This window comes from Bactrocera dorsalis, chromosome 6, assembly GCF_023373825.1.
Source record: "Bactrocera dorsalis isolate Fly_Bdor chromosome 6, ASM2337382v1, whole genome shotgun sequence".
NCBI lineage: Eukaryota > Metazoa > Arthropoda > Insecta > Diptera > Tephritidae > Bactrocera > Bactrocera dorsalis.
In genome coordinates this window covers 35,151,034-35,727,749 of record NC_064308.1, presented here as the reverse complement: position 1 = coordinate 35,727,749, position 576,716 = coordinate 35,151,034, and the positions used below count along the sequence as shown (strand labels likewise).

At 37.4% G+C, this 576,716-nt stretch overlaps 13 protein-coding genes, 1 long non-coding RNA gene and 5 pseudogenes across 35 annotated transcripts; 9 read left to right on the top strand and 10 right to left on the bottom strand.

Annotated features, from left to right (window-relative positions):
* Positions 1–27,092: 27,092 nt before the first annotated feature.
* LOC125779290 (uncharacterized) lies at positions 27,093–123,578 on the bottom strand. Its single transcript, XM_049460525.1, has 2 exons — positions 120,694–123,578; positions 27,093–27,223 (listed from the first exon to the last, which is right to left on the bottom strand). The coding sequence occupies exon 1, from the start codon at positions 123,335–123,337 to the stop codon at positions 121,718–121,720; it is 1,620 nt and encodes a 539-aa protein (XP_049316482.1). The 5' UTR covers positions 123,338–123,578; the 3' UTR covers positions 27,093–27,223; positions 120,694–121,717.
* LOC125779452 (uncharacterized) lies at positions 42,952–44,650 on the top strand. Its single transcript, XM_049460810.1, has 4 exons — positions 42,952–43,650; positions 43,715–43,813; positions 43,870–44,038; positions 44,098–44,650. Exons 1-4 carry the CDS (start codon positions 43,627–43,629, stop codon positions 44,529–44,531), a joined length of 726 nt encoding a protein of 241 aa, XP_049316767.1. The 5' UTR covers positions 42,952–43,626; the 3' UTR covers positions 44,532–44,650.
* LOC125779343 (uncharacterized) lies at positions 44,746–46,744 on the bottom strand. Its single transcript, XM_049460638.1, has 2 exons — positions 46,337–46,744; positions 44,746–46,272 (listed from the first exon to the last, which is right to left on the bottom strand). Exons 1-2 carry the CDS (start codon positions 46,416–46,418, stop codon positions 45,182–45,184), a joined length of 1,173 nt encoding a protein of 390 aa, XP_049316595.1. The 5' UTR covers positions 46,419–46,744; the 3' UTR covers positions 44,746–45,181.
* On the bottom strand, positions 46,777–51,984 carry LOC125779297 (ATP-dependent DNA helicase pif1-like). Of its 3 annotated transcripts, none has more exons than XM_049460563.1 (3): positions 51,274–51,984; positions 48,328–51,168; positions 46,777–48,246 (listed from the first exon to the last, which is right to left on the bottom strand). In XM_049460563.1, exons 2-3 carry the CDS (start codon positions 49,441–49,443, stop codon positions 47,842–47,844), a joined length of 1,521 nt encoding a protein of 506 aa, XP_049316520.1. In that variant the 5' UTR covers positions 49,444–51,168; positions 51,274–51,984; the 3' UTR covers positions 46,777–47,841. The 3 variants fall into 3 exon arrangements, with proteins under 3 accessions (XP_049316520.1, XP_049316521.1, XP_049316519.1); XM_049460564.1 differs by having other exon boundaries at positions 48,328–51,768; positions 51,849–51,984; XM_049460562.1 differs by having other exon boundaries at positions 48,328–51,984.
* LOC125779758 (craniofacial development protein 2-like) lies at positions 53,851–54,666 on the bottom strand. The gene has a single exon (XM_049461028.1). The coding sequence runs from the start codon at positions 54,664–54,666 to the stop codon at positions 53,851–53,853; it is 816 nt and encodes a 271-aa protein (XP_049316985.1).
* On the top strand, positions 107,763–110,782 carry LOC125779756 (uncharacterized). The gene is made up of 2 exons (XM_049461027.1): positions 107,763–109,028; positions 110,735–110,782. The coding sequence occupies exons 1-2, from the start codon at positions 107,763–107,765 to the stop codon at positions 110,780–110,782; spliced, it is 1,314 nt and encodes a 437-aa protein (XP_049316984.1).
* Positions 123,579–124,313: 735 nt separating the features above from the next.
* Positions 124,314–129,445, bottom strand: LOC125779627 (uncharacterized). The gene is made up of 3 exons (XR_007423414.1): positions 125,036–129,445; positions 124,514–124,696; positions 124,314–124,455 (listed from the first exon to the last, which is right to left on the bottom strand). It is a non-coding gene; the product is annotated as an uncharacterized LOC125779627 (long non-coding RNA).
* Positions 129,446–138,019: 8,574 nt separating this feature from the next.
* LOC125779876 (small nucleolar RNA U3) lies at positions 138,020–138,221 on the bottom strand (annotated as a pseudogene).
* A 15,888-nt stretch (positions 138,222–154,109) lies between these two features.
* Positions 154,110–154,625, bottom strand: LOC125779755 (uncharacterized). The gene has a single exon (XM_049461026.1). It carries the CDS (start codon positions 154,623–154,625, stop codon positions 154,110–154,112), a length of 516 nt encoding a protein of 171 aa, XP_049316983.1.
* A 7,644-nt stretch (positions 154,626–162,269) lies between these two features.
* Positions 162,270–228,616, bottom strand: LOC105224802 (epidermal growth factor receptor kinase substrate 8-like protein 2). Of its 6 annotated transcripts, XM_049460368.1 has the most exons (8): positions 228,317–228,457; positions 194,725–195,049; positions 194,399–194,657; positions 165,545–165,930; positions 165,333–165,476; positions 163,726–165,267; positions 162,632–162,835; positions 162,270–162,541 (listed from the first exon to the last, which is right to left on the bottom strand). In XM_049460368.1, the coding sequence occupies exons 4-8, from the start codon at positions 165,899–165,901 to the stop codon at positions 162,452–162,454; spliced, it is 2,337 nt and encodes a 778-aa protein (XP_049316325.1). In that variant the 5' UTR covers positions 165,902–165,930; positions 194,399–194,657; positions 194,725–195,049; positions 228,317–228,457; the 3' UTR covers positions 162,270–162,451. The 6 variants fall into 6 exon arrangements, with proteins under 6 accessions (XP_049316325.1, XP_049316324.1, XP_049316323.1 ...); XM_049460367.1 differs by lacking the exon at positions 194,399–194,657; XM_049460366.1 differs by lacking the exons at positions 194,399–194,657; positions 194,725–195,049 and having other exon boundaries at positions 165,545–165,913; positions 228,317–228,616.
* On the top strand, positions 228,548–398,655 carry LOC105228402 (putative uncharacterized protein DDB_G0282133). Of its 14 annotated transcripts, XM_049460078.1 has the most exons (16): positions 228,676–228,830; positions 229,638–229,804; positions 231,470–231,517; positions 244,479–244,664; positions 252,329–253,159; positions 256,673–257,767; positions 257,898–258,753; positions 319,524–319,701; positions 319,790–320,036; positions 321,406–321,450; positions 321,534–321,610; positions 322,531–322,632; positions 385,938–386,905; positions 393,909–393,978; positions 397,675–397,841; positions 397,956–398,655. In XM_049460078.1, exons 5-16 carry the CDS (start codon positions 252,349–252,351, stop codon positions 398,473–398,475), a joined length of 5,136 nt encoding a protein of 1,711 aa, XP_049316035.1. In that variant the 5' UTR covers positions 228,676–228,830; positions 229,638–229,804; positions 231,470–231,517; positions 244,479–244,664; positions 252,329–252,348; the 3' UTR covers positions 398,476–398,655. The 14 variants fall into 14 exon arrangements, 13 of the variants coding, with proteins under 13 accessions (XP_049316036.1, XP_049316034.1, XP_049316035.1 ...); XM_049460075.1 differs by lacking the exon at positions 231,470–231,517; XM_049460076.1 differs by lacking the exon at positions 244,479–244,664.
* On the top strand, positions 231,524–561,009 carry LOC125779311 (uncharacterized). Its single transcript, XM_049460586.1, has 2 exons — positions 231,524–233,575; positions 560,879–561,009. Exon 1 carries the CDS (start codon positions 231,979–231,981, stop codon positions 233,350–233,352), a length of 1,374 nt encoding a protein of 457 aa, XP_049316543.1. The 5' UTR covers positions 231,524–231,978; the 3' UTR covers positions 233,353–233,575; positions 560,879–561,009.
* On the bottom strand, positions 309,103–312,415 carry LOC125779405 (uncharacterized). Of its 2 annotated transcripts, XR_007423275.1 has the most exons (3): positions 310,768–312,415; positions 309,511–310,697; positions 309,103–309,433 (listed from the first exon to the last, which is right to left on the bottom strand). XR_007423275.1 is itself a non-coding variant. In XM_049460756.1 (2 exons), the coding sequence occupies exons 1-2, from the start codon at positions 310,953–310,955 to the stop codon at positions 309,956–309,958; spliced, it is 930 nt and encodes a 309-aa protein (XP_049316713.1). In that variant the 5' UTR covers positions 310,956–312,415; the 3' UTR covers positions 309,103–309,955. The 2 variants fall into 2 exon arrangements, 1 of the variants encoding a protein (XP_049316713.1); XM_049460756.1 differs by having other exon boundaries at positions 309,103–310,697.
* Positions 423,516–432,357, bottom strand: LOC105221762 (isoleucine--tRNA ligase, cytoplasmic-like; annotated as a pseudogene).
* LOC125779451 (uncharacterized) lies at positions 430,747–436,397 on the top strand (annotated as a pseudogene).
* On the top strand, positions 501,102–501,174 carry LOC125779880 (small nucleolar RNA U3; annotated as a pseudogene).
* LOC125779754 (uncharacterized) lies at positions 546,166–546,858 on the top strand. Its single transcript, XM_049461025.1, has one exon. The coding sequence runs from the start codon at positions 546,166–546,168 to the stop codon at positions 546,856–546,858; it is 693 nt and encodes a 230-aa protein (XP_049316982.1).
* LOC125779753 (uncharacterized) lies at positions 548,301–549,134 on the top strand. The gene is made up of 2 exons (XM_049461024.1): positions 548,301–548,487; positions 548,674–549,134. The coding sequence occupies exons 1-2, from the start codon at positions 548,301–548,303 to the stop codon at positions 549,132–549,134; spliced, it is 648 nt and encodes a 215-aa protein (XP_049316981.1).
* On the top strand, positions 558,737–558,819 carry LOC125779872 (small nucleolar RNA U3; annotated as a pseudogene).
* Positions 561,010–576,716: the final 15,707 nt, after the last annotated feature.

Here is a 576,716-nt window from a genome sequence, read left to right as displayed (position 1 = left end):
ATGAAAATGATACGAAGCTATCTTAAAGACAGGAAACTATTGTACGATACGAGTGACGGCCCACAAACTAACGAAATAACCTCTGGAGCAGCGCAGGGATCAATACTTGGACCAGATCTATGGAATGCCAGCTACGACGGAATTTTAAACGTTGAAATGCCTGACGATTGCTACCTCCTTGGCTACGCAGACGATATCGCCGCCGTCATAACCGCACGTAATACCGACATGGCCAGGCGTCGACTTACACAAGTTATGATACGAACACAGGCATGGTTGGACTCACACGGCCTCAGCCTAGCTGCTGAACAAACAGAACTGATCCTGCTCACTAGGAAACATATCCCGCTGGAGGTAAACATGCAAGTTCATTCAGAAACTATTAAAACGACGAAAACCCTAAAATACCTAGGAATAAGAATGGACAACAAATTGACGTACTGGGCTCAAATCCAACACGCTGCAAAAAAGTCAGCCAATATAACAATGGGCTATCAAAACTCATGGCAAACACCGGAGGCCCACTTGCAAGCAGAAGGAAATTACTTATGGACACAACACAGTCAGTGCTACTGTACGGTAGCGAAATATGGGCCGATACATTAAATGTAGAACACAGACGAAAAGTGCTTGCTAAAGTGCAGAGAACAGCAGCCCTGAGAGTTGCCTCGGCGTACCGCACTGTATCCGAACCCGCAGTGCTAGTGATAAGCGGCGTCATCCCCATAGACCTTCTCGCAAGGGAGAGAAGACAACTCTGGCTATGGAGGAAAGACGGAATAGAAATACACATGGCCACAAAACAGGCGAGGAAGCAAACTCTTGAACTGTGGCAAGATCGGTGGACAGGGGAGAGAAAAGGAAGATGGACCGCCAAACTGATCAAAGAAATAGAGAAGTGGCACAGTAGAAAACACGGCGAGGTAAATTACTATATAACGCAGATGCTGTCCGGTCACGGGTATTTCCGAAAATACCTATACAACATGGGAAAAGCAGAAAGCCCAGCATGTATTTATGGAGACGAACCACTAGACGACGCAAACCATACCATTTTCAAGTGCCACCGTGGAAAGAAGCACGAAAGACTGTGCAAAACAAACTAGAGGATCTAAGTGCGGAAAATCTCTTTGACAAAATGATATCTAGCAGCGAAAACTGGAAAATAATTGCCTCGTACGTGGAACATGTTCTACGCACTAAAAAAAGAGATATGGACGCGGACTCCCAATAGAAGACGAGCCAAATAGCTTGATGCTGGAAACAAAATCGTAGGCATCCCTGGACGCAGAGAGAGTAGAAATTGACCTGTAATGAGTTCATCTTGGAAACCTCGCCCTGAAGTAATGCGAAAGCGGTCCCGGGGTAGGGGAAAAAATTCCATGATAGAAGGGGGGAGTGTTTTAGTGGGTTCACCACTCACGTAGGATGACGATCCCTATATGGTGCGAAGGCATTTTAAACCCTCCTTACGGCCTATAAAAAAAAAAAAATTGTCATAAATTATCTCCAGCGTTGAAAGTCATATTATCTTTGTCGTCTACGTTTACCTCCGATTAACCATAATCACTTTTCAAATTTACATTTCACATTTCAAATTGTTGAAAACCATTTTTACCTGTCATAAATTCGTAGTAGTTCATAATAAAAATACGCAACGATTACTATCCTCCCGCCCAACCGACGCGAGGGGCGCAATCCGCGAACGAGCGGAATTAGCCAAGTCATAAAAGGCAAGAGAGTTTTAAGCGTTGCGATCTTAAGCTGCTCAGCTACAGAAACAAAAATTTCAACAACCAAAATTAAGACTTAAATTAAAGTTTCTAATTTTTAAATGTTACTTGTTAAGAGAAGATAAAATAATTTTCTTAATGGTAAATAGTGAGTCTGTTAGATCAAATGTGCTGGAACGAGAATTGAAATCATGACATATACGGCGGAATGGTTTGTTTAACTCAAGATTTGTTCAAGAAAATTTTAAAAGTCTAAACTTTCTGGTAGAGCGAGCGGGAACGTTACAATTAATATCAGATAAGAGAGATGGCCTACAGACTGACTCATTCATGGGTTTTACAAAAAATATTATACCAAGCATCTCACTACGACTAGCGAGTGTCGGGAGATTTATAAGTTTTAAACTGTTAGTGTAGGATCTGATTGGAAATGGTTAGCAGGAAACCCCGAACCCATTGACTGGAACCGCATACTTTCCACAACACACATGAACTGACCGAAAACAGTAACGTACAATCAATACCTTATCAAGACAAATAACAAAATATTAGAGAATTATAATTCGATTGTAGATGAAATAAGTAAGATTAATAAGGATCTTCAGAACCCTTTACAATAATATTATCATACGTTCAACTATTAAACACCTTAAACGAGTTTGCTTAGGACTCACCAACCTTTTCATATTCGAAACCGACAAATATGGTACATTTGGAAAATGTGTTGAAGTAAAAGATACTATTATATGCAAGAGAAACACTTTAAAAATTAGACAAAACCCATTGCATTGCACAAGTCCTTACTGTAGAAAAGGGCTTTGCGACTACCAATATGTAAGCCAAGCTATAGTGGGGAATGGATCCATGTGTCAAAGTTTACGCAAGTGAGGAAAGTTCTCTGATCGCCATTCACTTGGAAGTGGCCAGAAACGATTCTTTTACCTATGGCTCAAGCAGCTATACTCTGAGTAGCCTAAGAACATCCGTTTGAAGGCGAGCTAAAGTGAGAAGGCGAAACAACCTCTACAACGGGCTGTTCGCTGGGTTTGGGACCAGCCACGTAAAAAACACCTCCAATGAAAAATAACAACCACCTCTTGATGACGACCATGACAAAGGAAATAAGGACTACGAATTGAGAGCATGTACCTGGAATGTCCGGTACCTTACTTGGGAAGGTGCCGCTGCCCAGCTGGTTGATGTTCTCGTAAAAATAAAAGCGGACATCACCGCCGTCCAGGAAATGCGGTGGACGGGACAAGGACTGAGGTGAGTAGGTCCTTGTGGCATTTACTAGAGTGGCCTTATAAAAGAGCGAAGATTCCATGTGGGATTCGTGATGGAAAAGAGACTCTGTCGTCGAGTACTGTCATCCGGTGGGTGAACGTCTAGTCACAATCTGATCAAAGCGAAGTTTTTCAACATATCGCTGAATTGCGCCCACACCCTGACGGAAGAGAAGGACAATGTAACCAATGCAGTATTCTATGAGCGCTTGGAGTGCACCCACGAGTTAATATCGTTTACACGATATGAGTTCAAGAATTTAAACAATTTTATTTATACGCCGAAATGCGTGCCTTTATTGATATTCTTAAGAACTAAATTCTAATATAAGATCTTACAGCTATTTATACTAATGAAATGCGGCTGCTGTTATCTGCATGCGACTTCTTTGTCGTAATTCGATATCTGCTATCTTGCTATTACTTGAGATGCGGAGTTGGTTATCGCAGTGGATTATTCCATTGCCAGATGTTTGTTGTTTACATGTTGAGAATGCCTTTCTAGATAATGCATGTTCATTTCTATTGTTCGACTGATAGTGCATGTCAAAGCGAGTTCTATCGGTTTACATACATAGTTCGCCTTTGTTCGGAATGTATATTAGGAGATAAGATGTATGTGAGTGTGTGTGACCCGGAGCGAGGCTATGTCGTTAACTCCCCTCCTTCTTAAAACGGAGCGTCCTCGCTATGCTGCTACAGATTGTTGTTGTTGAAGACGATTCAATTCGACTTCGTATATTTCGTCAATTTGCCTTTGTCTGTGAAGCATTCTTCTATTTACGCGATATCGGCAGAGGTGTACCATACCGTAAGTGGTGACTACTAAAGTAAGGAATCCTATTATGATGAAGAACGTAAAATGTACTGGATTTTCTACAATAGGTATCAAAAATGTTGAGAGTGTTTGGATATTGCTGAATTTGTATATTGAGTTTGAAGAAAGGATACGGAGTACTTCAAGTTTTTCGTTGTGTTGATTGTGTATTATTTCTCTGAGTTGTCTTTGATGATTGTAATATGTCATGTTATCGATGTTCGTGGATTCATTGAAGTGTATCAATTTAGGGCCTGATATATGCATGTTGTTCCAAGTATGCTGGTAATCTGTCAAAATGTATCCATTCTCTAGGATGCGAAGTGGAGCATTATTTTCGTGGGTTGTTTCGCATTGTGCTGTTTTGTCTTCTAATATTTTTATAGTACAATTGTCAGCGGGTTCTGATTTACAAATAAAGTTACCCATATAATTTCTACATTTAGATATTCTTTGATAATCGTTACACTTTGCGATCTTAGGGTCTAAATTAATTTTACCATGCTTATATGCTAAAGGATATACATTAAATAAGCTACATTTAGTTTCAAGGATAGGATATTTGTATATTGTTATAATTGTTTGTTGTAGGTAACATATATGAATGTCGGCATATTCTAATATATTAATTATTGGAAGATCTAACTTTTCATGGTTTATTAAATCGTACACGTCTTTCAAATTTAATGTGCCAGAATAGAAATTATTAGTTTTTGCAAAATTTATAGTGTTAGTTATTGATTTGAGTTCATTATAAACTTCTGATATAACAATGTTTTCGGTTATTGCTTTGGGATCAAGGCTTTCGAGTATTCTTTCGAACTGTGAATTAATTAATTTTTGCTTATTATTATTCTCTATTAGCAAATTAAGTGAAGTTTTTATTTCCACAAGGTCATCGTGGTCTGGTGTGCCCGTGATGAATTTTAACATGGAACCAAGAAAGTTAAGTGATCTTTTGGATCTATAAATATTGGGAATGAGTTGAGTTTTCAGAGTTTCGATTTTGTTTACTAAAATTTGAGTTTGGGGTTGGTCTTCTAGATTGAATGATGATTTCATTATACTTTCGTATGGCGCCAATATTTTTGAGAGATTGGATATGTGATACAAGAAAGCTGTATCCTGATAAATGTAAACAGGATCAGTTTCTACTAGTACATATTTCCTATGGCTTAAATCTATAATATTGTCGCAAAGTGCGATAGAGAAAAGTAAGGTAAATACTATTCCGTACATGCTTTTGCTCTGATATTGTCTTTATGGATAATTACTTTTTTATTGGTCGTTATTGTTTCTCCGTTGTCTTTTTTTACTATGTGTTTCACGTATTTTTTTCCGTTTTTGTTTCGTCTATGCGTTTTTGAATATATTACCTCTCCTTCTTTGTATTTGAGCTGTTTCCGATTACGGTTATGGTATCGCAAAACTCTCTGTTGGTTTTGTTGAAGACGCTCTTTGATGCCAGGATATTCCCTTTGATTGAAAAACACGTCCTCGGGTTTGTGGTTGGTTACCGAATGGATTGTTTTGTTGTACTGTCGGACTGCTTCAAATATCTGATCGTCAGGAGCCGAACTGTGTTGATGCGCTAATACTTTTGCGAGTTCGATAATTGTGCTATGCGTTCTTTCAACTTGACCGTTTGTTGTCGAATGATAGGCTGGAGTTTTGGTATGCGTTATTTGTAATCGCTTGTATATTTGTTGTGCACATATGCCAGTAAATGTTGACTCGTTATCAGTCATTACAAACTTTGCGTTTGGGTATATTTGTGACAGTATCTCGTCAACATATTTGTATGTGTCTTTCTTTGATGGTATTTGTCTCAAATGGCAGAATTTGGAATATTTGTCGGTTGAACTAATGTACATATTGTTGCTCATAAAAAATAAGTCTAAGTGTATGTATTCGCCTACTTTGTTCGGTATCGGTGCTGATCCTATTGGTTGTTTATTTGGTCGGCGTTCATACTTGTTTGTGAGGCAGATTTCGCAGTTTTGTACTTCTTTTTTACAAGCGTCACGTATGTTTGGCCAGTAGTATCTGAGCGAGATTTCCTGTGCGTTGTTTTTGTAGTTTCTGTGAGCACGTCTGTGTGTGTCTTGTATGATCTGTTCTTGTTGTTCGGTTTCGGTAATATCGTCCACCAATTTTTGCGCTAGTACAATCGATACAGTTGGAAATGTGTTGATAATGTCATTTTCGACGTAAAATAACATTTGCTCGTCTATTTGTATAGCATTAGTTATCTTTGGTCTAATTACATTTTTTAGTCTATCTAGTAATACAGTTTTCGTATTAAAAAAGATCGTGTGTCGGCTGTTAGAAAATATGTTTTGTGAGAATATTTCGATGGGGTTCTGATCTGACCGTTTTACAATAATTTGGTTTCTAAAGGAGTTTACTGGTTTTTTTACTCGTTTGAGTCTTTGTGTTGGTGAGCTTTGTGCTGAATGTTGGGAGTCATCAGAATTTAAAGTGTTGTTTATTTGCTGACGAGAAAGGGCATCAGCGACCACGTTCTGATGTCCGGGTTTGTAAACGATTTTTGCACCATATTCTTCAATGAAATTTTTCCATCTTTTTAATTTTGTATTGGGGTTTTTTCTGATATGGAGAATATTAGAGATTGATGGTCGGTGTATATTGTTAAATCTGCTATACCATACAAGTAGTTGCGTAGTTTCTGTAGTGACCATACAATTGCGAGTAACTCTTTCTCATTTGTGGAGTAATTCTGTTCTGTTTCACTGAGCGTTCGTGAAATAAATGATATGGGTTTTTGGTTTTGGGATAATACGGCTCCTATAGCGTAATTGCTAGCATCTGTGGTTAATTCGAAAGGTTTGTTAAAATTTGGTTGGAAGAGTTCGACCTGGGCTTGTAGTTCTTCTTTTATTATGTTCAGTGCTTTTAGTGCAGGTTCGTCTAAAGTGATTTTTATTTTTGCACTTTGATTCTTTGATATGCCACCGTTCTCTCCTCTGAGGAACGTAGTTAGTGGTTTGACGATGGCTGCAAAATTCTTTATAAATTTTCTATAGTAACTTGCGAGACCTAGGAAGGATCTGAGTTCCTTCAGTGTTGTAGGAATAGGGAAATTTTTAATAGTCTGTATTTTTGTTGGGTCAACTGTAATCTTGTTGTATTTAATTATATGCCCTAAGTATTCAACAGAGTCTTTGAAAAAGTGAGATTTTTCGTTAGAGATTTTCATATTGGCCTGGTGAAGGGCATTTATGATTATGCGGATGTGTTCGATATGTTCTTCAGGAGAGGAAGAATAAATGAGAACATCGTCTATATAGACGTACGCGAACTTCCCGATATATGGTCTAAGGATATCATCCACGCATCTTTGAAAAATAGATGGGGCGTTTTTCAGGCCGAATGGCATACGAAGAAATTCGTATTTAGCTCCATTTACACTAAAAGCCGTTTTTTCCCTGTCTGATTTATTAATAAGGATCTGATGGAAACCAGACTCTAAGTCTAGAGTTGAAAATACTTTTGCGTTTCCTAAATTTTGTATGGTCATAGCCACATCAGGTATGGGGTATCTATCTGTAACAGTTTGATTGTTAAGTTTCTGAAAGTCTACGACCATTCTGCGCTTAGGTTTCCCTTGTTCATCGGTACCTTTTTTTGCGACTGTCCAAATGGGAGAGTTATACGGACTTTTGCTGGGTTGAATTATTTCATTTTCTAAAAGTTTGTTAATTTCTTTGTTAATGAAATCGCTATCCGACATAGGGTACGGATATTGCTTGGTCCAAATAGGATCTTCGGATTTCGTTCTAATGGTAGCTTGTACCGTGGTAGTATATGGTAGCACTTCATTTGTGTCTTCATTTCTTTGCATAATTTCTTCGATTTCTGCTCTATATTTTTCACTATTAACCGTATAATTTATTTTTTGCACAGATTCACTTTCTTTCTTGGCCCTATATTTATAACTGAGCGTGTACTGTAAGACCCTGTTCACCCAGAAGCATATCGAATTCTTTTAATGCATCAGTTTCAAAAAATGTGAGATTATGTTCTAACAATGTAATTATTTTTTTGATTTGGTTATTGAGTAACCATGAAGAGTTTTCACTTTTACAGGTTTAATTTGAATAGACTTACCTAAGTTACATTTTGTACTTATATAGTTGTTTGTTGCTCCAGTATCAATCAGGATGTTAATAAGTTTGCCTGTATCCCTGCAGTGGCGTTGCAGACACGGCAAATCGTTCATGCGCCTAAAAAAGCGCTGCCTGTTTCGTAATCATCGTTCTCGTATTCTGGTGTAAGCGATTGTAGTTCTTCGTCGCGTGTCTGGTTTACACGTTGACATTTCTGTTGTACGTGGGAATTATGAGATGAAGGATTTCGTTCTCTTTTTTGAGGGTTACCGCGAAATTGATTATTTGGAGGTAGCCCTTGTAATTGACGGTTATAGCTGTTTTGTTGTGGTTTGGAATGATCCCTATTGGGATTTGCGGATCTCGTGTATTGTTGTGATGAATCTACGTCCATTGGTTGATGCTGTTGCCGGGGTGCTGTCTGATTGTATTGCACCTGTACGTTAGGTTTGTACCTTTGTGGCTCCTCGTAATGTCTTCTGCTTGAGTTTTGGTACTGTGATGTATTATATTGTCTCTGCTGATTGTATTGCGGAACGTCGAATTGTGAGTTTATATTATCGTGGTATATCGTACTCGCGATAGCGTAAGCGGTTTCTAAGTCCTTCGGATTGTGACTGTAGAGGGTGCCGCTGGTATATTTGCTGTTCAGACCGAGAATGAATGTCCTCACAGCTTCCTGGTTTGCATATTCAATCATAGCTGATGGATTTCCTGGTCCATGATTATCCATCTCAACTTTAGTGCGTGCAAGATTAAGTGACTTGCTGACTTCGGAATGGAACTCTGCCAGAGTCCTTTTTCCTTGCTTTATTCTTTTCATTCCTTCGAGCAAAACATACAGAGGTCTCTGGTCCGCATAAGTATAATCGAGACGGTTTATTATGGAATAAAAGTTGAATTTGGTGTTGTGGTTTATTAAAATATCGGCCGCCTCTCCTTGAATTTTGGAATGTACAATCGAGAGTGCCGTGTAGTACATGGGTGTAGTAGCGTAATTCTTGATGTTTTCCATGTGCGTCCAGGCGCGTTTTCTCCATGACCTATAATGGTTCATATCGCCTGTGAAGACTGGTAAGGTTTTGAATATTTCTCAGTTTATTTGTGATTCATCTGTGATGTTTGGTGTACAGTCCTGGTATTGGTTTGTGACTGTGACGTTAGGTGTTGCGTGGGTTTCCAACGAATTCAATCTTTGTTGAGTTTCAGTGAACGTTGTGGTCAGAGCAGCGATTTGTGCTCTCAAGCTTGCGATTTCTTGTGTTGTCATCTTGACGTCGGTGTTCAATAGGGGACGACGCAAATTGAACGGCTTTTGTCTCCTTTTTTGAGATTCTAGCGTGTTGGGATATCCGTTGATATAACGTTGCTTGACTGTTTTATCTATATATCAAGACTTATCCGTTATTCTTTTCCAGATTTTGCAGGAATATTAATTTTATCTTTGTTCAATTTTAAGCACCTTTTTCAAAGATCTAGTGCTGGAAGTCCTACTTCCCGTGGAATTTTTTCTATCGTTTTATTCAATGGATAGAGATGGCTTACAGACTGGTTGAGCCCCCAGTTAATATCGTTTACACGATATGAGTTCAAGAATTTAAACAATTTTATTTATACGCCGAAATGCGTGCCTTTATTGATATTCTTAAGAACTAAATTTTAATATAAGATCTTACAGCTATTTATACTAATGAAATGCGGCTGCTGTTATCTGCATGCGACTTCTTTGTCGTAATTCGATATCTGCTATCTTGCTATTACTTGCGATGCGGAGTTGGTTATCGCAGTGGATTATTCCATTGCCAGATGTTTGTTGTTTACATGTTGAGAATGCCTTTCTAGATAATGCATGTTCATTTCTATTGTTCGACTGATAGTGCATGTCAAAGCGAGTTCTATCGGTTTACATACATAGTTCCCCTTTGTTCCGAATGTATATTAGGAGATAAGATGTATGTGAGTGTGTGTGACCCGGAGCGAGGCTATGTCGTTAACTCACGAGAACTGGCCTCCGCAAGGAGATCAAAATTGTACTGGCCAACTTTAATGGATGAACGTCTAGTCTTAATCCGCATCACAGCAAAGCTTTTCAACATATCGTTGAATTCTGCCCACACCCTGACTGAAGAGAAAAAGGATTCCTGTTACGCGCGCCGAATCCCCATTTCCAGAAACGTATGACCATTATAAAGACAACTACAATGAATATTACTCTTTTAAAAATCCCAAACTAACGAGTACGATCATCAGTACAACTACGGAAACAACGATTCTGAGACATTCATTTTTAATAAAAATACCCAACGATTTCTCTACTCATCGCAATTCGCAAACGGGCGGAATTAGCCGAGTCATAAAAGGCAAGAGAGTTTTAAGCGCTGCGATCTTAAGCTGCTCAGCTACAGAAACAAAAATTTCAACAGCCAAAATTAAGAATTACATTAAAGTAAGTTTATTATTTTTAAATGTTACTTGTTAAGAATAGATAAAATAATTTTTTAATGGTAAATAGTGAGTCTGTAAAATCAAATGTGCTGAAATGAGAATTGAAATCGTGACATAGACGGCGGAATGGTTCGTTTAACTCAAAACTTGTTCTAGAAAATTTTAAAAGTAAAGTCTAAACTGCCTAGTAGAGCGAGTGGGAACGTTAAAATTAATATCAGATAAGATAAATGGACTACCGACAAACCTGACTGACCCAGAAGAAATATCATACCAAGCATTTCCCTACAACTAGCGAGTGTAACGAGATTTATAATTTTTAAATGGTAAGTATAAGGGGGAAGATTTAACCTGGAATCTCAATACAAATGATTTAAAGCACAAAGTAAAAATTGTTTTTGAACGGGCTCTAACTTCTCCGAATGGACTTGATAACTAAGTTTTCAACCCATAGAAGCATACTCTAATATAGGCCTCACCAATGATGTAAAAAGAATGATTGGAGTAAGCGGATCTCTAAATTCTTTAGACCAACGTTTAACAAGACTAAGAGTGCCTTTAGCTTTAAAAACCGTGGAAAATGCGTGAAGATTAAAATTGAAATTAGGGTCCATAGTTACTCCCAGCTCAAAAAAACTGTATACTTGCTCCAAGCTAAAATTTTTTATTACGTATGAAGTAGGGTCTATAGATCTACGTGAAGAGCACATCGTTTTACATTTTTTAAGGTTCAATGGCATATCATTCCTAACACACCAAGAAGCTAGGTTGTTTAAGTCTGTTTGCAACTGACATCTTTCACTATTTAAAGTATAGTATGTTTTAAAAAGTTTCACATCGTCAACATATAGTAAAACTCTTGAATACTTAATAAAAGATAATATGTTATTATTAAAGAACGGGAACAGAATTGGACCGAGATAGCTAAACATTAATGATGTCAATGTTACTTATTTACTTATTACTAAAACAAGAAGTAACCCATTTTAGAAATATTGGTTGAAAACCAAAAAAATCAAGTTTATTCAAAAGAATTAAATGGTTTACTTTATCAAAAGCTTTATTAAAATCTGTGTATATAACATCAGTATTCTTATTCTCCCTAAAGCCCGTTGATACATGTGATACAAATTCAAGTAAATTAGTTATTGTAGATTTCCCTTTACGAAAGCCGTTTAGTAGAGAGACCCGGAAGGTTATGTCGTCTGTTATACATTATTGCTTCAAAAAGTTTAGGTATTGCAGACAACTGTGCTATTACCCTATAGTTTTCAATGGATGACCTAAATCCACTCTTATGTAAAGGAATAATAAATGACTTTTTCAATATGGATGGGAATAAACCTTGCATAAGAGATGAATTAAATAGTTTTGTTAGGGGTTGGTATATATAGGGTGATTTTTTAAGAGCTTGATAACTTTTTTTTTAAAAAAAAACGCATAAAATTTGCAAAATCTCATCGGTTCTTTATTTGAAACGTTAGATTGGTTCATGACATTTACTTTTTGAAGATAATTTCATTTAAATGTTGACCGCGGCTGCGTCTTAGGTGGTTCATTCGGAAAGTCCAATTTTGGGCAACTTTTTCGAGCATTTCGGCCGGAATAGCCCGAATTTCTTCGGAAATGTTGTCTTCCAAAGCTGGAATAGTTGCTGGCTTATTTCTGTAGACTTTAGACTTGACGTAGCCCCACAAAAAATAGTCTAAAGGCGTTAAATCGCATGATCTTGGTGGCCAACTTACGGGTCCATTTCTTGAGATGAATTGTTGTCCGAAGTTTTCCCTCAAAATGGCCATAGAATCGCGAGCTGTGTGGCATGTAGCGCCATCTTGTTGAAACCACATGTCAACCAAGTTCAGTTCTTCCATTTTTGGCAACAAAAAGTTTGTTAGCATCGAACGATAGCGATCGCCATTCACCGTAACGTTGCGTCCAACAGCATCTTTGAAAAAATACGGTCCAATGATTCCACCAGCGTACAAACCACACCAAACAGTGCATTTTTCGGGATGCATGGGCAGTTCTTGAACGGCTTCTGGTTGCTCTTCACCCCAAATGCGGCAATTTTGCTTATTTACGTAGCCATTCAACCAGAAATGAGCCTCATCGCTGAACAAAATTTGTCGATAAACACATTTCGAACCGAACACTGATTTTGGTAATAAAATTCAATGATTTGCAAGCGTTGCTCGTTAGTAAGTCTATTCATGATGAAATGTCAAAGCATACTGAGCATCTTTCTCTTTGACACCATGTCTGAAATCCCACGTGATCTGTCAAATACTAATGCATGAAAATCCTAACCTCAAAAAAATCAGCCGTTATATTTGACATGAGGGAATCATATCTGGGACATAATTATATGATTGTTCTAACATAGTTAACTGATATAAGACGTCTGCTTCGGAAATGGTAGGTGCATTAATGACAGAAATCGGACATACCTTGTGCTGATGCGGAACATTTTTTGGAGATTTTGGAGAGTAATTGGACAATTTTAGCAATGGTGTGATTTATATGTCATAGCGGACGGAAAGTTAAAAATCCTGCGTTTGGAGTTGACGAAACCATAGAACAATTTTGGATTAGGTATAATATTATTTTTTACTTTATTTATATAATTACTAGCTGACCCCGCAGCCGTTGTCCTGCGTGAAATTATGTGTTTTGAAATGAAAAGAAAGTTGAATTTATCATTTCACTTTTTTCAATGTAACGCTTGATAAACCACATTTTTTGATTTCTGTTCCGGTGTACAGAAAAGATGGTTTTACAACTCGTGAGCACGTCTCATATGTGTGGCCGTGTGAAAAACATAGCATTTCCAAATTTATGCCACATACTATGCGATTATCCTTGTGTCCTGTTGATTGTCATCTCAAATGCACATTTGAATGTACATTTGAACTGAAATGGCAAATCGTTCGAACTTAAAGGAATTCGTAGAATCAAACATTCTGCCACCCTTGTTTTCGATAGGTGCGTCATAATCAGTCGGGTTACGGGGTTCGGCGCATGAAGATTGCGAAACATAATAACGACAGATCCTACTTTGAGAAGCAAATGATGCGGTGGCATACCAAGCCTCTCCAAAAAATTTAGAAATTCCACTGGATAATTCACGGCGTCGTTTTCATTGTCAACACGATCGATCGATTTGTATGAATGCACGTCTCCCGGAATTCGACTTTGCATCTTCCAGTTTCAAGTCAATAACATCGGTATTTTTGACAGAAAATAATTTGGCCAATGTCCGAACATTCGTGATGAGTTAATTTTTCGTGAATTGATATCAAACCATCGGAAGTATAAATCGCAATTGACCCAATTCCAATTGTTAGTGAATACGATGTAAAATGTCTTCTACAATGTCATTTTTGTTCGTATCCAATAATTGACGTGGGTTTGAAGGCTGATATGTCGAAATGATTTTCTCGAAAAGTGTGCGAACTTCAGTGGCATGCGAAGTAGCTATCGAGTCGTCTATTGTTTGATTCCATTGATTATCATGTTCCAGCAATTGTAATAGCAGGCTGCTTCTCCAAAACTTGCACACACCGCATTATTCGCAGAATGCAATGACTCAAGTGAAGTTGAACCGCGTACTTTAATCAATAGAAACCGGAGGTAGAAGCAATCGTCGTTTTTAGGGTGAATTCTGTAAATTCGTCTTAATGAATTAGTAATCCATCTACTAGTTGCCCTTGCTTTTTGCGTAAATATTTCTTCGACGATGCATTCCTTGCATAATATCAAGGTATTTTCGAATAGAGCAATGTTCTCACAAACGCATCACTGACGAAAGTTGAGAAAAAATACACTCTTTGGCCATTTTCCAAATTAACTGCGATACGCACAACAGTCGGAAAATGTTCAGGAATTGCAAAAGTAAATATCCTATAAAGCGTTTTATTGCAGTTCACGTATCGACCATATCGTTCAAGACCAATAACCGCCATGCACGTACTTACAAACGTATTTATCGATTTCACCAAACTGCTATACTCAACATTGATATGAGTTTTGAATGTTAATTAGACCATTATGGTGAATATAGTACGATCCATGTGTTGTCAATTTCGATATTCACTCTTCTAAATTGAATGCTGAAAGTTCTGCCATTGTCGTCTGGTGAGCAACGCCGATAGAGTGAATATCCATCATTTCCAGTTTGTGTTTCCGAAAGAAAAGCACTTGGATACTGTTTCGTGCATTTATTGTCAGCCATACAAAGCGAGGTGGGATTATTGTGTCCGCAAGGTCCATGAACCATATTGGTTTTCATCACTTCGTATAATACTGGACCTTTCTCCGCATCAGGAATGATTTCATCAATTTGATCTGGTGGAAGCACTATCCACTATCCAAAGAAGAATGTGTGCGTGCGGCAAACCTCTCTTTTGCCACTCAACAGAGTAAATCTAGCATCTAACAGGACGATATATACGTTGCTTCAAGATAAAGTCCATCAAACATCGTAGCTGTCGATTGAAAAGTCGTGCTGTGACATCGTGACGATCGCTTGCTGATTAACTGCCATCCATAATACCGTCGACCGATATTAGGGCGACCTCTTCGTGGCATCGTAATAAATTCCAATCTGTAATTGATCACTTTGTGTGAAACACACATAATATTTTAACTGATTAATTTTCAAAAATTTTTGAAGCAAACGACAAATTTGAACCATTGAAATAATTGAAAAACAAAACAAAAAAATTGGAATAAAATTTGTATGGAAAAAATTAACTTTTTGGAATTGTCCGATTTTGCGACTTTTCCTCATGAAAAGCATACAGGTTTTTTATTTCTAAATCTTACCCGATCCACACAGAACATTCTCTGAAAATTTCATCAAGATTGGTTCTGTCGTTTCCTTCTTCTTCTTCTTTACTGGCGTAGACACCGCTTACGCGATTATAGCCGAGTCAACAACAGCACGCCAGTCGTTTCTTCTCTTCGCTACGTGGCGCCAATTTGATATTCCAAGCGAGGCCAGGTCCTTCTCCACTTGGTCCTTCCAACGGAGTGGAGGTCTTCCTCTTCCTCTGCTTCCCGCGGCGGGTACTGCGTCGAATACTTTCAGAGCTGGAGTGTTTTCATCCATCCGGACAACATGACTTAGCCAGCGTAGCCGCTGTCTTTTAATTCGCTGAACTATGTCAATGTCATCGTATATCTCGTACAGCTCATCGTTCCATCGAATGCGATATTCGCCGTGGCCAACCCGCAAAGGACCATAAATCTTTAGCAGAACTCTCTCGAAACTCGCAACGTCGACTCATCGGTTGTTGTCATCGTCCAAGCCTCTGCACCATATAGCAGGACGGGAATTATGAGCGACTTATAGAGTTTGGTTTTTGTTCGTCGAGAGAGGACTTTACTTTTACATTGTTGGTGGTGTTTACGCTGGCTCCAAGATAGACGAAATTATGTACAACTTCAAAGTTATGACTGTCAACAGTGACGTGAGAGCCAAGGCGCGAGTGCGACGACTGTTTGTTTGATGACAGGAGATATTTCGTCTTGCCCTCGTTCACTGCCAGACCCATTTGCGTTGCTTCCTTGTTCAGTCTGGAGAAAGCAGAACTAACGGCGCGGGTGTTGAGACCGATGATATCAATATCATCGGCATACGCCAGCAGCTGTACACTCTTATAAAAGATTGTACCTGCTCGATTCAGTTCTGCAGCTCTAATAATTTTCTCCAGCAGCAGATTGAAAAAGTCGCACGATAGGGAATCGCCTTGTCTGAAACCTCGTTTGGTATCGAACGGCTCGGAGAGGTCCTTCCCGATCCTGACGGAGCTTTTCGTGTTGCTCAACGTCAATTTACACAGCCGTATTAGTTTTGCGGGGATACCAAATTCAGACATCGCGGCATAAAGGCAGCTCCTTTTCGTGCTGTCGAAAGCAGCTTTGAAATCGACTAATAGGTGGTGAGTGTCGAATCTACTTTCACGGGTCTTTTACAAGATTTGGCGCATGGTGAATATCGGTCGGTTGTTGATTTATCAGGTCTGAAACCACACTGATAAGGTCCAATCAGTTTGTTGACGGTGGGCTTTAATCTTTCACACAATACGCTCGATAGAACCTTATATGCAATGTTGAGGAGGCTAATCCCACGGTAGTTGGCGCAGATTGTGGGGTCTCCTTTTTTATGGATTGGGCATAGCACACTTAAATTCCAATCGTTGGGCATCCTTTCATCCGACCATATTTTGCAAAGAAGCTGATGCATGCTCCTTATCAGTTCTTCGCCGCCGTGTTTGAATAGCTCGGCCGGCAATCCGTCGGCCCCTGCCGCTTTGTTGTTCTTCAGGCGGGCAACTGCTATTCGAACTTCTTCATGGCCGGGTAATGGAACGTCTGCTCCATCGTCATCAATTGGGGAATCGGGTTCGTCTTCTCCTGGTGTTATGTGTTCACTGCCATTCAGCAGGCTGGAGAAGTGTTCCCTCCATAATCTAAGTATGCTCTGGGCATCGGTGGCTGGATCACCTTTGGGGGTTCTACAGGAGTATGCTCCGGTCTTGAAACCTTCTGTAAGCCGCCGCATTTTTTCGTAGAATTTTCGAGCATTACCCCTGTAGGCCAGCTTATCAAGCTGTTCGTACTCACGCAACTTTCGTAAATAATTCCGAACGGTTTAAATTTTTATTTAAAAATTTTTTATTGTAGAACTTTTCATTTTGGTTGGTTCTTAAGAACTAGCTACATTCTTTAAAAACTACTTATATTTATATGGTTCTTAAATTTTCAAATGCAGACTCAGCAGAACGTCAGTTGAACTTATTCATTTGTTTGTGAAATCAATTAAGTCAACGAAATTGAGCGTTGCACCAAAATTATTAATATAAACAAAAACGGAAGTATCGAATTACTATTGCAATGAATTTTGGTTGTTGTATACAAAGCAAAATTAATTAGGTTACAATGTTGCTGTGCAAGCAAACAATTGAACATGTAAGTTCGGAAATCAATAAATTTGATCGGTCTGCAGTTTCATTGTGTAAACAACTGAAACTGTTTGTTTGTCATGTGCCCCATTTTATTGGAAGCGAGTTGAACGACTCATTGGAATGGGAAGTGGACGTAACTCCTCCCCCATTTGACTGAAAACTCACCTGAGTTTTTATAATAAATTCTGTTTTGTTATTTTTACCTTTTTTGTAATAATAAAGAAATGTGAGTATTGTTATAAAAGTTATGATACTGCAAGCTAAAGCAAGTCCGCTAGAAGTGTAACTAATTTTTTTATGAAATCTAAGTTCTTCAATTTTTTCTATATTTTTAATTTGGTTTGCAATGAGTTCATCAAACGTTAACTGAGTTTTTGTATTATTAATGAAGAAAGTGCCAGGCATTGTGAAACTTTCACGGAATTCGTTATTATAGTTGTAAAAGATTATTCCATTTATTTCTATTTTACAATTATTGAATGTGATTAAAGCATTACCTTTTAATGTTAATTGTCTTTCATTACATGTATTATTAACTACTGAGTTGACATGGTTTTTCAAAATTAGCAAGCCTGGTCGTATTTCCTTAGTTTCTAACTTATAATTTTTGATTCTTAAACAAGTTTTTGTGTATATACATAATTGTGATAGTTTTAAATTTTTTAATAAAGATTCATTGTTATTGGCTAAATGAGCACCTGACCCCCCTCTTAATATAATATAACTACACCCCACACATACACACCATAATCAACACATCTTCACCCCACACTGCACATCCTATACTCAACACATTGGCATCATGCGGATCATTTCCGGTCATCCCACACTACGTACCACACTCAACACATCATCTTTTACACCACACCTTTCGCACCACACATGAGGACACCACACACAATCAACAAAAGGAACTGGCGGACGGCGCCAGGCTCTCTTTCTCATACGATCCGCGCGCATATACGGTTCTCCAGCAAGCAACCAGGTTTTTTTCTTCACGCTTTTTCGTTTCAACCTACAAAGTCGTCGCCAAATCAAAGGTGAGTTGCCTCGAATTTGATAACTTTTCTATGGTCCTTCGAGCCGTACCGGACGGCACTTGTGAAAAATCATCAAGTCTTTAAAAAAAAAAAAAAAAAAAAACAAACGGTGACGGTAACGCGATAACCAACACATAAAAACAAAAAACCGGTGACGGTGACGGTAACGCGATAACCTAATTGTAAACAAAAAACCAAAAAAGTGACGTGACGCAGTTAAAAAAAAAAAAAAAAAGTGGCGTGACACAGTTAACAAACAAAATAAGTATTGAGAGTGGTCAAAGACAACGGTGGTGAGGAGTCACAGTTAACAAAAAAAAAAAAAAAGTGGCGTGACACAGTTAACAAACAAAAAAAGTATTAAAAGTGGTCAAAGACAACGGTGGTGAGGAGTCACAGTTAACAAAAAAAAAAAAATTCTACAAGTGGTCAAAAGACAACGGTGGTGAGGAGTCACAGTTAACAAAAAAAAAAAAAGAACATATGTACATACATAATTACATTACGTGCATAAGTGCTGTAACAAGCCTAACGAAGTGTGGCGGCAAAAGTGCAGTGAACAAATAGCATATAACTACATACAATACACATATGTATGTAAAGTGTTAGTGGGTTCAAATGTCTATTATTACACGAGGCGACAAAAGTTGCTAATTCTCCGCCGATTCTCTTTTGCTGGCGCCCATTACCTTCACACGAGCAACTTGTGTTGCGCAACTCTGTTCGAGTTTTTTTCTCATTCTCTTTCACTTTACTTTAACCCATTGTCGTTTCTTTTTCCTTATGTGTATTTGGGCCACTCTATCACATATATTAATCAGTTCTGACAATTAAGAAATACATTTTATTTATAATTCAAAATTAAAACAAAGATTATATGACAGACTTTCACATACATATGTCAAAAAAAAAGTTGCTGCGTGTAATAAGCGAGAATCTAACCCACAAGCGAAAAAAGAAAAAGGAAAAAAAAAAGAAAAAGAGTGTGGTGACCAAAAGTGCAGTGTAGAGAGGAAAAGCAGAGTAAAAAGAACCATACACCTGCGATATACATACATATGGGCATATAAAGTGATAGTGCAGTGACATAACCCACGAACAAGAAAAATTCATACCAAAATACGAGCACAGCTACAGCGCCAGCAACACAAGGCCAGGAGAAACACGAAAGAGAAGGATAGGCACAAGCACAGACAGGCGACAGCACAGGCACACGCACAAGGCCCACACATACATACACACACACGTAAACTCTTACCATACCTCTTACTATCCCCAAAAGCCCCTGGAGGAAAGCAAAGTGAGTGTATCTTTACTTTCAATTTTTGTATTATACACATGTACCTATGTATGTATGATTTAATTTCATAAAATTATATTTACGGCTTGACCAAAATTCCAGTCAAAAAAGCAGTGAGAACCGTTACCAAGCTGTTTTCGGTATCCGGTTTATTTTCCGGTAGAAACCGAGAAACCGCAAACAAAGCAGTTTGGTACTGCGCATAGCGGATTATTGATTGCCGGTAAATACTTATTCAAGTATAAGCAGGATTGCCTAAAATAACCTACGGCAATCATAAGAAAAAAAACGATTTGCGCAAATAAAATTCTGTTTCATACATACATACATATACATATATCACTTATACCACTATAACATATGAAGAGCATAACTTGCTCTTTCTCTCAAATCAATATATTTCAAAGGCATATTTATACATACATATACCACTTATACCACTATAACATACGAAGAGCATAACTTGCTCTTTCTCTCAAACCAATATATTTCAAATACATATTTATACATTCATACATATATCTACAATTAAAAATTATTAAATTCTCCTTTTGCGGCTTCTTACCACTGCGAACATATGTATATACATATACATTAAGGTGGGCCAAAAAAAGTTTTTATTTTTATTTTTCTTAGTTACCATGAAAATCTCATCCGACGTGACTAAAAACAAATTCTGGTAAGTTCTGAGCTCTTAATATTAATATTAAGAGGTGCCTCATCGGCATTTTTGATTTCCCATATAAATAACACAGGTAATTTTGTTTATTTTGTTTGGATTTTTAATGTACACAAACAAATAATTGGTTAGCGAAAATCAACACTTATTCTTATAGGAAATTTACCGATCTACAAAAAAGGTCTATAACATTTTTTGGCTGAGTCAACTCATTCAAAGTTATTCGTAGTTAAAGTCCAACAAAAAATTATAAAAAATGATTTCCACAATTTTTCATCTTATATTACAAATTGATGGCTAATAAACATAACAAATCATATTTTTCGTAAAACTTATCGAGTGTTTAGCGATGTAACCATAGAATTTTTACAAAATATTGTTACAAAAGTGGTATTAAGTTGTATTTGTATTGCTATATGCATCCCTTATTATGAACAATAGTTGTATGTATATGGAATAGCATTACGTGTGTTTGTCTTGTTGTAGACATCTGGCGCTGCGGCTGTCTGCTTGTCGACTTAAACAATAGCTACATCTGGCGCTGTCTGCTTGTCTAAACAATAGCTGCATTTGGCGCCGTATAGCATTATGTTCTTATAATTGCCAGACGCAATATTCTAGAAGGACACGTCGGCATCATAAACCGTGGCAGCGCCAACGTAATCAATCAGTGCTAAGAATAAACTGCTATAGTGTAGACGAGTTGTAAAATAAAGAGTTGTTGAATTGAATTAAACAGTTTTTTGGTTTTATTCGTCAATCCAGAGATACGAACCTAGCAAAGTAAACTAGCAAGCAGTAAAATCGTAACAATTGGTGTCAGAAGTGGGATTGTCAAATAATCCAAATTCAAGATGGTTAAATTCGGAGAATTGAGAATTCAGCAATTAAAAAAGGAACTGGAGGAGCGTAATTTGCCGATAAGCGGGCAAAAGGCGGATCTGCAGGCACGATTACGTGAAGCAATGGAAGCGGATGGAATTAATGTGGACGAGTTCGAATTTGATGGGCCAGAAACTTCTGCAAAGGTAGAAGAAAAAGTAGAAGAACAACGAACATCATCAAGTGTAGACATGAACTTGCTGTTAGTGGCTATTAAGCAAATAGAAAATCGTCTGGCACAGCAAATAGCTGAGAATACAGAAAATGCAGTGCAAACAGAAAATCGTCTGGCATAGCAAATAGCTGAAAATATATCACAGTAAAAGTCTTGCCTTGCACAACAAATGACTGAAAATAATACGCAGTTAGAAAAGCGTTTGGTACAACAGATTACAGAAAATAATACACAAGTGCAACAGAAATTTTCAAAATTGGAAGACGAATTAAGCACTTTAAAAAATGACGAATAAAATTTGAAATCAGAAGTTCTTCAATTGAGTAATCGTATGCGAGAACTGCAACTGCATGGCCCTGCACCATCAACAAATAACCCAAGATTGAAGGCACCCACATTCGATGGAAGTATTCCATTTCAAATTTTCAAACTTCAGTTTGAAAAGACAGCAATGGCCAATAACTGGAATGCAGCGGATAAAGTAGCGTCCTTGTTTGTATCATTGAAAGGACCTGCGGCAGAAATCCTTCAGACTATTCCAGATTGTGAACGGGACAACTATGAGGCATTGATGAGTGCGATAGAAAGACGATATGGTAGTGAGCACCGGAAACAAATATACCAGATCGAACTGCAAAATAGGGGTCAAAAGATGAACGAGTCATTGCTAGAGGTCGCAACTGAAATAGAACGACTGGCTCATTTGGCAAATGCAGATGCACCTGTGGATTACATTGAGAGGGTAAAAATTCAATGTTTCATAAATGGAATTCGTGATGTGGACACCAAACGCGCTACATATGCATTGCCAAAAAGAACGTTTGCTGAAACGGTTTCGCACGCCCTCACACAGGAAACAGCTTCTCTACTAAGTAAACCAGCACACAAAGTACAAAGAGTCGAAATGAAACAACCGGCGCTGATGGAAGAAATATTAAAGACTCTGTAGACAATTGCTGCACCGCGATTAAATACAAAAGGCAGATGTTTAAACTGTGAAAAAGCGGGTCACTTTGCCCGAAATTGCAATATAAAAGTAAACCCATCAAAACGGAAACAACCAACAGATAACGAGGACAGAGTATCCACATCTCACAAGTCGTTAAACTAAAACGGAACAGTTCAAAGGGGCGTGAACTGGTTCCCACAACTATTTGCCCCGCCATCTCGATATCACAAATAGGTCGCCATGACAACAATCTTACTATCAACGGTATCGTAAATGGGCGACTGTCAACGCTTACTTTGGATACTGGTGCCACACATTCAATTATCCGACCGGGCGTGGTAAGAGGAACAGTTGAACCATTAGTCGGTTGCAAGCTTCGAACGGCCACCGGAGAGGAAGCAGCTGTTGCGGGAATAGTGTTTTGCGAAGTGATGTTTGGTACCCTGGTAGTTAATCAAACCTTCATCGTAGCAGAAATCGCGGATGAAATTATAATGGGAGTAGATTTCATGATTGATCACGGGGTTACTTTGGATTTAAACAAGCAAATGCTGTCTTGCCAGAACATGGAGATGCCTATAAACACCGGATATGTGACCAACGTTGAAAGTAAGAGGGTGATTGTTGATGATAATCAGAGTATTCCACCAAAATCTGAGGCGATTGTATGGGCTAAGGTGAATGGAGGAGGTGGGACTGAAGAATTGTGGATTGTGGAACCAACAAAAATAGATACAACCATATTGGTAGGAAGAACGCTTGTGAAAACTAGAGAAGACGCCACCATTCCGGTCAGAGTAGTGAATGAATTCAACACGCCTATAAGTCTGAAGAAAGGAGCAGTAATTGGACAAAGCCAGAATATAAGTGCAATAGCACGATGCGAACAGTCACAACAGAAGCCTACTATTGAGCCACAGCAGATAAGTCCTACACTCCTAAACAATTTGCTGAACGAACTGCATGTAAATGAAAAATTAAAAGCAGAAAAATTATTAGAAAAATACGCATCCATATTTGCAAACGAAGGAAACAACACAGGGAGAACCGGCATTGTCAAACATCGCATAAATACCGGAGACGCTAAACCAATCCGACAAGCTTCGCGTAGGGTTCCACTAGCGAAACGTGAGGATGCTAACAAAATTATTGAAGACATGCACAAAAACGATGTAATCGAACCTTCAATAAGTCCATGGAGCTCATCCATCGTCTTAGTTAAAAAGAAAGATGGTAGCACCCGTTTCTGCGTAGATTATAGGAAGTTGAATGATGTCACAAAGAAAGACAGTTATCATCTACCGAGAATCGACGATACATTAGACACCTTGTCTGGAGCGAAATGGTTTTCTACATTAGATCTACAAAGTGGATATTGGCAAGTCGAGGTTGATGAATGTGACCGTGAAAAGTCCGCTTTCAGTATGGGCGACGGGTTATGGGAATTCTCTGTGATGCTATTTGGGTTATGTAATGCGCCTGCAACGTTCGAGCGACTGATGGAACATGTGTTAAAAGGACTCAACTGGAAGACATGTTTGGTGTATCTTGATGACATTATCATCATGGGAAAAAGTTTTGATGATCATCTGAAAAATCTGAAGGAAGTCTTTCAGCGAATAGCATCAGCCGAATTACGCTTGAATCCCAAAAAGTGTTCATTATGGAAGAAGCAGGTCACATATCTCGGACATAAAGTGTCAACTGAGGGGATTCACACCGAGGAGAGAAAAATAAAAGCAGTTAAAGATTGGCCTCGACCCACCAACATACATGAACTCCGCAGCTTTCTCGGCTTATGTACGTATTACCGCCGTTTTGTACCTGGATTTGCGAACGTGGAGAAGTTTACATGATTTAACAAAGAAGAATCGCCCGTTTGTATGGCAGTTGGAACAAGAAAAAGCGTTTGAGCAGCTTAAAGAACTACTTTGTACGGCGCCGATGTCAGCTTATCCAATACCTGGAAAGAAATTCATCCTGGATACAGATGCGAGCGCTTATGGAATTGGAGGTGTCCTGTCTCAGCTCATCGACGGGCAAGAAAGAGTAATTGGGTATTACAGCAGAGTGCTCGGGAAACCAGAGAAAAACTACTGTGTGACGCGAAAAGAACTACTAGCCGTGGTGGAATGTGTAAAACATTTCCACAAGTATTTGTATGGGCAACGATTCTTGCTGACGACTGATCATGCAGCATTAAAATGGTTATTACAGTTTAAGAATCCGGAAGGCCAAATTGCACGATGGATTGAAATATTACAGAATTACGACTTCGAAACAGTACACCGAAAGGGGATTCACCACAAAAATGCGGATGCATTATCATGTCGCCCTTGTCCACTGGAATGTAAACATTGCTCCAAATCAGAAGGAAAAGAAGGTATAATCGTCGTGCGATTACTGAATATAGAACCTGAAGATGATTGGACTCCTCACCGCATGAGAATCAATCAGCTGGAGGACCCTGATCTTGCAAAGCTGATAATAGCCAAAGAAAATGGGGTACGACCACCAAAGGAACAAATAAGTAGCGAGAGTCCAACGGCAAAAGCACATTGGGCCCAATGGAACAGCATAAACCTCGTTAATGGATACCTTCATCGTACCTGGGAAAGCGAAGATGGCAAACAGTCTCGTCTGCTGATCATAGTACCGAAGTCCATGATCCCGAAAGTATTGAAAGAATATCACAATGGACCTAGTGGAGGGCACCTTGGAATTACAAAAACTATAGAGAAGATTAAACAACGGTACTACTGGATTGGTTGTCGAGATTCCTTAGCAGAATGGATAAGTAATTGTGCAAAGTGCATGGCAGCTAAAAATCCCAAAGTCAAAAGTCGCGGTAGGCTGCAACAGTACAACGTGGGATCACCATTTGAACGAGTCGCAACGGATGTTGCAGGTCCGTTCCCAACCAGTACGGCCGGAAACAAATATCTACTGGTTGTCATGGACTATTTCAGTAAATGGCCAGAAATGTATCCCTTACCAAACTAAGAAGCGAAGACAGTAGCCGAAGCGTTTGTAGAAAATTGGATAACGAGGTTCGGAGTGCCCGTCGAATTACACTCAGATCAAGGCAGAAATTTCGAATCTTCCATTTTCCAAGAAGTCTGTACATTATTGGGCATCCACAAGACACGGACAACAGCGTTACATCCACAATCAGATGGGATGGTAGAGAGATTCAATCGAACGCTCGAAGAACATCTGCGGAAAATCGTTGATAAAGATCAACGGAATTGGGACAAGTGCATCCAGATGTTCCTGCTGGCGTATTGTTCACCGAAGCACGAGACAACTGGTTACACGCCAGCGAAGATTATTTTCGTATCTGATCTGCGACTCCCTGCTGATATTAAGTTTGGAACGAATCCTGCAGCTGTAAGAAATGATAGAGATTATTGCTCTGCCTTAAAGGCAAAAATGAATGAATTATGTCTAATGGTAAGGCAGCACACGCATCTGATGAGCAATAAGATGAAGGACCGGTTTGATCAAGCGGCAAATTCAAAAGGTTTTGAAGAAGGTGATCTGGTCCTGTTGTACAATCCGCTTCGAAAGAAAGGCTTGTCCCCGAAATTGCAGACAGCCTGGGAAGGGCCCCATATGGTGATGAAACGACTTAATGACGTGGTATACCGCATACAAAGAAATGGAAAAGCACGATGTAAAATGAAAGTAGTACATTTGGAGAGGCTCGCCCCATTTATTTCAAAAGGATTTGGACGATTAGGCTTAAGTGGAGGGCAGTGTTACAAAAGTAGTATTAAGTTGTATTTGTATTGTTATATGCATCCCTTATTATGAACAATAGCTGTATGTATATGGAATAGCATTACGTGTGTTTGTCTTGTTGTAGACATCTGGCGCCGCGGCTGTCTGCTTGTCGACTTAAACAATAGCTGCATCTGGCACCGCGGCTGTCTGCTTGTCTACTTAAACAATTGCTGCGTCTGGTGCCGCGGTTGTCTGCTTGTCTAAACAATAGCTGCGTCTGGCGCCGTATAGCATTATGTTCTGGTAATTGCCAGACGCAATATTCTAGAAGGACACGTCGGCATCAGCGAGGAGTGCGTGGCTATATAAACCGTGGCAGCGCCAACGTAATCAATCAGTGCTAGGAGTAAACTGGTATAGTGTAGACGAGTTGTAAAATAAAGAGTTGTTGAATTGAATTAAACAGTTTTTTGGTTTTATTCGTCAATCCAGAGATACGTAGCAAAGTAAAATAGCAAGCAGTAAAATCGTAACAATATCGATAATCGTTTAACAAAATCAATTTTTTAAGTACTTAATTTAAAAAAAAACTTTGAACTCTACTCTGTGTGAGCGATGATTTAGAAACATTAATCGTAATTATCATCTTGGTATCCACCTATATAGAAGGCTCATGAGGAGAAAACACATCTCTAGTAAAATAACATGTATGAAGATTCTTCTTCTTAATTGGCGTAGACACCGCTTACGCGATTATAGCCGAGTCAACAACAGCGCGCCAGTCGTTTCTTCTCTTCGCTACGTGGCGCCAATTGGATATTCCAAGCGAAGCCAGGTCCTTCTCCACTTGGTCCTTCCAACGGAGTGGAGGTCTTCCTCTTCCTCTGCTTCCCGCGGCGGGTACAGCGTCGAATACTTTCAGAGCTGGAGTGTTTTCGTCCATTCGGACAACATGACATAGCCAGCGTAGCCGCTGTCTTTTAATTCGCTGAACTATGTCAATGTCGTCGTATATCTCGTACAGCTCATCGTTCCATCGAATGCGATATTCGCCGTGGCCAACGCGCAAAGGACCATAAATCTTTCGCAGAACCTTTCTCTCGAAAACTCGTAACGCCGACTCATCAGATGTTGTCATCGTCCAAACCTCTGCACCATACAGCAGGACGGGTATTATGAGTGACTTATAGAGTTTGGTTTTTGTTCGTCGAGAGAGGACTTTGCTTCTCAATTGCCTACGCAGTCCGAAGTAGCACCTGTTGGCAAGAGTTATCCTGTGTTGGATTTCTAAGCTGACATTGTTGGTGGTGTTTACGCTGGTTCCAAGATAGACGAAATTATCTACAACTTCAAAGTTATGACTGTCAACAGTGACGTGGGGGCCAAGTCGCGAGTGCGACGACTGTTTGTTTGATGACAGGAGATATTTCGTCTTGCCCTCATTCACTGCCAGACCCATTTGTTTTGCTTCCTTATTCAGTCTGGAGAAAGCAGAACTAACGGCGCGGGTGTTGAGACCGATGATATCAATATCATCGGCATACGCCAGCAGCTGTACACTCTTATAAAAGATTGTACCTGCTCGATTAAGTTCTGCAGCTCGAACTATTTTCTCCAGCAGCAGATTGAAGAAATCGCACGATAGGGAGTCGCCTTGTCTGAAACCTCGTTTGGTATCGAACGGCTCGGAGAGGTCCTTCCCGATCCTGACGGAGCTTTTAGTCCCACTCAACGTCAGTTTACATAGCCGTATTAGTTTTGCGGGGATACCAAATTCAGACATTGCGGCATAAAGGCAGCTCCTTTTCGTACTGTCGAAAGCAGCTTTGAAATCGACGAAGAGGTGATGTGTCTCGATTCTCCTTTCACGGGTCTTTTCCAAGCTTTGGGGCATGGTGAATATCTGGTCAGTTGTTGATTTACCAGGTCTAAAGCCACACTGATAAGGTCCAATCAGTTTGTTGACGGTGGGCTTTAATCTTTCACACAATACGCTCGATAGAACCTTATACGCGATATTAAGGAGGCTAATCCCACGGTAGTTGGCGCAGATTGTGGGGTCTCCTTTTTTATGGTTTGGGCATAGCGCACTTAAATTCCAATCGTTGGGCATGCTTTCGTCTGTCCATATTTTACAAAGAAGCTGATGCATGCTCCTTATCAGTTCTTCGCCGCCGTGTTTGAATGACTCGGCTGGCAATCCATCCGCCCCCACCGCTTTGTTGTTCTTCAGGCGGGTAATTTCTATTCGAACTTCTTCTTGGTCGGGCAATGGAGCGTCTTCTCCATCGTCATCGATTGGGGAATCGGGTTCGTCTTCTCCTGGCGTTGTGTGTTCACTGCCATTCAGCAGGCTGGAGAAGTGTTTCTCCATAATTTAAGTATGCTCTGGGCATCGGTGACTAGATCACCTTGGGGGGTTCTACAAGAGTATGCTCCGGTCTTGAAACCTTCTGTAAGCCGCCGCATCTTTTCGTAGAATTTTCGAGCATTACCCCTGTCGGCCAGCTTATCAAACTCTTCGTACTCACGCATTTCGGCCTCTTTCTTTTTCTGTCTATAAATGCGTCTCGCTTCCCTCTTCAACTCTCGGTATGTATCCCATCCCGCACGTGTTGTGGTCGATCGTAACGTTGCGAGGTAGGCAGCCTGTTTTCTCTCCTCTGCGACACGGCACTCCTCGTCGTACCAGCTGTTCTTTTGCACTTTCCGAAAACCAATGGTTTCGGTTGCAGCTGTACGTAAGGAGTTTGAAATGCCGTCCCACAGTTCCCTTATACCCTTATAGACCGACTTCCGGTCTTTGACCAAGTTTCCTCTGGGTAGCCTAAGAATATCCGTTTGAAGGCGAGCTAAAGTGTGAAGGCGAAATATCCCCTACATAGGGTTGTGCGCTGGGTTTGGGACCCGCCACGTAAAAAAACAACCCCAGCGAATAGTATGAAGATTAGAGCTGCAAATTTAAATTGGCTTTTAAATAAAAACTCAAAACTTAGCCTAGACAACAAAGTGCTTTTATATAATGCGGTCATAGAGCCGATTTGGATGTATGGCATTCAACTGTGGGGTACGACCTGTACAACTAATATTGATATATTACAAAGGTTTCAATGGAAAATGCTTAGAACAATCACGTGTTCACCATGGTACATGCGTAACAAAAATATCCATAAAGACCTTGGTATCCCTATGGTAAAGAAAGAAGTAGAAGACAGCAGAATTAAATATATATCTAAGCTCTGAGATCACCCAAACTCTTTGGCTAATGCTTTGGTACATTCCGGTGATCAAACACGACTTAAAAGAAGAGATATTCCTGCGTATTAAATGAAAATTAACAATTAAGTTCAGCATGACAAGATTGCACGAATTTCTATTATGTTTATTAGCCATCAATTTGTAATATAAGATGAAAAATTGTGGAAATCATTTTTTATAATTTTTTGTTGGACTTTTACTACGAATAACTTTGAATGAGTTGACTCAGCCAAAAAATGTTATAGACCTTTTTTGTAGATCGGTAAATTTCCTATAAGAATAAGTGTTGATTTTCGCTTACCAATTATTTGTTTGTGTACATTAAAAATCCAAACAAAATAAACAAAATTTCCTATGTTATTTATATGGGAAATCAAAAATGCCGATGAGGCACCTCTTAATATTAATATTAAGAGCTCAGGTCTTACCAGAATTTGTTTTTAGTCATGTCGGATGAGATTTTCATGGTAACTTAGAAAAATAAAAATAAAAACTTTTTTTGGCCCACCTTAATATACATGTATAAGTATATGCGGGCAATATAAAAATATATATATAGAAAAACGAGTGAACTTGAGAAAATTACCTGCGGTCGGTTAATTCTCTTTTCGGTGTTTTTCGTACAAACATATATACATATATATATACACGCGTATATGCTCCGCGATACCACTTGGATTTTGGCTAACAAAACCAAGCAGGATTGCGTATAACATATATTCAAAGTCCACATTGGCATATTCTCGCAATACCCCTTGATTTTTGATCAACAAAAACAAGCAGGATTGTGTAAAAAACAAAGCGTAATACATATGTAAATACATGCATATGTACAAAGTGCAGTGATCTCTAATACGAGCGCTCATTAGCACATAATAAAATATCCACCTATAGGTATACCCTATAGGACATTTGGGCATAAAGAATATAAAAAAAGGAATATACTCAGAAAAATAAAATACTTAAAATAATTTCCGGTCATAAAAAAAAAGAAAATAATAATTAAATCCAATTTAAGTGATTAATTATTTATTCCATTTGAAAACTCTTATTAACTTAAAAGAGTTCGCGATCGCGCATATTATTAAATACGTTAAGCGTTATCTTATATTTTGATTTCGTTCAAAACTCTTATTTACCTAAAAGAGTTCTCGTCTAATCAAATACATATATAAACGAAAATAATTTTTGAAATCTCGGTTTATCCAAAAGCCATTGGTTTTATTGATTTTTTTGAAACTCTTGCAGACAAAAGAGTCCTCTATTGAACAATATATACGAAACTTTTCGAAACATCTATAAGTCTAGTTTTCACTAAGACGTTTTGATATTCTATACATCTTTTAAATGAGCTCAGACTCAAAGGAATCTAAAACAACTCAGTTGCTAAAAGTTCCAAAAATGATTTCAGGCGAAAAAAGTCCGTGTACACCGGCAGAAGCTACACGCTCAAAGCAAGGTGCTACAAAACTAAAGAGGGGTAAAGACATTACTCATACAAAATTCATTGCTGAGAGTGACAGTTTGATCACCGATTCAAGACAATTCTGAATCGGTCTTAGAAATTAAAAAAGACAATTTAGACAATTTTTGGTCACGTCTCCAAGCGGCATATGACGCAATCGTAGAATCTGACGACTCAGATCTACCCGAAAATTTGAAATCATCAGCTTACACCAAGTATGAACACTGCCTAGACCAGTTCGAAGACACAAAAGCAATGATTTCTGATCAACTCAAGCTATTAAGAGCAATTGCACCTACTCCACAACCGAGAGTAGAGCTGCCACAAAGACAAGCCCAAGAGGCAAGTTTAGGCATTCACCTCAAAGTGCCAATATGCGATACAGATATATTTCATGGTGGTTATGAACAGTGGCCGTCCTTCCGGGACATGTTTACAGCTGTGTACATAAACCATCCTAAATTATCACAAGCGCAGAAATTGTATCACCTCAGATACAAAACCAAAGGTCAGGCAGGCATAATAGTAAAACAGTTCGCTCTCAATGACGAAAATTTCAATTTTGCTTGGGAAGCTCTAAAAGCACGTTATGAAAACGAAAGAAACAGGTGACGATATTAATGAATTTACCAAAAATTCAGAAAGAAACAAGTGAAGAGTTTATAAAGCTTCAATCCACTGTTTCAAATTGTTTGTCGGTTTTATCGACACAGAATATTCCCACAGATAATTGGGACCCCATTCTGGTAAATATATGCACAGCTGCATTACCAGAAAAATCGTTACTTTTGTGGGAGCAATCGCTCTCATCGCGAAGAAAGTGCCCAACGTGGCAGCAAATGAAAGAATTTCTTACTACTCAATACGAAATTGCAGAAAGGGTAGATAAAAAACTAGTCAGAACGAAACGCGTTCAAAACGACCTCAATAGAAGCTTCAACAGACCCCAAGCAAGTAGCCACAATAACTTAAATAGAAGCTTTTTTAAAAATCAATCGTTCTCTTCCGAACAATATAAGCAAACGTCATGCGAACTTTGTAGAGGAGGTCACAAACTAAAATTATGCGAAAAATTCAAAAAAATGAATGTTAGCGATCGAAACAATTTCGTAAGAACGAAAAAATTATGTACCTACTGTTTGTCACAAGCGCATACGCTTAAAGATTGCGAAAGCAAATTTAACTGCGTTTACTGCCATAAAAGACATCATTCTATGTTACATATAACCAATTTTTCCAGCTCACCCCCGAACAACGCAAACGTAAAACGAGCAACAGGATTAGTTGCCACAACAAATTCTGAAAACTGCCAAGAAGCACCATGCTGCTCAAAGGCGTTGAAAACCCAAACGCTACATAGCGAAAGTCACAGTAGGGTACTATTACCCACAGCAGTTGTCTCCATCGAACACCGAGGAGAACTGTTTAAACTCAGAGCCTTAATAGACCAAGGATCACAACGATCTTTTATAGCGTCTAGGGCACAAAACCGGCTACAGTTACCAACAAAACTGGCCAACTTTGAAATCACGGGAATGGGTGGAAGAGTTGTTCAAAACTCAAGTAAAATCTGCCCCATTACCCTTTTTTCCCCCAAAGCGGATAAGCGCATACAAGCAGAAGCTATTGTCTTACCGCAATTAACCAATATGTTACCCAGCTATCACATAAATAGCAAACATAGGCAAAAGGTTTCACACCTGAAGCTAGCAGACCCAAACTGCAACACCCCCGCTCAAATAGATCTCCTATTAGGAAGCGATCTCATACCACAAATTATTCTCGAAGGTATTGAGAAAATTACCAAAACACTTCTGGCGCAAAATACCATTTTCGGATGGGTCCTAAGCGGACTAGTTGCGGAACCAGTTACAACATTGGCAACTCAAGTTGAGGAAGTCTCAAATGAGTACCTCAACTCACAATTGAGAAAATTTTGGGAACTAGAGGAACTCCCCCCCATATCATTCACAACCCCTGAAGATCAGTATTGTGAGTATTTTTACAAAGCCACAACTACTAGATCAGAAAATGGTCGGTACGTCGTACGACTACCACTTAAACAACAATTTCCTAACACACTCGCCTTAGGTCACTCTCGCACCTCTGCAATTCAGCAGTTTCTAAGTATGGAAAGAAACCTACTTAAAAAAGGCGAACTCAAATCTGAATACGATGGTGTGTTAGAAGAATACCTCCAGTTAGATCACATGGAGGAAGTAAACCCAGGGGAGAAAATCGTCAACAGCAAATACTACTCCTTTTACCTGCCACATCACGCAGTAGTAAAGCCAGACAAAAAAAACAACAAAAGTAAGAGTTGTTTGTAATGCCTCGAAAACCACTAGTTCAGGGAATTCACTAAATGATATCCTATTTACGGGACCCACACTCCAACCAGATTTAATGCTTCTGATATTAAATTGGCGTATATTCAAATACGTATTCAATGGGGACGTTGAGAAAATGTATCGGCAAATAGGCGTACATAAAGACGACCAGGATTTTCAACGTATCATGTTCCGAAGATCCCCCACCAGTCCTTTACGCGACTTCAAATTAAAAACAGTTACATTTGGCGTTAACTGTGCACCATATTTAGCCATTCGTACTCTCCACGAATTGGCAGACAACACAAAGTCAGAATTTCCCCTGGCAACTGAAGTGTTGAAAACTCAAACGTATGTAGACGATATTTTGTCTGGAAGTCATACTCTTCCAAAAGCATACGAAGCCTTATCACAGGTAATTAAAGCCCTCAAATCCGCAGGGTTTCCATTGAAAAAGATTACGGCAAATCACCCGAATATACTCAAAAATATTCCAAACGAAAATTTGTTGGACACTAATTTCCTTATATTCGAAAAGGAAAGTACAACAAAAACACCAGGCATCCAATGGAATGCGATTTCGGACCAGTTCTCATACACGACAGAGTCCATATCCGCATTATCAGCCATCACAAAAAGACAGATTCTATCCTCGGTGGCAAAACTTTTCGACCCCGCAGGATGGCTTTCGCCAATTATGATCCAAGCGAAAATCTTAATACAAGAATTATGGCTAAATGGAACCGACTGGGACGAACAAGTGAAACCTCTTCGCTTAGAAAAATGGTCCCAGTTCGCAAACAATCTGAAGGACATTTCTCAGATTCAAATTCCACGATGGGTAAACTACTCCCCCGATCACAAAGTTGAATTACATGGCTTTTGTGACGCCTCAGAAAAGGCATACTGCGCTACTATCTATGTGCGCACGCAAAGTGGCACCACGACCACAAGCCACTTATTAGTAGCAAAAGCAAAGGTGGCACCTTTAAAAACTGTAAGTCTCCCACGACTTGAGTTATGTGGCGCACTACTACTTTCAAAATTAGTAGCCATGGTGCAAATGCATTTAAATATGACAAAATGCAAACTATATATGTGGTCCGATTCCGAAATTGTACTAGCCTGGTTGGAAAAACCACCACATGCATGGAAGACGTATATTTCTAACCGAACGTCTCAAATTCGTGACCTAGTGGGATCAGCCACTTGGCGTCACGTAGCCAGTGCTGATAATCCTGCCGATCTAGGCACAAGAGGGTGCAAGCCACTGCACCTTGCCACTACCACCCTCTGGTGGAATGGCCCCCGATGGTTGATAGAATCTCCTGATTCTTGGCCACAATCCCCCATGCGCAACATTATCGCCCCAGAAGGTCGAAAAATCGCCACCTTTCACACATTTGTGGATGATGCCGACATCCTTGAACGATTTTCCTCGTTTCCAAAAGCGCTCAGAGAAGTGCATCTTCACGTGCAAGATTTGCACTATGCACAAGCAGAAGATGCGAACGCAGATTATGGCAGCACTTCCACCGGAACGCTGCAATTTCGCTCTGCCTTTCACCACAACAGGTGTTGATTTTGCTGGGCCTTTCCAGGTAAAGGCTTCTATGTTAAGGTCTCCCACTCTCATGAAAGGCTATGTGGCTGTCTTTGTATGTTTCACGACAAAGGCAGTACATCTTGAGCTATGTAGTAATCTGACGACGGAGGCTTTTCTCGCGGCATTTGCTCGCTTCGTCGCTCGACGTGGCTACCCATCAAAAATCATGAGCGATAATGGCAAAACCTTTATCGGAGCTCAACGAGCCACAGAAAAGCAATTTGTGGATTTTTTAAAACAAGTGTCACCCGACATCGTACAAAAGTACGCCCCTCAAGGTATCAATTGGCAATTTATACCCCCAAGCGCTCCTCATATGGGCGGTTTATGGGAATCAGCTGTAAAAAGCTTCAAAACCCATTTCAAACGGGTAGCTGGAAATTATAAATTCAATAACGAAGAGTTCACGACGTTATTAAATCGAATTGAAGCCGTTCTCAATTCACGGCCACTCACAGTACTATCGCAAGACCCCTCAGATTTCACCGCCTTAACTCCAGGGCATTTTCTAAAAGGAGCACCCATCATGGCCATTCCTGAGCCAGGCGTGGAGTCGCTATCTCTATTATATCGATGGGAACGAATTAAAATTCTCCATCATGATTTCAGCCGCCGATGGAAGGACGAATACGTAAAGGATCTCCACAAAAGATATCGTTGGAAGACTCCTGAATAAGCGCCTAAACTTGGAGACTGCGTCCTCATTCATGATGATTGTCTACCCCCTACCGAGTGGCGGTTAGGCCGCATAGAAAAGCTACATTATGGCTCCGACGGTCACATACGCGTCGTGGATCTCCGTACACAAAACGGAACCCTAACCAGACCGCTCGTGAAGCTGTCCTTTTTACCAACCACCGACGACCGCGAATCCGAAAATCGAAATAACCAAACCGATACTGTCGCGATGTAATAAAATCACTAAATTTTATGCTAAAACGAGAAATACGCCCGTAATAAACCGCTGAAAAATAATAAACCGTCAAAACCAACAAAGAAACCTCACAAAAAATGGTCGATTAATACGACGATCCGTTCATGCTACATATCGTGGCACTATTGCCCATATCAACTTATGTGACAGATATGTATAACTAACCATCTCCTTCACCATAGATCACCATGGATGTAGACACATCAGTCGCAGCCCCGTCAACCGCTCGGGCTATCAATACGCCACGCACCGGGCCTACACCAGCGCCCCGAACTGTGGCTGCAACAACGCCGGCAACTACACCGGTAACAACGCCGGCACCTGTACCGGCAACCACGCCCGCAGCGGTGCTTACACCCGCATCTCGTGGTGGCACCCGACCACCATCGACTACATCGAGGACTTCGGAGACCCATCGGATAAGATGTCCCATCTGTCGACGCCCTCATCGTCTCCACCATTGTGGAATATTTAGGGGTATGCGGCCTTTGCAACGGCAGCAAGTGGCTCAGGCCCACGGGCATTGCCTCAACTGCCTGTCGCACACTCATGCGACTACAGAGTGTGTGTCACGTGGGCTGCGCCAAATGTGCCACCGGCCGCATCACACGCTGCTACACCGCAGCTCGTCACGCGAAGTGAGCCGGCCACCCAACCATCGCGGCCGCATACCCCGAGTCCAACCCGCAGCTCGTGCCGCACCCCAGCGGAGCGCAACATCATTGCGGCGTCGACAGCCTGGGCCACCATCGCGTCGATCTATGGGTCTGAGCAGCGTTGTGGCAACGCTGCAACAGCTGCAGCGCCTTTTAGGCTAAACAGTGGTTTAGGGGGGCCGGGATGGCTAAATGAGCACCTGACCCCCCTTTTAATATAATATAACTACACCCCACACATACACACCATAATCAACACATCTTCACCCCACACTGCACATCCTATACTCAACACATTGGCATCATGCGGATCATTTCCGGTCATCCCACACTAGGTACCACACTCAACACATCATCTTTTACACCACACCTTTCGCACCACACATGAGGACACCACACACAATCAACAAAAGGAACGGGCGGACGGCGCCAGGCTCTCTTTCTCATACGATCCGCGCGCATATACGGTTCTCCAGCAAGCAACCAGGTTTTTTTCTTCACGCTTTTTCGTTTCAACCTACAAAGTCGTCGCCAAATTAAAAGTGAGTTGCCGCGAATTTGATAACTTTTCTAGTTATAATCATACATAGTTCCATTAATTTTTATAACTTCTTGGGTTTCAAATAAAAGTTCTTCATGTTGGTAATTTGGTATTGGTATAAATAACGATCTTTTTACTTTAATGATTTCATTTGGTATTTGTATAATAAAAATTATTTCATTATTTTTATATTGAGCTGTGCTAACTTTAATATTTTGTATTTTATATGAATCTATATTATAACGAACTATTTCTTCTCCAGTTACTATATTGTTATTTGGTACATTAATTTTTGCAGACATAAGATTGTTTTGTATATGTTCAACATTGTCTAATAAAATTTTAATTTTTAACAAGGTATCAAGATACATTATTTTTCTTTCTAGTTGTTGATCACTTGCAGCGATTTCATTAAATTTTCTTACAAATTTTTTTCTGTCCTCATTTATAGCTTCTTTAAGTTTTGCAATTGTTATATTAAATACGTTACTTATTTCTATATTTTAGTTTGAATTTTCTATTAGTGCATGATTATTCTCGTCTATTGTTTGAAGGTGTTGTTCTATTTCTTTTCTGTCGCTATCGTCCTTTGTACCATAAAGCCATTTCATACCTGATCCTACGATATTAATTAATACTCTTCGTTGTCTATGTGGATTAATAAATATTAATTTCGATTTAACCTTATTTAATTCTTGTACCAAAAAATGTTTTTCCTCATTATCTGTAATTTGTTCAATATTATGTTCGAGAGTTTCAGTAACTTTAATAATTTCTAACGGGTTGATAATATGTAGTATTGTGCTGTAATTGACTGTTATCTTTGCGTCTTCAAGAGAAATTTCAGTAAAACCGTTTGTACCATTAACGTTTTCCATCATTAGGGTTGCGTTGCTCAGTAACAGAAATGTCATTAGTGTTGTAATCGTCAGGATTGATTTTACCTGAAAATTTGGTAGTTCTTTTAATATTAGTTGTGTGAATGTTGTCGATTGCCAGTTTTTTGTATCTGGGTTCCTGTTTATGTCTAACAGCTTTATAATTTTTTACATATCCCTCCCTGTCGGTGTGTTGATAATTTTCTCTTCTAGTGTTAAGCTTTTCGATTTGTTTTTCTTTTACTGTTTTAAGTCGTTCAAATATTTCATTTTTATCATAATTACCGTTTGCAATATCTATTGGCTTTTTCCCTGTGGTTGAATGTATGGATTTGTTATACCATTCGGTGCATTTATATACTTTTTCCTGAACTGACAATTCCGGCGTTTCTATTTCTATTTCCTTTCGCCTAAAGTATTGTGAAATCTTTCGATGTCAGCATTGCCAGTGTGAGAATTAGGTTTTGTAAAATGAATTTCTATTTCTTCTCTTCTAAGGAAATCCTTTACATTAGTTGAGTTAAATTCATTATCGGCAATTATGCGTTTTGGCTTTGGTTTTAATGAAAAATATAAACGAATTTTTTCTATTATAGTTATGCTGGTTCTGTCTTCTAAATAAATTGCAGTAGCTAATTTAGAAAATTTATCCATGAATGTTAAGAAACTGTGCTTTTTTATGACATAAGTGTCCATATGGATTATTTCATTTGTATCTGAAGCGGTTTCTGTTAAAAAATATTTTGGTTTAATTGGTCGTCTATCGTATTTGGCTCTACAACAAACATCGCAATTATTAATGTATTTTTGGATAAGTTGTTTTAGATTTTTATAATAAATTAAATTTTTTAGTCCTTGATAATTTTCATTAATCCCGCCATGCCCTGTCTCTTCTTTGTGATACTTTTTAATATATCTAAATGTTTCTTCTTCATTTCTCATGTCTTTCGCATGATATGTGCATCTGTAAAATTGTATGGTATTACTGAACATTTCTATTAGTTTTAATTGAACAATATTACAATCGCTGTCCGAGATATCTGAGTATATGCCTACTTTTCCCGTTTTAATAAATCTTCTAAAAATATCGCTCATAAATCCCCTTTTTATGTCGTCTAAACTTATATATATATATTTCGTTTATTTCCAATTATTTCAATTTCTCTGGTTTTACTTTCTGTTAAGATAATTTGTGTATGAAAACGGTTTACAACTGTGTATAATATAACAAAGTGGTCATTATTTTCTTCTTGTTGAGAATGTATAGTTGCACATATACTCATATTGTCTAATTCGTTTTCTCTTGTACCAATGATTTCTGGATTTTTAGATTCTATTGTTAAAATTTCTCCGGTATCGGCGTTTAATCGACTAAGAAAATCAGCTAACGTATTTTCTTTTCCTTTAATATAGCCAATGTTAATATCATATTCACCTAGTTTAAGCAGCCAGCGTTGCAACCTGGGGTTTATATCTTTCCCTTTATATTTTGTTTGCAACCTTTTAAGTGGCTGATGGTCAGTCATAAGGTCAAAATCTCTGCCATATACATATGGTCTGAAATAATTAATGCCCCATACGATAGCCAATAGCTCTTCTGTGGTGGAATATTTTTTTTCATGTTCATTTAGTGTTCTACTAGCATAGCATTTTGGATGATTTTCTTGCGTTAAAAACTGCGCCAATTGCAACTTCACTTGCATCTGTACACAATTTAAATTTTTTCTTAAAATCGGGGTAACGAAGAATTGGTGTGTCAATTAGAAGTCGTTTTAACTTATAGAAAGCATCTATATATTGTGGGTCGTTTTTTCTTAACTTAACATCCTTTTTTAACTACTTTGTCATTCCATGTGCAATTTTCGCATAGTCTTTTATGAATTTTCTGTAGTATCCGGTGACACCAAGAAAGGACTTAATTTGTTTAGAGGTTTCGGGTAACTTTATATTTTGGATTACTGCTATTTTGTTTGGGTTGGGCTTAATCGCATCAGTGGTAAGAATATGTCCTACATATTCTGTGGATTTAGCAAAGAAATTACATTTGTCGATTTGAATTTTTAAATTATGTTTTCGTAGCGCATTGAAAATTTTCTGGATACTTTGTTCATGTTCTTGTATTGTACTACTAAATATTAGGATGTCGTCTAAATAAACAACACACGTTTTATTTATGTAGTCTCTTAATACAGAATTCATGAGCCTCAGAAATGTGGAAGGGGCGTTTTTGAGTCCAAAAGGCATTCGGACAAATTCATAGTGTCCTAGGGGTGTGGAAAGAGAATTTGATGAAAACCCTTTGCAAGATCAATTGTTGTAAAGTATTGTGCACGGCCCAATTTTTCCAACATATTTTCTATATTTGGTATTGGGAATTTTTCACTGACACTTATTTCATTTAGGGCTCTGCAATCAATTACAATCCTCCATTTTTTCTTTCCAGAATTGGCCATTTTTTTCGGAACAATCCATAAAGGAGAATTGTATGGAGATGAACTTTCTGTAATGATACCCTGGCTCAGCATATCCTTCATTTGCCTATTAATTTCCTCTTCATGTATTTAGGGATATCTATATATTTTAGAATATATTGCTCTGTCTGTTGTGGTTACTATCTCATGTTGTATTTCATGAGTATGGGTTAGTGAATGCCCCTCTTCAAAAAATAAATCTGAGTTTTGGTTTATCAGTTTTTTCAACAAGGATTTTTCCTCTGTATTCATATCTTCCCTCATTAATTTTTCTAACACTTCTTCATTGGGTGGTGAAATATTGAACGTTTGTATTTCGTTATATTGAAATGGACAACTTTCAATGAATTTAGTTTGAATGTTATTTATTTCGACGTGCTCTTCATGTAGATTAATAATTGCTGAGAGTGGCTTTAAAATATTTTGACCTATTATAGCGTCAAACTTTTTATTCCTAAAAGTAGTCAATTTCCAACACATAAAATTTTTTTCATTAAATTCGATTGGCAGAGGAGTTATGATTTCCTCATTAATACTAAAAATTCCGTTAATAGTGTTAAAAGTTAATGGTTGTAATAAGTCGTTTGCGTTGATATTGTGATAAAAGATTTTTATTGAGTAAAGAAGTGGTGGATCCCGTGTCAAGTAAACACCTAATTTTTATGTTATTTATTGTTATTGTGATTATCGGTAAACTATATTTTCGGCCTGATATTGAAAATTTACCTCTTCACCATCATTAGTTTCAATGTAGTCTACTTCCATTTGTGTTACTTTATTATTTTGGCTTTGCCTAGTTCGTTGCGAATTTTGAAATTGTTGACGAAATAACCCTGAATTATTATTTGGACTATTATTATTTTGACGTAACTATCCAGAGTTATTATATAGATTATTACTATATTGACGTAACTGTCCAGAGTTATTATATGGGTTATTACTGTTTTGACGTAACTGTCCGAAATTATGGTTGTTATTATCCGTGAATGTTTGTAAGTTATTGTTTTGGGGAACTCTATGTTGTGGTAAGTATTGTGACTGTTGTCTATTGTTTGGTATAAATCTGTTCTGTATATTCGGTCTACCGTCGTATCTTTTTACCATACCTGTTTCTTCTAACAAATAATATGCACTTCTAAGACACGTTATGTTTCTACTATATATAATACTTGCTAGATTTGGCTCAATACCATTTAAAAATGTTTTTAGAATTAGCGACTCATTTATTGAAGGCTTAAATTCTGGAGGTTTATTATTATCTTGTTCGTATTTAGTATTTAATTTGTCTAAAATATTTCTAAGATTATAAAAATAATTGCTTACATTATAATTCCTCAGGTTGACCGCTTGGTGATATAGGTTGTGATAGGTTTCTTTGATGCCGAAGTTTTTTATTAGTTCCTCCTTGATCTCTGGCCATGTGGCTTCCTGTCCTAATATCCTTATTGCTGCTAGGGCTGGTTCCTGGATTTTATTTTTTACATACCTCTCAAATATAAATCGTTGCATTGCTATGTTGTTGTTGAAAAGGGGGAGAATTAGTTCTACCTCCCTTATAAAGGATGATAAGTCGTAGTCCTTGCCCGTATACTCTTTTATTCTCGACGCTTCTTTTATTAACTCCGAACCCGTTAAGTGAGTGGATTGGTTTGATTCAGTTGCCATGGTCCTTCTTTTTTTTTCACTTGGTTCACTTAAAACTGGTTAATCACCGACGTAACTTTTATTATTAATCTTTAGATTAATACTGTTCGAATTATTATTATTACTAATCTTTAGATTAATACTGCTCAAATTATTATTGTTATTATTAATCTTTAGATTAATATTGTTCGAATTATTATTTTTATTATTAATCTTTAGATTAATACCGTGGTAATCTTATGAATACTTGCGAGGATTTCCGACTGCGCCACTTTCGTAAATAATTCCGAACGGTTTAAATTTTTATTTAAAAATTCTTTATTGTAGAACTTTTCATTTTGGTTGGTTCTTAAGAACTAGCTACATTCTTTAAAAACTACTTATATTTATATGGTTCTTAAATTTTCAAATGCAGACTCAGCAGAACGTCAGTTGAACTCATTCATTTGTTTGTGAAATCAATTAAGTCAACGAAATCAATCGTTGCACCAAAATTATTAATATAAATAAAAACGGAAGTATCGAATTACTATTGCAATGAATTTTGGTTGTTGTATACAAAGCAAAATTAATTAGGTTACAATGTTGCTGTGCAAGCAAACAATTGAACATGTAAGTTCGGAAATCAATAAATTTGATCGGTCTGCAGTTTCATTGTGTAAACAACTGAAACTGTTTGTTTGTCATTTGCCCCATTTTATTGGAAGCGAGTTGAACGACTCATTGGAATGGGAAGTGGACGTAACTCGCATTTCGGCCTCTTTCTTCTTCTGTCTGCAAATGCGTCTCGCTTCCCTCTTCAACTCTCGGTATCTATCCCATCCCGCACGTGTTGTGTTCGATCTTAACGTTGCGAGGTAGGCAGCCTGTTTTCTCTTCGCTGCGACACGGCACTCCTCGTCGTACCAGCTGTTCTTTTGCACTTTCCGAAAACCAATGGCTTCGGTTGCAGCTGTACGTAAGGAGTTTGAAATGCCGTCCCATAGTTCCCTTATACCGAGTTGTTGACGAGTGCTCTCAGAGAGCAGGAGTGCAAGCCGAGTGGAAAATCTTTCGGCTGTCTGTTGTGATTGCAGCTTCTCGACGTCGAACCTTCCTTGTGTTTGTTGGCGTGCGTTTTTTGCTGCACAGTGGCGAGTGCGAATTTTGGCTGCAACAATATAGTGGTCCGAGTCGATGTTAGGACCTCGGAGCGCACGCACATCTAAAACACTGGAGATGTGTCTTCCGTCTATCACAACATGATCGATCTGGTTGGTGGTTTTTCGATCCGGAGACAGCCAGGTAGCTTGATGTATCTTCTTATGCTGGAATCTAGTACTACAGATAACCATATTTCGGGCCCCGGCGAAGTCGATCAGCCTCAACCCATTTGGGGATGTTTCCTCGTGGAGGCAGAATTTACCGACCGTAGTGCCAAAGATACCTTCTTTGCCCACATGAATGAGTAATGTCACATTATATTTAGGTAGTTCACAAGGTGTCGTATATTGTCATATATGTCGTAAGTCATAGTTTTGTACAACTGTTGTAGAGCCGTTGTTGCTGTTTTAAATGCAAAAATATAAATTTGACGATACAACTCTGCGTACTGTGTTTATTCAGTGCACCTTTGAATCAGCTGTGTTTGTTTATCTTTCTTCTTCTTATTGTTTGCATTTAGTTGAAATAAATTGGCCGCAAATACGGTAAACCAATAAGTAAGTGAATAAAATGAGCACAAACGGTGAAGCTGAGGTAAATATAATAGAAAATACTGAATTATTTTTTAATTTAAACGTTTGTGAATACTTTCTTTTAGTTTTTACCAAAACGCAAACGCTACAACCCCCAAAAGCGTTGGAAAGTTGCCGAGGAAAAAGCGTTGATTGAATTTCTTCTAGAGAATCGCGATTTTGAGGTTTGATGTTATTTTTTAGGGTAAATGGAAACTATTAATTACTTAGTTATTTACAGAAACCATCGGCACGGCTATTTTATAATCGCTTCGCGAATGAAAAACAAATCCTGGTCGAGTGGAAATTAGCGCGCTCAAAAGTAAGAAATATGCGATCTGCATATAATAAAGCGAAGGAATGGGAAGGAAGTACTGGCGCTGGTTGCATGGATGGCGATACTATAAAAAGTGAGTTTATGTCTTCAATTGAATATCATTGTTAATACATAAGAATCAACTTTATATAGGCGTTTTGCTCAAAAAATTTCGCTATTTTTACGAATTTGACGATATTTTCGGTGCCCGACTAAACGCTTGTGCTGTAGTTGAAGAAATAATGGAAAGTGCCGATACTACCATTGAAAGTCCTGTGCAAATTGAAACTCCTATTGTAAATGAAACCGTTACCACTCCAAGGCAAAGAGGAATATACTCCAGAACAGCGGCTTCCGATATTATGCAAATCCATGGCGAAATAATGACATTGCGAAAGCAAAAGTTAGAGGCAGAATTGACTGCAAGGGAAAGAGAGTTCGAGCAAAAAGAAAAAGAGTTGCAGTTAAAAGCTAAAGAAGTGGAGCTCAAAGAAATTGAAATATTAGCGCTAAAAGACATCAAACAACTAGAGCTACAGATGAAAGAGCGAATCGCCATGGAGGAGCTAAAGCTGAAGTACAAATAAATTTTTAAAACTTATTTAGTATACGAAAAGACCAATTTTTCTAATTTTTACTTTTGTTTTCAATGAGATGGACTCACACATCGTTTTATACGATGGTTTAATTTTTGTTAATGGTATAATTTTATAAGTACATTTGTATGTACGTACAATAAACGCCAAATATACACGTATACATGAAAATGTAAAATTGAATAAATGTAGATATGTTAGTGCAATATGTTTAAAAGCAAATCATTTATTTGTTTTGAGAGAGTATGTATGCATTTTTTTTAATGATTCTATTATTCTAATATATATTTGAGGAAATATACTTTTGTGTATATATATGTACATATATGTATTATCTATAATTTGGAATGTTTCCTTTGGAGCACAAGTAAATTTTCTTGGATTATTTTTAATTAAACTGTTGTACCTTAAGCATAAGTTTTTCTTCTAAAGTATATTTAAAAGAAAAATGTATGTTTTTCAATTATAAATAATCCATATAATGACCAAAATCTTAAAGAAATAATTTTTCCACCAAGATTGTCGAAATCTCACATAGCACAGTGTCGAGTACTTTACTTTTACATAAACAAAAAAGCTCCGAGTGCCTAAACATATAAAATTGGAATTTTGAAACAATACATATTAGCTAGATATACAAACTAAGCTGTTTTATTTTGTATAAAATTTAAAAGAAAATCTCTGGTGTTACATTCTAATGGTAAATCGAACTGAGGACCTGGAACTTCATTTCCGTCTTCATTTTCAATGTGAATATTAATAAGAATGTTGTGAAGAATGCAGCACACAGTAATCCAGTCGTTGCATTGATTCTTATTTGATCTCGAATGCATTCTGAATTTAAGTTCCTTAAGGCTACCGAATTTTTCTTTCAAAAGACCAAAGCAGTTCTCGACTCGTACACGGTATTTTGAGAAATATTTGTTGAAACTGTGCTTTTCTTCTTCTGTGTACTCGCTGCTATTTTGCCTGAATGGCGTAATTAAAAAGGGCTTCAGTGGATAGGCACTATCCCCAGCTATCCACTGCGAGGTTGACAAGAAACGCTCCGGATGTTTAAAGAGTAAACAGTTCGAAAATATTTTTGCGTCATGTACACTACCCGGATAACCAACTATTAACTGCCTTATTCTCAATTTATAATCACATATAGCTTGAAGCTTGACCGCATATTGCCGTTTGCGAGAATAGTACATCGTATGCTCATTAACAGGAGCTTCAGATAGTTTAACCTCAGAACCGTCTACATATCCAACACATCCCGGCATTTCTGTACTGGTTGAGGACACAATTTGCTGCCTTTCTCTTTCATGGGGCCAAAATAGGAATTTAGACTTCAAATTTAAAATGGCTTTAAATATCCTCCTGGTTAGATTGTAAATAGTGCCCCCATCACCAACACCAAAAAGGGAAGCTACTTTACGCACAGATTGTCCTTCACCGGATGATCCTAAACGGTAAAGGACAATTTTAAGCTGCAATTCTATTGGGAGCTGCACTTCACTTGAACTTGTGTTAAAAACTTCGTCATGCTTTATTAAGTTTAAAATATAACAAAACTCCTCGGGACGGACCCTAACCATTTGATTGAACCTGTTATCATCGAATTTTCTGAGCACCGTTTGCTCCCATTCGCATGATTTTGGAATGCCAAGGTGAACACCTCTGCGATTATTTAGCACACAAAGCATGTATGAATTAAAATTTTCAATCGCTTCATCTTCCTCGTCGCCTGGAAAATAGTAAAGGTGTGTAATGAAAATGTAAATAAATGCCGTAAAAAATGTAACCCATACTCGAATTCATATCCAGTAAATCAATCATATGATTTAGGCACACAACTGCTACAATTTTGTCTTTTTCACTTGCGCGCGGCATTTTAGTTATTTAAATTTTAGCAAACAGCTGATTAGATATGACTATATGTTATTTACAACTCACAGGGATGCTCACAAGTCTTATACTTTTTTAAGATTTTCATATACGATTTACGATTGTATGACACCTTGTGAACTACCTAATTGTTACTTGAGCAAAAGTCAATTTATTTAGCAAACAAAAAAACCTGAAATTTCATGGTCTATAATTATATTCTGCGATAATAATTACTCAATATTTGAAAATAATGTGATTTTCCATTCATAAAAGTGTAATAAAACAGTAAGTTAATAGCCAAACAAAAAAGTCAATAACAAATACAATATAATTCAATATAATAAAAAAAAATTTTTTATTTCCAAAGCATACCACACAAAAAATGACGATGAAAAGATTCGATATGAGAAGAACATTCCATTCTGATTATCTTCAGGAAAAAACAGTTGTTGTTCAGTCGATTGATAGCCCAACGTGCTTCACCGTAAAATTCAGACCGGAAGAAAGGGAATACCAGGATGTAGAGCAAACTCTGAATTGCCGATTAGCAAATATCAAGCCAAGTAATGGGAAATACTGGACGCGAGAAGCTATCAAATATTTTGAAGAAATTGCTTTGAACGAATCTTTCACTATGAAAATAATGAAACAAATAGACGAAATCTTTTTCATAAATTTAGACGATTACGAATTAAGGATGAGGATTGACCAAGATATTGTTGATAAAGGATATGCAGTTCATGAGAATGCATTCGTACGGTATTATCCATTCACTCCATAAAATTGTTATAACGCTAACATTGAGAAGCGTACATAAATACGAATAATAAGAAAATTGTCATAACGATTCAATAAAAAATTCAACAAAGTAATACTCTTCAAACATTGAAAGTATTTATTCTTCAGTTTCCTCTTATTTTTACATAAGCGTATAAGTTAACACCAAACATATTTACATTTCTCAATAATTATTACGAAACGTATAAGCATATTTTTGCTACACTTTCGCTGACTATCATTTCCTGTTTACGTCCCAAATTTTGTTTAATCCATTTCCGATCGTTGCACGCGCGACCCAAAAGTGCTGACATAGCGCCTGCATTGAATGTACGGTCACGTTGCAATGCATGTGATGATCGCTGCTCACACACTTTACTAATTTTTAACATAAGTTTTGAATTCAGTAGTTAAGTGGTAGTCAATAAGCATAGTTAAGAAAAGAAGTTGGACTAAGAAGACATAGTCTTCCCAACAAATAATAATACTTAAGAAAAGAGGTTGGATTAAGAAGACATAGTCTTCGCAACAAATAATAATAAATAAACGGAAAAAATTATATTATAAAATAAAATTCTTTTTAAAATAAAAATATAAAAAGTATTTTATTAACTTATATAATAAATTGTAAATCTCAAAAATTCGAGTTCTAATCTAAAACATTTTGATAAACAACGTTCTTAGTTTTACTGTCCGGTGCATGAATGAATAAACGATGTGCAGTAGCGACTCTCGAACATGCCACATATAATTGCCCACGTGAAAAACACGATTCTTCCAAATTTACTCCGCATATTTGAAATGTTTGTCCTTGTGCTTTGTTTATAGTCATGGCAAATGATAAACGCACCGGAAATTGCAGACGTTTGAAATTGAATGGCATGTCTGTTGGAATCATTGGAATACGTGGTATAAGCACATTTTCGCCTTTCGCTTTGCCATTGAGTATAGATGCTTCAATCAAATTTGGCATTAGCTTCTTTGTTACCAGTCGTGTACCATTACACATTTTTGGAGGATTGATATTCCGTAGTAATATGGTTGGTAAACCAACCTTAAAAATGGAATGAATAATATATTTCATTGAACCTCCTTACAGATTTATATTCTGTAATGATTAAAGTAATGAACAAACCTTTAAATTCAAAAGATGTGGCGGTGTACCAGGTGGTTCCAATGAATTCAGAAATTCAATTGGATAATTCACAGCATCATCTTCATCCATAACGCTGTCAATGGACTTATAAGTTATGACTTCACCTGGCAATTTTTCTTGAATTTGGAAGTTCATTGCATTGACGTGTATATTCTTCGGTGCCAATATTGAACGTTCTGCTAACCAATCATGGCTTCTGTGATTCTGAATGATATTTGGGAAAACGCATTCGACCAATTCTTCTTTTGTTTGCAAAATTGTACAAAAATTTTCGGGCAAGGTGATCATTCCATTTGTATTGTCGATTTGCATTTTTCCATTTCCGATATCCAACAATTGTTCCGAAAACTGATGTGCAGATGAATCGTCTTGTAATAGGACACGCATATTGACATTCAACGTCAATTTTTTTACAAATCTCCAGAGAGCAGAAGATTTCATACATGCATTTATTTCATCTGCAGGAGTTGATCGAGGATGAATTGGCAATGTTTGTCGAAAATCACCTGATAACAATATCAAGGCACCACCAAACAGCTGTTGATTTCCGTGTAAATCTTTCATAGTTCGATCCAATGCATCGAGCGATTTTTTGTTGGCCATTGTACACTCATTCCACAGAATAATCGCTGCTTGCTTCAAGACTTTTCCCATTGCAGAATTTCTTGAAATATTGCATGTCGGCGTTTCACTCACTTGCATGTTCAATGGCAATTTTAATGCAGAGTGTGCTGTTCGTCCTCCGTCCAATAAAGTGCCAGCAATTCCAGAAGAAGCAAGAGCCAAAGCAATTTTTTTCTGTGATCGAATAGCTGCCAGAATCAATGTAATAATGAATGTTTTTCCGGTTCCACCAGGTGCGTCCAAGAAATATATTCCGCCTGTGTTGTCAGAAACAGCTTGCAAAATTGTTTGATATACATAGTTTTGTTGATCATTTAATTTGTCAATATTTGATTGCACAAATTCAATCAATTCGTCACAATGGAATTGTTGTTCACGTTGCAATTCTTGATCCATCAAATCATGCATCGGACGATCAGGTGAAATCATAGATAACTGTGATAATGCTTTATGCGCAATTTTGAGACACATACATATCTTCAATGATTATTAATGCTTCATTGTACATTTCCAAGGTAATCATGAAATCTGGATTATTTGACGTACGACGCATCCGAATCAAAATATCTTCCGTCATGTAATCTTGATATTTGTTCCAAAATTCCAGTGGATTCGATGGCATGCATGTTGATATTATAATCGAGAAAAGCATTCTTATTTGTTGTGGTAAAGCTGAAACACATGCATCTTGAAGCGTCGATTCCCAATGTGAATCGTTTTCCAACAAATGCAGTAGGTGACATGCCTCGCGATACGTCTCACAAAAATGACCATCAACTATTTTTAAATATTCAAACGATCTCGGTCCTTGAACGTTCACCAATAGCAATCGCAAATAAAAACATTCCGCGTTGTTGGGATGAATCGTAAACATTCTGCCCAAAGCGTCTGTTGTGACCATCAACTGCTGTACCCTATTTACGTCGTTGGAATTCTTTTGAAGATGTATTCCATGTGTAATACTGAGGTACATCGGTATATAGCAAACTTCTGGCAAACGTATCGGTTTCACAAAGTAGAAAAAAAACAGTTAAAGTAGTCGTTGGTGGTTGTGCTGCTCTCTGCTGTATATTTTCAGTAGTAAAATAAACACGTTGACCATTTTCAAGATGCACCGCTAGATGAACAACAACAGGATGTCTTTCGTGCAATGGAAACGAAAATATTCGCCAAATTTGTCAGCATCAGGTACTTCAAAGACAGCCATATCACTTCCTTTATTCACATACTTTCAAATGTATTTGATTGACTTGACGGAATTACAATACTCAACGTTAATGTGAGACTGAAATATTTTTGACTGAAGTGTTGAATATGGCACAACCCAGCGATTATCGACGATGGTTTCTTGATGACGAATGTTGACCATTATATTCAGTAGACCGTCGTCGATACAACGGGTATCCATCCTTGCCTGTTATTGTGTCGGAAGTCAATGCTCTGGGATCACGCTTTGAGCATTTGCCATCAATAATGCATGGTGAATTCATATTTAGTACGCCACATGGGCCATGAATCATATGTTTTGTGACGACTTCAAATAATTCTTGATCAATTGTTTGATCTGGTATCTCGGCTGATATGATATTATCAATTTCATCTGATGCGATTTTACGAACCAACCATATCAATATATGTGCGTGCGGCAATCCTCTCTTTTGTCATTCGATTGAATACATATAACACCGCACTTCTCCAAATACGCGCAATTTCACAATTACATCCATCAACGCTTTTAATTTTTGACGAAAAACACGTGCATTTATATCGTGACGATTTGTTGTTGATTGACCGCCAAACAAATTATTTTGAATATCTCCACTTCGGATTACATGTGAATGTAATAAATAAATCTGGTCGTCCGTATTTTCTCACGTATGACATCGAATCTTGAGAATATTCGTGCATATGGCGAGGACTTCCAATATAAGATGCTGGTAATATCGTCAGACGTCCAATATCATTCAACTTCCCATAATTTGTTATTGCATCACGCAAATGTATGTATTCTTCTGATCGCAATTTACTTTGATTGATTGTAATTGAGACGTTCAGTCTCAATTTTCGCATACATGTCCACAATGTATAGATGAAACAGTTTTCCACATCTCAAAATGTAATTTGAACTTCCTTCGCGAATCATTAATCTGTATGAATAATAATTCATGGCGCTGACCTTCTTTTGAGCATCAAGACCTGTAAGAAATACGTTTCAAAACGTATTTAGAAGTTTTCAATTCAAAATGGAAATCTTTTATTTAAACGAAATATTTATGAGCACGATATATACATATTATGTACCTGTGCTTGGTTTAATCATTGGGATATTTATATGGTATCCATCATGGCCATTCTAGTGCAATATAGGATACTGTAATGCATCGTAACAACGATGAAGCTCCGAAACACGTTGTAATTGTTCATTTCTACGGTGAAGAATAATATCTCAAGATTGAAACTGATCGCCAACAATCACAATGGCCACTTTATCAATGGTTGGTGCATTGAATCTTCTTGAATGCTCTCCAGTTGGAGTTTTATCGGCTCTTATAACGATTCTGTGATTATCAGATGGCAACCGATCCATAGCTGGTTTGAATAATTGGACTAATTCATTGTGCTGATGAAAAAATTTTGTAGTTCGCAAAGAATTTCTCTTTTTGTGTGAGAACCAATTGTGCACCGTTGATTTAATTCATGATTTTTATCTCCGATGAAATATATTTGTAAAAATTGATGGTTAGCGTCAGGGAGCGGTAACAATGAACCCGCTAGGTGATAAATTTGACCTTGGATCTGTAATATGTATGCGATGTTATAGGAATAAATTTTTCCCTATTCATTGAAAAAAACCATCAAATATTCCATGCAATCACCTTAAGTGTCGGCATAAATTGATCTCTTATAATTTTTGTAGCGCCGAAAAAAGTCATTTGAAAAGACGAATTGTACTCTTGTATATGATTTAAAAAATTTTTCGATTCTGGTGATGTCTCAAAAATTAATGATTGTAATGGTTCAGGAGGCGGTTCAAATTCCGGCAATTTTACTTTCCCGATAGCGCAACACATTCCAGCCGTTTCACCCGAGAATTTAGCCGCTTCACAATGTGGACATTCCAATATATCCATGTACATTTTATTTATTTATTTATTAATTGTAGAATAATAATACAATTATTATTATACATAAAACATAAGGAGCACTAGCTACAGAGGCTTTCAGCTCACGGCTTAATTATAATATAGACTTAAATAATAAAGATGGAACCTTCCATTTAAGAATTATTTACAAGCAATATGTTTTTATGAACTAAAAATATATGCTAAAAATAAATTAAAAAGGAAGTGGGTCTCCCGCGTCTTCGGCTCCCTTGCGGATTCCAATCTAGCGCTGTTCTGCTTATGTCGTCGTGAGGCTTTCGCAGAGTGTGGCCGATCCATTTCCATTTACGACGTCGAATTTCGATGTGAATCGGTAGCTGTTTGGTTACGGTCCAGAGGCTAGCATTGCTGATAACCTTAGGCCAGAATATCCGCAAAATTTTTCGAAGACATCGATTAAGAAAGGATTGCAGCGATTGCAAAACATACCGAAGGCAGCGCGACCTTTCGATATACGGTTTCGTATATCGGCTGTTGACCCACCGTTTTTAGATATGATGCTACCTAAATAGCAAAACTCGTCGACTTCTTCGAGGCATGTTCCCGCGATCTGTAGATTTGGAGTTTCGGTTGTATTGATGCGCATGAATTTTGTCTTCGCTATATTAATTTTAAGTCCAGTTTGTGCAGCGATATCACTAACAGCTTCAAGTTTCACGGAAATGTGCGAATATTTATGAGACAACAGACAGATATCATCCGCATAGTCCAAATCTTCAAGGCTACCGCTTAAACCCCAAGATATTCCTCTATTATTCGCACACGCTTGACGCATCACCAAATCCAATACCAAATTGAATAAAAGGGGATATAGCACGCACCCCTGCCTGACACCAGTCCTGACTTGGATGCCGCTACTTAAAATATTTCCACACCTTACTCGACAACTAGCTCCTGAGTACAGCTGTTTTATTAGGTTAATTAATTTTTCCGGAACTCCTTTGCATACTAGGGCTCTCCAAATCGCATCATGTTTGAGAGTGTCGAACGCTTTCTCGAAATCGATAAAGCAGAGGTAGAGAGGAGTTCGCCACTCTGGCGACTGCTCTACAATCACTCGTAAGGTGTTGATGTGATCGACACATGAGCAATGGGGTCTGAAACCAGCTTGTTCTTTACGTAGCCCATGCATCAGCGAATCAGATAGCCTTTTGTGAATTATGTGCGCTATTATTTTATTCACCATACTCAGTAATGTTATTCCTCTCCAATTTTTACATTCCGATAAATTTCCCTTCTTCGGAAGAAGAGTAATAACACCTTCCTTCAACTCGTCTGGTATCTTTTCTGAGGTCCAGATATCTTTAAGTAGAGGAAACAGTATCCGCGCAGTCGTCTGAGGATCAGCTTTTAGGAGTTCTGGGTTGATGTTATCCGGCCCAGGAGTTTTGTTGTTCTTTAATGCTCTGATAGCAGTCATTATCTCCGTCTCATTTGGGTACGAGGTGTGAATGTCACGTCTTTGTAAATGACGTTGGCAACCGCATGACTGAATAGCCTCCGACGAAGTTGGTGAAAGCAATTTTTCATAATAACGCTCCCAGATGGTAGTCTGCTCATCTTTGGCCGTTGTCAATTTTCCATTTTCATCTTTTAGCGGTTTGGAGGTTTTGAGTGTTACGTTGGTCAGTTGCCGTATCGTTTGGTACAGGTCACGAGTGCGGTACGTTTCCGCGGCCTCCTGCGCTTTTCTAGCCAAATTGTCACTCCAGATTCATTTATCCGTTCTCGCGCTTTTCTTTATCAGCTTGTCGGTTTTGGTGTAAGTGTTTTGTAATGCCGACTTGGCGGATCTCGTCTTTGCGGAATTAAGCTGATTTTTTATTTCTCTACGTTCGTTTATTAACCACCATGTGGAGTCTGAGATCCAGGATTTTCGTTTGTATTCTTTGAATCCAATACTGTATTCCGCTGCTTTTAGGAAAGTTTGTTTTATACTTTTCCAGTCGCTAGTTAGAGTATGTTCTGTTTCAACAGATGCATTTAACGATTCGATAAACCTTGCGCAGGTAGATTCATCTTTCAGTTTTTCTACGTCGAATTTTTTCTGCATCTTCTTTTTCGAGTTGCTAACTGCCGCAACTTTGAGTCTGACTGACGCAATTAGGAGATGATGATCACTTGCAATATCAGCTCCACGTTTATTCCGCGTGTCCATAAGGGAACCGCGCCATTTACGACTTATTGCTATGTGATTAATCTGATTTTCAGTCATTCTATCTGGGGATGTCCACGTTATTTTGTGGACGCGTTTATGATTAAATAGTGTTCCTCCTATAACAAGATTAAAATTAGCGCAAAGTTCGGTGAACATCTCGCCATTCTCAGTCATCGTGCCTAACCCGTGACGGCCCATCGTCGCCTCTAACCCCTTATTGTGATGACCAACTTGGGCATTCATATCACCCATTAAGATGACTATGTCACCCTTATTGATTTCTCTCAATACTTTTGTGAGACAACTGTAAAAGGCTTCCTTAACTTCCACTTCTGCTACATTCGTTGGAGCATAGCTTTGTACTACAGTCATGTTTCTAGCTCTTGTGCGCAGCCTCACTGAGATGATTCTATCCGAGTGAGCTTTCCTTTCTATAAGCGCCGCAGCAAATATTTTAGTGATGTTTACAATAGACGTTATTTTTAATAAATCAAGAGCTTTAGTATTCTGAAATATACTGGTCCTTGCTGAATTGAAGAAGGGGCATTCGTCCAGTAGATGTGTTATGGTTAAGGACGACGAAATGCAATATGGGCAAGATGAAATACGGTTACGATTTAATAAATGGGAATGCGTTAAGGATGTATGACCAAGACGAAGGCGAATGAAGGCTTTTATATCTTGGCAACGGCCTGATGGCGGTTAAGCAGGTTTTTTCCCCTCTTGGTTGCAGATGGCGTAGTGGTGTTCCATATTCTTCAAGCATTAGCTTTTATGGCTTTTTGTTTTGAAGCGATTAAATGGTCTACATCTTTTTTTTCGATGTAGTTGAAAACAATCAATGGCTGTTTTGCCGCCAATTTGGCGCGTTGATCGGCCCATTCATTTCCGCTAATACCGGCGTGTCCAGGGATGCAAATAATTTTTATGTTTGTTTTCCCAATTAGTATGTTTCTAATTTGCGCTATGAGGTAGGATTTGTTAGATGTATTTAGGAGAGCCGAGATTGTAGACTTGCTATCAGTACATATTACAGTTTTTAAGTTAGAGTTTTGTACTAGGGATAGCGCATTATAGATGGCTGCTGCTTCTGCGGTATATACTGAGCTGTAATTAGGTAGGTGTCCAGCTTTTAACGTTTTTCCGACGTTATCAACAATAGCAAAAGACGTGTAGAAGTCGGCTTTCGAAGCGTCAGTAAAAATTAGTTTCCAATCTACGTAGTGTTGCACAATGAGATCTTTGAACAAACATTGATATACCCTGGAATTGGTGTTCTTTTTATGATGTTTTTGAAGATGTAGCTCGAACGAAGATTCTTTGAGAAGCCATGGTGGGGCAAAAGAAATAGACTTTTCCTCCGGCGTAGTTGTAATACCTAGATCCTTAGCCAATTTAATGCATTTAGAAATAGTGGAAGAAGTATTGGAGTTTGTATCGTCGGTCCATTTGGCTTTTACTATACCATATAAGAGCTTGTTATTACACAATAGTAGTTTTGGAATAAGCTTTTGCGATGTATGTAAAACTCTTTCCTCGATGGATGGGAGTCCGGCTTCCGTTAATGTGAACTTTATTGGTGATGTTGGGAATGCCCGAATACTTCTTCTAACAGCTGCATGATATGGTGCGAAAATTTGCTTTATGTTGCTTTCGGCACAATTGCCGTAGATAGGGAGACCATAATCAATCTTAGATAGAATTAAAGCTCTTGCAATATTGATGAGAGAAGAAATGTGAATTAAACAATATTTTTAAGATAGATACTTAATTATATTAAGCCTAGAAGTTAATTGCTTACGTAGATTTGTACAATGTTCCTTAAAAGTAAGTCTCTTATCGAAAATTAAACCTAGGAATTTAAGACTAGTCGTATTTACAATATTTACATTATTATAGCTTAGATTGAAGTTATTATGTTTGTGTTTTCTACAGATATGGAATAATTTACATTTGTTTATAGAAATACTTGCACCTGAACAATTGGACCAATTTGAAATATCATTAAGGATTTTTAAGAAGGTATTTTTTACAGTATTTAGATTATTTTGCTTAGAGAAGATCAGCACATTATCAGCATAAATAATATGCGAAATGAGTTTATATATAGAGATTATCGTACTGATTTCGTTAAATGCGATTAAGAATAGTATGACAGACAATGGTGATCCTTGTGGTATACCGTTGTACATATTGTACGTGTTCGAAAAAGTGTTATTGATTTTAGTCATGAATTTTCGATTGGTTAAGAAAGATTTAATAAAGTTAAATATTTTTTCACCAATTTGCCACTTCTCAAGCTGTCATAGAATAACATGCGAACCAACTCTGTCGAAAGCTTTTTCGAAATCCAAACTCAGAGTGGATATGTGGTTTCTTTTCGATAAAGCAGTTTTGGCGAAATCATCAAAATAGAGTAAAGCATCCATAGTGCATTGCCCTACCTTAAATGCCACTTGGTTTCGACTGAGAAGGTTTTTATTTAATGCGAACCACGAGATACGTTTTGATATGATTTTTTCTAATAGTTTGCCCATGCAACAGAGGAGTGATATTGGCCTATAACCGAGAACATCTGTAGATACTACATTGGATTTAGGGATTGCTACTATCACCGCATATTTCCAGCTTTGAGGGTAGACACCTTGACATAAAATATTGTTGTACAAATTAATAATTCTATTTTTGAGACTTAAAGGACAGTTTTTTAGCATGGGATATGAGATCCTGTCTGCACCGGGAGTCTTGCCTGACATTGAAGATAAAGTGAAATCGAATTCTGCGATGGTTATGTCTGATTCGGTAATAGATGGGGGTGAGTAATCTTTTCTGTACCTTCTTCTGAGAAGTTCATTTTTATTTGATACAAACGAAGGATGGAAGTTTGAATCGCTAGAATAATCGGACCAAACAGAGGCGAAATGATTAGCTATGTCTTTTGAGTCGAAAATTGGGCCATTTGGAGTGTTTATACATTTAAGATTCACTTGCGTATAGGAGCCTGAGAGCATTTTTATGTCGGCCCATAATTTCTTGGGATTTGTTAACGGAGTGATAGCTTCAGTAAGTTTTTGTAAGCAAGCTCTCTTAGCTTCTTTAATATTTTTCCGAAACACTGCATTGGCTTTTTTGTATTTTATTAGATTATCAATAGAGCGAGTTCTTTTGTAAATTAATCATAGTGATTGTTCTTCTTCTCTAAGTTTAGCTAATTCCCTAGACCAGTAAGGCACATGATTTTTGAAGATTTTTTTACCCGTTTGGGGGATAGAGAAGTGAGCAGAAGTTTTGATTATTTTGGTAATCGTAGCTGTTTCTTTATTTATATTATCAGCTATGGGATTTAAAGCAGACAGGTTTTCGCAGAGTTGTTGAAATTTGGACCAATTTGCCTTGTCTAACAGGAATTTTGGCTTCGCCGACCCTTTTCTGGATAAAGGGGTTGATAAGTGGGTTATAATGGGGAAGTGATCGCTGTTATACAAATCAGTTAGTGTTTGGCTGTTAAGTTTGGGTGCGATAGCAGAAGAACAGATGACGAGGTCTACATTAGTGAACGAATTATGTGTAGAAAAATGCGTCGGAGAACCGTCGTTTAAAATTGTCAAGTTTTCCGCTAATATCAGGTCTTCTATGATTTTACCTCTTTGGTTAGTACATGTGGAACCCCAAAGAGGACTCCAGGCATTGAAATCGCCAAGTATAAGTACGGGTGTTTGGATAGGACCGATTATATCGCGTAGTTCTTTTATACTAAAGTTTTGATGTGGCGGAATGTAAATTGTTAGGATGGTTAATTTAAATCCAATAAATATTTCTACCGCTATTGTAGAAATATTAAAACATGTAGGGATAAGTTTGTGTGGGAAATCTTTTTTTATTAAAGTAGCAACACCTTGTTTGTTAGTGTGATTTTGTGCTAAGTTGGAGAAATAGGCAGCGTATTGTTTGGGTACAGTAGCTGCGAAATTAAATGAAAGGTGTGTTTCTTGTAGTGATATAACACTTGGTGATTGTTCTTTTATGAGTAATTCTAGGTCAGTGCAATTGTTGTAAAATCCGTTCATATTCCATTGGAGAAATTTGAACATTTATTAATAATATGAGTGATTGAGAAAAAGGAGAGGAGGGATAATAAGAGTTATTGATCTTCATGGTCAGATGTGGTAATTAAATGATGTGAGATATATTCTGAATAGGTAGGTAGAGCGGGATCGGTATTGTCTGTAGAGAGAGAGAGAGTTTGGATGTTAGGAGAATGTGTTGTGGATATTTTAGGAATGAGTGGTGCGTTTATTTTGGTTGTGTTTGTTTTTGTTTGGGTAGGTATAAGGTTAGGAAGGTTTTTTGTTGTTTCTTTTGTAGTTATATTTGTTGAGTTTAGATAGTTATCAATTACGAAATTGTTTTTGTTTTCTTTCATGGTTAACTTATGTTGTGGAAGAGCATAAGCTGTTGGGGATTTTAGTACAGTGTCTGTGGAAAGAGGTAGGGAAGGAGATGATGAGCGGTGGGAAGTCAAGTTAGTTATTTGTTTGTTTGTATTTTCTTTTGTAACAGAAGCGAAAGAAGTGTTTGAGGGGGTCGGGGGTAATTGTTGTTTGTAGAGCTTTAGTGCTTCTCGCATTGAGCATTTGTTTTCTGTTTTTATTTTAAGAATATTTTTGGATTGTAGGTATTTAGGACAAGAGCGGGAAGAGGAAGGATGATCGCCTGAACAATTTGCACAAAAGGTGCGGTTGCATGGCGAGGGGAGATGAGGAGGAAAATTGCACCTATCGCAGGCAGGACTGTTGTTGCAACGTTTCGTTGTGTGGCCTAGAAGCTGACAACTTCTACACCTCATGGGGTTATGGAAATATGTTCTAATACGCATTGTGCGCCATGAGACTTCGATTTTTTCTGGAAGTTTGTAGAGGTCAAATGAAAGAAGTACTACTCCACTAGGTCTTTGTTTGCCTTCTATAATTTTAGTGAATTTGTAGACGGAAGTAACTCTCTGATCTTTTAAATTGTCAACAATTTCTTCTTCAGCTATTTCGTTAAGAAATGGGGCATAAATTGTACCTTTGGAGCAATTCAAATTGTCATGTAATTTTACTTTAATGTCGCAAATTCCGTTTAATTTCTTTATAGTTAGAAATTTTTCGGCGATCTTCCGATTTTTAACAAGTAAGAGTAGATTTCCTTCACGTAATTCGGTGATAGATAAAATCTCCTTACTTATTGATTCTAAGCTTTTGTGAACAGCGAAACAAGAGTATTTGGAAAGTGTTTTGTTCGAATCAGCTGCCGATATTAGAACAAATTTTGGGCAATCCTTTTTAATTTGGGGTAGTTCTGGAAAATTTTCAAGCGGTTTATATGTAAGTTTTTTCTTTTTGGGGTTGGGGCTAGAGGCAAGCAAAGCGAACCTATTTTCCCCGAGGTTAGGCGGCCCTGGGGCCATAATAAAGTAAATATTCACAAATATGCACTGTTTTTTACGCTAGTAACCGCACGGACCACTATCTTGTTGCAGCTAAGATTCGCACCCGCCTCTGTGCAGCAAAAAACGCACGCCAACAAACACAAGGAAGGTTCGACGTCGAGAAGCTGCAATCACAACAGACAGCCGAGCGATTTTCTACTCGGCTTGCACTCCTGCTCTCTGAGAGCACTCGTCAACAACTCGGTATAAGGGAACTGTGGGACGGCATTTCAAACTCCTTACGTACAGCTGCAACCGAAACCATTGGTTTTCGGAAGGTGCAAAAGAACAGCTGGTACGACGAGGAGTGCCGTGTCGCAGCGAAGAGAAAACAGGCTGCCTACCTCGCAACGTTACGATCGACCACAACACGTGCGGGATGGGCCGAGAGTTGAAGAGGGAAGCGAGACGCATTTGTAGACAGAAAAAGAAAGAGGCCGAAATGCGTGAGTACGATAAGCTGGCCGACAGGGGTAATGCTCGAAAATTCTACCAAAAGATGCGGCGGCTTACAGAAGGTTTCAAGACCGGAGCATACTCATGTAGAACCCCCCAAGGTGATCTAGTCACCGATGCCCAGAGCATACTTAAATTATGGAGGGAACACTTCCTCAGCCTGCTGAATGGCAGTGAACACACAACGCCAGGAGAAGACGAACCCGACTCCCCAATCGATGACGATGGAAGAGACGTTCCATTGCCCGACCAAGAAGAAGTTCGAATAGCAATTACCCGCCTGAAGAACAACAAAGCGGCGGGGGCGGATGGATTGCCAGCCGAGCTATTCAAACACGGCGGCGAAGAACTGATAAGGAGCATGCATCAGCTTCTTTGTAAAATATGGTCGGACGAAAGCATGCCCAACGATTGGAATTTAAGTGTGCTATGCCCAATCCATAAAAAAGGAGACCCCACAATCTGCGCCAACTACCGTGGGATTAGCCTCCTTAATATCGCGTATAAGGTTCTATCGAGCGTATTGTGTGAAAGATTAAAGCCCACCGTCAACAAACTGATTGGACCTTATCAGTGTGGCTTCAGACCTGGTAAATCAACAACCGACCAGATATTCACCATGCGCCAAATCTTGGAAAAGACCCGTGAAAGGAGAATCGACACACATCACCTCTTCGTCGATTTTAAAGCTGCTTTCGACAGTACGAAAAGGAGCTGCCTTTATGCCGCAATGTCTGAATTTGGTATCCCCGCAAAACTAATACGGCTGTGTAAACTGACATTGAGCGGGACCAAAAGCTCCGTCAGGATCGGGAAGGACCTCTCCGAGCCGTTCGATACCAAACGAGGTTTCAGACAAGGCGACTCCCTATCGTGCGATTTCTTCAATCTGCTGCTGGAGAAAATAGTTCGAGCTGCAGAACTTAATCGAGCAGGTACAATCTTTTATAAGAGTGTACAGCTGCTGGCGTATGCCGATGATATTGATATCATCGGTCTCAACACCCGCGCCGTTAGTTCTGCTTTCTCCAGACTGAACAAGGAAGCAACGCAAATGGCTCTGGCAGTGAACGAGGATAACTCTTGCCAACAGGTGCTACTTCGGACTGAGTAGGCAATTGAGAAGCAAAGTCCTCTCTCGACAGACAAAAACCAAACTCTATAAGTCACTCATAATTCCCGCCCTGCTATATGGTGCAGAGGCCTGGACGATGTCAACAGCGGATGAGTCGACGTTGCGAGTTTTCGAGAGAAAAATTCTGCGAAAGATTTATGGTCCTTTGCGCGTTGGCCACGGCGAATATCGCATTCGATGGAACGATGGGCTGTACAAGATATACGGCGACATTGACATAGTTCAGCGAATTAAAAGACAGCGGCTACGCTGGCTAGGTCATGTTGTCCGAATGGACGAAAACACTCCAGCTCTGAAAGTATTCGACGCTGTACCCGCCGGGGGAAGCAGAGGAAGAGGAAGACCTCCACTCCGTTGGAAGGACCAAGTGGAGAAGGACCTGGCTTCGCTTGGAATATCCAATTGGCGCCACGTAGCGAAGAGAAGAAACGACTGGCGCGCTGTTGTTGACTCGGCTATAATCGCGTAAGCGGTGTCTACGCCAGTAAAGAAGAAGAACCGCACGAAAAAATAAACGAAAACATGTGCACTTATATGCAAAGAGGAATATGCGAATAAAGCACAAAAGAAAAACCGCGATTAAGAAAACACGTCCGCTCAATGAGAGAGATAGTCGAAGACTGCCATGTACATTATAGTCGATTGAAGGTTCGTAATCAAATGCAGCACGGAATACGACGTCGTATTCGCGTAGGTCTTGCTGGATTTCTTGCATGATGAGCTTCTTCAAATCTATTTCGTGGACGTCGCACTGCACTTTGTGATACTCTTTGTGACAACACGCCTCGAGCATTTCGAGTACGTCGACCTATGTTTGATTTTGGACGTGCCGGCATTTTCTTTAAAATAATTTCTTATATGATCGTTTGAAACACACATAAAGTTTTCACTGAATAATTTTCAATTATTATTCTTTTAAATAGCCGGAATAAAAAAGCAAGCGACCGAAATTAAACGATTCAAATAATTTACAAATCAAAATATTGAAAAACAAAACAAAAAAGAATTGTATGAAAAGTCACTTTTTGGAAATGTCCAATTTTTCGACTTTTCCTTATGAGAAGTAACGGGTGATTTTTTTGAACATGGAAGATTTTACGCAAAGATCTTGGTGTAAAACCAATACAGCTCGTGCAAGAACTGAAGCCGAACGATCTGCCACAACGTCGAATTTTCAGTGAATGGGCCCTAGAAAAGTTGGCAGAAAATCCGCTTTTTTATCGACAAATTTTGTTCAGCGATGAGGCTCATTTCTGGTTGAATGGCTACGTAAATAAGCAAAATTGCCGCATTTGGGGTGAAGAGCAACCAGAAGCCGTTCAAGAACTGCCCATGCATCCCGAAAAATGCACTGTTTGGTGTGGTTTGTACGCTGGTGGAATCATTGGACCGTATTTTTTCAAAGATGCTGTTGGACGCAACGTTACGGTGAATGGCGATCGCTATCGTTCGATGCTAACAAACTTTTTGTTGCAAATTATGGTAGTTTTGAACTTGGTTGACATGTGGTTTCAACAAGATGGCGCTACATGCCACACAGCTCGCGATTCTATGGCCATTTTGAGGGAAAACTTCGGACAACAATTCATCTCAAGAAATGGACCCGTAAGTTGGCCACCAAGATCATGCGATTTAACGCCTTTAGACTATTTTTGTGGGGCTACGTCAAGTCTAAAGTCTACAGAAATAAGCCAGCAACTATTCCAGCTTTGGAAGAAAACATTTCCGAAGAAATTCGGGCTATTCCGGCCGAAATGCTCGAAAAAGTTGCCCAAAATTGGACTTTCCGAATGGACCACCTAAGACGCAGCCGCGGTCAACATTTAAATGAAATTATCTTCAAAAAGTAAATGTCATGAACCAATCTAACGTTTCAAATAAAGAACCGATGAGATTTTGCAAATTTTATGCGTTTTTTTTTTTTTAAAAAGTTATCAAGCTCTTAAAAAATCACCCTTTATATGGTTTTTTTATATCTAACCTTTTCCAGATCCACAGCGAACAACTTCTGATTTCATGAAGATTGGTTCCGCAGTTCTCGAGCGTTAGCGTTACTAACAAACAAACAATCATTTTTACTTCTTCTTCTTCTTTACTGGCGTAGACACCGCTTACGCGATTATAGCCGAGTCAACAACAGCGCGCCAGTCGTTTCTTCTCTTCGCTACGTGGCGCCAATTGGATATTCCAAGCGAAGCCAGGTCCTTCTCCACTTGGTCCTTCCAACGGAGTGGAGGTCTTCCTCTTCCTCTGCTTCCCCCGGCGGGTACAGCGTCGAATACTTTCAGAGCTGGAGTGTTTTCGTCCATTCGGACAACATGACCTAGCCAGCGTAGCCGCTGTCTTTTAATTCGCTGAACTATGTCAATGTCGCCGTATATCTCGTACAGCTCATCGTTCCATCGAATGCGATATTCGCCGTGGCCAACGCGCAAAGGACCATAAATCTTTCGCAGAACTTTTCTCTCGAAAACTCGCAACGTCGACTCATCTGTTGTTGACATCGTCCAGGCCTCTGCACCATATAGCAGGACGGGAATTATGAGTGACTTATAGAGTTTGGTTTTTGTCTGTCGAGAGAGGACTTTGCTTCTCAATTGCCTACTCAGTCCGAAGTAGCACCTGTTGGCAAGAGTTATCCTGCGTTGGATTTCAAAGCTGACATTGTTGGTGGTGTTTACGCTGGTTCCAAGATAGACGAAGTTATCTACAACTTCAAAGTTATGACTGTCAACAGTGACGTGAGTGCCAAGTCGCGAGTGCGACGACTGTTTGTTTGATGACAGGAGATATTTCGTCTTGCCCTCGTTCACTGCCAGACCCATTTGCGTTGCTTCCTTGTTCAGTCTGGAGAAAGCAGAACTAACGGCGCGGGTGTTGAGACCGATGATATCAATATCATCGGCATACGCCAGCAGCTGTACACTCTTATAAAAGATTGTACCTGCTCGATTAAGTTCTGCAGCTCGAACTATTTTCTCCAGCAGCAGATTGAAGAAATCACACGATAGGGAGTCGCCTTGTCTGAAACCTCGTTTGGTATCGAACGGCTCGGAGAGGTCCTTCCCGATCCTGACGGAGCTTTTGGTCCCGCTCAATGTCAGTTTACACAGCCGTATTAGTTTTGCGGGGATACCAAATTCAGACATTGCGGCATAAAGGCAGCTCCTTTTCGTACTGTCGAAAGCAGCTTTAAAATCGACGAAGAGGTGATGTGTGTCGATTCTCCTTTCACGGGTCTTTTCCAAGATTTGGCGCATGGTGAATATCTGGTCGGTTGTTGATTTACCAGGTCTGAAGCCACACTGATAAGGTCCAATCAGTTTGTTGACGGTGGGCTTTAATCTTTCACACAATACGCTCGATAGAACCTTATACGCGATATTAAGGAGGCTAATCCCACGGTAGTTGGCGCAGATTGTGGGGTCTCCTTTTTTATGGATTGGGCATAGCACACTTAAATTCCAATCGTTGGGCATGCTTTCGTCCGACCATATTTTACAAAGAAGCTGATGCATGCTCCTTATCAGTTCTTCGCCGCCGTGTTTGAATAGCTCGGCTGGCAATCCATCCGCCCCCGCCGCTTTGTTGTTCTTCAGGCGGGTAATTGCTATTCGAACTTCTTCTTGGTCGGGCAATGGAACGTCTTTTCCATCGTCATCGATTGGGGAATCGGGTTCGTCTTCTCCTGGCGTTGTGTGTTCACTGCCATTCAGCAGGCTGGAGAAGTGTTCCCTCCATAATTTAAGTATGCCCTGGGCATCGGTGACTAGATCACCTTGGTGGGTTCTACATGAGTACTTTTACTTACATATGTATATATGTACATACATACATACAAAATAAAACGTTTGTATGGGAAAAAGAAAGGGGCTGTTTTTAGGGGTTTTCCGGCAACTTTCGTAATTTTTTCTTACATAAGAACCTTCTCCTAATAATAACAAATGCAACAAAAAAAAAATCAGCCAAATCGGTTCAGCCATTTACGCGACTAATGTTTCAGTACTCAATTGTACTGAGTAATATTAAACGTAATAAATCGAATTTTCTTTTGTTGTTAATACTTTTATTAATTATGTTCTTAAAACTGATTTACAATTTTTGTACTCAAATTATGTTCTTAAAACTGATTTACAATTTTTGTACTCTACTGTACTGAATAAAAATGAAATAGAATAAATCGAACTTTCCTTCTTGTTATAACTTTTCACTAGATGTCTTCTCGAGGCTGGTTTACGAAAAAGTGAGTGTCATCCCAAAAGTGGGCAAGTTCAAAAAGCGCTGTGTGGATTGTAGGATATGTTTAATATGTATAGGAATGAATAGGAAAGTGTGGATATGGAAATTGGGATATGTTTAATATGTATGTTTATTATTCTATTAATAGTGTGTTTACAATATGTTTATTTGGGTACGGGATGTAACTTATGGAAATTGGGATATGTTTAATATGTAGGTTTATTATTCTATTACTATAGTGTGTTTACAATACATTTATTTGGGTACGGAATGTAACTCCTCCCCTCTTAGATTCGAGATTCTCCTGGATCTCGTAATAGCTTATCGTCTAAATTGTCTCAGTATGTGCTTATAGTAAGTAATTGAATAACATAAAATATTCTTATATATATGATATATCATTAGGGTGCGGAACATTACTCCTCCCCTCTTAGCTTCGTATGTAATTTAATATTACTACAAAATATTCGCATGTATGTATATATATTCCAAATTTAATTTTTTTTTTTTTTGTTTTTTTTTGTCGGTTAATTGTAATTAACAGTGGTTACAATAAGCGTAATGCTTATAATACAAGTAAAGAAAATGAATGTAATTTAAGATATATGTATATATATTAAGGTGGGCCAAAAAAAGTTTTTATTTTTATTTTTCTAAGTTACCATGAAAATCTCATCCGACATGACTAAAAACAAATTCAGGTAAGACCTGAGCTCTTAATATTAATATTAAGAGGTGCCTCATCGGCATTTTTGATTTCCCATATAAATAACATAGGAAATTTTGTTTATTTTGTTTGGATTTTTAATGTACACAAACAAATAATTGGTAAGCGAAAATCAACACTTATTCTTATAGGAAATTTACCGATCTACAAAAAAGGTCTACAACATTTTTTGGCTGAGTCAACTCATTCAAAGTTATTCGTAGTTAAAGTCCAACAAAAAATTATAAAAAATGAATTCCACAATTTTTCATCTTATATTACAAATTGATGGCTAATAAACATAATAGAAATTCATGCAATCTTGTCATGCTGAACTTAATTGTTAATTTTCATTTAATACGCAGGAATATCTCTTCTTTTAAGTCGTGTTTGATCACCGGAATGTACCAAAGCATTAGCCAAAGAGTTTGGGTGATCTCAGAGCTTAGATATATATTTAATTCTGCTGTCTTCTACTTCTTTCTTTACCATAGGGATACCAAGGTCTTTATGGATATTTTTGTTACGCATGTACCATGGTGAACACGTGATTGTTCTAAGCATTTTGAAAAGTTTCAAGTGTTTTTGAAACACGATAAATAGTTAGGGATGCGCAATTTTAAATCACCCCAATTACCTGTCGCGAAAAATACTTATAAATTGTCCGGTAACGGAAAAGCTTGCGTTCGGTTCAACGGTTCGAAAAACAATAGCTTCTTTATTTCACTTAATCTAATTGCTAAGCCTAACTTAAAACTAACGGCTTAAAGTAGTGGTAATCTAAATATGTATTAAAGAACGGGTAAAAATGATTATCTTCAACTTATGTTCAATATTGTAATAGATTACGTTGAGGTAAGTAAGGTGAGTATTACAAATGGATTATTAAGGTAAGTATACAATAGATTTTCTTAATTTAATTTTTAACAATTCAATATTTTTATAATTTTTATAATTCAATATTTTATAATTCATTTATTAATTTTATTTTAGGTATAAATTTGTAGATATGTCGCTTGACGCAACACCGGCCACCTTGACAGGATCAATTTCCTTCAACCTCCATTGGAAGCAAGGCCAGCTTGTGAATGGGACGCTTAATTGTGCCCGCCTTAGTCGCCACGTCTGCGACTCGCACCTTGCCGTCTTGCCCTTCGACGGTGGCGACGACGCGGCCGAGTACCCACTGCTGTGGCGGCACGCTTGAGACAGCAAACAAGTTGCCATCTCTCGCAACAACGAACTGGGTCCACTGGCACTTGCTCTGGAGGTAATGCTCGTAGGGAGCACCCTATCAGCAGATGCGCTGGGGTTAATGCCTCGCCGTCGTTGGGGTCCTGGCTCAACGGTGTTAGGGGCCGAGAATTGAGGATGGCCTCCACTTCTGCCAGTAGGGTTGACAGTTCCTCTGCGGTCAGTAGCGCGTTGCCGATTACGCGAACGACGTGATGCTTGGCGGACTTCTCCGCGGCTTCCCATAACCCGCCAAAGTGCGGCGCCCGCGGTGGTATAAAGGTGAAGCTGCACCCTTCGTCTGCTGCGAATCTCTGCAGTTCTGGGCCCATTGCTAGAAACGCCTCTTTCAGCTCGCGCAGCTTGCGGTCGGCGCCGACGAAGTTGGTGGCATTGTCGCTGAATATCTTCGTCGGCATCCCTCGGCGTCCAATGAACCTTTTTAGGGCGAAAATAAAGGAATTAGAAGTTAGGTCCGAAACTAATTCTAAATGTACTGCTTTTGAAGTGAAGCAAACGAGGAATTTGGTGGTCGCCTGATCCATCGTAATATATATGCGACCACACGAAGCAATTTTTTATGAGAAGAGAATTTTTCAATGAGGTCCAATATTGAATTTTTCTCAGCAGTCGAAATTAATGTAAATGTGGTTTTCTTCTTCTCTAATGCTTCGTCTTCTGGTGAGAGCTGGAAGTGGTTATTAATTGGCCATAATGCAGGGTCTTCTAGGAGGAATTGTGGACCGCCAAACCATATTGAATTATTCAATTCATCCACGTTACAACCCCGAGACACTTGATCCGCAGGATTTTGTTTCGTTGGCACATGTCGCCAATGTACTTTTTCAGTCAACTCTTGGATTTCGGACACTATGTTTGCGACGAAGGTTTGTAGTGAAGATGGATGTGTTTTAATCCAATGTAAAACGATTTCAGAGTCTGTCCAAAATGTAATATTTTCGAAATGTCGACTCAACATAGGCGCTACTCTTGACCATAATTTCGAAAGAAGATGTGCTGCCGAGAGCTCAAGACGCGGAAGAGATTTGGTCTTCAGCGGAGCCACTCTAGACTTTGCAGTAAGCAGCATGCATTTAATACCACTAGCAGATTGGCTTCGTATGTATGTATATTATTGAGGCGTCGGAGAAGCCATGTATTTGGCAGATGGCACCCGACTCAACGTTTACGTAACGAGGAATACTTATCGATGAGAGCTGCATTAGGTTGGCTTTAAAGTTCTGCCAGCTAGTGTCAAGGCGCAATGGAATCGACTCATCCCAATCTAGTTTTTGGATCCAAAGCTCTTGCAATAAGATTTTTGCTTTAGTAACTAGTGGGGCTAGTAATCCAAGAGGATCGAAAAGGCGAGCAGAAACTGACAATATGTTTCGTTTGGTGGCTCGCAGATCATTAAAATTGTCATCTAAAACAAATCGAAACAAATCCTCTTTCGGCAACCAATGGATTCCTAACGTTTTAGTGGAACTTTTGTCATTGAAGCTTAATGACTTTTCAGTGCAATCACTGTCGAAAAATTTAGGGTGGTTCGAAAACCACTTCGTTAAGGAGAATCCTGCCGAGTTTAATATTTTAATTACCTCACTTCTCAAAAGATCTAGAGACTCAAAATTTTCGGACCCTGTTAATAAATCATCAACATAAAAGTCTCTTTTGATGGCCAATGAACCGAGTGGGTATTTCATTGTATTGGCATCACTGAGCATTTGCAAACACCGTGTTGCGAGAAATGGAGCAGGCGCAGTGCCGTATGTTACGGTGTTAAGACGAAAAATTTGAATTTGCTCAGAAGGATGCTCTCTCCACACAATAAGTTGACAATTTCTGTCTTCTTCATGCATCATTATTTGACGGTACATTTTAGTAATGTCCGCTGTTAGTGCGTACTTATGTAAGCGAAAACGAAGAAGAGTTGAGTATAACTCTTCTTGGATGGTTGGACCTACCATCAAAAGTTCATTCAACGCTATTTGAGTTGAAGATCGACTCGAAGCATCAAATACAACACGTAGTTTGGTTGTTGTGCTCTCGGGCCTTAAAACGCATTGATGCGGAATGAAGTAGTGTGGCTCACTCGGGATCTTATTGTTCGTTGGGCTCATGTGACCCAATGCTCTATATTCATTCATAAAGTCCAGATACATTTTACGAAGTTCTGGATCTTTTAATGTCCTTCTCTCCAGGGCCTGAAACCGCCGAACTGCGGTTTCATATGAGTGACCGAGTAGCTTACGGTCAGCTTTAAAGGGCATTCTGACTTGAAGCCGTCCTGAAGGCAATACTTGAGTAGTATTAACGAAAAAATTTTCACACTCTTGTTGCTCTGCTGTGAATTTGATGCCATTTGATTCTGAAGGTAATTCTTCTAGAGCCCAAAATTTTTGGACTACTGAATCGATTGACATTAAGTCTTCTTCAGCTTGGCATAATGTGCTATGTAATCTGGGAGGAGAACTTATATTACTGGCGTATTTGCCAGATACAATCCATCCTAAAAGGGTTTTCTGAAGAGTTGGTTGGTTAGGACCATTTTTAATTTGACCAACAGCTAAAAGATCGAAAAATGTTTCAGCACCCAATAGGATATCCACTTTTTTAGATTTGTGGAATTCTGGGTCCGCCAATTCAATATTGTGCGGAATTTTCCAGCCATTAACATTGATGTTATTGTCTGGATGATTTACCGAAATGCATCGCATTACCCAGAATTCCGCCGAAAATTCAAAATTGTTTAACCGCGACTTGACAAACGCGTTTAGTTTCGACCCCACTTTTGTATTGGATTTGCCAATTCCAATTACGCTTAATGTTTTGTGCTGACGTCGAATCCGCAACTTTTGTGCCAAGTCCTCCGTCATAAAGTTGACCTGGGAGCCTGAGTCCAGCAAGGCTCTCGCAGGCAGGTAATCTCCGCAGCTGGTCCTCACTAGAATTACTGCTGTTGCCAACATGACCCGATCCGGCATACTGGCTGTATGCATGGCATGTGTGGTTGATGGTTGCGGATGAGGTACAGCGGGGAAGGACACTGGATACTGGTGCAACAGCGAGTGATGGGATCGATTGCATATGCGGCAACGCCCTGCTCTGCATTTGGAAACCGTGTGACCCTTACGCAAACAATTTATGCATAAGGGCACCGATTTCACGAACTCGAACCTCTGCTGCACCGGAAGCGCCTTGAAGGTGGGGCAGGCAGTCAAATGGTGATCCCTCGATTTGCACTGTTGGCAAAGAGGCTGCCTCGTATTTGCAGCAACCAGCGCCGATTTGGTCCTGTCCATCTGTTGTTGTTTCCCATGATGCGCACTGCTTGTAGGTATGGGCTTCGTCCTAGAGTGTGATGCTCCTTCCGCTGACAGCTGCTGGTATCTTCGATTTAAGGTGGCCTCACAGTCCTTCCACAGTGGCAGTTTGTCATAGTCCAGCGCTTCTTCCCATTTGGATCGGGTGGCAGGGTCAACCTTTGTCATTACAATATGTATGATTATTGCGTTCGTTATTTGTTTGTCATCGCCCAGCGATAGCAATGAATCATATACCGCGGACACTTCGTCAATCATTGAACGCAGGGAAGGCGCAGAAGGCTTTGGGATTGTTGGCAGCTCAAAAAGTTTAGATATTGTATTGAAAAATATCAAACATTTATTATCATAAACTTTTTTGAGACTTGCCAACGCTTTCGGATAATTTTCATCCGACATCTGAAACGCTTTAACTGTTCCCAAAGCCTCTCCAGATAGACAATTAACCAAATGGTTAAATTTTTCAATATCTGGGATATTTGGATCGTTATGAACCAAGCTCTCGAACAAACTCATAAAATTTTTGAACTCTGAATATTCTCCCTTGAATTTCGGCAAATTCATTTTAGGGAGCCTTGAGCTGTGAGAAGCTACAAAAGATGTTTCGGCAAATGAAGTTTTATTTTTCGCTAAAATTGACTTAATTATGGACTTCGTTTCAACGATTATGTCCTCTAACTCCCCTCGGGCCATGTCGTCCTCATCAATTTCTTCAACAGCTGGTACGACGAGGAGTGCCGTGTCGCAGAGGAGAGAAAACAGGCTGCCTACCTCGCAACGTTACGATCGACCACAACACGTGCGGGATGGGATACATACCGAGAGTTGAAGAGGGAAGCGAGACGCATTTATAGACAGAAAAAGAAAGAGGCCGAAATGCGTGTGTACGAAGAGTTTGATAAGCTGGCCGACAGGGGTAATGCTCGAAAAAATTCTACGAAAAGATGCGGCGGCTTACAGAAGGTTTCAAGACCGGAGCATACTCTTGTAGAACCCCCCAAGGTGATCTAGTCACCGATGCCCAGAGCATACTTAAATTATGGAGAAACACTTCTCCAGCCTGCTGAATGGCAGTGAACACACAACGCCAGGAGAAGACGAACCCGATTCCCCAATCGATGACGATGGAGAAGACGCTCCATTGCCCGACCAAGAAGAAGTTCGAATAGAAATTACCCGCCTGAAGAACAACAAAGCGGTGGGGGCGGATGGATTGCCAGCCGAGCCATTCAAACACGGCGGCGAAGAACTGATAAGGAGCATGCATCAGCTTCTTTGTAAAATATGGACAGACGAAAGCATGCCCAACGATTGGAATTTAAGTGCGCTATGCCCAAACCATAAAAAAGGAGACCCCACAATCTGCGCCAACTACCGTGGGATTAGCCTCCTTAATATCGCGTATAAGGTTCTATCGAGCGTATTGTGTGAAAGATTAAAGCCCACCGTCAACAAACTGATTGGACCTTATCAGTGTGGCTTTAGACCTGGTAAATCAACAACTGACCAGATATTCACCATGCCCCAAAGCTTGGAAAAGACCCGTAAAAGGAGAATCGAGACAGATAACCTCTTCGTCGATTTCAAAGCTGCTTTCGACAGTACGAGAGGAGCTGCCTTTATGCCTCAATGTCTGAATTTGGTATTCCCGCAAAACTAATACGGCTATGTAAACTGACGTTGAGTGGGACTAAAAGCTCCGTCAGGATCGGGAAGGACCTCTCCGAGCCGTTCGATATCAAACGAGGTTTCAGACAAGGCGACTCCCTATCGTGCGATTTCTTCAATCTGCTGCTGGAGAAAATAGTTCGAGCTGCAGAACTTAATCGAGCAGGTTCAATCTTTTATAAGAGTGTACAGCTGCTGGCGTATGCCGATGATATTGATATCATCGGTCTCAACACCCGCGCCGTTAGTTTTGCTTTCTCCAGACTGAATAAGGAAGCAAAACAAATGGGTCTGGCAGTGAATGAGGGCAAGACGAAATATCTCCTGTCATCAAACAAACAGTCGTCGCACTCGCGACTTGGCCCCCACGTCACTGTTGACAGTCATAACTTTGAAGTTGTAGATAATTTCGTCTATCTTGGAACCAGCGTAAACACCACCAACAATGTCAGCTTAGAAATCCAACACAGGACAACTCTTGCCAACAGGTGCTACTTCGGACTGCGTAGGCAATTGAGAAGCAAAGTCCTCTCTCGACGAACAAAAACCAAACTCTATAAGTCACTCATAATACCCGTCCTGCTGTATGGTGCAGAGGTTTGGACGATGACAACATCTGATGAGTCGGCGTTACGAGTTTTCGAGAGAAAGGTTCTGCGAAAGATTTATGGTCCTTTGCGCGTTGGCCACGGCGAATATCGCATTCGATGGAACGATGAGCTGTACGAGATATACGACGACATTGACATAGTTCAGCGAATTAAAAGACAGCGGCTACGCTGGCTATGTCATGTTGTCCGAATGGACGAAAACACTCCAGCTCTGAAAGTATTCGACGCTGTACCCGCCGCGGGAAGCAGAGGAAGAGGAAGACCTCCACTCCGTTGGAAGGACCAAGTGGAGAAGGACCTGGCTTCGCTTGGAATATCCAATTGGCGCCACGTAGCGAAGAGAAGAAACGACTGGCGCGCTGTTGTTGACTCGGCTATAATCGCGTAAGCGGTGTCTACGCCAATTAAGAAGAAGAATCTTCATACATGTTATTTTACTAGAGATGTGTTTTCTCCACATGAGCCTTCTATATAGGTGAATACCAAGATGATAATTACGATTAATGTTTCTAAATCATCGCTCACACAGAGTAGAGTTCAAAGTTTTTGTTTAAATTAAGTACTTAAAAAATTGATTTTGTTAAACGATTATCGATATTGTTACGATTTTACTGCTTGCTAGTTTACTTTGCTACGTATCTCTGGATTGACGAATAAAACCAAAAAACTGTTTAATTCAATTCAACAACTCTTTATTTTACACCTCGTCTACACTATACCAGTTTACTCCTAGCACTGATTGATTACGTTGGCGCTGCCACGGTTTATATAGCCATGCACTCCTCGCTGATGCCGACGTGTCCTTCTAGAATATTGCGTCTGGCAATTACCAGAACATAATGCTATACGGCGCCAGACGCAGCTATTGTTTAGACAAGCAGACAACCGCGGCACCAGACGCAGCAATTGTTTAAGTAGACAAGCAGACAGCCGCGGTGCCAGATGCAGCTATTGTTTAAGTCGACAAGCAGACAGCCGCGGTGCCAGATGTCTACAACAAGACAAACACACGTAATGCTATTCCATATACATACAGCTATTGTTCATAATAAGGGATGCATATAACAATACAAATACAACTTAATACTACTTTTGTAACACTGCCCTCCACTTAAGCCTAATCGTCCCGATTAGGCACAAATCCTTTTGAACCAAATGGGGCGAGCCTCTCCAAATGTACTACTTTCATTTTACATCGTGCTTTTCCATTTCTTTGTATGCGGTATACCACGTCATTAAGTCGTTTCATCACCATATGGGGCCCTTCCCAGGCTGTCTGCAATTTCGGGGACAAGCCTTTCTTTCGAAGCGGATTGTACAACAGGACCAGATCACCTTCTTCAAAACCTTTTGAATTTGCCGCTTGATCAAACCGGTCCTTCATCTTATTGCTCATCAGATGCGTGTGCTGCCTTACCATTAGATATAATTCATTCATTTTTGCCTTTAAGGCAGAGCAATAATCTCTATCATTTCTTACAGCTGCAGGATTCGTTCCAAACTTAATATCAGCAGGGAGTCGCAGATCAGATACGAAAATAATCTTCGCTGGCGTGTAACCAGTTGTCTCGTGCTTCGGTGAACAATACGCCAGCAGGAACATCTGGATGCACTTGTCCCAATTCCGTTGATCTTTATCAACGATTTTCCGCAGATGTTCTTCGAGCGTTCGATTGAATCTCTCTACCATCCCATCTGATTGTGGATGTAACGCTGTTGTCCGTGTCTTGTGGATGCCCAATAATGTACAGACTTCTTGGAAAATGGAAGATTCGAAATTTCTGCCTTGATCTGAGTGTAATTCGACGGGCACTCCGAACCTCGTTATCCAATTTTCTACAAACGCTTCGGCTACTGTCTTCGCTTCTTAGTTTGGTAAGGGATACATTTCTGGCCATTTACTGAAATAGTCCATGACAACCAGTAGATATTTGTTTCCGGCCGTACTGGTTGGGAACGGACCTGCAACATCCGTTGCGACTCGTTCAAATGGTGATCCCACGTTGTACTGTTGCAGCCTACCGCGACTTTTGACTTTGGGATTTTTAGCTGTCATGCACTTTGCACAATTACTTATCCATTCTGCTAAGGAATCTCGACAACCAATCCAGTAGTACCGTTGTTTAATCTTCTCTATAGTTTTTGTAATTCCAAGGTGCCCTCCACTAGGTCCATTGTGATATTCTTTCAATACTTTCGGGATCATGGACTTCGGTACTATGATCAGCAGACGAGACTGTTTGCCATCTTCGCTTTCCCAGGTACGATGAAGGTATCCATTAACGAGGTTTATGCTGTTCCATTGGGCCCAATATGCTTTTGCCGTTGGACTCTCGCTACTTATTTGTTCCTTTGGTAGTCGTATCCCATTTTCTTTGGCTATTATCAGCTTTGCAAGATCAGGGTCCTCCAGCTGATTGATTCTCATGCGGTGAGGAGTCCAATCATCTTCAGGTTCTATATTCAGTAATCGCACGACGATTATACCTTCTTTTCCTTCTGATTTGGAGCAATGTTTACATTCCAGTGGACAAGGGCGACATGATAATGCATCCGCATTTTTGTGGTGAATCCCCTTTCGGTGTACTGTTTCGAAGTCGTAATTCTGTAATATTTCAATCCATCGTGCAATTTGGCCTTCCGGATTCTTAAACTGTAATAACCATTTTAATGCTGCATGATCAGTCGTCAGCAAGAATCGTTGCCCATACAAATACTTGTGGAAATGTTTTACACATTCCACCACGGCTAGTAGTTCTTTTCGCGTCACACAGTAGTTTTTCTCTGGTTTCCCGAGCACTCTGCTGTAATACCCAATTACTCTTTCTTGCCCGTCGATGAGCTGAGACAGGACACCTCCAATTCCATAAGCGCTCGCATCTGTATCCAGGATGAATTTCTTTCCAGGTATTGGATAAGCTAACATCGGCGCCGTACAAAGTAGTTCTTTAAGCTGCTCAAACGCTTTTTCTTGTTCCAACTGCCATACAAACGGGCGATTCTTCTTTGTTAAATCATGTAAACTTCTCCACGTTCGCAAATCCAGGTACAAAACGGCGGTAATACGTACATAAGCCGAGAAAGCTGCGGAGTTCATGTATGTTGGTGGGTCGAGGCCAATCTTTAACTGCTTTTATTTTTCTCTCCTCGGTGTGAATCCCCTCAGTTGACACTTTATGTCCGAGATATGTGACCTGTTTCTTCCATAATGAACACTTTTTGGGATTCAAGCGTAATTCGGCTGATGCTATTCGCTGAAAGACTTCCTTCAGATTTTTCAGATGATCATCAAAACTTTTTCCCATGATGATAATGTCATCAAGATACACCAAACATGTCTTCCAGTTGAGTCCTTTTAACACATGTTCCATCAGTCGCTCGAACGTTGCAGGCGCATTACATAACCCAAATAGCATCACAGAGAATTCCCATAACCCGTCGCCCATACTGAAAGCGGACTTTTCACGGTCACATTCATCAACCTCGACTTGCCAATATCCACTTTGTAGATCTAATGTAGAAAACCATTTCGCTCCAGACAAGGTGTCTGATGTATCGTCGATTCTCGGTAGATGATAACTGTCTTTCTTTGTGACATCATTCAACTTCCTATAATCTACGCAGAAACGGGTGCTACCATCTTTCTTTTTAACTAAGACGATGGATGAGCTCCATGGACTTATTGAAGGTTCGATTACACCGTTTTTGTGCATGTCTTCAATAATTTTGTTAGCATCCTCACGTTTCGCTAGTGGAACCCTACGCGAAGCTTGTCGGATTGGTTTAGCGTCTCCGGTATTTATGCGATGTTTGACAATGCCGGTTCTCCCTGTGTTGTTTCCTTCGTTTGCAAATATGGATGCGTATTTTTCTAATAGTTTTTCTGCTTTTAATTTTTCATTTACATGCAGTTCGTTCAGCAAATTGTTTAGGAGTGTAGGACTTATCTGCTGTGGCTCAATAGTAGGCTTCTGTTGTGACTGTTCGCATCGTGCTATTGCACTTATATTCTGGCTTTGTCCAATTACTGCTCCTTTCTTCAGGCTTATAGGCGTGTTGAATTCATTCACTACTCCGACCGGAATGGTGGCGTCTTCTCTAGTTTTCACAAGCGTTCTTCCTACCAATATGGGTGTATCTATTTTTGTTGGTTCCACAATCCACAATTCTTCAGTCCCACCTCCTCCATTCACCTTAGCCCATACAATCGCCTCAGATTTTGGTGGAATACTCTGATTATCATCAACAATCACCCTCTTACTTTCAACGTTGGTCACATATCCGGTGTTTATAGGCATCTCCATGTTCTGGCAAGACAGCATTTGCTTGTTTAAATCCAAAGTAACCCCGTGATCAATCATGAAATCTACTCCCATTATAATTTCATCCGCGATTTCTGCTACGATGAAGGTTTGATTAACTACCAGGGTACCAAACATCACTTCGCAAAACACTATTCCCGCAACAGCTGCTTCCTCTCCGGTGGCCGTTCGAAGCTTGCAACCGACTAATGGTTCAACTGTTCCTCTTACCACGCCCGGTCGGATAATTGAATGTGTGGCACCAGTATCCAAAGTAAGCGTTGACAGTCGCCCATTTACGATACCGTTGATAGTAAGATTGTTGTCATGGCGACCTATTTGTGATATCGAGATGGCGGGGCAAATAGTTGTGGGAACCAGTTCACGCCCCTTTGAACTGTTCCGTTTTAGTTTAACGACTTGTGAGATGTGGATACTCTGTCCTCGTTATCTGTTGGTTGTTTCCGTTTTGATGGGTTTACTTTTATATTGCAATTTCGGGCAAAGTGACCCGCTTTTTCACAGTTTAAACATCTGCCTTTTGTATTTAATCGCGGTGCAGCAATTGTCTTCAGAGTCTTTAATATTTCTTCCATCAGCGCCGGTTGTTTCATTTCGACTCTTTGTACTTTGTGTGCTGGTTTACTTAGTAGAGAAGCTGTTTCCTTTGTGAGGGCGTGCGAAACCGTTTCAGCAAACGTTCTTTTTGGCAATGCATATGTAGCGCGTTTGGTGTCCACATCACGAATTCCATTTATGAAACATTGAATTTTTACCCTCTCAATGTAATCCACAGGTGCATCTGCATTTGCCAAATGAGCCAGTCGTTCTATTTCAGTTGCGAACTCTTGCAATGACTCGTTCATCTTCTGACCCCTATTTTGCAGTTCGATCTGGTATATTTGTTTCCGATGCTCACTACCATATCGTCTTTCTATCGCACTCATCAATGCCTCATAGTTGTCCCGTTCACAATCTGGAATAGTCTGAAGGATTTCTGCCGCAGGTCCTTTCAATGATACAAACAAGGACGCTACTTTATCCGCTGCATTCCAGTTATTGGCCATTGCTGTCTTTTCAAACTGAAGTTTGAAAATTTGAAATGGAATACTTCCATCGAATGTGGGTGCCTTCAATCTTGGGTTATTTGTTGATGGTGCAGGGCCATGCAGTTGCAGTTCTCGCATACGATTACTCAATTGAAGAACTTCTGATTTCAAATTTTATTCGTCATTTTTTAAAGTGCTTAATTCGTCTTCCAATTTTGAAAATTTCTGTTGCACTTGTGTATTATTTTCTGTAATCTGTTGTACCAAACGCTTTTCTAACTGCGTATTATTTTCAGTCATTTGTTGTGCAAGGCAAGACTTTTACTGTGATATATTTTCAGCTATTTGCTATGCCAGACGATTTTCTGTTTGCACTGCATTTTCTGTATTTTCAGCTATTTGCTGTGCCAGACGATTTTCTATTTGCTTAATAGCCACTAACAGCAAGTTCATGTCTACACTTGATGATGTTCGTTGTTCTTCTACTTTTTCTTCTACCTTTGCAGAAGTTTCTGGCCCATCAAATTCGAACTCGTCCACATTAATTCCATCCGCTTCCATTGCTTCACGTAATCGTGCCTGCAGATCCGCCTTTTGCCCGCTTATCGGCAAATTACGCTCCTCCAGTTCCGTTTTTAATTGCTGAATTCTCTATTCTCCGAATTTAACCATCTTGAATTTGGATTACTTGACAATCCCACTTCTGACACCAATTGTTACGATTTTACTGCTTGCTAGTTTACTTTGCTAGGTTCGTATCTCTGAATTGACGAATAAAACCAAAAAACTGTTTAATTCAATTCAACAACTCTTTATTTTACAACTCGTCTACACTATAGCAGTTTATTCTTAGCACTGATTGATTACGTTGGCGCTGCCACGGTTTTTGATGCCGACGTGTCCTTCTAGAATATTGCGTCTGGCAATTATAAGAACATAATGCTATACGGCGCCAAATGCAGCTATTGTTTAGATAAGCAGACAGCCGCAGCGACAGATGTCTACAACAAGACAAACACACGTAATGCTATTCCATATACATACAACTATTGTTCATAATAAGGGATGCATATAGCAATACAAATACAACTTAATACCACTTTTGTAACAATATTTTGTAAAAATTCTATGGTTACATCGCTAAACACTCGATAAGTTTTACGAAAAATATGATTTGTTATGTTTATTAGCCATCAATTTGTAATATAAGATGAAAAATTGTGGAAATCATTTTTTATAATTTTTTGTTGGACTTTAACTACGAATAACTTTGAATGAGTTGACTCAGCCAAAAAATGTTATAGACCTTTTTTGTAGATCGGTAAATTTCCTATAAGAATAAGTGTTGATTTTCGCTAACCAATTATTTGTTTGTGTACATTAAAAATCCAAACAAAATAAACAAAATTACCTGTGTTATTTATATGGGAAATCAAAAATGCCGATGAGGCACCTCTTAATATTAATATTAAGAGCTCAGAACTTACCAGAATTTGTTTGTTCACGTCGGATGAGATTTTCATGGTAACTAAGAAAAATAAAAATAAAAACTTTTTTTGGCCCACCTTAATATATATACATATGTATGTGTATGTATAAATATATATATATATATATAAATTTTTTTTTGTTTTTTTTTGTACATTTGCAATAGTTGTCCTAAACTACTAACGCTTATACGCTTATGTTATAATATAAATGACATTGTACTATAGATAAAGATTCAAGTTCAAGATAAAGTTCAGTCCTGTCGGTGTTAGTTATTGTCAGTAAAATAGTTTGTAGAAGAGTCTGCAAATTTAAGTGGTCTTTTAATGTTCGACTCGTGAATGTTATCTAATTTGAGTTTTCTAAACTTAGGTTGTTCTTTGTGCCGTACATTAGCATAATTTTTTACAAAACCTATTTTCCTGTTTTCAATATAGTCTTCTCTTTTTGTATTAAGTTTATTGTTCCTTGCTTCCTTCTGTAATTTAATTCGCTGTTTTATTAAGTCTTTATTCGCATTATTATAATGGACATTATGGGGCGTATCTTTGATAGTGGAGTGAAAAGTGTGGTTATATAATTTAATTACCTTCGACATTTGTTCCTTGATAGGGAGTTTCTATTCTAAATTTTGTGTTCTGATTTTTTCTGTAATTGTATTATTGAGGCGTTCTACATCTGAGTTACCTGTGTGATTGTTAGGCTTAGTGAAATGTGTTTGAATTTCTTGTTCTTTGCAGAATTGCTTAACATTTGTATTATTAAATTCATTATCAAAAACAAATTTATTTATTTTTCCAGAAAGAGATAAATATAAACGCAATTTTTCTACCAAGGTTACAGTGTTTCTGTCTTCTAAGTAGAAGCTGACTGCATGTTTAGAAAATTTATCTAAAAACATTATAAGAGCTTATTTAGAATTAATATATGTATCTACATGAACGATTTCGTGTATGGTTGATGGTGTTTCTGTTGTACGAAATTTTTTCCTGATTGGATTACGGTCATATTTTGCCGCGCTACATCTTTCACAATTATTAAATACTTTATGTATTATATAAAGTAAATCTGGAAAATATATTACGTGTTTCAGACTTTGATAGCTTGCTATAATGCCAGCATGGCCAGATTCTTTGGTATGGTAGAGTGCAATTTGTTTAATTGCATGTTCCTCATTTTCCATGTCTTTTGCAAAATAAGAGCATTTTACAAATTCAGTACTGCAATTATTTCCATATACTTCAATTAACTTAAGTTGGACCCTATTATAAAAAAAATCGCTTAATTCTGAATAAATGGCAGTTTTCCTCTTTGTAGTATGTCTTCGGACTATATCGGCAATATTAAGAGGTATGTCATTTTTTTTAATATAAATACATTTGTTGCCTAAGATATGCTCAAATTCCTTTGTTTTTTGTTCAACTAGAATTATTTGTGATTTAAATCTGTTAACAATAGTTTTGAAAATTGGAATATGATCATTAGCGTTTTCTTCTAGAGAGTGAACAGTGGCCATTATGGAAAATAAATCATTTTGTTCGTTTATAGCATTTATTTCATTTTTGCAAGCATCTATTCTGCTGAAAAAATCTGCGATTTTGTTATCTCTTCCATTGATATAATCTATTTTGGCGTCATATTCACCTAATTGTATTAACCAACGTTGCAACCGAGGATTAATATCTTTACCATTGTATTTAGCTTGGAGCCACTTAAGTGGTTGATGATCACTTTGAAGATCGAATTCCCTACCAAACAAATACGGTCTAAAATATTGTGTCGCCCAAACGATAGCTAAAAATTCCTTTTCAATAGCTGAATAGTTTTTTTCATGGTCATTGAGCGTTCTAGAAGCATAACAAATAGGGTGTCCATCTTGGGATAGTACAGCTACTAATGCAAAATTACTTGCGTCCGTTGTCAGCTTGAATCGCTTGTTAAAATTTGGATAATGTAGAACTGGGTACTTTGTTATTAATTCTTTTAATTTTTCGAAAGATGTGATATAGTTTGGGTCATTTAGATTGATTTTGTTATCTTTTTTTTAGATAATAAACCATCGGATAAGCAACTTTGGCGTAATCTCGAATAAATTTCCGATAGTAGCCTGTTGCTCCTAAAAATGATTTAATTTGTTTTTCAGTGGTTGGCAATTTAAGTTTTTGTATTACTTCTACTTTTTTATCGTTAGGAGTTATTCCTTGAGAAGTAAGAGTATGACCCAAAAATTGTGTTTGTTTACATTTATTAACTTGGATCTTCAAGCCTGCCTTTAATAAAGTATTAAATATGATTCTTATACTGTTTAAGTGCTCTTCTAAAGATGTGCTAAAGATAAGTATATCGTCCAGAGATACCACACATATTTTATTAATATGTTCTTTCAAAACTGAGTTCATCAGCCTTTGGAAAGTGGCTGGAGCGTTTTTAAGCCCAAACGGCATTCTAACAAATTCAAAATGACCATGAGGGGTACTGAATGCTGTTTTCTTTCGATCCTCTGTTTTGATCTTAATTTGGTGAAACCCTTTAGCGAGATCTATCGTAGTAAAATATTGTGCCCTTCCCAGTTTATCAAGCATAGAATCAATGTTAGGTATGGGAAACTTATCACTTATAGTGTTTGCATTGAGTTTTCGATAATCAATTACAATTCTCCATTTTTTTGGGGAAGAATTGTCGACTTTTTTGGGTACGATCCATAGAGGACTATTATAGGGAGATGAAGATTCTGTAATTATTCCCTGCGCAAGCATATCTTTTATTTGACGTGATATTTCTTCCTCATGAATTATGGGGTATCTATAAATTTTTGAGTAAATTGGATTGTTTGTTGTTGTAACTATTTGGTGTTGAACATTGTGAGCATATGTAAGACTATCACCTTCTTTGTAGAATAATGATTCATGTTTTGTTATTAATTTTTTTATTGCTGCCCTTTCTTCATTATTTAGATGTGAGAAGTCTAAATTTTCAATAGCTGTCCTATTTATATGTGACAAATGACAAACATATATTTACATCAAAAGGGTATTTTTCAAAAAACAATTTTCTTTTGCCTATTTCTATATAATCGTCATCATTGTTAATGGTTGCTTTGAAGGCTTTCAAAATGTTTCTGCCAATGATCGCGTTGTAATTTTTGTTTTTCAAGTTGACCACTTTCCAAGATATAGTGCCGAATGATGGAAACTCTTTCGGAAAAGGTGTAATTATTTTATCTGTAATTTTATCTCTTCCATTTATTGTAGAAAAGTAAATTGGGGATTTGAGACTTTCTAATTCAAAGTTGTTAAGAGTATTCGGGCCTATTACACTAATGGTGGCTCCCGAGTCTATAAGACACCTAATTTTTTGGTTATCTATGGTTAATGTAATTATTGGTAATCTTGATTCCGAGGCTCTTCGTGAAAATTTATGCTTTCATTTGTTCCGTCATTTTTATATTGATCTTCAATATTTTGAATCTCCATTCGTTCAGTCGGGTCAATAGACATATAGGACATTTTTGTTTGAGTTGAATTTTGCGAATTATACTGTTTTGCGTTGGTCGACTTATTATCATTAGATTTGTGATAATTATTATCCGTTCTGTAACTATTTCTGTTAAATTTGTAATTGTTGCTACTCGAGCAGTCGTTACTTCTGGTTACTATTGTTGTTGTAGTTGTTATTTTGAGTCTTATTATTCGAACTGTATTGGGGTTTACTTGTGGTCTTACGGTGGCCAAAAGCAATTGTATTATTTTCATCTAAAAGCTGTATTTCGTATATTTTTCTTTTATTTGGTCAAGTGTAGTCGTTTCAGTCATTAGAGCTCTAGTTGATGGATGTATTTTGTCTAAGAGAAGGTCAATTAAGTCTCGTTCTATATTATGTGGTTCATACATATCTTTTTTTTCATCGTCAAAAAATTGTAATTCTAACAGATCGTATTTTGCTGTAATGAATATACTTAAAAGTTCTCGTAAATTACTCACTTTGATATATCTACACTTATTGTATATTTCGCCATACGTTGTCCTTGGATGAAGATGTTCTTTCAATTTCTTTTTTATCTCTTCCCAAGTAGCGCTTTCCCTTATTTCACGGAGACATTTAGCTGCATCGCCGCATATTTTTTCCTGGATTATTATTTGTAGTCCAAACTCCTGTACAGCTGGATCATCAGAACATAAGCCTAATGTTCTTTCCACGGACTTTGTAAACTGCATTAGATGGCTTGTTCCTTCCAACGGTTTTAAGTGGCGGAACTGTTGTAATTTGTCTCTATTATTTAGAGATACATATTGTTGTTGTACTAAATCCTGCATTGCTGCTGTTGTAGCACCTTGGTTTTGTATATGGTGTGCTTGAGTCTTGACTGTATTATCAAGCTCTTGAAGTTTTAACCGTTGTTGCTCAATAATGGCTTCTTGTTGACCGATCATCAGTTGAAGCTCTTCAATTTGTTCATTGTCCATATTTCTGTTTACATCAAATTTGTGCGTCATTTATTGATATATGGTGTGTATGTATTTTTTTTGAATTGGTTTAGAACTTATAGTTTTTTTTTTTTAAATATAGTACAAACACTTGAACTTTTTGGATTTCAAGCACAAAACATGTGTTTTTAAATTTCTAATATGGTTGTTTTTGGTTTGAATTTTTTCAAATTATATATAAATTACACTGTGTTGGTAGTTTTACTTTATAATAATTTATTTTTGTTAAATTTTTTTTATTTTTAACTAGTCACGGACTTTTTCGGTTCATTTGCCGACTGCGCCACTAATGTTTCAGTACTAAATTGTACTGAGTAATATTAAACGTAATAAATCGAATTTTCTTTTGTTGTTAAAACTTTTATTAATTATGTTCTTAAAACTGATTTACAATTTTTGTACTCAAATTATGTTCTTAAAACTGATTTACAATTTTTGTACTCAACTGTACTGAATAAAAATGAAATAGAATAAATCGAACTTTCCTTCTTGTTATAATTTTTCACTAGATGTCTTCTCGAGGCTGGTTTACGAAAAAGTGAGTATCATCCCAAAAGTGGGCAAGTTCAGAAAGCGCTGTGTGGATTGTAGGATATGTTTAATATGTATAGGAATGAATAGGAAAGTGTGGATATGGAAATTGGGATATGTTTAATATGTATGTTTATTATTCTATTAATAGTGTGTTTACAATATGTTTATTTGGGTACGGGATGTAACTTATGGAAATTGGGATATGTTTAATATGTAGGTTTATTATTCTATTACTATAGTGTGTTTACAATACATTTATTTGGGTACGGAATGTACCTCGCGTGATGCCATGACAACGAAAACGGCTTCATTTTTATATATAAGACTAGCTGACCCCGCAAACGTTGTCCTGCGTGAGATTATGTGTTTTGAAATGAAAAGAAAGTTGAATTTATCATTTCATTTTTTTCAATGTAACGCTTGATAAACCACATTTTTTGATTTCTGTTCCGGTGTACAGAAAAAATGGTTTTACAACTCGTGAGCACGCCTCATATGTGTGGCCGTGTGAAAAACATAGCATTTTCAAATATAAGCCACATACTATGCGATTATCCTTGTGTCCTGTTGATTGTCATCTCAAATGCACATTTGAATGTACATTTGAACTGAAACGGCAAATCGTTCGAACTTAAAGGAATTCGTAGAATCAAACATTCTGCCACCCTTGTATTCGATAGGTGCGTCACAATCAGTCGGTTTACGGGGTTCGGCGCATGAAGATTGCGAAACATAATGACGACAGATCCAACTTTGAGACGCAAATGATGCGGTGGCAAACCAAGCCTCTCCAAAAAATTTAGAAATTCCACTCCATAATTCACGGCGTCGTTTTCATTGTCAAGACGATTGATCGATTTGTATGAATGCACGTCTCCCGAAATTCGACTTTGAATCTTCCAGAATACAGACAGAAAAATAATTTGGCCAATGTCCGAACATTCGTGATGAGTTAATTTTTCGTGAATTGATATCAAACCATCGGAAGTATAAATCGGAATTGACCCAATTCCAATTTTTAGCGAATACGATGTAAAATGTCTTCGGCAATGTCATTTTTGTTAGTATCCAATAATTGATGTGGATTTGAAGGCTGATACGTCGAAATGATTTTTGCGAGAAGTGTGCGAACTTCAGTGGCATGCGAAGTAACTATCGAATCGTCTATTGTTTGATTCCACTGATTATCATGTTCCAGCAATTGTAATTGCTGGCTGCTTCTCCAAAACTTGCACACACCGCACCATTCGCAGAACGCAATGACTCAAGTTAAGTTGAACCGCGTACATTAATCAATAGGAACCGAAGGTAGAAGCAATCGTCGTTTTTAGGGTGAATTCTGTAAATTCGTCCTAAGGAATTAGTTGAGAACACACCTGGATGTCAGTCTATTGGATGGCCTTGCTTTTTGCGTAACTATTTCTTCGACGATGCGTTCCTTGCATAATATCTAAGTATTTCCGAATGCTGGTGGTGTTTCGACCGGCTGTACTGTATTCTCTGGGTTGAAATAGACTCTTTTGCCATTCTGCAAATTAACTGCGATACGCACAACAGTCGGAAAATGTTCAGGAATTGCAAAAGTAAATATCCTATAAAGCGTTTTATTGCAGTTCACGTATCGACCGTATCGTTCAAGACCAATAACCGCCATATTGGTGCCTTTGGTGACGTATTTACAAACGTATTTTATCGATTACACCAAACTGCAATATTCAAAATTGACATGACTTTTGAACGTGAATTAGACAACAGTGGCGAATATGGTATGATCCATGTGTTGTTAACTTCGATATTCACGCCTCTAAATTGAATGCTAAATGTTCTGCCATTGTCATCTGGTGAGCGACGCCGATAGAGTGGATATCCATCATTTCTAGTTTGTGTTTCCGAAAGAAAAGTACGTGGATACTGTATCGTGCATTTATTGACAGACATACAAACCGAGGTGGGATTGTGGTGTCCGCAAGGTCCATGAACCATATTGGTTTTCATCACTTCCTATAACACTGGATCTTTCTTTGTATCAGGAAATTCCGCATGACTGAATGATTTCATCAATTTGATCTGGTGGAACCACCATCCAAGGAAAAATGTGTGCGTGCGGCAAACCTCTCTTTTGCCACTCAACAGAGTACATCTAGCATCTAACAGCCCCATATATAATATATATACGTTACTTGAAGATAAAGTCCATCGAAGCTGTTGCTTGAAAAGTCGTGCTGTGACATCGTGACGATCGCATGCTGATTGACCGCGATCCATAATACCGCACGTATGTCATCGCATCCTGGGAGTTCTCGTTCATGTGCTTTGGCGTTGATGGCAAAAATAACACCGACGGATATTAGCGCGACCTTTTCTTGGCATCGTAACAAATTTCAATCTGTAATTGATCACTTTGTGTGCAACACACATAACGTTTTCACTGAATAATTTTCCAAAATGTTTGAAGCAAACGACAAATTAGAGATTCAAATAACTAAAAAACAAAACAAAAAAAATTAAAAAAAAATTGTATGGAAAAAATTAACTTTTTGGAATAGTCCAATTTTTCGACTTTTCCTCACGAAAAGCATACAGGTTTTTTATTTCTAAATCTTCCCCGATCCACACGGAACATTTTCTGAAAATTTCATCAAGATTGGTTCAGTCGTTCCCTTAGCGTTACTAATAAACCAACATTCATTCGTTTGTATTGAAAAAAGAAAAGGGCTGGTTTTAGGGGTTTTCCGGCCATTATTCGAATTTTTCTTGCCGCAAAAACCATCCTTGAGCCTCAACAAACATTTAGAAAAAAAAAAATTATCAAATTTGGTTCAGTCGTATGAAAGTTATGAGCGTACATACATTTTGGCGATTCAATTTTATTTATGTACATATATAGATATAGACTAACTGACCCCGCAGCTGTTGTCCGGCGTGAAAACATGTGTTCTGAAATGAAAAGAAAGCTAAATTTATCATTTCATTTTTTTTTCAATGCAACACAGCTTGATCAACAACATTTTTTGGTTTCTGTTCCGGTGTACAGAAAAGATGGTTATCCAACTCGTGAGCACGCCACGTATATCTGTGACCGTGTGAAAAACATAGCATTTCCAAATTTATGCCACACACTATGCGAATATGCTTGTGTCCTGTCATCTCAAATGCAATTTTCACTGGAAACGGAATACGTTTGAACTGAAATGGCAAATCGATAGAACTCAAAGGAATTCATAGAGTCAAACATTCTGCCCCTTGTATTCGATAGGTGCCTCACAATCAGTCAGGTTCCATTTCACAGTTTCGGCGCATGCAGATTGCGAAACATAATAACGACAGATCCAACTTTGAGACGCAAATGGTGCGGTGGCATACTAAGCCTCCCCAAAGAATTTAAAAATTCCACTGGATAATTCACGACATCGTCTTGATTGTCAAGACGAACCATCGATTTGTATGAGCGCTAGTCTCCCTGAATTTGACTTTGAATCTACCAGTTTAAGTCAACAATATCGGTATCTTTGGCAGCTAACATTTCGCGTGCGCTTAAGGAATGGTAGTTGCGATAATTTGGCAAATGCCCCAACATTTGTGATGAGTTCATCTTTCGTGAATTTCTAAAGGGAAGATGGAATTGATACCGAACCACCGGAAGTATTAACCGAAATTTTACCATTTCCAATTTTTAGCGAAGACGATGTAAAATCTCTTGGATGTTTATATCGAAAAGTATGCGAACTTCATTTTCGTTCCATGCACACATCGAAACATTCACAGTAAGCAATGACTCAAATAAAGTTGAACCGCGTACATTAATCAATAGCAACCGAAGGTAGAAACAATCGTCAGTTTTCGGTTGAATTGTGTAAATTCGTCCTAAGGCATTAGTTGATAAGACACCAGGATGTCAATCTACTGGTTGGCCTTGCTTTCTGCGTAACTATTCGACGATGCATTCCATGTATAATATCAAGGTATTTCGGAATAAAGCAATGTTCTTACAAACGGATCACTGACGAAAGTTGAGAAAAAACTCGTAAATGTTAATTTTGTTGCTGGCGGTGTTTCCACTAGCTGTACTGTATTCCCTGGGTTGAAATACCATTTGGACATTCTCCAAATGTATAAATGCCTGTGCTGATACCTAATAATTTGTGTTTAAGGGTGAGCAAAGCGTGATTTCACAAATACTCGTTGGTGTTGCTGAAACTGCGTTGTTTAATCTGATCACTTGGGCTTATACAGAGTGGATGGGTATATCCAAACTTCTCTGAAGTTTTCGAGATATAAATGCGGCTCCGATCCTGAATCAATACGAGCTCTCGCGGAATATCGCTGGCCATTATGTTCTACTTGAACCATTGCAGTACCGAGTAATATCTGCTTCCTACTTGGGTTGTTGGCTGTCGACGCGGATAGACGTGCGTGCGCATCGTTGCGATTTTCTCAAAGTGTTCCTTCGGTGATTTTTTCGATTTCTTTTGTGCGGGTATTTGTTTACCAGATTTAGTGGGCACTGTTATTGCCTGGCGCGTGTGCGTAGCGGTTTTCGGTAGAATTGTTTGTGCGATTGCCGGGTGCGTGGGATATTGACCGCGAGTGTTTTCGTGCGGTTACACATTTTTATGCAATTTTTGTGCATTTTTGTGTACGGTCAGCAAATAATATAGCGGTAAGTTATATTGTTATTATTATTTGTATGACTGGACTGCCCGCCAGTAGTTCTGTGCTGAGCATCTGACGCTTAGTTGGCTCAGTGTCAGAAGGATCTGGACAGGTTTGCCCAAAGGGTGCTGGCGTCTGTCCGGTGTTGGAGATAGCGACTCCTGTGAGGACCAACGGTCATACCAGTGAACCGTTTAGCCCACGGTGCGATTCGGCTCAGTGCCACATCGGTCGACTCTCGGACTGTTTCGGGGACATTGTCCGGCCGGCGGCCAATTGAGTGGCCTTAATCCGACCAAGGGTTGTGGTTGTGGGCTGCGCCACTGCGGGCACGCTATAATCGACCGTTTGGGTGGTCGCTGCTATTGAGCGGGCCTTTGCGTGGGTCACAATTTTCAGCGCGTTCAGACGCACGCACCTGGAGAGCGGCTGTTCCAGTATCTGTTTTGTCCGTGAGCCTTCTACGCTAGTGGTACGCCAGCTGATCAGTTCGCCTGAAAGGTAGTCGGGAAGTGAGATGCCTCCTGGACGGAAGAGGAGGACGAAGGTTCTTGCTGGAGGCGGAGAATCCGCCGCTTCGACAGTCGTGGATGATTCCACGTCGGGCGGCGGGGGTGAAACGACGGGAGTAAGGTCTCCACCGAGGAGCAAAGCGCGTTTGGGGTCGCCGCGCAAAGAAGATGGAAGCGAGGGAGGGAGCGGGAGTTGTGGTGGGAGTGCCAACGTGGCCACCACTGGGAAAACGGTTGCCCAGCCGTCAAAGACGGTTGGCAAAGAAACGGGTGACGGGCGTGCCAAAGAGGCCGCAAAAAAGCGGGAGTGTTCGCGGGGGGCAGTTGTTGTTGGGGGTGGGGCAGTCAGCCATGTTGCGGCTGCCAAAAGAGTCACTGGGGAGCTCAACGAGCTGGTCTTTGAGGCCAAGAGTTTCGATAGGGGGACTGCGAAAGGGCTGGTGGAGCTTGCCTCAAAATATGAGGCGCTCTTGATGACGGTTATAACCGAGAATGCCCATCTTCGCGGTCAGGTAGAAGCCCTTAGGGGAGGTTGCGGGGGACGCTCCTCGACGACGAGCAGGTCAATGCCGCCTCAGTCGGCACCGATGCCTGCGCCCCCAGCACCTGTGCTGGAAGCTAATGCACCGGTGGCGCCGAAGCCTGTGGAGAGTTGGTCGGTCGTTGTCAGGACTAGAGAGGGAGAGAGTGGCGAATAACAAAAAATTCGGGGAGGTGGGGTTGGACGTCTCTGTCAACCGGAAGTTGAGCCGTCGGGTGGTGGTCCAGGGGGTCCATCTTCAGCCCGGCATCCCAGAGGACTGACGTGAGGATGGTCAGTCGTCCCTGGAAGGTCGCCGCTGACGGTAACACCAATGTCGTCCTTGAGGGTACGGACAAATTGATGTCCGCCCTCTTGGAGGCAGGTCGGTGCTACATAAAGTGGTTTTCCGTCAGAGTGCGACCGGATAGCCCCGTCGCTGGATGCTTCCTTTGTATGGGATTTGACCATAGGGTGGCTGAGTGCAGGACTAGAGCAGATGTCTGTCGGAGGTGCGGTCAGGAAGGCCACAAAGCTGCCGGTTGCGTCAATGCACCCTATTGTCGCAACTGTGAGTTTAAGGGTAGGCCAGCTGGGCATCTGATGATGTCCCTATTTACTGTGGAATTGTTGAGCGCGCCCTCGCCAGACATTGATGGGTGGGATCATCCAGCTTAACTGTCAGGGCTTCTATGCCGTGATGTGTGAGTTGGGAGGTTGTATGGTAGAGGGTGGGTACGGTATTGCTCTACTTCAGGAGTCCTACGCCACCAATGGTGTGGTTCGGGGTCTTCCTGGGGGTTTTAGGGTCTTCACTGACCTTAGAGCTAACGCCGCAATAGTTGTGAATAATCCACGCTACGATTGCGTAGTTGTGGATTCTTCACAACTAGGTATATTCGTAGCGATAGAAGAGAAGTTCGGTAGGATGATTGTCGCTAGTTTATACTGTAAATATAGCGAGCCCCTAGAGCCCTACCTGGGCTACATGGATAAGCTACTACTACTTGCGAGTAGTAGCCCATTTATCCTAGGGTTGGATGCGAATGCCTCGTCCTCGATGAGCTTTAGTAAGGTATCCCGGCATTCGTCTGGATACCAAAGACACAGTCGAGGCAAGGCATTAAGCGAATGGGTGGTGGCTAATAGCCTCCACGTTTTGAATGAGCCGAGCGAATGGTATACGTTCGATGGGCCTGGGGGCGTGAGCGACATCGACGTGACGCTTATGAACGAGGCAGCAAGTAGGGCTTTTAGTGTTAGTTGGGAGGTTAGGGGAGGGTGGGGATTGAGTGACCATAATTTGCTTCAAATTGTGGTTACTTATTAAGGAGGTGTGAAAGTCGTAAGATTAGTAAAATTAAATGGTGGACGCGTGAGCTAACATTGAAGAGGAGGACTGTCAGGCGTTTGAGGCGAAAGTTTCAACGCGCTCGACGGTCCAATTCTGATGGGCTGTCCCAGCTTAGGTACGAATTTAGTTGTGCGGATAGGGAGTATAAAGAGATGTTAGTAAAAGTTAAAGAAGAGGAGTGGAGGAGCTTTGTTAGAGAGGATAGGACCCCTGGGGTCAGGTCTATAGGATCTGCAGGGGTCGTAGGAGAGTGTGCGGGAGTCCTGTTAGGTGAGTTCTTTCCTAGGTCGGAGGTGCAGGTACCTCAAGCACAGGAGGTGCCTGTCCCACCATTAGATGATGGGGAGTTGGGGTACGCCTTTGGCCTGGTTAGGTCTAAACGGTCCCCAGGTTTTGATGGTTTGAACGGAGAGATGTGTAAAAGCTTATGGAAGTTCATTCCGGAATACCTTCAGGCCATTTATAGTAAGTGCGTCTGGGAGGGATACTTTCCACGCGAGTGGAAAAGTGCTAGGGTTGTTCCTCCCCTGAAGTCCCCTGATAAGGTCAGGAGCGATCCTCGATCTTATCGGGGCATCAGTCTCCTTCCAGTACTTGGAAAAGTGCTGGAAAGGGTCATGGTGGAACGGCTTCAGGAGCTAACACGGGGTATGTGGTCGGATAGGCAGTTTGGATTCAGGAAAGGACGCAGTATAGAGGATGCGTGGTTTTTTGTGCAGAATGTCGTTAGGGAGAATGTCAACAAGTATGTCCTTGGCATATTTGTTGACTTCATGTGGGCATTTGACTACCTAAGCTGGGATCGAGTGTTGCAACGGCTGGAGGAGCTTGGCTGTCCGGAAATTACTCTTTGGCGGAGTTATTTTTCGGACAGAAAGGCTTCTCTTGTCGGCATGAATGAGAGTGTGGAGATTGGAGTTGTTCGAGGCTGCCCGCAGGGTTCCATCTGTAGTCAATATATTTGGAACCTTATGATGAACACTCTGCTTGGGCAGCTCGAGCCACTCTGTAAATGTTGCGCGTATGCGGACGACCTTCTTCTTATGGTTGAAGGTCGCCCGAGAACGGGCGGCAGGAGATCTCTTAGAGATCGTTTATTCTTAGGGTTTAGGTGTGGGGGTTGACATATCGATGGACAAAACGGTGGCAATGCTGCTGAAAGGTAGATTGTCGCCGTTTCGTCCACCCATTGTCCGTTTGAACGGGGTCAGCATCAGATATGTGACGCAAGTCAAGTATCTGGGGTTGATCATAAGTGAAAGGATGTGTTTTACTCCACACTTTGCGAATGTGAAGGAGCGACTGCAGGCAACCGTAGGCAAAATACGACGTATTTTGAGGAGCGATTGGGGTCTCGGACGTCGTGCTCTCCGAACCATATATCGTGGCTTGTTTGTGGCCTGTGCCACATATGGAACCCCTGTATGGTGGGAGGCAGCCACAACTGTCTTGGGGTCTCAAAAACTCCTCTCAATACAGCGTTGTATGATGCTTGCTTGCTTGCCTGTATGTCGCACCGTCTCAACGGATATGTATATTTATTCATACGACTACTAAAGTATATATGTAGCTGCCATAAAGGCTGAACTCAAACTCAAATCCTATTATGGCTTCTTTGCAGAAAGAAGAAGAAAGAGGCCGAAATGCGTGAGTATGAAGAGCTTGATCACCTGACCGACAGGGGTAATGCTCGAAAATTCTACGAAAAAATGCGGCGGCTTACAGAAGGTTTCTAGACCGGAGCATACTCTTGTAGAACCCCCAAAGGTGATCTAGACACCGATGCCCAGAGCATACTTAAATTATGGAGGGAACACTTCTTCAGCCTGATGAATGGCTGTGAACCCACAACAACAGGAGAAGGCGAACCCAATTCCCCAATCGATGGCGATGGAGCAGACGTTCCACTGCTCCACCATGAAGAAGTTCGAATAGCAAGTACCCGCCTGAAGAACAAAAAAGCAGCGGAGGACGATGGATTGCCGGCCAAACTATTCAAACACGGCGGCGAAAAGCTGATAAGGAGCATTCATCAACTTATTTGTAAAGTATGGTCGGACGAAAGCATGCTCAACGATTGGAATTTAAGTGTGCTATGCCCAATCCACAAAAAAGGAGACCCCACAATCTGCGCCAATTACCGTGGGATAAGCCTCCTTAACATTGCGTATAATGTTCTATCAAGCGTATTGTGTGAAAGATTAAAGCCCACCGTCAACAAACTGATTGGACCTTGTCGGTGCCGCTTTAGACCTGGCAAATCAACAACCGACTAGATATTCACCACGCACCAAGTCTTGGAAAAGACACGTGAAAGGAGAATCGACACACACCACCTCTTTGTCGATTTCAAAGCTGCTTTCGACAGCACGTAAAGGAGTTGACTTTATGCCGCGAAGTATTTGGTATCCCCGCAAAACTAATACGGCTGTGTAAGCTGACGTTGAGCAGCACCAAAAGCTCTGTCAGGATCGGAAGGATCTCTCCGAGCCGTTCGATACTAAACGAGGTTTCAGACAAGGCGACTCCCTTCTTCAATCTGCTGCTGGAGAAAATAGTTTGAGTTGCGGAACTTAATCCAGCAGGTACAATCTTTTATAAGAGTGTACAGCTGCTGGCGTATGTCGATGATATTTATATCATCGGCATCAACATCCGTGCCGTTAGTTCTGCTTTTTCCGGACTGAAGAAGGAAGCAAAGCAAATGGGTCTGACAGTGAACGAGGGCAAGACGAAATATCTCCAATCATCAAACAAACAGACGTCGCAGAAGCGACTTGGCTCTCACGGCACTGTTGACAGTCATAACTTTGAAGTCGTAGATAATTTCGTCTGCCTTGGAACCAGCGTAAACACCACCAACAATGGCAGCCTGAAAATCCAACGCAGAATAACTCTTGCTAATAGCTGCTACTTCGGACTGAGTAGGCAATTGAGAAGCAAAGTCCTCTCTCGACGAACAAAGGAGCAAACTCTATAAGTCACTCATAATTCCCGTCCTGCTATATGGTGCAGAGGCCTGGACGATGACAACAACTGACGAGTCGACTTTGCGAGTTTTCGAGAGAAAGGTTATGCGAAACTTGGTCCTGGCATTCTATGGAACGATGAGCTGTACGAGATATACGACGACATTGACACAGTTAAGCGAATTTAAAGACAGCGGCTACGCTGGCTAGGTCATGTTGTCTGAATGGACGTTAACACTCCAGCTCTGAAAGTATTCGACGCAGTACCCGCCGGGCCACGTAGCGAAAGGAAGAAACGACTGGCGCGCTGTTGTTAACTCGGCTATAATCGCGTAAGCGGTGTCTACGCCAATTAAGAAGAAGAATGTTAACAAGGCTGTAAGCAAAGCAAGAACGACCAAAATATCTACCAAAATTATTCGAACAAGCTCTCTTACCATCCTCTAAACCTTGTCTGACGATTTTCAAGCACCATATTCTTCACTTTTCTAATATTGAAGAGGCCAAAGGCCGTCCAGGAAGATGCGTGTCTTCGACCGTCTCTGAAGGCTTTGTAACTCGTAGGCTTGTGTTTTTGATAAAACTGAATCACCGAAAGTCTCATCCAACATTCGCGAAATTTGGTAAGAAAAATTAAAAAATTTAGAAAATTCTTTGTTCGATATTTTTATCCGACTTAAGTTGTTAAGGACAATCCTGTCAACTTAGCAATATACATTTTTTTGATATATCATTTACACGGAGAATTCTCGGACAATTTCCGTGTATATTTTTGTCACAGGGTATAAAAATTAATATAAATTTATTTCGCACAATAACGACCCTTTGCCGGAAACAGTCAGTTCGGACGACTATAAAATTATTATTCAGTTATTTTATTTTCCGGTTTCCTGACCTTAGTTAAAAAGCTAAAAGCACATAATTTTACTGAATTGTCATGCAGTACATACATACGTAAAAATGACCTTGAAAATAAAGAAAATCGCATCTCTCATACAATCTCTATTGGTTTTTTTTCTAAAAACTAGTAATATCCCAGCGGGATATGGTAGACATTGGTAAGCGAGCAAGGTAAACGATGCAGCATGATTGTATCGCTTACCCTGACCGATGAAAATTAACACGGCGATGTCCTACGAAAAGTAACAGATCACCCCTTTCGCTTACCATAGGGACGAAGAATTCATCGATGCCAAAGTAAACGAAGAATTCTTCGATGCCATAGTTAACGAAGATTTCTTTGATGCCACAGTTAACGAAGAATTCTTTGATGCCAAGGTCAATGGGAAAAATTGCATATTTGTATGAAAATAAGTATTATGTGTACAACAACTCACCTTATAGGCCACTCACACTTTTTGTTAAAAAGAAAAATGCACTAGATTCAATACAATCGTTGTAAAGGTTTTATTTTATGCGAAATGCACTTAAAAATTGTTATAACAAAATTTGTTTAACTGAACTGAATTATTACAAATTGAAATAGCTTAGAAACGTTAAATACATATTATATACATATGTATGTATATATAAAATATTCAAAGGTTGAAAACAGCAGGTTTTAAAAAACGTTAAATATACATATATACAGACGGGTAACTAGCGGAAAGATCCGGGATGCTGCCAAAGCGGAGATGTTGGTCGCTACTCATTTAGCCATTATGGTTTTCTTTTATTTTTGTGGCTGAGTCTCTTTTCGTTTTTTTTTTCAAGCAACGAGACTTGAAGAAACGGCCTTTGGCGAGCTTGATACTTTGGTGAATACACTCCGATTCGGTGAAGCCTTCAACTTTCACACATTCTACAAAAAGAGTATGTTTATAAATTTGAAGCTATGTCCTTCAATGTTAAAAACAGGAAAAACTTACCAAATAGTAACCAACTTTTTGCTTAATGATTTGACTAAATAATGAAAAAATTTACTTATAAATTTTATTCCATCAATTTGTATTTGTCGTTTTTCACGTACTTACTTGACTTGTAAATATGAACACAGTAGAATTTAGCCGCATAGCTTACTTTTATACATTACCTGGTATCGAAGAATTCTACATAGAATTTTCTTCGAAGTATTCTTCAAAGAAAAATGTAAGCGGGGAACCATTATTCCGCATAGCTTACTTTTATGCAGTACCTGGTATCGAAGAATTGTACATAGAATTTTCTTCGAAGCATTCTTCAAAGAAAAATGTAAGCAGCGAACCATTATCCCGCTGGGATCAAATGAGGCGAACATTTTCGCTCATCGTACTGAATTTAAGGGAAATCGGTTTGGTCTCTTAAGAGATAATGAATATTTTCCAAATCAACAAATATAAATGGCAAGAACTTTCAAAAGTTTTCAAACTTCAAAAAAAACCTCCGGACCTGATTTTTTTATTTATCGTTTGGAACCAAAACCATTCACATAAGTGGAAATTATGCTGTCAACATATTGTATAAATGTATTTATTTGAAAATTACGCAATAATTTTAACCCAACGTGATCCCATTCATTTAACTAAAAACTTTCAGCTAAAGCTAAGAAATTAAATTTATTTCAGAAATTACGTTTAAGTATACAATTTATATGCTGCTCTATGCTTCTACTTCTCATCTTAAAAGAAATACGTCGCTATATAGATGGCGGTATAGTGAAATTTGTTTTTGTAAAAAAAAATTGAAAGCTTATAGAATGACAAAAATTACATTCAGAATGGAGATGCAGGGCCAAAGACTAGGCATTTCATTAGGGTTTCTTACTAAATAAATAAATATTCTACTACTAAAACGGCCAAAAGCCTTAAAAAGGGCTAAGAGTGTGTGTTATGCTATACAATTTATTACTTTAAGTACGTTTTTGTGAAATTTTCAAATATATTTCGATTATTAAAATTCATAAAAATTAAATTTACCTAGTTTTGATTAAAATTTTATTTATTGTATCAAATTGGTAAATTTTCCTATTTTATTAAAAATATTTTAACGGACATTGTTTAAATGAGTTAAGCATCCACCCCTTCTACCCGGTAAAACTGGCGCATTCTAATAAAACAGCGCAATTCACCATAGGATGCCACTACAAAACGACATTCAGCCAGTGGTCACCACACAAATAACGGGTGATTTTTTTGAGGTTAGGATTTTCATGCATTAGTATTTGACAGATCACGTGGGATTTCAGACATGGTGTCAAAGAGAAAGATGCTCAGTATGCTTTGACATTTCATCATGAATAGACTTACTAACGAGCAACGCTTGCAAATCATTGAATTTTATTACCAAAATCAGTGTTCGGTTCGAAATGTGTTTCGCGCGCGTGTTTTGTTCAGCGATGAGGCTCATTTCTGGTTGAATGGCTACGTAAATAAGCAAAATTGCCGCATTTGGGGTGAAGAGCAACCAGAAGCCGTTCAAGAACTGCCCATGCATCCCGAAAAATGCACTGTTTGGTGTGGTTTGTACGCTGGTGGAATCATTGGACCGTATTTTTTCAAAGATGCTGTTGGACGCAACGTTACGGTGAATGGCGATCGCTATCGTTCGATGCTAACAAACTTTTTGTTGCCAAAAATGGAAGAACTGAACTTGGTTGACATGTGGTTTCAACAAGATGGCGCTACATGCCACACAGCTCGCGATTCTATGGCCATTTTGAGGGAAAACTTCGGACAACAATTCATCTCAAGAAATGGACCCGTAAGTTGGCCACCAAGATCATGCGATTTAACGCCTTTAGACTATTTTTTGTGGGGCTACGTCAAGTCTAAAGTCTACAGAAATAAGCCAGCAACTATTCCAGCTTTGGAAGACAACATATCCGAAGAAATTCGGGCTATTCCGGCCGAAATGCTCGAAAAAGTTGCCCAAAATTGGACTTTCCGAATGGACCACCTAAGACGCAGCCGCGGTCAACATTTAAATGAAATTATCTTCAAAAAGTAAATGTCATGAACCAATCTAACGTTTCAAATAAAGAACCGATGAGATTTTGCAAATTTTATGCGTTTTTTTTTTTTTTTAAAGTTATCAAGCTCTTAAAAAATCACCCTTTACATCGCATGCCGCTAAACCAACAAAAGGGGATTTGAACAATTCGATCAACACTTCGTTAGATACAATTCGCACGTCAACCCGCGGGCTGCAATTAATTCTCGCTTATAGATCATATATACTAAATCGGATCAATCCTGTTTTCGTCATTCAACGACTAATTCGACCGGGATCCTGCACATATCGTCCAATTTTCATCTGGATACGCTTTTTATACGATCGTATCTTGGCATGCAGTGAATGCCTTTATATACTTATAAATTTTTATTGTCAAATGTGAAGTGTCAAAATACATCTTTTTGATTAAAGTAAATTGTTTTGAAAAATATAAAAGTATTTTTCTTTCCCCCGTGTAACTAGACATTTTTAGTTTAGTTAATGTTTGTGGCGTGAATGGGTCAAGCTGTTGGGTCTAGCCAATCCAACAACTAAACATTTATTTACGTGCCAAAGGCATTTTCAAAATACACGAAACTACTTAGAAAACAAAAAAAAATACCTTTTTGATGGGCGTCCAGTTGAATGGTCGGATATCGTTCATATATATGAAAACATTACCCTTAACGACATTAGTTGCACCCATACATTAACCTCCTAAACTTTTCCAAAAAAATAGCGTGCAATTAGCTTCTCAAGTGCTTAGTCATTCTGTTGCAAGTGCTATATTCGCCTTTTATATACGTAGCTCCGGAAAACATAATACTTCTAAGTTTCCATCTTTTCTTAACACAGAGTTCGTCCTTTTTTTGACAAATTGTTCAATATTTTTAATAGTAATGCCTTTGGAGCAGTAGGAAATTTTAAAGAACCCTTTTCGGCTACTGGGGATCAATTAAAATTTCTTGAAGAAGCCGTGGAGTTTCTTAACCCCATTAAAGTGTACGATTCATTCGGTCGTGAAATAACAAACACTTTTAGTTTTATAAAAGGTTGGCTTTTAAACATAAGTATACTTAATGACAAGAAAACTGACTTAGGATAGACTGGAGGGGGAGAATTTGATGTGAGAATAACTTCGCAGCGTTTCTCATATCTTTTTAGACAAGCTTGAGGCATAGGATATATTCGTTGCGTTGGTAAAGAGAATTGCGAACTCTTGCCAGATGAGCAGTTTGCCACTCGGCAACTTTCCAAGCATTGCCAAGACTTACTCTTTCTAGATTTCAAAATGTTCAAATAGAAGCAAATGTGGGCATGGATGAAAACAGTTTTCTACATAAAAATTCTTTCGTATATTACACAAGGAGCGTTCCAAAGTAAACAGGACTTAAAAAAAACAGAACAAATGGTTTTTTCCGTAAAATCAATTTATTTTATTCAAAGTACTCTTCTTCTGCTTCAATACATCTTTTTGCACGGTCCAAAAGCTTGTCGAACGAGTGTTTCACATCGTTGGCCGGTATGGCCGCCAATATGCCGGTGCAAGCCTTTAAAATGGCCTCTACGTCTGTATTACGCTTTCCTTTCATGGGCAAATACATTTTTCCAAAACGATCGAATCGATCGAATGTTGGATTCTGAGCAATTTTTGGTCGTCAGTCAATTTGTGCGGAACAAACCGTGCACACACCTTTCGTAAGCCCAAATGTTCGGTGAAAATGCTATAAACCGATGTTTTGGAGATGTTCAATTCCATATCCACGAATTTCAATGATGATTTCACCTGATTTTTGATGAATTCACGCACAGTTTCGATGGAATTTCCGGTGATCACGGATTTTGATTGGCCCAGATGTTGATCGTCATTTATGTTCACAAGACCACTTTGAAAACGTTGAAACCACTCGTGCACTCTTCTACTGGATAGGCAATCATTGCCATAAACTTGTTTCATCAATTGAAACGTTTCGGTAAAAGTTGTATCAATTTTAAAACAAAAATTTATGTTGACTCTCTCGAAGCTCATTTTCGTACCGATAACACAAACATACTGACACTTAAAACTCAATAGCTTCACTTCCAATCAATGAAATATCGTGAAATTCTCACTGGACAATCGATAAAGATAGCAGATTCTAACGCACCAGTTGACATATACTTACATATGTAGATGGCGCCACCAGGGGTGCTAATAAAAAAGTGAAATGATTTCAAAAACATAAAGTTTGTGTGTGTTACTCACACAGTAATCACATCCGTCTGTCTGCTTATATGAGTCGGAAATAATATCTATGTACTTATATCTGTCTTAAATATTTTATAATTATTCAAAAGTTGGTCTGTCGTAGGCCGCAATTTCCACAGTCACCCTTATCTGTTATTTTGAAATTAAAATTTTTGAGATTAGGTTTGCGCGAGTTAATTTATTTACTCGTTATGAATAAAATAAATATATAATTTTAAGTCAGCCAATGAGATTGGTTCTGACTGATCCTTTATTTGTATAATATTTCAACGTATACACATGTACTACAATATTGAATATATTACACTTATCTGTACAAGTGTTACAAGTGGTAACTTGTTACTCGGCAGTCGATAATGGTAAAGTGACCTCGAGGCTATTGTTCCAGTTGCTTATATAGGCTATGCTTATCGCTGCTCATACTATTGAGATGCTAGTTGTTTACTAGTAAATAACTATTTGGGTTGTTATTGTTTGTTGTACTGATAGTGCGCTTCTATTGTTCTAAGATAAAGTTGTTTTGATGATTTTTCTTTAATGTTTACTGAAAGATAAGGTTGTGGTTAAAGGTTAAAGTATTAACTCTCCCCTCTCTTGTGAAAAATAGATCTCCTGATCTATACTTGAGTCCTGAGTAGATGAGTCATTCCTACACGTTCTATGGTAGGGTTGTAGTTTCTTAGATATACAGTTGTTTGATAAATTATATATAGTTTGAATATTACAAATATACTTAATCCTAGGACTACAAGTACTCCTATAGTTATGAACATATTCTTGATTGGGTGTTCTTCAAATGGTATTAAAAATTTGTTTAATTTTTTAATGTTGTCAAATTGATATTCGTTTTCTGATTTCAATATTTCAAGAATGTGAATTCTTTCGTTTCCATTAGCTATAATATAATCTTTAATTTCTTGTTCCTGGTTGTGGAATACTTCTGAGTCAATAATAATTGTTTCATTAAATTGTATTAAATTCAATCCTGATTTTCCGTTTAAAATATGTTTTCCTTGTAATACGACATTACCATGTCCTAAATCTATAATAGGTGCGTTATTTTCTTGGATAACATTACAATGGGCTTCGTAACCTTTGATCATTGGTATTGTACAATTGTCATTAGGTTCTTGTTTACAAATATATTTACTTAAATTACTTTTACATTTAGATGCTAATATTATTTTATCTCCACATTTACTTACGATTTTATTCATATCCAAAATGCCTTGACGATAGGATAATGAAGTAACTTTGTATGTTGTGCATTTCTTTTCAATGACTGGATATTTATAAATTACAATGAAAGTGTCGTCTAATCTACCTACATGCGTGTCTGCATATTCGAGTATGTCAATAACCGGTATACTAGTTTGTCCCTTTCCTAATATCCTTTCAATCTCGTCCGTATTTATTGCTGCTGAATAAAAATTTCCGTTCTTCGCGAAATTAATTGTCATAGTTAAGTCAAATAACTCCTTGTATAATTCCTGCAATACAACTTTTTGTTTAATTGTCTTAATATTAAATGTTTTCATCATTATTTCAAAGTTGGAATTAATTTGTCTTTGTTTGTTATTATTTTCAATTATGTCTTTAGTATTGTTTTAATTTCAATCAGGTCGACGTGGTCTGGGACTCCTGTGATAAATTTCAAAATCGATCCTAAGAAATCAAGAGATCTTGAGCGTCTGGCTCGTCCATTATTCAGTAGTTGTTTTCTGAGGATTTCTATTCTGTTGAACAATGCTGTTTCTGTTGCGTCTTCACTAGGCATCTCTCCTTTATGTTTGGCGATTTTGTAGTATGGTTTAAGTATTTTGATTAAGTTCGTCATATGGAATAGGTACTCATGTTCTTGATACAAAAATGATGGGTCAGTCTCGGTTAACACGTACTTGCGATCTTGTAAGTCGGTTATTTCCTGAGCTAAGGATGTTGCTAGGATTAATGTTAGCGTTATCATCATCATTGTTTCTGAGGTTGTCCTTGTGTACGATCTTCCCCTCCGTTGTTAAAATTGTGTCCTCACGATTCTCTTGTACGGTTTTCTTCAAATAGCGTGGATTTGTTTTATTTCGTCGGTTTTGTTTCACATAAACTGTTTGTCCTGTTTTATATTCCTTTTGTGTTCGTTTTTTATTGTGGTATGATAGCATATACTCCTGCTTATTTTCGATCAGTTCTTTTATTCCTTCAGTCTTGCTCCTTTCAAAAAATAATTCGATAGGTTTCCTTTTTGTGACGGAATGTATTGTCCTATTGTATTCCTTGATTGCGTTGAATAGTTCTTCAGTCGCAGTTGATTTATTTTGTTTAATGCGAATTCTAGTAATTTCCAGAATAGTAGAATGCAGCCGTTCAACTTGAGCGTTCGATGTTGAATGGTTTGCTGCGGTCATTGAATGTTCAATATATAGCCGTTGGAATAGAGCTTTTGCTGCTATGCTATTAACTATAGTCTCGTTATCAGTCATTAGTTTATTACAAAATGGGAATATTTGTATGAGTACTTCCTCTAATATTTTGTAGAATTCTCTTTTGTCGTTTAATTTTCTCATATATGCGTATTTTGAGAATCTATCTATACATGAGAGATACATTGTTTTATCGATTTCAAATATGTCCATTTGTATTTGTGTGCCTATATCTTCAGGTATGGGTGTTTTTGCATAAACTTGTTTTGTCGGGTGGCGTTCGTATTTGTTCTCTTTACAAACGCTACAATTTCTAGTTAGTCGGATTACATCATTTTTTATATTTGGCCAATAGCAAGTTTCTAGTATCTCTAATGTATTATTTTTTGCGTTTCTATGTGCTCTTTCATGCGTATGTTTAATTATATTTTCTCTATCCTCTTCACTCGTAATGTCCATTAATAGATTTTGACAAAAAACCTTTTTCTCTATATTAAATGAAGAGTTTATAATATCATGAATTTCATACCAGGTTTCTAGTGTAGTGTGAAATGCGGTCGTGATATTGGGTTTGATAATTTTCGTTAGTGTATCTATCAAGTCTTGTGATGTGACGTAATTAACATAAAATCTCTCGTGGTTTGCAAAAATTGTTGCTCTTTCTAATGCATTTTGTTCACATTTTTTTATCACAATTTGTGTTTTAAATTGGTTCAGTGGAGCGCTGACATCTTCAATTCTGATTGACGAGGATGATTCCTGCGAGTGTATTGAGTCGTTCGTTGTTACGTTTACTTGACGGCTGAGTGCGTCGGCTACTACATTTAAATCTCCTTTAATATATTTAATTTTTGCTCCGTATTCTTCTATAAAATTTTTCCATCGTTTTAATTTTGAATTTGGGTTGTCCTCTGATATTGAAAAAATTAGGGATTGATGATCGGTGTAAATAGTAGTATTACTAGTGGGACCATACAGATAATTCCTAAGTTTCTTCAGTGCCCAAACGATTGCTAACATTTCTTTTTCGTTTGTTGAGTAATTCTGTTCAGTTCGCGTTAATGTACGTGAAATGAATGCTATAGGTTTCTTGCCTTGTGACAATACAGCTCCAATCGCATGATTGCTTGCGTGTGTAGTCAAATCAAATCCTTTTCCAAAATCTGGTTGGAATAATTCTATTTGTTCTTTTAGTTTATTTTTTAGTGTTTCAACTGCTTTAAGTGCTTCGTCATCTAATTTTACATGTACTGAGCTACTTTTATTCTTTGAAATATTACCATTCTCTCCTAGTAGGTAGAGTGTTAATGGTTTCGTTATGGATGCAAATCCTTTTATAAATTTTCTATAATATGAGGTCATTCCCAAGAAAGATCTTAAGTCTTTCAAATTTGTAGGGGTTTTGTACCTATCTATAGCTTCTATTTTTCCTGGATCTACTGTAATTCTACCGTTTTTAATTATATGTCCTAAAAATTCTGTCTGTCTTTGAAAAAATTTTGACTTTTCATCCAAGATTTTCATATTGGCTGCGTGTAAAGTGTGTATTATATTGGTGATATGTTTCATATGTTGTTCAGGGTTAGCTGAATATATTAGGACATCATCTATATACACGTATGCGCATACTCCTATGAATGGTCTGAGGATGTCGTCAACGCATCTTTGAAAGATCGACGGTGCGTTTTTCAGTCCAAATGGTAGTCGTAGAAATTCATATTTGGCATTATTTATTGAAAATGCTGTTTTTTCCCTGTCTTCTTTTTTTATTTTAATTTGATGAAATCCTGATTCTAAATCTAGCGTCGTGAAGTATTGTGCTTCTCCTAGGATTTGGAGCATCATGGTGATGTCCGGAATGGGATATCTATCAGCGATTGTTTGCGCATTTAACTTCTGGAAGTCAATAACCATGCGTCCTTTTGGGTTGCCTTGCTCGTCATTCCCTTTTTTAGAAACTGTCCATATGGGTGAATTGTACGGGCTTTTGCTTGGCTGTATTATTTCATTATCTAATAATTTTTTTATTTCAGTTTCTACAAATGCTCTATCCGCTTGGGGGTATAGATACTGTCTGACCCAAATAGGATTATTGGTTGCTGTTCTGTAGGGTAATGTTTTACTCTGGTCATTTCTTTTCATTAATTCAGTTATTTCTTTTTTATACATTTCTTCTCCTATCATATAATTTATTCTTGTTAATTTATTCTTTTTCACAATTAATACATTTCTTTCGGTATCTATCTGTTCAAAATTGAACATGTTCGTTGCTGCCAAAGCACGGACAACAACATTATATTTAAAAACGTTTACATATATATTTCACAATTATTAAATCTTACTATTGATACAGTCCACTAATATTAGATATTTATGTTCAAATATATTGAACATACACACATATACATAAACATACTTAAAATGCATTGTCATGCAAAACAATAGCATTCAATAGACAATAACACAAACATTACTAAGATAAGATGTTTACATATGTGTGATAACCCATGGGTTCTTAGAATACATTTTAGCAACTGCTTGTAAATGTACTCACATTAAAACAAACCCAAGGTCACACAACATGTGCCCTTGAAAGCAATACCATACCATGTAGCATAAACATACATATGAACATACACACATACACATATATTTAGTTATTTAGGATATTTTGAAAAATAGTATATAAGGTTTCCAAATTACTAAATAAAACTAGAATGAATAAATTCTCACTTGACTAAAGACGTTGTTTAATTCCCCCCACCAGTGGTAAGGATTATTTAAAATCTTTGTTGAGTTAGTTTGATCTTACAAATCAAACAGTTTGATATATAATTCAAACATTTGGTCCTTCGAGCCGGATAAGTAGCTCGAGCCAAAATTGTAAGACCTGTATGGATAAAATACAGGCAACATGTGTAAAAGTCCTATTATATACATACGTATATATAGGCAATATAAAAGCCCTGTTATTTACACAGGCAAATTAATACAGAAATTGTAAGACGGGTTCATATTCCCGCATATTTATATGATCACATAAACCGTAAACTAAACGCTGTGTAAAACTGTTTATTTAAAAAAAATTATATATTCAGCGGCTGTGAATCGAAGCACAGCAAGGTCAACCAGGCGACCAAAACAATAACCTCCAACTATTTTTTTAAAGAATAAGTACAGTTCATTAAAAAAAAAAATAGTTGAAATGTCGAACACTGCGGACATGGTACAAAGGAAAGGCGATCTACGCGTAGAAAAGATCACTTTTGAGAAGAAGTAAGACCTGTATGGATAAAATACAGGCAACATGTGTAAAAGTCCTATTATATACGTATATATAGGCAATATAAAAGCCCTGTTATTTACACAGGCAAATTAATACAGAAATTGTAAGACGGGTTCATATTCCCGCATATTTATATGATCACATAAGCCGAAACTAAACGCTGTGTAAAACTGTTTATTTAAAAAAAATTATATATTCAGCGGCTGTGAATCGAAGCACAGCAAGGTCAACCAGGCGACCAAAACAATAACCTCCAACTATTTTTTTAAAGAATAAGTACAGTTCATTAAAAAAAAAATAGTTGAAATGTCGAACACTGCGGACATGGTACAAAGGAAAGGCGATCTACGCGTAGAAAAGATCACTTTTGAGAAGAAGCTGCGCGTAGAAGAATCTAGATTTGAAAAAATAAATCTAGATTATACAAGGGCAATAAACCCAAAAGATAAAATGATAGCATTCATAGAGCAGGCAATTGAAAAAAGAGCAGAAAAAATTCGATTTTTCATTGCAGATGTAAAGTTAAATATAAATTCTAGAGACGAAACTGACATCGAAATTTTCGAAAACCGTCTCAAGAATTTATGGAGCTTCATGGAGAAAGATATCGACAAATTGACGATGAAGTACAACAAGCCACGTAATGTTTTAGGATTAGAAGAACTTTTTTTTGAAGTCACCAATACTTTACGTGTATTAAAAAAACAAAAGGAAATCAACTTAAAAAAAACGGAAAAATTGGAATTACCAAAAATAGAATTGCAAAAATTCTCAGGCGAATTCCGAGAATGGCAATCATTCAAAGAGATTTTCGAGGAGTATGTCCATAATAATAAGGACATTAGTAACTCCAAAAAGATGAGCTATTTAAAATCTTGTCTTCAAGGAGATGCTAGACTAATGGTTAGTCACCTGATAACGGGATCAGGTGCAAATTACAACACTGCTTGGGAATTACTGGCACGCAGATATGATAACGTGCGCAAACAATTTTACGAGCAGCTCAAAATGGAACTCAAAACCTCAGAAATGGAGAAGGCACAAACAAGTCTCTCCGATTACCAAGCTTTTGCTAAAGAAAAATTCGCAGCACTCGAGTCACAACTGGAAGCACAAGCTGTGGAACATAAGCGTACACTCGATTCGTATCGCTTAGAAATTGATAACAAACTCTCACAAAAGCAACAACAACTCTATGAAGCCACAGAACGCGAACATAACTTGAATGAACGAGTGCAAGCGCTGACAAAGGAACTCAATGAGCTTAGAGCTTCCAATGAGATCAGGGAACGCGAGTTACGTGACAAGTTAAATCTGTCACAGGATGAGATTTCGGTTTTACGATACTCACAGCACAGCTTTAACGAGAGCCTGGATCGCAGCAGTGGCATTAGTTCGCCACGCAATTCCTGTATGTCGGAACTGGCGCGTCTGCAAAGTGAAGCGGATAGTTTGCATTGTGTGTTGGAGTTAAAACAGAAGGAGATTTCCAAGTTGACTAAACATAATGAGGAGCTAATGCGTGATGCTGAGGAACGTGGCGTTTTGCAGAGCAAAATATCTTTGCTTGAATCAAACAATGAGATGTTGAAGTCAGAGCTGAATATCAAGTCGGAGAAGGAGAAGAACTTTCTTCGTAAAATCAATGACAAAACAAAAGAGCAAAAGGAATCTTGGAGAGCTACCACGGGAAAAAAAGACGTTAACAGGTATTTTATTGCCCGGGAGAGTCCTCACTTCGGAGGAAGTAGAGAGGCTGGTTATATTATTACAGATACAACAATGGATCTAGGCCCGATCATTGAAGATGGAGGTATGACAGCGGAAGAAGCAGCACTGAATCTAAGGGCCAAGAAGAAACGGATGGGATGTCTACCAATCATACACATACAACAATTACCGAAAGGCGAAGAAGAGAAGGAGGAAGAGGAGAATACTAAGGTACGAAAAAAGAAGCGTCACATCAAAGGTACACCGTCGTCCGATGTGAAAGATGAAAAGTCAGCAGGATACCGTTGTAACGAATTAGCAGAAATAGTGATGAACAAACTAATTCAACATAGAAAGGCTCGTAGTCATCGTGAACGTCACTTAGTTGGCGAACATGACACGATCACAAACTGTAAGTTACTTTTGCCGCCCGGGAGAATGTTCAAAATTGAACATGTTCGTTGCTGCCAAAGCACGGACAACAACATTATATTTAAAAACGTTTACATATATATTTCACAATTATTAAATCTTACTATTGATACAGTCCACTCAAATATATTGAACATACACACATATACATAAACATACTTAAAATGCATGGTCATGCAAAACAATAGCATTCAATAGACAATAACACAAACATTACTAAGATAAGATGTTTACATATGTATGATAACCCATGGGTTCTTAGTAGTGATGAGCGATATTTCACCGGTGATTTTTTCACAGTGATTGAAAAATCGCAAATCGCAACTGCGATCACATTTTATAAATAGCAGTTCGCTTCTGTGAACTGCGATTGCGATCTCAGTTCGAAACTGTGATCGCAGTTCGAACCTGTGAACAGCGATCGCAGTTCGAAACTGTGATCGCAGTTCGAACCTGTGAATTGCGATCGCAGTTCGAAACTGTGATCGCAGTTCGAACCTGTGAACAGCGATCGCAGTTCGAAACTGTGATCGCAGTTCGAACCTGTGAATTGCGATCACAGTTCGAACCTGTGATTTACGATAGCAGTTCGAACCTGTGAATTACGATCACAATAGCAAATAGCAGAAAAGTAACAACTTTCTTGAGGGTATTGTATATAAAAAAAGGGGGTCACTCATCCGAGGCTTGTTGTTCCTTTTCATTGGGGGTGTTTTTTTACGTGGCGGGTCCCAAACCCAGCGAACAACCCTATGCAGGGGATGTTTCGCCTTCTCACGTTAGCTCGCCTTCAAACGGATGTTCTTAGGCTACCCAGAGGATACTTGGTCAAAGACCGGAAGTCGTGAGCTGCTTGAGTCATATGCAAAAGAATCGTTTCTGGCCACTCCCAAGTAAATGGCGATCAGAGAACTTTCCTCACTTCTACACATGACTCCATCCTCCATCGTATATGCTATTTTTCGTCATAGCGGTTTGAAGTTTTGAGTGTAACGCTCTTATAATTTTTAATAATGGCAGGAAATGTATCAAGGAAAAGAAGTGAAGTATAGCAGATATTTGAAGTGGTAGATGAAATGTTAGCAAAATGGAATTATGGAATATTTTAATTTGTTTTAATTAAAGTTTTAATTTTACTTATTTAAAAATTACGGGGTTTTAATATTTTCCCAAAGATTAGGAAACTCCCGTTAATTATTAGATCTAGAAAATATTAAAAGCGGGTATTCTAAACAAACAAATTATCACCACACTAATGGTAATTCCTTCTAAGAAATGTGTGAAACCATCATACCAACATACAAATGAACTATGCTATACGGTCTAAGTGTCAGGTAGCCGAACCGCTTCAACATTTGCGAAAATGTAGTGAAAAGAAAGACGGAAAAACTTGACTCGAGTTACAAGAGCCAAAAGAGAAATTTGCCGCCAATAACGACAAAATATTTTCGTCGTTCCCACGACAGTCGGGTCTACGTAAGTGGAACAGATCAGGACTTTTATTCGGCCAAACAGTGTCAAATTGGCAGAATCTGCCGCTACAACAACAACAACGATGTTTTAACGTCGACTTAGTTGCGATCGCAATAGCAATATAAAATCACAGTGATTTAAAAATAGCAATCACTGAAATCACAGATATCGAAAAATCACCATATCGCTCATCTCTAGTTCTTAGAATACATTTTAGCAACTGCTTGTAAATGTACTCACATTAAAACAAACCCAAGGTCACACAACATGTGCCCTTGAAAGCAATACCATACCATGTAGCATAAACATACATATGAACATACACACATACACATATATTTAGTTATTTAGGATATTTTGAAAAATAGTATATAAGGTTTCCAAATTACTAAATAAAACTAGAATGAATAAATTCTCACTTGACTAAAGACGTTGTTTAATTCCCCCCACCAGTGGTAAGGATTATCTAAAATCTTTGTTGAGTTAGTTTGATCTTACAAATCAAACAGTTTGATATATAATTCAAACATATCATTGCTTTCATTTGCTTTAAACCTTTAATTCCTATCAAGAAATCGAAATCTTGTAAGGTATCGAGTTCTAAAAATTCCATACTGAATATTCACTTTCTTTTTATATTTAATTAATGATTTACCGTGTAAAGTAGCGGCTTGTTTTTTACTTTCTACTTCTATCCTTTTTGCGTGAGGGAATTTTGCATTAACATAATTTTCTTCTGCACCACTATCAATTAAAATATACACTGAGTTACCTTCTTCTGTGGTCCTTACAAGCGTTGGTAACCCATGCCTTAGAATAAAAAATATTCTTCCTGTTCGTATTCTGTATTTGATTGTTGATCGTGTGTAATTTGGTTGATCCGTTGATTCTTCGGTTGTATATTAGCATGACTTGTATTATCTCGTTCTCGTTTGTATCCCAATGCACCTGCTACTTTCTTAAATGGATTTTGATAATTCTGTCGAGGCTGCGGATTTCGTGGTGGTTGTTGCTGATTCTTGTTGTAACCTTGTCTTGTTGGTCTACGGAATATGGTAGATGAATCGATATCCATTGGTTCAAATGGGGGTTGTTGTTGATAAGAATAATTATTCTGATGATGATTGCTGAAATTATGATTCTGATGATGGTTGTATCGTGGAATGTACTCGAGGTTCTGATGGCGTGAATCATGTAGCATTGTACGGGCGATAGGCATCTGCTAATGTTGTGCAGGCTCGTGCATAGATGGCATTCTTGATAGCTACACTTCTCAGTCCAGTGACGAATGTTCTGATTGCTTTAGCTTGGATTTCTTGTGTCAATACTTGGATTATTCGTTCTTCCTTGTGTGTGATCTCAATCTTGGATAGCACTACATTCAATGCTTGGTTCAGATTGTCATAATATACATGCAGTGGTAGTTCTTTTTGTTGCATTTTCATCAGATCTTCCTCCAGAACGTATATTGGTCGTTTGTCGGCATAGGAATCGTCTAGCCTATCGATGATGTCTTGGAAGTTTCTCTTTACGTTGTGGTTGATCAGGATCTGTGATGCTTTGCCAGTAATTTTTCCTCTGATCATTATTAATGCTTGGGCATATATATTATGTCCTTCGAATTGTCGTATGTCTTCCATTAATGTGGTTGCTACTTTCCTCCAATTCCTGTATTCGTTGTAATCACCATTAAATTGTGTTAGTGTTTTAAACATATTCAGATCCACTTCTTCTGGTCTGGTGTAAGAACATATTTGTTCTGTTCGTTGTGGAATGGTTGCACTTCTTCCTAATTGTAGTTCGGATAACTGTCGTTGCAGATCGGCGACTACGTGGGTTAATGCAATTAAATTCTTTCTATGAATTGTTGTTTGCTAAGGATGGTATATTGATCCTTTACTTTCAATTTGTTGTCGTATTAGGATTTTTATGTGAATCCCTTTTGATTGACGTTGTGTGGGATGATGCACTGGTAAACTTCTTGGATGGTTTAAATGAATCCGTTTTTTGTTTCCAGGGACTAGGTTCTTCCCTTTCAGGCAGACTGACTAAGGATATTATTGATGATCCTTTTTTGTTGCTGCCCCACGTTGGGCGCCAGTTAATTTATTTACTCGTTATGAATAAAATAAATATATAATTTTAAGTCAGCCAATGAGATTGGTTCTGACTGATCCTTTATTTATATAATATTTCAACGTATACACATGTACTACAATATTGAATATATTACACTTATCTGTACAAGTGTTACAAGTGGTAACTTGTTACTCGGCAGTCGATAATGGTAAAGTGACCTCGAGGCTATTGTTCCAGTTGCTTATATAAGTTATGCTTATCGCTGCTCATACTATTGAGATGCTAGTTGTTTACTAGTAAATAACTATTTGGGTTGTTATTGTTTGTTGTACTGATAGTGCGCTTCTATTGTTCTAAGATAAAGTTGTTTTGATGATTTTTCTTTAATGTTTACTGAAAGATAAGGTTGTGGTTAAAGGTTAAAGTATTAACTAACGCGAGTTACTTGCCATAGTCTGGGCCCTAAAAAGCCTTAGAATCTATCTCTATGGCGTTAAAAATTTAAACATTTTTACAGACCATCAGCCACTTACGTTTGCGGTTTCAGACCGAAACCCAAATGCCAAAATTAAACGCTGGAAAGCGTCTATCGACGACCATAACGCTAAAATTTTTTCTAGAGGAGGTTGCCTAATCAGATTTGGCTACAGTCCACAGCGAAATGTCACTATCCTATACGATAGAAGGAACTGAGAAACCATTAAATTGCTTCCGAAACCAAATCGTTTTAGAAGAAGCAGACATGACTTTAATATACTTTGGCAATAAAACTCGTCATATAATTCAATTTACAAATAGAAAGCACCTTATTGAGGAGATAAAAATAGCTGTAAACCCAAATGTGGTAAATGCCATACATTGCGATCTACCAACATTGGCCAGCATACAAGATGAATTAGTAAGGAGTTTTCAGTCAACAAAGTTTTGGCACTGCAAAAACATGGTGTCTGATATTGTCAACAAAAACGAGCAGAGGGAGATTGTTGTTGCTGAGAACAATCGAGCTCACAGAGCAGCCCAGGAGAATATTAAACAAATCCTCTGCGATTACTATTTCCCAAAGATGACAAATTTGGCGAATGAAGTTGTCGCGATTTGTATGATCTGTGGTAAGGCCAAATACGACAGACACCCATGTAAGCAGGAACATGGTGTAACTCCAATCCCTTCCTATACCGGGGAAATGTTGCACATTGATATCTTTTCGACAGATAAAAAGTACTTTCTTACCTGTCTGGACAAATTCTCAAAATTTGCGGTGGTGCAGCCTATACCTTCTCGAACAATTGTGGATGTAAAGGTCCCAATCATTCAGTTAATGAATATATTTCCAAACACAAAAACAATTTATTGTGATAATGAAGCTTCTCTAAATTCTGAAACGATAACCACATTGTTGGGGAATAGTTTTGGTGTGGACATCGTAAACGCACCACCCCTTCATAGCACCTCGAACGGGCAGGTTGAACGCCTCCATAGTACACTTTTGGAGATAGCCAGATGTTTGAAACTGGACAGAAAAATTAACGAGACGACAGACCTCATATTAATGGCAACAACTAAATACAATCGAACGATTCACTCGGTGACCAATATGAAACCAATCGAAATACTTCACGCCAACCCACCCGAACTGAGGAATGAGATAACCATGAAAATAATGAAGACTCAACAAGTACAAATGGATAGGAATAACCCCTCCAGACGGAATAGAGTATTCGACGTGGGGAAAAGAGTATTGGTAAAGACTAACAGACGACTCGGAAATAAATTAACCCCTTTATATGTTGAGGAGGAAGTTGAAGCAGACTTGGGAACCACGGTTCTCATAAAAGGGAGGGTGGTCCACAAGGACAACCTAAAGTAAGGGAAAATTCTTAGCACATTTTAGAATTCTTTAAATAGCATAGGGTAAATTATTTAAGCTTCTTTCACACTATCTTTCAGGATACTGATTGCGATACTTCTTATTCAAACGACGACGGCAAAATTGACCGACTATTCGACTTCCGACTACATACCGATTCAGGATGGTGACGCGACGATTTGGGAGGAATTTGGCTATCTAAGGCATACAACTAATCTTACAGTATACAAGGGAATAGTTGGGGAAACCAAAGGCTTAACAACGCAATTCCCTCTATCCCATATGAGAATGTTACTCGACGCAGACATTGCACATATAAAGGTGCTTCTGACAACACTGGACATCCATCACAGGCAGGCTAGGAGCATTAACGTTTTGGGTACTGCCCTAAAGGTTATCGCAAGTACGCCTGACTTTGACGATTTCGAAAACTCAAAGTTCCGACAACAGGAACTCGTAGACTCAGAGCGACATCAGGTAGAAATAAACACAAGGATACAAGAAAAGATAAATGAACTGACGGAAACGGTTAACCACATCATTAAAAACTCAAAAGCTGGACAGATCGACACTGGTCACTTGTATGAAATGTTGCTTGCAAGAAATAGGATCATTATAAATGAAATTGAAACTTTAATTTCAACTACTACCCTTGCAAAGATAGGGATAATAAATCCCATGTTGTTAAACTCAAATGATATAAAAAACATTATTGAAATGCACTCTACAAACACAACTATCACTGATTTAATGGAGGTATCATATATTAAGGTTCTATTAGACGGTAATCTTCTACATTTGATTATCAAATATCCCAAGCCAGTACTAGTCTGTAAGAGAATTATTATTTTTCCTGTCCAACACAACGGAACAATCCTGCACCTTGGGAATGACAACAATGTTGCCGATTGTCATAATCAAATTTTGGCGATTGGAAATTGCAGCGCAACGCTCACATCAACGTTTTGCAAAAAATTACAACATCCAACGTGCGCGCAGCAACTTCATTCTGGTAATGTTGCCCACTGCAGCACTCGCCCTAGCCACCTTGAACCAATTATGGTGGTCGATGATGGCATAATCATCATTAACGATAATACCGCTTTAGTCAAGACTACCGCAGACACCGAGAAGACCATAAAGGGAACTTATTTACTTTCCTTCGAAAATGAGATTCAAATTAATGGATCCTACTTCAAAAACGTAAACGGCATGTTTAAAAAATTACCAGGATCAGCAACGACGGCGCTCCTCAATATCACCAGTCATCAAGAGATTTTGAGTCTTCCATACCTTCACAAGATAAATATGGAAAACCTGCGTGTTATCGGGAAAATCGAAGGGAGGACTATGATGGGACCAACGATATCAGGTCTCACTAGCATTGTCATACTAATTACCTGTTACGGTCTAATTAAACTATACCGAGAGCGAAAAAGAAGACTCAAATCCCAGAATCTTCAGAACGTCATAAACAATCTTAAGAAGTCCGTGGATGGCCTTCATTTAAAAGGGGAGGAGTTAACATAAGCTGCCCTTTATCAACAATAAAGTCCGCGCGTGGCCTGAGTCAGCGAATCCACATTCTCACGCTGGCAGCTAGCAGTCAACATAGTCAACAACAAAGTCCGCGCGTGGCCTGAGTCAGCGAATTCACATTCCCCGCTGACAGGTAAGGCACAGCGGTAGCGGCAAACTGCCAACGCAAGCGTCGGCGTCGTATCCGCTGCAATAACTCCACAACAACTGAGACAAGATGCAGGTTTAAGACATTTAGAATGTAAGTTTAGTTTTAAACAGAGAACTCATCAGACAGGATGGTCTGATCAATAAAGCAATAATAACAAAAAACAAGACGGTTATTTGTAATTTATATGCGTAAACAGTATGTTTTTAAGGTTTTAGATTGTTTGCCTAACTCTAAAACCGTAGCAGCCGAGCGGCCCTATAAAGGCTTTTTCATTAAAACAAAATTGCACGGCTCTCGGCATTTACATGCTTTCGAACCGAATTTGCTATGGTACCAGCAAACGAAAATTTGATCCTTTGTTGTTGAAAAGCGTATGCACCTGCCTAATCAATTCTGCTATTTCAAGTTTCATGCTCGAAACTTCATTAAGTGCCAGACCCTCTTGCGCATGGTTGTGTCGCATCCCAATAGTTTCGATCTTTAATTTTTCCACGATAGCGACGTTTGTAGCAATAATTGCTGCTTGTACATACGGAGTACGTTAAATAACTCGCTGGGCGTCGGTCGCCTAGAACCATGTCTTTAAGAACACGTTGCAGCCGCCGCTGTTGACTGCCCGAAAATTGCTCAATGATCTTGTCCTGAATGTATTTGTATTTAAAATTTGTCGGCGCAGCGTCTATAATGCAGCGAAGCGCTTTTTAGGCGGTACACATGCAAGAACGATGTCGAATTTCCTATTATCGTTGGAAATTGAAGAAGCGCTAAACCAAAAGTCCAGAGAATAAAAATAAGCTTCGATGTTGTCTTCGGTCATTGTTGGTAGTGGTAGACGTGGAGTTGAATTTGGAAAATCCCCAATGTTATTGAATGAAATTAATTTGTTCAATTTACCAACGAGGTCACCAGATGTGGGAACAAGTGAAGATGATGCGTTATGCTTGACTTCCAATAGCAGAAGAGATTTATTTTTTATTCGTTATAACTTAAGAACTAGAAAGGATATAATAAGAAAAGGAATAAAGGATTAAAAACATTTGATAGCGTTGCCTTTAGGAGTTAGGTAGAGTTGTATTTTAGGAGTGCTGCGCCAAACATTAAATTAACGCCGTAATGATAATTCGAGGTTGCCACATATATATATACCAGCTGACACCGCCGGCGTATTCTTGCGTGAAATTATGTGTTTTGAAATGAAAAAAAGTTGAGTGCACTATATTTTGTATTTAAATCATTTATTTGCGATTTTTATATATTTCTTTCAATGTAGCGCAACTTGATAAATAGCATTTTTTTGGCTTGGATTTATGAACACGCCACGTAGTGCAGGCCCTGCGAAAAACATGGAATTTTCAGATTTATGCCACACACTTCTGGCAACTATCCTTGTGTCCTGTTAATTGTCATTTGAAATGCAGTTTTGCCTCGAAACTGATTAAGTTTGAACTGAAATGGCAAATCGTTGGAAGAATTCGTAGCACCAAGCATTCGGCGCCTTTGTATTCGATAGCTGCATCACAGTCAGTCGGATTCTATTACATAGTTTCGGCTCATGAAAATTGCGAAACATATTAATGACAGATCCAACTTTGAGGCGGCATACCAAGCCTCTCCAAAGAAATTAGAAATTCTACTGGATAATTCACGGCTTCGTCTTCATTGTCAAGACGATCAGAATTTGCCCATTTACAATTCTTAGCGAATACGATGTAAAATATCTTCGGCAATGTAATTTTTGTTCGTATCCCATAATTAACGTAGATTTGGAGGCTGAAATGTTGAGATGATCATGCGTGTGCGAACTTAAGATGCATTGGAAGTAGCTATCGCATCGTTCATTGTTTGATTCAGTGATTATCAAGTTCCAGCAATTGTAATTGCTGACATGCTTAGTTGAGAACACACCTGACTGTCCATCTACTTGTTGGCCTTGTTTTCTGTGTAAACATTTATTCGACGATGCATCTCATGTATAATATCAAGGCATTTTCGAATAGAGCAATTTTCTCGCAAACGGATCACTGACGCAAGCTGAGAAAAAAAATCGTCAATATCGATTTTGTTGTTGGTGATTTTTCTGTTGGCTGTACTGTATTCTCTGGGTTGAAATACACACTTTGGCCTTCTCCAAATGAACTTCGACATGCACAACAGTCGGAAAAGGTTCATGTATTGCAAAAGTAAATATCCTACTAAGGGCTTCATTGCAGTTCATGTATCGACCCACTTGATAATTTCTGATCTCATCTCAACATTGATTGCCACTCAACAGAGTACATCTAGTACCTAACAGCACCGCATGCACATTGTTTCAAGATAAAGTCCATCAAACATCGTAGCTGTTCTTTGAAAAGTCGTGATGATCCCTTGCTGATTGACAGCGATCCATAATTTCACACGTACGAGTACTTATGTCATCGCACCCTGGGAGTACTCGTTGGGCTGCCATACGTTGATGGCAAACTGAACGCCGTAGCGCGATCTCTTCGTGGCTTCGTAGCAAATTTCAATCTGTAATTGATCACTTTGTGTGAAACACACATAAAGTTTCACTGTGTAGTTTTCAATAGTTTACCTCTTGAATAGCCGAAATTAAAAAGCAAGCGACCGAAATTGAACGATTAAAATAATTTACAATTAAAATATTGAAAAACAAAACAAAAAAAAAAATTGTGCGGAAAAAGTTAATTTTTGAAATTGTCCAATTTTCCGACTTTTAGCAGTATGGAAAATAGATAGTAGCCGATTCTCCGACCTACTGAATACGCATATAAAATTTAGTAAAAAATCGGCAAAGCCGTTTCGGAGGAGTGCGGTAACTATCATTGTGACATGGAAATTTTATATCTATACTAGCTGACCCCGCAGCCGTTGTCCTGCGTGAAATTATGTAGTTTGAAATGAAAAGAAAGTTAAATTTATCATTTCATTTTTTTTTTTCAATGTAACGCAGTTTTATAAACAACATTTTTCGGTTTCTGTTCTGGTGTACAGAAAAGATGGTTTTCCAACTCGTGAGCACGCTACGGCCATGTAAAAAACATAGCATTTCCAAAATTATGCCTCACACTATGCGACTATCTTTCGGTCCTGTTGACTGTCATCTCAAATTCAATTTTCACTGGAAACGGAATACGTTTGAACTGAAATGGCAAATCGTTAGAACTCAAAGGAATGCGTAGGAGCCTACGGCCATGTAAAAAACATAGCATTTCCAAAATTATGCCTCACACTATGCGACTATCTTTCGGTCCTGTTGACTGTCATCTCAAATTCAATTTTCACTGGAAACGGAATACGTTTGAACTGAAATGGCAAATCGTTAGAACTCAAAGGAATGCGTAGGATCAAGCGTTCTGTCCTTTTTGTATGGACATGTGAATGGTATATGGGAATATGTGCAAGTTTTGGAGAAGTAAGTCAGCAATTACAAATGCTGGAACACGCTAATCACTGGAATGAAAATGAAGTTCGCATACCTTTCGATATAAACCTCGACAGTTTCAAAGACATTTTACTTCGTCTTCGCTAAAAATTGGAAATGGTTTAATTTCGGTTGATACTTCCGGTGGTTCGATATCAATTCCATCTTTCCTTTATCAATTCACGAAGGATGAACTCATCACAAATGTTCGGACATTGGCCAAATTATCATAACTACGATTCCTTAAGTGCACGCACAATGTTAGCTGGCAAAAATACCGATGTTGTTGACTTCAACTGGAAGATTCAAAGTTAAGTTCCGGGAGACAAATCGATCGATCGTCTTGACTATGAAAACGACGCCGTGAATTATCCAGTGGTATTCCTAAATTCTTTGGACAGGCTTGGTATGCCACCGCATCATTTGCGTCTCAAAGTAGGATCTGTCGTTATTATGTTTCCCAATCTTCATGCGCCGAAACTGTGTAATGGAACCCGACTGATTGTGATGCACCTATCGAGTACAAAGGGACAGAATGCTTGATCCTACGAATTCCTTTGAGTTCTAACGATTTGCCATTTCAGTTCAAACGTATTCCGTTTCCAGTGAAAATTGAATTTGAGATGACAGTCAACAGGACCTAAAGATAGTCGCATAGTGTGAGGCATAATTTTGGAAATGCTATGTTTTTTACATGGCCGTAGCGTGCTCACGAGTTGGAAAACCATCTTTTCTGTACACCAGAACAGAAACCGAAAAATGTTGTTTATAAAACTGCGTTCTTCTTCTTTACTGGCGTAGACACCGCTTACGCGATTATAGCCGAGTCAACAACAGCGCGCCAATCGTTTCTTCTCTTCGCTACGTGGCGCCAATTGGATATTCCAAGCGAGGCCAGGTCCTTCTCCACTTGGTCCTTCCACCGGAGTGGAGGTCTTCCTCTTCCTCTGCTTCCCGCGGCGGGTACTGCGTCGAATACTTTCAGAGCTGGAGTGTTTTCATCCATCCGGACAACATGACCTAGCCAGCGTAGCCGCTGTCTTTTAATTCGCTGAACTATGTCGATGTCGTCGTATATCTCGTACAGCTCATCGTTCCATCGGATGCGGTATTCGCCGTGGCCAACGCGCAAAGGACCATAAATCTTCCGCAGAACTTTTCTCTCGAAAACTCGCAACGTCGACTCATCGGTTGTTGTCATCGTCCAAGCCTCTGCACCATATAGCAGGACGGGAATTATGAGCGACTTATAGAGTTTGGTTTTTGTTCGTCGAGAGAGGACTTTACTTTTCAATTGCCTACTCAGTCCGAAGTAGCACCTGTTGGCAAGAGTAATCCTGCGTTGGATTTCTAGGCTGACATTGTTGGTGGTGTTAATGCTGGTTCCTAAATAGACGAAATTATCTACAACTTCAAAGTTATGACTGTCAACAGTGACGTGAGTGCCAAGTCGCGAGTGCGACGACTGTTTGTTTGATGACAGGAGATATTTCGTCTTGCCCTCGTTCACTGCCAGACCCATTTGCGTTGCTTCCTTGTTCAGTCTGGAGAAAGCAGAACTAACGGCGCGGGTGTTGAGACCGATGATATCAATATCATCGGCGTACGCCAGCAGCTGTACACTCTTATAAAAGATTGTACCTGCTCGGTTCAGTTCTGCAGATCTAATAATTTTCTCCAGCAGCAGATTGAAAAAGTCGCACGATAGGGAGTCGCCTTGTCTGAAACCTCGTTTGGTATCGAACAGCTCGGAGAGGTCCTTCCCGATCCTGACGGAGCTTTTGGTCCCGCTCAACGTCAGTTTACACAGCCGTATTAGTTTTGCGGGGATACCAAATTCAGACATTGCGGCATAAAGGCAGCTCCTTTTCGTGCTATCGAAAGCAGCTTTGAAATCGACGAATAGGTGTTGAGTGTCGATTCTCCTTTCACGGGTCTTTTCCAAGATTTGGCGCATGGTGAATATCTGGTCGGTTGTTGATTTTCCAGGTCTGAAGCCACACTGATAAGGTCCAATCAGTTTGTTGACGTTGGGCTTTAATCTTTCACACAATACGCTCGATAGAACCTTGTACGCGATGTTGAGGAGGCTAATCCCACGGTAGTTGGCGCAGATTGTGGGGTCTCCTTTTTTATGGATTGGGCATAGCACACTTAAATTCCAATCGTTGGGCATGCTCTCATCCGACCATATTTTGCAAAGAAGCTGATGCATGCTCCTTATCAGTTCTTCGCCGCCGTGTTTGAATAGCTCGGCCGGCAAATCCGTCTGCCCCTGCCGCTTTGTTGTTCTTCAGGCGGGCAACTGCTATTCGAACTTCGTCATGGTCGGGCAATGGAACGTCTGCTCCATCGTCATCGATTGGGGTATCGGGTTCGCCTTCTCCTGGTGCTATGTGTTCACTGCCATTCAGCAGGCTGGAGAAGTGTTCCCTCCATAATCTAAGTATGCTCTGGGCATCGGTGGCTAGATCACCTTTGGGGGTTCTACAGGAGTATGCTCCGGTCTTGAAACTTTCTGTAAGTCGCCGCATTTTTTCGTAGAATTTTCGAGCATTACCCCTGTCGGCCAGCTTATCAAGCTGTTCGTACTCACGCATTTCGGCCTCTTTCTTCTTCTGTCTGCAAATGCGTCTCGCTTCCCTCTTCAACTCTCGGTATCTATCCCATCCCGCACGTGTTGTGGTCGATCGTAACGTTGCGAGGTAGGCAGCCTGTTTTCTCTCCGCTGCGACACGGCACTCCTCATCGTACCAGCTGTTCTTTTGCACTTTCCGAAAACCAATGGTTTCGGTTGCAGCTGTACGTAAGGAGTTTGAAATGCCGTCCCACAGTTCCCTTATACCGAGTTGTTGACGAGTGCTCTGAGAGAGCAGGAGTGCAAGCCGAGTAGAAAATCGTTCGGCTGTCTGTTGTGATTGCAGCTTCTCGACGTCGAACCTTCCTTGTGTTTGTTGGCGTGCGTTTTTTGCTGCACAGAGGCGGGTGCGAATCTTGGCTGCAACAAGATAGTGGTCCGAGTCGATGTTAGGACCTCGGAGCGCACGCACATCTAAAACACTGGAGACGTGTCTTCCGTCTATCACAACATGATCGATCTGGTTGGTGGTTTTTCGATCCGGAGACAGCCAGGTAGCTTGATGTATCTTCTTATGCTGGAATCTAGTACTACCGATAACCATATTTCGGGCCCCGGCGAAGTCGATCAGCCTCAACCCATTTGGGGATGTTTCCTCGTGGAGGCTGAATTTACCGACCGTAGTGCCAAAGATACCTTCTTTGCCCATCCTGGCGTTGAAGTCGCCAAGCACGATTTTGACATCGTGGCGGGGGCATCTCTCATAAGTGCGCTCCAAGCACTCATAAAAAGCATCTTTGGTCACATCGTCCTTCTCTTCCGTCGGGGCGTGGGCGCAAATCAGCGATATGTTGAAGAACCTCGCTTTGATGCGGATTGTGGCTAGACGTTCATTCTCCGGAGTGAATGATAGTACTCGGCGACGGAGTCTCTCTCCCACCACGAATCCAACACCAAACTTGCGCTCCTTTATATGGCCACTGTAGTAAATGTCACAAGGACCTACTCGTCTCTGTCCTTGTCCCGTCCATCGCATTTCTTGGACGGCGGTGATGTCAGCCTTTATCTTTACGAGGACATCTACCAGCTGGGCAGCGGCACCTTCCCAATTAAGGGACCGGACATTCCAGGTGCATGCCCTCAAATCATAGTCCTTATTTCGTTTGCCATGGACGTCATCAAAAGGGGGGTCTCTCATCCGAGGCTTGTTGTTCCTTTTCATTGGGGGTGTTTTTTTACGTGGCGGGTCCCAAACCCAGCGCACAACCCTATGCAGGGGATGTTTCGCCTTCTCACGTTAGCTCGCCTTCAAACGGATGTTCTTAGGCTACCCAGAGGATACTTGGTCAAAGACCGGAAGTCGTGAGCTGCTTGAGTCATATGTAAAAGAATCGTTTCTGGCCACTCCCAAGTGAATGGCGATCAGAGAACTTTCCTCACTTGCGTGAACTTCTACACATGACTCCATAAACTGCGTTACATTGAAAAAAAAATGAAATGATAAATTTAACTTTCTTTTCATTTCAAACTACATAATTTCACGCAGGACAACGGCTGCGGGGTCAGCTAGTATTAGATATATATGTGTACATATATATGTAAGCCTTTCAAAGAATTTTCCTGCTGAGCAAGCTCGATCCACAGCTCTTCCCACCTTTTGGGTTATGTGGGATCATTTTTGTGGACACTCATCTCAAGATGGAGCTCTAGGAATGCTAAATAGCACCCGATTTGCTCATTTGCTGTCCTCAATGATTCTACAATTGTAAGATTTAATTATATACAAGTATACAAAAACAGAAAATACTTTATGTGTGGTTAAATGAGTCTCAGCCCAGCAGATTTTAGGATGATCGTTTGAGACCTCCTGGATTAATCCTTTAGAAGATCTCCTATACTCCCTATTACTCCTAATACTCGTGTGTAAATACACGTAAAATTGTATACTCACTTTTAACATTACATGTCATTGGAACGCGAGTACTCCTTTTAACCTCCTAATGGAGATCTCTATGATTACTGCTATAGGAGATCTTTATGATTACTTCTAAAGGAGATCTCTATGATTACTACTATAGGAGATCTCTATGATAAATCCTATATTATTTTCAACCTGCAATTATTTTAACAAAAACAAATTTTTATACTTTTATTTTTTATTAACATGAATTGAAATTATGTATTACCGTAAAGAAATTTATTGAAAAATGCATACTTTTTCAATGCAACTTTTTTTTTGGCTCCATCCCAATTCACTTTTAAGAGCAGGGACTCCGCAATCTCTTCATCCAAAATTTTTGATAGGGGCCTCTTTGAAAATGTTTACTTCAGATACGCCACCTATAATAAACTCAAACTGTTTAGTAACATCTTTTCAAATGTATGTTATCATACTCACAATTTCTGCCTCAGGCTTATTCAAAAGCAAGGACTCTGTAGATGCTAAATCATTCATGTTTTTAATGGGAAATATCATTAATTCAATCTTCTTCGGTTGCAATATGTCAATAATCCGCTCCAGGAGTATAGTGTTCTGCGCCGATATTTCCTCTAGCTATAGGCACATTTAAATTTCGTGGGTCTAAAATTGCAATAAGACTATTACATGTGGCGCTTGTTATTCGATTTTCAATTGCCCAATTGGCTAACTGTTTTGAAAGTGGTTCAGCTGGCAAACAAAAATCTTCTATCACTTCTTTCGAGCCTGTACCACTTTCAACTTCTTCAAAAACTTCTTTAGAGCCTGTATCACTTTCAATTTCATTAACACTTTCCACATCATTTTCACTTTGTGTATTATTATTTTGTTTTTTATATAAATTATTTAATTTTTTATTCACTAGGCGTTTTAAATGCCTTTTAGAGTACATTTAATTATCAATTTAAAATATTTAATACTCAATAGATATAAAACACTTACCTCTGCACGCTTTAAAACACACAGGTGAAATGAACAATTGCTTGAAGACAAAAATTAACAGTTATTATTTCCCGTTAAATTGTAATTTTTGAATCAAAAGTACGATTTTTAAGCTACGAAAAATTAAAAAATCTCCTTTATTGCTCCTAAAGGAGGACAAAAGGAGATCAATACTAAAATGAAGTAAAAAAATCACAATAGAAGTATAAAATCTCCTTTTTTGCTCCTAAAAGATGACAAAAGGAGGTCAGCACTAAAATCTATATATATAAAAATAAGTCCGTATATGTACGTCGCCGAACTAATCATAAACGCGTCATACGATTTCAACCAAACTTATACACTACGTAGACAGTGGCTTATATATGGTTTATTTGAAGTTTGGTTGAAATATGATAACGCATGTGTGTGCGGTGAGTATGTGAAGTGAGTGTGTTTTTGCCACAAGCATTTTTTGTACCACATATAGCATTTATTAGTATTGAATACATTTTGTCATTTGTGTATTGGAGCGCATTGCCCGGAGTGGTGCAAATAGCAATTTGTTATCATTTCTCTTTTCTCTTTGGACGTCATTGGTGATTGATCTTATCATAATAGATTTTTGAAAATATTAATTTCTTCGCATTTTTTGGTGAGTATTTTGATAAAAATAAATTAATTTTCGTTCTAATCATCAAATATTTTATTAAAAAAAAATTAAAAAAAAACAATGATTAATTAGATAAAAATTGATTGTTTTGCTAAACAAGTGTTCTGATTGTTACAAGTGCATCGTATGATTTTGTGAAATAATCTCAAATTTGAAATTTTTTGTTTAATGTCCGATCGGTGAGCTAAAAATTACTTGGATTTTTTGGCCAATTTTTAATTGAATTTTGTCACATTTTCATGTCTTTTCGTGTCTTTTCGTCATTTTTTGGTGTTTTTCGAGTGCAGACGATCTCGAACGTTTCGTTTTCGCTTTCAAACGGTAGGACAAAAATTACGAAATAATTTTTTTTGTGTGGTGATTGGTGGAATGCACAAAGTATGCCAACATTGTAATGCACTGAAATTTCATAATGAAACACCTGGAATGTGTTGTTCCAGTGGCAAAGTAAGATTACCCGAATTACAATACCCACCGGAACCATTGGCAACATTAATTTCAGGGACAACGCCGCAATCGAAACATTTTTTGGATAATATCCAAATATATAATTCGTGCTTTAAAATGACTTCCTTTGGAGCGACGAATGTAATACGAAATAATTTCATACCGACATTTAAGGTAATTTCGGCTCTGGGAATTTCGAATGAAGCATACAGCGACATTTCAGAACTTTTCACAAGTTCTAATGAATCATATTTTGCCTCACAATTGCAGATACAAGGGCAAATTTATCATAGGATTGGTTCATTATTGCCATTTCCAGATGCAAACCACCAGTTCTTGCAAATCTACTTCCTTGGCAATAATGAAAATGAAGTAGATGCCCGTTATTCAATATTCACAAGTGCCAGAGGAATAATAATACGTGAACTGCAAGCATTGTTTCATGAACATAATTATTTGATTAATACTTTTCGGACAGTGCTTGATCAGATGCCGTCTGATGATCATAAAATCATGATTCGTGCTGATAGAAGACCTATCGGAGAACACTAACGAAGATTTAATGCACCTATAAATAATGAAGTTGCTGTGGTGATTGTCGGTGATGAGTTTCAATCACGTGACATTGTATTGCGTAGAAGAAATAATCAATTACAAAGTATTTGTGAAACACATCGCTCTTACGATGCCCTACAGTACGCAATTTTGTTTTGTCGGGGTGAAGGTGGATGCTCTATTAATTTAAAAATGGTAGATCTCACAAACCCACGTGACTGTTTGTTGTGTTTAATATACTCTTTCATTTTTGTTTAACAAGAATTAGTAAGAAATGATTTAAATTTCCATTTGTTTTTTTTTTCTCTTCAGAACGTGAAGTCAATAAAAATGTCAGCGCTATGAACTATTATGCACATAGAATTATGATGCCACAAAATCAGGAAAATCATATTTTCAAATATCGGAGACTCTTTCATCAATATGTCGTAGACATGTATGCAAAGATAGAAACAGAGCGTTTGAACTTCATTCAATTCAATCAATCAATATACATCTCCCCGATGCAATCAATAATGATGGAAGTGTTGACAATGTTGGACAAGTTGTTATTTTACCAGCAAGTTACACAGGCAGTCCAAGGCACATGCATGAATATGCACAAGAAGCCATTTGCTATGTTCGTTTGTATGATCGACCAGATTTGTTTATTACATTTACATGTAATCCACAATGTGACGAAATCAAACAATATTTATATGAAGGGCAATCTTCTACAGACCTCATGACAAAACTGGACTAGTATTTAGACAGAAACTGAAGTCATTGATGGATTTTATTGTTAAACATCAAGTTTTCGGCGAATTCGATGTTGGATGTATTCGGTGGAATGGCAAAAGAGAGGTTTACCACATGACCATATTTTGGTAATGGTTAGTCAACAAAATAACAAGCGATCAAATAGATGACATCATCTCAGCAGAAATTCCTGATGAGGAAATCGATCCAGGTTTATTTGATGTTGTTACAAAAATTATGATTCATAGACCATGTGGTGTTATAAATATTAATTGGCCATGTATGAAAGGGAGGATGGAGTCATGTGTAGAAGTTCACGCAAGTGAGGAAAGGTCTCTGATCGCCATTCACTTGGGAGTGGCCAGAAACGATTCTTTTACATGTGACTCAAGCAGCTCACGACTTCCGGTCTTTGACCAAGTCCCAAGCTATCCTCTGGGTAGCCTAAGAACATCCGTTTGAAGGCGAGCTAAAGTGAGAAGGCGAAACATCCCCTGCATAGGGTTGTGCGCTGGGTTTGGGACCCGCCAGGTAAAAAAACACCCCCAATGAAAAACAACAAACAGCTTCGGATGAGAGACCCCCCTTTTGATGACGACCATGGCAAACGAAATAAGGACTATGATTTGAGGGCATGCACCTGGAATGTCCGGTCCCTTAATTGGGAAGGTGCCGCTGCCCAGGTTGATGGTTGATGTCCTTGTGAAAATAAAGGCTGACATCACCACCGTCCAAGAAATGCGATGGACGGGACAAGGACAGAAACGCGTAGGTCCTTGTGACATTTACTACAGTGGCCATATAAAGGAGCGCACGTTTGGTGTTGGATAAGTGGTGAGAGAGAGACTCCGTCGCCGAGTACTATCATTCACTCCGGAGAATGAACGTCTAGCCACAATCCGCATTAAAGCGAGGTTCTTCAACATATCGACGATGTGACCAAAGATGCTTTTTATGAGTGCTTGGAGCGCACTTATGAGAGATGCCCCGCCACGATGTCAAAATCGTGCTTGGCGACTTCAACGCCAGGGTGGGCAAAGAAGGTATCTTTAGCAAATTCAGCATCCACAAGGAAAAATCCCCAAATGGGTTGAGGCTGATCGACTTCGCCGGGGCCCGAAATATGGTTATCTGTAGTACTAGATTCCAGCATAAGAAGATACATCAAGCTACCTGGCAGTCTCCGGATCGAAAAACCACCAACCAGATCGATCATGTTGTGATAGACGGAAGACACGTCTCGAGTGTTTTAGATGTGCGTGCGCTCCGAGGTCCTCCCTCCCTCCCTCCGACCACTATATTGTTGCAGCCAATATTCGCACCCGCCTCTGTGCAGCAAAAAACGCACGCCAACAAACACAAGGAAGGTTCGACGTCGAGAAGCTGCAATCACAACAGACAGCCGAAAGATTTTCTACTCGGCTTGCACTCCTGCTCTCTGAGAGTACTCGTCAACAACTCGGTATAAGGGAACTGTGGGACGGCATTTCAAACTCCTTACGTACAGCTGCAACCGAAACCATTGGTTTTCGGAAAATGCAAAAGAACAGCTGGTACGACGAGGAGTGTCGTGTCGCAACGGAGAGAAAACAGGCTGCCTACCTCGCAACGTTACGATCGACCACAACACGTGCGGGATGGGATAGATACCGAGAGTTGAAGAGGGAAGCGAGACGCATTTGCAGACAGAAGAAGAAAGAGGCCGAAATGCGTGAGTATGAACAGCTTGATAAGCTGGCCGACAGGGGTAATGCTCGAAAATTCTACAAAAAAATGCGGCGGCTTACAGAAGGTTTCAAAACCGGAGCATAATCCTGTAGAACCCCCAAAGGTGATCTAGCCACCGATGTCCAGAGCATACTTAGATTATGGATGGAACACTTCTCCAGACTGCTGAATGGCAGTGAACACACAACACCAGGAGAAGGCGAACCCGATTCCCCAATCGATGACGATGGAGCAGACGTTCCATTACCCGGCCATGAAGAAGTTCGAATAGCAGTTGCTCGCCTGAAGAACAACAAAGCGGCAGGGGCCGACGGATTTGCCGGCCGAGCTATTCAAACACGGCGGCGAAGAACTGATAAGGAGCATGCATCAGCTTCTTTGCAAAATATGGTCGGATGAGAGCATGCCCAACGATTGGAATTTAAGTGTGCTATGCCCAATCCATAAAAAAGGAGACCCCACAATTTGCGCCAACTACCGTGGGATTAGCCTCCTCAAAATCGCGTACAAGGTTCTGTCGACCGTATTGTGTGAAAGATTAAAGCCCAACGTCAACAAACTGATTGGACCTTATCAGTGTGGCTTCAGACCTGGTAAATCAATAACCGACCAGATATTCACCATGCGCCAAATCTTGTAAAAGACCCGTGAAAGGAGAATCGACACTCACCACCTATTCGTCGATTTCAAAGCTGCTTTCGACAGCACGAAAAGGAGCTGCCTTTATGCCGCGATGTCTGAATTTGGTATCCCCGCAAAACTACTACGGCTGTGTAAACTGACGTTGAGCGGGACCAAAAGCTCCGTCAGGATCGGGAAGGACCTCTCCGAGCTGTTCGATACCAAACGAGGTTTCAGACAAGGCGACTCCCTATCGTGCGAATTTTTCAATCTGCTGCTGGATAAAATTATTAGAGCTGCAGAACTGAATCGAGCAGGTACAATCTTTTATAAGAGTGTACAGCTGCTGGCGTATGCCGATGATATTGATATCATCGGTCTCAACACCCGCGCCGTTAGTTCTGCTTTCTCCAGACAGAACAAGGAAGCAACGCAAATGGGTCTGGCAGTGAACGAGGGCAAGACGAAATATCTCCTGTCATCAAACAAACAGTCGTCGCACTCGCGACTTGGCACTCACGTCACTGTTGACAGTCATAACTTTGAAGTTGTAGATAATTTCGTCTACTTAGGAACCAGCATTAACACCACCAACAATGTCAGCCTAGAAATCCAACGCAGGATTACTCTTGCCAACAGGTGCTACTTCGGACTGAGTAGGCAATTGAAAAGTAAAGTCCTCTCTCGACGAACAAAAACCAAACTCTATAAGTCGCTCATAATTCCCGTCCTGCTATATGGCGCAGAGGCTTGGACGATGACAACAACCGATGAGTCGACGTTGCGAGTTTTCGAGAGAAAAGTTCTGCGGAAGATTTATGGTCCTTTGCGCGTTGGCCACGGCGAATACCGCATCCGATGGAACGATGAGCTGTACGAGATATACGACAACATCGACATAGTTCAGCGAATTAAAAGACAGCGGCTACGCTGGCTAAGTCATGTTGTCCGGATGGATGAAAACACTCCAGCTCTGAAAGTATTCGACGCAGTACCCGCCGCGGGAAGCAGAGGAAGAGGAAGACCTCCACTCCGGTGGAAGGACCAAGTGGAGAAGGACCTGGCCTCGCTTGGAATATCCAATTGGCGCCACGTAGCGAAGAGAAGAAACGATTGGCGCGCTGTTGTTGACTCGGCTATAATCGCGTAAGCGGTGTCTACGCCAATTAAGAAGAAGAAGAAGAATAACAGTAGACCCTGAAAAAATAGAGGTAATAGATAGGTATAAAACCCCTGAAAGTTTAAAGGAACTACGCTCATTCTTAGGCCTAGCTTCCTATTATATGAAATTCGTGCAAAACTTCGCACACATATGCAAACCACTGACAATATATTTGAGAGGAAAAAACGGCAACATTTCAAAGAATAAAAGTTCCAATGTAAAAATAAAACTAGATAAAAATGCACTAGATGCTATAAATACAATAAAGAAACTATTAAAAGAAAAAATCGAATTATACCAACCAAACTTCAAAAAAGGATTCGACCTAACCACAGACGCTAGCAATTACGCTATAGGAGCAGTTTTAAGCCAAGGAAAAAACCCGGTAGCATTCATATCACGAACTCTAACAAAAACAGAACAAAATTACTCCACGAATGAAAAGGAGATGTTAGCAATAGTTTGGTCATTACAGAAACTAAGAAACTACTTGTACGGTATAGCAGATTTAACGATTTACACCGACCATCAATCATTAATTTTTTCAATATCGGAAAAAAACCTAAACACCAAATTGAAAAGATGGAAAAATCTAATAGAAGAATATGGTGCGAAATTAAAATATAAACCGGGACAAGAAAATGTCGTAGCCGATGCACTATCGCGTCAAATTAATACCACATCAGATACGTCTATGCACTCTGCAGAATCGTCTGAATTAAGACACATAACACAAGTGAAAACACCATTTAATTCCTTTAAAACACAAATTGAAATAATTCACGATAAAGAAAATAACTTAGAAGCGAACACGCCATTTCCCGAATACGAACGGTTTACGATTAAATTTCAAACAAAAGAATACTTAATAGAAACATTAAAAAAATTAATGAAACCTAAACGAACCACAGCTTTCCACGCAGACCTAAAAACATGGTACGACGTGAGGAAAGACATAAAGCTCACATTCGATACATACGCAAAAGTGTTTACTCAACACAAACTAAAAGACATAACAGACCCAACAGATAGAGAAAATATATTACAATACACACATACCAGAGCGCACAGAAACGCTAAAAATAATTATCAAGAAATTAAAGAAACTTGTTATTGGCCAACACTAAGAAAAGACACAGAAAAAATAGTCAGACACTGTACAAACTGTACAAAGAACAAATATGAAAGAAAACCAATTAAACACATAATCGGAACAACGCCAACACCCAATTTAGCTGGCACATCTATACAAATGGACATATTCCAAATACGCGGCACGAGATACTTATCTAGCATTTGTCGCTACTCTAAATACACATACTTACGTAAACTCGACACGAAGCGACAATTCCACGAGATAATAGAAGAAGTCATCACACAAATATTCCCCAACTGTACCGAACTAATGACAGATAACGAAAATATATTCAGCGGCGTCGGCACAACAGCACTAATGAAAAAACTACAGATTAAACATATACTCACAGCAGTGCATCATTCAACATCAAACGCACAAGTCGAGCGGTTACATTCGACGATACTAGAAATAGCTAGGACATTAGCAGCAGATAAGGAAAGTACAGCAGATGAAGAAATATTTCAGGCAGTAAAAGAATACAACAGGACACTACATTCAGTAACCGAAGCAAGACCAGTAGATGTATTCTTTAACAGGAACCTACATCCTGGCATAGCAGAAAAAATAAAAAAGAAACAAAATTACATGCTTGAATACCACAACAAGAAAAGAAAACACAGAGAATTCCAAGAAGGACAAATAATCTACGAAAAAACAGACAGAAGAGATAAATCCGGTCATCGTTATACAAAACATATAGTAAAAGAAAACCGTGAGGACACAGTCTTAACAACCAAGGGGAGGATCATACACAAAGATAAAATACGCAATGTCAACACAACAAATATGGATATTGCTGGTAACAATACTCTTCTTCTTTACTGGCGTAGACACCGCTTACGCGATTATAGCCGAGTAAACAACAGCGCGCCAATCGTTTCTTCTCTTCGCTACGTGGCGCCAATTGGATATTCCAAGCGAGGCCAGGTCCTTCTCCACTTGGTCCTTCCACCGGAGTGGAGGTCTTCCTCTTCCTCTGCTTCCCGCGGCGGGTACTGCGTCGAATACTTTCAGAGCTGGAGTGTTTTCATCCATCCGGACAACATGACTTAGCCAGCGTAGCCGCTGTCTTTTAATTCGCTGAACTATGTCGATGTTGTCGTATGTGTTGAGACCGATGATATCAATATCATCGGCATACGCCAGCAGCTGTACACTCTTATAAAAGATTGTACCTGCTCGATTCAGTTCTGCAGCTCTAATAATTTTCTCCAGCAGCAGATTGAAAAATTCGCACGATAGGGAGTCGCCTTGTCTGAACCTCGTTTGGTATCGAACGGCTCGGAGAGGTCCTTCCCGATCCTGACGGAGCTTTTCGTGTTGCTCAACGTCAGTTTACACAGCCGTAGTAGTTTTGCGGGGACACCAAATTCAGACATCGCGGCATAAAGGCAGCTCCTTTTCGTGCTGTCGAAAGCAGCTTTGAAATCGACGAATAGGTGGTGAGTGTCGATTCTCCTTTCACGGGTCTTTTACAAGATTTGGCGCATGGTGAATATCTGGTCGGTTGTTGATTTACCAGGTCTGAAGCCACACTGATAAGGTCCAATCAGTTTGTTGACGGTGGGCTTTAATCTTTCACACAATACGCTCGATAGAACCTTGTACGCGATTTTGAGGAGGCTAATCCCACGGTAGTTGGCGCAGATTATGGGGTCTCCTTTTTTATGGATTGGGCATAGCACACTTAAATTCCAATCGTTGGGCATGCTCTCATCCGACCATATTTTGCAAAGAAGCTGATGCATGCTCCTTATCAGTTCTTCGCCGCCGTGTTTGAATAGCTCGGCCGGCAATCCGTCGGCCCCTGCCGCTTTGTTGTTCTTCAGGCGGGCAACTGCTATTCGAACTTCGCCATGGCCGGGCAATGGAACGTCTGCTCCATCGTCATCGATTGGGGAATCGGGTTCGCCTTCTCCTGGTGCTATGTGTTCACTGCCATTCAGCAGGCTGGAGAAGTGTTCCCTCCATAATCTAAGTATGCTCTGGGCATCAGTGGCTAGATCACCTTTGGGGGTTCTACAGGAGTATGATCCGGTCTTGAAACCTTCTGTAAGTCGCCGCATTTTTTCGTAGAATTTTCGAGCATTACCCCTGTCGGCCAGCTTATCAAGCTGTTCGTACTCACGCATTTCGGCCTCTTTCTTCTTCTGTCTGCAAATGCGTCTCGCTTCCCTCTTCAACTCTCGGTATCTATCCCATCCCGCACGTGTTGTGGTCGATCGTAACGTTGCGAGGTAGGCAGCCTGTTTTCTCTCCGCTGCGGCACGGCACTCCTCGTCGTACCAGCTGTTCTTTTGCACTTTCCGAAAACCAATGTTTTCGGTTGTAGCTGTACGTAAGGAGTTTGAAATGCCGTCCCACAGTTTCCTTATACCGAGTTGTTGACGAGTGCTCTCAGAGAGCAGGAGTGCAAGCCGAGTAGAAAATCGTTCGGCTGTCTGTTGTGATTGCAGCTTCTCGACGTCGAACCTTCCTTGTGTTTGTTTGCGTGCGTTTTTTGCGGCACCTTCCCAATTAAGGGACCGGACATTCCAGGTGCATGCCCTCAAATCATAGTCCTTATTTCGTTTGCCATGGTCGTCATCAAAAGGGGGGTCTCTCATCCGAGGCTGTGTTTGCTTTTTCATTGGGGGTGTTTTTTTACGTGGCGGGTCCCAAACCCAGCGCACAACTCTAAGTAGGGGATACTACTACTACATAAACAACTACAAACATACGAAATAACTAACGTCGAAGACAAAATATATATTCTAACACAAACAGACCCATCTTACATATACAACGAAGAAGATTATTTATTCCACATAGTGAATTTAACGACAATCTTAGACTATTATGAAACCATAACAACATCCAGAAACTGACACCACAACAATGAGCAAATAGCAGATACGATGCTCATACAAAGGATAGAAGCACTAAAGGATCTGTTATTAACAAGGAGACACAAACGAGCATTAAATTTCCTAGGCAGTATATTCAGCTTCATAACTGGAGTTCCAGACCATGACGATGTCATAAAAATAAAAAAAAAAATAAATAATATCATAAAAAATAATAATAAACAACAAATAATAAACTCACACTTCAAAAATTATTAGACACAATTAACCTTAAAGCCATTAAACAAAGAATGGTATTGCAGGAAATACACAGGGAACTGTTAGACTTAACAATAACAATAAATTTTGCAAAAAATAAAAATTTTTATTCAGGTGCAATAAATATAGAAGAAGTGGAAAAGATCCTGAATACAGAAAAAATAACCCTTCCAGCCATAGATATATAAGAATACGCAGAAATACATATAGTCAGGGTAGATAACGCCTTCATTACTATATAACTATAAATACTAGTGATGAGCGATATTTCACTACCGGTGATTTTTTCACTGTGATTGAAAAATCGCAAATCGCAACTGCGATCACATTTTATAAATAGCAGTTCGAAACTGTGATCGCAGTTCGAAACTGTGATCGCAGTTCGAACCTGTGAATTACGATCACAATAACAAATAGCAGAAAAGTAACAACTTTCTTCAGGGTATTGTACATAAATATATGTATATCGTATATGCTATTTTTCGTCATAGCGATTTGAAGTTTTGAGTGTAACGCTCTTATAATTTTTAATAATGGCAGGAAATGTATCAAGGAAAAGAAGTGAAGTATAGCAGATGTTTGAAGTGGTACATGAAATGTAAGCAAAATGGAATTATGGAATATTTTAATTTGTTTTAATTAAAGTTTTAATTTTACTTATTGTTAAAACCAAATATGAAAGCTTTTTGTGATGAAAACAAGAATTGTAACTAATTAATTTCAGAAAAAATTATGGAATAAAAAAATTACGGAGTTTTAATATTTTCCCAAAGATTAGGAAACTCCCGTTAATTATTCGATGTTGAAATTATTAAAAGCAGGGTATTCTAAACAAACAAATTATCACCACACTAATGGTAATTCCTTTTAAGAAATGTGTGAAACCATCATACCAACATACAAATGAACTATGCTATACGGTCTAAGTGTCAGGTAGCCGAACCGCTCCAACATTTGCGAAAATGTAGTGAAAAGAAAGACGGAAAAACTTGACTCGAGTTACAGGAGCCAAAAGAGAATTTGCCGCCAATAACGACAAAATGTTTTCGTCATTCCCACGACAGTCGGACAGTCTGCCGCTACAACAACAACAACGACGTTTTAACGTCGACTTAGTTGCCATCGCAATAGCAATATAAAATCACAGTGATTTAAAAATAGCAATCACTGAAATCACAGATATCGAAAAATCACCATATCGCTCATCTCTAATAAATACCCAATCATATCAAAGCAATGTAATACCTACGACATAACTGCTCTAAAATATCATCATGGGAAACTTATATTAGACCCATTGATAGCACAATGTAATAATAAACTCATAACAATCACTACATGTAAAAATAATATGAGTAAATATATTTGTAAGCAAAACAAACGAGACAATTGTACTATACCAATATTAGAATACCAAGAAGCCTTTTGTAATACAATAGAAGAAAATAATATCCCCCTATTACAGATAAACCAGGGAAACATTCTCCTCGAAGGAGAACACAAAACTAATAATGAAACAATTAATGGAACTAATTTAATACAATTTATTGATACCATAAAAATTGATGGTAAAGAATATCATAACCAAAAAGAAGAAATTAACGAATATATAAAAACACACTCTAATGATAAAATTAAACTATTAGAAATCTTGAATGGAGAATCTAACAATAAATTTAGCAGCATCCAAAAATTACATACATTCATAATCCCTTTTGAGGAACACCCTATTAAAACAACTCTTATAACAATAAGTATAATCGCTATTTTAATAATTTTAACATATTTATCATTTAAGTTATATTATGCAGTACTTAGATATAAAACATTGAAAACACAACGAATGACACAAAAACGTTACGAGGAAATACTACGAAAACAAAGAATGGAATACCTAACCAAGAAGAACACCACTACAACCGTATAAAAAGTCAGGAGCCTTTACTCTTTTTTAAAGGAGGGGAGAGTTAAGGAACATGTGTTACTTAATCACATTTTTGTATCGAAAACATAAATTATCAACTGGTAACCTAAACAAACAATAACAATAGTCTCGCCTAGCATCATAAATGTAACAAACAAAATGAATGTGCGAAAATGTAAACTGCGCCAAACTATCTCATTAGCAAGTAAGCAAATATTGTAAATGCACTATCAATACAACAGACAATGTATATGTATACAAACCTAAACAAATAATAGAATCTGTATCTACAGAAACTATCAACTAGTAATAAGTAAACATTCTAGTTAGTATAAATAGAAGCATAACCATACACGCTTCGTCTTTTGTATTTTGAAGATTACGAAATAAAGAACGTTCTGCTGTCAAGGCAGAACTAAAATATTTTTTTGACTAAAATAACCCAAGTGTTATTAATTCAGGCGCAAATTCCACAAGCGATCTCGCTTCATTCATAAAAACAGAGACCGTAACATCTCCCCGAGCATGCCTTTGCCAACAAGTCGTCTTTTCGCGACGATGGCAAAAGCTAAAAATAATAAATTGCACAACTTTCTGGTGCTTCTCGCAAAAATCTGCGTCGATATGTATTCACGATCATACGTATACATACATACATATTTACGCATGTTTGTAGGCGAAGCTGCTACAGCGGCAAGGGTTGACAATCGGGAGGCCATTACTTACTTATGCCATAGAAATTCTATTGCCACGAATATGGAAATGACAACGAAATAATGCAAATATGCATATTTCTAAAGGTCATTAATTTTTTTGAAGAAATGAAAGGAACGAACGATCCTGAGAAGTATAGTCTTAACTTTTCAACGGCCAACGCAGAGTATTTCAACCAAAAGGAATTTATTCATTAAAATCACCACTCAGAAGTCGTTTTATCCGTTGTAAGCGAACGATTTTCGAAGAAACATCATTTCTAATATGCCACAAGACAAAATTAGAAATGAACTTCTTAAACCTCACGCTGTCAGATAAAACGATATACCTCATCATCGCGGGTCGACTTCCAAAAATGTAAATGAATACTAACTACAGAAATGATTCTGTGAAGTATAGTCTTAATTTTTCAAAGACCAACGCAGAGTATTTCAAACAAAAGTCATTTAAAATAGTTGAGAATTCGCAGAAATGAAAGACAAACGATAGAAGAAGAAGTATAACTTCAATAATGGACAAGCATACAAACATACATATGCGCACACATGTGAATATGTCACCAACCAAAAATTGAAAAATTGTTCTACAAAAACAACAACAGCATAAGCATGGCAACATTGTGTTGTTGGTAGAAAAGCCGAGCTGTGCCGAAAGAAACGATCGCCGATTGTCACCGCTTCCCTTGCTACTCGAACATCTTCGCAGACAAGGTTGCGTTAGATTCATATTGAGCAAGGTTGCGCAACCTGAATCTATCGCAACCTTTTCCGAACTCGTTTAAGAAGTATAACTTCAATAAGTGCTTGGGGCAAAACTGGCTCAGTAATTAGGCTACATTAGCGACCTAAAATGTAGATGTTGTCGAAATTAATTTCCAGATACAACAGGCTATCAAATGTTTTTTAAATCATTCGCTAATGATTGTTGATGAAAATGAAAATATAAATTAGGTAGATATATCTGAAATGACATCACATAAACTCCTTATGAAAATTGGTTCACTTATTATTATTCAGCATAATTTCAATTATTGTACCAATCATTTTGACTGGAAAATTTAATGGAGAAATTATCCTCTTTCCACGTTAGAATATACGAATTAAATTGATTTTGAAAATATTTGCAATTAAAAACTATAAATGTTATTATTAACAAGAAAGGAAAGGCTAAGTTCGGGTGCAACTGAACATTTTATACTCTTGCAACAAATACTTCAAGATGTAAAACGTCAACCAGAGAATCGGGAGCAATTTTACATATGTATACTCGTACTTATACTAAATTTAATTCATACACTGACCGACATATTCGGCATAAGATTTGTTAGACAAACGAAAATCATGATACATATGTAGTATATAGTGTGGGAGTTGGGGTAGTATCGGCGCGATTTTATCTAGGTACCTCACATACAATAGCATATTATAGGGAGTAAAGTCAGGCGGTAGTTCGAAAATCCTGGTCATATGTGGACCAGGTCAAGTTTTCGCCCATTTCTTGCTATTTTAAACACAAATATATATTGTTATGTCAGTAAAACACGTTCTGAAATTTACATTGAGATAACTCAAATATTGGCCGATATATGCAGTTTAAAGTCACCCGGAAATTCGAAAGTCTTAATATTACGTACTAGCTGACCACGCAGCCGTTTTCCTTACATATGTGTTTTGAAATGAAAAGAAAGTTAAATTTATCATTTATTTATTTTTTTTTTTTTGATAAACAACATTTTTTGGTTTCTGTTCGGTGCGTAAATGTACAGAGAAGATAGTTTTCCAACTCGTGAGCACGCCAAGTATTTTTGGCCGTGTAAAAAACATAGCAGTTCCAAATTTATGCCATTCATTTCTAGCGACTATCCTTGTGTCCTGATGATTGTCATCTCAAATGCAATTTTTACTGGAAACGGAATCCGTTTGAACTGAAATGGCAAATCGATAGAACTCAAAGCAATTCGTAGAATCAAGCATTCTGCCCCCTTGTATTCGATAGGTGCATCACAATCAGTCGGGTTCCATTACACAGTTTCTGCGCATGAAGATTGCGAAACATAATAACGACAGATCCAAATTTGAGACGCAAATGATGCGGTGGCATACCAAACCTCTCCAAGGAATTTAGAAATTCCACTGGATAAGCTGAGCTGAGCTCATCTTTAGTGAATCGATAAACGGCAGATGGAATTGATATCAAACCACCGGAAGTATCAACCGGAATTGATCCATTTCCAATTTTTAGCGAAGACGATGTAAAATGTCTTCGGCAATGTCATTTTTGTTCGTATCCCATAATAGACACTCAGGCTGATATGCGGAAATGATTATCGCGAAAAGTGTGCGAACTTCATTTGCATTCCAGTGATTATCATTTTCTAGCAATTGTAATTGATGGCTTGCTTCTCAAAAAGTTGCACACACCGTATCATTCACAGTACGCAATGACTCCAATGAAGTTGAACCGCGTACATTTATCAATAGCAACCGAATGTAGAAAAAATCGTCGTTTTTCGTGTGGATTGTGTAAATTCGTCCTAATGTGTTAGTTGATAAAAAATCTGGATGTCCATCTACTGATTGGTCTTGCTTTCTGCGTAATTATTTCTTCAACGATGCATTCCATGTATAATATCAAGGTTTTTCCGAATGTCTTCGCAAATGGATCACGAACGAAAGCTCAGCAAAAGCTTGTAAATGTTAATTTTGTTGCTGGTGGTGTTACCACTGGCTGAACTGCATTCTCTGGGTTGAAATACGCTCTTTGGCCTTTCTCTAAATTGTCATCACCGCCGTCCAAAAAATTCGATGGACGGGACAAGGACAGAGACGAGTAGGAACTTGTGGTATTTACTACAGTGGCCATATAAAGGAGCGCAAGTTTGGTGTGGGATTCGTGGTGGGAGAGAGACTCCGTCGCCGAATACTATCATCCACTCCAGTGAATGAACGTCTAGCCACAATCCGCATCAAAGCGAGGTTCTTCAACATATCGCTGATTTGCGCCCACACCCCGACGGAAGAGAAAGACCATGTAACCAAAAATGCCTTCTATGAGCGCTTGGAGCGCTCTTATGAGAGGTGCCCCCGCCACGATGTCAAAACCGTGCTTGACGACTTTCACGCCAAGGTAAGCAAAGAAGATTTCTTTGGCACTACGGTCGGTAAATTCAGCCTCCGCGACGAGACATCCCCAAATGGATAGAGGTTGATCGACTTCGCCGGGGCCCGAAATATGGTTATCTGTGGTACTAGATTCGCGCACAAGAAAATACATCAAGCTACCTTGCTGTCTCCGGATCGAAAAACTACCAACCAGATCGATCATGTTGTGATAGACGGAAAACATGTCTCCAGTGTTTTAGATGTGCGTGCACTCCGAGGTCCTAACATCGACTCGGACCACTATCTTGTTGCAGCCAAGATTCGCACCCGCCTCTGTGGATCAAAAAACGCACGCCAACAAACACAAGGAAAGTTCGTCGTTGAGAAGCTGCAATCACAACAGACAGCCGAACGATTTTCTACTCGGCTTGCACTCCTGCTCTCTGAGAGCACTCGTCAACAACTCGGTATAAGGAAACTGTGGGACGGCATTTCAAACTCCTTACGTACAGCTGCAACCGAAACCATTGGTTTTCGGAAAGTGCAAAAGAACAGCTGGTACGACGAGGAGTGCCGTGTTGCAGCGGAGAGAAAACAGGCTGCCTACCTCGCAACGTTACGATCGACCACAACACGTGCGGGATGAGATAGATACCGAGAGTTGAAGAGGGAAGCCATACTCATTTGCAGACAGAAAAAGAAAGAGGCCGAAATGCGAGTGTACGAAGAGCTTGATGAGCTGGGCGACAGAGGTAATGCTCGAAAATTTTACGAAAATATGCGGCGGCTTACAGAAGGTTTCAAGACCGGATCATACTCCTGTAGAACCCTCAAAGGTGATCTAGTCACCGATGCCCAGAGCATACTTAAATTATGGAGGGAACACTTCTCCAGCCTGCTGAACGGCAGTGAACGTACAACGCCAGGAGAAGGCGAAGATCGAATTGCAAATACCCGCCTGAAGAACGACAAAGCGGCGGGGGCCGATGGATTGCCGGCCGAGCTATTCAAACACGACGGCGAAGAGCTGATAAGGAGCATGCATCAGCTTATTTGTAAAGTATCGTCGGACGAAAGCATGCACAACGAATGGAATTTAAGTGTGCTATGCCCAATTCATAAAAAGGGAGACTCCACAATCTGCGCCAATTACCGTGGGATAAGCCTCCTTAACATCGCGTATAAAGTTCTATTGAGCGTATTGTGTGAAAAATTAAAGCCCACCGTCAACAAACTGATCGGACCTTATCAGTGCGGCTTTAGACCTGGCAAATCAACAACCGACCAGATATTCCCCAAGCGCCAAGTATTGGAAAAGACCGGTGAAAGGAGAATCGACACACACCATCTTCGTCGATTTCAAAGCTGCTTTCGACAGCCCGAAAAGGAACAGCCTTTATGTCCCCATGTCTGAATTTGGTATCCCCGCAAAACTAATACGGCTGTGTAAACTGACGTTGAGCAACACCAAAAGCTCCGTCAGGATCGGAAGGAAGTCTCCGAGCCGTTCGATACCAAACGAGGTTTCAGACAAGGCGTCTCCCTATCGTGCGACTTCTTCAATCTACTGCTGGAGAAAATAGGTCGAGCTGCAGAACTTAAGCGAGCAGGCATAATCTTTTATAAGAGTGTACAGCTGCTGGCGTATGCCGATGATCTTGCACGATGACAACAACCGATGAGTCGACGTAACGAGTTTTCGAGAGAAAGGTTCTGCGAAATATTTATGGTCCTTTGCGCATTGGCCACGGCGAATATCGCATTCGATGGAAGCTGTACGAGATATACGGCGGCATTGACATAGTTCTGCGAATTAAAAGACAGCGGCTACGCTGGCTAGGTCATGTTGTCCGAATGGACGAAAACACTCCAGCCCTGAAAGTATTCAATGCAGTACCCGCCGGTGGAAGCAGAGAAAGAGGAAGACCTCCACGCCGTTGGAAGTACCAGGTGGAGAAGGACCTGGCTTCGCTTGGAATATCCAATTGGCGCCACGTAGTGAAAAGAAGAAACGACTGGCGCGCTGTTGTTAACTCGGCTATAATCGCCTAAATGGTGTATATGCCAGTAAAGAAGAAGATTGCATAGAACAATGCATTATTTAAACGGAACGATCAAGTTTGTGTTTTCTTACGTGGATCACTAAGTGGTTTTGAAACGTCGATTTTGCAATTGTATTCGCTGAATAATATAGAACAAAACATTACCATATGAGTAGATAAGGGGCGTAAAACGCGCCCTTTCTGCTCGACTCCAGCACTGTTATACGCTATAACAGGAAGCATTTGTACATGTGTGTAACGATGCAGATACTGTGAAGATATTTGTTAATGTTCTTACATCATACGTGTTTAAGTATGCACTATTCTTTATGTGATTTACAATGTCTGCATAAAATGTACATTGCCTATTTAAATATTCCATTATACAATAAAAAAAAGAAGAAAAGAAATCCAAACAAAAACTCGACATTAGCGACCTCTTTGCATTCCCCAATCTACCGACAGTAAAAAAATAGTAATAATCCCAAGTATATCACTATTGAATCAACTGAAGAAAATAAGACCCTTATGCAATATTCTTGCTTTGCTGTACATAAGGCCATCTGTGCTGTGAGTAGTGAAATCAACTCAGTAAGTGAGCTCCGCGATGGTAAAATCTTGATATTAGTTAACAATAAAAAAACAGCTAATCGTTTCATTGCATTGAAATACCTCCCTGGTATCTGTAGCATAAAAGCCAAATATCACGACAATTTAAATCATTCTAAAGGCACCGTATTTGCCCCTTTTCTGAACAATGTAAGTGAAGCAGAAATTGTAAGCGAACTAAGTCCGCAAGGAGTGGTCGCCGCATACAAATTTCAGAAAAAACACGAAAACAATCAATTGACACCAAACGGTGTAGTACTACTAACCTTCAACCTTTATAGCCTTGTGGAGCAAATTGATATTGCCTGGCGTAAGGCTAATGTTAGACAGTATGTTCCCAACCCCATGCGATGCAAAAATTGCCAGTTGCCGATCACCCGGCCTCTTCGAACAGCTGTCCAAAATGCATGTAAGCGAAAGAAATACAAAAAATCAAAACAACAAAAAAATGCACCATACGTGAGCCAAAAAAATATACAACTCAACTGTCACTCTTCCCAAAAATGCACCTTCATTCTCATCTACTGTCTCACGTAATGCAAATACTCAGCAAATAAACTCATCAAAAATTGTCAAACCTGTCAATTCAAAATTATCTGCCCCTCAAATACCAGATGATCAATTATCTGAGATTACTCCGCAAACTCTCAACAACCTATTCACCAAACTGATAAACGAATCAACCTCTCACATTAAAGATCAGCACTCACTCAACCTAATTACAGCCACACATACTGACATACCAGATCAGAGCCACTTTACTCTCACACAGCAACAGCACGATCACTATACCACGAACAACAATACAGACTTTGAATCCAACTCAAACTCTACTTTAAATTTCCCAACAAATCTCCCCATCAGCAACGCAAACCATATCATCACTAACTCTATGAACTTATCTCTCGCTCTGGCGGAGGACTCAACAATGAGTACCGAAGACTATGCGGATATATTATTATATTATCATACTCACTCAAACATAAACTAAACTTTTATAAATTCTCTCAAAACATAACAAAAAAAAATACGTATAAAAACAATTAACCACTTTCTCTTTGTTATCTTATCTCAATTCTCTTTTCAAATTCCAATGTTCTCAGTTCTACAATGGATTTTACAAAGAGCTCCAGCTCTTGATTAACCTAATTTAGCGTAGTTTAAGATATCATAGTTAAAATATCATAATTATTTACTAGTACTACGAACTTAAGCAACAAAACTTAGTATTAAAACGATGACTGAAAGCCTTGCAGCTAGTGTCATTTTAAAGTGTATGCTGTAATTTATTGCTGTGTAAACTGTTGTAAATAAAATAAAAATAAATAAATAAATATTAATATTATACTGACAGATACATAAAATTTGTTAGAAAACCGGAAACCATTGTATTTAGTATGAGAAGTTGGGGTAGTATCGACCAGATTTTACCTATTTTTCCCCACACCATATACATATTATTAACATATCACTTACTAAAAAACGAATCATATAGAGTTAAAGCAGCCAGATGCTCGAAAATCCAGATATTACTTAGAAGAAAATAAAAGAATCAAGTGGAATTTAAACTTTTGTTATATGGGAAGTAGGCTTGCTTATAGTCCGATTTCGCTCATTTTCACAACGTGACATAAGAAAAAAAAATAATGCTACGTACCAAATTTTGTCGAAATCGGTCAGTCGGGTCCTGAGATATGGGATATCACAAAAAAGTGAGCCGTGACATGCTCAACCTCCAATTTTTACACCGGCCCCTATAAAGCCTGGTCGTACAAACCCGGAGGCAAATTTTTACGTTTCTATCGTATTTAGTTACAGATTTACCGTGCATTTAGTGGTTTTGAACAGTACGGTTATATGGGGAGTGAGCGGGGTATTCATCTGATTTCAGCCATTTTCATACTATCGATAGAAGTTCTTAAAATATTTGTTGTAGTAGCTTTAGTGGCTTAGGAGATACATACATTAAACTTTTTAGAGAGCGAGGCCACGGCCACTTTTTCAAAATTTTTTGCCCACAGATGCCCCTTACTACTGGATGCCCTGTACCAAATTCGAATTTTATATCTTTATTCAGTGCTTAGTTATGACACTTTATAAATATTCGGTTAATGATGATTTGTGGGCATGGTAATGCTCCGATTACGCCCATCTTCGAACTCGACTTTTTTATTTACTAAAAAACCTACATACATATCATCAGATATCTCCTTTTTTACAGCACGCACAGACGGACGGGCAGACAGACAGACAATCAACCGGATTTCTCGTCACCCTGATCATTTATATACAAATAAACATATATCTATCTCGCCCACTTTTAGGTGAAATCCCATACCTTTTGATCTACCCAACCGACTTGAACAAAATTTGATACAAGACCTTCCTCTGACATTCCTATGATACAGTGGGAAAATGGGCGAAATCGGAGTGCAGCCACGTCTACTTCCCATATTTTTTTTTTATACTCTCGCAACAAAGTTGCTAACGAAGTATTATAGTTTTGTTCACATAACGGTTGTTTGTAAGTCCTAAAACTAAAAGAGTCAGTTGTGGGGTTATATACATATACCAAAGTGATCAGGGTGACGAGTAGAGTTGAAATCCGGATATCTGTCTGTCCGTCCTTCCGCACAAGCTGTAACTTGAGTAAAAATTGAGAAATCATGATGAAACTTGGTACACGTAAAACAAATAAAGTGTCATAACTAAGCCATAAATAAAGACATTAAAGTGAAATTTGGCACAAAAGATCGCATTAGGGAGGGGCATTTTTGGACGTAATTTATTTGGTAAAGTGGGCGTGGCCCCGCCCCCTACTAATTTTTTTGCACATATCTCGCAAACTACTATAGCTATGTCAACCAAACTCTATAGAGTCGTTTTCTTCAGGCATTTCTATATACAGTTCAAAAATGGAAGAAATCGGATAATAACCACGCCCACCTCCCGTACAAAGGTTATGTTGAAAATCACAAAAGTGCGTTAACCGACTAACAAAAAACGTCAGAAACACTAAATTTTACGGAAGAAATAGCAGAAGGAAACTGCTCCCAGGCTTTTTCTTTAACTGAAAATGGGAGTGGCATCGCCCACTTATGGACCAAAAACCATATCTCAGGAACTAATAATCTAATTAATTTTACAGCAAAATAAAAAAATATATAAATGACGGATAATGAAATCTCGATTATCACTTTATCATGCGAGAGTATAAAATGTTCGGTGACACATGAACTTAGCCCTTCCTTACTTGTTTGTATATTATTTTATTTATTGGATCTGCTTTTTTTTAAAGCCTGGAGGATGGAGTCACGTGTAGAAGTTCACGCAAGTGAGGAAAGTTCTCTGATCGCCTTTCACTTGGGAGTGACCAGAAACGATTCTTTTACATATGACTGAAGCAGCTCACGACTTCCGGTCTTTGACCAAGTGTCCTCTGCGTAGCCTAAGAACATCCGTTTGAAGTCGAGCTAAAGTGAGAAGGCGAAACATCCCCTTCGCAGGGTTGTGTGCTGGGTTTGGGACTCGCCACGTAAAATATCATACCAATGAAAAGGAACAACAAGCCTCGGATGAAAGACCAACCTTTTGATGACGACCATGGCAAACGAAATAAGGACTACGAATTAAAAGCATGCACCTGGAATGTCCGGTCCCTTAACTGGGAAGGTGTCGCTGCCCAGCTGGTTGATGTCCGCGTGAAAATAAAGGCTGACATCACCGCCGTCCAAAAAATGCGATGGACGGGACAAGGACAGAGACGAGTAGGAACTTGTGGCATATGCTACAGTGGACATATAAAAAAGCGCAAATTTGGTGTGGGATTCGTGGTGGGAGAGAGACTCTGTCGCCGAGTACTATCATTCACTCCAGTGAATAAACGCCTAGCCACAATCCGCATCCGACGGAAGAAACGGACGATGTGACCAAAGATGCCTTCTATGAGTGCTTGGAGCGCACTTTTGAGAGCTGCCCCGCCACGATGTTAAAATCGTGCTTGTTGACTTTAACGCCAAGGTGGGCAAAGAAGGTATATTTGGTACTACGGTCGGTAAATTCAGCCTCCACGAGGAAACATCCCCAAATGGGTTGAGGCTTATCGACTTCGCCGGGGCCCGAAATATGGTTATCTGTAGTACTAGATTCCAGCATAAGAAGATACATCAAGTTACCTGGCTGTCTCCGGATCGAAAAACCACCAACCAGATCGATCATGTTGTGATAGACGGAAAACACGTCTCCAGTGTTTTAGATGTGCGTGCGCTCCGAGGTCCTAACATCGACTCGGACCACTATCTTGTTGCAGGCATGATTCGCACCCGCCTCTGTGCATCAAAAAACGCACGCCAGCAAACACAAGGAAGGTTCGTCGCTGCAATCAAAACAGACAGTCTTACAGAAGGTTTTAAGACTGGAGCATACTCTTGTAGAACCCCCAAACGTGATCTAGTCACCGATGCCCAGAACATACTTAAATTATGGAGGGAACACTTCTCCAGCCTGCTGAATGGCAGTGAATTCCATTGCTCGACCATGAAGAAGTTCGAATAGCAAGTATCCGCCTTAAGAACAACAAAGGGGTGGGGGCCGATGGATTGCCGGCCGAGCCATTCAAACACGGCGGCGAAGAGCTGTTAAGGAGCATGTATCAGCTTCTTTCTAAAATATGGTCTGATGAAAGCATGCCCAAAGATTGGAGTTTAAGTGTGCTATGCCCAATCCATAAAAAGGGAGACCCCACAATCTGCGCCAACTACCGTGGGATAAGCCTCCTCAACATCGCATATGAGGTTCTATCGAGTGTTTTGTGTGAAAGCCTACCGGCAACAAACTGATTGGACCTTATCAGTGTGGCTTTAGTCCTGGCAAATCAACAACCGACAAGATATTCACCATGCGCCAAATCGTGCGACTTCTTCAATCTGCTGCTGGAGAAAATAGTTAGAGCTGCAGAACTTAATCGAGCAGGTACAATCTATTATATTAGTATCATCGGCCTCAACACCCGCGCCGTTAGTTCTGCTTTCTCCAGACTGGACAAGGAAGCAAAACAAATGGGTCTGGCAGTGAACGAGGGCAATACAAAATATCTCCTGTCACCAAAGAAACAGTCGTCGCACATGCGACTTGGATCTCTCGTCACTGGTGACAGTCATAACTTTGAAGTCGTAGATAATTTCGTCTAGCTTGGAACCAGCGTAAAACTATCAATAATGTCAGCCTGGAAATCCAACGCAGGATAACTCTTACCAACAGGTGCTACTTCGGACTGAGTAGGCAATTGAGAAGCAAAGTCCTCTCTCGACGAACAAAAATCTAACTGTAAAAGTCACTCATAATCCCCGTCCTGCTATATGGTGCAGAGACGTGGACGATGACAACAACTGATGAGTCGACGTTACGAGTTTTCTAGAGAAAGGTTCAGCGAAAGATTTATGGTCCTTTGCGCATTGGCCACGGTGAATATTGCATTCGATGGAACGATGAGCTGTAGGAGATATGCGACGACATTGACATAGTTCAGCGAATTAAAAGACAGCGGCTATGCTGGCTGGGTCATGCTGTCCGGATGGACGAAAGCACTCCAGCTGTGAAAGTATTCGACTCAGTACCCGCCGGGGCAAGCAGAGCAAGAGGAAGACCTCCACTCCGTTGGAAGGACCAAGTGGAGAAGGATCTGGCTTCGCTTGGAATATCCAATTGGCGCCACGTAGCGAAAAGAAGAAAGGACTGACGCGCTGTTGTTAACTCGGCTATAATCGCGTAAGCGGTGTCTACGCCCATTCAGAAGAAGAAGAATAAGTTATAAAATCTTAAAGCTATTTAAAACTAGACAGGCTCAAGTAAGTTATTGAGCTGTTTTGGTGATACGTTGCTCTTTAATACGCAGGCATGTCTCTTCTTTTAAGGCGTGTTTGATCGCAGGAATGTACCAAAGCATTACCCAAAGGGGTTGGGTGATCTTAGAGTTTAGATATATATTTAATTCTGCTATCTTCTACTTCTTTCTTTATCATAGGTATACCAAGGTCTTTTTGGATATTTTCGTTTTGCATGTACCACGGTGAACACGTAATTGTTCTAAGCATTTTCGATGGGAACCTTTGTACGAGTAATATATCAATCTTAGTTGCACAGGTCGTACCTCACAGTTGAATGCCATACGTCCAAATCGGCTTTATGATCGCATTATATAAAAGCACTTTGTTGTCTAGGCTAAGTTTAGAGTTTTTATTTAAAAGCTGCAAATGCAGCTCTAATCTTCATACATGTTATTTTACTAGAGATGTGTTTTCTCCACGTAAGCTTTCTATCAAAGTGAATTCCAAGATATGTTACTTCGTTCACTTGGGGTACTAAAATATTATTTATTTTTACTGCCGGGCACATTTTTGGTCTAAGCGAAAATGTTACATGCTTACACTTCTGTTCACTCACATTTATACGCCAGTTCGCCAGCCCTTCTTCAACAGAACTTAAATGCTCCGCTAATATTCTTGATGGCATTTGTTACGGCTTACTATAGCTGTGTCATCCGCAAAAGTTGAAGTTAATACATTGTTAGCAGTTGGAAGATCTACTGTATACTCGTATATGAGGTATAGAGTTGGGCCTAAAACGCTGCCCTGGGGTACACCAGCCTTTATCTGTTTTTCATCCGATATGAAATCCCCTACTTTCATCATAAATTGTCTATTGCTTAAATAAGACTCCAATGTTTTGTACAATTCTAAAGGTAAGATTTTTTTAATCTTACAGTTAGCATAAAAACAACTTGTATACTTATTGAACTAAAATAAAATTAAACACAGAAATTAAATATGAAAGAGTATATAATATTTGTTTAACATAAATTAAAGCTTACAAGCAATATTTTAATTTATATAGAAATCCTTTTTCGATTTTGAATATTTTTGTGTTAAAAAAATAACAATAACAAAAACATGCTAAAATTCATACGCAAAAAAAATACTTGTACAGAACAAAAAAAACTTATTGTAACTATAAAAAAGTAAATTTTTTGTGCTTTTAGTATTTTGTATGCTGCCCTTTAGCTTCTTTAACAGCTAAGAGTCTTCTTGGCATCGAATGTACCAGATTTTGTGTTACATCTTGAGCAATAGAACTCCTTATATCCTTAAGAGCGTTTTTTAAGGTTTCTTTGCCAGAAATGTGGTAATCTTTTAATTTCGTTTTTTTGTAAGCCCACAAGTGCTCAATCGGATTTAATGGGCTCTGGGGAGGATGAGGCAACACTTTTTTGGTGTTATAAAGCAACCGTTCCCTTACCATGACAGCTGAGTGCTTTGGGTCATTGTCTTGCATAAACACAAATCCATCCCCTAAGCCCATTTTTTGAGCGGATTGCGGCAAATAATTTTTTAGAATATTTAAATAATCCATTTTATTCATTATACCCTCGATTAAAACAAGATTACCTACCCCATTAGCACTCATACAGCCCCAAACCATAATATTTCCCCCACCGTACTGAACCGTATGTGTAATGTTACGAGGATTTAGTGCCTGTCCCTCCTTTCTCCAAACAGATTTGCGTCCATCACTTCCAAATATATTGAATTTAGATTTTTCCGTGAAGATTACATTTTCCCAAAACGAAGTTGTTTTTTCGGAAGGTGACGTCTTAAAAGACTCGAGCGACTCTTTAGCTGTGTTGGGTAAGATTGACAGCTTAAAGTTGTTCTTTGGTAAATTGTGTTGAAATACCTTTTCTAGGTAATTTGCAAAACAATTTGCCTTTGACTCGTCACTTCGAGCCCAATTTCCACCCAAGTCTCATATAAGCATGTTGGAGTCAGTTGGTGGCTTCATGGACTTTTGGGCTTTCCAAAGGGAGTTTTGCTTGTTTAAATTTGGACACAGCTTCTTTATATACATTTCGGTGTTCAATTCTTCCTCACGTTAAGCGCTTTCTTTAATTAACGTACAGCAGATTTTAATTGAAGCTGAGTGGAAGGGGATCGATTTATCTGCCATTCACGTCTTGCACGCCTTTTTTCATTTATAAGCATTTCTATTTCTCTATTAGAGATTTTTCTGAAACCAAGCGGCTTATAGATTTTGTTTGGTGTTGCTAAGACAGCTGCGCTGGTTATTATGTCATTGACTTCTCTTATGCTTTCGTCAATATCTCTTCCTGTATTTATTTTTTACTCAATATTAATGTGGCTACTGACGTATTTTTTTAGATCAAAAGATAGATCAGTACAGGTATCAGCTGTTATGTGTGATTTATCTATATTTTTGATTACAGTAAAATCAATTAAATCTGGTATTTTCTTACGATCACTAGGCAAATATGTCGGCTTACCAGAAGATGTTATGTCAAGGTTATTGCGCCTATTTATAACAGTTTGATACAGCTGTCGTCCTTTCGGTATAATAATAAAACGTGGGCACCTGCCACCTGCTAGAAGTCTTTGACCTAGTGTTCCAAAAATTTCTTTAAAGGTGGGCAGTATATGGCCGTCAAGTTTAAGTCCCCGCAGCGATTTTTAATAGTTATTGTTGTAGCTTGTTATTGCGCTGTGGCATAAGATTCTAATGCGTGGTGATTTAATTGTTTTCTGTAAAACTGTTCAAACTGAATATGTGGACCCAGTACCGATAGTTGACTTTTTACCGAAAATATCAGTCAATGTGTCAGATATGTAATTAAAATTTAGAAAAAATCATTCAAACTTCCTGGTGACTTTTTAAAATGTTATCTTAATAAAATTGAAAAAGCGTGTTTTTTTTATAACGGTGCATACTTGGGCTTAAAATGAGTAAAATCTAGTGAAAATTGGCCCTAGACCCTTATAACTAACAGCTCTTATGTACCTGAAGGTAGTTACTTCCCTGGCTTTAATCCTTTCAAGTTGCAGGAGCATGAAATATTTGAAAGAAATAGCCTGACATTTTGACAGTTTCTTAGTTAAGAAGTACTAGCTTTCAACTTGTTTATTTGGGACCCTAAATTTAGTCTTCGTAGAGATACTATGATTTCGAAAGCAAAAGGTGTTCTTAGTTTTGTTCATGCTGGTGTAAAGAACTTAGAGGCCTGTATATTACTAAAACTACTTTACAACTTTGATTGGGTCTATGCTGGAATATGGCTATATGAACCCCAATTACCAAATCTGTTCTGAAAGGGTAGATTATATTTCAAAAAAATTTTAATTTTCGGTTTAGGGCATTTGCGATGGGTTTATGGGCTATGAATTTAAAACTTATACGAGGTGCGTTTCAAAGTAAACAGGACCTAAAAAAACAGAACCAATGGTTTTTTCTGCAAAATCAATTTATTTTATTCAAAGTAGTCTCCTTCTGCTTCAATACAGCTTTTTGCACGGTTCAAAAGTTCAAAAGCATGTCAAACGAGTGTTTTAGACCTTTTGAATGACCTCTATGTCTTCATTACGCTTTCCTTTCATGGGCAATTGCATTTTTCCGAAAAAGAAGAAATGCGGCACAAACCGTGCACACACCTTTCGTAAGCCCAAATGTTCAGTCAAAATGCGATAAATCGATGTTTTGGAGATGTTCCATGAATTTCAATGATGATTTCGGCTGATTTTAGATGAATTCACACACAGTTTCGATGGAATTTCCGGTGATCACGGATTTTTATTGGCCCACATGTTGATCGTCATTTATGTTCACAAGATCACTTTGAAAACGTTGAAACCACTCGTGCAACTGACCTTGTACATCTATCTAAACAGCTAGTCGTAGGAAAATGCTTGGCATAACATTCCTTGTGAAATTTCTAAATGGGACAGTTTGCAGTTCTTGTCTATTGTCTGAAGGTACATTTGAAATTCCGGCACGGTTTTCGAGGCATTATAGACCCTTACTGCTAAGATCTTGTACGTCATTATTCGGCTTATTTTGTATCGATTGTACTCTTCGCGTCGGTTGAGTGGGAGGAAGATAAGTGTTGGGTTATTATTAATCATTCAAGGCTCATACTCTAGGGTAAAGCTAGAGGCAGTTTTGAATTCGACGAGCAAAGTTCGAAATCAAAATATTTAAAAATAAAAAAGTCTAAGTTTTTGTGTATTACAAAGCATGTTGTTAATGAATTAAACTGATGAACACGTCCTTTTATTTCGGCAATCCAAAGTAGAAGAAATCAACGATAGTAATACAATAGTTAAATGAAATATAAGGAGTAAGGAATACTAAGTCATTGAGGAACGCCGCACAGGGTGCATCGTGTGATATGAAATAATAAACTTAAAATAAATCTTAGACATCCTGCCCGGTCGAAGTAACTGCTTCGAAATCGTCCAGTTGTAAAAGTAAGCACAGTTTTTGTACTGCCCGGGTGCACACGCCCTTAGAAGTCATCAACGTTGCGTTTCGAACAAGGCCATCACTGCCAGGATGTACCTCTATTACACGATCCAGTCGACAATGTGTTGGGGGGAGGTTCTCATGTCTGACCAGGACAATATCTCCCACCTGAATATTTTCGGAACGTCTACGCCACTTACTTCGTGATTGTAGAGTCGCCAAATACTTTGCACTTCACCGATGCCAAAACTGTTGATGGATTCGTCCTAACCACTGCCAGTGCTTTAGTTGGTTAGATGGAATTTCCGCCACGGTCGGTTCTGGCACTGCGATAAGTGGGGCGCCAATGAGGAAGTCCCCAGGTGTCAGCGCATATTTGTCTTCAAGGTCATCAGTCAGCGGTATAAGCGGACGCGAATCCAAACAAGCTTCAATTCGTGTCGCTAGTGTTTGTAACTGCGAATGCCACATCGCCTGATTACCAATGACACGAACCAAATGTCGTTTTGCGGACTTCACGGCAGCCTCCCACAATCCACCATGATGGGGGGCACTTGGGGTTATAAAGTGCCAACTCGTCCCAATGTTGGCGAGATATTGTTGATTCTGTTCACTGTGCCAAGCGGCTAGGTCTTCCTTCATCATCCGATTGGCTCCGACGAAAGTTGTAGCGTTGTCACGACACAAACCGCGTCGACTTATAAAACGCGTGAAGGCGTCTATGAACGCTTTTGATGACAGGTCATCCATCAATTTATTGTGTGGACAGCTTTGGTAGCCATACATACAAAAACTGACAGATAAGTTTTCACTGTACTGCGAGATCTTTTAGTGCCGATGCGGAGGGAAAAGGGACCGCAGTAATCTACACCTGACACCAGAAATGGCCGATATACGTTGACCCGATGTCGTGGTAATGAGGCCATCTGTTGAGTAATGGTAACTCCCCGATGTCACACATTTGTGTACCACACTGCGAACAACTTGCCTTACATGAAGAATCCAATAGCGTAGGGTCTGCAGCATCAGCTGTGTACCGCCATGAAGGGTGTCGATATGAGTCTGGTGAACAAGCAGCCTAACTAAATCGCTAGGAAGTATAGTTGGATGACGATGTTCTTCAACCAATGCTGATCTATGAATGCGGCCGCCTACCCGGATGATACCATGATCATTTATATAGGGGTTAAATGCTAATAGCGGACTGGAGGTTGATAAGTTGGTTGCTTCGCGTAATCAACGTAAGTCTTGAGGAAACGCGGACGATTGATCAATACGAATGAGCAATTCAAGCGCGTTATCCATCTCTGGGGTTGTAACAAGATGTTGTTGAAAATGGCGATACCTTGGTAACCAGCGCAGGACTATAGCTGTAGTTCTGATAAGTCGTCTGATGGAACTAAAACGTTGTGTTAGTGGAATAGGCTGTCCATCTATACGTCGGGTGATAAGCTGCAATCTAATTGAGGATGCAAAGGTTAAAACTCTTGACCTCTCTTTACTCTGCATAGTTATACGTTCGTCAGCTTGTAACTCCGGTGTCTCGTCAAATGGGGTTGTTTTCTGACGTAACCAATGTGGGCCCGACCACCACAAATGGTGGCTCAACAACTCTGATGGAGTGACACCTCGGCTGGCGCAATCCGTTGGATTCTGCGCTGAACGTACATAATGCCACGAATTTAATGGCGTCAATTGTTGTATTTGCCGAACCCGGTTGGCAACATATGGCTTAAACATCACTGGCTGTTTGCGTAGCCAACTCAAGACAATACTGGAGTCCGTCAGTAAGTGCACAGAGGTATCCTTTTAACTTAGCGCCTTGCGAACATTACAAATTGCCTTGGCTAACAAAAGAGCTCCACATACATAGTTCCAGTCGAGGGATTGTGGCTCCTTTCAACGGCGCAACCTTGGTGCGTGCGGTAAGCCAGGATATCTTGGCTTTGTCATCATTGTCAATAGTGCGTGCGTAAACCACAGCAGCATAGGCTTTCTCACTGGCATCACAAAAACCATAGAGGGAAGTACGAGAATACTTAAGAAAGAGAAATTTAGACCAAATATGGCACAGATCTTTAGATAGTGGAGTATCCCAAGATATACCCGTAGACCAAAGAGTCTGTATAAATACCTTGCCCGATATAATGACTGGTGCCAAAAATCCAGTGGGGCCATACAGTTGGGCTACATCACTAAGAACTCGCCGCTTTGTCGGCCTTTTATTATACTGCTTCAGTGATACCTTAAATAACAATTCGTCACTCACCGGGTCCGAACGCAGCTCTAGCACTGTAGCTATAGGTAGGTGGATATTGCATTCATGTAGAGAAGAGGATTCCAATTTTCGCTAGAATGGCGGCTCTATTCGAATTCCACTTCCGAAGTCTAAAACAACATTTCGAGAAAATCATGGATATATTCTTGGCTAAAGTGACTATGTCTTCAATGTTAGTACAGCTCAGGAAATCGTCCACATAAAATGAAGAAAAAATGGCACAACGTGCTGATTCGGCTTGATAAAGGTCAGCAGCTGCTCCAGAATTATCGACAGCACACTGTCGTAACGCTCGTACTGCGTTGTATGGCTGATATATTTTAATGTTCTCGTTCGGGGATTCGCGCCAAAGGATGCGTTAGAGGTCTGGATCTTCCGGTGCTACTAAAACCTGGCGAAACATCTTTTCCACGTCAGCGGTCAGAGCAATGGCGTATCTTCGGAATCGGAAAAGGATATCGTTCAACGAATTCTGAATGGTTGGACCCACACGCTGTATATCATTTAGAGAAACACCATTTGATGCTGGTGCTGAAGCATTAAAAACTACACGAAACTTGTCCAGCCCGGCATGATGCGGAATGTAATATGCACGATTGGAATCATTGTAGGTACCTAGAGGGGCGGTGCGTTAACTTGCATTAGTAAGCGTACCATGTAACGCCCTTCCAATGTTCTTGAATGAGTCGTTGAGAATATTTGCTCACATTCATCATCAATAACCTCGTCGTCTTCAGACCCTTCGTCGAGCTTCCAAAAGCTGCTTACAATCTCGTCCAAACGAGACTCTTCCAAAATGTTGGCGCTGTATTAGCGCAAGCCTGAATCGTTTATTGAAGATGTTGATGCGGGCCCAAAAATAACCCAACCCGAACTCGTAAGTTGTGCATGTGGTTCGTTAGGACCACCAATGATTGTGTCTCCCTTCAGAATGAGATCCCAGACGTCAGCTCCTAGCAGAAGGTCAATGCTTCCCGGAGTACCAAAATGTGGGTCTGCCATTTGCAGCCCAGCCAAGTGTTTATACTGATTTCCAAAGATGTGTGCTGTTGGAAGCACCGATGTAATAGATTGAAAGACGAAGGCATGGATTGCCACGGAAAATTGCGAGTGAGTTGACTTGAGTGTTATTGCCGCGATGCCCTTGGTACGTGTACAGGATAATGCACCAATACCCTCGACTGCTACGTCATAGGTGTTTCTATGAAGATTCAAAGAATTAGCAAAGCGTTCTGTAATGAAACTTACTTGTGACCCAGGATCGCACAAAATCCTTGCCAACCGTTCCTCCGAATTGTTCTCAGAAACATATGCACATGCTGTTGCAAGAAGTATGATCTGGTCACCCCGAACATGGCATCCAATAACAGAATCGTGACGTCATAACGTAGCTTGAGCCGGCATTAAAGGTGGACCAGGCTGAGGTTTAGTAGTTGTAGGAGTTCCCACTCTCCTTGTGGCGAGAGGAGACCTTTTGTGGCTCTCGACAAAAAATGGTATTATGTCTGCGACATTCACCAGCTGGACACTGTTTAGACATATGCCCGGACCTCAAGCAATTAAAGCAAAGGCCTGTTTTCCTGAGGGCCTCAAAACGTTTCTCCGGTGGTAAGTCCAATAACGTTGGACAACGCGTGACCTTATGTAGAATTTGACAATATTGACATTTTGCTTTTTCCATTGAATGGTTGCATTATGCGCGCCGTTGATACCCGCTGATGTTGACGACTGGATGTGTCGATATCATCTACGATTTTAACAAGCTCCGTTGACAAACTTTGAGCCCTTTTCTCCAAAAACTTGAGTAGCTCCGATAAGCTGAACAATTCCGTTGGGGAGCAGTGCATGCACCATTCACGCCTTGTTGTAGGAGGAAGCTTTGATACCACAATAGGCACCGTTAATGCATCCCACTCTTGAACTGGCAAATTCGTAACGGCTAACGAACGCAGAGAACCGCTAATATGCAACAATGCAACAATGATTGCGCTGACTCCTCTGACGCCAACGAAAGATTTAGGAAACGTGCAACAAGAATTTCAGCCAACTGCTTAGGGTTGTCGTATCGTTCCTTCGAAGCTGTCCACAGTTCTTCGTAACCTCCTGAATAAATACCACCAACTAATGACGCCGCTGAGCAGGGAACAACTTGTCGCAGCTTACCAAGTTTGTACGCAGTGGGCAGTTCTCGGTTGTGCACCAAGGTCTCGAATGCGTCCTTGAATGCCACGCAATTGTGTAACGCGCCATCAAATGATGGAATATGTAGAGGCTCCAATTTCAATTCGACCGACGAATTCATATTGCCCTCCGTAGGAGCGTACGTCTCGTCATTCTTGCTCGGACGCAAGCGCATCGGGCTGGAACATAACTCATTGTACATCTCTTCGGTGACGTCAGATCAGATGCATGGAATTGGAGCAGATTGATTTCTGCCATGTTTCACTACGTATGTAAAGTGCGGGTATGCTTTACAAGTTACAATTACCGCGAAGATTTTATCGGCAAATATCGGGTGAATCTTTTAGGATAGCGTTAAACCAATTTATTTACCGAAACCGCCAATTAAAGTATTCAAAATTAAAAAAGATCTTAGTCCTTACAGGAGGCACCAAAAATTATGTTAATAAATTAAACTGATAAACACGTCCTTTTATTTCGGCAATCCAATGTAGAAGAAATCAACGATAGTAATACAATCGACTTCTTCAATCTGCTGCTGGAAAAAATTATTCGAGCTGCAGAACTTAATCGAGCAGGTACAATCTTTTATAAGAGTGTACAACTGCTGGCGTATACTGATGATATTGATATCATCGGCCATAACATCCGCGCCGTTAGTTCTGCTTTCTCCAGACTGAACAAGGAAGCAACGCAAATGAGTCTGGCGGTGAACGAGGGCAAGACGAAATATCTCCTGTCATCAAACAAACAGTCGTCGCACTCGCGACTTGGCTCTCACGTCACTGTTGACAATCATAACTTTGAAGTTGTAGATAATTTCGTCTATTTAGGAACCAGCATTAACACTACCAACAATGTCAGCCAGGATTACTCTTGCCAACAGGTGCTACTTCGGACTGAGTAGGCAATTGAAAAGTAGAGTCCTCTCTCGACGAACAAAAGCCAAACTCTATAAGTCGCTCATAATTCCCGTCCTGCTATATGGTGCAGAGGCTTGGACGATGACAACAACCGATGAGTCGACGTTGCGAGTTTTCGAGAGAAAAGTTCTGCGAAAGATTTATGGTCCTTTGCGCGTTGACCACGGCGAATATTGCATTCGATGGAACGATGAGCTGTACGAGATATACGACGACATTGACATAGTTAAGCGAATTAAAAGACAGCGGCTATGCTGGCAAGGTCATGCTCTCCGGATGGACGTTAACACTCCAGCTCTGAAAGTATTCGACGCAGTACCCGTTGCGGGAAGCAGAGGAAGAGGAAGACCTCCACTCCGTTGGAAGGACCAAGTGGAGAAGGACCTGGCTTCTCGTGGAATATCCAATTGGCGCCACGTATCGAAGAGAATAAACGACTGGCGCGCAGTTGTTGACTCGGCTATAATCGCGTAAGCGGTGTCTACGCCAGTAAAGAAGAAGAAGAATACAATAGTTAACCCTCCATTACTAACCTTAGGGTCGAATCGACCCAGACACGCAAACTTTTTAAATTAACAAAAAATAAAGAATATTTTTTAACGCAAGATACATGTGTAATCTAAATTTGTACATATTTAAACGTTTATAAACAATAAGAATAAGAAACATGTAAAATATTATGCATAAAAAATTGTTTTAAAAAATAGCCTGGGTCGATTACATTACATAATTTAAAAATTTTTGCATTAGTCATTCCAATTTTTCTGTTTAACATTTTCCTTTTATATTTCAGGTTTCAAATGCACTTTATTTGAAGTCAATATCTTTAAAACTTATCATTTTATGCGGAATCTGGCTGGATAACTTTTTTTCACTTTTTTAGCTATGTTGTAATGAATACAAACTTAATTTCAATTTAGTATATAAATTAATTTTTTAACAAATCATTTTATAAATTTAACAATAAAATACTACAATATACTAAAAGACGTATACGTTTTAGCAATTTATAAGTTTAAACGATAGATAATACAAATGAGGGTCGATAAGACCCATGGTTAGTAACCATGCGACATGATTTGAGGTTAGTAATGCAGGGTTAAATGAAATATAAGGAGTAAGGAATACTAAGTAATTGAGGAACACCGCACAGGGTGCATCGTGTGATATGAAATAATAAACTTAAAATAAATCTTAGACACATGTGTATGAAATGAAATAAATTAAAAAAAAATATATTTTATTTTAAAACTTGCACATTATTTAGTTTATATATCTAAATAAATTAAAGTAATAAGCATTGACAAAATAATATAATAAGAATATGTTATACGTAGTTTGTGTGTTTCTGAGACAGCAACAATACATTTTATTTAAGCTTAACCTACATACAAACCTAATTCCTATAACCGGACAATTAATTGACCGCATACGGAGACTATTTTGCCAATATTTCGTTCAAATTATCTCTGCCTAACGGCTAAGAATTCACAAAATATGTTTTCTTAAGAACAATAATAATAGTGACTCCTGGCTGACATTGGCTCGCATCCATTAGTTCGGTAAAAATATAGTTCTTCGTTGCAGTATTTTTTTGTAAATCTGAGAACTATGTTCTTGTAATTTTTATTGGTGATGTTGTCGTGTGTTACAGGATCTAAAAAGTATTGTCCCCTCTATTTAAAAGAGTTCTGTTTTTTTTTTTATTTTGGCAAAACGTTTCGTGGATATGTGTACAACTTAAACATACGGGAATAAGAATATAAATAAAATACTCATTCTTTATTGGCGTAGACACCGCTTCCGCGATTATAGCCGAGTTAACAACAATGCGCCAGTCGTTTCTTCTTTTCGCTACTTGGCGCCAATTGGATATTCCAGGCAAAGTCCTTCTCCACCTGGTCCTTCCAACGGAGTGGAGGTTTTCCTTTTCCTCTGTCTCGGCGGGTACTGCGTCGAATACTTTCAGAGCTGGAGTGTTTTCGTCCATTCGGACAACACGACCTAGCCAGCGTAGCTTCTCTCTTTTAATTCTCTGAATTATGTCAATGTCGTCATACATCTCATACAACTCATCGCTCCATCGAATGCGATATTCGCCGTGGCCAACGCGCAAAGGACCATAAACCTTTCGCAGAACTTTTCTCTCGAAAACTCGCAACGTCGACTCATCAGTTGTTGTCATCGTCCAAGCCTCTGCACCATATAGCAGGACGGGAAAGCAGAACTAACGTCGCGGGTGTTGAGGCCGATGATATCAATATCATCGGCATACGCCAGCAGCTGTACACTCTTATAAAAGATTGTACCCGCTCGATTAAGTTCTGCAGCTCGAATTATTTTCTCCAGCAGCAGGTTGAAGCAGTCGCACGATAGGGAATCGCATTGTCTGAAACCTCGTTTAGTATCGAACGGCTCGGAGAGGTCCTTCCCGATCCTGGCGGAGCCTTTGGTGTAGCCCAACGTCAGTTTACACAGCCGTATTAGTTTTGTTCCTTTTCGTGCTGTCGAAAGCAGCTTTGAAATCGACGAAGAGGCGGTGTGAGTCGATTCTCCTTTCACGGGTCTTTCATAGTTATAAGCATATATGTATTTTTGTCTTTCATAAATACTGTAACATATGTTTATTTATGTGACTCTATGTATACATTTTAAGTTTTTGCCACGCCTCCATATGTGGACAGCTTCCATAGCCGGACAAAAACACTAATTCCAGTTCCGTTTCCAAGACAGTCAGCTTCACGTAGCCAAAGCGGACTAAGATTTTTATCCGACCAAGGGCTGTCAAAAGCTGCAGAACTCTGCCGCTACAACAACAACTAATTTTAGTCGTGAGGAGTTTCCATAATGTGATGAAATTTCAAACCTTATGTAAATGTACCATTACAATTAGGGGGTGTTTATAATGTTCGCTTCTGATCAATCTTAGTGCTGCACTTTTTATTTTTTAGATTGTTATAAAACTTCAGCTTTTTCATGCTTTGTCTTTGTTCTTACTTCCAGAAAATACCGTTTGTTTCAATATTTTGATTTTATTGTTTTAGTTTACTAGTGTTTACAACTCAAACAAATGCATACTTTATATAAATGCAAGCAAAAAAGTTTAAATTTAAAAATTTACTTGTTGTAAAATATTTGTATGTATAAATAATATCATGAACAAATAGACAGTAATTTGAATACGCTGCAGCTAATTAAAAATATCTGAACTCTCCTTTCTTACCCAGATGCTTATTTCGAATCCAATCAGTACCGTCGTGTGACCGGTGTGTCTCGATATTATCCTAAAAATATTATATATGTGAAACAAATGTATCATATGTATAATAATTCCATACCTATACCTATTATATTCATAAATAAATTAAACTTACACTGAGATTTGTATTTATCGGGTGTCTCGGCTGTGTATAAGTATTGTTTCCTTGCAGATGTGATGGTGCTTGTTGTTGCCCATAGAACTGATTGCTCCCAGACTCTTCGCCGAAGTTATATGGAGTGACAATTGTGTGTGGAACATGAGCCACTTGACCTCGTATGTTGCGAGCCTTCCACCATTTTCGAGTATCGTCCAAAATCTAAAAAAGGTATGCAATACCTTATCCTCTCTAAACTCTTATTTGAACAATTTCTTTGGAGATTGTAGCGTTGCCTTGGACAACAATATGTGCAAAATTTCCTAAAATATCTTATCAAATAAAAAGTTTTCCATACAAGGACATGATTTTGATTGTTCAGTTCGTATGACAGCTATATGCTAAAGTGGTACGATATCGGTTCCCACAAATGTGCAGCTTCTGGGCGAGAAAAGGACGGTATCTCAGAAACTAAGTGTTTAGCTCGCTTATTAACTGACAGAGGGACGGACAGACGGGCATGGATAAATCGGCTTAGCTCGTATTGCCGATCATTTATGTATGTATATGTATTCATGTATTTTACAGGGTTTTCAATGTTTCCTTCAGGGTGTTACAAACTTAATTACCTTGTCCAGGGTATAGTCATAATAGTTGCAAACGACGTTTCACATCTGGAACATTTGTCTCCAAACTCAGTAGTGTAGAAGTGGACGTAGTGGCAAGTTCAGGTGATCTTGTTTTGATAGTATTAGGCATGTTACTTGCTGCGATTACTGCAACCACTCCACTTTTTACTCATAGCAAAAAATCAATGTATCGCGAGTGACACGTCAATTTTTACCAATTTATTAAAACAGGCAGTTAATGCTCTCTTTTATTTCACCTGCAAACTAGTTACGCACCTTCTAAGTGAAAGTTTTAACATTTTTTTTGTGCGATGCACCAGCTGGTGTTTAAACTATTAAAACTGGACATTTGATTCAGTAAAAAGGTGATAAAGCTAGTAACTCGATTGCCTACGCATGTATACTTTCATAAATCATGCCATAAGTTTAAGATTTCAGTATGATAAAATCTCAATTTTAGAGCATTAAAAATAGTTGACTCACCTCCAAATATTCACCACGAACCACACTTAGCTCTTTATCATTGTTGGCTGTGCGGGGATATGTGACTAGGACAATTTTAGCATGTGCCGTTTGTAAATCACCTAGCCACGCTGCCAACATTCGTTCGTCGTTAGTGATGTTATCACGACCAGAGAATTCGGAAACTGAGTTATTATTGCGCGTGGCTGTGGTATTCTGAGAGTCACGAGCATGTAATTGTTGCATTCCTGTTGATATTGTTTGAATACCAGCTGCAATGTTATTATTAATTTGCAAATCGTGCAATGCCCCTCCGCTACGTTCAATTGAATCAATTGAAATTTCACTGTGTACGCTAAAATCACAAGGTCCACCGTTCGCAGCGCCACTTATGCCACCAGTGGGCAGAAATCGTTCACTATCGCGTTCATAATGACCAGAATATTTCTCAATTGGTATACTTGTTTCGTATTCTTCGACTTGCCCTATATGTAAAGCTGTATTGCTGCAATTACTATTGCTGCCAACTTGGCGTCCGTTCGCCCCGCTGTGGCTGGTATGACCAGCATGCAAATGTGATTTAACATCTAAACAACGCTTGCTATTGTTTGTTGGAGTACTAAGGATTTCCAATTCATCGGTTACCAAGTAATCGGGCGACCACCCATCCATAAATACAGGATGGTATGAGCCCACATCATTTTTCCACTGATCGCGTGGTATAATCCAAGCGTCACCAAGGGAGCGCCATAGTTCAGTTTCTTTGCTCGTAACGCAATTAATTAACAGATTTATGGCTTCACGTGTAAGTAATGGATTGATTACACGTGCTGGTAATTGAGACTCATAGTAAGTGTCACTGGAAGCCTCGACTATTAGTGCAAGCGGTGTAAATAAGAAGTGAACTAGTTCGGGAGCATTTGGATCATGTATGTGTGCTTTCAGCTTGGCCAGCAAGTTAAATGAAAGTTTGAATTTGGAGAAAATATCGATAAACTCTTTTTCAAGAGGCGGTCGGGTACGCAACGTTAATAAACCCTCGCCAGGATCTTTCTTTTTTGATTTTCGGTTTCGGCGTCGACGCTCCAGTTCGCGTGATGCTGCAGCTGCATGTTGCAGGCGTGCTATGAACTTTTCTATGTCATCAAAGCAATGATTCAACACAGTTACATCACGTTCATACTTGTCACTGGACGTAGAACTAGTTTCGTCATTAAACCCGCCTTGTTCGGAATCTGTTTCACCATTTCCGCTACCAGCAGCAGCACCTGCATGATTACTTTCTAGCATGACACTTCGGACGTGTAAGCCATATTGATCTATACTAGTGCGGGATGGCGTAATAGTACCACCATTGTTAAGATGATGGATTTGTTGTTCGCTGCGACCGTGCTGGCTGCAGGTTGCCGGTAATGACTTAGCTAAACCAGTAGGACCGTTTTTTAATAGATTTGATGGTGATTGCTGTTGATGTATTAAACCCTCGCGCTGATGTGTCACTATTTTCCCATTTCTTAGGCTCTTTAAGTCTTCAACCAAATGCACGGCAGAAACACTTTGTGACTTAAATCAGAATCCAAAAAAATTAAAATTCGCTGCTTTAAACAAAGTAAAGTTTGTACATTTACCTGAAAAATATGCATTTCTGAGCGTGAGCCACTGCCGCCGGATACGATAAATACTAATATATTATTATATAACTCCATGGAATCAGTAGATGTGAATGCTGTTGGATCCTGTACAAGAGATGCTGGAAATCTTTCTATGATATTCTAAAACAAGGTAATGGGAAACTCTCTAACCAAACTTGGAATAGGCAATAAAATCAATATATACTCACTCCGGTTTCATAATCCATTATAAGCACCCACTGGTAATCCAAACATATTTGCATTTTCTGAGACCATATACCAGTGGTTTTTTCCAACTGTAACAGCCTTCGCATGCCGTCTGCGGGATAGACAATGTCGGAATCCTTATTTACCGTGAAGGTAGCTAAATGTTCCAGAAGATATATTGGCTTGTTATTCAAATCACTTTCGTGATGATCTTCGCCGCTCCGAGAGTCTCGTTCGTCGCCGGAATATTCACTAGAGCCAATTTCACCAGCAATACCACGTAAACTGCCACCAGCTGTGCTATTATTACCAATAGCACCTCCATTCGAGTTGTGATAAGCCATTCCGGGGGCTCTCATTAACAAATATAACTATTCGTAAAAAATAACTAGACAGAAGTAAATAAATAATATATAGAACGAGTAAGGAAGGGCTAAGTTCGGGTGTCACCGAACATTTTATACTCTCGCATGATAAAGTGATAATCGAGATTTCATTATCCGTCATTTACATATTTTTTTATTTTGCTGTAAAATTAATTAGATTAGTAGTTCCTGAGATATGGTTTTTGGTTCATAAGTGGGTGATGCCACGCCCATTTTCAATTTAAAAAAAAGCCTGGGTGCAGCTTCCTTCTGCCATTTCTTCCGTAAAATTTAGTGTTTCTGACGTTTTTTGTTAGTCGATTAACTCCCTTTAGTGATTTTCAACATAACCTTTGTATGGGAGGTGGGCGTGGTTATTATCCGATTTCTTCCATTTTTGAACTGTACGAGGTGTGTTCAAAAAGTATCGCGAATTTTGTGTTTTTTCAAAAATTATTTATTTATTCATGAATATCTATTTTGTCCCCTTCAAAGTAATCCCCATGAGATATTATACACTTGTGCCAACGGTTTTCCAATCTTCGAAGCACTTCAAAAAATCATTGTTTTTATCTTCTTCAGCTCCTCCTTCGATGCCGTCTTTATCTCGTCAAGAGAAGCGTAACGTCGTCCTTTCATGGGCCTCTTCAGTTTAAGGAACAAGAAAAAGTCACAGCGGGCCAGATCTGGGGAATACGGTGGTTGCGGCATCATTAGTGTGTTGTTTTTGGCCAAGAAGTCGCGCACATGCAACGATGTGTGAGCAGGGGTGTTATCGTGGTGCAAAAGACAAAACTGAAGAAAACTGTCAGTTACGATACGCGGTACTTTTTGAACACACCTCGTATGTGGAAATGCCTGAAGGAAACCACTCTATACAGTTTGGTTGACATAGCTATAGTAGTTTCTGAGATATGTACAAAAAATTTAGTAGGGGCGGGGCCACGCCCACTTTTCCAAAAAAATTACGTCCAAATATGCCCCTCCCTAATGCGATCCTTTCACTTTAATATGTTTATTTATGGCTTAGTTATGACACTTTATAGGTTTTCGGTTTTCGCCATTTTGTGGGCGTGGCAGTGGGCCGATTTTGCCCATCTTCGAACTTAACCTTCTTATGGAGCCAAGAAATACGTGACCAAGTTTCATCATGATATCTCAATTTTTACTCAAGTTATAGCTTGCAAGGACGGACGGACGGACGGACATTCGGATTTCAACTCTACTCTGACTCTTTTAGTTTTAGGACTTACAAACAACCGTTATGTGAACAAAACTATAATACTCTCCTTAGAAACTTTTAAACGTTAATTTTTTTTTGTTTTGTTGGTACACTGGGAAAAAATTTAAAATCGTGCAGTGATAAAATTCTTATTTTTTATTAGAACAGTAGAAAGATGGGTTGCTGAATTTAAACGTGGTCGTACAAGCCTTGAAGACGATCCACGCGAAGGACGTTCAAATCATAGCCAAAATACAGGATATGATTTTGGAAGATCGTCGATTGACTGAGAAAGATTTAGTAGAGGCTCTACACATCTTATTAGGCAGTATTTAGCCATATTTTAAGTGAAGTTTTGGTTTTTAGAAAGCTGTGTGCGCAATAGGTGCCGCATTCGCTAACAATAGAACAAAAACACATTCGAATGCGACTTTAAACATTTGGAGCGTTTTAAAAAAGTTAAAGTGGATTTAGTGCGTCGATTCATCATTATGGATGAGACTTGGGTCTATCACCATGATCCTGAATCAAAACAAGAGGCTAAGAGTGGTTTGAAGCTGTTTGTTCGGCTTTTTCATCAGACCTTCCGGATTCTCACTTCAGAGATGTGATCCACAGACTGAAGGATCGTTGGAGCAAGTGTATTAATTTTCAGGGAGATTATACTGAGTAATAAAGTGTATTTTGAAACATTGAATTGTGTTTTTCGTATGAAAAGACAAAACTTATTGATCAACCTGGTATTAAAGATCATAAATTTAATTTGTATCTTTATTCCCCCTTTTCTATTGATATCCTACTGTGATCAAATTGAAAGATGAATTTCGTCCATTTAATCTCCTTCAAAGCTACAATACACTTATGCCAACGAAATTTCCAGTCATCATAGCCTTAAAATCCTCCGTCGTGATGGCCATCACAGCCTTCTTCGATTCAGCTTTTATATTCTTAATAGAGTCAAAACGGTGTCCTCGGAGTGGTCATATGAGTTTGCTGAATAGCCAGAAGTTACACGTAGGTAAATCAGGCGAATGCGGCGGTTGCGGCACGATATTAGTTGAAAATGTGCCGAAATGATCAGGAATAACCAATGCAGTATGAGATGATGCATTATCGCATTTCTTTTTTCAGACATAGTAAAAAAAGTTGAAACGGACTTAATTACAACCGTGGAAAGAATTTTAGAGTGAAAAGGTATGCCGAATTGCGGGGCAGCTAACTGCTACGAACAAAAGCACAAAGCACGTCACTCAAGTACTAGTGGTATGGTGCCGGTTAGGACGACAAACGAAATCGTGCGAGAATCGGCACTCTTTTCTTGCTCGAGGTACTTATATTACGAGTAAAGTCAATCTAATTAGCTCAAATGAGATATACTTATGCACATATGTGATATCAACTAAACCAAAATGGGTAAATTTAAAATGAAAAAACATTAAATAGATGATCAGAACTCATTGTGTTTGGGAATGTTACATATTCAGCGCTAGACCACATAATTTTTATTAAAACGTACCCGCTTAATTTCATTAATATAACACACGTATAGACCACCAAACAAACATTGTAAAGTCAGGTGGAAATTCAGATAAATATATGTATGGTATACCCGGGTTTGAGGAAGGTCTGTACTAATTACAATTACATTTGGCGTTACTCAAATATAATCGACATGCTTCTATGCAATTGTATGAAGTTAGCTCACAAACTGACCAATATATCCTGCATAAAGTCTTTTAGTAGAATGACAAATGGTTTATGAGCGCTACCTGCCATATATTTCACTTATTTTAGGTTATAAGATATATCATTACCAGATAACATGCTCACTGAGTTTATTAAGGTATATCAGATATTGGCCAATGCGGTACAAAGTCCCCCTTTACTTTTTGACACAAGGTCATGCTGTCATAAAAATACTTTGTTCCAATTTTAATACTAAATCTCAATGATTGACCGATATTCGGTCGCTGAGGTACAAATATTAGTCACCAATGGTTTTGAAATGTTATGGTCCGTTTTCAATAAATTTTAGATGTGATGGAATATTTTAAAATCACTGTTTATGCAAAGTTGTATTTCAATAACGACATTTGCTCTCGATTTATATACTGGAATTTAAAACTGTGATATATGGAAAATGCGCGTGGTTGTGGACCGATCAATCGATCTTTTTTATGACTTGTCATACACCAAATATGGTTGAAATTACTTGAATAGTTACTGAGATATAACCTAGAAGTGGGCGTGCCACGCTCATTACCCAATTTTGACAAATGCTCCTTCTTACAGCGATTTCCTCAATTTACAGTTTTGAATCTTAAATTTTTACTAAATTTGCAACTTACACAGACGGACGGCCAACCGAAGACTCATAGTCAACCAGAATTAAACTTGTTCCGAGATACTGGTCATACGAGTATAAATAAAACATTATATTTATCTCGATTAGTTTTCGGCTTTAAAACCACAGTTAGGTGTCGTTAGGAGAACAAAACTATTGTGTTACAAGTATACTCTGTACAAAATGTAGCAAGAGTGTAAAAACTTATGTAAATATTTATTACGACCTCAGCTCCAATTAAAAAAAGAAACATTGGATTTACTATTTTCAAAATATACATATGCAACACAGAGAACAGAGTATATTACGTTTGTCACAAACTTTGTAATACCCAAAAGGAAACGTTGGAGACCCTATTAAATATATATGTAAATGATCGGAGTTATGAGCTGAGGCGCCAGCAATGTCTGTCTGTTTGTATATGCGAACTAGTCCCTCTGGTTTGCATATGTTCTTTTCTCCCAAATCCGCTAATTTGTCGGAACCGTTGATATCAGACTGCCTTATAAACTGAAAGATCAAATGTTCTTTTATGCACAATGTTCTCTTATGGAAAACTGTTTTATTTGACGAGTTATTTTCTTGTAATGTGAAATGAAGTATTATCTAAGGTAACGATTAAATTTCTAATCAAATTGTTTAGATGGGACTACTATAGCATATAGCTACTATACAAACTGTAAAGAGAACTGATATTAAAAAATACAGTTCTTGTACGAAAACTTTTTTATTTGAAAAGATATCTTTAGAAAATTTGGTATTTATTGTCCAAAGCAATGGTATAACGTCCCAAGAAATTCTTCTGATCCAACTTCTATAAGGGGCCATCCATAAATTACGTCACACCTTGAAGGGGGGGAGGGTATCATTCAGAAGTGACATTGTTTGACAAGGGGCAGGGGGGTCAAAAGCTTTCTGACATCACATTTCAAAATTTATGATGTACAATTTATAGGTAAACAAAAAATATTAAACATTTATAAACACAATCTTTGTTTTTTAATACTTAAGTTGTAACGAAGCTTTGGTATTAACATTGGGACTCTTCTGCGAATCGTACTTTATTTTATATTATAATTTTAATCAAACTTACAAAATTGTCTTCCGCGTTATAGTTTCAGCTTTACAACATTTAAAAGATTTTCATTTAGATGCAATTTATATAGCTACAAATGCACCACGACGCATGGCACCTCTAAGTCGCAAACTTACTGGTGTACTATTAAATCATGATGATTTTGGGTCACATCTTGACTCAAGTAATCGAACTACTGACTTAGATCTAGAAAAACGAAACTTCGAAAGTGCGCGCAATGTGTTAGTCATTGATAATTTTCCAGTCGTTGCTGAATGTGTTGCACCAACTGTTACTGGACTGGATATTGAACAGGCTATGATGTTGAAAAATAATGCTACTTGGTATGCTAATCATGTACGTGAGTCACAATATTTTTTACTAATAGTTAAATGTGAAACTATTACATGTTGCGGTGTAAGTCGTTCTAGTCTTTGGAAATTATTAAAAGAAGGATTTTTACTACCACCTGTGTTAATTAAACAGACATCAGAAGGTTATGGAGTCACAGGGAGTGATGACAACGACGCTAAGTTTGCTCCATTATTACTACAGATATTATTAAATCTCCAAGCATCAGCCCATCTGAAACAAGGTCCATATAATAGTTATTGCCTTAGTGTCGTGTCATACTTATTTAAAATATCGTGTAGCATACGTCGCCCATATTTTTCTTCATATAAAGCCACCAATCAACACAAACAATCACATAAAAAACAAGAGCTGTTACCTATTGCGAAAATTTGTCCTCAAAGAATTGCGGCTAGACGTGCCCGAGATGGATGGAAGAAGATGATGTTGATACGAAAGATGTTCCTGACATCCAACTTCAGAACGAAAATGAAGTGCCTGATTTTCCAGTAATAAATGATATAAAGAATTGGGTCAAAAGTCCATGGACACAAGATGATAAAGTTTTGTATCTTTAATTAGCATAATTAAGTATCTATTATTTCTTGACTAGCCATTCGTTGTGTCTGTACTTTAGCATTTAACTAAATGTTGATTTTATTAAAGATTATTCAATAAATATAAGAATAAATAGAATAACCTGTTTTTTTATTTTTTGATAAATCCATAAAATTGGAAAATGTGAGATGTCACGAAAGGGGGAGGGCTAGTTCAAAATGTGACAACTTCTGACAGGGACGGGGGGAGGGATTAAAAAGTCCTTAAATTCGTGTGACGTAATTTATGGATGGCCCCTAACATATAACTGCTAAATAAACTAACTGATAAAAATAGAAATAAAAATATTGTGATATTCTTTTATGCAACAAGGAATGCACCTGTGAAAGGTATTATAGCTTCAGTGCAGACGAAGTCAACGTTTTCTTTACTTTTTTGCTAAAAGTTAGCACTATTCTAAGTGAAACATACAGATATTTATAGAATACTAGCCTAAGCCCGAGGTTCTGCTCGCTCCTTGTTATCAAAGATATCTTTATCATAATAACAAAATAATGGCACAGTTAAATTGGCAATTTGCATTTTTTTATTGACTTCATAAATTACTTAAGCAATAGTGCATTCATAATTAAGTATGATATACAAATATTTTCACTTGAAATAAATAACACGTAAAATATGTCCCAGACTCTGCATAATACTGCATCGTATAACGTTATCCGTTTTGTTATACACCAGTGCAGGAGTAGAGCTAATCATGTGGTAATGGTATGTTCTAGATTCATCGGATGTAATTGCAAAATCGACGGCTAAAACCTCGATAGTAGTATGAAAACAAAACTTCATCGTTGCATATTGAATATTTCATTGTCCTGTGCTATTGTACAATCATCTCAAATTCAGTAACACCAATTAGTATAATCCATATAAATATGTATGTATGTATGTATGTACTCAGAGAGCTGCAACGAACAAACACTCGTGCCAAAAACACAATATAAATCAATTCAGTTCATCATAGACAACACTGTTGATCAATTCGAGTACCCGCCAGCGTCAACTGATTTGATGCCACACGAACAATCTGTTCTTCGGCAATTACGATCGAGCAAACGGTATGGCTGGCTTCGGTTCAAATCGTATCAAGCCAGTTCATAGCGTTGCGACGATTGTTTGAATCGATGTGAAACTGCGGGTAAACTACGATTAAATCTACGATTACAGCAAACAACAACAATTTTCTGCTGGATTTGAATCATGTGTAGCAAATGTGTCAGCTTTGAACATCTGCACATGTTACAAATTTTCGATGCGTAAACAATAGATATTCCATCGAGTACGTACATACATACATTTGTTGTATGTACTTATGTACTCTATGGAATTTCCATTACACATATAACATATGCATAACAGAAGTGCACGAGTAAATCAGTGTTTACGGGATGATATACAATCCGAACGCTGTCGATCATTTCAATCATTGAAGCATAAGTATGCATCGTTTCATCAACAAATCAGGTATGAGCTGATCGCTAGTGATTCTATCGCTGATTTGAAGACAAACGGTTCGGTTCGTGTACATGAATCGAATTGACAGAATCAGACAGAGTAACGGATCAATACCCGATTATGAACAAAATTTTATTACTCGTTGCAGTTCTCTGGTATGTACATATGAAAACAAAAATTACTCTACCTTGTTGTGCGATGCAATTTTTTTTAAGGTAAAAAAAAATATTCATTTAATATATATACATACATACATATGTATATTCAAAAATACTCAGTTAGGACCTTCTGCAGGATTCAAGGAATACCTGTATAAATTTTCACGCCTTTCCATTCTGTGGTTCGGACGTTATGTGTGCACATAACAAAATAGCGATTAATTTTTATTTACATATGTACTAGCGAACCCGACAGACGTTGCCCTGCTTGATATTTTAAGCTCTTAGGATATTAAACAAAGTATGTAATCACAATCCTTATTCCTTAATGTGAAATAACTTAAATTTTTTTAGAATCAATTCGTTATAACCAATAATGTTTCTTTAATTTTATCTTAAACCGATTTGATGAACAATATTTTTATAAGCAAAATGATAAGTGAGCCAATATTTATTTACAAGTTATGCGGTGGCATTTGTATGTAAATCCAGCGAATTCAAAAAATTCAACAGAATATTTGACTGCTTCGCCAGGATCGGTAGCAATGTCGTTCGAATTGAACAATTTCTTATTGCCAGGCGATGACCGTTGTATTTAAAAGGGTGAATATCGATATTTTTTGCAGCTATGTAGCTCGTTCACGAAGCCACGCATGATTATTATAAATCAAAAATTATTATAAGAAGCTTAAAGTCTTTTCGCATAGTCAAATGAATTTAGTATATTAAGATTATAATTGAGAAACCAGTTTCTGCCTTCCTCACAACTGGCTCCTCGATTAGAGATAAGCCGGTAATTGGCCACATTATATAGAAAATTTTTGAAATATTACTTTAATTACACATTAAAATTGCACTAATACAACCTAATATAATATTTTCAGTACACATACATATGATTTTTATAATACAAACATGCGAAGTTTTAGTTGTTATTCTGAACATGGGGTTTTGCCCGGTAGCGATGCTGCGCTGTAGGTATAAACCATTTTTAAATTATCTTGTTTATTTCTAACAAAATTCTAAACTTTAAAAATATATGTCGGTTTATGCAAATTATTTCTCTACTTCATTTTTCAGTTTGAACAATTTGGTAACAAAATGTTTTGCTTTACAAGAGCCTGAACTTAATTTTACTACATTTTAGGATTCTGTTGAGCTTCATTTTTGTGAAATGGCCTCATCGAACTCGTATTTCCAGTGCATGTCACATTGAAATTTACGTAAATTACGTCATTATGTCCCAAATGTAACGGGAAATCCATATGAAGTGGCAAATCGGTATGAACTGGATGCCAAAAAATGTAAACAAAGAGATACATGTTTCACTTGGTATTGAACATTTTGCTCGAGCGTTTTAGGATTTACTCGCCCTTATCAGTGTTTTGAAGGTTAGCTAAATGTTCATTCTCTGTCTAAATTTAACAATATCTGTTTTTATTTATTTACGCTCGTAAGTCGGTTAAAAATGAACATTTTCTGAATTTTCTATAACATCGTCAAAAAACATAGTTATCAATAAAAATGAAAATATATTATTATTATTATAATATTTACGAAATTTAGGTAAAATGTATTTATTTTTAACTTTTTCGTGTTTGAGTTGCTTACAAAATATAAAAATACGACAATCGATTAATATCTATGATGATCTCTATTCAGTATATTCAAAATGGCAGACAAGAGCTCTTTTTAGTTTTGTAACCGGCTAACTGCCAGGTCTCAATATTTTGAGACTAACGCTAGAGACTGTTTAGTGAATAGTAACTAGTCTCAAATTGAGACTTTGCTTCAAAATATCTCAAATAGAGACTAGAGACTGGTTACAGAATCCCGCTATTATTTTTATACTTATATAAGATGTACCTAAGTATGTATGTATGTATGTATAAGATATAAGGGCTGAAGAGATTTCACACTACAATTGATATATGTATGTATGTACATATGTGTGTAGCAAATTGGATGGATTCCTTTTCGATTTTCTTAGACAAATTGTACTCGGCAGTAGATAATTCAAGCATTATGTGAGATATCCAAATATAATTTATAAGAGAAGATAGGATTCACAGTTAATAAAAATGAGTAAAATCTATCCATGATCACACTTACTAACTGTATTCTTTACATTCAAAATAATAATTCCTTAGCAATATTTTATCAAAAATGTGCTGAAACCATACTACAACCACCAACATTTGCACGCACGAGCACGACAAATGTACATATGTATGTATGTAGGTATGTATAGTATAAGTTGGCGCTTCTCTTTTCGCTATCATGTGTATAAGCATAGGAATTCACATACATGTATCTCACCTAGGAATCTGTTATACACATTCCGGTGTACCTACATATGTACATATATATGTATATAGGCACATAAATAAGTATATCCATAGATATGTGCATGCCTGTCCACATTCGAGTACGAAATTCAACACATTACTTTTGCATGATATCACTGCATTGACGTTTAAGCAGTTCCTTGTAGCACTTTCTTAATTTTTTTAAATGTTTTCGGGCCATTTCTACACTACATTGTATATGTATTACTACATACTTATGTATGTAATGTGACTGTATGGCAACGTAATATAATTTACAATGAAAGTTTTTTTCTTTTTACTGCTTCCTTAGTTTTAATTAGTGACATGTATTTATGCTTTCAAAAGGATCTTGATATATGTAGATCTTGTTAGAAAATCATCAGACCAAATTACGATCTTACTAATAATAGGTTTTTTTCGATTTTACATACATACATATGTAGGTACGTATGTACTTACAAATATATAATGCAATATAAGACTAAAGTAAAATAAGACTTTGAGTGAGGTCTGAGTGTTGGCTGTAATGTACATAGATTAAAAAATTGGGTTGGCTGATTAATTAGTAGGTTTGTGGCTGCCAATTGAAAAATGGTTTATACATACATATATTAACTAGTCGATTGGACAGCAGAGGAGTAATTGCAAGAATAGATAAATTTATAATACTTATACATATGTAGATATCTGTACAAATCTGAGCAGTACATGCGATCATTTAATATTGTTCATTGTATGTGAGAGTAATGATCTCTAGGACTTAGTATGGGCATGTAAATACAACCATACTGGTTTCAAGATAACAAACATTGCTTCAACCAAGTGACTGTTGCGCCACGTTTTGCTTTACGCTATCCTTAAACAGTTTTAGCACAACTCACATTATTATAATCATTAGTTTAGGTTACGCTCTTGTTTATGCGTTGGGAATATTTTAATACTTTATTTATACTATTGTTCGGAAAATAAATGGCTCTTTCTTTTTTACGGCACATATTTTTATTTATCCTATTGCTCCTGTGGCCATTTGCCTCTATTAATTCATAAGTCTGCAAACTCTGGCGTTGAAACTGCAACGAGCAATAGACTGCCGCCACAGCGAATCCAAACACATATAATTGCATATAATATTATTTGTACCAGTCCAATAACATATAACATATAGATACACATACACACGTACATTTAGAGTTTTACCAGCTACAACTGTTGAATTAAAATCACTACATATTTTGTATATAATATGATTAAAATAAGAAAAGAAAAGAACACAATTCCAACTTAAATAAAATGTGTAAACTCAGATAAAGACAATGAAATTATTGTCAAAATAACAAACGCGAGTTCTTCTAGCCACGTTATTTCGCCTCACAAAACCTACTGCAGTAACGTTTTTGGTAGTTGGAAGTTAGCCTGCTTTTTGCTTTCATATGATGTTGGCTCCCACGAACATGTAGAGTTCGTCTCACTTGAGCTAAGTTGTGCCGTAACAGTAACAGAGAGAGAGTTGGCTGCCAAACATAGACCGTAGCTGTAAAGACAGTCATGGCGCTCAACGCAAAGTCTAAATTTCGTTCTAGATTATTGAGTAGTAAAGAGACAACGTTGGGAATGAACTTATGTTCAAATCAGTAGCTTTGAAGAACGTTTTTTATATTACAATAGCTAACAGTTTAGAACTTTCATACTCTTGCAACAATTTTGTAAAAGTAATAGAGTTGTATATAGGGTTATATAAATGCATACATAATCAAGGACAGAGGACAATCCCTTAAGCATCTCTACCGACATTGTAAATGGATGAGACTGGAAAATAACCGCATTCACTCCCCATATAACGGTAGTGTTAAAAATTACTGAATGTGCGATAAATCAATAGTTAAATACGGCAGAAACATATTTTACCCCAAAAGATAGTCTGAGAGGGCCTAATAGAAGCCGGGTAAAAATTGGACGATGAGCGTGGCAGCGCCCAATTTTAAGTGAAATAACATATTTCGGGATCCGCCAGACCGCTTTCAACCAAATTTGGAACGGTCGTGTGTGAGTTGTATAAATGTAAGGGAACCTAAAAAAAAAAGCAACCCCTTAGAGTTAAGCTACAGCCCCTGGCTTGAGGGAGGATTTTTTGTTTGTCAATCACTAACATTTGAGGGGGTAAGAGTTGAAAAAAAATTTTCAAAAAATTTTTTGCACCTTATACGGTCTTCGAGATTTCCTTTTGTGTGTTACATACTTGTTGGCAAACTTTATATAGCTTGTGCAGGGAACAAACATTATTTCTTGTGTTCAAAGAATGTTACATTTCTGTGTGGTTTAGTTTTGATCCGTATTTGCTGACAAAATAATTTTGGGAAGTTACTTTGTGATAGAGTCAGCAACGTCACATCATGTCAAACCATATTCAGATACAGACCTGCATGAAGAGAGTTGCCTTCATATCTGAACATAAGTTGAACAGTGGGTGTGGCACTGCTCACCTTTAGGGCTTTGATTATGGGATATGTGCCCAATTTGCCGTGTCGAACGCATTCTTCGCATCCAGGGTAACTAGCGCGCAGTACTTTTTTGTGCCCTTTACTGTAGTATCGACGACTTCTCGTAATACGTCAATAGTGGATCTATTTCTGATAAAGCGGCATTATCTTTCTGATTATTCACCAGCTTCCTGAATTGTTAACTCCAAGCGGTTTTGTATATATATTCGTACACTTTACCCATTGTTCCGAGATAAATAGATGAAGGTTCTTCAGGTGGTTTCTTTGGTTTTGGGAGGAGAGCAAACCTTTAATAGTTTTCTGAACATAGGTTACGTTTGAACTCAAGTCCGCTGTCTCTTTTTATTTTCCGCAGAACATCTTTCACCATCTTTCTTTGTAATAATAATGGCATCAGGTTATGTTCCAATTTTCCTCTCCATTGCTTTCTTCTCTACGAGTTCGCGCATAACTTGTTTAATATGCCTTTGGCCGGCCATCATGTTTTCCAATTTTTTAATGTTTTTGCCCAGTTTTTTATAGATGCTAACCGTAACACCGTTTTGTAGTTCCTCCGATATGCCTCTTGGCTTACTTAGTCGGCAGTATCACATAGTTTATTTGCTCCAGCAGCGACGGACTCCTCACTAGATAGTGTTCTTATTATTTTGGAAAGAATTCTCCTGTGTTCGCCCAGTATTATTTTTTGAGGGCATACCTTACCAAAAAAATTGTTTGGGAACATCCGTCCCCGTTATCCCTTGGTTTTACTCCCTAATTTAATTATACCTGTAGAATGGTTGGCAATGCCACAACCACAAACAGGAACAGCTGATACTTGTGTTTTCAATAGTTGGGAATGTACGAACCAGCAGAAAAGCGGGAACAGCTGATAGACCAAAATTAAACGGCGGAGCATAAAATTAATTACGTGCGCGCTATTATAAGGGGAAAATTATATTTATTTATGTTTGCGAAATTGAGCGAAAAAAAGAAAAGGTAACTGTGAGTGAGTTTTTTAATAAATCAGTGTGTACTTATCTGTTCCTCTAGGCTTGGTATCAACTTAGGTGATTCACTTTCCCGGAAAGTTTTACACAGAAAACTATTTTTTCACTATAAAATACTACGTGTATACGAAGAAATTTCAAGAGCGCATGTATAATTCACACGGCTACCTCAATTGAAACCTGTATAGTACAGTAGGTATACAATTTCAATTTCGATATAAAGTCAATCATAGGCATTAGAGTACTAAAACTCGATATATTTTATTTTGAAAACGTATCGTGCGATTCCGACAATGTTTAGATGTGATTCCTTGTCATACTAGTGCAAGGGTTCATGCCGACACCTACATTGATGTATGAAGTTACAGAGGTTTGCAGTTTTATCTAAAAATGAGCGATCCCACGCCATTTATTCAATCAATGTTTCTATCAAGAACACTTGTATCAACCCCTGTCAAGATATTTGAATTTGTACTCAAGTTATGGCTAACACGTACAGACGGATTGGAGAAAAGACAGGCGTTCGAATAGACAGGCATCCAAAATTCAACTCTTATCCATCCTTATCAGTATGATATACATATATAACATATATCTATTTCGAAAATTGGGAAATTTGTAAATTCTGAAAATTTTACGATCAGGTACTGATACCGGTATATAGGTGTTTTATACAGAAAGGTATACAATTGAAAACATTTCTCGACATTTGCATGCTGATGGAGTTGATAAACAATAAATTGGCATATTTTTTGTGGCTGTTTTGTACTTTCAAAATATTTCTTCACTCAAATTACCGCCCTGATTTCTCGAATCGGATTCAACTGTTTTATTTAGCTGAAATATTAAAATGTTAAATTTATTGAGCAGATTCCCAGAATCTGATTTGACTTTAATTATTGAAGCTTTATTAATTTATTATGTGTTAACTCCTCCGCCCTTAAATTCGAGCGTCCTCGTTCGATGGAGTTGAGCAAAATTTTGGTAAATCTTTTATCCCGATTTCTATAGCGTGTTTACTTAGGACACTTTCGTTTACAGACATTACAATCAATATACTATAGATCATTTTTTCAGTTGTAGAGAGACTTATTATATAAATTATGTTTTTGCTATTGAAAGCAATTTTAATTTCGGCAAACTCTAAAGCTTCGTCTACATTTATAAATGGTATGTTTTCGATTCTAAAAAATTATTTTTTAATTGAAATTTCTTTATCTGATAAAATATAGGAATTTATTATATAAGCTATGTTAATTAGTTCTTGTTTTATTATTTTTAATTTAAATTTAATTTGAAGTATTAAATCATTTACAACTTCTTTCTCTTCCATTAACAATTGGATATTTTATTGGTGTTTTGTATTATTTAAATTATTATTATTGTTACTAGATGGGAGAATGCGTAGTCTAGGATCTGAACATTGACAGTTTTTATTGTCAACATAGAAAATATCACAGTCAAACTAAAAAATTAAACAGAATGAGATAAATTCTATTATAGTTATTCTTATTAATTTTATTTTATTTTTTTATTGCTTTTTTTATTATTATTATAATTTTATCTAAGTCTTGTTCTTGTTTGAGCTTCAGTCTTTGTATGTTGTTTTGTCTGGCTTTCTCATATTATTTATATAAACTTTGCGTCCGAAAAAGTTTTCTAGTGGTTTTTTCCAGTGTGGAGAGGATTGAGAAATTATATTCATAAACTGCTCTATCTAGTAATTCTTCAAAATTTCTATCTATGTATGTTTTAGCTCTCTAAGCATCTTAAAATTTCTGCAAGAGTTGAGTGAAACCGTTCAATTTGTCCATTTTTCGTTGTCAATAATTAGAGTCTGGTATTCCAAACGTGAAGAGTATTTGTCCAAGAGGTTCCCGTATGTCTTCTGTTGATCTGGAATTAATTACACTGGTAAACACTGTTTTTGTCAGATGAACTTTTTTATGATTTTTATTTATGTTGGTGCACCCTCATTAAAAATATATAACAGTTTTGTTTCTATCACATCCAGTTTTCTTGTGACAGCTATGTACATATTCATTTCTGACATCATATACGTTTCTTTGTTTATATAACTGCATTTAGTCGACTGTGTAACTATTGTAACAAGACAAATCCTGGGATCCACATAAATGTGAGGCTCCATTTAGGTTGGGCTAAACAAGAACCTAGACATTTGTCATTTGCTTTACCACTGATTTGGACGGAACCAAAGGATCATGTAAGTTATTTTTGTTTGACTCAAACAAAAGGTATTACTACCAAATCTAAACACACTATCCAGTATCCAAACTTGTGTTCGACCCATCCTACATAGTGCCGAACTGCCTGTGCCGATGCCTCCATATCGAACAAAAAGTGAGAATTCTAGTCCGGAATTTCTTCTCAGTCAGCATAATAAGGTATCTGAAGATAGTGACTCAAGTTATGAACCGTCAACTTCAAAAGAACCGCATTTATTGACACGTGATTTAAACGATTTAGTACGTGATTTAAATCTGTCCAAAAAACAGGCTGAGCTTTTGGAGTCTAGATTAAACGACTGGAATTTACTTTCTCGTGGTACAAATTATCAAGTTATCAAGGGAAATGGAGTCCTAGAATGCTAGCAGACTATTGTTGGAGACTTAAAAGGAACGCACCGGAAGCCAAATATTCAAGAAAGTCATTAGTATCTATTAGATATTAGGAAATAATTCTGTAAGTGTGGCTGAATTTTGTACTTTTTTCGAAAATATATGTTTTGAGGTCACAAGAAAACATGAAGAGTACATTTTTTTTCATTGATATATTATTATTTGGTGGCCGTAGTATATTAAAAATTTGATATAAATTTTCATGTGATAAAAAAAAGTTACAAATTTGTTGACCAGTGTTATTTTTACTGAACGTATTTAGAATGGCTGTTAGTATTTATTTTTTCTCTACTATAAATATGTCGATATAATATGAAGAATTTATTTTGGATGTTCTGGAATTGGAATCTCGTACATATTCTATATTGCCTAACTATTTTGTTAATTTTAGACTGCATTTGGGGGAAGTAAAATTTTCCGATGGTTTGTTTTTATACTCTTGCAACCAGTTGCTAAAGAGTATTAAAAGTCTTGTTCACCTAACGGTTGTACGTATCACCTAAAACTAATCGAGATAGATATAGGGTTATATATATGTATATTAGAGTGTGCCATTCTGAGGCAACCTTTTTTTTCAACTGAAAAACAGGCTCAAAACTTTCGAAAATGTAAGAGCTCATCTCTTGAGTGACTTTTTTTTTACACATTTTCGAAAGTTTTGAGCCTGTTTTTCAGTTGAAAAAAAAAGGTTGCCTCAGAATGACACACCCTAATGTATATACATATATAAATGATGAGGGTGACGAGAAAAGTTGAACTGCGGAGAGCTCCCCCCACAAAAGTTAAAAGTTATTCATTGTTTCTATCATAAGTGACACTCCGCGAAGAAAAAACTTTGACTTGCAAGTACAAAGTTATAAAGTACCACAACGAACGCCCTCTAATAAGTTTAATGTGCATATCTTCTAAACCAGTTAAGCTACAGCAACAGCAACAGCATTTGCGGACTACAAATCTTATGAAAATAGATGACATCGGATGAATATTCCGTTCACTCTACATATAACGGTGCTGTTCAAAACTACCAAAAACGTGATAAGTCAATAACTAAATGCGCCAGAGACGTAAAAATTTGCCGCCGGGATAATATGCGAAAGCTTTATGGGAGCTGGTGTGAAAATTAGACGATGGGCGTGGCACCGCTCACTTTTTGGTGAAATCCCATATCTCGGGACCCGAACAACCGATTTCAACAAAATTTAGTACGTGGCATTTTTTTTTTATATTCTTATGTCACGTTGTGAAAATGAGCGAAATCGGACAATAACCACGTCTACTTCCCATGTAGCACAGTTTTAAATTCTATTTGATTCGTTAAGTTTCCAGTACGCAAATTAGGAAGCAATTAATATAACAGGATTAAACTTTGCACGAAGTGTATGCTTATGAACAAAATTTGTTCAAATCCAACAAAAACTGTTCATGCCCCTAGATGCTGAATATTTGGACTCTAGTACTTATAAACATCGGTCAATGTCTGAGATATATAATTGAAATTCAGGGATAGTACCTCTCTGAAAATGGTATGTCTGTATGTCAAAAATGGGTTGAATCGGACCAATACTTCTACTTAGTTCCCATATAATAATATATCTAATATAAAATTTCCGGGTGACTTTGTACCGCATATATGCCAATATGTGAGTTATCTCAATGAAGATTAGCTAGCGTGTTTTACTCATAACAGTGTATCTTTGTGTCAAAAATAACTAACCATATATCTAATATCAGGATTTTCGATCTGACTGACTATATGTGATTAGCTTTTTAGTATGTGACATGTTAATAGTATGTGGTATTGGGAAAAATAGATAAAATCTGGTCGATACTACCTCAACTGCCATATAGCTCTTCTATGTTCAGCTATAATTTGTTTCTCTTGCTGTTCGTATGATGTTAAGTGCTCAACTTTTGATTGTGTGAATCTAATTTTGAAGGTATTAAAGTGTATAGGGTACAATTTTTGGATTTGGCCTATTATGTCTTTAGAAGCAAGTATTCCATTAGGTACAGAAGGGTTCAAATAGCGTTTTAACAGGTTATATAGGTCGTCAGTAGTAGAAAGGGTATTTTGAACTTGTAAGAATTCTCTTGTCCTGTAAGTAACCATATTTGATTTTTAAATACGTTGATAAGCACCTCCGCTTTACTATTGTTAATGAGTTGAGGTCGAGGCGTCAGAATAAGCAGTCAGATACTATGTTACTTCTGCCTGGTTTGTATCTGATTTCGTATTCCTCTGAGATAGTCTTCCATCTTTTATGTTTTTAATTGTAATTTTTGTTGCTTAATGCGTACGTTAGGGGTTGATGATCGGTAAGTATTTTAATTTTAGCTGTGTCATATAAGTAAGTTGTTACGTAATGATTTAAGTGACTAAATAATCGCTAGCACCTCTTTCTCGTTTGCTGCATAATTCTTCTCTGTTTTGGTTAAGGATCTTGAAATTAAAGCATCTGCTGTGAATTGAAATTCTTTCTGATAGTTGGGATAGGTTAGTGTTACTTCTCTTGAAACTAATGCAATTTTTATTTTGTCGAATGCTTTTCTAGCTCTGTCTTATAAATCGTCTATAGTAACCGGAGAGTCCTAAAAATGATCTTAAATCTTTTAAGGTTTCTGGGTATGGAAAGTCGACTATTGCTTATACTTTATTAGGGTTTGTGTTTATTCCGTCCGAAGACACTAAAAATCCTAAAAATTCTGTTTCTTATTTCAAGATTTCAGACTTATCTATTTGTACTTTCATATTCGCGTCTTGCAAAGTTTTGAAAATTTCAAGGATGTCTTGAGCTTATGTTTTTTCATCTTCGCTGAATTTTCCCAAAATGATTTCTAAGAATGTCATCTAAAGCTCGTTGAAATATTGCTGGGTGGTTAAAATCGGCTAACGTGTGAATTCGTATTTGCTATTTTTAACTGAGAAAGCAGTCTTCTCAATGTCAGATAACCGCTTTTCAGATCTATTACTGAAAAAAAATATGTTTGCCCAGTTTTGCCAAAACTTCATTTATACATTATTCAAAGAATATATGCGTTTTTAATGCTTGCTTATTCAAAGTATACCACTTGCTTATTCAAGTACGAGTATGCCACAATTGAGGGATGTGACCAGCTTTTTCAACTGGGAGAATCTGAACCGCCAGGGTTCAGGGATTGGGTAACGATCGACTATTGTGATTGAGTTAAGCTTCCTGAAATCTATAACTATCCAAATTGGGGAATTATATGGGGGACGGGAAGGCTTTATGATTCCATCGTCCAGTCATTTTTGTATTTGCTTTTCTACTTCTTTTTTGAGAGACATGGGGTATGGATAATACTTGGTTAAACTGCTGTATCGGAGTTCGTTCTAAGTTTTTCATTAGGGTCGCAGAAAAGGTCGAAATGTTTGTTTATTATTCATTTCATTGTTTCTTTTTGAAAGTTGTTCATGTGGTTATCTCTGATAATAACGTGATTTACGCCTTGCTTTATTTTTATTCTTATGAGTTGTTTATTGTCATGAAATTATCTTTGGTATGAACTTTAAGAGTATCATTGCCAATTATTGCATGAAAGATGTGACAGAAGGGAGAAGATAAAACTTTATATTTATATCTGGTAGGTTTAACAGGTTTGTATACGTATGATGAGTGATTTCCATTCTTCCACCTACTGAATTTGCGAAAAAGTTTTTGTCATTTTGGATTTTCTTTTTCCACTAAAAATTTAATTATGTTATAAAAAGTTACTATATCTGGCAACCCTCCTAGTGTTCAGCTGTGAAATTTCGTGTTCTTGCAAATTTGTTTTATTTATATTTAAAACTTTATTGTGAAAATATCTGGATTAGGTGATCTGTTAAGATAAGTATCACGTTATATTGTACTATATTAAGGGTTTGCGCTGGTCTTGCATAAAATGCAGACCGACAGAAATTGAATTATCTAAAGTCTTTAGGCAGGCGCGCAATAATTTCAAATAGATTGGCCGTGAGCCTTAATCCCTTACCAAAAAATTTAGGCATTATGAAACGTTATTTCAATCATTTAAATGCCAAAATGATCAAGAAGGGCATCCAAAACCTTCATCTAAACGCAAACGTCCGTCTAATGAAGAAATCTCTGCATTACTCTCCAAAGTCTCTAAAAAATGTTCCGCATCAACACAAGTTCTGTCCGATTTCTGTAATTAAATCCGAAATCCGAAGCAGACGTCTTATATCAGTTAACATGCTTGCTTCTGAATCTGTTAAATATGTTAAATAAATTCTTGTTCTCAGCACGGTTTTCTTAAAGGGAAATCCGCAGCATCTATCTATCTGATGATGAGACCACTGTATCTTCCTTAAAAATAATGCCCCATCCAACATTGACCTCACCAATCTTTCTTCCCCTTGTCCTCAAAGAGAAAAGGTTTCGCCTGCTCAGAATGCAGAGAAAGCTCTAACTAAACATGGTAAGCGAAAAACTTCTCAGGATCCGCCTCCAAATAACTGTAAGTCAGGTAACTTAATTGTAATACCGCGGAAAAATCAATTTTTATTTCAAGACTTGCTGCGGACGATACAGACATATCCGCTGAAAATTTTCCATAGGTTCTTGACAGCTTATTCTGGCCATCTGGGGTTTTTGTGCGTGAATTCGAGCATAAACGTAATAAACCCACTGTAGCTGTCACTAAAATACCAAGGAAACCCGTAGATATAAAAAACTGATTAACAATAGTTCAAAATGTTAGAGGTCTTAATACAAAACTTACTGATCTGTATTTAAATAGCATTACTTGTAGTTTTAAAATCATTGATTTCACAGAAACTTGGCTAAAGCCCCACATTTTTGATAATGAGACGTTCAATAGCGCATTTGAAATCTTTAGATATCCGTACAACCGGCTGAGCAGAATAGAGGGTTCATTTTTCAATTCCATCTAAAGAAGGCGATGTTCCGCATGCAAACTTTATAGAATTTAAGGGCATTCGAATTGATCGATTAATGAGTGACCATATCTACTTAACTTTATCTATATACCGCCACAATCGGACTGATCTGTATATATGCTTCATGCTTCTTTAATAAATACTGTTTTTCCATGGCTAATAATACTGATTCCATGATTGTTTTAGGAGATTTCCATTTCCAAATTTGATAAGTTCTTAGATCTAGATTACGTTGATAACGCTTCAATATTCTCTGCTGTCCGATGTGATCAAAGTAAAAAATAATATTACACATAGTCCAAACTTTTTCTATGATATCATCAGCTCCAAACGCAAGATTTCTAATTTTCCTTCCGCGACGAGATATAAATCTACTATGTTCAGTGACAATCACACAATTTCTAATATGTTTGCTTAATTCTTAAGGTCCAATTATTCTTCAAAATCTCCAAAAAATGTTCCGCATCAGCACAAGTCATGTCGGATTTCTGTAATTTATGCAGCCACCATTTCCGAAACAGACGTCTTGTATTAGCTAACATACTTGCTTCTGCATCAGTTAAATATGTTAACTAATTTCTTGTTCTCAGCACAGTTTTCGTAAAGGGAAATCTATAGTATCTAATTTGCTAGGATTAGTATCACATGTTTCAACGGGCTTTAGGAGAATAAGCATACTGATGTATGTACATATGTGATGTACTGGAGGATGGAGTCATGTGAAAAGTTCACGCTAGTGCGGAAAGTTCTTTGATCGCCATTCACTTGGGAGTGGCCAGAAACGATTCTTTTACATATGGCTCAAGTAGCTCACGACTTCCGGTCTTTGACCAAGTATTCTCTAGGTATCATAAGAACATCCGTTTGAAGGCGAGCTGAAGTGAAAAGACGAAACTTTCCTACATAGGGTTGGGCGCTGGGTTTGGGACCAGCCACATAAAACAACACCCCCAATGCAAATTAACAATCAGCCTCGGATGAGAGACCCCCCTTTTGATGACGACCATGGTAAACGATATAAGGAATACGAATTAAGGGCATGCACCTGGAATGTCCAGTCCCTTAATTGGGAAGGGGCCGCTGCCCAGCTGGCTTATGCCCTCGTGAAAATAAAAGCTGACATCACCGCCGTGCAAGAAATACGATGGACAGAGACGAGTAGGTCCTTGTGGCATTGGGTCGGCTTTAGTATACCGTCCCACGATTTCGGGAATAAAATGGGTATGGTCGGATAGAAGAGATCAGAATATATATGGTTATAGCCGCAGGAAGCTTATAGTTTCCGAGTTATTCGCGTTTAAAGTTGAAAATTTGCAATATTTTATTTACATATTTTCGATATATAAAATTAATTTTGCACTTATATTTTTCACTTTTATATTCACTTGCGCTTCACTAATTCATTTGCACACATTTATTTTATATAATACTAGCTGGCCCCGCAGCCGTTGTCCTGCGTGTAATTATGTGTTTTGAAATGAAAAGAAAGTTGAATTTATCATTTCATTTTTTTTTTCAATGTAACGCAGCTTGATAAACAAAATTTTTTGGTTTCTATTCCGGTGTACAGAAAAGATGGCTTTCCAACTCGTGTGCACGCCACGTATATCTAGCCGTGTGAAAAACATAGAATTTCCAAACTTATTGCACACACTATGCGACTATCCTTGTGTCCTGTTGAGTGTCATCTCAAATGCAATTTTCGCTGGAAACTGAAATGGCAAATCGTTGGAACTCAAAGAAATTCGTTGAATCAAGCATTCAGCCTTTTGTATTCGATAGCTGCGTCACAATCAGTCGGGTTCCATTACATAGTTTCGGCGCTTGCAGATTGCAAAACATAATAACGACAGATCAAACTTTGAGACGCAAATGATGCGGTGGCATACCAAGCCTCTCCAAAGAATTTATAAACTCCACTGGATAATTCACGGCGACGTCTTCAATGGAAAGACGATCGGTCGATTTGTATGAGCGCAAGTCTTTCGGAATTTGACTTTGAATCTTCCAGTTTAAGTAAAGAACATCTGTATTTTTTGGCAGTTAATATTGCGCGTGCATTTAAGGAATCATAGTTACGATAATTTGGCCAATGTCCGAAGATTGGTGATGAGTTCATCTTTCGTGAATTGATAAACCGCAGATAGAATTGATATCAAACCACCGGAAGCATCAACCGGAATTGACCCATTTCCAATTTTTAGCGAATACGATGTAAAATGTCTTCGACAATGTCATTTTTGTTCGTATCTCATAATTGACGCGGATTTAAAGGCTGATATGGTGAAATGATTATCGCGAAAAGTGTGCGATCTTCATTTGCATTCGAAGTAGCTATCGCATCGTCCAACGTTTGTTTCCACTGATTGTCGTGTTCCAGCAATTGTAATTGCACACACCATACCATTCACAGTACGCAATACGCCGCGTACATTAATCAGTAGCAACCGAAGGTAGAAGCAATCATCGTTTTTTGGGTGGGTTGTGCGAATTCATCCTAATGCATTAGTTGAGAACACACCTGAATGTCCATCTACTGTTCGGTCTTGCCATGAATGCAAGGTATTTTCAAATAGAACAATGTTCTCGTAAGCGGATCACTGACGAAAGTTGAGAAAAAAACTCGTCAATGTTAGTTTTGTTGTTGGCGGTGTTACCACCGGCTGTAATGTATTCTCTGGGCTGAAATAAACTCTTTGGCCAATCTCCATATTAACTGCGAGACACACAACAATCGGAAACCGTTCATGAATTGCAAAAGTAAATATCCTACAAAGCGCTTTATTGCAGTTCACGTATGGACCGTATCGTTAAGACCATTGACCGCCATGTTGCTTCCCTTGGTGACGTACTTACAAACGTATTTTATAGATTACACCAAACTGCAATACTAAACATTGATATGAGTTTTGAATGTGAATTAGACAACAGTGGAGAATACAGTACGATCCATATGTTGTCAACTTCGATCTTCACTACTCTAAGTTGTTTGGTCGTCTGATGAGCTATGACGATGGAGTGGATATCCATCATTTCCAGTTTGCGATTCCGAAAGAAAAGCAAGCGGATAGTGTTTCGTGCATTTATTGTTAGACATATAAACCGAAAAGGGTCCATGAACCATATTGCTTTCCACCACTTCATATAATACTGGATCTTTCTCTACATCAGGAATTTCCAGAGAAATGATTTCATCAATTTGATCTGGTGTAACCATCATCCAAAGAAGAATATGTGCGTGCGGCAAACCTCTCTTTTGCCACTCAACAGAGTACATCTAGCTAAAGTCAATCAAACATCGTAACTGTTGTTTGAAAAGTCGTGCTGTGCCATCGTGACGATCGCTTACTGATTGACCGCGATCCATAATTCCGCACATATGTCACCGCATCCTGGGAGTACTTCCTGCCTTGTCTTGGGCTGCAATACTTTGATGTCAAAAAGAACACCGACCGATATTAGGGCGATCTCTTGGTGGCTTCGTAACAAATTTCAATCTGCAATTGACCTCTTTGTGTGAAACACACGTAAAGTTTTCACTGAATAATTTTCAATTGTTCAATTCACAAGCTGTCGTAAAGCATCGTAAATCGTAAAATTATAAAAAAAAGTGTAAAAATTTATAATTTTACGATGCTTTACGACAGGTTGTGAATTGAACAAATAATTTTTCTTTTGAATAGCCGGAATAAAAAAGCAAGCGATCGAGACTGAACTATTCAAATAATTTCCAAATCAAAATATTGAAAAACAAAACAGAAATTGAAAAAAAATGTTTATGGAAAAAAGTTACTTTTTGGAATTATCCAATTTGCCGACTTTTCATGAAAAGTGTAAGATGTTTTTATTTCTAAACCTTCCTTAATCCACAACCAACAACCTCTTAAAATTTCATCAATATTGGTTCAGCCGTTCTCTTAGCGTTACTAATGAACAAACATTCATTCGTTTGTATGAGAAAAAGAAAAGGACTGTTTTTAGGGGTTTTCCGGCAATTATTCGAATAATCCCTGAACCTAAACGAATATTTTAAAAAAAGAATTATCAAATTTCGTTCAGTCGTATTAAAGTTATGAGCGTACATATTTACATTTTGGCGATTCATTTTTACATACATACATATTTATATAGACGAAGATGTAAGGTTGTTTTTATTGTTTTTTTTTTTTGAAGAAATGAAATATTGAAATGATTCCTACAAACATGAATTTTGAACAAATGCTTATGATTTGAAATATAATTTTTGTATTTATGAGTTGTATTAAATTTTGACATAAAGAGATAAAAAGTATCCTATGTCCGTCTCCTGGCTCTAAGCTACCTCCCTACCAATTTTCAGCCAAATCTGTTCTGCCGTTCTTGAGTTATAAGTGATGTAACTAACACGACTTTCTTTTATATATATAGATAGTGCAAATATAGCTTTTAATATACATTTAAATTATTGTTGAATTATTATTATTTTAGAATAACAAATGAATTAAAACTGTCAAATAATCAGTGTTACCTTATCGACATCATTTGTGAAAATAAATTTGTAAATTTGTCAAATAATCAGGGTTACCATACTAAAATATTTTACAAACTAAAACAAAAAAAAAATATAAGGAAGTATTATACCCTAAATACAGGAAACATAATCGTCGATAAACAATAAAAAATATATAAAAAAATGTAAACGGCCTAAAAATTAGTTCTACGGGAGAAAAAAAATGTATACACCCGGTGTATATGTACGCGAAAAAAATTTTGTACACCCCGGTCTTGGACCGACCAGAGTAATTTTTTGTTGAAGCAAGGCCGAAGGCCGCCCACGCAAAAAGGAGCTCTACGCGAAAAGAATTTTATACACCCCGGTGTTGGACCGACCGCGGTTATTTTTATTGAAGTGCGGCCGAAGGCCGCTCACGCAAAAAGGAGTTCTACGCGAAGAAGTAGCAATGTCATAGAAGATATGTTAGTTAGGTTAGGTTAGCATGGTAACACTGATTATTTGACAATTTGTAATTTATTTGTTATTCTAAAATAAAAATAATTCAACAATAATTTAAATGTATATTAAAAGCTATTTTTGCACTATATTATATAAAATAAATGTGTGCAAATGAATTAGTGAAGCGCAAGTGGATATAAAAGTGAAAAATATAAGTGCAAAATTAATTTTATATATCGAAAATATGTTATTAAAATATGCAAATTTTCAAATTTAAACGCGAATAACTCGAAAACTACAAGCTTCCTGCAGCTATAACCATATATATCCTTATCAGGATAATCTCCTTTATCCGACCATATCCTTTTTATCCTTGATATCCTGGGACGGCATACAAAATTCTTCCCCCGAGTACTATCATTTACTCCGGTGAATGAACGTCTAGCCACAATCCGCATCAAGCGACGGAAGAGAAGGACGATGTGACCAAACATGCCTTCTATGAGCGCCTGGAGCGCGATATTTTGTTGCAGCCAAAATTCGCACTCGCCTCTGTGCAGCAAAAAGCACACGTCAACAAACACGAGAAAGCTTCGACGTCGAGAAGCTGGAATCACATCAGACAGCCGAACGATTTTCTACTCGGCTTGCGCTCCTGCTCCCTGAGAGCACTCGTCAACTACTTGGTATAAGGGAACTGTGGGAAGGAGTTTTAAACTCTTTACAATAAAGAAAAAGAAAGAGGCTCGAAAATTCTACGAAAAAATGTCGGGGCTTACAGATACTCTTGTAGAACCCCCTAAGGTGATCTAGCCACCTCAGCCCATAGCATACCTAAATTTTGGAGAGAACACTTTTGCAGCCTGCTGAAAGGAAGTGAACGTACAACGCCAAGAGAAGGCGAACCCGATTCCCCAATCAATGACGATGGAGCAGACGTTCCATTGCTCGACCATGAAGAAGTTCGAATAGCAATTACCCGCCTGAAGAGCAACGAAGCGACGGGGGCCGATGGATTGCCGGCCGAGCTATTCAAACACAGCGGCGAATAACTGATAAGGAGCATGAATCAGCTTATTAGTAAAATATGGTCGGACGAAAGCATGCCCAACGACTGGAATTTAAGTGTGCTATGCCCAATCCAGAAAAAGGGAGACCCCACAATCTGCGCCAACTACCGTGTAATAAGCCCCCTCAACATCGCGTATAAGGTTCTATCGAGCATATTGTGTGAAAGATTGAAGCCCTTCGTCAACAAACCGATTGGACCTTATGAGTGTGGCTTTAGACCTGGCAAATCAACAACCGACCAGATATTCACCATGCGGCAAATCTTGGAAAATACCCGTGAAAGGAGAATCGACACGCACCACCTCTTCGTCGATTTCAAAGCTGCTTTCGACAGCACGAGAAGGATCTGTCTTTATGCATTTGGTATCCCCGCAAAACAAATAAGGCTGTGTAAGCTGACGTTGAGCTACACCAAAAGCTCCGTAAAGATCGGGAAAGACCTCTTCGAGCCGTTCGATACCAAACGCGATTTCAGACAAGGCGACTCCCTATCGTGCGACTTCTTCAATCTGCTGCTGGAGAAAATAATTCGAGCTGCAGAACTTAATCGAGATGGTACAATATTTTATAAAGGTCTGGCAGTGAACGAGGGCAAGACGAAATATCTCCTGCCATCAAGAAAACAGTCGTCTCACTCGCGACTTGGCTCTCACGTCACTGTTGACAGTCATAACTTTGAATTTGTAGATAGTTTCATTTGGAAACCAGCATAAACACCACCAACAATGTCAGCATGGAAATCCAACGCAGGATAACTCTTGCCAACAGGTGCTACTTCGGACTGAGTCCCTTGCGTATTGGCCACGGTGAGTATCGTATTTGATGGAACGAGATATACGATGACATTGACATAGTTCAGCGAATTAAAAGACAGCGCCTACGCTGGCTAGGTCATGTTGTTCGGTTGGACGAAAACACTCCAGCTCTGAAAATATTCAACGCAGTACCCGCGGGGAAAGCAGAGAAAAAGGAAGACCTCCCCTCCGTTGGAAGGGCCAGGTGGAGAAGGACCTGGCTTCGCTTGGAATATCCAAATGGCGCCACGTAGCGAAAAGAAGAAATGACTGATGCGCTGTTGTTAACTCGGCAATAATCACGTAAGCGGTGTCTACGCCAGTAAAGAATAAGATGAAGATGTAATATATACAGATTTTAGTAAAGCTTTACATAAAGTAAACCATTCAGTTCTTTTGAATAAACTTGATTTTTTTGGTTTTCAACCAATATTTCTAAAATGGGTTACTTCTTGTCTTAGTAATAAGTAAATAAGTAACATTGGCATCATTAATGTTTAGCCATCTCGATCCAATTCTGTTCCCGTTCTTTAATAATAACATATTATCTTTTATTAAGTATTCAAGAGTTTTACTATATGCTGACGATGTAAAACTTTTTAAAACATACTATACTTTAAATAGTGAAAGATGTCAGTTGCAAACAGACTTAAACAACCTAGCTTCTTGGTGTGTTAGAAATGATATGCCATTGAACCTTAAAAAATGTAGAACGATGTGCTCTTCACGTAAATCTGTAGACCCTACTTCATACGTAATACAAAACTTTCGCTTGGTGCAAGTATACAGTTTTGTTGAGCTGGAAGTAACTAACCCTAATTTCAATTTTAATCTTCACGCATCTTTCGCGGTTTTTAAAGCTAAAGGCACTCTTAGTCTTGTTAAACGTTGGTCTAAAGAATTTAGAGATCCGCTTACTCCAATCATTCTTTTTACATCATTGGTGAGGCCTATATTAAAGTATGCTTCTATGGGTTGAAAACTTAGTTATCAAGTCCATTCGGAGAAGTTAGAGCCCGTTCAAAAACAATTTTTACTTTGTGCTTTAAATCATTTGTATTGAGATTCCAGGTTAAATCTTCCCCCTTATACTTACCATTTAAAAATTATAAATCTCGTTACACTCGCTAGTTGTAGGGAAATGCTTGGAATGATATTTCTTCTGGGTCAGTCAGGTTAGTCGGTAGTCCATTTATCTTATCTGATATTAATTTTAACGTTCCCACTCGCTCTACTAGGCAGTTTAGACTTTACTTTTAAAATTTTCTAGAACAAGTTTTGAGTTAAACGAACCATTCCGCCGTCTATGTCACGATTTCAATTCTCATTTCAGCACATTTGATTTTACAGACTCACTATTTACCATTAAAAAAATTATTTTATCTATTCTTAACAAGTAACATTTAAAAATAATAAACTTACTTTAATGTAATTCTTAATTTTGGCTGTTGAAATTTTTGTTTCTGTAGCTGAGCAGCTTAAGATCGCAGCGCTTAAAACTCTCTTGCCTTTTATGACTCGGCTAATTCCGCCCGTTTGCGAATTGCGATGAGTAGAGAAATCGTTGGGTATTTTTATTAAAAATGAATGTCTCAGAATCGTTGTTTCCGTAGTTGTACTGATGATCGTACTCGTTAGTTTGGGATTTTTAAAAGAGTAATATTCATTGTAGTTGTCTTTATAATGGTCATACGTTTCTGGAAATGGGGATTCGGCGCGCGAGTTGCGTCGTCAAACGACTCCACCACTGTCAAAAAAAAGACAAGTATTTTTTAAGTATTTTTTTTATTCCTACAAAATGTAAGTTGAATCTTCAGATTCAACTACATACATGCATAAATATATAATATGCATAAACAAGCATATATTTTAAATTCCAAATGAAATCAAATACCATTGTTTTTATTTGATATGTTTATTTAAGTTATGCCGGGTCGTTGATGCTGAGGAATGTCAAGTCAGCACAACGGCTTCAAGTAAATGTAGCAAGTAAGATTTGTATAAAGAATAAGAGAATTAATAATAAACTGGACGGCAAGCCGCACTGTACGGTAAAACCGGAGTTTGATTCATTTAAAACATTTTCTGTGCTATTCGCAGGAAATCGTAATTGGCGCAGTCGGCTTTTGTAAGAACCAAGTTTTTGTGTGACCGCGACCGAAAATTGAACGCAAATAAATATATGAAAAAAAAAAGCATTAAAAGTAAAAAATAAATATAGAAACATTAATAACTTTCCGTGATAAAATTGAAAGGTGAAACAATTCTTCTTCAGCAAATAAAAATATAAAAAAAAAAGCATTAAAAGTAATAAATAAATATAGAAACATTAATAACTTTCTGTGATCAAATTGAAAGGTGAAACAATTCTTATTCAGCAAATAAAAATATTTAAAAAATAAAAATTTAAAAAATAAGCAAGAATTTGGAGTAAAAGTGAGGCAAGAACAACAACAAGAGGGGTAGCAGCAAACTCAACAAAAACAGCAACAGCATTAACAATAACAACGACACCAGTAACAGTACCAACAAAACAACAACAAAACCAGCAGCACCAACAGCAAGGTAAAATAATATTCAACTAATAATTTAACAACGACAACATTAACAACAACAACGACACCAGTAACAGTAACAACAGTAACAACAAAACAACAACAAAAACAGCTGCACCAACAGCAAGGTAAAATAATATTCAATTAATAATTTAAGTAGTAGTTTTATTTGAAGTCATTACGTTCTTTGTAAAAAAAAAAAAAGAAAAAAAATAAATAGTCAACGCAGAAATTATACTCACTAAATGTTTCAATCAATTCAAAAACAATAAAGTTAGAAAAAGAAACGAACAAACGAGAAAAGAAACAAGCTAACAGAGTTGCAATTGTGTTATAATTTTTGTTGCAAAAATAAAATAAAAATTAAAAATAAAAAATATGGCAGAGCAAATAGAAATGCTAACTCGATGCTTGGCATCTTTAACACAGATAGCTGCACAAAATGCAGCAATAAATCAACTTACAATTAGGCAAAGAGTCGAAAAAGACTTAAGATATGTATCTCCCTTTGAAGGAATTGTAAAAAAATTGCCATCTTTCAATGAAGCAGTTGACAGGGTACGAAGGGACTATGTAGGACAGGAAGAAATAGTATTCAGGGTTATTTATGATTTGAAAATTGGTGGATCAGCAAAAAATTTTTTGCAAATAAACCCACCTGAAAATTGGGAAAGTTGTAAAACTAAATTAAGGCAACATTATAGACCCACAAAAAATCAATTGATGATCACGAAAGAAATTTCGATTCTGAAAGTAAATAGTATAGCTGAATTAAGTAAAAGATTAAACGAAATCGTGGATGACATAACAGAATATAGTGCACTAAGCGAAAATGGTGACACTATGAGAGAAATTTTTTCAGGGATGCTAATTCAGCGAATAAAACAATTAGCATCAGGGACATTCGCATATACAGTGCAATCGGTCACATCATTAACGGAAATGGCGAATGAAATATATAAATTTATTGGGTTGGATGAAGGCAATCTAAATCCTTATCTAAAAAAAGGGGGAAACAACTTTCAAGCTAATACCAAAAATAATGGTGTTAACAACAAAAATTTTTATTCAGGACAATATCGTTCACAAAATCAAAATCTTTCTGAACAACAGTATCGTCTACAATCCGGACAACGTCAAATAAACCTTCATCGACAACAATCCAATCAAACAAGACAGCCTCGATGGCAAAATCGTACAAACTATTCAGAACAAGTTCGAACAAATCCAAATCATTATAATTATTCACAACAGCAAAGAAATTCAGTAAATAGTAGACAACAAGTACAAAATAGGGGACCAGAACCCATGGACGTGGACACAATGAGTAGGAGAGGTGATCCACAAGAATCAAACACGAACGAGGAGTTTTTTACAAATTAGCCTCGGAATCATTAAACAAAATTATAATAATATTAACATTTTTTGAGAAAAAATTTTATGCTTTGGTCGACCCAGGTTCAACCATAAGTATAATGAAAAAATCGAGTTTCGAAAAATTTAAATTACCAGTGCTTGAAAGTGAAAGCACTTTGGTGAATACTTTGAACGGGATAATTAAAACGCCAAATGTTAAGGTAAAAAGCCCTTGTCCCAAAGAATTTAAATACCCGGAAAACGCAAAAATGAGATGGTTATTAATGGATTTTAATAAACCATATGATTTGTTAATAGGAAATGATTTCCTTTTTAAAAATGTTAAAACTATTGATATCGAAAAAATGACAATAATTTTGAAAAATGGTGTGAATCTTCCATTCTATATGAAAACTATGCAAGAGCAAGTTTATTCATTAGATATAAGTGAAGTAAAGAACATCAACCTCGATCATTTAAAATCAAATGAGAAAAAGGAAATCGAAAAATTATTAAAGCATTTCAATAAACTTATCTATAAAGAAGGGGACAAACTCACAAATGCAAAAGCAGTAGTTCATGAAATTAAAACAGTTACGGATCAACAAATAAACTCAAGAATTTATAGATTACCTCCAAAACATGAAGAAGAAGTAAGAAGACAGATTTCTGAATTAGAAGAGCAAGGGATAATAAGAAAAAGTCACAGTAGATATAGCTCACCTATTCTAATAATACCGAAAAAGATAGATAAGTCAGGAATACAAAAATTCAGGCTAGTGGTTGATTATAGGAGGTTAAACCAATTGACTGTAGACGATAAGTATCCTCTACCGAATATCGATGGAATCTTAGATAAATTGGGCAAAGCACAGTACTTTAGCACAATAGATCTAGCAAAAGGTTACCATCAGATTTTAATGGCAGAAAGGGACATCCAGAAAACAGCTTTTGTCACTCCGGCAGGACTATATGAATACGTCCGAATGCCTTTCGGGTTGAAAAATGCCCCAGCTACTTTTCAGAGATTTATGAATGACATATTGAGGGAATATATAAATAAAATATGTGTCGTATATTTAGATGACATATTAATTTTTTCAACTTCATTAGAAGAGCACATAGACTCATTAAAAAAATTTTTTTTGAAACTACAAGAGAATAAATTAAAAATACAGGCAGATAAATGCAGTTTTCTTCAAAGAGAAACTACATTCCTAGGACACATTTTAACAAAAGAAGGCATCAAGCCTAATCCAGATAAAATTATAGCAATTCAAAAGCTACCAATACCAAAAACTGAGAAACAGTTTAAAGGATTTTTAGGAGCAACGGGCTATTATCGAAAATTCATAAAAGATTATTCTAAAATAGCTTACCCCATGATAAAATATTTGAAAAAAGGCAATAAAATAAACGTTAAAGATCCACAATATATTGAAAGCTTTGAAAATTTAAAAGCACTCATTTCATCTCACCCAACTCTCAAATTCCCAGAGCACGACAAAGAATTCAGTATCACAACTGATGCTAGTGACTATGCTATTGGAGCAGTGCTTTCACAGCAAGGCCAACCAGTATGCTACATTTCAAGAACTCTAAATAATCATGAGCAAAAATATTCAACTACAGACAAAGAATTTTTAGCGGTAATTTTCTCTATTACATATTTTCGACCATATATATATGGCAATAAATTTAAAATAATAACTGATCACTGTCCGATCAAATATCTTGTTAATAAATATAAAGGAAAAGAATTTTCTCAACGCCATCAGAGATGGTTATTGAAATTGCAAGAATACAACTTTGAAATACAATATTTAAATGGAAAAAATAATGTTGTAGCTGATTTCTTGAGTCGAATTGAAAACTCACCAAAAATAAAAGAAGGTAACGACAATGAATCAAACTTAGCATTGTCGGAAACAATTCATTCAGCAGATGAAGAACTGCTTGAACACTTTCCAATTAAAGAAGAAATTGTAAATAAATATAAAATTCAAATTATATTAACATATAGACAAAAAGAGCAAATGCAAAGACTCCATGGAAGAAAAATAATTGAAATAAACCCAATGGATGAAAAAGAAGAGAACAAGGAAACATTAAAAAAATATATAAAAGGAAACGGAATAGTAGGAATATTTTCAGAAGTATCTGAAGCAGATTACCATAAAATACAAAAACTACTTATTGAAATGTTTGCTCAAGATAGAAGTTTAAAATTTATAAAATGCACAAAAAGAGCCTCAGAAATAGAAGAAGAAGAAGAATTACATAAGCAAATATCACTATACCATACAAAAGAATCTATGCATAGTGGCATAAATGAAACCTATAATACATTAAAAGATAAAATATATTTTCCAAAATTCAAAGAAGAAATACAATTGATAATAAATAATTGCCAAAAATGCCAACAAATCAAATACGATAGGAAACCCATTAAACCTAAATTTCACCTAACTGAAACTCCAACCAATAAAAATGAGATACTTCATGTAGATATATTTCATTTCAATAAGCAATCATTTGTAACAGTAATTGATAAATTAACAAAATTCGCAGCGGCTTATAGAATAACAGACAGAAACTGGAGAGCTAAAAAGACAATAATTATGGAACATTTTGCGAAATTCGGTAAACCTAAAAAAATTATTATGGATAATGAGTTTAGAGCAGAACAATTAATAAAATATTTAAATGACGAAAATGTAGAAGTCCACCACACAAAACCAAATAGCCATACAGGAAATGCAGACATTGAGAGACTGCACTCAACCTTGTTGGAAAAACTAACAGGAATTGAGGATTCTAGTCTTTCAACAGAAATGAGGATACAAATTGTTATATGCAACTATAACGATAGGTACCACTCAACTATCAAATGTTCTCCAAGGGACGCCAAAGAAAACATTTGTCCATCCATATTACAAGATAGAATAAATACAGTAAAACAGAAAACAATAGCCAAATTATATCAAAACAGAGAAGAATATATAGAAAACAGACAAACAGGACCAATTAAAAACTACAAAAGAGTAAGGCATAAAGACCAACCATATTTCAGAATATTTCCCTTACAAAACGTTCATCCGGCAAATATAAAAAGACCAATGAAATTGGCAAATATAGAAAATCCAAATGAGAATGATGACGATTCATTCAGTCTAAGGGCATTTAATGGAGATAATAACATTTAATTCTTTTTTTTACATATATATACATGATTTTTTTTTACCCCAGTGGGTAAGGGGTCTTTCTAGAATATACCCATGGTAAGAGATGCCTGTCGTAAGAGGCGACTAAAATCCAATTTCATTTTTTTTTAAATCAAAACTTAAAACGGTTATACATTTTTACTTTTACAGATGACGATAATAATTATTTTTTTAACAATAATCATATCATTGGTGACAGCACTTTTGCAAATTACACCAATAATAGAAGATGCGGGGTATACAATTATACAAACAGAGGACATAGAAATAGTTAACGAAATAAGTACTGTTATACATACTAACACTTTATAAATCCGAACAAGATAGCAGACGTAGTTGATCAGGTTAAAGAAAATATTGAAAAACTAAATATTGAAAATAAAGAAATTTTGTTTGATGAAATAAAAAATATAAAAGCAAAAATCATATCTATAACACCAAATATCAAAAAGAGAAATAAAAGAGGCTTGATAAATATAGGAGGAATAGCATATAAATGGATGTTTGGAGTCATGGATGATGATGACAGACAAGACATTTTGAACCATTTAAAAATTATTGAAGAAAATGGCCATAATGCCATTGTAAATTTAAATAAACAAATAGTAATTAATGAACATTTAAATAGATCACTAAACTCATTAAAAGGAACTATAGACTCAGATAGGAAACAAATAATAGAAACTTTAAATATAATAAACAAAGAAGAAAATAGAATTGAAAGACAAATTTTGTATAATGATGAAATGAATAAACTAAAATTCATAGAAAGTAAAGTTCAGGAAATACAAAATAATATAGCGGCGGCTAAATACAATATGGTACATCCAAGTATGCTAACTAGGGAAGAAATTGAAAAATATGAGATTGATTTTTACAAACTAAAATTATCAAAAGTAGGGGTAGTAGTATACAGAAACGATACAATAATATTCGCAATTCAGATACCAAGAACATTTTTTCAAACTAAGATTCATTTAATAACCCCAATGCCAAATAGAAATAAATTACAGATTATTGAAAAAGAAAAATTCGTTATAAAAATTGGCGAAAACTATTTTGATTATGTAGAAAATAAAGCATTTAAAAATCTAAAATTGAGTAAAAGTTGCATATTTTCAAATACTTGCGAATTTAAATATAATAACAAAACATCAATACAAGAAATAAACGATGACACAATATTAATAAGAAATGCAAAAAATGATGTAATAAAACAAAACTGCGACGACAGAAAAATTGTATTAAAAAATAACTATATAATCAAATTTGTAAATTGCAAAATGGAAATTTTAAAACAAGAATTTAAAAATAATAAGACGGAATATATTCATACAATTATATACCCTGCCGAAAAATTAAATCAAAGTTATTCTCCAAAATTAACATTCAATGATATTGCAATAAAAAATATAGAAAATATAAAAGAAATTACAGAATTAAAATACCATAAACATGTTTCGTATGGTATTAATATAACACTAATAATCATTGTAATGGTAGTAATAGCAATCCTAATAATAATATTAAAGAAAAAAAAAACAAAAATAAAAATTGTAAATACAGGAACTCAGGAGAGTTCTAACAGTAACGCTGGGGGAGTTGCGTCGTCAAACGACTCCACCACTGTCAAAAAAAAGACAAGTATTTTTTAAGTATTTTTTTTATTCCTACAAAATGTAAGTTGAATCTTCAGATTCAACTACATACATGCATAAATATATAATATGCATAAACAAGCATATATTTTAAATTCCAAATGAAATCAAATACCATTGTTTTTATTTGATATGTTTATTTAAGTTATGCCGGGTCGTTGATGCTGAGGAATGTCAAGTCAGCACAACGGCTTCAAGTAAATGTAGCAAGTAAGATTTGTATAAAGAATAAGAGAATTAATAATAAACTGGACGGCAAGCCGCACTGTACGGTAAAACCGGAGTTTGATTCATTTAAAACATTTTCTGTGCTATTCGCAGGAAATCGTAATTCGCGTAACATGAATCCTTTTTCTCTTCAGTCAGGGTGTGGGCAGAATTCAACGATATGTTGAAAAGCTTTGCTGTGATGCGGATTAAGACTAGACGTTCATCCATTAAAGTTGGCCAGTACAATTTTGATCTCCTTGCGGAGGCCAGCTCTCGTGGGTGCACTCCAAGCGCTCATAGAATACTGCATTGGTTACATTGTCCTTCTCTTCCGTCAGGGTGTGGGCGCAATTCAGCGATATGTTGAAAAACTTCGCTTTGATCAGATTGTGACTAGACGTTCACCCACCGGATGACAGTACTCGACGAGCGAGTCCATCACGAATCCCACGTGGAATCTTCGCTCTTTTATATGGCCACTCTAGTAAATGCCACAAGGACCTACTCACCTCAGTCCTTGTCCCGTCCACCGCATTTCTTGGACGCGGTGATGCCCGCCTTTATTTTTACGAGAACATCAACCAGCTGGGCAGCGGCACCTTCCCAAGTAAGGGACCGGACATTCCAGGTGCATGCCCTCAATTCCTAGTCCTTATTTCCTTTGTCATGGTCGTCATCAAAAGGTGGTTGTTATTTTTCATTGGAGGTGTTTTTTACGTGGCTGGTCCCAAACCCAGCGAACAACCCGTTGTAGAGGTTGTTTCGCCTTCTCACTTTAGCTCGCCTTCAAACGGATGTTCTTAGGCTACTCAGAGGATAGCTGCTTGAGCCATAGGTAAAAGAATCGTTTCTGGCCACTTCCAAGTGAATGGCGATCAAAGAACTTTCCTCACTTGCGTAAACTTCGACACATGGATCCATTCCCCACTATAGCTTAGCTTACATATTGGTAGTCGCAAAGCCCTTTTCTACAGTAAGGACTTGTGCAATGCCATGGGTTTTGTTTAATTTTCTAAGTGTTTCTCTTGAATATAGTAGTATCATTTACTTCAACACATTTTCCAAATGTACCATATTTGTCGGTTTCGGATATGAAAAGGTTGGTGAGTCCTAAGTAAACTCGTTTAAGGTGTTTTATAGTTGAACGTATGCTAATATTATTGTAAAGGGTTCTGGAGATCCTTATTAATCTTACTTATTTCATCTACAATCGAATTATAATTCTCTAATATTATGTTATTTGTCTTGATAAGGTATTGGTTGTACGTTACTGTTTTCGGTCAGTTCATGTGTTGTGGAAAGTATGCGGTCCTAGTCAGTGGGTTCGGGATTTCATGCTAACCATTTCCAATCAGATCCTATCCAGTTGATTGATATCTTTTGAATGTTTGCATTTTTTGTTCCCAGTTGGCTTATTAAGCTTTTTATCTTTTATCTCTTCTGCATTATGTTGTGAATTTTCATCTGTGGATGTTAGCGTATTAACTTTTGTTGGCAGCCGTGATAACGCATCGTCGACTACGTTTGTTTTTCCTAGTTTATAAAAGAGTTTACAATTATATTCTTGCTCATATCCCATATCATTCATATCCTTGCTTTCCACCTTTTTAACTTGGCATTCTTATTACTGTTGCTTAATGCAATCGTCAGTGGATGGTGATCAGTAAGGATTTTTATTTTTTTAGCTCCATACAAGTAAGTCTTTAATTTGTCGAGGGACCATACCCTAGCTAGCATTTTTTTCTCTATTGTGAAGTAATTCTCCTCGTTTTAGTTGAGTGATCTAGATATGTAAATTATGGGTCTGTCTTGACCGATTATACCTTGTGAAAAACTGCTCAAATTGCAGTAGAAGCCTCTATCGTCAGAATAGAAGGTTTATTGAAGTCTGGGAATACCTGAATTTCAGAAGATGTAATCAAATATTTTATATCACTAAATGATTTTAAGCCTTCCTCTGTTGGTATCTGGAATCCATTTGGATTGACTTGCTTTTATTTGAGCATTTTCTCCTCTAGTTAAATTGGTACGTGGCTTGACAACTTTGCAAAGTCTTTTATAAATCTCCTATAATATGATGCTAAACCCACGAAACCTTTTAATTCCTTAAGGCTATCAAGTGGAGGAATTTATTTAATAGCAGGTATTTTTTCAGGAAATGCCTTCCTCGTACCGATATGCCCTAAAAAATTTACTTTTAGATTTAGATTTTTCCAGGTTGACTTTTATATTTGGTTTATTCAAGAGAGTGAACACCTCTTAGTAAATTCATCCAGTAAATTCATATTTACCTTTGGATGCAGAAAATGCTGTCTTTTCTATATAGCTTTCCTTCACCCTGATTTGGTGTAATCCAGATGTTAGGTTCGCCTAAGCTAGCGAGCGTATTTTTATATCAGGTATTGCATAGGAATCAAGTATTGTTATTGCATTGAGTCGTTTAAAATCTAAAACTACGATACTTTGTACTTTTTTCTCCGGGGGAGATGAGTAGAGGTTCTGTTATTTGTTTTTCTACTTCGCTCCGTAATTTGGTTGCGTAAGGATATGATTTTGTATAGGTCGGTTCTTCACTTGTTATTTTAATTTCTACTAATACAGTTGTGTCGATTATTCCACTTTCGGAGACTGGTCCGAACAGTTCTGAATATTCATTTATCATTTCCTTAACTTCATGTTCATAGGGAGATTCTTGAATATTATATACATGTTTAGAGATTTTTCCTATTTATGGTCGCAATTTTTTGAGGATATCATCACCAATGATGCCGTCAAAGGATTTTAAATTAGGTAACATTAAGAAATGGTGAATATCTGGTCGGTTGTTGATTTACCAGGTCTGAAGCCACACTGATAAGGTCTAACCAGTTTGTTGACGGTGGGATTTAATCTTTCACACAATACGCTCGGTAGAACTTTGTACGCGATGTTGAGGAGGCTTATCCCACGGTAGTTGGCGCAGATTGTGGGGTCTCCTTTTTTATGGATAGGGCATAGCACACTTAAATTCCAATCGTTGGGCATGCTTTCATCAGACCATGTTTTACAAAGAAGCTGATGCATGCTCCTTATCAGTTCTTCGCCGCCGTGTTTGAATAGCTCGGCCGGCAATCCATCGGCTCCTGCCGCTTTGTTGTTTTTCAGGCGGGCAATTGCTATTCGAACTTCTTTATGGTCGGGCAATGGAACGTCTGCTCCATCGTCATCGATTGGGGTATCGGGTTCGGATTCTCCTAGTGTTGTGCATTCACTGCCATTCAGCAGGCTGGAGAAGTGTTCCCTCGATAATTTAAGTATGCTCTGGGCATCGATGGCTAGATCACCTTGGGGGGTTCTACAATAGTAAGTTCCGGTCTTGAAACCTTCTGTAAGTCGCCGCATCTTTTCGAAGAATTTTCGAGCATTACCCCTGTCGGCCAGCTTATCAAGCTCTTCGTACCCACGCATTTCGGCCTCTTTCTTTTTCTGTCTACAAATGCGTCTCGCTTCCCTCTTCAACTCTCGGCATCTATCCCATCCCGCACGTGTTGTGGTCGATCGTAACGTTGCGAGGTAGGCAGCCTGTTTTCTCTCCGCTGCAACACGGCACTCCTCGTCGTACCAGTTGTTCTTTTGCACTTTCCGAAAACCAATGGTTTCGGTTGCAGCTGTACGTAAGGAGTTTGAAATGCCGTCCCACAGTTCCCTTATACCGAGTTGTTGACGAGTGCTCTCAGAGAGCAGGAGTGCAAGCCGAGTAGAAAAGCGTTCGGCTGTTGTGATTGCAGCTTCTCGACGTCGAACCTTCCTTGTGTTTGCTGGCGTGCGTTTTTTGCTGCACAGAGGCGGGTGTGAATTTTGGCTGCAACAATATAGTGGTCCGAGTCGATGTTAGGACCACGGAGCGCTCGCACATCTAAAACACTGGAGACGTGTCTTCCGTCTATCACAACATTATCGATCTGGTTGGTGATTTTCGATCCGGAGACAGCCAGGTAACTTGATGTATCTTCTTATGCTGGAATCTAGTACTACAGATAACCATATTTCGGGCCCCGGCGAAGTCGATCAGGCTCAACCCATTTGGGGATGTTTCCTCGTGGAGACTGAATTTACCGACCGTAGTGCTAAAGATACCTTCTTTGCCCACCCTGGCGTTGAAGTCGCCAAGCACGATTTTGACATCGTGGCGGGGGCATCTCTCATAAGTGCGCTCCAAGCACTCATAAAAGGCATCTTTGGTCACAACGTCCTTCTCTTCCATCGGGGCGTGGGCGCAAATCAGCGATATGTTGAAGAACCTCGCTTTGATACGGATTGTGGCTAGACGTTCATTCTCCGGAGTGAATTATAGTACTCGGCGACGGAGACTCTCTCCCACCAAGAATCCAACACCAAACTTGCGCTCCTTTATATGGCCACTGTAGTAAATGTCAGAAGGACCTACTCGTCTCTGTCCTTGTCCCGTCCATCGCATTTTTTGGACGGCGGTGATGTCAGCCTTTATTTTCACGAGGACATCAACCAGCTGAGCAGCGGCACCTTGCCAATTAAGGGACCGGACATTCCAGGTGCATGCCCTCAATTCGTAGTCCTTATTTCGTCCTTATGGTCGTCATCAAAAGGGGGGTCTCTCATCTGATTGTTGTTTTTCATTGGGGGTGTTTTTTTACGCGGCGGGTCTCAAACCCAGTGCCCAACCCTAAGTAGGGGATATTGCACCTTCTCACTTTAGCTCGCCTTCAAACGGTTGTTCTCAGGCTACCCAGAGGATATTTGGTCAAAGACCGGAAGTCGTGAGCTGCTTGAGTCATATGTAAAATAATCGTTTCCGGCCATTCCCAAGTGAATGGCGATCAGAGAACTTTCCTCACTTACGTGAACTTCTACACATGACTCCATCCTCCGATACTGCGTCTAGTACTTTCAGAGCTGGCGTATTTTCGTCAATCCGGACAACATGACGTAGCCAGCGTAGCCGCTGCCTTTTAATTCGCTGAACTATGTCAATGTCATCGCAAATCTCGTACAGCTCATCGTTCCATCGAATGCGATATTCACCGTGGCCAATGCGCAAAGGACCATAAATCTTCCGCAGAACCTTTCTCTCGAAAACTCGAAACGTCGACTCATCGGTTGTTGTCATCGTCCAAGCCTCTGCACCATATAGCAGGACCGGAATTATGAGCGACTTAGAGTTTGGCTTTTCGTCGAGAGAGGACTTTACTTTTCAATTGCTTACTCAGTCCGAAGTAGCATCTGTTGGCAAGAGTTATGCTGCGTTGGATTTCCAGGCTGACATTGTTGGTGGTGTTAATACTGGTTCCTAAATAGACGAAAATATCTACAACTTCAAAGGTTTCACTGTCAACAGTGACGTGAGAACTGTGGATTGGCCATAGAACACTTAAATTCCAATCGTTGGGCATACTTTCGTCCGACCATATTTTACAAAGAAGATGATGCATGCTCCTTATCAGTTCTTCTTATCAGTCCATCGTGTTTGAATAGCTCGGCTGTTAATCCATCGGCCCCAGCTTCTTTGTTGTTCTTAAAGCGTCTGCTCTATCGTCATCGATTGGGGAATCGGGTTCGCCTTCTCTTAGCGTTGTACGTTCAATTCCATTCAGCAGGCTGCAAAAGTGTTCTTTCCATATTTTAGGTATGCTCTGGGCATACGTGACTAGATCACATTAGGGGGTTCTACAAAAGTATGCTTCGGTCTTGAAACCTTCTGGGAGCCCCGCATTTTTTCGTTGAATTTTCGAGCCTCTTTCTTTTCTTTATTGTAAAGAGTTTAAAATGCCTTCCCACAGTTCCCTTATACCGAGTAGTTGACGAGTGCTCTCAGAGAGCAGGAGTGCAAGCTGAGTAGAAAATCGTTCGGCTGTCTGTTGTCGACGTCGAACCTTCCTTGTGTGTGTTGACGTGTGCTTTTTGTTGCACAGAGGCGAGTGCGAATTTTGGCTGCAACAAAATAGTGGTCCGAGTCGATGTTAGGACGTCGGAGGGTACGCACTGAGTACAACATTATCGATGTGGTTGGTGGTTTTTCGATGCAGAGAGAGCCAGGTAGCTTGATGTATTTTCTGTACTAAAGATAACCATTTTTCGGGCCCCGACGAAGTCGATCAGCCTCAACCCGCATGGGGATGTTTTCTCGTGAAGGCTTAATTTACCGACCGTAGTGCCAAAGATACCTGCTTTGCCCACCCTGGCGTTAAAGTCATCAAGCACGATTTTGATATCGTGACGGGGGCAGCTCTCAAAGGCGCACTCCAAGTGTTCATAGAAGATATCTTTGGTCACATCATCATTCACTTTCGTCCGGACGTGGGCAGCGATATGTTGAAGAACCTCGCTTTGATGCGGGTTGTGGCTACGCGTTCAATCACCGGGGTGAATGATATTACTCGGCGACGGAGTCTCTCTCCCATCACGAATCCCACACCAAACTTGGGCTCTTTTATATGGCCACTGTAATAAATGCCAGAAGGACTTCCTCGCCGCAGTCCTTGTCCCGTCCATCGCATTTCTTGGGTAGCGGTGATGTCTGCCTTTATTTTTAAGGGGCCGAACATTTGAGGTGCATGCCTTCAAATCGTAGTCTATCCAGCTTGCCATGGTCGTAATCAAAAGGGGTTCTCTCATCCGAGGCTGGTGGTTATTTTTCATTGCTACTGTTTTTTACGTGGCGGGTCTCAAACCCAGCGCACAACTCTGTGGATAGGATGTTTCGCCTTCTAACTTTAGCTCGCCTTCGAACGGATGTTCTTAGACTACCCAGAGGATAAACCAATCATAGAAAAATATAGACTAATTTCGAGTATTTTTAGATTACAAACAGAAATCACTATTAGCGGTGCATTTTATTCTGGTAACTTCGGGTGAATCGGGTGCATCATCTCCTGATACCATGCCTACAGTGCCATTCAGCAGGTTGGAGAAGTATTCACCTCGTAACTTTAGTATGCTCTTCTTCTTTTTCAGTCACTAGATCATTTCGTAGGTTTATAAAAGAGTATGATCCGGTCTTTAAACCTTCTGATAGCCGCCGAATCTTTTCTTAGAGTTTTCGTGCATTACCCCTGTCGGCCAGTTTGTCAAGTTTTTCGCATTCACGCATTTCGGCCTCTCTCGTTTTTGTCTGCAAATGCGTCTTCAGCTCTCGGTATCTATCCCATCCTACACTTGTATGTAACGTTGCGTTGGTAGGCAGTCGATTTTCTCTCCACTGCGACACGGCACTCCTCAACGTACCAGTCGTTCTTTTATCTTTTCCGAAAACCAGTGGTTTCGTTTGCAGCTGTACGTAAGAAGCTTGAAATGCCGTCCCACAGTTCCCTTATACCAAGTTGCTGATGAGTGCTATCGGAGAGCAGTAGTGCAAATCATTCGGCTGATCACTACCCGCCAACTCTCTTCAACCCTTATCTTGCTCTAATCCTCGTGCGAGAACCACTCAGCAACTCCTGGTTGTCTGTTGTGTGCTTCAGACCATCGTGCGTCGGAATGTGATATCAGTCATATTCGATTTAAATGCACTGGCTGGTGTCACTTACCAACGTGTTGCGGCCTGCGCACCACTCGTGAGTATGTTGTCCCATTCTGCAGAAGTCTGCTCCCGCAACACACAACAGTGGCATCGCCAACCAACACCACCGTGCGACTACCACCTCTGCGGATTACCACATAGCAAAACCGAAGAGATAGTGGCACTTATGAGCTATTAATAGCTAGTTAAACAAGTGCTCAGATCTTTTGAGTTCTCTAGGTTTCAACGTAATATATAACGATCGCGAGATAGATAATGGTGGAGGTCCAACCTTAATACTGCACAGCATCGTGCCATATGGTCTTATCGACATTGACATCGAGCTCGAAATATTTAATTTATATGTACATCCCAGAGTTTCATGATGCACTACAGGATATCACCCGAACATAGGTGCGCCACTTCGTGTTGAAATCCGAAAACCTGTATTAGCTTGCCCCTTATTACCATTGCTAGTGGTGGCCTGATAAACAGCACAACCAGGCGACCTATGCTTATTCTCGCATCAGGTCATCTTCCTTTTATTATCTTGATCGAGAAACCTCCCGACTTTATTTCTGTGGACTACCGCACTTTCGTTAACTTTAACAATGCTAACTGGGTTAGCTTCACAGAATTTACCGAGAGCACCTTCCCCGCTTATCTATTCATACGGACGTCAATTATGCTAGGTGATCGTAGCAGCTACCGATCGCTTCATCTCCTCTGGATGAATCGCCTTAATTTCCCAGCCGAAGCAGTTATTTTTGCAAATGAGCCCAACAACTTATGCCATGCCGATCCCTCTGATTCCCGAATAAGGGATCTCAATTTGGATATTCGGTAAATCAACATATGCGGAGAAAATGGATAGAGCACCTAATGTCATGCAATGCCTCCACCGGTGTGAGTAAGCTTCGGACTATTCTCAAGGCTTTGTCTAATCCGAAGGACGTGATAACAGAGTTGAAATCCAATTCAAACGCTAGGTCTCTTCGTTCGTTCGAGCTAATTTAGCATCACCTTTCGGTAGACAAAGTTAAACAAAGTGTTACCCGAAGGGTTCGCTAAAAGGCAAAAGATTTCGCATCACTTTCAGCGATGAGGGGGCTCAGAGTGTCATCAACGAGGGGAAATCGTTCAAGTACTTTGGCCTTGATGGAATTAATATGCTGTTGCTAAAGCACATAAGCTCGACGGGAGTAAGCTACCTGACCAAGATATTCAACCTGTCGACGTGCCTAACGATGTGTTGCCCGCCGGCTGTGTAAAATGCCAAAAGACGGCGCACCACTTTCACCAATGAGGAGGTTAAAGTGTCATCAGCAAGCCAAATCGTCCAAGCCCATTGGTCCTGATGGAGTTAGTGTGTTGATGCCAAAGAACCTAGGCTCGACGGGTCTACCGCGTCAAGGTCCACAACCTGATACCCGATACCCGATGTGTGGAAAACCGGAAGAGGGGTCCCTCTACTGAAACCTAGGAAATCCGCCAGCAAATTGAAGTCCCATCGTCCGACAACTCTCCTCTCCCCAGCAGTTAAGACACTTAGGCCTTGCTACTCCCGACTTTCACGCACCTTCATAAACCACCAGCATGGCTTTCTTAGTCACGTTGAATTACAAAACGCTACTTGAGGACATCGAAGAGTCTATTGTAAGGTAACCCTATGCGAAATATTACTTCCTATCTGAGTGGCATCACCGGCACATCAAAAGCAACACTCGATTTTCAACCGCCAAAGTGAACGCAGCCTCCCGTGCTATATTATCTCTTATTTTTAATAAACTTTGTGAACTAATTATTCATTTTATATATAAATAAAACGACCATCCTGTGAACAATGAGAAAGTGTCCGATTATCATAAAATTTACCTTTTCAAATCAGAAGTAGGATTACTTCACGCGTACAAACGTCAAATGTGTACTAATACCTGTACACAATTTTGAAAACGGTTTCGCGATGATTTAGTGATCAAATATGTGTGGAAATTAATAAACGGAAAATGTGCTAAACGTTAATCTGTACATTTTCAAACGACATTATTTCTACCGTACTTGTATAACGAAAAGAACATACGGTTCTTAGTGAAACGCATTTACGTACATACGTGTGAAATACTGCAAAACGTTAACCTGCAGATTTCATAAACCTAAAGTGTATTATAAAAAAACGGAAATTTTTAAGATATAACTTAACCTACAATTTAAACGTGTAAAAAAGTGAGCATCATCTCGATCATTCGATATAACGGCTAACGGTGCATCATCTTGAACATTCGATTTAACGGCGCGTGTGTATCAGAGATCTGCAACGGATACACAATTTCCGTGCACACTCGAACACTTACCCGAAACCGGCTTGTATTGCTTTCTTTGAACGAGCAGAAGGATTGCTTGTTAGCGACTGTGCGCAGACGAACGTGTTGATCACAACACTCGAGTGTCGTTCATACGTGTTTGTTTGGGTTCGGGTGTTTTGCGGATCAATATATTCGAGTGTCCGAGTTTAGGCTCGAGTGTGCAAAGCATTTTTTGTTTATGTGTAATCGTCAGTACAGTTGATTAATTTGCTTTGTGAGTGTTAAGAATGTTATATGATACGTATTACATGATATTTATTGAAAATAATGGCCGAAAAAAGAAGATTTTATTGGTTGCAAAATTGCGAATGGCAGTTACAGCTTGTCTGGTCTTATGTTATGGTTATGCAAATATATTTTTAATTTTAAAATGCGTCATTCCTTTGATACATGCATACATATAGTTTAAATCAGAGTTCGTAAAACCATCAAAATACGCTCTTGCTCTGATGAGTAATATTCCGCAAGAGGACATCATTTCAAATACTCAGGAGCGCAAGCTTAACTAACATTCTCATCACAAAAAAACTCCTCACGTATTTGGCTCACTCATATATTAGCATGAGCGAGCATTTTTAAAAGATAACTATTTGCCTAACGCATCATCTTTATTTTTATCGCTCTGAGTGTTCAAGTGATGCGAAAAATAAAACTCATCTTTTAAATTATTTACATACACACAATACAACTTAAATTAACGGTTAATCATGCATGTACCCAAAACTGTTAATATTTACACCAACAACAATTAAACTTTAACATAAATTTATAAATATACATACTCTAAGAGAATAAGAAATTGCTCAAGAGCACTCTCTGCTGCATCACTGAGTTTATCAGCGATACAAAATACTGAGTGCTGAAACCTGAGATGAGAAAAAGAAACTTAGCGCTCTTGTGAGGAGTATTATTTTGAGGAGCACGTACGTTTGCGGTAAATATTAGAGCGAAAAGATTAGATAAGTATTAAAGAGAAATATTCTAGAAGAGCACTCTTTCCTTTGAACTCACAATTGAGGAAATCAAAATTTATTGCTCCTCAATTGTGTTGTACTGAGGAGGAAGATAGAAATTTTACTTCTCAGTGATGAGTATTTGCGAACTCTGGTTTAAATGCTGTATGTCAATAATATTGACTGTTAAAGTGTATACAACATTAATAATTTCTCATATTTTTGCTCAGAAAAATTTGATACATTTCTTCTACACCCGTGTTCTGTCCGAGTATCCGTGGCAATAGTTGAACACATTTCGGGTTAGCTGCGGGTGTCGAGTGTGGACACTCGCTTGTGATCGTTTTGAAGAGAGTATGATCAAACAGACTCGAACACTCTGAAAGCAGCTGCCGGGTGTGCCACTCGATCGAACCCATTGCTGCCGAGTGTGGTGCTCGCTCGTGCTCGATTTTTAATGATGGTGATCGAACAGGTTCGAACATACCCAATGCAGCTCTCTGGTGTGTATATGCAAAAACGAAGTACATAATATACATACATACAAATAACGAAGTACATAAATTTTTGAGTTATAAAAATGAGAGCTATTGCATCATTGAGTGTAGTGCAACTAAAACGGCAGTTGTCAGAACGAAATTGCTCAACATCAGGTACGAAGGCAACACTCATAAGTCGTTTGAGTGAAACGATCGGGTCGGATGAAATCGAAGTCGAAGAGGATGAAAACGAACAAGTTACGGGTGATGATAGTGAACTGTGTGATGATGGAACACAAAAATCGTTACAAAGACAAATGGACGAAATGCGCGGAATTCTAGGAAATGTGTTGTCATATATTCAAAATAATTCCCAACCTCGAAGTGTGCCAATTGAAAACACAAGCAACAGTAAAAATAGAAACGTCAATAACATTTCCCCTTTTGCAAATTCGAATGCAACTGTAACGCCAAACAATTATTCGGTGCGTGAAATAGCAGAAACAATACCAGACTTTGATCCAACAAATGACAATTCGTTGTCATCAGAACAGTTCGTTGAACGAGTAAATAGTGTTATCCGTGCGTATGAATGGGACGAAAAGTGTCTTTTGCTTGCCGTGTATAGTAAAATGAAAGGAGCAGCAAGATTGTGGCTCGATGCGACAGAAAGACTACATTCAAATTGGAACGATTTCGCGAAAGACTTAAAAAATGAATTTGGTAATTATCCCGATGAAGCAGAAATAAATTTTGAAATGCAAAGTGCCGTACGTAGACAAAATGAAAAAGTAGACGACTACTGTTTTCGTGTTTGTGCGCTTGGGCGACGGTTTAAATTAAGTGAAACAGCGATAGTTAAATACGCGAGAGAAGAACTACGAAATCGTGAACTACATGTGGCAATTGCGGCTCAACGAATAAATACAATGAAAGAACTAAGAGAAACCTTAAACGAATATAAAAGAAACGTGGCAATAAATTCACACCGAAGTGTAACGAAAGTCGAAATAAAAGAATATGAAAGTAAGAATGTAAACAAAAATGAAAATTCTAATAAGAAGTTTGGAGCAAAAAGTGTAAAGTGCTATAATTGCGATGAATTCGGACATATGTATATCGAAAAATTGTCAAAAACCTCAACGTAAACAAAGATGTGAAAAATGTAATAAAGTGCATTCAAGGTATGATTCTCAGTGTAAATCCGAAGCTAAAATACGAAATACATTTTGTGTAAACGATGAACTCTTTAAAGTTGGCGCATTTTTAAACGGTCAGAAATTAAAAGCATTTATTGATACGGGAGCTCAGTGTAGCATGATTCGGAAATCGTAATGTGAGAAACTTAATTGCAAATACATAAAGTGTGATATACAAATCAAAGGACTATGTGGTGGTAGTCGACATGCAAGAAAATCAGTGAAAACAATTTTAACAATCGATGGCATTACTATACCAGTTACCTTGTATTTGGCGGACGATCAATTATTACCTAGTGAAATTTTATTAGGGCAAAAAAACTTTATAAATAATTTGCGGTTAAATATTCAAAACGGAAAAATAAAAATAGAACGCGAACACGAACAAGATATTAAAGTTGAAGAAATAAAACGTTACGTTAATGAAAATGAAATTATATGTGAAATAAACGATAAATGTATAAAAACAAAGTTAATGAAAATTATAAACGATAATAGAAATGTTTTTGCAAACAACTTAAGTGAACTCGGAAAAACTAGTTTGGTGAAAATGAAAATTGAATTAAATTCAAATGAAATTGTGTCTCAATCTCCATATCGTGTACCAGAACCAAAAAAACAAATTGTCTCTGAAATGATAAACGATTTATTAAATAATATGCAAGTCCAGTTGTGATTGTAAAAAAGAAAAACGGTAACGATAGATTGTGTATTGATTATCGACGTTTAAACAAATTAATTATCAAAGAAATATTTCCACTTCCAAATATTGAAGAGTGTCTTCAGGAAGCAGCACGTTATAAATGCTTCACAACGCTTGATTTGAATATTGGGTACTCTCAAATTGAAATCGAACCAGAAAGCCGTAAGTATACATCTTTTGTTACCACCGACGGTTTGTACGAATTTAAAAGAATGCCATTTGGACTGAAGAACGCTCCAATAGTATTTCAACGTTTAATGTCTAAAATCCAAGAAAAAGCAACGAAAGATAATATGATTCATTATATGGACGACATACTTATCTGCAGTAGTACCTACGAAGAAATGTTTTGCAAACTTACGACAGTCTTAAAAGTTTTAAAAGAAGCTAATTTGACATTGAATATTTCAAAATGTGATTTTTTGAAAACGACAATAAATTTCCTTGGACATCAAATATCACCGAATGGATTAACTTCAGGCCAAGCCAAAACGAACGCAATATAGAATTATGAACGACCAACAAATGTTACAGAAGTTAGAAGATTTCTTGGGTTGAGTGGATATTTTCGAAAATTCATTCCAGGTTATGCAATAATATCCGAACCTATTCGAAAACTGTTACGTAAAAATGAAATCTTTAATTGGAATTACGACCAAGACAAAGCCTTTAACGAATTAAAGCAGAAACTGGCGTCAAAACCTCTACTAGTTGCATATCGAGTAGATGGAAATCACGAAATTCATACAGACGCTAGTTCAGCTGGTTTAGCGGGTGTATTGTTACAGAACGAATGCGATGGATTAAAACCAGTCGCGTATTATAGTAGATCGACGAGCGATACTGAAAGAAGTTTCCACAGTTACGAACTTGAAACTTTAGCTGTAGTTGAAACCCTAGAACGATTCCGATACTACATCGACGGTAAAACAGTAAAAATTGTAACCGATTGTAGCGCTGTTAAAACTGCTATGAGTAAGAGAGAGCTTATTCCACGAATTGCTCGATGGTGGTTAAGAATACAAGAATTTGATATCGATATTGTACATCGTCAGGGTAGACGCATGGAACATGTCGATGCATTAAGTCGCTGTCCAAACGAAAGTGCTAAAGAAACAGATGTAGCAGCTCTACGAGTAGATAAGGTATCGATTACATCAGACGATTGGTTGTTTAGTATGCAGTTACAAGATGACAATATAAAACAGATCGTCGAAAAGATTAAAAACAAAGATAAACAAATTTTGAAAGAGTTTTGTATTGAGAAAGATAGACTATTTAGAATTGAAAAAGAAAAGAAATTATGGGTTGTTCCGAAAGCGTTAAGACATAAAACGTTAGAAGAATGTCACGATAAAAATGGTCACTTGGGTTTCGAAAAAACTATTGACAAAATGAAAACGTACATATGGTTTCCACGAATGCGTAACTTCGTTAAATCGTATTTAAAAGCATGTGTTGAATGCGCATATAACACACGTCAAGGTGGTAAAATTGAAGGACAGTACCATTTCGATAACATAGTACCAATACCATTAAAAACCGTTCATATGGATCATTTAGGACCATTTATCAAGAGTTCGAAAAGAAACGAACACATATTAGTCATAGTTGACGCTTTTACGAAGTATACGATCATTAAAGCAGTAAACAGTACAGCAACGAAGCACGTATTAGAAACGTTACGAGAAGTTACCAGTTATTTTGGAGTTCCTGAAAGAATCATTACTAATAGGGGTACAGCCTTTACCTCTAAAGATTTTAAAAGTCACTGTCTTAACAACGATATTAAACATATACTAAATGCAATACGAACACCGAGGGCGAATGGTCATGCCGAACGAGTTAATCGTACGCTTTTGTCAATGTTACTCCCAACGACAAACAAAGACAAAGGGTGGGACGAGAATTTATTCAACATCCAGTGGTCAATGAACACCATGAAAAACAAAACTACGGGTAAAAGCCCACATGAACTTTTACTTAGTTTTTCATCAAGAGATATTCTCCAAAATAAGGTTTTGTTAGCATTACACGACAATAATCTAACAAGCGAAGAAGATATACAAAAACTACGAGAAGCAACATGTGAAGCAGTAAACCAGAAACGACAACAAGCTCAGAAGCGATACGATGATCATCATTCAAAACCAACAGAATTCCACGTTAATGACTTAGTGCTAGTCGAAAATGAACCTTCTAGTACTGGGACGTCGAGAAAGCTGGAGCCACGTTACAAAGGCCCCTTTATAATAAAGCAAGTGCTTGGTAAAGATCGTTATTTACTTAAAGACTTGTCAGGAGCAGACCGAACGTCACGTCACTATACTTCAATCTACGCATCCGATAAGATGAAGTCATGGTGTCAACTTCCTCCCAATTTTGAAGACAACAGCGATGAAGCCGATGATGAAAGCGACGAGCATAGCGAGGGCGCTATACATTGCCAGGATAGCCGACTGTAAGGTAACCCTATGCGAAATATTACTTCCTATCTGAGTGGCATCACCGGCACATCAAAAGCAACGATTTTCAACCGCCAAAGTGAACGCAGCCTCCCGTGCTATATTATCTCTTATTTTTAATAAACTTTGTGAACTAATTATTCATTTTATATATAAATAAAACGACCATCCTGTGAACAATGAGAAAGTGTCCGATTATCATAAAATTTACCTTTTCACTATGCTCCCTCTAGGACTGAAGAGGTGGTCTATGAAATACCCGAGCGGTTGTCAATTATCCGCAATATTTCGAGATAGAAACTCTAAATTGAGAATAGTTTAAAAGGGAGTTCCGCAGGGTGGTGTCCTCACCCCGTTGCTGTTTAACTTCTACATCTCGAAACTCCCGCAATCACCAGAGCGAATTTCTATCACCTTGTACGAAGATAATTGTACGATAATGACGTCGGGCAATGGAATCGATGGCATGCACTCAAACGGCTATCTTTTCGCCCTTTCTCGCTTCCTCGCTGCACGGAACGTAACAAAACCAACAGCGACCATGTTCTCGAATTGGACGAGGGAGTACAATGTTGGTCTGAACACTGTCTTAATTAAAGAATAGCGTTAAGTTTCCGACTGTCAATAACGCTAAGATTTTAAGGGTGACTTTCGACAAAAAAAGGGCAAATTGAACTCCTCTCCAAGCAGTTTCTGCTGGGTGATTTCGTCCTTTCTTAACTACGTCGCCGATATAAAACCATACGCTTCGGACCCTACAAACTTCAGACATACACTGACCGCCTTTCACAGTAGAGCCATAAACACCTTCACCGACTGCCTCTCAGTGAATGGCATACCAACCACCAACCATTGCAGTCGAAGAGCTTAAAAGGGGGAGTAAGGTTTTGATGGTAAAAAATGATTTTTTTGAGAATTTATTTCTTAAATATGGATTAAGTAATTTTATTCGGAACTTTTGTACATTATTGAGCACACTTTTGAAAATATTGGGTAGTTTTTTTCGTCACTTATTTAGTTTATAAATTAACGGGTGATTTTTTTGAGGTTAGGATTTTCATGCATTAGTATTTGACAGATCACGTGGGATTTCAGACATGGTGTCAAAGAGAAAGATGCTCAGTATTCTTTGACATTTCATCATGAATAGACTTACTAACGAGCAACGCTTGCAAATCATTGAATTTTATTACCAAAATCAGTGTTCGGTTCGAAATGTGTTTCGCGCTTTAATTTTGTTCAGCGATGAGGCTCATTTCTGGTTGAATGGCTACGTAAATAAGCAAAATTGCCGCATTTGGGGTGAAGAGCAACCAGAAGCCGTTCAAGAACTGCCCATGCATCCCGAAAAATGCACTGTTTGGTGTGGTTTGTACGCTGGTGGAATCATTGGACCGTATTTTTTCAAAGATGCTGTTGGACGCAACGTTACGGTGAATGGCGATCGCTATCGTTCGATGCTAACAAACTTTTTGTTGCCAAAAATGGAAGAACTGAACTTGGTTGACATGTGGTTTCAACAAGATGGCGCTACATGCCACACAGCTCGCGATTCTATGGCCATTTTGAGGGAAAACTTCGGACAACAATTCATCTCAAGAAATGGACCCGTAAGTTGGCCACCAAGATCATGCGATTTAACGCCTTTAGACTATTTTTTGTGGGGCTACGTCAAGTCTAAAGTCTACAGAAATAAGCCAGCAACTATTCCAGCTTTGGAAGACAACATTTCCGAAGAAATTCGGGCTATTCCGGCCGAAATGCTCGAAAAAGTTGCCCAAAATTGGACTTTCCGAATGGACCACCTAAGACGCAGCCGCGGTCAACATTTAAATGAAATTATCTTCAAAAAGTAAATGTCATGAACCAATCTAACGTTTCAAATAAAGAACCGATGAGATTTTGCAAATTTTATGCGTTTTTTTTTTTTTAAAAGTTATCAAGCTCTTAAAAAATCACCCTATATAAGCGTACTTTTCTCAAAACTACTTTTTTAAAGTCCGTGTTCACGGTCATTTCAAAACTACTTGACCAGTTTATTTCAAACTTTGTACACAAAATTGTGTCATATAAAATAACTCCTCCCATCGTTTAATAAATGTTCTTTTTATACCCTGAACAGGGTATATTAAATTTGTCACGAAGTTTGTAACACCCAGAAGGAAGCGCCGGAGACTCTATAAAGTATTTATACAAATAATCAGTATGTTGAGCTGAGTCGATTTTGCTTTGTAAGTCTGTCTGTCTGTCCGTCTGTCGTCGATATCGTTTTGAAACTTTGCAAACATCATTTTCTCGTCAAGAAGGTGCTCATTTGTCGGAACTGCCGATATCGGACCCCTATAACATATAGCTGCCATACAAACTGAATGATCGGAATCAAATTCTTGCGTGGGAAACTTCCTCATTTGACGATATATCTTCACGAAATTTAGTATGAGTTATTGCTCATAGAAATAATATAATATCGGAAGAAATTGTTCAGACCGGCTCACTAGAGCATATCGCTGCCATACAAACGAACGATCGGAATCAAGGGCTTGTATGGAAAACATTCGCATTTGACGTGGTATCTTCACGAAATTTGATATGGATTACAATATAATCTCCGAAAAAATTCTTCAGATCGGAGATTAGTGGAAAATAGCAGTTTTTATTTTAAATGGCCACCAAAAATTTTTAATTGAAAAAAAATATATATCGGAGAACGATGGGGGAAGATTTGATTATAATTTTACTAATTTTTCTTGGTTTGTTTATTTTCGGATAATTTCCAGCCGAGTTATGGTGAACACCGTAAAGTGTTTTTTTCTCAAAACGTTCTGGGAGAAGCTCTGTTTCTGGTTTATGCTTAAATATTTCTGAATGAAAAAATTATCCTAGATTGTCAAAATTATAGTCAATAATGTTCAAAAGGTCCGAACAAAATTACTCAATCCATTTTTAAGAAATAAATTGCCAAAAAGTCGTTTTTACCTTAACACGTTGAGGACGGCGCAGGTTTTACTAGTACGTTCCATCTGGCGGCTCGTAGCACAATAAATAGCTAAGCCAAAACAAAATAATGAGCAACGCGAGATCATGGCAGATTAAGAGCATTGAAAGAAGCAAGCTAACATAGCTTTGTCTAAGTTGTTCTCGTTGCAAATACAGTAAATAATGCTCACAATATAGCAACAAAATTACCATCTGAGCTTTCAAGGAGCTGTGCTTTGAAAATTAACAGCAAAAAAAGCACAGAATGCTAGATAACAAATCTATTGTAGCGTTAGAGCAGGTTGCAAACGATATTCTTTCTTTGTTCTTGCATAACTGTTCGAACGTGAGTTACCATCGACCCAGCCTCTCCTCCCGCCAAGCCACCATGGCAACCAGACGACTGCTCACTAAACCGCGAAGAGTGAAGATTCTACTTCGATTGATGGATGGATTGTTATTTGAAGGACGCACGTTGTATACAGATAGCTACTATACAAGTGTGCCTTTAGCCGAAGAGCTGTTAGATAAATCAACTAATATATGTGGCACTCTCAAAGAAAATAGAAAATTTCTACCATCAGAAATAAAACAAAAACAAAAACGTGGTGACGTTGTATCTTTTGAAAACTCTAAAGGAGTCAAAGTTCTAAAATGGACAGACAAAAGGCCAGTTTGCATGCTAACGACATGCAATGGTCACACTTGTTCCATTATTGAAGGAATAAATGGTAGGCGCAAACCCGATGCAATTTTTTACTACAATAACGCAAAAAATGGAGTTGATATTTCCGATCAATTGGCATCATATTACATTTCGTTGCGCAAAACCGTAAAATGGTATAAAAAATTTTCATTGAGTTGATTTGCGCAACGTCAATTATAAATGCATGGTACATTCACAAGAGGTGGGGTACCAAGCAGTACGATGTATTAAAATTTAGAGAAATTATTATAGATGGGCTCCTAGATGAGATGCCTACAATACCGCAAAAACCCAAAAGAACTACACATTTTCTTCAGAAATATCCTGGAACTGCAAGAAAGTCACGGAAACGATGCCATGAATGTTATAAAACATTAGCTGCTCAACGAGGCCAAAGTTTTGCTGCAAGGAGAGCTAAAAAAGTTACAACGTTCTGCCAATTTTGTGAAAATCAACCACCACTTTGTTTAAAATGTTTTAAAAACACTCACAAATATTAATAAATGTATTTAAAAATTTGTTTTGGTATCAAATAGTTATATTTCATTTAACAAAAAAAAATTCTGAATCAAAGCCGGCGTGACCCACCGGCCAGATGAAACATAAGTGCATGACCCACCGGTGAGTCACGCCGTCCTGAACGTGTTAAAACCCTTATTTGAAGGCCTACAAAGTTTCCAGCTTTTATTTTCCACGTTGACAGCTTTGGAAAGCGATTCTTTATATATTTGAAAGCTACGGACTCATGACTAAGAGCTCTCATAAATTGTTGAATAGGAGCCAATTCAATAAGCAATGGCGACATTTATATAGTCTTGGGATCGACAATTGCTTCCCCTTTAATATTACAATTCATAATAGTATATTATTTATTTGAATGTCAGTGAAAGTGAAAACGAATCAGCAGAAACTTCGTAAAAGGAAGCAAGAGGATGTTGAAAAGCAAAGGCGACAGTTCACGTTATACTATATACATACATATGTATACAGTCAATCCCGTTTAAGTATCAGTCTGCTGAAACTCCAAACTTTCTTATCTGCCTGTATCTTATTGCATCTCATGCCTTTTTCACATAGAAATTATTTTTTTTAAGTTATATTTTGTTTTTGTTTGTGTTAACCAAAATTTAATTTGTAAACAATATTCATATTGCATTGCGTATAACGGGAACATTTTTTTAGTCCTACATTGCTTTTTAATTAATTTGCCTAAAAACTACATACTACATTTTTATTAATTAAAACTTTATTAAAAAAGGTTACATCTTTATATTTTTTAACAAACGTAAGTATTATAAGTTTCTTAAGCGGAATTCTTTTAAGTGCCAATCCCTCTTAAAAACTCCAAAAAATTTGCATATTTCCTTGTGGCACTAAACTGGTATTGACTGTATTATTATTGTTGCTGTTGCTGTTGTCGTTGCTTAAATAATACCTGCAAGGAATTTGTCCCGATTTAGAGATTTGGGTATTTACTAAAAACGTTTTTATTTGACGTTGAATTCTAGGAGGCGGTATAATATCCGAATACATTTTTTGTATTGATAACTAAATCATAAAGCTGCGATACAAATTGAACAATCAAGGTCAAATTCTTGTATGTCAAACTTTAACAAGATATCTTCACAAAATTTAGCAATGATTATTGTCCGATAAAATCTTCACATCGAATCATATAGCTGCCATAGGAACTGAGCGATCAAGTTCAAGATAAAAATCTCTTTATACCCTTTTATGCTATAAGAAATATGTGAAAGGTATTATAGTTTTTCGCAGCCGAAGGTAACGTTTTTTTCTTGTTTTATCTAGTATTAGCTGCCCTAATTGATTTGACAGACTCATTTGACCGGTTCACATTTCCATGAAGGGACTATGTCCCAATAAACAATTGCGTAAATGTTTCGTAAATCTGCGCTAAAATAAACTTATCTACAAACATTTGAGTAAACTTACTTACAAATGTGAGAAATAAGTTTACTTATCTTATATTTGTAAGTTTAAAATAAATGCGTTGAAGAAACGTTTACTTACAAACATAAATGTAAACTTATGATGCAACATTGCAAATCAGTTTACATGTAAACACAAAAAGTAAACCAACCGTTTACCATTTCCCGTTAGTTTTTTCGCCGACTCTCTGACGACTGGTTTTCCTTTTTTGAGTGATCGCAGTTAATAATTATTGAATTTGTGAGATGTAAAGATGTGCGTTTTAAATAAAACAGTGGAAAAGTTAATAACTAAAAATAATTAATTGAAAAATTACTTACATATAAGTATTATTTAGTAGTGTTATCTAAATATTTGTGTGGTGACCACTGGCTGAATGTCGTTTTGTAGTGGCATCCTATGGTGAATTGCGCTGTTTTATTAGAATGCGCCAGTTTTACCGGGTAGAAGGGGTGGATGCTTAACTCATTTAAACAATGTCCGTTAAAATATTTTTAATAAAATAGGAAAATTTACCAATTTGATACAATAAATAAAATTTTAATCAAAACTAGGTAAATTTAATTTTTATGAATTTTAATAATCGAAATATATTTGAAAATTTAACAAAAACGTACTTAAAGTAATAAATTGTATAGCATAACACACACTCTTAGCCCTTTTATATAAAAGAAAGTCGTGTTAGTTACATCACTTATAACTCAAGAAAGGCAGAACAGATTTGGCTGAAAATTGGTAGGGAGGTAGCTTAGAGCCGGAGACGGACATAGGATACTTTTTATCTCTTTATGTCAAAATTTAATACAACTCATAAATACAAAAATTATATTTCAAATCATAAGCATTTGTTCAAAATTCATGTTTGTAGGAATCATTTCAATATTTCATTTCTTCAAAAAAAAAAAACAATAAAAACAACCTTACATCTTCGTCTATATAAATATGTATGTATGTAAAAATGAATCGCCAAAATGTAAATATGTACGCTCATAACTTTAATACGACTGAACGAAATTTGATAATTCTTTTTTTAAAATATTCGTTTAGGTTCAGGGATTATTCGAATAATTGCCGGAAAACCCCTAAAAACAGTCCTTTTCTTTTTCTCATACAAACGAATGAATGTTTGTTCGTTAGTAACGCTAAGAGAACGGCTGAACCAATATTGATGAAATTTTAAGAGGTTGTTCGTTGTGGATTAAGGAAGGTTTAGAAATAAAAACATCTTATACTTTTCATGAAAAGTCGGCAAATTGGATAATTCCAAAAGTAACTTTTTTCCAAAAACATTTTTTTTCAATTTCTGTTTTGTTTTTCAATATTTTGATTTGGAAATTATTTGAATAGTTCAGTCTCGATCGCTTGCTTTTTTATTCCGGCTATTCAAGAGAAAAATTATTACTATTACGATTTACGATGCTTTACGACAGGTTGTGAATTGAACAATTGAAAATTATTCAGTGAAAACTTTACGTGTGAAAGATCCAGTATTATATGAAGTGGTGGAAAGCAATATGGTTCATGGACCTTGCGGACACTACAATCCCTTTTCGGTTTATATGTCTAACAATAAATGCACGAAACACTATCCGCTTGCTTTTCTTTCGGAATCGCAAACTGGAAATGATGGATATCCACTCCATCGTCGTAGCTCATCAGACGACCATACAACTTAGAGTAGTGAATATCGAAGTTGACAACATATGGATCGTACTATATTCTCCACTGTTGTCTAATTCACATTCTAAACTCATATCAATGTTTAGTATTGCAGTTTGGTGTAATCTATAAAATACGTTTGTAAGTACGTCACCAAGGGAAGCAACATGGCGGTCAATGGTCTTAAACGATACGGTCCATACGTGAACTGCAATAAAGCGCTTTGTAGGATAATTACTTTTGCAATTCATGAACGGTTTCCGATTGTTGTGTGTCTCGCAGTTAATATGGAGATTGGCCAAAGAGTTTATTTCAGCCCAGAGAATACATTACAGCAGGTGGTAACACCGCCAACAACAAAACTAACATTGACGAGTTTTTTTCTCAACTTTCGTCAGTGATCCGCTTACGAAAACATTGCTCTATTTGAAAATACCTTGCATTCATGGAATGCATCGTCGAAGAAATAGTTTCGCTGAAAGCAAGACCGAACAGTAGATGGACATTCAGGTGTGTTCTCAACTAATGCATTAGGATGAATTTACACAACCCACCCAAAAAACGATGATTGCTTCTACCTTCGGTTGCTACTGATTAATGTACGCGGCGTATTGCGTACTGTGAATGGTATGGTGTGTGCAATTACAATTGCTGGAACACGATAATCAGTGGAAACAAATGTTGGACGATGCGATAGCTACTTCGAATGCCACTGAAGTTCCCACACTTTTCGCGATAATCATTTCACCATATCAGCCTTTAAATCCGCGTCAATTATGAGATACGAACAAAAATGACATTGTCGAAGACATTTTACATCGTATTCGCTAAAAATTGGAAATGGGTCAATTCCGGTTGATGCTTCCGGTGGTTTGATATCAATTCCATCTGCGGTTTATCAATTCACGAAAGATGAACTCATCACCAATCTTCGGACATTGGCCAAATTATCTTAACTATGATTCCTTAAATGCACGCGCAATATTAACTGCCAAAAAATACAGATGTTCTTGACTTAAACTGGAAGATTCAAAGTCAAATTCCGAAAGACTTGCGCTCATACAAATCGACCGATCGTCTTGCCATTGAAGACGTCGCCGTGAATTATCCAGTGGAGTTTCTAAATTCTTTGGAGAGGCTTGGTATGCCACCGCATCATTTGCGTCTCAAAGTTTGATCTGTCGTTATTATGTTTTGCAATCTGCAAGCGCCGAAACTATGTAATGGAACCCGACTGATTGTGACGCAGCTATCGAATACAAAGGGCTGAATGCTTGATTCAACGAATTTCTTTGAGTTCCAACGATTTTCCATTTCAGTTTCCAGCGAAAATTGCATTTGAGATGACACTCAGCAGGACACAAGGATAGTCGCATAGTGTGTGCAATAAGTTTCGAAATTCTATGTTTTTCACACGGCCAGATATACGTGGCGTGCACACGAGTTGGAAAGCAATCTTTTCTGTACACCGGAACAGAAACCAAAAAATTTTGTTTATCAAGCTGCGTTACATTGAAAAAAAAAAATGAAATGATAAATTCAACTTTCTTTTCATTTCAAAACACATAATTACACGCAGGACAACGGCTGCGGGGTCAGCTAGTAAATAAAATAAAATAAAAAAGGCCTTTACAATATAAAAGGGTAAGTTGCATGTTGTATTTTAAGGCGTTGTTATAATTTTTTTTTTTTGCATTTGCAATTTGAAACATCCATCAACCAAAACGGAAATAACCACATCATAGTCGAAAAAGCAGGAACAATTAATAGCTATACACTGGATCCCACATTTTTAGAAGGTAGTCAATATCAATTATTTATTTGAAAATTTTTTTTTAATGAAAATGTTTTTTTGCAGCAATTCAAAGCACCATTGATGCAACTGTATCCAAATCTATAAGAAGAATCGTCGAGTAGGTAAGAAGCTTGCAGCGAGATATCGCAGAGTTGAGGAATAGCAGAGACAATGTTCCATCAAAAAAGATTATGCCAGCGGAACCTTTAAACACAGTGGAGCAATTTATGGAATTGGAGAGTTTACTCCAGAAGGATGAAGAATATGCTAAATTTGTAAGTAAATATTTATTGACTGTTTAAAAGCCAATTTCACAATTTCCTTTTTTTGAAGAAATCGGAACTTATGCAAAATATTAAATACACAGGAGCGAAATTCGTCAGAACAGCTTGGCGCTCATTGGTATCTGATGAATGTGCTCAACATTTTGCTTGGAGTGGAACGTCAGACCAAAAAACCTGTCCGCGTCTTAAAAGTATCTATGGCTATCTGAGGTACTTAATAATAAAACTTAATAAACTTTATATTTACATGTGTACTTATATACTTATATATATTTTTAAATTAAATTTCAGATGTCTTCTTACATGAAGTGAAGGGCAATGACACTGAATATATAAGGGGCATCAAGACGATTTTTCAGTTTGCCAAAAATAGACAAAAACGGAAGCACCAAAATGCAGCAAATTAATTATTTTACCTAACTATTTTTCTATCATTTCATTTTTAAAGAATGTTTTTTAAATTTTAATTTTTAGTATAAGTTTAATTTAACTTATCAAGAATTTTTTTAATTTTTAGTATAAGTAAATATGTATACATAATAAATAATATTAAATGAATTAAAACTAATAAAGAAAATAATTATATATCTTTAAAAATATATCATGCGATTTATTTTACTACCATTACATAAAATCATTACAACACGTTTACAAATACATTTGAAAATAAACTTACAAGCGGTTGGATATTAATTTAATAAATGCTTACTTTTAAGTTTAAAAATAAGCGATTTTACAAGTATGTGAAAAAGCCCAAAGTAATGTAACGTTTTGGTTCATTACAAGTCTTTTGTAATTGTTTTGTAATGAAAAACGTAAACTTTTTGTAACGAAAAGGTTTACCAGTGTAAGTTTATTTTAAGTTTATTTACAAACGCGATTGTTTACTGGGAATATGTAGGCCTGTTTGTATGTGTGTGTAGTGTTTGCTTTGCTGTATTTGGAGTAAAAATTTTCTGTACATACCATTGAAGTTATTATTGCTGCCTCTGTTGCTGTTTTATCATTTGTATTTTTATATGTAGCCGGTGTTTTTGCTATTGTTGTATATTTGGTTACGGTAGTTGTGCTTAATTCATATTTACATATATGTATGTACATTTTTGTTCAATTTAAGGGTATGCGTAATTCTGTCTTCCACTTATACTTCCTGCTTGTTGTCATTAGTCGATATATTTTGTGCAGAATAACCATTGAATTTAGCTGTGGCTATGGTTTGTACGTCGCTATTAGGGGTTACGTATACGTTGTGTCGGCTGCTCTTTGTATTACTTTTACACTGTAGCAGTGTTGCCGACGTCGCTGTTGCTGATTGCAATGTTGTGCTCTGTTGTGTTGCTAACTTGTGTAGTAAATGGTTGATCTCTGGATTGTTAAAAACAACATTTACCAGTAAAATTTCGAAAATGAACGAAGATGGAAGGAAACGTTTTGACAACCCTGTTTAATCGTTGACAACAAATAATTTATTTATACATAGGTTTTATATAATACAAATAACAATGATATTTATTAAATACAGTTTTGCAATTAAAATGAAGTCATTAGGAAATAAGTGATAGTTTGCATACTCAAAGCTGTTTGGATTGCATTTGCGCAAGTACCCGCACGGAAATAAAGTTTTCATATTTTCTAATGCTGTCGATGAATACTTGCACTTGTTCACAAATTAATTTAAAGAGTATTAAATATTAAACATTTTGCCACACTTGCTATATAAATAATAGCAGCACATGTGATGGCTTTTAAGAACACATCGCATTTTTTGCGTAATAAATCGTTTTTTTTTTATTTTTAATATAAAAACTGCTCTATCGAGCTTCATTGGATGCACTCATATTGATTTAATGTGAAAAGCTGATAGGCGCATGCTTGATAAATGGTATCTATTGAAATATCAAATAATACACACCTATTTCTTTAGGGGATGTAACATTACATGTATACACATACACACTTGTCCATAAAGTTGCATTTCGTATACATACAGTAGTTGGAATGCACTCGAAAAGAAATGAAAAGCACATACATACAAACAGCCATACGACAAAAAATAAGGAAAGCCCTAATTCTACAACTGCCCGTTAGATATCATCGGAGGCTGTGAAAACGTGAAAAGTCTAAAATAATACGAAATGCCCGCAAAATCTTTTAAAAAAGAAGCTGCGGCTCAAGTACATCCATTATATGAGTATAAAATTAAGTTAACTACGAAAAAACAATTTATAATGCAACTTTTTTTTATTTACGGGAAAACTGTGAACCGATTTTATTAATTTCTTTTCAGTTTATTTATACAAAAATTTTAAAAGTGCGTTGCTGTGGCTATAATTATTTCTAATTATACTACTCAATATGTTATTAATGGCGGCTAATGACCAATTTCACAACGAAGTATAAGATGGTGTTATCAATGAAATATAATTACCGAGATTAGCTTAAATAGTTTCTGATGTAAGTATACGCCTATCCTAAATAATTATATATATTTTTAATATCAATATCGAAGTTTTATCAAATAAATATATCCTTCTTCTTTACTGGCGTAGACACCACTTACGAGGTTATAGTCGAGTTAACAACAACACGACAGTCGTTTCTTCCAATGTGGCGCCAATTGGAGATTCCACGAGAAGTCAGGTCCTTCTTCCCCTGGTTTTTCCTACGAAGCGGAGGTCTTTTCCTCTGCTTCTCTCTCGAGGTTACTGCATCGTATACTTTCAAAACTGCAATGTTTTCGTCCATTCAGATGACTTGACCTAGCCAACGCAGCCTCTGTCTTTTAATTTGATGAACTATGTCAATGTCGCCGTATATCTCATACAGCTCATCTTTCCATCGAATGCGATATTCGCCGTGGCCCATGCGCAAAGGATCATAAGTCTTCCCCAGAACCTTTCTCCCGAAAACTTGTAACGATGACTCATCAGATGTTGTTATCATCCATGCCTCTGCACCATATAGCAGGACAGGAATAATAAGTGACTTATAGGGTTTGGTTTTTGTTCATCTACGACTTCGAAGTTATTACTGTCAACATTGACTTACATAAACTAGCTGCATAAATTTTTATAACCTGAGCAAAATTTAATCTGCTTATAGCATTTAATCGTTCTCTTTTGTCTGTAACAAGTCAAATGTAAAGACCCCGGCCTATCATAGCTAGGCAAATTTTTGAAAAATTAGTATTTTTTAGTTCTCTTCAATTCATAAAATTTTTTTAAATTACTTTGTAGTACGATTTGTCCATTGCGTGAAAATAGGCCTGAGTTTCGGCGACCATCTCTTCATTCGCTGAAAATTTCTACCGAACAAGCATTTTTTTCAAATCAAAAGCAACTCTAAACTCAGTTCATGGATTTTTGACATCGGTTTCACTGACTTGTGTCGCAGTGCATGATTTATCTTTCTATTAATGCGGCCGTTTTCCGGTGATTTCGTGCTTCAAACGGTCAAATAATACTATGTAATAGTTGCTGTTGATAGTCCTTCCGGATGCCGTAACCTTACCAGCCGACTGTTGCGTTTTTTCGTACTTTTGAGCGGGCAGTATAACAAGATAATACATTTTTTTCACGAACCACATTTTCCATTATGGACATTTTTTATGGCTAAGTTAGTTAGGCTTTATTGCCGTGATCAAACACTCCTTGGTTATTGCTTATTTTGCATAAATTCTTGAAGCAAGTTGTTCCATATTCGCCTGACTTCCACGTTTTTGTTTTCCATAAGTATAATAGTCTCATAAAATAACAAATAATAGGCAAAGTAGAAACCAAAAATAACATAGATAAGAAGTTAGCTATAGTCGAAGATATGAAAACACTTAAATTTGAAATATTTCTTTCTTTTTGCCAGTAAATTATTTAATTTTATAAAAGTTGAAAAATAGCTTCATTAAACAAAGTTTTGACTTGACTTAACAGAAATAAAAAAATATATAAATGTTTTAAAAATAAACAATTCATTGCTGGATTGAAGATTTTTTTAATTAACAAAACAGTGGTTTCAGGTTTTCGAGAAAAAAACTCATATTTACTTGTTTGTAAAGAATGAGAATTAAAAAAGTCCTTCCATATAATGCCTTAGGTGTTTCTTTATATTTTTATATTTTCGTAGCTGTACAATCTTCATTGAAGTCTACCGAGCGGTTTTCGAGCTATAGTGGTAAGCAATTCAAAAAAGGTTGTTGAGAGAAAATACACGACAACTATTTGTCGGATTTATTTAAAAAAACATTTCTGAGATATATATTATCGATCGATACGATGAAAAACGTCGTTTTTTTCTCCCTCTAACTGCTTAACACAAATTTGGAATACTCACCCACATACGAGGATATATTGTTGAAGATAGTCGTTTACTAACACTATGCATGTCATTGCATTATTTACGTCATTACATTCTTTACATACTGTCATTCTCACATTTACATTTATAAGTATTAGTTATTACTTTGTTCTTTAATTCTTCATGTAATATAACATTTTCTTCTGGATTAAAACCTCGTGGAGTGAACATCAACTTTTAGTTTGTCTCTAAATATATACTTAATTATCTCTGCAATCCTATCAGGTTATGGGCCCAGGATCGCAAATTTGTTTAAATTTTGAGAGTTTATAAGACTAATGAGTGATATTGAGAATTCAAAAGCGTTTTTGCCAAAAATTGAAATCAGTAAAGCTAGCAGGTGCTTTGATACGGCTGAAGTAATGTCTACGATTACTTCGTCAACATCTTCTCGGATCGAGTTGCTTTCCAAGGACAATTTCGACACTTGGAGCATGCAAGTGGAAGCATTGCTGACTAAAAATGATTTGTGGGAGTATGTAAATGGTTCTAATTTGATACCGGCAGAGACTGACACTGCAGCAAGAAGCGCTTGGTTGAAAGCTGACAAGAAAGCTAAAGCAAATTTGGTTTTGTCAATTCAGCCATCCGAACTAAAGCAAGTCAGGGGTTGTGAGACTTCGCGGGAAGTGTCGATTTATGCGTCAAAAGGACCGGCACGTAAAGCAACATTATTGAAGCAGTTGATGTTGCAAAAGTTAGATGAAAGCGATGACGTGAAAGAGCACATGGCGAAATTTTTCGATGCGGTAGATAAGTTGGAGAGCATGAATGTGCAGATAAACGGTGATCTGTTATGTATCATGCTATTGTATAGTTTACCGTCTACTTATGAAAACTTTCGGTGCGCAATAGAATCACGCGATGCGCTTCCATCAGCTGAGGTACTGAAAATAAAAATAATAGAGGAGAGCGAAGCACGTAAGCAATCGGCTAGTAATACAGTAATGGCTATGGCCGCGAAATCACATGTGCAAGATAAGCTGAGTAGGAAAAAGTTCATAAAGAATAAAAGAGAATTCCGATGCTTTAAGCGCGGCGCATTAGGGCACAAGGCGAGCTCTTGTTCTGTTAGGAGTAATAATGGTGTTCACGGAAGAGATTCCAATAATTCCAAACATTTGGCATATTGTGTTGATGAAACGTATGCAGCATATCATTCTGCAATAGAAGAAAAATTTCTTGGGGATATGCGTGAAAGACGAGCTTGGGTATTGAATAGTGGGTGTACTGCTCATTTGTGTAGTGACGAGTGCATGTTTAAGACCGTGGAAAAATCATCCAAAGTTAAGTTGAATTTGGCAAGTCAACAGGCGTGTGCAGATGTACGAGGTGAAGGTGTGGTAAATTTGTCAGTGACAGGCGCAGATGGCCAGCGAGTAGTTGAGTTACAAAATACGTTGTTGGTTCCGGAACTGCGCACAAATTTAGTTTCGGTGGCAAAAATTACTAACAAGGGACATAAAGTGACATTTACCAAAGATGGAGCGTTTGTATTCAACGCAAGTGATGAAATTACCTTGATTGCTGATGGCATGGGTGATTTATATTACGTCAGACAAAGCAGCGAGTGTGCTTCTATTCAGGCGAAGTGCTCCGAACTGTTGAAGTGGCATTATCGTCTGGGTCATCTTAACGGGGCTGATTTATGAAAATTGGTAAGAGATGTCATAGTTGCTGTCTCTGATATTGACGAGGTGAAGCAACTGATACAGTGCGAAGTGTGTATATTAGGCAAAATGTCTGCGTTACCGTTCAATAGAGGCAAAGTGCCTTGTTCAGAAACAATGAGAATTATACATTCTGATGTTGTGGGACCGTTCAGAGAAGAATCCATTGGACGAGCTCGATATTTTGTCACCTTTATAGATGATTGTACAAGGTGGTGCGAAATATACTTACTAAGGCAGAAGTCTGACGTTTTCGAAGCATTCAAGATGTACCAAAGTTTCATGGAAAGACAGACTGGGTTTAAAATTAAATGTTTGCAGTCCGATAATGGACGTGAGTATCTATATAATGAATTTGATAAGTATCTTTCAGAATGTGGCATAGCTCGTCGGCTAAGTGTTCCCAGGACGCCTCAACAGAATGGAGTCGCAGAACGAATGAATAGAACACTTCTGGACATGGTGTTTGTTATTGCAGTCTGGCCTCGGTCATACTTTTTGGTCAGAAGCTGTGGCATCTGCTTGCCATATAAGAAACAGATGTCCATCCCGAACATTAGGTGGGAAATCGCCTTATGAATGCCTAAATAAGGTAAAGCCAAGTATTAAACACTTCAAGTCGTTTGGATCAAAGGTAATGGTGCTTGATAAAATACCAGATAAAAATAAGCTGGCACCTAGATGTCAAGAAGGTGTGTTTGTTGGGTATCCCAGAGAAACAAAGGGTTATCGTGTGTGGGTACCGAAAGCGCATAAAGTCATATGTGCACGTGATGTCCGGTTTGTTAGCGAACATCAACTGATTTCGAATCCAATAAATAAAGCTAGTGATCTGCTGCTACCACTTAAAATTCCTGAAGAGAATTACAGTAATTGTCGTAAATTTGTAGATTTTTCTCATTCTCAAACCGATGAAAACGGAATTAGCGAACCAACAGCAATTATGGATTGTGAATTAAAAGAAATTCGGAGAGCGCCAGGTAGGCCAAAACTGATGCGAATGGGAAATAGAGGAGTTTCGTAGTCGTGTTAATTCAGAGCCATCACTGAAAACGGCACATGCAGAGAGCGACAACGATAGTGCAGGAGACGATGTTGTGTTTGCTGGTATGGCTGAGGTTAGCTTACAAGATGCTTTAAATGGGCCTGAGGGTGATGAATGGCGCGACGGATTGGAATGTGAAGTAATTAATATTATTAAAAATGACACATGGGATATTGTTCCGGTCGATCACAACAAACTATAGTGGGATGCCGTTTCGTTTTGACAAATAAGTATGAGTCAGATGGTAAGATCGAGCGACGCAAAGCGCGTCTTGTAGCTAAAGGGTACGGTCAAAAATATGGTATAAATTATACTGGCACTTATGCTCCAGTAGCACGTTTAGAATCGATTCGGTTATTACTTGCATTGTCGGCTCATTTTAATCTCACTATCTGGCAGTTTGATGTTGTGAGCGCATATCTGAATGGAACGTTGAACGAAAAAGTGCTCATGAAGGTACCAGACATGCTTTTGATCTTTTGCAACGAATAACAATGAAATTTGATAAAAATTGCGACGTTGGCATTAAAGCATCAAAAATGATAAAAGAACTAAACGAAGGAGGTAATGCGTGTCGACTTAAGAAAGCCCTCTATGGCCTTAAGCAAGCTGGTAGGCAGTAGTATGCCAAACTTAAATCGAAGTTGATAAGTATGTGGTTAAAGCCCACTGAAAATGAATCATGTTTATTTTATGGTTATTTTGAGAATAACTTAGTTTTACTCCTTGTATTTGTAGACGATCTACTTATTGCGTCACGTGAAGTGAATATTATTCACAAATTAAAGCAACAACTTTTGAAATATTTTGACATTAAGGACCTTGGTAGAGCAAATTATTGTCTTGGACTAGAGATTAACCAAATGGATGGTAAGATTACTTTAAAGCAAAGTGGCTATATAAAAGCATTATTAAGGAGATTTGGAATGAGTGAGTGCAACCCGGTTGCTACACCTTCAGAGTTAAAGATAAATTTAGTTGAAAATAATTCAATTGATAAACTCTGTCCATATCGTGAATTAATTGGAGCTCTAATGTATATGTCCATCGCATCAAGGCCAGACATAGCGAACACCGTGTCAAGACTAGCGCAGTTTGTCACGAATCCATTGAAATGTCATTGGAATGCTGCCAAACGTATTTTAAGGTATCTTGCCGGTACTGCCAATAGAAGCTTGCTGTATCAAAAATCCGATTTACAGCTAGTTGGGTACGCTGATGCTGATTGGGGAGGCTGCACAACTGATCGCCATTCCTACACGGGATACGTTTTCTTGCTCAGCGGTGCTGCTATTAGCTGGAAGTCACAAAAACAACGCACAGTCGCTCTTTCGTCCACAGAAGCTGAATATGTGAGCTTGGCGGAATCAGCAAAAGAAGCAGTGTATTTGCGTAGTCTCCTAAATGAGATTGGTTTACAAAAACTCGCTGATGTAATAATTTATGTGGACAACAGAGGTGCGCAGTGTCTGGCTAATGATCCTGTTTTTCATGCGCGTACCAAGCACATTGATATCAAACATCATTTTGTGAGAGAGTGCATTAGCGCAGGATTATTTTCATTGAGGCACGTATCTTCTCAAGAGATGACTGCGGATGTGATGACAAAACCATTGACGCGAGCAAGCCACGACAGATGTCTTAACGGACTTGGTTTGTCCACCGAATGACCTGCATATTGAAGGGGCGTGTTGAAGATAGTCGTTTACTAACACTATGCATGTCATTGCATTATTTACGTCATTACATTCTTTACATACTGTCATTCTCACATTTACATGTATAAGTATTAGTTATTACTTTGTTCTTTAATTCTTCATGTAATATAACATTTTCTTCTGGATTAAAACCTCGTGGAGTGAACATCAACTTTAAGTTTGTCTCTAAATATATACTTAATTATCTCTGCAATCCTATCATATATAACTCTGTGCAAACATTTTTAAATACTTAACGGTGCTTATTATTTAACCTGACTGAGTCTATCAGAACTTGGTCAATTTCAATTACATAATTTTAATTATTTTTCATTATTTGAACAAACTTTCGGTGCATAACTACATTTTTTAGCCATATATGTATTTCAGGTAATATTTTTGGAGTTATTAGCATTTTGCATTTGCGCTAGACTATGCGGTTTAGATCTTGAAGAAGTTATTTTCAAAATTCAGGTTTCAATCGCGATCATACATCACGGAGTGGGTATCTGAGAAAGTGTAACTGGCATAAAGAATTTATTTTGTGTCAAAGCGTCACCGGCCTTGTTTTCATTTATAAAGATATAACCACTGTTAGATTTTTAAACTGCATGCAAAACTGCACCAACACACTTGATATTATTATGAATAGAAAAACGAATTTATTATGACAGCTTTTTTAATTTTGCATCTCTACAAATGTGTAAAATTAATTTATAATTTGGCAACTTTGCCAGTTTTACTTGTTTCATTTGTATTTTATGATCTGCAATGCATCTGTCTTTAATATGAAAGATATATTATTAAACCTCGTATTTAATGTCTTGATGCTTATTTATGATTGCCGAAAATATTAAAGATACTTTTTGGAATTTTGGAAACCATAAGATCTGTTTTCAAAGAATTTTTCATCTTCCAAATCATTTGCCATAAACAGGACCAGGGGTCGAAGTATTCTACCCCTTTTTTATTTCAGGTTCGGACTATTAGGTGGATGCAAAAGGAATTTCTAGCATATGTCGGCCTGACGTTATCCATACAATTCCTATCTCATTGGCTAAAGTTGGTCACTTCTGGGTGTTTGATTAGAACAGAGAGTCCAGTTTTTGAAAATACAGGTCTGAATTAAGGGTTACAATAAATGACTCGAATAATCTCTATCTTCCGTTGTATAAGATTTGCGCTATATCGAGCTTGAAAGAAAGATAATTTTTTTAATTACACCACACAGTTGTCGAAAATAACCATAAATTATAATCAAATATTCTCCCCATCGTTCTCTGAAAATTTATTTTCATTAAAAATTTTTTGGCGGCCATTTGAAGTGAAAACTGCTTTCTTCCATTAAAAAAAATCTGCCAATTTGTGTGTGGAAATCACCATTAATCGGTCATGCAGTTTTGCAATGACAGTGAACACGGACTTTGGAAAAGTAGTTTTGAGAAAAACGCATCTAATAAATTCGCAAAAAAGTCAGGTTTTTACCATGAAAACCTTACCCCCTTCTCCATTTATCGTAATAAATGGATGGATGGACTAATGGATTTTATCGATATTTTTACTATGTCCCAGAATCTCCAGTGGTTAGAGAAACATTTTTGTATTCATGCTGTTGCGTGAAATCTTCAATATAATTAATGAGCAGAAAACAACTATAAACAAGTCAGGAAGGGCTAAGTTCGGGTGAAACCAAACACTTGATACTCTTGCAACTTGCAAAAATCAAAGCCATAGAAATACTTTAAGATGTAAACCCAATCATATCGAGTAAAGTCAGCCGGATATTCGAAAATCCTGATATAAGTTATGTTGTGGCTAGGCCAAATTTTCGCTCAAATTTATCTGTTATGATCCTGCTGGCAATTCTGCTTGGTAAAAGAGTGAGTAATTGTGCGTGTTAAAAAAATAATTAATTTTGGTGAAAAAAGGCAGAGAATTAACAAAATCTGCTCATCAATTCGGAGAATCCAAGGATGCCCAACTTATTCCAGTGGGAGAGCTCCTCAAAATTAGCGATTTTTAAAACATTTTCCATTATAGCCAGATCGGACAAAATAATAATTTTTGGGCATTTAAGTTAAAACACCCAGCCCTTAGTACGAAAAGTTTCCTCAAATCTTCTTCTTCTTTACAGGCGTAGACACCGCTTACGCGATTATAGCCGAGTCAACAACAGCGCGCCAGTCGTTTCTTCTCTTCGCTACGTGGCGCCAATTGGATATTCCAAGCGAAGTCAGGTCCTTCTCCACTTGGTCCTTCCAACGGAGTGGAGATCTTCCTCTTCCTCTGCTTCCCGCGCTGAACTATGTCAATGTCGTCATATATCTCATACTGCTCATCGTTCCATCGAATGCGATATTCGCCTAACGCATACTAACGCGCAAAGGACCATAAATCTTTCGCAGAACTTTTATCTCAAAGACTCGCAATGTCGACTCATCAGTTGTTGTCATCGTCCAAGCTTCTTTACCATAGAGCAGGACGGGAATTATGAGTGACTTATGGAGTTTATAGGGTTTTGTTCGTCGAGAGAGGACTTTACTTCTCAATTGCCTACTCAGTCCAAAGTAGCACCTGTTGGCAAGAGTGAATCGATCAGCAAGTTACAAATAGGTCGATACGTGAACTGCAATAAAGCGCTTTGTAGGATATTTTCTTTTGTAGTTCATGAAAGTTTTCCGACTGTTGTGCGTCTCACGGTGCAACTTCATTTAAGTCATTGCGTATTGTGAATGGTACGGTGTGTGCAACTTTTTGAGAACCATGGCAGCAATTGCAATTGCTGGAACATGATACTCGCTGGAAACAAACGAAGAACAATGCGATAGCTACTTTGCATGCCACTGAAGTTCTCATACTTTTCGCGAAGATCATTTCGACATATCAGCCTTTAAATTTGCGTCAATTATGGGATACGAACAAAATGACATTGCCAAAGACTTTTTACATCGTATTCGCTAAAAATTGGAAAGGGGCAAATTTCGATTGATACTTCCAGCGGTTTGATATTCCACCTGCATTTTGTCAATTCACTTCAACGAAAAATGAACTCGTCATGGCCAAACTGTCGTAACAACGATTCCTTGAGTGCACGCGCAATTTTAGCTGCCAAAAATACCGTGTTAATGACTTAAACTGGAAGATTCAAAGTCAAATTCTTGGAGGTTTGCGCTCATACAAATCGATTGATCGTCTTGACAATGAAGACGAAGCCGTGAATTATTCAGTGGAATTTCTAAATTCTTTGGAGAGGCTTGGTATGCCGTAGCATCATTTGTGTCCCAAAGTTGAATGTGACGCAGTTATCGAATACAAGGGGACAACCATTTTAATTCAAACGTATTCAGTTTCCAGGGAAAATTGCATTTGCGATGACAATCTACAGAACACAAGGATAGACGATAGAAGAGTGTGGCATAAATCTGGAAATGCTATGTTTTTCACACGGCTAGATATGCGTGGCGTGCTCATAAGTTGGGAACCCATCTTCTCTGTACATTTACGCACCAGAACAGAGACCAAAAAATTTTATTTATCAAGCTGCGCTACATTAAAAAAAATTTAGAAAAATCGTAAATATTTAATTTCAAGGCAATATAATTTTAACTTTCTTTTCATTTCAAAACACATAATTTCATTCAAGGCAACGGCTGCGGGGTCGGCTAGTAATTCATAAAAAGTTGTTTAAATTAGCTTACGCAACATTATTTCGCCATTCTCAATAGCAATACTGGCAAGATATATGAATATTGTCGTGATTTTGATCGGTCGGCATCTTGAGCTTCGGTATTTAAGTGTATTACCATACGTTTAGGTAATTTATGCAGCTTGCAGATTAAAATAATTAAATAAAAATCAACAAATTGTCTTGCAAAAATATAAATTTGGTTGCGAATAAGCATATTCTGGACCCCACTATTTGGCATGGTTGCTCATTTGGACCTAACATTTTTCTGTGGTGAACATTTGTTAACTTTCCACAGTTAAAAAGAGGCCTGAATAAAAAACTTAATTACTCATGTATTTGCTCATAATGTTTTCTTCTTTATGAATGTATATTAAAATAAAACGATTTTATTTTGAAAATATATTAAAGTTTTATATATAACCAATATTTTTGGGGCAACTTTTCCATACATTTTAAGAAAATAACACAATGCCATTTTCCGTGTAAAAGTCGGCCATGTTGGATATAAATAGAAACTCAATCCCGGTCTCCCCTTAACGTCTCTACATGGCCACCTCCCAGCTGTGCCTTTGTTTACATAGCATCAGCTGATTCTTTCTCTACTCCTCCTTTACGTCAAAACCTCCAGAACTCGATCAGCTGACAAAGTTCAAGAGATTTTGACGTTTAGCAATTGCTCTCTCAATTCCAATGAGAGATGAGTTGGGCATCTCTTTATCTCTGGCGCGGTTTTCAGGTATATTGGAGTACACAAGCAGGCACTTACAACCACTGACTAATTTGGATTGGGAGGTTTGTTATTTCGCTGATATTACTTTTTGTTGGATACAGAGGAGAAAAACTTCAGTTGTTTTGGAGACTTTTTTGGCGCAACAAAAAATTACTTTTATTATTAAAAGGCATAGGGTTGCTGTTTATTTTATTTTTAATTGTTTGTATGAATATAATTATAAGCTAATTTTAAAAGCAATGCCAATTGTCAAGACACCACCTCCAGGAGGGGGTAAATTAAATAAAACCGCCAAAAAAGAAGTCACAATCGAAGAACTAACAAAAAAGGCAGAGGAAATGGAACAAATGTGTAAAAAACTCTCACTGGAAGTAAATACCTCAAAACCCAAAATATAAAGCTTAAGACCACTGATGTAAAAAAAAATCCGAATTTGGAAAATAAGGTTGAATTCTCAATTAATAAGGAAAAACTAGCTAGACGGAATAGATTCTAAAAAAAGACCAACTAAAAAACGAAAAGCGGGGTATTCTCCTGATCTTCAGGAATAAGCCAAACCGCTTACCCAAAAACATAGTTCGCAATTATGGTGTTCGGAGATGCCAACGGCAGTAATTATAAAAAACGATTTGCTATTGCGAAATCGGAAGAAAAAACAGTTTTACCATTAAACTTTTAAATAATGGAATATATAAAATAAATACTTTCTCTATAGAGGACTACAAATGCATATCAAAAGCACTTTCGTGTTTAAATATATTATTAATGACTTAAAAGAGCAAGGATGCACTGGGTACTGTCAATCGTCTTCAATTGAAAACTAAAGCTCTCCTCGACATATATTCGGTAACATTCGAACCCATGGAGAACAAAAAAAAGATTTACGAAACCAAAACTATATTAAACTCAATTGTTTCTATTGAACCGGTAAAACTGCCTAAGACGATACCGCAATGCAAACACTGCCAGTCATTTGGCCACACACAAAGCTATTGTGGCAGACAACCAAGATCCGTTAAGTGCGCCGGTAAGCATAAAATGAATGTTCGAAACCAGAGAAACAGCAGCCTAAATGCTGTAACTGTACCGCAGCACATTCAGCCAACTATCGAGGGTGCCTTGTTGCCAAAGAATTACAGAAATTACCAGCTAACAAAATTGGCCACAAAAAAGCTGATGGTCTAGTCCAAAAAGTAGAAGGTTCTGTAAACTTCAGAACAATGAACATCAACAACAAGAATCCTAAACTACAGCTAAAACATCACAAAAAATTTACTTTTTCTCATGTTTTAAAAGCAAATAATAATTACTAGCTATCCCCGCAGCCGTTGTCCTGCGTGAAATTATGTGTTTTGAAATGAAAAGAAAGTTGAATTTATCATTTCATTTTTTTTTTCAATGTAACGCAGCTTGATAAACAAAATTTTTTGGTTTCTGTTCCGGTGTACAGAAAAGATGGCTTTCCAACTCGTGTGCACGCCACGTATATCTAGCCGTGTGAAAAATATAGAATTTCCAAACTTATTGCACACACTATGCGACTATCCTTGTGTCCTGTTGAGTGTCATCTCGAATGCAATTTTCGCTGGAAACTGAAATGGCAAATCGTTGGAACTCAAAGAAATTCGTTGAATCAAGCATTCAGCCCTTTGTATTCGATAGCTGCGTCACAATCAGTCGGGTTCCATTACATAGTTTCGGCGCTTGCAGATTGCAAAACATAATAACGACAGATCAAACTTTGAGACGCAAATGATGCGGTGGCATACCAAGCCTCTCCAAAGAATTTAGAAACTCCACTGGATAATTCACGGCGACGTCTTCAATGGAAAGACGATCGGTCGATTTGTATGAGCGCAAGTCTTCCGGAATTTGACTTTGAATCTTCCAGTTTAAGTAAAGAACATCTGTATTTTTTGGCAGTTAATATTGCGCGTGCATTTAAGGAATCATAGTTAAGATAATTTGGCCAATGTCCGAAGATTGGTGATGAGTTCATCTTTCGTGAATTGATAAACCGCAGATAGAATTGATATCAAACCACCGGAAGCATCAACCGGAATTGACCCATTTCCAATTTTTAGCGAATACGATGTAAAATGTCTTCGACAATGTCATTTTTGTTCGTATCTCATAATTGACGCGGATTTAAAGGCTGATATGGTGAAATGATTATCGCGAAAAGTGTGGGAACTTCAGTGGCATTCGAAGTAGCTATCGCATCGTCCAACATTTGTTTCCACTGATTATCGTGTTCCAGCAATTGTAATTGCACACACCATACCATTCACAGTACGCAATACGCCGCGTACATTAATCAGTAGCAACCGAAGGTAGAAGCAATCATCGTTTTTTGGGTGGGTTGTGTAAATTCATCCTAATGCATTAGTTGAGAACACACCTGAATGTCCATCTACTGTTCGGTCTTGCTTTCAGCGAAACTATTTCTTCGACGATGCATTCCATGAATGCAAGGTATTTTCAAATAGAGCAATGTTTTCGTAAGCGGATCACTGACGAAAGTTGAGAAAAAAACTCGTCAATGTTAGTTTTGTTGTTGGCGGTGTTACCACCTGCTGTAATGTATTCTCTGGGCTGAAATAAACTCTTTGGCCAATCTCCATATTAACTGCGAGACACACAACAATCGGAAACCGTTCATGAATTGCAAAAGTAAATATCCTACAAAGCGCTTTATTGCAGTTCACGTATGGACCGTATCGTTTAAGACCATTAAGCGCCATGTTACTTCCCTTGGTGACGTACTTACAAACGTATTTTATAGATTACACCAAACTGCAATACTAAACATTGATATGAGTTTAGAATGTGAATTAGACAACAGTGGAGAATATAGTACGATCCATATGTTGTCAACTTCGATATTCACTACTCTAAGTTGTATGGTCGTCTGATGAGCTACGACGATGGAGTGGATATCCATCATTTCCAGTTTGCGATTCCGAAAGAAAAGCAAGCGGATAGTGTTTCGTGCATTTATTGTTAGACATATAAACCGAAAAGGGATTGTAGTGTCCGCAAGGTCCATGAACCATATTGCTTTCCACCACTTCATATAATACTGGATCTTTCACACGTAAAGTTTTCACTGAATAATTTTCAATTGTTCAATTCAGAACCTGTCGTAAAGCATCGTAAATCGTAATAGTAATAATTTTTCTCTTGAATAGCCGGAATAAAAAAGCAAGCGATCGAGACTGAACTATTCAAATAATTTCCAAATCAAAATATTGAAAAACAAAACAGAAATTGAAAAAAAATTTTTTTGGAAAAAAGTTACTTTTTGGAATTATCCAATTTGCCGACTTTTCATGAAAAGTATAAGATGTTTTTATTTCTAAACCTTCCTTAATCCACAACGAACAACCTCTTAAAATTTCATCAATATTGGTTCAGCCGTTCTCTTAGCGTTACTAACGAACAAACATTCATTCGTTTGTATGAGAAAAAGAAAAGGACTGTTTTTAGGGGTTTTCCGGCAATTATTCGAATAATCCCTGAACCTAAACGAATATTTTAAAAAAAGAATTTTCAAATTTCGTTCAGTCGTATTAAAGTTATGAGCGTACATACATTTTGGCGATTCATTTTTACATACATACATATTTATATAGACGAAGATGTAAGGTTGTTTTTATTGTTTTTTTTTTTTTTTTTGAAGAAATGAAATATTGAAATGATTCCTACAAACATGAATTTTGAACAAATGCTTATGATTTGAAATATAATTTTTGTATTTATGAGTTGTATTAAATTTTGACATAAAGAGATAAAAAGTATCCTATGTCCGTCTCCTGGCTCTAAGCTACCTCCCTACCAATTTTCAGCCAAATCTGTTCTGCCGTTCTTGAGTTATAAGTGATGTAACTAACACGACTTTCTTTTATATATATAGATAATATATCCAATAACAGCATTTTATCACAGCTCTTACAGAAACTCAACAAACACAACGAATTCAACACTTCCTTACAAAATCGCTTATGCAAGCTTGAAAAATATCTTTTAAAACCAAAGATGTCTAAATGTATAAAAATACTTCTATGGAACTAAAATGGGTTATTCAACCACAAGAATGAAATCGAAATTGTTCTGAACTCGGAAAATGTTGACGTATGTATGATATCGGAGACACATTTTACTTCAAAAACCTATTTTAAAATTAAAAACTATTAAACTTCCCATATAATTCTTCCTAGCAATTGCGCCCGTAGTGGAAGCGCATATTAATTAAAAATACGATTAAACATTTTGAAGACGAAAAACTTTCAACTGATAAGTTTCAGGCTGCAACAGTGACTATTTACGGAGTTAAAAGTCCACTCTCACTTACCTCTGTGTACAGTCCTCCAAGACATCAAATCCAATTTGAACAGTAGCAACGCTTAATAAAAAGACCCATTATGAATCTATACATAAGGGGTTAAGAAAAGATCAGTTGAAATCTGAAATTTTACACTTTACAATAAGTATGCAACACGAAGCATGGAACAGTACACCGGAATTAAGGAAAATTGCTGTAAACGATATAAGAGAAATAATTAAATTAAAGAGAAAGCTACGACTTAAATGGATTCATACTCGATGGAGTCATGTGTAGAAGTTCACGCAAGTGAGGAAAGTTCTCTGATTGCCATTCACTTGGGAGTGGCCAGAAACGATTCTTTTACATGTGACTCAAGCAGCTCACGACTTCCGGTCTTTGACCAAGTATCCTCTGGGTAGCCTAAGAATATCCGTTTGAAGGCGAGCTAACGTGAGAAGGCGAAACATCCCCTGCATAGGGTTGTGCGCTGGGTTTGGGACCCGCCACGTAAAAAAAACACCCCCAGTGAATAGTCATAACCAGCCTCGGATGAGAGACCCCCCTTTTGATGACGACCATGGCAAACGAAATAAGGACTGCGAATTAAGGGCATGCACCTGGAATGTCCGGTCCCTTAACTGGGAAGGTGCCACTGCCCAGCTGGTTGATGTCCTCGTGAAAACAAAGGCTGACATCACCGCCGTCCAAGAAATGCGATGGACGGGACAAGGACAGAGACGAGTAGGTCCTTGCGACATTTTCTACAGTGGCCATATAAAGGAGCGCATGTTTGGTGTGGGATTCGTGGTGGGGAGAGACTCCGTCGCCGAGTACTATCATTCACTGCGGTGAATGAACGTCTAGCCACAATCCGCATCAAAGCGAGGTTCTTCAACATATCGCTGATTTGCGCCCACGCCCCGACGGAAGAGAAGGACGATGTGACCAAAGATGCCTTTTATGAGTGCTTGGAGCGCAGTTATGTGAGATGCCCCCGTCACGATGTAAAAATCGTGCTTGGCGACTTCAACGCCAGGGTGGGCAAAGAAGGTATCTTTGGTACTACGGTCGGTAAATTCAGCCTCCACGACGAAACTTCCCCAAATGGGTTGAGCCTGATCGACTTCGCCGGGGCCCGAAATATGGTTATCTCTAGTACTAGATTCCAGCATAAGAAGATCCATCAAGCTACCTGGCTGTCTCCGGATCGAAAAACTACCAACCAGATCGATCATGTTGTGATAGACGGAAGACACGTCTCCAGCGTTTTAGATGTGCGTGCGCTCCGAGATCCTAACATCGACTCGGACCACTATCTTGTTGCAGCTAAGATTCGCACCCGCCTCTGTGCAGCAAAAAACGCACGCCAACAAACACAAGGAAGGTTCGACGTCGAGAAGCTGCAATCACAACATACAGCCGAACGATTCTCTACTCGGCTTGCACTCCTGCTCTCTGAGAGCACTCGTCAACAACTCGGTATAAGGGAACTGTGGGACGGCATTTCAAACTCCTTACGTACAGCTGCAACCGAAACCATTGGTTTTCGGAAAGTGCAAAAGAACAGCTGGTACGACGAGGAGCGCCGTGTCGCAGCGGAGAGAAAACAGGCTGCCTACCTCACAACGTTACGATCGACCACAACACGTGCGGGATGGGATAGATACCGAGAGTTGAAGAGGGAAGCGAGACGCATTTGCAGACAGAAGAAGAAAGAGGCCGAAATGCGTGAGTACGAACAGCTCGATAAGCTGGCCGACAGGGGTAATGCTCGAAAATTCTACGAAAAGATGCGGCGGCTTACAGAAGGTTTCAAGACCGGAGCATACTCCTGTAGAACCCCCCAATGTGATCTAGTTACCGATGCCCAGAGCATACTTAAATTATGGAAGGAACACTTCTCCAACCTGCTGAATGGCAGTGATAGCACAACACAGGGAGAAGGCGAACCCGATTCCCCAATCGATGACGATGGAGCAGACGTTCCATTGCCCGATCATGAAGAAGTTCGAATAGCAATTGCCCGCCTGAAAAACAACAAAGCGGCAGGGGCCGATAGATTGCCGGCCGAGCTATTCAAACACGGCGGCGAAGAACTGATAAGGAGCATGCATCAACTTCTTTGTAAAATATGGTCGGACGAAATCATGCCCAACGATTGGAATCTAAGTGTGCTCTGCCCAATCCAAAAAAAAGGAGACCCCACAATCTGCGCCAACTACCGTGGGATAAGCCTCCTCAACATCGCATATAAGGTTCTGTCGAGCGTATTGTGTGAAAGATTAAAGCCCACGTCAACAAACTGATTGGACCTTATCAGTGTGGCTTCAGACCTGGTAAATCAACAACCGACCAGATATTCACCATGCGCCAAATCTTGGAAAAGACCATGAAAGGAGAATCGACACTCACCACCTATTCGTCGATTTCAAAGCTGCTTTCGACAGCACGAAAAGGAGCTGCCTTTATGCCGCGATGTCTGAATTTGGTATCCCCGCAAAACTAATACGGCTGTGTAAACTGACGTTGAGCAACATGAAAAGCTCCGTCAGGATCGGGAAGGACCTCTCCGAGCCGTTCGATACCAAACGAGGTTTCAGACAAGGTGATTCCCTATCGTGCGACTTTTTCAACCTGCTTCTGGAGAAAATAGTTCGAGCTGCAGAACTCAACTGAGAAGGTACCATCTTCTATAAGAGTGTACAACTGCTGGCGTATGCCGATGATATTGATATCATCGGCCTCAACACCCGCGCCGTTAGTTCTGCTTTCTCCAGACTGGACAAGGAAGCAAAAGAAATGGGTCTGGCAGTGACCGAGGGCAAGACGAAATATCTCCTGTCATCAAATAAACAGTCGTCGCACTCGCGACTTGGCACTAACGTCACTGTTGACAGTCATAACTTTGAAGTTGTAGATAATTTCGTCTATCTTGGAACCAGCGTAAACACCACCAACAATGTCAACAACACAGGATAACTCGTGCCAACAGGTGCTATTTCGAACTAAGTAGGCAATTGAAGAAACGACTGGCGCGCTGTTGTTGACTCGGCTATAATCGCATAAGCGGTGTCTACGCCAATTAAGAAGAAGAAGACTCGTTGCCCAGCTGATAAATCTATTTTAAATAAAATTTCTAAAGATCTTAATCGGAAAATTAAGAGGTTTAAAATCAAAAGTTTCGCAAAATATCTTCGGTCCTTAAGCAATGGAAGAAATTCCTACTACTCTCCTTGGAAAAGCTGTAAAAGACTACAAACACCAGAAACTCAAGTATGTCCCATTAAAATAATTGCTGATAGCTGGGCTAGAGACGATTGAAAAGAAGCAAAAGCATTTTCGGATTATTTAGCCAAAGTATTCTCCCCATTATCCTACTGCTTCTAGTCAAGAAAGCGAAGGAGTCTCAAGTTGCACAAGCAGTGAGCTAAATGAATAAATCAAAAAGCTGAAAAACAAAAAGTTCACCGGTTACGACCTGATTCCCGCCGAAGTCTTAAAACAGTTTCCTCCAATAAGTGTAGTAAAAATTGTCAACATTATTAACGCGGTTTTCATGTTAAATACGTGCTAACTTATTGGAAGATTGCTGAAGTTATGATGATTCAAAAGCCAGGAAAACCAGGATATGATGTATCGTCTTACAGGCCCATATCACTTCTCCCAAAAATATCGGACCTTTTTGAGAGAATTCTTATAAATCGTATCAATAAAATCATAATTCAAAAATTATAATTCAAAAATTATAATTCAATGTAGATGTGCTGATATACAATACATAGAGCGTGATCTAGGCATAAACCCAGTTGACGCAGATCTATTTAAAATTGCAACAGCACATAGCGCAAGATTGCTACAGCATTGTAACGAAGAAATAGCTATGTTAACTTCTAGAGATGGACCACCAAGACAACTGAAACGCCTCAAACCCAGCGATCTTTCAAATTAGCCAATACTCTCATAGTAGTTTTGTAATTTTGTAATTAGATGCTTAAGTCATATTCAAGTTGCTTGTTTATCCTTTCTTTTATTTGGAACTATAATATGTAGTTGCAATGTATACACAAAATACAAAAAAAATATATGCATATATATATATCAATTTTATACTATGTTCCCACTAAAAAATTTAAGTGATTAGATGATATTTAATCCTTTACTAATCTATATCGTTCTCTCTGCCGATGGGCAGATCATAAAGCAGATGTTTATGCCATTCAAGAATTCACATCGCTTAATATTTATTAAAAGAAAACATTGTTATATAGTATAGTAGTTTGTTTTGAATATTTCCATATAATGGAAATAAGCGACTTTTTTTGATTTCGGAAATCGATTTTCAGGTGAATTCAGATTCATTGCGTTTAATTCATTTGTTTGTTTACATTTTTATACTCTCGCAACAAAGTTGCGAGTATTATAGTTTTGCTCACATAACGGTTGTTTGTAAGTCCTAAAACTAAAAGAGTCAAATATAGGGTTATATATACCAAAGTGATCAGGATGACGAGTAGAGTTGAAATCCGGATGTCTGTCTGTCCGTTCGTCCGTCCGTCCGTCCGTGCAAGCTGTAACTTGAGTAAAAATTGAGATATCACTTGGTACACGTATTTCTTGGCTCCATAAGAAGGTTAAGTTCGAAGATGGGCAAAATCGGCCCACTGCCATGCCCACAAAATGGCGAAAACCGAAAACCTATAAAGTGTCATAACTAAGCCATAAATAAAGATATTAAAATTTGGCACAAAGGATCGCATTAGGGAGGGGCATATTTATACGTATTTTTTTTTTTGGAAAAGTGGGCGTGGCCGCGTCCCCTACTAAGTTTTTTGTACATATCTCGGAAACTACTATAGCTATGTCAACCAAACTCTATAGAGTCGTTTCCTTCAGGCATTTCCATATACAGTTCATAAATGGAAGAAATCGGATAATAACCACGCCCACCTCCCATACAAAGGTTATGTTTAAAATCACTAAAAGTGCGTTAATCGACTAACAAAAAACGTCAGAAACACAAAATTTTACGGAAGAAATAAAGAAAGAAGCTGCACCCAAGCTTTTTTTTAAATTGAAAATGGTCGTGGCGTCGCCCACTTATTGACCAAAAACCATATCTTAGGAACTATCAATCTAATCAATTTTACAGCAAAATAAAAAAATATGTAAATAACGGATAATGAAATCTCGATTATCACTTTATCATGCGAGAGTATAAAATGTTCGGTGACACCCGAACTTAGCCCTTCATTACTTGTTTTCTTTTTGTAGTGTCTAAATCAGCTGTAATAATGTAATAGATTTCCAATGCTGACAAGCTGTTTTTTGTACTAAGTGTCGGTCTGAATATGGTATTAGGCACACAGCTACACTGTTATAAGTAAAACACGCTCTCTTATTTTCATTTTGATAACTCACATATTGGCCGATATATGCGGTACTAAGTCACCGGAAGTTCGAAAATATTTATTTTAAGTATATGAGGGCTAAAGAAAGTATTGGTCCGATTCAACCCATTTTTGACATACAGACATACCATTGTAAGAAAAGGATTATATTTTCATTTTAGTTATTTATATCACACATTGATCGACATATTCGATCAAAAGTCAACTATAGGTACCGGAGTCTAAATATTCGGTATCTAGTAGAGACTTGAACAGTTTTTATTACAATTTTTGGTCATAAGGTGGCACACACTAAAGGCATTATTCCGTTATATTAATTGCTTCTTGTTGGAAATGAACGAATCAATTGGAATTTAAAATTGTGTTATATGGGAAGTAGACGTGTTTGTTGGCCGATTTCACAATGTGATATAAGAAAGCAAGAATAAAGCCACTTACTTAATTTTGTCGAAATCGGTTGGTAGGGTCCCGGGATTTGGGTTTCACCAAAAAGAGGGTGATGCCACGCCCATCGTCCAATTTCCACGCCGACTCCCATAAAACCCTCTCATATCATCTTGGGGGTAAAATTTAATGCCGCTATTAGGAGTTCTTAAAGGATTTGTACTCAGCAAATTTGGTTGTTGTAGCTTTAGTGGTTTAGGAGATATGTACATTAAACTTATTAGAGAGCAGGGCCACCCCCACTTTTTTAATTTTTTTTTACCACATGTTAATTACAGCTTTACATGTTTTCGGTTATTGGCTGTGGTCCGATTACGCGAACTAAAGCTTTATTTTTGTACTAAGGATACACATATCAATATTCATCGATATACCTCAGTGTTTACTCAAGTTACAGTTTGCACAGACGAACGGACGGATGGACGGACAGACAGACAGTTCAACGAATTCCAACTTTTTCCGTCATCCTGATCATTTATACTTGTATATATAACCTTAAATTTATCTCGCTTAGTTTTAGGTGATACGTGCAACCGTTAGGTGTACAAAACTATTATACTCTGTTGCTTGCAAGAGTATAAAAATTGGAACTGATGATATGAGTTTTCCTTATTCATTTCACAAAGTCGAACAGATAAACTGAATAAGAAACAAGTAAGAAAGGGTTCAAACGAACATTTTATGCCGTTGCATTATGCAAGAATCAAAGCCACGGAAATACCTTAGGGTGCAAAGCGTCAACCAGAGGATCAGAATATATAATACTACTGTGATCAAATTGAAAGGTGAACCTTCCAAGTAATCCCCTCCCGCTGCAATACTCTTATGGCAACGAATTTTCCAGTCATCATAGCAATTGGAAAAATCCTCCGTCGTGATGGCCATCAGAGCCTTCTTCGATTAAACTTTATATCCTCAATTGAGTCAAAACGGTGTCCTCGGAAGCTCCATCGTGAAGCTTTTACGCCTATTAAGCCGTCTCATAACATTTCGATTGTAAAATTGTATACCTCTGTTTTATTTATTTACTGATTTATCGCATTTTTAGTAGCTTTTAACAGTACCGTTATATGGAGAGTGGCTCTTTATTTCAATCATTTTTACAGTGTTTTTAGAAGTGCTCAAGACATTTGGGTTTTGCAGCTTAAGTGGCTTAGAAGTTATTTACATTAAACCAATTGGAGGGCAGAGCCTCAAAAATTTCGACCAACAGGTTCTCCTTATTACCCCATATTAGATTTCACTTAATGGCGTCTGATTGGTAATTCAGACCAACCGTCCTACAATGCCGAGAAATATCTGTTAGATATCTCAATTTTTATTCAAGTTACAGTTTGCAAAGCTGACGAACTCGTCTCTTCATCCTGATCATTTATATATATTATATACAATCATATATGTATCTACCTCGATTAGTTTTAGGGGATATAAACAACCCGTTAGATGAACAAAACTATTATCCTCTATAGCAACCTGTTGCAAGAGTATACAAAATTCAATTCAATATTTTACTTCTTTTATTTCGTATCCGAACTAGTGATTTTGACTCACAATATTACACCTGATATATTTGAAAATTTTTGTACAATTTGTTTTTTTTTTTCACCAATACATTTCAGGCTATATTTTAATTTGCGTAATGAAAGAAACCAACACAACAAATAAAAAACTACGACAGTTTCGAAAAAAGACAGGAAGTGCTGATAATCAACCTTTATCGATAAGCATCTACAAGAATATTGCAAATACAAATTCAAACTGGCAAAGAAAACAATCTTTAAAAACTAAAAATCAACTGAAGCATTCAGCTCAAAAAACTCGGGAGATTCTCAACAACCACAAAAGTTGTCAGTCTTTAAATAGAAGTCAAACAAAGTCATGGACAGCAAGAAACTTAACACAGAATAATTTAAATAAATCAAATGAAGATATAGTGGAAAGGAACGTCACGTTCGTACCAGCTAGAAGGACCTCAAATGAGGGAGTAGAGCTCGATAATAGAGCTAATGATAATTCGACTCTCATTCAACTAGAATTTAAACAAAAAGAAAAATCAATTGAAATCGTTTCAGATAACAAACTAATAGCCTTTGAAGGTGTATCGGAAGACGAAGACTTACGAAATTACAATGCAATGCCCAGAACTAAGCACAGGCCTAAGAGTATACATTTCTGTGCACAAAACTGTATGTGCGGTAATAGTGATGTTTGCATGCGCACATCCAAAAGCTCTGCAGGCTTTGACGTCCGCAATAAACAAAATTCTTTTGACGTGCCAAGCTCAAAGAAAATATATCGCCATGATCATCACCAGACCTTTCTAAGCAACAAGACTCAACTTTTAAGGGAAACGCTTTCTACAATGCAACTACAACACCATTTGAGCGTACAACAACAAGAACTAATACAACAACTACAATTAGTACAACGACAATATCTGATCCATCAAGGTATGTTATTTGTATGTGCTCTTGGCTTAGAGATCTGTCAGTAGTGAATTGTTCTAAATGCAAGTATGTAATTATGCAAATTTGCTTAGTGGGATTGAGTTATTCTGCATTTGTATTGCATAGTTTCAATACTTCCCACAGTCTCTTAATTTTATTTTTACTGTTTCCAAATTGTAGTTTGCCTTGTTCACTTTCGGTACGACCTGAACAAATTTTTTGCAATTTTATGAAATAGTGTAAATAAAAAGTTTTAAATTAAATAATATTTTAATCCATTTTCCGTTCTCTATTAATATGTTTGCCAAATAAACGCAATATTGCTACAAGGCAGTTACACGTATTGATGTTCTAGTTAAACCCACTTTCACAGAGTTGAAGGCCCTAATATCATAAAAAAGTTGAAGTTTCGCAACACTTCAAGCGAAATTTGTTTGGACGAATGGAAATTATATCGGCAATACCGAAGTTATAAACTTCACCCAAAATGCAGTTGAGTTGAAAGCCAAAATACATAATTTAATTGTACCTAAATAATCTTAGTCGTTTCTGATCTACTAAGTTTTGAAAGAGACATTTAGCATAATAATTATAAATTAATAGGAAATAAGTAAAGAACAATCACGGAAACAAGAGTTTTTTGATGGTGAAAATTAAGTTATGAGCATGAAGAGATATTTTGCGCCTATATTTTTCATTTAGAGTTAATTTACTTTTTTATTTTAAACTCCACCATCCAAAGAACTTAACCAACGAACTAACCAATGTTTATAAATTATGTTCTATTCAAAACTTAGTTGTATCGATTGTACTTCACATTAAATGAAAAGCATTTGAATTTCCTTAACAATTAGCGTGTTTTTTTTTTTTTTCAAGGAATCATTTCTCTTATTGGAAAACCCTGTATTATACCTTAAGCAGTTAGGAGTAGTTACAGACACAAAATAATTTTAAATATATTTTTATTTTGAAAGTATGGTATGTTATTCTATTTTACAAAAGTCTTCATTAAATCATCAACCTGATTTTTTACTGATTTTTTACCAAAATTTTAATAAAAAAAATACAATTGAAACGTATTTTCTGCTTGAGTTGATCCAGTTTCAACCAAAGCTCTTGCTGTGACCATCACTTATCCTTTATCTAAAATCAATGGAACAAAAAAAGTAATGTATTATTAATAAATAATCTCCTTCCATTTTCAAAGGCTTAAATTTTCCACCATTTCAATTTATCTTCATCTACATATGTCGAAATAAAAACAATAGTCCGACCATATTTTATATGAAATTTTCGAACTTTCATTATTTTTTAAATATCGATCAATAATAAAAAAGCATTGTTTTATCGTGCAACGCTCCATTTTCATTTATTCCATTAGGTATCACTTTGTTTCTTTTTTATACCCTGAACAGGGTATATTAAGTTTGTTACGAAGTTTGTAACACCCAGAAGGAAACGTTGGATACCCTATAAAGTATATATATTAATGATCAGTATGTTGAGCTGAGTCGATTTAGCCATGTATACATATATACGAACTAGTCCCTCAGTTTTTAAGATATCGTTTTGAAATTTTGCAAACATCATTTTCTCATCAAGAAGCTTCTAATTTGTCGGAAATGCTCATATCGGACCACTATAACATATAAGTGGCTACCATACAAACTGAACGATGGGAATCAAGTTCTTGTATGGAAAAATTTCACATTTGAAAAGATATATGCACGAAATTTGGTATAGATTATTTTCTAAGGCAAGAATGTAATATCGGAAGAAATTGTTCAGAGAGGCTCACTATAGCATATACCTAGCATACAAACTGAACGATCGGAAACAAATGCTTGTATGGAAATCTTCCTCATTTAACGATATATCTTCACAAAATTTGGTATGAGTTATTGTTCATAGAAATAATATAATATCGGAAGAAATAGTTCAGATCGGCTCACTATAGCATATAGCTGCCATACAAACCAAACAATCGGAATCAAGAGTTTGTATGGAAAACTTTCGCATTTGACGTGGTATCTTCACGTAATTTGATATAGATTATTTTCTAAGGCAACAATGTAATATCCGAAGAAATTGTTCAGATCGGATTACTATAGCATATAGCTTCCATGCAAACTGTACACATAGTTACTAAAAGAATTGCACCTGTGAAGGGTATATTAGCTTCGGTGCAGCCGAAGTTATGGTTTTTTGTTGTTTTAAGTTGTCAAAACTTAACTACGTAAATGGCAGCAAATTTAAATCTTGCGTTACTTATGGGACACCTTTTACGGGTCCGAACTGTAACGCGGAAAGATGTGAAAATTTGCACAATTATTCGTTTATTACGACAAAAGATCCACGGAGGCTTCCATTCGATAAAATAAATTTCAAAGTTGAAAAAATTAATTTCGGTAGATGTTACCCAACGGGATAATGGTTCACCGCTTACATTTTTCTTTGAAGAAAGCTCCGGAGAAAATTCTATGTAGAATTCTTCGATACTAGTAGGTAATGCATAAAAGTAAACACTGCGGTTAAATTCTGCTGCGTTCATATTTACAATCAAGTAAGTACAACAAATACAAGTTGATGAAATAAAATTTATAAGTAAATATTTTCATTATTTCGTCAAATCGTCAAGCATTTGAAGAAAATTATCAGAAAGTGGTTGTGTTTAGGTGAGCTGTTATTTTAATTACAAATTTTGTTTAATTTTGTGTTTAAACTTTGAATAAAGAAATAATATTAATATTCTCTAAAAGGCATATGAGAAGACTAATTAAAAATGAAGGAAGTGAAGCACTTTAATGCGTTACTATTTGGTAACTTTTTCGTGTTTTTATCATTGATAGAAATTTTTAATTACATACGGTTTCATCTTTTTTTGTAGAAAGTGTAAAAATAGAAGGCTTCACCGAATCGGATGTGTTCACCAAACTCAAAATTGCATCAGACTTTAAAAATGCAGCTTCTACTACAACAAATACCTGTTCTCAAACGTTTAAGAGTGCCCGAGAACGCTTTGCTAATTATCAAAAAACTCCAAAAATATTTGTCGGATTGACTTCTTATTTGCAAAGACTATTTTTAAGATATTACATTTTATTTTACTACCCCCTAAATCAATGGAACATATTTTGAATATTATCCGTCGTTTGCGTTCTTTCTTCATCACGATAATGCAGAATGTCACTGATTTTTCGCGACCTTCTTGAAAAAACTCAACTCAACCACCATTTTCGCCTAATTTGCCTTCACTTTAAAGAGTATCAAACTGACTTGGAAAAAATAATTAAAGAATTTACATTTTATGAACAAATTTGCCTTACTTTTTAACCATAGTAGTACATGTGTCTTAAATGGTTGTCATGAAAATGTTCTCAATGTGTTAGTCTGGACTTGGGAAATATTCGCCGAAGGATTCAGCTCTTGTATTGAGTATTAATTTAGACATTGTTAATTAAATAATTATCATGACACTTATGAAAAATATATATTTATCAAATATGTATGTTACAGGCTTTGTCAAACCTTTGCAATTGGACTTTCAAACGCAGCTTGATAGATCATCGTCACCTTTTAGTAATTTGTTCAGTCACGCGCACCAGCAACATCAGGCTTCGAACGCATTGACCAAATGTAATGAAACGTATTATGAAACAAATTATTTATTGCAACAGCATCAGCAGCAACAACAAATATATACGCCGCACCAAGCTAATTCGACAAAACCACATAATGAATATCGGCTACGACAAAGCCCACAACAAAATGACGACGAGGATATTGATAACGAAAATAAGAACACTCACTTGAATATCAGTAATAACAACAACATTAACCACAACGCCGTACTCGATGTTTGCGAAAACAAGCAATTTATTAATATTATTAATACATCTTTACAGGAAGAGCAAAATAACAAGGAAGAGCATACTTGTAGGTTAGATGTAGAGTGCAATTCTAACCCAACACATAGGGAGAGCAATGACAGTAGTTTGTGTGGTGACTTTAAGCCTTCAATTATGCAATGCATGGAAGGAGATGAGCCGTTATTGCAGGAGCCAATTACACATAGTTCCTCTTCTACATATATTTGCGGTGCTACTACTAGTTGTAATAGCTTTAAGCAATATCAGCGCAAAGCTAGAACCGACGATGATGGAAACAACAATAGTAATAACAAAAACTTTCATAATCATAGATGCATTGCATGGCAGAATCAACGTGACAAAGAGCAACACGAAAACACAACGAATATTATATCAGAAAACGATGACGACAATGATAGTTCTCAGCACACCAGCAACGCTTTTCCAGAGGATGTGTCAATGCTACCCGCAACTGAAGATGATACAAATTTCGTGTCCGGCATACATAATCGCAATAATGACAAAATATGCAGCAGTACACAAGCTCAACAAAATACACTAACCTTACATTCACAGCAAATGCAGCGCAGTACAGAATGTATGCGGCCTTCGTCGCCTTCGTCCATTGATGAACACCACAATGGCAATGAATGCCAAAATTCGGCTGCTAATGAATTGGATGAATTCACAACTTGGGTGAATCCTGTGGACCAAGGCAACAATATAACTGATGATATACATGGTGATTTTATTGAAATCCAGTGCATATTGTACATATGAATATATTTTGTTTATTTAAACTTTTTTATAATATTTTCATAAGTACAGACGATGTTATCTATAGATGTATGTGTGCTTTTTTGTTTTCGCAGCATATATGCATTACCAACAGCGCGTCGCGGGTGCAAGAAGTGGAAGTCCCAATGGAAGTAGATGTAGCAGTAATAGCAATCAAAATAGCTGCACTGACAATTGCAGTGAAATCCGTGATAATATCAAACATTATAATTATCCCATTGATAGTGCTGGCACGCATATGGACGACGTCGTAGCTACGCCATCTTCGCCTGTCAATGTACAACACCATAGGTTGCAGTCAGGGAAAAAGTTAGAAACAAGACAGGCATCTACCATATACAATATGGCTGATTCAAAAATGCGCCGTGGCATGTCGCCGTTATTACGGCTGGATCAGCAAACGCAGGAACATTTGCAGCAACAAGAACATGCAACACAAAAGGTTGCAACACTTGACCCTTTGTTAACATTGCCGCCGCCACCACTAATAATGTCGCCAGTAACGATTCTGTCGCCTACAGCAGCTCCTTCGAAGGTCATACCATCGACTATGCATGCAGCAGCAGCAGTAGCAGCGGCTGCATCGCATACGCAAGCACCACATCGTAATGCAGCAGCAGCTGTAGCAGTGGCAGCTGCCGCAGCAGCTGCCGCAGCGGCCGCAAACAGTCGCTGCATACGTGGTGCACAGATGACGCCAAATTATGGTGGCCTGTTGGATGCAGTAAGTGGTAGCAATGGCGGCAGCAACGAAACTCATTTCATCAACTACAATGACACAAACGCCACAGAGGCAAGCCATGATACAAACGTCAATAACAACAAGCACACCAACAGCCCAAAGAAGTACTACCACCCGCTATATGCCCACGGAATATGCCGTTGGCCGGGCTGTGAGCTAGCGCTTAATGACTTCGTCGCCTTCGTAAAGTAAGTGAAAGTTTAAAAGTAATACTGCAGTTACTCGTATAAACATCATACTTTAAAATAGTTGGACGAATGTTCAGAAATAATTGTGTATATATTATATAATAATATAATGCTGGCAGTGGTTTTAAAACAATTGAGATTTGGAATATATTTTGCATATCTTGTAAATTATTGGATTAATTAAAAACTAATATACAAAAATAATTCTGAAATTTGAACACAACTTCATGTAAACTGCAACCCTGAGAAATACTTTCAAATTTGTTTCAATTCTTATATATACAAGTAGTTACTCAGTATCCCTAAAGCAGTGATCGGCATTTCATAGAACAACAATGCAACCTAACTTCACACGTAAGAAACAACATCACACATGGTCGTACCGTTGAATGCTTCGTGATGCTATGACATATTTCTTGTGTTATTCGTAAAATGCATACCACATCAGCAATAAGTCGACGGGTATGTTCTCTCAGTCTAATAATGGTATTCTGCTCGCTAAAGGCTTGAGTCATAATAAGATAAGTTACTCAGAGGTGTTAAAAATTTGAAACGAAAAGCAAAAACAGAGTGACGAACGCTGATAGAATGCATTCGGCATCTATAGCCGATAAATCAGTCATTTCGTTAATAAATTGTAAATTTACATATCAGTTTTGTTTTTCTATTGATTACTGTGTGTTCGTCCGTCCGTGCATCTCAGTGCGGTAACTGTATGAAAAATAGAAAGAACGTAAACCTCGGTTGTACCAAAGCTAGAATACTATTCACAGGTGCGTTTCTTAAAGCATAAAATGGTACGAAAACGTCTTTATCTTGATTTTAATTCGATCAATTTGTATGTCAGCTATATACTATAGTGGTCTAATCTGAATAATTTGTTGGGAGATTTTACCGTTGTCTTGGAAAATTTCGCGAAGATATGTTATCAAATAAGAAAGCTTTCCAAAAAATGCTATATTGATCCGATTACGGATTTTCCGACAAATGAGCATCTCCTTAGAAATAAAAGAAAGTTTCAGATCGATATCTCAAAAACGAAGGTCTAGTTCACTATATACAGACAGACAGACGGATATATAATAGCTAATTTGACTCAGCTGGTCACGCTTATCATTTATATGTTGTGTAAGACAAGACAAGACTGTAGACAAAGAATCAGCCAATGTACATGCCGATGCCAATTTAATAAAAAACAAGCTGACCCCGCAGCCGTTGTCCTGCGTGAAATTATGTATTTTGAAATGAAAAGAAAGTTAAATCTATCATTTCATTTTTTTTTCAATGTAACGCAGCTTTATAAACAACGTTTTTTGGTTTCTGTTCCGGTGTACAGAAAGGATTGTTTTCCAACTCGTGAGCACGCCACGGCCGTGTGAAAAACATAGCATTTCCTTATTTATGCCGGAATACGTTTGAACTGAAATGGAAATCGTTAGAACTCAAAGGAATTCGTAGAATCAAGCATTCTCCCCCTTATAGTCGGCGCATGAAGATTGGAAAACATAATAACGACGGATCCTACTTTGAGACGCAAATGATGCGGTGGCATACCAAGCCTGTCCAAAGAATTAGGAAATACCACTGGATAATTCACGGCGTCGTCTTCATTGTCAAGACGATCGATCGATTTGTATGAGCGCAAGTCTCCCGGAATTTGACTTTGAATCTTCCAGTTTAAGTCAACAACATCGGTATTTTTGGCAGCTAACATTGCGCGTGCACTTAAGGAATCGTAGTTACGATAATTTAGCCAATGTCCGAACATTTGTGATGAGTTCATCTTTCGTGAAATAATATCGAGCCACCGGAAGTATCAACCGAAATTGTACCTTTTCCAATTTTTAGCGAAGACGATGTAAAATGTCTTTGACAATGTCGATGTTTATATCGAAAAGTATGCGAACTTCATTTTCATTCCAGTGATTAACGTGTTCCAGCAAATGTAATTGCTGGCTTACTTCTCCAAAACTTGCACACATCGAACCATTCACAGTAAGCAATGAATCAAATATAGTTGAACCGCGTACATTAATCAATAGCAACCGAAGGTAGAAACAATCGTCGTTTTTCGGGTGGATTGTGTAAATTCGTCATAATGCATTAGTTGTTAAGACACCTGGATGTCAATCTACTGGTTGGCCTTGCTTTCTGCGTAACTATTTCTTCGACGAAAAAAATCAGGAATTTCAAAAAAAAAGCGTAAAAAATGGTTTTTATATTCAGGCAGTCGCCATTTTTCAAAAAAAAAATTTTTCGTGTTCCCTGAGGTAGGGACTATAACAGCATCCTCCTTACTGATTAAGAATTTCTTTTGATTTTTTTTTTCAGACTATCAGGAGAGTCAGGATCAATGTCATCAGGTTGCGCCATTTTTTTTTACACCTGACTCTGCCCCCCTCTAATTATTTTAATTTTTAATATTTTTTTGTAAATTTTTTTTCTGTACTCTTAAGATATCAATAAAAACACCATAAAAAAAGGATAGTAAAAATATTTTTTGATTTTTTTTAATAAAATTCAAAAAACTGCCCAAAATTTGATTTCTAGACTAGAATACCCCCTTAAGTTCATATGTCAATACGAAGCTGCGAACCACTTAACTACTGTTGGTAAAAAATAGTAAGACTTTTAAATTTAAATTTCTCGCGAACCCCATTCGGTGAAATTTGTTTTTCTAGGTTGGTATGTTTGTCAGTGACATCCGAGCCAAATGTCATATGAAAATAATAATAAATAATTATTATATCGGTATTCTGCTTGAGACGATTGTCTCATGTCTCTAATTGTCACAATTGTAATTTAGTGATTTTGTTAGTCAGGAGTCTCATTGTGGTATTCTGGCAGATAAAGTATAGTAGTGTACTGTATAGTAGTATATTGTATCTGCCAGAATACTAAAATGAGATACCTGACTAACAAAATCACTAAATTTCGATTGTGACAATTAGAGCCATGAGACAATCGTTTCAAGCAGAATACCGATATTAGTGTTAGTAACCACATGTCTTTCTGAATTACATAAAGTACATTCGGCGAGTTTCATGATGAGTGAAATTATTCAACAAAAAAGTTAAATTAAGATTTGTTTGCGGAATCAGATCTCTAGTCCCGAAACATTCAGATAGTTTGAAAAGACCTTCGGTGATAATTGTTTGTCGCGAGCAAGTTTTTTTGATTGGTGCAAATTATTCAAAGAGGGTCGAGAATGCGTTGACGGTAATCAACATCAACTGATGATCAACACGTCAATAAAATTAAGGAATTGGTGCTTGAGAATCGACGACTAACAGTCATCATACTGGGATCGTTGGAATATCGGAAGAATCAGTGAAAAACATTTTGAATTATTTGGTCCTAAGAGCTAAGCTTTCACTTCCATGATTGGTTTCAAAATGACTCAATTTTTACGAGAAATAGCGTGGCGTTAACATCTGTGAAACAGTTCTTTCCGAAAGTTTTCTTCGATTATCGGGGTGTGGTGCCGAAATAATGGGCCGAAAACTCTTGGTTTTTGCAACACGATAATGCACCGTCGCATACTGAATTGATTCTTGACAGTTTTTTACCAAATTATCAACCAGTATCGTGCCTCACTCACCGTATTCGTCTGATGTGACTCCGTGTGATTTCTGACTATTCAGCAAACTAAAACGACCGCTCCGGGGAAACCGTTTTGAGTCATATGAAAACATTAAGCGTGAATCGCGCGAAAGCTTTTCCGAAAATTGACTTTAACAACTGTCTCGAGGATCGAAAAAACGATGGCATAAATGTATTTGGACCAAGGGGGATTACTTTGAGGGGGGCGATATAGCTATTGAAGAATAAATTCTTCTTCTTCTTTACTGGCATGGAAACAACATCGCGCCAGTCGTTTCTTCTTTTCACAAGGTGGCGCCAGTTTGAGATTCCAAGCGAATCCAGGTCCTTCTCTACCTGGTCCCTCCAATGGAGTAGATGTCTTCCTCTTCCTCTGCCTCCGCCGGTGGGTACTGCGCGGAATATTTTCAGAACTGGAGTGTTTTCGTCTATTCGGACGATATGACCTAACCCGACGTCGTATATCACATACAGCGCATCGTTCCATCGAATGCAATATTCACCGGAACGAATCAGTTGTTGTCATCGTCCATGCCTCTGCACCATGTAGCAGGACGTGAAAAATTAGTGACTTATAAAGTTTTGCGTCTCGCTTCCCTCTTCAACTCTAGGTATATATCCCATCCCGCACGTGTTGTGGTCGATCGGAACGTTGGGAGGTAGGCAGCCAATAGTTTCGGTTGCAGCTGTACGTAAGGAGTTTGAAATGCCGTACCACAGTTCCCTTATACCGAGTTGTTGACGAGTGCTCTCAGAGAGCAGGAGACCAAGCTGAGTAGAAAATCGTTCGGCGGTCTGTTGTGATTGCGACGTGCATTTCTTTTCAACAAAATAGTGGTCCGAGTCGATATTAGGACCTCGGAGCGTACTTACATCTAGTACACTGAAGACGTGTCTTCCGTCTATCACAAAATGATCGATCTGGTTGGTAGATTTTCGATCCGGACACAGCGGACAAGCTGGAATCTAGTACTACAGATAACCATATTTCGGGCACCGGCGAAGTCGACCAGCCTCAACCCATTTGGGGGTTGCGCCAAAGATACCTTCCTTGCCCATCCTGACGTTAAAGTCACCAAGCACGATTTTAATATCGTGGCGGGGCAGCTCTCATAGGTGCACTCCAACTACTCATAAAAGGCATCTTTGGTCACATCGTCCTTCTCTTCCGTCGGGGCGTGGGAGCAAATCAGCGACATGGTGAAGAACCTCGCTTTGCTGCTGATTGCGGCTAGACGTTCATCCACCGGGGTCAATGATAGTACTCGTCGACGAAGTCTACCACGAATCCCACACCAAACTTGCGCTCCTTTATATGGCCACTGTAGTAAACGCCACAAGGACCTACACGCCTCAGTTCTTGTCCAGTCCATCGCATTTCTTGGACGGCGGGGATGTCGACCTTTATTTTCACGAGGGCATGAGCAACGGCACCTTTACAATTAAGGGACGGGACATTCCAAGTGCATCATAATCCTTGTATCGTTTGCTGTGGTCGTCTTCAAAAGAGATGGTCTCTCATCCGAGGTAGTTGGCATCTTTTCATTCGGCGCGTTTCTTACGTGGCAGGTCCCAAACCCGGCGCACAACCCGGTATAAGAAAGAATAAATTAAGAGTTTTAAAATAATGAACAAAGTCTTACTATTTTTTGCTTATAGTGGTACTTATGTGTGTACATACATATGTATCTATGAAGAAGCGTGCGTACACGATTATACTTATCTAATTTTCGTTTGTTAAAAAATATCTTTTAAATTTAAAATTTTAGATCTTTGTCACAATAGCTGGTTTATTACTAGCCCTTTGCATAATCCCATAGAATTTATAACAATTAAAATTTGACACCATAGTTTTAAAAATAAATTTACAAAAATTCTAATTTGGCAGCGCAGACAAAGTCTGCATACAAGTAACAAAAAGAAAACTTTCCGATAACAACCAAATGTAAAAGTGACGGAGAGTTACAGTTATACTTGTTTTCGTAAAAGTAGCAGATTTCAAAAGGCTTTTGTTTTATTCAGTTAAAATATCGAATACCTCTTAAAACTAAAAATGAGCTCTTCTAGAAGGAAAATAATAATTAAAATTTCCGAAGAGATCAAAACAAACTATCCTGAAAAGCTAGTCAATAGTGCATAATGCTTACGCAGAAGAACACAATCTCCGGAATATTTGGAGGAAAATTACTTTTTTCCGATGGCAGTAAGGTCTTTGCATCTTTAGAATCATGGAACGCAATATTTTATGGGAAAAAAAGTTCACGGCACTCGATAAGGATATCTTCCATTCCATGAAAATGAGCTCTCATATTCGCCCGTAATTTTATATTTGCAATCCAAGCCCATAAGGGCGACAGTAGTAAGCTTGCTTTGATGATATCTGCTCGCGTACCTCTGTTAATCACAGGAAGAGTCTGTCGGAAATCTCCAGCAAATATAAAAGCTATCCCCCCCATGAGAGCATGCAACAGTTAACCAAGAGGCTCATTTTTGCGGATAGAACATATTGATTGTTGCTCAATGGATAACGGAAGTTTAAAAGATGAACGAGTAGTTTTTCCATTCTTCAGAAGAGTTGCAGCAATTCCTGACGAAGCAACTGCTATTGCTTCCCTGATTGTCTTATTTTAGCAAGTATTAAATTTGCAAAAACGTCTTGTCAGTGCCCTGGCGAATGTTGAAGGACTTACTTTATCGCAGGGAGCCGGAATAAATAAAAGGCTTTCTTTATAGTTCATACGACCGTTCACATCTGTGGTTTATTAAGAACTAACCAAATGGATTACAAGAATCTTAAACGTAACCGAAAAACGTTGTTGTTGTAAGGGGAAAACTATAACCATTCGTGGTTGCCAGATTTTCAACACTCCTCCTCAACAACAATGATTTTCTCTTCAACATCAAAAATTATTGTTTCATACCAAGTAATTCAATTATCTTTACATGTTTTGATTTACAAAGATTTTTAGTCAAAATAGCTGCTGCCATATTATCTGTACTTAAATATCTTAAATCAATTACATTATTCTTTACAACTTCTCGTATATAATGAAATCTTATATCAATATGCTTACTTCGATTATGGTAAACTGGATTCTGCGCTAAATGTTGCGAACTCAAATTATCACCATACATTGTGAGCGCCCTCTTGCTATTGTAGCAATCAATTTCACGTAACAAATTTTTCAAATAAACTGCCTCTTTGGCTGCCGCCGATAACGCCATGTATTCAGCTTCGGTACTGCTTAACGCAACTGTCACTTGTTTCTTACTCTCCCAAGAGAATACACAGCCTGCCAGAGTGAATGCATAGCCGGTATAGGACTTTCTGTCATCTACGCTGCTGCCCCAATCTGCATCTACGAAGCCCTCTGCTTGCTTACCCGTTTTTCTGAAATGAAGCTTTAAATTTTTCGTTGCAGAAAGATACCTTAGTACATGTTTTGCCGCTGTCTCATGTTCAACATGAGAATCGCAATTTCTTTGCGGCAACTTGCTGACTGAATGTAAGATGTCGGGCCTTGTCGTTACTGCCAAATACATCAACGCGTTAATAAGAGACTGGTATTCTGTAGCATTTACTCTTTCGCATTCAATTGTAGAACATTGAATCTTGAAACCAGGATCAAGTGGAGTAGATGCTCCGCGACACTGCTCCATACCATACTGCTTCAACAAATTTTGCACGTATTGAGAGTGACCAACAGATATGTCGCCTACGCTGCCAACACGTTCAATCTCCATCCCAAGAAAATGTTGAATTCTGCCTTTGTCAACAATGTCGAAACTCTCAGCGATTTGTCTCTTTATCGCCAATAGGTCTGTCTCACTCGAACTTGCCACGATAATGTCGTCAACGTAAACAGCAATGAAGTTATAACTTTTATCAATATTTTTCGTATAAAGGCATGGCTCATTCTGACACTGTTTAAAACCAATGGATTTTAAAGTGATATCCAACTTACGGTTCCATTCTCTGCCAGACTGCTTTATACCATATATTGCTCTCTTTAATTTTAGCACACGATCGGGATATTTGGAATTGATAAACCCTTCTGGTTGTTCCATATATACCTCATCGTCTATCACGCTGTTAAGATATGCCGTTGATAGCTGATGCATATGTATTTCCATTTCAGCTGCCAATGCAAACAGCATTCGTATTGTTGCATAACGTACAACAGGGGAAAACGTTTCGTTGTAGTCAACGCCATACCGCTGGCTACACCCCTTTGCAACTAACCTCGCTTTATATCGCTCAATGTTCCCATGTTCATGTCTCTTTTTTCATTAAAAACCCATTTACAAGGAATTTTTCGTTTTCCAATTGGCAAATCAGTTAATGCCCATGTTTGGTTTCTAATAAGCGATTCGTATTCTCTATTCATAGCCTCTTTCCAGGGTTTACAATTTTTGCTTGACATTGCTTCTTTTACAGTACTCGGTATCTTGCTACTGCTATCAGCTAGATTTACCGTGTGAAACTGCTCACTCGGACGACCAGGTTTGCCAGTACGAAGAATTTTCGGTCTACCTCTTCTTCGTTTTTCGTTTGCATTGCTCTCACTTGTGCTATCATACATGATCTCGTTATCGTCCTGTACATCAAGTTCTTCACCTGTTTCAATTTCTGTTTCTGAAGCTGTTTCATATTGCTCCTCCTCGAGATGAACATTCGCTTCTCTTTCAACGTTTAAACTTTCTTCACAATGCGACTTTGGTTCTGTTTCTATTTCGACTACAACTCGTTCTGCTTCTTTTTCGCGTACGCTTCCTATCGTAGATTCATCAAAGATGACATCTCGTTTTTCAACTATTCGTCTCTCTCTGCAATCGTACAAACGATATGCTTTTGCTGTCAAAGAGTAACCAACAAATGTGTACTCTTTACCCTTTACGCGAAACTTATGTTGTTGATTTTTAATTAGACCAACTTCTTTTGACCCAAATATTCTCATATGTCTTACATTTGGCTTATGACCCGTCCAAACTTCGTATGGTGTTTTATCACCAAGTGGTCTAGTAACCGAACGCTTTCGAATATAGACTGCAGTTGCCACAGCTTCAGCCCATAACGATTCACAAAGACCGGCCTGCACAAGCATACTGCGAGCCATCTCCACGATTGTACGATTCGCGCGTTCCGCTACTCCGTTCTGTTGAGGCGTGTAGGGAACTGTCAACTGTCTGTGTATACCACTTGCGTTAAGGAAATTATCGAACTCACGATTAACATACTCAGTGCCATTGGCACTTCTTAACACCTTAATTCGTTTCTCTGTTTGACACTCTACTAGACTTTTAAACAATTTGAATTTCTCTAGTACCTCATTTTTATGTTTCAAAAAATAAACAAACATACGTTTTGATTTGTCGTCTATAAAAGTTGTAAAATAACGCGCACCACCTAGAGACACTTTTGGCATAGGCCGAACATTCACCGAACTATGCCCACTGTTTTCTGGAAACGGCTTTGAGCTTATTTTTGTTTTCATACGCACGTCACAGTTTATGGTTTTTGGTACATTTTTTAAATCTAACCCATTCACCATTTTCTTATTAGACAGCTCTCTTAGGCTTGAAAAATTCAAGTGTCCATAGCGTTTATGCCAAGTCATAACATTTTCTTCTGCTACACTGAAACAAGAATGCTCACTCTTACAGTCAAATATATATAAATTATTTCTCTTTGGAGCTTTTAACACAACCTTGGATTTTTGATTTCTTATTATCGCACAGTCACTTTCAAAACAAATAGTTACACCATTGGCAATTGCTTTTCCAACCGATATGAAATTCCCCGCCATAGTCGGCACATTTAACACGACTTTTAAATATATTTTGCACTTTGCCTGTATTTCGACTGTTACTACACCTACCGCGTTTACGTAATTGTCCGATGCTAGCATCACTCTCTCTTTACATTGTCTGAGAGAAACAAACATACTTCGCTCACTGCATATGTGAGTGAACGCACCACTATCAATGCACCACGATGATCTTTGAAAACCCGACACATCTGTCGCCGCTAGCACTACAAATGAACACTTCTCATTAAGACCGCTGTTTTTGTCCTTTTTCGGCACTTTACATTTTGAGGCCATATGCCCACGCTTGCCACAATTAAAACACTTTCCGCTGAACTGTTTCTTCGATGTATTGTTTTCCCTATTGGAATGTGCGAGAAAAGCTTGCTGACTGACAACTTCGATGCTTTCTTTCTCCTTTTGACATTGTCTGTCGTACTCTTCCAATAGCTTCACTTTTATTACTTCAAACGTTGGGAATGAATCACGCGTCTCCATCGCAATGACGAAATTCTCGAAATTTCTAGACAAACTGGATAACAGAATGATCACCAGCAGCTCATCACTTAACTTTATGTCTAGCTCAGCTAGCTTGTCTGACACACTGACAAACTCTTGTATGTGTTGAACCATAGACACACTTTCAGACATACTGAGGCTGAGTGACCGTTTGTATAAGCTAACTTTTCGAATTGGACCACTGGGCTTATACACATTTTTTAACTTATTCCACGCTTCTAACGCACTGGTACAGTTCTTTACGTACCCTAATTGTGATGGTTTCACACTTAACATAATTGTTGCCAAAGCCTTCTCGTTCTCGACGCATCTTCTGGTTTAGCAAAATCACCACTAACCACAGCCCAAATATCCGCGTGCACCAAAACACATTGCATTTGAATACACCACGTGTCATAGTTGGTATCCTCCAACTTCTCTATTTGGTATAACGAACTCATATTGTACTTTTTCTTAAAAATGACGAACACTTTACGCGACACACGCGAAACCGAATTACTTTTATATAGTTTTTATTTAATTCCGACTTAGGTCCTGGGCCCATAACCTGTTGAAGGACTTACTTTATCGCAGGGTGCCGGAATAAATAAAAGGCTTTCTTTATAGTTCATACGACCGTTCACATCTGTGGTTTATTAAGAACTAACCAAATGGATTACAAGAATCTTAAACGTAACCGAAAAACGTTGTTGTTGTAAGGGGAAAACTATAACCATTCGTGGTTGCCAGATTTTCAACATAGTTTTTATTATTATTCACACTATAATTCGCCCTTATCAGTGAGTTGCAGCTTGGCTAAATGTTAAATAACATTCTCTGTCTAAAGTTAACATTGCCTGTTATAAGAAAGTAATGAACTTTTTTTTAAATTTACGCTCGGTAAAAAATGAACATTTTCTGAATTTTTCTTTTATAAACCATCCTCAATCGATTCCCTTAGTGGCTTAGGCCATTTTTCATTTCATGAAACCGTTTAGTCAGCTAAATCGAACAGACAAAAACCCAACTTATTTTTTATATATAAGATAGGATATACTACTCAATAAATGAGTAGTTTCGTGAGGAAATTATTTTAATTTATTTGTTATAAGGAAACTATGAAAATAATTTTTCTCTTATATTTAAATAAGAATCTTTATTTTGTACTCTAATTTGTTTAAATTTCGAGTCATTTTTGCGTTGTTCTCTTTTATATGATAAATTAGTAAATATTTAGTTGAATGGTTTATATGCAGTTGAACCACCTTTGGCCGCTTTAACTGCTGTACAGGCATTGAAACATGGAGGTTTTCAAGGAATTTTCCTGAAATTCCCTGTTCCCACACCTTTTAAGTATTTTTTCAGTTGAGTCTTTGGCCGGAGTTGAGCTACTTTCATTTTCATGGCATGTCAAAAATTCTCAATCGGGTTCAAATCGGGAGACTTTTCTATCCATGTCATATCCCAAGGTCTGCAAGCATTTTCGGAACATGCAAAAAAGAAAATGTAGACAGATGACATTGTTTTTATATATAAATATGAGGATATATCGGTGATTAAATGCATATAAACATAACATCCTGGAAGACGGCCTCAGAAGTATGCCCATATTGTTCTTCTACGACAGGCACGATAAAATGGAATGCAACTTCTCCATACTTCTGAGCGTTCATCAGTCTATCAATAAAAAGTAAAGGACCTTAGATATAAAAAAACGCACGCCTAGACCTAGACTCGTCACACAATTTTCGGCGAAACGTTCCCCCGGAAATCGGCAAACATACGGTAAATGGTCGTTGCAGTGCAAACTAAATCTGCTTTCATCCGAACATATTACCGTTTTCCACTACTTCGGTTACGGTACGTTTTCGCCCATTCAAAACGAGCAAAAATGGTTTAGCCGCTGGTTTCCGCGCAATCAAACCATACTCCTACAACCTCTACCGTATTGTTCTCGGACTTATTGTATTGCTCCTCTAAGTCCCGTTTTACCTCTGTAGAGTTTTTAAACCGATCTTTTAAAGATAATCTTAGGATAACACTATCTGTTTTAGGAGATGTCTTCCTCCTAGACCCAACTCTACTGTAACGCTCCAAACGATCGTCCTGATTCATTTTTTTAATAAACTGATTATTGTGTGGATGGCTACACCTTTTTTTACTCGCTATCTCGCGAACCGATATTCCTTACTTCTTTAATGTAAAAATAATCCATTTTCTATCACGGGTTAATTGCTCATATTTGGCGCACATTTTGAAGGATGTTCTACAAGGTGCTTTCCAAAGTAAACAGGACTTTTTGAATCTAGTGCCCCCTGGTGACGCCATCTATATGTCGACTGGTGTGTTAGAATCTGCTATCTTTACTGATTGTCCTGTGAGATTTTCATGTCATTTCATTTATTGGAAGTGAAGTTATTGTGTTTTAAATGTCAGTACGAGGTGTGTTCAAAAAGTATCGCGAATTTTGTGTTTTTTCAAAAATTATTTATTTATTCATGAATATCTATTTTGTCCCCTTCAAAGTAATCCCCATGAGATATTATACACTTGTGCCAACGGTTTTTCCAATCTTCGAAGCACTTCAAAAAATCATGTTTTTTTTATCTTCTTCAGCTCCACCTTCGATGGAATACGGTGGCTGCGGCATCATTAGTGTGTTGTTTTTGGCCAAAAAGTCGCGCATAAGCAACGATGTGTGAGCAGGGGCGTTATCGTGGTGCAAAAGCCAATTTTTGTTCTTCCGCAAATCCGAGCGTTTTTGGCGGATTGCTTCGCGCAAATTGCGCATAACTTGCAGGTAATATTCCTTATTGACCGTTCTTCCCTGTGACAAGAACTCATGATGCACCACGCCCCTGCAATCGATGAAAACTGTCAGTTACGATTCGCGATACTTTTTGAACACACCTCGTATGTTTGTGTTATCGGTGCGAAAATGAGCTTCGAACAAAGAGCCAACATTACATTTTGTTTTAAAATTGGTAAAAGTTTTACCGAAACGTTCCAATTGATGAAAAAAGTTTATGGCGATGATTGCCTATTCCGTAGCAGAGTGCACGAGTGGTTTCAATGTGTTCAAAGTGGTCGTGAGGACATAAATAACGATCAACGTTCCATCGAAACTGTGCGTGAATTCATCAAAAATCAGCCGAAATCATTATTGAAATTCATGAAATGGAATTGACCAAAACATCGATTTATCGCAGTTTGGAAGAACATTTGGGCTTACGAAAGATGTGTGCACGGTTTGTTCCGCACAAATTAACTGACGACCAAAAATTGCTCAGAATCCAACATTCAAAGGACATCTTTAACCACAACCCGTATTCACCGGATATGGCACCGTGTGACTTCTTCTTTTTCGAAAAATACATTTGCCCATGAAAGGAAAACGTTATGCAGACGTAGAGGCCATTCAAAAGACTTGCATCGGCATTCTGGCGGCCATACCGGCCAACGAGCTAAAATACTCGTTCGATATGCTTTTTGACCGTGCACAAAGCTGTATTGAAGCAGAAGGAGACTATTTTGAATAAAATGAATTGATTTTCGGAAAAAGCTATTTGTTTTTTTTTAAGTCATGTTTATTTTGGAATGCACCTTGTACTTAACGATTTCTCACAAACTATTCTAATATTGTATATAATATTTGTCAACATTTCACACTTCAATGTCAAATAACGATTCTTGCACAGATCACAAAAAAATTTATTCAATTTTCATACCCGTTGCAATAACAGCTAAGTGCATATCGTGCATTTCAAATGTAACATTTTGTTTATAAAACAATATTAATACCTCGGAGCATCGAGTTGGTATTTTGAATTTTTCGATTGCGTTGGATAAATATTAAATATGTACATATCAATGGTTTCACTCATATATTTGTTTACAATCTTAAACTTGCAATATGCTAACTAATTATTAAAATAAAAGAGAAATGGTAGAATGATTTGGTATTTGTCGTTTTACTAAGAACTTTAAGAACTTTACTTCTTCAGACATACTGTTTAATAGTGGTTAGACTCTAACGCAATGTTCTAAAAAAAGATGTTAAAACAGAGATTGGCAAAGCCCAGAGTCGCACCCTAGTCCCTAGTCCGCAGAGCCTGTGGAAGAGAAAAAAAAATGTTTTTGGCATCATTCAAAGGAATCGACCATAAACTACGCAGCACGAAAAAGTTTCACATTTTTCAGAACACAGCAGTCCTTATAATATGCCTCCTAATGTCTTCCATCAAATATCTGCATGCTTCCACAGAACTTTACGCTAACTTAACGCTTAAATTATGGAGACCATTTTTGTAGAGAAGTTAATTTTCGAGACGCACACAAAGTGTACGTTAAACTAAATATAATTTGAAATGTTTATCCTTGGTGATATCTTTCCCTAAATTTAACACTATATCCGAAGATAATCCCAAACCATAAGAAAGACAAGTGCCTTCGTCGGCATATAGCGTAAAATCGTAAACAAATCCCGATGTTCTATGATTTGCGGACTCGGTTTTAATATAATTGAATTCTGTATTTAAGAAATTTGAATATTTAACCTAAATCTTTACCCAATGGCCTTATCCACTTGTAGTTTAATAAACATATCACTTGATGCGACATCGACCAGCTTCATATGATCACGATCATATCCTGTTTATTATATACCGCCACTGTGCGCGGAAAATTTTTTGGCAATACCAGTACTGTAATCTAATCGATTTTTTATCGTATCACAGAGGATATTGAGGTTGAGACAGAAGGGAAATGAGAAGGGATGCTATAAGATGGCTTTACCTTTAGCTATGAACTGCTTCATGAGTCCCCTTGTATAAATCACTCAAAGTGGTCAAAGTTACTTAAAGAGGGCCAAAAGGTCAAACAGGTTGCTGTTTTATATTGATCACCTAATGGGATTTTGTAGCTGTAAAAATTGAGAACTCTTTTTAAAACTTGGTTTACATATTCCTTAGCACCACGTGAAGGTGGGCATAGCAGAGGGGGGAATTGGATCATTGCTACGATCACAAAAGTACAAAGTTCTGAAATAAGGTATGAAAATATAAGACCGTAATTTGGTACAACGAATTACATTTGGCAGAGGCATCTTGTAATATTTAATAATTTAAAAAGAAGGCACGGTTCCACCCACTAATAGGTTTAATGTTTATATCTTACTAAATTTACAGTTACTTCGGCATTTTGAAGAAGGGGAAAACTAATTATATCTCAATGCACTCTCTATTTAACGGATAGCTTGAAAGCTTTTAAAAGTGTGATAACTCACTAATAAAACACGTCGGAAGCTTTAAGATGCTGCGGAAAGCTTAAGGGTAACCGTTGTCAAAATTGAATGCTGAGCACCCATCGTTTTTTTCTGCACAGAGGTGGGTGCGCATTTTGGCTGCATCAAGATAGTGGTCCGAGCCAATGTTAGAACCTCAGAGCGTACGCACGTTTAAAGTACTGGTCACGTGTCTTCCGTCTATCACAACTTGGTCTATATGGTTTGTGTCTTTTCGATCCGGAGACAGCCAGTTAACTTGGTAAATTTTCCTACACTGGAATCTTGTACTACAGATAACATTATCTCAGATCGCGGCAAAATCGATCAGCCTCAACTCATTTGGGGATGTTTCATGATGGAGGGTGAATTTACCAACCGTAGTGTCAAATATACATTCGTTGCCTACCCTGGCGTTAAGGTCGCCAAGCACGATTTTGATATTATGGCGGGGTCAGCTTTTATAGAGCGCTCCAAGCTTATAGGTTACAACTTTGGTCGCAACGTTCTCCTCTTCCGTCGGAGCGTGGGCGCAAGACGTTTATCCACAGGTGTGAATGACAGAATTCGGCGATTGAGTATCTCTCCCACCACGAACGCCACATCGAATTTGCCCTCCTTTATATAGCCACTGTAGTAAATGTCTCAAGGACCTATTCGTCTCAGTCGTTGTCCCGTTCATCACACTTATTGGACGAGTGATGATGTCAGCCTTTACTCTTATGAGAACATCAACCACCTGGGCAGCGCACCTAACCAATTAAGAGAGCGGTGCATTCCCTAAAATCGTAATCTATAATGCATTTGCAGTGGTCGTCATCAAAACGGGAGTCTCTCATCCAAGGCTGTATTCTTCTTTTCATTGGGGGTGTTTTTACGTGGCAGGTCTCAAACCCATCGCACAACCCTGACCTTTTACTTTAGCTCGCCTTCAAGGGAATTTTTTTTTTAGCTACACAGAGGATAATTGATATGAGACTGGAAGTCGTGAGCTGCTTCAGCCATATGTAAAAAATTGTTTTTGGCCATTCTCAAGTCAATGGCACTCAGAAAACTTTCCTCACTTTCGTGAATTTCTACTCATGACTCTATCTTCCCATATTATATTGTGAAAATAAATGAAACTGAACAAAACCGCATATACTCTCTACGTTTACTTGAGACAAAAATAAACTCAATTTGATTCTTACAATTTCCAGTAAATAAATAAAGCACAAATGAATATATAGGGATAACACTTTTTACAAATAGTGCCTTTAAAATATGCCAACTCATGACTCAAAACTCGTGGAAACATCCCTTTGAGTATGTACACTTGAGTAATGCCAAACTGTAATAACCCACTAGCAAAAGGTAATAGGTATGAGTTGGTAAGAGCCAAAGTGAGGGTCTTACTTCTGAATTCATTGCTGAATTTTAACACAGCGATGTCCTAGGAATTTTAGAACAGATCAACTCACATACCCAGGGATACAAATCGATCAGCTGTACGCATTACCAAGCTATATATCTGAAGACATGAATTAGTCAGTTGTAAGCATTATCGGCTCACATACCTGGGTATACGAATCGATCAGTTATGCGAATTACCGGCTCACATACCTGGGTATACGAATCTATCAGTTGTATGCATTACCGGCTCACATACCTGGGTATATGAATCGATCAGTTGTGCGAATTACCGGCTCACATACCTAAATATATGAATCGATCAGTTGTACGCATTTCCTACTAAAACGAATCCAAAATAAATATCTTATAGTTTTATATTTTTTAATTCAATTAGAAATAATAAAGAAATCCATTTCAGTGCAAATTACTATAATTAAGATTTTACATTTAAAAATAATGTCAATGTTACTTAAATTAATTGTTTTCATACTTTGATTTATTATATTTGTTTATCTTTTTGCTTTTTCAAAGAGCCTGCTTTGTGATATCGTTTTTTACCCATCTTGAAAGCTCTCTTTAATCGCCTTTAGTGAAACCTTCCACTTGCATTGCTTCTAAAAAAATAAACAAAGTGTATCAAAACAAAGACTTATTAATTACGGAAAAGTAAAATTTACCATATATGGCGTTATTTAGGCACTCAAACTTCTTGAATGCCACCATGTCTTGCAGTCCATCATAATAGGCCATAACGTTTGCTGTGAGCTCTTATATAGTGGAATACCGTCAATACCGATATCTAACACTACAATTTCCATTTGTTTTATAATGTCGCTTATTCTACGCAGCTTATTTTCGACTCCTAAATGCAAATATGTTCCAGGCGAAACACTTCTTATAATTGAATCCTGCCTAATAATCAGAGATTCTGCGCAAGTTGGGACATTTAAATGCCATTTATTTAAAAGTTTTAATGAACCATCAAAAGCCACACGACTTACGTTATTTTTCACTACCCATTGTTTTAAGTCAACTACCAAACTACTTTCATTCACATTTTCAGTTCTAGAATTTTCATTGTTTATTTCAACCACATTTTCATTATCATTGTCACATTCACTAAGATTATAATTATTGTCATTTGAATTATTTATATTTAGAATTTCATTTATTTCGGCATTAATTAATCTTCTTTGATGACGTTTGCTGTACATTTAAGTATGTACTTCTTTTAATACTTCACACGCGACCGCTTTCAACCGATACTTAAAATTTACTAAAAACGACAATCATTAAAATTGAAAGACAACAATTGTCGGCGTCGTGGCAGGACTAACGGTTACCAATTATTTTCAGCAAAGAATAACAACAAAAAAGCATCGGTTTTGTCACACAACCTATTTCCTATGAAATTTAGTACTGAAGCGCTCACATACCCAGAGGGCTGGGTCGATCAGTTGTGCGGATGACCAACTCATATGAATAAAATTCGCACATTTCTTGAAGATAACAACAACGATTTTAAAGCGAAATTTTTTTCGTTTCTTGCCCCGCAACCCATTACCAACTCGCTTACTTTTTTCAGTAGTGAATTATTTTGCTACTGGGAAGATTGGAGACTTGGCCTTCTGTAATTTTCTGTTGTATATACAAATACACACATATGTATATGTATTTGTTTAATGTATGTATAATGTTTATACAATCATTTTTTTAATAAATTAAGGTAAGTATTTTAAATGGTCACATTAGGGTAAGAATTCTTAAATTAGGTTACACTTTAAAATAACTACATATATTACAACTAAATACAACTTTGCTTCCTCTGTTTTTTTTTTTTAAATTTAAGGCTTTATTGTATAAAAACGGTTCAAAATGCAATGCTTAATTAACATACGAAATGCTTTATGATCCATTTTTTTGTAAACTAACACAAGTTGCTTTACAAAAATTCTATATTTTTTTAATACTAATAGAAATCATATAGATGGTAGTAGTAGAGTATTAGTATCATCTATGTATGTGTCAGCCTCAGTAAAGCGTGGACGGGTCCTCAGCCGTACTTTTCTTGGAATTAAAAAAGAAAAGCAAAAATTCCCGCTAATGTCGAGAATTCGGCTCAAAAAGTGACATTTTCGGTTGAGAATAAGGGATGCAAATAGATCTCTACAAATATTTTGTTGGGTTAATGTTGACACAAATGTCCAAGATCGATATAAAACGATTTAATCGACCAGTGCTTGACCCTATCTATTGGAAAACAGCGGAAGCAAAATTGTAGATTACTTAATATAGTAATAAATGTATAACAATTTCAAACATTTTTCTTTAGATGATTTTGAACGTTAATATAGATTTAATACGAGTAATAATATTTGTACTCTTACAAAATGTTGCTACAAGTATAATAGCTTCGTTCACCTAACGTTTTCCATATGTGTTGATATCCTGGTGAATGTCTGTCCGTCCGTGCAAGCTGTAAGTTGAGTAAAAATTGAGATATTGTAATTGATATTCGTGTTCCTTGGTAAAAAATCGGATCACTGCCACGCCCTTAAAATCGAAATTAAATCATCATTAATCGAAAACACTTAAATTGCCATAACTAAGCCGAAAATTAAGATACATAACTGTTATTTAATATGACGAATCGCAATAAGGAGGGGCACCTGTGGTTTGATAATTTTAAAGAGAGGGTGTGGTCCCGTTCCTTAATATGTTCTTTATATATATATCCAAAATCATTTAAGCTATTGTCAAGACAAATCAGTTCGATAGTTTTTGCGACATCGTCAAAATATGTGCAATCGGATGATAATTACCACCACTCCCCATATAACGGATTTGTAAAAAGCCGATGTAAACAATTGACAATAGGCGTGGCAAGGCTCATTTATGTGAAATCACATATCTCCGAATCTACTTCAACAATTTCAACAAAATTTGGTATTATTTTCACATGTTAAAGTGCGAAAATGGGCGAAATCGGATAAGAACCACACCTACTTCTCATATAACACAATTTTAATTTATACTTGATTAATTTTTTTAGTATACATATCAAGAACCGATCAATATATCCAGATAAAACTTTGTACAAATATTGCCTTTGATGTGTGCCACCTTATGAATAAAAATAGTATAAATGAAACTAATACTAAAAATAGTATAAATGAAACTATATAACTATATATATATTTAGTATAACTATTCAAGCTGACTTTTTGCCGAAAATATATGTAGGTCAGTGTGTGGAATATAAATATAATTGAAATTAGTAAAGAATTATTTCCTGCTAATGGTTAGTTCCTATGTCAAAATTAAGTTGAATCAGGTAAATTTTTTCCTTAGTCTTCATATATCTAATAGAAAAATTTAAAAAATTCCGGCTGACTTTATACCCCATATATCGGTATTATGTGAATCATCTTGATTACGAAGCATATCTATGCCTAAATCGGATAAAAACGGGTGAAAAATTGCCCTATCTCCTATATAACTAATATCAGGACTTTTAAACATCTTTGGTGATTGTACTCGTATGTGATTCACCTTACTGAAACTGAGAGAGCACCTGTTTCTGTTAATAACATGTAGAAATGTCACAAATTGATACAATCTAGTCAATACTACAACTATCTCCCATATACTTATATATTATATTATATGTATTAAAAGATTTTAATCTTCCGGTTAGTCTTGTATCATTAAATCGGAAGGTTGAAGTTTTGCGCATCAACTCAACATATTAAATTTAGCCTCTTAGGTTAAGATTATGTCAAATATATCTCATTTTTGGATGATTTTACTTAATATAGTTTTTGCTGACGGGTAGTAAAATACAGTTATTAAATTAAATTACATATTGTATATCATAACTTAATACAATACAAAATTTGGCTTTGATCCTTTCAAGATGCAAGAGTTTGAAATGTCGGTTACATTCGAACTCAGTTCTTCCTTACTTGCTTTTATTTAGTTTTAATAATTAAAAGCCAAAATTAATGAATTTTACATAAATATTTCATATTTTTTCTGAACTTTTATGACGACACGAACCAGAAAGGTAGCGGTAACAAGTAGTAAAGGGCTAAAGTTCAAGTGAATCCGAATATTTAATACTCTCGTTATTTGCACAATTCAAATATTTTCTGGTATGTATTTTAAAATTAATATGAATGGATTTAATGTTCCTTGTTTGATGAAAACGTGAATGATGAACTTTGTTCCATCACTATATATTGCTTAGTGTTCAAATTAAATACATTTAGGTATGTACTTGTACTTATCCAAAGAGGTTAAATTTAATACCCAGGATCGGATATTATTACATTAAAGATATACGATGTAGAGAAAGGCCTAGACTAATTTTCTTTCTATTCAGCGATAAACCGCATCGTAGTTGAGAAAAACACTTTATTAAAATATCACGCACTTTGACTTTGGCTTGAAGTCAGATGGAAAGTCGGACCATATCTCGTATATTTGGACTAAGGAAGGATCTCGACGGATTTCATCAACTTTTATCATTACTCAAATTTACTCAAGCATCTGTTTCCAAATAATTTTATGAAGATAACTCCCACACTGACGTAAGTATTATTACCCGATTTCATCAATTTTTATACTGCCGGAGGGGATAAAAAACATTTGTTCTCAGCAAATTTTGTTGGATTTAATAGTTAAACATTAAACCTATAAGAGTTCGGGACCACGCCCGCTTTTTCAAAAATTTTAGAGCAAAATATGTTTCTCCCCAATTCAGTTCATTCTTTGTTTAAAACCTAACAATAAGAAACAAAAAGAAGCTTAATATTGTGGTTGAGCCTCTTTCCAAATCCGTTCTTTACCAGCTCCTTAGAAGGCTGGTAGATCTCTCGTTTTTAAACGAGTCTGATTACATGATTGTAGCAATATATCCGCTAATGGATATACATATTCCTGGAGTTTAAGCTCGTATTGCTTTCTACGGTCCTATAATATGCTTCTTTCTATACCAATAATGTGAATGTTTTCATTTCGAATGTACCACGCTTAAGTCGGTACCGCTCTAAGGAATTTTGACTGGAATCTTCGTATGATGTCAATATAATTGCACAGGTCGTACCCCTCAGTTGAATACCATTTATCCAAATTGGCTTTATAACCGCTCTGTATGGTAAAGCTGAACTCGTTTTAATTTTTTATTTAAAAGCCAGTTTAAATTTCCTGCTCTTATTTTCAAGTTATTTTGCTTGATATACATATGTTTTCTCTCAGTAAACGCTTAATTTTAAAAACTTCATTTTCTTGCGGTACTAAGGTATTATAAATTTTAACCGGATGACAAATTTTTGGTCTTGGTGAAAATGAACATATGTGAACAGGCTTTCACTTTTGTTCATTTACATTTATTGGTTTAATATAATATAAAAGGCCGTCGTGTGTCCGAGATATTTCAAGGAATATTTCTGAACAGTATTCTCTATGCTTCAATACTTCAATGCTTTTTTGTTTTCATTTAAATACTCCTGCAATCTGTTGCTACAGAGTATAATAGTTTTGTTCGCCTAACAGTTGCACGTATCACCTAAAACTAATCGAGATAGATATAGGGTTAAATATATTTAAACGATCAGGAAAAGCAAAAAAGTTGAAAACCGGTTGATTGTCTGTCTGTCCATCAGTGCAAGGTGTAACTTGAGTAAAAATTTACACAACTTGATGAAACTTGATATGCTCATTGCATTACAATAACATTTCGTAGATGGGCGTAACTGAATCACTGCCACGCCCACAAAACGTCATTAACATAAAACCTATAAAGTGCCATTACTAAGCACTAAATTAATATATGTAGCACTGTTATTGGTACAGCGAATCGCAATGAGCACCTGTTGGCCAACAATTTTGTAAATATTGTAAGAATTCGCACCGACAGTGTGAAAATAGATGAAATTGGGAGATAAACCCGCTCACTCCCCATATAAAGGCACTGTTTAAACCTACTAAAAGCGTCATAAATTAATACGCCAGAGACATTAAATGTGTAAATGGGCGAAATCGAACTTCAACCAGTCCTACTTCCCATATAGCACAGTTTTAATTTGCACTTGATTCTTTCAGTTTTCCGTACACAAATCATAAAGCAATTAATATAACGGAATAAAACTTCGCACGAATAATGCCTTTAGTATACGCCACTTTATGAACAAAAATTTTTAAAATCAATAGGTACCGAACATTTGGACTCCAGTATCTCTAGTTAACTTTTGATCGAAAATATCGATCAATGTGTGAGATATATAATTTAAAATTAGGGATAATCCTTCGCTGACAATGGTATGTCTTTATGTCAAAAATGGGTTGAATCGGGTCAATACTTCTCTTAGACTACAAAAATTTGGTACAGGCTTTAGAGCAGTGGTTGCCAAACTTATTTTGTCTACCGCCCACTTTGAGAATAAATATTTTTTTAGCGCCCCCCTTTTTTCACCTATTTAAAAACCACTATAACTTCAAATTAATTATTGTGACCTATAAATGTATATTAACGGAGAGTTCTAAACGAAACTTTTACTATAACCAGCAAATTGAAACCTGAGCGCAGTAGGTAACATACAACGGCGCTTAGGTCTCAAGTTAAGTCTTACGGGCTCCACCTGCCAATAAGAATGATTATTGAAACACAACTTTATAGTATTAAAACAGAGACTCTTTCATTAAAAATAAAACTGAAATAATCGATCCATATATAAAACTAATGTGAAGGATGAATCTGATGTTGTTTAATAAGTTTGTTAATATCAGGTTCAATTTACTCAAGAACAGTCGCAAGTCGCTACGTTCGGTAACAAGCAAGCGATTTCTATTTTTATTAAGCAATATGACGATGGGAATGCTATCAAGAATCGTTGAACGATTGACCACAATCCAGGGTACAATTGCGAGATCGGTTTTTGTAGCCAAAATTCTTGGCAACCATTTTTGAACTTGATTTTTATTTCCTCGTTTGTTGTCAATTCTATAAGTTCTTCTTCCAGCTGAGGTGACATTGCTGTGTTGACATTTGAACACGGATCCAACACCCAGTCTGGTATTTCCAAGTTCAAAATGTCCTGGTATCGTTCGGTGAAGTCAATGTGGAGGTTTTCCAAATGTTGGCAGTAGGCAAACAATTCGTCGTTACTGATTGAAATAGTTTTTCACTTAAGTTTCTAGCAACTAAATGTTGTCTATGAATAACGCAATGTACACCAGAGACCTGCATTGAGTATGATCGATCCGGTTTGATCAGCCTCGCTCAAAACGGTCACAACTCAGCACAGTGGTTCGCAACAAAATTGTTCGATCGAGTTTCGTGCTCAAAACGAAGGAGTTCGATCAGTTGATTGGATTGCTCTGCTTACTGATTGAAACTGATTGGTTGGTTCCGGTATGATGATTGGAAATGATTGTACAGAAAAAGACGATTAAGTCCAACGATGCACGAAAACTCAGACATCGATCAAGTTGCGTTTGAATTGATTGTGATTAGACCAATCAGATCGAGAATTGCCCTGCGAATATGTATATACATACATAGTTTGTATGTACATAATTGTGTGTTTTAACGGAAACAAGTTGCGATGCATAAAATTAACCAAAACATTACTGCATATATTTCTTCATTTTTAACGCTTAAAACTAAAATTCAATTAATGCTTAAAATTAATAAACAATGGTAATGCTTAGGGAACACAAATTTCTAATTTTAATCACTTCTTCATTGAGATCGACAAAAACTTAAAATTAAAAAAAGGTTTATTTTTTGGTTTCAATCTTAATCGCTAAAACTTTTATAAAATGAATTTAAAAAAATATATTATAATATTTCAAGCTAAAGAAAAAGAACGCTCAGCGACTGCGCTGCTGGCAGGAACCAACCGGTATGACCAAACGGTATGATTGTGATCGATCGGAATGCAAGCAGCATTCTCGAACATTCTTTGCTGCTCACACAAGGCTTTCGATCGAGAAAAATCATGACGAAACAAGCAACAATGATTGAAACTGATTGTTCGCTTCGAGCACGCTCGCTTACAATCATTCATTTTTGTTGAAGCAAAGTTTTCCGTCACAAAAAATCTGAGTCAATGATCGGGTATGATTGAAAAAATTGTGATCGTTGCAGCTCTCTGATGTACACCAAGGACATCTTGCAGTCTTGAAGGCTTCATTCGAAAATGTTTTTAGACATACTCGTAGAAGACACAAAGGCGAGGATGGGTTTGTGGGATTTTCATTTTTCCTAGAAATACATTTGTAAAAAAAGGATCTTTCTCCTTTTCGTATTATCTTATTTTTCCCAGAAATACATTTGGAAAAAAAGCTCTTTCTCCTTTTCGTATTATCTTATTTTTCCCAGAAATACATTTGTAAAAAAAAAATATCTTTATCCTTTTCGTATTATCTTATTTTTCCCAGAAATACATTTGTAAAAAAAGGATCTTTCTCCTTTTCGTATTATCTTATTTTTCCCAGAAATACATTTGTAAGAAAGGATAAAGATCCTTTTTTTATTTTCCACATAAAAGATTTAAGGAGTTCAAAAGCTCAAAACGTGCGCTACATCAGCTACCTACCCGACGTCATTTCGCAAGTGATAAAATAAATTTTTCAAGAGCTCAAAGCATGCGCTACATCTGCTGATTATATGATGATAGCAAATGCCCACATACAGATTTGGCAATGGCAATAGCAATACGTTTGACAGTTAGTATTCTATAAATTCCATCCTGTCGAGATGCCCCGTTATGAAACGGAGCGACCGATTGACATGATTTTCATTTTTTCTATATTCAATAAAATAGGACAGATATATGAACGACGCGGAGAGAAATATAGAACCGAGTTTGAGCAATCTTTTAATTCATATTAGTTGATGTCCACAAGTTGTTGTTGAGAGTCGAGAGCTCATGTAGTCGCTTGACACCTGCAGCGCCCACAAGGGGGCGTTATCGCCCACTTTGGGAAACACTGCTTTAGAGGATGATATTTGCTGTTGGAAAGAGTTGTCGCAAAAAATGCGTCCGCAATCGGATGAGGCATAAGGAGAAAGAGAATAATTTATGCAAAGAGGGAAACGGTTACAACGTTCTGCCGTGGGACCAAGAAGGAATATATTGACGTACCCAAAGTTCACACCAAGTCAATTTTACTTCTTCGTTATGGTTACTTAACGTGCAGTAGATATGGAGTGGATATAACTACTAATATGGCATAGCAAGAATAGGAAAAAGGGGTTTGGCGGAGTTTATAGCTTCCATCACTTAGAATTTTGGTGTCCTCAACTTTTAACTCAGGAAGGTCTGGAAAATGTATAATGGAGTTAGGTTATTATAGGTAAGAAAAAAAAAGTACATACTATCAATATAAAGTATAATTTATTTTTATTTATTATTATATTTAAAAACATATTTTTTATTCCTTTTTGCAATTTGTATCAAATTAGACAAACAATACTAATGAAATTACCTTATACAAGTTTAAAAAATTATCATCACTCATATTAAATACCTGCATTTTTGTGCAATTGATAGCTCTGCAAAACCCTTAGAAGTACATAATTGATTATAAACTTGTTTTAATGAAGCGATTTCTCCATAAAGATCATCAATGTCCACATTAAGTTTTTGCAGATTTAAATTTTCAATTATGTTTACAATATTGTCAAATTCTATATTACTCTTTAAATTTATATTGCCCAGTGTAAATAACCAGTTCGTGTTATTAAAATCAAACCATTTATTCAGGTACACCAGGGATTCGTCAATAAATAATAAAAAATTCCCTTGAATTTTTCTAGTCAGTTCCGGTGAAGATAACAGTTTAATTTTTTTGCCTGTTTCATAGCCAAAAAACAGATCTTGTTTTCTTTGTGTTAATTGATTTCTAAGATTAACCATAATCCCATAAATATCTAAAATTGTTATGCAATTACCTTCAAGACATATCACAGCTTTATTAAATAAATTTAATAAGTGACTACCGAAAAGCAAATAAATTTCAATCATATCATTCTCAGAACCATTGAGCATCAATAAATCTTGTATAACTATTGGACAATGGTCTAAACTTAAAAAGTAGTTTCCAATAGGTGACCAATTTAATAATAATGTATCAATGCATGGCAAAAGAGAGAGCCATCTGGTTCCCACATGGCGTCTTATTTCATGAAAGTCTCCATCTACTGATGCTACAAATTTTTTCAGCTCCATGCATACATTTTTAAAATCACATTTTTATGTCATGTGATAATTGTAACAAACGAGTGCTTGAGTGATGTGGCACCGACAAGTGGCAACATCGATTCAGCACTAAATCACCAATCTATAAATTTCGTTTAACAAATTCATCGACTAAACTTTTCAAAATCTCAAAGAAATCAAATCATGCGAAATAAAGTATTTTTGTGAACTTTATTGTTCTCATAAAGTATAGAGTACAATTACCTGAAATAACGTAAAATACTTTATAATAAAGTACGGGTGGTAAGCCTAAATGGAGTACTGAATACGGCAAAACGATTAGTTCAGCCCCGGGGTCAGTTCGCGAGTGGAAGTGATGTGCACATATTTAAAAAGTTTTCCCAAGCCAACACTAGAAGAAATAACAAAGAACGCATTAAAAAGGTAGCAAAAGTTCGAAAAAAATATATCCGAAACGTTGAATGTATGTATATTAACTTAAAACAATCGAAAGCGACGATTTAACGATGCGGAACATGGTATAAGAGAGTAGCGAAAGTGACCATTAACAGTACGTTCCTACCTCCCAAGTGTACGTACAGTTTATAATGTATAAAACCATCACGCCCGCCTTTGGTGAGTAAGGTTGGCGAGAGGACAAAATGTGTCGCGCAAAACAAAATACGCTATAATAATTATTTATATGTTATACAGAGTGATGCAAAAGTAATCCTCCTATCAGAAGATGCTATAAATTTTGCAATTGACCTCTAATGTCAGTTCTGTTTTGACATTTGTGTAGTAAAGAAACCTCGAGGAGACTGGCACAACACTAGATGCTTCCAGGCGTGGCAGACCCCAGAGCAGCCGTTCTGCAGAGAATATTGCTGCTGTTACCGAGGATGTCATGGAAGCGCTGTCGACATCGACCAGACGACGTGCCACCCAAATGGGCATCAGTCGACGGTGTTAACAGCGAATTTTGGTAAAAGATTTGAAGATGTTTCCGTAATAAGCAAAATTTACGCTTTTGGGGCAATGAAAATCCGCTTGTAACCCACGAAGAGCCATTACACCCGCTCAAAGTCACTGTATGGTGTGCTGTTTACGCTAGAAGAGTCATCGGGCCTTTTTTCTTCGAAGACGTCGCGGGCCAAACGGTAACGGTGATTGGTGAGCGCTACAGAGCAATGATCAACGAGTTCTTTTTGTCGCAACTTGATGATGGGATTGGCAAACATGTGGTTCCAACTGGACGGTGCAACGGCACACATTGCACATGCCACAACTGATATGCTAAAGGATGCATTTCCCGGGCGTCTAATCTCCCGTTTTCGCACTGGCTAGCAAGATTGCCTGATTTGACCGCTCCAGACTTCTTTTTGTGAGGTTTTCTTAATTCAACAAGCCTCAGACTCTAGCAGCTCTTAAAGACAATATCCGTCAAGAATGTGAGGACCTTTCGCCGGAATTTCTAGCCAAAGTGATGGAAAATGCCATAAAAAGGGCTCAAATGACAATCAACTGTGGCGGCGGTCATTTACATGATACCCTATTCTCTACTTGATGTAAAAAAATTTAGAAGCCCAAATAAAAGTAATCCACAAGCAAAATCAAAGTTTTTCATTTTTTAAAAACAGTACAGCCAAAAAACCTCGGAAGGTTAATTTTGTGCCACCTTGTACTACTATGTATATATGTAGGACGAAAAAATGCGACCGTGCGGACTGAACATTTTTAACACACGACAACACTGACTGAACGAAAGGGATGCGAACAGAATAGACGAGAAACGGACGCTTCACTTGAATAACGGACGTCGAGCAAAAAGGTCAAAAATATTGTAACTGTGAACAAGTAAAAAAATAAGTAGGATATAATAAAGATATACTGTTAATATACGGTTTAAATTACAATTAGTAAGAATCAAAGAACGTGGTTTTTTTACAAATTGGGGGCTCGTCCAATTTTCTTTGCGGAGTAGCTGTAAAAGAAAACATGATGGCAGCACCGAGACCTCCGTAGACAGTGCAGTGGAGCAGCGAGACACATCCAAGTTTTGGAGGCCGTATTGAGCTGGCATCGTGGGGTGCATTAAAAACAACAAGCTGGAAGCGTAGGTGAGCATGTGCACAAGTGTTAAAGTCAGCGACACTGTTGCACCGCAATAGCGCAGCAGAATCAGCAACAAATAAGTAGGTTGCGGTTGGCTCGTGTTTTCGAACGAGCAGTGTATGGAAACTGTTGCCCCGCAACAGCGCAGCAGAGTGGGCAACGAACGGGCTGAAGCTGATTCTATTGACGAACGTTAGAGAACAACGACAGCGCAGCAGAGTCGGCGTAAAGCGGCGAAGAAGTGTGTTTGAGACGACAGCAAACGTTCATCGCCACCAACAAATTTCGAAGGGCTGGTTTGACTGAGGCAGTTCCTAGTACAGCAAGGATTACAGGTTTCTTTTATATTATAGGGGTATTCTGGTCTAGGATTTTGAAAAAATCGATTTTTTTTTGCACATTTTGAAAGCTTAGACTCTCAAAAATATGACCTTGGAGGGATATTTCAAAATTCGACTTATTTTCGGAGATACAGCCGATTGTCTGACGTGGCGTCCGTATTCACTAGAATTGTCTCCTAAACTTTAAACGCGTTTTTCTCGAAACTACTTTTTTTGAGGTGATTGACATGATATTTTAAGTTCCACTTAACCGATTCCTTTGAAATTTGGTATATATCTTCTTTATACAATGCTCTATCATGTCTGCCTTGGATTTCCAAAAATTTTGATTTGAAGTATTTTTAAAAAAATTCGAAAATATCGAAAAAATCGGGCCAAAAAGAATTTATTTCTTTTAAGTCGGCGCCATTTTGTTATTTTTATTTAGATCTCTACAAGGGTTGAAATCACGTCAACCAGGACGCACCGTTTTTTTTTTGAAGCCCCCACTCCACTGGCCTGTATCTCGACGAATTTTGGTTTTTTTTTCTTGCAATTTTTTTTATATTATTAAAATGTCAAAAAAAAAACATATAAAAAAATGGATAGTAAAAATGTTTTTAATTTTTTTATCTTAGTTTAAAAATGCCTAAAATTCATGCGTCTAGACCAGAATATCCCCTTAAATTAACTTTTTAGTGAATTCACATTATCATATAAGATTATAAATACTTACAGCTTGTATTGTATTGTATAACTAGCAGACCCGGCCACGCGTTGCTGTGGCTGAGTGATTCAAGAAGGATTTGAAAGACAAAATTTAACACAAATTAAAATAACATTTTTAAAACATATTTATCTAATAAATACTTTCAATATTTTTATTTGATATATGTATATACCCTAAATGTCTTTAATCGTAATAAATCACAGTTAATGTTCAATGAAGCGCCAATCGATGTACAATATTTTTGGTCAATCGGTCATTTGTTAATACAAATAAACTTGATGGTCTTCCTACTCGTGAACACGCCACGTATAATTGCCCATGGGAAAAACATGGATTTTCCAAGTCTAATCCGCAAATAGACATTGTTTGGCCTTGAGATTTATTTATAGTCATAGCGAAAGCTAAACGAATGGGAAACTGTAGCCTTTTAAATGGTATGGGAGAATCGGATGGTATCATCGGAATACGTGGTAACAAAAAAATTTCTCCTTTAAACTTTCCTGTCAAAATAGTTGCTTCAAGAACGTTTCCAGTAATTCTTTTGATCACCAAACGTGTGCCGTTGCATAGTTTAGGAGGGTTTAAATTACGCAGTAGAATAATCGGTGATCCAATTTTCAATCGTAGATTGTGTGGTGGCATTCCTGATATGTCTAAAGAATTTAAAAATTCAATTGGGAAATTCACTGCCTCGTTTTCTTCTACAGTAGCATCGATAGACTTAACTGACATTAAATCACCTGGTAATAATTGTTGTATCTGGTAGTTGATCAGATCAACATCAACATTTTTCGCTGCTAAAATTGCACGATTACTAAACCAGTCATGATTTAAATAGTTATTTAGTATATCTGGGAAGACACTCTCAATCAGTTCATTTTTAGTTTGAACAACAGTACAGAAATTATCTGGCAATCTAATATGTTGAGTATCTTGATGAAATTATATTTCACCGTTTCCAAGATCCAGTAATTGTTTAGAAAATTCTTGTTCTGTTGGATCATTTTGGAGTTGTACTCGCATGTTTTTTGTCAGTCTGAGTGTTTCAACATTTCTCCATAAAATTGATTGTTTTAGACATGCATTAACTTCATCTGCAAAAGTAGAGCGAGGAATAACTGGCAACGTTTGCCGAAAATCACCAGAGAGTAATAAAATAGTACCACCGAAAAGTCTGTTACTATTGTTTAAATTCTGCATAGTCTGCATATTTAATGCTTCCAGTGAATGTTTATGAGCCATAGTACACTCATCCCAAATTATGATCGAAGTCTTCCGTAACAGTGCTGCCATTCCGCTTCTTTTTTTGATATTACACATTGCATTTGGATTGTTATGAATATCTAATGGTAGCTTGAAAGCGGAATGTGCTGTCCGCCCACCATCCAACAAAGTAGCAGCTATGCCTGATGATGCAACTGCTAATGCAATTTTAAGTTGTGACCGTAGTTTCGCAAGAATGAAAGATAACAAATAGGTTTTACCGGTCCCACCTGGTGCATCTAAATAGAAAAAACCGCCTTGTTTGGCATTAACAGCCAACATAATTCGATTGCATATACTCTTCTGCTCTTCAGTTAATAATGGTTCATTGTTAGTAACAAATGTATTTAAATCACGATTATTAAATTGTTCTTCTCGCTGTAAATCACTATTTACTAAGTCTGTAGCTGGGCGATCAGGAGATGGAATACCATAATTACTAAGTGGTAAACTTGAGATCATAATACATAAATCTTCAATCATTAATAATGCTTCGTTATACATATCTTGTGTGAAGTCTAAGTTTGTAGAATGGTTCAATTGTTTATGTCGGTAGAGTATATCTTCAGTCATGTAGTTTTTATATTTTTCCCACAATGTAGATGACTGTGTTGGAAAACATGTCGTCAAAATAATGGCAAATAGTTGACGAATATTACTCGGCGAGGACGTTAAAGCAGCATCAGCAAGTGTCAGATCCCAATGGCTGTCATCTTCTAAAAGTTGCAACGCGTGACATGCACCTTTATATGTACTGAACACTTGGCTATTAACTGTTCGTAAAAATTGAAAAGAGATTGGTCCAGGAACATTTACCAACAATAAACGCAGAAAAAAGCATTCACGATGTTTTGGATGTACAGTATAAAGTCGTCCCAGTGTCTTAGCTTTAAATATGCCTGCAATTGAAGGATGTCGTTCTCCCTTTTTACGTGGTTCCCATTTTTTAGCTGACGTGTTCCATGTAAAATAGCATGGAATATCAGTGTATAATAGTATTTTTGCGAATTGACCATACATATCAGTTTTTTGACAAAGAGTGAAAAATTCGGTTAGTGTCGTTTTTGGTGGTTCACATGCTCTTTGCAGAATATTTTCTTCGGTGAAATACACACGCTGTCCATTTTCAAGATGCACTGCAAGATGTTGGATTACCACTGGTGGAAGGAAATGAAGTGACCTTCACTGAGCTAAGAATTATTTCATTCGTAAATTTGTAATTTAATTAAACTTATTTGTGCTGGTAACCCTTCTCTTTATTTGCTTATACGCTTTGCATAACACTTTTCCAATTGGAAAATAACCGTAGGTTCATGTCGTTGCTAAATTTTACATGTTGAGAAAGCAGAATATTTAAAAATTGTAGCTTATATAAAGCGATTGTATTTTTAACATAGCGCCATCTGTTAGAATCTTTTTGTACTAATAAATAATACAAATAATTTGCAATAATATAATATTGCGAGTATAAATTGAGATGTAAGCTATCCTATCATCTAAGTTGGACCGAATTACATGTATATGCCAAATTTCATGAATATCAGTTGACTTGTTTTTGAGTTTATTCCAGACATACACACGGACACTGGATTTTTATATATTAAGATTGTAAAAGAGTACTCAAAACGGAGGCTCAGACTACATTGAACATGTCGATGACAATGTTAAAAAGAGCAGGGCTACCTATAAATGGGCGCAAGAAGGAGTTACGAGACAGGCTTATGACATACTACAGCCTTCTTAACGATGACGATGAAAGCGAGAGTGTGGTCGATTGAATAGAACCGCTTTCTGAAAGTGTGTTAGGTAAAGGTCCGGTGCCACCCATGGTTTCTCATTTCACGTTTAGAGAAATTGAGGAAAGTTTGGGGTTATTTATTGGTACAGACAGACAGGAAATAAAACAATGGGCAGAATCGTTTGAAGAAAATGCACATATAGTGAGCAGATCGGAAATTCATAAATTTGTTTATGCAAAACAGCTTCTCAGTGAAGCAACTCAGGCATTTATTCGAAGCCAAACCGGTATTCGTGATTGGACATCTTTCACGCCTTAATTGATGAATTCGAAACCTCATTTTCATCAGCTGAGGCACATAGACTTTTAAAGAATCGTCAAAAGAGACAAAACAAAACATTTATTAAATTTTTATATGCCTCAATGAAAATAGAGAAGCGGGTAAAACTGAAGGAAGCTAGTGTAATAGAATATTTCATACTAGGGATTCCCGATTCAAAATTGAACAAAACGGTTTTGTACCAAGCAAGTAGTACTCGTATAAGGGAATTAAAAGAGCAAATAAAAATTTATGAGAAAATTAAATATAAACCAAAGGTCGAAGTTGCAAATGGAGTCAATGTCAGGGAAGATAGAAAGGAAAATATCCAAATTTCAATTGTAAACCGCGCATGTTTCAAATGTGGCGAAATTTATAGCAAAGAATTGCACAAACCAACAAATTAGATGTTACAAGTGTAACAAAGTCGGCCATAAACGCAACGAATGTCCGACGGTTCAAACGAAAAGTGAAAGAGATAATTTGAATACAATTACTGAAGTACTGTTCAAACCATCATAGGCAGACTTAGGACTAAAGTTTAAAATGGTAAAGGTAAGGAACATAATTTTTCCTTCGCTGGAAGATACGGGCAGTCGAAAGTGTTTGATCAAGGTAGATACAGTCGAAAAACTTAATCTTAAAGTAAAACCAAACAAAGATAAACGAGTGCTGGGCAGAATCAGCCAGCATAATTCAGAAGTAGATACGTTGAGTAGCTTCGAAACTCGAGCTAAAGTAGATGATATTGAGATAAATATAGTGTCATATTTCATATTATCAACAATAGGGATCTTCAATATTCGGCACTAATTGGACATTCAATTTTGGGTCAAGTCGATTTAATAGTTAGCGAGGAGAGCGATTTCTTCCACTTCTAAGGAAGGCTAAACTAGATACTTGTCAAGCGAACAACAAAGATTATAATGGTAGAATTGCAGAACAGGTAGAAATAGCAGCTTTTAGTATGATTTGTATAGATGAACAAGAGCCGGAGCCAACGTAAGATTTGTCACATTCCGATAAGGGGAAAATGTTAGAAGTGGAAAAGCTGATTGCTTAATATCAACTAAAAAGAATAAAATTTTTCCCGGTGGAAATGAAAATTATTTTAAAGGACGATGTGCCGGTGCGTCAACTACCTAGACGTGTATCTTTTTAAGATCAAATAATCGTAGATGCTCAAGTAAAGTAATAGGTAGATGAAGATATTATTACTCCAAGTGTATCCGATTACGTGTAGCAAATTGTAATTTATAATTATTGCCAATTATATGAGAAAATTTTGCGCGATAATTTTCCAATGACTTTAATTGACGTAGTTAAAAAGCTCTAGGGATATAAAGTTTTTTCCACATAAGATTTGGCTAACAGATTTTTGCATGTTCCTGTCGAAGAAAGTTACAAAAAATATACACAGTTGGTAACAACGAAAGGTCAATTTGAATTTAAATTTGTGCCGTTTGGTATCTCAAATTCACCAGCAGTATTCTGTAGATTTATCCATTCGAATTTTTAAGACTTAAAAGATGAGGGAAGTGTAGTCACTTATAGTATATGGATGATTTAATGATATAGATGATAGACAAGGATAAGGAGTTAATGAAACTGAAGAAAGTTCTTACAGTAGCAGCAGATGCTGGATTACAAATTAAGTAGAAAAAGTGTAATTTTTTGAAGCGTAAAGTAAATATTTTGGAGTATATCATCGAATTTAGCACAATTCGCCCATCGGTTGAGAAAACCAGAGCAGTTAAAGCTTTTAAGGCACCTAGTGACAAGAAAGCCATACAACAGTTTTCAGGGTTAACATCTCACTTTCAAAGGTTTATTCAAAACTATGCGCTAGTGGCTAAGACATTATGAGGAAGAGCAGGCGTTTGCTTTCGAGCAACTTAAATCCTTGCTATCACAATATTCAGTTTTGGAATAATATAACCCAAATGCAATAACGAAAGTTCATTCAGACACATCAAGGCATGGGTATGGCGCGGTAATGTTGCAAAGAGACGCTGAAGCATATCATCCAGTGCAAATCATGAGTCAGAAAACAAGTTCAGCGGAAGAGAACTATCATTCTTATGAACTAGAAATACTCGTCATCGTCAAAGCATTAAAGAAATGGAGAGTGTATTTATTAGGTCTGGAATTCAAAAATGTAACGGATTGCAACGCATTTGCTATGCCATTAAGGAAGAAAGAGGTTCCGCCGTAGCTATATGGGCAATGTTTTTACAAGTATTTAATCTTAATATATAAAAATCACGTGTCACATTGTTTGTTTGCGATGGACTCTTAAACTACTGAACCGATTTTAATGAAATTTTTAACACTGTGTGCAGTTTGGTCCAACTTGAAAGATAGGATAGTTTATAACTCTCCTTATAGTCGCATTATTTATTTATTGCAAATTATTTGTTTATTATTAGCAAAGAGCTATCCACCAGTTGGTGGCGCTAAGAGCGGTATTGAGTGCGGTATGTTACAATAGATGGCGCTACAAACATTAAAAACATTAAATGAAAATGCGTTGTTTGAAGTTTATATTATTTGTGGTAAAGTTATATGACTTCCAAAAAAAAATAAAAATTGGGCGGGGCGAAGTTCGCCGGGTCAGCTAGTTATACTATAGAACATATGTAAGAATCTAAAATGAAGCATGTCGATGCTTTTAGTAGATTAGCGTGTATGTTAGTAGACGAACGGTTACAGCACAGATTGAAAGAGAAACAATAACAATTCTTACGAAGAGTTTTTTATCTCTCATGATATATTGTACAAAGATCCGACAAAGGAACTAATTGTGGTACCAAAACAAATGGATAATGAGATCATTTTGAAAGCACATTTTTCAATTAAAAAGGCTTGTGATTGAGTAGGAAAGTACTACCACGTTCCACCGGCAAACATTACAAATATATCCGAGTTGTGATCGATGCTTTTGTGTGGTTCTACCCAACAAATGATACAAGAGCGGAGGTGGTTTTAGATAAGCCTTCGAAGCAAGCTGACATTTTAGCAAATATCCGATAGGGGATCTGCATTCGCTTCACAAGCTTTTAAAAGATTACGACTAGAGAACGGACAAGTGGAGCGAATACATTGGGTAGTAATCCCAATGTTAGCAATGTTATCTCATCCAAATACCTCACAGTGCTACAAATATGTCGGGAAGGTTCAACAATTTATAAATAATTCTCCAAATCGAAGCACAAAAAAGGCCCCTTGAAGATTTTAGAGGTAAAAGAGGACCTTGCCTTAAGGGGTCAGTAGGGTAATCTTAAAAACAATTTTTTTTTTTTTTGCATTTTCTGTTTCCTTATACCCTTGGTATTAATGAAGAAACTCACTTTACCACTGGAAGGTTTCAAAAGAGGAAAAACACACTTTTTTAAACTGGCGGACATGATTCCCGTCGAAGTACTCAAACAATTTGTTTAATTTTTTTATGTTCACAAAACACCTAGCTATCGTCCTTACTAGATTCATAATTTTTTATACTTTATTGACATTATGACAAAATTTATGTAAAAGAACATGGTTCAAAATTAAAAAAAAACATAATTACTTTTTTATTTAACAATATTTTTTCATGACACTAGTAAGAATGATAACCATTAACGTATTTTTTAAGAATAAACTGGGTTTTTGTGTTTCAGATGATCCAAACATGAGAAATCGTGTCCGCCAGTGAAACGCATCTCATTCACCCAGCCATTTCTCCGACAGATGTCATCAAAAAATTCCAAAAAAAATGTATACACTCCACGATATACCTCAGGATATGTGAAAAAAGTTCTAGAGAAGAAGTTAGGGAGTTAAACGATGGGCATGATAAGTTACTTGGAATAGCTAAAGAAAACATACAGAAAATTCAGGAAGAAAATAGGAAGTCATTTAATAGGAAAAGGGCAATCGAATATAACATAAATGATGCAACCATCAGACGGACACAATTTGAAAACGGAATGAAGTTACGACCTAAATTCTTAAGACCATACAAAGTACTAGTAACTAAACGATTGAAACCCGGTCGATATGAAGTAGAAAGGGTGGGAAATAAAGGAAGAAAAAAGGCAACATCGACCGTCAGTCAGGAATGGACTAGTGGCAGGACGGAAAAATGCGGCCGTGCGGACTGAACGTTTTTGACACGCGACAACACTGACTGAATAGAGACACGAATAGAATAGATGAGAAACGGAAACTTCACTCGAATAACGGACGTCGAGCGAAGAGGTCTAACACCAAAATTAAAGGCGAAAATATTGTAACTGTGAACCAGTAAAAAGATAAGTTGGGTAAAATAAAGATATACCGTTAATATACAGTTTGAAATATAATAAGTAAAAATCAAAGCACGTGTTTTTTTCTACATATATTTATATATGTACATTTATAAATGCTATTTTCAATTTTGGTTATAGAATGATGTTTAATGCTGTTAATAAAAAATTAAATTATTGCCAACTTGATATACATATGTATATGCTGTATATTTTCATGCGCTTCGATTAACTTAATCATGGACAAATTTGAAATTCAGTTTTACAAAGAATCGACCAGAAAAAATAACTATTGTAACTGAATTTCGTATTATATGTCATAATAGTTCTTTTGAGTATTAAACTGTAAGCGATATGAAGATATAGTTATAGCACCGAACTTTCCTATAATTTAAATATACATTTTTTTAATTAAATTTTATTTACGTTTTATATTTAAGCATTTAGCGATGGAAATAAGTATAATATTCCATTAACATTCTTTACGTAAAAAATTACCTTTTTACTACATATATATGTATGTAGTTCTCTGTTTCGTTTTAAATGTTGTCTGTATACTTATTAAATAATAATTAATTATTTATTACATTATGACTGCGAATTCTACAAATTCGGTAGGTACTACATATTCGGCAAGTGATAACTACCGAAACTATTGAAAAAGTTCAGGTGCAACCGAACTTTTCATACTCTTGAAACTTACAAAAATCAAAGCTAGGGAAATACTTTATGGTGTAAAACGTCAACCTGAGGATCAAAATCCAAGCAAATTTATATAAAAATATAATGTATAGTATATAACTCCTATACTGACAACACATAAGGTTTGTTAGAAAAACGAAAACCATCATATGTAGTATATGGAAGTTGGGGTAGTATCGACCAGATTTTATCTATTTTTCCCAATAAAAAAGTCAAGTATTCACTAAAATAAGTACACCCAACTCTTTTTTTACACGGTAGATACGTTCCTCAGAAATCCGTGTAAAAAAAAACCGTGTAAAAAAAGAGGCGTTTCCTATAGAAAAAGGGGGGATACGTTCCATGTAATCTGAAAACCGTGTAAGATTAAATAAAGAACTAAATTTACTTCGAAAAACCGTGTAAAAAAGTTGAAAATTATAAAATTCCAGATATGCATACAAATTGTATGTTCATAAGGCATTTTATTGAACATTAAAACTTAAAATACACAACTCATACAGGTGAAAAATTGGTAGATTAAGCAAAAAACAAAAGAAATCTGTTAATCCAGTACTAAGAACTGAAAAGTTAGAATATAAATAAGAAAAAAATATTTACATTGCTACATAATTATTCGTCGTAGGAAAGAGTTATGGAATAAGTGTGGCAAAAACAAATATAATTACAAGACAATGATTTTGAAACGGTAGTAGATTAAAAATTTTTACAAAAAAAATTATTTTCTCAGTCGTGTAACTTCAAATCCGTGTAAAAAAAAAACGTGTAAAAAAAGAGTTGGGTGTATATCTATTTTATACACAAATATACACTGAATAAAACACGCTAGCTCAGTTTTTTTGAGATAACTCACATATTGGCCGATATATGCGGTACAAAGACACCCGGAAGTTCGATTATCTGTATATTAGGCTAAGAGAAGTATAAATCCAATTCAACCCATTTTTGACATACACACATGCCATTATAAGAGAACGATTATCCTTTTATTTCTGTTATATACATAACTACAAGTATATCACACATTGACCGACATTTTCGATCAAAAGGCAAATATAGGTATTGGAGTATAAATATTCGGCAGCAAGTCGACTACAGTTTCCTCAAAACTACCCTTTTGTTCTTAAATTTATTTATATATTTTTTCTAAAATTGTGTGAGAAAAACGACAGTCTTCACAATAAATATAATAAACTTTGGCAGAAATAACAAAAGAAATCAGTTTTAGCGGTCTTATAGAAGCTGAAAATTTGTTTATAGAAACACCACTGTCAACTGTTGTGGATATAGATATTGTTAGTTCTCGCCTTATTGCTAATTTCCTAATACCCATAATGTAAGTCTGTTTGAGATATTCAGAGTTCATCATATTAAATTCATACTGATAAATAAAATTAGAGTGTTTGTTTAAAATATTTAAAAATACTTTTTTACCAGAAGTTTCCTGGTCTGTTTATTCAACTAATCTCTGAGACGGCTGGAGCGATTTTAATGGGACTTTCATAGATAGCTGATGCAGTGGGGAGTAACTTACCCAATTTTTTAATTTATTTTATTAATTTTTATCCACGGGTGCCTATAATACTGTCAAGTTTCTCTTTGAATTCAAAAGATTGTAATTTGCTATCAATGCGATTTTCGACAATCACCAAATCACAAGGACCAATTTTAAGTAAAGCTAGTATAGATTTAACTATTAATGGATAATCTAGTGCCTGATCGAAGTTTTATATAATTAACAAAACGACGGACTCAGGAAAGCTTTTTCTTTATACCTCATGGAAATAAGTATATGTGCATCAACTTAATTTCAAATTAAACTACTGAAAATGAGTTGAAGCTTATCAATACAATTTATCTTAATAGTAGTACAAAAAATTAACAAAAAAAAAAAGATTCTCAATTTCAATATGCTTTTTATAAAGCAAATAAAAATTAAATATTAACAGCTCTTAGGAAATAAGTATATGTGCATAAGGATTTATTTTAAATTAATGTTAAATAACTAATTTATTTTTGTGTTTTTAATAATTAATATGCTCGCCTTTTTTTTAAAAATACTTGATTAATTCTATTTGGCATGGACTCCACTAATTGTTTTAATGTTGAATGGCTTATTTCATCCCACTCAATGAGCAAAGCATCTTTGAGCTGTTTAATGGTTTCAAACTGGCAGCCATTCCTATAAACTTTATTCGAAAGTATTCCCCACAAGTCTTCAAATGGGTTTACGTCCGGGCTGATCGCTGGCCACTCCAAAACAGTTATGTTTTTTGATGAAAAAAACTCCTTTGTAATGCGGGCATTGTGAATTGGAGCGTTGTCCTGTTGGAAGATCCAGGAATCTCCGTAGAGTTTCTAACCAAATTCTATCAGCACTTCATCCAACAGCTTCACGTATATTTCCGCATTTGTTTTGGTGGGAATGAAGCAAAGCGGAGACTTTCCAGCATATCCGAATGCTGCCCAAATCATTAGCGATCCGCCACCGTGATTTCGCTTGTGTCGAGTTTGGCGTGGTTGACGTACATCGCGCCAATACTTATGGCAACCATCAGGACCGTCCAAATTAAATTTTTTCTCGTCAGAAAAAATAACATTTTGGAACTCATCGGTCCAAAATTTCATTTTATCGGCAAATGCCAAGCGTGCGCTTATGTGGCGTGGCAATAGTTTAGGTACAGGTTCTCGGGACTCATACCTTATCAATTTATTTTGCGTCAAGACTTGATGGACTCTTCTCCTAGTTACATTGAGATCTAAATGCGTCTTGATTTCCAGGCATGACATGTTTTTTTGACTTGCTAGTCGCCGAATTTCTCGCTTGCACCGTTCATCAATATTAGTCGGTCTGCCGCAGCGCCTATTTGTGCCATAACTATCGGGGTTTTTAAGAAAATTACTGATGGTATTTCTATGACGATTCACTCTGGCGGCTATGTCAGTAATTTTTGTATCCGCTTCACTTAAGCCCCTTATTAATCCGCGCTCCTCTTCCGATAAATGCACGTGGCATTCTAACCTTTGGCGTAAGTATTATATTTAACAAAAATGAACAGTAATTTTACTTACTAGTTTTCAACTAAAAATATCACCACTTCACTTAACTTCTCTTGTTTACAGTCCAAAGTGCACTACTTACTGCACTTATACTTATTTCCTAAGGAAAACATGAGACTGACAACAAATTGATTCTAACGGTACTAAGGATTTATATTAAAGCAGAATTATGCACATGGAAATGAAACAAAAAATACAACAAAAACCATTTGCATACCTAAGAGATTGATACCGTTATTGAGAGAAAAGAAATCGCTCAATACAATAACGAACATATACTTCTTTCCCTGAGGTATTAGTCACTTGTTTTTCATGTTTTAAAAAATGAGCTGTATGAATTTCAATGAAATCTATCGTTCGAGCTACAACCAGTAAAAAAAGCATAGCTTTGAGAAAAGCGTATTTGAAGTTTTACACGTACATTCTATAGCGCTCGAAAACCCTTTGCTAATTATCGACTAACGCGAAAAGTACTATATATGTCGGATTTACTTCAAATTTTAAGAAGTCTAAAACATTATAATTTCAGAAAATATATATTTTTTTTATTTTACCTAACCCTAACCCCGAAATGCAGCATATTCTATTTATTTGATATGTGTTCAACGACTTATGGCAAATTCACATAGAATTTTTGCTTCGCTTTGGGTCAGACATATGTTTTGATAAAACAGTTCGATGTACGCTTTTGAATGTTCACATAAAAAGTTTTCGATGCGTAGCCAACCACTGAAGGCAAAGCGGCATACCGTTTGTTTTCTGCTTGTACAGTTCAAGAATCCACAAAAAATTTTTTTAAAATTATTTTTCTAAACCAGGTTTTTTAAAAACTCTCGCTTAAATAAGGCGGTCTTTTTTGATATTATTTTTCTTCTTCCACTTCCAACATTTGCTGCTTTAATTTATTTCTTAGCAGCAATCAACTTCTCCATAGTTATGTTGCGCCTTCCAATAGCTTTCACTTCTGTTTTCTTCAAGTCATTTCGATTTTAAAATGCTCTGTCTAATCGTCGTATACCTGAGTAAAGATCGTCCGACTTATCGGCTACCTTTTTTGAAATTATTTTTAACCACGGTTGCAATAGGTAAGTCTACGCTCACTGTCTTCTCAATTTTATTTGTGCTCGTATTATCACAGCTTCCTCCAATTCATTGAAATAGTGCTGTTTATTTCTGCCGCCACCATTAGCTGACTGTTCTTTTTTATTATACACAAATTTTCTTTTCATGTAGACCTTCCAATCTAGCCTTACCTAATAAAAAATACGTCAAATAAGCTTTAAAATATCCTGTTACAACAATAAAAACTACAACTTTAATATTGTTACAAAAGTAGTATTAAGTTTGGTATTTGAATTGCTATATGCATCCCTTATTATAAGAATTTGGCGCCGCAGCTGTCTGCTTGTCTAAACAATAGCTGCATTTGGCGCCGTATAGCATTATGTTCTTATAATTGCCAGACGCATTATTCTAGAAGGACATTTCCGCATCAGCGAGGAGTGCGTGGCTATATAAGCCGTGGCAGCGCCAACGTACTCAACCAGTGCTAAGAGTAAACTGCTATAGTGTAGACGAGTTGTAAAATAAAGAGATTTTGTTGAAGTGAATTAAACAGTTTTTGGTTTTATTTGTCAATCCAGAGATACGAACCTAGCAAAGTAAACTAGCTGTGATACAGTTTCAAGTCTCTAAATTTGAGATTTTAAGTAAGATACAATTTGAGACTTAAGACGATTTTGCTATTCTGTAAGTGACAGTCACAAAATCTATTACATTTCATTATTCAGAGATGTTTTTACACTTGAATGATAATAAAGATGTCGATAACAAATATTAACATTTCTGTAACATAGTCAAAAAACATAAATATCAATAAAAATATAAATATAAGTTCATTTTGTTTCATAATATTGACGAAATTTATGTAAAACTGATTTATTTTTAACCTTTTCGTGTTTGAGCTGCTTACAAAATATAAAAAAACGACAATCGATTAATATCAATGGTGATCTCAATTAAGTATATTCAAAATGGCTGGCTAGGGTTCTTTTTAGTTTTGTGACCTGCTAACTATCAGGTCTCAAATTTGATGCAATGTTTTGAGACTAACGCTAGAGACTGTTTAGTGAATAGTAACTAGTCACAAATTGAGACTTTACCTCAAAATAACTCAAATAGAGACTAGAGACTGGTTACAGAATCCCGCTATAAAAGTGGCCATACACGGCATACATGTGTGTACGATCGGTATGTGTTCAATTGCGATTTACTCGTGTATATGCTCCATGTTGGCGAAAATTCTTCCGTTCTGAATCCAATAATCCATTCTTATTCAAACAATATCGCTCGCCCTCACAAGAAGGCGTAACAATAATAATTGTAAAGAATGCTTAACGTTTTGCCGAAATATGCTGATCCAGCTAATATTGTAATTGACACTTTCTTTGTTCTGGATTCAATCACTAGCTGATGCCTACACTTCAACTTTAGCTTTAACTTTAAGTAAATATGACCAAAATGTATAAATATTAGTGTTTTGGAAATAAAAATTTGATTTGTATCTGGCAATCCACTAGAACCACGCGTGTTTATTTTTTAAAATTCCCTCGTCGCGGGAATTAATTGGCGCCCAACGTGGGGCACGAAGTAAAAAAAGCCTACTAAAGTTAAAAATAACAAAATAAAAAAAAAAGATTTTTATAAAGATATAGTTCAATGAAAAATAGCAGTCCTTATGTGAAAAATAAAAAAAAATAATTGCAATAAATTTTTCTTCTTTACTGGCGTAGACACCGCTTACGCGATTATAGCCGAGTTAACACCAGCGCGCCAGTCGTTTCTCCTTTTCGCTACGTGGCGCCAATTGGATATCCCAAGCGAAGCGAGGTCCTTCTCCACTTGGCCCTTCCAACGGAGTGGAGGCCTTCCTCTTCCTCTTCTTCCTCTGCTTCCCCCGGCGGGTACTGCGTTGAATACTTTCAGGGCTGGAGTGTTTTCGTCCGTTCGGACAACATGACCTAGCCAGCGTAGCCGCTGTCTTTTAATTCGCTGAACTATGTCAATCTCCTCGTATATCTCGTACAGCTCATCGTTCCATCGAATGCGATATTCACCTTGGCCAATGCGCCAAGGACCTTAAATCTTTCGCAGAACCTTTCTCTCGAAAACTCGTAACGTCGACTCATCGGTTGTTGTCATCGTCCAAGCCTCTGCATCATATAGCAGGACGGGAATTAAGAGCGACTTATAGAGTAGAGTAGCACCTGTTGGCAAGAGTAATCCTGCGTTGGATTTCCAGGTTGACATTGTTGGTGGTGTTAATACTGGTTCCTAAATAGACGAAATATTCAGTCTGGAGAAAGCAGAATTAACGGCGTGGGTGTTGAGACCGATGACATCAATATCATCGGCATACGCCAGCAGCTGTACACTCTTAAAAAAGATTGTACCTGCTCGATTAAGTTCTGCAGCTCGAACTATTTTATCCAGCAGCAGATTGAAGAAGTCGCACGATAGGGAGTCGCCTTGTCTGAAACCTCGTTTGGTATCAAACGGTTCGGAGAGGTCTTTCCCGATCCTGACGGAGCTTTTGGTGTAGCTCAACGTCAGTTTACACAGACGTATTAGTTTTTCGGGGATACCAAATTCAGACATCGCGGCATAAAGACAGCTGCTTCTCGTGCTGTCGAAAGCAGCTTTGAAATCGACGAATAGGTGGTGAGTGTCGATTCTCCTTTCACGGGTATTTTCCAAGATTTGGCGCATGGTGAATATCTGGTCGGTTGTTGATTTACCAGGTCTGAAGCCACACTGATAAGGTCCAATCTGTTTGTTGACGTGGGCTTTAATCTTTCACACAATACGCTCGACAGAACCTTATATGCGATGTTGAGGAGGCTACTCCCACGGTAGTTGGCGCAGATTGTGGGGTCTTCTTTTTTATGGATTGGGCATAGCACACTTAAATTCCAATCGTTGGGCATGCTTTCGTCCGACCACACCTTACAAAGAAGCTGATGCAAGCTCCCTATCAGCTCTTCGCCACCGTGTTTGAATAGCTCGGCCGACAATCCATCGGCCCCCGCCGCTTTGTTGTTCTTCAGGCGGGTAATTGCTATTCGAACTTCTTCATGGTCGGGTAATGGAACGTCTTCTCCATCGTCATCGATTGGGGAATCGGGTTCGCCTTCTCTTGGCATTGTGCGTTCACTTCCATTTAGCAGGATGGAGAAGTGTTCCCTCCATAATTTAAGTATGCTCAGGATATCAGTGACTAGATCACCTTTGGGGGTTCGACAAGAGTATGCTCCGGTCTTGAAACCTTTTGTAAGCCGCCGCATCTTTTCGTAGAATTTTCAAGCATTACCCCTGTCGGCCAGCTTATCAAGCTCTTCGTACTCATGCATTTCGGCCTCTTTCTCTTTCTATCTGCAAATGCGTCTCGCTTCCCTCTTCAACTCTCGTTATCTGTCCCATCCCGCACGTGTTGTGGTCGATCGTCACGTTGCGAGGTAGGAAGTCTTTTTTCTCTCCGCTGCGACACGAAACACCTCGTCGTACCAGCTGTTCTTTTGCATTTTCCGAAAACCAATGGATTCGGTTGCAGCTGTACGTAAGAAGTTTGAAATGCCGTCCCACAGTTCCCTTATACCGAGTTTTTGACGAGTGTTCTTAGAGAGCAGGAGTGTAAGCCGAGTAGAAAATCGTTCGGCTGTCTGTTGTGATTGCGGCTTCTCAACGTCGAACCTTCCTAGTGTTTGTTGGCGTGCGTTTTTTGCCGCACAGAGGCGGGTGCGAATCTTGGCTGCAACAAGATAGTGGTCCGAGTCGATGTTAGGACCTCGAAACGTACGCACGTCTAGAACACTGGATACGTGTCTTCCGTCTATCACAACATGATCGATTTGGTTGGTGGTTTTTCGATCCGGAGACAGCCAGGTACTAGTACTACAGATGACCATATTTCGAGCCCCGGCGAAGTCGATCAGCCTCAACCCATTTAAGGATGTTTCCTCGTGGAGGCTGAATTTACCGACAGTAGTGCCAAAGATACCTTCTTTGCTCACCCTGACGTTAAAGTTGCCAAGCACGATTTTGAGCGCGCTCATAGAAGGCATCTTTGGTCACATCGTCCTTCTCTTCCGTCGGCTCGTGGGCGCAAATCAGTGATATGTTGAAGAACTTCGCTTTGATGCGGATTGTGGCTACACGTTCATTCACTGGAGTGAATGATAGTACCCGGCGACGGAGTCTCTCTCTCTCACCACGAATCCCACACCAAACATGCGCTCCTTTATATGGCCACTGTAGTAAATGCCACAAGAACCTACTCGTTTCTGTCCTTGTCCCGTCCATCGCTTTTCTGGGACGGTGGTGATGTTAGCCTTTATTTTCACGAAGACATCAACCAGCTGGGCAGCGGAACCTTCCCAATTAAGTGACCGGACATTCCAGGTGCATGCCCTTAATTCGTAGTCCATATTTCGTTTGCCATGGTCGTCATCAAAAGGGGGGTCACTCATCCGGGGCTTGTTGTTCCTTTTCATTGGTATGATTTTCTACGTGGTGGGTCCCAGCGCACAACCCTATGCAAGGGATGTTTTGCGTTCTCACTTAAGCTTACCTTCAAACGGATGTTCTTAGGCTACCCAGAGGATACTTGGTCAAAGACTGGAAGCCGTGAGCTGCTTGAGTCATATGTAAAAGAATCGTTTCTGGCCACTCCCAAATGAATGGCGATCAGAGAACTTTCCTCACTTGCGTGAACTTCTACACATGACTTCATCCTATTAGTAGTATTAGTGATTACTAAAGTGAAAAATAAAAAAAACATAATTACACAAATAGTTGAGAAAAACTATTTGTGGCTACCAAAGATTTAGAAGGAAAGTGACTGTGTAAAACAAAACCATAATAATAAAAAAAAAACCTTTTTTTTAACTGGTGTAAGGAAAAGTAACAGTGACTTAAAAAGTGAAAGGAAAACTTTCACTAAAAATATAACAAAAATAACTACAAGTGTGTTACTAAGGAAACAAGAACTGAAATAAAGTGAGTGAGAACAAGCAACGAAGTAACAATCGCAGGATAATAAAAACCAGAAATTTAAAAAAAAAATTTGAAATAATTGATTTAAAAATCAATAATTTAAATAATTAGTTAAAACATAATTAATCAACAAAGTACAAAATTACAAAAGCAGAAAGAGTGATTTAAATCACAAAAGTACAAATGTTTTATAAAACAACATCATCAACAGCGGTAACAACAGCAGCGGCAACAATTGCATCATCGGCGGAGGTGGCAACAGAGGCAGCAGCAATTATAAAGAGCAACAGCATCAACAGAGACAGCAACAAAATATATTTCTAAGTTGAATTTAAAATTAACTATCCTTACTTCTGTAAGGGCGCTCATCACACTGGGGAATGTCCTCAGCTTAAAAAACAAGATAACTAAAGAATAAAACTAATAGTTTGTACAACCAATAAATTACATAATCAAAAGGTGCAATTCACCACCCTCGGGGGGACCCTCCAGCTTATAACAATTTAAAATTCCCTGCGATTCACCACCCAAGGGACCCTCCGGAGAATTATAAAAAATTAGCCGGCCAATTTAAATCAATAAAATAATAATTAAACGCTCGATCAGTCATATAACAAAATATATTGAAACCGCGATTCACCACCGCAAGGGGTGGTTTATAATAAAAGCTCAATTCTGCGATTCTGAACTCCAGACCCTTCAGAATAGAAGAGCCTCCTTTCTTAAGGAAGGGATCACAAAAAACGTATCTGAAATTGTTTTGGTTGTGGTGAAAATAACCACCTTATAAAAAAAAACAATAACAAAATTAGAAACACTGAAAACAAGACCAAATGGCCAACGGTGACGCTTTGACCGTAGACTTAATAACTCGCCTTATTGCTGATAGTAATATAGCATTACGTGAGGAAGTAGAGCAATTACGCTCACAAATAGTAGTAAATACTAAGAGTGCAACCGATTTTCTAACACAAACAATAGACGTAGCTAAATCCTTAATTTACTGGTAGGATGAATTTATATGTTAGTTGGAGAGAGGCAGCGCTTTACGCTATGAGCCTATACCTGAAGGGTAGTAGAAAATACTCACAACACTTCGAAATAAAATATCGCATGATGCAAACGATGCATTAACAAACCATGGACCAGTACTCAATTTCGGTGCAATTCTATCTCGTTTAGACTTTGCATATGCGAACAAACGTCCTATACAGATAATCGAACAGGAACTAAGCGTCCTAAGGCAGGGTGTAATGTCGGTTGTAGAATATTACGAGGTGTGTTCAAAAAGTATCGCGAATTTTGTGTTTTTTTCAAAAATTATTTATTTATTCATGAATATCTATTTTGTCCCCTTCAAAGTAATCCCCATGAGATATTATACACTTGTGCCAACAGTTTTTCCAATCTTCGTAGCACTTCAAAAAATATTTTTTTTTATCTTCTTCAGCTCCTCCTTCGATACCGTCTTTATCTCGTCAAGAGAAGCGTAACGTCGTCCTTTCATGGGCCTCTTCAGTTTAGGGAAGAAGAAAAAGTCACAGGGGGCCAGATCTGGGGAATACGGTGGCTGCGGCATCATTAGTGTGTTGTTTCTGGCCAAAAAGTCGCGCACAAGCAACGATGTGTGAGCAGGGGCGTTATCGTGGTGCAATTTTTTTGATAGGTAAACACGTGCAAGCAAAGCAGCTGTCAACAATTAAATGAACATTCAAAATGGCCGAGCTTGTCGGCATAAGTGAGAGACATGAGTACCAACCTAACGCCACAAAAAATTCGAATGTACGTAACCCACGAAAATTCAAAATTCGCGATACTTTTTGAACACACCTCGTACAATCTCGTCAACAAAAAATTTACCCTATTAATAAATAAAACAATTATGACACACGAAAATAACGAAGACCTAACAAAAGAATTAAACAAAAACATAGGGAACATTCCTTAAGAATTTTCATTACAGGAATAAATCCCACTAAGAGATATAATGTCTTCTCTAAAGCCACAAGATTTACCTGATGCTTTAGCAAAAGCTCAAGAACTAGAATCAAATAACCAAAGAGCCCGGTTTGCACAAAATTCCAGGTATGATAGAAACAAGTCAAAGCCAATCTATACAAACAATAATTAAAGATTTCCTCAAAGGAACAACCCTTCAAATAACAATATACATTATAATTTTCCCAAACTAACTCCTATGGATCCATCTGTATCCAGACTTTATAATAGAGATTTTAATGTGAGGGGACAAGGCAATAGCAATTTTAATAAAAATATAAAACCTATACAAACGTTCAGGTTAATAGGGGTTAAACTCAGGAAGCACATGGGGTAAAGCGGCATAGAGAAAGTAATCATAGATTTCGCCCGCAAGAGAACAGTCAAAGAACTAATAACACTGGATCACAAATTTGAATTTGTTTTTTGTTCCACGGATGCCACTATCCAATTTGTATGTGAAATGGCTCGCTGATTTCGAAAATCGAGTAAATATTTTTTTTATGGATACGTTTTTGAGATATTTGCAATTTACCGTTATTCGACCAAAAAAAAGGTGTCTTCATTTAATCATGTATATCTCACTGACCAGTTGAGCAATCTTACTGCAAATTATAGAAAATAAAAGTGAATGAAATTTCCTAAAAATATTGTCTACTCCATTTTTCCACAGGCCTTATAATTTCTGAGAAATTGATTAATCACTTCGTGTTTTTAAAAAATTTAAAGGAAAAAATTTTCAAACAAAAGATATTTTTTAAATTTTTTTTGTATCTTATATGAAGTCCTATTTCTTTATAAAAAACAAAGCTACCAACGAACAAAATCCATGGATAAATAGGAAAGTTGTACATGATCAAATAAATATTTCCAAGTCGCGCAAAGTCAATGTATACGTATATGCGTATGTAGTGTGCAAAGTAGGGGTGGGATATCTAGCTATGCGCTGTTTCTGTCAAAGTCAATTTTCATGTCGTTTTTAGTTTTTATAAACTCATTTATTTATATATTAGTAATATATATTAAAACAATGTGTTGTTTTTGTCTTAAGTTGATGTTCTTACATTATAGTCGGAATGATTATGTGTTTTGTTTTGTCGTTTATTTAGTTTAGGATCGGTTTCTCTTATGAGAAACCAACAGTAGTCACCCATGATAGCGACGTCCCAGAAACCTTGGTATCGATTCTCAATTAATTTCATTTGCTGGTGAAACCTTTCGCCATGCTCGTCACTTTCGTCTCCCAGATTTGCCGGAAAAAAACTAAAATGGGAATGCAGAAAATGAATTTTTGAAGACATATTTACGCCTGGAGAAAGAAGAAAATGTAAATAAGTAAATTATAAAATTTTATATAATTCAATTAAATAAGTTTTGAATAATCACCCATTTCTGCATAATTTTTGATTAAGTCGCTCACTATCTTCTCGTAGTTTGGACTTTTGTGTTTACCGAGAAAAGAAGAAACGACCATTTCGAAGGAATCCCACGCTGCTGCCTCAACTGGTGACAATAGTCCTTTGAATTGGTCATTATTCATCAACTTTTTTATTTGGGGTCCAACAAATATACCTTCTTTTATCTTGGCCTGGAGAATATTTGGGGAAAAAATTTGCAAATAATTGAATGCTTTGCCTTCTTTGTCCAACGCCTTAACAAAATTTTTAATGAGGCCGAGCTTTATGAGCAATGGCGTAAGAATGATTTTTTCCTTCTTTACAAGTGGGACGTATCTGATATTATCCACACCAATTGTAAATTCAGCTCTTTCCGGCCAATCCTTAATGTAATAGTGGTCTTTACGAGCTCGGCTATCCCATTTGCAGAGAAATCAGCAGTGTTTTGTGTAGCCACTTTGTAGACCGCATAACATTCCAACGACTGTAAGATCGGCACATATTTTCCAATCATGCTCTTCATATTTGCTGAATTTTAACAATTTCTCCATTACCTCGTATGTTTCCTTCGTGTTTACTGCATGCGCGATCGGGATCGAGGGCTTTTTGTTGCTATTATGCATTAATACGGCCTTCAAGCTCAGTTTATTGCTGTCTATGAACAATCGACACTCCTCGGAATCATATGGTTGACCAAACTCTTTGAATAATCCTGGAATGTCTTTGCAATAGCATACATTGTCTTCCTTCGTATAGTGTTTGGCAAATGGTTCGTGACGATTTCTATAATATGTCACCTTAACATGGGGTGACACGAATTGAAATTGTTGCATACGAGAGGCATGTAGCTCAGTTTTTTCCTTGGATAATACCAAATCTCTAATCCAATAGTTTAGTTGCGCTTGTGATAGAACGTTTCTCTCGTTTTCCATTAAAAATTCATTACAACTTGATTTCCCATATTCAGATGATCTTTCAGATACTGCTGTTGACAACGAAACTGGATACGCAACTTCAGCTGAATGTGGAACTGGTAATGAAACGGTAGGTACGTTAGCATAAATCACTTTTCCTGATTTTCCAAAGCCAAGTACTTTTGTCATACAAATATAACAATCTTCTGAGTGGCATGTATATTCTCGCCATATCATTGGTACATTAAATTTCATGTATCGCCTGAAAAAGAAAAAAATTAAAAATTACTATTAAATAAAAAGAAGCATAGTTTCATAATTTTAATACGTACTTTGTTGATCCTGATTGCCATTGAACCAATATTATTCGACACAAGGAACACAAAATATTCGGAGTCCATGGTTTATCAATATTTTTAGGCTCAATACCAAAATATTTTGAATATATAGATTGGATCGAATCTCTAAACTGCATCCGATGCCGTACAAGAGTATATTCACCGCATATGTAACAGAACATAACCGGATCGTAAATATGTCTTTAAAAATTAATTTTCTGCATTCCCATTTAAAATTTTTTCCGGCAAATCTGGGAGACGAAAGTGACGAGCATGGCGAAAGGTTTCACCAGCAAATGAAATTAATTGAGAATCGATACCAAGGTTTCTGGGACGTCGCTATCATGGGTGACTACTGTTGGTTTCTCATAAGAGAAAGCGATCCTTAACTAAATAAACGACAAAACAAAACACATAATCATTCCGACTATAATGTAAGAACATCAACTTAAGACAAAAACAACACATTGTTTTAATATATATTACTAACATATAAATAAATGAGTTTATAAAAACTAAAAACGACATGAAAATTGACTTTGACAGAAACAGCGCATAGCTAGATATCCCACCCCTACTTTGCACACTACATACGCATATACGTATACATTGACTTTGCGCGACTTGGAAATATTTATTTGATCATGTACAACTTTCCTATTTATCCATGGATTTTGTTCGTTGGTAGCTTAGTCCGAAAAAACGAAAAAAATTTATTAGAAAAATCAAAATTTTTCGCGCAAGAAATAGAGTTTTTGGGTTGTATAATAGCTCCAAATGTCAGCAAAATAGGCCCAAATAAAATAAAATTAATCTTAAACTATCCATTACCAAAAAGTTTGCGAGCATTAAGAGGATTGTTGGGACTTGCAGGATTAAGTTTGTTAAAGACTATACTGCGATGGCCAAACCTTTGACAAAATACCTACCAGGAAAAAACTGTGGGATTTCCAAAAATAAATCAGAAAATTTGAAACAACTCTAGATGAGGAAGGAATATCTGCATTGAATAAATTAAAAAAAGAAAAACTGTTTTCTTCAGAAATTGAGTTGATACAGCCTGACTACTCAAAAACATTTGTATAACTTACCGATGCTTCTAACGTTGCAATGGGTGCGGTACTATCGCAACTCTTAATAAAACAGAAAGACAGTTTGCAACTAAAAGAATTTTATGCCATTGCTTGGGCACTAAAAAATCTACGAAATTACCTTTATGGTGTAACCAATTTGGAAATGGATAGCTGGAACACCAGACCATGATGATTTTGTAAAATCAATGACAAATTGGACGAACTAGTAATAAATAACAATAAACAATTCACAACAAATTCAGAAATTTTTAAAACAATAACGGAATTAACTGACACAGTAAATAATATTAAAGGTGATACCATAAACGAAGTTCGAATAGCAGTTGCCCGCCTGAAGAACAACAAAGCGGCAGGGGCAGACGGATTGCCGGCCGAGCTATTCAAACACGGCGGCGAAGAACTGATAAGGAGCATGCATCAGCTTCTTTGCAAAATATGGTCGGATGAGAGCATGCCCAACGATTGGAATTTAAGTGTGCTATGCCCAATCCATAAAAAAGGAGACCCCACAATCTGCGCCAACTACCGTGGGATTAGCCTCCTCAACATCGCGTACAAGGTTCTATCGAGCGTATTGTGTGAAAGATTAAAGCCCACCGTCAACAAACTGATTGGACCTTATCAGTGTGGCTTCAGACCTGGAAAATCAACAACCGACCAGATATTCACCATGCGCCAAATCTTGGAAAAGACCTGTGAAAGGAGAATCGACACTCACCACCTATTCGTCGATTTCAAAGCTGCTTTCGATAGCACGAAAAGGAGCTGCCTTTATGCCGCAATGTCTGAATTTGGTATCCCCGCAAAACTAATACGGCTGTGTAAACTGACGTTGAGCGGGACCAAAAGCTCCGTCAGGATCGGGAAGGACCTCTCCGAGCCGTTCGATACCAAACGAGGTTTCAGACAAGGCGACTCCCTATCGTGCGACTTCTTCAATCTGCTGCTGGAGAAAATTATTAGAGCTGCAGAACTGAATCGAGCAGGTACAATCTTTTATAAGAGTGTATAGCTGCTGGCGTATGCCGATGATATTGATATCATCGGTCTCAACACCCGCGCCGTTAGTTCTGCTTTCTCCAGACTGAACAAGGAAGCAACGCAAATGGGTCTGGCAGTGAACGAGGGCAAGACGAAATATCTCCTGTCATCAAACAAACAGTCGTCGCACTCGCGACTTGGCACTCACGTCACTGTTGACAGTCATAACTTTGAAGTTGTAGATAATTTCGTCTATTTAGGAACCAGCATTAACACCACCAACAATGTCAGCCTAGAAATCCAACGCAGGATTACTCTTGCCAACAGGTGCTACTTCGGACTGAGTAGGCAATTGAAAAGTAAAGTCCTCTCTCGACGAACAAAAACCAAACTCTATAAGTCGCTCATAATTCCCGTCCTGCTATATGGTGCAGAGGCTTGGACGATGACAACAACCGATGAGTCGACGTTGCGAGTTTTCGAGAGAAAAGTTCTGCGGAAGATTTATGGTCCTTTGCGCGTTGGCCACGGCGAATACCGCATCCGATGGAACGATGAGCTGTACGAGATATACGGCGACATTGACATAGTTCAGCGAATTAAAAGACAGCGGCTACGCTGGCTAGGTCATGTTGTCCGGATGGATGAAAACACTCCAGCTCTGAAAGTATTCGACGCAGTACCCGCCGCGGGAAGCAGAGGAAGAGGAAGACCTCCACTCCGGTGGAAGGACCAAGTGGAGAAGGACCTGGCCTCGCTTGGAATATCCAATTGGCGCCACGTAGCGAAGAGAAGAAACGATTGGCGCGCTGTTGTTGACTCGGCTATAATCGCGTAAGCGGTGTCTACGCCAGTAAAGAAGAAGAAGATACCATAAACAGGAAAATTAAAAGAAAACGAAATCAATATGTTATACAGGAATTGCAAAATTTAATAAATCCAATAACTTTTGGTAAAACTGGTATTTTAAATCCAACAATTTTACATTTTGATGAACTAAAAAACATAACATATTACCAACACGGTATTATGACCATAACAGATTTAATGGACATTTCTAATTTTAAAATATCCCAAAAAAGGGACATAATTGTAATTTATATAAAATACCCTAAAATAGAACTAACATGTAAGTACTATGATGTAAGAGCCATTTACCAGAACATAAAATATTGTAACAATAAATTTTTTAATATTCAAAATTGTAAGACAGAAATTTCAAAAAGCTATTGTAAACTAAATAAAAAAAGCACATGTTTGTCAGAAATTTTAAGCAAAAAACAAAGAGAATGTAAAAAATTAAAAGAAAAAAACTTGCAAATTGAAGAAATTAAACCAGGGGCGATATTAGTTTCCGCAAAAAATATTGTAGATAATCAAACATTGATTGGAACATATTTAATAACATTTGAATATAATACGATCATAATTAACGAAACTTATGAAAACATTAAAACAAAAATTTTAAATTATCTTAAAAATATCCATATAAATAATTTTGAAATTTCAGAATATATCGAAACAACTAATAACCTGTTAAAATTAGATAATATAAATACTTTAGCAGAACGGAACAAGAACAACACAGTTCATTCATTTTTTTTTGGTACATAATTTTAATCTTGGGAATACACTTCATAACTTACATAATACTTAAATTAAAAAAATCTCGTGAAATTTCCAAACCAATCGAAAATATGTAATTTCAAGAAATCACGTCACGTATCTTTTAAATCAAATACATACATATATAAATTAACTCAAATTAATAGTGAATCGGGGACAATTCATTTTAGGAAGGGGGAAGTTAATGACATCCTCCGAAATAAATTTGAATCTTTGCATTTTGCAATTACACTGTCTCATAAATTAAAAATCTTAATTAACGTTTTTGATTATTTAAAAACTCGATATGCTTTTTCTGTTCTGATTCCAATAATCCATTCTTTTCAAACCAAGAAGGCATAACAATTATAATTGTAAAGTAAACAGAACGCTTACAGTTCTGCCGAAATATGCTGAAACAGCTAATATTGTAATTGACACTTTCTTTGTTCTGGATTCAATCATTCAATTAATTTGTACGTTTCTTCTAAGTAAACTAGATAAAGGCTTCATTTTCTTGTGATACTAAGATATTATAAATTTTAACCGGCTGACAAATTCTTGATCTTGGGGAAAATGTAGACATGTGAACAGGCTTACACTTTGTTCATTTACATTTATTGGTTTAATATTATATAAAAGGTCGTCGTCTGCCTGAGCTATTTAAAGAAATATTTCTGAACAGTACTCTCTAAGCTCGAATGATTTTTTGGTTTCGTTTATATACTCTTGCGACCTGTTGCTACAGAGTATAATAGTTTTGTTCACCTTACGGTTGTACGAATCACCTAAAACTAATCGAGATAGATATGGGGTTATCTATGTCATTAACTGAAAACGTATAAAACGACGTATGTAAGGTCTGAAATAAAATACTATATACTCTAGAACTCTTATTTGGCACAGGGGATCACAGTAGCTGGAGACACTTGTACATATCTCCTAAACCACTGATGCTACAATAGCCAAATTCACTCAGGATAAATCCTTAAAGCACCCCTACCGACACAATAAAAATGAATTTTGATGGTGACCACTCCCCATTAAACGGTACTGTTAAAACCTGCTACTTACGTACAGCTGCAAACGATACCATTGGTTTTCGGAAAATGCAAAAGAACAGTTGGTAATATGAAGAGTGTCACCGTGAAGAGAAAACATACTGTCTACTTCGCAACGTTACAATTGACCACAACACGAGAGAGATGGGAAGAAAATAGGCAAAACACGAGAGAGACCGCAATGCGTGAGTATGAAGAGTAATGCTCGAAAATTGCAACTACCCGTTTGAAAATCAACAAAGCGGCGGGAGAAGCATGCATCAGCTTCTGCTTAGAATATGGTCGCACGGAGGCTTGTGAAGTTTTTGTTATTTCTGAGGTTTTCCGTTTCCTGTGGTGATTTCAAAAACACAAATGCTCACAATTTCCTCACAATTCTGTTATGTCTGAAAGCAAACCTCACAATGCAAAATCGGTTGTGTTCGTTTTGTTAATTTCAATATTTTGAAAGAAATTTGCAATTTTATTGAAATAGAATGGAGGTACTATTCTTCCAAAAGCATGATCTTTTGTAAATATAAGTATTTGTCTATTACAATAAATATGTAACTTACCGTTTTGTATATTTTACTCTTATTATCTAGGAACAAAAAGACAAATAAATAAAGTTTAAATAATTCGGACATGATTTTATTTGTAAATATGAGTTGTTCTTTCACATTTTGAAATTAATACATGTATATGCAACAAATTTAATAGATATTTTGTTTTGTTTGTTTTTGTAAAACTGCTGGTTCACAGCAAAGTGCTTTTCGTCTCAAGTGGTGACTTTTCTCTGTTTTTTTCTTGAGGGATTTGAACAAGAATAACCTTACAAATATTTTCTCACAAATCAGGTTTGAGGTTTTCACAGAATAGGACTGTAAGTGTGCTCTGTCCAATCCACAAAAAAGGAGACCCTACAATCTGCGCCAACTATCACATATAAAGTTCTATCGAGCGTACTGTGTGAAAGAATACGGCCCACCGTCAACGAACTGATTAGACCTTATCAGTGTAGCTTTAGACAATAAAAATCAACAACTGACCAGATATTCACCATGCGCCAAATTTTAGAAAAGGCCTGTAAAACAAGGATCGAGACACACCAGAATAATTCAAAATGCAGAGTTGAATTGAAAAGGCACAATCTTTTATAAGAAAGTACAGCTGCTGGCGTACACCGATGAAATTGACATCATCGGCTTCAACACCCGCGCCGTTAGTTCTGCTTTCTCCAGACTGGACAAGGAAACAAAGCAAATGGGTCTGGTAGTGAACGAGGGCAAGACGAAATATCTCCTGTCATAAAACAAACAGTCGTCGCCCTCGCGACTTGGGTCTTACATCACTCTTGACAGTCGTAACTTTGAAGTTGTAGGTAGTTTCATTTGGAAACCAGCATAAACACCACCAACAATGTCAGCCTGGAAATCCAACGCAGGATAACTCTTGCCAAAAGGTGCTACTTCGGACCTCGTAGGCAATTGAGAAGTAAAGTCTCTCTCGACGAACAAAAAGCAAACTCTATAAGTCACTCATAATTTCCGTCTTGCTATATTGTGCAGAGGGATGGACGATGACAACAACTGATGAGTCGACGTTGCGAGTTTTCGAGAGAAAAGTGTTGCGAAAGATTTATGGTCCTTTGCGCGCTGGCCACGGCGAATATCGCATTCGATGGAACGATGCACTGCATGAGATATACGACGATATGGACATAGTTCAGCGAATTAAAAGACCGCGACTACGGTCATGTTGTCCGAATGGACGAAAACACTCTAACTCTGAGAGTATTCGACGCAGTACCCGCCGGTGGAACACACCATTGGAAGGACCAAGTGGAGAAGGACCTAGCTTTGCTTGGAATATCCAATTGGCGCCACGTAGCTAAAAGAAAAGAAAAGACACGGCTGGCGCGCTGCTGTTAACTCGGCTATAATCGCATAAGCCTTGTCTGCACCAATAAAGAGGAAGGAGAAGATGTCCTATAACTTTCACACCTCCTACGTTCCCTACAATTTAACCCCCAATCTACCCCATATAGAGGAGCAATTTGCTCGTCCACCGCCATCTGATCAAATTCTCTAAGCGGTATACTAGATACCGCTTCCCTAACCGAGGGTCCATATTGGTTCCACGTCACTGTTGACAGTCATAACTTCGAAATCGTAGATAATTTCGTCTATCTTGGAACCAATATTACTTGCTACAACAATGTCAGCCTCAAAATCCAGCGCATAATAACTTTTGCCAACTTCTTGCTTCTTCGAACTGAGTAGGCAATTGAGAAATAAAGTCCTCTCTCGACGAACAAAGACCAAACTCTATAAGTCACTCTTTATTACCGTCCTGCTATTTGCTGCAGAGACATGGACGATGACAACATCTGATGAGTCGACGTTACGAGTTTTCGAGAGAAAGATTCTGCGGAAGATTAATGGTCCTTTGCGGTTTGGCCACGGCGACTATCCTATTTGATGGAATGATGAGCTGTACGAGATATACAACGACATTGACATAGTTCAGCGAATTTAGAGACAGCGGCTTCTCTGGCTAGGTCATGTGTACTGTATGAGTGAAAACACTGCAGCTCTAAAAGTATTCGGCGCAGTACCCGCAGGGAAAAATAGAGGAAGAATAAGAACTCCACTCCGTTGGAAATAGCAGGTGGAGAAGAACGCGACTGCGCTTAGTATTTCGAATTGGTGCCAAATTGCGAAAAGAAGAAACAACTGGCGCGCTGTTGTTAACTCGGCTATAGCTGAAACTATACATGAAGACCAGAAAAAAACAATGGTTTGGTGTGATTTGTGGGCCAGTAGAATCATCGTTCCATATTTCTTCAAAAATGATGTCGGTGAGAACGTTATCGTCAATAACTAATATCAGAAATTTCCCACAACCGGCTGACTTTACTTCATATGATTGGTGATTGTATGTGAGGTACCTTAATGAAGCCCAAGAAACTTTTTTTGGATGTGGCATGTTAATAGTATGTGTTACTGACAAAAACGGATAAAGTCGGATCAATACTACCCCCAATTACCATATTTTCCTGAAGGAATTTTGTACTTTGATTCTTGCAAGTTGCAGGAGTATAAAATATTCAGTTACACCATTCCCTATGCTTGCTGAACATGCTTATTATTATCAATGAAACAGTTGAAACATACATACTTACATAACAAATTACATAAATTTATATGCATTTACATGCAATACGTATGCATACATAAACAAATGTAAGTATTGATAAAATAGTGTCTCTAAAAAATCTTTAGGCATTGCGCTTGAAAATAATTTATGTAACACAAATAAATACAAATATACACGCGCACATTCATTGAGTTGTACAATTAAAAACAACCCCATGTCCTGTTACACAATATGATATACAAACATAAACTTATTCAGACACATTTAATTAGATAAGCTAGATTTAAAAATAAAAAATTTCTCACTCAATGAAATGTCTTTAGTTTCCCCCATCAGCGGCTAGACTTTAAAGAATCTGTTTTGAGTTTTAACAATTGCTTTTAATTTGTTAATTTTTGTCTACATTTTTTTCTGTTTGTAGCGTCTAAATCAGCTGTGATAATGTGATAAATTTCCTTACTGACATATAGATAGAGCTTAGTCAGAGCCGCACAGGAAAATTTCGAGTAGGTTAGCTTCAAATCTCCTCGATGACGTTATTAATAAATGTCATTTTTGTACACCGAAGAGGGATATGTGAGATAATCTACTCAAAAGAATAAATCCCGTGATTGAAAGTCGGTCGAAACATGGGTTCGGAAAGAAGTACTAAGTACTCAAAGATCAGTTTTAATTATACAGCTGATATAACATTTTATTATTTTATACAATTACTTTTAGATATTTGAAAGCATGTAAAAAAATGATAGTAAAACTGCAACCTGGTGGAAACTGTCATTAATATCTTTTCCGATATTTAACTATTTTTAACATAATATTTATTGTTATTTACGTTTTGACATGTTATTTATTTTAATATACTTAAAAATAGACATTTAAACTCCGAACATAATTTGGACGATCGTTCCACAGCACAAGCACGAGTTCAAATGCAAGTTGTATCACAGCTGGAAGTTCACTTGCAGAAGGAGCGCGATCGATTACAGGCTATGATGCATCATCTTTATTTAACAAAACAATTTTTAAATACTCAAAAAATCGAATCGAAGGTGAGTTGAAAGAAAGCTACATCACAAAATTTTAACGAAAAAGGAACTTATACCTTGAGATGACTACACAATACCGTTTCTTATTAAGGAACCATTGGAATCACCTTACAGCAATATCTCAGCCAGCCTGAGCCCAACGACTATGGGGTCGGTAATGCCAATGGCGGTACCGCAAGTAACTAACTTACAAGGAGTAAGTAATTTGAACATGTCGATGAATATGAATAGCACTCGTACCATACCAGTCACGATTAACTCACCCATTCTGACCACGGCTAACATATCTGCGATTAGAAAGCGAATCAGCGATAAAACCCCCATTTCCCTAACGGGTGGTAAGTTTCCAAATTAGCAACCATTTTTGATTGATGTTATCTAGGTAGTTGAAAATGTGTGAACAACATTCTCCCATAAAAATTAAAAGACATTTTTAATCAGTTATAAAACATATAAAAAACTATATTATTTTCAATCGCCAGCATAAATTAAGTCGACTATTAAAACCTTATATACTTGTATATGGAACAGAAACAAATAGTACCACTCCATCTCAGAAAGTGATAACTTCGTCCTCACTTCAATCAGTCCATTAGTTGATCACGAATCCGTTTGCGATATGGATAACGATTTTAGTTTCTCAATTTTACAAAATTGTAAAATTTTTTTATACGTAGTGAATGAGAAGTCTGATTTTTTGAAATTTTAAGCTTTTAACTGGAACTTTTGTAAAGCATACGATTTTTTTTTCACAATAACTATTTGTCCTTTCCTCATAAATTATATACAAAAAAGTGTGTGTGTGTCTCTAAAACGATTGGTGCAGTAGTTTTAAAGTTATGAAAAATGCCGAACTTGAATTTCGGGGAACATTTTTGAGCACTAGAAAATCTTTTGTAAAACAATCAAAAACAGGTACAAAAATGCTTGTAATTTCATCAAAATTACATTCAGTCAAAAAAAAAATTAATAATTATTTTTGTCTGAAAATTATTTTACTTTATAAAAATAAAAACATAGAATCATTAAATGAGGTTTCGGCTTGACTTGACAGAAATTCGAAGAAACAAAAACGAATTGAAAACGGAATGGCTGTTTGTGTTGATCCACCGAACAGTTTCAAACTACTGTGGTTTGTGAAAAACTTATTGTAAGTTTTACGATTCACTTCGCCGGTCTCGAACATACCAGAGCGACTAAGAACCCTTTGCTAGTTAACGAATAATTTGAAAAGAATTTGTCGAGTTTACTTCAAATGTTCAAAGAAAATTACTTTCAATAAAAAAAACGTTTTTTCGAAAATTTTGATTACCCTTACAACTTTAATTAATCATGTTCAAATACATTTTCTTAAAGATATTATAATTCTATATTAAAAATAAGTGAAACCTTACTAGCTGAAAAACTAGTAAAAGTGCGCAAAATTCTAACATATTGGGAACTAAATTCAAGGCTGAGTCAAATATCTCAAATTGTGTCTCAAGGTGCTTTTGTTGAAAGTCTGGACTTCAAATATAACTTGCCCCTTAAAGGGAAAAGCCACAAAATGTGGGCTTCAGTTTGCATTAAATAATTTTACTCAAAGATTAGGTATATGCAAATTACTATTCTAACTTTCAGATTCTTTTTATTATTATTTTTTTTAAGCAAACATTTTTTTGTTGAGTGAACAAAAACAAAAATCAATAAAATTACAATGCCTTTCAGGTTTGCCTTATATGTTGGAAAGAGCCGGTTTGGATGTCCAACAAGGTAACAATACTTTGTGCATTCGAAAATACTGGATTTACTAGTTTATTCGTAATTAATTTTACACATTTTATATATTCTTTCAGAAATACACCGAAATCGAGAGTTTTATAAAAATGCTGATGTACGACCTCCTTTCACATATGCTTCACTGATACGGCAGGTAACTTATGTATACATAATTATGTAACTATAAATACCGACAAACACGAAAGAAATCAACAGCAATTAGAATCTGGTACTACCAACTATCGGTTAAATCGCCGATTAGTTACAAAACAGCTCTACCATAGTTTTTTGTTAAAGTTTCTATGAATTATTAAAGTCTAATCCACAATTCCAACTAAAACTCTTGCTCCTTACGCAACTCCTTAAAATTGAGGAAATCCGGAATCAATTCTGTATTTATGTTAACCGCAAACGAATTGTGCTACTGAAACGTACTTATCTGTAGTTGATTGTACAGTTGTAGTCGTGAAAGAAACACAAACATTTAACACATTTTTTCAAGCTACTACTTCTACATGTACGATGACCGACATAAATCGGCTATGTTTTTTTTTAATATGTAAAACTAGACATTGAATCAGCGTGACTACTTCCTAATGCATATTACCCTTTATAACAAAGCTTTTGGAATTGGTAATTATTTCCTTTTTTCTGGTACTGTATTCAAGCAGTCAGTTTCGACGTGCAATAAAAGCGTATTAGTCGTTTCTTTCCTTCGCCCCTTTTGTAGTTAGCGTTATTTTGGAGCCAAATACTTCCTTGCTAAACAGAGGATAGGAGGCGACACTCTACTAAATACACACACTTGTTGGTATTGCATTATCATGCCTTTGCGAACCAGGCGAATTTACTATAATTTACATTGGTCGCCGCCTTAACAAATTTGCGATAGGCTGAAAGCGCTTCGTCGACACATGAGAATCTTTTGATGCACACTTAGGAGGATCAGTGATCGCAACTGCACAACCTTTATCACTATGATAAGCTTGTTTCAATTGAGCCCATTTTAAATATATAAATTACTTCAGTGCTTTTTTGCTATATGATTACACTGTTTCTTTAATATATTTCAAGTCTATTATAGAGTCACCTGATAAGCAGTTAACATTAAACGAAATTTATAACTGGTTTCAAAACACATTCTGCTATTTCCGGCGCAATGCTGCAACTTGGAAAGTAAGTAAGAAAATGTTATAATTTATGCATATAAATTTTGGAACCATATGTTCGAGCCCTGATTCATGTCAAACATGCATATTAGGACATACCATAAAACTCTATGTAACGAAATTCAACAGATCAAAGAGGTAATACTTTTTAAGTAATAAAACGTTTTCGTTATACAGAGGGAAGGCATATTACGACCAATATTCAAGAAAGAAGTACTTTTATTTAATTTATTTCAAAAATTTAAATTTTAAAAAGTCGAAAAAAAAATTTTTGCTGGACGTTTTTTATTTTGCCAATAACATATTTTAACTGATTAACTTCAGAATTTTTTCTAACAAACTTCCCGCCGGAGTCTCTGAAAAAAATTCGTAGTGAGCTCTTTCACTGATGGGGAGGGAAGTTTTCTGTAAGAAGCTTTCCGTCAATTTAAGCTTTAGTCTACTGGACTACTGTACAAAAGGGCCGCTATTAAGGCAGCAGTGGACATATTGCTACGAAGTGCTGCCTCTTTTATGGAAGTGAGCATTCATTTCATACATTACCGGTAATACCAACGCTGAGTTCGCTAAGTGTACGTTCAAAGCTGGTCAAGGAATGTCTTTCCTGACTAGAAATAAATCAAGGAACCGCTGGTAACTGCATAGCGGATGAGCAAGCAAGGGGGATATTATATCGCTGCCTTGGATATTAATCTGCGTCAAATTTCTAAGATCCTTGAACAATAATTCGTGATGTCAAATTTGTGCAAAGATAACTTATGAAAGAAAAAAAATTTACATACAAAGACTTTATTTTGATCGATTAGTTTGTGTGGCAGCTGTAGTGGTGTAGAAAGGAAGGAGTTTGCGTTTAAACCAACAGATAGACAGACGCATAGAGGGAAAAAACCTTGGTCGCCATCATTGCTGAATGATGTGTTGTGTGAAAAGCAGAGACGGTCGCTTCGCAAAGCAAAGCAAAAAAATTTTGGTATTTTTTACGTTATAACGAGTTTATCGATGGATTTTCGTTATGTAGAGTTTTCACTATATGTATATACATATGTATATGCAGTACATAAATCACTTATTTATAATGTATTTATAAATATTAACTGGTTTAAATATCATGTTTATGTACATACAAATCTGTATCATTATTCATTAAAAGCATATGTTAATAGTTGGCACGATTAAATGACAAATATAACTATGTGTATGTGTACATATATATGTGGAGCATAAATTAGTAAAACTTTGCGCTTATTTTTATATTCTCGCAAAGTGTTTGTACAGATATTAAAAGTTTTGTTCACATAACCTATTTCAGTTATTTTTAACTCTAATGGAATTATGTATGTAATGTGCATATCTCACAAATCGTTATGCCTATTTCAACCAAACTTGCTAAGAAAAAGTATTTCCACTCACTTTGAGTATGGATGAAATCAGATGATTATCACGTCAACTCTCCATTTAACGGTTGTGTTAAAAACTACTTTGAGCGATAACTGTCTGAATTAGTCCAACAGATACCCTAAGTTTCACAGCAGAGATGGTACGAAAGAGCGGAACCGGTATGAGAATTGGAGGATAGGCATGGCACCGTAATATCATATTTTTCAGAAACAACTTTACCAATTTTCACCATAACATTTTTTCGACATTGTAACAAAAAAAGCACAAAACAACTTCGTCTACTTCCCATATATCAAAATGCTACATTTAATACAGACTGCCAATCTAACCTTAAGGAATGCCATTCCATGTACAAAAATAATCGAAATCGAACTATAACTTTTCAAGTCCCCGGTTACGGAATAGTGGTACACAGTGATTGATTTTTGCCGAACATATTGGTACAAATCCGAAAAATATTATTGAAATTAAGAAGGACTATTTTTCTGATAAAATTGTGCCGATGTGCCGAAAATGCGTAAAATCAAATCAATGCTTCCCCTAGCCCCCATGTATCCTATTGAGCCTATGATTGACCGTATATATAGGTCTATATGTGAGATATCTTAAAGAAATTAAGAAAGCGTGTCTCTCTAATAACTGTATGTTCTTGTGGCTAAAATGGATAAAATCAGATCAATTCTAGTGATGGGCGATGTTGTGACTTCTAAGGAACACTGTTACTTGTGACTGTGATTTTGTAGTAGCAGTGTTTTTAAACTGTAACTGTAATAAAAATTGTAACAGACAAAGGCCAAGAAAGTAGAACAAAATTGTTTCCTTTTTTCATTTACGTACAATGTACATGTCGGGGTATGTCGACGTACGGGGCTGAATGCGTTTAATTAAAAGATATTCGTTTAGTTTTAACGTTATAAATTTCGAGTTTAATTGTGTATATAAATATATGGGTGTGTGTTTGTTTCCAATAGTGGTTAATTGTTATTGATTTATTATTAGTTGAGTGTTAATATACATACGTATTGTTCTGATTTTAAATATATTAATCCGTTTTGAGTGTTGGGTTGACTCCTTCTCTGTGGAGTATTGTTGATCAGTTTTGTATGCATCCTTGTGTTGCATACTTTATGTTGTAATCTGTTTGGAAACGTTTTGCTCTCCGTGTTCACTTGTATTTCACTTGTGTAATTATAGAATTCACTTGTTGTGTTCACTTCTGTATCGCTGCTGTGTTGGCGGGATAATATTATGCCTTTTGTGTAAAAAGCGCAGGAAATGTGTTTTCTTTTGTCCTCTTTCGCCTGTTGGATGAAGTTGGGGCGGTTGATATTCCTCGCATTACGGCTCCATTACTTTATGTAATTTGTGGGAGTAATGCAGAGGAGTATTTGTTTGGATTAAACAGTACATATTTATTAGAATAAACAAAAATTATAATAGTAAATTAATTTTTAGAAAATCAGCAAATATAAAATCTATATATGTGACCTGGTCTACGAAAAGGGAGCTAACGTGCGAAAACTAGTTTTCTGGGAAACAGCTGTTAAACAAAAAAAAAATTATTTTTTGACACCTAAGCCCCCTTTCCGTAGAACAGAGATCTGCTGAACCAATTTTCATGGTTATTGATTCGTTGGATTTGTCTCCGCCCCGAATAGCAGAATACATATTAAAAACATTGAAAACTCGATAAAATTGGATAATTCCAAAAAGTAACTTTTTTCCATACAATTTTTTTCAATTTTTGTTTGTTTTGTTTTTCAATATTTTGATTTGTAAATTATTTGAATAGTTCAATTTCGGTCGCTTGCTTTTTTATTCCGGCAATTCAAAAGAAAAATTATTGAAAATTATTCAGAGAAAACCTTACGGTGTTTCACACAAACAGGTCAATTGCAGATTGAAATTTGTTACGAAGCCACCAAGAGGTCGCCCTAATATCGGTCGGTGTTCTTTTTTCCATCAAAGTATGGCAGCCCAAGGCAAGGCAAGGCAAGAAGTACTCCCAGGATGCGGTGACATACGGGCGGAATTATGGATCGCGGTCAATCAGCAAGCGATCATCACAGCACGACTTTTCAAACAACAGTTGCGATGTTTGATAGAGGTTTTCCGCACGCACACATTCTTCTTTGGATGGTGGTTACACCAGATCAAATTTATGAAATCATTTCTCCGGAAATTCCTAATGTAGAGACAGAACCAGTATTATATAAAGTGGTGCAATAAAGCGCTTTGTAGGATATTTACTTTTGCAACTCATGAACGTTTTCCGACTGTTGTGCGTCTCGCAGTTAATTTGGAGAATGGGCAAAGAGTGTATTTCAACCCAGAGAATGCAGTATAGCCATTGCAAACATCGCCAGCAACAAAATTAACATTGACGAGTTTTTTTCTCAACTTTCGTCAGTAATTCGTTTGCGAGAACATTGCTCTATTCGGAAATAAATTGATATTTTACATGGAATGTATCGTCGATAAAAAAAGTTGTGCAGAAAGCCAGGTCAATCAGTAGATTGACATCTAGGTGTCTTAACAACTAATGCATTAGGACGAATTTACACAATCCACCTGAAAAACGACGGTTGTTTCTACCTTCGGTTGATATTGATTAATGTACGCGGTTCAACTATATTTGAGTCATTACTTACTGTGAATGGTTCGATGTGTGCACGTTTTGGAGAAGTAAGCCAGCAATTACAATTGCTGGAACACGTTACTCACTGGAATGAAAATGAAGTTCGTATACTTTTCGATATAAACATCGACATTGCAAAAGACATTTTACATCGTCTTTGCTAAAAATTGGAAATGGTACACTTTCGTTTGATACTTCCGGTGGTTCGATAGCAATTCCATATTCCCATTACCAATTCACGAAAGATGAACTCATCACAAATGTTCGGACATTGGCCAAATTATCGTAACTACAATTCCTTAAGTGCACGCGCAATGTTAGCTGCCAAAAATAGCGATGTTGTTGACTTAAACTCTAGGATTCAAAGTCAAATTCCGAGAGACTTGCGTTCATACAAATCGATCGATCGTCTTGACAATGAAGACGACGCCATGAATTATCCCGTGGTATTTCTAAATTCTTTTACATATGACTCAAGCAGCTCACGACTTCCGGTCTTTGACCAAGTATCCTCTGGGTGGCCTAAGAACATCCGTTTGAAGGCGAGCTAAAGTGAGAAGGCGAAATATTCCCTGCATGGGGTTATGCGCTGGGTTTTGGACCCGCCAAGTAAAAAAACACCCCCAATGAAAACCAACAATCAGCCTCGGATGAGAGACCCCCCTTTTGACGACGACCATGGCAAACGAAATAAGGACTACGAATTGAGGGCATGCACCTGAAATGTCCGGTCCCTTAATTGGGAAGGTGCCGCTGCCCAGGTTGATGGTTGATGTCCTCGTGAAAATAAAGGCTGACATCACCACCGTCCAAGAAATGCGGTGAACGGGACAAGGACAGAGACGAGTAGGTCCTTGTGACATTTACTACAGTGGCCATATAAAGGAGCGCAAGTTTGGTGTGGGATTCGTGGTGAGAGAGAGACTCCGTCGCCGAGTACTATTATTCACTCCGGAGAATAAACGTCCAGCCACAATCCGCATCAAAGCGAGGTTCTTCAACATATCGTTTGATTTGCGCCCACGCCCCGACCGAAGAGAAGGACGATGTGACCAAAGATGCCTTTTATGAGTGCTTGGAGCGCACTTATGTGAGATGTACCCGCCACGATGTCAAAATCGTGCTTGACGACTTCAAGGGTGGGCAAAGAAGGTATCTTTGGCACAACGGTCGGTAAATTCAGCCACCACGAAGAAACATCCCCAAATGGGTTGCGGCTGATCGACTTCGCCGGGGCCCGAAACATGGTTATCTGTAGTACTAGATTCCAGCATAAGAAGATACATCAAGCTACCTGGCTGTCTCCGGATCGAAAAACCACCAACCAGATCGATCATGTTGTGATAGACGGAAGACACGTCTCCAGAGTTTTAGATGTGCGAGCGCTCCGAGGTCCTAACATCGACTCAGACCACTATCTTGTTGCAGCTAAGATTCGCACCTGCCTCTGTGCAGCAAAAAACGCACGCCAACAAACACAAGGAAGGCTCGACGTCGAGAAGCTGCAATCACAACATACAGCCGAACGATTCTCTACTCGGCTTGCACTCCTGCTCTCTGAGAGCACTCGTCAACAACTCGGTATAAGGGAACTGTGGGACGGCATTTCAAACTCCTTACGTACAGCTGCAACCGAAACCATTGGTTTTCGGAAAGTGCAAAAGAACAGCTGGTACGACGAGGAGTGCCGTGTCGCAGCGGAGAGAAAACAGGCTGCCTACCTCACAACGTTACGATCGACCACAACACGTGCGGGATGGGATAGATACCGAGAGTTGAAGAGGGAAGCGAGACGCATTTGCAGACAGAAGAAGAAAGAGGCCGAAATGCGTGAGTACGAACAGCTCGATAAGCTGGCCGACAGGGGTAATGCTCGAAAATTCTACGAAAAGATGCGGCGGCTTACAAAAGGTTTCAAGACCGGAGCATACTCCTGTAGAACCCCCCAAGGTGATCTAGTTACCGATGCCCAGAGCATACTTAAATTATGGAGGGAACACTTCTCCAACCTGCTGAATGGCAGTGATAGCACAACACAGGGAGAAGGCGAACCCGATTCCCCAATCGATGACGATGGAGCAGACGTTCCATTGCCGGATCATGAAGAAGTTCGAATAGCAATTGCCCGCCTGAAAAACAACAAAGCGGCAGGGGCTGATGGATTGCCGGCCGAGCTATTCAAACACGGCGGCGAAGAACTGATAAGGAGCATGCATCAACTTCTTTGTAAAATATGGTCGGACGAAATCACGCCCAACGATTGGAATCTAAGTGTGCTCTGCCCAATCCATAAAAAAGAAGACCCCACAATCTGCGCCAACTACCGTGGGATAAGCCTCCTCAACATCGCATATAAGGTTCTATCGAGTGTTTTGTGTGAAAGATTAAAGCCCACCGTCAACAAACTGATTGGACCTTATCAGTGTGGCTTTAGTCCTGGCAAATCAACAACCGACAAGATATTCACCATGCGCCAAATCTTGGAAGAGACCCGTGAAAGGAGAATCGACACTCACCACCTATTCGTCGATTTCAAAGCTGCTTTCGACAGCACGAAAAGGAGCTGCCTTTATGCCGCGATGTCTGAATTTGGTATCCCCTCAAAACTAATACGGCTGTGTAAACTGACGTTGAGCAGCACCAAAAGCTCCGACTCCCTATCGTGCGACTTCTTCTATCTACTGCTGGAGAAAATTATTCGAGCAGCAGAATTTAATCGAGCAGGTACAATCTTTTATAAGAGTGTACAGCTGCTGGCTAGGTCATGTTCGATGGAACGATGAGCTGTACGAGATATACGACGACATTGACATAGTTCAGCGAATTAAAAGACAGCGGCTACGCTGGCTAGGTCATGTTGTCCGGATGGATGAAAACACTCCAGCTCTGAAAGTATTCGTCGCAGTACCCGCCGCGGGAAGCAGAGGAAGAGGAAGACCTCCACTCCGGTGGAAGAACCAAGTGGAGAAGGACCTGGCCTCGCTTGGAATATCCAATTGGCGCCACGTAGCGAAGAGAAGAAACGACTGGCGCGCTGTTGTTGACTCGGCTATAATCGCGTAAGCGGTGTCTACGCCAGTAAAAAAAGAAGAGTAAGATATCTAAATTCTTTGGACAGGCTTGGTATGCCACCGCATCATTTGCGTCTCAAAGTAGGATCCGAGTTATTATGTTTTGCAATCTTCATGCGTCGACATTGTGTATTGGAACCCGACTGATTGTGACGCACCTATCGAATACAAGGGGGAGAATGCTTGATTCGACGAATTCCTTTGAGTTCCAACGATTTTCCATTTCAGTTCAAATGTATTCCGTTTCCAGTGAAAATAGCATTTAAGATGGCAATCAACAGGACCAAAAGATAGTCGCATAGTGTGAGGCATAAATTTGGAAATGTTATGTTTTTCACACGGCCGTGGCGTGCTCACGAGTTGGAGAACCATCTTTTCTGTACACCAGAACAGAAACCAGAAAACGTTGCTTATAAAGTTGCGTTACATTGAACAAAAAAAACAAAAATGAAATGATAAATTTAACTTTCTTTTCATTCAAAACACATAATTTCACGCAGGACAACGGCTGCGGGGTCAGCTAGTACGGGGGCTGCTATATATATATTTCTGACCTAATAATGAAAATAGGCATATTTATCAACAAAAATGTTTTTTTTTTCGTTGGATTTGGCTCGTCTTGGAAGACCCACACGGTCGATTGCTGTTTTGTTTCAGGCTCATACGCATAGATCCATGATTCGTCACCTGTGACGATCTTATAAACGCCTTTTGAAGCACCGCGATCGTATTTTTTCAGCATTTCTTTACACCAATCCACACGAGCCTTTCTTTGAGCGGTTGTCAAATTGTGCGGGATCCAACGAGAACAAACCTTTTTTACGGACAGGTGTTCATGCAATATCGAATGTATGCTGGTGAGGGAAATGCATAGGCATGCCTCTATCTGAAGGTATGTTACATGACGGTCTTGCATTATCAATTCACGTACGGCATCGATGTTTTCTGGCACAACGGCTGTTTTTGGACAACCTTCACGGAATTCGTCTTTGAGCGCGCGTCGGCCACGATTGAATTCGTTGTACCTGTTTTCACAGTGCTATACGAGGATCGTAGGATGGTGCTTCATAGCCATACAAATATTTTAGTTCATCGATGCACTCTTGTCGTGATAATCCACGTCGAAAGTTGTGAGAAATGATCGCACGAAAATGTTCACGAGTTAATTCCATTTTTTGGCCGAGATGAATTTTTTAATTCCCTGTAAATAAAACATTTCACGATTAAATGACAAAACGTTCTGAGTGATGTTATGCTAAAAAATGTCAAACTTTCCAATGGAAATGTCAGATTGCACCTGGCAACACTTAGTGTTGCCTAGTCCAGAAATATATGTATATAGCAGCCTATGTATATACATAAAAGATAAAATTAAATAGTGTTAAAAATTATTACATTAAATGAAAAAGAAGGCTTAAATATTATGTTTATAAATATTTTCCATTTGTATTCAAAAACAACAATATATCAGTATTCCTTTCGCTAAATCTTGACCGACGATCACTTACAATTTGCCCCGCTTTGGAAAAAATTCTCTCGCAAGGAACGGAGGAGACTAAAACAAATAAATACATTTTTGCTAATACTGCCATTTTAAGATATCTGTATTTATTTTCACCAGCCACCAATGAAATGGGTCGCAACTACGGAACACCAGCCCATCTTTCAACTAGCGCTAAATTTCAATAAAAGCTTTTGCTTCTACGCTACTATGTGGTTTCTGTATGTTCATTAGCGTATTTATCAAAAGAACTCCATATTTTTACTGATTTTTCTACATTTTCTTCGGTTCTTTTAGTCTGAACTTCTATTTCTTCTCTTTACATTTCTATTAGATAACGTTTTATAAGTTTTTTTGTGTTATGTGCTGCCGATTCATCAGTCAACGCCTCTAATTTGAATCCGGGGTCGAGAAAAGTAGCTACCGAAAGGGTATTGTTGTGCTGTAAACTGCTAAAACGTTCTCTAATTCCATTTAAAAAAATTTCAATCACTTTTTGTATGGTGTTTGAAAATAGCAGTCGTCTACTCGTCGCCGGTTAATATAGGTAAATTTTTATTTATAATTACCAAAGTACATTTTACCGCTTCCTCTAACTCCGAAAAACGCTCCAACATTGCCAGTGTGGAGTTCCACCTCGTTTCAACTTGTTGAATTCATTTTAGAGGTTCTTTACCGCTGTTGTGCTGGTAATTTTCAAACGTTTCATTCGCTGAAGTACTTTTCTTGAAGTGAGCAACTATTACCTTAACTTTATCAGTTACTTGTTCTACTTCAGGAATGCGCAATCATTCTTTTACAATTAAATTAATTGTGTGAGCCATACATCCAAAATTCTTCCAACCTAACTTATTAATTATGGCAATTTTTATAACACTAGCATTGTCTGAAACAGCTAGCAATATTTTGTCGTTAATTTTCCAATCACTTACGAATTGTTGTATCGCCTCATCTTAGTTTTCAGCTGTATGATTTTGCTTTAGTTGGGATGATGATAAAAGTACTGACGTTAGTTCAAAATTTTCGGAGACATAATGAGCCGTTACAGCAATGAAACTAGACGTGTTGCGCGATGTTCACCAATCAGTGGTTGTGCAAAACCTTTCCCCGCTCCTAATCATTTCTCGCACCTTATGTTTACATTCCTCATACAATGCAGGAATCATTGATTTTGAAATCACACGTCTGCTAGGAATTTCATACGACGAATTTAGGGCTGCTAGAAATTCCCGAAAACATTTGTCCTCAACTACAAAGAAAGGTTGCAAATCCACCGTAAAGAGCTGCAATAATTTGCTTGTAATTTCACTTTCTGTGTTTAACCGCGCGACATTTAAAAGATTTGTTTGGGTTAAAGGCTTTGGTAATGCAGTCAAAGTTGATGGAATATCCTCTTCAAAAGTAACAGGGACATTTTGCGGCGCTGGCGCAATTTCCAACTGCAAAAACATTTTCACAATACCAATTTGATATAATTTCAAAATTATATTACCATTTCCAATTGAATAGTGGGATGCCTCCGTTCCATATGTCTTTTTTTAAATTAGATGTTAACGTTTTATATGATACTAGAGGACCCGCCCAAGTTTTACTGTGACTGTTACATGGGTAGTACTACTAATACCATCTATATGATTTCTATTAGTTAGATTATAAATATTATTTAAGGAATAATCCCATTTTTGGTGAAGCAACTTGTGTTAGTTTACAAAAAAATTAATCATAAAGAATTTCGTGCGTTAAGAAAGAATTGGTTTTTGGGGTAAAAATACTATCGAAATTGGGCTGTGCATCAGTGAAATCAATCGAGTCCAATCGATTGTCAGCCTAGTGGACTGCATATTAAGAAACGGTTCTCAAGCGTGAAAAGACAAAAAAATCGGCTGGCAAGGTTATGGCATCAGTCTTTTGGGATGCCCGTGGTATATTATTTATCGCCAGGTTTTAATTCATTGCATTGTGTATTTGATTGCAGTTCTATTCTACCATTTCTAATATTTAGCAATTTTATTATTTTTCAGGAAGGATCAATTGAAATTTTACGCATATATGTATTCATCGTTCCCGTTTAAATATTGCATTGCTATGTACAATGCTTCGAAAAGATTTTTGTATATCTCAAATTTTAATAGACCTTTTTATCAACACTTCAGTTATGCCACTATCTTTTTATGCCAGACCTTTTGCAATTGTAAATTGCCTGTCAAGATACCCCCTCCAATAGTTAGCAGATATGAAGATAATGTTATAGCTACCCATAGATGTATTGTATGACCCAATTTATTACTTAACGCTCCGTCTCGACAGGATAAAATCTATGTCTTACTAACTGTCAAATCTATTGCTATTGCCATTGCCAAACCTGTATGTGGGCATTTGTTATCATAACATAATCATTTGCGCAAAGGCGCAGGGTAGGTAGGTTCGAGCTGATGTAGCGCATGCTTTGAGCTCTTGAAAAATTTATTTTATCATATTGCGAAATGCCGTCGGGTAGGTAGCTGATGTAGCGCATGTTTTGAGCTCTTGAACTGTTTAAATATTTTATGAGGAAAATAAAAAAAGGATAAAGATCCTTTACAAATGTATTTCTGGGACAAATAAAATAATAAGAAAAGGGTAAAGATCCTTTGTTCACAAATGTATATCTTGGAAAAATAAAATAATAACAAAGGATAAAGATCCTTTTTTTACAAATGTATTTCTGAGAAAATAAGAATTCATATTTTTGGACTACTATATAATAATTCTGGCATAAATTTTATATACCAATTAAAATAATAAATTTAAATTGAGAAATGATTATTTATGCTTGTATAAGTTTATTAAATTTAAGACTTCGCTCATTCCATAATTTTTCTGTAAATTAACAATATTAAACTAAATATTAATTTTTTGAAAAAATGTTATTTTGAACATGTACTTTATTTTTATAACATAACACAATCGTCTTAATATTCGATCTTCTAAATTTCATATTACCGAAATGAAAATGCCGTCGGCATATGTGTAAATGGGATATGTTGCCTCTTCGAAATTTTCATAGAAATGAAAACTGCGCTGTCAAACTGCTGAAGTGACAGCTTATTGCTTACAATATATGGTAAACTAATTAGTTTGCCATATATTGTATTTTTTTTTGTCGTGGTTATGATAAAACTGCATTGCAGTCTTCACATTCGCCCACTTGGCTTTGCACTCATCAACGCTACGGCCATGAGAGTTCGCTGCAACTTCTCTCCATGCGTTCTCTCTCTTCTGTCGGTTTTTATAGTCTGATGAAGAATATTCCCACAGACAAGGATGTTTTTCCATTATTTCTATTAAATTAAACACATCTTCCGAGGACCATGCCGTTGTAACTTGATAACGCTTTCTCTTTTTATCTGGCGTTGGTGTTGGTTCTGCAGACATATTGGATATATTTTCGCATATTGCGGTAGTCAAATTATCAAAGATTTCATCTTCATCTGTATCCATATTCTGAAAAATAAATGAACAATATTAATATATTAAATGTAAATAAATAAATATATTAATAAAAATACCAGACATTTGCACGCTTCGGCAATCACATTTATTCTGATTTTTTCTCTGATTCGATACAATTTCTTTCACTTAAAAAACTAAGCTTACCAAGCCTACACAAATACCAAGTGGAAAAAACAGGTTGTTGTTGATGGTGTCAGGTATACGATCAGCGGACGCTTTCCATAGATTTAGTTACCGCAAGTTGATGTCGCTTAGCGAGCCGTGTGCAAACTTTCCAACGCAGCATGCCATTATCATACCTTTTCAATGAAGGTCATCCGCAATAAATGTTCGGGCAGTATCAATTGCTAATTGTTGTTGTAGGGTGTCATTTACATATATGATTTTCTTTTAGAATTACTACAGCTAAGCGTAATTAGATTATGAATGGTAATAATGAAGAAAAAGACACGAGCGGATTCAATGATGCCTTTAGGGGAGTTGAGATGAGGGTCGATCCACTAACTTATATAAACATATCATAAATATTTATACTCACCAATAGATGTAGTGACTTGTTTAATAACGGACAAATGGAATAAAGAGCAGTGGTGCATCAATTGTTTTTGCAGATATCAGTGCTGCCAAGTTTAATAATTATTTATTATTATTAGTTTAATAATCATAGAGTTGCCAAACAGTAAATAATGAAATTCCAGCCAGGTGTAAAGTATTCCTAGGATAATAAAAATAAAAAAAACATAATTTTGGCTTTATTTGAAATGATTTGCCACTGTGATTGGTCCCGCAGTGGCAGATAAAATTATCGGTACATTTGTCCATTTTTTGTATTTACTTGATTTGTACAACAGTTCACATGATTGGTACAACAGAGCCGTATTTTATCGGTCTATCTGCACAAAAATTTTGTTAATTTGCCTTATGCTTTCTGGCTGTCACACGATCTTCACCAATCTAAGAAATAAGCAATATGGAGTCTCCACAGGCAATAGGCAGGGAAAACCAGTTAGTAAGACATAGATTTTATCCTGTCGAGACGGCCCGTAAGAACGAACAACTCTGTCCACAATATAAAAACTTTATCCACAGATGTCGCCTTTTACTTTGGCATCGTTTTGTTTAATGCACGTTTACGCCAATTTAAGGTTTGAATATTGGACACTGCGATGGTAGCGCCATCCATCGGTCAAACATTTAAAATTAGCAATTAAATACAAATGAAAAATTAATTTAAAAAACATTTTCCAGTGGACCAAATTGTAAATCTTAACCATTCTCGAATCTCCTTGAACATACACACAAAATTTCATCATAATCGGTCCATCCGTTTAGGAGCAGTTCAAATGCAAACACACGGTCAGAAGATTTATATATATAAAGATTTTGGATTTATAAATATCACATTTTGCGAAAACAGCATCCGCCTCTTTAAAAGATTTCCACACATAACTCATTTCGGTTCTTTTTGATACAGACATCTTTATATTTTATTAAGTACTAGCTAACCCAGCAGCCCTTGTCCTGCGTGAAATTATGTGTTTTGAAATGAAGAGAAAGTTGAATTTCTAATTTCATTTTTTTTTTGCAATGTAACGCAATTTGACAAAAAAACATTTTTTTTGTTCTGTTCCGGTGTACAAAAAAGATGGTTTTCCAACTCGTGACCACGCAACGTATATCTGGCCGTGTGAAATCATAGCATTTCCAAATTTATGCCACACACTATATTGAACGACTATCCTTGTGTCCTGTTCATTTTCATCTCAAATGCAATTTTCACTGGAAACGGAAGACGTTGGAACTGAAATGGCAAATCGTTAGAACTCAAAGGAATTCGTAGAATCAAGCATTCTGCCCCCTTGTATTTGACAGCTTTATCACAATCAGTCGGGCTCCATTACACAGATTCGGCGCATGGATATTGCGAATCATAATAACGACAGATCTAACTTTAATAACGCGGTGGCATACCAAGCCTCTCCAAAGAATTTAGAAATTCCACTGGATAATTCACGGCATCGTCTTTATTGTCAAGACGATCTATCGATTTGTATGAGCGCAAGTCTCCTGGAATTTGAGTTTGAATCTTCCAGTTTAAGTCAACAACATCGGTATTTTTGACAGCTAACATTGCGCGTGCACTTAAGGAATCGTAGTATAATTTGTCTAATGTCCGAACATTCGTGATGAGTTCATCTTTCGTTAATTGATAAACAACAGATGGAATTGCTATCAAACCACCGGAAGTATCAACCGAAATTGACCCATTCCCAATTCTTAGCGAATGCGATATGAAATGTTTTCGGCAATGTCATTTTTGTTGGTATCCCTTAATTTACGCGGGATTGAAGGCTGATATGTCAAAATGGTTATCGCGAAAAGTGTGCGACATTCATTTTTATTCCAGTGATTAACATGATCCAGCAAATGCAATTGCTGGCTTATTTCTCCAAAACTTGCACACACCGTACCATTCACAGTACGCAATGAATCAAATAAAGGTAAACCGCGTACAATAATCAATCTCCTGGTTGGCTTGCTTTCAGCGTAACTATTTCTTCGACGATGCATTCCAAGTATAATATTAAAGTATTTTTGAATAGAGCATTGTTCTCGCAAACGGATTACTGACGAAAGATGAGCAAAAACTCGTAAATGCTAATTTTCTTGCTGGCGGTGTTTCCACTGGCTGTGCTGTATTCTCTGGGTTGACATACACTCTTTGACCATACAACAGTCAAAAAACGTTCATGAATTGCAGAAGTAAATATCATACAAAGCGCTTTATTACAGTTGACGTTTCGACCGTATCGTTCAAAGCCAATAACCGCCATGTTGCTTCCTTTGGTGATGTAATTACAAACCTATTTTATCGATTACACCAAACTGCAATACTCAACATTTATATGATTTTTGAATATGAATTAGACAATAATGGCGAATACAGTACGATCCATGTGTTGTCAACTTCGATATTAACGCTTATAAATTGAATGCTAAATGTTCTGCCATTGTCGTCTGGTGAGCGAGGCCGATAGAAAGGATATCCATCATTTCTAGTTTGTGTTTCCGAAAGAAAAGCACATGGATAGTGTTTCGTGCATTTATTGTCAGACATACAAACCGAAGTGGGATTTTAGCGTCCGCAAGGTCCATGGTTTTTATCACTTCATATAATACTCGGTTTTTCTCTGCATCAGGAATTTTCGCAGAAATGATTTCATCTATTTGATCCGGAGTAACCATCATTTACCATCCAAGGCAGAATGTGTGCAAACCTCTCTTTTGCCACTCAACAGAGTACATCTAGCATCTAACAGCACCATATATACGTTGCTTCAAGATAAAATCCATCGAAGCTGTTGCTTGAAAAGTCTTGCTGTGACATCGTGACGATCGCTTGCTGATTGACCGCGATCCATAATACCGCTTGTATGTCATCGCATCCTGGGAGTACTTGGTCATGTGCCTTGGGCTTCTAATGTATGTTGATGCCAAGAAGAACGCCGACCGATATTAGCCCGACCTCTTCGGGGCATCGTAACAAATTTCAATCTGTAATTGATCACTTTGTGTGCAACACACAAAACATTTTCACTGAATAATTTTCAAATATTTTTGAAGCAAACCACAAATTTGAACGATTCAAATAATTGAAAAACAAAACAAAGAAATTAAAAAAAATTTTATAGAAAAAATTAACTTTTTGGAATTGTCCAATTTTCCGACTTTTCCTCACGAAAAGCATACAGGTTTTTTATTTCTGAACCTTCTCCGACCCACACAGAACATTCTCTGAAAATTTCATCAAGATTGGTTCAGTCGTTCCCTCAGCGTTACTAATAAACAAAAATTAATTCGTGTAAAAAACGAAAAGGGCTGTTTTTAGGAGGTTTCCGATAATTATTTAAATTTCTCTTGCCGTAAAAACCATCTTTGAACCATAGGCGTTGTTGAGTTATGCGCTTACCAACACATTTTGCGATTCATTTTTATATATAAGACTAGCTGACTCGGCAAACTTCGTTCTGCCCAAAATAGATTTTTTTTTCATTTCAAAAATTACACCGGTATTGGTTTTAATAGAATATGAACGATTTTTCCTAATTTCATTGTGCATACTTTAACAAAATTTTTACAAATCTTTCTTTTGTAAACATTGAACGGGCAGGTTTTCGATATGATCCAAACATTCAATATATCGCATCTGTTCAAATCGGTCAGATGTCAGTAGTTTGTCAATATTGCAATGCAGTAAAATTTAAAAATGAACCGCCAGGGTTATGTTGCGCCGGGGGAAAGACGATGCATTCCATGTATAATACCGAGGCATCTCCGAGTAAAGCAATGTTCTCGCGAACGGATCACTGGCGCAAGTTGCAAAGAAACTTGTTAAAGTGGTTGCTGGGGGTATTTCCGTTCGCTGTACTAACTATGTTCTCTGCGTTGAAATGAACTCGCTGGCCATTCTCCAAATGAGCTGACAGATGCACAACAGTAGGATGGCGTTCATGAATTGCAAATGAAAATATTCTCCAGATTGCTTCATTGCAGTTCACATATCTGCCCATTTGAAATTTGCTAATTTCATCTCGTTCAACGCCAATAACCGCCATATCGCTTCCTTTGGTGACATATTTGCAAACATACTTAATTGATTTTATTGAACTGCAATACTCAACATTTATATGTGTTTTGAATGCCTTAGACAAAATTGGCGAATATGGAACGATCCATGTGTTATCAACCACGAAATTCTTTCCTTTCAATTGAGTGATGAATGTTCTGCCATTGTCAGCGGGTGAGCGACGCCGATAGAGAGGGTATCCGTCGTTTCCAGTTTGAGTTTCCGAAATAAAAGCACGGGGACAGCGTTCTTTGCATTTACTGTCCGACATACATACCGAAGATGGATCGTGTTCTCCGCATGGCCCATGAACTATATTGGCCATCACCACTTCGTGCAACTCTGGATCTATTTCAACATCAGGAATTTCGGCGGAAATGATGTCATCAATTTGGTCAGGTGTAATTTTTTCCACCATCCAAAGAAGAATGTGTGCGTGGGGCAAACCTCTCTTCTGCCACTCCAATGAGTACATCCAGCATCGAACAGTGCCATATACACGTTGTTTCGTAATAAAGTCCATCAAACATCTGAGTTTTTGTTTAAACACGCGTGCTGTAGCATCGTGGCGATCGCTTGGTGATTGACCGGGATGCAATAGATTCGTAATGTCTGGCCATTTTGGATTGCAAGTAAATGTAACAAACAAATCCGGCCGTCCATAATTGCGCACGTAACTCATCGCATCCTGGGAGTACTCATGCATGTGTCTAGGACTGCCAATGTATGTCGATGTCAAAATATAGAGTCGACCAATATCTGTAATATCCGCATCACCATTCATTGCATCTCTTAAGTGAATATACTCTTCAGATCGCAACTTCGACTGATTGTATTGCATGTAATTAAGTCGTTCTGTCTCAACTTTAACATACATGTCAACTGCATACTGTTGAAATAACCGTCCATATCTCAGTAAATGGTCGTCATAGTTTTAGCGAATCATCATTCGATATGCGTACAACTTCATTGAACTGACTTTTTTATTTGTCTCGACACCTAAAAGCTTAAATTACCTATATGAAGTAGCAAACAAAATTTTTTTTTACTAACCATTCACCGGATTTATCATCTTATATCCTAAGTGATATCCGTCTTCTCTACGGCAGAACATGAGCGGATATTGCATTGCGTCGTAAGACAGATGTGTCTCACTTATCCGTTTTAGTGCGTTTAGATTTCTACGTTTGATAACAATATCACGCGACTGCAAATTTTCTCCAACAACAACAACTGATATTTCGCTAACTGTAAGTGCATTATATTGTCTTTCATGTGTCCCTGTTGGTCTTTTGTCCGCTTGTATGATTATACTATGATCATCTGTTGGCATACGTTCCAACGAAATCGTAAACAGTTTAATGAGGCCAATGTGTTCGTGTAACATTTGCTGCAATTGTTCGATTATTTCTCTTTTCGTTGTATGGAAGATAGCACAACGCCGATTTACTTCATCATGTTAATCTCCCAGAAAGTAAATTTGGAGATATTTGTGTTCTTGATCTGGATGCGGCAACAGCGATCCAGCGAGATGAAACATTTGCCCATGAACGTGTATAATTGGAGGAAAGCTCTGTAGTTTCTGTCGAATATTGTTTGGCAAAAATACGTTAAACGTTGGATTGTAGTTTTGTTCATTTACAATTTCACCGCCAAACGACGTCATTTGAAAACAATCGTTGTACATTTTAGTGTGCTTTAAGAAATAGCTCGAGTGAGGAGATTCACCGTAAAGCAGCTGGAACAATGGCTGTGGTGGTGGAAGCAATTCTGGCAACGGTTCATTTTTAAATTTGACTGCATTGCAATATTGACAAACTACTGACATCTGACCGATTTGAACAGATGCGCTATATTGAATGTTTGGATCATATCGAAAACCTGCCCGTTCAAAGTTCACAAAAGAAAGATGTTGCCGCTGTTGTCGTCGAATAATCGCATGTTGTGATCTTACTTCATCACTTTGGCGAGCACGAACTTCCTTTCTTCTCGATCGTTGTTGCTGATTGTGAACTTCCCTTCTTCTCAATCGTTCTTGCTGATTGTATGTTTGTTGACATCTTCTAACTGGTGCGTGCTACTCTCCAGCAGTCTATTTCGTGGTGATACCCTCTCAATAACACTTTCCCTTTGACGTGCTCTGCGGTTCATTTTCGTGCTCTCCTTGCAGCCTGGGAACTCCGAGAAGTGTTACCATACGTACTGATTCTTGACAACGTAACAAATATCTAATTGGAAATGATCATTCATTTGCATAAAGTTCATGTAAGGTTTTACGGACCAATAACTTACCTTTGAAAACTCCAAAAAAGAATGAATTAAACTAAGGAAGCAGATCAATTGAATGATAAATTCCAATGTACATAAATCGGTATTCGCCAACACGCTAAATCACTTTCACTAAATAACTCACTTTTTAAAACAAAATATATCAATATATCAGTAAAGCAAGGCGCATTTTTATTGCCCTCTAAATTTTGCGTGTTCGATTGCAAAGCAAAATTGACGTTTAATTTAATTTGTGTTTGTTTCATAAAACTGCCATTTCCATAAACCAAAAATAGCACGTAACACAACCAAAATTACCATATAACCGCTGCAGCAAGAACAACCAAAATGTCGTGCTAGGTGGAAAATGAGATAAATATATGGTGGATTAACAACCAAAATAATTAAAGATTGTAAGGGAGGTACCATGTCCCCTTTTTCGATAACGCCAAGCTTTATGGGTGAGAATGGTGTTGTTTCCTATAGCTCTATACCAATTTTTATGTTCCTACCTTAAACACTTTTGAAGATATTCACCTTAAAAAGTTCAGTTTGTATGGGAGGTGCCACGCCCTCTTTTCCGATTATCCCTTCTTTTATGTGTAAGAAGGCTTTTGATACCATATAGGTCTATACCAATTTTCAGGTCCCTACCTTGAACCCTTTCACAGATATTCTGCTTAAAAAATTTAGTTTGTATGGGAGGTACCATACCACGCCCCCTTATTCGATAGCCACCGATTTTATAGGTGAGAGTGGTGTTGTTATCCTGTAGCTCTGTACCAATTTTCATGTTCCTACCTTAAACACTTTTGAAGATATTCGACTTGAAAAATTCAATTTGTATGGGAGGTGCCACGCCCCCTTAATATTTTATTCTGATTTTAAGACATGACCTGCGCGTGGTAATAACAAACAAATCCCCCAAAGGAAGTATTTCATTTGGTTCAGCCGTTTTCGAGTTTTAGCCTTACAACTATACACCATTTCATTTTTATATATATAGATAAGCAAAATGATTTGTAACCATTTCGTACAAAAGTTAATGTAAATGATCCGTTATTTTTTAAGAAGCACATTTTTTAAGTCACAATAAATATGTATAATCTCTGAAGGTTTTTTTCAATATAAATATACTCAACAGAAACTATTTAAAGTAAACGAAAACATACTTTATTTCGTTACTTATATTTACAGTACCAATGTAAATGTATATAAAATTTATGCAATTTTAAGATTAAAAGTCTTATAATTGGCTTTATTGCCGCATTGAGGTTTCTGTAATCAATTTTATTTGTACATAAGTATTACTCGTTTAAAGTTAAATTAACTTATTTTATATGTCAACCAATTTTGACTTATCTAAAATTGAGGAGAATTCATAGCTTTAATGAATATGAATTCATCACAGCCGCAATTTTTGACGTTACTTTGTGAATGCTATTTTGCAGCAGTCGCAATTTTTCATGTTTCACTGTGAATGCTACTTTGTTGAAGCTTCCCATGTGTTCGTTAATTCCAGTCACTGCTACTTGTCACATCTGTGACCAGTGATTTTTAAGTAGCAGTGACAAAATCACGGGTAGTGAAATATTTGCTATCTCTAGTCAATACTACTCCAAGTCCCATATGCCTAAAATTCGAATTTCAAACTTCCGGTTAAATATATATATTCAAATATAAATTATTTCCACAGCACTCCAACTTGAACAAATTATTTACTTAGCACTATATGCATTTATTGAAATACAAATTGTACAAATTATTTAATCAACACTATGTGCTGTTGCTGAAATCCAAATTAGAACTGAAACTTATAAATAGAAGCCCTGCTTGATTTCCCTACTCTAGGCACAATTATAGCATTACTGCTGGTACTACACCTGATGTTGTTGTTGTTGCTTAACTGCATCTGCTGTTGTAGTTTAGACAACAGGTGAATCCCTATTCCTGCTGTAGCGAAGAGTTTGCAAGTTGATGGGAAAACGCTGATGTGGACTATTCCCGCGCTTACTGGCTGTCGTGGAGTAGTTCTAAGAACAGTACAGTGGACAGACTTATGCTGCACCTATAATGACAGCAACTGACAGTATCACTAGCATGCATAGGGTAGTGCGGTTATGGACTATTCCATGCAGCTTTTGAAACGCTACGCTACTCCCGTAGCGTTTCATTTTGCTATTGCTACCGCTCTCACTTTGACGGGAGCCATAGCAGAATAATGTAAAAGTATGCTCTCTGCTCTGTTTTGTTAGTTGAAAAACTATAACTGTAGCAATAGCCCAGTGGTCGGCATGAGAGGATCTGTCACTGTGTTGGTGAGCACGAAAAAAAGTAGCAAAAAGAGTTGCCCAGTGAGAAATTGGAATTAAAATTAAGCAAATTTTATAAGCAAAATTATAAAATAATAAAAATTAACAAAATGTATTTTAAGGATATATTCCCTATTATCTTTAAAAGACTTGGAACATAAAAGGCATTGCATGGCACCAAAGGCATTTATAAACATAAAATATTTCTCGCAGGGCATATTTGGTTTTGCGCTATAGTCTTACATGATGTTAATACGTTGCTGGCTCGACAACGACTGAACGATAGAGCGTAAGCGTACGTGTGAAGTAGTGATGAGCGATATTTCACTACCCTTTTTATAACGTTTTCACTTTTTATAAATAGCAGTTCGCTTCTTCGAACCAGTGATTGCGATCGCAGTTCGAAACTGTGATCGCAGTTCGAACCAGTGATTGTGATCGCAGTTCGAATCTGTGATTTACGATAGCAGTTCGAACCTGTGAATTACGATCACAATAGCAAATAGCAGAAAAGTAACAACTTTCTTCAGGGTATTGTATATATCGTATATGCTATTTTTCGTCATAGCGGTTAAGAGTGTAACGTTCTTATAATTTTTAATAATGGCAGGAAATGTATCAAGGAAAAGAAGTGAAGTGTGATGTTTGAAGTGGTAGATGAAATATAATCAAAATGAAATATTTTAATTTGTTTTAATAAAATTTGTAATTTTACTTATTGTTAAAACCAAATTTGAAAGCTTGTTGTGATGAAAACAAGAATTGTAACTAATTAATTTCAGGAAAAATTATGGAATAAAAAAGTTACGGGTTTTTAATATTTTCCCAAAGATTAGGAAACTCGCGTTAATTATATGGTCTTGAAAATATTAAAAGCGGGTATTCTAAACAAACAAATTATCAACCACACTAATGGTAATTCCTTCTAAGAAATGTGTGAAACCATCATACCAACATACAAATGAACTATGCAATACGCTCTAAGTGTCAGGTAGCCGAACCGCTCCAACAATTGCGAAAATGTAGTGAAAAGAAAGACGGAAAAACTTGACTCGAGTTACAGGAACCAAAAGAGAATTTGCTGCCAATAACTACAAAAGGTTCAGTCGTTCCCACGACAGTCGGGTGTACGTAACTGGACGGAACCCGGACTTGTATTCGGCCAAACACTGTCAAATCGGCAGAATCTGCCGCTACAACAACAACAACAAAAAGTCTCCGTTTGAACGTCGACTTAGTTGCGATCGCAATAGCAATATAAAATCACAGTGATTTAAAAATAGCAATCACTGAAATCACAGTGATTTAAAAATCGCAATATCGCTCATCTCTAGTGTGAAGTTAGTTTGCACAATTGTGCTAAGAAATGCCGACCACTGAATAGCTATTGAATAGCCAAAAATTAAGTGCTGTCCTCTGCTCTGGCGTAGCGGTAACAAAAAATTGAGAGCGGCAGAGCTAATTAAAATTTTTATGTGCCTCAGCTCTCGCATGTGTTTGTTGTTTTTTCTTTTTTGCTATAAAGAACTCGATCAGAGCAGAGCACATACTTTACATTGTTCTGTTATGGTTCTACTATGGCTCTGCTACGGCTCCCGACAAAGTGAGAGTGATAGATATAGCATAGCAATAATCCTAGAAATTTTGCTGCTACGAAGTAGTAAATGAAAACCCTGATTCCATGTAGGTTTTCTATGTGTCCAAGGTTCCTCAAATTAATTTTGCGCAAATAAGGTGGGCTTAAAATTTCCAAATGTTCGGTCAAGTTAATAAACTGCGTTGAAAGAATCCCAGGTCGGAGCGTTGCCTTCACTTTTTGAAAAAAAAGTTGTACCATTAATGCAAACTTCTCTCTCAAATGTTACTAAATAAGTGTCGGATATTGTAACCGATGATCTTTCTTCTTCGCCAACTTCAACATTTTAGTCGTTTATGATAATTAAGCTACTGTCAACTTCGATAATCAGGTCAAGGTTATTGTAGGTATGGAGTTTTGCATGTCGCCTTATTAATGTTGAATTGTTGTCTCACACATGTAGCATCCGTTTTTTATTTTACAGAAACTTGCAGATAGCGCTGCCGTGCAGTTTTTAACTGGCATTGCTGAATTGCCATTGAATTATTTTGTCATCGTGTGGCACCGGAAAAAGCGAAAGCTACCTACTTTTTGTATTCTTGGAAACTTAACAATAAAGTATATTACATCGTTATTTTGAAATGTTTTTTACTTAGAATTACTTATAATATCGCTTATGATTGCATATAAAGTGTACTCAGTGATCAAAATTTCGTCTGTATCCAAAAGTATAGAATTTACAACATTTAATTTACCCAAAACTATATTCCTGTTGTCTAAATCTGTTATAGGTGCTCTATTTCTCGCCATTAGTAATTCGAAAGATGACCAGTGTCAATGTCGGCTCTTTTTGTATTTTGTTAACAGCTCAGTCAATTTATCGATTTGCTGTTGTTCTTGAGTGTGTATGAAAAATGACTGTCATTGGATTCCATAAGTTCTTGTGCTTTAAATTTAAGTTCATTAAAATCGTCGAAATCTGGAGTTCCGCTATGTATTTTAGCGCAATGCCAATCATATTTTTGCTTCGCACTTGTCTGAATTTTCACCGTGTCAGTCAATCGATAAATTTGATTAATGTCTGCCTGAAGAACTTTGGTCATGTGTGATTGGGGAAAAACGTGAAATACATACATATATTTTCTTTCTCCCGCAAAACGGTTAGGTAATTCATCAAATTCGTTCGATGCGTTAAGTAGTCTTATTTGTCCCAAACTGCTATATTTCCGTCAATAACTGGTATGTAGTGGGTTTTTGTAAAATTAATAATTTTGCTGTCGGATCCCTGAGTACGCAAACGTGGTAAAATAAATCTGTAAAGGTGAGAAAAAAAAAACAAAAATTATTACCTAAGGTTACTCTTGTGAACCTTCCTATTTTTTAAAAATTAACTTCAATAAATTTATTGTTTATTTAATCATTTGTTTATGGTTTTTATTTCTTCTTTTTTTATATTGATCACTGATAATATTATATATCATGCTGCGAATTCTCCTTGGTATGATTTCGCTAATCTTCCATTTGGAGTATGCTCTAAAAGTTAATGTAATCACACCAGGTCTTAGCTTACGTCGTTTTGACTTTAGGCCTTCCTCTAAAACTCATATCCTATATACTATATATAAATTCGGCCTCTTTGGTTGAATTTATATTACTTACATATGTACCATTTATTTAATTTGTTGAGCTAATTAGGTTGATTTTTATGTCAATATCTCGGGTACAAAAAATGTAGCAATGCAACTAAGTGACCGCCTATGATACACAATACACAAGTCAATAATTTGATTGCAATCCAATAGGTTCTCCGTATAATGCAAATTTAATTCTTACTGTACATTTCTTAACATAAAGGCTTAACAACACCTAAACGTATTTTACATGCTTTGATCCTTAAAAATGTCATTGCATAAAATAATCGGTTACAGCCCAACTTAGCCTTTCAATACTTGTTTTTATTTTATTTCATATTCAATTGTATATAATGTACAATTTCTGACTTTCCAGCAGTCTTTAAACAATTTGTTAAGTCAGTATTTGCGATATTTCTATGAAATTAAGGGCTTTCTTAACAGTTTAATTGAGTATTTCTCTAGCCATTAGCTGTATATGAATGAAATCGGTTTAAACCCTCCATAAACGGTATTCGCTCCTCCAGTTAGCTTTCCCTCACATAACCAATATTTAAAGTTTCGTCCCTTTGTTTAAATTTATATCTCAAACATCTCAATTAAATAAAAAAAAAGATAATGGAGATATTGGATCACCCAACCACAATTTCGTCGAATAATGAATTATGAGTTCTTACCTAACTTATGAAAAGTATAAAGTTTAGACAACACATGAAAATGTGTCCCGAATTTTAAGTTTTGAAACTTGCGGGATCATAAAATATTCCGTTACAACCGAACTTAGCTCTTCCTTACTCTTTGATTTATTTTTTCGCCTTGCAGTAATAAGCACCTAAAGGATAAAAACTCTTTTCTGCTCCCCACTGTATTAGTACCTTTAATAAAAAATATGATAGAAATAGTTTGCGTTAAAATGCTTCTTATTGCATAAACATAATTGTATGTATATAAAACATTGCTTATATGCCAGTATGCAAGTTGTGAACTTTCTGGCATGATTCAACATATATTTACATTTAAGAATATTTGGATTTATAATATTATATGTACAGTCCCTGGCCAAATTATTAGACGCACTATTGATTTTTATGCAAATCTCAGTTATCAGTTATCTCTATCGGACTCAAATCTTCACATGATTCAACTTTTTTCTTAATACGTCGCACCCTAGCTTCAGCCAGCTTCAATCTTCGTGAAATTTCACGGTTTGAAAACAGTTTTGTATTAATGAGAGCCTTGACTTCTGTGCTGAAACTGTGCGTATAGTTGGTAAAAAATATGTAATTTTTTGTTCCTTTACTTTCGCCGGTTGATTGATCTATCGAAATACGATCAAAAAAATCTTTAAATTATTTTGATTTTTTCAATAAATCAATAAAGTTTAATGGTGGGGACATATTAATTTTCTATAAATTGATTAAGACGTTTTGATTTTTTGGTATGACCGTGTATTACATTCTTATTGCTTAAAAAGTGGAATGGAGAGAAACATGATTTGTAAAAAGCATATAAACTGAACTCAAACTCACAAGAAACGTCGTGTTGAAATATAGCAGTATAAAGTTTTTCAAAGCGTTGCCTTTGCTATTGATAAACTATTGCTAAACAGGGGTTTCATCAAATATCGTTGAATGGTTTTTTTTTTTTTGAAACGTAACAAGATATGGATTTACATTTCATTCGAATTGCAACTAGTGACAAGTGTACTAACAAGCAATATTTTTCATAACTTATAAGGTAAAACAACAAAAGCTCTATTAAGAAGCTTTTTCAAAACTAAACTTTGTATTAAAAGCTAAATATTATAATATTTGCTATTTGCTTAGAAGGTCATGGAACGTTGTTCTTTTCAATCTGCGCCTGCTATTTCTGGCCTCACCTAGTTGTCGGGCTTCAGCGTTTACGTGGTTTTGCAGCCTTGTGGCATGTTTCGATGCCGTTTCGCGAATGACTTCCCGAACCGTTTTTATGTGAAGATCACGATGTAGATCTGAGTTCCGTACGTACCACGGGGCATTTACAATTTTTCGAAGATCTTTATTTTGGAATCCTGGCATCATTTCGATGTATAACGGTGCAGCGCATCCCCATAGCTGAATTCCGTATGTCCAAATGGGCTTCAACGTTTGATTGTAGACTAAAATTTTATTTGAGGTTGTTAGGGGTGATTTCTTGCCGATTAACCAATTTATTTTGTTGTATTTTAGTTTAAGTTCTGCAGCTTTTCTTTGTATATGCACCTTCCACTTTAACTTTGCATCCAGCGTCAAACCAAGATATTTCGCCGAGGTGGAGTACGGAATTACTTCATTCTCAATATATAAGGGGACATACGTATCCGTTTTGTTAGTGAAGTTTATATGTATAGACTTCAACTCGTTGAGAGTAATATACCATTTTTGTGTCCATTCTACAATTAGGTTGATTGAAGACTGCATTCTGTTCGACGACTCTATTACATTTTACCGGTAGTAATTATGCAGGTATCATCTGCAAATGTGGCGATTGTGCTGTTTGGCGGCGTAGGCATATCACTAGTAAACAAAATGTATAAGAGTGGCCCCAGGACGCTTCCTTGGGGTACACCTGTTTTTATTGGCTGCAACATAGTATATGATTGTCCCTGCTTGATTCTGAAGTAGCGGTTGCTCAGGTAAGAGGCAAGTAGCTCAGTTAGATGCTGTGGGAAGAGAAGTCTTAATTTATGGAGTAAGCCATGGTGCCATACTCTATCAAACGCCTGGGATACGTCAAGAAAAACAGCTGTGCAAATTTGCTTTTTTTCCATCGCATCCTCAATTATATCTGTTATTCGATGAACTTGATCGATTGTAAAATGTTGCGATCTAAATCCAAATTGATGAATTGGTATAAGGTCCTTTTCTTCAATTATGTTCTGAAGTCTTTTCATAATTACAACTTCAAGTAGTTTGGACAAAATAGGCAACAGTGAGATTGGACGATATGATGATGCTTCCTGTGCGCTTTTCCCGGGCGAGGTAAAAGCGCACAGGAAGCCTTCCATTTGAGGTAATGTTCCATGGAGCAGAATAGGACTAAACGTTTTAGTGAGTTTTTCTGAAAAAACTTCCGCTTTTTCTTCGTCGCTTTTGGCCCAGGAACCGTTTGGCTTTCTGAGGGGTGCATTTGACAATATTGGTTTCCTAGCATTTTTTACTGCTTTCCAAAGGGAATAATCGGATTGTTTGTTTGGCGTTAATTTCTCAATATAATTAGAAATACTTTGATTCGTGAATAACTTTATTTTAGTACTGAGAACCTTGGTTAAATTGTTCAGTTCTGTTTTATATTGGGGAAATCGCGTGTTTTGCCATTTTTTGCGTAGTTTTCTCTTTTTCTTTATGAGATCTAAAATGTCCGATGGATATTTAATATACAAATTTTTTTGTTTAGGAAGGGGAGTACTTTTCCAAGCCGATTCCTGTATAGCTTTCGTAAATGTATGAACTTCTTCTTCTAACATATCTTGAGTTGTTATATTTACATCAAAATCAATATTTTTGTCGAGCATCACTTTGAAATACTCCCAATCCGTATGTCTATTAGAAAGATAAGGCGGTATGTCGAGTTCTTTTAGATGGCTATTTAGGATTAGATATACTGGCGAGTGGTCCGAATTAAGGTCCAATCCATTTTCGATAGTAATGAATGTCTTGGATATTTGTCGAGTGATGAAAAGGTCGATCAAGTCAGGTAATTTCTTTGCGTCGGAAGGCCAGTAAGTCAGCTTGCCAGTAGACATGAAGTCCAGTGGCCGTAGCAGCTTTAAATAGCTCTCTCCCCTTGGGTGTCGTAACACATATAGCAACATTAATTGGGTGACAACTTGACTTGGCATAAAATAAAAAAATTATAACTTTAAAAATAATGGCTGTTTGTGTTGACGCAGTTTCAACTGAAGCTCCTTGCGGTGACCATAACTAGTCCTTGGAGATTCATCTCAAATCAATCGGTAAAAAAAAATATTTTTTTAATATATAAACAACCTTTATTTAATTAACAAAATTACGGTCTGAGGAAAAATGTTTAAAATTTTCGGGAGAATCCCAATAGTTTTCCGATTTTTAAAAATAGAAATGTAAGGCACTAGTTTCTCATGTTGTCAAAAATAATCTGTATATATTGGGTAGTCGAAAAAGTCTTTTTGTATTTTGTCAATAGATGTCGTTGTAGTCGTGTATCCCCAGTGCTACCAAATCACATTGTGTCATGCCATATAGTGTTATACCATGTTCAGACCGAAAATTTAAAAGATTAGATTACATTTAATCATTTCATAATCCAACAGTGTTCTCACTGCCGTTAGAAAGATCAAGAAACAGCTGTTATTGTCATTCATGAAGTCACATCGCTTAATATTGATCAAAAGAAAAGATTGTCATATAGTAGTTTGAAATAAAAGCCATCTTTTTTCAAATGTTTTCCATTCAATAGAAATAGTGAATGCATTTTTTCATTTGTTAAGTCGATTTTCAGGTGAAATTAGATTCATTGCTATAAAATAAATTTGTTTGCTTACATATCTTTTCCCTTTGTAGTGTCTAAATCAGCTGTGATAATGCAACAGTTTTCCAGTGCTGACTAGTACTTTTCCAGTACTGACAAGTAGATTGCGCAAAATCAGAGTCGCACGGACAGATTTAGCGTGGATCAGTTTCAAATCATTTCAATGAAGTGATTTGGAACTGTCATTTTTGTATGGCGAAATCTTGATAAATTTTTAAGATTAGTGGGATAATCCATTCAACGGCCGAAATCGTGTGATTAAGTGTCGGTCTGAACATAGTATTAGATATGTGAGATTTTGAGCTTCATTTAACCACAAAAAATTAAATTCGGAGAAGTTGAAAGAAAGTTGCAGCTGCTCAAAAATGCGTTAGAAAATCGAAAAGACTTTTTCGACTACCCAATATTTTATTGAAATCCACGGAGCCGTTTCCGAGCTGCAGTGGTCACTAGTTCGAAAACATGAGGAGAACTCTCTTGCTCTTGCAAAACCCTTGCACCGAATTTTAGAATGTTTATTTCCGTGCATTTTACAGAAAGACATATTTCGCCGTTAAATTGTTGAGAAAGGTAAGTTTTAAATAAATGTTATAATTTTTATTTAAGTTATAAAGATTTGTTACAGTTTTTTTAGGAATGAATGCAGAAGGTGCGCCAATTCATAATAATCATTCATGAATAAATTGACCGAATCAGCCGTTCATACAAGGTCTGTCGCAAAAGAAACAGAACTTTTTAAATATAACTGTTTTTGGTGGCGCCACCTATTGCATATAAGGACAATGCTGATTTGTTTTTACGATTCCGAGGGTATTGTACAGCGAGAGTTCGTCCCACCTGGCCAAAAGATTAATGCTGTATTTTACCTTGGTGTTATAAAACGTCGACGACCGATATTCTCAAGAGCATTCCGAAAAATTACCTTAAACATTCATTTGAAATGATAATTGACCGGGCTAAACGCTGTATCGAAGTACAAGGAAACTACTTTGAATAAAAAAATATAACTTTTGAAAAATATTAATTTTTTGTTGTTTTTTTAACAGCCCTTTTTCTTTTGCGACAGACCTTGTATATCACTAGATTCTGTAATGGGTGCTCTCTTGGCATTGCATACTTTGGTATACGATTTTTGCATTTTGTGTCATCGTGCAATCTTGCAAGAGCAAGAGAATCCCTCTAATCTTTTGCGAAAAGGCCTCGGGTAGGTAGGTTTGAGCTGATGTAGCGCATGTTTTGAGCTCCTGAACTGTTTAATGTTTTATATGGATGAAAAAAATTATGTGGGAAATAAAAAAAGGAGAAATATACTTTTGTCTCCAAATGTATTTCTTGAAAAAAAAAGATTTCATATTTTCGGACTATAATAATTGTAGCATAAATTTTACATACCAATTAAAATAATAAATTTAATATGAGCAATGATATTTTGATTTAGGCTTGTATAAGTTTATTAAATTTTAGACTTCGTTCATTCGCCAATCCATTTTATATAATTTTGCCGCAAATTAACAATATTAAACTAAATATTAATTTTTTGGGAAAATGTACTAAATTATTTTGAAAATGTACTTTATTTTTATAATTTAACAAAACCGTCTTAATACTCACTCTACTAAATTTAATTATATTACCGAAATGAAAGTGCCGCCGGTATATGTGTAAATGGGATGAGTTGCGTCTTCGAAATTTTCATAGAAATGAAAATTGATCTCTCAAACTGCTGAAGTGGCAGCTCATTGCTTTCTATATATGGCCTACTAATTAGTATTCCATATATTGTATTCCATAAGCAATATACAATAAATTTTTGCCTGTCGAGATGACCTGTAAAGTCTGTCAATTCTCCCAGTATTGGTAGCAGTACACTGCAATTGAAGAGTAGCGCTGATGACGTGGTGTTTCAATAATCCGTCTGTATTGTGTGATTTTGGATAAAAATAGGATACTTTTTATCCTTTCATGTTAAAAGTCAATACAATACATATGTAAATACTAAAACTATATTTCAAATCATAAGAATTTCTTAAACATTCATGTTTGTAAAAATCATTTGAAGGGTTGGGTTTAGTATCGCGCCGGTTAATTTTGGCTCACTGTACCTAAACGAGAGAACCAAATTGAAAATTTTAAACACGCATGTATGCTTAAATTATTGAATTTTATTTTAAAACATATTTTGTAAAAATCGGTTCACAAATTTTTCCAAAAATTCACTTTAAAAAATGCTATTTTTTGCAAATTTCTCAATATATGCTATTGTATTTTCATCTGTTGTGCATTGTACCAAACCTATTATGGATACATTTTCACGCACATATATTACTTATAAATTATAAAAACCACTAGTAATGTTTTTAATTACTTTGGATTGTTAATTTCTTTGTAAATCTTTAAATAAAATACACCTTTTTCTGCATTAAGTTCAATAACGCGAAAAACCAAAATGACTGCCTAATTTGAACTGTCAAATTGCCGAGAAAGCACGAACAAAACGGAATAAATTAAACCCAGTTAGCAATAAATGTATGAAGTGAACGCGAAAATGTGTTCAATGCTAAAATACTGTGGATGGCCGATGTTGGACCGACCAGGGTTATTTTTTTAAAGCGCAGCCGAAGGCCGCCCACCCAAAAAGGAGTTCTATGCAAAAAAAAATTGATACACCCCGGTGTTGGACCGACCAGAGTTTTTTTTTTGAAGCGCGGCCGAAGGCCCCCAACGCAGAAAGGAGTACTATGCGAAAAAAAAATTGATACACCCCGGGTTTGGACCGACTAGGGTTATTTTTTTTTGATGCGCGGCCGATGGCCGCCCACGCAAAAAGGAGTTCTATGCGAAAAAAATTGATACACCCCGGTGTGGGACCGACCAGAGTTTTTTTTTTGAAGCGCGGCCGAAGGCCCCCAACGCAGAAAGGAGTACTACACGAAAGTTCGATCCTTCCTCTTTCTAATAAGAGGGCGTGAAGGGGGTAGCACCCTTTTTCCCCATAAACGATACTAAACCGGCGCGATACTAAACATTTCCCCATTTGAATATTTTATTACTTCAAAAAAGTAATAATAATAACATATAGCTATTGCAAAAATGCAGTAATTTTAATAAAATTTTAATAAAAAGTTCAATTATAATTTGAGATGAATGCATAACGGCTCACAAATATTCTCGAAGTATTGCACAGAACAGTATAAGATTTATATGGCAACAATGGAGTTTCGGTGGTGATGTCTTACCAATGTCTGGGATTACCGCAATCGTTCTTATAATGCAATGTTAAAGCATTTCATTTGACCATAAATATGTGCGAACAATTAGAAACTTATCCATCCTCAATAAGAATACAATTTCTAGATAATGATAGAATAGAACTGCAAACGGAATACGCAGTGCATCACGAAAAAAGTTTGATTAATTGAGAGTAAATTCCTGAAAGTAAAAATTAATTGTTTAGATGGTTCAGTAAATATAGAAGTTGATGCAATTAATTTTCAGTTACAAAAGTTGTTATCAGGCTATCAGACATATTTTAAATCGCTCGTTACTGCTGTTTAACTTTTATTATAACATTTTTAACGGGTTATAACTAAAAATCTGCACTAATTTCAATGGCCTGCAGTTTTGTTGTTTTTAGTTTTCAAATGCTAATATTACGCATTTGGGGAACTGATTGCATCATCTTTTTGACATGTAATTTGTAACAGCTTACAAATTCAATTAGTGCTTAAAATGGCTTCTAAGCAGCAACACCTCCGCGACCGCGTTGTACAGTTTTATAAAAAACATGAAACCGCCGGAAAAAAGTTTACGTGTGCGCATTTTATGGCGGAAGGCGTCTCCAGAAGGACGATATACTCAATATTAAGTACTCTAAAAATAGAAAGGCAACCGGGTTCTGGAAGAAAGCCGACTATTATGACGCCCCAAAACGTTCGGAAGCTGAAGACATTGTTCAACAATAAGGATTGCATAAGTCAAACCGAAGTCGCACGAAAATTCGAATGCTCACAGCCACATATCTGCAAAACGTTAAATAGACTTCACATTAAAGCCAGAAAAAAGCAGCGTTGTCCAGGGTACACCGAGGAGCAGATAAGTCAAGTTAAATCACAATGTCGGTGGATGTGCAAGAATTTTAGTGGAAAATCATTCATTTTGGATGATGAGAGCTACTTTTCACTCAGCGGGCCACAAATGCCGGGGAACGATGTTTATTACACAGACGATATGTCTATAACGCCTCCCGAGATAAAGTACAAATTCAAAAAAAAATTTGAGTCCAAAGTTATGCTCTACATAGCAGTTTCTTCTAAGGGTATTTCTGAGCCATTCTTTAAGCCAAATGGACTAGCAATAAATCATGAGACGTACATTAATCAATGTTTGGACAAAATTTTGGTTCCTTTCATACATAAACACCATAAAAACGATGAAATCGTATTCTGGCCGGACAAAGCCTCTTCTCATTATGCAAATGCGACATTGGAGTTCTTGGTCAACAAAAACATCTACTTTGTGCCTAAAGAAAAGAATCCGACAAACTTACCACAATGCCGACCGATTGAGGATTTTTTTGGAGAAATCAAAGCTTTAGTGTATAAAAATGGTTGGAAGGCTCAAAATTTGAAGCAGCTGACACGTCGCATCCGGAAGTGCCTTAAGGAAGTTGATACCAACGGTGTACAACGTGCTTGCTCATGTATCCTGACTAAACTAAGACGGGTTGCTGACAATGGACCGTATTTTGAAGTTCATTAATTTTTTCGTTTTTAAAATAATATAATTATACTACATAGAATAGCTTACCTTTTTGTTAATAGTATATTTTAAGTTCCGTTGAAATAAAATTAGTGCAGATTTTTAGTTATACATACATCAATTAAGCAACAGTACACATCTGCTTATTAAAAAGATTAAAGGAAATATTAATATAGCATCCATTTCGACTGGAAAATGTATTGCAAAAATCGTCCTTTTGTCTCTTGTTGAATTAAATTGAATTTGAAAATTTTTAGAATTAAAAACTATAAATAATATTTAAAAATTAAGAATGATATACCCTCTTTCATTATCTAAAATGTTATCAACAAACAACTTTGAAAATTACTCATCAATGTTGAATTTATGTTGCTATGTTGAATTTTTAACCGCGTGAATAATTACACCGGAAATAACGTTTTTGTGTATATACTTAAATACTGTATAGAAGAGTTTATGTATAATTAATGCGTACCTTAGCCACAGCATGGCGTGGACATGGTCCTCTGGTACATACATACAATATATAAAACTAGCCCTCGGTACGTGCTTCGCTACGTATAAAGTGAAATAATAAAAAAAAATATCTCAACATATTCAGTAAAAAAATATTTTATAAACTGCTAGTTGTTTTAAAAGAAAATCCAAAAAATTTGGATAAACACTTTTTTGTTTTCTCATTTCGAGTATGTATGAACAAACTGTTGGGGTACCAATTTTGGAACAGGCAACATAAAGACGGCCATGTGAAAAATATGATTTATCTAAAATCACACCACAAACGTTATTTAACCTCCATCATTCCAATGTATCCGTAGATATTGTGATCAACCCGAATGCTGTAATTAAAAACAGCACACATCTTTTCAAACAGAATATCACGACGTATTCGTGATTGCCTTCCAAGATATAGTACAAGTCAGGGTCAACAACAGATCCATTTCATTTATTACGTTCAAGTCGCTATGCATTTGTTTGTTCGTGGTCATCTGCAGTCTGTGATGCATCGATTACAAAATAATAAAACACCCTGTTTCCAAGGAAATTTCATAACGGGACTGAAAAAAATTATTAGTTAAAAAAACACCATAATATACATATTATACATTTGAAGAAAATAAGACTGGTCGTTTGTATGAATGCCCTCAAAAATTTGCTGACAATTTGTTTAAATCGAAGCCGTCCGAAATGCAATGATCGCATTAATGAAGAATCATACGCATCAGGGATAAAAGAATGCCCATCTTATTCCAGTGTGAGAGCGCCTCAAAATTAGCGCTTTTATAACATTTTCATTATGGCATGTTAGTTGTCAATTAATAAATGTTTTTAATCATTTGTAACTAAAAATTAATCAACTGTCAAAATTCGGTAGGTGATCGGTTCTCACATTTCCAGTGACAGAAGAGTTGGGTATCTCTTTATCTCTAGATGTAACAAATTCCTCTGTTTACATATTTTTTTGTAACATTTTTTTGGCCAATGCTAGTCTCCAATTACTAAACGTCAAAATCTCCTGAATTCGATCAGCTCTCAAAGTTCAGGAGGGTTTGACGTCTAGCAATTGCTCTCTCACTTCCAATAAGAGATGAGTTGCCATCTCTTTATCTCTGATGTGCTGAACGCTTAGAAAGCGACACGACATGACTGCACGAGTGTGAACTGTAAAGAGCGACAACTGAGAGCCAGCTGTCTAAATAAACGTGTATATTTTATTATTTGAGAGATGTCTCTTAAAATCTATCGCTCTCTATGTGCTCAGCACATATGCATAATATTTGTAAATTTGTCTACACACAACTTTTAATACAAATACAGTGAGCTCTCGTTAATTTTAAACTAGAGCGTCTCTTAAAATACTACGAATTAATGAGTTTTTAAAATATCAAATGGTTCGAAATTTGTGAGAGAAAATAAATGTACTTTGAATTATTAAGTGTTGATCAATTATTATTTATTAATTGCTACTCTATAACTATGTCAAAAGTGTAGAGGTACATTCGTGCACATACATACAAGGTATGTACCAAAGAAAACAGGACTTTTTGAATGTAGCGCCCCCTGGTGATGCCATCTATATATTAGAGATGAGCGATATGGTGATTTTTCGATATCTGTGATTTCAGTGATTGCTATTTTTAAATCACTGTGATTTTATATTGCTATTGCGATCGCAACTAAGTCGACGTTCAAACGGAGACTTTTTGTTGTTGTTGTTGTAGCGGCAGACTGTCCGACTGTCGTGGGAATGACGAAAACATTTTGTCGTTATTGGCGGCAAATTCTCTTTTGGCTCCGGTAACTCGAGTCAAGTTTTTCCATCTTTCTTTTCACTACATTTTCGCAAATGTTGGAGCGGTTCGGCTACCTGACACTTAGACCGTATAGCATAGTTCATTTGTATGTATGATGGTTTCACACATTTCTTAAAAGGAATTACCATTAGTGTGGTGATAATTTGTTTGTTTAGAATACCTGCTTTTAATAATTTCAACATCTAATAATTAACGGGAGTTTCTTAATCTTTGGGAAAATATTAAAACTCCGTAATTTTTTTATTCCATAATTTTTTCTGAAATTCATTAGTTACAATTCTTGTTTTCATCACAAAAAGCTTTCATATTTGGTTTTAACAATAAGTAAAATTAAAACTTTAATTAAAACAAATTAAAATATTCCATAATTCCATTTTGCTTACATTTCATGTACCACTTCAAACATCTGCTATACTTCACTTCTTTTCCTTGATACATTTCCTGCCATTATTAAAAACTATAAGAGCGTTACACTCAAAACTTCAAATCGCTATGACGAAAAATAGCATATACGATATATATTTATGTACAATACCCTGAAGAAAGTTGTTACTTTTCTGCTATTTGTTATTGTCGCAATTTACAGGTTCGAACTGCGATCACAGTTTCGAACTGCTATTTATAAAATGTGATCGCAGTTGCGATTTGCGATTTTTCAATCACAGTGAAAAAATCACCGGTAGTGAAATATCGCTCATCACTACTATATATCGACTGTTGCGTTAGAATCTCCTATCTTTGTCGTTTGTCCAGTGGGCATTTAATGATATTTCATAGATTGGAAGCGAAGTTATTGCGTTTTAAGTGTCAGTATGTTTATGTTAGCTGTGCGAAAATGAGCTTTGAACAAAGAGCCAACATTAAATTTTTTGCAGAGTGCACAAGTGGTTTCAACGTTCTCAAAGTGGTCGTAAGAACATAAATGACGATCAACATGTGGGCCAATCAAATTCCGTGATCACCGGAAATTCCATCGAAATTGTATGTGAATTCATTTAAAATCAGCTGAAATCATCATTGAAATTCTTGGAAATGGAATTGAACATCTCCAAAACATCGATTTATCGCATTTTGACCGAACATTTGGGCTTACGAAAGGTGTGTGCACGGTTTGTTCCGCACAAATTGACTGACGCCAAAAAACTGCTCAGAATCCAATATTCGAAGGACGATTATTTGACCAAAAATCACAATTTAACCATTAACCACTCCTCTTATTCACCTGATATGGCACCGTGCGACTTCTTCCTTTTCGGAAAAATGCATTTGCCTGTAGAAGGAAAATGTTATGCAGACGTTGAAGCCATTCAAAAGGCACCGGCATACTGGCGGCCATACCAGGCAACGAGCTAAAACATTCGTTCGATATGCCTTTGGACCGTGAAAAAAGATCTAATGAAGTAGAAGGAGACCATTTTGAATAAAATAAATTGATTTTACCGAGAAACCCATTTGTTCTGTTTTTTGTTTTTTTTTTTAAGTCCTGTTTACTTTGGAACGCACCTTGTATGTATTCATAATGTGAATTAATTAATATTTCGAAAGAACTCTGTTAGTGTAGTGAATCTGAGACAGAAAAATCTTCATCCCCTTGAACAAAGCCAAAAAAACTCAAACCGCTGATGTCAACTAATGGTTCTATTTCTGGTTCTTTATCATCCATAAGTATTGGAAAATCTTCTTTTAAGAAACTGGATTTTTTGAAGCAGTTGAGAATCGTTAGAGGTGTTACAGCTCCCCATGCCTTGTCAATCAGTAAAATAGCTATCAGAACCGTGGTATTTGCAGTTAGCTGCTTGTCGAGAGATTCTAAAACGACGTTAAAAATTTCTCTGCAAAAGAACGTCTTAAAATTATGAATGATCCCTTGGTCGAATAGTTGTAATTTGGAAGTTGTATTTGGCGGAAAGGAGTAGAACTCCATGTGGAACAATGTAGGACGACTGTTGTCTTAACTGTTAAAAGCCAATTGTTAAAAAGTTCTGTCGTCATCTAAGCTTTTTTGTTAGCACGATAATCAGTAGAAAATGATTTCACTCCTTTGAAACATCGCTGTTCCATTGCTTTTCCTATCACTAAGGGTTTAAGTTTTTCCGACCCGTCCATATTTACTGCAAGTAAAACTGTCAACTTCTCTTTACCATGTTTTCCCCCATGACATTTTTCATCTTTAAAAGACCAGGCTTTCTTCCAGACCAGGAAATTCACATTAAGTAGTTCTTTTTCGTACTCCCGCAGGTTGAGCGGCATTTTCTCCTTGTGCCTTCTTATGGTTGAGAGAGTACTTAGAGAAATCTTAAATTCGTTTGCAACATTACTTTCACCTTCCTCTACTTTTTAAAATAACTTTTTCTTTTCAGCAATCGTCAAACATTTATACTTTCTCGGGCTCATATCTAAGACAAGCTTTTAATCTGTATACCCACGAAAGAGTAACTGTACCTGAATGATAACTAAACAAACCCGTTTGTGAGAAGTGTGTGTTAAATAGTCAAACTAACCATAACAAAAACAAAGGCTCATATACAATACATACGCTGATACATGTTTGAAGTTGAATGTACTTACAACCTTTCCGCCTATTTCTCTATGCAACGTTGAATTGTCGAGTGTTAGACGCCTATGAGTTCGAATTAACGCGTGTTTCTGCTACGTAGTAATGATTTTTTCGTTCGAATTACCAAGTGCATAAAAATTTATTGATTTAGTTCGAAATATAAAGATATTCTGTAGGGAACTTGTTGATAATTTCGAATTATCGCAGGTTTAAATTAACGAGAGCCGACTGTATGTACGTTCGTTGTTTCTTGCGAAATCTCGGCTGCCACCCACAACCAATAACCGAAGTTCACGTTATTTCAAAGAGTCGAAGGACTAACGCGACGACCAGAGATAAAGAGATCCTGTCACTGGAACTGTGAGAACCGCTCACCTACCGAACTTTGACAGTTGACTGGAGTGGGCAGGTTTTGACGTTTTGCAATTGGAATGACTGGAACGGCCAGATTGAAATTATATCAAAAATATATGTCAACGGAGGGATTTGTTGCCGCCGTTCAAGATCGCTAACAAAAATTTAAAACATTGAAAATCAAAGAATGAGCGGAATTTAAATATATTTCATGAAACGTTTTGTAATTTGATGCATAATAGAATTAGTTTTCAATAACAAATGATTAAATCTTTTATTAATTGAGAACTAACAGGCATAATACACATTATTAAGTATTAAAAAATCGAAAGTCAGTTGTGTTAACATACCATAAAATCTTAAAAAAGGATTTAAGTAGTTTCGCCATATATTACAAGTCCAATATATAATAATTTGCAATCGAAATAAATGTTGGTGTTTTAATTTAAAATGCCCAAAAATTCTTATTTTGTTCGATCTGGCCATAATGGAAAATATTATAAAAAACGCTTATTTTGAGGCGCTCTCACACTGGAATAAGTTGGGCATCCCATTATCCCTGGCGACGACTAAGCGTCACAACCAGAGATAGGGAGATGTCCAACTCCACTCTCATTGGAAGTGAGAGAACAATTGCTAAACGTCAAAACCTCCTGAACTTTGACAGTTGATCGAGTTCAGAAGGTTTTGACGTTTAGCAATTGGAAACGAGCGATGGCCAGATTGAAATCTTACCAAAAAAATATGTAAACGGAGCGATTTTTTGCACTTACAAAAAATGTAAAACAATGAAAATTAAATACATTTATGAAATTTAAATATATCTAATGAAACGTTTTGTAATGTTAAGCATCATAGTATTATTTTCAATGGAAAATTACACAGGTCCACAAAAAAAATCGATGAAAGGTTCCTTTGACCAAACATGGTGTATCATATGTGTTTTGGGCCGCTGAAACTGAATCTGAAGTCCGTTTTGCTCCATCACGTCAGAATTTTTTCCTAACCTCAAAATACATGTCGGATTTTACTTGACAGTGAAAAATTTAAAAATATTAAATAAATATGGTACTAAGACTTTATGTCTTGGAATTAGACTCTCCCTTATGACATTTTTAGAGCCTGGAATTAATTTTTTACTTAATGGCCAATCCGTTTGCACCTAATGCTTATCACGCGCTCGACTGTCCCACTCACATAAAAAGCATTTGGGTATTAAAACCGCTTTGTTGACCCAGTAAAATTGTTATTATCTTCAAATCACCACACAATTGCCACTGATGTTTATTATATTGTTTTTCTAGTAAGAAATGGAGGTTGTAGTATTCCTCATTTAACACTACAGAATGAGCAACTGGTAACGAAGCATACTGGTTACCATTGTGCAGCAAGACTGCTTTTAAACTGTCGTGTCGAAGAGTCAATAAATAGGCGCCAGTCGCTAGCTTCATATGGAATATCATATTCGTTTATTAGTCCTTCAATATCGCTGCAGTACACTAAATCATCAATGTTTGTGAAATAACATATCCTGGGGCTAGACAATTATTTTCTTTCAATCTTGACGCTATTAGCTCAGAAATTTCTTGCGAAAGTCCTGACCAGGTCATTTAACTCTGCCTGAGTGAAACCTTTAGAATTTTTATCAGTCTGAACATCTGATTCTTCTGAGGCATCTTCATCCATCTCTATATCCTTAGTGTCAGCAGAAACTAGATCTTCGCCAATAGAAATATTGCTTTAATCATTCTGTTCAGAAGAAAAAAGGATGGGAAAAGTCAAAGAATTGACAGAAAGATAAGAGATGGCAGATTTTGTTTTTGAGTTGTGCCCAAAAACACTCGTTAAACAAAAATAGCAATCCCTCTCATGATTTGTTGGTCTGCGCCAGACCATTGGAGAAGCAAACGTTTGTTTCTTGCGTTTCTTCAGTTGCAATGAACATCTCAGCCATATCTCTTTTGGACTCCAATTATTGACGATGTCACTAGTTTCTATGCCGAAAACTTTCATATAGCTAGATTTTAGTGTATCTGTAAATTTTTTTCGGATCTTACTTAAAACGTATTCTCCAAAAACGACACAGAAATTGTCTTTCATTTTGCAAAATATTTTTCTTGTAGCATTATACTTATTAAAGGCCAAGTCACCCACCAATGTAGAGCCGCGGTTCCTTGATGACGACAACTGCGGGCCCGCTTTCTTACCCTGTCCAGCCGCCGATACTGGGGTTCCGACTCCCTGCATCGTCCTTTTTTTCGGGTGCCTACCATGACGGCGTAAAGGTGAGTCTAAAATGGGATTAGGGTCACGTACATGTACAACTAAACCTTAAGGAGCGTGATCCAGGGACACTGGCGGATCACGGAACAACTCAGTTGCCCGCCGTCACCACGTGGACGTGCCCTGGATGCAGGCACACGATATAATTTGTGGGCAGCGGCCCTAAAAACTTTTATGTATGTACATATTTACTAAGTTTTGTGAACATTAAAGAAATTTTTATACATCCGACAGTCATATTGGATTTTTTATTTTGTATTTTGAAAATCTGACTTTGAATAAGTGATCAGCGACCCTAACAACCCCTCTGTACAAAGTTGTATGAAAATTCAAGAACCATCTGACCGCCATTTTGTATTTTGAAAATTTACCTTTAATTTCGAAATCAGTGACCTCGAAAATCCCTTGATACAAAATTTTAAAAAAATTTAAGAATTTTTTGAAAATTCAAGAATTTTTTGATAAGTTTGACGGCCATATTGGATCCGCCATTTTGTATTTTGAAAATTTGTCTTTAATTTCGTAATCAGGAACCCCTCTATCTCAAAATTAAGCTAAATCCGTTAATATTTTTATATATTTTTTCAGTCAAGTAAAATCCGACATAAATTTTGAGGTTAGAAAAAAATCTTGACGTGATGGAGCAAAACGGACTTCAGATTCGGTTTCAGCGGCCCAAAATACATATGATACACCATGTTTGGTCAAAGGAACCTTTCATCGATTTTTTTTTGTGGATCTGTGTTATTGAAAACATTTATTGATTAAAAAGCTTAAACCCTTTTATTGGGTATTGAAAGTCAAAAGTCAGTTGTTTTAACATACCATAAATAGCCATATATTATAGTACTTTTTATTCTTACTAAATGTTGGGTGTTTTAATTTAAATGCCTAAAAATTATTATTTTGTCCAATCTGGCCATAATGGAAAATGTTATAAAAAGCACTAATCTGAAGCGCTCTCACACTAGAATAAGTTGGACATCCCTTTATTCCTGGTCACAACATTATGTTGTTGGTAGAAAACCCGAGTTTTGCGGACACAAACGAACGAACGCCGATCATTACCTTTTATCTTCTCGCTGTAACAGCTTTGGCTACAAACCAGCGAAAATATACATATATGCTTATGTATGAGATTGCATACATATCGACACAAATTTTGCCTGCCGCGGAAAAATATATATTTTAGAATTGTAAAATTATCTGTAATAATTTTAGAATTGTAAAATTATCTCTAATAATTTTATAAATGTAAAAAATTTTATATCGACCAGATCTATGTTGCCACTTTTAACATTTTTTTGTGCTTTGCGGTTTGAGAGATTGACACTTTTAACTTCTAAATGTAACATAAGAGATTTTCAATTTATTATTTTTTATGAGACGATTGTTGTTTTTTTAGAAGAATGTTTGTAGTTTTTGTGGGCGACATATTTATATGTGTACGCATATGTGCATGTAAGTTTGTGTACATATTAGGGGTATTCGGACCAGCCTTGTTAATTCGTTAGTCGTTATTCGGTAGTTTTTTACATGTATTTTGTTTTTGTAAAATTAACAGACTATCGTTCTACCGAGTAACGAACTATCCATCTAGCAAGCTTGATAATTGTTTCGTTACTCGGTAATATCACACCAGCTGTTCTTCTGCTCCTTTGTACATCAATTTAAAGTACTTACCAGTAATAAATTTGATCTGCTCCACATAATTTTCAATTAAATGACTGACAATTTTTGATTTTGCAGTTTGTTGAGGCATTTTTACTCTTTAATAAAACTGAATCAGCTGTTTCGGAATAAAATTTATCATACTTCAGAGGTAGAACAAAAAGTATGTTCACAGTTAAGCCTTTTAACGAAGTATCAACCGACGAATTACCAAATTAACAGGCTTCGGTCTGAATATGCCTATTATTTGTTCTGCAATATCATACACATATACAATATGTATATCCATTAGAGATGAGCGATATTGCGATTTTTCGATATCTGTGATTTCAGTAATTGCTATTTTTAAATCACTGTGCTATTGCGATCGCAACTGAGTCGACGTTAAAACGGAGACCTTTTGTTGTTGTTGTTGTAGTGGCAGATTCTGCCGATTTGACAGTGTTTGGCCGAATAAAAGTGCGGGTCCCTTCCAGTTACGTAGACCCGACTGTCGTAGGAACGACGGAACCTTTTGTCGTTATTAGCGGCAAATTCTCTTTTGGCTCCGGTAACTCGAGTCAAGTTTTTCCGCCTTTCTTTTCACTACATTTTCGCAAATGTTGGAGCGGTTCGGCTACCTGAAACTTAGAGCTTATTGCATCGTTCATTTGTATGTTTGTATGATCCGCTTTTAATATTTTCAAAGAAAAACTAATGACAGGAATTCCATAATCCATCAGAATGTTTTGAATACCCGCTAATAATATTTTCAAGACCAAATGAATAACGGGAGTTTCCTAATCTTTGGGAAAATATTAAAAACCCGTAATTTTTTTATTCCATATTTTTTCTGAAATTAATTAATTACAATTCTTGTTTTAATTTAAATATTAATCGGTTAAACGAAATAATTATAAAAGCATCTTTATAAAAGAATAAATAAATATAAAACAGTAAAAGTAACTCCATTTTTATTAAAATTCATATAATTTATTACTAAGTGTTATTAAAAACTTAATTTAAATATTTATGAATATTGCAACCATAAAAAGAGTTTCAGTTTGTACTCTAAGCTAATTTTTTAAAGTCATCACAAAAGCTTTAAAATTTAAGAATAAGTAAAATTAAAAACTTCATCTACTAAGGGGTGATTTTTTAAGAGCTTGATAACTTTTTTAAAAAAAAAAACGCATAAAATTTGCAAAATCTCATCGGTTCTTTATTTGAAACGTTAGATTGGTTCATGACATTTACTTTTTGAAGATAATTTCATTTAAATGTTGACCGCGGCTGCGTCTTAGGTGGTCCATTCGGAAAGTCCAATTTTGGGCAACTTTTTCGAGCATTTCGGCCGGAATAGCCCGAATTTCTTCGGAAATGTTGTCTTCCAAAGCTGGAATAGTTGCTGGCTTATTTCTGTAGACTTTAGACTTGACGTAGCCCCACAAAAAATAGTCTAAAGGCGTTAAATCGCATGATCTTGGTGGCCAACTTACGGGTCCATTTCTTGAGATGAATTGTTGTCCGAAGTTTTCCCTCAAAATGGCCATAGAATCGCGAGCTGTGTGGCATGTAGCGCCATCTTGTTGAAACCACATGTCAACCAAGTTCAGTTCTTCCATTTTTGGCAACAAAAAGTTTGTTAGCATCGAACGATAGCGATCGCCATTCACCGTAACGTTGCGTCCAACAGCATCTTTGAAAAAATACGGTCCAATGATTCCACCAGCGTACAAACCACACCAAACAGTGCATTTTTCGGGATGCATGGGCAGTTCTTGAACGGCTTCTGGTTGCTCTTCACCCCAAATGCGGCAATTTTGCTTATTTACGTAGCCATTCAACCAGAAATGAGCCTCATCGCTGAACAAAATAAAGCGCGAAACACATTTCGAACCGAACACTGATTTTGGTAATAAAATTCAATGATTTGTAAGCGTTGCTCGTTAGTAAGTCTATTCATGATGAAATGTCAAAGCATACTGAGCATCTTTCTCTTTGACACCATGTCTGAAATCCCACGTGATCTGTCAAATACTAATGCATGAAAATCCTAACCTCAAAAAAATCACCCGTTACTTCAAACATCTGCCATACTTCACTTCTTTTCCTTGATAAATTTCCTGCCATTATTAAAAATTATAAGAACCTTATACTCAAAACTTCAAACCGCTATGACGAAAAATAGCATATACGCATATATGTATGTGTATATACAATACTCTGAAGAAAGCTGCTACTTTTCTGCTATTTGCTATTGTGATCGCATGTACTGTACAGTATACTCTCGAAAAGTAAATCGATTGGTATTTTGGGTAATTTACTTTTTCGAATAATTTACTTTTCCAAATATATACATAAATTATCTGTTTTTATAATATTAAATGCATTTTTAAACTTAAAAAATTCATTCATTTATTTGCTTCAATAAAACATATGGATTTACATGGAAAACATATGTATTTATTATGAAGAGAAAAAATTTTGAATATTCTTTTGTTTTTTTTCTTTTGCAATATATTTCCTGACCATTTACATATGTACATATCTCAAAGTTTATTTACTAAACAGACGCGATAAACAAGAGAGTAAGTGTTTTTGCAACATCGTAAAAAACGCTGCTTGCTTCGTTTCGAATTTTTTATCACACTCTCTGAAAAGTAAATTAAATAATTTACTTTTTCGAGGTGCATGTGTAATCTTAAAGGTGATTTACTATTCCGCGATTATATACTTTCTGAGAATTTACTTTTCGAGAGTATACTGTACTATTAAAAAATCACAGTTTTACAAATTTATTGTGAACTAATCGCAATCGCAATTCACAGGTTCGAACTGCGTTCAAAAATCACAGGTTCTAACCGCTATCGCAATCGCAGTTCATAGAAGCGAACTGCTATTTATAAAATGTGATCGCAGTTGCGATTTGCGATTTTTCAATCACAGTGAAAAAATCACTGGTAGTGAAATATCGCTCATCACTAATATCCATAGAGCAATGCGCACATTTCGTTACTCATAATTGAGAATATCTTGATTTAAATTGTACACATATGTATATGTATGTGCACACATATCTTAAAAAATTTAATTTTGACACAAAAATCCCCATTGACATTTATTGAATTCATTTGATACATAAATGTGACAAATGAAGAACCGCTCGTCAGATTTTGAGCAAACTTCACATAATCTACCTGCTAAATATTGTGAACATAGCCTGAAGATTTGGTTTGGATAGGTGAGCCCGTCTTCAAGCTATAAAATTACAACGAAAAGTGAGATTGTATTTTATAGATATAGTAGAGCAAGAAGGCATATTTAACCTTCTGTTTGTTTTTTATTTATATATGTACATAAATATTATGCTATTTTCACAAGTTTCTTTCTTTTTTCTGAACCGTTCACCGAAGTTTCAGTTTTGCCTTAAAAGAAGGATCCAACCTAAAAACCTATTTATTTTCAACATAAGTCATGCTTACATCAATTAACTCTTCTCATATATTTTACATAGGATTTTTTATCTTTTGTTATAATTTTTAATCTTCATACCGAATAATTTTCTAAAACAAAACTTCCCGCTATACAAAAAAGGTATTAGAATTTCTGTTGCAGTTAAATTAAAGAATCAAATGTACAGCGTGTGCCCAAATAACTGTCGCACTTTTTTGAAGCAACGTTGTGTTTGCGTAAGTGTACAGAATTTTGTCACCGTTATATTTTTGTGTTCCTCATTTTATTGTGAAATTAATTGAGTACTTTTTTGACCTGATCAGTAGTTCTTAAAATTTGTGAGTGATGGAATCAAAAAGAGACTTAGTGCAAAAATTACATTTGCAAGGCAAAGCGACAGGCGAAATTGTTAAATTGCTGAAAGACATTGATGTAAACCGGCGATTTGTTTAACGCACTGTGGCTCGATTTAAGAGAACTGCAAGTGTTAAAATATCCAAAAAATCTGGACGAAAAAGAAGTATAAGAACACCTGAGCTGGTGATGAATGTGCGTGAAAGATAAGGCGAAATTGTGCTAGATCAGCTCGAAATCTAGCCAAAGAGCTGAAGGTGAGCCGGAAAACCATCCGAAATGTTTTAAAAGAGGACTTGGGACATAAACCTTACAAAAGGAAGAGTATTCATGGCCTTACGGAGCGTCAGAAGAAAATGCGACGGGAAAGAAATGGTTTATTGCTTCAGCGGCATGCAAGTGCAATATTGTGTTCACTGATGAAAAACTATTCATATTGCAAAAAAGTCACAATCCCCAGAATGATCGCGTGTATGCAACAAGTATGCAGGATATCCCAACGGATAAATTAGCCGTTCAGGGATATCAAAACACAACGTCTGTCATGGTATGGGGGTCATATCCAAAAAAGGCAAGCTCCCGCTCCTTTTTATTGAAAAAGGTGTCAAAATCAATGCATAATATTATTTGGATGAAGTGCTTGTCAATCATTTTTACCCTCATGCATCTGAGCTCTTCGGCAACGAACCATATTGCTTCCAGCAAGACTCTGCTCCGGCTCATAAAGCAAGAATTGTTCAGCGCTGGTGCAAGGATAATTTGCCATGTTTTATTTCGATTGATGAATGGGCTCCATCTTCTCCGGATCTGAATCCATTGGATTTCAGTATATGGGGATACATGCTTGACAAATTAAAAAATTTGAAAAACATAAGATTAGATCAATTCAAGCGTCTTTTAATCAAAATTTGGCACGAAATTCCAGATGAAGTGGTGCATGCCGCCTGCAATAGTTTTCAGAAACGTTTGAAGCTGGCAAAAAAAATCAAAGGTGAACGATTTGAACTTAAGCAGTCCTAATGTAAGCCAACAGTCTTTATAATAAATAAAATTGTTTAATTGCTCAAAATATCAAAAAATAAACTTTTTCTACAAAAAATAAAGCGCGACAGTTATTTGGGCCCACCCTGTACTGTATTCACTATGTTTTATGAGTAGCACAGAATATTCGTACATATTGGGTAGTCGAAAAGAATTTTCGTATTTTGTCAATAGATGTCGTTGCAGTCGTATATATAGTCGTAAGTCCAGTGCTACCAATCACACTGTGTGAATTTCTAAGCTTCATTTAACCAAAACAAAATTCGGGGAAGTTGAAAAAAAGTTACAGCTGTTCAAAAATTATGAAGAAATTCGTAATATTTTGATATTTTTGTATACAAAAGTGAAGAGGGTCAAGCAAGCCACCGATGAAATTTGTAAAGTTTACGGAAACGATGCTGTATCAGTTCATGTAGCACAACAATGGTTCGCTCGCTTCCTCGCTCTGTTCGACCTATCGGTGAAAACGTCGATGACCAAAACCGTGACATAAGCAGCCATGACATCGTTAAGGACCTTAACATTTATCATCAAACGGTTTTGAACCATTTAAAAAAGACTGGCTTCAAAAAGATGCCCAATGTTTGGGGACCATGCGAATAATTTAATGGTCCGAATTATTTATTTATTTATTTATTTATAAATGTGAAAAAAAATAATACAATTATTTTTACACGAAAAAAAGGAGCACTGGCTGCCAGGACCTTCGGCTCGCTGGTGGATCGATGACTGAAAATTAAGTTCTATTGTCCACGCTTTATATATTTAAAATCTTCATAAAATCTATATACATGCTTAAGTAAAACAAAAACAAAGTTCTTATCTAAGCTAGGTAGGATGTCATATTAAATGTTTTAGACCGCATTTATCCAGGTATTTTTATATTTTTGTAATGTTCTCGAGAGACGTAGTTTTCAAAAGTGTTGTAGGTGTTTGGTTATCGAAGATAGTCCTGATTTCTGTGAAATGGTTGCTTTCGTCGAGCAGGTGATAGACTGTTTGTGAAGCCCACAGGCGATGTTGGCAGTAAGGCGGACTGGACCGATTGAAGAAGTACGAATGTGTGGCTATTGTGTGCCCTAAACGTAGGCGGACAAATGATTTAACATCGTTACATCGACAGTTTGGTGGATAGGTTGGTTTGCTCCTATCTGGGTTATTTACAGTGTATTGGTGCTGGATGTGTCTCCAACTCTCCATTAGCGACTTAAGCTGGTGTTGGTGTGCCATCTAATAAAAGTCTTTATTCTCAAGAAAGTCAAACGTAACGAGCGGTTCACTAGCCGCTAGTTTAGCGCGTTTATCCGCCAGTTCATTCCCGCATATGCCGGAATGGCCTGGAATCCACATTAGTTTTATATTGGCGCTATTTTCAGCTAATTTGCTCCGGATGCAAGAAATGATGTTAGATTTATTCATAACATTTAAGACCGCTGATATAGTTGATTTGCTATCTGTACAAATAATTGCTTTCAATTTGGCGTACCTTGGCAGGATTCCAACTTTAATTGTTGCTCCTTTGTCATCGACGACTGCGAATGATGTACTTGTCTCAGTTTTGGATCCGTCCGTGAAGATTCGAGTCCATTCAGGGAGAAGAGAAGTTGTAGACTCAGCAAAGAGTTGTTGATAAATGGCGGGGTTGGTGTGACTTTTGTTGAATTTTCCCAAGCTTAAAATGAACGATGTATGTTTTATCTGCCAGGTAGGAAATACTTCCCCCTGCCGCAGTAATGGCACGGTGATTCCAAGCTTTCTGGCGAGTTCTATACACAGTGAAATTGTCGATTTGCGTCCAGAGTTAATTACCCTTTGGAGGTCCGATCTTACTGTTTCGTAAAGAGTACTGTTGTAACATGTAAAAAGCTTAGGTATAAGTTTCATTAGGTTCAGTTCGAATCTCTCTTCAATTGTGGGTAAGCCGGCTTCCACTAGGACGAATTTGGTGGACGATTTTGGAAATGCGCGAATGCTTCTGCTTACTGCCATGTGGTACTGAGAGTACAGTTTTTTGTTGTGGTTTTTCGTGCAATTACCATAGATAGGAAGGCCGTAATTTATCTTCGACAACACAAGCGCCCTCGTTACATTTATTAGAGTTGCAGAGTTGATTAAACAATGTTTAGATGAAAGATAATTGATAATATTCAGTCGGGCAGCCAGTTGCTTTCTTAAGTACAAACAATATTCCTTCAAGGTAAGTTTCTTGTCAAAAATTACACCTAAGAACTTAAGACTATTAGTGGTTGAGATAGGGCTGTTATTGTAAATAATTGTAAAGTAATCACATTTGTGCTTGCGACAAATGTGTAAATTTTTGCATTTATTTACAGCCACACTGGCGCCCGAAGACTCGGACCATATATTTAGATCCCTAAGAATATTTGTGAAGTCTCGTTTAACAACATTTAAATCATTCAGTTTACTGAAAATCAACACATCATCAGCATAGCAAATATGATCAATATTTATATATATAAATCTTCTGACAGTGTGTTTGCATTTGAACTGCTCCTAAACGGATGAACCGATTTTGATGAAATTTTGTGTGTATATTCAAGGAGATTCGAGAATGGTTTAGATTTACAATTTGGTCCACTGGAAAATGTTTTTTAAATTATTTTTTTCATTTTTAATCAATTGTTAATTTTGGAATGTTTGACCGATAGATGGCGCCACCATCGCAGTATCTAATATTCAAACCTTAAATTGACGCAAACGGGCATTAAACAAAACGATGTCTAAGTAAAAGGCGACATCTGTAGATCAAGTTTCCATATTGTGGACAGAGTTGTTCGTTCTTAAGTAATAAATTGGGTCATTCAATACATCTATGGGTAGCTATAACATTTTTTTCATACCTGCTAACTATTGGAGGGGGTATCTTGACAGGCAATTTACAATTGCAAAAGGTCTGGCATAAAAAAATAGCGGCATAACTGAAGTGTTGATAAAAAATTTGAGATATACAGAAATTTTTTCTAAGCATTGCACAGAGTAATGCAATATTTAAACAGGAACGATGAATACATATGTATATGCGTACAATTTCAAACTGATCGTGATAATAAAATTGCTAAATATTGGGAATGGTAGAATAGAACTGCAATCAAATACATAATGCAATGAATTAAAACTGGCTCATTTATTATTCGATGAATAATATACCACGGGCATCCCAAAAGACTGATGCCATAACCTTGCGAACCGATTTTTTTGTCTTTCCACGCTTGAGAACCGTTTCTTAATGTGCAGTCCACCAGGCTGACAATCGATTGGACTCGATTGATTTCACTGATGCACAGCCCAAATTCAATAGTATTTTTACCCCAAAATCCAATTCTTTCTTAACGCACGAAATGCTTTTTGATTCATTTTTGTTGCTTCATCAAAAATGCGATTGTTCCTTAACTAATACTTATAATCTAACTAATAGATATCATATAGATGGTATTAGTAGTACTATCTATGTATCAGCCACAGTAAAACGTAAGCGGGTCCTCTAGTATTTATATATTTATTAATTATATGGCTCACTTCATTAAAAGCAGCGATAAAAAGGGATACAGAGAGGGGAGACCCCTGGGGTATTCCGTTGTGGGAGTAAACGGGTCTGACAATGTCTTGTTGACTTTACAGACGAATCTTCGGTTTGTGAGGAATGACTGAATGAGTCTTAGAATATGGCCCCCAATGCCCCATTTTTCGAGTTGCCGTAGTACAACGTGGACTCCAACCCGATCGAAGGCCTTTTAGAAGTCAATGCTAAGGACAGAGAGATGGTTCCCGTTTGCTAAGTCTGAAGATTCATGATTTTCAAAGAGCAGCAAAGCATCAATGGTGCTTTGCCCGTCCTTGTAAGCCATTTGCTGAGGGCTCATGGAATTTTTGGTTAAGGCATGCCACGAAATACGTTTGGCTATAATTTTTTCGAGTAGTTTTCCCAGGAAATTCAGTAAAGAAATAGGCCTAAAGCCTGAAGTTTCTGTAGGGTTGCCAGATTTTGGAATGGGGACAACGACTGCGTGCTTCCAAGCCTGAGGAAACGTACCTTGACTTAAGATGTTGTTATATAGTATTAACAATCTTGTCTTCATACATGGGGGTAAATGTTGCAACATAGGATATGATATTCTGTCAGCCCCGGGGGTTCTCCCACTTAAAGAAGATAGAGTTGATTCGAATTCAATGTTATTGATCTTGCAGTCGGTGATGCTAGAAGTTGCAGGGGGACTCTTGGAACTACTGTTGAGGTATTTGTTCTTCTCTGAAAGGAAAGTAGGATGGAAATTTGAATCGTGTGAATAATCGGACCAGTACTTTGCGAAGTGATTTGCTATTTGTTTGTGGTCAACGATAGGGCCATGAGCGCTATTAATTGAAGTAATATGCGATTGAGGATTAGTGCCAGAAAGTCGTTTGATATCGGACCATGCTCTTTTTGGATTTGTTTGATGGTTAATGGACTCGGAAAATTTGTTTAAGCACTCTCTTTTAGATTGTTTGAGTTTTTTCTTAAAGATCGCATTTGCCTTTTTGTATAGCATTAAATTTGAATTTGACCTTGTTCGCTTATATTCCGTCCAAAGAAATCTTTTTTCGTTTCGTTATTGGGATAGTTCAGAGGACCAGTGGGGCGCGATCTTTTTATGAACTTTGGGATTGGTTTGTGGAATAGACAGATGGGCTGATATGCGAATGATTTTTGTAATTGTGGCAACTTCCCTGCTGATATTGGGAGTGCAAGGACGGTCCGCGCAAAGTCTGGAAGCAGTCGTTCCAAACATGTCTCAGTTAGCTTTTTCTATAATAAACCTTGGCTTCTGTGGGCTTTTAGAAGTGAAAGGAGTGGAAAAGGATGTAAGGATAGGGTAATGATCACTGCCATGCAGATGGGAAAGGGTGTTTGTCGTTAATTTAGATGCAATGTTAGAGGAACAGATTGTAAGGTCTACAGTGGTGAATGTTTTGTGTGTGGAAAAGTGTGTTGTCATCCTGTATAATAAGGTTTTCAGAGAAGACTAAGTCTTCAATCATGGAACCCCTGATATTTTTGGTGGCAGAGCCCCAAAGAGGGCTCCACGCATTGAAATCGCCTACGATTATAAATGGGGTGGATATCGTCCGAAAAATATTTATTAGGTCGCTGCAAGAAAAATTTTGTGAAGGTGGTATATAAAGTGAAATAATTGAAAATTGGAAAGATAATGAGATTTCTATTGCTATTGTGGCTATATTTAAAGATACAGGGATTTGCATGTGTGGTATGGACTTCTTAATTAAAATGGCGATGCCTTGCTTCCTGGTTAGATTTTGAGGCAAGTTGTAAAAGTAACTTTGGTATTGATTAGGCGCCGCCGCAGACTTGCCCGCAGCAAGGTTAGTTTCCTGAAGGGAAATAAACCTTGGAGCGTATTCTTTAAGTAATTAGTATATCCAATTCGTGAAAGTTGTTGTAGTATCCGTGCATATTCCACTGTAAGATATTAAACAATGTTGCTAGAAAAGGTTGCTAAGGAGGTGTTTATATGCTATGTTGAGAGTGGTGGGTACTTAGTGACCGTCGTCTACTGACATGATCAGAACATCGTTGTTGGCTTTGTCATCTAAATTGTTTTGCGTGAGACAGAGATTGATAACGGAGGTATCAGTTGTCTCTGTTGAGAATGCAGGTGAACCTGCGTTATATTGATAGGAGTTGGATTGAGCGATAATGTTGGCGAGAGTTGATTCGAGGTTTAGTTGTGTGTGTGTGAAAGACTGTGAAGCAGGAGTGAAAGAGGAGGCTGAGCTATTGCTGACTTGTTGATTGCTGATGTTTTGAGGTGAGTTTTCCGGTGGTGAGTTGTTGGAAGAAAGATCGTGTGAAGTCGTAATGGGTGATTTGTTGACTAAAGAGTGTGTAGGTATATCAAAAGAATTGGAGGTTGTCATAGCGTTACTATTTGACAGCTGTGCTTCTCTGGCAACTACGGCGAAAGAAGTGTGCAATATTGATGGTGATTTTGCTTTGTAAAGTTTAATTGCTTCTCTCATGGAGCATTTATTTTGACATTTTATTTTTAATATCTCCTTCGTTTGCACATATTTTGGGCAAGTATTGGCAGAGGATGGGTGATATCCTGAGCAGTTTGCACATAGTGTGCGTGTGCATGGTGAAGAATGAATAGGAAGACTGCAAGAAGCACACATGGGAGGTTTATTGCATCGTTTCGCGGTATGCCCAAGCAGTTGGCAAGATTTGCATCGCATTGGTTTGGGGTAATAGGGTTTTACTTTTGCAATTCTCCAAGAAACTTCTACCTTTTCAGGTAATTCAAAAAGATCAAAGGTAAGTAAAACTACACCCGTGAGTTGGGGTAGTGGTACTGCCTCCGTCCGCCTAGTAAATTTGTAAACATCGACTACACCTTGTCTTCTCATGTTTTCTATTATCTCTTTCTCGCTGACATTGTTGAGACAAGGAGCAAAGATTGTACCTTTCACGCTATTGAGGTTGTCATGGTATGTATTTCGCTTCAATTTCACACACATCACGAAGTTTTTTGCTTGAAATGAACTTTTGGGCAATTTGGCTATTTTTTACCAGCAGCAGAAGATTACCAGCATGCAATTTAGAAATTGAGATGATTTCTTTGCTAATAGCTTCTAAGGCTTTGTGGATAGCGAAGCAAGAATACTTCGAAATTGGCTTGTTTGGGTCAGTTGCATTAATGAGTATATATTTCGGGTTTTCTTCCTTGGCCTGCGGCAGGTCAGGAAAGTTGAGGGGGGAGTAGGTGGGTTTCTTTCTTTTTGGCTGGGATCAAGGGGCAAGCAATGCAAACCTATTATCCCCAAGGTTGGGCGGCCCGGGGGCCATATTAAACAAATCTTCACACTTGATGCACTTATCTGCGATACACTTATGGATTTAAAGAATTCAAGAAGATTGGAAATGTAAACACGTGTACGTATCCGAAAATGTACGATGCGCAGAATGTCAACAATACGTAAAGAGCGAAACACGACTTAATAACTGCGAATCTTTGCTGAAACGAAATGAAATCAAACCATTTATGAAGCGAATGGTAACAGGAGATGAAACGACAATAATGTGGGAAAAAGATCATGGTTCAAGTGTGGTGAAGCTTAGCATAAGGTCGCAAAGACAGGAGTGATGCCTCGAAAGGTTATGGTGAGTGTTTGGTGGAATTGGAAAGGAATCATTCACTATGAGCTGCTCCAGCCTAGTCGAACGATTGATTCTACATTTAATGTCAACAACTGATAAGATTGAAGCAAGAAATCGAAAAAAACGGCCAGAACAGATCAACAGAAAGGATTTCGTCTTTCATCAGGCCCACGCTAGACCACACACATCTTTGATGACTCGACACCATACAGCCCTGACCTTGCACTATCGGACTACCATTTGTTTCAGTCAATACAGAACTCCCTTAATGGAGTAAAGTTGGCTTCAAGAGAAGCCTGTGGAAATTATTTGTCGCAGTTTTTGGCAGAGAAACCAGAAAACTGATGGAATAATTTCTCTAGCGAAAAATGGCAAAAAGCGGTCGGCCAAAATGGTACATATTTGGTTCAATAAAGTTCATTATAAATAAAAACAAAAAAAAATAAGTTAAAGGTTGATTAAAAATACGAAAAGACTTTTTCGACTATCCTATATACAAATAACCTCTATGAATGCTCAGTACATTTGATGTATAAGTTTAACTGCGTATAACTTTTAAAGAATTATTTTTATAAAAAAATCTTTAAGATCTTTTTGTAGTACAAAATATTTTGTATTTTAAACATTATAATTTACTTGTTTAATGCAGAATATCAAAATAATGCCATTGGAAAAGAAATATCAATAGACACGGTTTAAATTGAAAATAAAGAACCTGTTTACGTTGAATTCTTATTATATGGCAAAAACTGAATTTTAAGGGGCGTTTGCAAAAAATCGATTAGGGAAATAACCGACGCCCTAATAAATATATAGTAGTTTTATAATTTTCGGTATTTATTGCTCAATATTTGGCCAAGAAAAGCTGCTTTAAATAATAATTTGTTAGGTTTAGCTTCTATACATTATCCCTTTGTTCTTGCTTATCGATTGGAATAACAACACACTTATACATTACGCTTTCAAATCACACGAATAAACACAACAACTGCATATCGAAATAACCACTACCACCCACAGAATGCTGTGAGGCATAACTTATCGCTGCATAAATGCTTTATGCGAGTTGAGAACGTAAAAGGGGCCGTTTGGACAGTAGATGAGATTGAGTTTTACAAACGACGACCACAGCGTACAACTGCTGCAGCAGCAATGGCTGCAGCAGCAGCTGCAGCGGTAATGTCGACAACAGTTGCTGACAATGCTGCCGATGGCGGCGCTTGTAGCAAGAACATTTTCAGTGTCCGTGATAATGGGGGCAGTGGCAGTGTTACCAGTAATAGCAGTAGCAATGACAATGTGGGTGATAATAACGATTTCAATAATAGCGCTGGTGTCCGTATTTCTGCTGCAATGGACAATAGCTCACTGACGTTGGGCTATGGGTACGTGCGAAAACACAACCATATCATATAAACCCTGCTCCTGAATCCTATCCCTTGGTTTACAATTTCAGCTTTCTTAATATGTCAATGCATATTTTTCAGCTCTTCTATGCAGTCGAGCTCATATTCTCGATCTTGTTCCCTAATTATCTTATTAATTGCCTATGTAATAATTCAGTTAATTATGGTAAACTTTTTATATTCATAAAATGCATAATTTTTTTTTGGCATAATCTAATTCACACACATATTCATATACACGCATATGCTTTTCACTTTCTTATACACAATTCAGCATACTGATAGAATATGACTCGTAGAGTATATCAAAATCTGTGAAAAATTAGTTACCAAGCAGCACAGCAAAAATCTGTCTTATGTGATTTTTAAACAAATTGCGTACGTAGGTTGCCTTTATATCTCGGGATGGTAGAACAAAAACAAATGTTAATCATCGAAAACCAATTTATTATTTTTCAAAATAACCAATTTGTCAAAACACTTTTTCTACTCTGATAAAGGTATCTCTAAAACATTCGATCTGAACACAACCGCGTCTTTAGGTGTCTAAAAACGTAGACCTCTAGTTTATAATTTAAATACGGGAATAAAAACACTAAATGGGCGAAAAATCAGGACAATACGATGGATGAGTCCTTAAATCGATGTTTTGAGTGCTCAAAAATGCGATTGAAACAACTGAACGACATGTGACAGCTCGAATTGTCGTGGAGAAGGTTATACGTCTTCGGACGTTGGTTTCCCTGATTTCTTGAAAGGCAACAGACAAACAAATGGTTGTGTAAACAAACTTTCGACAAGCACTGACCGCCATTCAAAGTGGTACGACCCCGTCGAAACAGCACGCTTCTTAAGGCTTCTGTTAGATGATGTCGACGACAACTTGGCTAACCCTTACCATCCTAACTGGGACTAGGTGCCCTTTAGAACAAAAACAACATGCAGCATGATGATATCGCTTAATCCGATCGAAGAAAATTAACACGGCGATGTCCTAACAAAAGTTACACATCGCCCCTTCGCTTACCATAGCGACGAAGAATTGTATTGTATGTATGTATTTCGCTATAAAAAGAAATGGTTTTCATTTAATTTTGTGGCTGAGTCTCTTTTCGTTTTTTTCCCCCAAGCAACGATACTTTAAGAAACGGCTTTTGGCGATTTTTGAATTTGGTGAACATACTCCGATTCGGTGAAGCCTTCTTCTTTTACAAAAAAAAGTTGAAACCGTATGTAGTTACAAATTTGAAGCTTTGTCCTTCAATGATAAAACACTAACAACTTACCAAAGAGTAAAACATTGGAGTGCTTAATTTCCTTTAACGATTTTTTGCCCTTCACACCCAAGTAAATATATTCCAGCAACAATTCGACTGATACAATTTTATAGAGTGATTTTTCAATTCCATTGTGACCTAGCAGGTCATGTATTATAGGCATCTGCATATAAATAAAAAATTTGGATTTTTGAATTAAAATTTTACTCTGAAGTGTAGTATTTTTAAATCAACTCACATATTTTTCATTGCTGCTTTCCAATTCCTTGTCAAGTTCTTTCAAGGCATCGTCAGTATTGAATGGAAATTTGTTGGTAATTTTACGATTGGAACTCATTGCATTTATGGGGGCATTGTTTGTTGACTGCGCAGTGGTTAGTTTTCGCAACAGCTCATTTGTGGTCAACTTGTTGTGTAAAATTTTCTATATTTTTATAATAATAATACCCAACGATTACCCTTCTCCCGCCCAACCGACGCGAGGGGCGCAATCCGCGAACGAGCGGGGTTAGACGAGTCTTAAAAAGCAAGAGAATTTAAGCGTTGCGATCTTAAGCTCAGCTACAGAAATAAAAATTTCAACAGTCAAAATTAAGAACTATATTAAAGTTTATTATTTTTAAGTGTTACATGTTAAGACTAGATAAAATAATTTTTTAATGGTAAAGAGTAAGTCTGTTAGATCAAATGTTTGTTGCATTCTTAAATTTTTTTCCAAATTTACGATATTGCATCACAAGGATCTGAAAGCATAAATTAAACATGTTATGTGGTGAAATATCTGCTTTTCGTATTAAAAGAACTTATATTCGTTTTTGTCCTTTTCCACAACCGATTTCACACTAAACGACTTCAGCTCGTGGTCATAGATTTGATCCGTTTCTTCGGTGCCAATGTTAACAATGAATACGCCCAGTTCTACCATCGATTTCAAAGGTTCTGTAAATAGATTGCAGCAGTCTTTCAAAACTTTTCCTTGTAAATAAACATCATTACCTTTTTTCGAGAATTCTATAATTTGTATTGTCATTCTTGGTTTGAGGTAGCAAAAATGATCCGGTAAATTATCGTTGATATAAAAGTCGCTTCCATAAAATCGAATAACCTTTCAACATCTATTGACTTTTGGACCCACAAATCTGTCTTTTGTAAATAAGTTTTCACATTGGCATCTGTGATTTATTTGTTGTAATGTTTCTTGAGGTCTTTTAACGAATCGTTTTATAATTTGCAAGAAATTATCGAAAGCATATGCTGAGAATGAATTCAGAAAACCGCACGATTGAACGGAATCCACCAAAGGTGCACGTAGTAATTAAGCATTTGTTTTATTTCTTCTAAATTGTTTTCCTTGGTTTTTTGTGACGAAAGCAATGCATATGCACAGTGCAACAAAAAAGTGATAATAAATACGGTCAGATACATTGTCTTTCAACGCAACCATTCCCGGGAAAAGTACAAACTGTACTGCTTTCCATCTTGCAATTTCATTTAAGCTTTGTGGTTTTCGGTCAAATTCGTTATGTAAGGTATGTACGATATCAAAGTTCTCGACAGCCGATTTTTCTGTTGCTTTGTAAACTGATATCCCACATTCGGACCATTAATTAGGCATTTTAGCATTTTTCTTACAACTAAGAGGTGCATTGGTTCAATAAGAAAAGTGGACACCATTCCCACACCTATTTCTTCGAGACACGATTTTTCCATTTTTTACAGTTCGAAGGTTCTCCGACAATGTACTGTTTTGACTCACTGACAGATAAATGCTCTTTCTGGGGCATCGCAAAGAAAACACCGCACTTTTGTTTTGATTCTTTTGCCATTGACTTCCACTCCATATTGCATTAAGGTTTTTAGATCATAAGCAAAACCGTGTAAATAATTACTCACGTCTGCCGGTTATTGTTTGCCTTCAAGAACACCAATCAACATCTCCTTCGTATTTCTTTTTGGAAGCAATTTTGCCAATATAGGTCACAAGCTTACATTTGAGCTTTTTTACAAAGGTGAACCGTCAATACCGATATCGATTTCAAATTTATCAACGACACTCAACGTTATCGTGATACTCCTTAGTTGCTTTTCTAGGCCTATGTGCAAATAATTTCTTGGCGCAAGAGTTTTCAATATGCAGGCCGCTTGTCGTATAGAAATATTCTCCGACTGCAATATTTTTAACAAATTATCGAAGCAGTTCCTTGTGACTTTATGACGCACAGTCCACATTTTCAATTTTTCATTTAATTTGTTAAAATTGGTTTTTTGTGAACTTTTTCTTTTTCAATAACTCAGATAATATTGATGTCAAAACTACAATTCACCACATCCTTTTCAGAATCACTTGCAACATTTATGTTTTTAGCCATTCCGTAAAATTCACTTTCTTCGTTTTTAATTAGTCTTCCCACATGCCTTTTCGAGAACATTTTTTATTTCTTTATTCAAAGTTTTAACACAATAACCAACGAATTTTTAAATTAAAATAGCAGCTCATCTAAATACAACCAACTTTCTGCAAATTTTCTTCAAATGCTTTATTTTGCTTAGTCGCACATACAGGGTGAAAAATTAATAAACAAAGATTTGACGAAATAACGCAAATATTTACTTACAAATAATATTACATCACCTTGTATGTTGTTTACATATTGTACGTATTTTGTACCTTTTTTCATGCACTGCATAGCTTACCTTTATGCATTACCTGGTATCGAAAAATTCTACATAGAGTTGTCTTCGAAGCAATGCTTCGAAAAAAATGTAAGCGATGAACCACTATCCCGCTGGGATTTTTTAATGTTTCTCTCGACCAATCGACTCGAACATTTTTAGCGATCGACGAATACAAAGTAGATGTGGGATCCAGCCTTAACAATTTTTATACTCTTGCAACCAGTTGATACGGAGTATTATAGTTTTGTTCAACTAACGGTTGTACGTATCATCTAAAACTAATCGAGATAGATATAGGGTTATATATATACAAATAATCATGGTAACGTGAAAAGTTGAAATCCATCTGTCCGTCCTTCCGTCCGTGCAAGCTGTAACTTGAGTAAAAACTAAGATATCTTGATGAAACTTGATATGCAGCTTTCTTAGTAGAAAAAAAAATTTAGTTCGTAGATGGGCGTAATTGGACCATTGCCACGCCCACAAATCGCCATTAACCGAAAACCGATAAAGTGCCATAACTAAGCACTAAATTAAGATGTAAAACTGTAATTTGGCACAGGGGATCGCAGCAGCCAGGGGCACCTGTGGGAAAAAATTTTAAGAAGTGGCCGTGGTCACACCCTCTGAAAAGTTTAAGGTATGTATCTCCTAAACCACTAAAGCTACAACACCGAATATTACAAGATCTTCTAGCGATAGTTTAAAATAACGGTACTGTTCAAAACTACTAAACACGTGATAAATCAAAAATAGCCGCCGGAATGGTATGACAAGGCTTTATAGTGGCCGGTGTAAAAATTGGACGATCGGCGTGGCTATGCCCACTCTTTGGTGAACGACTAACGACTAACCGATTTCGATAAAATTTGGTACGTGACATTATTTTCATATTCTTATGTCATGTTGTTAAAATAAGTGAAATCGGACAATAACCAAGCCTACTTCCCATATAGCACAGTTTTAAATTCTACTTGATTTTTCTTTTTTCCAGTACACAAATCAAGAAGTAATTAATATAACGTGATTAAACTTTGCACGAATAATGCCTTTAGTGTATAGTATGCCACCTTACGACCAAAAATTGTTTACATCCAAACTGTTCAAGATCTTAGGTACCGAATATTTACGAGTATACGGTACCTATAGCTGACTTTTGATTGAAAATGTCGGTCAATGTGTGATACATAATGAAATCCTTCAGTTATGGTATGCCTGTATGTCCCCCATATACCTAACATACAGATAATCGAACTTTCCGGTGACTTTGTACCGCATATATCGGCCAATATGTGAGATATGTATTTCAATGAAACTGAGCCAGCGTGTTTTATTCATAACAATGTATCTTTGTGCCTAAAATAGATAAATTTGAGCAAAAACTTAACTTATGTATACACATAATAGTATGTAGTATTGGGTAAAATAGATAAAATCTGGTCGATACTACCCTAACTTTCATATACTACATATAATGGTTTTCGTTCTTCTAACAAACCTTATACGTCTGTCAGTATAAGATATATGTATATAGTACATGTTTATATAAAATTGATTTCGATCCCCAGGTTTTGTTTTTTTGGATTCTTGTGAGTTTCAAGAGTTTGAAATGTTCGGTTGTTCCCGAACTTAGCCCTTCCTTACTTGTTTTTATTATTAAGTTAATTTGTTCCTTGTTGTTGAGTTAATCCACGTAAAAAGTTGTAAAAAATAATCACATCAAATTTTTCGAGATTTTAATACATTTCTTGCTGAGACAAATATTTTAAAATATGTATTAAATATTTTTCGAACCGTTCTGCATATATATACCATCAAAAATGTCAAACTTTATTATAAAGTTATAAGTTATCAGATTGCAACACGAGGGTTTCAAAATTCCGAAGTATAAAAGACAGCCTACATATGTATGCTGTGGCATTATTTTGCCACTAAAACTACGAGTTTGTTCGGTAGAGTAAATAAGCTCTTGAGTGTAAGCGTGTATATGAGTAAAGATGTTATTAATAATATACTATATAATACAAAAGTTCTTTATATTATTAACTTTGCATAATTTTTCTATTTCTTAACAAACATATTCAAAAACTTTTTCATATAATGTTTAATAATAGTAAATAATAAAAATAAAAATACTCTTTTTATTTTTTTATTTTGATATGCGGTGTTTTATTTATTAATATGTGTTCTACATTTTTAATTTTACATTTCCTCGAGACGAAATGAAATGTGTTAACTACATATATATGTATGTATGTATGTATTCCTTTTTACAAACTTTACTTTATGTAGAAATAAAATGTGTATGCATAATAACACACGATACTACTAATATTATTCTATTATACATTTGTTAAAAATATAATTCAACTTTTTTCAAATTTGCTTACAATTTGAGCATGCTATTTCGCATATACATAGATACTTTCCTTACTGGAAATAAACAATAAAATGACAACTTCCGTTTTATTAAAAACAGTTTTTTTTATTAATATCAGAGAACAAATATTTACTTAATTGCATATTTAAATAAATATTTGTGTGTCAAATTCTTAATATATCTACTTTGTATATAGTTTTTATTTACTTAGTCAAAATAAAACTTTTTTCTTAATATTAAATAATTTAGATACGTATTAAACACATACACATATGTAATTTATAATTAATATATTTCAAAATATCTTGGTATATACTTAAACTGTTACCTTTACGAGTATACACTTAACATTATGGCTAACGTAAAAATTTCTTATTTCTTTTTATTTCTACATCACCAAATGTTTAAATTATTTGCAAACAAATAATGGTTACAAATAAAACACATAACGTCCGCGGCATCATCACCAATTTGTTATTGCAAAATTTAATTATTTACTGAAATTTTTAAAATATCTGTAATACAATTTAAAAAATTCAAACACGCCATATATGAATATAAACGAACTTTTATTATATTCAATAATCCAGAATGCCATACGCACGAATCTGTCGCTGCATAAATGCTTTGTGCGCTATGAAGATGACTTTGGCTCCTTTTGGATGGTAGACGACAATGAATTCGTGAAACGACGCCATTTATCGCGCGGCCGTCCGCGCAAATATGAACCGTCGTCATCGCCTAAGACCAATTCGCAAACGTCCGTTAATGCTACTGTCGACAATGGCAATAGCACTAGCCGAGAAGCAAGAGGCAACAGTGATTCACAACAATTATTGAATAGGCAACAAAAGCAGAAACAGCGCAATATGCACAGTTTCGGTGGTAGTCAGGTGGCTGGCCACTGCATCAATGTAGATTGTGATAGTGTCGGTCGCAGCGTTCAAGGTTACCATGCTGCAACGGATGCTGCAACGGATGCTGCTACTCCAATAATGGCAGCTGCAATTAATAATTACTCTAATAACAACAGTAGCAACGGTATTAAAATTAAGAGTAGAAATAATAATAATAACAGCAACAAAAACAACAACCACAGTAATATGGATATTAATAATGGCGATCATGACGGCATTGATATCTGCGAAGGTAGCCAAAGGCATATAAGCGATTTTTGTAGCAATAAAAAAATAGGGAAATTTGATACTCATAAAAATTATAAAATGCCCAATGATAGTAATCTACTTTGCATCAATAATACTTTAATTGGTATTAACACATTTAAAAATTTAAGTATGCTTGCAACGACTGGCAACAAAGTCGCTAGTGCTAGTGGTATCAACATCGTCAGTGATGGCGTCGCGGCTGTCGATATTGATGCCATAATTGCGGTGAACAACAGTGGCGATGGCATAATTGGAAGCAATCGTATCGGTGCCAGTATTTATGGTGATGTCGGTGTCGTTACTGTTGATGCTGTAAATAATTTAAATGATGTTGCCGTAGGTGTTGGTGATAACGGCACCGACGGAATTTTCTCTTGCAACTTTCAACCGCAGTAAGAGTATTAATCAAATAAAACAATAAAAACCAAACCTTTTGATGTTCCATAGTTCATATCATTTATTATATCCAGTTCTAATGAGCCATGTACACACATGTATACACAAATACTGACGAGAATAAGTATGTACATATAGTATAACATATATGTATATATTGGCGTAACTGTATGTATATGTGTACACATGTAAGGTGTACATTAAACGGTAAGTAACATGCATGCGCAGTGTAAATTGTACACATCTACCTTAGTAAAGAAATTATATGTGCATACATATTTTGTATTGTAACTTTTTTTTCTGTAACTGTACACTTGTTTTTATAGTAGATTGTTCTTGTAATAGGCAGTTATTATTTACTGTTAATCGATTGCTTCTTCTTATTTCATTCGTAGTACGCGTTTTTTACTATGTCTTTCGAAAATAGTAGAAAATATATATATATATGTGCACGGGAGCATTGGTCAGTTGTTCTTTTTTATAGACGCGTTTGGAATTAAGTTAATATTATAGATTTTTTTTAATCTAAAAGTAAATAAATAATTAAAAATTTTAAATAATTAAAATAAGATTATAGTAAGTAATTTCTGATTTGTAGTCAAATATGTCGCGGGGAGGAAGCCTTTCAGAGTTTGAGCAGGGACGAGCACTAGGTTTGCGTGAAAGCGGTATGAAAATAAAAGAAATTTGCACATTACTAAACCGCCATAGAAATACAATTAGTTTTTTCTGAAAAACCCTTCAAAGTATGGCACTAATCAATGCAGTGGTAGAAAAACCAAAATAGATGTTCGATGCAAACGTCACATTCAACGCCTTGCACTCGTTGATCAAATGAGTTGTTCACAAATAAAGCGTCATTTGGATTTAGATGTAACAAGAATGCGAGTTTGTCAAATTATTCATCAAAATCCTAGCATAAAACACCTTTCTATGGTACCACAACCAGACCTTTTGCCTAGACATATATGTAGGTGCACGTTTAGCATTTGCAGATAAATACCAATTTTTGGATGAAGAATGGAGAAGCGTTGTGTTCAGCGATAAAAAACAGTTTAATCTCGATGGACCTGATGGTTTTAATAAATTTTGGCATCATACACAAAACCCTCGGCGCACGTGTCTCCGTCGAGTACACGGCGGAGGTTCTATAAAGGTGTGGGCAGCTTTTTGTTATGAAGGAAAAACTTCAATATGCTACATATCAATGAGTGCACAAATGTATTTAGACTTGCTTGATAGTGAATTGATAGAATTTGCAGGCCAATTTTACGAGGATAATTGGACTTTCCAGCAAGACAATGCCCCTATCCACAATGCAACCCTTACTAAAAGGTTTTTCAAGTCAAAAAACATTCCGCTTTTGGAGTGGCCAGCGAAAAGTTCAGATTTAAACCCTATCGAGGATCTGTGGGGAATACTATCTGCTAGAGTTTTTAAAAAAGGACACCAGTTTACTTCCCCAAAAGAGCCAAAATGGCAATACAGAGAGAATGGGCTTCAATAGACATGTTAAGGCTAAAATCTTTGGTTGAATCGATGCCATATCGACTTAACCAAGTCAAAATGAATAAAGGAAGGCATATTAATTACTAAAAACCCAATTTATCAAACTATTTGAAGAAAACAACTTATTGTTTAACATGCACATATAAATATTTTCTATGAAGCATATCTTTAGTGTTTAATTTTTTTGCATGTACAACAGGAATTTTAATTAATTTTTGTTGTATGATGTTACTATAAAAATAAATAAATAATAACAAAAACCAAAACTTTGATAGCTCGCTTTATTTCCAAACTTAACGGCTTTGAAGTCGAGCACATATAATTTCTTTACTTTTGTTTTCCTTATAAATATCAGTATTGTTATGTAAAGCTTAATGAACAAAATATAGCCAACACAAAAAGAAACGGTAAGGGGGTATTCTGGTCTAGAAATTAAAAAAATCGATTTTTTTTTATTTTAAAAGTTTAACTATTCAAGAATATGTGTACAAGAGGATTTTTCAAAATTCAAATTATGTTCGGAGATATACATAGGCACTGGTTCGGCCGGAACTAATCGAGCAAAAGACATTACGCGAAACTTTAAACGCGTTTTTCTCAAAACTGACTTTTTCGGGACGATACCCACGATTTCTCAGGTTTTACTGGACCGATTTTTATAGAGTCTATGGCTGGAACTAGCCCCATCTCCAAATTTTTATTTTTATTATTTTTAAAAAATTCGAAATAGTCAGAAAAAAGTGATCCAAAAAACATTTTTTTCAGGCAGTCGCTATTTTGTGAAAATTGTTTTTTCCCACTTTTCCGTAGTTCCGGCCATTGCGACATTATTCTAGATTAATAATCTTTTTTTTTGGTTTCAGAGAGCTGAAATCATGGGTGTGGTCACGTGGAAATTTTTAGAGACCCCCCACTTCGTCAGCTCATAATTTATGAATATACTTTTTTATTTTATAATTTTTTTCTGTACTCCTCTAAAATTAACAAATAACTAATAAAAAAAATGGATAGTAAAAATGTTAATTGCCTTTTTTTTACGACACTTTAAAAATTACCCGAAATTCATGCTTCTAGACCAGAATAGAATAGTTGCACTGAGAATGCAATTGCACAAATAAAAAATTCCATACAAGAAGGCAACTTTGGCAGGTCAATTTGTATGGCAGTTATATGCTACATGCATTTCCGACAAATGAGCAGTTTCTTGGAAGGAAAAGGGCGTGAAGTAGATCGATTTCTCAAAAACCCAGCGACTAGTTCGCGAGATGGCTAAATCGACTCAGCTCGTTCCGCTAATCACTTATACAAGTATATATACATTTTATAGAAGCTCCTACGTTTCCTCGGGCCAGTACTATTTTTTGATTTTACTACTACTTTACTTCTATAAATAGGGTATACGTATGTACTTATATATTTATTTACTCAAGAAGAGTTGCATTCCGAACGGCTGTCAGACCGTCTGAATATTCGTGCAATGGATATTTTAAGTAAAAGTTAAGATATCTTAATGAAACTTGGCGCACGTATGCCTCGATACTTTTGGAAGGTTGGTATTGCCGATGAAAAAAATCGGACTTTTACCACACCTGTGTCATTAATCGAAAACCTAAAATGCCCTAAAAGTAATCAAAGATACAAAAAGATAAAGATACAAAACTGTAATTTGGTGCAGAGCATCGAAGTTGAAATGGGATCTGTGGCTTACATTTTTTAAACGTGGGCGTGATCCTTCCATCTAATATTGTAGATTTAATGTACTTACATATATTTTTCAATGAAACAAACTCGTCGATAGCAAGTCCTTGTAGAATCTCCTCTTTTTATACAGTATTAAATCAGATTAATATCACGCTTTCTGCACATTTTATACAACTTTATCCATTTCATCAGAATCTTGCATTTTACCGTATGGAAATCAAACACCAATCATTATACGGGAACATATATTCAATAAGTGAGATATTTTAATGAGAATATTTTCCTGATAACAATGTCCTCTAACCTTCATTAACCTAATATACGGATTTTACAATTATGGTTTGACTTCATAGCATATATAATATATCGCTCAATATGTGAGGTATGTGAATGAAATTCAGAGATAAACTTTCTTTCATAATAGTGTGTCGTGTCTTCTGGTGTTAAAATCGGTTGAATTATCAGTTGTCTAGTTCAGAATTGGGATGAACCATGCAGTGCTTAAGTACCATTAATTAAAATAATTATAAGAAAGACATAACACCTAAATTCATTTCTGTTGTGCGTAAGCTTTTCATAAAATTCATCAGTCGTTTCGAGGCATGTTAATGCAAGATCATTAAACATACTTAATTTACTAATTTTAGATTTAATAAATAAATATTAGGGTAAAGTACTGAATAATTTAACCATCCTTAGATCTTAATTAAAAACAAGTAAAAACTAAACTACAACCTAGAAGATTTACGTTACCGTGCCACTTCATACATCACATAAGACTCCAAGGGTAACATGTATATCAAAAGTAGTTAATAGAACTTCCAATTTCTTACTACATACAAAAAATCGCGATGGAAGAATTCCAAAGACAAACAAATCAGGCAGACTTATCTATTTATAGTTATAAGTTCGATAGATATTCAGCACTTTTCCCGCAGCGGTACTTAAATAAGATAAAGTATTGGAATAGAATATTCGAACGATCAACATAGGACTATCATAGTCTAAACTTTAGACTCTTCCGCAAAAGTGTTCATTATTAACTCAATCTGTTACTGATTGTCTGCAATTAACCCAATATGATTTATTGTAAACTATGCAACTAAACTTTTCTTAGTACACAATCATTAATATTTTGCATATTTTCATAGCAAGTTAGGTACGAATTCGCTAATGTAAACAGTTTACTCTTCATGGAACCGACTTCACTTTCACCCACAACATACTCGCCACATATCTATAGTACGTAAATATAGAAAAGTTCTGGAGAAGGATTTTGTAATAATTATAAACGAAGTTTTGAAAAACTCATTAACATTAAAGGAAATGGATAGTTATCATTATTCATTATATTGTATAAAGCTTCATTGCGAAAGCACAATTAGTGATTAGGATTAATCGAAATTTGCCAGGAAGAGTTGTTAGCCACACATTTTAAATGCTTGAACAAATTAAAATTTAGCTTTTTATTTTATTCTCTTTTGTTAAAGGGTCAATTTACTAATCCCTTAGGGGCTTAAAAGTAATGGGTATTTGTGTTGATCCTGTTCCCGCCCAAACTGCTTGCAGTAACAATAAATAACCCATGGAGATTCATCTAAAATCAGTAGGAAAAAATAGTTTTATTAAAAGATAATCTTATACTTGATCAAAGTATTTTGTTTATAAAACTTTTTCCAGACTTCAGGAAAATTCCAAAAGTAATTATTCAAAAAAAAACTCAAAATTAAAAACAAATTCTTCTCAAGTACTAGTTTTTAAAAAGCTGTATAAATTTCATTGAAATCTACAGCATTGTAAAACCCGCTTTTGATGTTTTACACCTCGCTCCACTGATCACTTCGAGCCGCTACTAGCTACCTGCTCTCTAAAGTTTCAGAGCGCCCGAGATCCCTTGCTGATTATAGAATAACTCGAAAAGTATTTTAAAATTTACTTTATTTTGCAAAAAAGTTACTATTTGACTAATTTAAGAAGGTCGGAACATTTAGAAGCCAGAAAAAGCCGATTTTTTTAATTTTAATTTTTAGCATAAAAACATTAAAGAAAATTCGATTAAAAATAGTGTTTTAGTGCATATTTTAACGTTTCTTTAATGATTGAACCACTCAAAATTATTAGAAAATAACGGAAGAATCCATGTTTCAGTGGAACTTGCCACAATTGATAACGTCGTCCATTGGCGGGCAAAGACTGTAATTGTTATCTGTAACAGTGTATATAAATATCTCCTTAATTTTTACTTTTTAACTCTATGTGAACCTCAAAATGCCAATAAAAATTTAAAACTAAAATTTTTTTCTATTGTTTGAACTTTTAAATCGATTTTAAGTGTAAAATTTGTCATTTTTTACATATAAAATTTCAGAAATCAAAATAATTATCAATATCTTTGGTTCAGATAGAACAGGTTTTTATACAAGGTGCGTTCCGAATTAAACAGGTCTTTTTTAATCTATTTTTTATTCTTTAATATGGTGTGATAGAATCTGCTATCTTTATCGATTGTCCCGTGAGAATTTCATGACATTTCTTAGATTGGAAGTGAAGTTATTGCCTTTTAAGTGTCAGTATGTTTATGTTATCGGTTCGAAAATGAGCTTCGAACAAAGAGCCAACATTAAATTTTGTTTTAAAATTGGTAAAACTTTTACCGAAACGTTTCAATTGCTGAAACAAGCTGTGTGCACGGTTTGTTCCGAACAAATTGACTGACGCCAAAAAACTGCTCAGAATCCAACATTCGAAGGACGATGATTTGACCAAAAATCACAATTTAACCATTAACCACTCCCCTTATTCACCTGATATGGCACCGTGCGACTTGTTCCTTTTCGAAAAAATGCATTTGCCATGAAAGCGTCATGCAGACGCAGAAGCCATTGAAAAGGCTTGCACCGGCATACTAGCCGCCATACCGGCCAACGAGCTTCGACATGCTTTTGGACTGTGCAAAAAACTGTATTGAAGCAGAAGGAGTCTATTTTAAATAAAATAAGTCCTGTTTACTTTGGAACCCACCTTGTACTCTACAAAATAGAAAGTTGAATCAGATTGCTAGGTGAGATTTGTTTTTGCAATCATGCTCACCAAATGTAAAAACATTGCTTTCAGAAAATGCTCCTCAAAGTTTTAATAAGCGACTGACACGTGTTCGACGCGCTTGTCTATTGCCAGAAAATTTTTGAACCACTTCGAAATCAAAGCTAATATTTAATATTTATGTTTTCAGTTCGCTTTAAAAGAGATTAAGCTCAAAAAGAATCGATTTTTTCGACTGCATTTTTTAAAATGATCCGACGTCCTTACTTTCTTCAAACTGAATAATATATAAACATGGATGTAACATATAGATTTCATTAAAACAAATAAATCAATAAATTTTTTTGTAATACGGTAGGTATCTTTAATTTACTTAACTCATAAAAACATGTTTTAATTTATTTATAACACATTCGTAAATAGAAAAATATATGCTATTTTCAAACCATTCGTGTTGGTTCTGTATATTAACTCTCTAATACAAAATATGTGAAATGATTTATTTTCGCTTTTATAAGAAATATTCATATAATATTTTTTTGTCAACTTTATGGCTTGCACTCTTTTTTCCTAATTAGTGATTTTGTCCTTCTATCAACTTTTTTAACAAAAGTCTTTTTTTTATAAATGTTACAGCAACATGCTTTAAAAACTTAACATTAAATAATAACATTTTAAAGGCATTTTGAAACCAAAATGTCAATTAATAAAGATAACTGACATTGTTTCAAACAAATATGCATACAGGAACGCAATCCACGATTCTCGGCCGACTTCACCACCTTATGGCAAACACGATTATTTAACTAATTTACAGGTATGTAATTTCTTTAAACATATGCAGATATATGTACATACATATATTGTATCACAATCCAGAAATATATTCATAGGTCCGGTAAAAAGCAATCCATTATTTGTCCTATAAATTGAATGTTTTAATTAGCATAGTGAGATTGATCCGACTAAAATATGTATGTACCGTTTTTCAATAAGTTAAAAATATATTTGTTGCTATTTTGAAGGTAATTTCATAATGCCACTCTCATACAACCCCTCTCATTCACTTTCAAACACTGGGAAGATCGATTTTCATAAGCTTATCTTGAGACCAATTTTTCACCAAAATCATCCGCCATAGGCAGGCACAGTCAGTAATCATTTGGTGGCATGTTCAGACTACATGGTGGATGTATAAGAAACTTTCAAATAAGCTAATTGGGGCGAGTCATTATCGTTCAGCAATCATATTCAACCTTATCGAAAACTTCGCGTGAATGCCATTCCCCATGGAAAAATTCACAAATTTGTATTTTTCTTATCGTGAACTTCACATGGGAATTGAATTCTTTCTTTTTCTTTTTTAAGTGAATCCATGCTAATCGTTCACAAAATTGTTAGTCAATAAAATGTTAGCTTACTTTTGTAACTATTTATTTCATTTTAAAAACATTTTTATATGAACTAAGGCTTATTAACAAAATTCATTTGACGTTTTTGGCCAGCAGTGAGCGAAAATCCCGATAAAGGAAAAAGTTTAAAAAAATAAAACAACGAGAAAGTGTATGTATTTTGAATAACGTTGCGTGATTCTTCTGATAGCAAAGATTCGAAATCGATTCCAGAATGAAAAAAGAGAACCATTGATTTTGAGGTTGCTAGCCAGTGTGAGTATATTCAATTTTTATTTATCCTTTATTCCTTAAAATATACCAATACATTCGAAAATTGTTATCTGCATAATTTATTTAGATATTACCGACTCAATCAAAAAATATTTACTATATATAATTAAAAATCAAGACACTTGTTTAAGCTAAAACAGTCGCATAATTAGCTTTATAGGTTTACAAAGTTCAAAACTAAATCTGTATATAATATGTTACAGCTTGCCGAAGTTCACAATAACATAATCGAAATTCGAACACTTCACACGAAATTCGCGTTCGCGTAAATATAATAATACATGGGAATGATTTATTCACTCGAAGTTTACGATGAGACTGATTATTTAGTACAAAATTTATCTATCTAACGCCATATTGCATTTATGTACAGAACGCGTGAAAAAGATTACTAAGGCCATTTAATAGAGAAATTATGGATTTCATCGTTTGACTAAAACTATTTAAGAACCATAAATTCTGATCAACTGAACTTTTTCAAATAAAACACCTTAAAAAAGCTTTCAAAACAAAATACAAGTTTTATGGAAACTGTTATTGATTAGAAAATGATACGAATTTACGTCTATAAATATTTGATGAAAACAAAAATATGAAAATGGTCTCAAAAGGATTTTCGATCTACCCATATATGTATCTCATTTTTATACTCTTGCAACCTGTTGTTACGGAGTATAATAAAGGGTGATTTTTTAAGAGCTTGATAACTTTTTAAAAAAAAAAAAACGCATAAAATTTGCAAAATCTCATCGGTTCTTTATTTGAAACGTTAGATTGGTTCATGACATTTACTTTTTGAAGATAATTTCATTTAAATGTTGACCGCGGCTGCGTCTTAGGTGGTCCATTCGGAAAGTCCAATTTTGGGCAACTTTTTCGAGCATTTCGGCCGGAATAGCCCGAATTTCTTCGGAAATGTTGTCTTCCAAAGCTGGAATAGTTGCTGGCTTATTTCTGTAGACTTTAGACTTGACGTAGCCCCACAAAAAATAGTCTAAAGGCGTTAAATCGCATGATCTTGGTGGCCAACTTACGGGTCCATTTCTTGAGATGAATTGTTGTCCGAAGTTTTCCCTCAAAATGGCCATAGAATCGCGAGCTGTGTGGCATGTAGCGCCATCTTGTTGAAACCACATGTCAACCAAGTTCAGTTCTTCCATTTTTGGCAACAAAAAGTTTGTTAGCATCGAACGATAGCGATCGCCATTCACCGTAACGTTGCGTCCAACAGCATCTTTGAAAAAATACGGTCCAATGATTCCACCAGCGTACAAACCACACCAAACAGTGCATTTTTCGGGATGCATGGGCAGTTCTTGAACGGCTTCTGGTTGCTCTTCACCCCAAATGCGGCAATTTTGCTTATTTACGTAGCCATTCAACCAGAAATGAGCCTCATCGCTGAACAAAACACGCGCGCGAAACACATTTCGAACCGAACACTGATTTTGGTAATAAAATTCAATGATTTGCAAGCGTTGCTCGTTAGTAAGTCTATTCATGATGAAATGTCAAAGCATACTGAGCATCTTTCTCTTTGACACCATGTCTGAAATCCCACGTGATCTGTCAAATACTAATGCATGAAAATCCTAACCTCAAAAAAATCACCCGTTAGTTTTGTTCGCCTAACGGTTGTATGTATCATTTAAAACTAATCGAATTAGATATAGAATTATATATATATACATATATAGGTGATCAGGATGACTGAACGACTTCAAATCCGTGTGACTCTCTGTCTACCCGTCCGTCCGTGCAAGCTGTTATTTGATGGACATGGCATGACCAAAAACTGTTCAAGCCCCTATGTACCGAATATTTGGATCCCAGAATTTTTAGTTGACAAATATCAGACAATGTGTGAGAAATATAATTAAAATTCAGGGATAATACTCTCCTGATAATAATATCTCTGTGTTGAATCAATTCAATACTGAGTCCCCATTTACCTAAAATAAAGATTTTCGAACTTCCGGATGACTTGATTCCGCATATATTGGCCAGTATGTGAGTTATATCAAAGAAAATGAGAGAGCGTGTTCTACTCACAACAGGGTATCTCTGTGCCTAAAACGGATAAAAATTAACGAAAACTTGACCCCCCCATATAACTCCCGGCTTACTTTACTCTATATGACTCGTAATGGTATGTGAGGTACTTAAAAAAACATTTGATTGATGTGTTTGAGCTATACATTTATAATTGCTTGGATTCCTATCCTCTGGTTAACGTTTTGCAACTTAAGGCTTTAATTCTTGCAAGTTGCAAGAGTATAAAATGTTCGGTTACACCCGAACTTAGCTCTTCCTTACTAGTTCTTTTATGTCTTTTTCAGGTTAGATAATTTTGAATTGCAAAAATTATGTTTATATGAAAGTTTGGATCAGTAGTTTTTTTTCGTGTTCTAATTCATAATTTTCTTAAAATATATATATTTCACTGTGTTTAAGGATAGGTTTTATATTTTTAGTTTTAGACTATGATTTCAAATTTATTTCTTAATGAAGAACTGAAATTAACTAATAGATAAAAATATAATGAAACCATATTTCTTTAAATTAAAAAACAATCAGATTATTATTTTCTGTATCTTCAAGTTTATCTTCTTTATAGTTGAATGAATTTTTCGAAAATGTATTTATAGTACTCTTTGTTTTAAATATGCATATGTTTGCTACACATTAACGGTTTAAAAGCTTTGACTTATTAATTACAAAACGGAGAACATCTAAAATAGCGGTGTATGTACCTGTAACACCCATATAAGCATTAATAATAGATATTTTAATAACACCTAAGTTCAAATGTCTGAACTATTTTGCAGAACATGTGGACCTCCATATCTGAAGATCCCACAGCAATAAATATTGATCCAACATTATCAAAGCAAATGCATGAAAGCTATCGACATTTTGCAGCAGCTACTGAATTACATTTAACCCACCTACCGCATAAACTGCAAATAAATTCTCCAAATCATCCTGATATTCGGTGAGATCTACTTTAAATAAAGTAGGCAGAGTTTGTGCCTATCATATATACATACATATACATAAATATCTATGTCATTTTTATTAGCTGGTTTAATGAAAATATTCTGTACAGATTGCACGAACATCAGCAGACGACATATCATGCTTATCCACAGAAAGATTATATTACTCAACAGCACCACAGCCATTTATATCGTCGACAACATAGCTATTTACACAATCACCATCATCATTTGTCTTATACGGCGCGACAGTTAGATGTTAGAAATTGTGATAGTAACAGCACTCTACCAATGACGACTCCTTTTATGACCCGCACCGAAAAGTACTTACTAAATAACATAGATAAACATTGTCGCAATCCGCTAAAAGTGGATCAAATGCGTGATCAAACTTATCATATTCCGCACGAAATTACAACAGAGGAGGCACAGTCCCTTTCCACTGAATATGGAACCTGTGAGAATGTCTTAAAAGATATTGCAATAATTAAAGAGACACATGTGTACAATAAATCGAAAGAGATATCAAACACCGTTAGAAAAGCAAATTCTATCATCCATGGCGATGGGAAGAAAAGCAAACACCTCATCGAAAGAAAAGATAAACAAATCAATAAAGAATTGATATGAAAAGAGCAAAGTGGACATTGTAGTATATTTTCGAATTTATATATATATATATATATATATAATCCTATCAATATCGCTGTTATGCCAGTTTCATTTGAAGCAATATGAGAATATTCATATATAATGTAATGCTCGTATAAAATACTTTTGTATCACTAATACACATAATTTTAAATACACATATTATGGCTTATAAAATAAATAAACGAAAAGTAACATATCAAGAGTAAATTAGTTTTACCTTCGAATCGATAAAGCTTGAAAAGCGGATACACTTACAAAGAACCAATTAGTTATAAATCGTAATACGACCTGTATTGCATTCAATGGGATAATTTATTTTTAAGTTTCAAGGGGGATACTCTTGCTCTTACCAGTTTGCACGATGACGCAAAATGCAAAAATCCTACACCAAATTATGCAAGGCCTTTAGAACACCCATTGCAGAATCTACTTATACATATATGAAAAGCTGATTCGGTCAATTTATTGTGAATGACTATTGTAAATTGGCGCATTTAAAAAATTATAAAATCTATTTAAAACTTAACTTCTAGCACGAAAATAAACATGGGTTTTGGTCTGACATATTTTACGGCCAATGAAAATATTTTTCTGCGTGTGTTTTGTTCCTGTGTCGTTGCACCAATTGGATAATTCTAAAATTCGTGCATTAAGGTCACCGTGCAAGGGTTTTGCAAGAGCAAGAGAATCCCTCTAAAATATGAAGAAAAGTTTTCTCAAATATAGCGAGCAGAAATATATCAAATCGAATTTGTGTAGTATTTAAGTTGCTGGTTTCTTACGTACGCACACCAAATTTCCATGTTGATACAACAGAAACTCCTCACCACAGCTGATACAGAATAAATTTCTAAACCCTATAAGTTTTTTTTTTTAATTTATGTACTAAAAAACGCCTATGTATATAGTCCTGCCATAAATATTTTCAAGTTCTGATCGTTACAAAAATGAAACTATGAACAAATTTATAATGTATAAAAATGCGTTCGCGAAGTTTTTATGACTGAATTGGTTCTAACCACGCGAGGTTGACCACTTCTCTATCTGTCATCAACTCTAGACGTTCAATAAATTTCACTTGTGCTCCTTGTGATTGTACATAAACCAATCATAGCAATCTTTTATCTCCACACTCCATAGTAAATAAGCCAAAGAAAACTCTTAACTCATTTTTATATGTGAGTGGACACTGCATACAAATTATAATTAAAAAACGGTTGCCCCGAAACTGTAATGCCGTTCACAAATATACTTCTTCTTCTTTACTAGCATAGGCACCGCTTACGCGATTATAGCCGAGTTAACAACCGCGCGCCAGTCGTTTCTTCTTTTCGCTACGTGGCGTCAATTGGATATTCCAAGCGAAGCCAGGTCCTTCCAATGGAGTGGAGGTCTTCCTCTTCCTCTGCTTCCCCCGGCGGGTACTGCGTTGAATACTTTCAGGGCTGGAGTGTTTTCGTCCATTCGGACAACATGACCTAGCTAGCGTAGCCGCTGTCTTTTAATTCGCTGAACTATGTCAATGTCGTCGTATATCTCATACAGCTCATTATTCCATCGAATGCGATATTCGCCGTGGCCAATGTGCAAAGGACCATAAATCTTTCGCAGAACCTTTCTCTCGAAAATTCGCAATGTCGACTCGTCAGTAGTTGTCATCGTATAAGCTTCTGCACCATATAGCAGGACGGGAATTATGAGCGACTTATAGAGTTTGGTTTTTGGCTTGTTGGCAAGAGTTATCCTGCGTTGGATTTCCAGGCTGACATTATTGGTGGTATTAATACTGGTTCGTATATAGACGAAATTATCTACAACTTCAAAGTTATGACTGTCAACAGTGACGTGGGGGCCAAGACGCGAGTGCGATGACTGTTTGTTTGATGACAGGAGATATTTCGTCTTGTCCTCGTTTACTGCCAGACCCATTTGCGTTGCTTCCTTGTTCAGTCTGGAGGAAGCAGAACTAACGGCGCGGCTGTTATCAATATCATCAGCATACGCCAGCAGCTGTACACTCTTATAAAAGATTGTACCTGCTCGATTAAGTTCTGCAGCTCGAATTATTTTCTCCAACAGCAGATTGAAGAAATCGCACGATAGGGAGTCGCCTTGTCTGAAACCTCGTTTAGTATCGAACGGCTCAGAGAGGTCCTTCCCGATCCTGACGGACTTTTTGGTGTTGCTCAACGTCGGTTTACATAGCCGTATTAGTTTACCGGGAATCCCAAATTCAGACATCGCGGCATAAAGGCAGCTCCTTACGGTGGTATGTCTCTATTCTCCTTTCACGGATCTTTTCCAAGATTTGGCGCATGGTGAATATCTGGTCGGTTGTTGATTTGCCAGGTCTAAAGCCACACTGATAAGGTCCAATCAGTTTATCGACGGTGAGCTTTAATCTTTCACACAATACTCTGGAAAGAACCTTATACGGGATGTTGAGGAGGTTTATCCCACGATAGTTGGCGCAGATTGTAGGGTCTCCCTTTATGTCCCTGATTGGGAAGAGCAGACTTAAATTCCAATCGTTGGGCATGCTTTCGTCCGACCATATTTTGCAAAGAAGCTGATGCGTGCTCCTTATCAGTTCTTCGCCGCCGTGTTTGAATAGCTCGGCCGGCAATCTCCCGACCCCTGCCGCTTTGTTGTTCTTCAGGCGGGCAACTGCTATTCGAACTTCTTCATGGCCGGGTAATGGAACGTCTGCTCCATCGTCATCGATTGAGGAATCGGGTTCGCCTTCTCCTTTTGTTATGTGTTCACTGCCATTCAGCAGGCTGGAGAAGTGTTCCCTCCATAATCTAAGTATGTTCTGGGCATCGGTGGCTAGATCACCTTAGGGGGTTCTACAGCAGTATGCTCCGGTCTTGAAACCTTCTGTAAGCCGCCGCATTTTTTCGAAGAATTTTCTAGCATTATCCCTGTCGGCCAGCTTATCAAGCTGTTTGTACTCACGCATTTCGGCATCTTTCTTCTTCTGTCTGCAAATGCGTCTCGCTTCCCTCTTCAACTCTCGGTATCTATACCATCCCGCACGTGTTGTGGTCGATCGTAACGTTGCGAGGTAGGCAGCCTGTTTTCTCTCCGCTGCGACACGGCACTCCTCGTCGTACCAGCTGTTCTTTTGCACTTTCCGAAAACCAATGGTTTCGGTTGCAGCTGTACGTAAAGAGTTTGAAATGCCGTCTCACAGTCCCCTTATAGCGAGTTGTTGACGAGTGCTCTCAGAGAGCAGGAGTGCAAGCCGGGTGGAAAATCGCTCGGCTGTCTGTTGTGATTGCAGCTTCTCGACGTTGAACCTTCCTTGTGTTTGTTGGCGTGGGTTTTTTGCTGCACAGAGGCGGGTGCGAATTTTGGCTGCAACAATATAGTGCTCCCAGTCGATGTTAGGACCTCGGAGCGCACGCACATCTAAAACACTGGAGACGTGTCTTCCGTCTATCACAACATGATCGATCTGGTTGGTGGTTTTTCGATCCGGAGACAGCCAGGTAGCTTGATGTATCTTCTTATGCTGGAAACTAGTACTACAGATAACCATATTTCGGGCCCCGGCGAAGTCGATCAGCCTCAACCCATTTGGGGATGTTTCCTCGTGGAGGCTGAATTTACCGACCGTAGTGCCAAAGATACCTTCTTTGCCCACCCTGGCGTTGAAGTCGCCAAGCACGATTTTGACAGCGTGGCGGGGGCATCTCTCATAAGTGCGCTCCAAGCACTCATAAAAAGCATCTTTGGTCACATCGTCCTTCTCTTCCGTTGAGGCGTAGGCGCAAATCAGCGATATGTTTAAGAACCTCGCTTTGATGCGGATTGTGGCTAGACGTTCATTCTCCGGAGTGAATGATAGTACTCGGCGACGGGGTCTCTCTCCCACCACGAATCCAACACCAAACTTGCGCTCCTTTATATGGCCACTGTAGTAAATGTCACAAGGACCTACTCGTCTCTGTCCTTGTCCCGTTCATCGCATTTCTTGGACGGTGGTGATGTCAGCCTTTATTTTCACGAGGACATCAACCATCAACCTGGGCAGCGGCACCTTCCCAATTAAGGGACCGGACATTCCAGGTGCATGCCCTCAATTCGTAGTCCTTATTTCGTTTGCCATGGTCGTCATCAAAAGGGGGGTCTCTCATCCGAGGCTGATTGTTGGTTTTCATTGGGGGTGTTTTTTTACTTGGCGGGTCCCAAACCCAGCGCATAACCCCATGCAGGGGATGTTTCGCCTTCTCACTTTAGCTCGCCTTCTAACGGATGTTCTTAGGCTACCCAGAGGATACTTGGTCATTTCTGGCTACTCCCAAGTGAATGGCGATCAGAGAACTTTCCTCACTTGCGTGAACTTCTTGACATGACTCATCCTCCAAAGTTAAGTTATTAAGTTCCATTTTGAATTTATTATGTCCATTTTACTAATCGGTTCCAAATATATTGCTGTATTATTTCTCAGTTTAGGCACTGAAGCTCCTGGTTTAACAGCTTCATTAATGTATAATGATTTAACTTGCGGTGGTAGCATGAGCAAAGTTAATAACCACATCATCAATTGGATTTGTTCTTTTTTGCCTTTTTGAGTTTGTGACAGCGTTTGAAAAGCTATGCTACTCCCGTAGTATTTCGTTTTGCTATTGCTACCGCTCTCACTTTGACGGGAGTGGTAGCAGAGCTATCGCAGAACAACGAGAAAGTATTGTGCTCTGCTCTGCTCGGAGTTTTATGAAGTAAAAAACTACAGCAGTAGCAATTGCAAAGAATGAAGTTGAAGTTGTGTAGCTGTAGAGGTTGTAAAAAATTCAGAGCGATATGAGAGCAGAGCTAATTAAAATTTTCATTTGCTACAGCTCTCGCATGTGTTTGTTGTTTCTTCTGCTTTTGCTATTTTCTGTCATAATAAAATGAATTGAAACAAAAAATTTAATAATAATATTTTATTCAGAAACCAAAATTTTGATAGAAAATAACAAAAACAGAAAAAAAACACATATGAGAGCTGTAGTACATGGAAATTTTAATTAGATCTGCTCTCATATCGCTCTCAACTTTTTGATACCGCTACAGCTCCGCTCTCACTTTGAGCGGTAGGAATGGCATAGCAATAATTCTATAAATTTCGCCGCAACGGAGTAGTAAATGAAACTCTAGTTCGTAGTACTATTTGTTACTCTTAAAGTCAACACTTAACTTTATTTTTATCTTCTGTTTTACGGATTGGTTGTTTCCGGTGGGCATAATTTGTGAATGGGTCGTTTAAGGATCCCATTTTGTTATTTTAGAGTTACAACTATTATTTTTTCATCACTTCCTGGAAGAGTGTTAATAGTTTTGGCTAATGGCTATTTGCTGTATGAGTCTCTTCATCTTTTATATGTACTATTTTACCTCCTGCTAAATTGGGTTGTTTGGTTTTCCATTTCATATGTTGTTGCAAGATTACAACATATTCGCTTTCCCACCGTTTCCAAAAGTCTTTTTTCATTTTTTGTGTGCATTTCCATCTATCTAATGATTCAATTCGTAAATCATCAATTGCTTCAGAACAATCTATCATTGGGCATCCTATTAAAATATGTCCAAGTGTTAAGACATCTATATTGTCTTGAATTCAGCATGTTTTAATCTGTAATAGTAAAGTAGTAATATATTCAAATATTAATTTACTTTCGCCTATCACTCCTTTAAAATGATATTTGACCCATTGTCCGAGTTAATATGTTGACTTTTACAGTCTGTCAAGTAAGAGCGTGGTCGTGTTAATTTATATGAAAAATTATTTTAGGAAACTTTCACTTTTATATGTACATTGTACACTTTACAAACAATGATGCAATTTGGTCAATAATATGTCCAGTCACCACCGGCAAGGAGAAAGCTTCTCTCTATCGGCTCGCGAAGGAATTAGAGCAAAATCTTTCATTAACTGTCGTTAAAGTCGACACGCTCTTACTTGACAGACTGTGCCTCTTCTGAAAAAAATCTATTCAAAGCAGATAGGAACTCTTCGGTCGTTAAATCACTTACTGCTCTAAATGAATAGCTTTTGTTGTCATACATACAGATACAACTATACATCCTTTAAATGTTAAATGCTTTTCCTTTCGTACATTTCATATGAATGGGTCCTGCATAGCATATTCCAACGTGTGAATGGAATGGACATCGATACTCGGATTCTTCGGAAATATTTATCATAATTTGTTTTGCTACTTCTTTGCGCTAACGAAATTGCCTTTTTTATAGAATTATTCAATCCAATAATTCCGTCTAATCATTGCTTCCATTAGCTTATTTCCCCCATGTAAAATTATTTTATGAACATTTTCAATTATCGACGATGATAAATGGAATTTATTTAGTATTATTGGATGTTTCTTATCAAATTACATTGTCCAATCTTCCTAATACTCGACGGATTCCATTACTATCTAATATTGGTTTTAGCTAGCAATATTACTTTTGTTACTAATATCTTTTTTATTTTTATTCTAAACTCTGAATTTCCTCCTAAATTACAACCTTTTCTGATATCTTGTTATCATATCTTCAGTTTTTTAATTTCTCATTTTTCTAAGTATGTAGGACATTTTTCTCCACTTATTCTTTTAAAAAATCGTTGTACATAACCTTCTACCCTTATTAATTTGGTAAAACTAGAATATTACCATATGCAAGAAGTGTAATTCCTTTGATGTTGTGACGGACATTGCATCAATTGTAGAACTCTTCTGTGTTGACCATTGATTATCTTCTTCTTGTAAAAATTTTAGACCTCTCCCCCATATATCGTGATCTACCAGTATGTTCGCAAATATAGTTGTGAGACTGCTTTTTCGAATCACTGTTTAATGTGAAAATTAATATTTTCTGCATCTATTTTCACCTCCTTTTTTCACGTGGCCCGTTTCTGAATATTCTCTCCTAAATTGCACATATTGTTTTCTTAATTCCACATTTGCGTCTCAAGATTAAGAAAACTCGCCATTGCTTGTTTGAGAGAGTCGCCTAAATGTCTTTCTTTTTTAAAAGGCAGATTGACAACCAATCGATTATTTTCATCTTTCACTAATGCGTTATCAAATAATTTTTGGCATTCATCGTCATTTGTTGTACATATTTGTGGGAGTTGTGTGTCTTCTATTTCGCAAAACTTCTCCAATATTCTAGTAATCACTACTAAAATTTGTTGTAGAACTCCTGACAATAGCCATATATGGGTGCGGATAGTTTCTTACTTTTCCGACTTACATTTACATTTATGTAGCTAAGTTATGCTCTTTTTTATGAGGCGATAATACTTGCTTTTTTTACGATACTCTCTTATCACATGATGCTTATGTTAAGGGGTTAGGGGTAGCTAGAATTTTCAAAAAATTATTTTTTCGCATTTTCGTTAAGTGTAATATCTTAAAAACATTCTCTGAAAATTTCACGTTGATCCGATAATTAGTTTTTGAGTTATTCGACAAATAACAAAGAGAGTTTGGGCACTTCAATGCAAAAAGGCAAACTTTAAACGCACTCATTTTTTCGTGCCTCTGACTACCTAACACCTAAAGTCGTATTTTGTGTATACATATTTTCTGTATACACTATATACAATTCAATTCCATTTCCATTAATTTCAATGATGATTTCGGCTGATTTTTGATGAATTCACGCACAGTTTCGATGGAATTTCCGGTGATCACGGATTTTGATTGGCCCATCAATTTCATCAATTGAAACGTTTAGACAAAAGTTTTACTAATTTTAAAACAAAATTTAATGTTGGCTCTTTGTTCGAAGCTCATTTTCGCACCAATAACACAAAGATACTGACACTTAAAACGCAATAACTTCACTTCCAATCAATAGAATGTCATGAAATTCTCACTGTACAATCAATAAAAATAAAAAAAAATTATAATTACTATAATTATAGATGACGTCACCAGGGACGTTAGATTCAAAAAGTCCTGTTTACTTTGGAACACACCTTGTATGTTTACTTTGTATATACTATAATTTATGTGTTTTCTTTTAAAAGCAATAATTACATTTTTATGAGGTAAGTCTCATATTACATTTAACATTTAGTGAACTGTATTTTCACTCGGCTTAACTTATTGTTTACGTACTTGTATGTGTAAGTACTATATTTATGAATTAATGCAGTTACATAAATTTTCCATTTATAAATGTTTTCTCTATGATAAGGAAATTTTCATGAACAACACACTCTATATAGCATACCTCTCAATGAGGAGATCTTACATTCAGCTCCTCTGACCCCAGCGTCCCATCCACCTTTTAAAGCGTCCACATAACTGCGCTGTTCCTCTTTTACTTGGGGGGATTCGGAGTTAAGTATAGGTTTCCGACCGACTGAGCATATTTTAAAGTTTGATTACTCTTGTAGCATCATTTGATCGCTTTTGTGTTTCACGATATGCGTGGGCGGAGGCGCTGTCTCTTTGCTAACTCGCCTTACGGTTAGGTTTGCGCTAACCGGACGACATCCTGTGGGCTTAACTAACTTTTGGCTCCTGAAACTCCCTTACCTGCACCGGTATTGCCGCTGTTGCCGTTGTTCTTTGTCTTTTGCTGTTGTCGCTGTCTTACCGTTGTTGTTGTTTCAGAGCCCACTTGTCCTTAGGACTCTTGGATAAACGCAGTCAACCATCGGATCGACGTTTAGAAAGCGTTAGTTCCGAATGTGGCCCGGTTATGGGAAGGCTACGTTCTCATACAGCTAAATTAACCTCCTGGGGGGAAATCAACCAATGGTGGTTAAGAGGTGTTAGTTTTTGATTTCCGCACCCATGTGACCTCTAACAACCCGTATGAAAAGTACCAAGCACAACCACAGCGATTGGGAGGTACGGAAAATGCCTTGGAACTTCTGCCGCACGGCAAGGTGCCTGCCATTCGCAAAGACTAATCCATACGTTAGTTTGTTGGTTACACTTTGACTTCGAATAAAATAAAATAACTTTAAAAATTAAAAAAATTATGTTGGCATATAGCACTGTTTTTCAAAAAATTTAAAATTCTAACAAAATGCATTGAAGCGTCTCCGTTATAATTCTATAATTTAGTCAAAATTGGAACTATTCTGGTTACCTACACCACCACGAAGAAGTTTTTGTTAATGATCGTTAATATTTATTTAAGGGGTTCAAAGAAAGCGAAACCGCGAGTGAAGCTAGCTAATATATAATACATATATACTATAATTAAGAACAGCTGACCCGATTTGGCGGAAAATCAGTGGGAGGTAGAATACTTTCATCCCACTTTCCTGGCACATATGACAAAGCGTAATGGACACAACCATTGACGCATCTGCCCAGGCTTTGAGATACTCAGGTAGTGACATGTCGTGCTTCATGTTGCCAACGCACTACTTCGACACTACCCTCCCTCCATCTGTACCCAGTTCGTGCAAGCGAAGTCTAGCATGAAATATTTAATATAGGTGCGTGGTGAATACCGTTTGGTCTAGGCGAATTTAACGTGCATCACGATCTTTGTCATTCTTGGCTATCAGATGAGCTGACGGAACAGATAGACAATTAGACATTCTGCACAATAAACGACGAGTCTCCCACCAGAATTAAGGACTCTTTTAATATCATAGCATTGGTGGTCTGATAAATATCATAACTTAGCGACCTATGCTAACCCTCGCATAGAGCGACTGCGCGCTCGTTAACTTTAATAAAGCTAAGTGGGTCGGCTTCAGAGAATTAACCGAGAGAATCTTCATCGTGCTGCCCATTTTTACGGAGGTAATCATTGGCGAATGTCAATTCCGTGACGTAGTCGCCGCTGTTAATACTCGCCATGCCGATCCCTGTCATATCTGAATTACGGATCTCAATTTGGAGATTCGACAAATGTTAAATCAACACATCCAGGTAAAATGAATTGAGCGCCTGAAGTCTTGTAACCTCTGCGCCAGCGTGGGTAAGCTTCTGAAACCACGGAAACCCGCCAACAAAGGGTAGTTTTATCGCTCGATAACTCTCCTTTCACCAGCAATGAAAACACTAGAGGCCTTTGCTACTCCTTACATTTACTCACGGCCTGAGACTAGCAGAGCACCAGCATGACTATCGCAAAGTGAACAGTATCACCACAGCATTCAACGTCATAAACGACCAGATAGCTCATGAGCTAAACCAAAAGCCACCATTAGAAAAAACGCGGCAGATACCCTATCGAAAGCCTTTGTTACAGTCAACCACACAACTATACTTGAGAACATACAAAGCAAACTGGTCGCCTGGATGCAGACACTGCGGACTGTAACAGGATGCCTCTTAATGTGTCCGGTCAAAGACTTACACGATGAGGTCTGCATGCTTCCAAATAAGGAACACAGTGAAACCATCCCTGCTGTCGTCGGTTTGAAGCGAAGCTACATCCTAGGAACATTCAGAGGTCTTTCCTCGGTTACGCCGATGACATCGGATGGTTATAGGTACCGCAATCGCTTAGAGAGCTACAAGATATTCGACTTTAAAGTTCAAAACTTCTCCATAACTCGAACATTTTAACAAGCGATTTCACCACATTTAACACACTTTATGCACATGTTTCACTTCAAATTCAATAATTTAAACTGTAAACATTTAAACCAATTCACAATTTACAATTTTTGCATGTTTTAATAAGTAAGAAATTTCTATTTTAAAAATCACTTTTTATACTCATAGTGAGCATCATTATTGTGTTAACAATTATGAAGAAATGGAGCACTTCCATATGATAATAAACAAATATGAGCAATTCGCTGAAATTTCTCTTTTTCGCTATAATTCCTCTTTCTATATTTAAAATAATACCCCTCTTCCCGACCAACCGACGCGAGGCGCGCAATCCACAAACGAGCGTAATTAGCCGAGTGTTAAAAGGCAGAGTTTTAAGCATTGCGATCTTAAGCTGTTCAGCTGCAGAAACAAAAATTTCAACAACAAAAATTAAGAATTAGATTAAAGTAAGTTTATTTTTTTCTAATGTTACTTGTTAAGAGTAAATAAAATAATTTTTTTATGGTAAAGAGTGAGTCTGTTAGATCAAATGTAATGGAATGAGAATTGATATTGTGACATATACGGCGGAATGGTTCGTTTAACTCAAAATTGTCCACAGTTACTCCCTGATAAACTAACTGCATACTAAGTTTGCAATCTAAAGTTCTGTATTACGTATGAAGTAAGGTCTACAGATCTACTTGAGAAGCACATCGTTTTGGGTTGGAATATATATTTGGCACATTTTTTAAGAAAGCAAAGATATGATTCCCTCAACCGGGACATATTTAAATGATTGTTCTAACATATTTAACTGATTCAGAAGCAAGCATGTTAACTGATATAAGATGTCTACTTCGGAAATGGTGGCTTCGGACATAACTTGTGCTGATGCAGAACATTTTTGGAAAGCAATTTAACCTGAAGAATTCAGCAAACATATAAGAAATTGTGTGATTATCACTGAACATAGTAGAATTATATTTCGTCGCGGACGGAAAATTAGAAATCTTGCGTTTGGAGTTGACGAAACCATAGAACAATTTTGGATTACGTATAATATTATTTTTTACTTTGTTTATATAATTATGATAACATATTTTGTTAAGTTCAGCAAATTGTTGACGCAATTTAGAGTAGTAGTAACTCTATCGAAAAAAATAAATTAGACCTCATTCTTTGAGTAACAACACATTTCGGAACATATTTTTTAAATAAATTTAAAATGGTTTCATTAAAATGGAAAGCACTAAATTCAATATTGCCACTGTAAGCTGGCCTAGTTACTTCAGAAAGTTCATAATCAATTTTCCTAAAATTATATTGTATTTCGCAAAGTTGAACCGAGAACAAAGGTCTTGTGTATTATTATGAACTAAGTTGGCTATGATTTCGATATCAATTTCGAAAGCAGGATGATACGAGTCCTCTGGCAGTACCAAAGGACCACATCGGACAACAGAGAATATTGAAGCGTTATCAACGTAAACCAGATCTAAGAACTTATCATACTTGTTTGAAATTAAATAATTCTGGTTAAGACTCAACTCCGACATTTCATCTAAGAACTCGTTAAAACATAAGCAAATACTATGGAGAAAACTTTATTTATTAAAGAAGTATGAAGCATATAAGTTAGCACCCCATACATTCAAAAAGTATCATATGATGCATTAATATCATATGATACAAAGTAATATAATATGACACCACTAAATCGCTGAGAGCGCGACACGTGTAGTGGCAACCTGTGGGAAACGCAACGTCAGCGAAGTGCCAGCCTGTGGGAAGTGCAGCGTCAGCAAACTCCGTACCCATTGCAGCGGCAAAAATAGGTCTAGAGTTAAGTATAATTAATTATAAACTTTAGTTCTTTAGTGGAATTCAATAAAGGAGCATAGCTCCCAGTAAATATTTTTTTTATAAAAAACTACTAAACGTTTTTTAACTGGCGCCCGAGCAGGGACCAGCGCGCGTAAGTTATTGCCTGAAAATCAAAAAGTAAGACTACGTGAGTGGCGAACGGTAGTGACAGTGAATAAAAAAAGAAAAAAAACCTGAAAGTAAAATAGTAAGGCTACGCGAAAAGTGAAAAAGAAAAATACTGTGTGCTGACAAGCGGCTACAACGCACAACGTGGGATTCGAAAACGTCGAGGGACCCCAGTACCGGCAGGAAAAAGGACAACCCCGAAACGCACAATAACATCCTATGGAAAGCTGGAAACAACTAGTGCAAAATTAGCGAGATAACAAATATTACAAATAATATAATTAAAACCATGCAAAATGAAAAGAGTTTAGAAATTGAAGCATTTTTACAGCTAAACTACAAATTAGAAATAATTAAGGAAGAAATTTTAAACATTGCATACGCAATACATTGGGTGTTTAGGCCAGCGCCTAATTTCTTTTTACCACCCCTAGTGAGTATATAACAAACCATTGCCAGTTAGCTGTTAATAGTTTTCACTCAACTGTTAATAACTTTCACTCAACTGGCAATGGTTTCGTTGAAAACTCCCGCTTAGCAAGCGATTTTGCTAGTTAGCCTGGGGTACTTTTTCTAGAAAGCGAAGCGAAGTAAGACGTCGTCCACCGGCCACCACAATCAGCATCACCCCAAGCACAAACCAGGTAATATTTCGTAATCACGATCTAATAAAGAACCAACATATTAATTTATTATATTAGACACAAACTTTGTGGTTTCATTTATTAATACACTTCCTTTTCCTATTTCATATTCTCAACGATCGACGCATCGTCATCGTTTTTAGTGTTTTAGTGAGATAATTACAAAAGCAAAATAATCCGTAAGTGCACGGTTACGGTTACCGGATTTTGTGCGGTAATATTTTTCTCACATATTTTTTTACATATTACTTACGGCACTAATTTTTTGATTTTTCTGGATTTTTTTTTTGATTTTGTGCGATAATACCTTTTTTCACATATCACTTACGGCACTAATTTTTGATTTTTTCTCAATTTTTCGATTTTGTGCGATAATATTTTTTCATATATCACTTACGGCACTGATTTTTGATTTTTTCTCAATTTGGTCACGAAATTTCTGTTTTTGTTTTTTTTTTCATTGAGACACTGCACTTTTTTACTTTCAAACACTTTTTTGTCACAAACTGATTTTCGTTGGCGTATCTTGGGTGGCGAGCCATATAAAGTGGCATATATATATGTATATACTTACGTACGACTACATATACATATTCTCGTTTTTTGGTTGGCAGTGGTGTGCTATATTAAATAAAGTACAATAAGCCAGATATATTGCGATATCGGCTACTATAGTTAAAAATTTTGTTTGCTGACTTATATTCAAGTTTTACTATAGTTAAAAATTTTTTCGTTTGCTGACTTATATTCAATAAATCAAATATTATTGACTAGCCATATATATTGCGATATCGGCTAAAACAGTTAAAAAATTTTCTTTTTTCTATTTTCTTGTTTGGTTGGCAGTGGTGTGCTGCAAATAAAAATTTACAATAGTGGGGAATTATTTTCAAAGCGATTCCCATATTCTTTAGGCCAAAGTCTGCTCAGTCTTGAGTATTACTATATTCCTTTAAATTTAAATTTGAATTTTCAATTCTTCTTGTCACTTATACCAAAACCATGGAAGCTTTCATGCGCTTAGTAGACTACGTTGTCGAATACGAGTCTGAATTCAGTGCCGCATCAAAGGACATCTCGAAGAACGCTCTTGTGATGCAACAAGACGAGTTGAGAGAGATGTGGTGCAAAGCGAAAGCTAGGTGGTCAATGCTACATACGTTGCATGGGGGCAATGAAGGATATGTCTGAGATCCTCTCAACCCCCAAAGACACAGAAAAATCTACTGAGGTAGACAATAACCACTCCCTTCCGCCTTGCGATACCGATGTTTTCAAAGGGGACTACCTTTCATGGCCAACATTCCGGGATATGTTCACGGCCGTATACATCAAAAGCAAGGGCCTGTCACCTGTTGAGAAATTATACCATCTCAATAAAAAGACTCAAGTCCAATTCTGCAAAGCCTGTCAGTGCACCCACACAGAATAAATACAACAACAATAGCCATCAGAACAGACTCGGCGCCTTCCAAGCAAGCGTTGAGAAATCAACATGTCTGATGTGCAAAAGCGCAGATCACAAATTAAGATCTTGCCCCATGTTTCTTAACATGGCACCGGCGGACAGGATCAAGTTCGCTAAGCGCAACAATCGCTGCATCAATTGCCTCGGCTTTGGGCATTTAGTGTCGCATTGCACCAGTGCATTCAACTGCAGCACGTGCCACGCGAGGCATCACACACTCCTACATTTGAGGACAGTGCAGCCCAGCAGCCAAAGAGGCTCATCTACGCCATCGGACGAGATTCCGTCTACGTCCAGGCAAGCGCAGCAGAGACGCAACTTCAACAAGTCGAAAGGCAAGCCAACGATTCAAGTACAGTCGTGCTTCGCTAACAGCGACTAAGGTGTCTTGTTAGGAACGGCACAAATAAACATAAATTACCGCGGCGTTACTTATGCCGCAAGAGCACTCATCGACTCCGGGTCAGAGTGCTCTTTCATCACAGAAAAACTGAAGCGCAGAGTCGACTTGCCAGGTAGTAGGATAAATGCCCAGGTGTCAGGCATCAACAACACAGTATCTGCGCAAGTAAAGGAATCATGTCCTGTCGAGTTGCGGTCACCAATTGACCCACTTATATCGATAACCACAATGATGGTTCTGCCGAAATTAACGGGAAACTTGCCGACTTGCCATATTAGCGCACTAACTCGGCAGGCTTTCCCAGATCTCACGTTGGCGGACAAGAGGTTCTTCGTCAATGAACCCGTGGACGTCATACTCGGTGGGGCGTCTATCCCCACATTATGCTTGATGGCATACGCAAGAACTTACTGGGATCACTTCTTGCGCAAGAGACAGTGTTCGGTTGGATAGTCACAGGGCGTGCTAATGCAACTAAACCAACCAACACTTGCGTCTCATATCACAACAAAATATCGCGGATAAAGCAGTTAGCTGCGTGCGAGGATTTGGAAGAGATGACCAAATCTGTAAGGAAAAGAAGACATTTAAATAAATATGCAAGGAGGAGGCCCCTAGACTCTAATCGGGGTTGGCACTTTTACGCGGGTTTGTGTTGTTCCAATTAATTGTGCACGTATGCATTAAAATAAACAGATTTTATTTTGAGGAAAAATTTTTTAAAGTTTTACATATTTTTTGTATTGCCTTTAATTGTAATTTTGAAACATTTCGTCTGCATTCCCAACGCGGCTGTATGTACGCAGATTGAAATAAATTTTTTTATTTTTTTTTTGTATTATATAAATTTTCGCATTGATTTTATTTAATTCTCTTAAAATCTTAAATCACATTCTCCACACAATTTATTTTCAGTGTATTCGCACATTTCTATTTATTAATATTTTTTTTTTTTTTTGTTATGAAATGTAATTCAATAACATATTTATTAGTTAAATACACAAATTTTTTGGGAATTCTGGGAATTGGAAGAGATCTCCAAGGAAAAGAAGTTAAGCGAGGAGGACAGGTACTGTGAAGAGCTCTATAAAGAGACAACGAAGCGAAATGAAGACGGGAAATACGTTGTATCGCTACCATTCAGGAAAGACTATCCGGTCAACATTAAAGATTGCGTACTCCCAGTTTTATCGCAATGAAGCTCGGTTGTCAAGAGATGAAAACCTGCAAAAAGAATATAACAGGGTGTTAAATGAATATGTTGAGCTGGGTCATATGGCAAAGATACATACCAATCAAACGGCCGACTCTAGTAACAACTATTACCTGCCTCACCACGCCGTAAAGAAGGAAGAGAGCACATCAACAAAGGTGCGTGTGGTGTTCAATGCATCGCAAGCGACTTCAAACGGCACTTCGCTGAATGACATCCTTCTCCCCGGTCCAGTTCTTCAGGCAGATCTGACCATCTTAATGCGATGGCGTTTATTTAAATATGTCTTCAATAGCGATATTGAGAAGATGTATCGCCAAATCCTGTTGAAGGCTGATCAAACGAAGTACCAGCGAATCGTTTTCTGCAACCATCCGACCGAACAAACCAATATTTTTGAATTGAAGACGATGACGTTCGGAATCAACTGCGCTCCTTATCTGGCAATAAGGACGTTACTCCAATTAGCTGACGACGTTGAAAGCTCACGACCAGTAGCCTCAAACATACTCAGGAAGTGCATGTATGTTGATGATGTCTTAGCAGGTGGACACTCTATAGAGGCTGCAATTAAAGCTAGGAATGAGATAAGAACAGCATTGGAGTCGGCAGGTTTCCCATTAAGAAAATGGACAGCCAACTGTGGAAGAATTTTACAAGGCCTTCCAAAAGACCACTTGCTAAACAAAGAGTTTTTAGACTTTGAAGACACAAGTGATGTCCAGGCTCTAGGGATAAGGTGGAATGCGCACACTGACTTCTTCTATTTTAAAACAAAACCTAAACTCAGCCCAGAATCATATACAAAGAGTGCTATCCTCTCAGATATCGTCAAACTGTTTGACCCATTAGGATGGCTAGCACCGATAATCGTCACAGCCAAAATGATAATGCAACATATTTGGTTGGAAGGAACACAATGGGACGAGGTTGTATCTCCTACCACATTGGATCGTTGGTACACATTCATGGATAACCACAGGTACATAAACAACATTAAAATTCCACGATGGGTACACTTCTCGCCGACGGACGATGTGTCCATTCATGGTTTCTGCGATGCATCAGAGAAAGCATACGCAGCAACGGTCTACCTGCGCGTAAGGACAAGCAACGAAGTTTTCGTCAGCCTACTATTGGCAAAAACCAGAGTAGCGCCTGTCAAAACTATCTCTTTACCGCGTCTGGAACTGTGCGGCGCCGTATTACTGGCCGAAACAGTTGAATCTGTCGTCAACAACCTGGAGCTGACTCATCTTAAACTTAAACTATGGACGGATTCGACCATCGTTCTCGCATGGATTCGCAAGCCACCATGTTCATGGCCAACGTTTGTATCCCATCGAGTGACAAAGATTATAGAAAAGGTTGCCAACGCAAACTGGAATCATGTCGATTCAGGATCTAAACCTGCAGACTTAGCCAGTCGGGGACTTATGGCACAGGATTTGGTGGAAAACACCTTGTGGTGGCAGGGACCTTCTTGGCTGCAAGAAGATCAATCCAAACGGCCATTACGACAAAATGACTACGAGACAACAATAGAGGAAAAACAGGTACGTGTACATGCTTGTACAACAATACAGGGGGATTCTAACGACATCCTTGACCGTTTTTCGAGTTTGCCGAGAGCTTTGAGAGTGTTATCATACGTTATGAGATTCGCTCAAAGAACTCATCCAAACACAAAGGCTTATTTTCAACAAAAGTCTTGCTTAATTTCATCCGAAGAAATTAAAGCAACGACAAGACGTTTGATAATAAATACGCAAAAGCAGAAATATGGTCAAGAGTATGGTTGTTTGAAATCCGGTAAGCCCATCGATGCAAAAAGTGAAATCCTCTCTCTTAATCCATTCCTCGATAAAGATGAAGTGTTGAGAACTGGTGGCCGTCTCGGTGCGTCTCTCGACTTGTCATACAATGAGGGCCATCCAATTATCCTTCCATACAACTGCGTATTGTCTCGTCTAATAATCCAGTTTATTCATCAAGTCTCTTTGCATGGAGAAAATCAGCTGATGTTACGGCTAACGCGGGCTCAGTATTGGATTCCAAGGGTGAAAAACTTGATCCGATCCATTATCCATAACTGCAAGACGTGCACGATCTTCAAAAAACGCGCTCAGACGCAACTTATGGGTGCACTTCCGTCCGAACGATCCACATTTTCACGCGCTTTTACGAATACGGGGGTAGATTTCGCAGGTGACCTTGTCGTCATCAAGGAAGACAATTTGTCACCGAACGAGTGGAGATTGGGTAGGATTGTCAATATACACCCAGGTGCTGATACCTGAGTGCGAGTAGTTGACATTATCACTGAAAAAGGCCAAGTTACAAGATCGCTTGCCAAATTGGTCTTACTACCACCCTAGGAGGAGGAAAACGTGGATGCACACCCTACTCAACACAACCGTTCCCCAGCCACATCGGAAGCCTAGCTTTCCGACACACTTACTACGATCTGACAGAAAATCTTCGAAGAAAAAAAAAAGAAGAAGCGAATTTACGTTGTTCTAATTAATTGTGCACGTACATATGTATTGAAATAAACAGATTTTATTTTTAGAAAAAATTTTTTTAAGTTTTACATATTTTTTATTGCCTTTAATTGTAATTTTATTTTATTAATAATATTATTGCGAAATATTTTAACTGGTAGAATGAACGATTCATACGACTCTATTTTACTTTAAATAACTTAGTTTTGGTTTTTCGTTTCGTTACTTTTTTTTTTGTAATTACTACATTGTAATTAGATATACTTTCTTAACTACCATGTAACGAGAATTTCAGCTTTTTGCAATTTTAGCGATTTTTGAAGAAAATTTCAGTTTTTTTCTCAATAATGGAAATACATAGTTAAATTTGTATCCATACCATTTAATTATATTCAGCAATTTTAAGCATAAAAACTCTACCAGTGAATATGCAAATTTTGTTTGAATAAAAAATTACCATTTTAGGAAGATGTTTCTTATTGAACTCTTTATATAGTTCTTTGTAGCGTATGTGTTACTTGTAGTATTATTGTAGAATTTTTTTAGCATGTCAAACAACACGGAACGGATTTTTCATTTTATGGTTGTGTTATTAAATCAACTTACCCCCAGCGTTGCCTTCCTTACGTGCAGCCTTCCATCCCTTGAGCCATGGCGTGTTGGTGGATGCTTCCAGCATGTTATCACCATGCCAAGCCAGCGATTGGCACGAATAAAATTCAATAAGGGAACCAATTATAATTCGTATTTGTTCGACTGCAACAGCAGGATTGTAACCGAGCTTCTTGGTGGATGAGGATACTTCCTTCTTGACTTCCCCATAACAAGTCTCACTGTATGGTGGTTTAGACGAATCCATCTTGTTGACACTAACGATCAGTTGTTTCACACCAAGGGTGAAAGCAAGAAGAGCATGCGCACGAGTCTGAAAATAAAGGAGAATATTTTAATAAATCTGCAAATTTCATTATGTTCACTTACTTACCTTTTCTGCTGCCAGCAAACAGGGGACAACACATCAATTTTTTCTCGCCGGGGCCTCCAGATACTTCCTTCTTGATTTCTTCATGCGATCCTGCCAGGAAGTCTGAAAGAAAATATTCAAATAAATATGTAAATTCAATTATTTTTACTCACTTACCTTTTTCTGCGCACGTGTGCGCACTTGACCAATAATTAAAAATGTCATTCATGACATAAGGTGATGCCATGCCGTCAGTTTTTTAATTCGCCTTAAAAATTTTACAAGAGTGAATCTAAAACTTTTTTTTTCCAAACTATGAGGCATAACTCATGCTTATGAATTTTAAATTCGATTTTTATTGCAAATACCATATTTGAAAAATATGTTTTGCTAGCAAATAACGCAATTGCAAACCGAAAGTCTCCTTCTACAGCAGTACATGTATGCATTGCCTTTGAACTTACTGAGCAAGAGGTACTTTATTGACAAGTAAGAATTGTAAATAATTATTAAACCAAATTGTATTTAACATTTTCTTTGGAGGCAGGTCACTTTGTCGAAAACATACTAGAAATAAAACAATAACGATAACATAAATTTGATGCTAAAGGCAAAATGTTTTTATTTAATTATTATTTGCAACACTATGGTGAGGTAAGGCAGTTCACACCACATAAGGCCGCCTACACACTATGGTAATGTAAGGCAGTTCACACCACATAAGGCCGCCTCCACACTATGCAATATATATAATATAATTTATGTACTTTTTCTCGCCACCCAATCAGTTTTAGATGACCAAACAACAACACAAAATCGTCAACAGATTAATTTTAGGAAGATGACTCGCTACAGTACCTTGAAGAAAACCGCGGCGTTACACCCAAACCGGTACCCGCTTTCTTGCACGCTGTGCAAGGGAAAGTATCCATTGCGGCTCTGCTCGTCCTTCCGGGCCAAGACACCGGAGGAACGCCTACGGGAGGCACTCATAGGCAAATACTGTGTAAATTGCCTTGCGGTCAACCACAAGTCAGCGAATTGCTCCAGCGACGCACGGTGCCGGCGCTGCAACGAGAAGCACCACACAATGCTCCACATCGGGGAAAATACCCGTCGCCGCCCCGCAGTGCCTCAAACCCATTCATGGAGCGAACAAATAAGTTCCGATGATGCTCTCTCCATCGATGCATCAGACCCTGGAACGGAGACTAGGCCTCTCCAACCAGAACCGGAGGAGGGAGAACTACTTGAAACCGGAGCGAAAACACGGCCTTTCCGCCCATCACAACGAGGGGAAACGGAAACCCGGACTTTCCGCCTCCTTCTGCAACACGAACGTCGCGCGCACAAACGCCGTCTGCGCCGTCGCCAAGCGCACAACCCGGCCAGACTGGAGACCAGGTCTCTCCAGCTTCACCGGGCTAGCTCCTTCAGAGCCGGGCTAACAAATCGAGCCAGCATAGTGGCTCATTCCTTGCTGCCAACGACAGCCAATTTACCGACGGCGGTGGTAAAGATCGAGGCAAGAGGACGCCTACATTTAATCAGGGCTCTCATAGACGCATGCGCCCCTACGTCGCTAATTGCGCGCGACCTAGCAAGGGTCGCAGACGCATATCGGCGGTCAACGCGGCTGCCTTTTAGTACTGCGATGCAGACATGGGACAAATACCCGCATATCGACGCATGTAAGGGTAATGAACGACTATATGCGCATCAGCCCGACCACCACGTTGGACTGCGACATAGCAGCCCCATACACCCACATCAAACTGGCGGATCCAAATTTCTACAAGTCGTCGCCGATACGCTTGGTGCTCGGCGCGGATGTATACTCCCGCATCATGACCCAACAGGTCATGCCGCAAACGTTTGGGCAGCTTCTCACTCAGGGCTCCATATTCGGCTGGGTGCTTTCGGGTACGGCCCGGTACTAAATTAAGCTATTTAAGTATTGTTTTTTTTGCATTCTTATTTAGAAAAAGTATTGTTTTTTGGATTCTTATTTTAAAAAATGTAATTATAATAACAAATGAATGAACTTAAACTATATTTTCTATTTAGCTCTAATAATATTGTGCCATAAATTTGTACATCGTTATGGTGGTCGATGGACATATAATTTTTTTTGTTGCTCACCGCAAGGGGGCCGGTATGTTTAGGCCAGCGCCTAATTTCTTTCTACCACCCCTAGTGAGTATATAACAAACCATTGCCAGTTAGCTGTTAATAGTTTTCACTCAACTGTTAATAACTTTCACTCAACTGGCAATGGTTTCGTTGAAAACTCCCGCTTAGCAAGTGATTTTGCTAGTTAGCCTGGGGTACTTTTTCTAGAGAGCGAAGCGAAGTAAGACGTCGTCCACCGGCCACCACAACCAGCATCACCACAAGCACAAACCAGGTAATATTTCGTAATCACGATCTAATAAAGAACCAACATTTTAATTTATTATATTAGACACAAACTTTGTGGTTTCATTTATTAATACACTTCCTTTTCCTATTTCATATTCTCAACGATCGACGCATCGTCCGCGAGTGACTCGTCGAACGTTCGAGAGTATTCATTGGGCAAAATACAACATAATAAATTCTTTTATTTTATCAAATGAAGAAATAAATATTGTGAAAGAAGTAATAGACAATGCCAATATTCCATGTGTTAATTTAGATGAAGCACTCGAATTTTCCGAAATAAAAATTGCAACTAATGGCAAAATTATAATTTATATTGTTAGCCTCCCAACCGTAGATAACCAAAATTGTAAAACTTTAGATATTAGAGCAGTAAAAAATGACGGGAGAATCGATAAAATTTCAATACAATTTTAAACTGCGAAAAGGGAATTTATGGAATAGAAAATTATTGTAAAAAATACAATTCCCTACAAACATGCTTAAGCAATAATGTAATAGACTTAAGTAATGATACTTGTATAAATAATCTTTTAAAAAGTCGTTTGCCAAACTGCACGGAGGTCAACAACCAACATATTCCAACCATAGAGGAAATGGGACAAGGAATAATATTTCTAATTAATACAACGGAGAAATTTCAATAAACAACGAACCTACATTTTTAAACGGGACCTTCATCATTTTGTATACCAACGTAACAATCGTTATCAATGGAAAAAAGTTCTATAACGAAGAATGAACAGCAAGTAAACCACTACCAGCCCAACCAAATTTTCAATACAACTAAAGATTCAAACGAGGACGATTGAATTTCAAGGGAGGACTAGTTAGCACCCCATACATTCAAAAAGTATCATATGATGCATTAATATCATATGATACAAAGTAATATAATATGACACCACTACATCGCTGAGAGCGCGACACGTGTCGTGGCAACCTGTGGAAAGCGCAGCGTCAGCAAACTCCTTACCCGTTGCAACGGCAAACATAGGTCTAGATTTAAGTATAATTAATCGTAAACTTTAGTTCTTTAGTGGAATTCAATAACGGAGCATAGCTCCCAGAAAATATTTTTTTATAAAAAGCAACTAACGTTTTTTAACTTATATACAGATAAGTCCGATTGAGGCGGTATATAAGATAAAGTTAAATAGATATGGTCACTATTAGCGCAAATTCGAATGCACTCTGTCAATCTTAGTTCTAATAAAAACAAGTGTGTCGATAAATTATATTTCAAATTAAAATGAGTGTAAATTTAAATTTAATAAATTAAGTAATCTTATATATTAAAGTAAGTTGGGGTTTCGTATGATCCCTATAGCTGACTTAACCGTTTCATGAAATGAAAAATGGCCTGAACCACTTTGAAGGTAATCCAAAATGTTCATTTCTAACCGATTTACGAGCGTAAATTCAAACAAAAAAATTATAATTAATTAAATTATATAAATTAACATTTAGCTAAGCTGCAGCACACTGATAAAGGTGAGTTATAGCCTGAATAATAACAAAAACAACATTTTGTCTCGATAAGCCAGGGCACTCACAAAACGTTTTTTGCAAATTTAATACTTGCTAAAATAAGACAATCAGGAAAGATAGCGATAGCTAGCAGCATTCTCACGACAATCGGTTCTACGCACCGGAATTGATCAGGATTTTATCCGGCCAGGGCTATTTTTTCGGCGACATAACCCCGTTTGGATCGGTAAGTATTAATCTTTGTTTGTTGTCATTGGAGCAATGCCTTGCAGTAGGGTTGGGTTGCAGTAGGTAGCGGAATTCCGCCCTAATTTCCCAACCGAAGCAGCTGTTTTATCTAATGAGCGCAACATCTTACGCCATGCCGATCCCGGCGATCCCCGAATAAGGGATCTCAATTTGGAGATTCGGCGAATGGTAAACCATCATAAGCGGACGAAATGGATAGAGCATCTGAAGTCCTGCAACCTCTCCACCGGTGTGAATAAGCTTTGGGCTAGAGACAAGGCTTTGTCTAACCCAAAGAGACATGACGACAGAGTTGAAGTTCAATATAATGAACATGCTTCTTCGGACCCGAAAAAGTGTGCGAGCTATTTTAGCTGGCAGTTTACACTGCACCCTTCGATAGATAAAACCAAGCGATGTGTTAACCGACGGCTGCGCAAAATGCCAAACGACAGGCTCGACGGGAGTAGGCTATCTCACCAAGGTCCTCAACCTGTCGCTGACCACGTTTCAAATACCCGATGTGTGGAAAGTCGGAAGATTGGGCCCACTACTGAAACCTGGCAAACCCGCCAACTACAGTATTTAGCGTCATCCAGAAATCACCTTGTGAGAGAATGATCCTCGTTACGCTACTGCAGGACATCGAGAAAATTACGCTTCCTCCAGGACAGAAGAGGTGGACCATAAACTCCCAGAGCGGTCGACAATCAACCGTACTAAACATTTAAACTGAGAAGAATTAAACAGGGGGTTCCGCAGGGTGGTGTCCTCTCCCCGCTTAACTTCTATATCTCGAAACTTCCACAGCCACCAGAGGGACTTCCATAACCTCGTACGCTGATGATTGCACGATATTGACGTTGGGCAATGGAAATGGTGGCATGTGTTCCAAAGTAAACGGCTATCTGTCCGACCTTTCTCGTTTCCTCACTGCACGGAACCTAACGCTTTCCCCCACCAATTCCACAGCAATCATATTTACGAAATGGACGAAGGAGTATAGACTTGAGTTTAATATTTCAGTCGATGGCGTCAAAACTCCGACTATAAATGACTTTAAAATATGAGGTATAACATTTGATAGTCCATGCTCCTTCACTCACCATACGACCGCAATTATCGCCAAGGTACAGAGCCGCAACAAAAAATGGTACGATTACGATTCTTTTGGCGCCACGATTTGAGGGTATAATCTGAAAGAGGATGATCTCTGGATTAAAAAATGTATACGCATATACCCTTCTCAGACTTATAGTTTACGAGATATTTGTATTTAAAACTCCACAATTTTATATGCAATTCACTCTCATTTTATTTTTATTTACATGACATGAAAAATACCAGTTTTGCCACGTATTGTGTTTTGAAAAAATTATCAAAAGATTTCTTTTTAACATATATAGAGAAAATAGTACAAATGGTTTTTGTATAAAGATAAAAAAATAACCATGGTCGATCCAAAACCGGGGTGTTCATAGTTCTTTTGTGTTGAACTACTTTCTGCACTTTCCATATAAATATATGAATCAATATTTCATTTTGAATCATTTATATCACTAAATATGAAACAGACACAAAGTATGGCAAACTGCTATTTGCTATAAATGTAAACACACAAATCTCTTGAAAGTTTGAATGTGCAAAATAGTTTTTAAAGTATATTTATTTTCTTAAAAAATACACAATTGGTATAAAATTTTGATATATTCGAATGTGAACAATGTAATTAAATACATATTATTTAAAAAATGTGCGAAAAGTGGGTTAAACATATGAAACAACGAACATTATTATTACAAATTTTTGAACTTTAAACAGAAATATCTTTATTAATCCTGAGGACCTCCTCTATCCATCCGTACCATCAAAAAGCGGCACCAAAAGAATCGTAATATTGCCGCCAGCATGTTTCTTTTTTTCGTAGGATCCGTTAGATGACTTCGATTTCAAGGAACTTGAACTTCACTACCCAAGAGAGGTTTAGAAAACCGGTACAACAGAAACAACAATTAACCTGAGCTTTATCATTCGAACAGGGTCTGGATGACCGTTGCTAAACCAATAAAATTTGTATAAGTTTTCGTTTATTTTTATTTAATGAAATAATATAACGTTAATATTTTCAGCTTTCAAAACAAAAAATTTACCTGTGGATTTTCCGTAAATAGAAATATTCCCTTAGTTTGCGACTAGCAAAATGGAACATTTTCGAGCTTATCATCGTTATACTCATCTGTTTCGTTTAATGTTAATCCCACCAACAAAGTTTGTCCATTTAATAAACGATTTACATCCGATGCTACAGTTTTTTTCGATTATTTATGGAGAAGATCTTGTAATTTACTCCGAACAGTACAAATATTTTATTTACCTCGTCGCATATTTGTGAAATAGTAATGAACTCATTGGAAGCATTATTCTCAAGTAATAAACTGGATTTTCTGCCCTGATTAAATCGTGGACATAATTTCTCAGATAAAATAACATTCACCCACTGACGTCAAATTGAGCTTCTCAGTTGCACAAATAGTTAGCGCCATTGTCACACCTTTAATATCCGATTTTTGAATGACAATTAAACGCCGTTTTTGGCTTCTTCTTCTGGAAGCAGTTCCGATTTAATACTGGCTTTAATCAAGCTTTCATGACTAGCAATAATTTTAGTTAACTGATCACATTCACCGTCATTGGCACCACTTAATTTATAAAAAATTATTACCGGATCCGTTGGTACGAGTTGACCTTTTTTTCAGTTTTTGTATACGGTTTATAACTTCGCGTGCTAAACCTTCTTCAAAAAGCTGAAAGCCGCCTCTATAGGTGGTGCTCCTTTTGTTTAATGTATAAGAATAATTGTATTATTATTTTACAATAAATAAATAAATAACAAACCTTCTTCAAACAATTCAGAACTGGGTCAGCTCGCCTCCATATTTGTTCCGATCTTCTCTGAAACACAATATATTATCCGTATTTCTTTAAGTTCAACACGGTGGTTAAGTGTGTCGAAATAGCCATTAGATATATATAATTGTATTTCATGATCGCAGAGCTATTTGATAGCTGACATAACGTATTCGAAATCACTTTTTAATCTCTGACCTAGAATCTATAGGAAAAAATTCAGTTCAGGCTTAATTAAAATAAAACATATACATCTAATATACCTTATGATCGGGTTCTGCACGTAATCTATATAAATAAAAAAGAATTGTTGTTCGTTAGTCTGATTAAAACTCGAGAACGGCTGGGCCGATTGAGCTGATTTTGGTTTTAAAATGTTTGTCGTAGTCCAGGATAGGTTGCGAGTAAGATAGAGTAAGACGACAATTCCATTTTGCCATATAAAAGGTGACCACTTACTTTCTGTCAAACATTTGACGGTATTTGTACTCTCAGTTCCACTCGAATTGAAGAACGCATTAAAAAAAGACTTTTGAATCGACATACATACGGAAAATTGGACAAAACCAAAATATTATTTTTTTCCATGCAGATTTTTTTTTTCAATTTTATATTGTTTTGTTTTCAATTATTTGAATAGTTCAAATTCGTCGTTTGCTTCAAAAATTTTTGAAAATTATTCAGTGAGAATGTTATGTGTTTTGCACACAAAGTGATCAATTACAGATTGAAATTTGTTAGGATGCCACCAGGTGGTCGCGCAAATATCGGTCGGCGTTCTTTATGGCATCAACATACATTAGCAGCCCAAGGCACATGACCGAGTACTCCCAGGATGCGATGACATACGAGCGGTATTATGGATCGCAGTCAATCAGCAAGTGATCATCACGCTGTCACAGCAAACACCAGCTTCGATCGACTTTATCTTGAAGCAACGTACATATGGTGCTGTTAGATGCTAGATGTACTCTGTTGAGTGGCAAAAGAGAGGTTTGCCGCACGCACACATTCTTCTTTGGATGGTGGTTACACCATATTAAATTGATGAAATCATTCAATCATGCGGAAATTCCTGATGCAAAGAAAGATCCAGTATTAAACGAAGTAATGAAAACCAATAAGGTTCATGGACCTTGCGGATTCCACAATCCCACTTCAGTATCCACGTGCTTTTCTTTCGGAAACGCAAACTAGAAATGATGGATATCCACTCTATCGGCGTCGCTCAGCAGATGACAATGGCAGAATATTCAGCATTCAATTTAGAAGAGTGAGTGTCGAAGTTGACAACACATGGATCGTACTGTATTTACCATTATTGTCTAATTCACATTCAAAACTCATATCAATGTTGAGTATTGCAATTTGGTGTAATCGGTAAAATACGTTTGTAAGTACGTCACCAAAGGAAGCAACATGGCGGTTATTGGTATTGAACGATACTCGAAGTTAATTTGGAGAATGGCCAAAGAGTGTATTTCAACCCAGGGAATACAGTACCGCCAGCGGAAACAACGCCAGCAACAAAATTAACATTTACGAGTTTTTGCTCAACTTTCGTCAGTGATGCGTTTGCGAGAACATTCGGAAATAAATTGATATTATACATGGAATGCATCGTCGAAGAAATAATTACGCAACCTGTAGATTGACATCCAGGTGTATAAACAACTAATGCATTAGGACAAATTTACACAATTCACCCGAAAAACGACGATTGTTTCTACCTTCGGGTGCTATTGATAAATGTACGCGTTAACTTCATTTGAGTCATTGCGTACTGTGAATGATACGGTGTGTGCAACTTTTTGAGAAACAAGCCAGCAGTTACAATTGCTGGAAAAGGATAATGACTGGAATGCAAATGAAGTTCGCACACTTTTCGCGATAATCATTTAGATATATGAGCCTTCAAATCCACGTCTATTATGGGATACGAACAAAAATGACATTACCGAAGACATTTTACATCGTCTTCGCAAAAAATTGGAAATGACCGGTTGATACTTCCAGTGGTTCGATATCAATTCCATCTGCCGTTTATCAATTCACGAAAGATGAACTCATCACGAATGTTTATCCGAACATTGGACAAATTATCGTAACTACGATTCCTTGAGTGCACGTGCAATGATAGCTGCCAAAAATACCAATGTTGATGACTTAAGCTGGAAAATTCAAAGTTAAATTCCGGGAGACTTGCGCTCATCGCTCAATCGATCGATCGTCTTGACAATGATGACGACGCCGTGAATTATCCAGTGGAATTTCTAAAATCTTTGGAGAGGTTTGGTATGCCACCGCATCATTTGATTGTGACGCACCTATCGAATACAAGGGGCAGAATGCTTGATTCTACAAATTCCTTTGAGTTCTATCTAATTGCCATTTCAGTTCAAACGGATTCCGTTTCGAGTAAAAATTGCATTTGAGGTGAGGATTAACAGGACACTAGGATAGTCGCTAGAAATGTGTGGCATAACTTTGGAACTGCTATGTTTTTCACAGGACCAAAAATACGTGGCGTGCTCACGAGTTGGAAAACTATCTCCTGTGTATATTTACGCACCAGAACAGAAACCAAATTATCAAGCTGTGTTACATTGAAAAAAAAAAGATAAATTTAACTTTCCTTTCATTTCAAAACAAATAATTTCACGCAGGAAAACGGCTGCGGGCCAGCTAGTGTTATTCCATATTTTTCCTTATCTGAACTTATAGTCAATTTACGAGCATTTAACTCACACAATATAAACGTTTCCAGATTCATGATACAAGAAAAGCAATCTGCATCCTTGTGTATCACAATTATATTTGAGATAGGATATTTTATTGTCTACGTACGATGGTCGCGCATAACGCGACCCATTTCGATAACTGACTGCATTAAGGTTACAGATTTTTCAATATTGGAACGTATAAAGTTTCGATTGCAGAGAGGCATTAATTGAAAATGCACTGAAGCTGGGTTCTTAATGGCATTATCTGGCTGAAATAGTACTAAACGCTGAAAAACGTATTTGGAAAGAAACGGCGTTAAGGGAGCTATCATTTTAACCATTGAATAGAGAACATCATACAGTGTATCCAATGATTGTACACACCCCTTCTTGCTTAGTTCCCCCTCACTCATCAACGATTTAAGCGAACATACCTACAAATTACATACCAGTATTATGATTTTCTCATAGCACAATATAATTTAACTTACCAGTTCATCAATTGATCTATAAACTTGGTTAATCGTGGAACCACAGTGTACGAGTATAAACAATACTGTTCCATTTCCTTAAAGAAGAAATCTAACAAGGACTCCTTGAAGGAAATTATCCAAATATCAAGTACAGATGATTAGCCAATGTTTTTCAGATGACGAGCTTTACTGCGCATGTACTTCTGCTCATTAAGATCCTCTTTCTCATAACAAGAAATGTTTTGTAGTAAAAATCGATAAGCGCTATACCACGGTAAAAATACCTCTTTAATTATATCACGTACACCGTCCTCTTTGAATCGTAAATTCTTAGCTCGTACTACAAGCGAATTTATTAAATACAGACGAAGTGCATCGGCGCCATATTTTTTTACTACTTCCATACGGTCAGGATAGCTTTTTTTTACGTTTTGACATTTTTTAACTGTCTGCCGCTAACACTAAGCCGTTAGCAATTAAATTTTTGTAAGGCTCTAAGAGTGTATAAAACCAACCACGAGTTTGATCACTGCCCTCGGCAATAAAATCGGCTGGGAAATTACTCATAAAATCTGTTTTGTTGTCAAAAGGAAAATATTGTTGAGGAAATGGCATTGAACCTGAATCAAACTAGCAATAAAAACTGCAGAAATATGTTTTAATGGAGGCCGTCCAGGAATGGCAGACAGTATTTTTATTTGGTCAATCGTCTCACGATGAGGGTCCGTAACCTTCTCCCGGATAACATTTCTAACTGTTTGATACTTCCAATACAGACAGTTTCGTCACCAGTAGATGATCGCCAAATCGGTATTGGCGTTCCCCAATAACGGTTACGACTAATCTAGAAATTGCTTTCAAATAATTAACATATTGCCCCGTAAATTATATTAAACTTACAGCCCAATCCTTTGTTTCTTTTAACCAATTGCCAAATCGTCTATCGCGTACGAATTCAGGAATCCAATAAGTTTGCGAGCTGCTCGCCAGTAAGTTTTTTGACATGTGTTCGACGCGTACGAACCAAGATGGCACAGCTTTTTAAATGAGTGGTGTATCTGAGCGCCAACAAAATGGGTAGATGTGTTTAACTTGCCCGGTCGAAACTATACGAGTACTTCCCATCTATTTAAGCATTGAAATTATTTTCTTATCGGCATTTTTTACGTATAAACCAGCTAGATCTTCAACTTCGTTTGTGAACCGCCCGAATCGTCTTGTGGCCAAATTACACCACTTGATTTGGAAATAATACCAGCCTTAAGGCAAACTCGGTAATCATCTTCGCCAAAATAAGGTGCATTGTGAACAAAGCCAGTACCTGAATCTTCTGTTACATAATCATCTACAAGAACTCTGAAAGCATGATTTGCTATGCCCCTTTGCACAAAGTAAAGAAATATTGGTTTGTAGGGTTGATTAGCAAGCGTACGCCCAGGACATTTATCTAAAACTTTATATTCATTTTCATTCTTATACACGTAACTTAGGCGGCATTCAGCAACTATGTAAATCCTGTCAGTTGTCTTATCGCGCGCCTAAAAAATATTTAAATTCTGGTATGCATTTTAGGTTAATTTATTCTATTTTTATTGAACCTACCTTAACATAAATATGTCATGTGTGGGTTAACACAACAAGCATAATTGGATGGTAAAGTCCAAGGCGTTGTTGTCCATATGAGGAGGTATGTATTTTCCCAATGAATAGTCTGCAGTGCCACCTCTACACAAGGATCGACAACTTTTTTGTAATTTTGACCAGATTCAAAATTCGATAGGGCAGTTGTGCACGCCGTTGAAAATGTCATAACCTTAACTCCTTCATATACTAGACCTTTATCAAATAATTGTTTAAAAACCCACCATATGTATTGGTTCTATATACCAAGGATAAAGGGTTTTGTAATCATTCTTAAAGTTAATCCAACGACCCATACGCGTAACAATTTCCTCCCTTTCGTTAGAGTAACGCATAACTATTTTGCGGCATTCGGCGTTGTATGCTCTAATGCCCATTTTAGCCACATCGTCTGGGCTAAGTATGTTTAAGAGCTTATCTATTTCAAATTCAACCGGCAAACCATGGCAATCCCAACCAAAACGTCTATCAACATGATATCCTTGTTGATATGCATACCGGATAATGATATCCTTAATAGTACCCGCCAATATATGATCATAGTGTGGCAATCCAGTAGCAAATGGTGAACCATCATAGAAAGGGTACAATTCCGATTTCTTTAGCGCCGCGATCTCAAGGTACCGTTGGAAAGAGAAAGTCCTCCTTAGTTTACGAAATATTCGACTTCAAAGTTCGAAAATTCCCAAAATTCGAACATTTCAACAAGCTATTTCCCTACATTAAACACACTTTTCGGACATTTTTTACTTCAAATTAATTAAATTAAACCATAAACATTTAAATACATCCACATTTTGCACTTTTTGTAGGTTTTTTACCTAAGAAATCTTTATTTTAAAAATTACTTTTTACACTCGTAGTGAACATCATTTATGTGCTAACAATTACGAGTATAAGGAAATGGAGCGCTGCCATATGATAATAAGCAAATATGAGCAATTCGCTGAATTTATCTATTTTGATATAATTCCTCTTTCTTTATTTAGCAATCTTAGTTCTCATAAAAACAAGTGTGTCTATAAATTATATTTCAAATTAAAATGAGTATAAACAATCTTTCCATGTATATGGATTTTTTCTTATTCAAATTTAATAAACAACTAGGTAATATTATATAATAATATTACGTATTAAAATAATAAAATGCTTAGGTTACCCCGGGTATTGGCTCGATCAGAATTATCTTTTTAAAGGAGTACTACGCGAAAGTATTTCAGTCACCCTGGGTATGGGCTCGACCAAGGCCAAAGGCCGCCAACGCAGAAAGAAGTACTACACGAAAGTCCTTCGGTCGACCAGGGTTATTTTTTTAGAGCGCGGCCGAAGGCCGCCAATGCAAAAGTAGTACTACACGAAAGTACATCGGTCACCCCGGGTATTCGCTCGACAAGGGTTATTTTTTTAGAGCGCGGCCGAAGGCCTCAAACGCAGAAAGGAGTACTATGCGAAAATACTTCAGTCACCCCGATATGATACAAATTTTACAATATTATCATAGATTTTTACTTATTTGTCTTTACTGAACATAAATCGCATATTATACTACATATACATGGAAAAAGTTTTCACAACTCAATATTATAACTTGAAAAATGTTGGAAAGTATTTTTTATTATAATTAATATAGAAAAAATAATCACGCAAAGAAATATCGTTAAGAATCCTACAAATTTGGTGTTTAAGATGTGGCAACGCTTGTTTTCCTCATAATTGTAAACAATCTAACCTTTGCAACGATGAGTGTGATAAGTGATTTATAAATTAATAAGTTTAGGTAAAATATTACAAAATAAAAGTGAAATGTGAAAGTGTATACATATTTAAATATACCAAGTGAAAAATGTAAAAAAAAAATTAGTGAAACTTAGAGAAATACCATGTGTTTTTAGTGCAAATTTTTGAATCTTTAATCGTGAATATTTTGAAAAATATAAGTTATTCCAATATTATTTTTAGATATTCCTCCTCTGGAGAAGCTCCCCTATCCGCACATACCCATTTATACGGAAATTCGGTTTTTTTACCCGTCCGCCAAAGTAATCGGAATCGTGCCACAGAAAGTATATCTATGAATAAAAAAAAAAAATCAATTTACACAAAACTTAAAACTTTCTAATACTTTTCAACAAACGTTAGTTTGGTTTCTTCTTTGACAATTGCATACATTGATCGAATATTCTACTATTGTGCCACCCTTTCAATGTACGCACCTCTTCAGCGGTAATACAATATATGTATATTGCTTCTGGAACGCGGCAAACATTTTCCCTACAAACACCGCATGGTATTAGGCACGGTAGAGGAGGAGTAGAGAAAGTATCAGCTCATGTTATGTAAACAAAGGCACAGCTGAGAGGTGCCACTGTAGAAACGTCAAGTGTACTCCGGGGTTGAGTTTCTATTGGAATCCAAGATGGCCGAATTTTAACCAAGATGGCCGACTTTTTACCGGAAAATGGTTGCATTGTGTTATTTTCTTAAAATTTATGGAAAAGTTGTCCCAAAAATATTGGTTATATATAAAACTTTAATATATTTTCAAAAGAAAATTGTTTTATTTTAATATATATTCTCAAACATGAGAACAATTTGAGCAAATACATGGAAATTTGAGTTTTTTATTTATGCCTCTTTTTAAGTGTGGTAAGTCAATAAATGTTCACCACAGAAAAATGTTACGAACAAATAAGCAACCATGCCGAATAGTGGGGTTTAGATTATGCTCATTCACAGCCAAATTTACATTTTTGCCATCATAACGAAGGTTTTTGCAAGACAATTTGTTTTAGTTTATTTCATGGTTAAATCCTTTACGATGGTTTATTTAGTTATTTGAATCTGGAAGAAGTGTTTACAAATCTCCATTGAGACGATAAATAACAGATCGGCTGGGATTTTAATCCAATAAAAGTATAAATAACCAAAGATGGCTTCGTTAATATTGCTGCGTAATGGGTCAGGTGCTGTTCCAATTTTATGATTTAAGAGCTGAAAAAGTGATACGCGATGCTGTGAAGTACTCAAATGTTATCAAATTAGTTGGTCTTGAATTCGATACAAAATTTTAAATTCAATGACGTGCTCGTGGAAGGTGCACGTCGCATTGCTAGGTAAGCTAAAATTAAACTTTATTTTAAAAGATTTACCATGTATTTTTTAATTTTTTTTATATAATCAGCAAAGGAGCTGGTGTAGAACGCTGGTCCCAAACCAATGAGCTTTGTGCTTGCGGATGGAAGCAACTTTTCGAAGAGCAAATACTACGGTGAGCACATTCGGATGTTGCATAACCTATTGTAAATTGCGCTTAGAATCCCGATACTGCTGGTCAGGTTTATCAGGCTGTTGGGTAGGTTTTGAGCAAAATTGAATTTACATACTTTCTAATAGCTAAACACCCACCTTGCAGACCAAAGCGTTACCAGTTGAGCGAATTAATTGACTGGTTTCATCGTGTTATGCGCAAAGATGAAAAATGGTGGGGATACCGTCATTAAGACATGTGTTGTGATCCTACCTTCTTATTGAAAGCCAACTTCACGAATGTATTACCGATGTCGTTCCCTCCAACATACCGTGGTTGAAGAATTTTGGTGTACAATTGACCTCCATGGAAGAGCAAGTACCATGGGAATTATGACCATATCGTGCTGCGCAATATTATGATGCCGAATTGGGGAGTGCGGAGAACCAGCTCCACCAAAACCGACAGAACATCGGGAACAACTACGCAAATTATAAACAACACTCATCAAATGAAAGTTGGCAGCGTTGGTGACTAAGCAGCGATTTGAAAAAGAAACATTTGCATCTACGCGAATTACAATTCGTCTTTACGTATACTGAATTATGGTCGATTATGAATGGTGTGGAAGTTGATATTTAAATTAAAAAAAACAAATAAATGTAATTTGGCTAATATTGATATTTAAACTTTAAAAAACAAATAAATGAAATTTGGCTAATAATGAGCCGCTATTAAAAATTAAGGAATTTGAGTTGTATTTTTAATTGGGCCAAACAAGTTATTATCGATTTGAATAACTTCAAACAGAATATATTTCAAACAATCATTTATTTTTTTAAATACTATGCCAGTATCGCTACTGAGCATGGCAAAATAGTGTTGCGTGAGCTAATTTAAACTACTTTTTACTACTATATAGATATTGCAAATTCAAAAAATAATTTCTTTAAGAATCCTTTTTATTTAAAAACTTAGCTTAGAAATAGTGTGGTAAATCTGTTAGGATAATCAAACACTCCATTTGGGAATGAGTAGGATTCCTGATCGCCGGCGTATAGCTAAATTCTGACATTTAAAACGTGTACGTAGTTTGTGATTACAAAAATTTATAATTAAAATATAGAAAACATGGCTACTATAATTATCTCTTGCAGTCACCGACTAAACCTCGTACTGAGCAGTTGAGTTAGCGTCTTTCTCTGAGTTTACAGCTATTCATATAGCTCTCTTTTGGTGTTTTTTTTTTTTTGCACACCGGTCTGCTTACTTAAGTGACGCGATTAATACTTATTTTAAGTGAGAAATATAATTCAATACTTATATAAGTGTAATATAATTTTTCCACTATGCCCCCGGTGGGCTTCCAGTTCGGGGACAACAGGTTTGCTGCGTTGGCCCAAGGTCCCCAACCAAAACGTAAAAAATCGTATCAAAAACTGCAAGATGCTTTTCCTGACTTACCGCCAATAAAAAGTGATGACCCAAAGTAGATAGTGATTAAATCCGATGAGAATACTACACCGCTTTCGAAGGTTTCTTGTTTTCGTGTTTACAATGCCTTACTTACCGTGAGCAAAGATATAAACAAAATTAGTGAATTACGCGACGGCAGCCTATTACTGCTAGTGAAAAATAAGCAAGTTTAGTTTTAAGCAGAAAAGTTTATAAAAACGAAATGATTTTTCAACATTGGCGCTGTTAGCGCTAGCTATCATCAACATCTTAATTGTAACAAAGGCACCACTTATGCACCGTTCTTAAACGATGTGCCTGAAAGCGAAATAATAGAAGGACTGAGTTCTTACGAAGTTTCCGCGGTTTATAAGTTCAGTCGCAAAGTTGAAGGTGATATAAAGCCTACTGGTGTTATGCTAATATCATTCAACAGCTATTCCCTTCCAAACAAAATAAACATCGCATGGAGGATGACCTCTGTGCGACCGTACGTGCCTAATCCAATGCGCTGCAGGTCATGTCAGAAATTGGGTCATACGCAAAAACATTGTAAAGGCTCCCCAACATGCGAAATTTGCAATTTTCCTTCTCCACACGATAATGACTGCATCCGAGTTATGTGTGCGAATTGTTCTGGCGAGCATCGCTCTTCTGACTATACGTGTCCAAAGTATATGTTTAAATGAGTTAAACCTCCCCCACTTTATCCGGGAAAAACTGGCGTACCCTAGCACAACCGACCACATCGTCACCAATACACCACACCGGGGGACACATTAGATTTCACCACAGCAGATGTCAACTATCAAAAGGATTGGATCATCGCTGTTTGTCTACATTCGCTTACACACTGCGCCGCGTCGACACCTACGCTAATACATTCGTTTTCCGACACCCATCCCGCGCGTTGCAATTTCCGCTAACTTTCGTTTCATACATACGTTTCGATCATACGCGGAGCCACGAAAATCCCTCCTGCGATCCCCCGGTGGTCTCCATACACCTACCTACATACTTTCGTCGTTCAAATATAATAAAATAAAATAATTAAATTTAAATATAATTTGTTATTTTTTATAAATTTAAGTTCAATAAATGATTGTAAACCCAGTAAATTGCATTAAATAATTTATGTTAAAGTGGTTAAAACTTTTGTGTCCAAATTAAGGGCAACAAATTATATATGGTCCTTCGAGCCATAGTGACAGGCACTATGGAGTTTTAAACGAAACAGTGCAGTGCGGAGAATAGCAGTGGCGAAGCATTAAACAAAAAAACTGTGTGCAGTGAAAAAACTAGTGCAGCAACTCATCCAGAACAAAAATCAAAAAACAATAACATATACTTACATATAACTAATAAACAAAACAAAATAAAGCAAAATTAAGTGCAGTGGCAAACAATTAAAACAAAAAACAAAAAAAAAACCCAAAACATGCTATAAAACAAAGTGCCAGTGGCGAACAAAAACAAACAAAAAAAAAAAAAACAGTGCAGTGACCCAGCCAAAAAACAAAAAACAAAGAGGTGTTACACATTAAAAAACAAAAACTGGTGCAGTGCGGTGAAATGGCAAAATAATAACTAATAGATGTTATGTTTACATACATATATAACAAAAGTCAAAAAATAAAAAAAGTATAGTGGAGCAAAACAGAAGCAAAGCTGCGGAGACAAAAACATAAACTTACAAAAACAAAATACACAAGACTTTACAAACACAACAAAAAATTAATCGGGCGCGAAAAGTAAAAGCACCTAACCAATAACATAAACAAAAAACCAAACAGAAACGGGCGCGAAAAACTAAGCACCTTAATATAAAACAAAAACAAATTGAACGCGCGCGAAACCTAACACAAAATATAAAGTAACAAATTAAACGGGCGCGATCAGTAAAACAAATAAACATACATACCAACAAAACAACAGCACAAGGAGGTAGCCACCCGGATACATAGGAAGAAGAACAAAACGCAGAAGACATATAGGCATTAATCAACATATGCACGTACATACACCCTGCGAAACATACCATGCTGAGTACCGAGTGAGCGTATTATGTCCTTTATTAATTTAATATATGCACATATGTATGCCCAAAATTGCAGTTGATACAATACCTGTAATTAAAATCCGCTTTAACGGCAACTAAAATTTAATCAATTACTTGTGAAAAATTTCCGGCAAGCCCTTTCTGCATAATAAAGCAGTAAGCGGGATTGTATACTCGTATACTTAGTATAGAAAAGACAAAAACACAAAAAGAATAAAAATAACTACACTTACATACATACATATATGCAGATATATATTTAGTGGAAACATTCATATACATATACATATAACATACTTACATATGTACATATGCATAATTGCCAAGCGCAAAATATATACATATGTGTACAACATATATCTATAATACATATTAGACGAGGGTTCTAATTGTAAAAGTGCATATTTATTTACATATAAACATATATGTACATAAGAGAAAATAGCTTTTTCTAATACCTCTCCCTCAAAAGAAAAAAAAAAACAACAAAATATACATACTTTGCAAGAACTATGCAAAATATTTAATAACACATTTGTACACACACATGTTATAAGTCCACATTGGCAATTATATGGCAATACCTCTTGTTTTTTGGCAAACAAAAACAAGCAGGATTGCATCCAAAAAGCAAATTGATCTCTCTAACGAGCTCTCAATTGCTTACGAACAAAGCATTACCATAAGCACACAAACAATTCGTGCATACTTATGTAAATAGCGCATTGATCTCCTCAGCGAGCTCTCAATTGCACAAAACATAAGTACTTTCGTAAGCACATATATACATTCGTATAAGTCCAAGTATTAGGGTGTACCTAAATACTAACATAAGGACGAAAAAGTGTTATTCAATTAAAAGTGCGGATATTTGCAAACTTAAAACTAAAATAAAATAAATAAATATTATTATTTTGCAAATAAATAGAAGCGGTAATAATAACACGAAATAACATATACGTTTTTTAACAACCAAAACTGAAAATAAAAACATTTGCCTAAAAAAGTTTCAATTTAATTGCCTTATTCAAATAAGTTTACTCTGAAGAAAATTTAATTCGTTTGAGAAATATTTTAATACACAATATATCAAAAATGATTCATAACGACACCAATCCAAATACACCTGCAAGAGCTACACGCTCAAATCAGGTTGCTAAATTCATTTCACAAAGTGACAGTTTAATAAGATACTGCACTAGATTTGCCTCCTCACCGATTCACGAAAACTCGGAATCGTTACTAGAAATAAAAAATCAAAATCTAAAAAATTTTTGGACTCGCCTCCAAGCGGCTTATGACGCCATTGTAGATTCTGACGATTCAGATCTACCACAAAATTTTAAATCATCGGCTTACGATATTTACGAAAACTGCCTTGACCAATATGAAGAAACGAAAGCTATGATCTCCGATCAATTAATGCTAATAAAAGCAATTGCACCTACTCCACATCCGAGAGTAGAGCTGCCACAAATGCAACAATATCAAGAGGCAAGTTCAGGCATCCAACTCGAGGTGCCCGCTTGTGACACAGAAACCTTTTACGGAGGTTATGAAGAATGGCCGTCCTTCCGGGACATGTTCACGGCCGTGTACATAAACCATCCTCAACTATCACAAGCGCAAAAATTGTATCACCTCCGATACAAAACAAAAGGTCAAGCAGGCATAATAATAAAACAGTTCGCCCTTAATGACGATAATTTCAATATGGCTTGGGAAGCTCTAAAAGCTAGATATGAAAACGAAAGAATACTGGTCGATAAGCAAGTAACGACACTATTAAACTTGCCTAAAATTAAAAAAGAAACAAGTGTAGAATTCATCAAACTAGAATCCACTGTTTCTAATTGTTTGTCGGTTCTATCGACACTTAATATCCCCACAGACAGCTGGGATCCTATTCTGGTAAACATTTGCACCGCCGCATTACCAGAAAAGTCGTTACTTCTATGGGAGCAATCGCTCTCATCACGAAAAAAGTGCCCAACGTGGCAACAAATGAAAGATTTTCTCACCACCCAATATGAAATTGCGGAAAGGTTAGAAGAAAAAATACTCAAAGTTAAGAACAAACACGACCAGAATGAAAGCTTAAATAGACCCCAAGTTAGTAACAAAATCAATTCAAACAAAAATTTTTACAAAACGCAATCGTTCACATCCGAACAGAAAAAACATACGTCATGCGAACTATGTAAAAGAGGGCATAAACTTATATCTTGCCAGAGGTTTAAAAACTTAAATATTAACGAAAGGAACAACTTTGTCAGGTCAAAAAGACTCTGTACAAACTGCTTGTCCCATACCCACAATCTAAAAAATTGCAAAAGCAAATATAATTGCTTATATTGTCACAAAAGACACAACTCAATGCTTCATTACAGCAGATATCCCATCTCACCTCAAAGAAGCTCTTATACACAAAGAACCACAGGTTTAATTGCAAAAGCAAATCCTGAAACCCAAAATTCGAAAAATTGCCAAGAGACACCATGTTGCTCAAAGGCACAAAAAGCTCAAACGCTGCACATCGAAGCACAAAGTGGACCAGTTTCAAAACTAGTTACCACCATACCAAAACAAGGTCACTATAATAACAAATGCCTTAATTCACAATTAAGGAAATTTCAAAAGTCAAGGAAAATTCTCCCTACAATAAACAAAACTCTCGAAGGTCAGTATTGTGAAGACTTCTCCAAAGCCACAACTACTCGAGCAAATAATGGCCGGTACGTCGCACGACAACCACTAGAGCCACAAAATTCCAATACTCCACAAATTGGTATAAAAAACAAAGTCAGAGTTACCTCTCACAGACGATATATTAAAAGCACATAAAACTTTCGGCCCCGCAGGATGGCTTTCGCCAATAATGAAAACAAAAAACCATTTCTAAACAAATCCTAGAGCGGTGGCGGACTACTAAACGCCAAATTAGTGCACACGCACTAAAACATTAAATACTCGTATAATATAACATAGTTGTATCAAAAAGTCGAAAAATCGACACATAAACGATCGACAAGTAAAATCTCCAAAGGAAGTTAAGGCATCACCACTCCCAATGCGATACAGTGACGCGCCTAGACTTAACAAAAGCAAAGGTAGCTCCTATCGCTCCTACATTAGCGCTTCTCATAAGGGTAGTTGGTGAGAATCTGTTGTACAAATTGAACATACCACTTAAAAAAAATTATAATTATAATGAAGCCGTTCTCCATTCACGGCCACTCTCACGCAAGATCCCTCTAATTTCATAGTCCTAACTCCAGGGCTAAGGAGTACCCATTCTGGCCACATCTGAGCCAGGCTATCCTTAATAAGCCGATCATAAAAAATGCAACAATTGTCGATAACACAGAAAAGGCAAATAATAAACAGCTAGCTTAACAAACCAATACTGCAGTAATGCTAAATAAAACCACAATATTAATACTATCAAGGAAACGAAAGCAAATGCATACCAAATATGTTTAAGACTAAGTCCGTTTTTAGCATTTACAGGTGTTCTGCACCCTCGGGTACTCTACCAGAAGTACTCCGAAATACATACAATCGCATATATGGCACATACGCAATTCTAGGCAAAATATTTGCCTAGGGGGCCCAGTATGTTTAAATGAGTTAAACCTCCCCCACTTTATCCGGGAAAAACTGGCGTACCCTAGCACAACCGACCACATCGTCACCAATACACCACACCGGGGGACACATTAGATTTCACCACAGCAGATGTCAACTATCAAAAGGATTGGATCATCGCTGTTTGTCTACATTCGCTTACACACTGCGCCGCGTCGACACCTACGCTAATACATTCGTTTTCCGACACCCATCCCGCGCGTTGCAATTTCCGCTAACTTTTGTTTCATACATACGTTTCGATCATACGCGGAGCCACGAAAATCCCTCCTGCGATCCCCCGGTGGTCTCCATACACCTACCTACATACTTTCGTCGTTCAAATATAATAAAATAAAATAATTAAATTTAAATATAATTTGTTATTTTTTATAAATTTAAGTTCAATAAATGCTTGTAAACCCAGTAAATTGCATTAAATAATTTATGTTAAAGTGGTTAAAACTTTTGTGTCCAAATTAAGGGCAACAAATTATATAGTATATGCAAACCAAAGAAATTTTAAAAATAAAGACACTAGAAAAGTGCAGTATGCACGAAGCCCTCAAAAAGTATAGAGAAAATACTTCCCTCCCTTCCCTCACTGCTAGCTTTGCACATGTGCTTCAACCTACAAAAGAGGTATCCTCTGTAACCACCACACCAACAAAAATTTCAGCCATCAACAATCCCACAAAATCTAAAAGTACTCATAGAACCGCCGACAATGACTTGCCTACTACATCAAAACAAAACGCAGAGGTCACCTCTGCACCCAACTCATCATTAAAATCTTTAACTAGCAAAAATCACTCATCAAACGCCAATAATAAGCATATTTCCATCAACAAGCCTACATCGATCAGTTCTGACTACAACAACGTCTCACAGTCAGCTAAAAATATCAGCGACAACTGTACCCAACAAGACTCTTTCTTAAATCCCAAACTTTTCAGTCCAACAACAGCCTCTTTCATTTCTAACTTAAACAACTCCTTAAACTCGCTTAATAAATATACTGACTTCAAATATACTACTACCAACACTACTGTGCAATCTAATCTACCTAATCACGAAAATCTCTTTCCAACAACAAGCATTTCCAACGGTAATCAATACTTTACTGAACATACTGAACAAATAGAAATTGACTCTGAATAAATACGCTTAGCTTTTACTCTCTTTTGAACTAGTACTCAATTGGTGACACTCGGCTTCAACTGACTGCTCATGCGAGTTGAAATTCTAGCTCTCTTCTGTTTCCCTTTTTCTTTTCTTCCTACATAGATCTTATGATTCCAATATTACAATGGAATTTAAACGGCTACACTAATAATTACAATGGGCTTCAATTATTCATACAAGATCATACCCCAGCTATTATACTCTTAAATGAAACTCACATCTCTTTCAACTTGTCGGCTTTTACTCCTAAGCAGTACATTGGCATGTTTCACAATCTTCCACATATTAGCACAAGTAAAAGAGGCATTGCGATTCTCATTAGAAGAGATATTCCACACAAAATTAATGCCATTCAATCCAACTTGCTGGCTATGTCGATTGAAATTATCTTAGTTAAAAAAATAACCATTATCTGCACCTACATATATTGCACCAGACGAACAATTTACCAGTACAGACATCCTGCAATTAATCAACCAAACGTCTACTCCTTTAATTTTCGCTGGTGATTTTAATGCATGGAGTTCACTATGGGGCTCTCCAATAGCCAACAAGAGGATTGAAGATGCTTTACTTTCCTCTAACTTAATATGTTTGAATAACAGATCCGCGACACACTTTTCCACTCACTCCACTTTTTCCCATGTAGATCTTACAATGTGCACCGTCACACTTGTCACAGAGTGCGAATGGAGTATACTCGATCACCTGCATGGAAGCGATCACTTCCCCATTGTACTAAAATTGCACCTAGGTTCAACAACTAAAAACCACAAAATAAATAAGGTATTCAAAACTGATTACGCTGATTGGGAGAAGTTCCAGACACATTGCGAGATAAATAGCAATAATACCCCAATATCTGACAACCCTAACCAAGAAAGTGCGAGTTTAACAAAAATTATTCATTCAGCAGCGAATGTTAGCATTCCTCATACAAAGCCAACAGCAAGTTCAAAGAGTGTTCCTTGGTGGAATAAAGAAATCGCTGAATTGCGGGCAAGAAAACAGACAGCTTGGTATGAGTACAAACGGGCTCGAACACTACTCAACTTAATATCTTTCAGGAAAGCCAATGCTCTTTTCCGTCGTTCCGCGAAACAGGCCAAGCGTAAATGTTTTCAGGATTTCACAAGCAAAATAAATCCTTCGTCTAGTCCTAAGTTAATATGGAACGCTTTAAAAAAACTTTCTGGAGTGCCTAGAAATCTAACCATTCAATGCGTAAAGGGGCCAACAGGTTTGGTAACCAATCCATCCGAAATTTCCGAGTTATTTGCAAACCACTATTCTGAAACAAGCTCAGATATTTCATTCAGCACACAGTTTCAAACCTCTAAAACCTCCACACTGTCCGACACTTCCTACTCTGTCTCCCCTCTTTCTTTTTCTGCTAGACAAATAGAAACCAGCATTTCACTGTCTGAATTCGAGTTCGTTGCATCTACCGTTAAGGGTAAGTCGCCGGGGCAAAATAAAATTTCTTATCCAATTATCAGACATATTCCGAAAAGTCTCAAGCTCCGATTGGTAAAGCTTTATAACAAAATTTTCAATACTGGTGTCTACCCCCAATTTTGGAAAACGTCCTGTGTTATACCAATACTTATACAACACAAATCCTCCAATGAACTTGCTAACTATAGGCCGATTTCCCTCCTTCCATGTATGGGCAAAATTTTGGAAAAGATCGTGGCAAACCGCTTGATGTGGTATGCTCAGCGAAACAAGTTCATATCACCGAATCAAGTCGCCTACAAAAAAGGTCAAGGCACGTTAGACGCTTTAATCCAACTTGACTACTTCATTACTAACGCTTTGTCCAGCAAAAACCACGTGTCCGTACTATCTCTGGACTTCCACAGAGCTTTCGACAAAATTGGAGCCCATATTATTATTCGACAACTTAGAAAATGGAAAATAGGCCAGAATATGATACGTTTTGTTACCAACTTTCTCACAAACAGAAAACTTAAAGTCAACGTAAATGGTTTTCTTTCTTCAACACTCCCGCTTTCTAATGGTACGCCGCAAGGCTCACCTCTTTCAGCCTTCCTTTTTATCATTGCTTTCGATGATATTAGTAGGATGATAAAAAATTACAAAGGAGTTGAGCACCAGATCTATGCTGACGATGTCCTAATCTACACAAAAGTCTCTGACGTTAATGTAGCTCAATCCTTATTTACTAATATACTCGCCAGAATTGAGATTTGGTCACTGGAGTCTGGTGCTTCACTTTCTTTAGACAAAACACATATCCTTCATGTATGTAGGAAGCAAAATTGCAACGGTATTTCACTTACCCACAACCAAACTAACATCGAATGTAAAACACAACTGAAATTACTAAGATTAATTTTTGACTCTAAGTATAACTTTAATGCTCACTGTAAATATGTCAGAAACTCGTTAATGACACGATTAAATATTGTTAAATATCTCTCGTCTAAGCATTCATTTATTCATCCGAACACCCTAGTCAATGTTGTCAGAGCTTTGCTAACTTCAAAAATAGATTATGGGCTCCCCATCTATGGCAATTGCTCCAAAAGCAGTATCAACCTTTTAAATGCACCATACCATTGCGCAATACGGCGCAGTCTCCGGGCCTTTCCAACCTCGCCAATAAAAACGATAATGGCTGAATCTGGTTTACCAACTATTCAAAATAAAATTATAGATTCTTTTCTCCAAATTCTTGCGAAAACGGCTGAGAACACTAACCCATTACTAAATACAACTATCACCCATGCCACGAAAAAAAGAAAAATTTCAAGAACACAATCGGCTATTTCGAGATGCTTAAGTTTCGCTGAAGAAAATAATATTTTACGTAATGCAACATGCAAATTCACCACACGACATCCTCCCTGGCTGATCAATGATAAAATCCTACAGAATAAGCTTATGTTTTTGTCCAAGCAAAACACACCAAACGAAGTCTTTCAACAAACCTTTGCTGAACTGGAATCTAATTATACAAATAATGGCTGGAAGCTATTGTTTACGGATGGCTCTAAGTCCATCGATTCCACTTCGTTAGCAGTTGTCACTGCCACAGGAGAAATTATTTGCAATTGGCTTCTCCCCTCAACGAGCTCTGTATTTACCGCTGAAGGATCTGCTATCCTTCATGCAGTTAATCACGCAAAAAAGACTAAAAGAAAGTTCCTCATCTGTACAGACAGCAAATCGTGTATGTCTGCAACAGGGTTGGGCATTTTTGCACTACCACTAATTTGCACTACCACTAAATATTTAGTGATAGTGAAAAACCAATTGCACTACCACTAAACCTTTAGTGATAGTGAAAAACAAATTGCACTACCACTAAACCTTTGATCTCATAAAACTACTAAGTGAACCTTCAGAAAAAAACGTTATGATTGTTTATAGATTCTTTAAAACCAACGATTTGTTAAAACATATTTAAGCAACTTACATCTTTACTAACCGTTAGCAAATAGAACTTTTTACCTAGTTATAATTGCAAGGCGGCTGAAGGCCTCGTAGCCAGTGCTGCGTTTATGTATTTATATAATGAAACTCCTTTTGTTATATGAATTATTATAAATAAATAAATTATCTCTTGATTTATCTTACAATAAAAAAATGTGTTTTACTGTTCAGACGAATTGTTATGGTACGTAATATCAAATTTTTCACAATAGTTATCTCTTATGGTCCACTCATTATCAAATATAACTTCCATTTTGTCCATGAATAAGTTAACTAAAACGCTTAAAAATATATAGCATATTTATCTATATCATGAAGGTATAATTAATTTTTGTGATAACAGCTAAAAACTTTACTCTATAACAAAAATTGAAAATAGTATTTATAAATGTACAAATATAGTAATATAAATTTATAATTTAATATTATAGCATTTTCGCTTTCTGCAACCCGTTTTAACCTCTCGACACCCTTATTCACCAGAGGTGGCCATGATGTTTTTATTGTGAAAGTACACTTGAGGGGTAGGTTAAGGACTGTGAATGGCTCTTTTTCTATGGTGAATGGGACTTTCCCTACTCCTCTTTACCATGGTATTAGGTGACTTTGTGCCATGACAAAGAATCTAATGAAACGTATGAACACGTGGTTTACTTAAATTAAATGTACCTTACACGAAAATAAATTATGTATATCGCACTTGTTAGGTTAAAGTGTAACAACTCAAAATTTCCAAATTTTAGTTTTTTGCAAGAAAATAATGTGCAGTGGTCATCTCTACCCACTGTAAAAATCGTTCAGTGATTTGCCTAGTCTTTCGTTAAAAAAACCGTTATGACTCTCTCTTTGTTTTCAGAATGACTTCTTTCGACTCAACTTAAGAGTTACATTTTTAGTTGAATCCAAGTGTTTTATCAAATTGGTTCGTTAGTGTATCACATAAAGTGTAACATTTTGAATTGTGCCACTTCTACGCTTGTACATTGTACCACTATGTATATAAAAAAATTTCAGGAAAAATAACTCAAAAATTTGTTATTTTCGTGCAAATACTAAACAAATAAAAATGAAACAACGGTTATATTATTTTTAATGATATTTTCGTGCAATTACATTGTTTTTTCTTTGTAATATATTATTAATATTTACGGAAACAGTTTTTCGTCTGAAAAGGTTCAAATTTTGAGTTGTTACACTTTAACTTAACAAGTGCGATATGTTAATCGGATAATATTTTATCTATATGAATGTGTAATAACATTAGTTTTGAAATTGAATACTCTGACATGAATAATATGATACGAGACTCTTTGATACGAGAGAGAGTTGTCAAAACCCGAATTTTTTATAACATTTGCCAATGATGCCACTGCTGAAAAAATTTAGATTGGGCATTTTATATTAACTTTTGGGTATTTTGCAATTTTCAAACTACTATATATATAAACATCAAAAACCAAAACAATTCATAAAAAATATTTCAATTTGTATGCTAGTACGCAGATATGTAAATACATTTTGAATAATTAATGTAACTATTTAAAATAAGTAATAAACAGAAAAAGAAAACAATTCATAAAAAACATCACATATTAAAGAGAAATGTATTCAATACATATATATACTTAATTGCTATAACTTAAAATATAATTTACATATGTATATATTGGATATATATCTGACCACAAACTTCTTTATTATTGAAATTTTCGCTAAATTATACAAAACACTAAATTAAACACTTTGCTAACGCATATTTAAATGTTAAAATGCAAAATCATTAACTAATTTACATAAAAATTTATGTTCGCACAGTTTAATGAAATTTCATGTCACACTGACTTTGTCACTTAATTATAGCGGTATATTTATGGCATCCCGCTTTTTCTTACATCAGCTGTTCGAAATTCCCTGATCTCCAACGCTGTCAAATAATCAGGGAACGCGTTTGAGAGAAAAATGAGAGCCAACACGACAGTTTCGTATCATCTTATCCATGACTCTGATTCAACAGAAATATGTCGAAGTCACAAACGCAACATAAATAACCTAACCAACAGATTTGCTAGTATGCAACCCTATTCTTATTGTGCAAGTGCAGTGAATTTAACTAAAACAAATTAATTAAAATAAAGCTTTATTCCCAATAAATATTAAAAAAATTAATATACAGAAACGTTATAGTGAAGTGTTACTAAGTGAACAGTGCATAATATACTAAGCGAAAAATGTATTCATAATATACAAATTATCAATTTAAAAGTTGTCAATTTTTAACTTTAAATGCAAATATCTTTAAAACTATAAGTCAGCGGCAACTATATATATACAATATATTTTCGTGATCTGGAGAACGCCACCTTTCCACTGATACCTCTTTTATCCCCGAAATCAGGGGATGCTATTCTAAATCCCAGCCATAACAATATTTTGTTTATTTTAATAAAAAACATCGTATTTCCCGAAATTAAAAATTCACGTTTACACTTAACACGTCTTTAGATGTTAAAAATATATTTTCTATCAATTATATACATGTAATTATTGATGTTGTTTAGTTAATCAATAAGAGAAATTGGTTTTTATGTTATTTTTGTAAAAATATGAAAAACTTCAAAATCACTTCACTGCAACCAAAATGGCAAGGTTATGTTCGAAATTATGGCATCAATGTAATAAATTCGAATGGCCACTATTGATTCATACACTGATCCTTTTCGAATTATCGATATTCTCGATATTTCAGACTGAACGAGTATTGATAAAAATGACAAATACATAATACAAAAAGTTATAAAAGAAGTTGGACACAGAAGAATTATGAACACCGATGTGTTGGACCGACCAGGGTTATTTTCTTCGATTTTTCTACCAATAATCTTTCAGACTCGAATATTTAGAATATCGAGTATTTTAATTTCTTTTTATTTTTCCAATTATTATTATTTTTTTAATATGTATCTCTCATTTTTATCAATTCTTGTTTAGTCTCGAATATCGAGAGTATCGATATTTCGAAATCGATCACTGCTTGTATCAGTAGTGTAGTAGCGTAAATATCGTGAAAAATCATAAAGTTTTTATGGTTTTTATTACAAAAAAACATTAAAATAGATATCGCGCCATATATATTCGTATTGGAGTTAAAAACGTATTTTAAGGCATTTCCCGTAAAAATTGGTGCACGTTTTCGGAAAAACCGCTCTCCTGAACCTTTACCACCCGAATTTTCGTATAAATCTGCGGTTAGGGGAGATTCCTCTGCGAATGCTAGGCACCTTGTCGTGGTGCAGGGCATACTCGGCACCCCCCAACCGGTGTGGGTGGTGTTGACTTGCACTGTCCAGGCAGATTGACAGGTGCCGCATGCGTGCGGCAGCCAAGAGCTACCACCTCCTAATCCAGGGTGTTACGCGACTCCCGTGCCTATTGGATGATTTGCAGCCAGGAGGTAAATTCGGCTGTATTCGAACGAAGCCTCCCCAACACCGGGCCGAATTGGAGAGTAACTGTGGCCTTACCGCGCCAAGAGGCCCGACAGCTCACCTCGTTGAGCCAAGGGTGGTAAGAAAAAGATGAACAATGACAAACAAAAAACAATAACCACAACATGGACTCCAAACGAATCGACCAGGCAACAACAACGAGCAAGGAACATGAGAAGGTAGCCGGCGCAACTGTAGGCGGAGGAGGTCGAGAAGCTAAGCGACGACATGCCCTCTCAGGCAGGGGAGTCATGTCGGGCAGAGACCGAGGGTGCGAGAAAGTGGAGAAGAAGGCGCAGGAGGGGAGGGCAGGGTGCGATGACCCTCGTAGGAAGGGCATGAGCGGGGCCAGCCTCAAGTGATACCTGCGGCACCTTCGGGAGGGGAAGACCCCTGAGGTGGCGGAAGCACTGGCCAAGGGAAGAAGCACATAAAGCAGAGCTCCTCCTACACGGGAGGGTGACAGGACCGCGTCTGATCGTCTGCAAGGCATCCGGGCAAGTGACCGCGGCCAGGTCGGTCGAACACAGACCGTAAAGCGGAAGAGCGGGCAGATCACGCCGCAGGAGCCCCCCCGCTCCAAAAGGATGAGGGGCGGCAACACTAGAGTAACCGGAGGCCAACAATCCCGTTCCGTTCTCTGTGAAAAAAGGGCGGAGGACCTACCGGTCATGCATAGCATGACGATGTTCCTCTCTCCGTACGGAGACAAGCCCTACGAATTTGCTCTGGGTCTGGTTAAAAACCAGAACCGGGGCCTCAGCATCTCGGCCTGGCGTGTCGTCAGCAGTAAGGTCAAGAAAAAGGTGACCTAAAAGAATGGAGATTGTACCTGTACATTGACGACGACTCGTACAGGTACGTCCGTACAGCGAGCTTCCGCCTGCTTTACAGGTTCAGCATGGTGGTCATAAGGCCACACAAATCCGCGACCACCGGGAGCAAGGAGGCGGGTAAGGCTGTCACTTTGCCAAGCGAGGGCAATGTCAAACAGCCTACGACTGTGGCGGCCTCGGAGGTGGAGAGGATACATGTGGACGAGGTTGCGATACAACCCAGCTTAAGCAGGGCTGAGCAGGCTACGCATGTCGTGGCCTCCGACGCCCCAGTTGTCCAGGGAGCAGAGCTACCTTCCACCCAGGAGGGACCTCATGGACAGCGAGAGACCTCATGGACAGCAGCGCGAACGTCGGCGGGGATGGTGGAAAGGCTGGTAGAGTACTGTAAGAGGCACAGGCTACCCCTTATTATCGGCTGCGACGAGAACGCCCACCATGTGGAATTGGGCAGTACAGACTGCAACTCGAGGGGTGTGTCTTTATTAGAATATGTACTAGGTAAGAACTTAGCAATAGGGAGTGTGGGTTGCGAACCCACCTTCATAACGATAAGCAGGAGGGAAGTGCCTGACATCACCTTCAGCAACGAGCCTGCAAGCGGTTGGGTCTCATGATGGAGGGTCTCAACGGAGCCCTCCTTGTCAGTCCACAGAATAGTAAGGTTCGCGTTGAAGGTAGAGGTCAGACAACTCCCCCCCCCAAGACGTAACCCTCGGAGTGAAAATTGGAGCGCCTTCAGGGAGAGGCTGAGTGAGGAACTGGGTAGGGAGGGCAGACTGACAATACGGGCTCGGGAATGGAGAGTAGGTTATCTGCGCTGAACGGATCCGTCATCAACGCTTACAATGACAGCTGCTCCCTAAAAGTGCCCACAGACAGGAGTAACTGTTCCCGGTGGTCTAGGAAGCTTGCATGCCTCAGAAAAAAGTACGAAGTGTATTTAATAGAGCAAAACGTACAGGGGTCTGGGAAGAGTATAGGAGCAACCTCACCCTATATATTAAGAAAATTAGGTATGCTAAACAGGTTAGCTTTAGGAGATTCTGTGAAAATGCCACCTCCACATCAGAAGCGGCCGGACATTTACGACCAGTGCGGAAGATAGAGCTACAGAGCTTCTGCGTGCGCTCTTCCCGGAGACTGTTCCGGAGGACCAGTGTCTACCTGAAACTGAAAACAGGCCATCCCGCTCTGACTGGGTAATCGCGAAACAATTATTCACCGCGGACCCTATCAAGTGGGCAATGGCCTCGTTTGAGAAATTCAAGTCTCCGGGTGTGGACGGCATCTTCCCACCACTTTTACAACAGGGTGAACAGATTCTGCTGCCACACCTGATTCGGCTACTAAGGGAAAGCCTAGCAATGACGTACATCCCTGAGTTATGGAGAACAGCTGAGGTGATCTTCATACCCAAAGTAGGAAGGAAGGACTATTCTCTGGCCAAATCATTCAAGCCAATTAACTTAACTTCTTTCCTACTCAAAACTATGGAAAAGATCATAGATCATAAAATAAAGTCGAAGGCCCTGAAGACTGCAGTTAATCACTGAGATAGAGAGTTCACTGGAGAATGGGGAAGTGATGCTATGCGCCTTCTTGGACATCGAAGGTGCCTTTGACAACACATTTCACAAGAGTGTAGCCAGGGCACTGGAGAAAAGGAGGGTGGCAGCAACGCTGCGTAGATGGATAGAGGCCGCACTACATATCAGAATTGCTGAGACTACAGTAGGAGGTAGAAGGATTCCTCTTGGCACAACAAGGGGCTGCCCACAGGGAGGTTTTCTATCACCACTGCTATGGAGTCTTGTTGTGAACGACCTGTTAGCACTGCTAATTGACAATGGGATCCGCTGCCAAGGGTATGCGGACAACATTGTAATTATAGCCAGAGGCAAATTGGAGGACACTCTCTGCGACCTGGTACAATGATGTCTAAACCTAGCAAAGTGGTGGTGTAGAGGAATTGAATTGAATATCAACCTCTCAAAGATGACCGTCATCCCGTTTACGAGGCGCAGGTCCCTACCCAGTCTCAGAAACCTCACACTAGGGGTAGATGGGTTGAGATGACTAGTAAGGTCAAATATCTTGGTCTCACGCTGGATTCTACTTTGCGGTGGAAGCAGCATGTGAACCAGACCTTGGTCAAGGCAACAAAAGCTTTAATGGTGTGCAATCGGCTGGCGGGAAAATCCTGGGGCTGTAAGCCTAGGACCTTTAGGTGGTTGTACACATTGATCGTGTGACCGATAATAACGTACGGGGCGGTGTCCTGGGTCTCAAAGCGTCGCAGGCTTCGGTAGGAACCCGATTATCGAAGATGCAGCGGCTAGCTTGTATCTGCATGACGGGAGCAATGCGAACTTGCCCAACGACAGCTCTAGAGGTTCTGACGGAACTCACACCGCTTCATTTGGTGATCGGTCAAGTAGTCAAGCACTCACTTCTATAAATAACAGCAAAGGAGCATGGCAAAGGCAATCTCGTCCCAGAGAATGGAGGTGATAAGTGGCAATATTCCAATAGCCCTCCTCTCGAAGGACAGTATTACCAAAACAATTAACTTCACGAAGAAGTTTAAGGTTACCCTCAGCAACAGGAATGAGTGGACTCCACTCTAAAGCTAATGTTGAAAGAAAGCACGTTGAAGTGATACACCGACGGCTCGAAAACGTCGGAGGGAATTGGGGCAGGGATCGCGGGTCCACGCACCATGCTCTCCATACCGATGGGTAGCTTTCCGAGCATTTTCCAGGCAGAGGTCTTTGCCATAAGTCGATCTATAGAGATAAACCTCCATCGCAACTATCGCCATGAGCGAATAACCATACTCAGCGGTACTAAAAGCGATCTCCTCTTACGAGATCAAATCGCTACTAGTGCAGGAGTGTAGAGAACGGCTGAATAGCCTAGCTGAACGGAACCTGGTGCTTCTAATCTGGGTGCCGGGTCATAGAAGTATAGCCGGCAACGAACTGGCTGATGGGCTCGCCCGCTCCACAGCCTCCACGAACATGGTAGGGCCCGAACCATTCACCGGGGTGGGAACCCACACCTTAAAGGAGCTGCTCGTAAGGAAGAAAGAGTAGGAAGATAATACAAAAATAACTTATAATTTTTTAAAATATTTCCGATTAAAAATTCAAAAATTTGCACTAAGAACACACTAATTTCACTAAATTTTTTTCACTCTGTATATTTAAATATATGGCACGATTCCGATTACTTTGCAGATGGTTAGAAAAAACCGAAATTCCGTATAAATGGGGTATGTGCGGATAGGGGAGCTTCTCCAGAGGAGGAATATCCAAAAATAATATAAAAATAACTAATATTTTTTAAAATATTCACGTTTAAAAGTTCAAAAATTTGCACTAAGAACACATGAGGGGTATTCAGACCAGGCTTGTTAATTCGTTAGTCGTTATTCACAAGTTTTTTACATTTATTTTGTTTAAATAAAATTAACAGTTAACATTCTACCGAGTAACGAACTATCCATCTGGCAAGCTTGATAATTGTTTCGTTACTCGGTAATATCACATCAGCTGTTCTCCTGCATCTCTGTACATCAATTTAAAGTACTTACCAGTAATAAATTTGATCTGCTCCACATAATTTTCAATTAAATGACTGACAATTTTTGATTTTGCACTTTGTTGAGGCATTTTTACTCTTTAATAAAATTGAATCAGCTGTTTCGGAATAAAATTTACCATACTACAGAGGTAGAACAAAAAGTATGTTCACAGTTAAGCCTTTTAACCAAGTATCAACTAACGAATTACCAAATTAACAGGCTTCGATCTGAATACCCAAATGGTATTTCTCAATATTTCACTAAATTTTGTTTACGTTTTTTACTCTCTATATTTAAATACACACAATAAGCTGACATTTCACATTTACTTTGTAATTTTTCAGCTAAATTTAGTAATTTAAAAATCACTTATCAAATTTATGGCTGAAAAGTTTAGAGTCTTTATATATACGAGGAAAATCAGCTTTGCCACACCTTAAAAACCAAAAGTGAAGGATTTTTTAGCGTTTCACAGCGTTTTCTTTGTTTGTACTTTCGAGTGGTTCTTTTTTCTTTCTTAACTATAAAAAACTATTAAGAAGATTTTTGAAGCTAAAATTGAATATGTATGTGAACACTTTTCCATATACATACATGTATGAATATATCAGAGTTCGCAAATACTCATCACTGAGGAGTAAAATTTCTATCTTCCTCCTCAGTACAACACAATTGAGGAGCAATAAATTTTGATTTCCTTAATTGTGAGTTCAAAGGAAAGAGTGCTCTTCTAGAATATTTCTCTTTAATACTTATCTTATCTTTTCGCTCTAATATTTACCGCAAACGTACGTGCTCCTCAAAATAATACTCCTCACAAGAGCGCTAAGTTTCTTTTTCTCATCTCAGGTTTCAGCACTCAGTATTTTGTATCGCTGATAAACTCAGTAATGCAGCAGAGAGTGCTCTTGAGCAATTTCTTATTCTCTTACAGAGTATGTATATTTATAAATTTATGTTAAAGTTTAATTGTTGTTGGTGTAAATATTAACAGTTTGGGTACATGCATGATTAACCGTTAATTTAATTTGTATTGTGTGTATGTAAATAATTTTAATCAGGAAGACGATGCAAAAATACTGTTCTCTAAAAGAATTTCTCTATACAATGATTTTTTTTTTTTTGTGATGGGTTTTTCCATACTCGGCGTTTTTTCAATTGTCATTTTGGATTAATTTTCGTTAATTTTAACTAAGCATCGTTCCAGGCTCAACGCACAAAATATCAATAACTTGCTTTTGATAAGGTTAAATGAAGAAATTTTTAATAATATGAATTTTTCTTAAGGTAATTTTTCATCAAAAAATTATCAACTTTATTTATTGAATTACTTGTGTTCAGAGTTCGCAAATACTCATCACTGAGAAGTAAAATTTCTATCTTCCTCCTCAGTACAACACAATTGAGGAGCAATAAATTTTGATTTCCTCAATTGTGAGTTCAAAGGAAAGAGTGCTCTTCTAGAATATTTCTCTTTAATACTTATCTAATCTTTTCGCTCTAATATTTACCGCAAACGTACGTGCTCCTCAAAATAATACTCCTCACAAGAGCGCTAAGTTTCTTTTTCTCATCTCAGGTTTCAGCACTCAGTATTTTGTATCGCTGATAAACTCAGTGATGCAGCAGAGAGTGCTCTTGAGCAATTTCTTATTCTCTTAGAGTATGTATATTTATAAATTTATGTTAAAGTTTAATTGTTGTTGGTGTAAATATTAACAGTTTTGGGTACATGCATGATTAACCGTTAATTTAAGTTGTATTGTGTGTATGTAAATAATTTAAAAGATGAGTTTTATTTTTCGCATCACTTGAACACTCAGAGCGATAAAAATAAAGATGATGCGTTAGGCAAATAGTTATCTTTTAAAAATGCTCGCTCATGCTAATATATGAGTGAGCCAAATACGTGAGGAGTTTTTTTGTGATGAGAATGTTAGTTAAGCTTGCGCTCCTGAGTATTTGAAATGATGTCCTCTTGCGGAATATTACTCATCAGAGCAAGAGCGTATTTTGATGGTTTTACGAACTCTGCTTGTGTTCTCTTTCTATGTATTGAAATATATACATGTTTTGTTTGTTTTAATAAATAAGTACTTACTTATGCACGTACATATGTATGTACAAGTACGGAAAATAACTAAATAAAAATTTGAGTGTCTATTCTTTATTTGTAAATACATATGTATAGGCTTTTGCTTTTTTTTCTTTAAATAAGAGACAATACTAATGAAAAGTAAAAAAAGATGAGTTTTATTTTTCGCATCACTTGAACACTCAGAGCGATAAAAATAAAGATGATGCGTTAGGCAAATAGTTATCTTTTAAAAATTCTCGCTCATGCTAATATATGAGTGAGCCAAATACGTGAGGAGTTTTTTTGTGATGAGAATGTTAGTTAAGCTTGCGCTGCTGAGTATTTGAAATGATGTTCTCTTGCGGAATATTACTCATCAGAGCAAGAGCGTATTTTGATAGTTTTACGAACTCTGGAATATATGAATAATATGTGACTTATATTTAATAAACACAGATAAGTAAAATCGTGTGATAATATTATAATATTTATATTGTTGTAATATAACATTTTTATATACATACATATTACAATTTTATACCATCCTTTTCCTTCTGCTTTGGCGGCCTTCGCCTGCGCTCTAAAAAAATAACCCTTGCCTAGTGAATACCCGGGGTGACTGAAGTATTTCCGCGTAGTACTCCTTTCTGCGTTAAAAATAAAAAAATATATTGAGTTTTTATTATAAAGTGGTTATATTTTTTGGTTATCATGCACTCATATTGTATTGTATACTTTACACTTTATTACGTAATCTATATATATAAAAATGAAATGGTGTATAGTTGTAACGCTAAAACTCGAAAACGGCTGAACCAAATGAAATACTTCCTTTGGGGGATTTGTTTGTTATTACCACGCGAGTTATATAGTTTGAAAATAAAAGAGCTTCGGCCTTTTTTTCCAACCGTATTTATTGAAATGAATCTTAAGACTAACTAACTTTACATTCCTTATTAGTTTACATACTCCTTATTCTAATGCTAACTGTACTAACATTCTTAGTTAGTTCGCTTCTAATATTAGGCTTAACTGTGTTATCATTCGACATTAGCTTATTTACTTATATATACTTATTTATATATATATGTATGTATATATTTATGTTTTTAGTTGAGTTGGCGTTAGCATACCCGAAATACGCTCACTCTCTTATTCCACAGCTAAGGCTAATGTGGAACCTAATTTTATGTTAGTGAGCTATTAAGCATTTACTATATACATACATAAGTATATATTATTACAAGGTGTTTAGAGAATAGGAATGTAACTCCTCCACCCTTTGATTTGAGATTCTCCTGGATCTCATTACAAAAATATATAATAATTTTATTAAATTTTAATTAATTCAATAGATAAAATAAGTTTTTTTTTTGTTTTTTATAAATAAGTAAATTGTAAACATTTTTAATTTGGAGTTGTTTTAAATATGATTTTAATAGCTTAGTATATCTATGTATAGTGCTTAAACAAAAGAAACGTTGTTTTATATTAATATTAAAATAAATTATGATAGGTAATTATTGTTTTATATTCTTACAATTTTATTTTCAACGATGGTAAGTATATATTTATTAAAATTGAGACGATCGATGGGAATATAGATTATATACATATAACCGGAGTTTAAAAAAAATTTATATTTTGTTTTTTTTTTATCTTCTTTTTAAAAGATATATATTGTGCATTAAACTGAAGGGGATAGATTTTTGTTTTAAAATGGGCTAATTGTCGTTAGAGTTTCTATTGTCATTTGCAAATTTAAAAGGGCGTTTAATATTTGAGGTATGTACGTTTTCTAGATTTCTTTTAATAAATTTTGGTTTTTCTTTGTGTCTAACGCTTTTGTAATTTCGAATGAAACCTTCTCTCCTTTTTTCTAGGTAATTTTCCTTTCTTGTGTTATGTTTAGAAATGATCTTCAATTTTGCTTCTTCTAACCGATTTTTAATTATGCTATGATTAACTTTGTTGTTTTGGACATCTAAAGGAGTAGCTTTTATTGTGGTATGAAATGAATTGTTATAAAGTTTTACGGCTTTACACATTTGAATGGTGATTGGAACTTTTTCTTCTAAATTTAGAGTTCTTATACGTTCGGTAAGGGTATTATTTATTCTCTCTACATCTGAATTTCCCGTATGGCTATGTGGTTTAGTGGCATGAAATTCTATATTTTCTCTATTTAAAAATTCTCGGATTTGTTTTGAATTAAATTCATTATCGAAAACAAACTTTTTTATATGGCCTTTAATTGACAAAAATTCATTAATTTTATCTATGATTGTTTGACTACTTCTATCGGGTAAATGGAAAGAAATGACATGTTTTGAAAATTTATCGATAAATATTATAAATGACTGTTTACTGTTAACATAAGTGTCTATATGAACAATTTCATTAACTGTATTTGGTGTTTCGGTAATTTGAAATTTAGCTTTGATCGGATTTCTATCATATTTTCCACCATTACATATGTCGCAATTATTTATTATTTCATGGATTTTAATTTTTAATTCTGGATGATATACTTTATGCTTCATTCCCTCATAAGTTGGAATAATGCCTGAATGTCCTACTTCGATTTTATGGAAAACCGATATTTGTCTCTTTAGTTCGTATTCATCTTCGATATCTTTGGCAAAGTTTGTACAATTTACAAAAGAAATATTTTGATTATTTGCGAAAGAATTTAAAAGTATTTGTTCCACTTCATTATGTTTTTCTTCATTAAGTTCAAAATATATAGCGATCTTACCTTTTTCAAAATGTTTATTTACAATATTAATAACGTTGTGAGAGTTAATATCTCTTATATCGATAAAAATGCGTTTGTTTTTGAAAATATGTTCTACTTCTTTTTCTTTTTCTTCGACTAAAATTAATTGCTGTTTGAAACGATTTACGACTGTATTGAGAATGTTAAAATGATTATAAAGATTTTCTTCATGAGAATGGCTAGTTTGGACTTCTATTGAAAGCATTGTTTGGTCTTGTTGTTCACCAGCGTTTAAATCTTTAATTTGCAACATTTTGTTAAGGGTCATTCCCAAATTTTCGGAATTCACCATGTTTATTTCATCGCTGTTAATTCGACTTAGAAAATCTGCTATTTTATTTTCTTTACCGGTTATATAATCGATTTTTGCATCGTACTCTCCTAATTGTACCAGCCAACGTTGAAGTCTTGGATTTATATCCTTACCAGAATTTTTCTTTTGCAGCCATTTAAGTGGTTGGTGATCTGTTTTTAGATCGAATTCTCTTCCATATAAGTAGGGTCTGTAGTATTTTACTGACCACACTATTGCTAATAGTTCCTTTTCGATGGTTGAGTAGTTTCTCTCGTGAGTATTTAATGTGCGTGAAGCATATGAAATTGGGTGATCGTCTTGTGTGAGAACTGCGCCAATAGCAAAGTTGCTAGCGTCTGTAGTTAATTTAAATCTTTTTGTAAAAATTGGATACCTTAAAATGGGGGGATTTGTAATAATATTTTTTAAATTTTCGAAAGCGGTTATATAACTTGGGTTATTAACGTTAATCTTTGCATCTTTTTTCAGATATGCGACCATAGGATAAGCTATTTTAGAATAGTCTTTTATAAATTTTCTATAGAAGCCGGTAATGCCTAAGAAAGATTTTATTTGCTTTTGAGAAATTGGTAACTTTAGTTTTTGGATAACTTCAACTTTATTTGGATTTGGTTTTATTCCTTCAGGAGTTAGTATATGACCTAGAAAGTCTGTTTCTTTCTTTAAAAAACTGCATTTTTCTAAACGTATTTTCAATTTTGCTTGTTTTAGTTTTGAAAAAATTTTCCGCATATTATTTATATGTTCTGACAAAGAAGTACTAAAAATCAAAATGTCGTCTAAGTATACAACGCATATCTTGTTTATAAAATCTCGAAGTACTGAGTTCATAAGACGTTGAAATGTCGATGGAGCATTTTTAAGACCGAATGGCATTCTTAAGAATTCATAATGTCCTAACGGAGTAGAAAACGCTGTTTTCTTCCTGTCGTTTTCATCTACCAGTATTTGATGAAATCCTTTCGCGAGATCGATAGAGGAAAAATATTGTGCTCTTCCTAGTTTATCCATGATACCATCGATATTTGGTATCGGGAATTTATCGCTAATAGTAATTTCATTTAATCTCCTGTAATCGACGACGATACGCCATTTTTTATTTCCGTCTGCATCCGCTTTTTTGGAGACTATCCACAAAGGGCTGTTGTAAGCAGAGCTGCTTTCTCTAATTATATTATGTTCTAACATTTCTTTTATTTGTTTTTGTATTTCTAATTCATGAACTTGTGGATACCTATAAATTTTCGAATAAATGGGTCTATCGTTTGTTGTAAAAATTTGATGTTTGATTTCATGCGTAAAAGAAAGTTTATCTCCTTCTTTGAAAAATAATTCGTTAAATTCTTGTAATAGATCTTTTATCGATTGGCTTTCTTCGATATTTAAATGATTCAAGTTTAAGTTTTTCATATCACTGAATTCCAGTGCGCAAATTTCCGTTTTTCCATAAGGAATTTGTTGATCAAAATGAATTATGTTTCCTACTATATTAATAAACGTGTTTTCTACATCAATTTTAGCTTTAAAAGGAATAAGAAAATTTTGTCCTATAATAGCTTCGTATTTGTTGCTGTTAAAATCTATTACTTTCCATGATAAAGTACCTAAGACGTTAAATTCTTTCGGAAAAGGTGTTACAATTTTATATTTTATTTCATTAATCCCGTTGATAGTTCCATAGCATAACGGTTTGGAAAGTTTTTCCTTTTGAAAATTTTCGAATAGGGCGTTTGGTTTTATGATGCTAGTTGTTGAACCTGTATCTATTAAGCATTTAATTCTGTGATTTCCTATTGTTACTGTTATTATGGGGAGTTGAGGGTTTGAGGCGGTGTTAAAAAATTTACTTCTTTTTCTTCACCATTGCCAATTTCCATCAAATTTGAATTATTGGACAAACGACTTGTACTTGGATTGTAATCGACGCTCATATGAGAGCTTTTAGTTTGTCTCGGTAAATGTCGTTGTATTTTATTTGTAGAATTGTTGTACCCGTAATCGTAATTATTCCGATTGTTGTAATTGTTACGATTAAAATTTGTATTACGTATGTAATTGTTATTGTTCCCGCTTTGTTGTCTATTGTCGTTCGTTGATTTGGTTTGCCTATTGTCTGAAATTTTATTATGTTCGTAAGATTTATAATTTTTCTTGAAACCTTCGTAATTTGCTTTGTTTTTATCGACATACTTTCGATGTCTATAATCTATCGCTCTTTTGTCCTGCAGCAATTTTAACTTTGAATATTTTACTATTATATCATTTAATGTTTCCGTTTCGGTTATATGTGCCCTTATAGGCCCATCGATTTTCTCTAACAGTATATCAACAAGGTCCCTATCTACATTTTCAGGTTTGTAAATGCCCGGTTTTAAAGGGTCAAATATGTATATTTCATTTATTTCTGCCTTACATTTTTCAAAAATTATAAATAATTCATTAAGATTACTTACTTTGACCGTCCTACAAAAATTGAATACCTCTGCGTATGTCTTCCTCGGACGAGATCCTTGTAGAATTTTGGCCTTAATCGCTTCCCACGATGAGTTGTCCTCCAGTTCTCTCGTTCTTTTTCCAGCGGTGCCCAGTATTTTTTCGTTTGCTATAATGTTGATACAATGTTGGATGAGCTCCTGTTCTGTGCCGCAGAGAGAAATATTGGTTTCGACCGCTTTAATGAATGCTTTTGGATTGTGATGGTCGTCTAGTGGCTTCATTCTCCGGAATTGGTCCATGATGTCCCTTGGTGACATTTGAAATCTGTAGAATTGTGGTTGTTGATTCATTTGTAGTTGTAGTAAATGTTGAGCATGTTGTTGTTGCATTTCTTGTTGTTGGGTTTGTAGCAATTCTTCTTGCCTTGCGATAACCCTTTCCAGCTCGGCGATGGTTTGGTTTAGATTCTCCATTGTAGTAGTAGTTGTAAATAGGTCGTTTTAATTGTGGTTTGAAGATATGGTCCGCGAGTATTTCTTTTTGGACCAGTTGTAGAAAAGTAAAGATGTATTCTCCTTTTATTTAGAAAACTTTTAAACGTTCTAGAAACTTTTTTATTTATATTTCGTTTCTATTTCTGGATGCACATGAACTTAATTATTTCTAGGCGGCTGTCCTTATTATTTTTCGCGTAACTGTATATATAGCCTTTGCTTTTAGAAATTTTTCATTAGTTTTTTTATTTTTATTAGCTTCTGGTAACGCATAAATATTTTTTTTCTGTTTTCAATAGTTTCACTATAACCAGTATTACTTACACTTTTATGTTTTAGAAAGTTTTTTTTTTCAAATACTTGTTAAATTGTTCAATTTTCACAAAAATATTTAAACTCTTTTTCTTAATATTATTTTTTTTCGTTTTCGTTTAGTTTTTTTTCAATATGTATTTGTTTTTTGACACATTAATAATATTTCAATTCTTTTTTTCTAATATTTTTCGCATGTGAATATTTTTTGCTTAAACTGTGAATTGGTTTTGTTGGTTCCGCAAAAATATTTGTTTTTAACTTGCTGTTTTTTTTTTTTTTTTGTTTGTGGCGGTTCACAAAACGGTTTCAAAAAAAATGTAGTTGCTTTTTCCGAAACTGTGCTTTATATACCGCAAGTTCCGTTCTTACTGTTTTAACGCGTGTTGCAAGCTGTAAATTTTAGCTTTGTCGATACTGTACTTTTTACGGCAAACTATTTTGTTTTATATTAAACAGTTTTATTTTACTGTTTTTCGATTTGGAACTGTGCTTTATATATGTACATATAGTATACCGCAATTTCCGTTGTTACTGTTGCAAGCTGGAAATTTCTTAAATCTTTGTCGATACTGTATTCTTTCTTTGTGATACGTGACACTAGCACTTTTTTGGACGACTTGCAACTTTTTGTAATTTTTTTTTTTTTTTTTTTTTAGCACTTATTTCGCTTCTCTCTTCAAGATTTTAATGCTTTTTGTTTAACGCTTTATTTTCACTTATTTTCAACAAAAAATTTTCTAATTTTTTTTCCACTGTAGCTTTCGTTTTTTTTTTTTGTAAAATGTATACTTTAGTATTTATTTTAAACTTTTTGCACTATTTTTTTCGTTTTTTATAGAATTTCTTGCTATTTTCGCACTTTCCTTTTTTTTGTAAAATGTATATTTAACTATTTATTTTAAACTTTTTGCACTTTTGTTTCGTTTTTTTTATATATTTTAAACTTTTTGCACTATTTTTTCGTTTTTTATAAAATTTCTTGCTATTTTCGCACTTTCCTTTTTATTGTAAAATGTATATTTAACTATTTATTTTAAACTTTTTGCACTTTTGTTTCGTTTTTTATATATTTTAAACTTTTTGCACTATTTTTTCGTTTTTTATAAAATTTCTTGCTATTTTCGCACTTTCCTTTTTATTGTAAAATGTATATTTAACTATTTATTTTAAACTTTTTGCACTTTTGTTTCGTTTTTTATATATTTTAAGCTTTTTACACTATTTTTTCGTTTTTTATAGAATTTCTTGCTATTTTCGCACGTTCCTTTTTTTTGTAAAATGTATATTTAACTATTTATTTTAAACTTTTTCACTTTTGTTTCGTTTTTTATAGGATTTTTTTTTTTTTTTTTTTTACTATTTTCGCACTTTCTATTTACTTTAATTAAACTTTTTAAATATTTTCGGCAAAACGATTCGATTCCTTTGATCTTTTGATCAAAGTTAACCCGACTGCGCCAGTTATATAGTTTGAAAATAAAAGAGCTTCGGCCTTTTTTTCCAACCGTATTTATTGAAATGAATCTTAAGACTAACTAACTTTACATTCCTTATTAGTTTACATACTCCTTATTAATGCTAACTGTACTAACATTCTTAGTTAGTTCGCTTCTAATATTAGGCTTAACTGTATTATCATTCGACATTAGCTTATTTACTTATATATACTTATTTATATATATATGTATGTATATATTTATGTTTTTAGTTGAGTTGGCGTTAGCATACCCGAAATACGCTCACTCTCTTATTCCACAGCTAAGGCTAATGTGGAACCTAATTTTATGTTAGTGAGCTATTAAGCATTTACTATATACATACATAAGTATATATTATTACAAGGTGTTTAGAGTATAGGAATGTAACTCGCGCAGGTCATGTCTTAAAATCAGAATAAAATATTAAGGGGGCGTGGCACCTCCCATACAAATTGAATTTTTCAAGTCGAATATCTTCAAAAGTGTTTAAGGTAGGAACATGAAAATTGGTACAGAGCTACAGGGTAACAACACCACTCTCACCTATAAAACCGGGGGCTATCGAATAAGGGGTCGTGGTACCTCTCATACAAACTAAATTTTTTAAGCAGAATATCTGTGAAAGGGTTCAAGGTAGGGACCTGAACATTGGTATAGACCTATATGGTATCAAAAGCCTTCTTACACATAAAAGAAGGGATAATCGGAAAAGGGGGCGTGGCACCTCCCATACAAACTGAACTTTTCAAGGTGAATATCTTCAAAAGTGTTTAAGGTAGGAACATGAAAATTGGTATAGAGCTATAGGAAACAACACCATTCTCACCCATAAAGCTTGGCGTTATCGAAAAAGGGGACGTGGTACCTCCCTTACAATCTTTAATTATTTTGGTTGTTAATCCACCATATATTTATCTCATTTTCCACCTAGCACGACATTTTGGTTGTTCTTGCTGCAGCGGTTATATGGTAATTTTGGTTGTGTTACGTGCTATTTTTGGTTTATGGAAATGGCAGTTTTATGAAACAAACACAAATTAAATTAAACGTCAATTTTGCTTTGCAATCGAACACGCAAAATTAAGAGGTCAATAAAAATGCGCCTTGCTTTACTGATATATTGATATATTTTGTTTTAAAAAGTGAAAGTGATTTAGCGTGTTGGCGAATACCGATTTATGTACATTGGAATTTATCATTCAATTGAACTGCTTCCTTAGTTTAATTTATTCATTTTTGGAGTTTTCAAAGGTAAGTTATTGGTCCGTAAAACCTTATATGAACTTTGTGCAAATGAATGATCATTTCCAATTAGATATTTGTTACGATGTCAAGAATCAGTACGTATGGTAACACTTCTCGGAGTTCCCAGGCCGCAAGGAGAACACGAAATAGCAGAGCACGTCAAAGGGAAAGTGTTATTGAGAGGGTATCACCACGAAATAGACTGCTGGAGAGTAGCACGCACCAGTTAGAAGATGCCAACCAAACATACAATCAACAAGAACGATTGAGAAGAAGGGAAGTTCACAATCAGCAACAACGATCGAGAAGAAGGGAAGTTCGTGCTCGCCAAAGTGATGAAGTAAGATCACAACATGCGATTATTCGACGACAACAGCGGCAACATCTTTCTTTTGTGAACTTTGAACGGGCAGGTTTTCGATATGATCCAAACATTCAATATAGCGCATCTGTTCAAATCGGTCAGATGTCAGTAGTTTGTCAATATTGCAATGCAGTCAAATTTAAAAATGAACCGTTGCCAGAATTGCTTCCACCACCACAGCCATTGTTCCAGCTGCTTTACGGTGAATCTCCTCACTCGAGCTATTTCTTAAAGCACACTAAAATGTACAACGATTGTTTTCAAATGACGTCGTTTGGCGGTGAAATTGTAAATGAACAAAACTACAATCCAACGTTTAACGTATTTTTGCCAAACAATATTCGACAGAAACTACAGAGCTTTCCTCCAATTATATACGTTCATGGGCAAATGTTTCATCTCGCTGGATCGCTGTTGCCGCATCCAGATCAAGAACACAAATATCTCCAAATTTACTTTCTGGGAGATTAACATGATGAAGTAAATCGGCGTTGTGCTATCTTCCATACAACGAAAAGAGAAATAATCGAACAATTGCAGCAAATGTTACACGAACACATTGGCCTCATTAAACTGTTTACGATTTCGTTGGAACGTATGCCAACAGATGATCATAGTATAATCATACAAGCGGACAAAAGACCAACAGGGACACATGAAAGACAATATAATGCACTTACAGTTAGCGAAATATCAGTTGTTGTTGTTGGAGAAAATTTGCAGTCGCGTGATATTGTTATCAAACGTAGAAATCTAAACGCACTAAAACGGATAAGTGAGACACATCTGTCTTACGACGCAATGCAATATCCGCTCATGTTCTGCCGTAGAGAAGACGGATATCACTTAGGATATAAGATGATAAATCCGGTGAATGGTTAGTAAAAAAAAATTTTGTTTGCTACTTCATATAGGTAATTTAAGCTTTTAGGTGTCGAGACAAATAAAAAAGTCAGTTCAATGAAGTTGTACGCATATCGAATGATGATTCGCTAAAACTATGACGACCATTTACTGAGATATGGACGGTTATTTCAACAGTATGCAGTTGACATGTATGTTAAAGTTGAGACAGAACGACTTAATTACATGCAATACAATCAGTCGAAGTTGCGATCTGAAGAGTATATTCACTTAAGAGATGCAATGAATGGTGATGCGGATATTACAGATATTGGTCGACTCTATATTTTGACATCGACATACATTGGCAGTCCTAGACACATGCATGAGTACTCCCAGGATGCGATGAGTTACGTGCGCAATTATGGACGGCCGGATTTGTTTGTTACATTTACTTGCAATCCAAAATGGCCAGACATTACGAATCTGTTGCATCCCGGTCAATCACCAAGCGATCGCCACGATGCTACAGCACGCGTGTTTAAACAAAAACTCAGATGTTTGATGGACTTTATTACGAAACAACGTGTATATGGCACTGTTCGATGCTGGATGTACTCATTGGAGTGGCAGAAGAGAGGTTTGCCCCACGCACACATTCTTCTTTGGATGGTGGAGAAAATTACACCTGACCAAATTGATGACATCATTTCCGCCGAAATTCCTGATGTTGAAATAGATCCAGAGTTGCACGAAGTGGTGATGGCCAATATAGTTCATGGGCCATGCGGAGAACACGATCCATCTTCGGTTTGTATGTCGGACAGTAAATGCAAAAAACGCTGTCCCCGTGCTTTTATTTCGGAAACTCAAACTGGAAACGACGGATACCCTCTCTATCGGCGTCGCTCACCCGCTGACAATGGCAGAACATTCATCACTCAATTGAAAGGAAAGAATTTCGTGGTTGATAACACATGGATCGTTCCATATTCGCCAATTTTGTCTAAGGCATTCAAAACACATATAAATGTTGAGTATTGCAGTTCAATAAAATCAATTAAGTATGTTTGCAAATATGTCACCAAAGGAAGCGATATGGCGGTTATTGGCGTTGAACGAGATGAAATTAGCAAATTTCAAATGGGCAGATATGTGAACTGCAATGAAGCAATCTGGAGAATATTTTCATTTGCAATTCATGAACGCCATCCTACTGTTGTGCATCTGTCAGCTCATTTGGAGAATGGCCAGCGAGTTTATTTCAACGCAGAGAACATAGTACAGCGAACGGAAATACCACCAGCAACCACTTTAACAAGTTTCTTTGCAACTTGCGCCAGTGATCCGTTCGCGAGAACATTGCTTTACTCGGAGATGCCTCGGTATTATACATGGAATGCATCGTCTTTCCCCCGGCGCAACATAACCCTGGCGGTTCATTTTTAAATTTGACTGCATTGCAATATTGACAAACTACTGACATCTGACCGATTTGAACAGATGCGATATATTGAATGTTTGGATCATATCGAAAACCTGCCCGTTCAATGTTTACAAAAGAAAGATTTGTAAAAATTTTGTTAAAGTATACACAATGAAATTAGGAAAAATCGTTCATATTCTATTAAAACCAATACCGGTGTAATTTTGGAAATGAAAAAAAAAAATCTATTTTGGGCAGAACGAAGTTTGCCGGGTCAGCTAGTTTTTAATATAAAGAGTTTTTAAGTAAAAAAACCTGCTAAAAGTGTAAAAAGTGGATTTATTTAAAAGTTTATAGTGTAATTTAATTCATTTGAAGTGAAAAATGTGAATAAAGTGTGTTTAATGTGGCGAAATAGCTTCTTGAAATGTTCGAATTTTGCGAATTTTGGAAGTTCAAGGTCGAATATCTCGTAAACTAAGCATTTGCGGTGCCTATTTATATATTTTTTACTCAGGAGGACTTCCTCTTTCCAACGGTACCTTCAAATCGTGGCGCCAAAGGAATCGGAATTGTGCCATATGTATGTATATGAACTCACACTTCACTTCACATTCCACTTTTATTTTGCTATATTTTACCTAAATTTATTAATTTAAAAATCACTTAGCACACTCATCGTTGAAAAGGTTAGATTGTTTACAATTATGGGGAAAACGAGCGTAGCCACATCTTAAACAGCAAATATGTACGATTTTTTTGTTTGTTTTTTCGCCTGATTCTTTTTTCTATATTAACTGTAATAAAAAAATAATTTCCAACATTTTTCAAGTAATAATTGAGATGCGAACACTTTTTCCATATGCATATACATACAAATATAGTATATGTATAATATGTATGTGATTTATATTTAGTAAACACAAATAACTAAAATTCTATGATAATATTATAAAATTTATATCATATCGGGGTGACTGAAGTACTTTCTGGTAGTACTCCTTTCTGCGTTAAAAATAAAAAAATATATTGAGTTTTCGTTATAAAATGGTAAACTTTTGGTTAGTATACCTGTCAGCGATTTCCCTTTATTTTTGATAATATGTTGTTTTGTATTGTGGGGGACAATCTGCATGAGTTGCAGATTTATCCACCTAATGCAATGGCAAAAAATATGTCAGACCAAAACCCATGTTTATTAGCGTGCAATGGCACGTAAATATTAGGTTGTCAAAAAAGTCTTGCGGTATTTATATTTTTTTTTATTGAAATTGAAATGAATTTTTGATGACTCATGCCCAGCTCTTGACCGATGCTACGGCTGCTACTATGCCGGTCTCTTTCGACCAATTCAGCGATTTTATCGCAATTTTCGATGACAGCCTGCCGGAGCGTGGCGCATCTTCGACCACCTCTACACCAGAACGAAAACGTTAAAACCATCGTTGTGTGGTGGAAATGGAAACTGTATCGGGTCCATAAACTGCACAAATTTTATTGGCGGCTTGAGATGCATTTTTGCCTTTATCGTAGTAGTACTGTAAAATATGCCGTGTTTTCTCTTTATTTTTCTCCATGTTTGCGACGCTATAACTCACGAATGACTTAAAAGAAACGACAATCAATCAAACGCGTGTTAGCGCGTGAAATGAACTTTCCAAAAAGGTATAGCATGACTAGGCTTGCCACCCGTACTTTATTATAAAGTATTTTACGTTATTTCAGGTAATTGTACTCTATACTCTATGAGAGCAATAAAGTTCACAAAAATATTTTATTTCGCATGATTTGATTTCTTTGAAATTTTGAAAAGTTTAGTCGATGAATTTGTTAAACGAAATTTATAGATTGGTGATTTAGTGCTGAATCGATGTTGCCACTCGTCGGCGCCACATCACTCAAGCACTCGTTTTGTACAATTACGGGGCATCTCGACAGGATAGAATATATAGATTCTCCGCAGAAACTATCCCTGAACCTCAACGAACATTTAAAAAAAAGAATTATCAAATTTGGTTCAGTCGTATGAAAGTTATGAGCGTACATACAATTTGGCGATTTATTTTTATTTATATAGATAAAGAACATTTTCAAAATAAATTAATACATTTTTCCAAAAAATTAATATTTAGTTGAGCAAATTCTTAAGTTTAATAAACTTATCCAAGCATGAATCAAAATGTCATTGCTCATATTATTTTAATTGGTATATCAAATTATTATATAATAATTAATATTATACAATTATCATAGTCCGAAAATATAAATTTTTTTTTAATGTATGCCACAATTATTATATACAGCCATAGTCGTGTATGGTCACTTTAAAGGAGTAGGGTAAAGTTTATGGCTTACTAACTGTCAAATCTTTTGCCTTTGCCGTTGCTAAATCTGTATGGGTATTTGTTATCATAACATAATCATTTGCGCAAAGGTGTGGGGTAGGCACTTGTATGTCCGAGTTGATGTAGCGCATGTTTTGAGCTCTTGAACTATTTAAATCTTTTATGTCGAAAATACAAAGGGCGAAAGATCCTTTGTTTTACAAATAGATTTCTGGGAATAGTAAGAATTCATATTTGTGGACTACTACAGCCATAGTCAAATGTTATTACACATTACTAAATTTTTTTGCATTTCGGTAAGCCTGCTTCGATTGCCGTTGTTGTTGTTTTCAATTCGAAGCAAATTTGTTGTTGTTGGATGAAATAGAGTGTATAGAAGAAACGAACAAAAATTCAAAGAAAATAACGGAATATTTCTTACAAAAACAATACATTTGTTTGATGCATACTGGCATCAGAAGTTATTACACACATTTTATTCGTGTCAAAGATAACTACACAATGTCATATTATATGGTTTATATTAAGAACTATAAATTTTTAATTTTTTTTTTAATTTTAATGAGTCAATATTTTGTTACTCCTCCTTTGGCATCAATTACTGCTTGCAACCTGGCCGGGATAGACTCAATCAAGGTGTGGGTAAAAGAAAGAGGTAGTTTAGCCCAAATACTTTTAATTTCTTCAAGAGTGTCATTTAGTTTTCGACTTTTATCAATTTTTCTTTGTTGTTTCATGAAACCCCAAACATTTTCAATGATGTTAAGGTCCGGGCTTTGAGGGGGCCATGCAAGAACAGCTTGATCTACCTCATTTAAAAACTTCGTTACCAACCATCCTTTATGGCAAGGAGCATTATCCTGTTGCAGAATCCAGTCGGTATTTGGAAACAGGCTATTTGCTGAAGGAAATGCATGATCATTCAACACATCGATAAACCCACATTGATTCAAAGTTCCTTCAATCGGTACGAGCTCTCCCAATCCATAGAATGATATGCATCCCCAAAACATTACAGATCCTCCACCGAATCTGTTTAGAGGCTGCCGTGCTGTGCTTTTCAGAGTTGACGGTAGATGCATATACTTTCTTCCAAAAGACCCCTGGAACTGAAAAGAGGACTCGTCAGTCCACAGAACGTTGTGCCAGAACTCTATGGACTTATTAATATGCTCTCGAGCAAAGGCTTTGTTGTTTGGAGTTATGTCGATCACTTTGCGAACTACATAGGTCTTGATTCCCATGCTCTTCATCTTGCGACGTAAAGTAGCTTCACTAACTTTCTTCCTAATTAGTTCCTCCGAATTTTCTGCAAGACGAATAGGGCTTATTGTTGGATTTACCATAAGGACTCTCATTAATCTTGTTTTTTCCCTTTGGCCTATAACGAGTTTTCGTCCACTTTTTTTTATCTTCTAAATTCCCACAAGTGTCCTTCTTTTTTACTAAATTGTACACAGTTTTCCGCGAAATTCCATAAATTTTCAGAAGATCCGAAGCCGAAGTTCTCATTTTAAATTTGGTCACAATCTCGGATCGTGTTTCAATATTTAAATGCTTCCTTTTGACCATTTTCGTGGATTAAATTAACATTATTAATTTTTGCGCAATCCTCTCCAAGAATCAATGCGCCTACTTAACTCACAAGATAGCTAAAAACTAACGATCTTTACACGAATAAAATGTGTATAATAACTTCTGACGCCAATATGCATCAAACAACTGTATTGTTTTTGTAAGAAATATTCCGTTATTTTCTTTGAATTTTTGTTCGTTTCTTCTATACACTCTATTTCATCCAACAACAACAAATTTGCTTCATATTGAAAACAACAACAACGGCAATCGAAGCAGTCTTACCGAAATGCAAAAAAATTTAGTAATGTGTAATAACATTTGACTATGGCTGTAGTAGTCCACAAATATGAATTCTTACTATTCCCAGAAATCTATTTGTAAAACAAAGGATCTTTCGCCCTTTGTATTTTCGACATAAAAGATTTAAATAGTTCAAGAGCTCAAAACATGCGCTACATCAACTCGGACATACAAGTGCCTACCCCACACCTTTGCGCAAATGATTATGTTATGATAACAAATACCCATACAGATTTAGCAACGGCAAAGGCAAAAGATTTGACAGTTAGTAAGCCATAAACTTTACCCTACTCCTTTAAAGTGACCATACACGACACACATGTGCGTTCGATCGGTATGTCTGCGATTGCGGTTTACTCGTGTATGGGCTTGTGCGCATACCGATCCATATTCGCGAAAATGTTTGATTTTTTACGATCGTTGTGCACACATGTGTGTCGTGTATGGCGCTGTGTGCACACAAAATCTCATTTCTCTCGTGTCGCCGAAAAGTGAAGATCGCGGACGAACAATGGAAAGTGTTAAGGGGGCAGCCTGCTTCAGAGGCGAAATCGATTTTTTTGAGGATTTTTTTGTCCGATGCATCTCGCTTGTGAATTTTTCGGACGGCGGGCAGGATGTAGGTCGCGATTTTAACCGGAAACAAAAAATTCAAAGAGATTCATATTTTGTTATAATTAATCTTCTAGTTAAACTAACATAATTTAAAAAAATGTATAATTTTACAATTTTTTTTAAATAGAAATAAGTGGTTTTTAACCAAAAAAATTTTAATTTATGTTGTTTAAAAATATATTCAAACATGACATTCCTTAGTTTTTTTAGTTTAAAAAGAGATAGTTTTATGCCAAAGTTAATAAACTTTACCCCAATTCCATACGACGTTTGCTTTTGTTTTCTATCCTTCCCGCCAATTAAGAATAATCGTAAAAATTAAAAACCGAGAAATCGCGCTTCAAAGTTTTCACTTTTTTCCCAAGCGCTCATATATCTGCTAGACGCTCGGTCACTATTTCCCTTCTAGCTTCGACAATATTTCGAATTCCTATCTATAATTTTGGGGACATATTATTAGATAACTTTTAAAGAGATTTAAGCGAAAAAAACTTAATAAAGATTTCGTATCATAATTTATTGATCTTATAAAAAATAAAGTGGCAGTTTGGCAAACGAAAAGTGATAAATATAATAATAAAATTAAGAAAAATAAATGGTGAAATAACTTATTAACGAAATACAAAGAAATAGATAAAAGTGTCATATTATAATTCTTCTTCTTTACTGGCGTAGACACCGCTTACGCGATTATAGCCGAGTTAAACCCCGCGCGCCAGTCCTTTCTTCTTTTCGCTACGTGGCGCCAATTGGATATTCCAACCGAAGCCAGGTCCTTCTCCATTTGGTCCTTCCAACGGAGTGGAGGTTTTCCTCTTCCTCTGGTCCCCGTGGCGTGTACTGCGTCGAATACTTTCAGAGCTGGAGTGTTTTCATCCATCCGGACAACATGACCTAGCCAGCGTAGCCGCTGTCTTTTAATTCACTGAACTATGTCAATGTCGTCGTATATCTCGTACAGCTCATCGTTCCATCGAATGCGATATTCGCCGTGGCCAACGCGCAAAGGACGCGCAGTCGACTCATCGGTTGTTGTCATCGTCCAAGCCTCTGCACCATATAGTAGGACGGGAATTATGAGCGACTTATAGAGTTTGGCTTTTGTTCGTCGAGAGAGGACTTTACTTTTCAATTGCCTACTCAGCCCGAAGTAGCACGTGTTGGCAAGAGTAATCCTGCGTTGGATTTCCAGGCTGACATTGATAGTGGTGTTAATGCTGGTTCCTAAATAGACGAAATTATCAACATCTTTAAAGTTATAACTGTCAACAGTGACGTGAGAGTCAAGTCGCGAGTGCAACGACTGTATGTTTGATGACAGGAGATATTTCGTCTTGCCCTCGTTCACTGCCAGACCCATTTGCGTTGCTTCCTTGTTCAGTCTGGAGAAAGCAGAACTAACGGCGCGGGTGTTGAGACCGATGATATCAATATCATCAGCATACGCCAGCAGCTGTACACTCTTATAAAAGATTGTACCTGCTCGATTAAGTTCTGCAGCTCGAACTATTTTATCCAGCAGCAGATTGAAGAAGTCGCACGATAGGGAGTCTTGTCTGAAACCTCGTTTGGTATCGAACGGCTCGGAGAGGTCCTTCCCGATCCTGACGGAGCTTTTCGTGTTGCTCAACGTCAGTTTACACAGCCGTATTAGTTTTGCGGGGATACCAAATTCAGACATCGCGGAATAAAGGCAGCTCCTTTTCGTGCTGTCGAAAGCAGCTTTGAAATCGACGAATAGGTGGTGAGTGTCGATTCTCCTTTCACGGGTCTTTTCCAAGATTTGGCGCATGGTGAATATCTGGTTGGTTGTTGATTTACCGGGTCTGAAGCCACACTGATAAGGTCCAATCAGTTTGTTGACGGTGGGCTTTAATCTTTCACACAATACGCTCTACAGAACCTTATATGCGATGTTGAGGAGGCTAATCCCACGGTAGTTGGCGCAGATTGTGGGGTCTCCTTTTTTATGGATTGGGCAGAGCACACTTAGATTCCAATCGTTGGGCATGCTTTCATCCGACCATATTTTTCAAAGAAGCTGATGCATTCTCCTTATCAGCTCTTCGCCGCCGTGTTTGAATAGCTCGGCCGGCAATCCATCGGCCCCTGCCGCTTTGTTGTTTTTCAGGCGAGCAATTGCTATTCGAACTTCTTCTTGGTCGGGCAATGGAACGTCTGCTCCATCGTCATCGATTGGGGTATCGGGTTCGCCTTCTGCTGGTGTTGTGCGTTCACTGCCATTCAGCAGGCTGGAGAAGTGTTCCCTCCATAATTTAAGTATGCTCTGGGCATCGGTGACTAGATCACCTTTGGGGGTTCAACAAGCGTATGCTCCGGTCTTAAAACCCTCTGTAAGCCGCCGCACTTTTTCGTAGAATTTTCGGGCATTACCCCTGTCGGCCAACTTATCAAGCTCTTCGTACTCACGCATTTCGGCCTCTTTTTTTTCTGTCTAAAAATGCGTCTCGCTTCAATCTTCAACTCTCGGTATCTATCCCATCCCGCACGTGTTGTGGTCGATCGTAACGTTGCGAGGTAGGCAGCCTGTTTTATCTCCGCTGCGACACGGCACGCCTCGTCGTACCAGCTGTTCTTTTGCACTTTCCGAAAACCAATGGTTTCGGTTGCAGCTGTACGTAAGGAGTTTGAAATGCCGTCTCACAGTCCCCTTATACCGAGTTATTGACAAGTGCTCTCAGAGAGCAAGAGTGCAAGCCGTGTAGAAAATCGCTCGGCTGTCTGTTGTGATTGCAGCTTCTCGACGTCGAACCTTCCTTTTGTTTGTTGGCGTGCGTGTTTTGCTGCACAGAGGCGGGTGCGAATTTTGGCTGCAACAATATAGTGGTCCCAGTCGAAGTTAGGACCTCGGAGCGTATGCACGTCTAGAACACTGGAGACGTGTCTTCCGCCTATCAAAACGGCTCGATCTGGTTGGTGGGTTTTCGATCCGGAAGCAGCCAGGTAGCTTAGTGAATTTTTTTATTCTACAATCTAGTACGCTTGAAGGCGAGCTAAAATTAGAAGGCGAAATATTCCCTACTTAGGTTGTGCGCTGGGTTTGGGACCCGCCAGGTAAAAAAACACCCCCAATGAAAAGGAAAAAACAGCCTCGGATGAGAGACCCCCCTTTTGATGACGACCATGGCAAACGAAATAAGGACTACGAATTGAGGGCATGCACCTGGAATGTCCGGTCCCTTAATTGGGAAGGTGCCGCTGCCCAGCTGGTTCATGTCCTCGTGAAAATAAAGGCTGACATCACCGCAAATTCCTTGGACGGGACAAGGGCAGAGACGAGTAGGTCCTTGTGACATTTACTACAGTGGCCATATAAAGGAGCGCAAGTTTGGTGTTGGATTCGTGATGGGAAAGAGACTCCGTCGCTGAGTACTATCATTCACTCCGGAGAATGAACGTCTAGCCACAATCCGCATCAAAGCGAGGTTCTTCAACATATCGCTGATCGCCCACGCACCGACCGAAGAGAAGGACGATGTGACCAAAGATGCCTTTTATGAATGCTTGGAGCGCACTTATGAGAGATGTACCCGCCACGATGTCAAAATCGTGCTTGGCGACTTCAAGGGTGGGCAAAGAAGGTATCTTTGGCACAACGGTCAGTAAATTCAGCCTCCACGAGGAAACATCCCCAAATGGGTTGCGGCTGATCGACTTCGCCGGGGCCGGAAATATGGTTATCTGTAGTAGTAGATTCCAGTATAAGAAGATACATCAAGCTACCTGGCTGTCTCCGGATCGAAAAACCACCACCCAGATCGATCATGTTGTGATAGACGGAAGGCACGTCCCCAGTGTTTTAGATATGCGAGCGCTCCGAGGTCCTAACATCGACTCGGACCACTATACTGTTCAGGCCAAAATTCGCACCCGCCTCTGTGCAGCAAAAAGCGCACGCCAACAAATAAAAGGAAGGTTCGGCGTCGAGAAGCTGCAATCACAACCGACAGCCGAACGATTTTTTACTCGGCTTGCACTCCTGCTCTCTGAGAGCACTCGTCAACAACTCGGTATAAGTGAACTGTGCAAAAGAACAGCAGGTACGACGAGGAGTGTCGCGTCGCAGCGGAGAGAAAACAGGCTGCCTACCTCGCAACGTTACGATCGACCACAAGACGTGCGGGATGGGATAGATACCGAGAGTTGAAGATGGAAGCGAGACGCATTTGTAGACAGAAAAAAAAGAGGCCGAAATGCGTGAGTACGAAGAGCTTGATAAGTTGGCCGACAGGGGTAATGCCCGAAAATTCTACGAAAAAGTGCGGCGGCTTACAGAGGGTTTTAAGACCGGAGCATACGCTTGTTGAACCCCCAAAGGTGATCTAGTCACCGATGCCCAGAGCATACTTAAATTATGGAGGGAACACTTCTCCAGCCTGCTGAATATCAGTGAACGCACAACGCCAGGAGAAGGCGAACCCGATTCCCCAATCGATGACGATGGAGCAGACGTTCTAATGCTTGACCATGAGGAAGTTCGAATAGCAATTACCCGCCTTAAGAACAAAAGGCAGCGGAGGCCGATGGATTAACAGCCCAGCTATTCAAACACGACGGCGAAGAACTGATAAGGAGCATGCATCAGCTTCTTTGTAAAACATGGTCGGACGAAAGCATGCCCAACGTTTGGAATTTAAGTGTGCTATGCCCAGTCCATATAAAAAGAGACCCCACAATCCGCGCCAACTAACGTGAGATCAGCCTCCCCAACATCCCATATAAGGTTCTATCGAGCGTATTGCGGGAAAGATTAAAGCCCACCGTCAACAAACTGATTGGACCTTATCAATGTGGCTTTAGTCCTGAAAAATCAACAACCGACCAGATATTCACCATGCGCCAAATCTAGGAAAAGACTCCTGAAAAGAGAATCGACACACACCACCGCTTCGTCGATTTCAAAGCTGCTTTCGATACCACGAAAAGGAACTGCCTTTATTCCGCGATGTCTGAATTTGGTATCCCCGCAAAACTAATACGGCTGTGTAAGCTGACGTTGAGCAACACCAAAAGCTCCGTCAGAATCGAGAAGGACCTCTCCGAGCCGTTCGATACCAAACGAGGTTTCACACAATTCGATTTTTTATCGTGCGACTTCTTCAACATGCTTCTGGAGAAAATAGTTCGAGCTGCAGAACTAAATAGAGCAGGTACCATATTCTATGGGAGTGTACAACTGCTGGCGTATGCCGATGATATTAACATCATCGGCCTCAGCACCCCCGTTATTAGGTTTGCTTTCTCCAGACTGGACAGGGAGCAAAACAAATGGGTCTGGCAGTGAACGAGGGCAAGACGAAATATCTTCTGTCATCAAACAAACGGTCGTCGCACTCGTGACTTGGCACTCACGTCACTGTTGACAGTCATCACTTTGAAGTTGTAGATAATTGCGTCTATCTTGGAATCAGCGCAAATACCAACAATGTGAGCCTAGAAATCCAACGCAGGATAACTCTTGCCAACAAGTGCTACTTCGGACTGAGTAGGCAATTGAGAAGCAAAGTCCTCTCTTTACGAGCAAAAGCCAATCTCTATAAGTCACTCATAATTCCCATCCTGCTATATGGTACAGAGGCCTGACGATATCAACAACGGATGAGTCGACGTTACGAGTTTTCGAGAGCAAAGTTTTGCGAAAGATTTATGGTCCTTTGCGCGTTGGCCACGGCGAATATTGCATTCGATGGAACGATGAGCTGTACGAGATATTCGACGACATTGACACAGTTCAGTGAATTAAAAGACAGCGGCTACGCTGGCTAGGTCATGTTGTCCGGATGGACGAATACACTCCAGCTCTGGAAGTATTCGACGCAGTACCCGCCGAGGGAAGCAGAGGAAGAGGAAGACCTCCACTCTGTTGGAAGGACCAAGTGGAGAAAAACCTGGCTTCGGTTGGAATATCCAATTTGTGCCACGTAGCGAAGAGAAGAAACGACTGGCGCGCTGTTGTTAACTCGGCTATAATCGCGTAAGCGGTGTCTACGCCAGTAAAGAAGAAGAATTATAATATGACACTTTTATCTATTTCTTTGTATTTCGTTAATAAGTTATTTCACCTCTTATTTTTCTTAATTTTATTATTATATTTATCACTTTTCGTTTGCCAAACTGCCACTTTATTTTTTATAAGATTAATAAATTCTGATACGAAATCTTTATTAAGTTCACCAAATATGACGATGGGAATGCTATCAAGAATCGTTGAACGATTGACCACAATCCAGGGTACAATTGCGAGATCGTTTTTGTAGTCAAAATTCTTGGTAACCATTTTTGAACTTGATTTTTATTTCCTCGTTTGTTGTCAATTTATAAGTTCTTCTTCCAGCTGAGGTGACATTGCTGTGTTGACATTTGAAAACGGATCCAACACCCAGTCTGGTATTTCCAAGTTCAAAAGGTCCTGGTATCGTTCGGTGAAGTCAATGGGGAGATTTTCCAAATGTTGGCAGTAGGCAAACAATTCGCCCTTACTGCATGATACTGATAAATTCGGAAAATTGAGAAACTCACGTCTGCCCAGATTCTTTTTGTGTAGAAGCAGTTTGGCTGCGAAAGCAGCAACGACGTTTTTTGTTTGAATTAAATTTAGATTATCGCCTTGCAGTTGGAGATTCATGTCGTTGAACAATTTATACAGGTCTGTCATGTAAGCTATATCATTCTTTGATGTTATGAACTTGTCTTGAAATTCTGTATCTTTAGTTTCCAAGAACTCTATAACAGAGTAAAACAGGTTGTAGAATCGAGTCAGACAATTGCCCCTTGATAGCCAACGAACTTCAGTATGAAACAACAAATGATTTAAATCCTCGTCATTAGTAACACAAAGCTGTTGAAATAATCTATCATTCAAAGAGCTGTTGCGGATTTTATTGACTGCTTTGATGACATATTGCAGTGAGTGAAATAGTTTTTCACTTAAGGTTCTAGCAACTAAATGTTGTCTATGAATAACGCAATGTACACCAAGGACATCTGGAATTTTATTTTTTAAGTGCGCTATTAAGCCTTTATGGCACCCTATCATAGCCGGAGCGCCATCCGTAGCAATTGAAATAATATTTTTCAAAGGAATCTCTTTCTCATCGCAAAACTTTTCCAATATATTGAATATGGTTTCGCCTTTTGTATCGGTCTCTAAATTTCTAGCAAATAATAGTTCTTCACATATTTTGTCATCTTTAATAAACCTCACGTAAGACAACAACAATGCTTCATTAGTTGGTAAAGTGGACTCATCGAGCTGAATTGAGAATTGGCATGTCCTCAGGTGAACGCACAATGATTCTTCAATGTTTTCAGCCATTTCATCAATTCGTCCGTGCACAGAATTATTACTCAAAGGAATTTTTCGGATAATATCTGCGGCCGGTTTACGAAGCACAGTAGTTATTACTTTATTTATTGCTGGCAATATTAATTCTTCTCCGATGTTATGTGGTTTGGCTTTTTGAGCAATTAACAAAGTGATATTGCACGAAGTCCGTCCGTCGTCATCTTGCTTAGCAGCCGCCGAAAATAGTTTTGCTACACTTGGCTGAGTATTATGCTTCTTTTCCTCGTCTTGAAAATATGCTACATTCTTGTCTCTCTTATCTGAATGCATTTTATTCAAATGATCTTGCAGTCTTGAAGGCTTCATTGCTCATCTATTGCGCGCAAAATCACAAATGAAAATAAAATATGTATATAGCACGCACCGACAGGAATAAAACAAACATGCATAAACTCGTTTATCTCATTCGACGCTCAATCGTACACAACAAGTCCGAACAAGTATTCAATGAACCAGTCGATAGGACAGATATATGAACTACGCGGAGAGAAATATAGAACCGAGTTTGAGCAATCTTTTAATTCATATTAGTTGATGTTCACATGTTGTTGTTGAGAGTCGAGAGCTTATGTAGTCGTTGTCTAAGAGGCCTCCTAGCTAAATAAAATTACAAATAACCCCCCAGGCCTCTACACAACGCCCCCATTTTCTTTCTGGGTCTCTTGACAGGTAAAACCCCATGTAACAGTGAAGCTTTAGAAGAAATGATTCGATTTATAAGTAATAATTCGTAAAGTCGTCAATAGAACTTGGTCGCAAATAATGTAACAATTAGTCAATGAAATGTTACGAGTAGATATTAAATGCTGCCAAAGTATCGATTTACTTAACCAATACTTCATGTCATAGTTCATATTTTAACAAATTTTGGAGTTTCTCACATCAAACTAAAAAATTAAAAATAAATATAGTTTAAAAAAACTAAAAAACACGCTTTTAAAACATATCAAACCAAAAAGTGAAAAATAATTCTTTGTATAAACTAACAATAATAATGAAGGATTGCATTATTGTGAGAAAAGCGTGGGGTGCTTTGTGACATATTTTTCATATATCGAGCATGCCACGCTTTTCTCACAATAATGCAATCCTTCATTATTATTGTTAGTTTATACAAAGAATTATTTTTCACTTTTTAGTTTGATATGTTTTAAAAGCGTGTTTTTCAGTTTTTTTTTAACTATATTTATTTGTTTAAGTCTTTGGGTGAATTTGTGCATATAAGCGACTACTCTTAGTGCTCTAGGAAATGAAGAAAATCGGTGGAGAATATCATCCTCTTCTGGAGTGATATGAAAATTTTCAATTTTCCGACTTTCCGGCGGTATTATATTCCGAGCGGGAGACTTTGGTGTTGCCATTTTGCTGGGCCAACTATGTCTAAAATTTGGGATATTCGGTTAGATACATAGGTCTTCCAGCAATAGGGTGGTTTTTCTAACCACGCTAAAACTATTTCTGAGTCTGACCAAATATACGTTTTATGATCGGTTAATTTCAGATGGGTTTGAACTATTGAAATTAAGTTTGCTAACAGTAGAGCACCATTCAGTTCAAGCCGTGGCAGACTGAGTGTCTTCAAAGGTGCAACTTCGGCTTTGGCTACCAAGAGGTGTGCAGATATTTTATTATCATATTGAGTGCGTACGTAGACTGTTGAACAATAAGCCTTTTCGGAGGCATCACAGAAACCATGTAATTCTGCGATAATGTTAGGGATGAAATGTACCCATCGAGGGATTCGAATTTCTGATATAGTATGCAAATTGAACCCATTTTGTTAAACGTACAGGTTTTACCTGTTCATCTCATTCAGTGCCATCTTGCCACAATTCTTGAATGAGAATTTTTGTTTAAATCATTATTGGCGAAAGCCATCCTGCGGGGTCGAAAAGTTTCGTCACCGACGAAAGTATTTGGCGTTTGGTTATGGCGGACATTGCAGATATTGACTCAATTGTATATGAGAATTGATCTGTTATCGCATTCCATTGAATCCCTAGGGTTTTTGTTATCTGTATCTAATAAGTCTTCCTTTTTTACGTTTTTTTTTATTATTTCGGGATGATTTGATGTAATTTTCTTTAAGAGGAATCCCGCTGAATTTAGTGCTTTGATCACTTGAGATAGGGATTCGCACGCTAAGGACAGACTGTGGCTACCTGATAGAATATCATCCACGTATGTTTGTGTTTGTAACACAGAAGTTGCTAAGGGCAAATTTATTTCACACGTTTTTGCCATTTCATTCAGTGTCCTGATCGCCAAATAGGGTGCACAATTGATTCCAAAGGTGACGGTTTTAAGTTTATAGTCGCTGATTGGACTATCACTTGATTTGCGGAAGACTATACGCTGGAAATCTTGGTCATCTTTATGTACTAGAACTTGTCTGTACATTTTCTATACATCGCCATTAAAAACATATTTAAACATGCGCCAATTTAGTATTAGCAGCATGAGATCAGGTTGTAAGTTTGGGCCAGTGTATAGTACAGTAGTCGTTGAGTGATTTGCCTGACCTTTTACACTTTGAGGCATTGAAATCCACTCGTACTTTTGTTATGATTTTATCAGGTCGTATTACCCCGTGATGTGGCAGATAAAAAGATAAATATCTGCCTTTAGATATTTTTTCATATAGTATATCTTTTTCCATATGATTGAAGTCTAAATATTCATCCATCACATTATCAAATGCTGCTTTGAGCTCACTTTTCTTTATCAGACTTTTTTCCAAGCTTAGAAATTGCTGGACTGCTGATATTCTAGAGTGACCTAGAGCTATAGAATCATGGAAGGTGGGTTTGAAAGTGAGTCGCACAACATAACGACCACTTTCGTTTCTTGCTGTTGTGGACTTGTGGCTTCGCATGCCTGGTCTTCTTCTGAAGGTTGAGTAGTCTGAGATAATTATTCTACTTCCCAGAATTTTTTGAGTTCATTATTTAAATATTCGTTTGAAATATTTTCAACTTCAGTTGTAAACGAACTAATTTTTTCTGTGACTTGGCCACTTAATATCCACCCAAAGATTGTATTTTGGGCTAACAATTTATTGGATATTTTTTCTATACTTTCAAGAATTATTGGAGGTATTAAATCACTACCTAATAACAAATCGATTTGTGATGGGGTATAGCAGTTGGTCTCTGCTAATTTGAGATGTGAGCATTTTTCCCATTGCTTATTATTTACTTCACTTCTTGGAAGAAATTTGTGAGTTGCGGTAGAACGATGGCTTGTGCATCTTATATCCGCGTTTGGGGAGACTATAGTGATTGGGCAAATTTTGTTTGAATTTTGTATAATTCTTCCGCCCATTCCTGAAATTTGGAAATTTGAATTTTTTACAGGCAATTTTAGCCGATTTTGAGCTTTAGATGATATAAAGGATATTTGAGAACCTTGATTTATTAGTGCTCTTAATTTGAATAATTCTCCTCTATGTTCAATAGCGATGACCACAGTGGGTAAAAGAATTTTGCTTTTATTTTTTGAATAAAGAGCCTGAATTTTTGCTGCTTTAGAGCAACATGGTTGTTCTTCCCGTTTTTCGGGATTTGAGATTTCGGGATTACCACTTTTGGTTGTAGTAACTACCCCGGTAGTCTTATGAAATCGATTTTGCTTCATATTTTGAAAATTTGTAATATGAAGCAGTGAGTGATGTCTTCGTTGACAGTACACACAATTAAATTTGCATTCACAGTCTTTTGTCGTATGAGCATTCGACAGACAGTTGAGGCAAAGTTTAGGTTGCCTGACAAGATTGTTCCTGTCAGAAACGGATAGTTTTTTAAACTTTTCGCAAGATCTTATATTGTGCCCTCCTTTACATATTTCAAATAACGATTGCCAATGATTTGTTTGATTAGACACAAATGTTTGGCTTCTATTAGCGTGCCTATTATATTGTATATTATTGCTGGCATGGGGTTTAAAAAAGTTTTTATTCGACTCATTTTGATTATTTTTTGGCTTGACTATTTTCTGTCAACTCGCTTCAGACTGGACAAGGAAACAAAGCAAATGGGTCTGGCAGTGAACGAGGGCAAGACGAAAAATCTCTTGTCATCAAACAAACAGTCGTTGCACTCGCGACTTGGCACTTACATCACTGTTGACAGTCATAACTTTGAAGTTGTAGATAGTTTCGTATATTTGGGAACCAGCAAACACCACCAACAATGTCACCATGGAACGAAGGATAACTCTTGCCAACAGGTGCTACTTCGGACTGAGTAGGCAATTGCAGAGGCTTGGACGATGACAACAACCGATTAGTCGACGTTGCGAGTTTTCGAAAGAAAAGTTCCGCGAAAGATTTATGGTCCTTATGGGCATTGGTCACGGTGAATATCGCATTCGATGGAACGATGAGCTGTACGAGATATTCGACGACATTGACACAGTTCAGTGAATTAAAAGACAGCGGATACGCTGGCTAGGTCATGTTGTCCGGATGGACGAATACACTCCAGCTCTGGAAGTATTCGACGCAGTACCCGCCGAGGGAAGCAGAGGAAGAGGAAGACCTCCACTCTGTTGGAAGGACCAAGTGGAGAAAAACCTGGCTTCGCTTGGAGTATGCAATTGGCGCCACGTAGCGAAAAGAAGAAAGAACTGTCATGTTGTTGTTAACTCGGCTATAATCGCTTAAGCGGTGTCTACGCCGGGTTGTTAATTGAGACTTTCAAAATTATTATTAGAAAACTGTCTTGTAATTTTATCGTAAATATACATATTATGACATGTTTATAAACAGAACTCAAAACGCAGGTATAAGTATAACTTTAAAACAATAACAATAATAAATTTCTTTCTATAACTTTTGGCCTTTGCTACTTCTGTGAACACTTCCTATGTTTCTGTAACACTTTTCTTAATTTTTTTGTTTCGTACATACATCCAAACAATCGCGAGCCATTGCCATCTCATAGCGTGATCAGTCCACAACGTTAGCCCGTGGCCCGTGTCAGCTGATACGACCTATCTTATAGGAGCACAATGTATGTGATCAGCGAAAAACTCCACTCCCTTCCGCTTTGTCGTAGGATGCCGTAGATTTCCACGTCGTTTGGATTTTTGCCGTAGAAACGTGTCAGCTGATTGCTCTCTCGCAACGCAGGTGTGCCAATCTCGCTATACTGTAGTAATTATAATAGTTGTCTTCAATATGTTTGAAATTTTCTTAAACCAACTCAAAATCAGAGTCGAATGCTATTATTTACAAATACATATATAAACTTTTTTTAATAGTTTGTTTTCAGTTTTAAAATTTATGTTATGAAAAATTGTAAAACTATATGTGCGTATGGACGCTTGACAATGACAACATTGTTTAAAAGAAAACAAAGAAGGCTGATTTCTGCGTTTTCACCACGGGCTCAACTTTTAACACATTTTGCTCGCTAAGGAAGGCAAAATGTGTCGCTGTTTGCGCTATCAGCCAAGAAAACGCCGTCGATAACGACCGCATCCTTTAGTTGTAGCGTTGTAGATACGTATATTTGCAATAACATACGCAAATTTATCCACACGTGCACGATATGCACGTACAATTCCGGTCATATATCGATATCCCTGGTGTGTACAGTGTTAAACACTGCCTTGCCCTTCAACTTTTATTAAATGCGGCTAAAATAGCGAATCAAAACATTTTCACACAACCATCGGGTAACTGTAGTAAAGAAAAAAATTTCGCATTTGTAAAATTCGTTAGTTTCAAGCTATTGGTGACAAGCACAGATGCTTCCAACGCTAATCACTGTTCCATCTCAATGTCAAAGGTGATATATCTACGTTTCTCTTTCTTCATGCGGTTTCAAAGTCAGTGGCTTGGTTAAACGTATAACCACCAAGTAGCTGCAACTGTAAAAATTAATTTCATTATCTTATTAAGCTTTTTTTGTTTAACTTTATTATTATACTAATTTATGTACTAAGTTCCACTAACCTTATACCTTAACGATATCTGTCGTGTGAGTTGGCCAGCAATGCGCAGTCGTTTTTGTAAACTAATTTCAATAATTTTTTCTCGCGTTTTTAATCTGCAAAAAAGAAAGTTTTAGTTCAAAAAAACTCGCCTCGATTTCTTTATATACAAGATGAGTTCCAAAGTAAACTTTTTGAATCTAGCGTCCTTTGGTGGCATCATCTATATGTCGACTGTGTAATGGTAGGCACCTTGCCGTGGTGCAGGGGCTTGAGTCGCAAGGTTATCTTGGCACCCCTAACCGGTGTGGGTGGTGTTGATGGGCACTGTCCAGGCTGGATGTCGGGTACCGCATGCGTGCGGCAACCAATAGCTACCACCTCCTAATCCAGGGTGTTATGCGACTCCCGTGTCAAAGACAACGCAAACAACAGCGGTACTGTTGCAGGCAAGGGAGGCTCAGGAGCTAAACGCAAGTTTAGTTTCCTGAACGCTCTGTCGCCTGAGGAGTGGGCGCTGTTTGAGGAGCCTGCTAGGGAGGATGACGATAACACGCCCTCATGCGGCGGTGCTCAGCAGGCGACATCTTCTGCACCCGCGAATAACGCAGCGAACCCTTAGGCAACTCCCCAATCCCAAGCAAATCAGCTCAGGGGAGTCGCAAGGAACTTGCACAGCAGTAGGGGAAAACTCCCCCCTCTATCACCAACAGGTCGGCCGGGTGGGCAATATTACCGTATCAAGAGGGTGTGAGTGGTCTCAGCCTAAAATGGTACTTAAGGCACCGCTAGGAGGAAAGAACACCTGAGGAAGCTGAAAGGTTTCGAGGAACAGGATCAGAGGCAACAGTGCCTCCACTGTCTCGAAGGTGCGTAAAGGCGCAAATGCCGCATCCAGCATTAAGAGGAGCAGCGGAGATCGGAATGACGGACCGGCCATCGCTAATCCAACCAGGAAGACTGGAAGTGTAAAGACGCCGCCTCCGGCAGCCAAACGAAAGGGCAGCCAAATAACGCCACAGGAGCCACCAAACTCCAACTCTGCGCACCGAAACCTTCTCGGGCAGCTGAGGAACAGCGCAGATATGTCGATGTATTAAAAGGCACTCGGATGGCTGTGCTGTCTCTAAGCTACCCGGCGGAGACTTTTGGAGCAGAAGAGCTTATCGCCTTGGGATGTGAGGTCCCGGTAGCCTTCCATGGGTTGACTTCAAGGGCGGGCTCTTCCAGGTCGACTACAAGGATGAAGCACGAGAGATCGCTCCTAAGATAGTGGGCTGGGAAGGCCCCATTCTATGCGTGAAGAGGGATGGGAACATTCAGATCATGCTCTGCATGACGGTTCTCCTCCCAAGATGTGAGGGGCTCATCAAGAACCGAAGCAGAAGGATCAATACCCTAGCCTGGGGAGTGGTCGACAGCAAATTGGAGGGTTCCGGATGGAGGTTGAATTTGTGTGTGGACGACGAGTCCTACAAATTCATCCGTAAGTAGGGCTTCCGTCTAAGCTATCGGCTTAGCACGGTAGTCATGAGGCCCTACAAGCCGAAGGCTACCGGTAAGGAAGTCGAGAAGATGCAGATCGGCGAGGCTGCTACTCGTCCCAGCACCACTTAGGCCGAGCATGTTGCAGCTGCAGAGGCCACAGCGGAAGTCCCAGCGGTGGAGCTGACGGTGGAAGAGGGGATGCTACCCTCTACGCAGTGGGAGACCCCGAGCTTGTATAGTAGTAACGAGGAATATTGATTACTCTTTCAGAATTCCTAACACAGGACCTGGTCGCTGTGCAGGCCAAAGTGCGGACTTCGTCCTGGCAGCGGCCTATTTTCCTGTGCAAGGCCTGGCGAATTTCTGCAGGAGAACAAATTGCCCTAGTACTGGGGTGTGATGCGAACGCACACCACATTGAATGGGGGAGTACGGAATGCAATGTACGAGGGGAGTCTCTCCTTGAATTTATTATTAGTAATAATCTAAGTCTTGAGAATGTAGGGTGCGAACCTACATTTGCCACAAGTAACAGGACGGAGGTGCTGGACATCAGTGGAAAGTGTCGTCAGAACCTTCACTGTCAGACCCCAGGATCTTGAGATTCGAGCTAGGGGTCACGAAAATCCTCCCCAAACGTATTCCCAAAAACACAAATTGGGCCACATATCTGGATACGTTAGAGCTAAATCTTAAAGGAGAGAGGAAGCTATTCAGAGGTACAACGGCGTTGGGAATGGAGAGCAGACTATCTGCTCTGAATCAAGCCGTCACAAGCGCGTATCACTGCAACTGCCTGCTAAAGAGGATCACCAAAGGACGCAATTGTCCCTGGTGGTCAAGAAAACTCTCGGACCTCAGATCAAAAGTACGCAAGCTTTTCAACAAAGCCAAGCGGACCTGGAACTGGTAGGAGTATAGAAGCAACCTAATTGCCTACAATAAGGAGATTAGTTCTGCAAAGCAGGAGAACTTTAGAAATTTCTGTGAATACATCTCTTCTATACCAGACGTTGCAAGACTGCACAAAGCTCTGGCTCTGGTGGGCTATGGCGTCGTTCGCCAAATTCAAGTCCCCAGGTGTTGACGGTATCTTTTCAGCACTTCTGCAACAAGGAGAGCAGGTTCTGCTGCTATACCCTATTCAGCTGGTTAGAGATAGCCTGGCGCTGGCGTATATCCCTGAACCATGGAGGACAGAAAAGGTGATATTTATACCGAAAGTATGAAGGAAGGATTACTCACTGACTAAATCCTTTATACAGTTTAGTCTAACTGCCTTCCTACTAAAGAGTATGGAAAAGATCTTGTACCACGAAATATGGTCGAAGGCTCTGATAACGTCACCCCTGCACGCGAATTAACATGCCTACAGAGCAGGCAGATCGACCAACACTGATCGATTACCACCTGCATGTCCCTCCCTCTTCCCCAAAATCGTCTAAGTCCATTGGCACTGTTGGAATCAACATGCTAATGCTAAAGCATCTAAGCTCGATGGGAGTAAGTTATCTCACCAAGGTCCTCAACCTGTTACTGACCACTCTTCAAATACCCGATGTGTGGAAAATCGGAAAAGCGGTCCCACTACTGAAACCTGGGAAACCCGCCAACAAAGCGGAATCTTATCGCCCGATGACTCTCCTCTCCCCAGTAGTGAAGACACTTGAGGTCTTGCTACTCCCGACTTTCACTCACCACCTGAGCCTAGCCAGTCACCAGCACGGATTCCGACAAGTGCACAGCACTTAGCGTCATAAACGCTCAGATAGTTCGTGGCCTCAACCAGAAACCACGATCCTCGTAGCGTAGGACTTGTCAAAAGCTTTTGACACAGTCAACCACACAACGCTACTGCAGGACATTGAAAAAACTACGCTTCCTCCAGGAGAGAAGAGGTGGACCATAAACTATCAGAGCGGTCGACAATCAACCGTACTGTTTCGTGTGAAACATCTAAGCTGAGAAGAATTAAGCAGGGGGTTCCACAGGGTGGCGTGCTCTCCCCGATACTGTTTAACTTCTACATCTCGAAACTCCCGCAACCACCAGAGGGGGTTTCCATAACCTCGTACGCAGCTGACTGCACGATATTGACGTCGGCCAATAGAATCTATGGCATGTGTTCGAAGGTAAACAACTACCTCTCCGACCTTTCTCGTTTCCTCACTGCAAGGAACCTCACACTTTCCCCCACCAAATCCACAGCGACCATATTTTCGAATTGGACGAAGGAGTATAGACATGAACTTAATATTGCAGTCGATGGCGTCAAAATTCCGACTGTCAATAACCCTAAGATTTTAGGTGAAACCTTCGATAGTCTATGCTCCTTCTCTCCCCATACGACCGCGACCAAAGGAACAGAGCCGCAAAAAAATCCTCAAGTTGCTAGCCGGCAGCACATGGGGAAAAGACCGGTTCTTAACTACGCAGCAACAATATAGTCGCCTGGATGCAGTGGTACGCAGATGAGGAAACTTCTGTCCTGCCAAAATACTTCACCCCGGACCACGACGGGGTGCAACGAGTCTCCGAATGATACTGACCACCTTTTTGCATGCCCAACAAACCCCACTCATCTAACACCCTCCTCCCTTTGGTCGAAACAGCACGTTTCTTGGGACTTCCATTAGATGACGTCGACGACAAAGCAAATGACCCTTACCATCCTAACGGGGACTAGATAACCGTTAAAACAACAACAACCAACACTGCACTGTACCACCTAATTACAGAGATATAGAGTTCGCTGGAAACTGGAGAGGTGACGTTATGTGCCTTCTTAGACATCGCGGGTGCCTTTGACAACACGTCTCCCAAGAGTATGACAAGGGCACTGGAAAAAATGAATGTGGTGGCTCCAGTGCGAATAGCTGGGACCACAGTAGGAGATACCAGTATTCGTCTCGGCACTACAGGAAGGTGCCCCCAGGAAGGAGTTCTACCCCCCCTGCTGTGGAGCCTCGTCGTGGACGAACTTCTTGTGTTGCTAACTAACAATGGAATCCGTTGCCAATGCGGACGACATTGTTATCTTGGCCAGAGGAAAATTTGAGAGACTGGCTGATGAACTTGCCCGCTCTACAGCATTCACCAATATGTTAGGACCGGAATCTTTCATAGCGGTTGGACCCTACAGCTTCTAAAGGAGCTGCTCCGTAATGATGAAACAGTGCGTAGGGAGAGGCATTGGCAACATTTTCCAGGCATGCGTCATGCAAAGTTGCTAATGAATGGTTACAACGTCAAAAGTTTTAAATATGTAAACAATCTGACAAGGGAAGGCTATTGGTCGCCTTCTAACTGGCCGTTGCAAGCTCAAGAAGCACTTATTTAACATGGGCCTAGCTTCTTGTGTAAATTGCCGGTTTTGCGACTTGGAGTCTGAAACTCCAGAACACCTGCTAATAGACTGCACAGCAGTCTGTAGAAGCAGGATAAAGGCCTTTGGATCCATGTTTCCAAATAGTGATCACATCACCTCAATAGCACCTAGCAGTATATTGGAATTCGTTAATTTGCTGGGACTAGTTGAGTCGATGTGAGTTAGGAGAGGGCCTAGGGTCTAGGTCGCGGTGCAATTCTCATTTAATTATATATCTATCTATCTATCGATGTTATCGGTGCGAAAATAAGCTTCGAACAAAAAACCAATATTAAATTTTATTTTAAAATTGGTAAAACTTTTACCTAAACGTTTCAATTGATGAAACAAGTTTATGGCGATAATTACTTATCCCGTAGCAGAGTGCAGGAGTGGTTTCAACGTTTTCAAAGTGGTCGTAAGGACATAAATGACGATCAACATCTGGGCCAATCAAAATCCGTGATCACCGGAAATTCCATCGAAACTGTGCGTGAATTCATCAAAAATCAGGTGAAATCATCATTGAAATTCGTGGAAATGGAATTGAACATCTCCAAAACATCGATTTATTGCATTTTGACCGAACATTTGGGCTTACGGAAGGTGTATGCACTGTTTGTTCCGCACAAATTATCTGACGACCAAAACGCCGTCTCATCGATCGACGCTTGTCACCGATTATTTGACAAAAATTACATTTTAACCATTATCCACTCCCCGTGTTTAAACTCAATAAAGATTTGTCATTCCTTACCACTGGTGGTAAACATCTTATATCGAGTGAGAAATCTTTCATTCTGGTTTTTATGTGGTATTTTCCTTGCTTACATACAAATTTTAAAACCATCTAAAACAGTGGTCGGCATTTCTTAGCAAAATTTTGCAAACTAACTTCACACGTACGCTTACGCTCTATCGTTCAGTCGTTGTCGAGCCAGCAACGAATTAACATCATGTAAGACTATAGCGCAAAACGAAATATGCCCTGCGAGAAATTTTTTATGGTTCTAAATGCCTTTGATGCCATGCAATGCCTTTTATGTTCCAAGTCTTTTAAAGATAATAGGGAATATATCCTCAAAAGACAATTTGTTAATTTTCATTATACTATTAATTAAAATTGCTTAATTTTAATTCCAATTTCTCACTGGGCTACTTTTTTTTCGTGCTCACCAACACAGTGACAGATCCTCTCATGCCGACCACTGATCTAAAACCATATCTAAATATATGTGTATGTTTGTATGTATTGCAGCATATTGTTTATTGCTGCTTGACATGGGATTGTGTGTGTGTGTTTAATGTTATCTCTTCTGTAAATTAATGACTTGCGTCCCTATGAATTTTTATTTTTATTGGATGCGCATTGCATGTAAATGCATGACTATATTTGTGAACATACATATGTACATATGTAATTGAAAATAGATATTTATTTTTAATTGTATTTCGGCTTTGCTGATAAGTATGCATGTTCCATGATATTTGAACATATTGCCGAGAGAAAGAAATGACTACTCAAATTTGTGGACTGTATGTGTATATAATGCTTAAACTTAACTTTCTTAAATTTAGTCCTTTTTTTGTGTTTGCAATATCGATGCTTCCATTCCTTGACGTTTGTGTCCAATTTTGCTGCAGTCGATGGTGTGCATCTGCTTCGTCTACCACTAGTCCCACGTTGAGGTCCTTTCCTTTTGTTTGTGGTTGCAGAATCATTCCAATCATATTCCGCATGCTTCTGCATTTTAGCAGTTTTGCGAACTGTAATTGTTGGCTGCTTTTTATAATTTATGAAATCTTTTCCTTTTTTGGTAAGATTCGGATTTGGCTCAACTAAACATCTTTGCGCTTTTCGGCAATGTGTTGGTTTGTTCAAAACTTGTATTTCCTTTTCCTTCTCATACGCTTCAGCATAATTTTCCAAAATGTGGTCAATTTCTTTAGCTCTGTCATCATCTTCAAACGATTTAACCGAGTCTTCACTTTTCCACATATTTCCGAAATGTGAGCCTACCGGTAGAGATAGATAACAAGTTACCAATTCAGTTTGTTTTTCCTCAGTTTTTGAAGGTTTATGAAGTTCTCAAGTGATTCTTCTTCAACTTCAGTTTTTGGTTTTTGTCTTCCTCTATTACTTCCGCTGGTTTTTCCTCAGCAGGAGACAGATATATATAAGGTAGATAAGAGATTGGAACTTTTGTACATTTTAAATCTGAGTCAAAACGGTACAAAATTTCGAGTTCTTCTTCTATAGTAAAATCTTCTAACAGTACATCACGCTGAAGAGAACTGTACGTAATTTCGGGCTCTCCTTCTTGTAATCTCGCTTTACAAAGTTTAAGATTTTCGAAATACTCCGCCATAATTTCAAAATACAACTTTTCAACTTTAAAGAGAGACAACTTTCAAAAGTTTGATATCATCAATTTTTATTATAGTGATTTTGTGGATATCATCCATTACTTTTCTGAGGAGTTGAATTTTCCTCTTGAATATGGACATTTCATGATTAAAATCAAATGTATAGTAGTGTATGATTTGTATTTATTAGTCATGTCAGACTGTGTTGGAAAAATGTTGGACGTGTGCAACACCTTTGGGATAAATCCGCTTAGGCATCAAGAATTTTGTTCCTGTTTATACCCATGATTTTTGCCGCAACACCGCAACACACAAATACGGGAATATACACTCGTCTCACTATTATTTTGTTTTAAATTGCATGTACTTTGAACAGGGTTTTTTTTTTATTTATATTGCCTGTTTTGTAAATACAGGACTTTTTAATTTGACCGAGCTCTTTATCCGGCTCGAAGGACCAAATAAACTCAACAAAGATTTGTCATTCCTTACCACTGGTGGGGGGAAATGAAAAGACCTTCACTGAGCTGGGAGTTATTTCATTCTAATTTTATTTTGATATTTTCCTTGCTTATATACAATTTTTAAAACTGTCTTAAATAACTAAATATATGTGTATGTTTGAAAATAGATATTTATTTTTAATTGTATTTCGGCTTTGCTGATAAGTATGCATGTTCAATGCTATTTGAACACCCTGTATTCATCTGATATGGCACCGTGCGACTTCTTCCTTTTTCGAAAAATGAAGAAAGAATTATTCGTAATTAAAATATTTATCAAATACTTATTTGTTGAAACGCCAATCTCATCCAAACTATTGCACATTTTCCCAGCTTCTGTTATTAATTCTTCTTGTTGAAAAATTGTGAAAACTTTATGTATTTACGATTTTTTTCTTTTATCGTTCTATTAAGTGGATTATTTATTATTTGCCTTTTCTGAGTGAACAGCAATTGTTTGCATTTAATTTATTCTTGGCTAATGAAGGATAGTAACTCCACGTCTGGCTCAGATATGGCCAGAATGGGTACTCCTTAGCCCTAGAGTTAGGGCTGTGACAATAGAGGGATCTTGCGAGAGAGTGGCCGGTAATTGCGAACGGCTTCATTAAAATTATAATTTTTTAAGTGGAATGTTCATGCTTTACACCATGAACATTGTCACATTGTGTGCATTGTCACCAACTACCCTTATGAGGAGCGCTTATGTAGGGACGATAGGAGAGATATCTGCATCTTTTTAGTTTTTTTCCTATTTTAGAATTTAGGCCTCTGTGGGGCAATATTGTATGAAAAGTGTCGATTTTTTTGTGTTTTTACTTTTTGAGAAACTTTTGTTATATTTTATGTTTAAGTGCATATGCACTCATTTGGCGTTTAGTAGCCCGCCACCGCTGTAGGATTTGTTCACAATTGTTTTTTTTTTTCTCATCTTTGGCGAAAGCCATCCTGCGGGGCCGAAAATTTGTATGCGCTTTTAATAATTTGTCAGAGGTAACTCTGACTTTGTTTTTTGTACCAATTTGTGGAGTATTGGAAAATTGAGGCTCTAGTGGTAGTCGTACGACGTACCGGCCATTATTTAATTGAGCAGTTATGGGGAGAAGTTTCCATAAATTTTGATATTTCCTTAATTGTGAATTAAGGTATTTGTTTTTATTATATTCAACTTGAGTTGGTATATGACCAGTTCTGTAACTAGTCCATTTTGTATTTCGCTTTGTAGCGTTTGAACTTTTTGAGCCTTTGAGCAACATGGTGTCTTTTGGCTATTTTTAGAATTTTGTTTTTCGGGATTTGCTTTTGCAATTAAACCCGTGGTTCTTGATTTATAAGCACTTTTATGGGGTGGGATGTTGTATGTGCTGTAATGAAGCATTGAGTGATGTCTTTTATGACAATATATGCAATTGAATTAGCTATTGCAATTTTTATATGTGTGCGCATGTGACAAGCAATTTGTGCATAATTCTTTTAATCTAACGAAATTGTTTCTTTCATTAATTTTTAGTTTTTTAAACTTCTCGCAAGATATAAGTTTATGCCCTCTTGTACATAGTTCGCATCTCCATGTCTAAAGTATACCGATTAGTTTATTTAAAATGATTCACTCACTGCCACTTTATGTTAATAAAAGACTGCAAGTGCAATTGGTTTAAAATTAATTTAGCAGGTAACAAAATATGTAAAGTATAATATAAATGGCGAATATAAATACATTTATGTAAAAAGATTGTCAATAAAAGGTCGAAGAGACGGTGTCCAGTTTCAGGACCCCGAAATGATGTTTTTTGCGAATGTAGCCCGGTGGTTACTGAAGAATCAATGGCTTGACCTAGCGCTGATGACTCGAACTATCGTAGCATTCAGGATCGGTGAATAATCGGAACGTACATATGTTAACGCGGCGCAGTGTAGAATATAAGGCGTAGAATCTAGAATGGCGTCATGAGCCGCTTGGAAGCGAGTCCAAAAATTTGTAAGATTTAGATTTTTGATTTCTAATAACGATTCACAGTTTTCGTGAATCGGTGAAGAGGCAAATCTAGTGCAGTAACTTATGAAACTGTCACTTTCTGAAATAAATTTAGCAACCTGTGTTGAGCGTGTAGCTCCAGGTGTATTTTGATTTTTGTTATTGTTCATTTTTAATATATTGTATTAAACTCTCAAGCGAATTAAATTTTTCTCAGAGTAAACTGATTTGAATAAGGAAATCGATTTGAACCTTTTTTTAGGTAAATGTTTTATTTTCAGTTTAGGTTGCTAACCAACGAATATGTTATTTCGTGTTATTATTAGCGTTTCTATTTATTTGCAAAATAATAATAGGGGTATTCTCTTGCTCTTGCAAAACCCGGTGCACGGTGCAAGAATTGCAGATTTACATCGGCACAACAACAAACACACGCTGAAAAATATTTGCAAGGGCTGTGAAAAATGTCAGACCAAAACCCATGTTTATTTGCGAGCAATGTCATGCAAAAATAAAATTGCAACCCTGTTATAGTTGCCATTTTACATAAAGACATATTACGTCGTTAAATTGTTGAGAAAGGTAAATTTTAATTAGATTTTATAATTTCTATTTAAATTATAAAGTTTTGTTAAAAATTTATGCAGAAGGTGCGCCAATTCACAATAGCCATGCACAATAGTCATTTACAATAAATTGACTGAATCAGTCGCTCATATATCACTAGATTCTACAATGGGTGCTCTCGTGCCCTTGAATATTTCGGTGTAGTATTTTTGCAATCTGCAATCTTGCAAGAGCAAGAGAATACCCCTAATATTTAATTATTTTATTTTAGTTTTAATTTGCAAACATCCGCACTTTTAATTTACAAACACTTTTTACGCCCTTAAGTTAGTATTTAGGTACACCCTAATACTTGGACTTGTATGTATGTGCTTATGAATGTACTTATGTTTTGTGCAATTGAGAGCTCGCTGAAGAGTTCAATGCGCTATTTACATAAGTATGCACGAATTGTTTGTGTGCTTATGATTATGCTTTTTCTTATATTCTTATAGCCCGTATTCGCTCGTGTGTTGTCCGCAAACGTTCAAATAAACACGGCAATTTTTAATTTGTACTCATAGCGTTCGGTTATCATGTCGTCATCGGAAGACGATTTACTTTTATTAGCGTCTGCGGCAGTGTTGTTGAAAAAAAAGAAAGAAAATAGGCAAAAGAAAACGGAGTGGATGAAAGTTTGGTACCAAAAACGGAAGTATTTTCCCCTCGTGAAAATCTATTAGACGAATTAAAATTATCAAGCAAAAGCGATTATCATAACTTTTTACGAATGGACTCAGAAACCTTCGATGAACTTTTAACTATGGTGAAGCCATTAATAGAAAAGCAAAACACAGTAATGCGAGAAGCTATTACACCTAACATGCGATTGTCCGCAACACTCAGATATTTGGCTACCGGAGATAAATTTGAAAATCAAAAGTTCATTACTGCAATATCCGCAAGATCTCTTGGATTGATTGTAATAGAAACTTGTGAAGCTCTTATTTCAAGGCTTTCCAGTTTTATAAAGGTAAGTGAATAAATTAAATCAATCAATGATGTTATAATATATTATTTTTTATTATAATTTTTAAAGCCATACAAATTATTCTTTAAATTATACACACAAATTATACTTTAAAAGAAGAAAAAAAGCTTGATATTGATGACTGTGTGTCACCATTGTTAAAGGTGCCGCTGCCCTTGTAGGTGAAAGGAGTCGAACTGCCGCTGTGAAAATTTGCTGCTGTTGGCTCATTAATTTTTATGGAGTGTCTGTGGCGGGTCCCCATTTGCCCTTCAAACAAAATGTCCTCTATAAACTTTTCGCAAATTATTCTTTGACCTGCAGGCATTCACTCTAGCTTTACCGCCCAGGCATCGGTTATCGCTGTGGTTTTTTTGGGCTCCTTTTCGGCAAATCTTTTTGTTGCAATTTCTAATAGAGCATCAACAGCATCTGGTTTTCTTTTCGCCGACTTGGTGACTGGCTGTTTACTGGGATTCTAAAATTATAAAGAAATACAAATATATTATTCATGTGTTATTTATTATAGTAAAGAAATATTAATTTTTGATATATGTTTTATTTTCAGGTGCCGCAATCAGAATCAGATTGGAAAAAAATTGCAGATGATTTCAATGAAGCATGGAATTTCCCCATTTTCATAGGAGCTATTGACGGCAAACACATCGCAATTATAAAAACGGCTAAATCCGGCTCATTCTATTACAACTATAAAAAATTTCATAGTATTGTACTAATGGCAACGGTTAAAGCAAATTACGAATTCATAGTAGCTGATGTAGGCACGAATGGTCGTATTTCGGACGGTGGAGTAATAAAAAATACTGATTTTGGGAGAGCACTCTACAGCAAATCTTTGCCAATACCTCCCCCACCGCAACTACCAAACAGCGACAAGGTGCTGCCGTATGTTTTTGTGGGAGATAATGCTTTCCAAATGCAGGAACATCTTTTAAAACCGTTTTCCGGTTCCAATTTCACAACCAAAGATTGAGCAGAGCACGCAGAATTGTAGAAAATGTATTTGGAATATTGGCATCAAGGTTTGGCGTTCTGCAAACCACTATTTCACTCACACCAGAAAAAGCACAAACTGTTGTTTTAGCTTGTTGCTATTTGCACAATTTTTTGCGCCAAAAAAAAAACCTATGCATTTACAAACTTAATTGACCAAGAAATTACCAACACAGGAAATTTAATGGAAGGAAGCTGGCGCAACGACATAGATCTAAATGCTCTGGAATGTACGCAAATTCGAAATTCCTCAAATAAAGCGAAACAAATTCGCGATACTTTCGCTGAATACTTCAGCAACGAAGGTGCAGTATCTTGGCAAACAAAATTCACAAATAACCAAATATGAATCACTATATTATTTTAATATACAAATGCAATGAAATAAAAACTTTATTTTTTATCGATATTACTTACCGTTGTATTTTTTGATGTGCTGGGTTAAAGTAAAACAAAGTAGGCTCGAACGAGTCCTCGGCAATTAATTATTTTATTATTTTAATTTATTTTAAAATTTTACACTTTGTCACTTATTCACTTTTTTCTTTTTCGCACTTCACTTTTCTGCAAGTATGTCCTCTTCGCTTGAAAACTTCACTGAAAATGAGTCATGCTTGTCAAACAAGAGTGAAGACGATCAAATTAACGGCCGTCAGATTCAAATATCAAAAATGTTTGATTTTCATCAAACAGAGCCGACAACAAGTCGGTGTAATATACGTGTAGCCGACAAAAGCCGACGACACCAATACACTTAAGGTTTTGATGAGTTAATTTTATCGTCTCGCCAGGCCATTAAGCAATTGACAGCTCGTTAGAGAGATCAGTTCGCTTTTTTGATTAGTATGCACAAATTGTTTGTGCGTTTATGAATATGCTTTGTTCGTAAGCAATTGAGAGCTCGTTAGAGAGATCAATTTGCTTTTTGTATGCAATCCTGCTTGTTTTTGTTTGCTAAAGGAGAAGTGGTATTGCAGAATAGATGTCAATGTGGACTTTGTACTATATATGAAAATATGTGTATACGAATATGTATATGTTCAATTATTTATTTATGCTAAGCTGCGTTTTTTTTTTGTTTTTTGGTAGATTTTAATATATTATGTATGTATGTCGTTTATTTAATTGCACAATTAAAAATTACTTTTTAAATAATTTTGTAATAATTAATTGACCCAATGTATGTAGGGTATTGAATAGGCAGATTTGTATTGCCGTATGCTTATATTATTTCGCGATAGAGAGAGAACGCGAAAACGAAATAGAAAGAAGATATTTTCTCTTGTATATACATATATACATATGTTTCTATTAGAACGGCTGTCTGATATACATACTTTATAGATACATATATGTGAATATGTAAATATATATATTGGGTTTGCCGGAAATTTTTCGCAAGTAATTGCTTCAATTTTTCTTAGTTTTTTGAGCCTCAATAATTTTATATATAAATATTTTGATATATTTTACCGTGTTTGGTAAATTTTTTTTTTTGTTTTTGGCCTTTGAAGCGGATTTTAATTACAGGTATAATAAGTACGACTGTAATTTTGGGCATATACTATACATACATACTTATGTGCATATGTTAAATAACTACAGGACATAATACGCTCCCTTGGTATGATATTTTTTGCTGGGTATATGTTCATATGTACATACATACATATGTTGCGCTAATGCGTTTTGTTCCTCCTTCTTTGCTCCAGCTGGCTGCTTCCTTCTGTTGTTGTTTTGTTGTGTGTATGTATATTTGTTGTAATGTTCGCGCCCGATTTATATTTTAGCTTATTGTTTAGTTTTACTTTTCGCGCACGATTGTGTGTCTTTGTTTTGTGTAAAACTTTTAACATATGTCTTTGGTTTTTTCTCCCAATCCTTTACTGTGCTTGTTGTTGTTTAATGTTTTTAGAGTCTGTTTGGTTAATTCGCGCGCGTTTTTTGCAGTTATGTATTTTGTTGGTTATTATTATTTTAGTTTTATATTTCGCGTCCGCTCTTTTATTGTAGTTTTATTGCCTTGCGCTGTATTTTTTTTTGTTTTATGTATATTTGTCTCAGTTCTTTTTATCGAATTGATCCTATTTTTTTCCGATGTTAGTTATTATGTTTCGCACTGCACTTTTATGTTTATATTTTTGTAATAGTAACTAATTCTCACCTCGGTTTTGGTTTTGCAGATTTCATTGGGATATACCCTCTTGCTTCATATATATGTACATTTGTGTATACATATCTTTTGGGAGCCGCTTCACTTTATTTTATTTAACTTTTTTTTTAGACCACTGTGTTCTTTTGATTTGGCTGTTTTTTTTTGTTATATACTATACGTATTTATGTACGTACATATAGTTTTCTTGTTTTGTGTCATTGCACTTTGTTACCGAATTTAGTTTTGTGCTTTAGTATAAATGTACATACGTATGTACATATGTTTATTTTGAACTTTGCATTGCACTTTTTGTCACCACTTTTATATGTATTTATTTTGATTTTAGTTTTCCAATAGTGCCTTTCTGTAAGGCTCGAAGGACCATGAACATTTAACGACCCAATTTATTGGGGAATACAAACCACTGGTGACTCAGTATGCGCGAGTGTTTAAAATGAAAAAAGAGTTGTATATTTAAAAAGTACAATTTATTCAAAGTTATCTGTTGTTTGCATTACAATGGTTTGCTTAATAATATATCGCGTCGAATCGGATTAGGATGTATGGGATCGTTGTCGGCGCGGATGGAACGATGATGATCGAAGCCAAAGTGGGAACTCCGCGGCACAGTGTGGATTGGAAAGTATGAAGCGTTTGTGGATGGGCGGCTTGTGTAGTACGAATATTAGATAACGAATGTTGAACCTGCTCAGCGGACCATCCTTTATGTTTTTGTGGGTTGATGTAGAAGTGTGGTGAGTTGTGTTGTGTGGTAATGTATGTGTTATGGTGTCATCGGCTGTGGTATATTAGCTGTGTCGTACTAGGATGGGCCAGTTTTTCCCGGGTAGAGTTGGTGGATGCTTACTTCATTTAAACACAGAATAATCTCCGATGAAATTTTTCAGATCGGTTAACTATAGCATATAGCTGCCATGCAAACTGAACGATCGGAATCAAGTTCTTGTATGGACAACTTTCACATTTGACAAGATATATTCACGAAATTTGGTAGAGATTATTTTCTAAGACAACAGAATAATCTCCGAAGAAATTTTTCAGATCGGTTAACTATAGCATATAGCTGCCATACAAACTGAACGATCGGAATCAAATGCTTGTATGGAAAACTTTCACATTTGAAAAGATATATTCACAAAATTTGGTAGAGATTATTTTCTAAGACAACAAAATAATCTCCAAAGAAATTGTTCAGATCGGTTAACTATAGCATATAGCTGCCATACAAACAGAACGATCGGAATCAAGTTTTTGTATGGACAACTTTCACATTTGACAAGATATATTCACGAACTTTGGTATATATTATTTTCTAAAGCAACAGAATAATCTCCGAAGAAATTGTTCCGATCGGTTTACTATAGCATATAGCTGCCATACAAACTGAACGATCGGAATCGAACTTTCACATTTGACAAGATATATTCACGAAATTTGGTATAGATTATTTTTTAAGCCAACAATATATTCTCCAAAAAAATTGTTCAGAACGGATTACTATAGCATATAGCTTCCAAACTGAACACTTATGTAGTTACTAACAGAAATGCACCTGTGAAGGGTATTTAGCTTCGGTGCAACCGAAGTTAACGTTTTTTCTTGTTTTTCTTTCGTTTCTGTTTCATTTCTGCGAATTCTTTGTGTGACTTTTTGTTGAAATACTCTGCGTTGGCCGTTGAAAAGTTAAGACTATACTTCTCAGGATCATTTCTGTAGTCAGTCCAGAGAACTTAAAAGTATAGAGAAGGCAGATATCGAAATGGCAGATACATATGTAAAATGACTGAGTATAAATAAAGAGAACTGCTTTGTAGAACAATACACAAAATATACAAAGTCACACAGAGAATGTAAAAAAACATTCTCTGAGTGACATATGCATGCTTATATTGTATTATATGAACCATTGTCACATATGCGTGATTACTTTGTGTTATAAGAACCATTGTTTTCCGAAAAATGGTAAAAATTTTATGTGATAAAATTAAATAAAAAATAATTTTAAATAAATTATTATTTCAAAAATTATATTAATTTCGTCTATTATAAAATGAACTTAAATGTGCTCATATAAACACTTCCATTCATTCCTTTCATTTCTTCAAAAAAATTAATGACCTTTAGAAATATGCATATTTGTATTATTTCGTTATCATTTCCATATTCGTGGCAATAGAATTTCTATGGCATAAGTAAGTAATGGCCTCCCGATTGTCAACCCTTGCCGCTGTAGCAGCTTCGCCTACAAACATGAGTAAATATGTATGTATGTATACGTATGATCGTGAATACATATCGACTCAGATTTTTACGAGAAGCACCAGAAAGTTGTGCAATTTATGATTTTTAGCTTTTGCCATCGTCGCGAAAAGACGACTTGTTGGTAAAAGGCATGCTCGGGGAGATGTTACGGCCTCTGTTTTTATGAATGAAGCGAGATCGCTTGTGGAATTTGCGCCTGCGTTTATGAATGAAATCATTTTTGTTGTAAAATTTACTACCCTTGTTCTTCGCCAATTTGGCTGCCATATTGACATGTGAAGATCAATTCTTTGTTGGTGACATATTCATATGTGTACGCATATGTATGTTTGTATGCTTGTGCATTAATTGTTCGGCAATGTATGCAAATATATGTACATATAAGCATATATGAATGAACTTTTTACAATTTTTGCAAATACGAAAAACGGCATACCATAGTCGAATAGAGAATAAAAAAGTATGTCCCCATTATTTTTTTTTTTGCGAAATTGCAAAAAAGTTTCCGCGCAAAACGAAATTACTTTTTTATCAGAACTGCTGAAAAAAACAAAAAAAGTTTTGTACACTGTACACGTTTTTCTTCATAATAATAGATATTTATTTAACTAATAATCTTCCTATTATTCCAAAAGCCTTTAATGGACCTAAGGGAAGTGCCCCACCCACCCCAAACTAATTTTTCTTCAGAAAATTCTGATTCAATATAATAATAACACAAAAAAAAAATGTTGACTTTTTTAGAAATCCATTTTTGCGCGGAACGTTTTTGAACCGAAATCACCTAAAAAAGTGATATTCATTACTTGTACAATATTTGCCACCACGTGGTGGTATGCCAAATTTTTCGTCAAAATTTGTTATATGCCTAATGATGCAAGTCAATGCGCGCACATATAATAAGTATATTGATAAGTGATGAAAATATGATTTCAATTTCTGAACGCGCACATGCGTATACATACACTCATATGTATGAGCATGTGCAGATACACAAGATAGGATAGAAGATGTATGCCTTTTAACATCGTATACTATACAAATAAATATTTTTCTTACTAATAGAATTTAAATTTATCACAGCAAAATACGTAATATACATATACATAATATTGCTGTGATAAATTTAATTTCTGTTAGTAAGAAAAATATTTATTTGTATAGTATACGATGTTAAAAGCAAAAAATTAAAAATTTATTCTGTCGAGATTCGACCCTGTGTTAGCATCTTGACTTTCCAAGCGCTTACCACCAACACCACCATTGACGATTAGGTTGCGCTGACTTAAGTATGGCTTGGTTATGCATGTAAGAAACATACGATGGTTCTAATAATTTTGTTTAAGTATAGAAATATGCTTTTGTAGAACATTTGCTTTCGCAAACATACAGACAAATGTGCAAACGACATAATATATGTATGTATGATTGTTTCGCATTTTGCTTCTGAATATCACTAAGAAGTATAACTTCTTCCGCGCGTAGGGACTCCACGCACCTTTTTTTTATTTTATAGTATATCGGCAATTGTGTTGTAACAGTTGTTTATAATTAGCTTACAAATAACGATTCCATTTTGATAGCGTTGCGTTTTCAAATTGTATGTTGCCGGCGCGCTGTCTCCTCCGTTGTGTTCACTCCGTCCTGTTGTCGTCGTTCTTTATTCCTTCTTTTTCCTTCGAATTTCGAAGAAATAAGTGAGACCCATTATGAACAGCTGTGAAGGGCAGAGGGTGCCTCTACTCATACGCATGTAAAAATTAAATGGATTTTTAAACACTTTTTTACTCTTTGTTCACGATTAAACGGCTGGAGCGATTTTAAAATTTGGTATGGAGTTCGCTCACACCTGCTTAACACATAGCTACTTAGTTTAGAAGTATGTTTAACACGTTGGGGACGGCGCAATTTTTAATGGTCAGTTTCAGTCAGTTAAAATGTTTTATAAAAACTCACAATTATTAAAAAATATATTTAAAAATTTGTTTTGGTACCAAATTATTTTTTATTTTATTTAAACAAAAATAGTTCTGAATCAAAGACACCGGTGGGTCACCCCGCCCTCAACGTGTTAATGTTGTTAGACGTTCTATAAATTGTAATTTTGTTTACTTGCCTCGTTTACTAAATACTCCTATTATTGGTGTCGCATAACATAACTTTTACAGGACCTTATAGTGGATTATGAAGCCTCACATCTACGTCCGCTGTTATAGGAATCCTATTTAATGAGGAAAAGCTTGGTAAAGAACACCAAAATTCTGCTAACAGGACATCTACTGAAGAATCGAAACAAAATGTTTCAAGTAAGTTTACAAAAAGCAACTGGACATTGCTGGCCGTGATAATTAGTAATATTATGAACTAACTTTTTATACAGTTGAAACTGCTTGGTTATACGTTTATTCGAACCGCTGCCTTTGAAATTGTACATGATGAAAGAGAAACTTTGCTATACTACCGTAGTAGCGTTGGAAACAGGTGTTCTTGTCACCAATTGTTTTCAACTCACGAATTTTACAAATACAATATTTTTTTCTTTAGTACAGTTACCCGATGGTTGTGTGATAAAGGTTTTGAGACGCTATTCCAACCGCATTTAATAAACGTTGAAGAACAAGTCATCACTGGGTCAGTGTATAACAACATACGATTTACGACCGGAACAAGCAAATTAGCGGTAAGTAATTGCAAAGGAAAACATATAACAGAGAACAATTTGGAAAATAATTTAATATTGTTCGCTACACTTAGTTTCACTTTGTAAGTGGGGATATACTTACGTTTTTGATTGGTTGGGTGGTGAAAACAATGATGGTGTGTGTGTAGTGTGGTTGGTTTGTTGCGTGGGGTTGCGTGGTATGATGATGAAGGTTGTGGGATGAATGTTGTGCGTTGAATGTTGTGTTGTGTGATGAATGTGAGTTGTGTGATGAATGTTTTGTTGTGTGCTGAATGTTGTGTGGTGTGATGAATTTTGTGTTGAGGAGAGATATGCCATGAAGTCGCATAAACATCCCGGCCCACTAAGCGATTTAATTGCCTAGAAGCCACTGCAGTTTCTGTAGGATGCTCACAACAGCGCTGAAACCCGCCATCTTTCGCTGGTTGCGATGATTATGATGTGGTGGTGTCTGCGACCGTGCACCTCGGGACGGCTTAGAGCGATGGGCTCTCCGGCGTTGAACCTGATTTCCATCTTGATTGTACCGCTGTTGACCATGCCGGTGACTGGCGTGCGTTGACCTCCCTGACTGGTGGAATGGATGAGGATGAATGGCTGGGCGTTCTTGTGCGTTTTTGTCTCCTTGGTGCGGCGATGAGTGTAGCGGATGCTGTATTCACAGTAATTGCGGACCTCACCGATTGGGTAACCCGCTGCGGATAACTTCTACGTCCATTTCTAGTGGAATAAGAATATGTATATTAAACGTGGTTTTGGGAATAGTATGCTACTCATTAAATATATGTATATATTAGGGTGTGTCATTCTGAGGCAACCTTTTTTTCAACTGAAAAACAAGCTCAAAACTTTCGAAAATGTGTGAAAAAAAGTCACTCAAAAGATGAGCTCTTAGTATTAATATTAAGAGGTGGCTATTTCAAATTTTCTGTTTTCCATATAAACTACATGGAAAAAAATCATTTTTTTTTGTGGTGGTTATCGTGCGGAGGCTTTAATGTGCACGCGACGGCGGCCAGTAGGGATGGTAAACTCGATACCGATTCTACTCGAGAATCGAGTTTTCTCGTAAAATAATCGATTTATATCTTTATACAATATTACACTTTGATTTATATGTATTATATATTTGTTTATATATATGGATTTAGTTGTTCATCATTAATCGCGTTCATTAGGTTTTTGGTTTGTACGGACGGATTGTAAAACGGTTTTCGGTGATCGGTTCTTCGAAATTTCGAAGAAAACACAATTTCACTAGCGGTCGAGATAGTAGGCCAGTTTGTGTTCGTACATCTACTACTCGTATATGACCATCTCGTCCCTGATGTACCTTCTCAATGCGGCCTAGTCGCCATTCGGTGGGGGGAAGGCATTCGTCCTGTATAATGACGCATTCGCCTGTACTGGGTACCTTATGGATCGTTTTCCATCGATATTTCTTATGGAGATCTTTAAGATAGTCCTCCTTCCATCTGTGGCTGAATTCGTGATGGAGAATATTGATTCTTTCCCATCGATTTATTAAAGTGAGTGAGTCTCCATCTGTCTCAGGTTTGGCGAGAAGAAGTGCTCCTCTGAGGAAGTGTCCAGGTGTAAGGGCTGTGAAATCCGAGAGATCTTGCGAGAGCGCGGCAGCTATACGAGTGAGTAGTGTAGTAAAATCTTCATAATTGAATTTATGATTACCAGCCGTTTTCTTTAAATGGGACTTAAAACTTTTTACTGCCGCCCATGTGTGGAAAACATGGGGGTATAAACTGCCAATCGATCCCTTGGGGTGCATATTTTTAAAAATTTCAGGGGATACTTCTTTCATAAAGTTTATGAACTCTTTCTCGGTAGCTCTTTGAGCTCCGATAAAGTTTTTCCCATTGTCGCTCATAATCTTTGAAGGAAATCCGCGTCGTCCGACAAAGCGTGCGAATGCTGCGAGGAAAGCGGCAATTGTCAGATCTGAACAAAGCTCGAGGTGTACAGCCTTTATCGTAAAATATCCCCTTATCTAAATGAAGAAGACCTTAACACCGAGGTCTTTATCTGGAAAGGTCCAACAAAATCAACCCCAGTAATAGTAAAAGGTAGAGCATAATTGCAGCGTTCAGGTGATAAAGCTGCCATGATCTGCGTATGCATTTAATGTATGTACAAGGTACATTGTTTGGACATAAAAACCGTCTTTTTAAGTTGTCGGACCATTTGCTGCATCAAGCGATGCTCACCATGTAGTGTAAGCTGGTGAAGATATATTAAAAACAAATGAGTAAAACGGGATTCTCAGGTAAAATTATGAGATACCGTTCGTTGTAACTGAGCCTCGAATTCGCTATTCTTCCAATTGCCCTTATTAATCCCTTAGCGTTCAAGAATGGATTTAAGACGAGAAGAGAGAGAGTGGTCATCTTTCAAGCAACTTTGCTTTCTCTCGACTGAAATAGCGAGCTTGGGTGTATGTGATGAGACTAACTTTGGCATGTTGCAAATCGGAATGCGTTAGTTGTACGCAAGGATTATTTGGTATCCCCTTTATTTTTAATACGCTTTTATTAGCTTCACTTGTATGTATGTATGTATGTATGTATGTATGTATGTATGTATGTATGTATGTTTGTAACTTTTTTAAGTGGTACTGAAACGTGGAATATTTGAGCGACACTGTAGGAAGGCGATAGTAAGTTTAAGCAGCTCACCAAAAATATGCGTTCAAAAGTATGCAAAATCTATATAAAAAAAAGTGACATTTAAATAGCATACTGATTTGAGCGTCGACCGTTTATAAGATGCAAGGTTGTACAGTAGAACATGCAGTAATTTATCTGGTCTCTCGACTGTTTGCTGCTGGACAAGTTTATGTAGCACTTAGTCGTTGTAGATCAGTGGTTCCCAAACTTATTTTGTCCACCGCCCACTTTGAGAATAAATATATTTTTAGCGCCCCCTTTTTTCACCTATTTAAAAACCACTATAACTTCAAATTAATTATTGTGACCTATATATGTATATTATCGGAGAATTCTAAACGAAACTTTTACTATAACCAGCAACTTGAAATCTGAGCGCAGTACGGGCTCCACCTGCCAATAAGAATGGTTATTGAAACACAACTTTATAGTATTAAAACAGAGAATCTTTTGTTAAAAATAAAACTAAAATAATCGATCCATATATAAAAACTAATGTGAAGGATGAATTTGATGCTGTTTAATAAGTTTGTTAATATCAGGTTCCAATTTACTCAAGAACAGTCGCAAGTCGGTAAACAGTGTTGTCACAGCACTAAATCCACGTTCACCAAATATGACGATGGGAATGCTATCAAGAATCGTTGAACGATTGACCACAATCCATGGTACAATTGCGAGATCGGTTTTTGTAGTCAAAATTCTTGGTAACCATTTTTGAACGTGATTTTTATTTCCTCGTTTGTTGTCAATTTATAAGTTCTTCTTCCAGCTGAGGTGACATTGCTGTGTTGACATTTGAAAACGGATCCAACACCCAGTCTGGTATTTCCAAGTTCAAAAGGTCCTGGTATCGTTCGGTGAAGTCAATGTGGAGATTTTCCAAATGTTGGCAGTAGGCAAACAATTCGCCCTTACTGCATGATACTGATAAATTCGGAAAATTGAGAAACTCACGTCTGCCCAGATTCTTTTTGTGTAGAAGCAGTTTGGCTGCGAAAGCAGCAACGACGTTTTTTGTTTGAATTAAATTTAGATTATCGCCTTGCAGTTGGAGATTCATGTCGTTGAACAATTTATACAGGTCTGTCATGTAAGCTATATCATTCTTTGATGTTATGAACTTGTCTTGAAATTCTGTATCTTTAGTTTCCAAGAACTCTATAACAGAGTAAAACAGGTTGTAGAATCGAGTCAGACAATTGCCCCTTGATAGCCAACGAACTTCAGTATGAAACAACAAATGATTGAAATCCTCGTCATTAGTAACACAAAGCTGTTGAAATAATCTATCATTCAAAGAGCTGTTGCGGATTTTATTGACTGCTTTGATGACATATTGCAGTGAGTGAAATAGTTTTTCACTTAAGGTTCTAGCAACTAAATGTTGTCTATGAATAACGCAATGTACACCAAGGACATCTGGAATTTTATTTTTTAAGTGCGCTATTAAGCCTTTATGGCACCCTATCATAGCCGGAGCGCCATCCGTAGCAATTGAAATAATATTTTTCAAAGGAATCTCTTTCTCATCGCAAAACTTTTCCAATATATTGAATATGGTTTCGCCTTTTGTATCGGTCTCTAAATTTCTAGCAAATAATAGTTCTTCACATATTTTGTCATCTTTAATAAACCTCACGTAAGACAACAACAATGCTTCATTAGTTGGTAAAGTGGACTCATCGAGCTGAATTGAGAATTGGCATGTCCTCAGGTGGACGCACAATGATTCTTCAATGTTTTCAGCCATTTCATCAATTCGTCCGTGCACAGAATTATTACTCAAAGGAATTTTTCGGATAATATCTGCGGCCGGTTTACGAAGCACAGTAGTTATTACTTTATTTATTGCTGGCAATATTAATTCTTCTCCGATGTTATGTGGTTTGGCTTTTTGAGCAATTAACAAAGTGATATTGCACGAAGTCCGTCCGTCGTCATCTTAGATACATAGGTCTTCCAGCAATAGGGTGGTTTTTCTAACCACGCTAAAACTATTTCTGAGTCTGACCAAATATACGTTTTATGATCGGTTAATTTCAGATGGGTTTGAACTATTGAAATTAAGTTTGCTAACAGTAGAGCACCATTCAGTTCAAGCCGTGGCAGACTGAGTGTCTTCAAAGGTGCAACTTTGGCTTTGGCTACCAAGAGGTGTGCAGATATTTTATTATCATATTGAGTGCGTACGTAGACTGTTGCACAATAAGCCTTTTCGGAGGCATCACAGAAACCATGTAATTCTGCGATAATGTTAGGGATGAAATGTACCCATCGAGGGATTCGAATTTCTGATATAGTATGCAAATTGAACCCATTTTGTTAAACGTACAGGTTTTACCTGTTCATCTCATTCAGTGTCATCTTGCCACAATTCTTGAATGAGGATTTTTGTTTAAATCATTATTGGCGAAAGCCATCCTGCGGGGTCGAAAAGTTTCGTCACCGACGAAAGTATTTGGCGTTTGGTTATGGCGAACATTGCAGATATTGACTCAATTGTATATGAGAATTGATCTGTTATCGCATTCCATTGAATCCCTAGGGTTTTTGTTATCTGTATCTAATAAGTCTTCCTTTTTTACGTTTTTTTTATTATTTCGGATGATTTGATGTAATTTTCTTTAAGAGGAATCCCGCTGAATTTAGTGCTTTGATCACTTGAGATAGGGATTCGCACGCTAAGGACAGACTATGGCTACCTGATAGAATATCATCCACGTATGTTTGTGTTTGTAACACAGAAGTTGCTAAGGGCAAATTTATTTCACACGTTTTTGCCATTTCATTCAGTGTCCTGATCGCCAAATAGGGTGCACAATTGATGCCAAAGGTGACGGTTTTAAGTTTATAGTCGCTGATTGGACTATCACTTGATTTGCGGAAGACTATACGCTGGAAATCTTGGTCATCTTTATGTACTAGAATTTGTCTGTACATTTTCTATACATCCCCATTAAAAACATATTTAAACATGCGCCAATTTAGTATTAGCAGCATGAGATCAGGTTGTAAGTTTGGGCCAGTGTATAGTACAGTAGTCGTTGAGTGATTTGCCTGACCTTTTACACTTTGAGGCATTGAAATCCACTCGTACTTTTGTTATGATTTTATCAGGTCGTATTACCCCGTGATGTGGCAGATAAAAAGATAAATATCTGCCTTTAGATATTTTTTCATATAGTATATCTTTTTCCATATGATTGAAGTCTAAATATTCATCCATCACATTATCAAATGCTGCTTTGAGCTCACTTTTCTTTATCAGACTTTTTTCCAAGCTTAGAAATTGCTGGACTGCTGATATTCTAGAGTGACCTAGAGCTATAGAATCATGGAAGGTGGGTTTGAAAGTGAGTCGCACAACATAACGACCACTTTCGTTTCTTGCTGTTGTGGACTTGTGCCTTCGCATGCCTGGTCTTCTTCTGAAGGTTGAGTAGTCTGAGATAATTATTCTACTTCCCAGAATTTTTTGAGTTCATTATTTAAATATTCGTTTGAAATATTTTCAACTTCAGTTGTAAACGAACTAATTTTTTCTGTGACTTGGCCACTTAATATCCACCCTAAGATTGTATTTTGGGCTAACAATTTATTGGATATTTTTTCTATACTTTCAAGAATTATTGGAGGTATTAAATCACTACCTAATAACAAATCGATTTGTGATGGGGTATAGCAGTTGGTCTCTGCTAATTTGAGATGTGAGCATTTTTCCCATTGCTTATTATTTACTTCACTGCTTGGAAGAAATTTGTGAGTTGCGGTAGAACGATGGCTTGTGCATCTTATATCCGCGTTTGGGGAGACTATAGTGATTGGGCAAATTTTGTTTGAATTTTGTATAATTCTTCCGCCCATTCCTGAAATTTGGAAATTTGAATTTTTTACAGGCAATTTTAGCCGATTTTGAGCTTTAGATGATATAAAGGATATTTGAGAACCTTGATTTATTAGTGCTCTTAATTTGAATAATTCTCCTCTATGTTCAATAGCGATGACCACAGTGGGTAAAAGAATTTTGCTTTTATTTTTTGAATAAAGAGCCTGAATTTTTGCTGCTTTAGAGCAACATGGTTGTTCTTCCCGTTTTTCGGGATTTGAGATTTCGGGATTACCACTTTTGGTTGTAGTAACTACCCCGGCAGTCTTATGAAATCGATTTTGCTTCATATTTTGAAAATTTGTAATATGAAGCAGTGAGTGATGTCTTCGTTGACAGTACACACAATTAAATTTGCATTCACAGTCTTTTGTCGTATGAGCATTCGACAGACAGTTGAGGCAAAGTTTATGTTGCCTGACAAGATTGTTCCTGTCAGAAACGGATAGTTTTTTAAACTTTTCGCAAGATCTTATATTGTGCCCTCCTTTACATATTTCAAATAATGATTGCCAATGATTTGTTTGATTAGACACAAATGTTTGGCTTCTATTAGCGTGCCTATTATATTGTATATTATTGCTGGCATGGGGTTTAAAAAAGTTTTTATTCGACTCATTTTGATTATTTTTTGGCTTGACTATTTTTTGTCAACTCGCTTCAGACTGGACAAGGAAACAAAGCAAATGGGTCTGGCAGTGAACGAGGGCAAGACGAAAAATCTCTTGTCATCAAACAAACAGTCGTTGCACTCGCGACTTGGCTCTTACATCACTGTTGACAGTCATAACTTTGAAGTTGTAGATAGTTTCGTATATTTGGGAACCAGCAAACACCACCAACAATGTCACCATGGAACGAAGGATAACTCTTGCCAACAGGTGCTACTTCGGACTGAGTAGGCAATTGCAGAGGCTTGGACGATGACAACAACCGATTAGTCGACGTTGCGAGTTTTCGAAAGAAAAGTTCCGCGAAAGATTTATGGTCCTTATGGGCATTGGTCACGGTGAATATCGCATTCGATGGAACGATGAGCTGTCCGAGATATACGACGACATTGACATAGTTCAGCAAATTAAAAGACAGCGGCTACGCTGGCTAAGTCATGTTGTCCGAATGGACGAAAACACTCCAGCCCTGAAAGTATTCAACGCAGTACCCGCCGGGGGAAGCAGAGGAGGAGGAAGACCTCCACTCCATTGAAAAGACCAGGTGGAGAAGGACCTGGCTTCGCTTGGAATATCCAATTGGCGCCACGGAGCGAAAATAAAAAACGACTGCCGCGCTGCTGTTAACTCGGCTATAATCGCGTAAGCGGTGTCCACGCCAATATAGAAGAGGAAGAATAACATTTATATTTTCCTTAAAAATTATAAGACAGTTATCTATGAAGGGGTTAGGGGTAGTCAGAGGCACGAAAAAATTAGAATTTTCAGTTTTTTTTTTTTGCTATTAAATCGTGTTATTTTACAAAATTAGTAATATGGCATTATTATAGAATGTGTTGACTTGAAGTCACGAAAACTTCAAAAAAAATATAATTTCCAAAGTTATTGTTATTTGTGTTGACCCAGTTCCAAAAAAAGGTACTTGCGGTGACAACCATAAATCCTTGGAGATTCATCTAAAATCAATCGGGCAAAAAAAATTAGTTTTATAAATAGATAATCCTGGGCCTGATCAAAGGATTTTTTTTTAATTAACAAGATGGCGGCCTCAGGATATTTTTTTCTAAATTTTTGGGACAAAATCAACAGTTAATTGGTCTTAAAAAATCGAAATTTTTGAAAGAATAAAAATCTTTTGAACAGGCCCGAGTTTATTATGTATTCTAAAAGTTATTTTTCTATTTTTAAGATAATACACTTAACGAAAATGCAAACAAATTTTTTTTTGAAAATTCTGACTACCCCTAACCCCTTAATAACTTCACAACCCGTATTTATAAACTTTATTATTCCTCACACGCTATGTATACTTATATGTATACATATATGGTATTAATTAATTTTAACAATTAGTTTAAGTAAACATGTTTTTACAATTAAATAAAACGAAATAATATAAAGAATAATGGATTTTATTTAAAAGCATTGAATTGTTATTTTAGTGGAATTAGTGTAACAAATAAAATAACATTTTGAAGTAACATAACGGGTGATTTTTTTGAGGTTAGGATTTTCATGCATTAGTATTTGACAGATCACGTGGGATTTCAGACATGGTGTCAAAGAGAAAGATGCTCAGTATGCTTTGACATTTCATCATGAATAGACTTACTAACGAGCAACGCTTGCAAATCATTGAATTTTATTACCAAAATCAGTGTTCGGTTCGAAATGTGTTTCGCGCTTTACGTCCGATTTATGGTCTACATATCATTTCTCATTTCTGGTTGAATGGCTACGTAAATAAGCAAAATTGCCGCATTTGGGGTGAAGAGCAACCAGAAGCCGTTCAAGAACTGCCCATGCATCCCGAAAAATGCACTGTTTGGTGTGGTTTGTACGCTGGTGGAATCATTGGACCGTATTTTTTCAAAGATGCTGTTGGACGCAACGTTACGGTGAATGGCGATCGCTATCGTTCGATGCTAACAAACTTTTTGTTGCCAAAAATGGAAGAACTGAACTTGGTTGACATGTGGTTTCAACAAGATGGCGCTACATGCCACACAGCTCGCGATTCTATGGCCATTTTGAGGGAAAACTTCGGACAACAATTCATCTCAAGAAATGGACCCGTAAGTTGGCCACCAAGATCATGCGATTTAACGCCTTTAGACTATTTTTTGTGGGGCTACGTCAAGTCTAAAGTCTACAGAAATAAGCCAGCAACTATTCCAGCTTTGGAAGACAACATTTCCGAAGAAATTCGGGCTATTCCGGCCGAAATGCTCGAAAAAGTTGCCCAAAATTGGACTTTCCGAATGGACCACCTAAGACGCAGCCGCGGTCAACATTTAAATGAAATTATCTTCAAAAAGTAAATGTCATGAACCAATCTAACGTTTCAAATAAAGAACCGATGAGATTTTGCAAATTTTATGCGTTTTTTTTTTAAAAAAAGTTATCAAGCTCTTAAAAAATCACCCTTTATATGCTTATTACTGCTAACAAATGGGAAACAAATACGCTAACGTGTGTTTACATATGTTATTGGCAATAACTGCTAAACAAAATAATAACTCTAACAAGAACTAGGGTACAAATATCTCAGTTACGAGTACGTATAACAAATGGGTATCCTTTTCGCTAACAAGTGTATGTATCGGGGATTTGTTCGTAGATTCCATTATTTAACACACTACACTTTTATTATATTAATAGACACCAAGATCACTTTATACTTTTTGAAGTAAAACTTCTTTAGGCGCGCTTGGCTTGGGGAGTAAACTGGTGAAAAGTGTGATTCGCCTAAGTGTAATCAGGCGAGGTGAACGCAGAGAACGTATAATATAGACAGAGAACGTTTAATATAGAGAAGGTTCACGGCGCGGAGATCGTAAAAATATTTTTGGCTAACACGGTCGAGATGGTCCAGTTTCACCACAGACAAATTATAAGCGTGTTTCACCACGAATATAGCAGAATTGAGTATTTTCACTGTTAAATGAGAAAAATAATGCGAATTCCAATGTAAAGTAATGTATGCGTACAGATTCGCTTATTTACTATGCTCAAACGACTCTGCTTATAATTTATAGATCGGTATACATAAATATGTATATTTGTTATGAAAACACATAAGTGTGTATTTTGAATTTGACCTATGTATTTGTATACCATAAAATCTTTGCAAGTATTACTACCTAAATATACATTTTATATGGGTTTGACACTATTTACTATATACAAAAATATGTATATGTACATACATATATTTCCTTTAATTATTAAAAGTTTCGATATCATGTTAAAAGACCAAGCGGTCGCACATGTGCTCATATATAATTATGTGTGCATGTAAACAAATATGCTAGACCATAAGGATAATGTTTGTAAATTTGTCTAGATGCAGTACATATGTATGTACACTCAATGCTTCATGCGAAATCTCCGTTGAGACGGACAACCAATGGCGAAGCTCGCGTTTTTTGCTTCCATGTCAACGAGTCAATCTGCCGACACAGCATTGTGTTGTTGGTAGAAAATCCTAGCTGTGCCGAAACAATAAGCGAACGATTGTCTATTGTTACCGCTTCCGTTGCCGCGCTAACAGCTTCGCCAACAAACTTGCGTAAATATGATACTCTCTTGATAAACTTTCTACGAGATAAATTAGAATTACAAATGAATAATGACCGTAATGAGCCAACTACAAGACATGGAACAACAATCGATGCAGTTTTTTCTAGATTTCTGTCTAATTTTAATTCTAAAATATATGTATCGTATTTCTCGTATCATAAGCCTATTGTCTCGGTTTTACAATCAACCAGAGTAATTACTGATGTACCCAATAATGAAAATAACGAATAAAACAATGCAAAAAAATAAAAGATCTATGCAAAAATATTAATTTACTAATGAAAACATAAAATAAATTTAAATATTTGTAGGAAATAAATATATGTATATGTGCATACATGTATATATTGCACACACACATTCATATATATACATATAGATAGAGAGAAAGAAGTTTTACTACAGTCGTGCGGTCATAAGCACACTCTCTTTTTTATTAATAAAGCACAGTAAGTTCTGTCCTATCGATATCACCTTTCGAACTAATTCTGCTAGAACATATCGCCAAATTATTGCGCACTCCCGTTTTACTCTACAATTAGCTAACTTTATCTCTGTTCTCAGAATACAATTGGACTTCACTCAGTAACATTTTCCCTATTTCTGCTAGTATGCTTTTTTTGCGCACTTACAATCATTACGTAATACGAGGTCTGTCCGATAAATAACCGACCTAACCATGATGCACGCGATTTTTTCAATTTTTTTTTTTTTTTTTTTTCTACATAGTCTCCTTGTAACTCCACACACTTCTCCCAGCGATGCTCCCATCTCTGCAACCCTTCCAAATAGTACTTGGCGTATTTGTCTGCAAAATACGAGTTCACGAAAGAGATTGCCTCCTCATTTGACGAAAATCTCTGGCCGCCGAGCGCAGTTTTAAGTTGAGGAAACAAAAAAAAGTCGCTTGGTGCTAGATCCGGTGAATAAGGTGGATGGTCAAGCAGTTCAAACCGCAATTCGTGGATTTTCGCCATGGCGACTGTTGAGATGTGGGATGGTGCGTTGTCTTGGTGGAACAAGACTTTCTTTTTTTGCAAATGTGGCTGATTTTTCGAAATTTCTTCCTTAAGCTTGTCCAATAATGATGCGTAGTATGCTCCTGTTATAGTTTTTCCTTTTTCAAGATAGTCGACAAAAATAATTCCATGGCTGTCCCAAAAAACACTCGCCATCACTTTCCCAGCCGAATACACAGCTTTAGGTTTTTTTGGGTTGCTGGTTCCCTCTTTTAAATCCACTGTTTAGATTGGATTTTTGTTTCGGGCGTATAATGATGAATCCAAGTTTCGTCTACAGTTATCAATCGGCGCCAAAACTCGGTCTTATTGCCTCTAAACTGAGCCAACAGAGCACTGGAAATGTTCATGCGCGCACGTTTGTGGTCTAGCGTAAGCAAACGCGGCACCCAACGCGCGGACAGCTTTTTCATGCCCAAATCTTGGTTTAATATGTGACAAACAGTTTCTTTTGACATCTTCATAATCTCAGCTATTTCCCTAACTTTAATCCGGCGGTCGTCTAGTACCAATTGATGAACTTTAGCGATGTTATCGTTAGTGGTTACAGTTTTTGGACGCCCAGGACGTTCATCATCTTCCAAGCTCCTGCGACCACGTTTAAATTCAGCTGCCCAAAATTTTACGGTGGTAAACGATGGTGCAGAGTCACCATACACAGAGTATTGGCTTTCAAAAATATTGCCTTTCAAAAATAAAAATTTAATTACAGCTCGATATTAAATTTTTTCCATTTTGGGGAAATCACCGAAATAGACTCACAAAAACGACTGTCAACAGATAATTGCGCAAGATAAATTTCTGAAATTTTGGCGAGTAGCTATTATAATATGCGCAATTTGAAGTAGAAACTTTTTTTTCAGATATGCCGCTAGCTTCACGTTGAGGTCGGTTATTTATCGGACAGCCCTCGTATATGCCGCTTATGCGTCGTAGTAATTGCCACAAGGACCTACTCGCCAAAGACCTTGTCCCGTCCATCGTATTTCTTGGATGGCGGTGATGTCAGCCTTCACTCTAACGAGGACATCAACCAGCTGGGCAGCGACACCTTCCTTATTTCGTTTGTCATGGTCGTCACCAAAGGGAGGGTCTCTCATCCGAGACAGCTGGTATCTTTTCATTGCGGACGTTTTTACGTGGCGGGTCCCAAACCCAGCGCAAACCTTGTAGGGAATGTTCCGCCTGTTTAGGCCAGTGCCTAAATTCTTATTACCCACCCTAGTGAGTATATAATAAACTATTGCCAGTTAGCTGTTGACATAAACTGTTAACAACTTTCACTCAACTGGCAATAGTTTCGTTAAAATCACTACACTTCACTCAATAGCTTGGCAAGCTAATCACTTTTTTTCAACCCTCAACCAAGAAGGAAGAGAATCAAGACGACCACCGGCTGTCATCATCATTTTTATTAACAAAGGTAATTTATAACAATTTAACGTATTAGACACAATAAAATCGTTTTATATATTAAACACAAAATTGAGTGTTTTCTTAAACTAATACACTTTCCTTTTTTTCTTATTCTTAATAATCGACGCATCGTCCTCCTTGAGTAACGCGTCGAGAATTCGAGAATAATCACCGCCTTCAAACGGATATTCTTATTTTTGCAGAGTTCTTTTGCAAAAAAACTCCTTATTACCCCCCACTAGGGCGTGCCAATTTTTTTTTTTTTGCGTAAATTTCTCTTTGCGTTGTTGGCCTTTGATCGCGATTACAAAAATAACCCTAGTCAGTCCAGCACTGAGGTGCGTCAAGTTTTTTTTGCGTTGGGAGGTTTTCAAAGATATAACCCTGGTCGGTCCAACACCGGGAAGTGTTAGGATTTATTTTGCGTAAAACTCCTTTTTGCCCCAACACTACGGAGTAGTAGTCCTTTTTGCAATGGCGGCTTTTGGTCGGTCTTGAAAAAAGTAGCCTTGGTCGATCCAACTCCAAGGTGTTTCGGGTTATTTTATTTTTGGTTGCTTGAAAAATATACCGGTATGGTAACACTGATTATTTGACAGTTTTGTTGTAAATGAATTGAACAATACGTTAAATATTGAAATAAATCTATTTCTGCACTATATAATGTAAAATAAATGTGTACAAAGGAATTAATGAAGTGCTAGTGAATAATATATGTATAAGAGTAAAAACAATTTTGTATTGAAGAAAAAGTACAAATAGTAGTAATCTTAAACTTTAAACGCAAAAATATCGAAAACTGTAGATTTCCAGCTGCTATTCCTTATCTGGAGAACCTCCTCTAAAGTTTGGTCGAACTTTTTTCTGCACAGAAGCTGGTGCGAATATTGGCTGCAACAAGATAGTGGTCCGAGTTGATGTTAGGACCTCGGAGCGTACGCACGTCTAGAACACTGGAGAAGTGTCTTCCGTCTATCAAAAATGATCGATCTGGTTGGTGAGTTTTTTATCCGGAGATAGCCAAGTAGCTTGATGTATATTTCGGGAACCGGCGAAGTCGATAAGCCTTAATCAAATTGGGAATGTTTCCTCGTGGAGGCTAAATTGACCGACTGTTGCGCTAAAGGTACATATTGACATCGTGCCGGGGGCAGCTCTCAAAGTTGGGCTATAAACGCTCTACGAAGGCATCTTTGGTCACATCGTCCTTCTCTTCTGTCGGAGCGTGGGCGCAAATCAGCGATATGCTGAAGAAAATCGCTTTTATGCTGATTGTGGCTAGACGTTAATCCACCGGAGTGAATGCCAAACCTCGGGGAGGGAGTCTCTTTCCCACCACGAATACCACACCGAATTTGCTCTCCTTCATATGACCGCTGTAGCCATAAGGAGCTACTCGTTTCAGTCCTTGTCCCGTCCAGTGCACTTCTCAAACGGCAGGCGGTGATGTCAGCCGTCACTCTAAAGATGACATCAACCAGCTCAGCAGCGGCGCCTTCCCAATTTAGGGACCGGATATTCCAGGTTCATGCCCTTAAATCGTTGTCCTAAATGCGTTTGTCATGGGGGGTTTCTCTTCCGAGACTACTGTTTATTTTATTTCGCACTTAGCGCCCAACCCTAAGGAGAGATGGTTCGCCTTTTCTCTTCAGCCTTCAAAAAAATGTTCTTTGGTTACCCTGAGGATACTTGATCTAAGACCGGAAGTTGTTAGCTTGTTTTTCCATATGTAAATAAATTATTTCTGGCCACTCGCAGGTGAATGGCAATCAGAGATCTTTCCTCACTTCCGTGAACTTCGACATATGACCCCATCCTCCCAAGGTTGAAACAAGCAATCTCGCTCGGATTGGATAGTCTCATGACAACTGTTTACTGTGTGTTGTTCGGCTGATAAGAGATAGCATTGCGCTGGTAGGAAGGAAACACGATTTACCTGCGAAACTCTTTAGGTTAAATACTTATACTTAAATACTTGTGGCAGCACAAGTACGCAGATTGATGGAGGCCGTACTGCGCACTATAATAGTTAAAACCACAGTAAGGGATAGCAGGATTTGTCTCGGCGCTACAAGGGGCTGCCCACTGCGTGGAGTCAAATATCTTGGCCTTGGGCTGGATTTCACTCTGCGGCGGAAGCAGCATATGAACGTGGCCATATTCAAAGCCACTAAAGCACTAATGGTGTGAATCGACTAGCCGAGAAATCCTGGGGCTGCAAGTTAAGGATTATCGAGTGGTTGCGCGACCTATTATCACGTAAGCCTAGTAATCAATCAGGCAGTCAAACACACACTGCTTCAAATGACAGCAGAAGGGTTTGATATAGAGATTAATCTTATCTCAGCAAATAAAGACTATAAGTGCCCCTGGCTCTTCTCCTAAGGGACAGTAATACCGTACGCGTAGCAAAATCTCCATACATATGAGAAGTTTTCCGAGCACAGGTCTTTGATATAAGTCGGTATGTAGAGATTAACCTTCAACACAACTATCACAACGAATGTAGCGCCATGCTCAGCAACATTCAAGCGGCACTTAAAGCGATCTCTGCTTATGAGATCAAATCGTTTCTGCTACAGTAGTGTATATAACCGCTGAACAGTCTCTCAGGTCGTAGCCTAGTGCGTCTCATCTGGGTACCCGTTAACAAGGGTGTAGCGGAAAATTAACTGGCTGGTGAGCTGGCTCGCTCCGCAGCATCCAACAAAATGGTAGGACCAGAACCATTTATGCGCCAGGCCATGTGGCTAATGGGTGATTACAATCTTAACAGTATGAAAAACGTAATCAGTCTACCAAGTCGCAGCTTCTTGTCTCATTCTACACTGACTATTCTAAGCTCAAGAAGCACTTATGTATGTAACATGGGCTTAGCTTGTTGTGCAAATTGTATGTTCTGCGACATGGTGCCGAGAACAGCCGAACACCTGCTGATTAGCAACAGACTTAAGATCGCGGTGAAAATCTTTATTATTATCCACATTTCTATCTATGTAACATGTAAAAACAAGTTTGGTAAGGGTTTGGCTCAAAATACCTCACGCGCACAATAAATCCCCGACGAAAAGGCGAAGAAATGACGCCTTTAAATAAGAGCGTACAACCCCCACCGGAGTTGAATCGGTGGACAACCGCTCATCAGAGTCGAGGGCAGTAAGATTCAGATTTTGGAGTAATTGAAGCCAAGAATGGTTTAGTTATGACAAACGGCTGGTGAGAGCAGCATTCTGTCATTCTATGAAATCTCACTGAAATGGCTGGCAGGCTAATGCTGTTGTCATCTCCGTCTCGCTTAAAACCTTTCAGGTCATCAATTACGTTCAATGCATGTCGCCATATTTTTGAGCGTACAGGTTTAGTGTCGACGATCTTCTGGATGTGAACATAAGAGCCCAGAAGACTTATGTCAGCCCCGGCGTGACCTCCCTGTTTGCATATAGTTATTAGGTTGTCAAAAATTGAAATGAATTTTTGATGACTCATGCCCAGCTCTTGACCGATGCTACGGCTGCAACTTTTTGCTGCCGATTTTATCGCAATTTTCGACGGCAGGCCTTCCAGAGCGCGAAGGTTGAAACGTTGAAACCATCGTTGTGCGGTGGAAATGGAAACTGTATCGGGTCCATAAACTGCACAAATTTTATTGGCGGCTTGAGATGCATTTTGCCTTTATCGTAGTAGTACTGTAAAATATGCCGTATGTTCTCTGATAATTCGGGTGGTGGAGCACGGTGCTCGCTCGTTCCAATGATGTGGTTGGCCGTGGGGAAACGGTCGGCGCAAATGTATCCACAAATATTAAATAAAAAACCAAAAGTTTCATATAATACAAATATTTAATTATAAAAATTTGGAACCACACTTACCTACGTCTGTATCGCTAGGATGTCGCAAAAGGAGAGAGCGCGCAACTTTTTAGTAAGTGTTTAGTTGCGCGCGAATTAATACTTCGAAAAAACTTCGAAAAGAGAAAAAGAAAAGATTGCTCTGCCGATACAGACGTGGCAAAGAAATTGGGCGGGGGCGACGTCAACATTCTCCCCGCCTTGCAGTATTACTGCAAATGCAGTTTACAATCAATTACTTAAAACCAACTTAACTAACTGACTCCTGCACTTCCTCTTCTACGTCTTCTTTGCAGATGGGGTGGCCGACGAGACGAATCGAGTCTGGTTCGGTCCGGGAAATGCCGCTGAGATGAATCGAACCTCAGTCGGTCATTGCCATGCCGCCAATTTGCATAGAAGTCACCACCTTCCGAGGTCGGCGAGACGACTCGAGTCTAACTCGATCCTGGGTAGGTGGTGAATGTGAGAGGCGTTGGCAGCCAGTGCACTTTATTGTGCCGATGTTATACGACACCGGATATTATGTATCCCAGTGTCGTATTTTGGGCGATGAGTTGGCCCATTGACGCCGGTTGTAACCCGGGCAATATGAGCCGGTAGTACACGTCCGCTTCCAAGATTATTTCTACTGGCGCTGCCCTGTGGAACTGCCTATCTGCCAGTCTTAAGTTGCGGAATTGTTGAAATAAATTCTCTTCCAGAGACCTTACTGGCGTTGGTGGTAACGGACGACGTTGTATTTGGGCACTCACGGAGACTTCTGTTTCTCCTCCCTGGTTGTCCCGAAACATTAATTCGCACACTCGGCTGTCTCCACGTGCATGCGTATGCAGTCGCAATCGTGCAACCGTGGAGGCGAGGATAACAGTGGCTGGACTGACAGGACTGATAATGGCCCGCACTGTTACGAACCTCATTGCGGTTCGAACACAGATTAAGGCGGTTGGTGAAAGCGCAAGTCTTTGTTGCCAAGGTTGTGTTGCGTGCCTGTCCTTTATAGTACGGCGTGCATCGGCTTGACGACGAACGTCTCGTCCTCGCCTTCGCTTCGGATGGGGTGGCCGACGAGACGAATCGAGTCTGGTTCGGTCCGGACAATGTCGCTGAGACGAATCGAGTCTCAGTCGATCGTTGCCATACCGCCAATCCGAAAGGAAGTTACCAGCACGCAGAAGTCGGCGAGACGACTCGAGTCTGGCTCGATCTTGGGCGTGTGGTATGCGGGAGAGGCATCGTTGGTCAGGGCTTTGCGGCTGCTTGACTGTTGAAGTCGGTTGATGTGATCGATGGGGCTCAGAATCCGTCGTGCCAATTGTCAACGAATTTTCTTCCATTTCCGCTGCCTCGACCTGCTGTGCCCATGTCATCTCAATGACATCGTCATCTTGTTCTTCGGCGTCTGAACTGATGCCATGAAGCATCGTGTGGTGTGGATTGCCGCAACGTTTGCAGCGTATTACGCTGTCGCATTCATTCTTTGAATGGCTCCACGCGAGGCAGTTGCTGCAATATCTGTTGATCAATGTGGTCCTCAGCCTATCTTCTGGGGACATCTGACGGAACTTTGGACACCAGCGGAGTAGATGGCTATCTACGCATAGGGGGCAGTTGATTGTTGACATTTTAAATAATTTTCTAAACGAAAAGAAAGATTATTAACGTGAGAATATTAACATTGTTTGGGTAAAATTATAATCTTTGTTATAGGCCTAGAAATTAAGCCACGTTGAGTTTGGATGTCTACCACCCGAACTCGTTGGTCCAACCCTGGATGCACTTTGATTATCCTGCCCAATCTCCATTCATTTGGAGGTAAATTTTCGTCACGAACTACCACAAGGTCGTTGACTTGGGCGTTCTGTTGGGAATGTTTCCATTTCTTTCGTTTTTGAAGTTCCTTTAAGTATTCGGTCTTCCATCTCTGACAGAAGTGTTGACTTAGGGCCTTTAATTTTTGCCATCGGTTTACTAATGATAATGGGTTTTCAGTGATTTCTGGTTCTGCCGGTGCTAGCAGGGGAGCACCGACCAGAAAATGGCCAGGTGTTAACGGAGTCAAGTCATTGATGTCATCCGTCATAGAACTGATGGGCCGAGAGTTTAGACAGGCTTCTATTCGAGTTAACAGCGTAGTAAGTTCCTCGAAGGTGTACTTCATGGATCCTGTCAATTTTTTGAAATGACTTTTAAAACTTTTCACAAGCCTCCCATATGAGGAGCACCTGCAGGAATGAAATGCCATTTTAGGTGGGGGAAATTGCTGGAGTTGGCTATCGCATCAGAGCATGTCTTTAAGAAGGCTTTGAAATCTTTTTTGATTTCTCTCGATGCTCAAACGAAGTTAGTGCCATTATCCGAATAAATGTGATTTGGGCAACTCCGACGTGATACGAATCTTGAGAGGGCACTCATGAATGCGGCCGTAGATAAGTTACTAGTGGCTTCAAGAAGGATAGCCCTTGTTGAAAAGCAAACAAAAATGCATACATCTCCCTTTGTTATTAGGCAAGCTCGGCCTGTATAGTTTTTGATGTCGAATGGACCAGTGAAATCTACTCCGGTTGACTCAAAGGGCCTTGTAAGACTTGTTCGTGGCGCAGGAAGTGATGCCATAAGTTGTGTTTGCTCTCGTTTTTTATATAAAACGCAGATCTTACAATTATGTATCACTGTGCGGATTAGATTCTTAGCCTTGAGGATCCAAAATTGCAATCGCAGATGACGCAGGACTAGTTGATTGCGTGAAGGGAAGTGAGATGAATAAATTTGACCAATAATTTCGAGAATTGACAATTGTATGGTAGTATAATTGGGTGCTGCTCGTCGAAGCTGAGGGAGGGAGCGTTGTTTAAACGTCCGCCTACTCTTATGATTCCGTTAGTATCAACAAATGGATTTAATGATAGAATCGAAGATTTACTATTGATGGGAAGATTCTTAGTTAAATCTGAGTACTCAGAAGCAAAATGTGCCTTCTGAGTTAACTGAATAAGTCGGTGTTTGACAAATTTAACTTCATCAGAAGTGAGCGTTGCAGACGGTGTAGGAGTTTTGTATCCTGGATGAATTTTGTTGTAGAATCTGAAGACTCGAGAAATTACGCGGAGTGCTCTTGAAAATTCGAAAAAACGTTCCAAAACATCTTCGGTCTCAATAACTGATGTATGATGTACACGAATGCTCTTGGCCTCCAGAGTAGTATCAACGTCTACTACATAATTTTGGTTTGGCCACTCGGATGGTTGAAGTTTTAACCACTTGGGACCACACCACCAAAGACCGTTTGGTTGTAAATCTTGAGGAGAGATTCCTCTGCTGGCCAGGTCGGCGGGGTTATCTTCGGAGTTGACATGCCTCCAGTTTCCAATTTGAGTATGCTCGCAAATCTTTGATATTCGATTCGCGACGAAAGTCGACCACGAACACGGTGGCTTACGTAGCCCTGCGAGAACAATGGTGGAGTCAGTCCATAAATATATCCCTTGATGTACAATGTTCAGTTTGGGTTGAAGATATTCAACCATTTTAGCTAATAAAAGAGCACCAGATAGTTCTAATCTCGGTATTGAGATGGTTTTAACAGGAGCGACCTTTGTTTTTGCTAAAAGCAAGCCCGTTTTAATCTCGTGGTCGTTTACCTGCACGCGTAAATAGATGGCTGCGCCGTACGCCTTTTCTGAGGCATCGCAGAATCCATGGAACTGTACTTGACAGCTCGGTGTATAACATACCCATCGCGGGATCCTGATATTGTTTATGTGTGGGTAATTTTCTAAAAATGTCTTCCACTGCTTGAGAGATTTGGGAGTCAAAGCTTCGTCCCAATCGGTTTTTTCCAACCAAATGTCCTGCATTAAGATTTTAGCAACGATGATTACTGTATTTAACCATCCTGGGTCGAACAATTTAGCTATCATAGACAAAACTTCTCTTTTAGTGAAAGAGTCTTTGTTGTCCAGCGGCTTAGTGGAAAAGTAAAAGTTATCCGATCTCGCGTTCCATCGAATTCCCAATGTTTTGGCTTCGCTACTGCTGTCGAATTCCAGAAAATCTGTGGTCAAAAAATGATCATTAGGTATGCCCCTCAGAATCTTCTTGCTGTTTGATGTCCACTTTCTTAATGGGAAGCCGGCTGAGGCTAATATTTTAATCAACTGGTCTCTTGAATCAATTGCAGTGGAGATTTCATGAGCACCAGATAAGATGTCGTCTACGTATGTATTAGCTTTTATTATTTTCGCAGCTAAGGGGAACGCTGATTTTGAATCTTCAGCTAGTTCCATCAGTGTACGGATTGCTAGATACGGAGCACAATTTAGCCCGAAAGTGACTTTGTTTAATTGAAACTCATTGACCTCCCCGTCCAAAGAATCCCTAAAGAGGATTCTTTGATAAGATGTATGCTTAGAATTGACCAAAATTTGACGATACATTTTTTCAATATCAGCATTGAACACAAATCTAAAAAGTCGCCATTTGGTGATCATAATAGTAAGATCAGCTTGGAGTGCTGGACCGGTGTACAAAATGTCATTTAAACTTACACCATTGGATGTGGGACATGAAGCATTGAAAACGACTCTAAGCTTAGAGGTTTTATTTGCAGGTTTGTAAACGGCGTGGTGAGGAAGATAGTAACTTTTGTACGGATTTTCTGCTATATTGTGTGGAATTCGTTGCATATGACCTAAGTCTATGTACTCCCTCAAGACCTTCCGGTATTTTTCCTTAACGAGAGGTTGTTTATTGAGAGATTTCTCACTTCTCAAGTATTGTTTGAACGCAATATGGCGAGATGCTCCAAAGTTAGTTTCTACTGGAAAAACTTTAAATGGGAGTGAAACAATGTAACGCCCTTCTTTGTTTCTAATGGTAGTTTCTGAATATAACTTGTCACAATATTGTTCTTCCACGGTGAGAAATGGTTTTTTAGGTATTTCTTCTAGCTCCCAGAACTTGGACAGCTGATTATCTAAGGATACCTCGTTAAAATATGTAACGTAAGTCGTATTATTCTTCGATTCTTCGGAGGGAACGGAACCTGTTAAAATCCAACCGAACACCGTACGTTGTGCAACGAGGGATCCGAAGATTTTCGACTTTACCCCAGTTAGTATGATTTTCGGGTAAAGATCCGCTTCGATCAACAAGTCAACCTTTTGACTCGTATAGAAATTATTATCCGCTAAGGGGATATTAGGTAGCCTTTTTAGAATTGAAGAGTTAATTGATCTGTATGGAAGCAGTCCAGTCAATTTTGGCAGTACCAAAGCTTCCGCTTTTAGTTTCAAACCTTTGTTACGGGGCGAGCCAATTGTGATCGAGCATACCGATTGAACTTGTCCTGATACGGTATTATTCAATCCTGAAACTCGCGCGCTGACCTTTTTGGTTGCCAAATGTAAGCGTTTTTGGAGACTATTGCTTACGAAGGTGGCTTCAGATCCCGAATCAATCAGGGCTCTGACAGTGAAGGTGCTCTCGTTGTGACATATGGTCACCATGGCTGTACCTAAGAGCATGCTTCGACTGGTAGGCACATTTGAAATATTGGCCTTAATAGAGGCCACATGAGATTTAGTAGAAATCTCAGTAGTGTCTGTGCTGTCAAATATCTGAGCTATTCCCTCACTCTGATTCCGGTGAATCATAGAGTGATGTCTCTGTTTACATTTATTGCAATTGAAAATACTTTTACAATTTTTTACTTCATGTGAGTCTGACAAACAGTTTAGGCAGACGTGGAGTTTTCTGACAGCATTCAATCGTGCATTAGGTTGCATCTCAAAGAATCTTTGACAAGTTTTCAAAATGTGCGATTGAGATGAGCACAGTTTACATTTGATATTGTTTGTCTTGGCGTGATGGGAATTGATGGGCCTGGATCCAATCCTTGATTGCAAAGTTGGTATCCGACCTTCACCATCAGCCGACTTAATATTGGGTTGAGTACTCAACTCGCCTTTGAGGTTTGATACTCTCTCAAGCGTTTTAACCCGTTTGGTTAGAAACTTGTCTAACTCAACCCATTTTGGGATCTCTGAATCCGAATCCAGAGATTGTTCCCAAAGCGACAATGTATAGTCCGGCAGTCGGATGGAACACAAATACGTAAATATGGCATCCCAGCTATCTATATTGATGCCATGTATTTGTAAAGCTGAAATGCAGCTAATTATCTCCCTCTGTAAATTTCTGAGTTCGGTCTCAGATTCTGTAGAAATGTGCGGAAGCTTGAATAATAAATTCAATTGTGTGTTGACAAGCACTCGCTTGTTTTCATACCTACACAACAAATTATTCCACGCCAATGCGAATCCGTCATTCGTCAGTGGCGCTTTCGAAACAATATCTTTTGCCTCACCTCGCGTTTTTTGATTCAAATGGAATAGCTTTTCTACCGGAGATAGCCTTGGGTTATTCCCATAAATGGCGGCAAATAAATCCCTAAATGAGGGCCATTGTAAAACATCGCCATGAAATATTTCGGTATCACATGGCGGTAAGTTGATAGAATACCTCACGGGTTCTACAGTTTGTTGTAACCGTTAAGGTTGAATCACCGTTGAATTGGAAGTAGGGCTTTGGTTGAACCCCGTGAGGTTGTGGATGTGTTCGCTCATCAAGGCCGCGCAACACACATAAGCGTGGTAACAGCTTGTATATTTAAGTTTGAGGTCGTCAATAGAGCTTGTGTCAGAAGGATCCACTTTTGTCAAACACAACTTGTATTCTGACTTTACCTCTGCCCACAGAGATTTCAGTTCAGCTTGTTGAACTTCAAGAGAGTAGGCACTTTGATTGTTTGCTGTTGGAGTAAAAGACTCCTCAAACTCCAGTAGAGCGTCTGCAGCTGTAGTAAAGGCTCTGACTGATTCCATTGTTTCCGAAAATTGAACCGGAACTGCAAAAATGTTGCACAAAATCGGATCTAAAACTTGAAATTATGATTTAAAAAATATTTGCAAATATGTTGCAAAAATTCAAAAGTTATAGTACCAATCACGGACAGACTCTAAATTAGTAGTGCGTTGTTTCTTAGTGAAGCGTGAATATTCGAAAGCACAAAAAAATTAATCAATTTAGTAAATTATTTCTGAAAGTATTTTTCCGAATTTAATTAGTATGTGCTTGTTGGGTAATCGGCCCAATGCACTTGTACTTGCACTTGAAAATTTAGTGCAATCCCAAATTTAATTTGAAAGTGCTTGCTGGGTAATCGTCCCAATGCACTTGCACGCTTAGTCCTTGACTATGTACACAAACAAAATTGATTTGTGTTTAGTTGCTTTATTTGAATGCAAATATAAATACAAATAGAAATTCAAAAGCACTTATTTGATTTATCATATATCCACTATTCACTTTTGTTCATGGGGTTATTCGAATTTAACACTACACTTTTTTTTGTTTGCTGCTGTCTTTCTGGGATGGCTGCTGCGCTGCCTTGCCTTTGCTGCTTTTCCTATGCTGCTTGCCTATGCCGCTCTCACTTTTCTGCTTGGCCTGTGCTGCTCTGCCTTTGCTGCTTTGCCTTTGCCGCTCGCACTTTGTTGCTTGGCCTTTTCTGCTCTCCCTTTGCTGCTCTCGCTCTTCGCTGTTTGGTTTTCTGCTTCTCTGTGCTGCTTTGCTACTTGGTCTTGGGGTCTTCGCCTTTGCTGCTCTGATTTTGCTGTTGGACGATCTAGCCGTCGCTCACTTCACTTTTCACCAATTTTTGGTGTAGCTCACTTCACTTGTTTTAATTTTTGTATTTTGTTTTTTTTTTTTTGTCCACTCGCGAAACTGCAGCTGCGTTATTGCTGCTTGCCTTTATTGCTATTCGAGCAATATATGGAAAGGCAGAGTTGAGCGACTAGACTCAAATTAAACGACAAGGAAAAACAAAAACCCGAGAGAGATTGTTGACGCTCCAGACGATTTTGTGCGTCCAAGAAATTTATAACTTTTTCTCGAATAACAGAGAGTGTGTTTTTTTTTTGCAAAGCGAAATAGTGCATTTGCCAGGTGTATTTGTTGTTGTACTTAAATGAAGTACAATACTACCTGTAATCTTGTGCTATGCTTTTGTGGGTAGAGTGCCAAAAATAAGTTTTGGTCTCCACTTCATACAACACAATGGGTTTTGTACATAAATGATGCAAAAATTAACCAATCTATTGCCTTTAGCTTGCAGAGCACAAATCCAAAATATGTTTGGCTGTAACTTGCGAGTTGCTAAAGCGGGCAAATTATGCACTTTCACTTTAATAAAAAAATCGACTTGTTACCTGTTATCCGGCTCGAAGGACCAATGATCGGGTGGTGGAGCACGGTGCTCGCTCGTTCCAATGATGTGGTTGGCCGTGGGGAAACGGTCGGCGCAAATGTATCCACAAATATTAAATAAAAAACCAAAAGTTTCATATAATACAAATATTTAATTATAAAAATTTGGAACCACACTTACCTACGTTTGTATCGCTAGGATGTCGCAAAAGGAGAGAGCGCGCAACTTTTTAGTAAGTGTTTAGTTGCGCTCGAATTAATACTTCGAAAAAACTTCGAAAAGAGAAAAAGAAAAGATTGCTCTGCCGATACAGACGTGGCAAAGAAATTGGGTGGGGGCGACGTCAACATTCTCTTTATTTTGCTCCATGTTTGCGACACTATAACTCACGAACGACTTAAAAGAAACGACAATCAATCAAACACGTGTTAGCGCGTGAAATGAGCTTTCCAAAAAGGTATGGCATGACCCGATGCGACGAATAAAACTAGAACTACGCGCTTTCAGCGCCAACTAGCGAAAATACCGCAAAACTTTTTTGACAACCTAATATAACCACGGAGTACATATAGGCTAAATGTTACCACGTGGGAAGATATCAGCTTGAAATATGAACCGTTTTCTGTTAGAGTAGTAGGATACTTAGATCCTCTATACTAATCACCACTCCAAAACAACCGGGCAAAACTGGAGAAAAGATAGACTTGAGAGAAACTTCAGCTACACAAGCAGGAAGCGCAAAACAAGGAGAAGAGAGAAGGGCAGCACTCAGCTGCCGTCACCGAAGAATCTCGGGCTACTCTAAACTCACCGACACAAAAATATATCAAGGGTATCGTGCACGTAATGAATATGACATTGGCAAAACAGAAAAATGTCAGCATGGATGTTAAGAAGGGAGTGGCACGGCTAGAAGAACTCTTTGACTCAATCATGAATTATCGTAGAAACTGGCTTACCGTAGAAAATGAGAAAAGTCGGGCGCGCTATGACCCCCGAAGCGAAGCGTGACAAGCTCAGTGGAATCTCGATAAACAGTGCAACCACGTAGCGATGAAGGCAAAGAATCTGTGATCATTCAGCCTGCAGTAAGCAATAGCTTCGCAGAGGTCTTTAAGAATATTCACGGTAAGGTAAATCTTAAAGAAGCAGATGTTAAGATCAATAGGATTCACAAAACAAGAGATGGGCGCTAATATTAGAGCTTGAGAAGGGGCATACTACAACAGCCAGGTTCTATGTGGCACTCAAGACCATCTTTCAGACCATCGGAAACAGTGTATATAACTCTTCATCAAGATAAGGATCTGGTCCGACAAACACGCGTTAAAACGCATCAAGACGGTCAAAAACTTTTTTTGCGCTGCTTTGGACCAGTATCTTTGCGCAAAGCTCCCATTATGCTGCCTCCGCCAAACACTAAAAAGTAGGACATATCCCGGGGTCGGCAAAATGTACAGTATATAAGAATTAACACAATACATGAATATTCTACAGGTCAATATGCATAAGTACAAGGCAGCTAGCGCTCTAATCTTCCAGATGGTGACGGAGAACGGCTACGATCTAATCATCATAAGCGAGCAGTATAAGGAGAAAGAGAGCTGAACCTGGCTGGAAGATAGCAGTCGAACCGCCGCTTTATGGCTACCCCTTGGAAGTAACGCCGTCATTATGGTAAATGGAACCGCAACGGTTTCATATTTCACAGCATACAATAATTGAAAGAAAAGCTCGAGAATACAGAAGATACAGCCAGGTATATAGAAGGTAAAATTTTTAACGCTGGAGACCTAAATTCCAAAGCCATATAGTGGGGTATGCCAAACACGGTCGAGAGGAAGCCGCATTCTAATAGTGCTCAATACGAGGAACTCCTTATACTTGTATATCCTTTATGATCGACAACGGAACAAACGCCATAAGGAAAGGGAATAATACAGGAACACGAAAATGGAACGTTTCGAAATTAATTTCGGAAATGCCGCTTTGCTGTCTGTCAGGAAAATTGTCGAAAAAACTATGCTTATTATAACGCGAGCTTGCCACAAATCAATGCGCTAGATTTCATACAGAAAAAATAAAGCAGCAGTTCATTGGTGGACAGAAAAAATCTCCCAACTTAGACGCAGATTTCTTCGTTTTCGCAGATCGTATACGAGATCTACGCGCAGAGAAGTAGCACCCGAAGAAGCCGAGAAATATCAAGCGGCGATGAGAAGCTTAAGCATGCCAATAAGGCAAGCAAAAAGGAAAAAGGGGAGTAACCACATTACTTATGACGAAATACATAAATTTGAAATACTACATGAATTTTATTTCATTGGCTACGAGGACAATATAGCAGCCTTAATACAACCCAAGACACATAGGAAGCCCGTAGAAAGCTTATTCAGATCATGATACGGGCGCAATTATGGCTTGCCTCACATAACTTCCAGCTCACTACAGAAAAAATAGATGTACTACTGCAGACGAATAAGCACGTACCTCTCGAAATAAGCAAGCAAACGACTAAGGATATTCTAAGGAGACCAAATGTAGTCAATTACGTATCCCTGTAGTCAATTACGTATCCCTGATTAACCTTCAAATCCAGCACCCCGCAGAAAAGGCAGCGAAAATCACCGTCCATCCTAGTAGACTAATGACCACCATAGAAGAACCCACACAAGAAAAGGGAAAGTTTTTAATGTTAGCAACAACCAGAGTCTTACTATATGGAGCAAGAGCTCGATTGACTGAACAAAGAAATACACCATACACTTATAGCAACGAAGATCGGAGAACGAAAGTCGCGGCAAAAAGACGGCCGGACATATAATAGACTTAAACGTATGTACAAGTCGCAAATTTGGAGAAGTCGACTTCTACATCGCACATCTGCTATCCGGTCACGGATATATCAGAAAATACCTTCATAGAATAGTAAAAGACGAAGAGCTGTCATTCCTATACAACGACGCGACAGCAAACGACGCCGTACACACATTCTTAAAATGTGTACGATGACAACGGGAACACACGTAGATGACCTGGTTACCCATACAACGTGGCAATTTAATTGGTTTCAGGCAGGAAAAAGCGGGACCTGAACACAGGTGCGCAGATGATAATCTCTCAATAAGAAAAATAAAAAGACACCCTAAAGTAATTCAAACGTGGAGTGCGAAACGGTTCCTTAGAGAGGTGGGGTTTTCGTGATCTGCAAGTGACAAGTGACTTCCTTTGGAGGAATCAGGTGGAGAAGGACCTGGCAGCACTTGGAATTTTGAATTGGCTCCAAACTGTGAAAAAAGAATAACGACTAGCGAGCTGTTGTAAACTCGGCCATAACCGCGTAAGCGGTGTCTACGCTAATAAAAAAGAAAGATGTTAATCCACCTAGTATTTAACGGATTATTAATAAATCGTTTACCTTGTAATTCACTTTTGAGTTTGATCATTGGAATTTTAAATAAAAGCCCTAATTTAGAAAACTAGATTTTTAATTTAATGCCCTTTACTTTCACCTTTATTTCTAACTACCTGATCCGGCAAACTTTGTACCAAATCTAAACAGACCTAAACTTTTATCCAAAATAAACTTAAAACAAACAAACGGATGAATAAGATATGATTAATTCGCTAAACTACGTCAATGTCGTCGTATATCTCATACAGCTCATTGTTCCATTGAATCGCCGTGGCCAATGGGCAAAGGACCATAAATATTTCGCAGAAATTTTCTTTCAAAAACTCGCAACATTGACACATCAGATGTTGTCATCGTCCATGCCTCTGCACCATATAGCTGGACGACTTCAAAGTTATGACTGCCAACAGTGATGTGAGAACTAAGTCGCGAGTGTGATGACTGTTTGTTTGATGACAGGAGATACTTCGTCTTGTCTTCGTTCACCACCAGACCCATACGCTTTGCTACCTTATGTAGCCGGTAGAAAGAAGAACTAACAGCGCGGTTGTAAAGGCCAATAATATCAATACCATCGGCGTACGCCAGCAGTTGTACAGTCTTACAGAAGATTGAACCTGCTCGATTAAGTTCTGCAGCTCGAATTATTTTCTCCAGCGATTGAAGAAGTCGCACGATTGGGAGTCGCCTTGTCTGAAACCTCGTTTGATGTCGAACGGCTCGGGGAGGTCCTTCCCGATCCTGATGAATCTTTTAGTATAGCTCAACGTCAGCTTACACAGCTGTATTAGTTTTGCGGGAACACCAAATTCCAACAACGCGGCATAAAGACAGCTGCTTTTCGTGCTATCAAATCCAGCTTTGAAATCGACGGAGAGGTGGTGTGTGTCGTTTCTCTTTTCACGGGTCTTTTCCAAGATTTGACGCATGGTGAATATGTGGTCGGTTGTTGATTTACCAGGTCTAAAGCCACACTGATAAGGTCCAATCAGTTTGTTGACGGTGGGCTTTAATCTTTCACACAATACGCTCGACAGAACCTTATATGCGATGTTGAGGAGGCTAATCCCACGGTAGTTGGCGCAGATTGTGGGGTCTCCTTTTTTATGGATTAGGCAGAGCACCAATTCCAATCGTTGGGTATGCTTTCGTTTGACCATATACTACAAATGCTCCTTATCAGATCTTCGCAGCCGGCAGTCAACCGCCCTCATCGCTTTTTTGTTGTTCTTCAGATTCGTAATTGCTATTCGTACTTTTTCATGGTTGGGCAATGGAACGCCTTCTCATGCCGTTAAGCTTTAACTGCCATTCAGAAGGCTCTAGAAGTGTTCCCTTCACAATTTATGTATGGTCATCGGTTATTACATCACTTTTTTTGGTTTTACGAGAGTATACTCCAGCGTTTTTTTTACGTGATGGGTCCCAAACTCAGCGCACAACCCTCTGAAGGTGATGCTTCTTCTCACTTTAGAGCTCCTTCTAAAGAATGTCCTTTGGCGACGCAGTGGATACTTGGTCAAACAACGGAAGTCGTGAGCTTTTGAATCATATGTAAAAGAATCGTTTCTGGCCACTCCCAAGTGAATAGCAATCTGAGAACTTTCACCACTTGCGTGAACTTTTACACATGACTCCATATTCCTAAAGTTATATTATTATTCTCAATTATTTACACGTGATGTTGCTCGCTTACAAAACAGGGTTTTTCTAAAATACTGGCTATTAATAAAGTTTCAATTTTGGCAGACACTGACTGTTATGTTACAGTCGATTAATCAATTTAAAGTTTTCAGATAAGCTTAATCTTTTTTTGTTTATTTATTTGTACTTGTAATTAGTCAAAGCCCGCGGCTCCGCTCGCTCATTATTGTCAAGGATGTCGTTAATCGTGATAACAATATAATGGAATTGTTACATTGGCAATTTACATTTTTTATTGACTTCCTAAATCACTTAAGGAATAGTACATCTTCTTCTTCTTTACTGGCGTTGACACCGCTTACGCGATTATAGCCGAGTTAACAACAGCGCGCCAATCGTTTCCTCTTTTCGCTATGTGGCGCCAATTGGATATTCCAAGCGAAGCCAGGTCCTTCTCCACTCGATCCTTCCAACGGAGTGGAGGTCTTCCTCTTCCTCTGCTTCCCCCGGCGGGTACAGCGTCGAATACTTTCAGAGCTGGAGTGTTTTCGTCCATCCGGACAACATGACCTAGCCAGCGTAGCCGCTGTCTTTTAATTCGCTGAACTATGTCAATGCGTCGTATATCTCGTACAGCTCATCGTCCCATAGAATGCGATATTCGCCGCGGCCAATGCGCAAAGGGCCATAATTCTTTCGCAGAACCTTTTTCCTGAAAACTCGCAACGTCGACTCATCGGTAGTTTTCATCGTCCAAGCCTCTGCACCATATAGCAGGACGGGAATAATGAGTGACTTATAGAGTTTGGTTTTTGTTCGTCGAGAAATGACTTTACTCTTCAATTGCCTACTCAGTCCGAAGTAGCACTTGTTGGCAAGAGTAATCCTGCGTTGGATTTCCAGGCTGACATTTTTGGTGGTATTAATACCAATTCCTAAATCGACGAAATTATCTACAACTTCATAGTTATGAATGTCAACAGAGACGTGAGAGCCAAGTCGCGAGTGCGACGACTGTTTGTTTGAGGAGATATTTCGTCTTGCCCTCGTTCACTGCCAGACCCATTTGCTTTGCTTTCTTGTCCAACGTGGAGAAAGCAGAACTAACGGCGCGGGTATTGAGCCCAATGATATCAATATCATCGGCATAAGCCAGCAGCTGTACACTCTTATAAAAGATTGCACCTGCTCGATTAAGTTCTGCAGCTCGAATAATTTTCTCCAGCAGCAGATTGAAGAAGTGGCGCGATAGGTGGTGATACATCATGAATATCTGGCCAGTTTGTCAGGTCTAAAGCAACACTAATAAAGTCCAAACAGTTTGTTATAAGTGGGCTTTAATCTTTCACACAATACGCTCGACAGAACCTTGAAGCATTCTTCTTATCATTTCTTCACCGCCGTGTTCGAATAGCTCGGCTGGCAATCCATCGGCCTCCGCCGCTTTGTTGTCCCTCAGAATGGTAATTGCTGTTCGAACTTCTTCATGGTCAGGCAATGGAACGTCTGCTCCAACGTCATCGATTGGGGAATCGGGTTCGCCATCTCCTGGCGTTATGCATTCACTACCATACGGCAGCTGGAGAAGTGTTCTCTCCTTAATTTTAGTATGCTCTGGGTATCGGTGACTAGATCACCTTTGGGGGTTTTGCAAGAGTATGCTCCGGTCTTGAAACCTTCTGTAAGCATTTTTTCGTAGAATTTTCGAGCATTACCCCTGTTGGCCAGCTTGTCAAGCTCTTCATACTTACGAATTTCAGCCCCTCTCTTTTTCTGTCTGCAAATGCTTCTCGCTTCCCTTTTCAATTCTCGGTATCTATCCCATCCCGCACGTGTTGTGTTCGATCGTAACGTTTCGAGGTAAGCAGTCTGTTTTCTCTCCGCTGTGACACGGCACTCCTCGTCGTACCAACTGTTCTTTTTCATTTTCCGAAAATCAATGGTTTCGGTTGCAGCTGTACGTAACGAGCTTGAAATGCCGTACCATAGTTCCCTCACACCGAGTTGTTGACGAGTACTCTCGGAGAGCAGGAGTAGAAATCATTCGGCTGTTTGTTGTGATAGCAGCTTCTCGACGTCGAACCTACAGGAGTGTATGACAGTACTCTGTGACGGAGTTTTTATCGCACTCTGAATCCCAGACCAAACTTGCGCTCTTTCATATGGGCACTGTAGTAAATGACCGAAGGATCTACTCTCCTTAGTCCTTGTCCCGTGAATCGCATTTTTTGGACGGTGGTGATGTCAGCCTTCACTCTAACGGGAACATCAACCAGCTGGGCAGCGGTACCTTCCAAATTAAGGGACTGGACATTCCATGTGCATGCCTTCACATCGTAATTCTTATTTCGTTTGCCACGGTCGTCATCAAAAGGGGGTTCTCTCATCCGAGGCTGTTTTTGACTGTTCATTGGGGGCGTTTTTCACGTGGCTGGTTTTAAATCCTGCGTAAAACCCTGTGTAGAGGATATTTCGCTTTTTCACTTTAGCTCGCTTTCAAACGGATGTTCTTTGGCTACCCAGAGGATACTTGGTCTAAGACCGCCAGTCGTGAGCTGTTTGAGCCATATGTAAAAGAATCGTTTCTGGCCACTTCCAAGTGAATGACGATCGGAGAACTTTCCTCACTTGCGTGAACTTCTACACATACTCCATCCTTCCACGAGTTACTGTATTTATATATTCTTCGCTTTCAAAGAAGAAGAAAAATACCCAGACGCACATACTTCTGTTGCGTTCATCCAGCGATTCTGGATGGAAAGCCAAATGGTTTCTTCTGGAAGATTTTTTTTAATTAAAAGAAGACGATGAGAAACTTAAAAAAAAAAAATCAAAACAATAAATTGGCGTGGAGGAGCGCATTACATTAATGTAAGTAAAACAAGAATTGAAACCTATTCAATTAGTTTTATTCTCATTTATTTTTTAGGTACCTCGTTCATGGAACAACTTTTGAGGTCGTAACCTCGATGCACAAATTAGGGAAACAACAGTACTGAATATCGTACTCGAAACATGTGAAACACTTTGGTTACATTTGTGCCCGATATACCTTAGGAAACCGATTAACACACAATCGGGCTATTTGTTTTATAACTATAAAAAATTGTATATCATAATTTTAATGGCAATATGTGACGCTAGGTATACGTTTACCTCTGCCAGTATTGGTAGCTATGGTGGCCAAAGTGACGAAGGTAATATTATATGATTTATAATACTTTATTATTTACTTATTTTGATTTTATTTAAAGGTGTTTCTCAGCAATCTACCATTGGTCAAACACTTTTGGAAAACAGATTGCCACTACGACCAAAAATTCCATTATAGAATGAATCCACAACAGATTTTCCACATTTTTTGTAGCCCACGAAGCGTTTCCGTTGAACGAAAAGTTAATGCGGCCATATCCCGGTGTACAGCTGCCACGAATCAATTTTCAGTAATCGGTTGCGTAGAGTAATAGAAAATAGTTTTGGCATTTTAACCGCTTAATGGCGTGTTCTACAAAAGGTCATAGACTTTAGCCCAAAGAATGTCGAAACGAATGTGTTAACATGCTTGATCTTCACAATTTTGTAATGTTAAATGATTATGATCGCTATTATTGTCAAGATACATTTGTAGACATAGACTCCGCAGACCATGGAATATTGCAAGGAGAATGGTGTGATGATTTGAAGAGGGTTAGAGGTCCATCACATTCAATAAGTACAACTCGACGCAATGCATCTAATATGGCATTCCATTTAAGGAACCTTTTAGCAGAATGTTTTGTATTCAAAATGTATAAATTTTTTTTGTATGTACATATATTTTTCCAAATACCTTTAACCATACCTTTTGCATGATTACTTTTAATGATATTTTATTAAACCATGGACTTAACTACAAATCTTGTTTTATTTACTGAAAAAGATAGATACTGATAGAAACTAGCCTATACAAACATCTAAACTTACAATATATCCGCATGTGCATACTTTAGGCAAAATATTAGAAGTCATCATTCATTAAAAATATTTGATACTAGCTGACCCCGCAGCCGTTCTTCTGCGTTGTGTTATGTGTTGTGAAATGAAAATAAAATTGAATTTAGTATTTCATTTTTTTTTTTTTCAATGTAACGCAGCTTGATAAATAACACTATTTGGTTTCTGTTCTGGTGTACAGAAAAGATGGTTTTCCAACTCGTGAACACGCCACGTATATCTAGCCATGTGAAAAACATAGTAGTTCCAGATTTATGTCACACTCTTCTAGCGACTATCCTTGTGAACCGTTAGTTGTTATCGCAAATGCAATTTTGACTGAAAACTGAATACGTTTGAACTGAAATGAGTGCCCCATTACACAACTTCGGCGCATAAAGATTGTGAAACATAATAACGACAGATCCAACATTGAGACGCAAATAATGCTGTGGCATACCAAGCCTCTCCAAAGAATTTTGAAATTTCCCTGGATAATTCACGGTTTCGCCTTCCTTGTCAAGATGATCGATCGATTTGTATGACCGTAAGTCTCCCGGAATTTGACTTTGAATCTTCTAGTTTAAGTCATTAACATCGGTATTTTTGGCAGCTAACATTGCGCGTGCACTCAAGCAATCGCAGTAACGATAATTTCGTTAATGTTTGGATAAACATTCGTGATAAGTTCATCTTTCGTTGAAGTCAATAAACAAAAGGCAGGTGAAATTGATATCAAACCACTGGAAGTACCAACCAAAATTCCCCTATTTCCAATTCTTAGGGAATACAATGTAAATGTCGTCGGCAATGTCATTTTTTTCGTATCCCATAATTGACGCAGATTTGAAGGTTGATATGTCAAAATGACCATCGCGAAAACTGTGCGAACTTCAGTGGCATGTTTGATTACATTTATTATCATGTTCCAGCAATTGTAATTGCTTGCATGCTTCTCAAAAAGTTACACACACTCTACCATTCACAGTGCGCAATGACTCAAATGAAATTGAACCACGTACATTTATCAATGGCAACCGAAGGTATTAGCAATCGTCGTTTTTCGGGTAGATTATGTAAATTCGTCCTAAGGAATTAGTTGAGAACACACCTGGATGTCAATCTACTGGTTGGCCTTGCTTTCTGCGTAACTATTTCTTCGGCATTTCCAAATAGAGCAATGTTCTCAAAACGAAAGAAAAGCACGTGGATAGTGTTTCGTGCATTTATTGCAAGCGGGATTGTGGTGTCCGCAAGGTCCATGCACCATATTGGTTTTCATCGCTTCGTTTAATACTGGATCTTTCTCTGCATGAGGAATTTCCGCAGAAATGATTTCATCAATTTGATCTGGTGTAACCACCATCCACCATTCAAAGAAGAATGTGTGCGTGGGGAAAACCTCTTTTTTGTAACTCAACAGAGTACATCCAGCATCTGACTGCACCATACTTGTATATACATACGTTGCTCCAAGATAAAGTCCATCAAACATCGTAGCTGTTGTTTGAAAAGTTTTGCGGTATTATCGTGATGATCGCTTGCTGATTGACAGCGATCCATAATTCCACACATATGTCATCGCATCCTGGGAGTCTCATGTAGTTCTTGTGTCTTGGGCTGCCATACGTTGATGGCAAAAAGAACGCCGACCGATATTAGCGCGATGTCTTCGTTGCTTCGTAACAAATTTCAATCTGTAATTGATTACTTCGTTCGAAACACACATAAAGTTTTCACTGAATAATTTTCAATAATTTTTCCGGAATAAAAAAGTAAGCGACCGAAATTGAACGATTCAAATAATTTACAAATCAAAATATTGAAAAACAAAACAAAAAAGAATTGTATGAAAAGTCACTTTTTGGAAATTTCCAATTTTTCGACTTTTCCTTATGAAAAGTATATGGTTTTTTTTATATCTAACCCTTTCCAGATCCACAGCGAACAACTTCTGATTTCATGAAGATTGGTTCCGCCGTTCTCGAGCGTTAGCGTTACTAACAAACAAACAATCATTTTTACTTACATATGTATGTATGTATGTATGTATGTACATATATACAAAATAAAACCTTTGTATGGGAAAAAGAAAAGGGCTGTTTTTAGGAGTTTTCCGGCAACTTTCGTAATTTTTTCTTACATAAGAACCTTCCCCTAATAATAACAAATACAACAAAAAAAAAATCAGCCAAATCGGTTCAGCCATTCACGCGTGATGCCGTGACAACGAAAACGGTTTCATTTTTATATATAAGATTAAATATTTCTGCTACAACAATATAACCACATAAAAATAAAAGACATACAATATTTAAAAATTATAAAAATATTATGATCTTATAAAGTTCGCAAGATTTTTTGAAGCAGCTGTCCTCGTCGCTTGGCCCTTTTCCGGATCGAAGTTGAAGCCGATAACTTCGAACATTTATAAAATGTTAAAGCAAAAATAATGAACTTACGGTCTGGGTACAGCCGAGCTTTAAAAGGCTCATACTCTCCAACAGTGGCCATGGTTTGGTATAACCCGCCCCACTCCCGTATAGTGCCCCATTTTTCCAACTTCTCTGCTGTATCTTTCTCGCAGAGTCAACCACCTCTTTGCACATTGGTCTTCTATAAAATACACACAATAAAAAGGCAAAGCTTCAAATTAAGCTATAATATAATATTTTGAGCTCTTAATCACGATACGGAGGCATCCGTGATTAATTGCTAGATAAATTGGCTAATCAAGTAAATAATAATAACAATAATTACTAACCTGTAGCTCCCAGCTCCTTTGCCACGCTTGCCCAGGCAGCCTTCTTTTTACTGAGCAGTAGCCTATAGAGATGGCAAATATTTTAGTACCTGTGATTTTGTCACTGCTACTTAAAAATCACTGGTCACAGCTGTAACAAGTTTCCTAAAGTAGCAGTGACTGGAATTAACGAACACATGGGAAACTTCAACAAAGTAGCAGTCACAGTATCACATGAAAAATTGCGACTGCGACAAAATAGCATTCACAGTGTAACATGGAAAATTGCGGCTGTGACAAAGTAGTAGTCATAGTAAAACATGAAAAATTGCGACTGTGACAAAATAGCATTCACAGTGAAACATGGAAAATTGCGGCTGTGACAAAGTAGTAGACATAGTAAAACATAAAAAATTGCGACTGCGACAAAATAGCATTCACAGTGTAATGTTAAAAATTGCGGCTGTGATGAATTCATATTCATTAAAGCTATGAATTCTCTTCAATTTTAGATAAGTAAAAATTGGTTAATATATAAAATAAGTTAATTTAGCTTTAAACGAGTAATACTTATGTACAAATTAAATTGATTACAGAAACCTCAATGCGGTAATAAAGCCAATTATAAAGCTTTTAATCTTAAAATTGCATCAATTTTATATACATTTACATTGGTACTGTAAATATAAGTAACGAAATATTTTTAAAAGTATGTTTTCGATAACTTTAAATAGTTTCTATTGAGTATCTTTATATTGAAAAAACCCTTCAGAGATTCTACATATTTATTGTGACTTAAAAAATCTGTTTCGTAAAAAATAACGGATCATTTACATTAACTTTTGTACGAAACGGTTACAAATCATTTTGCTTATCTTATATAATATATAATAAATATAGTTTAAAAAAACTAAAAAACACGCTTTTAAAGCATATCAAACTAAAAAGTGAAAAATAATTCTTTGTATAAACTAACAATAATAATGAAGGAAAAATTCCTGCATTATGCTCGATATATGTCATATGTCACAAAGCACCCCACGCTTTTCTCACAATAATACAGGCATTTTTCCTTCATTATTATTGTTAGTTTATACAAAAAATTATTTTTCCCTTTTTAGTTTGATATGCTTTAAAAGCGTGTTTTTTAGTTTTTTTAAACTATATTAATTTTTAATTTTTTAGTTTGATGTGAGAAACCCCAAAACTTGTTAAAATATGAACTATGACATGTAGTATTGGTTAAGTAAATCGATACTTAGGCAGTATTTAATATCTACTCGTAACCTTTCATTGACTAATTTTTACATTATTTGCCACCAAATTCTATTGACGACTTTACGAATTATTACTTCTTAATCGAATCATTTCTTCTAAAGCTTCACTGTTACATGGGGTTTTACTTGTCAAATTTGAACAGTCCAGTTCTTCAATTCGAATACAGTCCAAAGATCTACAACGACTAAGTGCTACATAAGCTTGTCCAGCAGCAAACAGTCGAGAGCCCAGATAAATGTCACTAAAACTAGTTTTATATAGATGTTGCATACTTTTAAGCGCATCTTTCTGGTGAGCTGCTTAAACTTACTATCGCCTTCCTACAGTGTCGCTCAAATATTCTACGTTTCAGTACCACTTAAAAAAGTTACAAGCATACATACATACATACATACATAAATACATACATACATACATACATACAAGTGAAGCTAATAAAAGCGTATTAAAAATGAATCGCAAAATGTGTTGGTAAGCGCAAAACTCAACAACGCCTGGACCAATTTGGCCAATTCTTTTTTAAATGTTCGTTTAGGATCAAAGACAGTTTTTACGGCAAGAGAAATTTAAATAATTATCGGAAACCCCCTAAAAACAGCCCTTTTCTTTTTTACATACAAACGAATTAATGTTTGTTTATTAGTAACGCTAAGGGGACAACTGATCCAATCTTGTTGAAATTTTCAGAGAATCTTCTGTGTGGATCGGGGAAGGTTCAGAAATAAAAAACCTGTATGCTTTTCGTGAGGAAAAGTCAGAAAAGTGGACAATTCCAAAAAGTTAATTTTTTCCATACAAATTTTTTTTCAATTTTTTTTGTTTTGTTTTACAATTATTTGAATCGTTCGAATTTGTCGTTTGCTTCAAAATTTTTTGAAAATTATTCAGTGAAAATGTTTTGTGTGTTGCACAGAAAGTGATCAATTACAGATTGAAATTCGTTACGATGCCATGAAGAGGTCGGGCTAATATCGGTCGGCGTTCTTCTTGGCATCAACATACATTAGAACTGTAATAAAGCGCTTTGTATGATATTTACTTTTGCAATTCATGAACTTTTTCCGACTGTTATGTGTCTCGCAATTAATTTGGAATATGGCCAAAGAGTTTATTTCAACCCAGAGAATACAGCACAGCCAGTGGAAACACCGCCAGCAAGAAAATTAACATTTACGATTTTTTTCTCAACTTTCGTCAGTGATCCGTTTGCGAGAACAATGCTCTATTCGAAAATACTTTGATATTATACTTGGAATGCATCGTCGAAGAAATAGTTACGCAGAAAGCAAGCCAACCAGGAGATTGATTATTGTACGCGGTTCACCTTTATTTGATTTATTGCGTACTGTGAATGGTACGGTGTGTTCAAGTTTCGGAGAAGTAAGCCAGCAATTGCAATTGCTGGAACATGTTAATCACTGGAATGAAAATGAAGGTCGCACACTTTTTGCGATAATCATTTTGACATATCAGCCTTCCAACCCGCGTAAATTAAGGGATACCAACAAAAATGACATTGCCGAAAACATTTCATATCGTATTCGCTAAGAATTGGAAATGGGTCAATTTCGGTTGCTACTTCCGGTGGTTTGATAGCAATTCCATCTGTCGTTTATCAATTAACGAAAGATGAACTCATCACGAATGTTCGGACATTAGACAATTTATACTACGATTCCTTTAGTGCCAATTTCTAAATTCTTTGGAGAGGCTTGGTATGCCACCGAATTATTTGCGTCTTAAAGTTAGATCTGTCGTTATTATGATTCGCAATATCCATGCGCCGAATCTGTGTAATGGAACCCGACTGATTGTGATGAAGCTATCAAATACAAGGAGGCAGAATGCTTGATTCTACGAATTCCTTTAGGTTCTAACGATTTGCCATTTCAGTTCCAACGCCTTCCGTTTCCAGTGAAAATTGCATTTGAGATGAAAATGAACAGGACACAAGGATAGTCGCATAGTGTGTGGCATAAATTTGGAAATGCTATGTTTTCACATGGCCAGATATACGTTGCGTGGTCACGAGTTGGAAAACCATCTTTTCTGTACACCGGAACAGAACAAAAAAAATGTTTTTTATCAACTTGCGTTACATTGCAAAAAAAAATGAAATTATAAATTCAACTTTCTTTTCATTTTAAAACACATAATTTCACACAGGACAGCGGCTGCTGGGTTAGCTAGTACTTAATAAAATTTAAAGATGTCTGTATCAAAAAGAACCAAAATAAGTTATGTGTAGAAACTAATGAAAATGGTAATATATGTGGCAACCCCAAAGTAATGTGGCAACTCCGAAGTAATATGGCAACCCCAAATGCAACTCTGCAAAGATTATAGATATGGCAACCCAAAAGCTGGATAAGAAGCCAGCTTGACGACCCGCCATCTTTCCTTCTTCTTGGCGCATCATCACGACTGCAAGCACGTCACATCATTTCACTCTCCATTTCAATTTCAATTCAACTATAAATTTTGTATCAAATCTAAAATTATTGTGGACATCCCACATATTGGGGACCCCAACAAAAAAGAAAAATGACGGAAGAGGAAGCGGTAAGCCAGGTAACAGAGAATTTGCAGCATTGGGGCCAATGGGCAGAGGACATCCAAACCCGCAACGCTGTAGTGGCCAAAGTTTCCATCAGGATCCTACCATTCTGACACGCAAAGCCAGAACTGTGGATGGCGCAGGTCAAGTCGCAATTCATTGCGGCGGGCATAACGAGCGGCAAAACAAAGTACCACACCGTCGTGGCTGCGATCGAAAGCAACGAGCTAGCCCAAATAAGCGACATAATTCTTAATCCACCGAACAGTGAATTGTATATCACGCTAAAAAATCGTATAATAACACAATTTGCGGACTCGGAGCAAAAACGTGCAAAAAAGCTACTGCAGGAACAAGAGCGCGGTGATATGCGTCCATCACAGCTCTTCCGCGAAGTGCGAAGTCTAGCCGGCAGTGGGATTAATGATAATATACTAAAGTCCATCTGGATGAGTCGGTTACCTTCCAACATGCGACTAATAATTTCTATCAGCAACGAAACGCTCGACAAAGTTGCCCTGCTCGCGGACAAAATATGTGAGGTTAGCGACACCCCTCACGTACACGTGGTCGAAACTCCACATAAAGCAAAACACGCAATCAATCCAGCAGCAGCTAGCCGAAATCACAAAGGAGATAGCCTCAATAAAGGCGAACATAAATCGTCGGCATAGAAGTCGCAGCAGAGACCGTCACGTTCCGGCATGCAAAACAACAATTCGAATGGTTTATGCTGGTACCACCACAAATTTAGTAACGATGCCAAAAAATGTCGTAGCCCTTGCGTAAAAAAGTTAAACTAACTAGTCTGTCGTCAATGGCGGTCGACGACAGGCTCAACAATAAAAACCGCTGCTTAATCGTTCGAAAATCTACAATAAACTTTCTCATCGACAAGGGAGCTGAAGGCAGCGTAATTCCACCGACGCAACAACAACGTACATGCCCGGACAAAAACAACTACCTCTACGCAGCAAACAAGTCCACCATAAAAACTTACGGCGAAAAATCTATGTTCCTCAATCTGGGTCTACGCCGCCAATATTCCTGGAATTTCATAATTGCCGATGTGTCACAAGCCATTATCGGAGCTGATTTTCTATCGCATTTCAACTTAGCAGTCAACCTACGACAAGGCAAAGTCATCAACGACGTCACAAATGCCAGCAGACTGTGTTTAATATCAAAAAATAAAAAGGTGGTTTCTAATTTATCTTACACTAACGTTTATCAGCCGTTCCAAGATTTACTGAGGGAATTCGAAGACATCACGATGGAAATCTTTTCAGTCAAAAAACCACAACACTTCGTCACGCATCATATCGTCACCAAAGGACCACCAGTCTTCTCCAAACCGAGACGCTTATCTCCCGAGAAGTTAAAAGCCGTAAAAGCCGAGATACAACTCTTGCTGAACACAGGCATCTGTCGTCCATCGCGCAGCCCATGGGCAAGCCCGCTGCACATGAAAAAGAAGAAAAATGACGAGTGGAGGCCTTGTGGAGCCTGATAGGTACCCCCTGCCACACCTTGCACGACTTCACTCATTCCCTGCACGGTTGCAAAATTTTTTCCACACTTAATCTGCGTCGGGCGTACCACCAGATTCCGGTGGAGCCGAACGACATACCAAAGACTGTTACAACGCCATTCGGCATGTTTGAATTACCGTTTATGTGCTTTGGTTTAAGGAATGCCAGTCAAACGTTCCAAAGATTCTTGGACCATATCTTCCGTGAATACGACTTCGCCTGGCCATACCTCGATGATATTTTGATATCATCGAAGGATATGTATCAACATCGTCATCATCTACAGTTAGTACTTAAAAAGCTACGCGAGTACGGCCTTATTATCAACCGTTCGAAATGCATACTAGGTCAGCCGCAAGTTAAATTTTTAGGTTTCAAAATAAACAGCAATGGAATTTCACCTCCAGAAGAACGAGTACGGGCAATTCGAAATTTCAACTTACCTTCGAGAGCATGTGATTTGCGACGCTTTCTGGGTATGGTAAACTTTTTTCGCAGATTCTTGCTTTTCGTCGCAGAAAGGCAAATGACATTATTCAACCTCATAAAGGGAAAAACGACACATCGCCAGTTGATTGGACAGTTGAAGCAAAGGAGGCATTTCAACAATGCAAAAACGACTTATGCAAAGCAACTTTACTCGTTTACCCAAAACCAAGGGCGCAACTCAGTTTGACGGTGGATGTATCTGGAACTGCGGTAGGAGCTGTACTACAACAACACAACAACGACCAGTGCTACCTCTAGGTTTTTATTCCGAACGCCTTACCGAAACACAAACAAGATACAGCACTTACGATCGTGAACTATTAGCGGCATACAAAGCAGTCAAATATATTTTCAACATATGCTAGAAGGAAGAAAATTTTTTATCCTCACCGACCACAAGCCATTCCAGTATGTGTTCCAGCAAAAGCTTGAAAAGGCATCTCCGCGTCAAATGCGTCATTCGGAATTTATCGCACAATTCACAACAGACATTCGGTACATCCCCGGAAGAGAAAATATAGTAGCTGATGCAATGTCACGTATCGACTTCGCCAAACTTGCAGAGAGTCAAATGTCTGATTCAGAGCTCAAAAACTTACAAGACTCGAATACCAGCCTATTAATCAAACCTTTCACGATTCCAGGCACCGCTGTAGACATCTTTTGTGACGTAAGCAGCAGCCAAGACCGAGCGTACTTAACTCCTTCGTTTCGCAGAATAGCTTTCGACTCCAGACATAACATGGCACACACCGGCGCCACTAAAACAACTAAGTTGATTGCAGAAAAATTTGTGTGGCCGAGTCTCCGAAAAGATTGCCGCTTATGGTCCAGGCAGTGCATCCCGTGCCAAAGAGCTAAAGTGCAGCGCCACAACAGAGCACCGTTGTCGACATTCACGTTACCAGAGCAACGATTTGACCACATAAATATGGATATCGCCGGACCATTACCACCTTGCAAGGGTTATCGATACTGTTTGACAATAGTCGATCGTTATTCCCGATGGTTAGAGGCACTACCGCTCGAAGACATGACGACAGAGACCATTGCTTTCAATTTCTACACGCACTGGATCGCTAGATTTGGAGTACCGAGTAGAGTTACAACGGATCAAGGTAGGCAATTCGAATCTACACTATTCCGAGAACTCTCCAGACTTTTAGGCATCAAGCACTTACATACCACTGCGTATCACCCCGCATAAAAGGGGATTATCGAGCGATGGCACAGATCATTAAAAACAGCGATAAAATGCTACATGACAGACAACTGGGTCGAAGTTCTCCCACTCATCCTTCTAGGTTATCGTTCCTCATGGAGAGATGATTTAAGAGCGACACCCGAAGAGATGGTTTATGGAAATACATTTCGATTACCTGGCCAGTTCTTTGCCGAAAAACATACGCACAATACCAACGATGGTGAATTCGTCGAAAATTTACGCATACGCATGCAGTCACTAAAGCCGTCACCGACTACAAACAACTCAGCGCAGGTACCGTTCGTAGAAAAGAACTTACACTCAACACCATCAATCTTCGTGCGCAACGACTCAGTTCATCCACCTCTTCAACCACCATACGAAGGACCATTTCCCGTAATCGAATGCGGCGACAAGTTCTTCAAAGTCAAAATCCGAGGAAAGGACGTAAACATTTCCATCGACCGGTTAAAAGCAGCTTTAGTCGCTGAGGATTACCAAACCCCGTCGAATCAAACAATTCAACACAAAGTGTATCAAATAAAATCTGGTCGTTGGTAATATGGCAACCCCGTGCTGTAACGGCTCATTATGTCTCCGAAGATTTTGAACTAACGTCAGTACTTTTATGATCATCCCAACTAAAGCAAAATCATACAGCTGAAAACTTAGGTGAGGCGATACAACAATTCGTAAGTGATTGGAAAATTAACGACAAAATATTACTAGCTGTTTCGAACAATGCTAGTAATATAAAAATTGTCATAATTAATAAGTTAGGTTGGAAGAATTTTGGATGTATGGCTCACACAATTAATTTAATTGTAAAAGAAGGATTGCGCATTTCTGAAGTAGAACAAGTAACTGATAAAGTTAAGGTAATAGTTGCTCACTTCAAGAAAAGTACTTCAGCGAATGAAGCGTTTGAAAATTACCAGCGCAACAGCGGTAAAGAACCTCTAAAATGAATTCAACAAGTTGAAACGAGGTGGAACTCCACACTGGCAATGTTGGAGCGTTTTTCGGAGTTAGAGGAAGCGGTGAAATGTACTTTGGTAATTATAAACAAAAATTTACCTATATTAACCAGCGACGAGTAGGCGACTGCTATTTTCAAACACCATACAAAAAGTGATTGAAATTTTTTTAAATGGAATTAGAGAACGTTTTAGCAGTTTACAGCACAGCAATACACTTATGGTAGCTACTTTTCTCGACCCCAGATTCAAATTATTGACGTTGACTGATGAATCGGCGGCACATAACATAAAAAAAAACTTATAAAACGTTATCTAATAGAAATGTAAAGAGAAGAAATAGAATTTCAGACTAAAGAACAGAAGGAAATGTCGAAAAATCAGTAAAAATATGGAGTTCTTTCGATAAATACGCTAATGAACAAACATAAACCACATAGTAGCGTAGAAGCAAAAGCCATTATTGAAATTCAGCGCTATTTGGAAGATGGGCTGGTTTCCCGTAGTTGCGACCCATTTCATTGGTGGCTTGAAAATAAATACATATACCCTAAAATGGCAGAATTAGCAAAAAAGTATTTGTGTGTTTTAGCCTCTTCACTTCCCGAATCCATACTTCCTTCACTAATCTTTCGTCGTTCATTGTAGAAGCTTTCGCATTTTTTCGCATTTTCTTTAACTTTCACTGTTCTTCATTTTATATAAGCGAATCTTAAAAGGCGGCAACAAATTGCTCCGTTTACATATATTTTTGGTAGAATTTCAATCTGGCTGTCCAGTCATTCCAATTACGAAACGTCGCGTAGGTAGATTCGAGCTGTCATAGCGCATGTTTTGAGCATTGAACTGTTTACATTTTAATAAAAGTGAACAAATTTATGTGGAAAATGAAAAAGTAGAAATAAACTCTTTTCTACATATGTATTTCTTGAAATAAAAATGTATACATACTTTAAGACTTAAATAATTGTAGCATAATTTTTTATAGCAATTAATATAAGCTGAAGTAAAAACATATATAAACTTTAAATTTTCTGTTTATTAAAAAAAAAAACAATATAAATTCATATACATATTACTTAAATTATTTGGTAGTTGTAACTTAAATAAGTAATATTTTTCTTTTCTTCTTGCTTGCCATATCATTAATTACTTCATCTGGATCTATTTTAATATCCCAGTGCACCGCAATAACAGCAAGTGCACTCAACCGCTCATTGCCCATCACACTGCGTGGTAAAGTTTTTATTCTTTTTAAGGTTGAAGAAGTTCTTTCGAGAGTAGAGTTGGTAAAATTGTAAGCAGGTAGTGAATATTTTTAAAATACGTTGCATCGCAATGTTGCAGTAATTTCAACACTTCTATGGTTGGATCTATTGTTGATAAGCTGGCACACCACAATCGATACTCTGATTTTAATGCTGTCATTGATATTTGCTCCTCGAAGTAAATAGTTAAATTTTTTAATTCTTCGGCATTATCAATTGCAGCAAAACCTGGGAGTAGAATTTGAAATGACGAGAGTATATCCTCATTCACTAATAAACGTTCTGTCATGTTTTGAATCAGAGCATCAACGCATGGAATAAATATTGTAACTCTGAAGTGGCTTTCAGGGGTTGTGCAAGGTGGATTAGCACGAGTAGTTTGACGCGAAGTCACTCTAGGCACTACAAGATCTATGTCAAAAAGATCTTTAGACATTTGTGATGCTGTTTGGAAAATATTGTTGAAAAAACCATCCGCTGTTTCTCTTATCTGGTGCAGAGTTCTTATTAATTCTTTGGCTCGGTTCATTGCTGATACAAAATCCATAGATTTTTCTTGGAGTTGCACAGACAGTGGCAGCGTTAAGCTGAACAATTGCTCACAGACGAATAGACTAAGCAAAAAATCGCTTTTCTATACCGCTGCTAAGAAGACTGATGCTTTAGACGAAATGGACCATGTCTTACTCGAAATTATTTCCAAACTTAGTACAATGAATTTGAAAAGCTCCACAAAGCTTATAATGCTTTCATGCCTTTCTATAAACCTTGTTTCACAAAGGCGAACAAGTCGTCTTTTTTTGCTTTCTGGTGCGTGCTTCTCTTCTCTTCGTCTTCAGCCCTCTAAATCAAATTTCATTGAACTAAAATTGTAAAAAATGAACAGCTGTTTGTGTAAACATAAGCAAATAACCATACAACATAGAGTGCTCACGGAGCATAGAGGTTATTTTTAATCTAATAAGCACATAACTCGATAACCACCTTACCGTGAACAGCCTAAATATTTAGTGTACATAACGGGGCATCTCGACCAGCAAAAATTTATGGCATACTAACTGTCGAATTTATTGCTATTGTCATTGCCAAATCTGTATGTAGCGCATGTTTTGAGCTTTTGAACTGTTTAAAGTTTTATATGAATGAAAAATATTTATATGGAAAATAAAAAAGAGGAGAATCATACTTTTTTCTACAAATGTATTTCTTGTAAAAAAAGATTTTATATTTTCGGACTATGATAATTATAGCTTACATTTTACTATATACCAATTAAAATAATAAATTTGATATGAGCAATGATATTTTGATTTATGCTTGTACAAGTTTAATTTAAGACTTCGTTAATTCTCAACCCATTTTGCATAATTATTCTGTAAATTAACAATATTAAACTAAATATTAATTATTTGGAAAAGTGTTATTTTGAAAATGTACTGTATTATTATTATTATTTAACACAGCCGTCTTAATACCCGCGCTACTGATTTAATATTACCGAAATGAAAATACCGTCTGTATGTGTGTAAATGGGGAATGTTGCCTCTCCGAAATTTTCATAGAAATGAAAACTGCGCTGTCAAACTGCTGAAGTAACACCCAATTGCTTTTAATATATGGCATACTAATTAGTATTTCATATATTGCTTTTGGAATTCAATATATGGTATACTAATTTGTATGCCACATAAAACTGTGATAAAATTGAAAGGTGAATTTTGTCCATTTCATCTACCTCAAAGTAATCCCCTCCCGCTGCAATACACTTAAGCTAACGAATTTTCCAGACATCATAGCACTTGGAAAAATCTTCCGTCGTGATGACCATCAGAGCCTTCTTGAATTTAGCTTTTATATCCTCAATTAAGTCAAAACGGTGTCCTCGGAGTGGCCATGTGAATTTGCTGAATAGCCAAAAGTTACACGAAGGTAACTCAGGCGAATGCGATGGTAACGACACGATATTAATTGAAAATGTCGCGAAATGATCACAAATAACCAATGAAGTATGAGATGATGGATTATCGCACTTCTTTGTTCAATAAATACAGACATAGTAAAAATCGAAGAATTCACATTTAAAGCCTCACAAAACGACGCGTATCTCAAATACTAATGAATATTTTGATGTTAAATTTATCATAGATGTCACTTATAGTACTACCAACTTACAGAAAAAAATTGACCAATTCGAAAAACACGCGAAGTATAAATTAATTCGCCTTTCATTTTTATCACAGTAGTATAGAAAGCAATGAACTGTCACTTCAGCAGTTTGACAGATCACTTTTCATTTCTATGGAAATTTCGTAGAGGCAACACATCCAATATACACATACACCGACGGCAGTTTCATTTCGGTAATATTAAATTAATTAGAGTGAGTATTAAGACGGTTGTGTTAAATTATAAAAATGAAGTACATTCTCAAAATAAATTAATACATTTTTTAAAAATTATTATTCGGTTTAATATTGTTAATTTGCAGAAAAATTATATAAAATGGATTGGCAATCCAAGTCCAAGTCTTAAATTTAATAAACGTACCTAAACGTATATCACGTACACAAATAGACGAGGAGAAGCTCTTCTGAAGACTTTTTCGGTACTGAACACCATCTCGCTGAACATTGGTAACAGAAATACTTTCGACAAAAACGGCCGCAGTTTTGTAAACGAGCGCTTTAAGCGAAAGCGAAATAAACTGAAGAAAGCAATAAAGAAGACCAAAGCTTGTTGTTTTAAAGAGCTGTGCAACGAGGTCGAAGAAAACCCGTGGGGAGATGCATACAAAATCATCATGTCAAAGACTAAAGACCATAAAGGACAAGCGCCTACATGCCCTAGATTATTAAATATGGTTGTCCATATGCTTTTTTCTACGCAATTGCTACAAAGGCAGCAAACAAAAGAAGCTATAAACGCACCGCTAGTCACTGACCAAGAAACTATTGAGCCAGTAGAGAAACTCCCAAATACTAAAGCATTAGGCCTAGATGGCATCCCGAATAAGGCCCTAAAACTCGCTATTAAATATAAACCCACCCCGTTTACGGAAGTTTATACGCAATGCTTACGAGAGGGAGTATTCCCTAAGATCTGGAAAAACAGCGGCTAGTGCTTATACAAAAGCCAAATAAACCAACAATGGAGGCAGACTCCTACCTATGTATGTTGGACACAATGGGGAAAATCCTGAAGCGTATAATTTGTGTGCGGCTAGAGCAACATCTAGAAACAGAGCCACCGGGCTTAGCCGAAACCCAATATGGTTTTCAAAGACACAGGTCAATTGGCAAGCTAATAGAGCTCGCAAGCAAGCAAGGCAATTGAAGGAACCAGATGTTTATATGGCTTCAAAGAATACTATGTAGTTGTGACGTTCGACATAAAAAATGTCTTCAATATCATAGAAGCCCTGAAACAAAAGAAGACACCACTCTACCTACTGAAGATCATATCCAGCTACCCCTCCTACAGATTACTGCTATATGACACAGAATAAGCTCCTAAAAACTACATTGTAACGGGCGGTGTACCACAAGGCTCAGTACTAAGGCCGCTGGAATGTTTTATATGATCCAACAATCGTTGAAATACCTGGGTGTAGTTATTGACGCGAGGCTAAATTATCGGACCCACATCGCGAAAGCCTGTCAGAAAGCAGCAAAAGTGACAGCTACATTAACTAGAATCATGGCCAACACAGGTGGACCTAGTCAAAATAGACGCGCTCCTCTGGCAAAAGTTTGCCAGTCAGTACTAATGTATGCCGTACCCATATGGGGACCACCATTGCTGCACAAAACATATGCGAATACGGCAAAAGCAGTAGCTCGGTTAAGAGCAATCAGAGTGGCTTGCGCTTTCCGGACTGAATCACAATCACGAAGCGGCTGAATTTATTTCAGGTATCATGCCTCCAGGTATTATGACGATGGCGCTAAAAATAATTTATGACAAAACGAAAAACGCGGGCAGACGACTAAATTTACAAGAGAAACAGCAAGAAAAACAAACCAGCCTTAATGAGTGGCAGAAACGATGGCACGAAACACCAAAAGGCATATGGACACACACGTTGATCAGAAACGTGCAGGTAGAGAGAAATCACGGAATAACTGACTATTAATTGACGCAGTTCCTAACTGGGCACGGCTGCTGCACACTTTCTTTCTGTGCCCTCGTATAAAGATGAAAGGGAGGAGCTCGAGCAACTTCTCTCAGAGCGGCTAACCCCTGAAAATATTGTACTACCCATGTTACGTTTCCAGCAGGTGTGGAACTTTGTTGAAAAATGGAGCACGGCAACCTTAAGAAGGAATGGCAGAGAAAGAACGAAAGACGGGTGATCACGCGGCGGTCCCGCGCGGAAAACAAATAGCTTGTGGAGACAGTGTTAGGGTTTAGTACGTAGGCGACCTGTCCCGCAGGTTCCGCACTTGGTAACAATGGCACATGCGCGAGTCGGGTGAACTTGCATGCCGCCCGAAACAGGACGGTATCTTTCGAAGATTTCCCTCCGGCAAAAAAAACGAGATACATGTATGCACGCCGATCGTAAAAAATCAAACATTACCACTTTAACATAGAATTTTTATTGCCGTAACGTTGCGAGGTAGGCAGCCTGTTTTCTCTCCGCTGCGTCACGGCACTCCTCGTCGTACCAGCTGTTCTTTTGCACTTTCCGAACACCAATGATTTCGGTTGCAGCTGTACGTAAGGAGTTTGAAATGCCGTCCCACAGTTCCCTTATACCGAGTTGTTTACGGTTGTGTTATATTATAAAAATAAAGTACATTTTCAAAATGACATTTTTCCAAAAATTAATATTTAGTTAAATATTGTTAATTTACAGAAAAATTGTGCTAAATTAGTTGAGAATGAGCGAAGTCTTAAATTTAATAAACTTATACAAACATAAATCAAAATATCATTCCTCATTTTAAATTTATTATTTTAATCTATATAAATAAAAATGAATCGCCAAAATGTATGTACGCTCATAACTTTCATACGACTGAACCAAATTTGATAATTCTTTTTTTAAAATGTTCGTTGAGGTTCAGATAAATAATCTGTATGTCTTTCATAAGGAAAAGTCGGAAAATTGAACAATTCCAAAAAAATAATTTGAACTGCAATATAGCGCTTTGTAGGATATTTACTTTTGCAATTCATGAACGTTTTCCGACTGTGGTGCGTCTCGCAGTTAATTTGGAGAATGGCCAAAGAGTGTATTTCAACCCAGAGAATACAGTATAGTCAGTGGAAACATCACCAGCAACAAAATTAACATTGACGAGTTTTTTCTCAACTTTCGTCAGTGATGCGTTTGTGAGAACATTGCTCTATTCGAAAATACCTTGATATTATACATGGAATGCATTGTCGAATAGTTACGCAGAAAGCAAGTCCAACCAGTAGATGGACATCCAGGTGTGTTCTCAACTAATGCATTAGAACGAATTTACACAATCCACCCGAAAAACGCCGATTGTTTCTACCTTCGGTTGCTATTGATTAATGTACCCGGTTCAACTTTATTTGAGTCATTGCTTATTGTGAATGGTTCGATGTGTGCAAGTTTTGGAGAAGTAAGCCAGCAATTACAAATGCTGGAACACGTTAATCACTGGAATGGAACTGAAGTTCGCTTACTTTTCGATATAAACATCGACATTGTCAAAGACATTTTACATCGTGTTCGCTAAAAATTGGAAATGGTACAATTTCGGTCGATACTTCCGGTGGGTCGATATCAATTCCATCTTCCCTTTACCAATTCACGGAAGATGAACTCACCACAAATGTTCGGACATGGCCAAATTATCGTAACTACGATTCGTTAAGTGTACGCGCAATGTTAGCTGCCAAAAATACCGATGTTGTTGAGTTTAACTGGAAGATTCAAAGTCAAATTCCGGGAGACTTGCGCTCATACAAATCGATCGATCGTCTTGACTATGAAGACGACGCCGTGAATTATCCAATGGTATTCCTAAATTCTTTGGACAGGCTTGGTATGCCACCGCATCACTTGCGTCTCAAAGAAGGATCCGTCGTTATTATGTTTCCCAACTTCATGCGCCGAAACTGTGTAAAGGAATCCGACTGATTGTGACGCACCTATTGAATACAAGGGGACAGAATGCTTGATCCTACGAATTCCTTTGAGTTCTAACGATTTGCCATTTCAGTTCAAACGTATTCCGTTTCCAGTGAAAATTGAATTTGAGATGACAGTCAACAGGACCTGAAGATAGTCGCATAGTGTGAGGCATACATTTGGAAATGCTATGTTTTTCACACGGCCGTAGCGTGCTCACGAGTTGGAAAACCATCTCTTCTGTACACCAGAGCAGAAACCGAAAAATGTTGTTTATAAAGCTGCTTAAAATTGAAAAAAAAAATTGAAATGAAAAATTTAACTTTCTTTTCATTTCAAACTATATAATTTCACGCAGGACAACGGCTGCGGGGTCAGCTAGTCTTATATATAAAAATGAATCGCAAAATGTGTTACTAAGCGCATAACTCAACAACGCCTGGACCAATTTTGCCAATTCTGTCTTTTAAATGTTCTTTGAGGTTCAAGGATGGTTCGAATAATTGCCAGAAAACCCTAAAAACAGCCCTTTTCTTTTTCCCTTACAAACGAATGATTGTTTGTTTGTTAGTAACGCTAAGAGAACGGCTGCACTAATCTTTATAAAATTTTCAGAGGTTGTTCGTTGTGGATCGGGGAATGTTTAGAAATAAAAATATCTTATACTTCTCATTAGGAAAAGCCGCAAAATTGGATAGTTCCAAAAAGTAACTTTTTTCCTTGAACTTGAAATGATGGCTACCCACTTTATCGGCGTCGCTCACCAGACGACAATGGCAAAACATTCAGCTTTCAATTTAGAATAGTGAATATCGAAGTTGACAACACACCATTATTGCCTAATTCACATTCAAAACTCATATCAATGTTAAGTATTGCAGTTTGGTGAAATCGATAAAATACGTTTGTAAATACGTCACGTGTACGGAAGCAACATGGCGGTTATTGGTCTTGAACGATACAGTCGATACTTAAAATGCAATAAAGCGACTGTTTTCCGAACATTCGGAAATACCATGATGTTATACATGGAATGCATCGCAGAAGAAATAGTTGCACAGAAAGCAAGGCCTACCAGTAGATGGACATCCAATTGTGTTATCAACTAATGCATTAGGACGAATTTACACAATCCACCCGAAAAACGACGATTGTTTCTACCTTCTACTTTATTTGGGTCATTGCGTACTGTGAATGGTACGGTGTGTGCAATTTTTGGAGAAGTAAGCCAGCAATTACAATTGCTGGAACATGTTAATCACTGGAATGAAAACGAAGTTCGCACATTTTTCGCGATAAACATTTCGACATATCAGCCTTCAAATCCGCGTCAGTTATAAGATACGTGCAAAAATGACATTGCCGAAGACATTTTAGATCGTGTTCACTAAAAATTGGAAATGGGTCATTCCGGTTGATTGATATCAATTCCATCTTTTTGAAGTTATACTTCTTATACGAGTTCGGAAAAGGTTGCGATAGATTCATATTGCGCAACCTTGTTTGCGAAGATGTTTGAGTAGCAAGGGAAGCGGTGACAATCGGCGATTGTTTCTTTCGGCACAGCTCGAATTTTCTACCAACAACACAATGTTGCCATGCTTATGCTATTGCTGTTTTTGTAGAACAATGTTTCAATTTTTGGTTGGTGACATATTCACATGTGTACGAATATATATGTACGTTTGTATGCTTGTGCATTATTGAAGTTATACTTCTTTTTCTTTCGTTTGTCTTTCATTTCTGCGAATTCTCAACTATTTTGTGTGACTTTTGGTTGAAATACTCTGCGTTGGCCGTTGAAAAATTAAGACTATACTTTTCAGGATCATTTCTGTAGTCAGTCCAGAGAACTTAAAAGTGTAGAGAAGAATCAAGTTCGACTGCGAACATTTCATAGATTCACATTAGGGAATTCACCGCATTTGTTAACATTGTAGGTCGGAATTCGCCTCGCAATTTTAACATTTTTTACAATTCTCTCACATATTCTAACCGAGAATATGAAGAGACAGAAATGCCGAAGCATAGAATATGAAGAGACAGAAATACACTCCAAACGAAGAATTTCGTTTTGCTTTTCGTTTATATTTTATTAAATTTTGACAGCGAAAAATGTGTACAAAATACACCTCTCACATAGAGAACATAAACACATTTTTTTATGTTCTCTGTCTCACATACCCAAGAATATGAAGAGACATAAATATATGTATGCATGCCCATGATGATACTCGCAAACAGAGAATATTGAAGAAAAATGATTTCTTTGATATTCCATAGGAAATATGAATGTTCCATTTTGTATAGAAATATGTATGTAGAACTTTTTTTATTTTTGATTTATTATTTTTCAAATTATTTAATGTTAAATTGATCTTATTTTATAATAACTCTTTTTAAATATGTATATAAAAGATTTACCTAAACATTATGATGATATTTTCATGATTCATACGCAATATACGAATGTAAGCAATTTCGTTTTGCCGTCGGCATTTCAATTTCTCATGCTTCAATTTTTGCTTTCAACCAAAAAATCGCTTGTATGTATGTATGTGCAATATATGTCTGCGTTTCGCCGTCGGCATTTCCATATTGACATGAAAAAGTAATTATGTATTTCATTGTTTTGGTTTGGCCCAATTTTGTATATTAAGACAAGTGTCAATAATTGCGCCAAAATCGAATAAATATTGACATATTAAGTAAAAATCTTCTTCTTACATGTTCTTTGTATATATCATACTAGCAAATACCCGGCGTACTTTGTTACGCCGCAAAAACTGAAACGATGAGGGTATTGGAAAGAATTTAATGTAGTTAAAATGCAAATAAAAGAATACCTTTATTCGTACATGTAAACACACATACATGAGTATAATGTGTAACTTATGTTAGACTTACAAATATTTACTACCCATATTTGAATTAATTGTAAACACTTTTAAATTCATTACCGTTATAAATAATTTGTTTATTAAATTCTCTTTTACAGAAAAATTAAAAATAGATAACAAAAAGGTAACAATTCAAAACTCTTACAGAAAATAAATAGGATTGTATAGAGTAAATATTAATTCAAGATATGAAATAAGGTATACTATAATTGATGTATTTTGGAACAATAACCAAAAAGGATATATTTTAATTATTAAAAACTTCAGTGAATACAACATTTTTTGTTTTATTTCCATTGCCAGAAATGAGAACAGTTTGTTTTGCAGGGAAGCAATTCGTGACAGAGCCACATATAATTGACCGTGAGAAAATACTTCGTTTCGAAGATCTATGCCAACAGTATTAAATGTTTGCCCTTGGGACTTATTAATGGTAATCGCAAAACACGTCTTAACGGGGAACTGTACTCTTTTGAAACTAAATGGAAGATCTGTAGGTATCCGAGGGATCATTGTGCTTTCGACTGCTGCAGGTCCGGTTAAAATGTTTGCTTGAAGGATATTAGGCATCAAGTGCGTTATCTTCAGCCGAGTGCCATTACATAAATTGAACACGAGTAATTACAAAAGTGAAGTATTTCATGCAAAAGAGGAAACCTTAAAATTTGGAATTAGCCCCCTTCATTGTTGGATTAGATTTTTTGAATTTCTATTACATTTAGACTATAAATGCAAAATACAAAAGTGGCAGATACGAGGAGAAGATAAGTTACATGTCTTAAAAAGAAAAGTAGACATTCAAAACGATTTTTGGAAAAAGCTTGGACTTCGCGTAGATATGCCCAGAGTAGGAGGCTCCGGTTCCACAAATGACGGGAACACTGCTCGTCGAGCTTTTACTGAACACACTATTTTTTCTAAAATAACTGATGTTAACGAAGACCTTATATTTCGTTTCAAAATAATTTTGATTTGTCTATCCTGCGAGTTTGAAATCAATTCAAGCAAATTTGAAATATATTGCTTTCAAACAGCAAAACGTTTTCAGGAGCTAACGGGTGATTTTTTTGAGGTTAGGATTTTCATGCATTAGTATTTGACAGATCACGTGGGATTTCAGACATGGTGTCAAAGAGAAAGATGCTCAGTATGCTTTGACATTTCATCATGAATAGACTTACTAACGAGCAACGCTTGCAAATCATTGAATTTTATTACCAAAATCAGTGTTCGGTTCGAAATGTGTTTCGCGCTTTACGTCCGATTTATGGTCTACATAATCGACCAAGTGAGCAAACAATTAATGCGATTGTGACCAAGTTTCGCACTCAGTTTACTTTATTGGACATTAAACCAACCACACGAATGCGTACAGTGCGTACAGAAGAGAATATTGCGTCTGTTTCTGAGAGTGTGGCTGAAGACCGTGAAATGTCGATTCGTCGCCGTTCGCAGCAATTGGGTTTGTGTTATTCGACCACATGGAAGATTTTACGCAAAGATCTTGGTGTAAAACCGTATAAAATACAGCTCGTGCAAGAACTGAAGCCGAACGATCTGCCACAACGTCGAATTTTCAGTGAATGGGCCCTAGAAAAGTTGGCAGAAAATCCGCTTTTTTATCGACAAATTTTGTTCAGCGATGAGGCTCATTTCTGGTTGAATGGCTACGTAAATAAGCAAAATTGCCGCATTTGGGGTGAAGAGCAACCAGAAGCCGTTCAAGAACTGCCCATGCATCCCGAAAAATGCACTGTTTGGTGTGGTTTGTACGCTGGTGGAATCATTGGACCGTATTTTTTCAAAGATGCTGTTGGACGCAACGTTACGGTGAATGGCGATCGCTATCGTTCGATGCTAACAAACTTTTTGTTGCCAAAAATGGAAGAACTGAACTTGGTTGACATGTGGTTTCAACAAGATGGCGCTACATGCCACACAGCTCGCGATTCTATGGCCATTTTGAGGAAAAACTTCGGACAACAATTCATCTCAAGAAATGGACCCGTAAGTTGGCCACCAAGATCATGCGATTTAACGCCTTTAGACTATTTTTTGTGGGGCTACGTCAAGTCTAAAGTCTACAGAAATAAGCCAGCAACTATTCCAGCTTTGGAAGACAACATTTCCGAAGAAATTCGGGCTATTCCGGCCGAAATGCTCGAAATAGTTGCCCAAAATTGGACTTTCCGAATGGACCACCTAAGACGCAGCCGCGGTCAACATTTAAATGAAATTATCTTCAAAAAGTAAATGTCATGAACCAATCTAACGTTTCAAATAAAGAACCGATGAGATTTTGCAAATTTTATGCGTTTTTTTTTAAAAAAAGTTATCAAGCTCTTAAAAAATCACCCTTTATATCCCTGGCTGCCAATGACTTCTACAGTCCATAAAGTTCTAACACATTCAAGAGAAATAATAGAAAATACTGCACTTCCCATGGGGTTTTTTGGAGAACAAGCTGCTGAATCGCGACATCAAATTTACAAAGCCGATAGATTACATCACGCTCGTAGAAACAACCGCACCAATAACCTATTAGACATATTTAATAGGGCTATCGATACATCAGATCCATTAATTTCCACATTTTTTTTAAGTAAACGCATTCAAAAGAGGAAACGTATCACACTTCCTCCTGAAGTCATTGAATTATTATGTTGCAGCGAACCCATAGAAGATTTTCAACTTAACAACCAAGATGATGAAATTAATGAAACTGAGGAGAAACTTTTTAATTTAAATTTACATAATGAATTAGATTTATGTGATTAACTAATTGTTTCAGTACAAATAAAATTAACAAATGAAACAATGTATTGTTTTCATTAATGGCTGCAAAAGGAGTAATTTTAAATTTTGGTCGTTAGAGGGTTAATTTCCACTTTTTATAATACAGTTACTCCTGCTTCTGAAATCCTTACAGGTTTTGGTTTGAATAGCATATATTTGTAATCGTTATTAATTTTGCACAGAAAAACGCTCATTTGACCTTTTGAATGCGTTTACTTAAAAAAAATTTGGAAATTAATGGATCTGATGTATCGATAGCCCTATTAAATATGTCTAATAGGTTATTGGTGCAGTTGTTTCTACGAGCGTGATGTAATCTATCGGCTTTGTAAATTTGATGTCGCGATTCAGCAGCTTGTTCTCCAAAAAACCCCATGGGAAGTGCAGTATTTTCTATTATTTCTCTTGAATGTGTTAGTACTTTATGGACTGTAGAAGTCATTGGCAGCCAGGGATATAGCTCCTGAAAACGTTTTGCTGTTTGAAAGCAATATATTTCAAATTTGCTTGAATTGATTTCAAACTCGCAGGATAGACAAATCAAAATTATTTTGAAACGAAATATAAGGTCTTCGTTAACATCAGTTATTTTAGAAAAAATAGTATGTTCAGTAAAAGCTCGACGAGCAGTGTTCCCGTCATTTGTGGAACCGGAGCCTCCTACTCTGGGCATATCTACGCGAAGTCCAAGCTTTTTCCAAAAATCGTTTTGAATGTCTACTTTTCTTTTTAAGACATGTAACTTATCTTCACCTCGTATCTGCCACTTTTGTATTTTGCATTTATAGCCTAAATGTAATAGAAATTCAAAAAATCTAATCCAACAATGAAGGGGGCTAATTCCAAATTTTAAGGTTTCCTCTTTTGCATGAAATACTTCACTTTTGTAATTACTCGTGTTCATAAAGTCTTTAGGTGTAGCACCACAAATGGAACAAGCCTGGTTTGATCTAGTCCCAGTTATAATGTTTAAAACTTTTCCATCAATTAGTGCTAAAAATAATTTAAAGGATACTTCCACAGATTTTCCATCACCAATTGATATTGTTAGGGTTTTCAAGGCATTAATCTCATTTTTTAATTTCAGGTGCTCCTTTAAAACCACTTCTTTTGTCTCTTTTATGTACTCCAGTTTAATGGGACGGCAAAATCTTACAGACTGCGGTGTGCGGTTGTTCCAAATTGGTTTACCCGATGAGAGCAGTAACCTTAAGGGAATGACTGTTGTAGCCAATAGGTAGCTATCGCTGTCTGGCTCATTAAATGTTTGCTTAAATTGAGCTTGACCAGTGCTACTATCAAATCCGTAGCTTAATATCAATTCAGATACAAAATTTGTCTTTTCCGCTTCCATTACAGCTTGAAACACTTCTCTTTGCATATCAACAATTTTTTCAGCCGTATGTTGTAAAATATTGCGCAACGGAACTTTGGCTAGGGTCTCACTTGCTTCTATACCCTCAGGTCGACATTTTAATTTTGCGGCTGCAATTTTGCTATAATGAGGATATATGTCGCTGTTCCTTTTTTTGCTTCCATCGCGTATTGCATTATACTGCTCTTTTGAAAAATTATGCTCAAGAAGGAAAGCTAAAGTCTCATCCGCTGAATAAGGAATTGGCTTTTTGGGATCCTCGTTAACAAATTTCCGCATTTTTGATGGCCTTGTTGGACTTTCCATGCTTTCTTTCAGGACTGCAGCCAGATCAGTATCACCTTGTGTACGAGCCGATGTTGCTGCTGCGCGAACTAGAAGATTAGTATCAGCTTTTTCAGCTGATAGGTCTGCGGCTTCTTTTCTTTTTCCGAAATCTGATTTGGCGCTGAATGGCAGACGTGGACGTCCAACAGTGGTAGGTGGTGCTTTTTTAGAAATTTCATATAACACAAAATTTGTTTCAGTATTAAGCCACGCTTCATTTTGTTTCTTAAAGGTATTTATGTTTCTGTGAGATTTTTCCCACTTTGTTGCCAATTTTACGCAAAAAAAATGTAATATTTGCGATATATGTTTCTCAATTTCATCCGAAAGTATATTAACTTCAATTTTGCCAATTACATATTTTAAAACAGCATCAAACTTTCCTTTTTTTGTGCATTCTTTTCGCCATATATCAAACAAATCAGCTTTTTTTATGCAGAGGTTTCCTAAACAAAAATAGATAACACTCGTTAAACGCAAAGAATAGCAGTTTAAACAAAATGCAAATAACTCATTATTTATTACTTTATTTATATTATCAATTTGAAAGGGGTCAAATGAGGTCAAAATTTTTAAAGGCTTATAGAAGTCAAAGTTTTAGATAAATTCTACAGTTTTGAGATTATGTAGACTAATGAATTATTATCAAGTATAGCGACATACATATAAGCCAATGTTAATTAAATACATATACTCTTACTTGTAGCTTTATTTTCCATTTTCCCCTAATGAATTATTATCACCACAATTCGATAAACACACTCTTAAAGATGACCAACCACTACTGAACTTGCAATCACATTTGTTGAAAGACTTGCATCGACTGACTTTGACGCACACGTGTGTAACGGTACTCTCTATTTAGCACAAACAAAAAACACGCGTCTTTGTTTTGGAGTATTTCCAATTAAAAAACAACAACAACAAAAGTAAAACGGCACTTTGATTTTATCACTTTTGCACAGAAAAAACGCTCATTTGACCTAATGTGCAACGGTGCGTTGCTGCAAAATAAGTAAGTAAACAGAGTAAATATAGTTGACACTGTATTTACATATCTACATACATGCATACATACGGCAATTTATGCGAGCATTTGATTGTGCTGTTTAGCGTTATTTCACTTGTTCTGCGATCATTTATATATGCAAACTTTTTTGCTTTGTACTTTACTTCAATAAGTTATGTAGTAAAAGATGTGAGAGATGGAAGAGAGAGAGTGCATACATATGTACATATGTACTTTACTTCATTATGTTATGCTGGAAAAGATGTGCAGAGATGGAAGAGAGAGAGAGTGCGTGCCGCAAACGATAAAGGGTACACGCACACACACAAAGCGCGCTTCGCTGTAGACTGCGTTTGGTGAACGAAGAACCTTATGCTTGCAATACTTTTGGGTTTTCAAAAACTTCAACCCGAAAGAAAAAGGATTTGATTTCGGAAAATTAAAAAAAAAGTATGCCACTCGCGAGCTTTATTTAAAAAAAAAATTATAAAAATCGCTTCAGAACTTTAGGAGATTAGCCGTTACAAACATTTTTCATATAAGCAATTTTATATAATTAGTATAGATAGTATAGATGTAAAGAAGTATTGAGCTTTCTCCTACTAATATATTGGGCAAATTGACAAATGTCGATAATTGCGCCAATTTTCATAAAGTTGGAAATTTTGCGCGAATAAGACATGTGTATATTAACATGTGTATATTAATTAATTTGAAATTTAAATAAATTTAAGTAAATCTACATGTATCTTCATTTATATTTAATTATCAATAATTTTTTTAAATATTATTTGCCCTAGTTGTCCATTTTATTTTCTCACACATTTCAGCCGATTTTTGTATAGAAATTTGACCGGCGTAGAAACAAAATGCGAAACAATCATACATACATATATTATGTCGTTTGTACATTTGTCTGTATGTTTGCGAAAGGAAATGTTCTAAAAAAGCAAATTTCTATACTTAAACAAAATTATTAGAACCATCGTATGTTTCTTACATGCATAACTAAGCCATACTTAAGTCAGCGCAATCTAAGTGTCAATGGTGGTGTTGGTGGTAAGCGCTTGGAAAGTCAAGATGCTAACACAGGTTCGAATCTCGACAGAATAAATTTTTAATTTTTTGCTTTTAACATCGTATACTATACAAATAAATATTTTTCTTACTAATAGAAATTAAATTTATCACAGCAATATTATGTATATGTATATTATGTATTTTGCGGTGATAAATTTAATTTCTATTAGTAAGAAAAATATTATTTTTGTATAGTATACGATGTTAAAAGGCATACATCTTCTATCCTATCTTGTGTATCTGCACATGCTCATATGAGTGTATGTATAAGTTAGCACAGGTAACCAAACATCCGGCAAAAATATCACTTGCACCGAATTCGCTGACGGTGCGTCTGCAACTTTATAAGAACTCAATACCGCATTAAGTATGCATCCGGCCATTATGCTGATCGAACGCTTTTAGTCTTGCGCGTGACAACAACAAAGTGTAAGCAACTAAGAAGTCACGCGGCCAATAACGTGCAGCAACTAAAGTTAGGGCAAAGTAGTGTAGGTATTTAGACGCTAACGTCGCTCGTATGTAATCAGTTATTTCAACTCTTCCGCTGAGACCGGCTGTCCTTGGTATTACCAAGGGAAATAAAATTTTTAAAAACAAATTCAAAGAGAAATTGTTTACTGGCGCCCAACGTGGGGCCAAACAAAAAAATCCTTATAAAAGGACACGCGAGTTTGGCCGTGGGTTCGGACCCACCTCCTTACTAGTTTAAATAAAAACCATCAGTGCCACCATAGAAGTGCCACCATATATTATGAACAAGAAATTTTTTTAAATAAAACTATCAGTGCCACCAACTATTATAAACAAAATTTTTTTTTTTTAATAAAACTATCAGTGCCACCATAGAAGTGCCACCAAATATTATGAACAAAAAATTTTAAGCCATCAGTGCCACAAAATATTATTTTAAAAACTATCAGTGCCATCATAGAAGTGCTACCAAATATTACGAGCTAAAAATTTTAAATAAAACCATCAGTGCCACCAAAGAAGTGCCACAATAAATAAACCGCCAAGAATTGCAAGAAAATTGTTTAGGTGAAATCATCACCTCCACCATAAAGATACTACAGTAAAAAACTACCAAAAAATTTCGTTTGGCGAAACCTGTAGATAAGAACGTTAAGCACCACAATAAAATCATCAATAAATCATCAAGCCACGCAGAGGCGTTACTTTCGAGGGTCAATAATCAAGCATCAATCATCCACTGAAGACCGAAAACAACTTAACATAGGAATATTTATGATAACCCTACTCTTGGCAATGAACCATTGGACTACCGCGAGGATATTCAACTATACCACCTCTCACTACATTCCATTAACAACAGGGAAAGTAATCCTCCATGAACAATACGAGTTTTTACTACACAAGACAAACTTATCAGAATTCGAGACGATAGCCGAAGAGACGGACACAATATTAAAGCAATTTCCGCATTCCCACGCCAGGCAACTACTTCGAAACGACGGCAACGAAATATTAAAACTACTAGACGCGGTCAGAGTACATCACCGACATGCGCGAAGCATCAATATCCTAGGGACTGCATTAATATACATAACCGGTACCCCGGACTTTGATGACTTTTAAACAATTGAGACCAGAGCTGAAGCCCTAATAAAAGCAAACGAACAGCAGGCAACAATTAATTTAGTTACACAGAAACAAATAAACGAATTGACGGTGACAGTTAATAAACTTTTAGCACAGGCAAAACAGACACAGATCGTCACTGGAAATCTCTTTTCTTTAGTCAGTACTAGAAATAGAGCGGTGATAATGGAATTAGAAACCATTATAACGTCGGTAGCTCTAGGAAAAGTAAATGTTATTAACCCCATTCTGCTTAATGGCATGGAAATAAATAATATATTAGCTGCTGAGCTCTCTACAAATACCAGTATAACTGACATACTTTCTGTTTCTAAACTTAAGATATTTCAAAATACACAATTTATTTATTTCATTATTAAATACCCAAAAATAGCTAGAGTTTGTAATAAAGTAAAGTTGCTGCCCGTAATCCAGGAAGGAAAGATTATTTCCTTAGAAACAAATCTTATTGCCGAATGCAACAGAGAATACATCCCACTTTATAATTGCAAGGAAGCCATAATAGCAAACTTCTGCCAACCCTTGAAAGAAAGTTCCTGCGTACGACAACTATTGAACCAGCACTTCGCAGAATGCAAATCCAAATCCGCCGATCACGTTCCCGCCCTTGAGGAGATCGATAACGGCGTAATTCTAATTAATGATCAACCCACTGTAATAAAAAATGAAAATTTGACAAGATTAGCTAGAGGAACCTCTTTGATAACATTCAAAGGCGAAATTACGATAAACTCCACCGTTTATAGCAATTGGAATGAAGTAATACTTTCGCATCCTGAAGCAGTACCCGCGCAGCACGTTAACTTTACAGAACATATCGAGTTGTTATCACTCCCACACCTACAAAGAGTTAATATAAAAAACCTCAGGCACATAGCGCACCTACAGAATCTTATTGAAACCCGCTTCATACAATCGGGAACCGCCTTGATCCTAATCCTAATTGCCACAGCTATGAGCATAGCAATATTTCTGCGAAAACGACAAAGAAATATGGTAGTACTGAAGAACATCATAAAGGAAACCGGGGACGCTTTCACTTCAAGAGGGAGAGTAGTTAGCACAGGTAACCAAACATCCGGCAAAAATATCACTTGCACCGAATTCGCTGACGGTGCATATGCAACTTTATAAGAACTCAATACCGCATTAAGTATGCATCCGGCCATTATGCTGATCGAACGCTTTTAGCCTTGCGCGTGACAACAACAAAGTGTAAGCAACTAAGAAGTCACGCGGCCAATAACGTGCAGCAACTAAAGTTAGGGCAAAGTAGTGTAGGTATTTAGACGCTAACGTCGCTCGTATGTAATCAGTTATTTCAACTCTTCCGCTGAGACCGGCTGTCCTTGGTATTACCAAGGGAAATAAAAATTTTAAAAACAAATTCAAAGAGAAATTGTTTACTTATACGCTTGTGCGCGTTCAGAAATTGAAATCATATTTTCATCACTTATCAATATACTTATTACATGTGCGCGCATTGACTTGCATGTTCATACATTCATATATACTTATATGTACTTATATTTGCATACATTGCCGAACAAATAATGCACAAGCATACAAACATACATATGCGTACACATATGAATACCAATCAAAAAATTGATCTTAACAAGTCATGTGCTGAACACAAAACGACGACAGACGACAAACGACATCTGTCAAATATTACACACGTTCTTATGGACACTTATTTTGACGACGACACGAATACACGACTGTAGGCCGACAGTTGTCATTCTCGCTAACTCCTATTTGCCAAATACAGTAGAACGACAGTAGAATGGAAGAAGAGAGATGAGGAAGAGTAGTATTTATTAATTTTTTGCATAAAAAATTTAACTTTGAACAAAATATTAAAATTTCATTGAAGTGCAAGGTATTAGTATGGCCACAACGTTGTGTACATGCAAAATGGACAGCTCTGTTGTTTTGTTTTCATTTCACTTTCGTACTCTCGTTTGTCGTTTGTCGTCTGTCGTCGTTTTGTGTTCAGCACATCAATATGGCAGCCAAATTGGCGAAGAACAAAAGAGAGATGATTACGCTGCATATTATTTTCCGCAACGAAAAGACAGAACTACTTTCCAAGTCAAAATTCCTTCATTTAGACTTTGCTTTATTCTTCATTTTATGTGCATCATAAATTTATAAAATGTGAATTTAAGTTTTGTATTTTTTTTTCATACAAAATGATATGCATTTCTGAATATCACTAAGAAGTATAACTTCTTCCGCGCGTAGGGACTCCACGCACCTTTTTTTTATTAATTCACGAAAGATGAACTCATCACCAATGTTCGGACATTTGCCAAATTATTATAACTACAATTCCTTAAGTGCACGCACAATGTTAGCTGCCAAAAATACCGATGTTAATGACTTAAACTGAAAGATTCAAAGTCAAATTCTGGTAGACTTGCGCTCATACAAATCGATCCATCGTGTTGACAATGAAGACGTCGCAGTGAATTATCCAGTGGAATTCTTAATTCTTGGTATGCCACCGTATCATTTCCGTCTCAAAGTAGGATTTGTCATTATTATGTTTCGCATTCGCCGAAACTGTATAATGGAACCAGACTGATTGTGGCGCAGCTATCGAACACAAGGAAGCAGAATGCTTGATTCTACAAATCCCTTTGAGTTCTAACGATTTGCCATTTCAGTTCAAACGTATTCCGTTTCAAGCGAAAATTGCATTTAAGGTGGCAATCAACAGGACACAAGGATAGTCGCATTGTGTATGGCATAAATTTGAAAATACCATGTTTTTCACACGACCAAATATATGTGGCGTGCTTACGAGTTGAAAAATATCTTCTAGAAACCAAAAAATGTTTGTCCAGCTGCGTTATATTGAAAAAATGGAATGATAAATTCAACTTTCCTTTTATTTCAAAACACATAATTTCACGCAGGACAACGGCTGTGGGGCCAGCTAGTTGGTATATAAAATCTATGCCACAATTAATATACAGTAGTCAAAAATATAAATTCTTATTTTGCCCAGAAAAACATTTGAAAAAAATCGGGTGGGGCAGTGCCGGGGCACACGGCCGTTGGCTTTAACGTGAAACGTCTAGCGAAGTGAAGCGAATCGCTTTTAAAGTAAAAGATTGAAATGACAACAAGATTGACGCTGTTTTAGGTATTTTAATAAAAAAGAACAGGTACATAATAGAAACATAAATTACTCTATATAACGATTAATATTCGACAACAATTTTATTTAACGTAGGTCTGTGAATTGTGAAATAAACAACATACGGCATAATGTCAACATTAATATTTCTAGTTAATGTACATTCTATAGTGGTATTGCCTAATGTTGTAGGTGATGTTTGTACGTAGTTGAGGTCGAATTCATTCCTCATGAACTCAACGAGATAGCTGTTCTGTTGTGAATCGCCGCATAGAACGATTGGAGTCTCTAAGGCTGGCAGAGAGTTCGGTATTAATTTTGTTAAACTAAGTTAAGTTTTGAAGCGTTCGTCCGCTGAACGCCAATGATTTTGCATTGCTTCACTGCTACTGATATTGACATCTCTCAGTTCCGTGGCAGATCCAATAGATACTATATATCGATCGTCTGTTTATTCGTTACGTCCATAAGTATAGGTATTTCAGTGGTAGAGGCGAGGTTTACGGCAGCAGCTTTGCGACGATCCCGAAACTGTCTCGCTCGCTTAGCGCCGGACATTGGGGTACCTATACGTGGCCTATAGCCCCCTCTTTGTAACGAAAGCCATGATTTATATTTCTAGCTGGTTCTTGCAGACCGACATAACAAAAGTTTATTTATTTATTATCACTTTCTGGTTATTTTAAATATAAATACTGTCCAAATTACACTTATTTTAGTATAAATCAATCGTTTTAAATAAACTTGACAAGCACACGAAAGAATCGTTCTATAAAGTCGGAGTCCCGAGTTACACTGAATAGAAACAAGCGAGAGCGCCGGTTTCGGACAGTTAACACAGTATGCCTCCCCCGCTCGACCTCGACACGAACTCAATGTCATAATAGCGAACTGACTATATAAGCGAAATATTCACACCACAATTTTGTTTCTAAGACTAATAGTTTTTTTAATTATTAAGGTACGATGATATAGACCTTTTCGTTACGGTCAACTTTTTAAACCTGGTACCCATATGTCGGCGCGATTTTAAAGACGTTTCACGCCAAAAAGTATCTTTCTCCTTTTTTTATTTTCCACATACAAGATTTAAACAGCTCAAGAGCTCAAAACATGAGCTACATCAGCTCGAACCTACCTACCCGACGCCTTTTCGCAAATGATTATGTTATGTTAACAAATGCAAACATACAGATTTAGCAATGGCAATAGCAATAGATTGGACAGTTAGTATGTTATAAATTTTTGCCTTTCGAGATGCCCCGTCATGGGTTTTAAGATATTTGAATTTAGAGTTCAAAAATTCGATTGTTTAAAATGCGTGTTTCTCCGATTTACAATGAGTATTACACTTATTTTATTTATATTTTTTTTTTCACTAACACTTCACTAATTTGGTTCTACACATTTGTTTTGTATTAAATAGTGCATAAATAACCTTAATTCGCTATTTAACTACCGTTGAAATCCTTTTATTCATACAACTAGTCTAAACTCGCGGCTCCGCTTGCTCTCGCAAGGATATCATTTATCGTGACAACAATATAATGGAATAGTTAAATTGGCAATCTACATTTTTTATTGACATCTTAAATCACTTAAGGAATAATGCATACAAAAATACGTGTGGTGTAACAACACCTTCACAGTTTCTGCATCTGCATCGTATATCGTTACACATGTACATATACGAGTATATGATTATTTTTATAGTGAACACTGCAGGAGTAGCGCAGAAGAAGGCGCGTCTTACGCCCTGTATCTAATAATATGGTAATGTTTTGTCCAACATTCATCGAATGTAATTGCAAAATCGACGGCTAAACCCAGATACTACACGTAAGAAAACACAGACTTAATCGTTCCTTTCAAATATAATATTATTCAGTGCAATGCTTCAGGAATATTTGTCAGCTATTCTGCACCCAACAAAAAGTATGATTCAAACTTGTCTTATTAAGTTACAACTATCACTATAAATTATAAATATTTGTATGTTAACAAAAACCACTGCACCCGGCCAGTAGCCGTGTTTTATTTTGTATTTTTGAAGAAAAAATGTTCAAATGATTCTTTCGTGAATATTGAACATGTGCATATGTTTTTAAATATAATTTTTTTATTTAGGAATTGTTGTGACTTTCAACATAAAACGATAGAAATTAGTCTATGCCTGTCCCTAGGCTCCAAGCTACCTTATCACCAATTTTCAGCCAAATCGGTTCAGTCGTGCTTGACATAAATTGCGAAATCGACCTTTTGGCAAAAAGGTCAGAACTAAAGGAATACCCGTGCAAATTTTCACGTCTTTCCGTGCTGTGGTTCGAGCGAAATGCGCGGACAAACAAAAAGGCGTTTAATTATTATATATAAGATAAGAAAATGGCTGCAAGCAAGCAAAAAATTATAATTAAATTGCTGCGTAATGCCTAAATTAACTATGTATATAATTGTTAGTGCTTTTTATGTGCTTTTATATGACACTCAACACTTTTTAATTTGTTGGTTTGTCGTCAAAAACGTAACATTTTGTTTAAATGAAAGTAATTTTATTGAATTGTTTCTAATTGCAGAGAGAAATCCTGATATTGGTACCTTTGGAAACAGTTGTAAAAAATGTACGCCGCTTGGCAAAAAACAATGCATCGGTGGGCCCTTTGCCAGAATACGATCCAACAACACCATCATTACAACAATTTACACAATAGGGGGATTCTCTTGTTCTTGCAAGATTGCACGATGACACAAAATGCAAAAATTCTCTACCGAAATATGCAAAGCCAAGAGAGTACCCATTACAGAATCTAGTGATATCTGAACGGCTCACTCGGACAATTTATTGTGAATGACTATTGTGAATTGGCGCACATTCTACATTCATTCTTAACAAAAAGCTGTTACAAATCTTTTCAATTTGAGTAGTAAGTAAGTAAGTAAACATGGGTTTTGGTCAGATATTTTACAGCCATTGCAAATAATTTTCTGCGTGTATTTGTTGTTGTGGCGTTGCATCAAGTGGAAAATTCTGCAATTCGTGCACCGTGCAAGGGTTTTGCAAGAACAAGAGAATACCCTTAATGTCTCAATTGTAAAATTCAATACTGTACCGAAAATTGTCGTTGGAGGCTTTAAGTAAATACCATGGTGCAACAACAAAGAATAGTTTTTCCAGTAACTTCAATACTTCAAATCGCTAATAGTGAATACAGAACAGGAATATATCACAAAATGTTGGGTGACCATAGACGACCATAATAATAAACAAACAAACTATTTTCAGCAACAGATATCTAAAAAAAATTAATGCGCAACATCAATGGGAGAGAACGAGTAAATTAATCACACCGACGTGTAGTGAAAGAAGAGAAATAGCTACATTTTTCAGGAGTCTAGAACAAAAGTAACCTATCGGATAACGAAGGCATTAATTGCTGATAACCTCTCGGTAACCAGTTACATAACTATTAAACGTCCTGTAGGGTGTAATGCTGTACGTATTACCTGTGGAGTGTCAATATTGCTTATGGAATACAATACATCATTGCAAGATGGAGGCAACAGTTTGCACAAACACATTGAAACATTTCCAGCTGTTGACCAACACTGTTACATTTTGTGCAATTTTCGATCGAATGGGAGAAATCGTAAGTAAGAAAGAGAAAAACTATCGTATTTCAAGCTCATCGAAATATTGTTATGTTGAAGAAGAATAGGCGATACATAATTTTTCAAGACGAAGAATTAATAACAGAAGCCGGGAAATGCGCAAGTAAATTATTATTTGATAAATAATTTAATTACGAATAATACTTTAAAAAACACCTACATATAGAATTTAAGGCGAATTTGTTTAACTAAAACTTTCTTTTCTGCAGAGTAACAAGCCGAGAAAAAATTCTTGAAGTAAGTTTACAAAAACGACTGGATATTGCTGGCAGTGATATCCCACATAGTACATACTTTAGTATAAAAATACACTGACAAAAGCAGCTTAATAAAAATATGAAATTACTTTTTTACAGTTGTAGCTGCTTGATGGTTATACTTTTAATCAAACCACTGCCTTTGAAACTGCATGATGAAAGATAAACTTTGCAATATCACCTATAACAGAGGTGGGCATTTAGCCCTCTGTGGCATTCTGCACCGTTCGGGAACGCTTGCTGATTTTGAGGGCTTGGTGAGGGGATCATCGCGGGCAAACATGAAGAGGGAATTGAGAGCAACGTATTTTACTAGTCCTTATTTACCAATGAGAGCGCGCGTATACATATATGTGTACTGCATTGTGGGTAACAATTGTAAAATTGCCTAACAATTTTAAGCTTCTTAATAACTACCATAAATTTAAATTTAAAAAATGAAAGACAAATATAATAAATATTTCAGAAGATGTTCCTTGGTTAAGATTTCAGCTGCTTCCAAAGTGCATTCTTTAATGAAATCTCCATCGAATTTTTATTTTTCAAAATAATTTTATTTATTGTATCTGCTTTTTCTTAAAGCCTAACAATAAGTAATAAAATCTTAAATCTATTTAAAAACTAGACAGACTCAAGCAAGTGATTGAGCTGTTTTGGTGCTACGTCGCTCTTTAATACGCAGGCATATCTCTTCCTTTAAGTTGTGCTTGATCGCAGGAATGTACCAAAGCATTAGCCAAAGGGCTTGGGTGATCTCGGAGTTCAGATATATACTCGTATTTAATTCTGCTGTCTTCTACTTCATTTTTTACCATAGGAATACCAAGGTCTTTATAGATATTTTCGTTACACATGTACCATGGTGAGCATGTAATTGTTCTAAGCATTTTTGATTGGAACTTTTGTATTAGATCAATATTAGTTGCAAAGGTCGTACCCCACAGTTGGATTCCATATATCCAAATCGGCTTTATAACCGCATTATATAAAAGCACTTTGGTTCTAGGCTAAGTTTGGAGTTTTTATTTAAAATCCAATTTAATTTTGCACCTCTAATCTTCATACAAGTTATTCTACTACATACGTGTTTTCTCCACATGAGCCTTCTATCTAGGTGAATACCAAGATATGTTATTTCGTTCGCTTGGGGTACTAAAATATTGTTTATTTTTACTGCCGGGCACATCTTTGGTCTTAGCGAAAGTGTAATGCGCTTACACTTCTGTTCATTCACATTTATACGCCAGTTCGCTAACCATTCTTCAACAGAACTTATATGCTCCGTTAATATTCTTGATGTTAAAATGTGGCATTTGTTACGCCTCACTATAGCTGTGTCGTCCGCAAAAGTTGAAGTTAGTACATTTTTAGCTGTTGGAAGATCTGCTGTATATATGATGTATAGTGTTGGGCCTAAAACACTGCCCTGGGGTACACCAGCCCTTATCTGACGTTCATCAGATATGAAATCTCCCACTTTTACCATAAATTTTCTATTTTTTAAATAAGACTCCAAGGTTTTATAGAATTCTAAAGGAAGAATTTTTTTAATCTTATATAAAGACCTTCGTGCCACACCTTATCAAACGCCTGCGCTATATCTAG

Excerpts from the sequence above, each read along its gene's own strand:
- LOC125779452 (XM_049460810.1), top strand. The coding sequence starts at position 43,627 with ATGAGCACAAACGGTGAAGCTGAG. Across the intron at positions 43,651-43,714 it reads GCACAAACGGTGAAGCTGAG|TTTTTACCAAAACGCAAACG; the intron begins GTAAATATAATA and ends ACTTTCTTTTAG. Across the intron at positions 43,814-43,869 it reads TAGAGAATCGCGATTTTGAG|AAACCATCGGCACGGCTATT; the intron begins GTTTGATGTTAT and ends AGTTATTTACAG.
- LOC125779297 (XM_049460562.1), bottom strand. The coding sequence starts at position 49,443 with ATGTGTCTCAAAATTGCGCATAAAGCATTATCACAGTTATCTATGATT. Across the intron at positions 48,247-48,327 it reads CACATCTTTTGAATTTAAAG|GTTGGTTTACCAACCATATT; the intron begins GTTTGTTCATTA and ends TCCATTTTTAAG.
- LOC125779311 (XM_049460586.1), top strand. The coding sequence starts at position 231,979 with ATGAGTGATATTGAGAATTCAAAAGCGTTTTTGCCAAAAATTGAAATC.
- LOC125779756 (XM_049461027.1), top strand. The coding sequence starts at position 107,763 with ATGGTTAGTCACCTGATAACGGGATCAGGTGCAAATTACAACACTGCT. Across the intron at positions 109,029-110,734 it reads GAATGTTCAAAATTGAACAT|GTCACACAACATGTGCCCTT; the intron begins GTTCGTTGCTGC and ends AACAAACCCAAG.
- LOC125779290 (XM_049460525.1), bottom strand. The coding sequence starts at position 123,337 with ATGAAAAGGAACAACAAGCCTCGGATGAGAGACCCCCCTTTTGATGAC.
- LOC125779405 (XM_049460756.1), bottom strand. The coding sequence starts at position 310,955 with ATGTTCTGTTACATATGCGGTGAATATACTCTTGTACGGCATCGGATG. Across the intron at positions 310,698-310,767 it reads TGGCAATCAGGATCAACAAA|GCGATACATGAAATTTAATG; the intron begins GTACGTATTAAA and ends TTTCTTTTTCAG.
- LOC105228402 (XM_049460075.1), top strand. The coding sequence starts at position 252,349 with ATGAAAGAAACCAACACAACAAATAAAAAACTACGACAGTTTCGAAAA. Across the intron at positions 257,768-257,897 it reads TATAACTGATGATATACATG|CATATATGCATTACCAACAG; the intron begins GTGATTTTATTG and ends TTGTTTTCGCAG. Across the intron at positions 393,979-397,674 it reads ATTATTTAACTAATTTACAG|AACATGTGGACCTCCATATC; the intron begins GTATGTAATTTC and ends ACTATTTTGCAG.
- LOC125779754 (XM_049461025.1), top strand. The coding sequence starts at position 546,166 with ATGGCGGTCGACGACAGGCTCAACAATAAAAACCGCTGCTTAATCGTT.
- LOC125779343 (XM_049460638.1), bottom strand. The coding sequence starts at position 46,418 with ATGCCGCGCGCAAGTGAAAAAGACAAAATTGTAGCAGTTGTGTGCCTA. Across the intron at positions 46,273-46,336 it reads TTTACTGGATATGAATTCGA|GCGACGAGGAAGATGAAGCG; the intron begins GTATGGGTTACA and ends ACTATTTTCCAG.
- LOC125779758 (XM_049461028.1), bottom strand. The coding sequence starts at position 54,666 with ATGACTGTAGTACAAAGCTATGCTCCAACGAATGTAGCAGAAGTGGAA.
- LOC125779753 (XM_049461024.1), top strand. The coding sequence starts at position 548,301 with ATGGATATCGCCGGACCATTACCACCTTGCAAGGGTTATCGATACTGT. Across the intron at positions 548,488-548,673 it reads TAGAGTTACAACGGATCAAG|GTTATCGTTCCTCATGGAGA; the intron begins GTAGGCAATTCG and ends TCATCCTTCTAG.
- LOC105224802 (XM_049460366.1), bottom strand. The coding sequence starts at position 228,451 with ATGTACATACATATATGTAAATATGAATTAAGCACAACTACCGTAACC. Across the intron at positions 165,477-165,544 it reads TAATGGATTATGAAACCGGA|AATATCATAGAAAGATTTCC; the intron begins GTGAGTATATAT and ends ACCTTGTTTTAG. Across the intron at positions 162,542-162,631 it reads CGATAAATACAAATCTCAGT|GATAATATCGAGACACACCG; the intron begins GTAAGTTTAATT and ends TAATATTTTTAG.
- LOC125779755 (XM_049461026.1), bottom strand. The coding sequence starts at position 154,625 with ATGGATGACCTGTCATCAAAAGCGTTCATAGACGCCTTCACGCGTTTT.